This window comes from Homo sapiens, chromosome 16 (genome assembly GCF_000001405.40).
Source record: "Homo sapiens chromosome 16, GRCh38.p14 Primary Assembly".
Lineage (NCBI taxonomy): Eukaryota > Metazoa > Chordata > Mammalia > Primates > Hominidae > Homo > Homo sapiens.
Genome location: NC_000016.10, coordinates 29,507,631 through 29,957,953, shown reverse-complemented (window position 1 = coordinate 29,957,953; position 450,323 = coordinate 29,507,631). Strand labels below are relative to the sequence as shown.

Here is a 450,323-nt window from a genome sequence, read left to right as displayed (position 1 = left end):
TGAGCTCAAGCCGTCTACCCGCCTCAGACTCCCAAAGTGCTGGGATTACAGGTGTGAGCCACCCTGCCCGGCCCCATCTAGACTTTTTTTTTTTGAGATGGAGTCTTGCTCTGTCGCCCAGACTGGAGTGAAGTGGTGTGATCTCGGCTCGCTGCAACCTCCAACTCCTGGGTTCAAGTGATTCTCCTGCCTCAGTCTCCTGAGTAGCTGGGATTACAGAGGCATGCCACTGTCCCTGGCTAATTTTTGTATTTTTAGTAGAGACGGGGTTTCACCATGTTGGCCAGGCTGGTCTCAAACTCCTGACCTCAAGTGATCCACCCGCCTTGGCCTCCCTAAGTGCTAGGATTACAGGTGTGACACATCGTGACTGGCCAAAAAAAAATTTTTTTTTGAGACGGAGTCTCGCTCTGTTGCCCATGCTGGAGTGCGGTGGCATGATCTCTGCTCACTGCAAGCTCCGCCTCCTGGGTTCACACCATTCTCCTGCCTCAGTCTCCCAAGTAGCTGGGACTACAGGTGCCTGCCACCACACCCAGCTAATTTTTTGTATTTTTTAGTAGAGACAGGGTTTCACCATGTTAGCCAGGGTGGTCTCGATCTCATGACCTCGTGATCTGCCCGCCTCGGCCTCCCAAAGTGCTGGGATTACAGGTGTGAGCCACCGCGCCCGGCTTTTTTTTTTTTTTTTTAAGGTGGAGTTTCACTCTTGTAGCCCAGGCTGGAGTGCAATGGCGCAATCTCGGCTCACTGCCACCTCCACCTCCCGGGTTCAAGCGATTCTCCCACCTCAGCCTCCTGATGGGACTGCAGGTGCCTGCCACCACGCCCGGCTAATTTTTGTATTTTCAGTAGAGACGGGGTTTCACCATCTTGGCCAGGTTGGTCTCAAATTCCTGACCTCTTAATCCCTCTTCGGCCTCCCAAAGTGCTGGGATTGCAGGCATGAACCACTGCACCCAGCCCAAAAAAATTTTTAAGTTAGCTGGATGCCCAGCCACTCTGTAGTCCCATCCTGTAGTCCCAGTACCTGTAGTCCCAGCCACTCTGGAGGCTAAGGCAGAAGGATCACTTGAGCTGCAATGAACCGAGATTGCCACTGCACTTCAGCCTAGGTAACAGAGTAAGACCCTGTCTCTAAAATAAATACATAAACAAATAAATATTACTTTATTAAATCATGTCAATAACAAAGCAAATTATTATCCCTATTTTATGGATGAGAAAACCAAGACTTAGCAATGTTAGCAAACTTGCCCGTGGTCTGCAGCTAGCCCACCAGCTACATGTCCCACACAGGAAAGAACAATAAAAATATAGAAAAAAAATAGAATAATATGATTGCCTGGAATAAGAAATATTTATTCCAAAATAGAATTTAAAAATAGGATAATATGATTACCTGGAATAAGAGATACTTTCTGAAGCAAGACACACAAATATAGAAACCATAAATGAAGAAGGTTGATAAATTTAATTGTTTAAAATTTAAAACCTCTGTATGATAAGATCCCACGTGAGTGAGAAGTGGGAGAAAATCACTGCGGTATATATAAACTGTCAAGGGATTAGAAGTTGCTAACATTTTTTGTTTTGTTTTGTTTTGAGATGGAGTCTCGCTCGGTCACCTAGGCTGGAGTGCAGTGGGTCCATCTCAGTTCACTGCAACCTCCAGCTCCCAGGTTCAAGCGATTCTCCTGCCTCAACCTCCTAAGTAGCTGGGATAACAGGCGCTTGCCACCACACCCAGCTAATTTCTTTTGTATTTTTAGTAGAAATGGGGTTTCACCATGTTGCTAGGCTGGTCTCGTACCTCTGACTACAAGTGATCCACCCACCTTGGCTTCCCAAAGTGCTGGGATTACAGGCGTGAGCCACCACGCCCAGCCTGTTTTGTTTTTTACTAAGGTAAAATTTACATAGAGTGAAATGCACAGATCTTAAAGTATAAAATTTCATGAGTTTTGACAAATGTAATGCCTATCTAAACACCCCAATCAAGACATAAAACACTTCTAGGTCCAAGAACTTCCTTCCCTTCCCTTTCTAGTCAGTCCCCACTGCCCGTGTCCATAGGCAACTACTATCCTGATTCCGTAACCAAAAATAGTTATTTTTTTCTTTAAAATGCCCAGATTCACTTAATAGACTGTAAGTGTTGTTAGAAGAGGATCTGCCTGATTTTTTTCTTAGTATTTGTGTGTGTGTGTGTGGTAAACAACATATATAATATAAAACTTGCCATTTTAGCTTTTTTTTTTTTTTTTTGAGACAGATCTCGCTCTGTTGCCCAGGCTGGAATGCAATGGTGCAATCTTGGCTCACTGCAACCTCCACTTCCTGAGTTCAAGTGATTCTCCTGCCTCAGCCTCCCAAGTAACTGGGATTACAGGTGTCTGCCACTACACCTGGCTAATTTTTTGTATTTTTAGTAGAGACGAGGTTTCACCGTATTGGCCAGGCTGGTCTTGAACTCCTGACCTCAGGTGATCCACCTGCCTTGGCCTCCGGAAGTGCTGGGATTACAGACATGAGCCACTGCACCTGGCCATTTTAGCTATTTTTAAGTGCACAGTTCAGTGGTATTAATTACATTCACAATTTTGTGCAACTGTCACTACTATTTCCAAAACTTTTTCATCACTCCAAACAGAAATTCTGTAACATTAAGCAATAACTTTCTTTTTTTTTATGGGAAAAAAATGGATGATTTATTATATAAAAGTATGATTGGCAGAATACAGAAAAACTGTTTTTTTTTACCTTTACGTGTTTATTACAAACACCAAACAAGGTGTAACAATTGGAAGAACGAATTTCAAACTACCCAAAATTATTCATTTGGTGAAATTATTCAAGTCACGAATGCTAAGTAAATAGATGCACTTCAAAATATGCAAAGTGTGGCTGGGTGCAGTGGCTCACACCTGTAATCCCAGCACTTTGGGAGGCCGAGGCAGCCAGACCACCTGAGGTCAGGAGTTTGAGAGAAGCCTGCCCAACATGGTGAAACCCCGTCTCTACTAAAAATACAAAAATTAGCCATGCATGATGGCAGGTGCCTATAATACCAGTTACTTGGGAGGCTGAGGCAAGAGAATCACTTGAACCTGGGAGGCAGATGTTGCAGTGAGCTGAGATCAAGCCACTGCACTCCAGCCTGGGCGACAGAGCAAGACTCTGTCTTAAAAAAAAGAAAAAAATCAATGTAATACACCACATTAATAGAATGAACCGGGGAGAAAACACATGGTCATCTCAATTGATGCAGAAAAGGCTTTGAAAAAATGAACACCCTTTCATGATTTTATTTATTTATTTATTTATTTATTTATTTATTTATTTATTTATTTATTTTGAGACGGAGTTTCACTCTTGTTGCCCAGGCTGGAGTGCAATGGCGTGATCTCGGCTCACCACAGCCTCTGCCTCCCAGGTTCAAACAATTCTCCTGCCTCAGCCTCTGGAGTAGCTGGGATTATAGGGAAGCGCCACCACACCCGGCTAATTTTTTTGTATTTCAGTAGAGATGGGGTTTCTCCATGTTGGTCAGGCTGGTCTCGAACTTCTGACCTCAGGTGATCTGCCTGCCTCGGCCTCCCAAAGTGCTGGGATTACAGGCGTGAGTGAGCCACTGCGCCCAGCCAAACCCCTTTCATGATTAAAACACTCAATAAACTAGAAATAGACAGGAATGTCCTCCAAATGATAAAGGCCGTAAACCACAGCTAACATCATACTCTACAGGGAAAGACTAAAAGCTTGTACCCTCAGACCAGGAACAAGACAAGGATGCCTGCTCTCACCACTTCTATTCAACAAAGTACTAGAAGTTCTAGGCAAAGCAATTCGCCAAGAAGAAACAAAAGACTTCCACATTGGAAAGGAAGAAGTAAAAGGATCTCTTTTCACAGATTATATAATTATATATAGAAAAATCATAAGAAATCCACACAAAAATTTTAGAATTAAGTTCAGCAAAGTTGCAGGACATAAAATCAACTCAGATTTTATACACTTGCAGCAAACAATTTGAAAAGGAAATTTAAATAATAACTTCCTTTGCAATAGCATCAAAATAATAAAATACTTAGAAATTTAACCAAGGAGCTCAAAGATTTGTACACTGAAAATTACAATATACTGCTGAAATAAATTAAAGAAGACCCCCAAAAGAGAAAACATCCCACATTCATGGATTGAAGGACTTAATAGTGTTAAGATGGCAATACTACCCAAAGCGATCTGCAGTTTCAATGCAAATTCCTAACAAATCATATCAAATCCCTATGATTTTTTTTTTTGTTTTTTTGTTTTTGAGATGGAGTCTCGCTCTGTCACCCAGGCTGGAGGGCAGTGGAACAGAAAAACCCATCCTAAAATTCATACAGAATCTCAAGGGACCCTGAATACCAAAATGGTCTTGAAAAAAAGTTGAAGGACTCAATTTCCTGATTTTAAAACTTACTACAAAGCTATCATAATCAAAACAGTGTAGGGGCTGGGTGCAGTGGCTCACGCCTGTAATCCCAGCACTTTGGGAGGCCAAGGTGGGTGGATCACCTGAGGTCAGGAGTTGGAGACCAGCCTGGTCAACATGGCGAAACCCCATCTCTACTAAAAATACAAAAATTAACTGGGTGGCGAGTGCTTATAATCCCAGCTACTCGGTAGGCTGAGGCAGGAGAATCGCTTGAACCCCGGAGGCGGAGGTTGCAGTGAGACAAGATTTCGCCACTGCACTCCAGCCTGGGGGATAGAGCTAGACTCTGTCTCAAACAAACAACCAAACAAAAACTGTAGGGGGGCCAAGCGTGGTGGCTCATGCCTGTAATCCCAGCACTTTGGGAGGCTGAGGCGGGAGGATCGCTTGAGGCCAGGAGTTCAATACCATCCTGGGCAACATGGTGAGACCCCATCTAAAAATACAAAAATTTAGCCGGAGTGGGGGCAAGCGCCTGTAATCCCAGGTACTCAGGAGGCTGAGGCACGAGAATTGCTTGAACCTGGGAGACAGAGGTTGTAGTGAGCCCAGATTTGGCCACTGCACTCCGGCCTAGGTGACAGAGTGAATGTCAAAAACAAACAAACAAACAAAACACAATGTAGTGGGAAGTCAGAGCAAGATGGCAGAATAGAAGCCTCCTCAGAACCATCATAAGAACCAAAAATCAGGTGAGTGGTCACAGTAGCTGATTTTAACTTCATATCACTGAAAGAGGCACTGAAGAGGGTAGGAAAGACAGCCTTTTTTTTTTTTTTTTTTTTTTTGAGATGAAGTCTCCCTTTGTCTGTTGCCTAGGCTGGAGTGCAATGGTGCAGTCTCGGCTCACTGAAACCTCTGCCTCCCGGGTTCAAGCGATTCTCCTGCCTCAGCCTCCCTAGTAGCTGGGACTACAGGCATGTGCCACCACGCCCGCCGGGTTTTTGTATTTTCAGTGAGACGGGATTTCACCATGTTGGCCTGACCTCAAGTGATCCGCCTGCCTTGGCCTCCCAAAGTGTTGGGATTACAGGTGTGAGCCACCGTGCCCGGGCAGGAAACACTGTCTTGAATCGCTGACACCACCCCTCCCCAACCCCCTAGCAGTAGCTGCATGGCACAGAGAGAAACTGTGCACTTGGAGGAGAGAGAGCACATGGACTGGGGGACTTGGCATTGAACTGAGGGACTTGCCAGTGAACTCAGTGCTGCCCTGTCACAGTGGAGAGCAAAGCCATGCTGGACTCAGCCAGTGCCTGCCCAAGGAGGGAGCATTTGTATCAGCCCGAACCAGAGGGGAATTGTCCATCCTAGTGGTCAGAACTCAAGTTGCGGCAAGCCTTGCCACTGCAGGCTAAAGTGCTCTGGGGTCCTAGGTAAATTTGAAAGGCATTTTAGGATACAAGGACTGCAACTTCTAGGCAAGTCCTAGTGCTGGGCTGGCCTTAGAGCCAGTGGACTAGGATGGCACATGACCTAGCTAGGCAGTAGTTGGGGCAGCTAAAGGAGTGCATGCACCACCCTTCCCCCGATTCCAGGCGGCATAGCTCACAGCAACGAAAGTAACTCCTTCCTTGTGTTTGAGGAGAGGAAAGCAAAGAGTAAAGAGGACTTTGTCTTGCATCTTGGATACCAGATCAGCCGCAATAGGATAGAGCACCAGGCAGTCATGAGGCCCTCATTCCAGGCCCTAGCTCCTGGATGACATTTTTAGACATGCGCTGGGCCAGAAGGGAGCCTGCTGTCCTGAAGGGAGGACGCAGTCCTGGAAGGGCTTATCACCTGCTGACTAAGGAGCCCTTGGTCCCTGAATAGCCAACAGCAATACCCAGGTAGTATCTGTGGACCTTGGATAAGAGTCTGAGTTGTGCTGGCTTCAGGTAGGGCCCAGCACATTACCAGCTGTGGTGGCCCTGGTGAAAGACTACTGCTTGAGAAAAGTGGAGAGAAGAGTAAAGGGAACTTTGTCTTGCCCCTTAGATACCAGCTCGGACACAGTGGGGTAGGGTACCAAGCAGATTTTTGGGGTCCCCGAGTCCAGACCTAAGCTCTTGGACAACATTTTTGGACCTGCTGTGGGCCAGAGGGGGACCCACTGTCCTAAAGGGTGAGTCCCAGGCCTGAGAGCATTCACCACAAGTTGACTTGAAGAGGCCTTGGGCTTTAAGTGAGTGTTCAGAACTCTCTGCAGGCCAGTGGTGGTAGTGGCCACTGGGAGAGGCTCCTCTGTCCTCTGTCCATGGAAAGGGGAAGGTAGAGTGGGAGGCACTTTGTCTTGTGGTTTGAGTCCCAGCTTAGCTGCAGTAGAATAGAACACCAGGTAGATTTCTAAGGTTTTTGACTCTAATCCGTGGCTCCCAGACATTATCTCTGGACCCTCCCAGGACCTGGAGGAACTCGCTGCCCTGAAGGGAAAGATAGAAATCAGACTGGTGGCCCTAGCTGCTGATTGTAGAGCCCTAGGGCCTTGAGTGAACATAGATGGTATTCGGGTAGTGGTTACAGTGGGCCTTGGGTGAGACCCACTGCTGTGCTGGCTTCAGGTATGACCCAGCACAGTCCTAATGGTGGTGGTCATAAGAAGGCTTGCATCACCCCACCCCTAGCTCCAGGAAGCTCAGCAAAGAGACAGAGACTCCATTTATTTGGGAGACAGTAAGGAAAGAGAACAAGAGTCTCTGCCTAGTAATCAGAGAATTCATCTGGATCTTATCTAGGACCACCAAGGTGGTACTTATATGAGTCCACAAGAACCACAGTGTTATTGGGCTTGGAGCTCAAGTCTTTTTGGATACCTGGAAAGCCTTCCCAAAAAAGATGGGCACAAACAAGCCCAGACTGCAAAGGCTACAATAAATACCTAACTCTTCAATGTGCAGACACTGATGAACATTGACAAGCATCAAGACCATCCAGGAAAACATGACCTCACCAAATGAACCAAAGAAGCCACCAGGGACTAATCCTGGAGAAACACAGATGGGACTTTTCAGACAGAGAATTCAAAAAAGACGTTTTGAGGAAACTCAAAGAAATTCACAATAACACAGAGAAGGAATTCAGAATTCTATCAATAAATTTAACAAAGAGATTGAAATAACTAAAAATAAGCAGAAATTCTAGAGTTGGAAAATGCAATTGACATACTAAAGAATGCATTAGAAGGCGTGGTGGCTCACGCCTGTAATCCCAGCACTTTGGGAAGCTGAGGTGGGTGGATCACCTGAGGTCAGAAGTTCACGACCAGCCTGGCCAGCATGGTGAAACCCCGTCTCTACTAAAAATACACACACACGCGCACACGCACACACACACACATGTGTATTGGTGCATGTCTGTAGTCCCAGTTACTCAGGAGGCTGAGGCAGGAGAATCGCTTGAACCTGGGAGGTGAAGTTTGCAGTAAGCTGAGATCCCGCCACTGCACTCCAGCCTGGGCGACAGAGCGAGACTCCATCTCAGAAAAACAAACAAACAAACAACAAACAAAAAAACACACAATGGAGCTCCAATTCCCATCTGGCAGCAGACTTTTCAGTGGAAACCTTACAGGCCAGGAAAGAATGGCATGACATTGAAAGTGCTAAAAGAAAAAAAAATTACCCTAGAATAGTATGTCTGGTAAAAATATTCTTCAAACATGAAGGATAAATAAAGACTTGCCCAGACAAACGAAAATGAAGGGTTTCATCAACACCAGACCTGTCCTACGAGAAATGCTAAGGGGAGTTCTTCAATCTGAAAGAAAAGGATGTTCATGAGCAATAAGAAATCATTTGAAGGTACAAAATTCACTGGTAATAGCAAGCACACAGAAAAATACAGGGTATTATAACACTGTAATTTTGGTATATAAACTACCATTATCTGTTTTTGTTTTGTTTTGTTTTGTTTTTTGAGATGGAGTTTCACTCTTGTTGCCCAGGCTGGAGTGCAATGGTGCGATCTCGACTCCCTGCAACCTCCTCCTCCCGGGTTCAAGAGATTCTCCTGCCTCAGTCTCCCGAGTAGCTGGGATTATAGGCATGTATCACCACACCCAGCTAATTTTGTATTTTTAGTAGAGACAGGGTTTCTCCGTGTTGGTCAGGCTGGTCTTGAACTCCCGACTTCAGGTGATCCACCCACCTAGGCCTCCCAAAGTGCTGGGATTACAAGCATGAGCCACTGCGCCTGGCCAACTACTCTTAAGTAGAAAAGCTAAACAATGAACCAATAAAAAAACAATAACTACAACATTTCAAGGCATAGTACAATAAGACATAAAGGGAACCACATTAAAAAGCAGTGGGGGCTGGACACGGTGGCTCATGCCTGTAATCCCGGCACTTTGGGAGGCTGAGGCGGGTGGATCACAAGGTCTGGAGTTCAAGACAAGCCTAACCAATATGGTGAAACTCCGTCTCTACTAAAAATACAAAAATTAGCCAGGTGTGGTGGTGTGCACCTGTAGTCCCAGCTACTCAGGAGGCTGAGACAGGAGAATCGCTTGAACCATGGAAGGCAGAGGTTGCAGTGAGCTGAGATAGCGCCACTGCACTCCATCCTGGGCGACAGAGTGAGACTCCATCTCAAAAAAAAAAAAAAAAAAAGCAGGGGGGGAGGAAGTTAAAGTGTAGAGTTTTTATTATTTTTTTTTTCATTTTGCTTGTTTGTTTGTTTATGCAACCAGTGTTAAGTTGTCATCAGTTTGCCGGGCGTGGTGGCTCACGCCTGTAATCCCAGCACTTTGGGAGGCCGAGGCGGGTGGATCACGAGGTCAGGAGATCGAGATCATCCTGGCTAACACAGTGAAACCCCGTCACTACTAAAAATACAAAAAATTAGTTGGGCACGGTGGCGGGTGCCTGTAGTCCCAGCTACTTGGGAGGCTGAGGCAGGAGAATGGCACGAACCCGGGAGGCGGAGCTTGCAGTGAGCCAAGATCGTGCCACTGCACTCCAGCCTGGGCGACAGAGCGAGACTCTGTCTCAAAAAAAAAAAAAAGTTGTCATCAGTTATCAGTTTAAAATAATGGGTAATAAGATAGTATTTGGCTGGGCATGGTAGCTCATGCCTATAATCCCAATACTTTGATAGGCTAAGGCAGGAAGATCACTTTAACCCAGGAGGTCACAATGTTACTCATTTTGCCTGGGTAAATGGCAAAATGTTGACTCTACAATAAAAAAAATTAGCTGGGTGTGGTGGCATGTACCTGTAGTCCCAGCTCCTGGGGAGGCTGAGGCAGGAGAATCACTTGAACTCAGGAGGCAGGGGCTGCAGTGAGCTGAGATTGTGCCATTGCCCTCTAGCCTAGGTGACAGAGCAAGACTCCACCTCAGAAAAAAAAAAAGATCATCATGACGAAGTGGAATTTCTCCCAGGGATGCAAGGATGGTTCAACATACACAAATCAATTAATGTGGTACATCATATCAACAAAACGAAAGACAAAAACCATATGATCATTTCAATTGATGCTGAAAAAGCATTTGATAAAATTCAACACTACTTCATAATAAAAACCCTCAAAAAACTGGGTGTAGAAGAAACATACCTCAACATTATAAAAACCATATATGACAGACCCACAGCTAGTATCATACTGAATGAGGAAAACCCGAAAGACTTTCCTCTAAGATCTGGAACATGACAAGGATGCCCACTTTCACCACTGTTATTCAGCATAGTACTGGAAGACCTAGCTAGAACAATTAGACAAGAGAAAGAAACAAAGGGCGTCCAAATTGGAAAGGAAGAAGTAAAAATTATTCTTGTTTGCAGATGATAAGATCTTATATTTAGAAAAAACATAGACTCCACTAAAAAACTATTAGAACTAATAAACAGGGGGCAGTCATGCCAAGCACCTTAATTCATTTTAATGGTGGAAATAATGGACACATATGCTTAGGGAGTTCAAGTCATCTCACTTATGACATATAGACAGAATGAAAAACTATTTTTTTTAGCAATATGATTCTTCTTTTTTTTTTTTTTTTTGAGACAGAGTCTTGCTCTGTTGCCCAGGCTGGAGTACAGTGGTGCCATCTTGGCTCACTGCAACCTCTGCTTCCCAGGTTCAAGCGATTCTCCTGCCTCAGCTTCCTGAGTAGCTGGGACTACAGGCATGTACCACCATGCCTGGCTAATTTTTGTATTTTTAGTAGAGACGGGTTTCCCTATGTTGGTCAGGCTGGTCTCGAACTCCTGATCTCATGATCTGCCCCCCGCCTCGGCCTCCCAAAGTGCTGGGATTACAGGCATGAGCCACAGCGCCAGGCCATTCTTTTTTTTTTTTTGAGACGGAGTCTAGCTCTGTCAACCAGGGTGGAGTGCAGTGGCATGATCTTGGCTTGCTGCAACCTCCGCCTCCCAGGTTCAAGCAATTCCCCTGCCTCAGCCTCTCAAGTAGCTGGGACTATGGGCGTGCACCCCTAGGCCTGGCTAACTTTTTTTTTTTTTTTGAGATGGAGTCTCGCTCTGTCACCCAGGCTAGAGTGCAGTGGCACGATCTCAGCTCACTGCAAGCTCTGCCTCCTGGGTTCACGCCATTCTCCTGTCTCAGCCTCCTGAGTAGTGGGGACTACAGGCGCCTGAGGCCTGGCTAACTTTTTTTGTCTTTTTAGTACAGATGGAGTTTCACCATGTTGGTCAGGCTGGTCTTGAACTCCTGGCCTCAAATGATCCGCCCATCTCGGCCTCCAAAAGTGCTGGGATTACAGCACGAGCCACTGCGCCAGGCCAGTCAATAATAATTTAATTGTATATTTTAAAATAACTGAAAGAATTTAACTGGGTTATTTGTAACACAAAGGATAAATGCTTGAGGGGATAGATACCCCATTTATCATGATGTGATTATTATGCGTTGCATGCCTCTATCAAAGTATCTCCTGTACCCTATAAATATATATGCCTACTACGTACCCACAAAAATTAAAAACAAGAAATTTAAAAAGTTAAAACAAACAAAAGAAAAAACCCAGTGTGATACTGACCTAAGGGTAGATAGAGAAACAAATGGAGTAGAATAGAGAACCCAGAAATAAATCCTCACATATATGGTTAATTGATTTTCAACAATTGATTTTCAACTATTTTCCCTTGTTGAAAATAGTTGTTTAGACTATTCAATGGGGGAAAGGATTCGTATTTTTGACAAATGTTGGTGGGCAGGGGGTGGGGGAAACATGCAAAATAATGAGGTTAGCCCTTTTCTGTACCCCACATAGAAAGCTTAGCTCACATACAAAAAATTAACTCAAAATGGATCAAAGATCTAAACTTAAGTGCAAAAACCATAAAAATCCTAGAATAAAACATAGGGGAAAATCTTCATCATATTGTATTTGGCAATGATTTCTTAGATATGATACCAAAAGCACAGGTAACAAAAGTAAAAATAGATAAAGGGGACTTCATCAAAATAAAAAGTTTTGTGTTTCAAAGAATACCACCCACAAGGCCGGGCGCGGTGGCTCACGCCTGTAATCCCAGCACTTTGGGAGGCCAAGGCGGGTGGATCACGAGGTCAGGAGATAGAGAGCATCCTGGCTAACACCGTGAAACCCCATCTGTACTAAAAAAAAATACAAAAAATTAGCCGGGCATGGTGGCGGGCGCCTGTAGTCCCAGCTACTCAGGAGGCTGAGGCAGGAGAATGGCGTGAACCCGGGAGGTGGAGCTCGCAGTGAGCCGAGATCCTGCCACTGTACTCCAGCCTGGGCAACAGAGCAAGACTCTGTCTCAAAAAAAAAAAAAAAAAAAAGAATACCAGCCACAAGGTGAAAAGACAGCTCACCGAATGGGAAAAAGTATTTGCAAATCTTACATCTGATAAAGTACTTGTATTTAAAACATAGAAATAACTCTTACAATTCAATAAGAAAAAGAAAATTGACCAATTGAAAAATGGGTAAGGGGCCAGGCGCGGTGGATCACGCCTATAATCCCGGCACTTTGGGAGGCCAAGGCAGATAGATCACTTGAGGTCAGGAGTTCGAGACCAGCCTGACCAACATGGCGAAACCCTTTCTCTACTAAAAATACAAAAATTAGCTGGGTATGGTGGCGTTTGCCTATTATCCCAGCTACTCGGGAGGCAGGAGAATCACTTGAACCTGGGAGGCAGAGGTTGCAGTGAGCCAAGATTGCACCACTGCACTCCAGCCTGGGTGATAGAATGAGACTCTGAGTCTCCAAAAAAAATGGGGCTCTGAGTCTCCAAAAAAAAGAATTCTGATACATACTATAACATGGATGAACCTTGAAAACATTGTGCTGGCTGGGCACAGTGGCTCACGCCTGTAATCCCAGCACTTAGGGAGGCCGAGGCAGGCGGATCACGAGGTCAGGAGATTGAGACCATCCTGGCTAACACGGTGAAACCCCATCTCTACTAAAAATACAAAAAATTAGCCGGGCGTGGTGGCGGGCGCCTGTAGTCCCAGCTACTCTGCTGAGGCAGGAGAATAGCGTGAACCCCGAGAGGCGGAGCTTGCAGTGAGCCGAGATCGTGCCACTGCACTCCAGCCTGGGTGACAGAGCGAGACTCCGTCTCAAAAAAAAAAAAAAAAAAGAAAGAAAGAAAACATTGTGCTAAGTGAAAGTGGCCAGCCATAAACTATAGTCACATATCGTATGATTCCATGCATATGAAATGTCCAGAACAGGCAAATCTACAGGGAGATTAGGGACTGCCAGGGGCTGGGCACACAGGGGAATAGAGAATCACTGCCTAATGGATTTGGGGGTTTCCTTTGGGGTGATGAGAATGTTTTGGAGCTAGATCAAGGTGATGCTTTCAAACATTGTGAATTTACTTAATGCCACTGAATTGTACACTGTAAAATGGTTAAATGGTAAATTTTACATTGTATTCTACTACAATTTCTGTTTAAAAACTGAGCTTATTACTTTTTCTGTTTTTTCCTTTTGAGACAGTGTCTTGCTCTGTCGCCCAAGCTGGAGTGCAGTAGCACGATCATGACTCACTGCAGCCTCGACCTCCTGGGCCCAAGCGGTTCTCCCATCTCAGACTCCCAAGTAGCTGGGACTACAGGTCTGCACCACAACACCTAGCTAATTGTTTTGAATTTTAGTAGAGATGAGATTTCTCTATGTTGCTCAGGCTGATCTGGAACTCTGGGGCTAAGGTGATTCACACGCCTCAGCCTCCCAAAGTGCTGGGATTATGGGCGTGAGCCACTGCGCCTGGCCTACTTTTTCTTCATATAAACTCCTCTTACTGTATCTTCATCTCAGGTTACAGTGTAATCATCTACCCAGTCTCCCAGGCAATAAACCTCTGAGTCAGCCTGGACTCCACCCTCTGCCCTTATCCCACGCATTCCATGCATCACAGTCTTCCCAAAGCCTTCCCCTCCTCTCCATTCCCTTTGCTTCCTTCAGACATTCTTTGTCTCTCATCAGGGCTCAGCAGTGTCTCCTCACCCTTCTCGCTGCCTCCACCTCCTACTCCATTCAATGCATCTTCCACAGCGCCTCCTGAGTTTGTTTCCTAAAAGAGCAACCTCAAGACTCAGCTGCTCTGCCTGAAGAACTCTGCTGCCTCCAGCAGAAAGCTCCACCTTTGGAAACAGATATGATCCTCCAGCAATCCCAACACTCGGAGGCTGAGGCGAGAGGATCACTTGAGCTCAGGAGTTCAAGTCCAGCCTGGGCAACACAGCAAGACCTCCAGTGAAATTCAAAAAAATTAGCCAGGCGTGGTGGCTGTAAGAATTAAAGAAAGAGGAGAGAAACATGAAGGGTGGTTTGACAGTCATCAGGGACAGGTTTATTTTGAATAATAAACTTGGCAGCTGGCCAAGTTAGGTCAGAGCCACCCTTTCTTACAAAGAGTTTGTAAGGATTCAGGGTGGGAGAGTTTATCAGAGGCTTGGACTGCTTCTGTGTCTCTTTGTTGTGCTTATCTTGTGCTTATCTTTTTTCTGCAGCTATAGGCATATCCCCTGAGTCTGCTTTTAACTTCCCTATCTTAGTGCAACTGAAGGGAAAGAAATGTGCTTATTAAGGCCCATTATTTTTTTGTTTGTTTGTTTTGAGACAATCTCTCTCTGTTGTCCAGGCTGGAATGCAGTGGCGTGATCTAGGCTCACTGCAACCTCTGCCTCCCAGGTTCAAGGGATTATCCTGCCTCAGCCTCCTGAGTAGCTGGGATTACAGGCGCGCGCCACCATGCCCGGCTAATTTTTGTATTTTTAATAGAGATGGGGTTTCACCGTGTTGATCAGGCTGGTCTCGAACTCCTGACCTCGTGATCTGCCCACCTCAGCCTCCCAAAGTGCTGGGATTACAGACATGAGCCACCACGCCCGGCCTAAGGCCCACTGTTTTACTGGGGCCCGTTGTATGAGGGTGAAGTTTGGCAGTTACCCAAGAGACTTTGCCCCCACCTCCCTCTATGCCCAAACTGTCTTATCTGCGTTTTCCTGTCTGCTCTTTCTGTCTGCTTGTAGTTAGAAGAGAAGTGATTTCCTTGAAATGCATGAGGCTAGAAAGGGAGCTGTAACTTAAAGGGGCGGTGTTTGTCCCAGATGACAGTGCTCTTGCTCCGTCAGTGTCATATGGTTGTAGTCCCAGCACCTTGGGACGCTGAGGCAGGAGGATCGCTTAAGCCCAGGAGCTTGAGGCTGCAGTGAACTGTGATTATATCACTGCACTCCAGCCTGGGCGACAGAGCAAGATCTTATCTCAAAATTAATGTATTATTATCATTATTAATTTTTTGAGACAGAGTCTTGCTCTGTCACCCAGGCTGGAGTGCAGTGGCAGAATCTCTGCTCACTGCAACCTTCGCCTCCCGGGTTCAAGCAATTCTTCTGCCTCAGCCTCCCTAGTAGCTGGGACTACAGGTGCACACCACCACGCCCAGCTAATTTTTGTATTTTTAGTAGAGACAGGGTTTTGCCGTGTTGGCCAGGCTGGTCTTGAACTCCTGATCTTGAGTGATCTGCCCGCTTTGGCTTCCCAAAGCGCTGGGATTACAGGTGTGAACCACTGTGCCCAGCCTATTATTACTATTATTATTATTATTTTTGAGACGGAGTCTTGCTCTGTCGCCCAGGCTGGAGTGCAGTGGCACAATCTCGCCAGCCTATTATTTTTTTAAGAGATCCTTCAAAACCTGGCCTTAACTCTCCTTTCCAGCATCATCTCTCATTTTTCACTCCAGTCACATAAATGTCTCACAATTCTACCTACTCCATACCTCCATATTTTTGGCTGGTGCAGTTCTCTCTTCGGGTAACTTTCTCCCTTCTTTCTGCCTTGTACACATTTTCTCTTTCTTCAAGACCAGTCTCAAAGGTCACAGCCTCTGTAATGCCTTCCCCCACTCTCAGGATTGAGCTCCCATTCCCACTGAACCTCGGCAAGTCTCCACCTATAGTACCTAGCACCCTGCATGTAACTCTCTTGTAGAAAAAAATCCATCTCCTTTGTTTTTTATTTATTTGTTTATTTATGTACGGAATCTCCCTTTGTCTCCCAGGCTGGAGTGCAGTGGTGCAATCATAGCTCACTGCAGCCTCCACTTCCTGTGCTCAATCCATCCTCCTGCCTCAGCCTCCCAAGTAGCTGGGACTACAGGCATGTGCAATCACACTCGGCTAATTTTGAAATTTTTTGTAGAGGTGGGGTCTCACTATGTAGTTGCCCAGGTTGATCTCAAACTCCTGCCCTCAAGCAGTCCTCCCACCTTGGCCTCCCAAGATGCTGGGCCAGGTGCTGTGGTACCATGCTAGATGGTATGTCACAGGTAGTCAGCGGTTCCTGGTAGTGACTATATTCAGAATGGTAGTTAAAAGTAATCAGTTTATTCTGCAGCAAGCACAGGGACACAGGAAGACAGTCCTGACTCCAGGGGCTAGCACCTGTTGGGGATTCTGGGATGCCAGGGCTAGCTCCAGTCCTAGGGAAACTGTATTGTCAGACAGGGCAACTGAGGCAGAAACCTTGGCCAACAGCAGAGAAGAGGAAAGGCAGGGGTCTGGTGGGCATCAGGGTTTCCAGGGCTCATCTCAGTCAGTTAGAGGAAGGCAATGGCTTTTTGGAGAACAGAATGAAGGACATATTGTGTGGGAAATGTCAGGGATGCCGCAAGGGAGGTGAATTAGCGGGGTGTGAACTCCATTGCTTAGCCTAAAGCTTTTCCTGGTCTTTCCATCTTCACTGGCCAAAGCAGCTGTCATACAATTGGGTCCTTTGCTGCTATGATTCCAGGGCTGGAAGGGTCCTTAAAGATATTCCAGCCAACGCCCTGGGTGATGCTAGAATTCCTTCTAGACTTTAGGCTTGATCCACACACTCCCAGAACTAGTAAAGCTCTCAGAGACCTGGGGACCTGGTATGCAGGGCCCACTCCTGCCTTCTCTGGGGGAATTTTCCCCACCGCCTCCTTTCTTTGCCTGGTCCAAGTCCCAGCTTCCAGAAAGAGGTCCATACCTGAGATACCTCCACTTCCTCCTCCTCCAGAGCCAGCTTAAAGTCAGGAGGCGGCACAAGTCCGCGAAGCTCAGAAAGTCCCCCAGATTCCTCTGTGGTCAAGCCAGTTTCATTCAATTGAAGCTTGTTCCCTGAGGATTTGTTCATGGGGGAGTTATTGTGTACTTGATTATAGTTCCCATGGCTACTGGCTCACAGTGTGAAGGGAATGGGCATACATCCACGTCCTCCTGCAAAATTGGGATTTGACCTCATTTATAACCAAACATGCAGCAGGCAACCTTGCAAATTACACAGCATGAAGAGAGTCCAGAGAGTTCTGAATGACTTAGTAGAAAATAACATTAAATAAAATAGTACATGCGGAAGGATGTGTTCTCTCCCTGGTTCAACTTAGGTGCATAATAGCTGTTCATAGCAGTATTAACCTTGACATCCAGGAGGGAGACCATTCAACTGAAAGGTTGCAAACTGGCAACCCTCAGTGGGAATCTCACCCATAGACCTATATATCCAATTTCAGAGTACTATGGTTTGAATGAGTCCCTCAAATCTCAGGTGTTGGAAAGTTAATCCCTGATGTAATACTGTTGAGAGGTGAGATCCTTAAGAGGCAATTAGGTCAATGGATTAATGCCATTATTTCAGGAATGGGTTTGTTATAAAAGCAAATTCAGCCCCCTCTTTCTCTCTCTCATGCTCTCTTGCCACGTGATGATGTCTCACCAGAGGCAGCTCCTGTATCTTGGACTTCACAGCCTCTAGAACCATAAGCCAAATAAATGTCTATTGTTCCTAAACTACGCAGACTGTGATATTCTGTGATAGCAACATGAAGTGGACACAGAGTGTTTAAAACTTGCTTTGAGTCAACTTAAAAAAAATCAGTATCTTTCACTGAAAAAAAAAAATCCAGGCCGGGTGCAGTGACTCACACCTATAATCCCAGCACTATGGGAGGCCGAGGTGGGTGGATCACGTGAGGCCAGGAGTTCAAGACCAGCCTGGCCAATATGGTGAATCCCTGTCTCTACTAAAAATACAAAAATTAGCCAGGTGTGGTGGCAGGCACCTGTAATCCCAGCTACTTGGGAGGCTGAGGCACGAGATTCGCTTGAACCCAGGAGGCAGAGGTTGCAGTGAGCCGAGATTGTGCCACTGCACTCCAGCCTGGGTGACAGAGCAAGATCCTGTCTCCAAAACAAACAAACATCCAGATTCCAGTGTCAATGTCCTTCTGTTAAGGGCCACCAAGAACACACCTAAAAGAAAGTTTTAAAACAACGTTGGGGGACTGAGTGTGGTGGTTCATGCATGTAATCCCAGCTCTTTGGGAGGCTAAGGTGGGAGGATTGCTTGAACATAGGGGTTTGAGACTAGCCTGGGCAACATGATGAAACTCCATCTCTACAAAAAATACAAAAAATTAGTGGGGTGTGGTGGCATGTGCCTGTAGTCCTAGCTACTCAAGGGGGCTGAGGTGGGAGAATCACCTGAGCCTGGGAGGTTGAGGCTGCAGTAGGTCATGATTGCACTACTGTACTCCAGCCTGGGCAAGAGAATGAGACCATGTCTAAAAAAAAAAAAAAAAAAACAACCCAAAACAAAAAACAAAGTCAGTTTTACGGACTCATAGCAATGAGGCAGACCCACATAATATGGGGAACTCTAAGGCATCTCAGAAAGAGGTGTTGAAGATGACTTAGACTGGGCATGGTGGCTCCCGCCTGTAAGCCCAGCAATATGGAATGCCAAGGCAGGAAGATCGCTTAGGCCCAGGAGTTCAAGACCAGCCTGGGCAACATAGTGAAACCCCACGTGTCTAATTAAAAAAAAAAAAAAAAAAAGACTTATTGTAGGACTTATGCTCGTGTTATGTTTCAGGAGAGGATTTGAGGCAAGAGGGTTTGCTCTGGTTTGGATGCATCAGGAAGGAAGGGGTAATTCTTTTTTTTTTTTTTTTTTAGATGGAGTCTCGCTCTGTCTCCAGGCTGGAGTGCAACAGCGCGATCTTGGCTCACTGCAAGCTCCGCCTCTCAGGTTCATGCCATTCTCCTGCCTCAGCCTCCCGAGTAGCTGGGACTACAGGTGCCCGCCACCACACCCAGCTAATTTTTTTTGTATTTTTAGTAGAGACGGGGTTTCACTGTGTTAGCCAGGATGGTCTCGATCTCCTGACCTCGTGGTCTGCCTGCCTTGGCTTCCCAAAGTGCTGGGATTACAGGCATGAGCCACCGCACCCGGCCAGGAAGAGGTAATTCTATGTCTGAGTACCGTAATTTTCAACTGAAAGGTGGGAGAAAGGAGCAGGACTAAATAGTTTGGACAATGTTCTTGTTTTTGTCTGTGTTCAGACATCATGAGTACACAGTGGCTTTGTTTTTGTCTGATCCACCACAGTCATAGAGTGGCCTTGTCTCTGTCGTGGTGTTCTATAAAATTGTTGATGTTGGCTGGGTGCAGTGGCTCACGCCTGTAATCTCAGCACTTTGGGAGGCCAAGGCAGGTGGATCACCTGATGTCAGGAGGTTGAGACCAGCCTGGCCAACATGGTGAAACCCCACCTCTATTAAAAAAAAAACAAAAATTAGGCCGGGCACGGTGGCTTACACCTGTAATCCCAGCACTTTGGGAGGCCGAGGCGGGTGGAACACCTGAGGTCAGAAGTTCAAGACCAGCCTGGTCAACATGGTGAAACCCTGTCTCTACTATACATACAAAAATTAGCCAGGTGTGGTGGCGGGCGCCTGTAGTCCCAGCTACTCGGGAGGCTGAGGCAGGAGAATCGCTTGAACCTGGGAGGCAGAGGTTGCAGTGAGCCAAGATCACGCCATTGCGCTCCAGCCTAGACAACAAGAGCGAAACTTCATCTCAAAAACAAAACAAAACAAAACAAAAATTAGCCGGGCATGATGGCGGGCGCCTGTAATCCCAGCTACTTGACACCAGCCTTGGTGACAAGAGCGAAACTCCATTTCAAAAAAAGAAATTGCCAAGATGGGCCAGGTACAGCCGCTCATGCTTGTAATCCTAGCACTTTGGGAGGCCGAGACAGGCGGATCACCTGAGGTCGGGAGTTCGAGACCAGCCTGGCCAACATGGTGAATCCCCGTCCCTACTAAAAATACAAAAATTAGCTGGGCGTGGTGATGTGTGCCTGTAGTCTCAGCTACTCAGCAGACTGAGGCATAAGAATTGCTTGAATCTGGGAAGTGGAGTTTGCAGTGAGCCCATATCACGCCACTGCACTCCAGCCTGGGCGACAGAGCAGGACTCTGTCTCAAAAAAAAAAAAAAAAGCCAAGATGGTAAGTTTCATGCAATGTATTCTAAAATTTAAAGTATTATTTATTTTTTAAGAGATGGGGTCTTGCTCTTTTGCCTAGGATGGAGTGCAATGGCATGATCAAGGCTCACTGTGGCCTCTACCTCACGAGCTCAAAGGATCCTCCTGCTTCAGTCTCTCAAGTAGCTGGAACCATAGGTGCACACCACAATGCCCGGCTAATCTTTTTAATTTTTTTAGAAGCGAGGTCTCCCTTTGTTGCCCAGGCTGGTCTTGAGCTCCTGGTCTCAAGTGATCCACCCACCTCAGCCTTGCAAAGTGCTGAAATCACAGATGTCGGCCACCAAGCCTGGCCAAGGAAAGTATCTTAACAGGTAACTGACACAATAATAAAACTTGTTTGTTGATCCTTGGATTCACATTTCCCAAATGAAAAGACATATGTCACCTTCTCCTGCGGAATACAACAGAACAAGATTAGTTATTTGATTACTCGGTACCTTTTTTATTTTCTTCCTTTCTTCTTCTGCTTTTTTATGGTAGGGGGGTGATGGGTTCATCTCACTCTGTCGCCCAGTTTGGAGTGCAGTGGTGGTCATAGCTCTCTGTAGCCTCGATCTCCTGGGCTCAAGCAATTTTTTCCCACCTCAGCCTCTTGAGTAGTTAGACATACAGGCATACATCACCACACCTAGCCAATTTAAAATTTTTTTTTTTTTGTAGAGACAGGGTCTTGCTGTGTTGCCTAGGCTGGTCTTGAACTTCTGGCCTCAAAAAATTTTCATGCCTCAGCCTCCCAAAGTGCTGGGATCACAGATGTGAGCCACCACACCTGGCCCTTTTCCTTTTTTTCAATTTAATTTAATTTTATATGCAGAGGTTACCAGGACATGTTGTGTGATGCTGAAGATTGGGCTTCTGCTGATCACATCGCCCAAGTAGGGAACAATAGCAAGTTTTTCAGCCCTTTCTCCTCCCTTCCTCCCCTCTGCAGTTCCCAGCTTCTATTGTTCTCATCTTTATGTCCATGTGTACTCAATGTTTAGCTCCTACTTACAAGTAAGAACATATGATATTAGGTTTTCTGTTTCTGTGTTAATTCACTTAGGATAATGGCCTTCAGCTGCATCCATGTTGCTGCAAAGGACATGATTTTGTTCATTTCTATGGCTGTGCATTACCCGTTTTCCTACCCTTTGTTCTGTTATTCATATTGCCTGTTATTGTCTTTAATACCCTTTTAATTAAAGTTTTCTTTATCTGATCTTCCTTATCTTCATCCTGTTACCTTTGACTCTCTATGGTCTTCTTTTGTAACTCAAGAAAAATTTGGCTCACACCTCTAATCCCAGCACTTTGGGAGGCCAAGGCAAGTGGATCACCTGAGGTCAGGAGTTCGAGACTAGCCTGGCCAACATGGTGAAACCCCATCTCTACTAAAAATACAATAACTAGCCAGGCATGGTGGCAGGCACCTGTAATCCCCGCTACTTGGGAGGCTGAGGCACAAGAATCGCTTGAACCTGGGAGGTGGAGGTTGCAGTGAACCAAGATGGTCCCATGCGGTTCCCATGATAGTGAATAAGTCTCATGAGCTCTGATAGTTTTATAAAGGGCAGTTCCCCTGCACACACTCTCTTGCCTGCCACCATGTAAGACGTGTCTTTGCTCCTCCTTCGCCTTCTGTCATGATGGTGAGGCCTCCCCAGACATGTGGAACTGTGAATCTATTAAACCTCTTTTTCTTTATAAATTACCGAGTCTCAAGTATCTCTTCATAGCAATATGAAAATGGACTAATACACCCATAATAATTTAAAATTAAAAAATTAGCAGGCCGGGCACAGTGGCTCACGCCTGTAATCCCAGCACTTTGGGAGGCTGAGGAGGGCGGATCACAAGGTCAGGAGATTGAGACCATCCTGGCTAACATGAGGAAATCCTGTTTCTACTAAAAAAAATACAAAAAAATTAGCCGGGCGTTGTGGCGGGCGCCTGTAGTCCCAGCTTACTCAGGAGGCTGAGGCAGGAGAATGGCGTGAACCCGGGAGGCAGAGCTTGCAGTGAGCCAAGATCGTGCCACCGCACTCCTGCCTGGGTGACAGAGCAAGACTCCATCTCAACATCAACAAAATAATAATAAAAAAAAAAAGTAAAAGAATTTTTAAAGTGCAGCAGAAAAAATAATTTTTTAAATGCTATGTGATGCTAATCATCTCCACATGAGCAGTTTATCTCTCCAGTAAATTATGTATTACAGTAAAAAGTGATCTCTTGTGGTTCTCCTGTGTTCTTTATTGTGTTTAGTGCAATACTGTAAGCCTTGTATAACACCACGGGACCCACGTGAAGTGCCACTAGTCATGCTGGAAGTGCTTCTAAGAAGCAGGGGAAAGTCATGACATTACAAAAAAAAGTTCAACTGCTTGATATGTAATGTGGATTGGGGTCTGCAGCTGTGGCTGCCCACCATTTCAGACAGATGATTCATCTTATAAACATACGACATAAACTTATGGTATACATAATACAGTACAGTACCATAAATATATTTTCTCTTCCTATGATTTTCCTAATAACATTTTCTTTTCTCTACTTTACTTTGTTGTAAGACTACAGTATATAATATATAAAACATGCAGAGTATGTGTTAATTGACTGTTTCTGTTATTGGTAAGGCTTCTGGTTCACAGTAGGCTATTGGTAGTTAAGTTTGGGGGGAGTCAAAAGTTATATGAGGCCAAGGCCAGGGGCAGTGGCTCACACCTGTAATCCCAGTACTTTGAAAGGCAGAGGTGGGCAGATCACTTGTGGTCAGAGTTCAAGACCAGCCTGGCCAACATGGTGAAACCCCATCTCTATTAAAAATACTAAAATTAGCTGGGTGTGGTGGCGGACACCTGTAATCCCAGCTATTTGGGAGGCTGGAGCAAGAGAAGCACTTGAACCCAGGAGGCGGAGGTTGCAGTGAGCTGAGATCACACCACTGCACTCCAGCCTGGGTGACAGATCGAGGCTCTGTCAAAAAAAAAAAAAAAAAAAGAAAAAGGCTGAGGTGGGAGGATTGCTTGAGGCCAGGAGTACAAGACCAGCCCAGGCAACATATTAAGACCTTATCTCTACAAAAGAAAAATAGTTATATATGGATTTTCAACTGTGTTGGGGTTGGCACCCCTAACCCCCACAATGTTCAAGGGTCAACTGCAGGAAGACTTGAAAATTGAAATTACTCCTTGGCTTATGGGCTGAAGAACAGATACTGCATTAGTAGGCAGGAAAACAGCATTAATTTCCTTGTACATCTCCATTAGAGCTCTTGGATGACCAGAGGAACTGTCATAATATTTTGAAAGGAATCTCTTTTTCTGAGCACTAGGTCTCAACAGTGGGCTTAAAATATTCCATGAACCATGCTATAAACAGACATGTGGCCATTCAGGCTTTTTTGTTCCATTAATAGGGGACAGGCAGAATGGATTTAGCATAATTCCTCAGGGCCCTAGGACTTTCAAAATGGTTAATGAGCATTGGCTTCAACTTAAAGTCACCAGACCAGCTGCATTAGTCCCTGACAAGAGAGTCAACCTGTCCTTCAAAGCTTTGACTTCTCCTCTCTAGCTATAAAATTCCTAGATGGCATCTTCTTCCAATAGAAGGCTGTTCTGTCTACATTGGAAATCTGTTGTTTAGTAAACCATCTTCATCAATTATCTTACTAGATCTTCTGGATAACTTGCTGCAGCTTCTACACAGCACTTGCTGCTTCATCTTGCACTTTTATGTTCTGCAGATGGCTCATTTCCTTAAATCTCATGAACTAGCCTCTGCTACCTTCAAATTTTTCTCCTGCAGCTTCCTAATCCCTCTCAGTCTTCATAGTAATGAAGAGATTTAGAGCTGTTGTGGCTGTTTTGATCTATTCAGGCCACTAAAACTTTCTCCATATCAGCAATCAGGCTGTTCCAGTTTTTTTTTTTCTTTTGAGACAGAGTCTCGCTCTGTTGCCCAGGCTGGAGTGCAGTGATGCGATCTTGGCTCACTGTAACCTCTGCCTCCTGGATTCAAGTGATTCTCCTGCCTCAGCCTCCTGAGCAAGACTCCACTGCAAAAACAAACAAACAAACAAACAAAAAACACTTGCTCAACACAGGGTTGCCACACATCTTCAATTTGTAAGAAATGCAATATCTGTGAAGAGCAATAAAGTGAGGTGTAATAAAACAAGGAGTGCCTGTGTATAATTTTCATTTAAACAATTTATGAAAACCATCACAATTTACTTAACTCATAAGATCAACATAAATACATTGAGAAGGCTTAAATCATGAGGGCCAGGAGCAGTGAGTGGTTCATGTCTGTAATCACAACACTTTGGGAGGCCAAGGTGGGAGAACTGCTTGAGCCCAGGAGCTCAAGATCAGCCTGGGTAACATGTGAGACCCTGTCTATACAACAACAACAAAAAATTGGCTGGGCATGGTGGTGTGTGCCTGGGGTCCCAGCTACTTGGGAGGCTGAGAGAGGAGGATCTCTTGAGCCCAGAAGGTTGAGGCTGCAGTGAACCATGATCATGCCACTGCAGTCCAGATGGGGTGACAGAGTGGGACCCTGTCTCAGAGAGAGAGAGAGAGAGAAAGAGAATTAACCCTGTTCTTGTACAAACCAAAATATCACGCTGGCATCATTTTTACATGAGTGAATAAAAAATTTAACTGAATCATGCCAAAAGCTCTTCTTTTGTCTTGGAACTAAGACCTTTTTTTTTTTTTTGAAATGGAGTTTTTGCTCTTGTTGCCCAGGCTGCAGTGCAGTGGCAAAATCTCGGCTCACAGCAACCTCCACCTCCTGGGTTCAAGCGATTCTCCTGCCTCAGCCTCCTGAGTAGCCGGGATTACAGGCACCCGCCACCATGCCTGGCTAATTTTTTTGTATTTTTTTTAGTAGAGACGGGGTTTCCCCGTGTTAGCCAGGATGGTCTCGATCTCCTGACCTCGTGATCCGCCCTCCTCGGCCTCCCAAAGTGCTGGGACTACAGGCGTGATAGATCTTTTCTTCTAACTGGAAGAGCAAAGGCTATTACATAAATATACTTTTTAGTGCCTATATGTACAGACACTATATATATATACGTATATACATGTATTTTTTTTTGTATAGACAGGGTCTCACATGTTACCCAAGCTGATCTTGATATACATGTATATACGTATATATATATGATTTTCTGTTTCTTTTAGCATTTTAGGCATTTCTATTTCTTTTAGGACTGGATTTACCTAGACTGTGCACATACAACTGAAAAATTTTTTGATTAGTTAATCTTTAAAGCTTTCCAAGAGAGGTGAGGAAAAAGAGAATGAAATGGACAGCAGGAAAGTGTGAGAAGACAATGAGATACCATCTCACACCAGTTAGAATGGCGATCATTAAAAAGTCAGGAAACAACAGGTGCTGGAGAGGATGTGGAGAAATAGGAACACTTTTACACTGTTGGTGGGACTGTAAACTACTTCAACCATTGTGGAAGCTGGTGTGGCGATTCCTCAGTGATCTAGAATTAGAAATACCATTTGACCCGGCCATTCCATTACTGGGTATATACCCAAAGGATTATAAATCATGCTGCTATAAAGACACATGCACACATATGTTTATTGTGGCACCATTCACAATAGCAAAGACTTGGAACCAAGCCAAATGTCCAACAATGATAGACTGGATTAAGAAAATGTGGCACATATACACCATGGAATACTATGCAGCCATAAAAATTGATGAATTCATGTCCTTCGTAGAGACATGGATGAAGCTGGAAACCATCATTCTCAGCAAACTATGGCAAGGACAAAAAACCAAACACCACATGTTCTCACTCATAGGTGGGAATTGAACAATGAGAACACATGGACACAGAAAGAGGAACATTACACACCGGGGACTGTTGTGGGGTGGGGGGAGGGGGGAGGGATAGCATTAGGAGATATACCTAATGCTAAATGACGAGTTAATGGGTGCAGCACACCAACATGGCACATGTATACATATGTAACAAACCTGCACGTTGTGCAAATGTACCCTAAAACTTAAAGTATAATAATTAAAAAATTAAAAATAAAACTAAATTCCTAGAAATAAAAGCATTTTGAACATAAAAAAAAAAAAAAAGAAAATGTGAGAAGAAGCTACTTCAGACAAACATGAAATTATCACTCCAAAAGGCTAAGGTTATATTCCCTCTGCAAGGAGAAGGAAGACAGTTTAAACACAGGAAAATAGATTTTGACATATAAACACTGTCTTAGTCCATTCTGTGTTGCAATAGAATACCTGAGGGGCTGGGTACTTTATTTTTAAAAATTTATTTCTTACAGTTCTGGAGGGTGGGAATTCCAAAGTCAAGCAGCCACATCTGGTGAGGGCCTTCTTTTTTTTTTAGATGGAGTTTTGCTCTTGTTGCCCAGGCTGGAGTACAATGGCATGATCTCAGTTCACTGTAGCCTCCACTTCATGGACTCAAACAATTCTCCTGCTTCAGCCTCCAAAGTAGCTGGGATTACAGGTGCGCACCACCAAGCCTGGCTGATTTTTGTATATTTAGTAGAGACGGGGTTTCACCATGTTGGCCAGGCTGGTCTCAAACTCCTGACCTCAAGTGATTCGCCCGCCTCAGCCTCCCAAAGTGCTGGGATTACAGGTGTCAGCCACTGTGCCTGGCCGACAGCATTTATTAATATGCAAAATAGGTAAATGAAATATTGCCTATGTTAAACAAAATAATCTTTGTTTTTAACAAACAAGGCAAACAATCTCACAAAGGTTTCTTCCCTTTGTGTTCTGAGGCACCTCCCAAATGAACAATCTTGTTATTATCAAAAGTTCCACCAAATGGCTACGGCAATTACAAACTGTCCCTGGTGAAATTGTGTCAGTTACAGATATATGGGTACATGTTATTGCAATCGTGAGAAAACATGAAGGGAGCAGGTCTTTGGCCCAATTTTAGTTGTGACTGGGGTCTAAAAGAATGGTGCTTATACAACTTCGTATCTCTAGAATGTGGCCAAACACCATCGCTGATCAGAGGCCAGAGAAAGCCCCCTGATACTGAGCAGAAGAAATGAAACAAAGCAGTTTGCAAGGACATAGACAAAACCAAAGAAATCCTTTTCAAGGCTTTGAAATGGTGACCTGGGGCTGGGCGTGGTGGCTCATGCCTGTAATCCCAACACTTTGGGAGCCAGAGGTGGGTGGATCACCTGAGGTCAGGAGTTCGAGACTAACCTGGCCAACATGGTGAAACCCTGTCTCTATCAAAAATACAAAAATTAGCCGGACATGGTAGCAGGCACCTGTAATCCCAGCTACTCAGGAGGCTGAGGCATGAGAATCACTTGAACCCGGGAAGTGGAGGTTGCAGCTGAGCTGAGATTGTCCTATTGCACTTCAGCAGGCAACAAGAGTAAAACTCTGTCTCAAAAAACAAAAACAAAAAAGAAATGGTGACCTGGGCAAAGTTTACCCAAAGGACATTAGTCTGAGAATACCTTCCGAATTGTACAGTCTCTGGAGCTGGTTGTAGGACACACTTACTGGCTCTTGGTTGCTGGAGTGATTTCTCTGGTTAATTCTGATAACAAATAAGACTCTCGGATGCTAACTAGTTGCACAACCCCTCAACAGTTGGCATCCCTACCTTCCTAGAGGGATAAGTTGTGTTCGGTCACCAGAGATTCAGCAATAATAGGTTTGTGATGCCCTTAGACATCCGAGGCTACACATCCATCCTTTTCTTTTCTTTTTTTTTTTTTTTTGAGACAGAGACTTTTTTTTTTTTTTCTCTGTCGCCCAGGCTGGAGTGCCATGGCACGAACTCGGCTCACTGCAACCTCTGCCTCCCAAGTTCAAGCGATTCTCCTGCCTTGGCCTCCCAAGTAGCTGGGATTACAGGCACCTGCCACCACACCCAGCTAATTTTTTGCATTTTTAGTAGTCGGGGTTTCACCATTTTGGCCAGGCTGGTCTTGAACTCCTGATCTCAGGTGATCCACCCACCTCAGCCTCCCAAAGTTGCTGGGATTACAGGCCTGAGCCACCGCGCCCAGCCTACATCCATCCTTTTTATATCGACTTTGCCTCTTATAGACAAACAATATTCAAAATACTAGACAAGAAAACACCATAGGAATGAGTGTAGAAGGACAGAAAACAATTGCACCAAGGACAAAATAAATATTTGATCAGATAACCAAAAATCCAGTGTGGGGGCCTTATTCCAGGAGTAAAAAAACTGAAAAACCAAATAAACCCAATGCTTGGCAGGGCATGGTGGCTCACATCTATAATCCCAGCACTTTGGGAAGCCAAGGTGGGAGGATTGCTTTGAGCTCAGGAGTTTGAGACCAGCCTGGGTAACAGAGTGAAACCCTATCTCTACAAAAAAATATATATATAAAACTTAACCGGCATTCCTGGGTGTGGTGGCTCATGCCTGTAATCCCAGAACTTTGGGAGGCCAAGGTGAGCAGATCATGGGGTCAGGAGTTTGAGACCAGCCTGACCAACATGGAGAAACCCCATCTTTGCTAAAAATACAAAACTTAGCCAGGTGTGGTGGCGCATGCCTGTAACCCTAGCTACTCAGAAGGCTGAGGCAGGAGAATTGCTTGAACCCGGGAGGCAGAGCTTGCAGGGAGCAGAGATAGCGCCACTGCACTCCACTCTGGGAGACAGAGCGAGACTCTGTCCCCCGCCAAAAAAAAAAAAAAAAATTAACCGGCATTGGTTAATTTTAGTGCCAGCTACTCAGGAGGCTGAAACTGGAGAATCACTTGAGCTGGGAAGCAGAGGTTGCAGTGAGCTGAGTCGTACCACTGCACTCCAGCCTGGTCAACAGAGTGAGACCCTATCTCAAAAAGTAAAAAATGAAAAATAAAAAATATGGCCAGGCATGGTGGCTCACGCCTGTAATCCTAGCACTTTGGGAGGCCGAGGCGGGTGGATCACCTGAGGTCAGGAGTTTGAGACCAGCCTGACAAACATGGAGAAACTGTCTCTACTACAAATATAAAATTAGCCAGGTGTGGTGGTGCATGCCTGTAATCCCAGCTACTCAAGAGGCTGAGGCAGAAGAACTGCTTGAACCCAGGAGGCGGAGGTTGCGGTGAGCCGAGATCGTGTCATTGCACTTCAGCCTGGGCAACAAGAGTGAAACTCTGTCTCAAAAATTAATTAATTAATTAATTAAAATAAAAAGTAAACCCAATGCTTAAGGGTATCAACACAATATCAGAACTCAATTAGCTTCCAACCATCAGCAGGTTGGCACCTCAGCGACATAAGCAGTTTCAGGTGTGCATACAATGACGAGTCAAGGGTCCCAGTCCCAGGCAGTGAGGGCTTCAGCTGAATCTTTGTTGCTCCTCCATTTCTGATAGTACCCTCCAACCAAGGACCACCAGGAAGCACCTGTAGTTGAACAAGGGAGGCTGAACACCACAGACATCTCAGCAAGAACATGTGTGAAAGGACTTATTACAGGATTGGAACTTTCATTAGGGGACTTCCTAGGCGGGTCCAAAAAGGGGGGCATTTGCTCTGGGTTGGATGCTATCAGGAAGTAGGGATAATTCTTTTTGGTTATCTTAATAATTCTTATCTAGAAGATGGGAGGAATGAATCAAGCTAAAACTGTACTTGGTAAAGAAGCAGCAGTGGCCAGGTGCAGTGGCTCACACCTGTAGTCCCAGCACTTTGGGAGGCCAAGGTGGGCATATCACCGGAGGTCAAGAGTTCAAGACTCACCTGGGCAACTTGGTGAATCCCCGTCTCTACTAAAAATACAGAAATGATCTGGGCATGATGGTGGGTGCCTGTAATCCCAGATACTCTGGAAGCTGAGGCAGGAGAATCGCTTGAACCTGGAGGTGGAGGTTGTGGTAAGCCAAGATTGCATCACTGCACTCCAGCCTGGGTAACAGAGCAAGACTTCATTTCAAAAACAAAACAAAACAAACAAAAACAACAACCAAAAAAAAAGCAGCAGTAACTTACGCTGTGGGAGAGAGGATTGTGTTGGTAATTTTTGTGGTTTGGACAATGTTCTTGTTTCTGTATTGAGGCTTTATTATGGAATGGTCTTTTTCTAGATCAGTCAGAGAGTGACCTTGTCTGATGTTTTTTGTGAAATTATTTTGCTCAACAGGACACCACCATGGCCGTGCTGTTGGTGCCAGGTCAGCTCCTAGCAACATCAAGGCTTCTGGAGTGAGGGTGCAAACCAGCTCCCAGCTGGCAGCAGTTGCTTTTCTCTTTTACACCGCCACACTCGAAATCAGAAAATTGGCAACCCCTTTGGTAGAACATGAGCTCCCGGTCACTACAGGCCCATTTATACCCAGTAACAGGCCCAGGTCACACATTTACACTCCGACCTTCCTCCTGCGTGTGCATCCCTTACACCAACCACGCCCAGAGAAAAGTCACTCGTCTAGCATCTCCCAGGGACCTGCTGGCAGGGCTGAAGATAGAACTCTGACTCTGTGTTTTCCCTCCAGCAACCCCCCTTGCTAGACATTAAGACAGATTGTTAAATCCCTGATGTATCGGCTTCTAAACTGGATGCAGATCGGGTCAGATAAAAACACTTCTCAGTGCACCTTCTTGTCAACAGTGGGTTCCTATCTATTCTTCTTTCTTTTGGGATTGGGTGCTAGGTCCCACGACATTAGCTGGGATTCTAAGACCTTTGCTCAGCTGCTGCGGCCACCACTGACACGCCCTCTGCTCCTCAAATACGGAGAACAGTTCAGTGTTCCTGCCTGAGGATCTCTGCATTTGCCTTCCCTCTGCCTGGAACTCTTCCCTCACATCCGCTTCCCAGCTTCAGCTCGGCATCACCTCCTCAGAGAGGCCTTCCATCCTTGGTGCCCGGGCACCACTGCTACCCGTTTTGGCCTCTGTTTTTTTTTTTTTTTTCAAAGGACGTTATGTTGCCCAGGCTAGAGTGCAACGGTCCGATCACGGATTACTGCAGCTTCCAACTCCTGGCTTCAAGCGCTCCTTCTGCCTCGGCCTCCCGAGTAGCTAGGCTTACAGGCTGGGGTTACAGGTGTGAGCCACAGCGCCCGGCCGCTTTGGCCTCCTTTAAGAGCTTCCCTCCGCGCTTTGTTCGCAGTTCTGGTCACAGTCTGTTCAGTGCGCGGGGCTGGGAGGCGGGAAACTGCCCAATGCCCAGACCTCTCTGTCTGTTTCCCCTCAAGCTCGTGAAGCTCTCTGACAGCAGAGACCCAATCACGAGGTGGAGACTTCGCTTTCCACATCGGGCAGGGGGTCGGCCGCATCCTCGATCTGGTCCTGGTGACTCGAGACCAGAGAGGAGCGCACGTCGACCCGCCCGGGGAACCCGCAGGCCACACGCCAAACCTCTACGGGATCCCCCAGCGAGGCCACTGCGCATGCTCCATACTCGCAGCCCCGCCCCCATTCAGGGGCGGGGCCGCGCCTGCGCAGCTGCCCGGCGCCGGCTTCCGGGTGGTGCGAGCGAGATGGGGCGGAGGGCCGGTCTTGCAGAGTAGCTGCGGTGAGTGGGCGTGTGCGCCGAGCGGTCTGGCCCAAGGGCTGGGGGCCGGCCGAGGGTCTTCGGGAGCAGGCCGCAGGGCGCGGAGAGATCCTGGGATCGCCGTCCGCCGCTGCTACCCGGCATGTCGGCGGAGGCCTCGGGCCCGGCTGCCGCCGCGGCCCCGTCCCTGGAAGCCCCCAAGCCCTCGGGTCTCGAGCCTGGCCCCGCCGCCTACGGTCTCAAGCCGCTGACCCCGAACAGCAAATACGTGAAGCTGAACGTGGGCGGCTCGTTGCACTACACCACGCTGCGCACCCTCACGGGACAGGACACCATGCTCAAAGCCATGTTCAGCGGCCGCGTGGAGGTGCTGACCGATGCCGGAGGTACGAGCGGCGCCCCTACCGTGCCCCCACCCCAGACCCCCAACTCCCGTTCCCCGCAGTCTCTCACCACCGGGGCTCCTCATGCCCCTTCTCTCTGCCCGCTACTGTCCAGTCAACTCATTCTCAGCTCCCTCCAGCCCCCACATCCCATCTCCTCCCCTTTCTCATTCATAATTTCTCTTCTCCTCCCCCAATCCTTTACCCCCAGCAATAACCAACACTTACGGAACCCCTAACTGCCAGGCGCTGTGGTAAGTGATTGAACGTGTCAGTTCATAATCCTCATGACCACCTCTCCCACCCTTCACCCCTCAGCTCAAGACTTGGGAACTAGCCCTGCTGCCTGCAGTACTACTCCTGGCAGCCTTCCTCAGTTTCTTCCGACTGCCCAGCCTTTTGTTTCCCTCTCTGCTTCAGAACTGCTCACAGCCAGCCAGGAGAGCTGGGAGATCTTGTTTGCCTCTGTGTTCCCCTGACACAGGTCCCTGTACACTCTAGGAATCCACCTGTATACACACATTGCAGAAGGAGGCTGCTTTGGGTTTGCCAGGGACACCAGAGTGGAGGGTGGACAGGTCTCCTTGGCAGGTGAACCTTACCTTCTTGGAGTGTTGCATTCAAGTATGGACCCTTCGTGCCCAAGTGAGACTTTGAAGTTTTGGAGTTTGGGAGTGGGAGAGTCTTAAGGGAGGGGTTAACGAGGACTGTGAGAGCAGGAGAATAAAAATTTGAGAGGCGGAGATCTGCCTTCAAGTATCAAAGGTGAAGAATTCGGCCAGGTGCGGTGGCTCACGCCTTTAATCCCAGCACTTTGGGAGGCCGAGGCGGTGGATCACCTGAGGTCAGGAGTTCGAGACCAGCCTGACCAATATGGCGAAACCCCGTCTCTACTAAAAATACAAAAATTAGCCGGGCGTGGTGGTGTGCGCCTGTAGCCCAGCTACTCGGGAGGCTGAGACAGGAGAATCGCTTGAACCTGGGAGGCGGAGGTTGCAGTGAGCCGAGACAGCGCCACTGCACTCCAGCCTGGGCGACAGAGAGAGACTGTCTCAAAAAAAAAAAAAAAAAAGGGAAGAATTCATTTGTCCAATAAGTATTTGTAAAATATCAGTTAGTGCTGGAGATAGGTAAATGAACCTGACAAAATTATGGAAATTCCCTTTTTTTAGGGAAGTGGGAGATCAGAAGACCAATAAGCAAGTAAACAAAATGTATATGCATATGCAATTGCAGATAGTAGTAAGTTCTTTCTTTTTTCTTTTTTTGATAGTAAGCTCTATGAAGAATATAAAAGTTAAAATGGCAGTGAACTGGACGGGGGGAGGTAGACATTTTAATTAAATAGGATGGTGAGAATTAACTTCGGGGGTTAACAGTTTATTGATAAGGTAATTCTGCAAGAACTTTCTCATGGTGAGAGCCTTCTGACTGTAGACCAGATATGGATGAGTTAATTATCTGGTTGAATATGTATAAAAACTTAAGGGAGAACTCGCTGGAGATGTTTTAAAGAGATTTCTTGGCTGTGGCACAGGTTTGAGACAGATCAGTATTCAGACTTTTTTGTGGCTTTGGAATCCTTTTTCTTTTCTTTTCTTTTCTTTTCTTTTTTTTTGAGATGGAGTTTCACTCTTGTTGCCCAGGCTGGAGTGCAATGGCACGATCTCGGCTCACCGCAACCCCCACCTCCCGGATTCAAGCAATTCTCCTGCCTCAGCCTCCTGAGTAGCTGGGATTACAGGCATGCGCCACCATGCCCGGCTAATTTTGTGTTTTTAGTAAAGACGGGATTTCTCCATGTTGGTCAGGCTGGTCTCGAACTCTTGACCTCAGGTGATCCGCCCACCTCGGCCTCCCAAAGTGCTGGGATTACAGGCGTCAGTCACCGTGCCCGGCCTTCTTTTCTTTACTTTTCTTTTTTTATTTTTTTGTTTTGAGACGGAGTTTCCCTCTTATTACCCAGGCTGGAGTGCAATGGCGCGATCTCGGCTCACTGCAAACTCCACCTCCCGGCTTCAAGCGATTCTCCTGCCTCGCCCCCCCCCGAGTAGCTGGCACCAGCCACCAAGCCCAGCTAATTTTGTATTTTTAGTAGAGATGGGGTTTCTCCGTGTTGGTCCTGCTAGTCTCAAACTCCTGACCTCAGGTGATCTGCCTGCCTCAGCCTCCTAAGGTGCTGGGATTATAGGCATGAGCCACCGCGCCTGGCTGGAATCCTTTTTTCTTATAATTTAGGCCAGGTTTGGTGGCTCACACCTATAATCCAAGTACTTGGGAGGCCGAGATGGGAGGATCACTTGAGCCCAGGAGTTCAAGACCAGCCTGGGCAACATAGTGAGACTCCATCTCTACAAAAATTTTTTTTTAATTTAGTAGCTCCAGGTCCCGCAGCAAAGCCATCTTTCCCCCTGCCTCTCCCCACCCCACTAGGTTGGGTGCTGATTGACCGGAGCGGCCGTCACTTTGGTACAATCCTCAATTACCTGCGGGATGGGTCTGTGCCACTGCCGGAGAGTACGAGAGAACTGGGGGAGCTGCTGGGCGAAGCACGCTACTACCTGGTGCAGGGCCTGATTGAGGACTGCCAGCTGGCGCTGCAGGTGAGGGCCTTCGGAGTCCCCATGCCTATGTTCCTGGGAGAGCTGCCCAAGCAGGTATTAGAGCAGAAAAAAGGAGATATGGGGTATGGCTTGGAGAGCCTGGCTTTGGCTGGCCATAACCCCAGAGAATTTGAGGTGCCATCTTCTGCATCCCTGCCGCCTCAGGCAGCACCCCCACCCCAGCCTCATGCCAGGACCTTTGCAATGGTTAAATAGCTGCTCTCTACTTCCCACTGTTCCTATGCAGCCAGTCCAGCTGTTACACTCGCACCTGAGTAATTATCTTTCAGCACAACCCCGATCTATTCTCTCTCTTGCTTAGAAATCCTAAATAGCTCCCTCATGTCACTAGGGAAAAACATCTAAATTTAAATTGAAATATAATAACCTCTGCGATCTGGCCCTATCCTGGGAGGCAGCATTCTCCCATGGCTTCCGCCCCCCAGGAGCTTTCTAATTCTTTTTTTTTTTTAAACAGTGAAATTCTTTATTCAAATGAAATCTCACAGAAGCAGGGCCACTCCCAGTAAAACAGGGTTGGGGATTCTAGAGACCCCACCTGCTAGGCTCCACTTTTGTGGACCCCTTAGGGTTCTGAGGAGCAGAGCTTGGAAAGTGAAGCCAGGACATAAGGGTTCTGTGTCACCTCTGTCACAGCTGACTCAGTGACCTTCAGTGAGTCCATTCCTACCTCTGGGATTCTGTCCTCGGGTTCCGAAAGACAGGGAAGGGAGAAAAATAAGTACAAAGTAGTGAGTTTTACATAAAGCCTGTTATTCTGTTCTATTTTTACAATGTTAAAAATGTCCTTTCTTTTATGTTACAATAGTAAGAGAAGATTATAAAAGTTTCTTTTTGAATGCCCTTTATAGATTAAAAGGTTGCCTCCCTGAACAACTTTTGTCTCAGGGAATACTTACTGGTTCTTGAAGCCCAAAGGTGTAGAACTCCTTTGGACAATATCCATGTTTTTCAAACTTTTTGATTGCCTGCCATAGGGAAAAAATGCATTTTAGTACTCATTATATATAACTGAAATAACAGTTCTATAAAAAGATACTTTTAGTGAAATGTACTCTGATAATCTTTCTTTTTAATGCTGTTTGGGACCCATTACTTATTTCATGACCCATTAATAAATTACCACTTGCATTTGAGAAACATTCATTGTACTAGATCTTGGAAGTGCATTCCTGCTCTGTAGCATTTTTGTTTTGTTTTGAGACAGAGTCTCTCTGTCGCCCAGGCTGGAGTGCAATGGCGTGATCTTGGCTCACCGCAACCTCTGCCTCCCAGGTTCAAGCAATTCTCCTGCCTCAGCCTCCCAAGTAGCTAGAATTACAGGCGCCTGCTACCACGCTTTGCTACTTTTTTGTATTTTTAGTAGAGACGGGGTTTCACCATGTTTGTTAGGCTGGTGTCGAACTCCTGACCTCACGTGATCCATCCGCCTTGGCCCCCCAAAGTGCTGGGATTACAGGCGTGAGCCACCGGCCTGTAGTTTTAAATTTACTAATGTTAAAACTAAAGTTTTAAAACCCGGCCTGTAGTTTTAAATTTACTAATGTCATCATGTACCCACTGTGTGTCAGGAGCAATTCTGCTATCTGCTTGTGTATACATCTTGTATCCTTGTTTGACGTAAAAAGAAACGCGAGGGAGCTTGGAAGACGTGTCCAAGGTGAAAGAGCTGGGAAGCAGCAGAGCTCAGATTTGACCCCAGGCTACCTGACTATCTGACCTTCAGCCTCCCAAGAGCTGTACTTTTCTATACTCCTGCTCTCTCCTTTCCAGGTTCCCTCTGCACCTCACGCAGCTCAGCACACTCCTCAGTGTGTGGCACTTCATCAATATTGGTCTATGCAAACCTTTTGTCTTTTAGTTTTATTTCTTTCCCTTCATTCCCAGTCCCCTGCCTACTTTCCTTTTTCCCAGGGGCACCCATCCAATTTTAATGTTTTGATACATATGCTCGAAAAGCTAAAGCATTGTTCTGCATATGTGTGCATTTTAAATGTCCATAAATGGCATTGAAGCTGTGAATCAGTTTCTGTTGCATTGTGTTTTTTTAATTCAGCACTTTTTTTCAAGATCTATTCATGCTGCTCCAAGTACATCTAGTTCTTTGCTTCTAACAGCTGCAGAGAAATCTGCGGTGTTCATTCACCATATTTTGTTCATACATTCCCCTGAGGTTGGAGACCTAGATTGCCTTCCAGTTCCTGCCCCTACAAACCGTGTCACCATGAGCATCCTGGTACATGCTCCCTTCTGATTCTGTGCCAGTCTCCTGTCATTGTAGCTGGGAGTAGAATTGCTGGATAACAGGACACCTGCAAACGGCGTTTTAGTAAATATCATCTAATTGCTCTCCCGAATGGTTATAATACTTTATCCTCATAATGAGCAGTGCATAAGAGATTACATTTCTGCATGTCCTCATCAAGACATGGCATCATCCAGCTTTCTAATTTTGCCAATCCAATGAGTGTAGCGTGATCTCATTTTCATTTGCATGCCTCTGATTACTAATGAGGTTCAGCATCTTTTCATATACTCACTAGTGTTTTTTTGTTTCCCTTCCTGTGAATTGCTTATTCATGTTCTTTACCAGATTTTCTGCTTTTTTCTTTTTCATGTTGCTTAGCAGGAGATCCTTGCATATTTTAGTTTAGTTCCTAGGGATAATTAAGCCCTACTGCATATGGGTATGTCTTATACATTCCCTAGGGCATGGATTATATACATAACAAATTAACCTCTAAGCCTGTAGCATGGGACTATTTACCTACTGTTCTCAGCAAAGTTCAGAAAACACTCAAATTATTTGCTGTTTTTTTGTTTTTGTTTTTGTTTTTCTTTTTTTGAGGTGGAGTCTTGCTCTGTCGCCCAGGGTGGAGTGCAGTGGCGCGATCTTACCTCACTGCAACCTCCCTCTCTGGGGTTCAAGTGATTCTCCTGCCTCAGCTTTCCGGGTAGCTGGGACTACATGTGTGCACTACAATGCCTGGCTAATTTTATCATATTTTTGGTAGAGATGGAGTTTCGCCATGTTGGCCAGGCTGGTCTCGAACTCCTGACCTCAAGTGATCCACCTGCCTTGGCCTCCCAAAGTGCTGGGATTCAGGCGTGAGCCACCGTGCCTGGCCATATTTGCTGGTTTTTGAGATTCAGATGAGGAACTTCAGTTGAAAAAGTCTGTTCTAGATAAAAATTTCTAGTCAATGTAGATATCGCCAATATTTTTTCTTAGAATGTCACCCACTTGTGGCATCTAGCATTGAATGGAAATCCTTGATTTTTTAAAATTACAAATAACCATTGATTATTTTAAAGCAGTATTTATTAATTGTAGAAATTTCAGAAACACAAATAATCTAAAAAATAAAAGCACCAAATATTCTTCCAGGTCGTTTCCTGTGTGAGAGTATGTGTGTGTGTGTGTGTTTGCTTGCCAAAATACAATCGTGTTGTATGAAATGTTTTATAATCTGTTTTTTGTTGTTGTTAATAATTGCCATCTTTACATGTCAATAAATTTTTATTTAATATCCAGTCCAGGGCATACTCCGGTTTCTCCAGTTGTTCCAGAAATGTGTTTTTACAGCTGGTTCATCAAACCAGGGTCCAGTCTAGATCTTCACGTTGCATCTGGTTATCTGCAAGTTAACAATGGAAAGCATGACTTTACAAATAGTTTCATGTAATAATGTTGAAGAGATGATAAGAGTTATAGGTATTCTATGGCACGAATGTAATTACTGGTTCAGGTAAGGATTATCATTGATAGGTAACTGCCTTAATACAGTTACCATAATAATACCATAAGCATTACTTTATTACATAAGCCAAATAATACCATAAGCATTACTTTATTACATAAGCCAAATAATACCATAAGCATTACTTTATTACAATCCAAGGGGTCCCTTTTTCCTCACGATGCTGGCTTGTTAAAGAGACTGCCAGTTGTCCTGCACAATGACCCGCTTTCCAACTTTGCCTGGTTGTTTACTCCCGGTATCGTTTGGTTTATTACCCAGCCTTATCCTTAATTTCCTGTAAACCAGACTGTAGATTTTAAATGACTGATATTGGGTGGGCACGGTGGCTCACGCCTATAATCCCAGCACTTTGGGAGGCCAAGGCAGGTGGATCACTTGAGGTCAGGAGTTTGAGACCAGCCTGGTCAGCATGGTGAAACCCCATCTCTATTAAAAATACAAAAATTATGCCAGGTGCGGTGGCTCATGCCTGTAATCCCAGCACTTTGGGAGGCTGAGGCAGGTGGATCACAAGGTCAGGAGTTCAAGACCAGCCTGGCCAACATGGTGAAACCCTGTATCTACTAAAAATACAAAAAAATTAGCCAGGCCTGGTGGTGGGCATCTGTAATCCCAGCTACTCAGGAGGCTGAGGCAGGAGAATCGCTTGAACCTGGGGAGGCAGAGGTTGCAGTGAGCCGAGATCGTGCCACTGCACTCCAGCCTGGGCAACAGTGCGAGACTCCATCTCAAAAATAAATAAATAAATAAATAAAAAATTACAAAAATTAGCTGGGAGTGGTGGTGGGTGCCTGTAGTCCCAGTTACTCAGGAGGCTGAGGCAGAAGAATTATATGAACCTGGGAGGCAGAGGTTGCAGTGAGTCAAGGTTGCACCACTGCACTCCAGCCTGGTCAACAGAGCAAGACTCTGTCTCAAAATAAATGAATAAATAATAAAATAAATAAAATGACTGATATTAAACATTTTGTTTAGAATACATTTTAGGTAATATTATGTATGTATTTCACGTTGGGCCACATCAAGCAACCCATAATATTGTTAATATGACTCGTCATTAATGACGTTCATAATTGGCCCCTGGATCTAGGGGATGGTGGTTTGATTTCTCTATCATTGTTACATTTCCTTGTTGCTAACTATAAAATAATGCATATGGTATTTGGCCACTGTATTAAGGCAGTTACCTATCAATGACACACAAATTGATAATCCTTACCTGAACCAGTAATTACATTTGTGCCACAGAATACCTATAAGTCTTTTCTCTTCAACATTATTACATGAGATTATTTGTAAAGTCATGCTTTCCATTGTCAACTTGAAAAATTCTTGATTTGGATGTAGTCCAATTCCTCACCATTTTTTGCCTAATGCTGTATCCTTATGGTCTTGTTTAAAAATGTTTTTCTGATTTTCTGTTACCTGTGAGCTTTGTAGTTTTATTTTTATTTTTTGAGGCAGAGTCTTGATCTGTCACCCAGGTTAGAGTTCAATGGTGTCATCTCGGCTCACTGCAACCTCCACCTCCCAGGTTCAAACAATTTTCATGTCTCAGCCTCCCGAGTAGCTGCGATTACAGGCGTGCACCATGACACCTGGCTGATTTTTTATTTTTTATTTTTCTAAATGGAGTCTCACTCTATTGCCCAGACTGGAGTGCAGTGGCATGATCTCGGCTCACTGCAACCTCTGCCTCCCGGGTTCAAGCGATTCTCCTGCCCTAACCTCCTGAGTAGCTGGGATTACAGGCGTGCACCACCATGCCTGGCTAATTTTTGTATTTTAGCAGAGATGGGGTTTCACGACGTTGGCCAGACTGGTCTCGAACTCCTGACCTCGTGATCCGCCCGCCTTGGTCTCCCAAAGTGCTGGGATTACAAGCATGAGCCACCACACCCGTCTAATTTTTGTATTTTTTGTAGAAAGGGGGTTTTGCCATGTTGGTCAAGCTGGTCTCAAACTCCTGAGCTCAAGCGATCTGCCCACTTCGGCCTCCCAAAGTGCTGGGATTACAGGTGTGATCCGCTATACCTGACCTATAGTTTTAAATATGGATTTTTTTCATATATGGGTATTTTAATCTAAATGGAACTCACTTTTGTAAATATGATTGTGAAGGGATTTAGCTCATTTTTGTCTTCCATAGGGTGAGGTAGTTTTCCCAGTGCCAGGTATTAAACAGTCCAGAGGTAGCCAGCACCCAAGACAGCCACCAGGGGTTCTTGCCTCCTGGTTTCCAGGCTCTTGTTCAGTCCCCTCCCACACCAAATAGGGCAGACCTTTTCAGATCCTCACCAAGGAGACCCTTGTGTATGACCAATAGGACATTGCAGAAATGACAGCATGTGACTTTGAAGCTAGGTCATAAAAGACATTACAGCTTCTGCCTCTCTTTGAGATCACTCACTCTATGTGAATGCTATGTGAGGACACTCAGGCATCCCTAAGCAGAGGTCCACTTGGTGAGGAACTGAAGCCCCTGCCGACAGCAAGCACAGACTCCCCGCCATAGTGGTGACCTGTCTCAGAACCAGAGCTTCTAGGCCCAGGCAAACCTTCTGATGACTGCAGCCCTAGCCAAAATCCAGACTGCAGCTTCATGACAGATTCTGGGCCAGGGCCACCCAGCTAAGCCCATCCCAAATTCCTGACCCACAGAAACTATGTGAGATAATGTTTATTTTTATTTATTTATTTTTAAATAGAGACAGAGTCTTGCTCTGTCGGCCAGGCTGGTCTCGAACTCCTGACCTCAAGCAGTCCTCCAGCCTTGGCCTCCCAAAATGCTGAGATTACAGGCATGAGCCTCCACACCTGGACTGTTGTTTTAAGCTGCTGAGTTTGTAGTAATTTGTTACCCAGTAACAGAGAACAGACTTTGGTTTCTGGAATGGGGGTCTGCCATAACAGAAACCTCAAATGTAGAAGTAACTTTACAACTGAGAAGTGGGAAGAAGCTGGAAGGACTTTGAGGAGATTGTTAGTAAAAGCTTAAGGAGTGTTAAAAAGTATTGGCTGGGCACAGTGGTTCACACTTGTAATACCATAACTTTTGGAGGCCAAGGTGGGAGGATCACTTGAGTTCAGGAGTTCGAGACCAGCCTGAGCAATATAGTGAGACCTTGTCTCTAAAAAAATTAAAAGAAAAAAGGTGAGAAAGTCTGTTAATAAGAGTCCAGTGACCTTTAAGACAGCTGCAATAAGGGCTTGAAGAACAGTTAGGAAAATGCTATTGGAAACTGATGGAAAGGAGATCCTTGTGTAGCGGCAGAAAGTTTAGCAACACTGTCTCCTGCATTAGTGTGGAGGGTAGGAAATATACCTAAGGAACGGATGGTCTAGCTAAGGAGCTTTCCAGACAGAATGTTGAAGGTGCCACCTGGCTTCTTGCTGCTTATAGTAAAACTGAAGAGGAGAGAGTAAGTTAAAGAAAAAAAACACTTAAATGAAAAAGAGCCTGAAATTGTTGGGTTTGAAAATTCCCAGCCTTTCCAGATAACAAGTGATGTTAAAATTAACAAATGGCTTCCGTGCAAAGATTAAATACAAGGCATTAAATACAGGGAAATGTGGTCTAAAGGTCAAGCTGAGGATGTGATGAAAAAGTCCTTTGTTAAGACCTCAGAAATACCAACAAGATGCCTCAGAGGGGACTTCCAGTCGAATGAAATAATAATCACGCTTCTGAGAAGGTTAAAGGTGTTGTCTTTCAGCGTCTCAGCACAAGCCCAAAGTAGAGAAGGGCTTACCTTGCAGAGATTTTCTTTTTTCTTTTTCTTTTCTTTTTTTTTTTTTTGAGATAGCTCACTGCAACCTCCTCCTCCTGGGTTCAAGTGATTCTCCTGTCTCAGCCTCCTGAGTAGCTGCGATTACAGGTGCCCACCACCACGCCCAGCTAATTTTTGTATTTTTAGTAGAGATGGGGTTTCACCATGTTGGTCAGGCTAGTCTCAAACTCCTGACCTCAGGTGATCCACCCACCTCGGCCTCCCAAAGTGCTGGGATTACAGGCGTGAGCCACTGTGCCTGGCCACTTGCAGAGATTTCTAGGTGTGGCTTTTTTCTAATGTAGTGAACCCTAAGACATGCAAGATACCCAATAAGTTATGAAGAGAATTATATTGGCAGAGACACTGCCAGCTTGGACTGAAAGGGACAGAGCCAGTGCAAAAGGACAAGACGGCTTTGCACACCCAAACTTTTACAGGCAGGAAGCAGGCAGATGAAACTGTGGAGCTGCAAACATCTTTCATGGAAGAGGTGGGACGACTCAGGGAGAGCCATGGAGAATCATTCATGAACAGGAGTAGGCATCAAAGAGTTCCTAGCATTTCTCCAACTGGATTACAGAATTTCCACACACCAGTGACTTATATGTATGACTTATATGTGCCTCCTGTCCCCTGCCCCACTTTTTTTTTTTTTTGAGACAGAGTCTTGCTATGTTGCCCAGGCTGGTCTCGAACTCCTGGGCTCAAGTAATCCTCCCACCTTGGCCTCCTGAGTAGCTGGGATGACAGGCACACGCTACCACGCCCGGCTTCCCCTGCTTTTGAGCAAGAATGTCCTTACTGGTTATCCTGTGCCTGCCTCTACCACTGCACACTGGGAGTGTGGAGATGACCTGTCTCTTTAGCTCACAGGTCTGCAGATAGGAAATGCACTTAAGGGCTGGATGCGGTGGCTCACGCCTGTAATCCCAACACTTTGGGAGGCCAAGGCAAGTGGATCACCTGAGGTCAGGAGTTAAAGACGAGCCTGGCCAACATGGTGAAATCCCGTCTCTACTAAAGAAAATTAGCTGGGATGGTGGTGCATGCCTGTAGTCCCAGCTACTTGGGATGCTGAGGCAAGAGAATCACTTGAACCTGGGAAGCAGAGTTTTCAGTGAGGTGAGATGGTGGTGGCTCTGCACTTCAGCTTGGGAGACAGAGCAAGACTCCATTTCAAAAAAAAAAAAAAAAAAGAAATGCACTTAAGGAGCCATAGTTACGGAACTGCATGCTAGAGCCACATCCCCACCTGGACCTGACTGAGATGATGAGATTCTGTACTTTGAGCTGATGCTGTAATGGGATGATGGGGGATCCTGGAAGGTGGTGAGTATATTTGGCATGTGGGAGGGGGGAAATCACTGAGAGCCAGCGGTGGCCTGTGGAGCCAGCCACCAAGGCAGCCTGATGATTCTCGTCCCCTGGTGCTCGTTCCTGTGTGTCATCTCCTTCCTCACTGGATAGGACCAACAGACCTAGGTCATAAAAGACAATGGAGGGGCCCGGCGCTGTGGCTCACGTCTGTAATCCCAGCACTTTGGGAGGCTGAGGCGAGTGGATCACCTGAGGTCGGGAGTTTGAGACCAGCCTGGCCAACATGGTGAAACCCTGTCTCTACTAAAAATACAAAAATTAGCTGGGCGTGATGGCACACCTCGGTAATCCCAGCTACTTGGGTGGTTGAGGCAGGAAAATCACTTGAACCTGGGAGGCGGAGGTTGCAGTGAGCCGATATTACGCCACTGCACTCCAGCCTGGGCGACACAGTGAGACTCCATCTCAAAAATAAAAAAGACAATGAGGCTTCCACCTTGCCCTCTCTGGAATTATTTGCTCTGGAGAAGCCAGTTGCCATGCTGCGAGGATACTCAAGCAACCCTGTGGAGAGATCTACATGGCAGGGATTTGTTGTTTCCTGCCAGCAGCTAGTGCGAACTTGCCAGCCACATGAACAAGCTTTCTCAGAGTGCATCCTCTAGGGGCGGTCATGCCTTTGATGCCCACAGCCCCACTGACATCTTGGCCACAGCCTCAGAAGAGACCCTGTGCCGGAGCCACCCAGCCGAGCCACTGCTGAGATCCTGACCCTCAGAAACAGAAGTAATAAATATTGTTAATTTAAGCTCCTAAATTGGGGGCAGTTTGTTACACAGTGATAGATAACGAATTCATACTCCGTAATTCCCCTCGCACATTTGTGGTGTCTTTTTAAAAATACCAATTCTCATATACACAGTGGTCTGTTTCTGATCGCTCTGTTGTGTTTCTCAGGTATTTTTGTTTCTGTGCCCGAACTGATACCGTTCTCACTGTTGTGGCTTTGCAGCCTATCTTAATATCTGGCAGGGTCGGCCTTTCCTCTTTGCTCTTATTTTTAAAAACTGACCTAAGTTTGGGAGGATGGCTTGAGCCCAGGAGGTCAAGGCTGCTGTAAGCTGTGGTCATGCCACTGCACTCAGCCTGGATGACAGCAAGACCCTGTCTCAAAAAAAAAAAAAAAAAAAAAATGGCCTCAGTAATTGTAGACTTTTATTATTCTCTGTTAATTTTAGAGAGTCTTATGAGTTTCTGCAAAAAACAAATCTGGAATTTGTATTAGAATTGCGCATTGAGTTTTCAAGGTTGGGAGAAGTGAGAGGGATTTTGGCATGAAGATTCTAGAAGACAGAAGAGAAAGAAGCCCATGGGTTTGCTTCAGATTTCTTTCTCCAACGTCATCCCACCCAATGAAGTTCATTCACTCAACAAATATGTTCATTCATTCAACAAATACAGAGCATCAGCTGTATACTAGGTAGTTATTCCTAGGTGGGAAGAGACAGATCATAAACAAATACAAAAAGTTAGAAAAAGTCAGACACTAACTGCTGTGTAGAAAATGAACTGATAGGCCTGGTGCAGTGGCTCACGCCTGTAATCCCAGCACTTTGGGAGGCTGAGGCGGGCTGATCACCTGAGTTCGGGAGTTCATGACCAGCCTGACCAACATGGAGAAACCTCGTCTCTACTAAAAATACAAAATTAGCTGGGTGTGGTGGCACATGCCTGTAATCCCAGCTACTCAGGAGGCTGAGGCAGGAGAATTGCTTTAACCCGGGAGGTGGAGGTTGCAGTGAGCCGAGATGGCGCCATTGCACTCCAGCCTGGGCAACAAGCGAAACTCTGTCTCAAAAAAAGAAAAAGAAAACTGATAACACAAAAGGCAGGATGTAGAGGAGGCTGTTTTAGCCAGGGGGGCTGGGGAGGGCTGGCCCTGAGGAGGCACTGTGTGACCTGCGATCTGAATGGCATGACGGACACGCCACGCTGACAGCTGAGCAAAGAAGCATCCCGGGCAGGGGCACAGCCAGTGGCCGGGGCAGGCACAAGCTGGATGTGTGAAGCAGCAAGGTGTCCGTGGGACCAAGGCCCAGCAAGCAAAGGGAGAGTGGCAGAGAGGCTGGCGGAGCTTGGAGCCTGCAGAGCCCTGCGGACCACTGAGGAGTCTGGAGTTGTTCCCAACCAGCTTTTGAAGGCTTTTAAGTGGGGGAGTACGTGGCCTTTGGTTGTGCTGTTAACCACCTTCCGCTTCTTCCCCAGCAAAAAAGGGAGACGCTGTCCCCGCTGTGCCTCATCCCCATGGTGACATCTCCCCGGGAGGAGCAGCAGCTCCTGGCCAGCACCTCCAAGGTGAGGCCCCCAAGCCCTGCAGGGTGGAGGCTCACTGGGGGGGCCTCTCCCTGCAGCCTCACCCCTCTCGTCCATCCTCTCTCCCCCGCCAGCCCGTGGTGAAGCTCCTGCACAACCGCAGTAACAACAAGTACTCCTACACCAGGTGACCGCCGGGGTGCGGGGCACTGGGCGGGACCCTGGGATGCAGCACAGCCCTGCTTCTGCCCAAGGCGAGGGCCACGGCCACACGGGGGGCCTACAAGAACATCTGTGCCTGCTCGCAGATTCGGCTTCGCCTCTTACCCCTGACGCTCTAGGCAGGTCCTTTCTGCTTCTCAGCTTCAGCTCAGTCATCAGTAAATGGGTTTGGGTGAGGACAAAGTGATAGTGGCGAGCCTATCCCAAGTGCTCTCATTCTAGGAACTGGCAGAGTCCTCCCCCTTGAGGTCAGTACTGTTGTGAGCTCCATTTTACAGATGAGGAGGTCGGGACACCAAGAGGTGAAGTAACTTGCCTAGTGTCACCCAGTTAAAAAATGGGGACACCAGGACCCCCGGGGAGGTGGCCTGGCTCCCGGTCCCTCACTGGAGCTGCTGTGCTGTGCTGTGCTGGGATTTGCTCAGCGCATGTGGCTTCCCTTCTGAGACCCGTTTAGCCTGGCCCCAGGGGTGGAGGAGGCTCTCTGTTGAGCACCAAAGCCCTGGGCAGGAGCAGAGGACTGGGAATGCATCCAGGCCCGTCTTCTGGGGGTACAGAGGGAGGGGTGCCAACTGCGCTGAGGCCTCCTGGTCCCCTGGTCCCCAGCACTTCAGATGACAACCTACTTAAGAACATCGAGCTGTTCGACAAGCTGGCCCTGCGCTTCCACGGGCGGCTACTCTTCCTCAAGGATGTCCTGGGGGACGAGATCTGCTGCTGGTCTTTCTACGGGCAGGGCCGCAAAATCGCCGAGGTGTGCTGCACCTCCATTGTCTATGCTACGGAGAAGAAGCAGACCAAGGTCAGAGGGGCTCCAGAGCCTATGTTGGGGGCTGGGGGTGGCCAGGACCAGGACCCTGGACAAAAGCAGGTTGGCAGGGGAAGGAGCCCACCACCAGGAGGCAGGAGCCAGATCCTGGGGTCTGGGGTGCACAACAGTGGGCAAGCCACCCTATCCCTGTGGGTCTCTGTTTCTCTGTGAAATGGGGGTCACGGGTTAGAGCAGGGTGCTTAGCCTAGGCCTGTTGGATGGGTTTCAAGGCTGTTTGCAACTCCTGAAATGGGGGTGTATGCATTTTTCTGTATAGGGGGTCCATAGTTGCCATTAGAAACTCAGAAGGGGTGAGGCATAGTGGCTTACGCCTGTAACCCCAGGACTCTGGGAGGCCAAGGCAGGAGGATCACTTGAGCCCAGGAGTTCGAGACCAGCCTGGGCAACATCGTGGGACCTGATCTCTGTAAGAAGTCAAAAAATTTAGCCAGGTGTGGTGGCTTGGTGACATGATGGCATGCACCTGTAATCCCAGCTACTCAGGAAGCTAAGGCAGGAGGATTGCTTGAGCCCAGTAATTTATTTATTTATTATTATTATTATTATTATTTGAGATGGAGTCTCGTTGTGTCACCAGGCTGTAGTGCAGTGGCACAATCTCCGCTCACCGCAACCTCTACCTCCCAGGTTCAAGCGATTCTTCTGCCTCAGCCTCCCCAGTAGCTAGGACTACAGGCACGTGCCACCATGCCCAGCTAATTTTTGTATTTTTAGTAGAAACGGGGTTTCACCATGTTGGCCAGGATGGTCTCAATCTCTTGACCTCGTGATCCACCCACCTCAGCCTCCCAAAGTGCTGGGATTACAAGCGTGAGCCACTGCCCCCAGCCTATTTTTTTTTTTTTTTTTTTAGACAGAGTCTCACTCTGTTGCCCAAGCTGCAGTGCAATGGTGTGATCTCAGCTCACTTAACCTCTGCCTCCCAGATTCAAGTGATTCTCCTGCCTCAGCCTCCCAAGTAGCTGGCACTACAGGCACCCGCCTCCATGCCCGGCTAATTTTTGTATTTTTTAGTAGAGACTAAATGTAGTAGAGAAGTCTCTTTAGTAGAGACTTCGCCATGTTGGTCAGGCTGGTATTGAACCCCTGACCTCAAGTGATCTGCCCTCCTCGGCCTCCCAAAGTGCTTGGATTATAGGTGTGAGCCACCGGGCCCGCCCTAGCCCAGGAATTTGAGGCAGCAGGGAGCTATGATCATGCCACTGCACTCCATCCTAGGAGACAGAGTGAGCCCTAACTCTAATTAAAAAAAAAAAAAAGGGAAACTCAGAAAGGCCCATTGCCAAAAATAGATTCTTAAAACCTCAGAATCAGATGTCTCTTAGAACATCCTCTGAGTTTGTAGATCCTGAGTCATTAATGTGGCAATCATCAAGATATTCCCCAAGCCCCTGCTCTGTGCTAAGTACTGTACCGGGCTGGAAATCAAGGGGAATGAAGTGCTGAGCAAAATACAAGCCCTTCCTCATCTGGTCCCTTCCGAGCTTACTATGAGCCACATGCCTCAGGTACACCACAGTCATCACAAGTCTCTAAGCACTCAGTGCTATTTCTTACCTCTTACCTCTGCACACACTGTTGCCTCTTGGAATTCTTTCCTTCTATCTGCCTAATGAACTTGTACTTAATCTTAAGACTCAAGCTAAGCATCACTTTCTTTGGGTCACCTTCACTCATGAACTTTCAATCCAGCAACCCCAAAGTTGGTCACACTCCCTTCATAGCTAAAGACAGTGTTTTATCATGTGTGGTGGAGGGGAGGGGGTTTGCATCAGCAGCGAGGTGTTAGTTCCTTGAGGGCAGGGCCATGTCTTTTTCTTTCCTATCTCCCATTAGCTGGGCCCTTTTCACACAGTGGAAGCTAGGAAACATTTATTGAATGAATGAATGAATGAATCAGTGACCCAGCTTCCAAGAAACATCCTCTGATTGGGAAGATAGGAAGATAAACCAATAATTAGAGTGCATGGCTCACACCTGTAATCCCAATACTTTAGGAGGCTGAGGCAGGGGACCATTAAGGCCAGGAGTTTGAGGCCAGCCTGGGCAACACAGCAAGACCCCATCTCTACAAAAAATAAAAAAAAATTAACTGGACATAGTGGTACACCCAGGTACTCAGGAAGCTGAGGTGGGAGGATCACTTGAGCCCGGGAGGTTGAGGCTGCAGGGATACATGATCACACCACTGCACTCCAGCCTAGGCAACAGAGTGAGATCTTGTCTTAGAAACAAACAAACAACGATTAAAAAAAAAAAAAAAAGGCCGGGCATGGTGGCTCACACCTGTAATCCCAGCACTTTGGGAGGCTGAGGCGGGCAGATCACGAGGTCAGGAGTTCGAGACCAGCCTGTACAACATGGTGAAACCCTGTCTCTACTAAAAATCCAAAAATTAGCTGGGCATAATGGCACATGCCTGTAATCCCAGCTACTCCGGGAGGTTGAAGCAGGAAAATCGCTTGAACTTGGGAAGTGGAGGTTGCAGTGAGCTGAGATTGTGCCATTGCGCTCCAGCCTGGGTGACAGAGCAAGACTCTGTCTCAGGAAAAAATAAAAAATAAAAATAAAAAATTAAAAAAACAGTTTGCTAAGAGCTGTGTTAGATGCTTCCAAGGCCACACAAGGGAACACCCCAGTCACCTCTTCGACTTCATCCCTTTCCATTCCCTCTCATCTCTGCCTCAATTGCATTGGCCTCCCTTTTGATCTTCCAGTAAGACACTGGGTGCACTCCTGACCCACAGCTCTCACGCTGGCCCTGGCCCTCCCCAGGCTGCTCTTTCTGCTCTGTGTGCCTTGTCCCCTCCCCCACTCCTTTGGTCAAATATCACCTTCTCAGTGAGGCCTTCCCTGGAGTCCTTCTTAAAGTTGTAACACTCCTGGCTCTGGCTATCACATCCCCTTTTCCTGATGTATCTCTTTTCCTGATGTATCTCTTTCTCTCTCTCTCTCTTTTTTTTTTTTTAATAGATGAGGTCTTGCTACATTGCCCAGGCTGGCTTTGAACTTGAACTCCTGGGCTCTAACGATGTTCCTGCCTTAGCCTCCCAATGTGCTGGGATTACAGTCAGGAGACACCACACCCAGCTTATATCGTTTCCTAAACATCATCATTTGACTGCATTTATATTTTATTTTATTTATTTATTTATTTATTTTGAGATGGGGTCTCACTGTCACCCAGGTTGGAGTGCAGTGGTACAATCTTGGCTCACTGCAACCTCCACCTCCCATGCTCAGGTGATCCTCCCACCTCAGTCTCCCGAGTAGCTGGGAACACAGGTGTGGGCCACCACACCTAGCTAATTTTTTGTATTTTTGGTAGAGATGGGGTTACACCATGTTGCCCAGACTAGACTCAAACTCCTGGCCTCAAGCTGTCCTCCCACCTTGGCCTCCCAAAGTGCTGGGATTACAGGCCTGAGTCACTGCGCCAGGCTAGTTTATATTTTCTTAAGTGTATGACTGAGTCCTCCCACTAGAATGTAACCTCCTGAGGACAGAACTCTTGTTTTGTTCACTGCTATTTTTGCAGTGCCTAGAACAATACCTGGTGCAGTGCACTCACTCAGTATTTGTCAAATGAAAAAATATACCAAGAGGCTAGGCAGGGAAGGAGATGAAGGAGAGAAAACAAATAATTCTGCCTGCCTGACTTCAGAGCTGAGCCTTGAAGTATGACTTTGCTGAGTAAAGGAGTGGCAGAGAGGCCAGGCCAGGCCCAAGGACCTGACTGCAGGGCTAGGAGGTGTGTTGGTGCAGGGGCCCTAGGCAGGGGGATGGCCCTGCGTGACTGCACCAGAAGGAAGGAGCTGGGGCCGGCTGGCCTTTTGCAGGTGGAATTTCCAGAGGCCCGGATCTTCGAGGAGACCCTGAACATCCTCATCTACGAGACTCCCCGGGGCCCAGACCCAGCCCTCCTGGAGGCCACAGGGGGAGCAGCTGGAGCTGGTGGGGCTGGCCGCGGGGAGGATGAAGAGAACCGAGAGCACCGTGTCCGCAGGATCCATGTCCGGCGCCATATCACCCACGACGAGCGTCCTCATGGCCAACAAATTGTCTTCAAGGACTGACCTCTGACCCTCCCCCTGCCTTCCTCTTGCCTTGGGACCCAGTCCCTCTCTCTTTCCCTCCCCTTCCCAGACTTTTGCCCCGGCTCTGCTGGCCAAGTCGTGGGTCCTCCTCTGTCCCTTCATTGCATGGCACAGCTCACTTTGGCCCTTCTCCACCCATCCCAACCCCATTGCTAACAACATGGTACATTCCGGCCCCACCACTCAGAGCCTTCCGAAGCCAACACTTGTCCCCACCCTGGCCCTGCGTCCTTCCCTCTCCAGCTGGTTAAGAGGGATTTAGAATTCCCTTTCTCTTTTTTTAGTGCATCGTCCATGCCAAAGTGTGCGGCCCTTCCTGACATCACCACAGTCTGAGCAGCCTCCCGCGTCCTGCAGGGTAGTCCGCCCCCTCCTCCCCACCATCCTCCCTACCTCCTTAACTTTGTACTAGACTGGCCTGGGCCTGCCCAGCTCAGCGTTATCAGTCTGTTTCATATTATTTATTATTTTAATTTTCTATTAAATTATTGAAATAAAGTTAAGTTGAGAAACTGGTGCTGGCTCCTGGGGAGAGGGACGGGGAGATGCCTGTGTTAGGAGGTATCTGGCCGGGCGTGGTGGCTCACACGTGTAATCCCAACTACTCAGGAGGTTGAGGCAGAAGGATCACTTGAGCCCAGGAGTTCAAGACCAGCCTGGGCAACAAAGCAAGACCCTGACTCTACAAAAAAAAAAAAAAAAGAAAGAAAAAAAAGGAGGTACCTGTTTGGTTGTACTAGGAGAAGACATAAGGCCCTGCCCCAGCCTCTCCCTGCGAAGGAAGTAGTCGGGAGTTAGGAGAGGATTCAGAATTTATATTTCAGTGCTCACTAGCCAGTTCCCATCCTCCGCCCCCGCCCACCCCCGCAGTAGAGAGGAGGTCCTGGCTACCATCAAGCCGTCCCTGAGCGCAGTGTCTCTCCAGCCTGGGTGTGTGAAGGGAGCACCTTCCTTCAAGGGTCTGGGGCGAAGACAAAGTCGAGGGCCTGGCGCTCAGCCCCTGCCACGTTGGGGTGCCAGAGGTCCACGATGAAGACCACTCGAGGCCCATCTTCGGGGGAGCCTAGGGCACATGGGACAGGAACAGCAGAGCCACTGACATTAGGTACTTGCACACCAGAGCACTCACCAAACACCATAAAAGCAAACAGTAAATAAGTGGCAGGCCTTGTTCTAACCCTTTAAATGTATCAAATCTTTTTTTTTTTTTTTTTTTTTTTTCCTGAGATGGAGTCTTGCTCTGTCACCAGGCTGGAGTGCAGTGGCGCAATTTCGGCTCACTGCAACCTTGGCCTCCCAGGTTCAAGCAATTCTCCTGCCTCAGTCTCCCTAGTAGCTGGGATTTCAGGTGCTCATCACCACACCTGGGTAATTTCTTTGTATGTTTAATAGAGACGGGGTTTCACCATGTTGGCCAGGCTGGTCTCGAACTCCTGGCCTCAGGTGATCCGCCCACCTCAGCCTCCCAAAGTGCTGGGATTACAGGCGTGAGCCACCATGCCCGGCCGATATGTATCAACTCTTAATCATCAAAACAAACTGTGGTATTACCATAATTATCCCTATTTTATACAAAGCAACAGAGGCATAAGGAGGTTAAGTCCTTTGCCCAAGTGCAAGAGGTAGGACAGGAACCCAGAGTCCTGTGCTGGTAACCGCTTTTCTGTGTACGTAATATTATCTCATTTAATCCTTGCAGTTACTTGATGAAGAAGGTGGTGGTCCTAGGGCATTGGAGAAGTTATGCGGCTTGTTCAAGGTCATGCAGCTGGAAGATGGTGGTGGTAGGACAGGAAGTCCGTTGGGCCTGATTCTGCTGCCTTCTAGTCAACGCTCCTTTGCTCCTGAGTCCCTCATCCCCCCTGCAGAATGGGCACCCCGTTACCATTGTGAGCCACTGTGTGTAGAAAAGAGTCGTCCACCAGTAGACAGTGCCCCTCAGCCCAGCACTGGGGCTCACCGCCGACCACCAGCTCACAGCCAGGAGGGATCTTTAGGCCTGTAAGAAGAGACGCGGGCATCCAGCACTCCTGCCTCCATCCCAGGGGCCCATCCTGGCCAGTCAATTAGCAACTAGCTCTAAGTGTCTTAAATGCCAGGTTTTGTGGTCATCCTCCTTTCTTTCCAGAAAGTGGCCACAGTATAATTACAATACAGTCCTGGAGGAGGGAAGTGCTAGGAGATTAGGGAAACGCTGCTGTGGGTAGTGTGACCCATCTTTTTTTTTTTTTTTTTTTTGAGACAAAGTCTCACTCTCTCACCCAGGCTGGAGTGGAGTGGTGTGATCTCAGCTCACTCTGCTTCCCAGGTTCAAGTGATTCTCGTGTCTCAGCCTCCTGAGTAGCTGCTGGGATTACAGGCATGTGCTACAATGCAGGGTTAATTTTTTGTTTTGTTTTTTTTTTTGAGATGTAGTCTTGCTCTGTCGCCAGGTTGGAGTGCAGTGGCATGATCTTGGCTCACTGCAACCTCCGCCTCCCAGGTTCAAGCAATTCTCCTGCCTCAGCCTCCCGAGTAGCTAGGATTACAGCTGCCTGCCACCACGCCTGGCTAATTTTTGTATTTTTAGTAGAGATGGGGTTTCGCCATGTTGGCCAGGCTGGTCTCGAACCCCTGAGCTCAAGTGATCTGCCTACCTCAGCCTCCCAAAATGCTGGGATTACAGGTGTGAGCCACTGCACCTGGCCAGACCCGTTATTTTATTTTATTTTATTTTATTTTATTCTTATACAGACAGTGCTGGTCTTGAACTCCTGGCCTCAAGCAATCCTCCTGCTTTGGCCTCCCAAAGTGCTGGTATTTCAGGGATGAGCCACGGCACCTGGCAGCAACCTCTCATTTCGAGAAAAGAGAAGGCTTCCTGGAGGAAATGGCTTTTCCTCCTGGGCTTTCGACAGTTTGACTCAAGAGCTTACTGTGTGATAGGCGCTGTCTCACTGAGAGGTATAAGATTAAAGACGTTCCTGGCCCAAGGACCACATGGCTGAGTGCTGTGAGGAAAGTGAGCAGCCAACTCAACTGATGGGGGAACAGGAAGCCAACCCAGAGGAAGTGTGGCACTTGAAAACTTGAGTACTGAAGGCTGAGTAGGAGTTTTTCAGGAGGTGGTACGGGGGAAGGGGATTCTAGGTTGAAAAGAACAGCACATGTGGCATCTGTCAGGATTGGCCAGAAGGTTTTCATGATTTAGAGCACAGAGAGAGGGAAGAGAGGAAGGATTGGGAACTGATCCTGAGGCTAGTGTGCCCTGAAGTGTAGGACACATCCAGCTGGCAGCACAGGAGATGATTGGGGGCAAAACAAGGTCATGGCATGGAATAACAGAAAATTATTTCCTTTTCCATTTTCTTCCAGTCTTTAAGACATCAAAAAGTGCCAGGTGCGGTGGCTCACGCCTGTAATCTCAGCACTTTGGGAGGCCAAGGCAGGAGGATCACTTGAGTTCAGGAGTTCAGGTCCAGCCTGTCTTTACACAATTTTTTTTTCTTGTTTTTGAGATGAAGTTTCGCTCTTGTTGCCCAGGCTGGAGTGCAATGTTGTGATCTCGGCTCACTGCAACCTCCGCCTCCCGAGTTCAAGTGATTCTCCTGCCTCGGCCTCCCGAGTAGCTGGGATTACAGGCATGCGACACCACACCCAGCTAATTTTCTGTAATTTTAGTAGAGACAGGATTTCTCCATGTTGGTCAGCTGGTCTCGAACTCCCAGCCTCAGGTGATCCGCCTGCCTCAGCCTCCCAAAGTGCTGGGATTACAGGCGTGAGCCACCGCGCCTGGCCTACGTAAATTTTTAAAAAATCAGCCAAGCATGGTGGTGGGCACCTGTGGTCCCAGCTACTCAGGAGGCTGAGGTGAGAGGATCCTTTGATCTCAGGAGGTTAAGGCTGTAGTGAGCCATGTTTGTGCCACTGCACTCCAGCCTGGGTGACAGAGTGAGACCCTGTCTCAAAAAAAAAAAAAAAAGAAAAAGAAAAAATCTCAGTTTGGTGCTACTGTAACTTTGACACCCCACCAACCCTTTTAAAAAAGAAGGTGTAGGGCTAGGCACGGTGGCTCATGCCTGTAATCCCAGCACTTTGGGAGGCCGAGGCGGATTGATCACGAGGTCAGGAGATGGAGACCATCCTGGCTAACATGGTGAAACCCTGTCTTCACTAAAAATACAAAATAAAAAAAAATTAGCCAGGTGTAGTGGCAGGTGCCTGTAGTCCCAGATACTCGGGAGGCTGAGGCAGGAGAATGGTATGAACCCGGGAGGTGGAGCTTGCAGTGAGCCAAGATCGTGCCACTGCACTCTCGCCTGGGCGACAGAGCGAGACTCCTCAAAAAAGAAAAAAGTGTAGGCTTCAGGATCAGAGAGACTAGAGCACTTAACTAGAATGTTCTAGACTGTTGAAAGCTTTCTTTTTTAAATTTCAGCTTGTGTTTATGAGTACTTTCTTGTCACCCAGGCTGGAGTGCAGTAGCACAATCTCAGCTCACTGCAGCCTCAAACTGCTGAGCTCCAGTGAACCTCCCACCTCACCCTCTCCAGTAGCTGGGACCATAGGCATGGGCCACCGCGCCCGGCTAATTGTTTTATTATTTGTAGAGACAAGGTCTCACTGTGTTGTCCAGGCTTTTTATGAGTACTATTTAGGGCAAGTAATACTGATAGTGCTATAAATATTTCTTTTAAATACGTAGAACAAAAGGTCGGGGGGAGAGCCAAGGTGAAGAAACGCAGTACAGATGGGAATGACCACGGCAAAGCTTATGAAGGTGGTGTGCAGATAACCGAGGCTGAGGAAATGCTGCTGTGGGTGGCAACAGGGAGCCATGGAAGAAGAGAGGCACAATGAGAACCAGACAGCAGACGGCTCTGGCGGAGAGAAGGGTCTGGGGGGGAAATCATCGAGGCAAGGAGGTTGTCAGTAGGCGGCAGCTACTTACCCAGATGGCATCTGACCCGGGCATTGGTGGGCCCACAGCGGCCCTCGAGCCGGGCCCCAGGCAGGAGAACGGAAAAGCCGGCATTGCCGAAGGTGTTGGCACTCATAAAGCTTCGAAGCCCCCTCAGTGCCCGATAGGCCCCCGGGCACCGGCGGCAGTTGCTGGGTTGGCACCGGCCTGCTTGGTACAGCAGGAGCTGGTAGCACCCGGGGGCCAGAGGTGGGGACCAGCCCCGAGGCGGAGGGGTAGTCCCTGAGAAGTCCCAGCTCACAGCCCCGAAGTCCCGCAAAATGGCAGGGAAGCTGCTCTCCAGGAGCTCCACGTCGTGCCGCTGGGCGTCCCGCGGCACAAAGGGGGCTGAAGGCAGGTCTGGTAGGAAAAGCAGGCCTGGGCGCTGAATACCTAGGACCCCTGGCCCTCTCCCAGGGCCTGGGCCACCCTGAGCTGCCCGCCTCACTCTACCCATCCCAGCCCAGGAGTAGCGCCTTGCGTAGGCCCGAAGCCGCCGGCTCACTAGGCCTTCCGTCCTAGGTCCTTCCCCGGGATCCCCAGGACCCCCTGGGCTTGGCCCGCCGGCCTCCGAGCATCCCACAGGCCCACCACGAACACCCCCAGCTCGGCTCCCAGCCCCTAGGGCCTGCATGTCTTGGGAGCCCAGGCGGTAGCAGTACCAGAGGAACAGGGAAGTGAGGGCCCCGAAGAGCAAGGTGAGGGCCGAGGAGGCCAGGGGTAGTGGCCACGGGAGCATGATCAGGGAGGCCCTGGCCAAGAGGCCTGGGGCGTCCTCCGGACCCCAGTTCCCCTGTCCCCCCAGCTCCCCACCTGTCCCTTCCATGGCTGCCCCCTGGCTCCCCGCTGGACTGTTTCCCTTCCACATTCCACTCTGGGCTGTCTCTCTCTCCTTCCGCGGTCCTCTCTCCACGCTGAAGCTCCCTCTCCCCTCCTTCATGCACCTCCAACCCTCCTCTCTCCTTTCTCTCCCCTTTCTCTCTCCTTCTACCTCTTCTTCCTCCTCTCCCTCTGTCGCCTCCTCACCCTCTTCTTTCTCCTTCCAGCAGCCTCCTCTCTCTCGCTCTGCTTCTCTCTCCCACCTCAATCTCCCCCTTTCCTCCCCACCCCCGCTTTTCGCTCGCTCTCTCTCCCCGCTTCCTCCTAGCTCCCCTGGGCAGCGGTTCCTACCCTGCCTGGACCTGCAGTCCCGGGAACCCGCAGCCTGTCTTCCTCCGCGGCAGCTTCTTTCTCTCCGGCCTCACTGCTCTCTCCTTGCCCTCGCTCCTCACTAGCCCCGACCCTGCGGTCCTGCCTGGCTCTCGCTCCCTCTCTCCTACTCGCTCCTTCCTGGGCTCCCACTCACCCTGACGTCACTCCTTCCCGGAGCCCTCTCAGCTCAGCCACCCCCGAACCCTCCCAGTGGCACAGCAAATCAGCCGGGTGCCGGGGGAGGGGGGAGAGTTGTCGCTGGAGGTGCCTCCCCACCCCCCCCGCCCGGAAAGGGCGCCACGTGGGGCGCAGGGGCCACGGTGCCAGCCTCCAGCCGTCCCGCAATGCGAAAGAAGGGGCGGGTCGTATCGGGCGGGGCCTGAGGGGCGGGGCCTGAGGGGCGGGGCGAGCGCGGACTGACGGCTGGGCAGGCGCCCGGGACTGCGGGCAAGGATGCTGAGGCCAGTCCGTCGGGCGGCTGGTCCGTCGGTCGGTCGGCCTGTGACTCCCGCTGGCCCTAGGCAGCCCGGGAGCCCGCGAGCCTGGCAAACACCGAAAGCGGCCTCAGCCAATCGCGGGCGGCGTCGGGCCGGGCCCGCCCCGGCGGGGCGAGGGGAGCTGTCCGCGCGCCGCTGGTGCTGAAAAGGGCGCTCCGGAGGGAAAATCAGAGCCGAGGCCGCCTGTTAGCTGGCCGGGGTCAGGGTTTATGGAAGAGGAGGGGTCTGTCTCTCCTCCCCAAACCCCGGCCCGTCACCCACGAGACTTGTCACAATCGTGGAAGCTCTCTATTCCCCTGGAGGAGGGAGAGCCCATTCCACCCGAGCTACTGTAAAAGGGGAAGGGAAGCCCCTTGGGAGGTCTGAATGTGAACAGGGGGCATAATTGGGGGCCTAGCAGGCGCGAACCAAGCTATGCAGCCCCTCGGCACCCTGGGAAGAGGAGATTCAGATTCCAGATGTGCTGGAATGGCAGGCGGAGGGGGCTAATTACTGCTGGGACCAGAGAGTTTCCTTTGCCTCCCCTAGGGGCCGCGGGAGTGAGGATTACGGCCCTGGCTCGTATGATCCCTCCCTCCTCCATCTGCACTTCCTCCTCCTCCCTCCCCGTCAAATAAATCCCAGGCCCCTCCCTCCGCCCGTCCCCAGGATCTGACGTGGGCTCGATACCTTTCTCAGCTTCTCCCTCCCGCAGCTCCAGTGCCCGAGCTTCGGCTCTCCCAGTTCCCCAACCCACCCCTTCCCCTCCCCGACAAGCCCCGCTAGAGCCCAGTGGAGACCCCCTCGATCCTCGACCCCACCCTAAACCCCCAGAAGCTGTCTTTCTCCTCCCCAGTCCCCTAGCTTGGGGTCCAGACAGCCCAGTGGACCCAGGCGCCTGAGCAGGAGGGTAACCCAGGCCACCCGGCCCCTTCGGCCCTCTCGGCCCCACCCCCTGCAGCCGGAGCCGCGCCCCCTCCACCACAGAGCCGCGAGAAGAGGACAGAGGAGACTGAGCAAAGGGGGGTGGGCTCCAGGCGACCCCTAGCCCAATTCTGCCCCTCCATCCCAAGGGGCAGAGAAATTGTCTTTCTTTGCTGACTCCTACGAGGAAAAAAAAAAAAAAAAAAAAAACAATTAAAGGGAAAGATAAACGGAGACGGAGGAAAGGTGGCAGCCAGATTACTTAGAGAGGCACAGAGGAGAGAGATCGGGGTGAGTCGCCATGGGGACTCCCAGGGCCCAGCACCCGCCGCCTCCCCAGCTGCTGTTCCTAATTCTGCTGAGCTGTCCCTGGATCCAGGGTAAGGACATGAGACTGTGGGGGTGGGCCCCAGGAAGGCGTCCAGCGGGGTCCTCCACCCTCCTTTCTCTTAATATCCTGGGTCTTCCGAGCACATGGGGGAGGGGAGAGGCACAGCTGATGGGGAAGGGGCAAGCCAGAGCTTTCAGGCTTGAACCCGAAGCCCCTTAACCCTCAATATTGAGAAGGCAGAGAAATGAATGAGAGAAGCTTTTAGCAGTGTCTCAGGGGCTAGATCCAAGAAGGAGGGCTGGGAAAGTTGGGGGGATGTCTGCGGAGGCGGCAGAAGCATGGAGGGACCTGGGTGGGAGATGGAGGTGCTGAGAGAGATGCCAGGCGCTGTACACACAACTGTTCTTGGATGAATGGACAAAGACAGATGAGCAGAGGCAGGGCTCAAAGACCAGATTTTCAGTCCCCCACTCTGACCCCCAGCCAGACTCCAGGGAAGGAGGCAGAGACTGCAGAGGACCAGAGAGAGAGAGGGTGGGGGGGAGAGAGAGAGAGAGAGAGAGAGAAAAGACAGCCACACTGCAGAGACAGAAACCCAGAGAGAAAGCCAGGCACTGCGGAAGCAAGGGCTGGGAGGTGCGGCCAGATCCTCTGCAGAGCCCCAGGGTTGGGGGGAGATCACCACTGAGGTGAAAGGGAAGGCAGCACCGGCGACCCCTCTGCCTTGCTGGCGCTGTCCAGGGTCCATAAGAGCTAAGGTGTTCAATGAAGGCCCACACAGCCCAGGGAGAAGGGAGAGGGGAGGGGAGAGAAGAGGTGTGGGAGTGGGAGTATGAGGGCAGCTGGGAGCCCCTCCTCCGATCTTGGCCCTCAGTCGAGCCTGGGACCATCTGAGCCCCTGCAGGCCCAGCTGATGGAGGAGGGAGGAAGAGTTCTAGAAAATATCTCTCTGGAGAAGGAAGGGGTGTGGGGAAGTGGAGAAGCTCACACAACTTCACCTCCTAGGTCTGCCCCTGAAGGAGGAGGAGATATTGCCAGAGCCTGGAAGTGAGACCCCCACGGTGGCCTCTGAGGCCCTGGCTGAACTGCTTCATGGGGCCCTGCTGAGGAGGGGCCCAGAGATGGGCTACCTGCCAGGTGAGGCCCCCAGAGTGGCAGGAGTGGCCTAGAGGCAGAGGGAGGGATATGGGCTCAGGGAGATGGGGAGCCAGGCTAGAGAAGAGCAGGCAGAGAGAGACTGCAGAGGAAAGAGCCTGCATTCCTGTGAGATTCAGGGAACACAGAACGAGACTGTCAGAGAAAGTCAAACCTGGGCACAGACAGAACCAGAGAGACAGAGACAGAATGATTAGGTGACAGTCAGACAGAAAAACAGACACATAGAAACAGAGATGGAAATTCAGAGAACCAGACTCAGAGAAATGGTGGAAGACAGAGACAGAGAGAATGAAACACAAAAACTAGTGGATCTCGAATCATGAAATCAGAGTGCAATCAGAATACTAAACAGGGAAATGGGGAAATAAAGAGTTCGAGAGAGAATGAGACAGAGGAGAGAGGAGATAACCAGAGAGAGAACGTGATCTGAGTGAGGAGGCAGAGAGAGAGGCTCAGGGAGAGGAGTATCAGGGTGGAAGGGGCTGGGTGGAGAGAAGGGACCAGAAGAGAAAGAGGGGGGACTCAGGCTGTGGAAGCCTTGGGAGGAGGTAGGGGCTGGGGTGGGGAAGGGAAAGGTGGGGGGTGCTGTACCTTGTGCGGGAGGCTTTTGTGGTATGGCAGGGGAACCCCTAGCTTCCCTCAGCCCTGCTCCCCACCCAAGGTCCTCCATGTGCTCCTCCTGTGCTCTGATATTCCCTGCACTGTCCCAGGATCTGATCGGGACCCCACGCTAGCCACCCCTCCGGCCGGCCAGACTCTCGCAGTGCCCTCCCTGCCACGGGCCACTGAGCCGGGGACAGGGCCTCTGACAACAGCCGTCACCCCTAACGGGGTCAGGGGGGCAGGCCCCACTGCGCCAGAACTGCTGACCCCGCCCCCAGGAACCACAGCCCCACCCCCACCCAGCCCTGCCTCCCCAGGGCCTCCCCTTGGGCCTGAGGGAGGAGAGGAGGAGACGACGACCACCATCATCACCACGACAACTGTTACCACTACGGTGACCAGCCCAGGTGAGGCGACAGCAAGGGGATGGGGGTGGGAGGACCGGAGAGGTACACGCTGGGGATGGATGGGAGAGAGGCTGCTGGGAACTGTGGAAGGAGTCCTGGGTACAGATGGGAGAATAATAATAACAAAGGTAGCATTTCTGTACCCTTACTATGTACCAGGCAGTGTTCCAATTGTTTCAGCTATATAACAGTTGGGAAAGGGAGTTCTGGCTCAGGTGGGAGAGGGAGCATTGCTTAAAGATAGTGATGGACATGGTGGCTCTAGCCTGTAATCCCAGCACTTTGGGAGGCCAGGCGGGCAGATCACCTGAGGTCGGGAGTTCGAGACCAGCCTGAGCAACATGGAGAAACCCTGTCTCTACTAAAAATACAAAATTAGCCAGGCGTGGTGGCGCATGCCTGTAATCCCAGCTACTCAGAAGGCTGAGGCAGGAGAATTGCTTGAACCCGGGAGGTGGAGGTTGTGGTGAGCTGAGATCCAGCCATTGCACTCTAGCCTAGGCAACAAGAGCAAAACTCCATCTTAAAAAAATAAAAATAAAAAAATAAAAGATGGTGAGGGGGGCACAGCAGCGCACAGCTGTAATCCCAGTGATTTGGGAGGCCAAGGCAGGAGGATCGCTTGAGGCCAGGAGTTTGAGTCCAGCCTGGGAAATGTGGCAAGACCCCATTTCTACAAAAAGTTTTAAAAATTGTCTCACCATGGTGATGTGCACCTGTGGGCCCAGCTACTCGGGAGGCTGAGGAGGGAGGATCACTTGAGCCCAGGAATTTGAGACTGCAGTGAGCCATGATTGCACCACTGCACTCCAGCCTGGGTGACAGAGCGAGACCCTGTCTCAAACAAAACAAAAAGATGATGAGAAGTGCTAAGGAGAAGGGAGATGAAGGCCAGAGTTGCTTGGCTGGGAGGGCAAAAGCACAGGCATTCCTTCCATCCCAGCCATTTGTATCTCCTCAGTTCTGTGTAATAACAACATCTCCGAGGGCGAAGGGTATGTGGAGTCTCCAGATCTGGGGAGCCCCGTCAGCCGCACCCTGGGGCTCCTGGACTGCACTTACAGCATCCATGTCTACCCTGGCTACGGCATTGAGATCCAGGTAACTGGACCAAAGCATGTGACTGTGCAGCTTCCAAGCCTTTTCCTCTGGGCTGTGGGTGTGCACGGGTTTGGCCTGGGAGCCAAAGAACCTGTCTGATGACTCAGGTGACCTCAAAAACTCTTCTAGATTTCTACAACTTGGGCAGCAGCGTGGTGCCTTTTGGGCTGCTACACACAGGGCAAAGGCACAGGACAGGGGCTTTGGAAGTCAAACACCTGGCTGACTTGCCCTGGCGGGTCTGTGTCTGGCTTCTCTAGGTGCAGACGCTGAACCTGTCACAGGAAGAGGAGCTCCTGGTGCTGGCTGGTGGGGGATCCCCAGGCCTGGCCCCCCGACTCCTGGCCAACTCATCCATGCTTGGAGAAGGACAAGTCCTTCGGAGCCCAACCAACCGGCTGCTTCTGCACTTCCAGAGCCCACGGGTCCCAAGGGGCGGTGGCTTCAGGATCCACTATCAGGGTGAGGAGTTTGAGGGTGCTGCTGGAAGGGCAGGGGCCATACTGCATACACTGGACATCTTTTTTTTTTTTTTTTTTTTTGAGACAGAGTCTTGCTCTGTCGCCCAGACTGGAGGTCAGTGGCGTGATCTCAGCTCACTGCAAGCTCTGCCTCCCAGGTTCACGCCATTCTCCTGCCTCAGCCTCTCAAGTAGCTGGGACTACAGACGCCCGCCACCATGCCCAGCTAATTTTTTGTATTTTTAGTAGAGATGGGATTTCACCGCGTTAGCCAGGATGGTCTCGATCTCCTGACTTTGTGATCCACCTGCCTCAGCCTCCCAAAGTGCTGGGATTACAGGCAAGAGCCACTGTGCCCGGCCTATAGAGGGGACATCTTTAAGAACCATCGAAGCACAGGGTGCCGAAGGGGGCTTTTCCTCCTGACTGCGACCCTGGGGGGCAGGGCCCTCAGAGGAGACCCATGCATACTTATCTCACACACTCACAGATCTGTGCACACATCCGAGGGACAATTCATCCATTGAATCCAACAAATGTTTATCAAGTGCTTGCTTCATACCAGGCCCTGTGTTAGCCTTGAAGGAGGAATGAACAAACCAGGTGTAAATCTGGCTTCAACGAGCTCAGAATCTAGGTAGGAAGACAGATGAGTAATCAGGATGGTTATAATTCAAGGAGATAAGGAATATGATGGCAGAAACACCAGCGGGGGCAGCACATAGCCAAGGGACCTAAATTTCTCCCAAGGAATATGGGGACATCTTCTTGGAGGAGATGATGACTAAGCTGAGACCTGAAGGATAAATTCGCCAGGGAAAGGGTGGGAGGGAGGGAGAGAAGGAGGGAGGCAGATGGCTAAGTGGATGAAAAAGCACACTCCAAGACCCAGAGAGAGAAGACGTGACCCCCAGATGAGGTGAAGGAATTCAGCATGGAAGATAGAATTGTCCTAGCTGTGTGACCTGGGACAAGTTACTTAACTTTTCTGTGCCTCATGATCTCATCTGAAAAATAGGGATCACAATACTTAGTATTATGGGGAAGATCAAATGAATTAATACATGTCAAGTGTTTAAAACAGTGTGTGGCCTGGCGTGGTGGCTCACGCCTATAATCTCAGCACTTTGGGAGGCCAAGGCTGGTGGATCACCTGAGGTCAGGAGTTCAAGACCTGCCTGGCCAACATGGTGAAACCCCATCTCTACTAAAATTACAAAAATTAGCCAGGCATGGTGGCAAGCACCTGTAATCCCAGTTACTTGGGAGGCTGAGGCAAGAGAATTGTTTGAACCCAGGAGGCGGAGGTTGCATTGAGCTGAGATTGCGCCATTGTACTCCAGGCTAGGTGACAAAAGTGAAACTCTGTCTCAAAAACAAACAAACAAAAACACAAACAGCGTGTGGTACACAGTGAGAGCTCAAAACTGTCAGTCACTGCTATTACTTTCAAAGCACAGAAGCGGGTGAAGGGGAAATGGGCCAGAGACCAGGCTGGGAGGCAGGTCAGATTCAGACCATAAAGAGCCTTATCTGCTTCAGTAAGCAGTCCAGACTACTTCAACCTGCAGGTGTGACAGGCAGATATTTGAATTTTTTTTTTTTTTTTTTTGAGACAGAGTCTCACTTTGTTGCCCAGGCTGGAGTGCAGTGGTGATGACCTCAGCTCACTGCAACCTCTGCCTCCTAGCTTCAGATGATTCTCCTGTCTCAGCCTCCCCAGTATCTGGGATTACAGGCACCTGCCACTACGCCTGGCTAATTTTTGTATTTTTAGTAGAGATGGGGTTTCACCATGTTGGCCAGGCTGGTCTCGAACTCCTGACCTCAAGTGATCCACCCGCCTTGGCCTCCCAAAGTGCTGGGATTACAGGCATGAGCCACCACGCCAGGCCTCCTAATTTGAATTTTATTTATTTATTTATTTATTTATTTGAGATGGAGTTTTGCTCTTGTTGGCCAGGCTGGAATGCAATGGCGCAATCTTGGCTCACCGCAGCCTCTGCCTCCCGGGTTCAAGCGATTCTCCTGCCTCAGCCTCCTGAGTAGCTGGGATTACAAGCATGCCCCACCACTCCCGGCTAACTTTGTATTTTTAGTAGAGACGGGGTTTCTCCATGTTGGTCAGGCTGGTCTCGAACTCCCGACCTCAGGAAATCCTCCTGCCTTGACCTCCCAAAGTGCTGAGATTACAGGCGTGAGCCATGGTGCCTGGCCTGAAATGTTTTAAGCAGGAAAGTGAAAGCCTCAGATTTGCAATTTAAAGATCCTTCTGACTTCTGGGGGCAGGAAAGGGGGGCTGTATTCACGCACGACTGCATTTGTTAGGACCTATGACAGATGACCTGCACATGTGTGTACATCCATGCTTACCTGTGTGTGCGGGAACCTTCCCACAGTACAAGGGTGTGTTCTAGCAGACATGTGTGCATGAGGAAAGGGGCCCAGCCAGTGCCCTGTTCCAGACCCCACTGTCTTCCTATGCTTCATGGAGACAGAGAGAACTGTGTGTCGGGCCAATGCCCCCTTCACATCACCGCATGGCCTTGGCTGGTGTCACGCACTCTGCCCTCCTTGAAAGCTCTGCTGACCGCAGATGCCTTGTGTGCCTCATGCAGGGTACACCCTGAATCCTATTCTCATGTCCTCTCCAGCCTCTTTTGAGGCCTCTGCTCAGGACCTGCCTTAGGGGCTCATGTGTGCATAGCAAAGGTGCCTATTCATCGGGGGCCAGCAAGCTGGGGGACGTGTATTTGGCAGTAGGGACCTGGTTATTGGGGAGCAAGAGCATTCCTGGAGGGCCTGGGCCAAGTGCTGGATTTCAGATATTGTGAAATCTGAAGATATGGCTCCCCACTGGCTCCTTTAAGCAGCCACTTCCCCAGGGCACTGAAAATAGGACTCCTTAGGCTAAGTGGAACATTTGGGGAAGCAGGACTATTGCACAAATTGGCCTTCATTGCTCAGTCTTCCCTGCTTCGCAGCTGCACTGGGTACCTTTGGGACCAAGGCCCTGTTTCAGCCCTTCCCAACCTGCACTAGCTGGGGCCTCTGGTCCAGAGTGGCCTCATTAGTTTCTCTGAAAAGCCAAAGTCTCCTTCACCCCTCACCCCAAGTTCAGCAAACTTTCCCATTACAAAGCCCTTTCACCAACCTTAGTTTCATTTGCTTCTCACAGAAACCCTGAGAGTGGCCATTGTCAGTTCTATCTCTCAAAGGAAGGAAAAGACTCAAAGGTTATGTAGATTGCTCAACCATCTGCACGTTTATTGCAGCCAGACAACAGATCCCCGAGTCCCTGGCTCCCAGTCATTCATTAATTGAGGCTGAGGGGTGGGTGATTAACGTTTTCTCAGCAGCTTCTATGTGCCAGGTGCTTTGCGTGTTTCTTTTATTTAATTTTCAGGCCAATCTTCCCTGATAGGAATTATTATTGCCGTTAATAGGTGAGAGGCCCCTAGAGATGAAGTCACCTGCTCAAAGGCATGTAGTTAGTAAGTTCTGGAGCTAGAACTGGAACTCAGGTCTGCCTGATGACAAATCCAGTGGTCTTTGCACCGATCCATGCTGCCTCTTGGCTGCACCCATTGATCAGCCAGGCTAGCCCTTTTTTTTTTTTGAGACGGAGTCTCACTCTGCTGCCCAGGCTGGAGTGCAATGGCACAATCTCAGCTCCCTGCAACCTCCGCCCCCTTGGTTCAAGCGATTCTCCTGTCTCAGCCTCCTGAGTAGCTGGGATTATAGGCGTGTGCCACCATGCCCAGCTAATTTTTTGTATTTTTATTAGAGACAGGGTTTCACCATATTGGCCAGGCTGGTCTGGAACTCCTGACCTCATAGACTAGCCTTTTAGGACACAAAATAAATAAGGCTTGGGCCAGTGTAGACAGTGGTTAGGCCAGGTATGGTGGCTCACGCCTGTAATCCCAGCACTTTGGGAGGCCAAGGTAGGTGGATCACCTGAGGTCAGGAGTTCAAGACCAGCCTGGCCAACATAGTGAAACACTGTCTGTACTGAAAATACCAGCACAGTGGTTCACGCCTGTAATCACAGCACTTTGGGAGGCCGAGGCGGGCAGATCACGAGGTCAGGAGTTCGAGACCAGCCTGACCAACATGGTGAAACACCGTCTCTACTAAAAATACAGAAATTAGCTGGGCATGGTGGCACATGCCTGTAATCCCAGCTACTCAGGAGGCTGAGGCCGGAGAATTGCTTGAACCTGGGAGACGGAGGTTGCAGTGAGCCAAGATCGTGTCACTGCACTCCAGCCTGGGTGACAGAGCAATACTCCGTCTCAAAAAATAATAATAATAAAATAAATAATAATAAAAATACCAAAATTAGCCAGGAGTCGTGGCACACGCCTATAATCCCAGCTACTTGGGAGGCTGAGGGAGGAGAATTACTTGAACCCGGGAGGTAAAAGTTGCAATGAGCTGAGATCAAGCCACTGCACTCCAGACTGGGTGACAGAGTGAGACCCTCTCAAAAAAAAAAAAAAAAAAAAAAAAAGACAATGGTTAATGTGATGACAAAATCATGCATGCAGGACTGTGTACAGGTAAGAGAACAAGTAACTGTTGGAGAGATGTAGAGTCAGGAAGGCTTCCTGGAAGAGGTGGTACATAAGCCCCCCAGTCTGATCTCTTAAAAGATGAGAAAGTAGGGGGAGAGCACAAGCGAAAATATGGAGGTGGAAAATTAAGGAGTCACAAAACTGTGTTGTGTAGGCTATATCGGTCTTGGGAGATCAACCCTGAACCTGGAATGTGCTGGGCTGCATTTAACTATGGAAGGGGCTTGAATGTCAAACTAAAGCATTCAGACTTGATTCTGTTGGGCATGGGCAGCCATTCCCAAAGCTACCATTTATTGAAACCACTTTGTTCTAGAAGGTTGTTCTTATGTTCATCTCAGTAGACAATGGACTCCTGAGGACAAGGCCTGGGTCTTTTTCCTGACCTCAGGTGATCCGCCCGCCTCAGCCTCCCAAAGTGCCAGGATTACAGGCGTGAGCCACTGTGCCTTTAAAGACTATTTTGTCTTTAAAGATCTTAATACTCAGTGGCCTGTAAATGAATCCCCCAGTGAAAGTGAAGTCAGGAGGTCTGAAGAGATCAGGAGTTCGAGACCACCCTGGCCAACATGGTAAAATCCCATCTCTACTAAAAATACAAAAATTAGCTAGGCATGGTCGCACACACCTGTAATCCCAGCTACTTGGGAGGCTGAGGCAGGAGAACCGCTTGAACCCGGGAGACGGAGGTTGCAGTGAGCCGAGATTGCGCCAATGCACTCCAGCCTGGGCAACAGAGTGAGACTTCTCCTCAAAAACAAAAACAAAAACAAAAAGACAAAATAGTCAAATTTCCTCAACAAGTTTCATGTTTGCTTGAGGCCAGGAGTTCAAGACCAGCCTGGGCAACATACTGAGATGTCATCTCTACAAAAAATTTAAAAATTAGCGGGGCATGGTGGCACAAACCTGTAGTCCCAGCTACTTGGGAGGCTGGGTCAGGAGGATTGCTTGAGGCCAGGAGTTCAAGGTTCCAGTGAGCTATGATCACACCACTGCACTCCAGCCTGGGCAACACAGTGAGACCCTATCTCAAAAAAAAAAAAAAAAAAAAAAAAAAAAAAAGAAGTTTCAAGTGGTTCTTCTGGATGGAAGCTGAGGAGCTGAGGGTATACCACAGGGCACCTTGGTGGAAGAAAGGCTGTGTGTGTGGAGGGAAGAAAAATCAAAAGAGACATTTAATAACTTGGAGCCTCAGTGTTCACACCTGCAAAACAGGTCACATAATCTTTTTTTTTTTGAGACAGAGTTTTGCTCTTGTCGCCCAGGCTGGAGTGCAATGGGACGATCTCGGCTCACTGCAACCTCTGCCTCCTGGGTTCAAGTGATTCTCCTGCCTCAGCCTACCAAGTAGCTGGGATTACAGGCACCCACCACCACGCCTGGCTAATTTTCGTATTTTTTAGAGACGGGGTTTTACCATGTTGGCCAGGCTGGTCTCGAACTCCTGACTTCGTGATCCACCTGCCTCGGCCTCCAAAAGTGCTGGGATTACAGGCGTGAGCCAGCATGCCTAGCCAGGTCACATAATCTTTGTCTGCTGACCTCAAAATCTCTGTGTGGACTCACTTTGGGAGCTGAACAAGCTCTGCAAATACTGTTATTACAGCTGGATGAAGTTCAGAGTAGTTCATTGATTTGCCTGAAGTCACACAACAAATGAGTAGCGGGGTCCAGAATAACTTGTTTGAACCTCAGATACCTCATCTATAAAATGGGGGCCAACGAGGGTGAATTACAATGAGTGGGGGAGATAAGGGGTGTTGGAGTTTCCTGTTCGCGAGGCAAGGTGCCTGTGTGAGGAGCTCTTATTTCTCGGTATGTACGCCAGTATGGAGCCAGTGTGTGCCCCTGGAAGGTTGGCCTGAAAGGAGAGGGGGGAAGTGCTGGGGGATCAGTATGAGAGGGTGGCATGGGAAAGTGAGCCCTGCTACCCGCTGTCTGTCTGGTGCAGCCTACCTCCTGAGCTGTGGCTTCCCTCCCCGGCCGGCCCATGGGGACGTGAGTGTGACGGACCTGCACCCTGGGGGCACTGCCACCTTTCACTGTGATTCGGGCTACCAGCTGCAGGGAGAGGAGACCCTCATCTGCCTCAATGGCACCCGGCCATCCTGGAACGGTGAAACCCCCAGCTGCATGGGTGAGTCTCCTGCCACAGTGGGTGGGGCATCTGTTCTGGGAACCCCATTGGGAGGGTCCTATCTCGGGGGTGTCCAGGTGTCCACCTTTGGGGAAAACCCATTCTGAAGGGGTGTTTACCCTGAGGAGTCCCCATCCTGGGGTCTGCAGCCAGAGCTCTTTGTGCGGAGGGTCTCTCTCCTTGGGGTTTCTCCATCCTTGGGTGGTCTCCATCTCGGGGTGTCCCACTGGAGATTTTATTTTGGGAGTCACCATTCTGGAGGTCCCTTCTGGGGTAGCGTCCTCATCCTAGAGGAAGCCATTTTTAGGGTTCATGTCCAGAGGGCTTCTATCCTAGAGAGCCTCTTACTGGGATTCCCATCCCGTGGTGTCTTCACTCTGAAAGTCCTGTCCTGAAGATTTCCCAGCTGAGGCTTTGAATTTTAGGGATCCTTGTAACTCCCCATCCTAGAGTATCCGCAGTTGGAGAGTCTTCATTTTAGTGGTGTCTCCATCCTAGGAGGTGTCAATCCTGGGGTTCTCCCGTACCGGGGCTGGTTTCTTTCCTGGCTCATGCCTGGAGAAGGTCCCATCCTCTGGAGTGACTCCATGGGACAGAGGCCAGCCCTGGGCCGGGTCCCAGCCAAATGTGTGAATGCAACAGTTCTGAAAACGGGCCGAGGCCCCGAGGAGAAGGACAGTTCACCTCAGGCTGGCCTTAACGTACCCCTCCTCTGCCCACAGCATCCTGTGGTGGCACCATCCACAATGCCACCCTGGGCCGCATCGTGTCCCCAGAGCCTGGGGGAGCCGTAGGGCCCAACCTCACCTGCCGTTGGGTCATTGAAGCAGCTGAGGGGCGCCGGCTGCACCTGCACTTTGAAAGGGTCTCGCTGGATGAGGACAATGACCGGTAAGGGTCTGGGTCTTGGGTCAGAAGTCCCCACCTTGGCCGGGCATGGTGGCTCATGCCTGTAATCCCAGTACTTTGGGAGGCCGAAGCAGGCGGATCACAAGGTCAGGAGATCGAGTCCATCCTGGCTAACACGGTGAAACCCCATCTCTACTAAAAATACAAAAAAAAAAAAAAAAAATTAGCCGGGCATGGTGGTGGGCACCTGTAGTCCCAGCTACTCGGGAGGCTGAGGCAGGAGAATGGCGTGAACCCGGGAGGCAGAGCTTGCAGTGAGCCAAGATCGCACCACTGCACTCCATCCTGGGAGACAGAATGAGACTCCGTCTCAAAAAAAAAAAAAGAAGTCCCCACCTCAGGGAAGTAGGGAGGCTAAGTGGGGACTTGGACACAGCTGGGGTGGATCCTGGTTGAGATATGCATCACAGCTTAGTCCTAAGCCTTTTTTTTTTTTTTTTTCTTTTTTTGAGACAGAGTTTCACTCTTGTTGCCCAGGCTGGAGTGCAGTGCCGCAGTCTTGGCTTACCGCAACCTCTGCCTCCCGGGTTCAAGTGATTCTCCTGCCTCAGCCTCCTGATTAGTTGGGATTACAGGCATGCACCACCATGCCCAGCTAATTTTGCATTTTTAGTAGAGATGGAGTTTCTCCATGTTGGTCAGGCTGGTCTCAAACTCCCAACCTCAGGTGATCTGCCCACCTTGGCCTCCCAAAGTGCTGGAATTATAGGCGTGAGCCACCACACCCAGCCAGTCCTAAGACTTTCTTAGGAAGTGTAGCTGTGAAACCTTAGACAAATCACTTAACTTCTTTGTGCCTCAGTTTCCTCATCTGTAGAATGGAGATAACAATACTTCCCTCTTCAGGTTTCTGTGAGGATAAGTGCTGAAATTATATAAAGTCCTTAGAATGGCACCTGGGACAATAAGCACTATAAAAGTGTCTGCTATCCTCTTTTTTTTTTTTTTTTAAGATGGAGTCTCACCCTGTCGCCCAGGCTGGAGTGCAGTGGTGCGATCTCGGCTCACTACAACCTCTGTCTCCCAGGCTCAAGCTATTCTCCTGCCTTAGCCTCCCGAGTAGCTGGGACTACAAGCGTGTGCCACCACGTCCGGCTAATTTTTTGTACTTTTTTTTTTAGTAGAGTTGGGGTTTCACCGTGTTAGCCAGGATGGTCTCGATCTCCTGACCTCGTGATCCACCCACCTCAGCCTCCCAAAGTGCTAGGATTACAGGCATGAACCACTGCACCTGGCCTTATTTATCTATTTATTTATTTTTGGAGACAGACTTTCGCTCTGTCACCCAGGCTGGAGTGCAGTGGCACGGATTCAGCTCACTGCAACCTCCACCTCCCAGATGCAAGCAATTCTCCTGCCTCAGCCTCCTGAGTAGCTGGGATTATAGGCATGCACCACCATGCCTGGCTAATTTTTGTATTTTTAGTAAACATGGGGTTTTACCATGTTGGCCAGCCTGGTCTTGAACTCCTTGACTTCAGGTGATCCACCCGTCTTGGCTTCCCAAAGTGCTGGGATGACAGGTGTGAGCTGAGCCACCATGCCTGGTCAAGCATCTGCTATCTTCATCATCATTATCATCCTTTACCTAGCAACTTGGTATCTCAGCCCTGCCACTACTTGCTCTGTGACCTTGGACAGGTTACTTGATCTTTCTATGCCCTAATATCCTCATCTATAAAATAAAGGATAATAATAGTGTCTGACTCAAGAGTTCTTGTGAAAATTAAATGAGATAGAATGTGTAAGGGCTTAGAAGAGTGCGTGGCATATAGTTATGTGTGATGATAACAGCTATAAAAATAAGTTAGGAAAGCAGGCAAGGGGTGAGGCAGCTTGTGAGGGAGATTGAGCTCCTGGTCACGTTTCTGTCCATCCCAGGCTGATGGTGCGCTCAGGGGGCAGCCCCCTATCCCCCGTGATCTATGATTCGGACATGGACGATGTCCCCGAGCGGGGTCTCATCAGTGACGCCCAGTCCCTCTACGTGGAGCTGCTGTCAGAGACACCTGCCAATCCCCTGCTGTTAAGCCTTCGATTTGAAGGTAAGTGACCCACTCCCCCACAGGACCCCAACCGCCACACCTTCCCCTCTTCCTGACACCAAGCATAGTCGGAAGCACAAACTCTATGCCTGTTCATCTCCGTGCTGGGTTCCTTGAAACGTGACTCGCTTCCCTGCCCCAAAACTGCAAGGATCTCTTCTAGGGACCCCTTCTCCTTCCCCCAGGCAGCCTTCTCTGTTTAAGCTTCATGAATGTCTGGATCCAGGTACATAGCCCAGAGACCAGTTATCTCAGTATCTCGGTTCTTTCCTCTGTGCTGGCTTCATCCTTAGGCACTTTCCCTGTGTGATGGACATAGCTGCCGACTTACATACCACCAACTTAATTTTTATTTTATTTATTTATTTATTTATTTTTTGAGACGAGTCTCGCTCTGTCACCCAGGCTGGAATGCAGTGGCGCCATCTTGGCTCACTGCAAGCTCCGCCTTCCGGGTTCACGCCATTCTCCTGCCTCAGCCTCCCGAGTAGCTGGGGCTACAGGCACCCGCCACCGCGCCCGACTAATTTTTTTGTATTTTTAGTAGAGACGGGGTTTCACCGTGTTAGCCAAGATGGACTCGATCTCCTGACCTTGTGATCCGCCTGCCTCGGCCGCCCAAAGTGCTGGGATTACAGGAGTGAGCCACCGCGCCCGGCCTTTATTTATTTTGAGACGGAGTTTTGCTCTTGTTGCCCAGGCTGGGGTGCAATGTCATGATCTCGGCTCACCGCAACCTCTGCCTCCCGGGTTCAAGCGATTTTCCTGCCTCAGCCTCCCGAGTAGCTGGGATTACAGGCATGCGCCACCATGCCCAGCTAATTTTGTATTTTTAGTAAAAATGGGGTTTCTCCACGTTGGTCAGGCTGGTCTGGAACTCCCGAACTCAGGTGATCTGCCCGCCTCCGCCTCCCAAAGTGTTGGGATTACAGGCGTGAGCCACTGCGCCTGACAGTTTTTAGTTTTTATTTATTTTTATTTATTTATTTATTTTGAGACAGAGTTCCTCTCTGTCGCCCAGGCTGGAGTGCAGTGGCGCGATCTCAGCTCACTGCAGCCCCCCTCCTCCAGGTTCAAGCGATTCTCATTCCTTAGCCTCCCGAGTAGCTGGGATTACAGGCATGCATCACCACGCCCAGCTAATTTTTGGGTTTTTAGTAGAGACGGGGTTTCACCATGTTGCCCAGGCTGGTCTTGAACTCCTGGGCTCAAGTGATTCGCCCATGTGGGACTCCCAAAGTGCCAGGATTACAGGTGTAAGCCACCTCCTCCAGCCCATACCACCAACCGAGTAACCTCATCAGAGAGAACACTCATATATTTCCTGAGAGCTCAGCAAAAATGCCAGGAGAGGCGTTCATTGACCTGACTAAGATCCTGGTTGGCCTTAGCCTGAGCCAATCACTGAGCTAGGAGAAGGGAGTATTGGGATTGGCTAATCTGCCTCACGTGGCCTTCCCTGGTGGGCTCCAACTTAACCTAGTGGACTGGGAGTGGGGAAGGCCTGCGTCCCAAAATTAAAATTGGGATGCCGTTACCAGAAGAAGAGGAATGAATGTGAAGGGGTAGAAACAAGGAAGTGATCATGGAGGAAGAGGCATTTCACCTTGGCCTTAAAGGATAGAGGGTATTTTATTATTATTATTATTATTATTGAAATAGGTCTTGCTTTGTCGCCCAGGCCGTAGTGCGGTGGCCCGATCATGGTTCACTGCAACCTCAACCTCCTGGGCTCAAGTGATCCTCCTGCCTCAGCCTCCCTAGTAGCTGGGACCACAAGCGTTCGGCACCATGCCTGGGTAATTTTTACATTTTTTGTAGAGACAGCATCTCACTATGTTGCCCAGGCTGGTCTCCAACTACTGAGCTGAAGTGATCCTCCCACCTCGGCCTCTCAAAGTGCTAGGATTACAGGCGTGAGCCACCCTGCCCAGCCAACAGAGGATATTTTAAAAGAGGAAGATTGAGGCCAGTTGTGGTGACTCGTGTCTCTAATCCCAGTACTTTGGGAGGCCAAGGTGGGATGATTGTTTGAGGCCAGGAGTTTGAGAACCAGTCTGAGCAACATAGTGAGATCCTGTGTCTACAAATTAAAAAAAAGTAATAATTATCCAGGTGTGGTGGCACACACCTCTAGTCCCAGCTACATGGAAGGTTGAGGTGGGAGGATCACTTGAACCCCACTTGAACCCCAGAGGTTGCAGTGAGCTATGATTGCACCACTGTGCTCCAGCCTGGGCAACAGAGCAAGACCCTGTCAAAAAAAAAGAAGAAAAGAAAAGAAAAGGAAAGAGAGGAACTTTGAGAAACAGCAAGTAGGGAAATGCCTGGTATGTCTGGGAAACAGAATTTCATTGTGGCTGAAACAGAGGAGTTGTATAAACAGTAGCAAGAGAGAGACCAAAAAGATGAAATGCTTAGAGATAGGAGGGTCTAGTGTTTGATATGAATCATGGGAGAAATGGAATTGGCACTCGGCTGTGATGGATGGGTAGGATTTGGACATGATACCTTGCAGGTTAAGTAACAGTGAAATAGAACAGTGGATCTGCAAAAATGAATTGCGGGATAGATTCTGGGAGTGTTAAAGTGCAAACAGCACAGATCTTTTACCGAAAATAGCAAGTTGTGAGTCCTGACTCCAGAGTTGTAGGCCACTGCTATTCTATGAGTTTAAGATTCTTCACTGTGGCCAGGCACAATGGCTAACGCCTGTAATCCCAGCACTTTGGGAGGTTAAGATGGGAGGATCACTTGAGCCTGGGAGTTGGAGACCAGCCTGGGCAACATAGCAAGACCTTTGTCTCTACAAAACAAAACAAAACAAAAAATTAGCCAGGTGTGGTGGTGCACACTTGTGGTCCCAGCTGCTTGGGAGGCTGAGGCAGGAGGATCGCTTGAGCTCAGGAGGTCAAGGCTGCTGTGAGTTGTGATCCCACCATTGCACGCTCCAGCCTAGGTGACAGAGCAAGGCCCTGTCTCATTTTTTTCCTTTTTTTTTTTTTTTTGAGATGGAGTTTCGCTCTTGTCACCCAGGCTGGAGTGCAATGGCGCAATCTCGGCTCACTGCAACCTCCGCCTTCCGGGTTCAAGTGGTTCTCCTGCCTCAGCCTTCTGAGTAGCTGGGATTACAGGCATGTACCACCACGCCCAGCTAATTTTTGTGTTTTTAGTAGAGACGGAGTTTCACCATGGTGGTCAGGCTGGTCTCAAACTCCTGACCTCAGGTGATTCACCTGCCTCAGCCTCCCAAAGTGGGGGGATTACAGGTGTGAGCCACTGCATCTGGCCTCATTTTTAAAAATAAATAAAATAACCCGGGCACAGTGGCTCATGCCTGTAATCTCCGCATTTTGGGAGGCTGAGGCAGGTGGATCACTTGAGCCCAGGAGTTTGAAACCAGCCTAGGCAACATGGCAAAGCCCCATTTCTACTAAAAACACAGAAATTAGCCAGGTGTGGTAGTACGTGCCTGTAATCCCAGCTACTCAGGAGGCTGAGACATGAGAATGGCTTGAACCTGGGAAGCCGAGTTTGCAGTGAAGTGAGATCATGCCACTGCACTCCAGCCTGGGCGACAGAGCGAGACTCAGTCTCAAAAAATAAAAAAATAAAATATTAAAATAAAATTAAAAATCTCAAAAAAAAAAAAAAAAGGCCGGGTATGGTGGCTCACGCCTATAATCCCAGCACTTTGGGAGGCTGAGGCGGGTGGATCACCTGAGGTCAGGTGTTCGAGACCAGCCTGGCCAACATGGTAAAACCCCATCTCTACTAAAAAAATACAAAAATTAGCCGGGGGTGGTTGTGGGTGCCTGTAATCCCAGCTACTCGGGAGGCTGAGGCAGGAGAATCACTTGAACCTGGGAGGCAGAGGTTGCAGTGAGCCGAGATCACACCATTGCACTCCAGCCTGGGCAACAAGAGCGAAACTCCATCCCAAAAAAAAAAAAAAAAAAAAAAAAGAATTCCTCATTGGTATCATAGGCACCTAAATCTTAACTTACAGGGAGTTTTGCAGCTAAGATCCGATCAGGTGGGCAGAAACTCAAATGCTCTACAAATGTTCACTTTTGCTGACTTGAAGTAAAAACTGAGTAGTTTTTGCATTAGCTGAAATTTTGGGTTTCAGCAACAGCATGGATGATCAGAATCCAACTGTTATTTCTGAGGAGACAATACACCTACACCAGCCAGTTCTCTGAAGGCACCCCTCCCCTTACCCGCTATCTCTGCTGTTTCCAGAGCCAAGTATCTGTGGCTGGGAATCAAACCATCTGGGTTTGAGACCTGCTTTTGCCATTGTCTTTTGTGTGACCTTGAGCAAGTGGCTTTTTGGTCTATGGACCTCCGCTCTGTAGAATGGTGGCTGGGATTTGGCTAGCTCAGTGGCTTCCCTCCAGAGGCCAGGGAGGCAATATAAATATGTGAATGAGGAGTGTTAGAACTTTTTTTGACAGTCTGGAGAGTGAATGCTAAACCCAGTGGCATTCAGTTTTTAAAAACCCACCAACGCCAGGGCAATGGCTCATACCTGTAATCCCAGCACTTTGGGAGGCCGAGGCCAGCGGATCACCTGAGGTCAGGAGTTCGAGACCAGCCTAAGTAACATGGTGAAACTCCATCTCTACAGAAAAAAAAAAAAAATCAGAAAATGAGCTGCTGGGTGGGGTGTGCATGCTTGTAGTCCCAGCTACCAGAGAGGCTGAGGTGGGAGGATCACTTGAGCCTAGAAGATCTAGGCTGCAATGAGCTGTGATCACACCACTGCACTCCAGCCTGGGCAACAGAGTGAGACCCTGTCTCTAAAAAAATTAAAAAAAAACCCAGGCTGGGCGCAGTGACTCATGTCTGTAATCCCAGCATTTTGGGAGGCTGAGGCAGGCAGATCACTCGAGGCCAGGAGTTCAAGACCAGCCTAGCCGACATGGTGAAACCCCTGTCTCTACTAAGAATACAAAAATTGGCCAGGCACGGTGGCTCATGCCTGTAATCCCAGCACTTTGGGAGGCCGAGGCAGGCAGATCACCTGAGGTCGGGAGTTTGAGACCAGCCTGATCAACCTGGAGAAACCCCGTCTCTACTAAAAATACAAAAAATTAGCCAGGCGTAGTAGCACATGCCTATAATCCCAGCTACTCAGGAGGCAGGAGAATCGCTTGAACCCAGGAGGCGGAGGTTGCGGTGAGCCAAGATTGTGCCATTGCACTCCAGCCTGGGCAACAAGTGTGAAATTCCATCTCAAAAAAAAAAAAAATAGCTGGGCATGGTGGTGCACGCCTGCAATCCCAGCTACCTGGGAGGCTGAGGCATGAGAATTGCTTGAACCTGGAAGTCAGAGGCTGCAGTGAGCCAAGGTTGTACCACTGCACTCCAGCCTGGGCGACAGCACAAGACTGTTTAAAAAAAAAAAAAAGCCCAGTGAGTGGCCAAAGAACACCCCAATTCAGCCCACATCCCCAATTTAAGATCCCTTGAGGCCTGTCCTAATGCTTAATTGTTATGACTGACTCCTTCCCAGCCTTTGAGGAGGATCGCTGCTTCGCCCCCTTCCTGGCACATGGAAATGTCACTACCACGGACCCTGAGTATCGCCCAGGGGCACTGGCAACCTTCTCGTGCCTCCCAGGATATGCCCTGGAGCCCCCTGGGCCCCCCAATGCCATCGAATGTGTGGATCCCACAGAACCCCACTGGAACGACACAGAGCCGGCCTGCAAAGGTGAGCCTTCCTTGTCGCAGGCATGTCCTTCAGTCCACGTTGCCCCCTGAACTGGGGATCCCAGCAAGGCCGTTCAGAAAGGAAGGCTGCACATCCAGACTTCATCCACCCAAGCCTTGGGTAAATCCCTGTCCCTTCAGAGGCTGTTTTCTTAGCTGAATAACTGCTGGGCTTGTTACTGAATGCAGGGGTCACAAACCCAAATGTCTTCAAGAGCGAGAACTGCTGTTGGGTTAAGTCACAGATTGGGCAGGCTGGAGAGTGGGCAGGGTTTGTTAAGAGCAGGACTGGATATTGAACACAACAGGACCTAGATGCGGCAAGAAACAGGTAGATCATGGCTGGGCACGGTGGCTCACGCCTGTAATACCAGCACTATGGGAGGCTGAGGCGGGCGGATCACCTGAGGTCGGGAGTTCGAGACCAGCCTGATCAACATGGAGAAACCCTGTCTCTACTTAAAATACAAAATTAGCTGGGCATGGTGATGCATGCCTGTAATCCCAGCTACTCAGGAGGCTGAGGCAGGAGAATCGCTTGAACCCGGGAGGCGGAGGTTGCGGTGAGCCGAGATCGCAGCACTGCACTCCAGCCTGGGCAAGAAGTGTGAAACTCCGTCTCAAAAAAGAAAGAAAGAAAGAAAAAAGAAACAGGTGGATAAAGCCGGGAGCAGTGTCTCACGCCTGTAATCCCAACACTCTGGGAGGCTCAGGCAGGCGGATCACCTGAGGTCAGGAGTTGGAGACCAGCCTGGTCAATAGAGTGAAACCCCGTCTCTACTAAAAATACAAAAATTAGCCGGGCATGGTAGTGCGTGCCTGTAATCCCAGCTACTTGGGAGGCTGAGGCACGAGAATCGCTTGAGTCTGCGAGGTGGAGATTGCAGTGAGCCGGGATTGCGCCACTGCACTCCAGCCTGGGCGACAGAGTGAGACTCTGTCTAAAAAAATAAAAATAGGGGCTGGACCTGGTGGCTCACGCCTGTAATCCCAGCACTTTGGGAGGCCAAGGCGGGCAGATCACGAGGTCAGGAGATCGAGACCATTCTGGCTAACACCGTAAAACCCCGTCTCTACTAAAAATACAAAAAAAAAAAAAAAGAAAAAAGAAAAAAAAATAGGGTGTGGTGGCGGCGCCTGTAGTCCCAGCTACTCGGGAGGCTGAGGCAGGAGAATGGCGTGAACCAGGGAGGCAGAGCTTGCAGTGAACCAAGATCGCACCACTGCACTCCAGCCTGGGCGACAGAGAGACTCCGTCTCAAAAAAAATTTAAAAATAAATAAATAAATAAAATAAAAGAATAAAAGAAACAGGTGGATCATAGGTAATAGGAAACAAGCGAGGTGATGTGGTGCACGCATCACGAGTGGTGAGGACTGTGGAGAAATGAAGACAGCATGCCCACCTGGGTCCTGAACCTGACACCCCTTTTTCCCTAGCCATGTGTGGAGGGGAGCTGTCGGAACCAGCTGGCGTGGTCCTCTCTCCCGACTGGCCCCAGAGCTATAGCCCGGGCCAAGACTGCGTGTGGGGCGTGCACGTCCAGGAAGAGAAGCGCATCTTGCTCCAAGTTGAGATGTATGTTTGGGTCCTGCAGAGGGTGCGACGGGTGTAGGCTCAGCAAAGTGTGGTATGCCAATGCAGTAGCCTGCATTCTGAGCCTGTCTGGCTCTTGCGTATCTATCCAGAATTCGGTGGATAGGCTGGTGCACTAAGGGTACAGGATAGACGTGAGAGAGCTGGGCTCAAATCACATATTAGCCAGGCAACCTCGGACAAATAAATAGGGCAATGCAGCCTTCCTTAGGGGCCACTGTGAACAAGGGGCTCTGGCCTGGTGCCTCTCACTCTTTGGAGGTTTCTGAGGCTTCCCCTGGAGCTATTTCCACGGACACAGACCCAAACTGTTGCGTTAACACCAGCAAGTTGGGGAGGTCTGGGGAGAATCCAGTGAGCTGAATTGGTATGAGAGTGTCATGAGATGGCACAGAAGCTGAAGTGGGCGTGGCTTCAAAGCAGGTACTCAGGCGGGGCCTAGAGTTGTGTAGGGCGTTAGCGAATTTGGTCTGTGATTGGCCAGAGCTGGAGTTGGGCTAGGCTGTGGATCTCATGGTGATGGAGGAGGGAGTGGACAGTGGGCGGAGTTAGTAATGTGCAAGCTTAGGGATTGGGTAGTAGGACATGGGAGGAGCCATAGAATAGGGGAACCCTGAGGCACTAGCATAGGAGAAACCATGGTTGGTCAAAACGGAGGCGGCGCCAGACCTGGGATAGGAGAATATGGGCGGGGCTGGAGAGTAGGAGGGGCTACCAATGAGCAGAGTTGAGGATGGGGCAGAGCTGGATGGGAGGGGCCAGTCGCAGCCCCGCCCCATTGCCTGGTCTCACCCCCTGCAGATTGAATGTGCGGGAAGGGGACATGCTGACGCTGTTCGACGGGGACGGTCCCAGCGCCCGAGTCTTGGCCCAGCTGCGGGGACCTCAGCCGCGCCGCCGCCTTCTCTCCTCTGGGCCCGACCTCACACTGCAGTTTCAGGCACCGCCCGGGCCCCCAAATCCAGGCCTGGGCCAGGGCTTCGTATTGCACTTCAAAGGTACTGAGGGATAGAGTCCCGGGATGGGCAGGGGTCGGGCAGGCCAGAGATCCCGGGAGGTGGCCGGTCGTGGTGGCTCACGCCTGTTATCCCGGGGCCTTGGGAGGCCGAGGCGGGAGGATCGTTTGAAGCCAGGAGGTTGAGGCTGCAGTGAGCTATGCTTGTACCACTGTACTCCAGCCTGGGCGACAGGAAACCCTGTCTCTAAGAGAGAGAGAGAGAGACAGATCCCGGGAGGGGGCACAGAGCAAAGCCTCCGAGGCTGGAAGGGAGCCCGCAGTTAAAACGCAGCCTCCAAACTCGCCTTCCCTCCCCTGCAGAGGTCCCGAGGAACGACACGTGCCCCGAGCTGCCACCTCCGGAGTGGGGCTGGAGAACGGCATCCCACGGGGACCTGATCCGGGGCACGGTGCTCACCTACCAGTGCGAGCCTGGCTACGAGCTGCTAGGCTCCGACATTCTCACTTGCCAGTGGGACCTGTCTTGGAGCGCCGCGCCGCCCGCCTGCCAAAAGAGTGAGCCGGCCCCGCCCGCGTCCCCTCGGCCCCGCCCCTTCCCTGTGGGCCCCGTCGTCGGCCTGTCCTGTCCCGACCCCCGTGCTTTCTGGGTTCCATCCCTTCGCTCGGGGTCCTTCCTGGATCTTCTTCAAGGCCTGCCCCCATGCCCTTTAGTTCTCACTCCTCCGCCCGGTTCCCCGAAACTGTCCCCTCTGGGTCTCCCTCTCATCTTCTCCGGGCTGCATCCCTCTTTCTTGCACCGACCTGGGCTCGGTCCCTGTTTCCTCGTCTCACGGCCCCGCCCCGTCCCCTCCTGACCCCTCCTCTGCGGCATCTGAGTTTGGCCCCTAAAAGGGCTCCGACCAGGTTCCCACTGGGCTCCCCGGGTCCACACTTGGCTCCACCTTCCTGTCCTACGCCCCGCCCCAATCCCGCAGTCCTATCAGTTGAAATTGTAGGGAGCCACTTTGCTAGGACCAAGGCTTGTCAGAGCACTTGGTTTATTTGAATGCCATCATTGAAGCCCCGTGCTGGGTTGGGGTTAGGCGAAGGGGGTTCAAGCCCCTCCATACTCTTATGGAGCTCGCAGTCTGGGAGGGATACGCAGGGTGGTGATCACTGGGTGACTTTGGGCGAGGCACTTAGCATTTCTGAGGCTTGGTTTCCCCATCGGCGAAGTAGGACTGAGGTTGTGAAGAGCAGATGGAAAGTTCACAGGGCGCATGCTGCCCTGGGCGTGGCGAAGTGCTGTGGGGAGAGCAGTGGGCTAATTTTCTCAGGGCTGGGGCAGGAGATTTCACAGAGGAGGTGACATTTAAAGGAGCTGGGAGTGTGTATCTTTTAGAAGAGCAGAAAGGGCCAGGTGCGGTGGATCACCTGAGGTCTGGAGTTCGAGACCAGCCTGGCCAACATGGTGAAACCCCGTCTCTACTAAAAATAAAAAACTATCTGGGCATGGTGGCATACGCCTGTAATCCCAGATACTCAGGAGGCTGAGGAAGGAGAATCGCTTGAACCTGGGAGGTGGAGGTTGCAGTAAGCTGAGATTGTGCCATTGCATTCCATCCTGCGCCACGGGAGTGATACTCCATCTCAAAAAAAAAAAAAAGAAAGAAAGAAAGAAAGAAAAAGAAAATTGAAGAGCAGAAAGGAATGGCAGCTGGTTACTTTCTCCAAATTTTAGGAAGCCAGCCCCAAGGACATGGGGCTGTAGTTCCATGTGGCATCTGGAAGCAATGGTGGGACCAAGGGGAGAAGCTTCAGGTAGCCAGATTTGGGCTGGACAAAGCTTCCCGCCCCTGGAAGGATTCACAGGATATCAGGCCTGGATGGGGCTGAGAGTTCGGCTGGCCCCGCTGCCTCGGGCTCAGGAGGGAACCTGCCCAAGGCAGCAGATTGAGCCTGAAGGTGTGCCAGGACCCACATATCTGAGTCCCTGTCCAGTGCTCCATGGCTGTGACCCTGGGCAGATTCCGGCTCTGCCACTCCCTGGCTGAATGACCATGGGCCAAGTCCTTTGACCGCCCTGAGCCCTGGGCTCCAAGGGAGATGACAGTGACATTGGCCTCTCAGGATAATCAGGATTAAATATTATGTTTGTGCCAGGTGTGGTGGCTCACATCTGAAATTGCAGTGCTTTGGAAGGCCAAGGTGGGAGGATCACTTGAGCCCAGGAGATTGAGAACAGCCTGGGCAACATAGTGAGACCCTGTCTCTACAAATAATAAAAAATATAGCCAGGCATGGTGGTATATGCCTGTAGTCCCAGCTACTCAGAAGGCTGTGGTGCGAGAATTGCTTAAGCCCAGGAGTTTGAGGCTGCAGTGAGCCGTGATCTCACCACTGCATTCCAGCTTGAGTGACAGAGCAAGTTCTCGTCTCCAAAACAAAGAATTATATTTGGGGCCAGCCGTGGTGGCTCACACCTGTAATCCCAGCACTGGTGGAGGCTGAGGTGGGTGGATCACCTGAGGTCAGGAGTTCGAGACCAGCCTGGCCAACATGGCGAAACCCTGTCTATACTAAAAATACAAAAATTAGCTGGGCATGGTAGCGAATGCCTGTAATCGCAGCTACTCGGGAGGCTGAGGCAGGAGAATCTCTTGAGTCCAGAAGGCAGAGGTTGCAGTGAGCCGAGATGCGCCACTGCACTCCAGCCTGGGCGACAGAGCGAGACTCCCATCTCAAAAAAAAAAAAAAAAAAAAAAAAAAAAAAAAAAAAAACAAGCACACACACAAAGAATTATATTTGTTTGTAAAACATTTAGCAGGGTACGTAGCTCAGGCTTATATACAAGAAATGGCTATGATTATGATTCCTTCACAACAGGGTTGTAAACTCAAACGCCTGAAGGCAGGGAGTGTATGTGAGTGAACTGGGCTGGGCATAATGAGAATACTGGGGACAGGAGAGCTGGGCCCCCTCTAAAGAGGGCAGCTGCTGTTCCACAGACTACAAGCCATGTTGGGCTCACCCTGCTGGGATTTGGCTAGTATGCTCTGGTATGGTGGTTAAATATTTTGAATTTCACCCCAGGATAGGGGCTTGGGGTTTCCCCAAGCAAACTGTTTACTAAACGAAGCCTGAAATATAACATACGTTGAATTTTGAAAAAAATTAAGCCTGTCATTCTGGCCTGAAAATAGATGCACTGCATTTTAAGTTTTTCCAATTCATGCTCTCTTCCTTCTGAGGAATTGGTGGGAAGTGCGTGTGTGTGCAGAGGTGTTCAGAGGAAACAGCCTGAGGCTCAGGCCTCTCCCAGCCCTAAGCTTCTGGGAGATTTTCTTTTATTTTTTTTAGACTGGGTCTCACTCTGTCACCCAGGCTGGAGTGCAGTAGCGTGGTCACCATTCACTGCAGCCTCGACCTGCTGGGTTCGAGCGATCATCCCGCCTCCAACTCCTGAGTAGCTGGAACCACAGGAGTGCGCCACCACTCCTGGCTAATTTTTCAATTTTTTGTAGAGATGGGGTCTCTCTGTGTTGCCCAGGCTGATCTTTGAAGGCCCTCGCTCCCCCTGACCTTGTTCTTCTGCCACCAGTCATGACTTGTGCTGACCCTGGCGAGATTGCCAACGGGCACCGCACCGCCTCGGACGCCGGCTTCCCCGTTGGCTCCCACGTCCAGTACCGCTGCCTGCCAGGGTACAGCCTCGAGGGGGCAGCCATGCTCACCTGCTACAGCCGGGACACAGGCACACCCAAGTGGAGCGATAGGGTCCCCAAATGCGCCTGTGAGTCTGGGGCACACCCTGGGAGGGTGGCTGGGTAGCCCTGGGAGAGCCCGTCTGCCCCGTGCACAGTAGTGCAGCTGGCACGTGACTGGCATGCTCCCCGCAGTGAAGTACGAGCCGTGCCTGAACCCGGGGGTTCCCGAGAATGGCTACCAGACGCTGTACAAGCACCACTACCAGGCGGGCGAGTCTCTGCGCTTCTTCTGCTATGAGGGCTTTGAGCTTATCGGCGAGGTCACCATCACCTGTGTGCCCGGCCACCCCTCCCAGTGGACCAGCCAGCCCCCACTCTGCAAAGGTGCCTGGCCAGACAGGGCAGGAGGGGCACACCAGTGTCCGGGAAGTGACAGGGCTGGGAGAGTCAGGTAGCACATTTGAGACCAATGGGCGACCCCACAGAGCTCCCGGTTCTCCTCCTGTGGCCTCGTGTCCTCACGGGTGTGTCCAGAAGCCCTGGGTCGTGTGAGGTCATGGGATTGGCTCAGGGGTGTAGTAGAGGGGGCCTTGGCTTGGAAGTCCCTTGCTCTGAATAGGCCTCAGTTTCCCTATCGCTGACAAGTTCTAGTTTGGCTCAGACTGTCCAGGAACCCTGACTTTTTAGGGGTCTGGAGAAAGAGGACAAAGGCCCTGTGCTGGTCACTCCTCTCTCTTCCCCACAAAGGGAGAAAGTTGAGGTTGAGCAGAGGGCAGAGAGAACCAGGCTGTCCAGCCCAGCCCCACCGGGCTCCCGGCCCCTCCCAGCCTCCTCCCCTCCCTGGCTCAGACCCCATCCCCTCCCCCTCCTCTCCCTGCAGTTGCCTATGAGGAGCTCCTGGACAACCGAAAACTGGAAGGTCAGTGAGAGCACAGGTGGAGACCCAGGCTGGCCAGGTTGGGAGGGCAAGGCAGAGGCTGGGGCAGGAGGCCAGGCCTTGGAGGGATGAAGCCCAGGGTTTGAGGCCCAGGGCAGGAGGCTGGGAGAGCCCAGGACCGGGCCCAGCCACAGCTCACCGGCCTCTCCTCCTCCTGTAGTGACCCAGACCACAGATCCATCACGGCAGCTGGAAGGGGGGAACCTGGCCCTGGCCATCCTGCTGCCTCTAGGCTTGGTCATTGTCCTCGGCAGTGGCGTTTACATCTACTACACCAAGTAAGTAGCCTGCTTGGGGACTGCCGGCCAGGGCAGACGTCTTGCGAGCCTGGCACTGGAGCCTGGGTCAGGGGAGCTCAGGGGCTTACCTGTTGATAAGCTCCTCTGTCCTCTCCCTTTCCCAGGCTTCAGGGAAAGTCCCTTTTCGGCTTCTCGGGCTCCCACTCCTACAGCCCCATCACCGTGGAGTCGGACTTCAGCAACCCGCTGTATGAAGCTGGGGTAAGCACCTTGCCTGCCCCTGAAGAGCCACCACTTGGCTCTCCCAGGACTCCATAACCTTCTCGCAAGGTCTCTGGAATCTCTGTCTTGGGAATTTCAAACTCAGCTGCCCCCAGAGGCCATGTCAATGAGCATAGCAAGCCATGTGTATACAATAGGGAGTGGTGAGGACTGTGGCTAAGTGGAGGACTTGTGCCCCATCTCAAGAATACGGCTCTACCCCATAGTCGAAACTGAGGCACAATTGGCAGATCTTCCAATTATTCAAGACAAGCCAGAAATTCAGATTTTTGTGTCATTTTACGACACCGTAGGATGAACCAAACACATTCACTGGCCCCCCAGCCCCTAGAGGTCAATGTTACTTTAAAACCCAGGATCGTTGCCCCTCCTCCCATTCGGCTGCCTCTTCCACCCCTATCAGACTCCAACAACTGACCTGATCTCTCTGTCTTCAGGATACGCGGGAGTATGAAGTTTCCATCTGAACCCCAAGACTACAGCTGCAGGACCCAGGACGCCCCTCCCCTCCTCATTCGGGCAGAGGGAAATACGGGACCCGGTCTCTGCCTCCTGGCTGCCCTCCTCCCTGGCTGTGTAAATAGTCTCCCTATCCCACGAGGGGGCTTTGATGGCCCTGGAGATCCTACAGTAAATAAACCAGCATCCTGCCGCCCAAAGCCGCCTCTTCTCAGTTGCCAAACGAGGGGCCTGCCCCCCGCCCTACCGGCTTTTGGATTCTGGGAGGGGAACTCTGCCTCCCTGCAAATCTTGCAGCCCCTCCTGCCCAGGGCACCCCTCAAGGACTGCCCCCGATAGCTCTACTGTTCCCTTGGCCACGAAGGTGCCCCCCTCCCAGATGCCCTGGCCCTAGGCCTGACTCCGGCCAGGAGGGTCAGAAGAAGGACAAAGGGGAGAGCTGGGACAAGGCCTTGCCCCCTTCCTGCCATCTCCCCAACCCACAGTCTCTCCACCTTTGCTTCTGAATTCTTGTTTTTGAGCAATAAACAGAAAATCGCCACTTGTAATTGGGCCGGTGGAGTGTGGGGAGGTGGTCACCGAGCACTGGACCACTTCTCTGGAGAGAGGGCTGGGGAAAGGGGAACAATTTGAAAAAAAAAAAAAAAAAGGAAATGCGAAAGTGGGCAGAGGGCAGTGTCCGGGGGCCTGGCCTGAGGTAAAAAAGCCTGGCTTTAGGCTCAGCCTCTGTGAAGGCCTCCCTGCGACCAGCCTCACTCCAGGACGCAGTGACCTCTCCACCAGGCCTTCCTTGACATTGTGGGCCTCTTCCAGATGGGAGAGAACTGACAGGAGCCACCCGTCTTCTCTCGCTGCTGGGCAGGAGGCAAACAGCTTTCAATTTCTTTCTTTTTAGAGACAGGGCCTGGCTCTGCCGGCCAGGCTGGAATGCAGTGGTGCCATCACAGCTCACTGCAACCTCAAACTCCTAGGTTCAAGGGATCCTCCCGCCTCAGCATCCTGAGTAGCTGGGACTACAGGTGCAAGCCATGGTGCCTGCCTAATTTTTAAATTTTTTGTAGAAATGAGATCTTGTTACGCTGCCCGGGCTGGTCTCGAACACCTGGCCTCAAGCAATCCTCCTTCCTCAACTTCCCAAAGTTCTGGGATTACAGGCGTGAGCCACCAAGCCTGGCTTTTCAATTTGTCTTATGACCAGTTTGCCTAAAATTCACCCCCTTTGGAGAATTTTTGTATCCATTCAAGTACACCATTTCTTCCCCCCCCCCCAATCTTTTTAGTATTTTAGGCGTATCTGCTGTGACCCATCTACCAATTTGAACTTGTTTTATATCCTTGGGGGTGTCCTTTTCCACTTTATCTTTTTTTTTTTTTTTTTTCACTCTTGTCACTCAGGCTGCAGTACAATGGCGTGATCTTGGCTCACTGCAACCTCCACCTCCTGGGTTCAAGCCATTCTCCTGCCTCAGCCTTTCGAGTAGCTAGGATTACAGGCACCCATGCCTGGTTAATTTTTGTATTTTTAGTAGAGACCGGGTTTTGCCATGTTGGCCAGGCTGGTCTCGAACTCCTGACCTCAGGTGATCTGCCTGCCTGGGCCTCCCAAAGTGCTGGGATTACAGGTGTGAGCCACCTTGCCTGGCCTAATTAAAATTTTATATTTAAGCCGGGCATGGTGGCTCACGCCTGTAATCCCAGCACTTTGGGAGGCCGAGGCGGGCGGATTACGAGGTCAGGAGATCGAGACCATCCTGGCTAACATGGTGAAATCCCTTCTCTACTAAAAATACAAAAAATTAGCTGGGCGTAGTGGCGGGCGCCTGTAATCCCAGCTACTTGGGAGGCTGAGGCAGGAGAATGGCGTGAACCCAGGAGGCGGAGCTGGCAGTGAGCCGAGATTGCGCCACTGCACTCCAGCCTGGGCGACAGAGCCAGACTCCGTCCCAAATAAAATAAAATTTTATATTTAAATGCAATTAAACATTTTTAGGATACTTGAAAGGATGCTGAAATATTCAGAAAGGGGTGGACTTTTAGGAGAATGTGAGGCAAACTGATCTCAATAATAGCAAGCACTTTGTATGCATTATGTTGTTTTTTTGTCTTTTTTTTTTTTTTTTTTTTTTGCGACTGAGTCTTACTCTGTCACCCAGGCTGGAGTGTAGTGGTGCAATCTCAGCTCATTGCAACCTCTGCCTACTGGGTTCAAGTGATTCTCCTGCCTCAGCCTCCCCAGTAACTGGGATTACAGGAGCCTGCCACCACACCCGGTTAATTTTTTTATTTTATTAGAGACGGGGTTTCACTATGTTGGCTAGGCTGGTCTCGAACTCCTGACCTCAAGTGATCCACCCGCCTCAGCCTCCCAAGTGCTGGGATTACAGGCATGAGTCACCACGCCCGGCCTATGTTTTTTTCTTTAGAGACGGTGTCTCTGTAGTGTAGGCTGGAGTACAGTGGCACCATCATAGTTCACTGCAGCCTCAACCTCCTGGGCTCAAGTGATCCTCCAGCCTTAGCCTCCTGAGCAGCTGGGACTACAGATGTGCTCCACCACACCTGGCTAACTTGTTTACCTTTTTAGGGGTGGGGGTTCACTCTGTTACCCAAACTGGTCTTGAACTCCTGTCCTCAAGCGATCCTCCCGCCATACTGTCCGGTGTGTCTCTGGGATTACAGGCATGAGCCACCATGCCTGACTCAATTATGTCTTTTAACTCTCTAAAGGACCCTACGGGACAGGGATCATTTATTAATCCATTTTTTCAGATAAGGAAACTAAGGCTCAGAGATGAGAATTGACTTCCACAGGAGGCTCCAATAAATGGCCAAACTTTGTGCAGTTTGCATTTAGCAATGCAAATGCTAAATGCTAAAATGAATTTAGCCTACTGCAAAGCCTACTGCACTGCTTTCTGGCTAGTAATGAGTGTGATATGTTCTCACAGGCATGAAGCCCAAAGCTCAGAGGGGCAAGGCCATAGCTCAGTGTCCCCATCCCCAATGGTGGTGGCAGAGGTGGCTCCTCAGAAGCAAGAGGAGTCCTGCCAGATGCCACAGACCTAGACCTTAAGGTGCTGGCGTGTGGCCAGGAGGCTGGATTTGGACCCATGAGCTCATCTGTGTCAACAGGCCGGGTGTGGTGGTTCACACCAGTAATCCCAGCACTTTGGGAAGCCGAGGCAGGAGGATCATTTGAGGCCAGGAGTTCAAGACTAGTCTGGGCAACACAGTGAGACACCGTCTCCACACACACAAAAAAATTTTGAGACGGAGTCTCGTTCTGTCGCCCAGGCTGGAGTGCAGTGGTGCGATCTCAGCTCACTGCAACCTCCGCCTCCCAGGTTCAAGTGATTCTCCTGCCACAGCCTCCCTCCCGAGTAGCTCGGACTACAGGCACGTGCCACCATGCCCGGCTAATTTTTTGTATTTTTAGTACAGACAGGGTTTCACCGTGTTGGCCAGGATGGTCTTGATATCCTCAGCTCATGATCTGTGCTGGGATTACAGGCGTAAGCCACCGTGCCTGGCCACAAAAAAATTTTTTTAAAGACTAAACACTCCAATCGTATGCCCACATCCAGCACCCACATCTAGAAAAAAAAATAAAAGCCCCCCCGTCCTGCTTCTCTACCCCAGAGAAACCACACATGAGCAATGCACACCCTGTCTCTTTATTAAAGCACTTTCATTCCTGGTGGTATCCTTGCTGGCTGAGGCTGGAGGGTCCTGTGATGAATCCAGAACACTTTGAAGGCTTCGGGATGATGCTGCTCATGACCAGGAGGTCCCCACAAACGGAAGTGGTTAACGAGTGGCAAAAGAGTAGTTTTGAGGCATGTTCTAGGGACAAAAAGGGGGAGGCATGAGAAGCCAAGAGCATCAAAGAGGGGTGGGCTCATCTTCCAAACTGACTGTTAGGAAGAGCTCCATAAAAGAGACAGAGCCTTTTCACTCTTTAGACCCAAGGCTCATGTCTTTTTTATTTTTCTCGAGACAGGTCTCCCTCTGTCAGCCAGGCTAGAGTGCAGTGGTGTAATCATATCTTCCTGCAGCCTCAACCTGGGCTCCAATGATCCTCCCACCTCAGCCTCCCGAGTAGCTGGGACCACAGCTGTGCACCACCATACCCGGCTAATTTTTTAAACCTCTTGATAGCAGGAACTCTGTTTCGTTCACTGCAACACCCCAGCCCCTCGAGCAGTGCTGGCACATAGTAAGTGCTTAATTTTTATTTATTTAATTTTTTGGAGACAGAGTCTCGATCTGTGGCCCAGGCTGGAGTGCAGTGGTGCAATCTCAGCTCACTGCAACCTCCACCTCCCGGGTTCAATCAAGTCTCTGCCTCAGCTTCTCAAGTAGCTGGGATTACAGGTGCGTGACACAATGCCTGGCTTTTTTTTTTTTTTTTTTTTTTGAGAAAGAGTCTTGCTCTGCAGCCCAGGCTGGAGTGCAGTGGTGTGATCTCGGCTCACTGCAACCTCCAACTCCTGGGTTCAAGCGATTCTCCTGCCTCAGCCTCCTGAGTAGCTGGGATTAGAGGTGCATACCACCAACCCAGCTAATTTTTGTATTTTTAGTAGAGACAGGGTTTCCCCATGTTGGCCAGGCTGGTCTCAAACTCCTGACCTCAGGTGATCTGCCCGCCTGGGCCTCCCAAAGTGCTGAGATTACAGGTGTGAGCCACCGCGCCTGACCTAACGTTTGTATTTTTAGTTAAGACAAGGTTTCACTATGTTGGCCAGGCTGATCTTGAACTCCTGACCTCATGATCCACCCGCCTTGGCCTCCCAAAGTGCTGGGATTACAGGTATGAGCCACCGCACCCAGCTCCTCCTACTATTTCTTTCTTTCTTTTCTTTTTTTTAAATTTTTCTTTTTGAGACAGGGTCTTGCACTGTCACTCAGGCTGGAATGCGGTGGCATGAACATGGTTCACTGCAGCCTCAACCTCCTAGGCTCAAGTGATCCTCTGGCCTCCGCCTCTCAAGTAGCTGAGACCACAGGTTCGTGCCACCACACCTGGCTAATTTTTTTAACTTTTTATAGAGATGGGGTCTCTCTATGTTGCCCAGGCTATTCTTGAACTCCTGGGCTCAAGCGATCCTCCCACCTCCCAAGTAACTGGGATCACAGGCACATGCCATCATGCCTGGGGTATCACCATGTTGCCCAGGCTGGTCTCAAACTCCTGGACGCAAGCGATCCTCCTGCTTCAGCTTCCCAAAGTGCTGGGATTACAGGCATAAGCGACCACACCCAGCCAGGAAAGTGTGTAAGGCTCTAAACAAGGCACATAAAGTCTCTTGAGTCCCCTCTTACCTTGCCTGTAGACTCCAGCTGCTAAACTGCTTCTCCCTGCCCTAAATACACACAGATGCTCACACTGGCTCTGCGAAGACTGCTCTTTGCCTTTGTTCATGCAACCCCAACTGCTTGAAAGACTCCTACTAACCTCTTTTTTTTTTAACCTGGAAAATTATTTCTTTTTTTTTTTGAGATGGTCTCACTGTCGCCCAGGCTGGAGTGCAGTGGTATGATCTCAGCTCACTGCAACCTCTGTCACCATGTTGACCAGGCTGGTCTCAAACTCCTGCCCTGAAGTGATCAGCCCACCTCAGCCTCCCAAAAATGCTGGGATTACAGGTGTGAGCCACTGCACCTGGTGGAAAATTATTTCTTTAGGTGCTACCTCCTTCAAGAAGCTCCAAAGCCTGTAATCCCAACACTATGGGAGGCCAAGGAGGGCGGATCATGAGGTCAGGAGATCAAGACCATCCTGGCTAACACGGTGAAACCCCGTCTCTACTAAAAATACAAAAAAATTAGTCGGGTGTGGTGGCGGGTGCCTGTAGTCCCAGCTACTTGGGAGGCTGAGGCAGGAGAATGGCGTGAACCCAGGAGGTGGAGCTTGCAGTGAGCTGAGATCACACCACTGCACTCCAGCCTGGGCAACAGAGCAAGACTCCGTCTCAAAAAAAAAAAGAAGAAGCTCCATGGCTCCTGTCCTTCCTGTCCAATTGAAGCTGGGATAAGAGTACTATCCCACTGTGTCCATTTCTATTATGGAAACTTATCCAGACTGTATTATAATTGGCCATTTCCTTGTCTGTCCCCACACTGAACTGTGAACTCTTCAAGGGCTGAGACTGTACCATTCATTTCAGTGTCCCAAGCTCCTAAGACAGGGACCAACATATAGTGCAAACTCAAAAGGTTTGGTTAATATCGAATAGCCTTGGCAGCCATGGACCCTGCATGTACCTTTTCACCAGGAGTTGGCAGGAGGTATGCCTTGCTGCAGGTACGGTTTCTGTCCGAGCAGGAGATGGTGGAAGAGAGGGGAGAGGGCTGAGAATTCAGAATTTGAGGATCAGGGCAGAATAGAATGGAAGTGCACGGTTCAAAAATTCCCCCACCCTGCTGGGATATTGTGAAACCCTCACTCTCTCCCCTCCAGGTTCCTCACCTCTCTCCCAGGACAAAGAGCATCTCCCTTGAAGCCTCACTCACCAGGTGTCTGTGCCTCAGGTCTTGGTGAAGAATGCTGGAAGTAGAGGACCTAGTCAGAGAAAGGACTATCCCCGTGGCCAGAAGAGATGCGGCCAGGGCAGACGGGGCTAAGGGGATTCTCGGCCAGCAGTGAGGAGTGGGTACTGGGTTAGCGGGTGAGAGGGGCATTTCACAGGTCCTAGGGCTGGCTGTGAGATGGATGAGATGGGCACAGACTCCTGGAGAGTTCAGCTAGGGGTGGGAGGGGTCAGGGACTGTAACCAGGCATAGTGGGGGCAGCGGTTCTCTAGACACGGTGGTCCTGAGGCAGGGGGTTACCGCGTTTGGATATCTGAGTCGCTTGGTCTTGTGACTGCTTTTTTTTGATGGGCACAGGGTTCAAGTGGCAGCAAGCAGTGCACAAAGCCTCCTCCATGAGTTCTGCACTGATCTGGGACAGGTATTCCTCAGAACGAGATAACGAAGCCTGGGAAAGGAAAAGCCGGAGGGGTTCAGCCTGGGAGCTCCCACATGGGAGTGCTGGCTGTGGGAGTTCCCAGGCTGGGGCCTGTGGGTCCAAGGAGCTTGCTCCTGAAGGACTGGGCCTTGAGATTTAGCTAGAAAGCTCTGGACCTGGGGGAGGGGGGTTTGGTGGGGGTTTAGAGTCAGGGCCTAGTGCTGAGAGCTATGAGTCGGGGCTTCAGGACTCAGGGTTGAGGCTAGAGTCTCAGGGCCCGTGGCTCAGACCTGGCACGGGGTGCCTCTGCCTGGGAGGCTTTCACTTCATTACATTCCCACCTCTAGGGTTCCCTGCAGTGCTCACCGGACCTCCTCTCAAGGAGGGTGCAGCTTGAGATGGCCAGCTGCTCTTCTTCTCCCCCTCATTCCCCATCGGAGTGGACGCCATCCCCCTGGGAACAGTCGAAGCCTGAGTTGACCTGAGAAACCAGCCCGCTTTCCCCCAGAACCCAGTCCACCACCATTCCCCGGGCCCAGGTTTAAACAAGGCCTTTAGAGGAAACATCCCGCTGCCTCATTCCCTCTCACAAGAAAAAATAATAATAATAATAAAGGTTGCTTTATATCTTCGGGAGTGAGAGGGAACTCCCGCAACCCCCTACCCCTCACCCCTTCGCCTGGTGGGCCTCTCCTTCCTTCTTCCCTCCCAAGCACCTTCCCAAGCCGAGGCAGCCGACTTGACGCCCCAGACCTGGCAGATGGGTGGAAACCTTGGGCTACTCGGCAAAAGGAGAGACGTGGAGGCCTAAGGACCTCTGGTATAGGTCGTGGGGGATGGAGAATGGGAGATGGGGAGGAAGGCTGGAAAAGGGGGAGCCGGCTCCGTGTCGCTACCGGACGCTATAAAACCCTTGGAGTCTGCAGAGGTTCCGCAGCCTCGTTGCTAGGAGATCAGGGGTTCTAGAACTAAAGACAGAGGAATTTCCTAGCGCGCCCCGTTTGCTCCTCCAGCCTCCCCTCCGTACCCCTCCAGGTGCCTCCTTGAGGGCAGTGACCCCAAGCGCCAGACGCTTGAGAAGCTTGGGAGGATGACGTAGGGTGGAGCCTGCGACCTAATCCTCCCATCACAAGGGGCACGCGAAAAGCAACCCATCTGCAGGGCGCTCTGGAGCCTCTCTAGCCGCCTAGAGCCTGCGAGAGCAAAGGCGGCTGGAGACTTAGGGGGCGGGGAGTAAAGTGAGGACTGCACCAAATCTCCTGGCCTCTTGGGGACGCAAAGACTCAGGAGGAGGAATTTTATCGCCTTATCTTTGCCTCCAGGAAGTCATACCCTCCACAAAAGGAAAGCAGAGATTTTTATTCGGTCTTCTCTTTTACCCTTTCCTTTTCCGTTTCTAACTTTGCTTGACGTTAATGGTTCCTTCCTCCCTCTCCTCCTCTGCGCTTTGGTACGAGCCAAGGGAGAGGGGCGGAGGGAGGAAAAGGGAAAGGAAGCCGACAGGCCTTAAAGGGGCCGCAACTATTTTTTTAAGCCACTTTTTCCTCTCTCCAATTTTGCAACGACGGGCGCGGAGGAGGAGGTTCCCGGAAGCCACGCGCAGCTGGAGCAGCGGCGACCGCAGCTGGAGGCCCGGAGCGCCTGCGGGGCTGGCAGAGGCGAGGGAGGTTGCGGGTAGGAAGGGCGGACTGCGCGCGCCCCCTGCGTCCCGCGCACCTCGGGGCCGGTCCATGCTCCCGACGGCTGCGGGCTTCAGCATCTGGGGCCAGGTTGGGGCGGCGGGGTCCAGGGCGCAGGTGGTGCGGCCGATGCGCCGGGCCGGAGGCTGAGGCCGCGCTGCGGGGCTGGGACAGCACTGGCATCTCCAGAGCAGGCCCGGGGCAGCAAGGGAGGCGCCGCGATGCCAGACGAAAATATCTTCCTGTTCGTGCCCAACCTCATCGGTGAGTGCTGCCCACGGCCCCGGGCCGAACGAGAGGGCGAGGGGCCTTGGCGGGCTCCCTGATCCTGCCCTGTCTCCCCGCGTCCCGTTCCAAGGTTATGCCCGGATTGTCTTCGCCATCATTTCTTTCTACTTCATGCCCTGCTGCCCCCTCACGGCCTCCTCCTTCTACCTGCTCAGCGGCCTGCTGGACGCTTTCGATGGACACGCTGCTCGCGCTCTTAATCAAGGTGACAGACACCCCTCTCAGCCAGCCTTGGGGTTCAACAATCCCCTCCTCCCTTCCCCTGCCTCCTCGGGACCTCAGAGTCAGAGGGCTGTCATTCCCATCTCTGGAAAAAGCAGAACAGGATGGCCTGGGGCTTTTTGTTTTGTGTTTTGTTTTTTTGTTTTTGAGACAGGGTCTCGCTCTGTCACTTAGGCTGGAGTGCAGTGGCGCGATCATGGCTCACTGCAGCCCCCATCTTCTGGGCTCAAGTAATCCTCCCACCTCAGCCTCCTGACTAGCTGGGACTACAGGAGCGTGCCACCACACCCGGCTAATTTTTAAATTTTTGTAGAGACTGGGTCTTGCAGTGTCGCCCAGATTGGTCCCCAGCTCCTAGCCTCAAGCGATCCTCCTGCCTTGCTCCCAAAGTGCCGCGCCCAGCAAGAATGGACTGATTTTGTAGCAAAAGGAATTTAAGCTAGCTCTTGAGAACTCACTGCTTGTGAGAGGTGTGGATTAGCAAGACATGACATGGCGGTGGCGCTGCTGGAGGTCTCTCTGAATACAAGTCCATTCAGGCCAGGGGCGGTGGCTCACGCCTGTAATCCCAGCACTTTGGGAGGCCGAGGTGGGTGGATCACGAGTTCAGGAGTTCGAGACCAGCCTGGCCAACATGGTGAAACCCTGTCTCTACTAAAAATACAAAAATTAGCGGGCTTGGTGACGCGTGCCTGTAATCCCAGCTACTCGGGAGGCTAAGGCAGGAGAATTGCTTGAACCCGGGAGGCGGAGGTTGCAGTGAGCCAAGATTGCGCCATTGCACTCCAGCCTGGGCGACAGAGCAAGACTCTGTCTCGGAAAAAAAAAAACAAAAAACAAAAAACAGTGTATTCAACAGGTGTTTACTGGAGGCCTACTGTGTGCCCTGCATAAGCAGTTGGGGTTCCAGAAGGCATGCTTAGAGGGAGGATGGAGAGGGAAGGGTGATGGCTTCTGGAGGGTTGACTAATTTTTTAATCTGTTCTCCAGACCCAACTGTAAGGCTTCCCCTGAGGCATCAAGTCTCTATCTAGCCCTGGAGTCTTGGTTCTGGGGTTGATGAGTTGCAGACATAGCTTTCCTCTCCTCCTACCCTGTTCCCTCCACTCTCATGCCTTTCTCAGTTCATGCCATGGTGACCTTTGCCCACTGACCTCACACACAGCCTGTTTTCTAGCCTGCGTTCCTCCCCAGGCAGGCGGACACTTCCAGTCTTCGTTTACACCCTGCGTCAGAGTGATAAACCAAATATGGGCACCTGTCCTGCATCCACTGTGCCATAACAGCCCTTGCCCACCTAATCTTCCAGGAACCCGGTTTGGGGCCATGCTGGACATGCTGACGGACCGCTGCTCCACCATGTGCCTGTTGGTCAACCTGGCCCTGCTGTACCCTGGAGCCACGCTGTTCTTCCAAATCAGCATGAGTTTGGATGTGGCCAGTCACTGGCTGCACCTCCACAGGTCTGCTGCGATTCTGGGGGCCTGGGCCACTTGGAGACATTACAGTGGGGTGGGCTGAGCCTAGACGGAAGGGTGTCTGGGATGGCACTAGGCATCCTGGAAGGGCTCCTTTTTAGCTCTGCTTTGTAGAAAGACCCCAGGCAAACCTGCCTCTCTTTAAAGCTTCAGTCATGTTTACAGTTGCATTAAGCAATTCTTAGGACTCTTCTGGCTGGGTATTCTAGGATTCCATATAGGTGACAGCTTATAGGAAGGGGCATGGGAGCTTTCAAATGTGGCATTTGAATCCTGACTCTGCCCCCAAATAGGTAACTGTGGCTTTCGGCAGGATACTGGTCCTTAGCCGTGCCCAGTTTTCCATCTGTACAATAGGTGTTAACATGAGGATTGGATGCATGGTAGTGGTCATGAAACCTTGTGGGTTCCCCTGTTTTCTCCCCAAGTTCTGTGGTCCGAGGCAGTGAGAGTCACAAGATGATCGACTTGTCCGGGAATCCGGTGCTTCGGATCTACTACACCTCGAGGGTAAGCATTTCCTGCACACCCCACCCCTCAGGCTCTTGGCTGTGGGAAGCCCTGGGCTGAATCCTGGTCCTAGCCTAGGAGAAGGCGAGGGCGCAGAGCAGGGCCTGCCCAGTCACTCCAGGAGGAGGGCCCGTAAGCTGAGGCGTGGAGGAGGAGGATTGGTGGGGAAGGCCTGTGTGAATTACTCCAGGGAACAAGTGGGAATGAGGCCTGCAAAGAGAAGGGACTGAAAGCGGGAAGGGAGATAAGCCAGAGAGGTCTGCAGGGCTGGAGTGTGGACTTGATTCCAGGAACACAGGCAGCCTCTGGAAGGATTTTTAAAAAGATAATGGCTGGGCATGGTGGCTCATGCCTGTAATCCCAGCGCTTTGGGAGGCTGAGGTGGGAGGATTGCTTGAGGCCAGGAGTTTGAGACCAGCCTGGGCAACAAAGTGAGACTCTGTTTCCACACACACACAAAATCTTGAATTAGCTTAGCCAGGCACAGTGGTACACGCCTGTAGTCTCTACTTAGGAGGCTAAGGTGGAAGGATTGCGTGAGACCAAGGGTTTATTTATTTATTTATTTATTTTTTTGAGACAGAGTCCTGCTCTGTCACCCAGGCTGGAGTTCAGTGGCGGGTTATCGGCTCACTGCAACCTCTGCCTGCTGGGTTCAAGCGATTCTTGTGCCTCAGCCTCCTGAGTGGCTGGGACTACCGGCACGTGCCACCACACTCGGCTAATTTTTGTATTGTTAGTAGAGAGGGGTTTCGCCACGTTGGCCAGGCTGGTCCCAAACTCCTGACCTCAGGTGATCCGCCTGTCTCAGCCTCCCAAAGTGCTGGGACTCCAGGCATGAGCCACACGCCTGGCTGAGACCAGGAGTTTTGAGGCTGCAGTGCTATGATCATACTACTGCATTCCAACCTGGATGAGAGAGCGAGACCCTGTCTGTAAAAAAGAAAAAAAAATAAGAGAAGTAATATGCCGAGATTGTGCCTTCATTAGTGCTGGGGGGGCAGGGGGTGGCACACGCCTGCCTCTTGCTAACGTGGCCTGTTTGCTGTGTGTGCAGCCTGCTCTGTTCACCTTGTGTGCTGGGAATGAGCTCTTCTACTGCCTCCTCTACCTGTTCCATTTCTCTGAGGGACCTTTAGGTAGGAGATGAGGGGCTGGGCAGGAGGATGGGAGGGGGATCTGGCCTGCCCAGGGAGATGGAGGCCCCCTCCTTCGGGCCCCAAACTCCCCTGCTGCCTTCCTGCAGTTGGCTCTGTGGGACTGTTCCGGATGGGCCTCTGGGTCACTGCCCCCATCGCCTTGCTGAAGTCGCTCATCAGCGTCATCCACCTGATCACGGCCGCCCGCAACATGGCTGCCCTGGACGCAGCAGACCGCGCCAAGAAGAAGTGACGCTGGAGCCCCGGGTCCTGGCTGCCCACCTGCCCTGGGAGTCTTGCTGTGCCACACAGCTCCCCACCCCCTGCTAGGAGGTCCCAGTCTCACGCCTTCCTCATGTGTTGTTCTACCTGCTGGGATGGGGGTCAGCCTCTCTTTGGTGACGTCACGTTCTCTGGGATCCTGAGGACCCGGGCCTCAAATCAGGGAGGATACGCGGGAGGCCCCCTCCATCCAGGCGGTGCTCCTGGGGTGCCGGGACCGGGCAGTGTCACACCCTGCCTGCTCAGTCCTGGGGTCCGAGATGCTAGGGACGCTTGAGTGAGGGAGGTGGTGTGAGGGCCAGGTTTCCTGAAAGGCGGGAGTCAGACCTCCGCCCCCAGCCAGAGCAAGCTTGGGGCACCATGCCCAGGAGGGAAGAAGCCATCCACAGCCTTCCCTGTCACCGGCTCCTCTGTCCTGCCTACCCTGGTCCTGGCGGGACTTCACTATTTGACTTGGTTTCCTTTCAGATATTCTTGGCTCAGGGCCTGGGTTGAGGGAGCTTAGGGAAGGACGTCCGTCTGGGTGCTTTTCCTCCAGTTTGCTGGCTGGCTTCTCCGTCTACCCACAGTGACCTCACAGAGAGGCCCTCCTGCCACCCATGCTCATGTGGTGTCCCCACCGCCCACTTGTTTGATGTCACTGACTGTCTACATGTATTTATATTCTTGATATTTTCTACCCTCACTAGAATGTAAACTCCATGAAGGCACAGACTTTTCTTGTTCTCTTCTCTATCCCTAGAGTAAGACCAACTTGAACCTGGCATATAGTAGCTGCTTAATAAATACTCGTCTGTCAATGAGTTGGTTTCTCAGAGTGTGGTCCTTAGACCACCTGTGGTATATTTCTATTTCTCTTTTTTGCTTTTCTTTCTTTTTTTTTTTTTTTTTTTTTAGAGACAGAGTCCTACTCTGTCGTCCAAGCTGGAGTGCAGTGGTGCAATCATAGCTCACTGCAGCCCCAAACTCCTGACCTCAAGTGATCCTCCCACCTTAGCCTCTCAAAGTGCTGGGATTACAGGCATGAGCCACAAAGCCTGGCTGGATATTTCTTTAAAATGCAAATTCAAGCCAGGTGTGGTGGCTCATGCCTGTAATCCCAGCATTTTGGAAGGCCAAGGTTGGGTGGATTTAGTACAGGAGTTCGAGGCCAGCCTGACCAACATGGTGAAACCCCATCTCTACAAAAAATAACAAAAATAGCCAAATGTGGTGGCACATGCCTGTGGTCCCAGCTACTCAGGAGGCTGAGGTGGGAGGATGGCTTGAGCCTGGGAGGCAGGAGGGAGAGGTTGCAGTGATCCGTAATGGTGCCACTCCAGCCTGGGAGGCAGAGCCAGGCAGTCTCAAAAAAAAAAAAAAGCAACTTTGGCCCGTCTTGGAGGCTCACGCCTGGCCTGTAATCCCAGCACTTTGGGAGGCTGAGGTGGGAAGATCACTTGAGTCCAGGAGTTCAAGACCAGCCTGGGTCACATGGCAGGACCCCGTCTCTACAAAAAAAAAAATACAAAAATTAGCCAAGTGTGGTGGTGTGTGCCTTAGTCCCAGCTACTGGGGAGGCTGCAGTGAAAGGATTGAATGAGCCTGGGAAGTCAAGGCTGCAGTGAGTCATGATCATGCTACTGTACTCCGGCCTGGACGACAAAACAAGATGTCTCAAAAAATAAAATAAATGCAACTTCTTGGACCCTGCAGCCAACCTTCAGAGTTAGAAGCTCTAGGGATGGGCTCAGAAACCTGCAACTTGAATGCCGGGGAATTCTTCCAGTAATGTTGAGAAACACTGTTCCCTCTTTTTATGGGCTCCTATCATATACTAGGCACTGTTCTGGGCATCTATCCCCTGCCATCTGTGGTTTTTAAACTACTGTACCGCATGCCAGACTCTGTGCTGCGGGTTCTTTGCAGATGTTACTCATTCTATCTGCATGATAGCTTAGCCAAGTGGCCCAAGAGGCCCCCGTGTCCAGGAGAGCAGAAATTTACCAGACATGTACTGAGCCTCAACTCCTGTGCTAGGCCCAGGGGATTCACTGGGTACTGGGCAGCTGGCTTCCTCTACAATAACATAGGAAAGTGCTCGTTGGGGGTGGGAGTAGAAGACACCTAGGACCTGATTTAGGGTTTGGTGAAGGGGCTGGGTATCCCATGTAGAAGGCTGGTAGGGATTGGAGAGGAAAGGGTTAGTGCAGAGGAGATTGGTTCTTAGCTGAGGGAATGGCATGGGAAGGCAGGGAGGCCAGAGAGGCCCCTGGGCTCTGCACCTCTTTCTCCTTCCTGTCAGCTCTTCTTCCGGCATGGTGGGTCCTCTGAGCACTCTCCAGCCCCAGAGCACGGAGCCCTTGGTCGGCCTGGGTCCCACATCCCTGACTGGCTCCTGGGCTCCTTGGTTCTAACCATTTACAGTGACAACAGAAATTGGAACAGATCTAGGCCGGGCACAGTGGCTCACACCTGTAATCCCAGAACTCTGGGATCCACCCAAGGGGGTGGATCATTTGAGGTCAGGAGTTAAAGACTAGCCTGGCCAACATGGTGAAACCCCATCTCTACAAAAAATACAAAAATTAGCCAGGTGTGGTGGTGCACGCCTGTAGTCCCAGCTACGCAGGAAGCTGAGGTGGGAGAATTGCTTGAACCCAGGAGGTGGAGGTTGCAGTAAGCCAAGATCATGCCACTGTACTCTAGCCCAGTGACAGAGCGAGACTCCGTCTAAAAAAAAAAAAAAAAAATTGTGCACAAAGCAGGTGTGTTTCAAGCGCATCAGGCACCCCTACCATCCCTGCCAACCTGGCCTGCTCCAGTCAAGGTGGGGAAAAAAAAAAGAAACAGATCTAGGTCACAGGGCCTGGAGCACCAAGTGCTCCAGGGAGGTTGGGGGAGTGGGGGTTGGGGGCTGGGAGAGCTGGTGAGAGGCGACGCAGAAGCCAGCTGGGGCGGCCTAGGAGCCCAGAGGACTTTTTAAAATTTTACTGTGGAGACAGGGTCTCTCTCTGTCACCTGGGCTGGAGTGCAGTGGCATGATCATAGCTCACTGCAGCCTCGACCTCTCAGGCTCAAGCAGTCCTCCTGCCTCAGCCTGCTGAACAGCTGGGACTACAGGCATGCACCACCATGCCCGGCTAATTTTTATGTTTTTCTGTAGAGATGGGGGTATCACTGTGTTGCACAGGTTGGTCTCAAACTCCTGGCCTCAAGTGATCCTCCTGCTTTGGCTTCTCAAAGCGCTAGAATTACAGGTGTGAGCCACTGTGTCTAGCCCATTTCCATATCTTAACATTCATTTTATGTATGTGCTGTTCTGCTAACACAAGCTACCCTGCTCTAAGTGCTATTTGCGTGCATTATCTTATCTCACAATTGTACAGTTGCACACAATACGACAGCCCTGTTACTGTTCTCATTCCCCAGAGAGGAAACAGGCCCCGAGAGGTGGCAGCCTGGCCAGTCTGGTTCCAGAGCCTGTACCTGAACACTTAATTGTACGCAGTACTTTCACGCCAGCGGGCTTCTGAATGGTTGCATAGAACGCCAGGCGTGGTGGCAGGCGCCTGTAATCCCAGCTACTCGGGAGGCTGAGGCAGGAGGATCGCTTGAACCCGGGAGGCAGAGGTTGCAGTGAGCTGAGATCGCACCACTGCACTCCAGCCTAGGTGACAGAGTGAGACTCTGTCTCAAAAAAAAATTCAGTTTAACCTGGTCCTACCACTGTGAATGGTGCTGCGGTAAATCATCTCGCGCTTTTTGGGGGACACGTATAGGATGAACGTTGAGGGGCTTAAAGCAGGACAGTGGCAGGGACAGACCTGTGCTTGAAGAAGCTATTGGTGCACAAAACTGAGGTGCGGTGGGTGTGGTGGCTCACGCCTGTAATCCCAGCACTTTGGGAGGCCAAGGTGGGCAGATCACGAGGTCAGGAGATAGAGACCACCCTGGCTAACACGGTGAAACCCTGTCTCTACTAAAAATTACCTGGGTGTGGTGGCACGCGCCTACTGTAGTTCCAGCTACTCGGGAGGCTGAGACAGGAAAATCGCCTGAACCTGGGAGGCAGAGGTTGCAGTGAACCAAGATTGTGCTACTGCACTCCAGCCTGGCGACAGATGAGTCTCCGTCTCAAAAGAACAAAAAACAAAAAACTGAGGTGCGTTTCCAGCTGTGGGCACCCCACTACCTGGCCTGCTGCAGTCAAGGTAGGAGACTGGGTCAGGGGCTGTCCCTGTGCCTGCCCTGCAGCCCTTTCTCCTTCCTGTTGGCTCTTCCTCCAGCCTGGTGGGTCCTCTCTCTCCAGCCCCAGAGGACAGAGCCCTTGGCCTGCCTGACTCCCATGTCCCTGGCTGGCTCCTAGGCTCCTTGGCTCTAACCATTTACAGTGACATCAGAAGGCTGACTGTGTAAATCCAGCTACATTGAGTTGTTTTGTTTTGAGACAAGGTCTCACTCTGTCACCCAGGTTGCAGTGCAGTAGCTCCATCTCGACTCATCACAACATCTGCCTCCTGGGCTCAAGTGATCCTCCAGCCTCAGCCTCTTGAGTAGCTGGGACTACAGGCGGCACCACCACCCCCAGCACACTATTTTTGTATTTTTTTGTAGAGATGGGGTATCCTTATGTTGCCCAGGTTGGTCTTGAATTCCTGGGCTCAAGTGATCCTCCCACCTCAACCTCCCAAAGTGCTGCAATTACAGGCATGAACCACCATGCCTGGCCATATGTGATTTTTTTTTTTTTTTTGAGACAGAAGTTTCACTCTTTAGCCCAGGCTGGAGTAAAGTGGTGCAATCTCGGCTCACTACAATCTCTGCCCCTGGGGTTCAAGCAATTCTCCTTCCTCAGCCTCCTGAGTAGCTGGGATTACAGGCACCCGCCACCGCGCCCGGCTAATTTAGTATTTTTAGTAGAGATGGGGTTTCTCCATGTTGGCCAGGCTGGTCTCGAACTCCTGACTTCAGGTAATCCACCCGCCTCGGCCTCCTAAAGTGGTGGGATTGTAGGCGTGAGCCATTGCACCTGGCCATATGTGATCTTAAAAAAGAGAGTTGAGGAGGAGAGTGTGAGCACGGGCAGTCTAAAAGAATCTGCACCCGAGCATCCTGAGGCTTGTAGGGTAGCACTGAAGACTCACAGGAGGGCTTCTAAGTCCCCTTGGCCTACAGGGACGTGGCTCGCAGTCAGACTGGTGCCGGCGTTCCATGTCCAGTGGCTGGCCTGGGCTCAGGAAGAACCTGCAGAGCCCTTGATCTGGAGGTGGGGAGTGGGGAAAGGCTGAGCTGACCTGGGCCCTGGAGTATCTATATTTGATCTAGGGAACATAGTGGAGTCACGTTATATGTGCAGTAATAGCCTTCTGGAATCAGCTATATGCCTTCAGAATAAATGAATGATCACCACGCCACTGTGTAAGAAGTTTCATTTGTTTGTTCCACTCAATGACTGCGCCTCGGAGGGCAGGAGATCAGTACCTGTACATTTGCTGTTCCTCTAGGCAGTCTCAGTCTTCAAGGCTCTCCTTCTGTGATTAAAAATAACCCTAACTACTGTAACAAACTTCAAGATGTGTAGTGCCTCAAACATGATAGTTTATTTCTAGACTGGTTGTGGTGGCACATGCCTGTAATCCCAGCACTTTGGGAGGCTGAAACAGGAGGATTACTTGAGGTCAGGAGCTTGAGACTAGCCTGGGTAACATAGCAAGTCCCCATTGCTACAAAAGAGTTAAAGAGTTGGCCAGGCGTGGTGGCTCACACCTATAATCCCAGCATTTTGGGAGGCTGAGGTGGGGGATCACCTGAGGTCAGGAGTTCGAGACCAGCCTGGCCAACATGGTGAAACCTCATTTCTACAAAAAATACAAAAATTAACTGGGTGTGGTGGTGCACGCCTGTAGTCCCAGCTACTCGGGAGGCTGAGGCAGGAGAATCACTTGAACCAGGAGGCGGAAGTTGCAGTGAGCCGAGACCGTGCCACTGCACTCCAGCCTGGAGGCAGAGCAAGACTCTGTCTCAAAAAAAAAAAAAAAAAAGAAAGAACATTATTTTATTTCTAACTCATATTAAATCTTAATCAGATGCTGCCGACTGGGAGACAGCTCTCCTGCAAGCGGCGATTCAGGAATTCGGGCATCTCCTGTTCTGTGATTCTGCCATTTTCAACACGTGGCTCCTGGGACTGCCCAGCTTGTTTGCATCATGTAGGCAGATGATGTGTATGGAGGTTGCAGGAGCCAAGTTTTTATGGAAAGACAGGAAATTAGCACTTATTACTTCCACTTCCATTCCATTGGCTACAACTCGGTCACACGGCAGTGTCTGAGGACAAGGGAAGCTGGGACACAGATTAGTTGTGGGCGTAAGTGGAAGAGGAAACTGATTCGGTAAACAGCATCTTACCATGCTGAATGTGTTCGCTGTTGAAAGACACAGATTTTTCTTATAAAGGGGGTCCTTCAACACATCAATTACTTTGGTATTCAACCAAAGAAAAGCCATTTGTTCTAGTGCTAGAGAAAAACAGGCTGTGTTGAACTTCTTCAGAGATCACACTGTTCTCTATGTATGTTTTTGAGACAGGGTCTCACTCTGTTGCCCAGGCTGGAGTACAGTGATGCCGTCATAGCTCACTGCAGCCTCAAATTCCTGAGCTCAAGTGATCCTCCTACTTCAGCCTCCTGAGTAGCTGGGACTACAGGCACATGCCACCACACCTAGCTAATTTAATCTAAAAACACTTTTTTTGGATTAGACATAGGCCTAATTTTTAAGATATAAAAAACTAGGGCCAGGCGCTGTGGCTCATGCCTGTAACCCCAGCACTTTGGGAGGCCAAGGCGGGCAGATCACCTGAGGTCAGGAGTTCAAGACCAGCCTGGCCAACATGGTGAAACCTCATCTCTACTAAAAATACAAAAATTACCTGGGTGTGGCGGCAGGCACCTGTAATCCCAGCTACCTGGGAGGCTGAGGCAGGAGAATCGCTTGAACCCAGGAAGCAGAGGTTGCAGTGAGCCGGGATTGTGCCATTGCACTCCAGCCTGGGCAACAGTAGCAAAACTCTGTCTCAAAAAATACAAAAATTAGCCAGGCGTGGTGGCACACGCCTGTAATTCTCGCTACTCAGGAGGCTGAGGTAGGAGAATTGCTCGAACCTGGGAAGCAGAGGTTGCAGTGAGCCGAGATCATGCCACTGCACTCCAGCCTGGGCGACAAAGCGAGACTCTGTCTAAAAAGAAAAAAAAATTCAATGTATATTTCAGGCTTCTTTCAGTAAACAGGTTGCTTGGGGCAACCCTAAGCCCCAGGGATGAAATTCAAAATATTTAACCACCAAGCCAGAGCAAGACCCTGTCTCAAAAAAAAAAAAAAAAAAAAATTTGAGGTTAAACCTAATAATTAAAATTTTAAAAATGTAAAGTTAAAAAAAAATTAATCTAATTTTTTTTTTTTTTTTTTTTTTTGGAGACAGAAGCTCACTGTATTTCCAGCAAGTCCTGTCTTCCCCACTCTATGGCCTGTGCTGGGCCCCTCTTCGTGCATATAATTTTTTTTTTTTTTTTTTAAGATGGAGTTTTGCCCTCTCCCAGGCTGGAGTGCAGTAGCACGATCTCGGCAGACTGCAGCCTCCACCTCCGGGGTTCAAACGATTCTCCTGCCTCAGCCTCCTGAGTAGCTGGAATTACAGACGTGTGCCACCACGCCTAGTTTTTTTTGTGTTTTTTTTTTTTTTTTTGTATTTTTAGTAGAGACGGGGTTTCACCATGTTGGCCAGGCTGGTCTTGAACTCCCAACCTCAGGTGATCCACCCACCTCGGCCTCCCAAAGTGCTGGGATAACAGGCGTGAGCCACTGCACCTGGCCCCTTGCATACAATTTAGAGGAGTTTCCCCTATGACCTATGAGATCTTACAATCCTGTGAGGCACACAAAGTAGTCAGGATAGGCTAGGTTATACTGTGGTAACAAAACCCCCCAAATCTCCGTTGCTTAATACAGCAAACATTTCTCACTCCTGCCACATGTCTGTTGCAGGTCAGCTGTGGCTGCACCTCATGCCATTTTCTCCCTGGGACCCAGGTGGTTGGAGCAGCTTCCACTTGGAACATTGCTGGTCACCCATTTATATGGAAAAGGGAAGAACAGGCATGTGATGTCATTTCCCCTTGCATTTCATTGGCAAGAGCCAAAGCCTGATCACCAATTGAGGTCCACGTGGAGACATCAAGGCATGGATTGGAAATGAGTCCAGAGCTCTTGGGTGAGGTCGGAGCTGGAGTAATGGATTCTGAGGTCAGTGGTATAGAGACCATCTGAGGTCATGCGATTGGACAAGAATGTCAGCATGAGAAGTGGGCCTTAGGGAACCTACTGAGAGAAGCGAGAAAGAAAACTAGAACAGGTGATGTCAGGAAAGCCCAGCATGGGAGGAATGGCCAACTGTGCCAAGTGACCGATCAACTACTGGATTTAGCAACGGGACATTACTGGTGATGCCGAATAAAGCAGTTTCCATAAAGTAAGGGGCAGAGACAGAAGCAAACTGGGGTGTTTTTTTGAGTCGGAGTTTTGCTTTTGTTGCCCAGGCTGGAGTACAATGGCGCAATCTCGCTCACTACAACCTCTGCCTCCCAGGTTCAAGCGATTCTCCTCCGTCAGCCTGCCGAGTAGCTGGGATTACAGGCACCCACCACCACACCTGGCTCACTTTTGTATTTTTAGTAGAGACAGGGTTTCACCATGTCGGCCAGGCTGGTCTTGAACTCCCGACCTCAGGTGATCTACCCACCTCGGCCTCCCAAAGTGCTGGGATTACAGGCGTGAGCCACCACGTTTGGCCCTATCTGGAGTGGTTTGAAGAGATAATGAGAGATGAGGAATGGAAAGTGAGACCACAGAGAACTCTGGAAAAATTTGGCTGTGATGGAAAAAGGAGAGGTGGAAGTTAGAGGGGCTCATAGGGTTAAGGGAGTTGTTTTATATGGACAGAGTAGACATGTCTATATCCTGATGATGATGATGCAGGAGAGAAGAAATTGATGGCATATCAGCTGGGTACAGTGGCTCACACCTGTTATCCCAGCCCTTTGGGGGGCCAAGGCAGGCAGATCATGAGGTCAGGGGTTCATGATCAGTCTGGACAAGATGGCAAAACCCCATGTCTACCAAAAATACAAAAATTAGCAGGGCATGGTGGTGCATGACTGTAGTCCCAGCAACTCGGGAGGCTGAGGCAGGAGAATCACTTGAATCCAGGAGGCAGAGGTTGCAGTGAGCTGAGATCACGCCACTGCACTCCAACCTGGGTGACAGAGCGAGACTCAGTCTCAAGAAAAAAAAAAAAAAGAAAAAAAAATTGACAGCACAGGAGAGGACGGCAATCAGTGAAGGAATGCAGCCCTCTCTCCTAGAGCCCAAGGGGAGGAGCCCAGGGTGGGAAGAGGAGGGAGGACAGTCTAGATGCCAGCAGTTTGTTAGGTTTGTTGCTGGGAAGGGCCTTCCTACCCAATTTGCTTCTATTTTCTCAAAGAGGTGAGAGAAAGTGGGCAGGGGTGTAGGAGGCTGAGAGGAGAGGTGGTGTGAATGGTTGTCTCAAAGCGGATCGCACACAAGACAGAGCAGCACAGCCAGAGAAGCTGCACCTCCCTCAAAATTTGTTCCCATGAGTTTAAAATAAGATCAGTCAGCTCCGTGGGGTGTTCCTCCTGCAGCAACGGTCAGGGGCAGGGCAGAGAGGGAGGGAGGTGGTTTAAGGGGGGATCGGGCTTTTTCCACTCAATATTACAGGAAGGTGAAAATGAGGGCTTTAGGGAGGCTTTAAGGGTTTTGTTTGTTTTGTTTTTTTTTATAGAGACAGGGTCTCCCTCTGTCACCCAGGCTGGACTGCAGTGGTATGATCATAGCTCACTGCTGCCTCCAACTTCTGGGCTTAGGCAATCCTCTCACCTTAGCCCCCCGAGTAGCTGGGAACACGGATGCATGCCATAACATCTGGCTTTTGCTTTTTTTTTTTTTTTTTTGGTAGAGATGGGGGTCTTGCTATGTTGCCCAGGCTGGTCTCGAACTCCTAGTCTCAAGTGATCCTTGTGCCTTGGCCTCCCAAGGTGCTGGGGTTACAGGCCTAAGCTCTTGCACTCGGCCCCTGGGATCTTTTTACTTCCTCGGCAGAGACGGGGCAGGCCTGGCACCTACAACTGTTCCTGGCCCCAAAGGGCTAGTGCACCCAGGCTGACTGCACCTGGATCCTTCTCTCAAATGAGGACCCCATACTGGTTGTGGGGGAGAAGGTGGGATAAGGGCACTCCTCCTTCAGTGCTCCCAAACAGCCCAGACCGGAAGCTCAAGGAGATGCCCAATTCCTACTGCCCTAGGCAGGGTCCTCCTCCCCAACCTGACACCCCCACCTGGGAAGGGACAAGCGCACAGCACCGGGTGCAAGCCTGACACGTCTGCTGGTGCTGTGGGTGCTCCAGCAGGTGGCGCTGGAGGGCGCCTCCCGAATGGGAAGCTGGGTTGCATCTGCAACAGCTGAGAGCTACCAGGCAGCTGGGCTCCTGGAGAACCAGTGGTGAGATGTTGCCATTGTGGGCCCCATGCCCCCACCCGTGGCATCATCACCCCTATCTGGGCTCTAGGAAGCCCAGTGCACAAGGCTTTGGGGCCACATTCCTACTGGGTGACTTCCAGCTCATCCTTCCCCTGCCTCGGGGTCCTCTCCCCTTTATGGAGGAGAAGAGTCTCCTGTAACTATCTAAAGATGTTGACCGGGCACAGTGGCTCACACCTGTAATCCCAGCACTTTGGGAGGCCGAGGCAGGTAGATCACCTGAGGTTGGGAGTTCGAGACCAGCCTGGCCAACATGGTGAAACCCCATCTCTACTAAAAAATACAAAAATTAGCTGGGCGTGGTGGCACGTGCCTGTAATCCCAGCTACTCAGGAGGCTGAGGCAGGAGAATCACTTGAACCTGGGAGGTGGAGGTTACAGTGAGCAGAGATCACACCACTGCACTCCAGCCTGGGTGACAGAGCAAGACTCCAGCTCGAAAAAAAAAAAAAAGATGCCAGGGGCACCTCCCCTCCCCACCATTAAGCTCCCTGGTAACCCCAACCAATGTCAGACAAGAGAAAAGTGTTGAAATTGTAAATGCCCAGAAACTTCCATTGTATTAATCAGGAGTTAGCGCAGTACAGGCACCACGTGGTTGTCTCCAGGAGCTTGAGGGGCCTGAGCAGACTGGGGGGATATCCCCTCCCCAGGGCTGGGCCCACTGGCCACCCTTCTGCCCAGGGGCTGACCCTCGGGCCCCATCCCCAGCAGCCCAAAGGCTGTGTTGAAGAGGTTGATGGGAGTGGAGCCATCGGTGATGAGGGTTGATTTCAGGCCCAGGGACTGGAGCAGTTTTACCTGGAGGGTGAGAACAGGAGGAAGTTGAGATGGGCGTCAAACCCTGGCCACTTCAGAGTGACCCTCCTTAAGTCAGCTGGTTTGAAGGGTCACCTCCCCTGCATCTGACCACCCTGCTTGACTGCCTTGGAAATGCCTGTCAGACTGGCGTCCCATCCATTTCCTGTCTCCTCCGGAGCTCTGGCTCACTGCTGGGTCTAGTACAGTGCCTGACGTTGATGCAGCGTGACACTGTGTGAATGTCCCTGCATCGTGGGTCAGGTCACTCACCCCTCCCTTCCCCACAATCTTTCCAGATGTTGTGTTTTCCGCCTTGGCTCTGCCTTCCTGGTTTCAAGGTTGGTCCTGAAACCAACACACCTTCCCCAACTCTCACCTGCATCTCAGGCCCAGCCACAGCAAGGTCCCTGATGGTGCTGGGGCCTATGGCCTCTGTCATCTGCTTGAACTTCTTCACCTCCACCTCAGCCAGCTGCTGAGCCTTGCTCACCTCCAGCTCCAGCTGGGCCCGGGCATAGACCAGTTCCAGCTCTCGGACCTTCTGGACCCTCTGGAGCTCAGCCTCCTGGAAGAGGAAAAATCAATCATTCTTTATTTTTTGACCCAGGCTGGAATGCAGATCAGGACTCACTGCAGCCTTGAACTCCTGGCTCAAAGGATCCTCCTGCCTCAGCCTCCTGGGTAGCTGGGACTACAGGCATGTGCCACCACACCCAGTCAATTAAAAAATTTTGTTTTTGTAGAGATGAGGTCTTGCTATGTTGCCCAGGCTAGTCTTGAACTGGTCTCGAACTGACCTCAAATGATCCTCCCATCTCAGCTTTCCAAAGTGCTGGGGTTAGAGACCTGAGGCACCACACTAGGCCTCTTTTTACATTTATTTTTATTTACTTTATTTTTGAGATGGAGTTTCACTCTTGTTGCCCAGGCTGGAGTGTAGTGGCACAACCTCAGCTCACCGCAGCCTCCACACCTCCTGGGTTCAAGCAATTCTCCTGCCTCAGCCTACCAAGTAGTTGGGGTTACAGACACATGCCACCATACCCAGCTAATTTTTTGTATTTTCAGTAGAGATGGGGTTTCACCATGTTGGCCAAGCTGGTCTTGAACTCCTGACCTCAGGTGATCCACCCGCCTCGGCCTCCCAAAGTGCTAGGATTACAGGCGTGAGCCACTGCACCCGGCCTCTTAATGGGATTTCAAGCATTAAATAAGATAATGCCTATGAAGCATACACAGCACTTGTGCCAAGGTGGCCAGTGCATGAGCGCCCAGCTGCAAAATGGGTGTTCTAATCCTTACCTTCCAGCAATGGAGTCAATGAATCCTACAAGGCAAAGGACTTTGCAAATGCAAAGTACTTGGATAGGGCTTTATGTTGGGGGACCTGGTGTCCTATACAGTCTCAGGGACTGTAGGGAATGGGCCTTTTCCAGGACTCAAGGCCACCCTCTTCTTAATGCCTCCCCCCACTCACCGTTTCAATGGCCAAGGCCTGTGCTTTTAGCTTGGCCTGCAGCACGGACCCTTCTCCCTCAATCCGGGCTGCCTCCGCACGGGACTCGGCCTCCGCCTTGGCAGTCCCGGTGCTCTCCACGGCCATGCTGGGGAGAAGGCAGAGTCAGGTAAGACCCGGGAGACAGCCCAGTCCCCCCACGGCCTTGGCTTATGCTGTAGCCGTGCACTGTCTCATCGACACCCCACCCAGGCCTGCTGCCCACACCAGCTGCTGTCCTAAGACCCTCGGCCCCTGCCAGTCTCCTCCTCTAGTTCTCAACCCACCTCAGAGCCTCCAGCTCCAAAAGTTCCTTGCGAGCTTTCTCGGCTTCTGACTGGTCCAGGATCTTCTGCCGCTCAAGCCGGCCGCGGGCTTCCTGCTCCAGTCTCTGAGCCTCATGCCTGGAGGAGACGGAGCGCAGGTGAGAGGCTGGCATGGGGCCAGAGCAGGAACAGGAGCGCCAAGGGCAGCGGCCACCAACCAAACCGGTGCCCAGGACAGACCCCAGCCCCTAGAAGGCACCCAATACGCAACTCAACCCAGAATGGTATACGCGCCACAAGCCAGTGTCATTCTAGGCCGGACAAATGCAGGCGTGACTGCGGCCCCCTACTTTCACGCCACTTGAGTGGGAAAAGAACAAGTATACAAGGAGGATTTCAGACAGTGACAAGTGTGGGAGAGACCAGGCAAAGAGGGTGCTATTCAGCTGTGAGAGAAAGAAAAGTGTTCCCCAAGGAGGGGATCTTTGGGCTGAAGCCAGAAGGAGAAGCCTGCCTGGAAGGGAGCTCAGGGGCGGGGGGAAGCTTTCTGGGCAGCAGGAATAGCCATTGCAAAAGGCCTTCAGGTGGGTCCAAGCTGTGCATTGAAGGAGCAGAGGAAGCCAGTGGGGCTGGAACATGTCAGCTGGAACATGTTCCAGGGACGAGGAGCATGGAAGGGGGAGGCTAGAAGGCAAATCGGGGGAGGCCGGCTGGAGCTGCAGGAAGGAGTTTAGGTTTTATCACATGCAAGATGGGAGGCTGCAGGAGCCACATCTGATACGTGCTTTTTTTTTTTTTTTTCTTTTGAGACAGGGTCAGTCTCCCAGGCCTGTTGCCCAGGCTGGAGTGCAGTGGCGCAATCATGGCTCACTGCAGCCTCAAACTCCTGGCTTCAAGTGATCTTCCTGCCTCAGCCTCTCACAGTGCTGGGATTACGGGCATGAGCCACCGCGCCCAGCCTGATTCACATTTTAAGTGGGTCACCTGATCTGTTGGGTAGGGAATAGATCTTTGAGGGTAGGGATGGCAGCAGGCAGTCCACAAGGGATGCCAGGTTATCCAGTTCCCAGCAGTGGCCTGCCATGGGCATTATAGGCAGCCGAGCTCCCAGCCTCACTTACTTGGCCGCCGCTTCCTGGGAGTTGGTGGTGATCTCGATGGCCAGCTGGACGCTGCGTTGCAGGGCGTCCCGGGTCCTCTGATCCACAGGCTCCACTGACTGCACGTCCACACTGCTGACCACCAGCCCGTTTTGGGGGAAGACAGCCTGGTCCCGGGGCCTGGGCAGGGCCATGCCATCGGGGCCCTTCGCTTCCGAGGTCTCAAAGCCAAAGACAGCAGTGCGAATGATGCGGGCTGAGTTCTTATGGAAGTCATCGAAAGTGACAGAGGCCACGGCCCCCCGCACCCGGGATGCGATGGCTTTGCAGGCATCACCTACAAAGTCTGGCACTGAAAAGAGCTTGGCCGTCTCTTGGGGGTCCTTCCGGTCATTCACCTCAAAGTGCCTGTGAACAAACAGGCCCAGAATGGGGAAGCTGCTTTCACCCAGGAATCTCTCTTTAGAAGAGACAAGGTCTTGCCATGTTGCCCAGGCTGGTCTTGAACTCCTGGGCTCAGGCAACCCCCCAACCTCAGCCTCCCAAAGTGCTGGGACTACATGTGTGATCACGCCCAGCCAGCAACTCTCTCCGAGAAGAACTTCAACACCCATCCTGTGTGGCCGGGCAGGGTCTCTCGCAATAGAGAATGCTAATGTATGCCTGGTAAGGTCCTAAAAACTTAACACACGTTCTCCTTTAATCCCACTCAGCCACCCTATGAGATGGCAATGATCACCACCCCCATTTTACAGATGAGGAAGTAGAGGTCCAGGGAAGTCAAGTGGCTGGCCCAAGACTTGCCATATAACATGTGACAAGCCAGAAAGCTGAACCAGGCAGCTGCTTCTGGGGCCTGTGCTCTTAACTATGATGTTGTAGTGCCTGGGAATATGTCGGCAGCCCTGGGAATATGTCGGCAGCTGTCTGCCGCCATCAGGGCACTGGCTGCTCTCAGCTAAGAGGTGAGGGACATGCTTGGGAGTATTGAATATTCTTTTTGGAGACAGTCTTGCTCCGTCGCCCAGGCTGGAGTGCAGTGGCTCGATCTGGGTTCACTGCAACCTCCGCCTCCCGGATTCAAGAGATTCTCCTGCCTCAGCCTCTTGAGTAGCTGGGACTACAAGCTGGGACTACAGGTGCCCACAACCAGGCCTGGCTAATTTTTGTATTTTTAGTAGAGACAGGGATTCACCATGTTGGCCAGGCTGGTCTCAAACTCCTGACCTCAAGTGATCTGCCTGCCTCAGTCTCCCAAAGTGCTGTGATTACAGGCATGAGCCACCACGCCTGACCCTCCCTCCCTCCCTTCCTCCCTTCCTCCCTCCCTCCCTCCCTCCCTCCCTCCCTCCCTTCCTCCCTTCCTCCCTTCCTCCCTTCCTCCCTTCCTCCCTTCCTCCGAGACAGGGTCTCTGTGGGTCTCTGTTGTCCAGGCTGGAGTGTGGTGGCACAATCATAGCTTGCTGCAGCCTCAAATTCCTGGGCTCAGGCAATTTTCCCACCTCAGCCTTCCAAGTAGTTGGGTCTATAGACATGTACCACCATGCCCAGCTAGTTTATAAATTTTTTTTTTTTGAAACAGAGTCTTGTTATGTTGCCCAGCCTGGTCTCAAACTCCTGGCCTCAAGCAATCCTCCTGCCACAGCCTCCCAAAGTGCTGGGATCACAGGTGTGAGCCACAGTACCCAGTCATGAACACTGTTTCTGTACATGACTTATCTCACCCAATCCTAATAGCTGCTATTGAGCTCTGACCAATAGAGGCACTGTTCTAACACTCATTGCATCTTTTCAATGGCCTTGTGAAGGAGAAAATGCTGTCTTCCTCATGTTACAGATGGGGAAACTGAGGAAAGCACCCTGTCCCTTCCCCAGGTCCACAGGCTGCAAACAGCAGGGCGGGGGCGCAGGCCAGGGCAGTCAGTTTCTGAACTTGAGTTCTCACCGCCCCCTTGCACTGCCCACTCCCGCCAGCTGTGTCCCATGCATCTTTTAACAGCCCGACAGTTACGCATTTGGCTGCACGCTCACTGGGAGCTTAGTTGGGGTAGTGTCCTGCTACTGGATCCCTGAGTCCTGACCCCAGGAGGTGAGCCCACGCCTTCCCTGGATTTGCGTGAACTCCTAGGTTCCCTCTTGACCTCAGCACTGAATGAGGTGTCCTGCCTTCATGAGGAGCCCAGCACCAGCACTTGAGCAGGACCCTCCTTTTCTTGGGGTTCCTAGGCTGCACCCAGCAGGAACCCTCACCCACTGCTTGCCACCCGGTTTGTTTTTTTTGTTTTGAAACAGGGTTGACCGGGTGCAGTGGCTCATGCCTGTAATCCCAGCACTTTGGGAAGCCGAGGCAGGCGGATCACCTGAGGTCAGGAGTTCGAGACCAGCCTGACCAACATGGAGAAACCCCATCTCTACTAAAAATACAAAACTAGCTGGGCATGGTGGCACATGCCTGTAATCCTAGCCACTTGGGAGGTTGAGGCAGGAGACTCGCTTGAATCCGGGAGGTGGGGGTTGCAGTGAGCCAAGATCGCGCCATTGCACTCCAGCCTGGGCAACAAGAGTGAAACTCGGTCTCAAAAAAAACCAAAAAACCAAAAAACCAAAAAACTAAAAAAACAAAAAACAAAGAAACAGGGTCTTGCTCTGTCACCCAGGCTGGAGTATAGTGGGGCCATCAAGGCTCACTGCAGCCTGGACCTCCTAGGCTCAAGTGATCCTCCCACCTCAGCCTCCCAAAGTGCTGGGATTCCAGGAATGCACCCCCATGCCCTGTCCCCATTTTTACCAGTTGTAGGCCAGCTGCAGTTGCAGCCTGGCATGATCCGCCGTTTCGATGGTGATGACGTCTGTGAAGAAGTCAGGCCCCAGCAGCAGGCAGAGCGCACGGCGGGCATGGGGACGCTTGGGCCGCCCAGCTGAGAGGGACAACACTGTGAACTGCTCCTCAGGACCCAGCGACACCAGCTCAGGCCCGAAGACCACGCTGCAGAGACAGCCGAGGGTCAGAGCCAGACCCATGGAGAGCCACCCCCTACACCCTGCGCTGCCAGCACTCACCGGGCTCGCTTCTCTCGGTAGTCGTACACCTGCACCGCAGCGTTGTGGGGCACGCGGTAGCTGACCACACGGGTCTTGTTCCGGGGCGCCAAGGGCTGGAGGCTCTTAGCTGTGTCCTTCTCACCCCTGTCTGCCAGAGGGTCCTGCCCCTTGTTCAGCAGCTCCTCCACCCCGGGAGGCAGCTCTTTCTCCCACAGGACTTCGTCCTGGGTCAGCATGTAGGTGCTTCCAATCACAGCGCGCACCTTGGGACGAGGACAGGGAGGGAAGCTGCCCGTAAGGGTGGAAGGGAGGAAGATCCGCCCAGCTGTCCCAAAGCAGAGCCCATCCAGGGAAGGCGCGCCACGAGGTTAAACACCTTCTCTACGGGGAGGCCAGGCTCCACCCCGGGTTTGCCATCTGCTGGCCCTGTCATCGTGGGCTAACTACCTCACCCCTTGGGCTTCAGTTTCCTCATGTGTCAAGTGGACTTGACGGTGGCTACCTTGCAGGGTCTAGGGGTGAATGACATCTTCACATGTCTAGCTCAAACAGCTCTTGGCATAGAGAAGGTGCTCAATGTTATTTCTAGAATCTTCCTTCATGGGGCAGTTTGGAGGGCACCTCGGGGATGGTGAAGTAGGCTGTGTACACGGATGCTCCCTCGGATTCCAAGCTGGACTTCCAGCTTGGATTCTTAGAGAAGGTTGGAGATGTGGCCCGAGGTCAAATCAAGGTCAAGGTTTTAGGTGAAGCAGAAAAAAATGAAAGATTCCACCGGGATATGGGCATGAGGGAGGAGGTCCTTCCTGTTCCCTGGCCACCCCATCAGACCTTTATGCTGGAAACCAGGTCTGCTGTGGGAAAGGGTCCCTGTCCTAAACCCCCACTTGTCCTCTCAGTGGACATGCTAATATTTTTTTTTGACAGAGTCTCACTCTGTCACCCTGGCTGAAGTGCAGTGGTGTGATCTCGGCTCACTGCAACCTCCGCTTCCCAGTTCAAGCAATTCTCCTGTCTCAGCCTCCCAAGTATCTGGGACTACTCAGACCACCACCACGCCTGACTAATGTTTGTACTTTTAGTAGAGACAGGGTTTCCCATGTTGGCCAGGCTAGTCTTGAACTCCTGACCTCAGGTGATCCGCCCGCCTCGGCCTCCCAAAGTGCTGAGATTACAGATGTGAGCTACCGCACCTGGTTGGTTCTAACATTTCAAATGAGACATTTAAGGCAGAAGGATGGCAAACACTCCACGTAGTGCCCTCCCCCAACCAGACAGCCCACCTGATATGGCTCTCCATGCTGCTGAAGTCCCTGCCCACCTCTTCCACACACCCAGAGGAAGCCGCCACCAAGGCCAAGGCCACGTGGCAGCACTGCTGCTCACTCCCAGCCATTACCTTTCCGGTCTTGACATCCTGCACATAGATGCCCTCGTTCTCGTCTAGAGGGATGGCCTGGCGCTCCTCCACCACCTCCACTTTGGCAGATGGCACATACTCCAGGGGTCCGCGGATGAGCCAGTGGTCCCCAGCCTGGTGTGAGACCTTCTCCTCATCCTCCCCCTCCTCCAGGGGCTGCAGGGCCCTCAGCAGCAGCCCCTGCTGCTCCGACAGCACATACACATCCTGGATGCCTTGTTCCAGCTGCTCTCCTGGCTGGAGGAAAAAAGACTTCTCTCCCTAGTGGGGAGACGTGAGGTTAGGGTCAGTGCCTTTAGGGTTGCGGGTGCTTCCAATGGTACCTCCCCAGTCCTGTGCTGTTTCAGGCCTGTGTGGAGGACAAGAGCACCAGAAGCCCGCCCCCACCCCCACATCATAATACGGTGAGGCACTGTCTGGACTGTGAGGCTCTACACAAACGCCTGCCAAATCTCATCTGGTCAAATGTGTCCTTGAAAGATTCCATAACTGTCAGGACCTGGATCCACGCAAGCTAAACCATTAAAAATCAACCTGTTTTTTCTTCTTTCTCCCAGGCTTTGTTTTCTAGAGATGGTGTAACCTAGGGCTTGACAAACTCTGGTTTTCAGGCCAAATCTGGATTCTGCCTTTTTTTTTTTTTTTTTTTTTTTTTGAGATAGTCTTCCTCTCTTGCCCAGGCTGGATAGTGCAGTGGCATGATCTCAGCTCTCTGCAGCCTCAACCTTCCAGGCTCAAGCAATCCTCCCACCTCAGCCTCCCAAGGAGCTGGGACTACAGATGCGCATCACCACACCCAGCTAATTTTTGTGTGCTTCGTAGATGATGGGGTGTTGCCATGCTGCCTAAGCTGGTCTCAAAGTCCTAGACTCAAGCGATCTACCCACCTCAGCTTTCCAAAGTGCTGGGATTATAGATGTGAGCCACCACGCCCAGCACCGCCTGTTTCTTAAAAAAATTTTGAGATATAATCCACATATGAAATTTTCCCATCTAGAGTATACAATTCACAATTCAGTTGTTTTAGTATACTCAAAGTTGTCCAACCATCACTGCTATGTTAAGTCTAGAGTATTTTCGTCATCACCCTGAAAAGAAATCCTGTACCTAGAAGTTACTGCCACTCCCCACCTACCCCACCCACCACTAGTCTATTTTCTTTATGTGTTTACCTATTCTGGACATTTCACATAAATGGAATCATGCAATATGTGGTCTTTGATGTCTGGCTTTTTTCTTTTTCTTTTTTTGAGATGGAGTCTCGGCTCAGCAGCCCAGGCTGGAGTGCAGTGGTGGGATCTCGGCTCACTGCAACTACTGTCTTCCAGGTTCAAGAGATTCTCCTGTCTCAGCCTCCCGAGCAGTAGCTGGGATTACAGGCACCCGCCATCATGCTAGCTAATTTTTGTATTTTAACAGAGACGGGGCTTCACCATGTTGGCCAGGCTGGTCTTGAACTCCTGACCTCAGGTGATGTGCCCACCTCAGCCTCCTAAAGTGTTAGGATTACAGGCGTGAGCCACTGCGTCCAGCTGGCTTCTTTCACTTAGCATAACATTTTCAATTTTATCCATGTTGTAGCACGTATGTCATTATTTTTTGTTTTTCCTAGAGACAGGATCTCACTCTACTGCCTCAGGCTGGAGTACAGTGGCACAATCATAGCTCACTATACACTCCACTTCCTGGGGTCAAGCGATTTTCCCACTTTAGCCTCCCAAATAGCTGGGACTACAGGTGTGCCACCATGCCTGGTCAATTTTTAAAAGTTTTTGTAAAAATGGGGTCTCACTATGTTACCCAGGCTGGTCTCAAACTCCTGGCTTCAAGCAATCCTCCTGCCTCGGCCTCCCAAAGCACTGGGATTATAGTCATGAGCTGTTGCGCCTGGCCTGCCATTTCTTTCTTATGGCTGAATGATATTCCATTGTATGGATATGCTACAATTTTTTATCCATTCATTATATATGTACATTTGGGTTATTTCTAATTTTTTTTTTTTTTTGAGACAGTCTTGCTCTGTCACCCAGGCTGGAGTGCAGTGGTGTGATCTCGGCTCACTGCAACCTCCGCCTCCCGGGTTCAAGCAATTCTCCTGCCTCAGCCTCCAGAGAAGCTGGGATTACAGGTGCCTGACACCATGCCCAGCTAATTTTTTTGTATTTTTAGTAGAGAAAGGGTTTTGCCATGTTGGCCAGGATGGTTTCTAACTCCTGACCTCAAGCGATCCACCCGCTTTGGACTCGTAAAGTGCTGGGATTACACATGTAAGCCACCATGCCTGGCCTATTTCTACTTTTTCTGCCTCCTGTTTTTGCAGATAAACTATTCCAGGAGCATGGCAGTACTCACTTGTTTACGTAGTGCCCAAGCTGCTTTCCTGACATAACAGCAGAGTTGAAGAACTTCCACAGAAACAATGACTCACGGAGCCTGGAGTATCTACCATCCAGCCCCCTTTACAGAATGAGTTTGGCAACTGCTGGTATTCCCACATATAGTTCAGAGAGGGGATGAAGTAGGGGGTGGGAGAGGGTAAACCAAGAGGTTTATTTTACAAAAGATGACAAAGCAAAGTGAACACCAGGATATTAAAGATGTGAAATATAGTCACTGCATGATAGTTCAGTCCATTACAGACTGCACATGGTGGTCCCGTAAGATTATAATGGAGATTTTTTTTTTTTCTGAGAGTCTCACTCTATCGCCCAGGCTAGAGTGCAGTGGCACGATCTCGGCTCACCACAGGCTTGATCTCCAGGGTTCAAGTGATTCTCGTGCCTCAGCCTCCCGAGTAACTGGAATTACAGGTGTGTGCCACCACACCTGGCTAATTTTTGTATTTTTAGTAGAGACAGGGTTTCCCCACGTTGGCCAGGCTAGTCTCGAACTCCTGACCTCAAGTGATCCACCTGCCTCGGCCTCCCAAAGTGCTGGGATTACACGTATGAGCCACTGTGCTGGCCTATAACGAAGCTTTTATATTGTATTTTTACCTTACCTTTTCTATGGCTAGATACACAAGTACTTGCCATTGTGTTCAGCTGCCTGCAGTATTCAGGACAGTCACATGCTGCACAGGTTGGCAGCCTAGGGGCAGGCTACGCCATCTAGACTAGGTGCCATCTAGGTTTGCATAAGTGCACTCTTTTGCACAAAGACAAAATCATCTAAGGACTATTTCTCAGAATGTATCCCCATCATTAAGTGGCGCATGACTGTATCAGAGTTTCAGAGTCTCAGGCAGCGGGTAGCCAGGAGGCCTTCCCAGAAGGGGAATTAACTTCAGGTCTGAGGGGTAAGTCAGAGGCTGCCAGGAATCAAATGGGCCAGTGTCTCAGGTGTGTAAGAACTAAGCATGCAAAGGCACAGAAGGTGTTCCTAGAACGTGCGTCTGGAGGAGAGAAGGCAGAGGGCCTCATGCCACTAGAGGACATACATCTCCCAGGGCAGTCCTCTGTGGGGGTGTAGGGACCTCACCTTGACCACGCGCTTCTGCCCCAGCTGATTCTTGCCATCCGGTCCGACAGGGTCGAGAATCACGCAGTAGTTGTGGGGGCCCAGGGTGGTGATGGGCACAACCCCCAGCACCTCCTCGTGGACATCTGGCACGTGGGCCTCTGTGTCCTGCACTGTTACCAGCCACTCCTCCCCAGTGCGGCGGGACACTCCCCTGAAGTCCCGGAAGTTCCGCCGAGCCCGGAGGTGCAGGGCTGTCTGCAGAGCAACATGTTGGGTATTTGAGTGACCTGCCTCCAACTTCAGGGGATCTGCGAGCCCCATTGGCCACCAAATGCTCCCAATGCTCCCAGATCTCAGAGACAATTTCTACCAATCCAGGGATTGTTTTTTTTTTTTTTTAAATCGGAGTCTCTCTCTTGTTGCCCAGGCTAGAGTGCAAAGGTGCGATCTCAGCTCACTGCAACTTCCGCCTCCTAGGTTCAAGCGATTCTCCTGCCTCAGCCTCCTGAGTACAGCTGGGATTACAGGTGGGTGACACCATGCCCAGCTAATTTTTGTATTTTTAGTAGAGATGGGGTTTCGCCATGTTGGCCAGGTTTGTCTTGAACTCCTGACCTCAGGTGATCCTCCCACCTCAGCCTCCCAAAATGCTAGGATTACAGGCATGAGCCACTGCACCCGACCGGCTTTGTTTTTTTTTTTTTTTTTTGAGACAGGGTTTCGCTCTGTTGCCCAGGCTGGAGCACAGTGGCATGATCATGGCTCACTGTAACCTCTGCCTCTGGGGTTCAAGCGATTCTCCTGCCTCAGCGCCTCTGGAGTAACTGGAATTACAGGCATGCTCCACTACACCCAGCTAATTTTTAAATTTTTTGTAGCGATGAGTTCTCACTGTGTTGCCCAGGCTGGTCTCAGACTCCTGGCCTCAAGTGATCCTCCTGCCTCAGCCTTCCAAATTGCTGAGATTACAGATGTGAGTCATTGCGCCCAGCCCCAGAAAGACTATTTAACCCTTCAGATGATCCAGAATACTCAGGCAATCTGATCTCTGAATTTTTTTAAGTGACCCTAAAATTATTGCTTCTCTTTTACTCTCATGCCATTCTACCACCATTCTCTGCCACTCGGAGGGTTCCCTAGCCCCAGGTCCCTTAAACCACAGCCCCCAGAGCACCAACCTTTTCCGTAAGGATGACGGCGTCCACCAAATCCAGAACCTCCTCAAACACCGCTGGGAGGTACGCCCCTACTGTGGTGACCAGCCATTCTTCCCCTGGGCCAAGAGTGGAGGGTAAGGGACAAGGGCCCCCCAGCCTGCTCCCCACCTACCCCTCCCCCACAGCTTAGACACAGGGGATTGACAGATTTCATAGGCAAAAAGATAGCACTGACCCCAGGCTCAAGTTCCTGACTGCGGTCCTCTTATTCATTCTTTTGAGGCCAAACCCCCACCCCAGTTGAATTTTAAAAGTTTTTTTTTTTTTTTTTTTTTTTTTGAGACGGAGTCTCCCTCTGTTGCCCAGGCTGTGATCTCAGCTCACTGCAACCTCAGCCTCCTGGATTCAAGTGATTCTCATGCCTCAGCCTCCTGAGTAGCTGGGATTACAGGCACGTGCCACCACGCCCGGCTAATATTTGTATTTTTTGTAGAGATGGTGTTTCACCATGTTGCCCAAGCTAGTCTGGAACTCCTGGCCTCAAGTGATCCGCCCACCTTGGCCTCCTAAGATGCCCAAGTTGCTGCTATGCCAACAGCCTGTTCTGCCTTCTCTAAGCTCCAAAGACCAACTTTTGTCCTTCTGCTAAAACAGGCAGCAGAACTGCCTCTGTTAGAGTTGTGGATGTCCTTTGGTTTACTGGAGAAGCCAGAGTGCCTGGATGCAGGTCCCAGCCTCGCCCTGCCTGGCCACACCCCAGGGCAAGCAACCTGCATTCTGCATCCCAGTTTTGATATATAGAAAGTGGGAATGGCCGGGTGCGGTGGTTCACGCCTGTAATCCCAGCACTTTGGGAGGCCGAACCTGGTGGATCACGAGGTCAGGAGATCAAGACCACCCTGGCTAACATGGTGAAACCCTGTCTCTACTAAAAAAAAAAAAAAAAAAAATACAAAAAAAAAAAAAATTAGCTGGGCATGGTGGTGGGCGCCTGTAGTCCCAGCTACTCAGGAGGCTGAGGCAGGAGAATGGTGTGAACCCAGGAGGCGGAGCTTGCAGTGAGCCGAGATCGCGCCACTGCACTCCAACCTGGGCAACAGCAAGAAAGCAAGACTCCGTCTCAAAAAAAAAAAAAAAGTGGGAATGGTAGCACCTCGGGGTAGTACCTCTGTGGCCCAGGATGGAGTGCAGTGGTGCAGTCACAGCTCACTGCAGCCTCCACATCCTGGGCTCAAGAAATTCTCCCCCTTCAGCCTTCTGAGTAGCTGGGACCACAGGTGTGTGTCCAAGGCCAGGCTAATTTTTAAATTCTCTGTAGAGATGGGGTCTCACTGTGTTGCTCAGGCTGGTCTTAAGCTCCTGGGCTCAGACGATTCACCCACCTTGGCAAAGTGCTGGGATGACAGGTGTGAGCCACTGTACCTATTGGCCTACATTTGTCAATTGTATTTGAACATCTTCTTTGTTGATCCAGAATCAGGTAAGTCATGGCCACTGCCCACAGCTCATGGTGAAGGTGAGGGAAGGAAAAGCCACATCCGCATGGTCATGGTCACATTTTCCAGCCCAAGTGGAAACAGCATGAAGCGGGGGTGGGGAAGGAAGAGCAGTGGGTGGCCCTCAACAGCTTTCAAAAGATACCAGGAAAGCGCCTCTCTGGGGCTACAGGAGGCTTTCCTCAACCTTCCCCTGCTTCCCCTGCAGTGGGGACCCCTCCTGCCCACCCACCATCATCGCCCCTTGGTGACCCCACCTGTCACCCTCTCCTTGCCGTCCCGGTCCCAGCACTCCTTGCGGGCCCTGAGCCGCAGAGCCTGGTTCTGCCTGATGATGGTGGCCTGAATGATCTCCACGACCTCCACTTCCTTCCGGGGGATGTACGTGCCTGGGGAGGGAAGGTGATGGTCAGAAGGTATCAGGGCTATGACAGGAAGGCAGGGAGCCCTATGGAGACAGAACTTACCAGGTCCCTCGAAAAGCCACTCATCTCCTGCCACCACCTTGTCTCCATCTTTATCCTCAAAATCAAGCAGCGCCTTTAGATGGAGGGCAGTGTTGGGCAGAACCACCTGCAGGGGTGTGATGTCCTAGTGGGGAAGAAGGTGGAGACACAGAACCATCAGTGCTGTGACCCCAGGGCCAAGCCTGATGCTCTGGAGGCGGGTCCACAACATCCATCTCTGTATGTCCTGAAATAAGACTGGGGTGGAGGCCGGGCACAGTGGCTCACACCTGTCATCCCAGAACTTTGGGAGACTGAGGTAGGAGGATTGCTTGACCTCAGACATTCAAGAACCAGCCTGGGCAACATAGCAAGATCCCATCTCTAAAAAAAAAAAAAAAAAAAAAAAGTGTAGCCAGGCATGGTGGCGGCGCACACCTGTAGTCCCAGCTACTCGGGAGGCTGAGGTGGGAGGATCACTTGAGCCCAGGAGGTTAAGGCTTCAGTGAGCTATGACTGCACCACTGCACTTCAGCCTGGGCAGCAGAGCAAGACCCTGTCTCAGGAGTTCAGATGAAGGAGAAGTTAGAGAAGGCCCTTTGAACTGAAACTGGGGCTCAAAGGAAGAGCTGGCTTTTTTTTATTTTTGGAGATGGGGTCTTCCTATGTCATCCAGGCTGGACTGCAGTGGTACAACCATGGCTCACAACAGTCTCAATCTCCCAGGCTCATGTGATCCTTCTGTCTCAGCCTCCTGAGTGGCTGGGATTACAGGTGTGTCACCACCCCCAGCTAATTTTTTTTTTTTTTTTTGAGACAGAGTCTTGCTCTGTCACCCAGGCTGGAGCGCAGTGGCGCAATCTCAGCTCACTGCAATCTCCGCCTCCCAGGTTCAAGTAATTCTCATGCCTCAGCCTCCCAAGTAGCTGGGATTACAGGCGCATGCCACCACGCCTGGCTAATTGTTGTATGTTTAGTAGAGATGGGTTTTCGCCATGTTGGCCAGCCTGGTCTCAAACTCCTGACCTCAAGTGATCTGCCTACCTTGGCCTCCCAAAGTGCTGGGATTACAGGCGTGAGCCACTGTGCCCGGCTGAACATATTTAAAATGAAAGCTTAGGCAGGGCTTGGTGGCTCACACCTGCAATCCCAGCATTTTGGGAGAATGAGGTGGAAGGATCGTTTGAGCCCAGGAGGTTGAGGCTGCAGTGAGCTATGATCACCCCACTGCACTCTCGTCTAGGCAACAGGGGGAGATCCAGAAAAAAAAAAAAAAAAAAAGGCCAGGCGCGGTGGCTCACGCCTGTAATCCCAGCACTTTGGGAGGCCAAGGCAGGTGGATCATGACGTCAGGAGATCGAGACCACCCTGGCTAACACGGTGAAACCCCATCTCTACTAAAAACACAAAAAGTTAGCCGGGTGTGGTGGTGGGCGCCTGTAGTCCCAGCTACTCGGGAGGCTGAGGCAGGAGAATTGCGTGAACCTGGGAGGCAGAGCTTCCAGTTAGCCGAGATTATGCCACTGTACTCCAGCCTGGGCAACAGAGTGAGACTCCATCTCAAAAAAAAAAAAAAAAAAAAAAAGGTACAAGAATCCCTATATACTTTTCACTTGGATTCCTTAAGGGTTATTGTCTTAATCATTCTTCATTTTCTCTCTACACACACACTTCTTCCCCCAAACTGTCTGCACCTAAGTGGACATGAATGTCTCTAAAAGTTCCCCATGTTCTGCTATTATGCTTTCAGGATCAAGCAGCACTGGTTAGTAAAGTCAGTAAGAAAACCATTAAATGGGGCTGGACACGGTGGCTCATGCCTGTAATCCCAGCACTTTGGGAGGCCGAGGCGGGCGGATCATGAGGTCAGGAGATCAAGACCATCCTGGCTAACACGGTGAAACCCCGTCTCTATTAAAAACAAACAAACAAACAAACAAAAAACCCAAAACCATTAAATGGCCAGAAGGTAAAGGTGGAAGAACAGGTAAAGGAATGAAGGTGGGACACCCACCTGCTCAGGCCCAGGCCTGAGGCCAACGGGGACAAGAGCCTGGCTGTAGGTTCAGGCCTGTGATGGCTTCTCCTAGAACAGGCACAGCCTGGGGCCTGGGCTTGTCACTGCTGCTTTGGCACTGCCCACCAGTGTCTGGCACCGGGTGAATGAACTGCTTAACCTTGGCACATGTCATTTAATGCCAGACTGGCTGGGCACTTCTGGTAGGCTCTGGAGCCTGGGAAGGTGAGATGGGCCAACAGTTCTCAGAAAAGAGGCAGGTGTGTTTGGGGCATGTGTGGAGGATGGGGGTGGCTGGAGGTGAGTGGAGGTACAGTGAGTCAATTCCACCCTTGGTGAGAGCCAGCAAGTGTCTCTCCCCACCCCTCCCACTGCCCTGGTTTGTTTTCCCTTTAGAACTCGGTACAGGCCGGGAACAGTGGCTCATGCCTGTAATCCCAGCACTTTGGGAGGCCGAGGCAGGTGGATCACCTGGGGTCGGGAGTTTGAGATCAGACTGGCCAACATGGTGAAACCCTGTCTCTACTAAAAATACAAAAATTAGCCGGGCGTGGTGGCGGGTGCCTGTAATCCCAGCTACTGAGGAAGCTGAGGCAGGAAAATCACTTGAACCCAGGTGGAGCTTCCAGTGAGCCGAGATTATGCCACTGCACTCCAGCCTGGGCGACAAGAGTGAAACTCTGCCTCAAAAAAGAAAAGAAAAAAAGAAGAAGAAGGCAGCAGTATAGAGCCCAAGGCAGGTGGAGGACAGGTAGGGTGGGGCATAGGGAGTGAGGAAACCAGGTACCTTTTCCAGCACCTCCCCTGGGTACAGGGGGAAGGGGTCCTGGGCCAGCCGGATCTCGAGGTCAGCGTGGCGAAGCCGAACTTGCCCTGTGACATCAAACAGCACCAAGCCCTGGGCATCCCGAGACACAGGGTTGGCCACTGTGCAGTAGTGACGTGGGGGGACGGTCACCATGCGCATGGGGGCAAACAGTACCCTGCAGGAAGATGAGAAGAGGTGTGAGGACCTGGGACCAGGTCTCCACTACCAAAGAGGACACCAAATGAGAGAGAAACCTCTCTATCGCCCAAGCGAGGGCCACTCCTGCTTGGGAAGAGGGAGGAGGATAAGGACCATCATGCCAGCCAAACAGGCCCCCACATCCCCAAGGATCCCCCACAGCCCAGCCCCCACACCCACCTCTCATTGTCCTGCCGGATGTAGGTCTTTGGCCCGACCTCCACACGGGACACGTTGCTGTTCTGGTCCAGCACATGGATATAGTGGTATGGGGGGATGCGGATGATGAACTCTTCAGTTGCCATGGTGACTCCTAAGCCCAGGGCTCACAAGAAGATGACTGGTAGGTGGGGGAGACGACACAGGATGAACCTGGGGAGCCTGGGGTGGGGCAGGCATGAATCTGGTGACAGACTCTGGGTGGGATACGGCCCTACCTCCTCCAGCCAGGCCACTGCACCCTTCCCTGTCCGCATCTGCATGCCCACTGCTCCCTGTCTTCACCCCACCCAAGACGACACAGCCCATCCTGACCTTACCTTTGCCAAGAACTGCTTGATGCAGTGAGCCACAGAGGCCCAGGGTTCCTTGCCAATTCCTTTCCCTCACTCCCATCAACTACTTCCCCCTACACTGCCACCGGCACTGCAAAGAGCTTCAGATCAAGGTGCTCCCAGTCTCTTACGGTGGAGAGATACAGCAAGCTGGGAAACTGGGGAGCCATGGAGGTGGTGACATGGCCTTGTCCAGCACGCAATGGGCAGCTGCTCTGAGGAGCTGCCTGGCTCCTCCAGAGGGAGGCAGCCCTTTATTTCAGAGAATCCTGAGGCCCCAGCTGTATTCAAATGTCAGCCCATAGCCAAAGAATATCTGTATGCCTCAGGTAGTCCAGTGGCTAGGATTCGGCCATAAACAAAAGGAATGTTTACATGAGCTGTGTCTATGTTCCCTGCCTCTTTCCTATGCTTTAGTAATCCTGGGCTGAATGTGAAGACCTAGTCCACTGCTCATAAAGGGATCCCAGATGGAACTGAGCCTTCCATAGAACCAGCTGCATTACTAACACTGCAAATCACTCTGGCCCCCTCGTCCCCAGTTCTCTCCCATCCTCAGCTCCTGCAGTTGTGAGCAAGGGTAGGGTGGAAAGGAAGGAGAAGGGGGATGATTATCATGTTCCACCCACCCATCCCACCTGCTTCTGAATCCTGAGTAGTTTCACCCAGTGCTTGGCCTGTTCAGGAATGTCACATGCCCTACCTAAGCCCCACCCCTGCCCCCAGCACTTTGGACTTTGGACATGTCCCTTTGAGTCACACAAATGGGACCAAGTTTACTAGGTGCTCCAGAGCCTCATCCTTAAGAGACTCAGGTCAGACTTTTTTTTTTTTTTTTTTTTTTTTGAGACGGAGTCTTACTCTGTCACCCAGGCTGGAGTGCAGTGGTGCAATCATAGCTCACAAAAGCCATGCCTCAGCCTCCTGGGTAGCTGAGACTACAGGTACATGCCACCATGTCTAGCTAATTTTTTTTTTTGGAGAGATGAGGTCTCATTATGTTGCCTAGGCTGGTCTCGAATTCCTGGCCTCAAGCAATCCTCTTGCCTCTGCCTCCCAAAGTGCTGGGATTATAGGCGAGCCATCACACCTGGCCGATGAGGAGCCTCTTTTGTCTGGTGGTGGCCTCAAAAATGTCTGGCCAGGACAGGTGCAGTGGCTCATGCCTGTAATCCCAGCATTATGAGAGGCAGAGTGAGACTCCATCTCAAAAAAAAAAAAAAAAAAGTGGTTCCTCATCAATTCCACCATCTACCCAGCCTCCAACCCCAGGTGAAAAATATAAGTGAGGGGAAGAAGGGAGTGGCCTGGCCGAGGAAAAACAGGCAGGAGCCACAGATTACAGAATCAAGGCTGGATACAGCCCAAGAGGAGTTATACTTGAGCCCCACGATCTGTAAAACTTCAACTTTTTGTTTAGAAATTGTGAGTCTTCACAAAATCCCAATTCCTGATTCACTTGAAGAATTAGAAGACCAGCAATACAGCCTACAGTCAAGCAGCAGCTGCCCCATTTAGATGGAACACAAGCTTTCCCACCTACCACAGTCCCCACCACCCCCTGCTGCCTTACAGCTATGCCATTGCACTGCCCAGCTCTTGTTTAAAAACCCTTTAACTTGGCCGGGCGTGGTGGCTCAAGCCTGTAATCCCAGCACTTTGGGAGGCCAAGGCAGGTGGATCACCTGAGGTCAGGAGTTCGAGACCAGCCTGGCCAACATGGCGAAACCCCGTCTCTACTAAAAATACAAAAATTAGCCAGTTGTGGTGGCGGGTACCTATAATCCCAGCTACTAGGGGGGCTGAGACAGGAGGATTGCTCGAACCTGGGAGGCAGAGGTTGCAGTGAGCAGAGATCGTGCCATTGCACTCCAGCCTGGGCAACAGAGCGAGACTCCAATCTCAAAACCAAACCAAAAAAACCCTTTTACTCAGCAGCGTCCAATAGAGCTTTCTACAATGATGAGAATATTCTAAATCTGTGCTGTCTTTGGACTAGCCACATCCACATGTGGCTCCTGAACACTTAAAATGTGGCTAATGGCCGGTCATGCTGGCTCACACCTGTAATCTCAGCACTTTGGGAGGCTGAGGTCGGCAGATCACAAGGTCAGGAGTTTGAGACCAGCCTGGCCAACATGCAGAAACCCTGTCTCTACTAAAAATACAAAAATTAGCTGGGCATGGTGGCACGTGCCTGTAATCCCAGCTATTTGGGAGGCTGAGGCAGGAGAATTGCCTGAACCTGGGAGGCAGAGGTTGCAGTGAGCCAAGATCTCGCCATTGCACTACAGCCCTGGGCGACAGAGCAAGACTCTGTCTTGGAAAAAAATAAAATAAAATGTGGCTAATGCATCTGAGGAACTAAATTTTTAAATTATTTTTTGAGACAAGGTCTTGTTCTGTTGCCCAGGCAGGAATGCAGTGGCACAATCATGACTCACTGCAGCCTCAACCTCCAGGCTCAAGTGATCCTCCCACCTCAGCCTCCCGAGTAGCTGGGATTACAGGCATGTGCCACCACGCCTAGCTAATTTTTTCATTTTTTTTGCAGAGACAAGGTCCTGCTATGTTGCCTAGGCTGGTCTCGAACTCCTGGGCTCAAGCAATCCTCCCGCTTCAGCCTCCTAAAGTGCTGAGATTACAGGGGTACGCTACCGTACCCAGCTAATTTTAATTTAAATTGCCAAATATGGCTGGTTGATCCCATACTGGACAGTAGAGCTCTAAATAGTTGAGACCCAGAGAGGGACAATGAATCCTTTAGGGCCACAAGCAAGTTAGTGGTGCTGTTGGGACTAGAACCCTGGTGGAATGCCTGGTCCTGTCTTTCTAGAGAGGCATCATGGTCCCGTGGCTCGGGGCACCCATTCCAACCCAGACTGCCCGGGCTTACAACTCTGATCGGCTGCTTTCGTGTTTTCACATAGTTTCCTCACTGCCTTGCCTCATTCTGAAAGAGGTTACAGTTTGGGTCTGTTTTCCTGGCACACTTTCCACATCACAGGGAGGTTATTCTGCTGCTCATTCTTTCATCTTGCAACTTTGTATGAGATCTGACCTTGATCTCATTTTCTGTTGCTCATTTTTGCTCAAAGTTACTTTCCCTTCGCTTGTAGGAGGGTGGCTTGTCTAACATCAGAGCTCCCTCTTCTGCGGTTTGGGAACACAGGGGCTTGCTTTCCGATGTCCTGGCTCTGTTCCTCTCGCCACTCTTATGGGGACCTTGTCTTTTCTTCCTATAGCCCTGTCCTGCTCACCTTTGATTCCACCCCCCAGTTGCTCCACAATACGGGGCTCTGTTCTGGAAAGACGACTTCCTAGAGTCCAGAGGGCTGGGAATGCCTAGATCTGGATTTTTTTTTTTTTTTTTTTGAGATGGACTCTCACTCTGTCGCCAGGCTGGAGTGCAGTGGCGCAATCTCGGCTCACCGCAACCTCCGCCTCCCCAGTTCAAATGATTCTCCTGCCTCAGCCTCCCAAGTAGCTGGGACTACAAGCGCCTGCCACCATGCCCAGCTAACTTTTTGTATTTTTTTTTTAGTAGAGACGGGGTTTCACCATGTTGACCAGGATGGTCTTGATCTCTTGACCTTGTGATCCACCCGCCTCGGCCTCCCAAAGTGCTAGGATTACAGGCGTGAGCCACCACGCCCGGCCTTTTTTTTTTTTTTTTTTTGAGATAAGGTCTTACTTTGTTGCCCAGGCTGGAGTGCAGTGATCACAGCTCACTGTAGCCTTGAACTCCTCAGCTCAAGGGATCCTCCCATCTCAGCCTCCCGAGTAGCTGGGACTGTAGATACGTACTGCCACACCTAGCTAATTTTTAATTTTTTGTAGGCATAAGGTCTTTGTTGTCCAGGCTGGTCTCAAAATCCTGGTCTTAAGTAGTCATCCAGCCTTAGCTTCCCAAAGCACTGGGACTACAGGTGGAGCCACCGCACCCAGCCAGGATGCCTGGATCTTGGCTCTCACCCTTATGGGATCAGTGATTTGAACAAGTCCCTTGACCACCCTGTGCCTGTTTCCTCATCTACAAAATGAGAATGGATAACATTATCAACCAAGTTAGCACATAAAGCACTGGGAACAGAGCCTGGCTCTTCATCTGCACTGTTTGACTGCAGAGGAGGGAAGAGTGCCTGAGGCCCAACTTTCCTATCCAGTGAGGAATCTAGGGAATATAACCAGTGCTGGGGGCTCCCCACCTGAGCTGGCATGCTGGTTTAAGCCTCAGTTGTTTACTGGTCAGTGGCTTATTTCACCCCAGCTGCAGGGATGGAACAGCAAGTAGGGGCTTTACTGCCAAGTGAAGCTTTTTCCACTGCTCCCTTGGAGGGTTCTCCGCAGGGCCGAAACCTGGCCAGGAAACCAGATGGGAGAAGAGGAAGGGCTGGGGCTGTGAGCGGAGGTATGGACAGGGCTCTGAGGCCCCCCCAGGAAAGATTTGAACTCTAGAAGGCCGTGCAAGGTTGGAAGCAGGCTCTGGGAACAGCCTCCATTTGGTTCATCAGTGGATAATCTCCCCAACACCCCCCACAGCTGAGGCCTCTCCACCATCTGCCGCCCCAGCTGGGCCCAGTCAGGGGGTCTGAATGCCTCGCCCAGCTCAGTGACTCAGCAAGAGTCATCCTCATGGCTGGACTCCTGCCTTGTTCTGAGGCCAAGCCCTCGGCAACTGCCCCTGCATCAGCACCAGGACCCCACCTCACCTCCCTGACCACCCACCTGCCATGCCCTAAACCTGGGCCTTCTGCCTAGACCACCCAGGACAGGTCTTGCCTTCTACCCTCGCCATCTATGGAGGTGAGCCAGGGAAACCCTTTGACTCAGGCAGCACATTGGTGACAAGTCTCAGATTGAGTTTTTTGTGGTTTCCTTCCAGATGACATGCGCAGTTAGAGCATTTTACTTAAAATAGATCAGGGCCCTCAAAAGACAATAGCAAGGATTGTGTTGACCTTTGGAAGGCTCTGCCCAGCCCTCAGGCTTGGCCCCTGCTCCCCAGATCCACTCATCCACCCAACTTCCTTCAGTCTCTGCTTCTGAGACCTGCCCTAGTCGGCTCTCAGTGTAGAGGCCCAGTCTTGCCTGATCACACCTCCCTCAGGTGTCATGAGGCTCCTGCAAGAACCACAGCCAGCTTTCACCCCAAATCCCACCAGGGTCTCTCCCACCATGAGGGTAAATAAGCAGGAACTAAATAGCCTGTCCAAAGCAGAAACCAGGTTCATTGTCTAGTTAAAAGAGGGGCTCTTGCCTGAGAGAGGTGGCTCACACCTGTAATCCCAACACTTTGGGAGGCCGAAGGTGGGAGGATGGATTGAGGCCAGGAGTTCAAGACCAGCTTGGGCAACATAGCAAGGCCCCATCTCTTTAAAGAAAGAAAAAAAAAAAAAAGAGGGAGACCGGATCAGACTCTTGGCTCAAAAGTAAACTTCTGCTACAGCAAAACTTAATAAATAAACGAGTCATGAGTCACTACTTCCCAGAGATCTTCAGGGTCAACTGTGAGTAGCTGATATACTGAATCTCTTTTTTGTTTTTTTTGGAGACTGTAGCCCAGGCTGGAGTGAAGTGGCACAATCTCGGCTCACTGCAACGTCCACCTACCTCCCAGGTTCAAGCAATTCTCGTGCCTCAGCCTCCCGAGTAGCTGGAATTACAGGCACATGCCACCAAGCCTGGCTAATTTTTTGTATTTTAGTAGAGATGGGGTTTCACCCCAGGGTGGTCTCAAACTCCTGAGCTCAGGCAATCTGCCTGCCTCAGCCTCCCAAAGTGCTAGGATTACAGGCGTGAACCACCACACCTGGCCCCTAGTGAGTCTTAAATGGCAATTGACCAAGTGACCACACTGCCTACGGGGTCTGCAGTGAGTAGAGTGGTACCACCTGGAGGCTTGATAGCAACACAGCCTGGGGCCCCACCCCAGAGCCACTGAATCTACTGGCATTTTAACTCGACCCTCAATGACTTGCATGCACATTACAGTCTGAGCAGCTCTGGTCTAAAGCAGACTCTCGGCTCGGGCTGCACACTGGTCATCTGGAAATCTGTTTTTTTTTTTTTTTTTTTTTTTTTTTTTTGAGATGGAGTTTCGTGCTTGTTGCCCAGACTGGAGTGTAGCCATCTCGGCTCACTGCAACCTCTGCCTCCCGAGTTCAAGCAATTCTCCTGCTTCAGCCTCCCAAGTAGCTGGGATTACAGATGTCCGCCACCACACCCAGATAATTTTGTTTTTAGTGGACAGGGTTTCGCCATGTTGGTCAGGCTGGAAGTGATCCACCCACCTCGGCCTCCCAAAGGGCTAGGATAACAGGTGTGATCTGCCGCGCCAGGCCTTCTGGAGACCTTTTTTTAAAGCCACCCATCTCCGGTGATTCTATTTAATTGGTCTGGGTGAGGTTCACCCGTTGCTATTGTAAAAAGTTCTCCCTCATTTTTTTTTTTTTTTTCTGAGACGAGTCTCGCTCTGTCACCCAGGCTGGAGTGCAGTGGCACGATCTCGGATCACTGCAGCTCCGCCTCCCGGGTTCATGCCATTCTCCTGCCTCAGCTGGGATTACAGGCACCCACCACCACGCCTAGCTAATTTTTTTTGTATTTTTAGTAGAGATGGGGTTTCACTGTGTTAGCCAGGATGGTCTTGATCTCCTAACCTCGTGATCCGCCTGCCTTGGCCTCCCAAAGTGCTGGGATTACAGGCGTGAGCCACCGCGCCTGGCCTCTGACTCTTAATATATATCCAGGATTGAGAGCCAGTGGGAAAATGTCACTCCAGCAGGTTTTATCACTGCCAGCATGCTCCTGGGCCACTTACTAGCCTCTGAGCCTTCCTCTCCAGTGAAGTGAGAATAAAAGTGACTGTTGACTAGGCTTGGTGGCTCCCACCTGTAATCCCAGCACTTTGGGAGACCAAGATGGGAGGATCACTTGAGGCCAGGAGTTCAAGACCAGCCTGGGCAACATAGGGAGACCCTGTCTCTATAAAAACCATAAAAAATATTAGCTAGGTGTGGTGGTGCACACCTGTGGTCCCTGCTACTTTGGAGGCTGAGGTGGGAGGATCGCCTGTGCCTGGGAGGTCAAGGCTGCAGTGAGCCGTAAATGGAGCACACGAGTGCGCTCTAGCCTGGGCAAGAGTGAGGCCATCTCAAAAAAAAAAAAAAAAAAAAGAAAAGAAAAGAAAAGGAAAAAAAAATGACTGCTCTTCAAGTCAAAGGTATTAGAGACTGGAGGGTCTCTGGTGCACAGTAGGAACTGGGAGGAGGATAAAGATCAGTTTCAGGCCGGGCGCAGTGGCTGTAATCCCAGCACTTTGGGAGGCCAAGGCAGGCGGATTGCCTGAGCTCAGGAGTTCGAGACCAGCCTGGCCAACATGGTGAAACTTCGTCTCTACTAAAAATACAAAAATTAGCCGTACATGGTGGCAGGCAACTGTAGTCTCAGCTACTCGGGAGGCTGAGGCAGGAGAATTGCTTGAACCAGGGATGCAGAGGTTGCAGTGAGTCGAGATTGCGCCATTGTACTCTGGCCTGGGGGACAGAGCGAGACTCTGTCTCAAAAACAAAAACACAGCTCCGATTGCAGGCTGTGAAGGGCAGGGAATTGCACTCATTCTCCTCCAGCCCCTTCCCTTACCCAGGTCCAGGCAGCCTCCTTTGTCCCCAACCCCAGGGCTCTTGCTCCAGGCAGTCCTGAGGTTGGACGTAAGGTCGGTGATGCGGCCCTGCCCCCAGACCTTCCCACAGCTTCAGGTTCAGGAAAAGGCACATGAAGTTTGGTATAAACAAGGACACAACTTCACAGAGTTTCTCACTGATTTAAGTTAAATATTCTAGTCTTTAGAGAATGGGTCACATGACTCAGGAATTGCCAACAGCCTGTTTTCACCCAGCGGCTTCCTGGTTTACCCCCTTTAGGAGATGATTAATGGAAATTGAGAATGTGTCTCATAAATTACTTTTTTTTTTTTTAAAGCAGCACAGTTTTAGGAACTTTTCGAGACAGAACAGCTCAGCCAGCCTAGACTTCCACTTGTCCTCCCTCCTCCCACTCCTGCCAATTAACACCAGTCACCAGAGGCAAGAACCGCCTAGATCAGAAGCGACCCCAGGAACCAGGCTTCAGCACCCCTGATCTTCATCAATATTTTCTCAACTTGCCTAATCATAGGACTGAGCTATAATTCTTTAAAAAAAAAAAAAAAACAAAACCCCAACCACACACACACAAACAGAGACAGGGTCTCGCTATGTTGCTCAGGCTGGTCTGGAACTCCTGGCCTCAAGCCATCCTCCCATTCGGGCCTCCCAAAGTACTGGGATTACAGGCCTGAGCCACCGCATCCAGCCCTAGGCTGGAATTCTTAACCCCACTCCTGCTGCTTTTTGCAGGCCTCACTTCTGACTCACTGGGTCTAAGTTTCCGGGAGAGAGCCTCTGGACCCTGTGTTCTAGGCAAACGCCCCTAAGTAACAGCTCCCACTTCAGATGAGCTTAATCTGTGCCAGGTAGTGTTAAGTGCCCTCAATTAACTCATGTTATCCTCACAAGAACCTGCAAGTTAAGAAATTTGCCCAAGAGCACACAGTTATCAAAGGACGGAGCCGGAAGTCCAACCTGGCTATAACTGTAGAGACCACAAACTAGGAGGCAGTGGCTTCTCAGGCAGAAACACAAAGATTCTAAGCCGAGAACAAGAACTAGAGGACCTGGGTGGGGCTGTGTACTGCCCAGATGGTGCTAATGGCAGTTCAAAGGTGAGTGTTTCCTGTAAGTTGGGCCAGCGCCCAGCCTCTGCTCCCCCAGAACCTGGGAGGGCAGCACCCAAGATAACCTGAGCACCCCGTTACCTTGGAGCCCTGAGGCTGTCTCTGGGCCACCCACTCAAGGTGGCCCCCCTACCTGCTCAAGGCTACATACAGAGGGCTGTCCTGCCCAAACAGCCACACCCGAGGGCCGACCCAGTGCTCTGTGTGCCAAGGGAGTTTCTGGCAGAGCCACCTGATACCCCACGTGACAGCTGGCCTCTCCCCCATCACCCAGGGGCTACCCAGGCAGAGAGCTGAGAACACAGGGGCCATCAGCCTCGCTATCACCTCCACCCCCAAGTGCTTGGCTCCCCAAGGGACAGCTCTAAAATCCCCAGAATCTCAGGCTGGTGGGTCCAGCTGAGCATCCTAGTTTTCACTTTCTCCTCCCAAAAAGGAAAGAACCTTGGTCACTAAATTCTACGCCTTCTGGAAATCACTCTGCTAATGACTTCCTGAATGATCGACTGAGACCAACAGCTGGCCCAGCCCTGCATGGAGGAGTAAGAAACCCTCATCTGTCAGAGTTAAGGGGCCTGAATGGGTACAGGTCACATTCTTGGAGCTCAAGGTGACAGGCCAGAGCCCAGGTCCCCAGGACAGTGCAGGTGAGTAGAGCAAGCACCGATCTAGGGCTAAGATGGGGTCTGAATGACCCTGTAAGGTTCCCCACCTGATTTCCCAGGTGGGACCCTGAAGTCAGAGAGAGGCCTGAGAGTTGCAGGGGGGTGGGGGACCGGTGTTGGTGTTAATCTGCCTTTACTTCAAAACCCAGAAGACTCCCAACTATTGGAAAGTGAAACCTCCAAAAGCAAAGCCACCACCCATCCTCCTTCCCCACTCTGATTCAGACATGTTTTCCCTGCCCCAGCAGAAGCAAGGCCCTTCAAAGCAAGACAGGACTAAAGAGAGCCTCAAGGGATACAAAGATCTGCCCCTGATTTGGGGTTTGGGGGGCTAGTACAATGTACTCACATCTAGAAGTGCAGGTAGCTGCAACAAACGCCTCAGATGGGGAACTCTCACCCTGCCTTGGGGATCACTTCCCGGCAGGGCAAGGCAGGCCAAGCCCAGGGGTGGGGCTTGGGAGTTAAAGGGCCCGTGTGCAGCTGGTTCTCATTTTATCCTCCGGGCTGCTTCTGCTGCAGCTGAAGGCACACTGCTCCCTGAGTGCTCATGGGTTTCTACCTTGGAGCCAGCTGGCTGCACTGGAGTGGGACTGGGAGGAGTTGGAGGGCCCGAGATGGGACAGGTGCTAACTGAGGGCACCTCTACCCATCTGGCTTTCATTTTCCAATCTGGGTGAGTACAATTCTGCCTCTCCCTTCAAGTGGGGCCTAACTGTTGAGCTACAGCTACAGCCCCTCCTTTTAAGAGATGATAGCTCTGCATCTTTTATTTCAGACTCAGAAAATTCAGTCCAGGTCTCTGAATAGGTGTTCAATAGAAAACACACACTCACACACTCTCTCTATATAGATGTTCAATAGAAAACACACACACTCTCTCTATAGGTGTTCAATAGAAAACACACACACACACTCTACAGGTGTTCAATAGAAAAAACACACACACACACTCACACTCTCTCTTCCTCTTTCCCGCAACGTGCTGTTTGGGAGCTTGAGGTTTCTCTCTTCTTCCCAAGTTTCTCAATGTCTGGGCTGGGGAAGGAGGGCCCAGGCTCCAGCAGGTACGGACACTGCACCCTAGAGGCAGGAGCAGTGGGAATCAGTATTTCCGCTGCCGAGGGAAGAGACTACTCCCGGAGGATCGGAGTGGGGGGCTGGCGGGGCTGGGGTCCTCCGAGTCCAGGCTGAAGAGGTCCCTCCCGGTACGAAGGATCTGCTCCTCCAGCTTCTTGTGTCTCTTCATGTCCGACAGCACCTTGTCCAGGCGGGCCTCCCGTTTCTGGCTCCGGGCTGAGCTTCCTGGAGAAGAGGAAGGTAAGATACATGGAAGGGATGGAGGTGGTGTACACCATACCTGCCTGGACCTCACTCATCACTTGGGGAGCTGGTTAAACATGCAGGTCCCCAGGCCTCTGTCTTGGAGGACCTGAGGTTCAGGGTTGGACCTCAGAGAGGGTGAGAAGCAAAGATCTTGATTGACAGGAAGGCACAGGTAATGTGAAGAACAGGGAGGAACATACTGGGCAGGGGAATGGCAAGGGTAGAGGCCCCAGGACAAGAACAGAGTTCTGTTCAAAGAAGAGTGCAGGCCGGGCATGGTGGTTCACGCTTGTAATGCCAGCACTTTGGGAGGCTGAGGTGGGCAACTCACGAGGTCAGGAGTTTGAGACCAGCCTGGCCAACACAAAAAATTAGCTGGGCGTGGTGGTGGGCGCCTGTAATCCCAGCTACTTGGGAGGCTGAGGCAGAAGAATCGCTTGAACCCGGGAGGTGGAGGTTGCAATGAGCCAAGATCGCACTACTGCACTCCAGCCTCGGTGACACAGCTACACTCCGTCTCCCCTACTCGCCAAAAACAAAAACAAAAAAAAGAGTGCAGAGAACTGGAGGTGGCGGGAAAAGCGCTTGGATTCTCCTTTGACATGCTCTTCCCTGGCAAGATGGAATCCCTTGGAAAATTTTAAGTGGAAAAGTGACACGATTTATGGCTGAGTGCAGCAGCTCACGCCTGTAATTCCAGCACTTTGGGAAGCTGAGGCAGGCACTTTGGGAAGCTTTAGGTCAGGAGTTCAAGACCAGCCTCGCCAACATGGCGAAACCCCCTCTCTACTAGAAAATACAAAAATTAGCTAGGCGTGGTGACGTGTCCTTGTAATCCCAGCTACTCAGGAGACTGAGGTAGGAGAATCGCTTCAACCCAGGAGGTGGAGATTGCAGTGAGCCAAGATCATGCCACTGCACTCCAGCCTGAGCAAGAGAAAGACTTCGTCTCAAAGAAAAAAAAAGTGATATGATTTATGTTTTAAAAGGTTCATCTGAATTGCAGAAGCTGGAAGCAGAGAGCCCAGTTAGGAGCTACTACAACTATCCAGGCAAGAAAGACAGTGGCTTGGATGGGGATGTGGTATTGAAAGTGGAGACTAGCAGAGGTACTTGGAAATGTACATCTTATAGCTACCAAGACTTGCTGCTGGTGTGAATGTTCAGGTAAAAGAGAGAGAAATCAAGAATGGCTCTAGGCTGGGTGCAGTGACTCATGCCTGTAATCTCAGCACTTTGAGAACCGAGGCGGATGGATCACTTGAGCTCAAGAGTTCGAGACCAACCAGTCTGGGCAACACAGCAAGACTCTGTCTCTCCACCCCTCAAAAAAAAGAAAAAAGGAAAGGCATGACTCTGAGGGTAAATTCTAGGAAGGCATGTGGGGTGGGAAATGGGGCCAGCGGTGTGATTAAAGAATGTACATGGTAGTAGAGGGATGCAGATCTAGATAATATTGAAAGGCCAGGACTTGGACTTCTGGGAATGGGAAACATGATAGAATTATCTGTAATTTTCCAGAATCAATGACTAGTTGTTTTTTTAAAAAAAGAATTATCTGTAATTGTGTTTTTTGAGACGGAGTCTCACTCTCTCGCCCAGGCTGGAGTGCAGTGGTGTGATCTCAGGTCACTGCAACCTCCACCTCCCAGGCTCAAGCGATTCTCCTGCCTCAGCCTCCTGAGTAGCTGGGACTACAGGTGCCCGCCACTATGCCCGGCTAATTTTTTGTATTATAATTGTCTCTTAAAGGAAGACAAGGGGCCAGGCGCATTGGCTCATGCCTGCAATCCTAGCACTTTGGGAGGCTGAGGTGGGCGGATCACAAGGTCAGGAATTCAAGACCAGCCTGGCCAACATGGTGAAAGCCTGTCTCTACTAAAAATACAAAAATTGGCCCAGAGTGGTGGCATGCGTCTGTAATCCCAGCTACTTGGGAGGCTGAGGCAGGAGAATTGCTTGAACCCAGGAGGCGGAGGTTGCAGTGAGTTGAGATCGTGCCATTGCACTCCAGCCTGGGGGACAAGGGCAAGACTCCATCTCAAAAAAAAAAAAAAAAAAAAAAGGAAGACAAGGTAGTAATCTAAGTCATAAAGATGGTGCTACTGGGTGAATACTCTCTCCTGCAGCTGTAAGTTGTGTGGGAGCTGAGGCAGCAAGCAAAGGCCTCTAGGGGAGCCGATCTTGGGTAACTGAGCCGAGGCCCTTCACCTCCCCCAACTGTTTCCTCTTCGTTTGTACCTGGGGTGCGTCTCCGGTCAATCAGGGAGTCCTTTGGTGTCACTGGCTCATCATCAAAATCAAATTCCGTGGGCATGTGTGGTCTGGGACAGGTGAACATAGTTAAGGGTGAGGGCGGTCCTCCCTCCCACCCACACGTGTGCTTCTCCCCTGCCCGTTCCTCCTCCCCCGCTGGCTTCCCTCCCTCCACTTTCAAAGGTTCCAGCGTCCCACATTTTCCCCTCCCTATTTCCTCCCGCCATCAGGGGAGCAGCCCCGGGACAAGGTGTAAGGGTGTGCCTTTACTTTTCCTCTTCCTCTTCTTTGGCCTCCGGCTCCTCATCGGATCTCTCCTCTTCGCTCTGGGCCTCCGGCGTGGGAGGCCGGCGGGGCAGGATCTCGGCTTGCAGCTCCAGAGTACCGTGGGCAGCCAGCAGTTCATAGAGCCGCTGGATTTCGGAGGGCGGGGGCATCCAGGGCTGCCCATCCGCAGGCAGCTCCACCTCCTCGTCGCTGCAGGGCACGCACCAGTCCTCGGAGTCCTCCTCGGCAGGCTCTTCTCCCCCAGCGCTGGGGACTTCTCCCTGCGCCTCCTCGCCCCCGGACCCCTCACGCTCGGTCTCCTCTCGGCCTCCTTCCCCCTCGTCCTCGGCCTTACCGGCCGAGGCAGAGGGGCCTCCGGTATCCTCCACGGCCAGAGCCTGGAGGCCGGAGGTCACTTCCCCTTCTTCAGACAGAGGCGCCGCCGTACTGGCCGCAGTGTCTCCATGGCCCCGAGCAAGGGACATAGGCCACTAGGGCAGGGACCCTGCGACGACAGATACTGGAGTCCGAAGCCAGGGTCCCCCAGGGATCGGGCTCCCCTGGGGGTTCGGGACCGTTTCCAGCCAATCACGCTCCCGCAGGGGACTCCGCGGCCAGACCGCCCGTCCCCGGGAGGGGGCGCTCAGTCCCCACCAAGGACCCCGCCCCGGAGATCGAGGTTCGGTACTCCGAGGCTCCCGGGCCCCGCAGAAACCACTTTCCGAAAGAGGGAAAGGGGGAGGAGAGGGACGGGCCACTCTTCTCGCTTCCACGACGCCCCTCTCCACACCCGGACACGGCGCCTTCTCCCCAGACCTTTCAGTTGTGGGCCACGTCAAGTCAGATGCCGTACGCACCTGGAGCTAAGACCCGCCTCCCAGGCTGCGCAGGGTCACGCTACGCAGGCGCACAGAAATGGCGCGGGAGGCTCCGCTCTAGGCAAGGCTACTTGGAAGAGGAAAGCGAGGGAAGGCTTGCACATGCGCGAGTAAGCGCACAGGCTTCAGCCCACAGTAAAGATGGCCACCGGGAAGTCGCATGCGTATACCACCCAGTAAGGTTCTGCCAGAAAGGCAGCACCGCCGGGCCGGCGGGACGAACGCAGGAACCAACCGAGATTGGAGGCGAGTCTCATGCAGTCTCCGTTTATTGGTGTTTCAGACTCATGCAGCATCCGGCATACAAAAAGGGAGAAATCAGTTTGATAATAGCCTTTTTTTTTTTTTTTTAAGAATTTTAGTTTTTTTCTTCCCCCAGACTTTTTTTTTTTTTTTTTTTTTTTTTTTAAGGAAAAAAACCCCCGCCAAATCCGAACCGCGTTGTAGCTCGGTCCCCGCCTCCTCAGCGGGCTGTCGCGTGCAACAAACCTCCCCCATCATCTTAGAAAATAATTATAGAGCGCGGCGCCCCGCCCTCGCTCCTGCCAGTGGGCGCTTTGGTCCTATTTTTTGGATTATTTCATTACGAAGCACGTGAATGAATCTAGCCCCCACACCTTCAAGAAAGAAACTCGCGGACTGGGGTTGAAAAGCCCAGGTGGGCGGGTCAACTCCAGCTGACCTGGAAGGGTCAGCGCCGCGTCCCTCCCTTCTCCCCTGCGTGCGTTCGGAACCAGTACTCGCCACCCTCACCCGAGTCCCCATACGAGGCCCGGCTTGCCAACTCTGCGACCTGCCAGGCACCCTTGGGTGTCCGACCCTGGGTGGTCCCAGCAGAGAACAGTCCGAGCCTGGGGTTGGGGAGCCCTCTCCCAACACTGCTCCCTGCCCCCAAGCCTCGTCTAAGTGCTGTCAATTTTGCAGAGTAAACGGTGACGGGAGGTTGGAGAAGAGGATGCTTAAGGGAGATGAGGAGGCAGGAAGAGGAAGGGGGCGGGACGTGGAGAGGAAAGGGGAGATGATAAAGAAGGGAAGGAAGAGAGGACTGAGGGTTGAGAGATGCCAAGACAATGAAAGTTGGGAGGAGGCGGCCAGGGTGGAGGTCCAGAGAATTTGGGGGGCTGGAAGAAGTGCAGGGAGGCCAGGAGAGATGCAGGGAGGCTGAGAGCGCAGAGTTGGGGAGGTGTTCAGGGAGGTTTCCAGAGTGCAGGGAGGTTTCCAGAAGTGCAGGGATAGGGGGCCAAGAGGCCGGAGGGGATGCAGGCATTAGTGCAGGGAGGTTGGAACCAGTGCAGGGATGAGGCAGGCCTACAGTTGGCAGAGGAGCCTGGCAAGATGCAGGAGCAGGACAGAAGCTGTAAACAAGGCCGCTCAGGCTCCCTTGGTCCTTAGGGGTGGGGGCCAGGGCCATCAGTTGGGCTCCCCCCAGGGGAGGGATGGGCCCAAGGCAGCTCCCAACAGGAAGAAAAGTCTTGGGATGCGGGGCAGAGCCCCTCACTTATACACTGTGGGAGAGGAGAGGGAAGGACAGACGGGGGGAGGGGGAGACAAGGAGAGACAAAGGAGAGGTAAGGAGGACAGACAGGAGAGAGCAGGGGCAGGGGTTAGTAAAGCTGCCCTTGCCAACCCTTCCATTCCTCCCCTGCCTGTCCCAAGCCCCCACTCACCGCCTAAGTTGATGACGCAGGAGGCGATGATGATGAGGACTCCCCCCACCAGCGCCACGATGCTTAAGAGCTTGGCTACCCGGCCCAGACGCTGGGCCCCGTCCACGTCCCCCTGCTGCAGGCTGTTCCGGGACTGGGGTTAGGGCGAGGGGTGGAGGCACATAGCCGGGGTCAGGAGAAGCCAGCCCAGAAGGGATCAGGTGGAAAAGTCATCCAGAAGAGAGAGAGGCCAGCCCCATAGATGGCGGGTAAGGGAGGAAGGAGGAGTGAAGGGGCAGGGGGAGGAGGGCACAGGTCAGCGAGGCTGTGTGACACGTGTTTCCATATCCCTCCCACCCAAAGGGGCAGGGCAGTGGTGGCTCAGAGGGTTAGGTCCTAGGGAGAGGCAAACAAAGGCCCTGGAATTGGGGAGGTGGGATCCATGCAGAGAGGAGAGGGGAAGGAAGGCATGATTACTCCAGAGGCTCTATTGCAGCGCTGGCGGGAAGCTGGGAGCCACAGCAGGCCTGGGCTAGGGTCCCATGGGGCTCACCATGACAGCATAAGCGAAGGCCACGATGTTGACAGGCCACATGGGGCAGAAGCAGGACAGGATGGCAAGGATGATGTAGTCCCGAGGTTTCTGGGTGCCTTCACCCCCCTCCACCCCAGGACCTGCCAACTGGGAGCTGGGGTGGCGGCTCAGGCTACCTCGGGGAGATCCTGGATGCCCACTGTGTGCCCTTCTCATTCGATCCTCCTCAACCAGCTGCTGCAGCACTCGGGGGGGGGCCCCATTGGCTGGGGGGGATTTTTTTGAGGGTGGTGAGTGAGGCTCAGGGGCTGGGCCCTCTTCCCCATCACCAGCCTGCAGGGGCACCACTGCCCCATTCTCTTGCTTTTCCCCTACACTCTCAGACAGAATCTCAGGGGTGGGGTCCTCCTGGGTAGGGAGCTCTGGTTGAAGGGCTGGCTTGGGGGTAGGCTGGGAATCTGGCCGGGGGTCTGGTTGGGGAGCAGGCTCTGGGGCTGGTTCAGGTGGGGCTGCAGACTCCAGCCTGGACCCCTGGTCTGCAGTGGCCTCTTTGCTCACTTCTGGTTTGGACACTGTTTCTTGGCATGGGTCTTCGGGGCTGCAGTTGGCCTTTGATTCCCCTCCTGGGCTTAAGCTGAGGTCTGTGGCCTGGGCTGTTTCTGAGGCCCCAGCCGGGGTCTCTGTGGTTTCTGGAGCCAGCCCAGCCTTGGGCCCTGAGTCCACAGGGGCCGCAGTGGTGTTTGGACCTGGCTGCGGGGCCTCTGGCTGGTCTGGTACCCCTGCTAGGACCTGGGGAGGGCCAGTTTCAGCTTCAGAATGGCCAGGCCCTTCGCCTGGAACCTTGGGACTCTCCTCAACCCCCTTCATCTCAGAGATCTCAGAGCTGCTGGCTGCCATCTTGAGATGGGAGAGGGGAGAGAGCCCCTATGGGGAGGATGGAATAGCAGAGACAGCGGCAAACCCTGGAAGAGGAGGAGATAGGCTTGGGGTGAGGAGGGAAGAGGGCGCTCAGCACTGCAGGCCCAATTGGGCCACATTCCTGTCTCAGGGCCAGCCTTGCACTGCCTCTAGGGAGAGGAAGAAAAGTTGGGGTTTCCTTTGCCTTAGGGTGGGACATCCCTGCGGGAGGAGTGCTCTACTCAAAGTCTTCTGCTTGGAGAGCCCTGGGGAAGATTAACCCTTTTGTAAACAGGACCTTCTCCAGGGTCTCTCCCTGGGTCCATCCAACAAGATCCAGACTCTCAGATCCCAGCACCCCAAAATCAACGAGCTGTGCAAATAGCACTCCGACAGGCCGACTGGGCAGAGGACCCGACATTCGCATTCCACTCCCTCTGCATCCTCCCCTCCTCCCTGGGCTCCCAGGCGGTGCGGGTTTTCTTGCTGCGCGTTTAGGGCGAGGACGCTCCCGCCCCTTTCTGGGGGACCTGGTTATCTCCTTCGATCCCCTGTCAGCCCCTCTCCCGGGGCTTCCCTCGCCTTCGGTGGGCTGGCGCCTCCTCCCGATGGTTCAGCCCGCCCAGCACCACCACCAGCCCTCCAGACACCCGCATTCCCGTGCAGTCCGCCCGGCGTCAGCCGTCGGTCGGTCCACTCCTACCCGCAGCCTCAGTCTGCCCGGGTCTCACCTCGACGCCGGCCTCCGGACAGCTCCCGCTGCCGCTGCTGGCTTTTGCAGCAGCCGCAGCCCGGGAGGGAGCAAGTCAGCTAGGGAGGGAGGGAGGCGGCGGGTCTCCCTCTTCTCCTCTCCCGTGTGCTCATCCCCTCCTCTCCGGTCCCCTCCCCTACGCTCCGCCGCCGTCGCCGCCCCCGCCCCTCGCGAGCCTCCGGCCCCTCCCGCCAGCCCAAGGGAGCCACGCGTTACCCAGGCAACCGGCCCGGGGACCACTCGCGCCCCCTCCCTGCCCCTTCTCACGCGCGCCTCCAGGAGAGACGCCTCCTTCTTAAGTCCCCGGCCCCTCCCGCCAACGGTCACCGGGATTCCTGGAAGAGACGGGGATTTGGGGGAAACGGAGAGGGTTCTGCGAGGAGACGGGACCAGTGAGACAGGCAGGACCGGGTGGAGGCGTCTCTACGAGCAGGAGGGCAAGGAAGATGGGGCAAGACGCGGGGAGGCTGCAGAGGAGGAGCAGGGTGGGGTTTGGAGAGAATGGAGCCTGCAGAAAGGAGCGGCAGAAACTGGCGCTGGAAGGCTCAAAAAAGGGGCCCTGGAAAGGACGGAGCGGGGACAGGAAAGGGAATTCCAAGGGGCAGGAGGAGCTGGGCAGAGGAGCCCGTGTAAACACAGAGTGGCCCATGCCCAGGATGAGGGACAGGTGCAGCTTTCATTCTCTACCTCGCTGCTCCCAGTCCTAGGGCTCGGACTCCCCAGCCTTTCCGCAGCCGCATCCACCCACCATGGCCTCAGGGCCGTGACGCGCGTGGGGAGGGATGCGGCTGGGGGCTGAGCAGCGGCCATGAGTGTGGACGGGGGAGGGCGGCATTCCCGTCTGGCAGCTCTGTTTGGGTTTCTGACGGGGCCTCTTCAAACCTCCAGGGGCTATTCTGGGCCTGTCCGAGTTGGGAATTCCCCAGAGACCTGGAACTTGCTCTCCACAGCCACAGCCTTGGCCCCGCCCTGTATCTGTGCTGCCGCCAGTAAGGCTGCCCCTGGGGAGGGCGGAGCCAGAACCTCACAGCCTCACAGGGCAGAGCAAGGCTGGATTGACGGACACCAGGCCGAGAAGAAACCCTTGGGGTTGGCGGCAGTTCTTAGTGAGGGCAATTCATTCAATCCAGAGCCAGAAACAGGATTTTATTTAAAATTTATTGTAATGGGGTCCGCGCAAAAGGAAGGGGTGGAGGGTGGGGTACATGCAGGGGACACAGGAACACGATGACATGGCCAGGGCCACAACTTCTTCTGTCGTGGGGAAGAGGGATGAAAAGACAAGACCAGGGCTGGAGCTGGGGTGGAAGAGGGGAGGGGGACACTGGCTGCATTCCCCCGCCCCCAGGAAGCACCTCTAGGCCCTGGACCCCTCGCTCACCCTGGCCCCTAAGACTCCATCTCTTCTCTGCCTCTGGCCCTCCTGGCTCTTCCTCCTGCTCCCCTTGACTTTTTCCCCTGACAGATTCTCAAGTAGGACGATGTTCAGGGCCTGACCCCAACCCCCCATACCACCTTATGAAGGTACAACCTTTGCCGGCCCTGCTTCTGCCCCTCCTCAAACCTCACCGCTTTCCCTCTTTGGGACAGCTCTGATCCCCCTCCTTCCTCTCCTCCCTCCCCCTGGAAAAAAAAAAAAAAGGAAAAGAAAGCACCAACTCCCCGGGGAGGGGCTGCAGACAGCAGGGGGAGAGGACTGGAAGGAGAGAAGAGGACCGTCGAGGGAAGAGGCTCACAAGTCCCTGGGAAGACAGGGCATGGGCTTACAGAGAGGAGAGGGGGTACGGGCAGTGGCTGCTCGTGTCCTCTGCCACCCCTGCCCACTGTCCAGGGGACTTCAACACAACCGAGGGGACAGGTTTGTGTGGGGTCAGGTCTGACAGAAGAGGAGCAGGAGAAACAAATCGTTAAAACCTAGCGAATTCCCCTAAGAAAACATTTCTTCCTCCTTTCCTTCTGGAGGCTCCTTGGTTGGTAGGGAAATAGGAGTTGGTGGGAAAAGAGGGGGGAGAGGAGCTTGTACCAAGGGACTCTACTCCATTCTCCCCTCTCCCCCGCAACCAACTTGGAGCTCACCAGGGTTGGGAGGGAAGTGGCTGAGAGCTCACAGGCACCCCCTCCGCCCCCGAGAGGGAGCCCACAGCTGTGGGAGGGGCTGCTACTGCTGCCGCTGCTGCCGCTGCCGCCGCTGCCGCTGCCGCCGCCATTGGACAAACCTCACCAGTACCTGCACAGGAGAAACACCACGGATCACAGCGCGATCTGAATGGCAAGAGCCTTGCCCTCACCCCACACCTTCCCAGCCTGCTTCCCCTGGGACACAGCCGTTGCTCACTTCCTATCTGGACCCCAGAGGCCTCAGCCTGCATCCTCACCCAGACAGAGCAGTTCTCAAGGATCCTCCCTGTGCCCAGAAGTCTCCCTAGCCTGAGTGGTACATGGGCATCCCTCGCCTTCCTGAGATCCCCTATTGGGCCCTTTGAGCCCCGTTGTCCCCCACACCCCCCATCCCGCCCCCCAGCCATGCCCCACGCCTTGCCTGGTGGGTGCGGGGGTCCCCCTCAGCAGGTGGGCTGTGGCTGGGGGGCGTCTCCCGGGACAGGGGGGGCGGCCCCCCCCAGATGGGTCTGCATGTGGCCGGCCAGCTGGGCAGGGGTCTTGCAGTGCACGCTGCACAGCTTGCACAGGATGCGGTCAGCCCGCGGGGCCTGGAGCCCGTGGTCCTTCACCGCGTGGATGCGCAGGTATGCTGCCGTGGTGAAGCCTATTGGGGGGTGGATTGGGATGGGGCGGGGGTCAGCCAGGCGGAGACCCCAGAGACGGGGCTGATCTCCTAGGCGGGGGATGCCCTCCTCAGATGGCCCTGTCCTCCTCCCACGGTATCCTTGGTAGCCTGGGGCCAACTGCTCTGTTGGGGCTGGTAGACACAGCCCCTCCCTGAGCCTGGGGCCTGGCTTGTGTGGTGCCCGCTTCTCAGCCTTGGTACCTACAGAACTCATTCTCCATGGCCGGGAGACCTCTCCCAGGATGACGAGACACTGACTCCTAGCCACTTGCAGGGTTGACCCTCAGCAGAGACGGCTGTGTCCCCTTCCCTCCAGTGCCCCGCGGTCTCAACCCAGTTAACCGGTGAGTCTGACTGAAGGCAGCTTTCTCTGCTACCCGTGCAGGGTGCGTGCTGGTAAAGCCCGGCCCGTGTACTCCACCTGCCCCAGGAGCTGGAGACAAGACCTTGTGGCTGCGCAGCGGAAACCTTGCCTTGTGACCCCTGGAACTGGCTTTCTTGACTACTCCTTCCCCAGAGCAGCCAAGTTCCACTCCCGCTTTCCCCACACATTACCAGGAGGTTCAACCTCTCTGGCAGATCATCTCTTCCAACCAGGACTTCTTAGAGTCTAATGATGTTCATTCAGGTGTCCCCCCGCTGCTCCCTTGACCTCTTGTAGGAATCTAGACGCCACGAGCTCTTGGCTACAGCACCCTTAACCCGTATCCGTGGCAAGGCGTCTGGCCAGGCGCCCACCCTCTGCCCCTGGCCCTCCCGGCAGCCCTCGGCATGTACCTTTGTTGCAGAGCTCACAGACATGGTGAGGACCCTGGCTGTGCACCTTCATGTGGTCCGAAATATAAGCCGAGCTCAGCATCTTGCCACACACGTGACATGGCACTTTCTCCTCGTGTCGTACTGTGTGCGCCCGCAGCCGATCCTTCGTGGCGAAAGCTGCCTCACATTTCTGAGGAGGGGGGAGGGGCGTGGGGGGTGTCACAGGAGAGTTAAAGCTTGGTGGGCTGGGGAGGGGGGAGCAAGAGATTAAAGGAATCAGAGCCTTGGGGATCTTTGATCTGTAGGAAATGGGAGTGACATGATGAGGCCTTGAAGAAGGGATGAGAAAATGGAGCAAAAAGGCAAAAAGAAGAGAGAGAAAAAGGGGGTCTGAGAGACTGACTCAGACAGCTACCATGAGGATCAAAATCATGAAAACCAAGACAGGAGGAGGCGGGCTTCCTACCTCACATTTGAAGGGCCGTTCTGTTGAGTGCACTTGTCTGACGTGACTGTTGAGGTGATCCGGCCTGGGGACACGTTGGGGTTGGGGTTAGGGCGGAGGTGGTGCGCCCCAAATCCACCAAACCGCACCACAGGCCTTTCCGAGGATCCCTGCGCCTCCTCCCGGAGCCCAGGCCGTCACAGCGACACTTAAGCAGGAAATCCCTCCCCTGGAGCCCAGCAGCCGCTGCCGCCGCCGCCGCCTCCTCCCACGCGAAGCTTCCGTCAACCCCAAGGCCCACCTCCTCGACAAAGGACCACCCCTTGCTCCCTGGTAACCGGGAGAGGCTTCCTCCCTCCGCCCTGGGAGTGGCTCCCCTTCCCCAGCCTCAGCAGCCGCCTCCCTCCCCGCCAGCCACGGCCAGGCCACCTCCGTCGCGTCCCTCCCTCCCCACGGCCTAGCGGGCGGCCGAGGCCCCGTGCACACCGGGAGAAGCTCTTGCCACAGTGGGAGCAGTTGTAGGGCTTGTGCACAGCGCCGTCATGTGAGCGCACGTGGTAGCTCATGCGGTCCTTGCGCTTGAAGCGCTGCTGGCACACCGGGCACTGGTAGGGCTTCTCGTCCGAGTGCGACAGCTTGTGTCGGTTCAGGTGGTAGACGTCGCGGAAGGCCTTGCCACACATCTCGCAGGCATGGTTCTTCCGGATGCGCTTCCCCGAGGCGGTCGTGGTCACCACGCCACCGGCGGCCACTGCGGCAGCGCCGCCGCCGGCACCCGCCTCTCCCCCTCCCCCGCCGGCTCCGCTCAGCTGGGGCACGCTCAGGAGGCTCAGGGGCACCATGGTCGGCATCTTCATAGCACCCGAGGGGACCCGGCCGGCCTTGGCTCCCGTGTGGATGGCTTCGTGCCTCCGGAGATTGTAGCCGTTCTTGAACTCCTTGGCGCACAGAGCGCAGATGTAGGGCCCCTTGCTCTTTGTCTTCTTCTCCAAGGCAGACGCGACCGGGGCCACGGCGACCGTCGAGGTTGGGGCTACGACGGCGGTGGCCGCCGCCGCGGCGATAGTGGCGGCGGAGGCGGGGGGCGCGGCCTCGGCCGCGGGCGCCGACACTGGCGGGGGTGGCGGAGGGGGCGCCGGAGGCTGCTTCAGGGCCGCTGTGTCCACCGTAGAGGCGGCGGCAGGGGCCGGGGGCGCGGCAGCGACGGCGGCAGCAGCGGCGGCAGCGGCCGCAGCAGCCGCGGCGGACTCCTGGGCGGCGGCGAGCACCGGGAGCAAGTCCACCTGGAGGGGCTCGGCCGCCGGGGCCTGGGGCGTGGGCGGGGGCGCCGGCGCGGCCTGCGGAGACAAGGCGCCGAGTGGGCCGCGGGTGCGGGCGGGCGTCCCCCCCCAGCCCGGGCCGCCGCGGCCGGCCCTACTCACCTGGAATGGACTCTGGGCGCAGCCCTGGGAGGCAAAGAAGCGGGACTGGAGCTCAGCCCCGACCTGCAGGGGGTTCTGGGCGTGACCCTGAGGTGGCGGGAAGGAGTTCATGAGGCCGCCCACCCCCCGGGAGTCCAGGCCCAGCACGGGGAAGGGGGGGGCCAGCAGCGTGCAAGGAAACACCGGGAACATGGCCTCGGCCGCAGCGGGGCCCCCGGGGCTCAGCGGGGGCCGGGGGCGCGGGCCGCGCGGGGCCCGGGCTCGGGGCGCCGCCCCCGGCCGGCCGGGCTGGGCCGCGCCGAACGCATGGCCCGCGGGCCGCCCCGCCGCCCGCGCACCCCGGCCGGCGGGAGGGAGGAAAAGAGGGCGCCTTGCGGGCCGCGGAGCGCCGCGGCGACGGCGGCGGCGACGCCCCCTGGGTGGGGGCGGGAGGCCCCGCGGGGCCGGGGCCGGGGGCGGGGGCCCGGGCGGCGGCGGCGGCGGCGGCGGCGGTTGGAGCCTGGCGGGGCGGGGTGGGGGGAGCGAGGGAGCAGCCTCGGCCCCCGCCGCGCGCGCGCCCAGCCGGCGCCTCGGGGAGGGCGGGGGAGGGCGCGAGGGAGGGAGGGGGACAGCTGCGCGCGCACCGGGCGCGCGGAGGGGGGGTGGGACGGGAGGGAGGGCGGGCAGGAGGGGGTGTGGGCAGGGGGGTGGGGGCGGGGGGAGGGAGTTGTTACCTGGAAGATGAAGCTGCTCCAGTTGCTGGGATCCATGGCGGAGGGAGGGAGGGAGGTGGCTCGCGCTCACCCTGGGGCGGGAGGAGGAGGCGGCGGCGGTGGGGGAGGGGGAACCCGGGAGGAGGCGCGCGGGGCGGGCAGGAGGGGGGAGGTGGAGGGTGGGGGAAGCGGAGCACACTACGCGCGGGGAGGGCGGGCGGGGGGCGCGAGGACACACAAGAGGCTGGAGCGGGCGCGAGCGCTAGCGCGAGCGCGCGCGTGGCCAGCGGGAGGGGCAGGCGCGAGAGGGACTCTGGCGGGAGGAGGGACGGGGGAGCCACCCAGCAGCCCGAGTCGCCCCGAGCGCGAGACCCCTGAGACGGCTGCTGATTGGCTGACGATGGCGCAGGTGGTGGGCGCGCGGGAGACAGGGCGGCTTCTCTCCTCTTCCCCCCGCCAACGATTCCACTCCCCCTCCCTCCGCCAGCGGCCGTTATTTCGCGCGCACGCGCACAAGGCCGCCGTCGTTGCCGAGCGGGAGAATGGGGGAGCGCGCGCGCCGGGGGCACGGACGGGGCGGGGCTAATCCCTGAGCGCGCGCCCGCCTAACGGTCGCAGGCCTCATGCTTCGGCTTCCGCTTTTTGCGTCCTGCAGGCCACCGTCCTCCCCGCCCCACCCCAGCGGTGTATTTACAATCCTGCGCTGAGTCGTTCCCCGAAGATGGCGCCCAGTGGAGTCGCCTGCCTTGCTCGCGGCCCACCCCGAGGCGGTCACACCCCGGTCCCGCCCCCGCAGCCCCAAAAATCAGGCGGAAGCACCGGAGCAAAAACTGTATTTACACAACACGGGGTTATACAAAAATTTGAAAAGGCGGAGTGAGGAGACGACGGTCAGGAGGCGCCACAGCGCTGGCCGGCGGCGAGACCCAGGATGTTTGCCTGCAACACAGGAGGGAGGGAGACAGCGACGTTAGAGAGGGGCGCGGGGCGCAGGACAGGCAGAGGAGGGGCAGGGCCGTGACTTCACCTTCAGGAAGGACTCCATCTGTTTCCCCGTTATGCCCTCCACGCGTTCCAGGTCCTCCACCTGGCGGGACAGGATCGATAGGGGACAGGGTCTCGGGGGTACCCGGTCTCCCCCGCCCCCGCCCTCCCCCAGTCCAGTGGGCTGCTACCTGGCTGAAGGGGCCGTGGAGCTCCCGCCAGCCCACGATTAGCTGGGCCTTCTTCGGGCCAATGCGCTGAAGACTGCGGAGATCTCGGGCTGAGCCTTCGTTCAGCAGATCCAGTATTTTTTGGCGCCCATGAGCCAGTAGCTCCGGGCTGATCTGTAGCTCCCAGCAGTCCTCAGCCTTCTCCTCAGGCTCTAGGGCATCCAGGGACTCCAGCTGGGAGGCAAAGGGAGATGAGTGACACGCAGGGCAGCCAAGTGCTTTGGGCTCCTCTGCCAAGACTAGGAGCCCAGCACCAGCTACCTCCTGCGCTCCAGCCTCTTCCTCTCTTGTCAAGTGTGTCCAAAATCCCGCCCTCAGGTCACTCTCTGGGTTAATTCTTATTATGCAACTAGTGAAAGAGAGGTACTACTCAGTACCCAGTGGTAATATTAGCACCCTTCTCATGGAGTTGCTGTGGAGATCAAGTGAGTTAATGAATGTAAAGCACAAAATAAGCTCTTAAATCTGGTCCCTCATCTCTAAAAGGGAAAGAATAAGCTGTCTTTCAAAAAGTACATGGGAGAAAGTAATATGAATAAATGATACCTCCCCCAACCATCTCAGTTTTTGGGTAGTTCTAGTGGTGTTCGATTCTGGGTATGTGCATATGTGTGGTTTCTTGCTTGACTGCTTAGGTCATAGTTCCCTAAGTTTTCCCTCTTAAGCTTGTAGAGGGTAGAAGCCAGGCTACACAGTGGAACATCCGCTCTGCGAGGTACATCCACATCACTGCCTTCCACCCTAAATGCCCTGCAAGGAACCATCCATCACCACATTCCAGGGGTAAGCAAGTTGAGGTCTGTTAGTAGCTGGCGGCCATCATCCAGTTCGTTTAACCCCAAGGCCAACGCTCCTCCCCCTAGAGCCTACTCCCCCTTACTTCTGGGCTCCAGGTGTAGCCTAAGCCCCCAGCTACTTTCACCTTTCTCTTCCGGCCTTTATTCTTCAGGATGTGGATCTCGGCATTTGGGGATGCTGCCTGCTCCTGAACTGAAAGTAGGAATCGAGAATTGGAGTCAGGGCAAAGGGTACTTTTCACCCTCCCTGGTAGCCCTTCGATTCTTCCATTTCTGATTCCCCAGCTCCCCTCCATCCAGAGTTAACCTGTTGTGTTTCCACATGACCTTTTTTATACCCGCATTTAAAGGAATTTCAGTCAGTCTTGCATTATCTTCAATCCTCTACTCGTTTGTCCATCCCACTGTCCTAAACACCCGAGGGCAGAGCACCCCCAGCACTGCCTCAGAGCCTCCTCACCCCTCCCTGGGACTGGTATGTGGTGGGAGAATATGAATGACATGGAGACAGCTGCTCCTAACACTTCCTCCCTTATAGGATCTCAGCTGCCTTGGCCCCCCAGCCCCTGGAGTCAAACTTACTTAGCTGTAGGGGCATCACCACAGCCTTTTTCAGGGGCTTTGCCCCTGTGACTGTGCGATGTGAAAGGGGCCGGAGCATTGTGGGACAATGGTTCTCCTTTTCCTCAGCCTTCTGGGCCAACATCTTGGCCTCCAGTTCTTTTTGCTTCGTCTTAAGCCTCTGTTGGAAAGGATCAGGGAGATGTGATCCAGACCCAACTCCAGGGCAGCCTGAAGGGAGTGGGTTACCAGGGTGAGTATGCAAGGCTCTGAGCCCCCAGAGGGCAGGGCTAGGACCAGTGGGAGGTTACCAGGAGACAGGTGGAGCCTAACATAATTAAGGGCTTTCTGTGATTAGGGGGCTACCCAGAGGTGGAACAAGCCTCTGCAAATATTGAAGGGAAAGGCTTTTCAAGCACAGTCCTCAATTAATTGAGCTGGGCTTTAGGAAATGTAATGTTTAACATTTGTTGCTTTTACTTTGAACTTTTTCTTCTCACCCTCACATCTGGTCTCAATTGTCTGTCAAAGTTCAGCCATGTTAAGGACATTCAAGCAGAAGCTGGAGAACTTCCGGTATTGGGAGAAAACTGGACTCTAGTCCAGCCTGAGTGTCCTTCCCTGTCTGAAGATCCAAGGATTGCTTCTCAAGGCCAATAGGAATCCAGCTCCCACATCCCTAAAACACGTACCTCAATCTCTAGGTCCTTCTCTTCCACTGTCTTCATTAGCACCATCCGCTCTCGCTTTGGGGTACTCAACAGAGGGGCCCCCTGGCTCCCCTGGGAGGCAAGCAGACGGTCCAAGCTGAGGAGGCGCTCCAGCATGGCCGGGTCCATGCTGCTTAGCTTCTGTAGGGGGCTGAGCAGAAAAAGAAGTTGCTCCCCACCTACCTCCTCCCTCATCACCACCTACAGCAGCAGGACTCCCCTCACCACACCTTAACTTGGTATATCCTGTAGCTCCAGAACCTAATGTTAACTTGCTAGGCATCCAGTTTCTCTGGGTGCAGTGTCTTCATCAGGTGAAGTGACTGCTCGGGGATGCCAGGAAATCAGGCGAACACTTGAGTGCCAGGTATGAGAGACCTAAGACACTGCCCTGCCCTGGAGGCACTGTCTACTGAGGAAATCAAGAGACCATAATAAGGTGACAGCCAGGACAGTGCCTATCCATTTGGAGGAGCAGTTGCGGAAAACATCACAGAGGATGCCATCTTTAGCAGGGCTTTGAAATCCACCGAAGACCTCAGCTGCCAAGCTTCCCTGCTGTGGGCAGCTGGGAAGGCCTGTTCAAGCAGTCCTGACTGACTCTGAGCACGGTAAGGCTTAACATTCTTTTTTTTTTTTTTTTTTTTTTTTTGAGACAGGGTCTTGCTCTGTCACCCAGGCTGGAGTGCAGTGTTGAGATCACAGCTCACTATAGCCTTGGCCTCCTGAGGCTTAAGCAATCCCCCTGTCTCAGCCTCCTGAGTAGCTGGGTCCACAGGTGCATGCCACCATGCCCAGCTAATTTTTTTATTTTTTGTAGAGATGGGGTCTTACTATGTTGCCCAGGCTGGTCTTGAACTCCTGGGCTCAAGTGATCCACCCACCTTGGCCTCCCAAAGTGCTGGGATTACAGGTGTGAGCCACTGCGCCCAGTCAGCAACGTCTAACATTCATTTATTTTGCCTGGAATCTTGCCCCACACCTCCTCACATCTGTATCAATAATCTTTCCAGGTCAGTTTGATGCCACCTTTCCCATGACGCCAAGCTTAACAATGCATCTCCCTTCCTATGCTGTGAACTGGCTCCTGGAGGACAGGGACACTCCTGTGCTTTCCATGCTAGTGCCTTGGAAAAACAGGATCAGAACATACGTGGGCAAACACTAGAAGTCATCTCTTCCTTCCTGACTCTCACAGCAGCAGCAGCTACTCCTTCCTGATTCTGAATTCTCCACCTGGTATCATATACTGATGTTCCCATCTGACTTGCTCTCCTGTGAGGCCCCCAAGCTCTGGGTCTGCTGGGTTTGATGTGCCCAACTCTGAGCTTCCCCTTACTCAGAGTGCCTGTCTGACAGCTTACCTGTGCACATTTCTGGGTGCACACAGCAGTGGGGAGTGCTGACAGATGGTTTGGGAAAGACAAGACTGAGAGATGGGGTCATGAGTGCACAAGCATCTTCTTGTGTGTGGCATCTTCCTTAACTACAGTAGCCCCCTGGGACAGAGTGGGCACTAACCCTTGGCCACCTCAGGTCACCTCTGTTTAGTAGTTCACAGGCTTTATTTGGGCTAGGGGTAGAAACAGGGCAAAGTTAAAACTGCAACTGGCTCCTGGGGGGTGGAGGGAATAGCGCAAGGGCTAAGTGGCCAGACACAGAAAGCAAGACCCCTGAACAGAGATGACCTGAGGATTAGTACATACTGGGCCATGAGGTGGGGTGATTGGAGTTGGGGCAGGAGGTGACACAAAGGACTTAGTTTAGAGGCTTTATCTGGATTGAGGGTAGACGCAGTTAGGACAGCAGCTGGCTCCCCGGAGAGTCATGGAGAAGCTGGGCACTGACACACAGACCAGATGGTCTCAGCAGGACAGCTCTTCCAAGTCTCCTTTGCTTTGCTCTCATGGATCTGAAAGATCTGATCCAGATCACTCCTTGAACCAGAAGCAAAAATGCTCATCCTTGAAACAGCTGTCCCAAAGTGAGAAGTTTTGCTGAAGGCTAAAGGGGTTGGAAAATGGAAAGGATCCCCAGGAGGAGGCCTCCTTAGGTCCCCAAGGCAGCAGCACTGAGGAGAGATTAATCTTAGACTTTAGTGATTCAATGGAGTAGAATTTGGGGGGAATTTATTTATTTACTTATTTATTTATTGAGATGCAGTCTTGCTCTGTCACCTAGGCTGGAGTGCAGTGGCATGATCTTGGCTCACTGCAACTTTCACCTCCCAGATTCAAGCAATTCTTCCTGCCTCAGCCTCCTGAGTAGCTGGGATTACAGGTGCCCACTACCATGCCTGGCTAATTTTTGTATTTTTAGTAGAGATGGGGTTTCACCATGTTGGCCAGGCTGGTCTTGAACTCCTGACCTCAGGTGATCCACCCGTCTTGGCCTCCCAAAGTGCTGGGATTACAGGCGTGAGCCACCGTGCCTAGCCAGGGTTGAATTCACTTATTTACTTTGAGACGGAGTCTTGCTGTGTCGCCCAGGCTGGAGTGCAATGGCCACAATCTCAGCTCACTGCAACCTCTGCTTCCTGGGTTCAAGGGATTCTCCTGCCTCAGCCTCCCAAGTAGCTGGGATTACAGGCACATGCCACCACATCCGGCTACTTTTTGTATTTTTTAGTAGAGATGAGGTTTCACCATGTTGGCCAGGCTGGTCTCGAACTCCTGACCTCAGGTGATCCACCCAACCTCAGTCTCCCAAAGTGCTGGGGTTACAGGAGTGAGCCACCGCATCCGGCCTAGGGTGAATTTAATGGGAGAGGAACAAGATCACAGCTCTCTGCTCAAGGATCTGACGGGCATTGCAGCTCTGCTGCTAAGCCATACATCAGGAAGGGGATACACCCAAGGCCCCACTGCTCACCTGAGTTTCTGGGAGGCAGAGGCTGGAGCTGCCATGGGCTCAGGGCTCCCGATCTCCTCTTCCTCAGGGCCTCGGGCTCTCTTTGCCTCTGGTGGACCAAGCAATTCTTTCTGAGACAGCTTAACAGGTCCCAAGGCTAGATGATTGGAGGATGGGGTGGAGAGAGGGATTGGGGGTGGTCAGCCTCTGTGCTGATGCTTGGTGGTTTCAACAAACTCCCTAATTTCCAGACCCAGCGTTTCCACTCCTGCCTCCCCCAGTTCTCACCATGAGGCTGCAGGCTCTCATTGGTAAAAGGCCGATTGATCACCTCCTTGGACCTGGCAGCAAAGTTGAGTGCGGAGACTGTGTCTAGGTAGAAGCGTCTCTCAGGGGCAATGTTGGCAATAAGGATACTGTGGGCTGAGCCACCCAGAGAGTCCTGAGGGTGAGACCAGGCAGTGGGTGGGTCAGAAGCCCAGCCTTCCTATGCCTCAACTGCTATTCCCCACCCCACAGCAGGCCTGAGAACCTCCTTCTGCAGCCCCTTCTTCCCTGAGACAGGTGGGCCTGACCTGCAATAGGCGAGTGAGCTTGCTGTCCCGATAAGGTACACGAGGGAGGCCCTGATTCAGCGCATCTACCACTTTGCCCAGGACAAACAGGGAGGTGTTGATGGCTCCACTCTCTTTTAGCCGAAGGCCCTTGTTGCCTGTGCGCCGGTTGTCCTCTGACCCAGCCAAGTCAATCAGGTAGAGTTTTCCCTCTCGCTGGCGAAATGGGGCCAAACGTTCCCGCTGGTCCACCTGGGGGTAAGAACAAAGGTCTCGTGCTTAGCTCAGGCTCCTGGGCTTCCCAGGTCCTCGCCCCTGTCTGCGGCCTCACCTTGACCAGGAGCACAGCATGACTGCGGGAGGAGCGCTGGTTGAGCCGGGTGGCTCCTACAGTCCGATTTCGACTGGCTGGCAGGAAGTGCCGCTCAAAATCAGCAAAGCTACTGATGGGCTTCTGGGAGAGACCCGGAATCAGGATATTCCCCCGGCAGTCTTCTCGGATTACCAGGTCTCCCGAAGCAGGGTCCAGGAGGTCTAATACCTGTGTAAGCAGTGAAGGGGAAGGGCAATTCTCCATAGAGAGGCTGTTTCTTCCTGGGGATCAGTTTCCTTTCTCTGTTCTATTCTCGGAGTTGTACCATCTGCTACCCCAGTCTCTGTCTTTCTAGGTCTCACCTTACCTCCCTGCTACAGCAGAGCTTCATGTTCTAGAACCAGGTCTTACTTTGACCCTTTGTTGCTCCTCTCCCAACCAGCACGGGGCCTCACCTTCTCCTGGTAGATCTCTAGGTAAGACATGGTGACAGAAAGGGCCCATGGCCGGCCCTCGGCACCCTCCTCCCTTGTGAGCTGCAGGAGGTCCATGAGAGCCCGCGGGATCACCCCAGGTTGCTCTGGGCTGCCCAGCATTGTGTGCGTCTTCCCTGGGAAGAGAGTGGAGAAAACTGTGAGGTTTTCCTCTCCGTTTCCCCAGCCCTTTCTGACCCATAGCTGTTTCTTTTCTGGCTCCCTCACCAGCTCCTGTGGGTCCATAGGCAAGCACACTGGCATTCTGCCCTTCCAGCAAGTGCCTTAGGATGGGCTGCACTGAACCTGCATAGATGTCCTGCTGAGTACTCCTCTCCCCATAGAAGGCATCAAACCTGCAGGAAGAAAGAAAGAAATTAGCGTGTGTGTGTGTGTGTGTGTGTGTGTGTGTGTGTAAGGGGTGGAGTGGGGTGGGGGTGGGTAAGGGATTCTACTCTCATCTGGACCTTGGATTTAAGAGAACGTCTCTATCCCCTTTCTTGTACAAAGACCTTAAAAAGCATCCACCTAACACCTACTCCATCCTCATCTCTCTATTGGTGTTAGGAATACAGAGATAGATCTGATATCCCTGCTCTTGGAGTTTTTCAGTCTGGTAGGATAGATATCCACACTTTGCTGTGATTTAGGAAACGAAGATAAGAACACACTCTCAAAGGAGTAACTGATTCTGCTCAAGGAAGGAAGATTTTGACCAAAGAAAGAAATTCTGAGAATCAAGAATAGCAAAAAAGCAAGGCTTCCCAGTCTTTTTCAAATGGCTACATGTGTAGAACATTGTATTTTACACCATAATGGGGAAAATAGAGGATGCTGCTTATGACTGAACTAGACTCTACATACCAATCACCTATCCACTGCGTTCTGGTGGAGAAGTGCAGCTTAGGCCACAGCAGGGAGTTTAATATATATTGAGGGAATGAGGCTGGAAAGAAACTGAAGCCCAAATTGTTAACGGCCTAGTATGGGAGCTAGCAAACTTCTGTAAAAAGGCAGATTGTACATATTTTAGGCTTTGTGGGCCATGTGTTCCTTTTACAACTACTCAACTCTGCCACTGTAGTCAGAAAGCAGCTATAGACAATATGTAAATAAACGATAAAATTTTATTTACTGAAAATCTTACTCCTGATCAGATTTGACCTGCAGGCCATGGTTTGCCAGCCCCCGCCTAGAAAAACAGGCCAAGGAGTTTGAACTTTAAATCCCCAGTAGGATTATAAAGTAGCTGCCCTTCTGAGTTCTGTCCCCAAATCTGGGTGGTCTTCTCTGACACTACCCAGCTGCAGCTTGGGTAGGCTGGCTGGCAGGTCTGTGTTCCGCCAACCCTCCTGATATGTCCCCCAGCCTCTACTTGGGGCTCACCTGCTCACCCTCATTGCTCCTCCCTCTCTGTGCACAGTAATGTATGTTTGATTCAACCTCTCATCTCTCCCTACAGTATCCCAGAGAGGGCCCATCATGGGGGCACCTGTCAACATTTCCTAAGTGAACAGTGAAGGCTCAGGGAACAAAGCGGTGCTAAGGAGGGAGCAAGGATCCTGGGGAGGCAGGGGAACGTGGGCAGGCCTAGGAGAGGGAGGTGATGGCATGAGGGAAGAGGAGTGGCCTGAACCTTACTGGTATTTGAGAGTCTCCTGGTGGTTCCTCCAGTTAGCAATCTCTAGAGAGCAGCTGTCCATGCCCCGCACACAGGGGGGATCACTTGCTCCCGCTGTTCCATCCACAAATGGCCGCAGTCGCACAGCCACCCTTACGCGAGCTGGAGGTGGACGACGAGTAGCTCCAATCTTGCTTAGCCGACAGCGACCAGCTCCTGGAGGAGAGAAGATCACTTTTAGACATGAAGTATGGTGGTAGCAGAAGAAGCAGGGACCAACTTTGCTGGGCGGGCTGGGGGCCACAGCTCATGTTGGAGAAGCTCATTCTGCCCTGGTCATGTTGTGGACACCCCTAAGCTTGGCCTCAGTGCCTTCCCTGCTCTACAAGCAAGTGCAGCAGGTGTATAGCAGGCTTCTCAGACTGTAATGTATACACAAATAACCTGGAGGATCTTGTGAAAATGTGGATTTGGTCTCCGTCTCCCTGGGGTGATGCCCGAGATTTTGCATTTCTAACAAGCTCCCAGGTGATGCTGGGCACTTAAAAAAAAAAAAGAGAGAGAGAGGGATGGAGTCTCACTAGGTTACCCAGGCTTGTCTTCAACTCCTGGGCTCCAGCGATCCTCCTACCTCAGCCTCCCAAAGTGCTGGAATTATAGGCAGGAGCCACCATGCCTGGCCCAGGACATGTTTTGAATTGCCAAGGGTGAAGTAGACCAGCACCTCACAGGGTTGTTCTAAGGATTAAAAGGGTTGACATCTGACCGAAACCTAAACCAGAGAGCGAACTGCCAGAATTTTCTGTGTGTGTGTGTGTGTGTGTTTTTTTTTTTTTTTTTGAGACAGTCTTGCTCTGTCACCCAGGCTGGAGTGCAGTGGCATGATCTCAGCTCACTGCAACCTCCACCTCCCAGGTTCAAGCGATCCTCCCACCTCAGCCTCTCGAGTAGCTGGGATTACAGGTCCCCAACACCACTCCTGGCTAGTTTTTGTATCTTCAGTAGAAACAGGGTTTCACCATGTTGGCCAGGCTGGTCTCAAATTCCTGACCTCAAGTGATCTGCCTGCCTTGGCCTCCCAAAGTGCTAGGATTATAGGTGTGAGCCACCCTGCCCAGCCTGTACCTCCATTTCTTAACTGGGGTTTCTAATATGTATTGAGACGTATGTATACTCACAGACCCACCCACCCCTGCAAACTGTTAATGATGATCTTCTCTTGATGGGGAATTATGTGGGTTCTGCAAAAACCACCGACATGCAATTCTTCTCTCATGTAAACTTAACCCTGAATTTGCTTCAGATGATTAAGTTTTTTTTGTTTTGTTTTGTTTTAGAATTGGCAACTGAATTATTTTTATCATCAGAAAACACAATGAAGATAAAACTTAAAAAAAGAAAAGCCCTCTATTTTTGTGGGGGTTAAATGAGCTGAAAATATCTAAGGAGAGTATTACTCTATTTTACGTTGGAGGATAACATACTGTAGCTCATAGTGGAATTCAAACCTAGATCTCTTCCCCTCTAAAAATCTGCTTTTAATAGGATGCTGTATTGCTTCCTTATTATGTACCAACTGGGAAAGCTCCTGGCAGCTCTTTCCCTTCCTTGCTGGTGGTAGCAGCTGGTTGCTAGGAGCCATAGGCCTCGCAGAAGGCAAAAGGCTGGCTGGTATACGTAGCCAACACAGAAACAGCAAGACGAAAAGGCAGACAGATGACCCCTACAAAGAATCTTACACCTAAGTAAGGCATGCCCATAAGCAGACGGGCTGTTTCAAAAACTGAACCTCCATTCCATCATCTGATAAATGGGGCTACTAATACCATTTCTCACGTTATGGTAGCAAAGCGCTTGGACATCTAGTTCTCATTTGTTCCTCATGGCAATCCTGAAAGTCAGGAGCAAGCAGGTAAAAACCTGCAGATGCATGTGTGCAGATAGAAAACTGAGGTGCACTGACTTGTCAAAAATATGTGCAGGACCTTCCTCTGCCTGCTTTCACAGGATGTTTTGGGAGAACAGAAAGATGGCAGATGTAGAAGCACTTAAGGAAGCGCAGTGATCAATCTAAGGGGAAGGGGAAGTCAGTAATGAGGTAGAGTGTAGACTCTGGTCAGACAGAAGTGGACTTCAATTCCAGCTCTGACATTTATTAGCTTGTGACCTTGGACCTTGGTTTCCTTGTCTGTAAAATAAGGTTGGGGGTGGGCCTTGGGCTTTTTGAGAATTTGGCCGGGCGCAGTGGTTCATGCCTGTAATCCCAGCGCTTTGGGAGGCCAAGGTGGGCAGATCACCTGAGGTCAGGAGTTCGAGACCAGCGTGGTGGTGAAACCCTGCCTCTACTAAAAATACAAAAATTAGTCAGGTATGGTGGTGGACGCCTGTAATCCCAGCTACTTGGGAGGCTGAGGCACAAGAATTGCTTGAATGCGGGAAGTGGAGGTTGCAGTGAGCAGAGATTGCGCCACTGCACTCCAGCCTGGGTGACAGAGCAAGACTGTGTCTCAGAAAAAAAAAAGATAATTGAAATAAGTGCCAGATAAAGTGGCAGCACAGTGACTAGCACATAGTAGGTAGGTTCATCATTCAAGGTAAAATGGCCTGGGTTGAAATCCCAGCTCTGCCATTTACAGCTAGCTAAGTAACCTAGGGAAATTATTTTCCATCCCAGTGCCTCAATTTCCTTACCTGCAAAATGGGAATAAAAATACCTCTTTGTTAGGTTGTTAGGAGAGTAATTAAGGTGATTCATGTAAAAGTGCTTAGAACATTATCTGGTATTTGGTGAAAGGCCAGTAAGTGCTTTTTAATGTCCGTCTCCCATTTTCCAGATGAGGAAACCTCAGTATAGAGGGGTTAGCTGACTGACCCAGGGTCAACAGCTAGTGACTGACAGCTTCAAATGAAGATCTAACTCCAAAGTGCTTTATATGAACCCTCCTCAGCCTCCTTAGCCCCTTCATCTTTGCATCTCATAAGAATGTGAGGATTCAAAGTAATAATGTACATACAATGTTTAGCACAGTGCCTGGCAGCAACTGCTCAGTCCTTAGCTGTTATTATTACACCCTTTCTCTTGCTACCCACTCCTCCATCCCTGCAACTTGCTTCTGCCCTCACTATTCAGCAGGGTCACCCATGACTTCCCTAGTGCTAGATCCAGTAGGCATACTCAGCCTCAATCCTGTTGGACCTCCCAGAAGTATGCGACACTCTTGGGAAACACACTTTTCCCTTCATTTCCATGCCCCCCACCTTCCTGGTTGTCTTACCTAGTTTTCTGTTCACTCCTCATCCTAGGATCCGTCTATCCTTTCTCTAGACCAGCATTTCTCAACTTCAGCACTACTGACATTTCGGGCTGGCTAATTCCGTTGTGGGGCTGTCCTGTGCATTTAGACTGTTAGCATATGCTTACTAGATGCCAGTAGCATTCTCCACCCTCACCCTCAAGTTGTAACAACTAAAAATCTCTCCAGACATCTCCAAATGTCCTGTGAGGGACAAAGTTGCCCCGAGCTGAGACCACTCAGATTCATTTCATAGGCAGGTCACCCGCCCTCTTGGCTTCAGTAACATCTTACAGCTGATAAGTCCTATTGCACGTTCTGCACAAGAGCTCTCAACTGCAGCCCACGTTCTGAACGGCTGCCCTGACGGCTCCTTTTTTTTGAGACAGAATCTCACTGTCGCCAGGCTGGAGTGCAGTGGCGCTCTTGGCTCACTGCAATCTCCGCCTCCCGGTTCAAGCGATTCTCCTGCCTCAGCCTCCCGAATAGCTGGGACTACAGGTGCACGCCACCACGCCCAGCTAATTTTTGATTAATTTTAGAGACAGGGTTTCACCATGTTGGCCAAGATGGTCTCGATCTCTTGACCTCGTGATCCACCCACCTTGGTCTCCCAAAATGCTGGGATTACAGGCGTGAGCCCAGCCGACGGCTCCTCTTAAACTCCACCTGTCCTAAACTGAACCCTCCTTCCCCATCTCTCTGCAGCCTCCTCCTTTGATCTCTGATGTAAATGAATGGCACCAACCCCAAAAGTGGGAGTCTTTAACTCCAACGTCTCTTACCTCCCACATCAGTTCATCATTAACATCTGTCAAGTCTATCTCTTTAAATCTCTCTTGAACAAGTCCACTTCTCTCCACTCCCACTGCACTACCTCTGCCCAAGGTCATGGTCTTTACAGCCTTCCTTGCTGGTGGTAGCAAGGTGTCTCCCTGCCCTCTAGTCATTCCCTCTGTTTCCTTCCTTGCAGTGTAAGTTACCAGTCATGATGAATTTCCTTCACTTCCTACAAAACTCCAAGTTCTCTTGCACCTTTGGATTTTTGTCCACGTTAATCTCTCTCCCTAGAATATCTGCATTGCTCCCCACCCCACCCTGGAGTGACTAAGGTAAACACATTTTAACTCCTCTTAAAAAACAAAACCAAAAACCCTTTCCTGGTAGACACTAAGGCTTTATCAGGTGCAACCACAGCTCATGTTAGCCCCTCCATAAGCATTTGTCACACCCCACTATTGCGTGTTTGTCACTTTCTCCACCTGACTGCCAACTGTGAGAACAAGTTTTATCCTGCTCACCTTTCTAACCCCAACACCTGGCGCAGAGTAGGCCCTCAAGAAGTATTTGCTGAAAAAAATTAAGATTTAGTGAATAAACTACTAATCACTGGCTTGTTCATTTCCATCATGAAAATGGCTCACGGCCATTCCTGCCCCAGGGCTCACAGTCCAGGGTAGGAGGGAAGAGGGGAGGGCCACATGTAAACAATTATTTACTGCACAAGAGTCTAGCCCTTTCATGATAAAAGCAACCTTGAGCTTGGACCAGGCTAGCAATTATTAATTTTCCCTTCTTTCACAATTCCTAAATTTCATTCACTCTTCTCCCTTTTATTGATGAGGAAATTGAGCTAAGAGAGCATCTTACATCATAAATAAGAAAACACTTGCTGTTCTTGTCTTCTTAGTCAAGGCCTGGCAAACTCCTATCCAACCTTTGAAACCCATCTCAAGTATCATTCACTCCCTTAATGAAGTCCTCCCAGAATACTCAAGGGCTTACTTCAGATTCCACACCCTCAGTTTATACACATCTCTCATTGTGTTTCGTATTACATCTACGTATGTGACACTCTATTGAAACAGACTGTAAATTCCTCGAGGAAGGGACATTATTCATTCAGGCATTTTCATATCTACCATGCACCGGACACAGTGCATCTTCGAAGGGTAAGGGGAGACTGTGCTCAGCCAGCAGGGATAACATGTACTTGGGCATAATGGTTAAGAGCAGAGGTTCTACACTCAGACTCCTTGAGAGCGAATTCAAGCCCCAATATTTACTAGTTGTGTTAACTCTGAACAAACTAACCTCAGTTTCCTGTGTAAAACAAAGACAGTAATAGTAACAACCTGATAGCATTGTGTGGACAATAAATGGTTCACCACCATAAAATGCCTACAACTGTGCCTGGCACATAGCAAGAGCTCTACATGTGTTAGGCATTCTCCTAAATGTCTGTTTCCCCACGAGGCTAACGAGGGCTCCAGTGAATTACTATGGCGCTCACCATCATCACTAACGAGGATTAAGTCTCCGGGTTAGAGAGGCACATGTAAACAAATACTCACATACAAGATTTTGGGTGTCCTAACAGCCTTTCCAACCCTAAAATAGCATTCACTTCCATGCTAGAGTGAAAGGAAATTTTAGTCTTTTATTTCGTTTTCCTGTAATCGCAGAGCATCTTACGCTGCCAACTCAAACCCAGCAGCAGCCGGGTCTGTTCCTCAGCCCGTCCTCTTGCATCTCTCAGGGATGTCTCTGCACCCAAACACCATGTCCCACACAGAACCCTTCCCAATACACGCCTCCGGCTCCCTTCTTCTCGTCCTCGTGGCTAGAGCGTCCGCCACTCTTCTCTTGCTTATTCAGGTGATCTCCAGGGATGAGGCCATGACCCCCGTTTCACAGACGAAGAAACCGAAGCTCACAAAGAAAAAGTGCGCGGGGTTCAAGCCAAGAGCCTGGACCGGAGACCCGAGTCTACTGACCCAAGGGGAGAGCAGGAAACAGGGAGAAGGCAGGAGCCAGGCGGGGCGACCGGCTCGCGACCCCACACTCTCACCGTCCCCCTCTCCCCGCCCCTGCGCCATGGCCGCCTCTCCGCGACAACCCGCAGAGCCTGGACCACACTCCGACACATAACTCCCACTAAACTCCAGACGTCGGTACCCGCCTTGCCCAGGCCGGGCTCAAGTACCTGAGATCGCCGCCGCTGAAGCTGCCGCCATCTCGCGTCGCCTCTGCTGCGTCGAGCCGCCCGCGGCCATTCCACTCCCTCCTTGGGCCCGCCTCTCCCATTCGAATTCCCCGGTGCCCCGCCCCCTCTCCCAGGTTCCACCAATCAAGACTACGCGCCGCCGGAAGCTGCTGCGTGTGGGTCGCCACTATCCCGCCTTCCAGCGCTCGCCTCCGGGTCCCCAAGAAAAGGTTCCCCTGGTCAGGACGCATGCGCGCGCGTGGGCCGCGCAGCCGTTGATGTCTGGAAGCGCGCTGCGATACAAACCCCTACGCAGGGATGTTGGCGACGGTGGCCGCTGGGGGAGCTGCTCAGCGCCGCCCGGCACTGGGCTCCCTTTCCCTTTACTTTCTGCAGTTTCTTGCCTCCGTGGGTGGTTGGCGCGTCTGCGGAGCCAGGGTCGTTGTGTGGATCGTGGGACTGCAGCCCCAGCCAAAGGGCTATCACGTCTGGTCGGTTCTGTAGATCTGGGCCCCAGGGGCTGGACTCTGGGCAGTCACGTTGCAGTCGCTGCCTGCTGGGCCCAAGGCCACTGTAGGTCCCCTCGCGTCCGTGTCAGCCCAGGAGAGCAGCTTGGATGTTCCTGTCTTTATAACTTGGCACTCAGCACGTCGGCGAAGCGTGGAAAACGCTTAGTCTGTGATTCAGTCCCACTCACCCACGGTTCCGGTTCCCAGTCCTTAAGAGTACAGCAGTCCGTTGAGTAGCTCTCTGTCCTTTCTGAAGGGTTGGCTAGGGACGGTCATTCCACTTTTGAGCACCAGGTAGGTAGGGCCCAGGTTTAGACATTATGTTCCACCCTGTTGAACAACAAAACAAAACACGGGCCGGGCGCGGTGGCTCAGTCCTGTAATCCCAGCACTTTGGGAGGCTGAGGCGGGAGGCTCACCTGAGGTGAGGAGCTCGAGACCAGCCTGGCCAACATGGCGAAACCCCGTCTCTACTAAAAACACAAAAATTAGCCGGGGATGGTGGCACGCCTGTAGTCCTAGCTACTCGGGAGGCTGAGGCAGGAGAATCGCTTGAACCCGGGAGGTGTAGGTTGCAATGAGCCGAGATGGTGCCACCGCACTCCAGCCACGGCGCCAGAGTGAGACTCCGTCTCAAAACAAAAAACACAAATCTTAGATCAGTGTTTCTGAAACGTTTTGCCTTGGGATCCCACTACAGTTTTTAAAAATGAGGCCTCCAAAGATGTTTTGTGTATATGAGGGTTTTTGTTTTTTTGTTTTTGAGACGGGGTTTCACTTCCATCTCCCAGGCTAGAGTGCAGTGGCTCAATCTCGGTTCACTCCAACCTCTGCCTCTTGGGTTCAAGTGATTCTCCTGCCTCAGCCTCCCGAGTAGCTGGGATTACAGGTGTGCACCACCACGCTCAGCTAATTTTTGTATTTTTATGGAGACAGGGTTTCACCATGTTGGCCAGGCTGGTCTCAAACTCCTGACCTCAAGTGATCCACCCGCCTTGGCCTCCCAAAGTGCTGGGATTACAGGTGTGAACCACCAGGCCTGGCCGTATATACTGTGTGTGAAGTGAAACTAAATTAAAGTTGACATTAATGAATTTAAAAATTACAGTAAAAAACCCATAGACATAAAAAGGACATCTAAGTAGTGGTTGCCAGGGGATGGTGAGGGGCTGAGGAGCTGGCACTACAGCAATAGATATAACGAGTTTCTTTTGGGGGTGATGGAAATATTAAATATTTTGGAATGAAGTAGTGATGATGGCTGCGTAACGTAATAAACATACTAAAAACCAGAGAGGTGTGCACTTTTTTTTTTTGAGACATAGTCTCTCTCTGTTGCTCAGGCTGGAGTGCAGTGGCGCAATCTCAGCTCACCGTAACCTCCGCCTCCTGGGTTCAAGCAATTCTCCTGCCTCAGCCTCCCGAGTAGCTGGGATTACAGGCATGCACCACCGTGCATGGCTGATTTTGTGTTTTTAGTAGAGACGGGGTTTCTCCATGTTGGTCAGGCTGGTCTTGAACTCATGACCTCAGGTGATCCATCCGCCTCGGCCTCCCAAAGTGCTGGGATTACAGACGTGAGCTACCAAGCCCTGCCTAGACCTCCATCTCTTTTTTTTTTTGAGACGGAGTCTCGCTCTGTGGCCCAGGCCGGAGTGCAGTGGCGCCATCTCGGCTCACTGCAAGCTCCACCTCCCGGGTTCACGCCACTCTTCTGCCTCAGCCTCCCGAGTAGCTGGGACTACAGGCACCTGCCACCACGCCCGGCTAATTTTTTGTATTTTTAGTAGAGACGGGGTTTCACCGTGTTAGCCAGGATGGTCTTGATATCCTGACCTCGTGATCCACCCGCCTCGGCCTCCCAAAGTGCTGGGATTACAGGCGTGAGCCACTGTGCCTGGCCTACCTCCATCTCTTAAAAAATAAAATTAGCCAGGCATGGTGGCACACACCTATATTCCCAGCTACTTGGGAGGCTGAGGTGGGAGGATTGCTTAAGCCCAGGAGTTTGAGGCTGCAGTGAGCCGTGATGGTGCCACTGCACTCTGGCTTCAGTGACAGAGGGAGACCTTGTCTCAAAGACACACAAAAAAACTAGATTCTCATATCTGCTTCTGCATTCATGCTGTTGTGATGTCACATATAATATAGTATTTTGAATACTCCACTATATACTTGAGAAACAATGCAAGAGAAGTCAATTGGTATCTTAGTTTTATTATGAAAATAGTTTTGAACTTGTAGACCCACTGAAAGTGTCTCAGGGACTCCCAGAAGTCTCTGGACCATACTTTGAGAACATCTGACATTGGCAATTGGCAGTTTGGTCTTCCTTGCCTGTCAGAAAAGGCTGTTCAGTTTTCACATTTGTTGTCAACTCCAGATATTTGGTAAGAAACCTGCCAGAAATAGTGAAAAGAGCATAGATCAAGGAGATAGGGCTTCTATGTTTGAATAAACCATTTAGGTACAGGGCCTTGGTGCCAGGCTGCCCAGACCAGAGATTTAGCCTCTTTGTGCCTCCATTTCCTCAGATATTAAAAGGGAATAATGGTTGAAATACCTCCTAGGGTTGTTTTAAGGATCTGCATCTGGCTGGTAGAAATTAGGGTGGTTTGGCCAGGCGTGGTGGCTCATGCCTGTAATCTCAACACTTTGGGAGGCTGAGGCGGGCAGATCACCTGAAGTCAGGAGTTTGACACTAGCCTGGCCAACATGGGGAAACCCTGTCTCTACTAAAGACACAAAAATTACCCCGGCGTGGTGGCACACACCTGTAATCCCAGCTATTCAGGAGGCTGAGGCAGGAGAATCACTTGAACACAGGAGTTGGAGGTTGCAGTGAGCTGAGATTGCACCACTGCACTCCAGCCTGAGGGACAGAGCAAGACTCCATCTGAAAGAAAAAAAATTAGCCAGATGTGGTGGCATGTGCCTATAGTCCCAGCTACTTGGGAGACTGAGGCAGGAGGATCGCTTGAACCCAGGAAGTGGAGGTTGCAGTGAGCTGAGGTCATGCCTGTGCACTCCTGCTGGGATGACAGAGAAAGAAACAATTGATTTTTAAAAAATAACTTCCAGGCCGGGTGCAGTGGCTCACGCCTGTAATCTCAGCACTTTGGGAGGCTGAGGCAGGCAGATCATGAGGTCAGGAGATCGAGGCCATCCTGACTAACACGGTGAAACCCCGTCTCTACTAAAAATACAAAAAACTAGCTGGGCGTGGTGGCGGGTGCCTGTAGTTCCAGCTACTCGGAAGGCTGAGGCAGGAGAATGGCGTTAACTCGGGAGGCAGAGCTTGCAGTGAGCCGAGATGGCACCACTGCACTCCAGCCTGGGTGACAGTTGGAGACTCCTCAAAAAAAGGCTGCTCACGATGGCTCACGCCTGTAATCCCAGCACTTTAGGAGGCCGAGATGGGCGGATCACAAGGTCAGGAGATTGAGACCATCCTGGCTAACACGGTGAAACCCCGTCTCTACTAAAAATACAAAAAATTAGCCAGGTGTGGGGCGGGCGCCTGTAGTCCCAGCTACTCGGGAGGCTGAGGCAGAAGGATGGCGTGAACCCAGGAGGCGGAGCTTGCAGTGAGCCGAGATGGCGCCACTGCACTCCAGCCTGGGCGACAGAGTGAGACTCTGTCTCAAAAAAAAAAAAAAAAAAAAAAATTCCAAACTATGTCTTTAAAAGAAGCAAAGGAGGTCAGATGTAGTGGCTCATTCCTGTAATCCCAGCACTTTGGGAGGCTAAGGTGGGAGGATAGCTTGGGTCTAGGAGTCCAAGACCAGTCTGGGCAACCTAGTGAGACCCTTCTCTACAAAACATTTTAAAATTAGCCAAGTGTGGTGGCGCATGCCTGTACTCCCAGCTACTTGGGAAGTTGAGGTGGGAGGATCACTTGAGCCCAGGAGGCTAGGTTGTGGTGAGCGGAGATCATGCCGCTATTGTATTCCAGCCTGGGCAAAAGTAAAACATAGAGTTTGTGCCATAAAAGATAATTAGTGGGTCTAGGCCTGGCGCGGTGGCTCATGCCTGTAATCCCAGCACTTTGGGAGGCCGAGGCGGGCAGATCACGAGGTCAGGAGATCGAGACCATCCTGGCTAACACGGTGAAACCCCGTCTCTACTAAAAATACAACAAATTAGCCAGGCGTGGTGGCGGACGCCTGTAGTCCCAGCTACTCGGGAGGCTGAGACAGGAGAATGGCGTGAACCTGGGAGGCGGAGCTTGCAGTGATGCACTCCAGCCTGGGTGACAGAACGAGACTCCGTCTCAAAAAATAATAATAATAAAATAAAATAATAATAATAATAATTAGTGGGTGAGGCCGATGATTCTGTCCTTCAAATATGTGAAGATTAAATTAAGGTCATCTGGGACACAGCAGCAGTGATGGAGAAGAGAATGGGGGCTGGACGATAGAGGACCAGACCTGGAGGGTCTCGTGGAGAAGGGGTCCTCGAAGAGATAATGGAGCACCATGGGTGGCCAGGAAGCTATGCCAGTCTATCCCACGTGGACACCCTTTGCCTTCACTTTTATGTACTTTGATATAACAGCCGCATTGGCCGGGGCGGGGCACTACCAAAAGGCAGGACTCAGCCTGGGGTCCTGCTTCCCAGCCCCCAGGTAGCTCTCTGTAGAGGGTCCTTCCCTGCAGGCAATGAGCTCCCCGTTTGTAGCGGCTGTGCATGGGTTAATTGATGTCTTCATTGGAATGGTGAGGCTGGGTCTGCAGAAGAGGAAAGAAAAGAGTATGTTAATTAAAACTGTCAACTAAAGAAAAACTCAGGCTTTTAAAGAATTAGTTTTATTCACAAATCTTACCTAGAATGGCAACCCGTGAGCGACTTTGAGAGAGTTTCTGTTAGACTGCTCCAGCCCGTAGTTTGCGTGCGGGTGCTGGTGGGTCTGCCCTGCAGAGAGTTGCGTTAGCAACCATCCCTCCCTCCAGCGCTCGCCTCCGGGTCCCTAAGGAAAACGTTCCCCTGGTCAGGACGCTGGAGCGCGCATGGGCCTCGCAGCCATTGACGACTGGACGCGAGCTGCGGTACAAACCCCGACGCGGAGACGTTGGCGACAGTGGCCGCTGGGGGAGCTGCTGAGTGCCGCCCAGCACTGGGCTCCCTTTCCCTTCACTCTCGGCAGTTTCTTGCCTCCGTGGGTGGTTGGCGCGTCTGCGGAGCCAGAGTCGTTGTGTGGATCGTGGGACTGCAGCCCCAGCCAAAGGGCTGTCACGTCTGGTCGGTTCCGTCACCCACGGTTCCGGTTTCCAGTCGTTAAGGGTCCAGCAGTCTGTTAAGTAGCTCCCTGTCCCTTCTGGAAGCTTGGCCAGGGAAGGTCATTCCACCTTTGAGTTCCAGGTAGGTAAGGCCCTGGTTTAGACATTATGTTCCACTTGATTGAACAACAAAACAAAACAAAACACAAATCTTAGATCAGTGTTTCTCAAACGTTTAGCCTTGGGATCCCATTAGTCTTAAAAAATGAGGCCTCTAGCCTGGGCGTGGTGGCTCACGCCTGTAATCCCAGCACTTTGGGAGGCCGAGGCAGGTGCATCACGAGGTCAGGCGTTCAAGACCAGCCTGGCCAACATAGTGAAAACCCCTCTCTACTAAAAATAAAAAAATTAGCAGGGTGTGGTGGCAGGCGCCTGTATTCCCAGCTACTGGGGAGGCTGGGGCAGGAGAATCGCTTGAATCTGGGAGGTGGATGTTGCAGTGAGCCGAGATCACGCCACTGCACTCCAGCCTGGGCAACAGTGCAAGACTCCATCTCAAAAAAAAAAAAAAAAACAAAAATGAGGCCTCTAAAGATGCTCCGTATATATGGGTTTTGATCCATATTTACTGTATTCAAAATGAAACCAAATTAAAGTAACATCAGTGAACTTTCAAATTACAATAGCAAACCCACAGACATAGAAAGTACACCTGAGTGGTGGTTGCCAGGGGATGACAAGGGGTTGAGTAATTGGCACTACAGTGAACAGATGTAACTGCTTTCTTTTGGGGGTGGTGGAAGTGTTCTGGAATGAGGTAGTGGTAATGGTTGTACAATACAGTGAATATACTAAAAACCATGAAAGTGTACACTTTTAAAATGGCATTTTTTTCTTCTTATTAGAGACAAGGTCTCACTGTGTCACCCAGGTCGGAGTGCACTGGTACAATCATAGCTCATGGCAACCTCAAACTCCAAGGTTCAAGTGATCCTCCTGCCTTGGCCTCTGGAAGTGTTGGAATTACAGCTGTGAGCCATGGTGTTGGGTATCAGAAGAACCAGCCCCCAATATTTCAGCGTAGGTTCTTTCTATTTTCCCTAAGTGTTGGCCGGTCTGAGAAATAAAAAGAAAGAGTACAAAGATAGGAATTTTACAGCTGGGCTGGTGGGGGGTGACATCACATATCGGTAGGTCCATAATGCCCCACCTGAGCCGCAAAACCAGCAAGTTTTTATTAAGGATTTCAAAAGGGGAGGGGGTGTACGAACAGGGAGTAGGTCACAGAGATCACATGCTTCTGAGGCCAGTAAAGATCACAAGGCAAAGGGCAAAGCAAAGATCACAAGACAAAGGGCAAAATTAGAATTACTGATGAGGGCCTATGTTCAGCTGTGCATGTATTGTCTTGATAAACATCTTAACAGAAGACAGGGTTCGAGAGCAGAGAACCGGTCTGACCAAAATTTACCAGGTTGGAATTTCCCAATCCTAGTAAGCCTGAGGGTACTGCAGGAGACCGGGTCATATTTCAGTCCTTATCTCAACAGCATAAGACAGACACTCCCAGAGTGGCCATTTGTAAACCTCCTCCAAGGAATGCAATTCTTTTCCTAGGGTCTTAATATTTAATATTCCTTGCTAGGAAAAGAATTTAGCGATATCTCTCCTACTCGCACGTCCATTTATAGGCTCTCTGCAAGAAGAAAAATATGGCTCTTTTTGCCCGACCCCGCAGGCAGTCAGACCTTATGGTTATCTTCCCTTTTTGTTCCATTTTGTTAGGATATGACATATGTGACTCCATTTTGATACTGATAACATTCTTTTTTTTTTTTTTTTAGATGAAATCTCGCTCTGTCATCCAGGCTGGAGTGCAGTCGCACTATCTCAACTCATTGTAACCTCTGCACTTGTTCCCTAAAATCACTGTTATTCTGTTCTTTTTTAAGGTGCACTGATTTCATATTGTTCAAATGCACATTTACAATCAGATTTCATATTGTTCAAACACACATGTTTTACAATCAATTTGTTAGTTAATGCAATCATCACAGGGTCCTGAGGTGACGTACATTCTCAGCTTATGAAGATAACAGGATTGAGATTAAAATAAAGACAGGCATAAGAAATTATAAGAGTATTATTTGGGAACTGATAAATGTTCATGAAATCTTCACAATTTATGTTTAGTGATTGCAGTAAAGACAGGCATAAGAAAGTATAAAAGTATTAATTTTGGGAACTGGTAAATGTCCATGAAATCTTCACAATTTATGTTCCTCAGCTGTGGCTCCAGCCAGTCCCTCCGTTCGGGGTCCCTGACTTCCCGCAACAGTTGGGCCACCATATCTGTTTATAGAACCAATTGGATGGAGATTTGTGATAAGGGAATCCTTCCTCCTCACCACAGTGCCCCTGCCAAAGAAGAGGCTGGGGCTCTGCAGCTGCTGAAGTCACTGGATAGGCTGGGATAGATAGTCCCAATGCAAGCCAATGGCATTGATTAGGGAATCACTGATGAATCAGAGCATGATGCTGTGTTGCGTTTCAGGTGGGACTTGAACTTTTCAGGACCTGCATACACACTGAGACCTTCAAAGTGGTAACAGGGATGACAGATTTCTTGCCAGTCCCACTGCACATGAAGGCTGGTTGAGCCCTAGAAGATCCTACGGGGAACTTCAACTCCTCATTTTGCCTACAAACAGGTTGCTATGTTGCCCGGGCTGGCCTTAAACTCCTGGGCTCAAGCGACCCTCCTGGGATTACAAGTGTGCTGGGATTACAGGTGTGAGCCCCCTTGCCCAACTACCATATCCTTTTCTTGAGCCAACTGCATGGAGGTTAATGATAGAGAAGTCCTCATTCCCCACCACAGGGCCCCTGCCATAGAGGAGGCTGGGGCTCCGTGGCGGCTGCATTCACTGGGGCAGACATATTGCTAGCCCCGTATTGGCAGTGATGAGGGATCCAGCACTGTAACTGATGAGTTAAAGGACAGCATTTGGGTGCAAGAAGATGGCACTAAAACTGGTGCCTGTGTTTCCCAAGAGGCAGAGCAGCTCTTGTCTGTCACAAAGACCAGCTTCCTCAGGTAGTGTGTGAACCTGCCTGATCTGATGCCCAACATGATGGGTGATCCTTTCACCTGAACTTGGTCCACAGACTGCCTCTCCCTGCCATTGTCTGCTGATTCTCCACCCAGTCCTCCATGGTGTTATCAGGTGCAATGCTTAATTTAGGTGTCAGGTTGGTTCCATTTTGTTAGGATGTGACATATGTTACTCCATTTTGATACTGATAACATTCCTTTTTTTTTTAGATGGAGTCTCACTCTGTCATCCAGGCTGGGGTGCAGTTGTGCTGTCTCAACTCATTGTAACCTCTGCCTCCAGCATTCAAGTGATTCTCATGCCTCAGCCTCCCAAGTAGCTGGGATTACAGGTGACTGCCACCACACCTGGCTAATTTTTGTATTTTTAGTAGAGACAGGGTTTTACCATGTTGGAGGCTTGTCTCCAACTCCTGACCTCAAATGATCTGCCTGCCTTGGCCTCCCAAAGTGCTGGGATTACAGGTGTGAGCACTGTGCCCAGCCAGATATTGATAACTTTTACAAAACTAACGTATACCTTCACTCATTTTAATTTTCTTCCCTTCTTAAAATTTCTTTCCCCAACTACATAACCATCCTCTTCTATCTCTTTTGAGACCTCACCAGTGATCTCTTTTCAGAATCTCCAGCCTCTTTCTCTTTCTTCCTCTTTATCATGTGAACATGCTTGTGACTCTCCTGTCTAGGATTTTAAAAAGACACAAAACCCTTTTTCCTTACACCCCCGAAAACTGACTTGCCTATTTCTGGCAAACCACAGCCAAACTTCTTGAAACACTCGATTCTTGCTGCCTGTGTCTTCTCACCTCCCATTCATTCCTTAATGAGTTCAGCCTAGTGTCAGCCTCCCGCAGTCCACTGTAACCTTCTGATGGCTAAAGCCTAAGAGCATAGTGTGGGCAGGGTTTCCACTGCTGAGAAGGTGGTGGCTTCCTGAGGAAGGAGGAATCCCAGATCTGAGAGGGCTTAGCAGGACACCGGGGCTCATGGGTAGAGGTGAGGAGGAACTGGGCCTGGTAACAGGGCAGGGTCCTCGGGCACAGACTTCAGCTAAGTTTCAGGAGTCAGGTGGGTTCTGGGAAAGAACAAAGGCTAATGGTCCTGGCCACCCACACACAGCAAGTGAGTTCACCACTTTCTCAAGGGGAGGACCAGGGGTGAGGAGAGCTGGAGAGTGGGACATCTGGGGTTTTGGTGTAAGCCACAACTAGGCCTTGCCCTCAGACCCATGACTCCAGTTTGGATCAATGTTCCAAGGAGCTGTCCTTGAAGAGCGTTGATGCAAGCCAGAATCTCATCTCCTCTTGATAAATTATAGCACAAAGCCCAGGATTCTTACATACCTCTCCCTCATCTTCCCATCTTCCAGACAGATGTCCAAAGCCAGCCAGAAGTGAGATTTGCACGTCCCCGGCTAAGTCAGGAGGCAGATATCCCAGCCACAGATGCCCCCACACAGACTAGCCTTAACCATATTTTTTTTATTGAGCCATTTGGATGGGGGTTAGTGATAAGGGAGTTCTTACTCCTCATCACAGTGCCCCTGCCAAGGAGAGGAGGCTCAGCATCTGCTGCAGCTACTGGGGTAAACATCCCAGTGCAGGCCAATGGCATCGATGAGAGAACCAGACCGGCCACTGATGAAGCGGAGCACGGTGTTGGGGTGCAAGGGGACGGCATTGAAACTTGTGCCACTGTCTTTCCCAAAAGACAGATAGCGGCCCTTGTCTGTCACAAATACCAGCTTCTTCAGGTACCACTTGTACTTCCCAGAAACCTGGATCACTGATTCCCCAGGGTGCAGAAAGATCTCCTCCAGGTCTCCGTTGCGACCACCCACATAGTCGCTCCACACCTTGCCATAGCGCACCTGAAGACTGAGGAAGAGGGGAGGAAGGAAGGAGAAAGAAAGGTGATGATAGGGATGAGAGGTCTCTGGCTAGTCCTACAGACTGTGAAGCCTGGGTGAACCCTGGAAGATCCTACAGGGAACTTCAACTCATTTTGCCAACAAAGAGACTCTGTCACCCAGGCTGGAGTGCAGTGGCATGATCTTGGCTCACTGCAGCCTCAACATCCTGGGCTCAGGCAATCCTCCCGCCTCTCCCTCCTGAGTAGTTGAGGCTACAGGTACTCACCACCATGCCTGGCTAATTTTTTTGTTTTTCTTCGGTAGAGATGGGGTCTTGGTACCTGGAGCATGGTTTAAATCCCTGGCATCCCTGGCATCTTGCCCAGGCTGAGCTAGAACTCCTGGCCTCAAGCGATCTGCCTCTGCCTCCCAAAGCATTGTAATGACAGATGTGAGCCACCGCGCCCAGCCAGGAATTCAAAGAATCTTACCCTACGATGTAGTATGTGTTGACTCGGACCCGGAGGGCGGTGATGGGGCCGTCCAACTGGTTGCCAGAATGAGAGAATCGCTTTCCACCACCACCTCCATACTCTCCACTATAGGAGGAAGACCTGGCCTGAACTGGAGGGGCAAGCAGGAGTTGGAGGGAGAAATCTTCCAGGAGTTCAGTTTCTCTGCATCACCCCTGTTCCTCCGACAACTCAGCTCCCCACCCCAAGCCAACCTCCAAAAGCCTTGGCCAACAGCAGTGCCCAAGGCTGCCTTCCCAAGTCCCCAATACCAGGCTCCTGGTATCTCACTTACTGGCATTGCCAGAGGCTGAGGCACAGAGAAGGGCTAGGAGAGCGACTGTCAACATTCTGGGGCTGGAGTGGGAAGAAAAGAGCAAATGAAGATTCACCTTCTTCCTTGTTGACTTGATTGACCCAGGCACTCCTGACCTGCAGCTCAGACCAAGCCTTCTTCGTCCTTCAACTTAGACCTAGCAGACCCAGTCTTGAGCTTAGAAAGGACTGTCCATAGCCTGTAGTCCTGTTCCTCTCTGATGCTACCTTCAATGTCCCTGACCCCTCCAGCTCTCCCTGGTCTGGCTGTAGCCAAGCCCTCCTCTTTTTCTCTCAGGCCTGAAGATGAACTCTAACTATCTGGATTAAGCCTTATTCCATCCTGGCACAAAGCAGAAAAGTTTTCTGAAGTCAGCCAAGCCCAGGTACATTTGGGTTGGTATGGCCATAGCCAGGAAACGAGTTTTCTAAGGAGGGAGTAGAGGACCTCTCCCAAGCAAAGAGATGGCTGAGTTTACTGAGCCCAGAGGCTGAGCAAAGAAAGCCTCATCATCTGTGGTGAATTGGCCTGGATTATGGGGCACCTGGAGCATGGTTTAAATCCCTGGCATCCACCTGGTCTCAAGGAAAGAAGCATTTTAGAGTTGCCTCTATGTTACCTGGGGAGCAAAGTTGGTGACAGAAGGAACTGTGCCAGCACCAGTATCCAAGCAGTGCTGGTGGAACTAGGACAGACAGAGAAGTTGCAGAAGGAGTCGGGACCAGCTCAAGATATTAGACCCCAGGTGCCTGGTCTATGTGTCACTATTCTTTTCTCCACTAACACACATCTGGCCATTTCTATTCTCCTGAACATCCCAGGTGTCCCCAGTCCTTCAGCAGAGACCTAGACAGCTTTGCACCTAAGATTACTGCAGACCCAGAAGCGCCAATTAACTCAAGTCTTTCCTGCCATTCCTTCCAGGCATCCTCTTCGCCAGCTCAGATTTGAATTCCCCCCCAACTCAGATTCAGGCATCTCTGTCACCCCTCACCTGACAGTTTCAGATGCAAAGCAGCCCCCTGGAAACTTCCAGATGTTTTATACCAGGTCCAAGCCCTCCTCCTGCCCTTTATTGTGTGAACCTCACCTCCTGAGCAAACATGAGCAACCTCTTCGGATCAGGTGTCAGGCAGGGTCTGGAACACCTTATCCTGCCTCTACCCCATAGTCAACAGATACTACAGCATAGGGTAAGATTCTCTGAGTTCCTGGCTGGGCATGGTGACTCACACCTGTCATTACAATGCTTTGGGAGGCAGAGGCAGATCGCTTGAGGCCAGGAGTTCTAGCTCAGCCTGGGCAAGAGTGTGAGACCCCATCTCTACCAAAACAAAAAACAAAAACAAAAATTAGCCGGGCATGGTGACGAGCACCTGTAGCCTCAACTAATCAGGAGGGAGGTAGGGAAGATCGCCTGAGCCCAGGACGTTGAGGCTGCAGTGAGACAAGATCACGCCACTGCACTCCAGCCTGGGTGACAGGTGGCAAGCTGGAGTCCACTCTGGGCCAAGTGCCGTATACCAGGAGAAACATAGTAAACTTAAGGTCACCACCAGCAGCTCTAGGTGGGCAAAGTAGCTTATCACCTCTAGGCTTAGTAGGTGCTCTCACCTGAAATCTGCCATCTGTCAGGACAAACAGAGCCCTTCCCAGGCATTCGAAATGTGGATTCTCCCAGAAGGGAATATATTCCCAAAATCTTATACTTACGAGTGCTGACTATTTGCCAGACATTTTTTTCTTTCCCTTTTCTAATATTATGAAAAATCCAAACACATATAAAAGTTTAAAGAATTGTACAGTGGCTGGGCCCAGTGGCTCACACCCATAATCCAACACTTTGGGAAGCTGAGGCAGCTGGATCACCTGAGGTCAGGAGTTTGAGACCAGCTTGGCCAACATGGCGAAACCCCATCTGTACTAAAAATACAAAAAGTAGCTGGGTGTGATGGCAGGTGCCTGTGATCCCAGCTAGTCAGGAGACTGAGGCAGGAGAATCACTTGAACCTGAGGGGCAGAGGTTGCAGTGAGCTGAGATCACTCCACTGCACTCTAGCCTGGGCGACAGAGTGAGACTCCATCTCAAAAAAAAAAAAAAAAAAAACAAAAGAATCGTATAGCAAGACTGGGTGCAGTGGCTCATGCCTGTAATCCCGGCACTTTGAGAGGTCAAAGCAGGAGGACTGCTTAAGCTCAGGAGTTCAGGACCAACATGGGCAACATAGGGAGATCTCGTCTCTACAAAAAATAAAACAATTAGCCAGGCATGGTGGTGCACACCTGTGATCCCAGCTAGTCAGGAGGCTGAGGCAAGAGGATCACTTGAGCTGAGGAGGTCAAAGTTGCAGTGAGCCATGATCGAAACATCAAGTCTCAAAAAAAGGAAAAAAAAAAAAAGAATTGTATAGTGGACACTTATATAACCACTGTATAGATTCTACTATGGTTAATATTTTGCTGTAATTGCTTTTTTTTCTTTCTTCTTTTTGGAGACACAGTCTTGCTCTATCCCTCAGGCTGGAGGGCAGTGGCGCGATCTCGGCTCACTATAATCTCTGCTTCCCAGGTTCAAGCGATTCTCCTGCCTCAGCCTCCCGAGTAGCTGGGATTACAGGCATGCGCCACCACGCCCAGCTAATTTTTGTAATTTTAGTAGAGACAGGGTTTCGCCATGTTTGCCAGGATGGTCTCGATCTCTTGACCTCGTGATCCGCCCACCTCGGCCTCCCAAAGTGCTGGGATTACAGGCGTGAGCCACTGTGCCTGGCCTGCATTTTTTTTTCTATCCACTCATCTATTTATCCCCAATATGCCAAACACTTCCCAAACCATTTCTCTCTGAGAAGGATGACTGGGGCTGCAGGTGCACAGTGAACACGTGCCTATTGCCCCACAGGAAACAGAGTCAGTCCAATGGGAAGTGCAAAGCTAAGGATCCGAAGGTCTACAGGTGTTCCTCTGGGGGTAATTCTGGGCTTTGGGCCCTCAAGTCTCCTGGGTACCATGGCTGAATCTTCCTGGGGCTGTAGGCCGCCCAGGGCCATTGCTTCTTTCTTAGGTCTGTAACACCCCCAGGGGTGATGTCATAGTTTTTTTTTTCTCTGTATGCCCTTCATTTTCAGGACTGATTCCTCTCTGCCTAAAATCCCTAAGACTGACTCCAGGGACCTAGTGCCTGACCCCTCCTGGACTGGCCCTCTGACCTCTCTGAATCAGGAGGTCCAAGAAGAGGGAAGGATGGAGGACCAGAAGGGGCTGGAATAAGTGCTCTCAATTATAAATGACTAGTCAGGCATTCAGAGCACCCCACCCCTCACAGGTTTACCATCTGGGGCCAATGACTCATCCCAGATAGCAAAGGCAGTCCCGCCTGAGGATCTGGAAATGGGGGGAATCCAGGGTGGTGAGTTCTGGGAGTGAAACAGAACAGCAGCCAAAGATTCCACGTTCACTCCTCCCTTCCCCTCTCTTTTTCTCCAAGGTCAGTGTCAGCACATCCTGCTACTATAACTTTCACCTCATTCCAGCCATTTTGTTTTGTGTCTCTCTCCCTCTCTCTTTCCTGGTGACTCTCCTTCCCTTTATGTCTTCATCTTTCCCTGCTCTGGGGAGGATTTTTCTTTCTTTCTTTCTTTCTTTTTTTTTAGATGGAGTCTTGCTCTGTTGCCAGGCTGGAGTGCAGTGGCGCGATCTCGACTCACTTCAACCTCTGCCTCCAGGGTTCAAGCAATTCCCCTGCCTCAGCCTCCTGAGTAGCTGGGACTACAGGTGCGCACCACCACACCCAGATAATTTTTTCTATTTTACTAGAGATGGGGTTTCACCATGTTGGCCAGGATGGTCTCAATCTCCTGACCTTGTGATCCACCTTCCTCAGCCCCCCAAAGTGCTAGGATTATAGGCGTGAGCCACCACACCCGGCCTTTTTTTCTTTTTTCTTTTTTTTTTTGAGATAGATTCTCGCTCTGTCACCCAGGCTGGAGTGCAGTGGCCTGATCTCAGCTTACTGCAACCTCTGCCTCCAGGGTTCAAGCGATTCTCCTGCTTCAGCCTCCGGAGTAGCTAGAATTACAGGCACCCACCACCATGCCTGGCTAATTTTTGTATTTTTAGTAAAGATGGGGTTTCACCATGTTGGCCAGGCTGGTCTTGAAATGACCTCAGGTGATCCACCCACCTTGGCCTCCCAAAGTGCGGGAATTACAGGCGTGAGCCACCATGCCTGGCCTAAGGGGTTTTTTTTTATATTCCTTCCCTCCATGCCTTTTTCCTTCTGCCTCTTCTTTCCTTGTCCCTACATCTCTCCCAAGCTCTCTCTCTAGCTCTTTCTCCTCTCTAATCCTTGCTTGTCTTCTTCTGTTTAGGGACAGACCACCCCTAGTCTGTGACCAAACACAGGAAGTCAAAGATGGCAGCTCAGAGAGGTCGAGATGGGCACCTTGGAAGAACGCCCTCATGTTCCCAGGCATGACACATCCAGGACCCTCAGGACAGAGGCACCCACATTTGCCACAGCTCCACTCCGTTGCACCCACCCTGCCTGTATGGAGATCCAGCATCTCCTCCATTGCCGAAGACTGCTTCTTGTTCCACTATAGCAAGTCCTCAGTCTCCAGAGTGCAAGAGATGCTTTCCTATGATGGGAGGGGTCTCAAGGCCCATTTTCTGTCCATCCCAGAAACAAGGAAAGCTGCCCTATCGCTAATGCTGGCACCTCTAGGGTGCACTCTCATGTGGGGACTGAGGCAGAAGGAAGAACGTGAAGGCAGTGAGACACCAGGCCCCCATCTCTGCTTCTGCCTTATCAGATCCTGTTTGAGCCACTTTACATTTAACCCACGTGCCAGCTGTGGGCCTACCTGCCCCTTTTAAACTCTAGATGAAGTTGCCTTAAACCTCATCCCGTTCCCGGGCCTGCACGCGTGAATGTCCAAAGCCCTTCCAGAGCTTTCTGCTACTAAACAGAAAGCAACTCAACACATGTTTTTTTGTTTGTTTTTGTTTTTTGTTTGCTTGTTTTTTTTTTTTTTTTCAAGATGGGGTCTTGCTCTGCTGCCCTTTCTTGGCTCACTGCAACTTCCACCTCCCGGGTTCAGGCGATTCTCCTGCCTCAGCCTCCCAAGTAGCTGGGATTACAGACATCCACCACCACGCCTTGCTAATTTTTGTATTTTTAGTAGAGACAGGGTTTCACCATGTTGGCCAGACTTGTTTCTAACTCTGACCTCTTGATCCACCCTCAGCCTCCCAAAGTGCTAGGATTACAGGCGTGAGCCACTGTGCCCGGCTCAACACGTTTATCAAGCATCTCTACATTGGAGGTACCATTCTAGACGCTGAAGAGACAGCAATGAAGAAAAGAGTCAACAGCCGACCTCAAGGAGCTGTAGGGCCAAGGGAAAGCTTCCTTTCTGCTCTCTAGCCCTATAAAGGCTCCCCAAAAAGGAACTGACAATTGGCAAATTAATAGGAGAAAAATGTGTACAAAATTTATGTCACATGTACAAGCATAAGGAAACCACAGGAGAACGATGACCTAATAACCCAACGTGGTCCAGATGCTTATGTAGCTGCCTTCTTCACAGGGGAGGGGAAATGGGGGTGCAGCAATGTTGAGAGGTAGTATGTGATTTTGTGGGGAAATGAATGGGGCCAGGTGCAGTGGCTCACACACCTGTAATCCCAGCACTTTGGGAGCCCGAGGCGGATGGATCACTTGAGGTCAGGAGTTTGAGATCAGCCTGACCAACATGGTGAAACCCCGTCTCTACTAAAAAATACAAAAATCAGCCAGGTGTTGTGGCACATGCATGTAATCCCAGCTACTTGGGAGGCTGAGGCAGGAGAATCGCTTGAACCAGGGAAGTGGAGGTTGCAGTGAGCCGAGATTGCACCATTGCACTCCAGCCTGGGCAACAAAAGCAGAACTCCGTTTCAAAAAAATAGCCGGGCGCAGTGGCTCACGCCTGTAATCCCAGCACTTTGGGAGGCCGAGGCGGGCGGATCATGAGGTCAGGAGATCAAGGCCATCCTGGCTAATGGTGAAACCCCATCTCTACTAAAAACACACACAAAAAAATTAGCTGGGCACGGTAGCGGGTGCCTGTAATCCCAGCTACTCGGGAGGCTGAGGCAGAAGAATCGCTTGAACCCGGGAGGCAGAGGCTGCAGTGAGCAGAGATCACACCATTGCAGTCCAGCCTGGGCCACAGAGCGAGACTCCGTCTCAAAAAAAAAAAAAAAATTAGCTGGGCATAGTGGTGCACACCTGCAGTCTCAGTGCTTGGAGGACTGAGGTCAGAGGATTGCTTGAGCCTAGGATTTTGAGGCTGCAGAGAGTTATGATCATGCCATTGCACTCCAGCCTGGGTGACAGAGCGAGACTCCGTCTCAAAATAAATAAATAAATAAACAAAAAAAAAATATTTTAAAAGGAGAAATGAATGGACCCGAAAGATAGGAATTAACTTGTAAATGATTCTCTTTGGAATTTGAATAAGCCCAAGAGACTGACTATCTTGTGAAAAAGTCTGTCTATGTTTGGTCACATGCTTCAGTCTTATTTTCTGCCATAATGAGGTTATCTGCCATAGATAACAAGCTGAAAGTGTGATGAATTTGGAAATAATGAAGAGAGGAGGGTGGCTGGAGGGAAATGAGGGAAGCCGACCTGTGAGGCCTGGGCAGCAGCCAGTGGGCAGAGTGTGCAGAGCCTGAGAGGTGTGGTCAGGAGTTTGGCTTTTTTTTTTTTTTGGAGATGGAGTCTCACTCTGTCACCAGGCTGGAGTGCAGTGATGCAATCTCAGCTCACTGCAACCTCTGACTCCCTGGTTCAAGCGATTCTCCTGCCACAGCCTCCCAAGTAGGTGAGATTACAGGCATGCGCCACCACGCACAGCTAATTTTTGTATTTTTAGTAGAGACGGGGTTTCGCCATGTTGGCAGGATGGTCTCGAACTCCTGACCTCGTGATCCGCCTGCCTCGGCCTCCCAAAGTGCTGGGATTACAGGTGTGTGAGCCACCGCGCCCGGCCTGGAGGAGTTTGGCTTCTTTTCTCACAGTGAGGGGAGACATGGAAGGGTTTTGAACAGAGGGGTACATGCTCATATTTGCATTTTAGAAGGATTGCTCTCTCCTGATTTTGATAAAGTGGAGGAGGGACTTGGGCAGGGTAAGAGTGGAGACAGGCATGGCAGATGTGGTGTGACCTTCTCCCCTCCCATCTAGAATTCCCCTGAAAGCTCCTCCCTCTCTCAGGTGAAGCAGCTTTGCCCTCTTTTCAAAGTTTTGATGCAATTTCAGACCTGTGGTGGGGATCTGCCTCTCCACCCCCATCCAGAAGGTTTCCGACACCTGTGGCTCATGCCTGTAATCCTAGCAATTTGGGAGGCCAAGGCAGGACGATAGCTTGAGGCCAGGAGTTTGAGACCAGCCTGGTCATCATAGCAAGACCCCCCCCACCCATCCCCACAAAAACTAAAAAACTAATTTAAAAAAATTATTTGAGGGCTGAGCACTGTGGCTCATACCTATAATCCCAGCACTTTGGGAGGGCAAGGCAGGCAGATCTTTGAGGTCAGAAGTTCGAGACCAGCGTGACCAACATGGTGAAACCTTGTCTCTACTAAAAATACAAAAATTATCCGGGCATGGTGGTGGATGCCTGTAATCTGCTGCAGCTGCTTGGGAGGATGAGGCAGAAGAATGGCTTGAACCCGGGAGGCAGAGGCTGCAGTGAGCAGAGATCGCACCATTGCACTCCAGCCTGGGCCACAGAGCGAGACTCCATCTCAAAAAAAAAAAAAAATTAGCTGGGCATAGTGGTACACACCTGCAGTCTCAGTACTTGGAGGACTGAGGTCGGAGGATTGCTTGAGCCCAGGAGTTTGAGGCTGTAGAGAGTTATGATCATGCCATTGCACTCCAGCCTGGGCAACAGAGTAAGACCGTGTCTCAAATAAATAAATAAATAAAATAAAATAATAAAAATGTTTTGGCCAGTTGCGGTGGCTCACGCTTGTAATCCCAGCACTTTGGGAAGCTGAGGCTGGCAGATCACCTGAGGTCAAGAGTTTGAGACCAGCCTGGCAAACATGGTGAAACCCTGTCTCTACTAAAAATACAAAAATTAGCCAGACATGGTGGCAGGCACCTATAATCCCAGCTACTTGGGAGGCTGAGGCAGGAGAATCGCTTGAACCCAGGAGGTGGAGTTTGCAGTGAGCTAAGATCGCGCCATCGTACTCCAGCCTGGGTGACAAGAGTGAAACTCCGTCTCAAAAAAAAAAAAAAAAAGTTTCAAAATATATTTCCAAACAGTGGGAGATCTGTTTCCTGTTAAGAAAAAAACATTATCTGCTTCCTATTTATACACTGGGCCTTGGTGCACGTTTTCATTTGGAAGAAGGGTCTGACGGCATGAGCGCTGCTTTTCTGTTCACTCTTAGTTGTTCCAATGAATAAAGTAATGGGCAGAAGTGACTTCACCAGGTTGCCAAGGGGAGTCCTGCTCTCCGCCCACAGTGACCTGCAATTGCTAATCTTCAACTCTGCCCATGCACACTCCAGCTGCCTAAAATGCTCTCCTCCTTCTGCCCACCTGGCAACCTCCAGGTTATTCAGAGGGGACCACCACCAGCCTGCACCACCACCCACCCTTCTCACAGGAAGGCCTCAGCTCTCTTCTCCTCCCAGCTCCTCCTCTTCAAATAGAATTCATCATTCCTTTCTTTGGCTTCTGTGTGTTTCCTACATTACTCTATTATGGTTCTAATTACCCTGCACTATAATTTATATGTTTACATGTAAGCCTTCTCCACTAAACTGAGAGCTCATTCTCAGGCAGGGGCCATGACTCAGTCATCTCCAAATTCCCAGCATCTGGCATCACACCTGGTACAGAGTAAGCATCCGTGGATGGTTATCCAATGAATACAGCACCTTGGGCCCAGGCTACAACGAGACTTCTATGAACCGTTCCTCCTTTGTCTTTCCTCACCTCTCTGTCTCTCTTCTTGCAGGGTTTGTATTGGGTTTTCTTTGCTTTCTTATTCACTTTTATTTATTTTTTTCTTTTTTGAGACAGGGTCTCACTCTGTACCTCAGGCTGGAGTGCAGTGCCACTATTACAGCTCACTGTAGCCTCAACCTCCTGGGCTCTATTGATCCTTCCACCTCAGCCTCCCAAGAATCTGGGACCACCCCCCAGCAAATTTTTGCATTTTTACTTTTTGTAGAGATGAAGTCTCACTGTGTTGCTCAGGCTGGTCTTGAACTCCTGGGCTCAAGTGATCCTCCCACGTCAGCCTCCCAAGTGCTGGGAATACGGATGTGAGCCACCTTGGTTGGGAAACCTCAGGGCAGCTTGGGTGGCCACAGTAGTATGAGAGAGGCTGCAGGGGCTCAGATTCAGGGTAGGTAAGGGTACATTGTTAATCATTTTTTAAGCCAGAAACCTATAGCCACGTACCAAGCATTTGTGGACAGAATGTTATAAAGAGATGTTAAGTAAAGTTATGGGAGGCTGTTTTTCTGGCCTGAGCTCCTGAACTAGACCCCAAAAGACCAAACCAAAATGGAGTCACCCATGCTAAATGCTACATAATCAAACTCAAACTTCAAAGAAAGCAGAGAGATCCCAAAACAGACCAGGTTTTTCCTCCTGAAAACAAATTCCAGCATAATAAGAAGCTCCCCTCTGCTCCAACCCATCCCAAAAAAGTAACCTGGAATAACGAGGTTTTTCCTTATTGCTCTATTTCCTTATTCCCACCTTACAAAACCCACTGCTATGTTTCCTAGTGGGATTTTAGACCAAAAAAGTCCATTCACGGTGGTGACAGAGTGACATCAATGCCTAAAGCTTTTTATCAATCTCTCAAAATTGAAAGTTGGCCAAAAAGAGATAATTGGTTTTCTTTGTTTTCGTTTGTGTTTTTGAGACTGAGCTTAGCTCTATCGCCCAGGATGGAGTGCAGCGGCACAATCTTGGCTCACTGCAACCTCCACCTCCTGGGTTCAATCCATTCTCGTGCCTCAGCCTCCCAAGTAGCTGGGATTATAGGCGCCTGCCACAATACCCAGCTAAATTTTGTATTTTTAGTACAGATGGGGTTTCACTATGTTGGCCAGGCTGGTCTCGAACTCCTAACCTCAGGTGATCCGCCTGCCTTGGCCCTCCAAAGTGCTGAGATTACAGGCATGAGCCACCGCGCATGGCCAAGAGAATTGTTAAATTAAGTTTAGCCTAAAGCTGCCTCCTTACATATTTTAATTTAGGCCTAAAGGTTTCTCCTCACCTAGTGGCCTAACTGGACATGTAAATAGACTATAACCTTCTCTTATACCAACCACAGAGTTTTGGCCCATCACAAGTGGCCAACTGTTCAAACCATGTTCAAATAAGGCAAGTGCCACACCTTAACCAATCTGGCTATTTCTGTACCTCATCTCCATTTTCTGTATGTCACTTTCCTTTTTCCGTCTATAATTATTATCCAACCATATGGCAGCCCCAGAGTTTCTCTGAACCTATGCTGGTTCAGGGAGCTGCCTGATTTGTGAATTGTTCTTTGCTCAATTAAACTCTCTTAAATTTAATTTGTCTTAAGTTTTAATTTTAACAGATACATGGGTTTAACACCTGGCTCCAGCCCTTACCTACCATGTAACCCACTGAGCTTCAGTTTTTTTTTTGTTTTTTGTTTTTTTTTTGAGATGGAGTCTCACTCTGTTGCCCAGGCTGGAGGGCAGTGGCGTGATCTCGGCTTACTGCAACCCCCGCCTCCCTGGTTCAAGCTATTCTTCTGCCTCAGCCTCCCGAGTAGCTGGGACTACAGGCAAGTGCCACCACATCTGGCTAATTTTTGTATTTTTAGTAGAGACGAGGTTTCACCATATTGGCCAGGCTGGTCTCCAACTCCTAATCTGGTGAACCACCTGCCTCGGCCTCCCAAAGTGCTGGGATTAAGGGCATGAGCCACTGTGCCCGGCCTGGAGCTTCAGTTTTTTCATCTGTAAATTGGAGATAATAAGACCCACCAATTTTTTTCAACCCCCTGGTACAGGCCTGGCACGTGGTAGGTAGTAAGTGAAATTTTTATTCTCCCTTCAGATTTTCACGAAATACTCTGGTCTTTCTTTTCGGCCTCTTTCAGATAAAGATCTGGACAGCCTTTATCTTACTCATCTACCATTAGCTATATTTCATGGGTTAACTTGAGTAGATACTGGAGATCTTGTCAAATGCATCATAAGACTGGAAGAAGAATTTTATGTCCATTGATTTGGACAACTGAAGCTCCTGGTTTTAACTTTCTGTTTTTTGTTTGTTCGTTTGTTTTTATTGTGGTGTAATTTACATGGTAACTTTGTTTAACTTTGGAGTTTCTGCTTCACAATTTCCACATCTCCTACTGAATTGCTTTGCAACTGCAATGCTTTGGTTTTGACCTTTGTTTAATTTATTTGCCCTTTGTTCCCTTTATTAGTTTTCCTCCTCAGAAGAGTGATCACTGTCTAGAACATACGACAATGTGATATTCTAAGGCATCAACTTAAAATCTGGAGATCTGGCCAGGCATGGTGGCTCATGCCTGTAATCCCAGCACTTCAGGAGGCCAAGGCAGGCAGATCACTTGAGGTCAGGAATTTGAGACCAGCCTGCCAACATGGTGAAACCCTGTCTCTACCAAAAATACAAAAATTAGCTGCGCATGGTGGCGCATGCCTGTAGTCCCAGCTACTCGGGAGGCTGAGGCAGGAGAATGGCTTGCACCTGGGAGGCGGAGGTTGCAGTGAGCCAAGATTTTGCCACTGCACTCTAGTCTGGGGGACAGAGTTGAGACTCCATCTCAGGAAAAACAAACAAACAAACAAACACAGATATCTACAAATTTGGAGAGGAGACATTATTTCCTATCAGGGGTTGCGGTGGTAGGGTGGCCATCTTGACAAGCTGGGAAGTGTAGCCTCTGGCATAGATCATTTTGAGGGAGAGAAAGATGAGACAGGAATTTATGCTGAATGGGTTGACAAGGTGTACGTATTCAACAGGTTATAAGAGGACCTATGAATATTCATGAAGGGCCAGCATGCTCATAGCCTGGTGGAGTGGATAAAAGCCACTGCTAAGTGTGTTGGCCAGGTACAGTGGCTCACGCTTGTAATCCTAGCATTTTAGGAGGCTGAGGTGGGTGGATCACTTGAGCTTAGGAGTTCAAGACCAGCCTGGGCAACATGATGAAATCCCATCTCAACAAGAAATAAAAAAATTAGCTGAGCATGGTGGTGAGCCCCTGTAGTCCCAGCTACTTAGGAGGCTGAGGTGGGAAGATCGCTTGAGCCTGGGAAGTTGAGGCTGCAGTGAGCTGTGATCGCACCACTGTACTCCAGCTTGGGTGACAATGTGAGACCCTGTCTCCAAAAAAAAAAAAACAAACAAAAAAAACAAACATATGTTTACCCTCAGAAGGGAACTGCCCAACTTCCCCTATAAACGCCAATTGGAGCACCCCTGGTGAAGCAGCTGATATGCTTTGTATACAAGTCATGTGCAACTGGGTTTGTGGTGACAGGAATATTCACCCACTGAATATGCCCATTACACAGGTTATGGTAAATGCTGTGGTCATAAGAGGGCCCCTTCTCTATGGGCACCCCATGTTACTCCTGCAGAATCTACCAGTTCCTGAAGTCTTATCTTACAGATGCTGATAAAAACATCAGGTTAGGGCCAGGCGTGGTGGCTCACACTTGTAATCCCAGCACTTTGGGAGGCCGAGGCGGGCGAATCACCTGAGGTCAGGAGTTCAAGACTAGCCTGACCAACATAGTGAAACCCTGCATCTACTAAAAATACAAAAATTAGTCGGGCATGGTGGCGGGAGCCTGTAATCCCAGCTACTCGGGAGGCTGAGGCAGGGAGAATCGCTTGAACCCGGGAGGCAGAGGTTGCTATGAGCCGCTACTGTACCACTCACTCCAGCCTGGACAATAGAGCAAGACTCTGCTCAAAAAAAAAAAAAAATACAAGACATATTAAAATGTGCTTAGCCAATTGTCAGGGACATAGAAGACTCAGAATCTAATATGGCCGGGGCAGGCCGGGCACGGTGGCTCATGCCTGTAATCCCAGCACTTTGGGAGGCCAAGGTGGGTGGATCACCAAAGGTCAGGAGTTTGAGACCAGCCTGGCCAACATGGTGAAACTCCGTCTGTACTAAAAATACAAAAATTAGCCAGGTGAGGTGGTGCGTGCCTGTAATTCCAGCTACTCGGGAGGCTGAGGCAAGAGAATCACATGAATCCGGGAAGTGGAGGTTGCAGTGAGCCAAGATCATGCCACTGCACTCTAGCCTGAGCTACCGAGTGAGACTCTGTGTCAAAAAAAAAAAAAAGAACAAAAAAACAAAATAAACGATTATGTCCAGGGCAGTAGCACAGGACTGGAGATGTTTGGACAGAGGAGAAAGATCAGCAGTGGGTACACTATGAACACATCTTCCTTTGCTTCAGGAGAAAAGGATCAGGACAGCTGGGGCTGCAGGCCCTGGAGGGCTCACTACCCTGGGGACAGGACAAAAGGGAGGCAGTTGTATAGATCCAAGGTAGAAGATTTATGGGTAGGGTGTGGCCGACAGACCAGGCTGGCAAAAGCGGTCGATAAAGTCAACATCACAGAGGAAGCCAAGTAAGGTCAGGGCAGGTGAGTCCAAACGGACTCCAGGGTGCAGGATCCAGTGCTGTCAGACGGGCTGGCAGGTGCAGCGGGAGAAAAGAGAGGCTTGGTGCCCAGGGAACCTGATGGCCAAGGCAGAGCAAGCCTGGATGGTGACCAGGTTTCAAGTGGGTCCCTGAAGTGGAGGGGCAGGTCTCTTTGTGGTCTTTCAGAGATGACAAGCAATGCTGGGTCAAGGTGAGAGGAAACAAAGCATTGCATACCCACTTTATGAAGTGGTTTATCTAAACTAGTATTATCCAGGCCGGGTGCAATGACTCACGCCTGTAATCCCAGCACTTTAGGAGGCCAAGGCAGGCGGATCACTTGAGGTCAGGAGTTTGAGACCAGCCTGGCCAACATGGTGAAACCCCATCTCTACTAAAAATACAAAAGTTAGCCGGGCGTGGTAGCACACACCTGTTATTCCAGCTACTTGGGAGGCTGAGGTAGGAGAATCGCTTGAACCAAGGAGGCGGAGGTTGTAGTGAGCTGAGATTGCACTACTGCACTCCAGCCTGGGCAACAAAGGGAGACTGTCTCAAAAATAAATTAATTAATTAAATTAAATAAAAATAAATAAATAAACTATTACCCCCCTGACAGCCATTCACGCTGGGAATTAGTGAAAAATAGAAATTCAGACCCACCCAAATTAAGTAGTTGCTAAGACTCTCACAGCTATTAAACAGAGAAGCTCAGATTTAATCTTAGGGCTAACTGGCTGCAAAACCCAGCTTGTTCCACCCTGGAATTCCTTCAGAAAGGTGGCACTTGGGAACTTTCTAACTCATTCCCATTGTTTTTCTCACTTCTCAAGTTTGGAATCTTGACAGCCAAGGACAGAAGAGACCTGGCCAGTCTTGGCGAGTGACGGAACTCTCCTGAGCTCAGCTCTGACTTTATTCCGTGCTGACAGCAAGAAGCCCCTGAAGAAGGCTGGAACTGTTAGCTGCGTTAGGACCCCCTGCAGAGGGGCGAGGGTGATGGGAAGAACAACAGGAAGCCCTGGACCCTCTTCTTGAAGATTTAAATGTCTCATGGGGCCAAGCATGGTGGCTCACATCTGTAATCCCAGCACTTTGGGAGGCTGAGGTGGGAGGATCACTTGAGCCTAGGAGGTTGAGGCTGCAGTGAGTTGAGATCATGCCACTGCACTCTGGCCTGGGTGACAGAGCAAGACCTTGTCCCTAAAAAATAAAACAAAAAGGAGGTCTACTGTGGTGGCTCACGCCTGTAATCCCAGCACTTTGGGAGGCTGAGGTGGAAGGATCACTTAAGCCTAGGAGGTTTTGGCTGCAGTGAGCCGAGATCGTACCACTGCACTCTGGTTTGGGTAGCAGGGCAAGACCTTGTCCCTAAAAAATAAAAACAAAAAAAGGTCTAGTTTGGTGGCTTAAGCCTGTAATCCCAGCACTTTGGGAGGCTGAGGCAGGATGATTGCTTGAGCCCAGGAGTTTGAGACCAGCCTGGGCAACATAGGGAGATCGTGTGTCTAAAAAAATTTTTTTATTTTAATTTAAAAAAAGAAAGAAATCATAAAATGACCCAGAATTCTGGTCACATAGGAGGAGGTGTTTTGGCTTCAGCGGCATGAGTGGCATGCGTGTGGCAGGAAGAGAACCAGACACGGTCTCCTAGAGGACCTGCGTCACCTGTGTTGGTGCTTTTCCTTTTTCCTTTTTTTTTTAGAGAGAGGGAGTCTTGCTCTGTCACCCAGGCTGGAGTGCAGTGACGTGATCTTGGCTCACTGCAACCTCCATCTCCCAGGTTCAAGCGATTCTCCTGCCTCAGCCTCCTGAGTAGCTGGGATTACAGGTGCCCACCACCCGCCCGGCTAATTTTTGTATTTTTAGTAGAGACAGGGTTTTGCCATGTTGGCCAGGCTGATGTCAAACCCCTGACCTCAGGTGATCCGCGTGCCTCCGCCTCCCAAAGTGCTGGGATGAGCCACTGAGTGAGCCACTGTGCCCAGCCTGCTGGTGCTTTTCTTGCAGGAGGCTGGTGGCCTCCAGGCTTTTCCCAGTAGCCTGATTTGTGGTAGTGTTTAACAGTGCGGACGAGGGAGGTGTGAAAGCTATCACTGCTGTAAGTGTGAGTTCCGTGGAGAAAGTAAGAAGTGGATGAACTTAGCAGTTGTAAATTGGGCCACCCACAGTTCCTCAAAAAGTTAAACATAGATTTACCATATGACCCAGCATTCTACTCCTGGGTATATACCCAAGATAAACTGAAAATATATGTCCACACAAAAACTGGGACATCAATTTTCATAGCAGGATTACTTGTAACAGCGAAAAAGTGGAAACAACCCACATATCCATCAACTAATGAATAAACAAAATGCAGTCTATCCATGCCATGGACAAGGAGCCGTGCAGTCGCATGGGTGAACCATGAAGCATCAGGCCACCGGAACCCAGCCAGGCACAAAGGATGACAGGGCAGGATTCCACTCATGTGAAACGTCTAGAATAGATACAGCCACAGGGACAGAAAGCAGATGGGTAATTGCCAGGGGCAGGGGGTAGGAGATCCTGATGCTGCTGATTCCTTTTTTCGTGTACGTGTGTGTGACACAGAGTTTCGCTCTTGCCGCCCAGGCCAGAATGCAATGGTGCCATCTCAGCTCACTGCAACCTCTGTTTCCCACGTTCAAGCGATTCTCCTGCCTTAGCCTCCCAAATGGCTGGGATTACAGGTGCCCGCTACCACGTCCGGCTAATTTTTTTGTATTTTTAATAAAGACGGGGTTTTATCATATTGGCCAGGCTGGTCTCGAACTTCTGACCTCAGGTAATCCACCCGGCCTCCCAAAGTGTTGTGATTACAGGCGAGCCAGTGCGCCTGGCCTTGATGATGCTGATTCTAAGACCACACTCTGGATAGTGCCCAAGGTCCTACCCATCAACAATGTCCAACAGAACTTTCTGGAATAAATACAGGGGCAGGCAAGCAAGCCCTAAAACCGGGGCTTAGCCCAAGAGGGTCCTTGGCTTTGCCCAGAAAAGAATTCAGGGGTGAAATCTTCAGCAATCTGTTTTTTTTTTTTTTTTTTTTGAGATGGAGTCTCGCTCTGTCACCCAGGCTGGAGTGCAGTGGTGCAATCTCGGCTCACTGCAAGCTCTGCCTCCCGGGTTCACGCCATTCTCCTGCCTCAGCCTCCCGAGTAGCTGGGACTACAGGCGCCGGCCACCCTGCCTGGCTAATTTTTTTTGTATTTTTAGTAGAGATGGAGTTTCACCATGTTAGCCAGGATGGTCTTGATCCCCTGACCTTGTGATTCGCCCGCCTCGGCCTCCCAAAGTGCTGGGATTACAGGCGTGAGACACTGCGCCTGGCCAATCTTCAGCAATCTTTTATCGAACTGGAGCTGCTCCTTGCTGAGCAAGGCTAACTCATAGGCAGGGTGCCAGAACCAGGCTTGTGGGTTGGTGGCAACTGTATTTATATCCACTCTCAATCACATGCAAATTAAGGGGTGGGTTAATGCAAATCAAGAGGCAAGTTATTCAGAACTTTCTAGGAAAGGGGTGGTAATTTCTGGGTCATTGTATGGAAACGGCAATAGTCTCTGGGTCATTGCCATGGCATTTGTAAACTGTCATGGCGCTGATGAGAGTGTCTTACCCTAATGAGCAATGAGGGCAGCTAGGGATGGCTTTTTTGGCCATCTGCTGGCCTGCCGGGTTTTTCACTTTATCCTTTTGGGACCTGGAGACAGCTCCTGCCAGTTTCCTAGTTTCTTTTTGTTTTTTTTTTTTTAATTTTTGAGACAGAGTCTGGCTCTGTCCGCTGGCCTGGAGTGCGGTGGCGCTATCTCGGCTCACTGCAACCTCCGCCTCCCGGGTTCAAGCGCTTCTCCTGCCTCAGTCTACAGAGCAGCTGGGATTACAGGCCAGCACCACCACATCCGGGTAATTTTTGTATTTTTATTAGAGACGGGGGTTTCACCATGTTGGCCAGCCTGGTCTTGAACTCCTGACCTCAAGTGATCTACCCGACTTGGCCTCCCAAAGTGCTGGGATTACAGACATGAGCCACCACGCCCGGCCTCTTTTTTTTTTTTTTTTTTTATGAGACAGAGTTTCTCTTTCACCCAGGCTGGAGTTCAGTGGTGCAATCTTGGTTTACTGCAATCTCCGCCCCCCGGGTTCAAGCAGTTCTCCTGCCTCAGCCTCCCGAGTAGCTGGGATTATAGGCACCCACCACCATGCCTAATTATTTTTGTATTTTTAGTAGAAACGGGGTTTGGCCATGTTGGCCAGGCTGGTCTCAAACTCCTGACCTCAGATCCACCTGCCTCGGCCTCCCAAAGTGCTAGAATTACAGGTGTAAGCCACTGCACCTGGCCTCCTGTGGAATTTCTCAGCCAATTCCATGCCCTTGCTGCTGCTGCACTCCCCCTCCTCCTCCCCAGTCCAGGCCCTCATCCGTGTAAGAATCTGGCAGAGCCAGGTCGGGAGAGCCTAGGGATGAAATATGACCAGCCCCCACAGGCCACTCACTCCGCAGGGCCACCCTCACCCTCACACACCTGGTGAGAACCCTTGAAGTCGAGTGCTCCAATTACCAATTTTTATGCCATAAACCACCCCCAAACTTAATGGCCTCAGAGAGCAATACTTACCTTTCTCACAATGTGCACTGGGCAGGTCTCTGTGGGGACAGCTCATCCCTACTCTATTTGGCACCAGCTGAGTGGCCTGAAGGCTGAGGCTGGAATCATCTGAAGACTGGCTCCTTTACATGTTATAGTTGATGCTGGCTGTCACTTGGGACCCTAGCTAGGACTTTAACCAGGGCACCTGCGTGTGTGTTGGGCTCGATAGCGGCTGGGTTCCAAAGGTGAGTAGAGGGAGGAGAGGGAAAAGGGTGGGGATAGAGAGAAAGAGAAAGAAATAGAGCGACAGAGGAAAGAGAGCTTTACCCCTTTTATATTTTCAACCTAGCCTTGGAAGTCATAGTGTGACACTCCTGATGCATTCTACTTGTGAGGATTCAGTCACTAAGGCCAGCCAATATTCAAGAGGAGGGGAATTAGACTTACTATTTTCAATAGGAGGAATGTTAAAAATTTTGCAAACATGTTTTAAAACCACCACGTAGGCCAGGCGCGGTGGCTCACGCCTGTAATCCCAGCACTTTGGGGGGCTGAGTTGGGTGGATCACCTGAGGTCAGGAGTTCAAGACCAGCCTGGCTAACATGGTGAAACCCCATCTCTACTAAAAATATAAAAACTAATCGGGTGTGGTGGTAGGCGCCTGTAATCCCAGCTACTCGGGAGGCTGAGGCAGGAGAATTGCTTGAACCCGGGAGACGGAGGTTTCAGTGAGCCGACACGGAGCCACTGCACTCCAGCCTCAGCAACAGAGTGAGACTCCATCTCAAAAACAAACAAACAAACAAAAACCCGCCATATAGACTCAGGAACCAAGAGTGCCAAGGACACAACTCCAAGGAGCATAACTATTTTGGTTTTTTTTTTGAGACAGGGTCTTTCTCTGTTGCCCAGGCTGGAGTACGCTGGTGCGATCATAGCTCCCTGCAGCCTCAAACTCCTAGGCTCAAGTGATCCTCCCACCTCAGCCTCCAAAGTAGCTGGGAATATAGGTGTGTGCCACCACATCTGGCTAATTTAAAACAATATTTTGGCTGGGCGCAGTGGCTCACTCTTGTAATCTCACACTTTGGGAGGCCAAGGCAGGTGGATCATGAGGTCAAGACATCAGGACCATCCTGGACAACATGGTGAAACCCCGTCTCTACTAAAAATACAAAAATTAGCTGGGCGTCGTGGGGGGGCCTATAATCCCAGCTATTTGGGAGGCTGAGGCAGGAGAATCACTTGAACCCAGGAGGCAGAGGTTGCAGTGAGCTGAGATCGCACCACTGTACTCCAGCCTGGGGACAGAGGGAGACTCCATCTCAAAAAAAAAGGCCAGGTGAGGTGGCTCACGCCTGTAATCCCAGCATTTTGGGAGGCCAAGGCAGGGGGATCATGAGGTCAGGAGTTCGAGACCAGCCTGGCCAACATGGTGAAACCCGGTCTCTACTAAAAATACAAAAATTAGCTGGGCGTGGTGGCTCACACCTGTAATCCCAGCTACTCAGGAGACTGAGGCAGGAGAATTGCTTAAACCCGGGAGGCAGAGGTTGCAGTGAGCCGAGATCATGCCACTGCACTCCAGCCTGGGCAAGCAAGACTCCATCTCAGGAAAAAAAAAAATATGTATATATTGTAGAGATAGGGTCTTGCTATGTTGTCCAGGCTGGTCTTCAACTCCTGGGCTCAAGCAATCCTCCCATTTCAGCCTCCTGAGTAGGTGGGACTACAGGTACATGCCACCATGCCCAGCTAATATTCTTTCTCTGCCTTTCTTTCTTTCTTTCTTTCTTTCTTTCTTTCTTTTCTTCCTTCCTTCCTTCCTTCCTTCCTTCCTTCCTTCCTTCCTTCCTTCCTTCCTTCCTCTCTCACTCTCTTTCTCCTTTTGGGGTCTCATGTTGTCACCCAGGCTGGAGTACAATGGCATGATTATAGCTCACTGTAGCCTCAAACTCCTGGGCTGAAGGGATCCTCCTAGTTCAGCCTCCTGAGTAGCTGGGACCATAGGTGCACACCACCACACTCAGGTAATTTAAAAAAAAAATTTTTTTTTTTAAAGATGGGGTCTCACTATGTTGCCCAGGCTGGTCTCAAACTCCTGGCCTCAAGTGATCCTCCCACCACAGCCGCCCAAAGTGCTGGGATTACAGGCGTGAGCCACTGTGCCTGGCATTGTTGTTGATCTTTGTTCCTTTACCTCCCTGAATACACACATTGTTTGCTATAGCATATGTATTCCCATTGCACTATTCCCAAATAAACATCATTTTCTTTTAAAGACCCTCTGTTATTAGGTAGATATACATGGTATATCTATATATAGAAATGGTACCTGAAAAAATCACTATTAGAAGGAATTGATGATTTTTTTTTTTTTTTTTGAGATGGAGTCTCGCTCTGTCACCCAGGCTGGAGTGCAGTGGTACGATCTCAGCTCTCTGCCACCTCCGTCTCCCAGGATCAAGCAATTCTCCTACCTCAGCCTCCTGAGTAGCTGGCATTACAGGCGCCCGCCACCATGTCCAGCTAATTTTTGCGTTTTTAGTAGAGACAGGGTTTCACCACATTGGCCAGGCTGGTCTCAAACTCCTAACCTCAGGTGATCTGCCTGCCTCAGCCTCCCAAGAATCGATGATTCTTAGAACTGGCATGCAGCACTCACTGAAGGCTGTGAGCTCTCTGCTTCCACAACAGGCCTGTTCTGCCCTGCTGAGTCTTCTCTCAGGCTGAGCCTCCCTCTTTTTTTTTTTTTTTAACGGAGTTTTACTGTTTTTGCCCAGGCTGGAGTGCAATGATGCAATCTCGGCTCACTGCAACCTTTGGTCTGCATGGCCAGTTTGGATTAAAATTTTTGTGAACACTCTTATCTTGGTTTCTTTGGATTTGGTTTGACTCTTTTCTCTTGCTTATTTCTAAAAATCTCCCAAGAGCAAAAATAAACATTCCAACCAGTGGGTGGAGGATGGCTAACATAAGCCACTAGGGTGGTTCCTGCTGTCTAAAACACCAGACTAAACTCCTAATATCCCATAAATTACAGCATGTATAGGGTGGTCTTTGCTCTCAAGTGATGAATAAGAAATGGAATGGGGATGGTGTGGTGGCTCACACTTGTGATCCCAGCCCTTTGGGAGGCCGAGGCAGGTGGATCATATGAGGCCAGGAGCTCGAGACCAGCCTGGCCAACATGGTGAAACCCCATCTCTACTAAAAAATACCAAAACAAAAAAAATAATTTAGCTGGGCATGGTGGCAGGCACCTGTAATCCCAACTACTCGTGATGCTGAGGTAGAAGAATCACTTGAATCCTGGAGGCAGAGGTTGCAGTGGGCCGAGATCGCACCACTGCACTCCAGCCTGGGCGACAGAGCAAGACACTGTCTCAAAAAAAAAAAACAAGATAAAGAAATGGAATGGGATTCTCAAACATGAAGGCGTACCAGGATTTCTGGTTTTTGTTGTTGTTGTTGTTGTTTTGGTTTTTTTTTTGAGACAGAGTTTCACTCTTGTTGCCCAGGCTGGAGTGTAATAGTGCCACCTTGGCTCACCGCAACCTCCGCCTCCCAGGTTCAAGTGATTCTCCTGCCTCAGCCTTCAGAGTAGCTGGGATAACAGGCATGCACCACCACACCCGGCTAATTTTGTATTTTTAGTAAAGACAGGGCTTCGCCACGTTGTCCAGGCTACTCTCGAACTCCTGACCTCAGGTGATCCACCCGCCTCGGATTCCCAAAGTGCTGGGATTACAGGCTTAAGCCACCACACCTGGCCAATGCAAGGATTTCTAGGACTCCACCAGCTACATATTATGGCTCATTCTTGTGCACATTTTAAAACTGATGAGCAAAATTACATCAAGGAAAATTCAGAGCTCAAATGGTCATTATTCATAAAACCTACAACTATAGAGTTAGCATGGAGAGACTTCTAAGTTCTCTTTCTCTCCTTTTTTTTTTTCTGCCTGCTTTGAATCTGCTAACTTTTCCCCTGGTGTTGAGATAACACTTACTGCTTATGGCATTCAAGTCAAGATTAAACAAAAGTCTTAAAGGGCTTTCAAATTACAACTCCATGGTAACCAACAACCTAGACAACTTTTTTTTTAAAGACAGTATCTTGCTATGTTGCACAGGCTGGAGTACAGTGGCATGATTGTAGCTCACTGTGACCTCAAACTCCTGGGCTACAGCAATCCTGCTGCCTCAGACTCTGGAGTAGCTAGTACTAACAGGTGCACAATATTCAGACCAGTTAGTCCTTTTCTTTTTTTTTTCTTTTTTTTTTTTTTTTTGAAAGAGAGTCTCGCTCTGCCACCAGGCTGTAGTGCAGTGGTGTGATCTCGGCTCACTGCAACCTCCGCCTCCCTGGTTCAAGCGATTCTCATATCTCAGCTTCTCGAGTAGCTGGGATTACAGGCACCTGCCACCACACCCAGATAATTTTTGTAGTTTTAGTAGAGATGGGGTTTCACCATGTTGGCCAGGATGGTCTCGATCTCCTGACCTCATGATCTGCCCACCTTGACCTCCCAAAGTGCTGGGATTACGGGCGTGACAGCTAGCCATGTTTTAAAAACATAAAATTAGGTTTGCCTAACAATTGCTTAGAGTGATGAAACACTTAATTGAAAAAGTAATAATCTAAAGAAAAAGGCTAGGTGTGGTGGCTCACGCCTGTAATGCCAGCACTTTGTGAGGCCAAGGCAGGCGGATCACTTGAGGTCAGGAGTTGGAGACCAGCCTGCCCAACATGGCGAAACCCCGTCACTACTAAAAATACAAAAATTAGCCAGGTGTGGTGGTGCATGTCTATAGTCCCAGCTACTCAGGAGGCAGAGATGAGAGAATTGCTTGAACCCAGGAGGTGGAGGTTGCAGTGAGCCAAGATCACGCCAACGCACCCTGGCCTGGGTGACAGAGCAAGACTCCATCTCAAAAAAAAAAAAAAAAAAAAAAAAAAAAAAAAGAAGAAAGAAAGCGAGAAAGGAAGAAAGAAAAATAACTAGACAAATGTTTATAAGGCCAGGCGCGGTGCCTCACGCCTGTAATCCCAGCACTTTGGGAGGCTGAGGCGGGCGGATCACGAGGTCAAGAGTTCGAGACCGGGGCCGGGCACGGTGGCTCACACCTGTAATCCCAGCACTTTGGGAGGCCGAGATGGGTGGATCACGAGGTCAGGAGATCGAGACCATCCTGGCTAACACGGTGAAACCCCGTCTCTACTAAAAATACAAAAATTAGCCGGGCATGGTGGTGCGCGCCTGTAGTCCCAGCTACGCGGGAGGCTGAGGCAGGAGAATGGCGTGAACCCGGGAGGCGGAGCTTGCAGTGAGTCGAGATCGCACCACTGCACTCCAGCCTGGGCGACAGAGCGAAACTCCGTCTCAAAAAAAAAAAAAAAAAAAAAAAAAAAAAAAAAAAAACAGTTCGAGACCAGCCTGGCCAATATGGTGAAACCCCGTCTCTACTAAAAATATAAAAAATTAGCCAGGCGCAGTGGCACGTGCCTGTTGTCCCAATTACTCAGGAGGCTGAAGCAGGAGAATCTCTTGAACCTGGGAAGTGGAGCTTGCAGCGAGCCAAGATCACGCCACTGCACTCCACCCTGTGCAACAGAGCAAGACTCCGTCTCAAATAAAATAAAATAAAATAAAACACCAAAAAAAAGGTCTATAAAAGTTAGACTCTCTTAGATCAAAGAAGTTGAAACCTTGAGCTCAGAGCAATAATGTAAGGTATCTCTGTCCAGCATAAAAATGTTGCTTTTTCTGTCACACAGAGGCCAAAAGGCAAAAACAAAAACAAAATAAAAAAAACACCTGCTAAAGTTCTTTCCTGCCCACATTTGCAAATCAAACCAGATCAGCAAACAAAACATAGACGTGTTACTAGTTCCAGGGCACTTAGATATTTTGTATTTCTTATACAATTTAGCCAATCCTGGCTAAAATGTAAACAATTGAAAATTTAACCCTAAACTCATTTGAAACTGATAAAAAACAGTTTTTTGAGACAGTCTCACTCTCATGCCCAGGCTGGAGTGCACTGGCACAAACACAGCTCAACCTCCTGAGCTCAAGCAGTTTTCCTGCCTCGACCTCCCCAGTTGAATCCTGAGCTGGGACTACAGGCATGCACCACTATGCCCAGGTAATTTTCTCATTTTTTGTACAGATGAGGTCTCACTTTGTTGCCCAGTCTGGTCTTGAGCTCATGGGTTTAAGCAATCCTCCCACACCGGCCTCCCAAAGTGCTGGGGTTACAGGCACCAGCCACCTCAATCAGCCGAAACTGAAAAAAAAATTTTTTTTCTTTCTTTTTTTTTTTTTTGAGGTAGAGTCTCGCTCTGTCGGCCAGGCTGAAGTGCAGTGGCATGATCTCAGCTCACAGCAACCTCCGTCTCCCAGGCTCAAGCAATTCTGCCTCAGCCTCCCGAGTAGCTGGGATTACAGGCACACGTGGGCCACCACACTTGGCTACTTTTTTGTATTTTTTTTAGTAGAGATGGAGTTTCACTATGAGCCAGGATGATCTCGATCTCCTGACCTCGTGATCCGCCCACCTTGGCCTCCCAAAGTGCTGGGATTACAGGCATGAGCCACCGTGCCCTGCCGTAAATCTTTAATCTTTAATAAATAAGCTGGTTTTAAAACTATTGGTAAAATAGGCTAGGCTTGGTGGCTCACACCTGTAATCCCAGCACTTTGGAAGGGTGAGGTGGGTGGATCACCTGAGGTCAGGAGTTTGAGATCAGCCTGGCCAACATGAGGAAACCTTGTCTCTACTAAAAATACAAAAAAGGTAGCTGGGTGTGGAGGCAAGTGCCTGTAATCCCAGCTACTTGGGAGGCTGAGGCAGGAGAATTGTTTGAACCCAGGACGCAGAGGTTGCAGTGAGCTGAGATCATGCCACTGCACTCCAGCTGGCGTGACCAAGGAAAACTCTCTTTAAAAAAAAAAAAAAAAAAAAAAAAAAGACAAAGAAAAAAAGTATTGGTAAAATAAAAATAGAAATGTCTTCAGAATTATCAGCATACATTTTTGCTTGGGTTTACTGGCCAGACAGTTTTATATTTATCTCTACTAGATGTTTTAAGGTGTCAGGGTCTGACACAAGGGTTATAAGACTACAAATCCAGTTTTAAACAAAATGATCTGTGTTTGTATAATTTTTTGTTGTTGTTAGAGACAGGGTCTTGCTCTGCTGTCCAGGTAGCATGATATAACTCACTGTAACCTCGAACTCCTGGGCTCAAGTGATCCTCTGCCTCAGCCTCTTGAGTAGCTAGGACTACAGGCACATGGAACCATGCCCAGCTAATTTTTTTTTTTTTTTGGTAGAGATGGAGTCTCACTGTGTTGCCCAGGCTGGTCTTGAACTACTATCTTCAAGCAATCCTCCTGCCTCCCAAAGTGTTTAGATTAGGCTAGGTATGGTGGCTTATGCCTATAATCCCAGAACTTCAGGACACCGAGGTGGGAGGTCTGCTCCAGGCCAGGAGTTTGAGACCAGCCTGGGGAACACAGCAAGACCCCATCTCTATTTAAATTAAAATGGCCGGGCGCAGTGGCTCACACCTGTAATCCCAGCACTTTGGGAGGCCGAGGCGGGCAGATCACCTGAGGTCAGGAGTTGGAGAGCAGCCTGACCAACATGGCAAAACCCCATCTCTACCAAAAATACAAAAATTAGCTGGGCATGGTGACGGGCACCTGTAATCCCAGCTACTTGGGAGGCTGAAGCAGGAGAATCGCCTGAACCTGGAAGGCAGAGGTTGTAGTGAACCGAGATCATGCCATTGCACTCCAGCCTGGGCAACAGAGCAAGACTCCGTCTCAAAAAAAAAAAAAAATAGCCAGGCATGGTGGTGCGCACCTGTAATCCCAGCTACTCAGGAGGCTGAGGCAGGAGAATCATTTGAACCCAGGAGGTGGAGGTTGCAGTGAGCTGAGATCAAGCCACTGCCCTCCAGCCTGGGCAACAGAGTGAGACTCTGTCTAAAAACAAATTTTTTTAAATTAATTAAAAGAAAAAGTGACGCAGGGCATGGTGGCTCATGCCTGTAATCCCAGCACTTTGGGAGGCTGAAGGGGGTGGATCACCAGGTCAGGAGTTTGAGACCAACATAGTGAAACCCCATCTCTACTAAAAATACAAAAATTAGCCAGGCATGGTGGCACACACCTGTAATCCTAGCTACTCGGGAGGCTGAGGCAGGAGAATTGCTTGAACCTGGGAGGCGGAGGTTGCAGTGAGCTGAGATCATGCCACTGCACTCCAGCCTGGGTGACAGAGTGAGACTCCGTCTCAAAAAAAAAAAAAAAAAAAAAAAAAGAAAAAGAAAAAGTGTTGCTAGGCACAGTAGCTCACGCCTGTAATATCAGCACTTTGAGAGGCTGAGGCGGATGGATCATGAGGTCAGGAGTTTGAGACCAGCCCAGCCAACATGGTGAAACTCTGTCTAAAGATAAAAAAAAAAAAAAAAAAAATAGCCGGGCGTGGTGGTGCATGCCTGTAATCCCAGCCACTCGGGAGGCTGATGCAGGAGAATTACTTGAACCTGGGAGGCGGAGGTTGCAGTGAGCCGAGATTGTGCCATTGCCCTCCAGCCTGGGCAACAGGGCAAGACTCCGTCTCAAAAAAAAAAGAAAAAAGAAAAAGAAAAAGTGTGATTATTGCGATTACAGATCTGAGCCACCACGCCCAGCCTGTGTAATTTTTGATAAGTAATACTAATTTAATATTTTTCATTTAGTAAAAACATCTATATCGGCCGGGCATGGTGGTTTAGTAATCGCAGCACTTTGGGAGGCCGACGTGGGTGGATCACCTGAGGTCAGGAGTTCAAGACTAGCCTGGACAACATAGTGAAACCCCGTCTCTACTAAAAATACAAAAATTAGCCAGGTGTGGTGGCAGGAGCCTGTAGTCCCAGCTACTCGGGGGGCTGAGGCAGGAGAATCGCTTGAACCTGGAGGCAGAGGTTGCAGTGAGCCGAGACTACACTACTGCACTCCAGCCTAGGAGACAGAGCGAGATTCCACCTCAAAAAAAAAAAAAAAAAAAACTGTATCTCCTGAGTTATCAAGAAATTACTCATATGTTTAAGCTTCTTACTTAGGTGAATACCTGATTGTCACAGGCTATAAAAATGATTAACAGGGAAGTAACTTGAAATAATGACTATCCTTGCCTAATATCTCAGTTTTCATAAATAATCTAGGGAAACTGTTAAAAATAAAGTATGTAATGGATAATTTATTATAAATAAATTTTTCATGTAATTTTAAATCTTCTATTATGTTCTATTAAATTAACTATTATTCATTAGATGTGTGTATTATTTCCAAGTAAGAAGAAATAACTGAAACAAATTGCTGAACATAAATGTTTTTGGCTGGCTTCTTAAATTTTATAGAATGACTAAATATACTTGGTCTTTTTTTGTTGTTGAGACAGTGTCTTGCTTTGTTTCCCAGGCTGGAGTGTAGTGGTACACCCATAGCTCACTGCAGCCTTGAACTCCTGAGCTCAAGTGATCCTCCCCTCTCAGCCTCCCAAGTAACTAAGACTACAAGCACATGCCATCATGCCTGGCTAATTTTTTGATTTTTTGTAGAAATGGGAGTCTTGCTATGTTACCCAGGCTGGTCTCAAACTCTTGCCCTCAAGCAATCCTCCTGCTTCAGTCTCCCAAAATTGTGGGATTACAAACATGAGCCACCTTGCCTGGCCTTAAACTTTTTTTTTTTTTTTTTGAGACAGAGTCTCGCTCTGTTGTCCAGGGTGGAGTGCAGTGGCATGATCACAGCTTACTGCAACCTCTTCCTCCTGGGTTCAAGCAATTCTCCTGCCTCAGCCTCCTGAGTAGCTGGGATTACAGGCATGTGTCACCACGCCCAGCTAATTTTTTTTTTTTTCCCCAGACAGAGTCTTGCCCTGTCACCCAGGCTGGAGTGCAGTGGCATGATCCCGGCCCACTACAACCTCCACCTCCTGGGTTCAAGCGATTCTCCTGCCTCAGCCTCTCAAGTAGCTGGGACTACAGGCACCTGCCACCAAACCCGGCTAATTTTTGTATTTCTAGTAGAGACAGGGTTTCACCATGTTGGCCAAGTTGGTGTCGAACTCCTGACCTCATGATCCGCCTGCTTTGGCCTCCCAAAGTGCTGGAATTACAGGTGTGAGTCACCTCACCCGGCCTTTTTTGGTATGTTTAGTAGAGACGGGGTTTCGCCATGTTGGTCAGGCTGGCCTCAAACTCCCGACCTTAGGTGATCCACCTGTCTTGGCCTCCCAAAGTGCTGGGATTACAGGCATGAACCATTGTGTAGGGCCTAAACTTGTACGTGATGAAAGAATCAAAACAGCCAGTGATATCTTAGTAAGAAAAAACCATGTCTGATCTTTCCAGTTTTTAATAATGTTAACTCTTCTAAAAGTTTGTTTAAAAAGATTGATTAAAAGAGCACATACAAGTTTTCAGGTTTTGTTTATTTTGATTTTTTTTTTTTTTACAATAAATCATTGTTTGATTGTAGGGAAACACACATAACTGCCAGGCACGGTGGTACACACCTGTAATCCCAGCTACTTGGATGGCTGAAGCAGAAGAATATCTTGAACCCGGGAGGCGGAGGTTGCAGTGAGCCAAGATTGCGTCACCGCACTCCAGCCTGGGCAACAGAGACAGACTCCGTCTCAAAAGAAAAAAAGAAATACATAACATAAAATAACATCAAAGTTACTATCATTTTTCTATATTGACCTCTAGAACAGCCAGAAAGAACATCTTAGTTATTTTTAAGCGTGTTGTTCGCTGGCACTAACTTCAGGTTTGATTTTAAGGCTTGTAATCTGGTAAAATTCTAGCCTCCTCAGGTTTCTGCGAGTGTCCTGAGCCTTAGCTTCCCCCTGTAACTGCCAAAGGGGTTCACCTTGCCCGCTGCCTACACATAGCCGATTCATCAAGACAGCAAAATTGCAATAAAGAGTAATTCACACAGAGCCAGCTGTGCAGGAGACCGGAGTTTTTTTTTTTTTTTTTTTTTTTTTTTTGACGGTTTTGCTCTTTTTGCCCAGGCTGGAGTACAATGGTGCCACCTCGGCTCACTGCAACCTCCGCCTCCAGGGTTTAAGTGATTCTCCTGCCTCAGCCTCCTGAGTAGCTGGGATTACAGGCACTTGCCACCACACCTGGCTAATTTTGTATTTTTAGTAGAGACAGTGTTTTCTCCATGTTGGTCACGCTGGTCTCAAACTCCCAACCTAAGGTGATCCACCGGCCTTGGCCTCCCAAATTGCTGAAATTACAGGCGTGAGCCACTGTGTCCAGCCAGGAGTTTTATTATTACTCAAATCAGTCTCCCTGAGCATTCGGGAAACAGAGGGTTTTTTTGTTTGTTTTTGTTTTGTTTTTTTGAGATGGAGTCTTGCTCTGTCGCCCAGGCTTGAGGGCAGTGGCGCAATCTCGGCTCACTGCAAGCTCCGCCTCCCAGGTTCATGCCATTCTCCCGCCTCAGCCTCCCAAGTAGCTGGGAGTAGCTGGGACTAGCTGGGACTACAGGCATCCGCCAACACGCCTAATAAATTTTTTGTATTTTTAGTAGAGATGGGGTTTCACCGTGTTAGCCAGGATGGTCTCGATCTCCTTGTGTCCAGAATTGGCGGGTTCTTGGTCTCACTGACTTCAAGAATGAAGCTGCGGACCCTCACGGTGAGTGTTTCAGTTCTTAAAGGCGGCATGTCCGGAGTTTGTTCCTTCTGATGTTCGGACGTGTTCCGAGTTTCTTCCTTCTGGTGGGTTCGTGGTCTCGCTGGCCTCTGGCGTGAAGCTGCAGACCTTCACGATGTTACAGCTCATAAAGGCAGTGCAGACCCAGGATAAGCAGCAGCAAGATTTATTGGAAAGATCAAAAGAACAAAGCTTCCTATGTGGAAGGGTACGCCGAGTTGCCACTGCTGGCTCTGGCAGCCTGCTTTTATTGCCTTATCTGGCCCCACCCACATCCTGCTGATTGGCCCATTTTACAGAGAGCCAACTGGTCTGTTTTATAGAGAGCTGATTGGTCCATTTTGACAGGGTGCTGATTGGTGTGTTTACAAACCTTGAGCTAGACACAGAGTGCTGATTGGTGTATTTACAATCCCTTAGCTAGACATAAAGGTTCTCCAAGTGCCCACTAGACTCAAGAGCCCAGCTGGCTTCACCTAGTGGACCTAGCACCTGGGCTGCAGGTGGAGCTGCCCACCAATCCTGTGCCTGCACTCCTCAGCCCTTGGGCGGTTGATGGGACCAGGCCCCGCAGAGCAGGGGGCGGTGCAGGAGCCCAGGCAGGGGGACGCTTGGGCATGGCGGGCTGCAGGTCCCAAGCCCTGCCCCGTGGGGAGGCAGCTGAGGCCTGCGAGAATTCAAGTGCACCTGTGGGCTGGCACTGCTGGGGGACCTGGCGCACCCTCTGCAGCTGCTGGTCTGGGTGCTAAGCCCCTCACTGCCTGGGGCCAATGGCGCCAGCCGGCCTCTCTGAGTGCGGGGCCCACCGAGCCCACGCCCACCCGGAACTCATGCTGGCCCTCGAGCGTGGCCCGCAGCCCCAGTTCCCGTCCGCGCCTCTCCCTCCACACCTCTGGCAAGCAGAGGGAGCGGGCTCCCGCCTCGGCCAGCCCAGAGAGGGGCTCCCACAGTGCAGCGGCGGGCTGAAGGGCTCCTCAAGCGCAGGGAGAGTTGGCGTGGAGGCCGAGGAGGCGCCCAGAGTGAGTGAGGGCTGCCAGCACGCTGTCACCTCTCATCCTGACCTTGTGATCTGCCTGTCTGGTCCTCCCAAAGTGCTGGGATCTGGGAGTGCAGATTGGTCAGAGATGAAATCATCAGGAGTCAGAGCTGTCTTCTTGCAGAGTCAGTTCTGGGTGGGGGCCACAAGATCAGATGAGCCAGTTTATTGATCTGGGTGGTGCCAGCTGATCCATCAAGTGCAGGGTCTGCAAAATATCTCAAGCACTGATGTTAGGAGCAGTTTAGGGAGGGTCAGAATCTTGTAGCCTCCAGCTGCATGACTCCTAAACCATAATTTCTAATCCTATGGCTAGTGTTAGTCTAGTCCCCAGGCAAGAAGGTCTGCTTTGGGAAAGGGCTGTTACTGTCTTTGTTTAAACTATAAACTACAAACTAAGTTTCTCCCAAAGTTAGTTCAGCCTACGCCCAGGAATAAACAAAGACAGCTTGGAGGTTAGAAGCAAGGTGGAGTCAGTTAAGTTAGATCTCTTTCTTTGCAAAGGCGGTTTCCCCCGGACTCTCCATCTCCAGCTCCTCCCAGCAGGGCTCAAAACCACCAGGATGGGGCAGTCTGACGGAGACTGTCTTTTCATTCATTTATTTATTTAATTTATTTATTTTGAGACAGAGTCTCGCTCTGTTGCCCAGGCTGGAGTGGAATGGCACGATCTCGGCTCACTGCACCGGGTTCAAGCGATTCTCCTGCCTCAGCCTCCTGAGTAGTTGGGGTCATAGGCGTGCGGCACCACGCCCGGCTAATTTTTGTATTTTTAGTAGAGACGGGGTTTTGCCATGTTGGCCAGGCTGCTCCCAAACTCCTGACCTCAGGTGATCCACCCGCCTCGGTCTCCCAAAGTGCTGGGATTACAGGCATGAGCCACCTCGCCCAGCCCAGGGATTTCTATCTATTCTTCCACCACCCTGGCCACTACATGCTCACCCACACATACATTGGTCATGCGACTTTGGTCATGAAATCTCTTTTCTTTAAGCCTTACTTTTGTCATCTGTGGATGAGTCAAACTAGAGAATCTCAGAAAGTCACCTGGACTCCAGAGCCTGATGACATCTTGTCACACTCTGCTCCAGGCTCCTCCCACCCTCAGCAGCAGGAAAGAGGGACAGACATGAGGATGGTCAGGGTTTTGGAAACAGGCCCACGCCTGTTTTTATACCCTGGACTCCTCTCAGAGGCTTGACATTTTTGTTACCCAAGCCTCACCTCACTGATATTTTCCAACCAAAATGGGGGCTAAATGGTCTGAAGAGAGAGAGACTTATGTTAATTAAAAGTATGAGGCAGGGGCCAGTGTGGTAGCTCACACCTGTAATCCCAGCACTTTGGGAGGCTGAGGCAGGAGGATCTCTTGAGGCCAGGAGCTTGAGACCAGCCTGGGCAACATAGCAAGAGCCCATCTCTACCAGAAAAAAAAAAAAAAGGTGTGAAGCAAGCTGGCCAAGCAGGGGGTGCCTGTGGGGGCTGCATGGCAGGAGCAGATCTGGGGAGGCACCGTGGATAAGACAAGGCAGGATGGGGTGGGGCATCCTCCCAGGAGGAACGGGGGAGGCACCATGGTTCTCTGGGAATGTACGGGCTAAAGTCCCAGTGTCCTATTTCTTTTTCTTTTCTTTTCTTTTCTTTTTTTTTAAGACGGAGTCTCACTCTGTTGCCCAGGCTGGAGTGTGGTGGCACGATCTCAGCTCACTGCAACCTCCGAGTCCCGGGTTCAAGCGATTCTCCCTGCCTCAGCCGCCTGAGCAGCTGAGATTACAAGTGCCCGTCACCATGCCCAGCTAATTTTTGTATTTTTCAGTAGAGATGGGGTTTCGCCATGTTGGCAGGCTGGTCTCGAACTCCTGACCTCAGGTGACTTGCCCACCTTGACCTCCCAAAATGCTGGGATTACAGGGGTGAGCCACTGTGCCTGGCCCCGGCGTCCTCTTTCTCAGCTTTTCGGTGAATGTTCTGGGGCTCAGGGCCTGGCTATGGGGTGACACTAAGTTCAACAGAACCATTGCCCATTCCAGCCCCACCTTACCCCAGGAAAAGCCTCCTCACCGCAGTGACCACATCCCCTTGGGTTGCTTTGGAAACAAACACTCCCCAGGGGCAGACGAGTTGGGGCACAGTTGCCCAGCAACAGGCGGTGCCCTCCCTTCCGCCTTCATCCGAGGCCGGGCCTCTACGTCTGAGAGGCGGACCGCCCTGCACCCTCCAAGCCTGCACCTCTTAGTCCAGCACCAGGAAGAGTGGCTCTAGGAGGGAGAGGAGCCCAGGGACTGACCCAAGGTGAGTTGAGGGGTGCAGGAGGCCCCCTGCAGATGGAGGATGTGGGGGACAGAGAGGTGTGCAGAGACAAACGAGAGATAGAGACAGGCCAGAGCCTGGGCAAAGCTGGGGAGCCCAGGAGGGGTGCAGAGGCGCCTCCGGAGGCCTGGCCCGGCCCGGCCCGGCAGCAGATTCCGTGGAGCCTATGAGAGCAAGATCAAGTCCGAGGAGAATGGTGAGGGGCGAAGGAGCCTCAAGGGGCCAGCGGAGGTGCTGGCGGCAGGCGGTGGGGGAGACACACGCAGGGGAGCCAGTGGGAGGGGAGGTTCTCATTTCTTCACCCACCACTTCCTCTCTAGGTCTGAGCAAGACTTGAGGGGGCCGAGTGGGGAGGAAAGAAGCCCTTGAGACCTTTCTTGTCTGAGGCACCCTGGGGTCTGGGAGGGAAATGGGGATTCTGGAAAGGCCTGGAGAGCCAGGCAGGAGGGCCTGGCTGTGCCCCGAGGTAGGCTGCCTGTCCTCCCACCCCACCTGGCTCACGCTTACCCTTTCTGGTCCCTCTTGCTTCTCTGTCTCTCCAGAATGTTCTTTTTCATTTTTGAGAAAGGGTCTTGCTCTATTGCCCAGGCTGGAGGACAGTGGTGCAATCTGGGGTCACTGCAGCTTCAAACTCCTGGGCTCAAGTAATCCTCCCACCTCAGCTTCCTGTGTAGCTGGGACTACAGGTGTGAGCCACCACACCCAGCTAGTTTTTAAATTATTTTTAGAGATGAGGTTTCACTGTGTGTCCAGGCTGGTCTTGAACTCCTGGGCTCAAGTGATCCTCCCGCCTCGACCTCTCAAAGTGCTGGGATTCCAGGCATGAGCCCCCATGCCCAGCCCTTCTCCCAGGCTTTCCTGGACACCTGCTGCCTCTCTCTCATCTTGGTTGTGCCCCCTCTGCCTCATTTACTTCCTCTTCTCACCCCTGTGTCTCTCAGATGCCGTTGACTCCAGAGCCGCCCTCTGGGCGCGTGGAGGGGCCCCCCGCATGGGAAGCAGCCCCATGGCCCTCACTGCCCTGTGGGCCCTGCATCCCCATCATGCTGGTCCTGGCCACCCTGGCTGCGCTCTTCATCCTCACCACCGCTGTGTTGGCTGAACGCCTGTTCCGCCGTGCTCTCCGCCCAGACCCCAGCCACCGTGCACCCACCCTGGTGTGGCGCCCAGGAGGAGAGCTGTGGATTGAGCCCATGGGCACCGCCCGAGAGCGCTCTGAGGACTGGTATGGCTCTGCGGTCCCCCTGCTGACAGATCGGGCCCCTGAGCCTCCCACCCAGGTGGGCACTTTGGAGGCCCGAGCAACAGCCCCACCTGCCCCCTCAGCCCCAAATTCTGCTCCCAGCAACTTGGGCCCCCAGACCGTACTGGAGGTCCCAGCCCGGAGCACCTTCTGGGGGCCCCAGCCCTGGGAGGGGAGGCCCCCCGCCACAGGCCTGGTGAGCTGGGCTGAACCCGAGCAGAGGCCAGAGGCCAGCGTCCAGTTTGGGAGCCCCCAGGCCAGGAGGCAGCGGCCAGGGAGCCCGGATCCTGAGTGGGGCCTCCAGCCACGGGTCACCTTGGAGCAGATCTCAGCTTTCTGGAAGCGTGAAGGCCGGACCAGTGTGGGGTTCTGAATCCCCAGGGTTCCCCAGAGATCCCCGAGGCAGGCCTTGCCTCAGTGGGACCGGGGACCCCAGGATCCAGCATTAGGATTGAGACTGCCCCAGCGAAGATGCCCTTCCCAGGCTCCTTCCACCTGGAGTCCCCCTCCCCGGGTCTGGGTGGTGGCCAGGCTATGTGGACTAGGGGAAGCCCAGCAGTGCCTCTGCTCAGCTACCTGGGCTGTGGCTCAGAGACCTGGGGGTGGAGCCAATGCCAGGCCAGAAGCCTTCAAGATCGCATCCAGATGAAGAACCCAAGGTACTAGATAGTCAGGAAATGGCATCGACCAGCCACCTCCACCTTCTTTCAGTGTTTACCGAAGCCACCAATACCAAAGAGAACGGGTCCTGCGGTGCTGAACAGCCTCGGTGTGGCGATGACAGCTGGCAGGAGATGACAGGAATCCAGTTTCCCAGAGCCACAAATCCTGTTCTCCTTGGCCACTCACCCACTGTGAGGTCCTCTAGGAAAATACACAAAGAGAGGACCAGACCAGGCAGAGGAACATTTTGTTTCATATGAACTGTGGCTTTGACCCCCAAACTGCAAGGAGGAACTTGCTGGGCCAAGCTGCAGCGGCGCTGTCTTGCTGGAGTGGGGACCTAGAGTCAGAGAAAACCCACAGGCTCCTCTGCCCATTCTCCTCCATCTGCACACGTCTCAGCCTCGGACCCTCACCACTCCATGGTGAGGAAGGCCATGGCCAGGGGAAACTGAGTTTCATCCAATGTGGAGAGGAGCGTTGTCCTAGAGCAGGGCAACTCCCAAACTGTGACCTCTGATCATCGTCCCTTCCAGCTTGCTGGAGTGTCCAGAGAGACAGATTTGCCACAAGCTAGGCTTACTTATAATGCTCCACCCTACAGAAATGGGACCCCAAGTACCCAATCTTCCCTTTAGGAGAGGCAGGCAGGTGGGTGAGCAGCAGATGTAGTTTCCATTTCCCTGGGGGTTTAATTTTCCAAACTTTGTCTTTTTTTTTTTTTTTTTTTTTTTTTTGAGACAGAATCTCAACTCTGTCACCCAGACTGGAGTGCAGTGGCACAATCTCAACTCACTACAGCCTCGAACTCCTAGGCTCAAGCGATCCTCCCACCTCAACCTCTAGAATAGCTGGGACTGCAGGTGCATACCACCACGCCCAGCTAATTTTTGTATTTTTTTTGTAGAGACACGGTCTCACCATACTGCCTGGGCAGGTTTCCAACTCCTGGGCTCAAGTGATCCAGCAGCCTTAGCCTCCCAAAATGCTGGGATTACAGGTATGAGCACTGCACCCGGCCACTTTTTTTTGTTTTTGAAACAGGGTCTCACTCTGTTGCCCAGGCTGGACTACAGTGGCACAATCTCAGCTCACTGCGGCCTTGAACTCCTGGGCTTAAGTGATCCTCCCACCTCAGTCTCCCTAGTAGGTGGAACTACAGGCATGTACCACCACACCTGGCTATTTTTTTTTTTTAGAGACAGGGTCTTGCTATGTTGCCCAGGCTGGTCTTTAATTCCTGGGCTCGAGAGAGCCACTCATCCCCATCTCTCAGAGTGTTGGGATTACAGCCATGAGCCACCATGCCCGGCCAAACTTCAGCCTTGAATATTAGTGATTTTGCCATATTAGTTTACCATCTGTACAATTATTTGCTTTATATTTTTCTTTAAATTGGCTCATTATTCACTTAATGAAATTATTGCAACAGGAATCTTTTGTATCACTTCTGTAAATGGAAAACCAGTCTCATTTGCCATCAATAGAAGGTAAAACATGAAAATAAATACAATGTAAACAAAATTGTTAAGATCTAAATTCTGTTCCCTGCTGGAAGCATTGACCTAAAACTCTGCTCTTTGTTTTTGTTGTTGTTTTTGAGACGGAGTCTCGCTCTGTTGCCCAGGCTGCAGTGTGATGGCGCGATCTCCGCTCACTGCAACCTCCGCCTCTGGGTTTAAGCGATTCTCCTGCCTCAGCTTCCCAAGTAGCTGGGATTACAGGCGCCTGCCACCATGCCTGGCTAATTTTTGTATTTTTAGTAGAGACAGGGTTTTACCATGCTGGCCAGGCTGGTCTCGAACTCCTGACCTCATGATCTGCCCGCTTCAGCCTCCCAAAGTGCTGGGATTACAGGTGTGAGCCACCGCGCCCGGCACTGCTCTTTGTTAACAAGAAAAGGGAATGTTGATCTGCAAGTCAGAAAGTGTTAGATACTCTAGCACCACAATGAGACCTTCTGGAAGTGCCAAGGCAGACAGACAGCCCCGCACAGGGGGCGGGATGCTGTGTTGTTTAATGCTGTCCACGAAGTTCACCCACAGCCAGGAAACACTCACTTCTCCCTGCACAGTGGGCTAAGGAGCACTTGGAGCCTCTCATCCAATCCCTTGACCTCCCCTCTGATTTTTGGGATGTTGGAAGTTGACAGAGCAGCCAGAAACCCCAGGCAGAGGGACCGAGAGCCTAGTCCAGTCTCTTCTCCCAGGTGTAGTCACTGGCCAGCATCCTAAGCACTGTTTCTGAGCTGGGCACTGGGAGGGGAGGAATAAGACCTGGGCCCTGCCCTCAAGGAGCTCACAGTCTCTCTAGCGGCAGAGTAGGGAACAAAGGTAGGGGTGAGCTAAGATATGGACACAAAACTGACACCAGGGAGAGACCAGGGCCCTGTCCCATCTCTATCACTCATGAGCTGGGTAATGACATTCCTTATCATCACCATCAGTTGACAGCACTGGGTTGTGGGGACTCTGCCCACGAGGAGTGAACAGACCTGAGAGAAACAGAAGATACAGGCAGGTGTTCAGAGGTCAGATGCTTCCATGCCATGGGTTCAGGAAAGGCACTGCAGTGTGGAAGAAATGCAGGGACAAGGCCCCAGTTCATGATCTGCCTCCATCACCTTATTCACTTAGAGACTTCAGAAAACAGAGTTTTGTATTATGGGGCCTCATGTGCTTTTTTCATGTACAAAAAGACAGCTGAAAGTTGAACAAGATGTTCTATTGGGACTTTTCTAGCTGTGACATTTGAGAATGAGTGAAGGGGGCCAGCCCCTCCACACCTGTGGGTATTTCTTGTCAGGTGGGGCAAGAGACTGAGAAAAGAAATAAGATGCAGAGACAAAGTATAGAGAGAGAACAGTGGGCCTAGGGGACCAGCGCTCAGCATACGGAGGACCTGTGCGGGCACTGGTCTCTGAGTTCCCTTAGTATTTATTGATCACTATCTCTACTATCTCAGTGAGGCGGATATGGCAGGACTATAGGGTAATGGTAGGGAGAGGGTCAGCAGGAAAACGTGAGCAAAGGTCTCTGTGTCATAAATAAGTTTAAGGAAACGTGCTGTGCCTCGATGTGCACGTAGGTCAGATTTATGTTTGACTTTACACAAACATCTCAGAGCAGTAAAGAGCAGTATTGCCGCCAGCATGTCTCACCTCCAGCCATAAGGTAGTTTTCTCCTATCTCAGTAAATAGAATGTATGATCGGGCCTTACACCGAGACATTCCGTTCCCAGGGACGAGCAGGACACAGATGCCTTCCTCTTATCTCAACGGCAAAGAGGCCTTCCTCTTTCACTAATCCTCCTCAGCACAGACCCTTTACGGTGTTGGGCTGGGGGACAGTCAGGTCTTCCCCTTCCCACAAGGCCATATCTCAGGCTGTCTCAGTGGGGAGAAACCTTGGACAATACCCAGGCTTTCTTGGGCAGAGGTCCCTGCAGCCTTCCGCAGTGCATTCTGTCCCTAGATACTCGATAATGGAGAATGGCAATGACTTTTACCAGGCATATTGCCTGCAAACACATTTTTAACAAGGTGCATCCTGCACAGCCCTAAATCCATTAAACCTTGAGTCAACACAGCACATGTTTCTGCGAGCACAGGGTTGGGACTAGGGTTACAGATTAACAGCATCTCAAGGCAGAATTTTTCTTAGTACAGAACAAAATGGAGTTTCTTATGTCTTCTTCTTTCTACAGAGACACAGTAACAGTCAGATCTCTCTTTCTTTCCCCCACAGTGAGTAAAATGAAAGACGGTTGGATGGATGGATGGATGGATGGATGGATAAATAAATGAATGGATGGAAGACTAGATGGATGGATGAATGGATGGATGGATGGATGAATAAATGGATGGATGGATAGATGGACAGACGGACAGATGGATGGATGAATAGATGGATGGATGGATGGATGGATGGGAGAATGGATAGGTGAAGAGAATGGATGTGTGGATGAGTGGATGTATAGATAAATGGATGCATTGATACATGGATTTCTGCATGCGATCTTCCTGAGGCAGAGTCTAACTTGCTATCTGCAGAGTCATCTTTATATTTCCAGACCCAGAACATGGTCTAAAACACTATAGGAGCCTAATGAATGGGGAATGAATAAGTTCATAGATTAACAGACACATTCATTTTACTGTTTCTTCTTTTTACTTTAAACCTCTCCTGCTCACTTTTTTTTTTAGACGCATTCATTGACCGGAATCCCACTCATTTTTAACACCATCTTATTTCTTTCTCATATTGATGTCTTCTTTTATATCTTTAGAAATTTAAACCACACTTGCTGTATGGTTCTTTGCCAAATAATGCTATTCTCTGGAGTTCTGGAGTTGGAGCTAATCCTGCTATATGCTGTGTCTGCTTACTGTCATTCATGAAGATTGTTTCCTCTTATGTTTTGTAATTTTGAGCTGTGAATTCAGCTTCAGCAGGGTGTTATCAGTGGGAATGCACATGCCCACCAAGGTTCAAAGAGGTTTCACATCTGCTTCTGCCAAGAGCTCTTCATGGGTGTTACCAACCCTGGACTACATTGTTATTATTATTATTATTATTATTTATTATTATTATTATTTTGAGACAGAGTCTTGCTCTGTTGCACAGGCTGGAGTGCAGTGGTGCGATCTCAGCTCACTGCAACCTCCACCTCCCAGGGTCAAGCAACCTCCACCTCCCGAGGTCTCCTGCCTCAGCCTCCCGAGTATCTAGGATTACAGGCTCCTGCCAACATGCCCGGCTAATTTTTGTATTTTTAGTAGATACGTAGTTTCACCATGTTGGCCAGGCTGGTCTTGAAATCCTAACCTCAGGTGATCCTCCCACCTCAGCCTCCCAAAGTGCTGGGATTATAGGCACGAGCTACCACACCTGGCCTGGACTATATTATTTGTTGACATTTGGGCTTCCCAGACCATGCAGATGATGTAAACTTGAACCCCAAGTCCAAGTGAGGCCAAGCCTTTGGTTATGAATTCTCAAAAGAGACCATTTATTGTCACCAAATCTCAGAGTGAAACAGACAAGGTCCTTTTATGCTCCCTGAACTGGAGGCAGATTTTTTTCCTAGTTTACTCTTTCACCAAGGATGTCACCCCTTAAGGGTACAAGCTTTCTATTAGTGTTTATGTTTTCAGTTCCCCAGACAAGGCCTTATCTCCAATCTCTAGGTAGGTGTAAAGCCCTAGGCCCTTCAATGCCAAGATCACAGCCACCCAGCAAGTTGCACAGCTCTAGTGTTCAGTTTCCTCTTCGTGCCTCCTGGGGATTTCCCTTTCTTTTTTGCAACTAAGCTGCATGTTTTAAAGGATGTTTGTTTGGTTTTATGCAGCGCTTCTAGATGCATAGTGGTGAGGACATGCTTGTCAGGTTATTCCATTCACACTATCACCCAAAAGGCTATTTCCCCATATAAATAAGTTGACATCTCTCCCACCTTAAAACAACCAGCCAACCAACAACTCTTTTTTTTTTTTTTTCTTTTTTCTGAGATAGGGTCTCACTCTGTCACCCAGGCTGGAGTGCAGTGGTGCAGTCACGGCTCACTGCAGCCTCAATCTCCTGGGCTCAAGCCATCTTTCTGCCTTGGCCTCCCAAGTACCTGGGGTTACAGGCACATGCCACCAGATCTAACTAGTATTTTGACTTTTGTAGGCATAGGGTCTCACCATGTTGCCCAGGCTGGTCTCAAACTCCTAGCCTTAAGTGATCCTCCCTCCTCAGCCTCCCAAAGTGCAGGGATTACAGGGGTGAGTCATGTCCAGCTCCAACAACTCATTCTCTACCCCTCACACACAGCACGACTTCTCACCTCCTTCACAGCCAAACGTCTGGGAAGAGCCGTCTGTCCTAGCAGTCTACACTTTCTCATCTTCCCCTCCCTCTGCAACTGGTTGCAGGCTTCCATGGGCTTCCAGCACTCTACAGAAACGACTGCCATCAAAATCATGACCTGCTGTTTTAATCAAAGGACACTTTCAAGCCTCCTGCAGACAGCACTGGACACTTCTGGAAATGTTCTCTCCCCATGGCTCTGTGGCTTTACACACACCTGCTTTCCCTCCCCGCTACCCAGCCGTGCTCTCTGACTCTCTTTGCTGGCGGCATGCCTTCTCAAAGGTCAGTCCTGGGCTGCTTTTCCCCTCCCTCTGCACTCCTTCTGGGAAATTTCACCTAGGCCCAAGGCTCCAATTGCTATCTCTTTTTTTTTGAGACGGAGTTTCACTCTTGTTGCCCAAGCTGGAGTACAATGGCATGATCTCAGTTCACTGCAACCTCCGCCTCCTGGGCTCAAGCAATTCTCCTGCCTCAGCCTCCCAAGTCTCTGGGATTACAAGCGCACACTACCATGTCCAGCTATTTTATTTTTTTTTTTTGAGACGGAGTCTCGCTTTTGTCGCCCAAGCTGGAGTGCAATGGCATGATCTCAGCTCACTGCAATCTCCGCCTCCCAGGTTTGAGCGATTCTCCTGCCTCTGCCTCCCAAGTAGCTGAGATTACAGGCATCCACCACCATGCCCGGCTAATTTTTATATTTTTAGTACAGACGGGGTTTCACCATGTTGGCCAGACTGGTCTTCAACTCCGGACCTCAGGTGATCCGTCCACCTCATCCTCCCTAAGTGCTGGGATTCCAGGCATGAGCCACCGCGCCCAGCCTAATTTTGTATTTTTTTTTACTAGAGATGGGGTTGCACCATGTTGGTCAGGCTGGTCTTGAACTCCTGAGTTCAAGTGATCCACCCGCCTCAGCCTCCCAAAGTGCTGGGATACAGGCGTGAGCCAACTGCGCCTGGCCCCAATTACTATCTCATACCCTGATGTTCCCCATGTCTCCATCTCCAGCGGTGGCAGATGTGGTCCTCCTAGATCTATTCTCGCATTATTTTAAAGGAATAGCACTACCTCTGATATGGTTTGGCTGTATCCCCACGTGTCGTAGGAGGCAATTGAATCATGAGGGTGGTTACCTCCATGCTGTTCTGGTGATAAAGTTGTCACAAGATCTGATGGCTTTATAAGGGACTTTTGCTCCTTTGGCTCAGCACTTTTCCTTGCTGCCGCCACATGAAGAAGGATGTTTTTGCTTCCCCTTCTGCCATGACTGTATAAGTTTCCTGATGCCTCCCCAGCCATACTTAATTGTGAGTCAATTAAACCTCTTTCCTTTATAAATTACCCAGTCTCGGGTATGTCTTTATTAATAGCATGAGAATGGACTAATACAACCTCTTCTTTTTTTCTTTCTTTTTTGAAACAGAGTCTTGCTCTGTTGCCAAGACGAGTGCAGTGGTGCAATCACAGCTCACTGCAGCCTTGACCTCCTCACTTTCAGGTAATCCTCCTGTGTCAGCCTTCCAAGTAGCTGGGACTACAGACATGTGCCATGACACCTGGCTATTTTTTGTATTTCTTGTAGAGATGGGGTCCCACTATGTTGGCCAGGCTGGTGTTGAGCTCCTGGGCTCAAGTGATCCACCTGCCTCAGCCTCCCAAAGTGCTGGGATTCCAGCCGTGTGCCATGCACGTTGCCAGCACCATTATTTTTAACTGGGCTTGTGGCCACCCAGAGGAAAAGCTGCATTTCCCAGACCCCCTTGTGGCTAAGGGCATCCATGCAACTGGTTCTGGCTCCTCTTCCCCACTCCTCTTTCTCTCTCCTGCTATTTAGAATCCAGACATGATGGTGAGATATCATGGACAACGGCAGCATGCCAGGGTTGGCTGAGCCAGGAGATGGAAGGAGCTTGAATCCCTGCAGCCAGCACAGGACACCTGAACTGCCTGCCTCAGTGTAATTACACGACAGAGAACTAACACTTTCTTTTGTATAAATCACTGTCGTCCTGGGTCTCTGTAACATGAACCCAAACCTATGTCTTAACCTATGTCTCTCTCCTGACTTCAAACCCTATCTCTCTAACAGCCACTTCAATATCCCCCTGTGAAGACCTCAAAATTATTTTAGGATGCATGACCACCCCCACCAAGCCTAATACTCTTCTTTCTCCTAGGCTCCTTTCTGCCCCCCATCAGCACCTCCAAACACCCCTGACTTCTGCCTGCTTCTCCTCATGCTTACTTCTTCCATCCTGGTTCTGCTCCACTCATTGCTCCTAAACTGCGCTTAAATGTTCCCCTGTCTCTATTTTCCACATTGCACCTGGAGTAAGCCTGCCAAAAAAAAAAAAAAAAAAATGCTTAAAAGGGTCGGATGTGGTGGCTCACTCCTGTAATCCCAGCTACTTGGGAGGCTGAAGTGAGAGGATTGCTTGAGACTGGGAGTTCGAGACCAGCCTAGGCAATGTAGCAAGACCCGGTCTCTACAAAGAATTTATTTTTATTTATTTAATTTATTTTTATTTTTATTTTTTGAGACAGAGTATTGGTCTGTCACCCAGGCTGGAGTGCAGTGGTGCAATCTTGGCTCACTGCAGCCTCCACATCCTGAGTTCAAGCAATTCTCCTGCCTCAGCCTCCCAAATAGCTGGAATTATAGGTGTGCACCAGCACACCCAGCAAATTTTTGTATTTTCAGTACAGACAGGGTTTCTCCATGTTGGCCAGGCTGGTCTCCAACTCCTGACCTCAGATGATCCACCCACCTAGGCCTCCCAAAATGCTGGGATTACAGGTATGAGCCCTCACACGTGGCCAGGTCTATACAAAAAATTTAAAAATAAATTAGCCAAGCATGATGGCTCATGCCTGTAATTCCAGGAGGCTGAAGAGGAGGATCCCTTGAGGTCAGGAGTTCAAGGCTACACTGAGCTATGACCATACCACTACACTCCAATGTGGGTGACAGAGAACCCATCTCTAAAGAAAAGAAAAATGCTTAAAAGATTTTTCCAACTTCTGATCATTTCAACAAACACTCCCTTCCTTTTGCAACATCCATCTTCCTCCCTCCCACTACTTCATCTTGGCTAATTCTTACTCTTTAGGTCTCAATCTAGCTGTCACTTTCTAGGGCTGTCTTCCTCATAGGCAAAACTAGTAGAAAATGAGGCTATCTGTAAAGTCTAATGTGGACCATGTGTCATTAGGAATGCCCTAGGCTGCAAGTAGCAGAACAGTGACTAAAGCAATGAAGTCATAAAGTATGGAGAGCTGATACACGGAGCATGGTGGAATGGTGGGTTGGAAAAAGTTTAGGGGCCAGGCACAGAGGCTCATAGCCTGTAATCTCAGCACTTTGAGAGGCCAAGGGAGGAGGATCACTTGAGCCCAGGAGTTCAAGACCAACCTGGACAACATGGCAAAACCCCATCTCTAAAAAAAGAAAAAACAAAAATTAGCCAGGCATGATGGCGGTCACCTGTAGTCCCAGCCACTCAGGAGGCTGAGGTGGAAGGAACACTTGAGGCTGGGGGCGGTCAAGGATGCAGGAAGCTGTGATCACATTATCACACTATTTCACTACAGCCTGGGTAACAGAGCGAGAGATCCTGTCTGAAAAAAAAAAAAAAAGGCAGGGCATGGTGGCTCATGTCTATAATCCCAGCACTTTGGGAGTCCAAGGTGGGTGGATCACTTTGGTTTTCTTTGTTGTTGTTGTTTTGAGACAGAGTCTTGCTCTGTCACCCAGGCTGGAGTGCAGTGGTGTGATCTTAGCTCACTGCAAACTCTGCCTCCTGGGTTCAAGCGATTCTCATGCCTTGGCCTCCCAAGTATCTGGGATTACAGGCGCATGCCACCACGCCCGGCTAATTTCTGTATTTTTTAGTAGGGACGGGGTTTCACCATGTTAGTCAGGCTGGTCTCAAACTCCTGAGCCTCCCGAGTAGCTGGAATTACAGTGCATGCCACCATGCCTGGCTAATTTTTGTATTTTTTGTAGAGATGGGGGTTTTACCATGTTGCCCAGGCTGGTCTCAAACTCCTGACCTCAAGTGATCTGCCCGTCTCGACCTCCCAAAGTGCTGGGTTTACAGGCATAAGCCACCGTGCCTGGCCTTTGAAATATCCTTTATAATAACCAAACTGGTAAACATGTTTCTCTGAGTTCTGTGAGCCACTCTAGCAAGTTAATGTCACCCAAGGGCAGGGCCGGGAGAACCCTGATTTATTAGCCAGTTGGTTAGAAGTGCAGGTAAAAAAACCTGGGGCTTGCAATTGGCATCGGAAGTCAGGGGCAGTCTTGTGGGATGCAGCCCTCACCCCGTGAGATGTGACGCTATCTCCAGGTAGATGATGTTATAATTGGATTAAATCAGTGGACATGGCCGGGCGCGGTGGCTCAAGACTGTAATCCCAGCACTTTGGGTGGCCGAGGAGGGCAGATCACAAGGTCAGGAGATCGAGACCATCCTGGCTAATACGGTGAAACTCCGTCTGTACCAAAAACACAAAAAATTAGCTGGGCGTGGTGGCAGGCACCTGTAACCCCAGGTACTCCGGAGGCTGAGGCAGAGGAATCACTTGAACCCGGGAGGCAGGGGTTGCAGTGAGCCAAGATTGCACCACTGCAATCTCACTGGACGACAGTGAGACTCCGTCTCAAAAAAAAAAAAAAAAATCAGAGGACACCCAGCTGGTGTCTGCAGTAGAACTGATTGCTTGTTTGGTGTGTGATATGGTTTGGATCTGTGTCCCTGCCCAAATCTCATGTCAAATTGTAAACCCTAGTGTTGGAGCTGATGCCTGGTGGGGGGTGATTAAATTGTCAGGGTGGTTTCTCATGATTTAACATGGTTTAACACCATCCCCCTTGGTTCTGTCGTCGTGAGAGGGAGTTCTTGTGAGATCTGGTGGTTTAAAAGTGTGTGAAACTGGCCGGGTGCGGTGGCTCATGCCTGTAATCCCAGCACTTTGGGAGGCCGAGACAGGTGAATCACCTGAGGTCTGGAGTTTGAGACCAGCTGACCAACATGGTGAAACCCCAGCTCTACTAAAAATACAAAAAATTGGCTGAGCGCAGTGGCTCACGCCTGTTATCCCAGTACTTTGGGAGGCCGAGGCGGGTGGATCACGAGGTCAGGAATTCAAGACCAGCCTGACCAACATGGTGAAGCCCCGTCTCTACTGAAAATAAAAAAATTAGCCGGGTGTGGTGGTGCGCCCCTGTAAACCCAGCTACTCAGGAGGCTGAGGCAGGAGAATCACTTGAATCTGGGAGGCAGAGGTTGCAGTGAGCCGAGATCGAGCCACTGTACTCCAGCCTGGGAGACGGAGTGAGACTCCATCTAAAAAAAAAAAAAAAAATTAGCCAGGCATGGTGGCACAAGCCTGTAAACCCAGCTACCTGGGAGGCCGAGATAGGAGAATTGCTTGAATCTGGGAGGCGGAGGTTGCAGTGAGCCGAGATTGTGCCATTGCACACCAGCCTGGGTGACAAGAGCAAAATTCCATCTCAAAAAAAAAAAAAAAATGTGTGTGTGACACCTACCCCTTCACTCTCTCTCTTGTTCCTGCTCTGGCCACGTAAGACGTGCCTGCTTCCCCTTTACCTTCTGTCATAACTGTAAGTTTCCTGAGGCCTCCCCGGAAGCTGAGCAGATGCTTTCTTTACAACCTGCAGAACCGTGAGCCAATGAAACCTCTTTTCTTTATAAATTACCCAGTCTCAGGTATTTCTTTATAGCAGTGTGAGAATGGATTAACGCAGTGTGCAACCCACACACATCTGACGTCAGAAGCAGGCTGTGAGAGTTTCAGGAGAAACTGAGCTTGTGGTTTGTACTCATTTATTTTAGAAACCAAACTTGAAACTGAAAAATCTAAAACACAACTTAGTAATATAATAAATTATGAAAACATTCTATCATAAAAACAAATGTGGGGTCGGGTGTGGTGGCTCACGCCTGGATTCCCAGCACTTTGGGAGGCTGAGGCAAGCAGATCACCTGAGGTGAGGAGTTCAAGACCAACCTGGCCAACATGGTGAAACCCCATCTCTACTAAAAACACAAAAAATTAGCCGGGCATGGTGGGGCACATCTGTAATCCCAGCTACTCAGCAGGCTGAGGCAGGAGAATCACTTCAACCGGGCAGGCGGAGGTTGTAGTGAACCAAGATCGCACCATTGTACTCCAGCCTGGGCAACAAGAGTGAAACTCTGTCTCAAAACAAAACAAAACAAACACAAATGTGGGCATTTTAAGTAAAATGAGAATACTCCTTTTGATGTGATGTTAGCCAAATCTTTGGTGAGTTTTTTTGTTGTTGTTTTTTTTCTTTTGAGATGGAGTCTCGCTCTGTCGCCCAGGCTGGAGTGCAGTGGTGCGATCTCAGCTCACTGCAAGCTCTGCCTCCCGGGTTCACGCCATTCTCCTGCCTCAGCCTCCCAAGTAGCTGGGACTACAGGTGCCGGCCACTACGCCTGGCTAATTTTTTGTATTTTTAGTAGAGATGGGGTTTCACCGTGTTAGCCAGGATGGTCTCGATCTCCTGACCTCATGATCTGCCCGCCTCGGCCTCCCAAAGTGCTGGGATTACAGGCATGAGCCACTGCGCCCAGCCTGGTGAGTTTTATAACTTCCCTTTCTCTGCCCACCTCCAACCTAGCTATTGGATTTCTCTGTTGAACAATGTTAGCACTTCACTAAAGACTGCTGCCTGGATGTGAGGGCGATCTGGCTGCAACATGTTACCCCACTGATCGCCAGGGTTGATTCAGCTGACCTGGCTGGCTAGGTGGGTGTCCCCTTCCTCCCTCACTACTCCATGTGCAACCTCCTGAAGCTGTGCACTCCGTTAAAGAGGACAACCATCCCCGATAGACAAGGACCAGTCTTCGGTCAAGGGCATACAAGTAGCTGTGCTCCCCTGCTAGACCCTCCCAACAAGCTCTCAAGACTGCTGTCTGCCAATCTGTATCCAGAGTTGGAAAAAAGAAAGAAAAAAAAGAACTTGTCCCAGAGTGTTCCTTACTGAGTTATAAATTAGTTGTAATTTGGAAAGGGAACATTCTGTGGTAGATAGTGATTGAAAATTCAAAGATCAAAATATTAAAGGATGTATATTCTGAGAAAACTTGCATTCACATTGTAGTTTTACTTTTGTTTTTGTTTGTTTTGAGACAGGATCTTGCTCTGTCGCCCAGGCTGGAGTGCAGCGGTGCGATCTTGGCTCACTGCAGCCTTGACCTCGTGTGCTCAAGCAATTCTCCCATCTCAGCTGGGACCACAGGTGCACGAAACCATGCCCCAGTAATTTTTAATTTTTTGTAGAGATGAGTGTCTCACTGTGTCACACAGGTTGGTCTTGAACTCCTGAGATCAAGCGATCCTCCCATCTCAGCTGCACAAATTACTGGGATTACACGCCTGGCCCAGAACAAATTTTAAAAAAAGTTATGTGTGTTTTTCAATATCTCATGACGCAACACTACAGAACAACATATATATATATGTATATATATATAAATCTATCTCCCTATAAAAGCCAAACAAGACAAGCCTGGGCCACATGTGGCTCATGATCTGTCAGCTGGAGGTGTCTTCTTTTTTTTTTTTTTTTGGAGACAGAGTCTTGCTCTGTCACCCAGGCTAGAGTGCAGTGGCGTGATCTCGGCTCACTGCAACCTCCACCTCCCAGGTTCAAGTGATTCCCCTGCCTCAGCTTCCTGAGTAGCTGGGATTACAGGTACTCGCCACCTTGCCTGGCTAATTTTTGTATTTTTATGTTTTAATATTTTATTTATTTATTTATTTATTTTGAGATGGAGTCTCACACTGCCGCCCAGGCTGGAGTGCAGTGGTACGACCTTGTCTCACTGCAACCTCCACCTCCTGGGTTCAAGCGATTCTCCTGCCTCAGCCTTCTGAGTAGCTGGGACTACAGGTGTGTGCCACCACGCTTGGCTAACTTTTTGTATTTTTGAGACGGGGTTTCACCGTGTTAGCTAGGATGGTCTTGATCTCCTGACCTCATGATCCACCCACCTTGGCCTCCCAAAGTGCTGGGATTACAGGCGTGAGCTACCATGCCTGGCCAATTTTGGTATTTTTAGTAGAGACGGGGTTTCACCATCTTGGCCAGGCTCGAACTCCTGACCTCGTGATCCAGCTGCCTCGGCCTCCCAAAGTACTGGGATTAAGGCATGAGCCACCGCACCCGGCCTGTTGGCGGTATCTTCTAAGCACAACTGGGGGCGGTCATGGCATTCAAGACCAGCCTGGGCAACGTGATGAAACCCCTTCTCTACAAAAAATACAAAAATTATCTGGGTGTGGTGGCAGGTGCCTGTAATCCCAGCTACTTGGGAGGCTGAGGCAGGAGAATCGTTTGAACCTGGGAGGTGGAGGTTGCACTCCAGCCTGGGCAACAGAGCAAGACTCCGTCTCAAAAAAAATAAATAAATAAAATAAATAAACATAATTGAACAAGCTCCCTTGGAAGTTCCCTGAAGTGGCTGTAGAGGGACCCTCCTTATCTTGGCCTTTGGTGGTGAGAGCTGGGGAGCCTGTACTCAGATGGCCTTAAATCAGGGTGTCTCTCCGACCTATGTGCTATTAACATGTTGGGACAGCTGATTCTTAATCGTTGAGAGGCTCTCCTGCATGTCCTAGGATACTTAGTGGCATTTCTGGCCTCTATCCACTAGGTGTCAGAAGGATCCCCCTAGCTGCCATAACCAAAAATATCTCCCGACATTCCCAAATGTCCTCTGGGTGGGGAGAAGGGAACAAAACCCACCTAACTGAATGAAGCATTTTAACCAATTAACAGACCTGCCCGCGGAGCCTGCAGCCAGTTCAGGAAAAGGCCTCCTGTGGAACCAGACTCACCCGGCTGCAGGGAGATCCACATGGGTCTCCTCTTCATTTCGGTGCCACCAGAGAGGATTAAGATGAATAGCAGATGGTTGGGTGCAGTGGCTTACTGGGAGGCTGAGGAGGGTGGATCACCTGAGGTCTGGAATTCGAGACCAGCCTGGCCAACATGGTGAAACCCCATCTCTAGTAAAAATATAAAATTAGCCGGGCATGGTGGCACATGACTGTAATCCCAGCTACTCGGGAGGCTGAGGCACGAAAATTGCGTGAACCTAGGAGGCAGAGGTTGCAGTGAGCCAAGATCACTGGGCTGCAGGTGGCACTCCAGCCTGGGCAACAAGAGCAAAACTCCATCTCAAAAAAAAAAAAAAAAAAAAAAAAAAAGCCTGGGCGCAATGGCTCATGCCTGTAATCCCAGCACTTTGGAAGGCTAAGGCGGGTGGATCATGAGGTCAGGAGATCAAGACCATCCTGGCTAACATGGTGAAACTCCATGTCTACTGAAAATACAAAAAAATTAGCCGGGCGTAGTGGCAGGCACCTGTAGTCCCAGCTACTCGGGAGGCTGAGGCAGAAGAATGGCGTGAACCCAGGAGCTGGAGCTTGCAGTGAGCTGAGATCACGCCACTGTGCTCCAGCCTGGGCAACAGAGCAAGACTCTGTCTCAAAAAAAAAAAAGAAAGGAAGAATAGCAGAACACTAGCCCTGGAGGAAAGGAATGAATAAGATAATGCACCACGAACCAAGAAGAGGCTTCCAGGAAGATGCTGCAATTGGAGAACAAGACAAAGTTCTGGAAGTCACAAATACGACGGACCAAATTTAAAAATCCATCACAGCCTGGGAAACATGGCAAAACCCCATCTCTACAAAAAATAAAATAATTAGCCGGGCATGGTGGAGTGCATCTGTACTCCCAGCTACTCAGGAGGCTGAGGTAGGAGGATCACTTGAGCCCAGGAGGTTGAGTCTGCAGTGAGCTGAGATTGCACCACTGCACTCCAGCCTGGGTGACAGAGTGAGACCATGTCTCAAAAATTAATTAATTAATTAAGTTAAATAAAAAATTAATCAAAGGAAGGTACGGGTGGAAAAGTTTTGAAACACCTCTCAGGATGTAGAGCAAAATGCCAACAAAAAAGAAAGAAAAGAAAGGAAAATATGAAAGAAAAGAGATGGAGAATCAATTCAATCCATATTTGTTTAACAGAAGTTCCAGAAAGAGAGAACATAGCTGGACGTGATGGTATGGGCCTGTGGTCCCAGCTGCTCGTGAGGCTGGGGCAGGAGGATTGTTTGAGCCCGGGAGGTTGAGGCTACAGTGAGCCGTGATGGCACCACTGCACTCCATCCTGGGCAACACAGCATGACCTTGTCTCAAAAAACAAAAACAAAGAAAAAACTCAGAAAGAGAGAACAGAGAAAATGAAGGGGTGGGAACAACAAAAGAAGATTCCATTTGATTGAGAGATATTTCAAGCAGAGGAGTCTCTGCAAGTGGTCCTCACCTCAGCGTCCCCTGGAATCACCTGAGGAGCTTTGAAACCACTGATCCCGAGATTCCTGCTTCCAGCCAAGATGGAGTCACGTGGGCTGGGTCCGCCCTCCTGTCTGAAACAATCACCACCACCACAGTGACAAAAACAGACCCAATACATGGAACAACAGTGTTCAAAACGCTGAACATCAAGCAATGAGAGAAAGTAACAAAAGCAATGAAATCCCAGAGAGAAAGGACATCAACAGTCCTTTTAGGACTGTGCAGTTTACTGCTTCGAGAGCGTTTCCAAAGTGTGGGGCAGGGCAAGGGGGATGTGGGTTGTTGCAGCCCAGAGGATTCGCAGAGTTGAGGAAATGGAGTGGCTGAGTCCGAGGAGACCACAGCAGCTAGAGCTTAGATAATGGAACACCTACAAGACAGAGGTGCACAGAGAGAGTACCCCAGAGGACTTCAGAGGATTCAGCAAAGAACTAATCAGCACATGTGTGTGAAGAAACTCTCCAAGGCCAGGGAAAGAACCAGCTGAAAGGATTCGAGGAAACAACGCCCAAGATTCACACGAGGTAGGGCCAGGACCTCTTCCCACTGGCCAGCTGGAAAAACTGATCATTCGCTAGGCATGGGGTAGAGTGCTCAGGAAGATCTTGTCTCAGTAATGGGGAATAATTAAACCTAGACTTCCGGTGCAGTGGCTCATGCCTGTAATCCCAGCACTGTGGGAGGCTGAGATGGGTGGATCACTTGAGGTCAGGACTTTGAGACCAGCCCAGGCAACACAGCAAGACCACATCTCTTAAAAAGGCCGGGCAGGCACGGTGGCTCACACCTGTAATCGCACTGTGGGAGGCCAAGGTGGGCAGATCACTTGAGGCCAGGAGTTCAAGAGCAGCCTGGCCAACAGGGTGTAACCCACTCTCTACTAAAAATACAAAAATTAGCCAGGCATGGTGGCGTGTGCCTCTAGTCCCAGCTACTCAGGAGGCTGAGGCAGGAGAATCAGTTGAACTCCAGAGGCAGAGGCTGCAGTGCACCAAAATGGCACAACTGCCCTCCAGCCTGGGCAACGGTGAGACTCTATCTAAAAAAAAAAAAAAAAAAAAAAAAATTAAGCCTACACTGAGCATTAATCTGGACCTGTCTAACAAATCATAAAGATTACACAAATATTTGGTGTTCTACAAGGTAAAATTTACAATGTCTGATAAGCAATCAAGGATTACCAAGCATAAGGAAAAAATTAACAGAATGAAGTAATAACTTACAGATTGGGAGAAAACATTTGTAAGCAATACATCCAATAAGGTGTTAATACCCAAAATATATAAGAAACTCAAAAAACTCAGAGTGAAAAAAACAAATAAGCTGATTTAAAATGGGCAAAGGACCTGAACAGATATTAAAAAAAAAAAAGACACAGAAATGACCAACAAATATATGAAAAAATGTTCAACAGCACTAACCACCAGGAAAACGCAAATTAAAAGCACGATGAGATATCACCTGTTGGTGCTGGTGTTGGTGAAGATATGGAGAAAAGGGAACCCTTACCCACCGTTCGTGGGAATGTAAATTATTACAGTCATTCTGGAAAATTATATGGAAGTTCCTCAAAATATAGGCTGGGCGTGGTGGCTTGCATCTGTAATCCCAGCACTTTTGGGAGGCTGAAGTGGACAGATCACTTGAGCCCAGGAGTTTGAGACCAGCCTGGACATCATGGTAAAACCCCCGTCTCTGCAAAAAATACAAAAATTAGCCAGGCATGGTGGCATGCACCATAGTTCCAGCTACTAGGGAGGCTGAGGTGGAAGGATTGCATGAGCAGGGAAGAGGTGGAGGTTTGCAGTGAGCCAAGATAGTGCCACTGCACTCCAGCCTGGGTGATAGAGCCAGACTCATTTAAAACAACAACAACAACAACAACAAAACGAAAAAACTAAAAGTAGACTTACCAAATGATCCAGCAATCCCACTTCTGGGTGTATATCCAAAGGAACTGAAAAATCAGTGTGTCAGAGATATCTGCATTTCCAGGTTCACTGCAGTGTTATTTACAACAGGCAAATCATGACATCAACCTAAGCATCCATCAGCAGATGAAAGGATAAAGAAAATGTGGCCAGGCGCTGTGGCTCACGCCTGTAATCCCAACACTTTGGGAGACCAAAGCAGGCAGATTACTTGAGGTAAGGAGTTTGAGAGCAGCCTGACCAACATGGTGAAACCCCCATCTCTACTAAAAATACAAAAATTAGCTGGGCATGGTGGCAGGCGTCTGTAATCCCAGTTACTTGGGAGGCTGAGGCAAGAGAATCGCTTGAAGCTGAGAGGCAGAGGCTGCAGTGAGCCGAGATTGCACCACAGCATTCCAGCCTGGCTGACAGAGTGAGACTCCATCTCAAAAACAAAAAACAAACAAACAAAAAACAGGCTGGACGTGGTGGCTCACGTGTATAATCCCAGCACTTTGGGAGGCTGAGGCGGGCAGATCACCTGAGGCCAGGAGTTTGAGACCAGTCTGGCCAACAGGGTGAAACTCTGTCTCTAATAAAAATACAAAAATTAGCCGGGCATGGTACGGTGCACTCCTGTAATTCCAGCTACTTGGGAGGCTGAGGCACGAGAATTGGTTGAACCCAGAGGGGCGGAGGTTGCAGTGAGCCAAGACCAAGTCACTGCACTCCAGCCTGGGTGACAGAGCAAGACTCTGTCTCAAAAAAAAAAAAAAAAAAAAAAAAAAGAGATGAAAAGACAGAAAAGATAAAGAAAATGTGTATATATACACATTTGAATAGAATACCATTCAACTTTAAAAAGAAGCAAGAAGCAAATCCTGTGATTTGCAACTACATGGATGAAGCTGGAGGACATTATGCTGAGTGAAATGAACTAGGCCCAGAAAGACAAATACCGCATTCTGGCATGTTCTCACTTAAATGTGTAATCTGAAATAATTGAACTAATAGAAGCAGAGAGTAGAATGGTAGTTAGCAGAAACTGGAGGTGGGGAGGAAACGGAGTGACTTTGGTCAAAGAGTACAAAGTTGCAGCTAGACAGGAAAAAATGATGAGTATTTAAGATGATAAACGTGTTAATTAGCTTGATTCAATTACTCTATGCTGTATCTATATATCATAACAGCATGGTGTACCCCATAATTGTACATGATTAAAATTTATAGAATGCTTTTTAAAAATTGGAATATGAAGATGAACTTCAATGGCAAAAAAATTCTTTTTAACCCAGAAGATGAGATTGGTTTAAAAGCTCCCCACTTTTAAGAAAAGATTACCAGGCAGGCAAAGAGGCAGAAAACATGACCATATTAAGAAGAATAATCAGTTAATGGAAACCAACCTAGAACTGACACAAATGTTACAATGAGCAGAAAACATTAAAATAGTTACTATAACTGAATGCCATATGTTAAAAAATTAAGTAGCGATAAGGAGATACAAAACAAAGGCCCAAGTCAAGCATCTAAAAGATTACAATGTCAGAGATGAAAAGTACAATAAATAGGGTTGATAGTAGATTAGATATTGCAGAAGGAAGCCTTAGTGAAGTTGAAATCATAGCAAAAGAAATCCAAAATGAAACGCAGAGAAAAAACAATTTTTTTTTTTGAGACAGGGTCTCACTCTGGCTGGGGTGCAGTGGCACCATCTCGGCTCACTGCAGCCTTGACCTCCTGGGCTCAAGTGATCCTCACAGAAAAAAAAACAATTTTTTTTTAAGACGGAGTGTCACTCTTGTCTCCCAGGCTGGAGTGCACTGGCGCAAGGTCTCGGCTCACTGCAATCTCTGACTCCTGGGTTCAAGCGATTCTCCTGGCCCAGCCTCTCAAGTAGCTGGGATTATAGGCATGTGCCACCACACTCGGCTAATTTTTGTATTTTTAGTAGAGACAGGGTTTCACCATGTTGGCCAGGCTGGTCTTGAACACCTGACCTCAAATGATCCACCCACCTCAGCCCCCCGAAGTGCTGGGATTATAGGCGTGAGCCACAGGGCCAGGCAGAAAAAACAATTTTAAGAATGAAAAACATGGCTGGGCACAGTAGCTCACACCTGTAATCCCAACATTTTGGGAGGTCAAGGCATGAAGATCACTTGAGGCCAGGAGTTTGAGACCAACCTGGGCAACATAGCTAGACTCCATATCTACAAAAAAGAAAAAATTAGCCAGGTGTGATGGTGTGCACCCGTAGTCCCAGCTACTTAGGAGGCTGAGATGGGAGGATTTCTTGAGCCTAGGAGGTGAAGGTTGCAGTGAGTTATGATTGTGCCACGGCACTGCAGCCTGGGTGAGAGTGAGACCCTGTCTGGAAAGTAAAAAGAAAACCACATCAGTGAGCTGTGGAATAACTTTATGCAGGCTAATATGTGAGTAATTGGAGTTGAAGGAAAGGAGAGATAGAGGGGCACAGAAAAAATACCTTAAGGACTAATAGCTTAACAGTTTCCAAATTTGATGAAAATCATAAATCTACACATCCAAGAAGCTCAACAATTCTCTAACACAAGAAACTACACCAAAGCACATCATAATCAAATTGCTCAAAGCCACTGATAAAGTGAAAATCTTAAAGTAGCCAGCATCTAGGTGCGGTGGCTCATCCTTGTAATCCCAGCGCTCTGGGAGGCCAAGATAAGAGGAGTTCAAGACCAGCCTGGGCCACATAGCAAGACCCTTGTCTCTTCTTTTCTTTTTTTTTTTTTTTTTGGAGACGGAGTCTCACTTTGTCGCCCAGGCTGGAGTACAGTGGTGCAATCTCGGCTCACTGCTGGCTCGGCCTCCCAGGTTCACGCCATTCTCCTGCCTCAGCCTCCCCAGTAGCGGGGACTACAGGTGCCTGCCACCACGCCTGGCTAATTTTTTGTATTTTTTAGTAGAGACGGGGTTTCACTGTGTTAGCCAGGATGGTCTCGATCTCCTGACCTCGTGATCCACCCACCTCGGCCTCCCAAAGTGCTGGGATTACAGGTGTGAGCCACCGCGCCTGGCAGCAAGACCCTTGTCTCTACAAAAAAAAAAAAAAAAAAAAAAATAGACCGAGTGCAGTGGCTCATGCCTGTAACCCCTGCACTTTGCAAGGCCAAGGTGGACTGATCACTTGAGGCCAGGAGTTTGAGACCAGTCTGGGCAACATGGAGAAACCTTGTCTCTACTAAAAATACAAGAATTAGGCCAGGCACAGTGACTCACACCTGTAATCCCAGCACTTTGGGAGGCCAAGGTAGGCGGATCACCTGAGGTCAGGAGTTCGAGACCAGCCTGACCAACATGGAGAAACCCCGTCTCTACTAAAAACAGAAAATTAGCCGGGCATGGTGGCGCACATGCCTGTGATCCCAGCTACTTGGGAGGCTGAAGCACGAGAATCGCTTGAACCTGGGAGGTGGAGGTTGCAGCCGAGATCACACCATCACTGCACTCCAGCCTGGGTGAACAGAATGAGATTCTGTCCCAAAAAAAAAAAAAAAGAAAAAGCCTGATGTGGTGGCGTGTGTCAGCTAGTTGGGAGGTTGAGGCAAGAGGATCACTTGAGCCCAGGAGTTTGAAGCCAGCCTAGGCAACATTATAATGAGACCCCTATCTCTTAAAAAAAAAAAAAAAAAGGGAGGGGGGTTAAGAGAGTGGATTAGTGTGGGCGACAAGCCACCCAGGCGCCGAGGCAAGAGACAGAGGACACGAGCTGTTCCAGTATAATAAAATATAAAACAAGAATAGTTATACCAGATATAGATCTTAGATATGATTATATATGAATATCATTAATCATTAGTTTGTAGCAATTACTTTTTATTCCAATATTATAATAATCTTCGCTCTATAATCATAGCCTAGGAAAAACCAGGCCATACAGAGATAGGAGCTGAGGGGACATAGCGAAGTGTGACCAGAAGACAAGAGTGCGAGCCTTCTGTTATGCCCGGACAGAGCCACCAGAGGTCTCCTTGGTCTAGTGGTGACGACAGCGTCTGGGAAGACAGACGCCCGTTGCCAGGCGGACTGTGGTCCATCGGTAGCGTAAGTGTCAAGGGAAAACACCCACTACTTAGCAGACCGGGAAAGTGGGGGGAGGGGTCTCCCTTTCCCCGGGGGAGTTTAGAAAAGACTCTGCTCCTCCACCTCTTGTGGAGGGCCTGACATTAGTCAGGCTCGCCCGCAGTTATCCAGAGGCCTAACCGTCTCCCTGTGATGCTGTGCTTCAGTGGTCACACTCCTAGTCCGCCTTCATGTTCCATCCTGTACACCTGGCTCTGCCTTCTAGATAGCAGTAGTAAATTAGTGAAAATACAAATAGTCCCTGATATGCAGAAATAATGGCATAAGCTCTCTTTCTCTCTGTCTCCTCTCCTTCTCTGCCTCGGCTGCCAGGCAGGGAAGGGCCCCCTGTCCGGTGGACACATGACCCACGTGACCTTACCTATCATTGGAGGTGACTCACATTCTTTACCCTGCCCCTTCTGCCTTGTATCCAATAAATAACAGCGCAGCCAGACATTCGGGGCCACTACCGGTCTCCGGGCATTGGTGGTAGTGGTCCCCCCGGGCCCAGCTGCCTTTTCTCTTATCTCTTTGTCTGTGTCTTTATTTCTACACTCTCTCGTCGCCGCACACAGGGAGAGACCCACCGACCCTGTGGGGCTGGTCCCTACAGATTAGTGGTTGGCAGGGCTAGGGAAGAGAGGGGAATGGGCAGTGACTATTCGGCATAGAGTTTCGTTTTGGGTTGATTAAAATGTCTGGATAGTGGCATAGATTGCACAACTTTGTGAATATACTAAAAACCACTGAATTGTACTCTGTTTTTTTAGATAACATCTCACTCTGTTGCCCAGACTGGAGTACAGTGGTGCAATCATAGCTCACTGCGTCCTTGAACTGGGCTCAACCAGTCCTCCTGCTTCAGCCTCCACAGTAGCTAGGACTACAGGCACAGCTAATTTTTTTTTTTTTTTTTTTGAGACAGAGTTTCACTTTTGTTGCCCAGGCTGGAGTGCAATGGCGCCATCTCAGCTCACAGCAACCTCCGCCTCCCAGGTTCAAGCCATTCTCCTGCCTCAGCCTCTGGAGTAGCTGGGATTACAGGCATGCGCCACCATGCCCGGCTAATTTTGTATTTTCAGAGACGGGGTTTCTCCATGTTAGTCAGTCTGGTCTTGAACTCCCAACCTCAGTTGATCCGCCCGCCTTGGCCTCCCAAAGTGCTGGGATTACAGGCATGAGCCACCGTGCTCAGCCAGGCCCAGCTAATTAAAAAAAAAAAAAAAGTGTGTGTAGGCTGGGCGCAGTGACTCACGCCTGTAATTCCAACACTTTGGGAGGCCGAGGCGGGTGGATCACGAGGTCAGGAGATCGAGACCATCCTAGCTAACACAGTGAAATCCTGTCTCTACTAAAAATACAAAACATTAGCCGGGCATGGTGGTGGGCACCTGTAGTCCCAGCTACTGGGGAGGCTGAGGCATGAGAATGATTTGAACCCGGGAGGTGGAGCTGGCAGTGAGCCTAGATTGTGCCACTGCACTCCAGCTGGGGAGACAGAGCGAGACTCTGTCTCAAAAAACAAACAAACAAACAAACAAACAAACAAAAACGAGTGTGGTGGCACACGCCTGTAATCCCGTCTACTCAGGTGGCTGAGGCAGGAGAATCGCTTGCACCTGGGAGGAAGAGGTTGAGTGAGCCGAGATCATGCCACTGCACTCCAGCCTGGGCGATAGAGCAAGACTCCATCTCAAAAACCAAAACAAAACGAAGGAAGGAAGGAAGAAAGTGAGGGAGGGAGGGAGGGAGGGAAAAATTATCAGAATTAATAAGTTACTTTGGCCGGGCTTTGTGGCTCACACCTGTAATCCCAGCACTTTGGGAGGCCGAGGTGGGTGGATCACGAGGTCGGGAGTTCGAGACCAGCCTGGCCAACATGGTGAAACCCCATCTCTACTAAAAATACAAAATTTAGCTGGCTGTGGTTGCATGCGCCTGTAGTCCCAGCTACTCGGGAGGCTGAGGTGGGAGAATCACTTGAACCTAGGAGGCAGAGGTTGCAGTGAGCCGAGATTGTGCCATTGCACTCCAGCCTGGGTTACATAGTGAGACTCCATCTCAAAAAAAAAAAGTTGCTTTCACTTTGTAGGATGCATGATGGATATATAGAATATATATATAAGTAATAAAGCTTCTATGAGTGGAGGAACACCAGGGCTCCTGTTCCGTGGGAATTGGATAAAGCCACATGGACACACATGGAGTGGTTTTAAGGAGTGGAGAGTTTAATAGGCAAGAAAAAAGGGAGCAGAAAGAAGGAAGAAGCTCCCCTGTACAGAGACAGAGGGAGAGGGGCTCCAAAGCCAACAGAGGAGACCACAAGTGCGGGGGATACCAGCCAGTTATGAGTAGGCTGGAGGAGGCGGTGTCTGATTTGCATAGGGCTCAGGGAACTGGTTTGACCAGGCATTTTATTCGTGTAGCCTTTGAAAAAACTGGCCCTCCCACCCTAGCCTTTTAATATGCAAATGCAGGGTGCAATGATGTTTTACACAGGTGGGGATATGTGGGGGCAGCCACGTTGCCAGGCACATGTGGGGGCATGTCCTTGGGTTGTTCAGTTTGCACCATTTGGAGTTAGATGGCTTCTAAGCAAGAGGAAACAATTTGAGTTACAGTATTGAGTATACAGGGTCCAAATATTTATACAAGACATATAAACAAGACAGGGCTTAATAAAGGGGTTAACCAATTCCATAAAGAAGACAGGAATTCATTAAAGAGGGATTGTAGCCACCCGGGGCTGAAGCCGGCATTTTCTCTGAGCCTGTCAATGATTTTGATTTCATCTTTAAGTACCTGTAGATTTTCCTCTACTTTAGTAGAGGTTTTAATCCAGAAGCAGCATGTTTCATTTAAAAGTGCATCACTAAACCCAGTAAAAAGTCCTGGCAGATTCGGTGATAGTAACTTTTATGCTTCCTTTTCGTTAGTAACTACTATCCCTGCTATAAGGATAATAAGCAGAATACTACGGCAATGGAAACTCTGTCCAATATTTCAGCTTTAAGGTGCTACCGTGTATAACCCTATTGAAAATAGTGGGGTGAGTACAGCAATTCCCACAAGTGTGGTGTAGTAGATAATTTCCACTTAAAATTTTACTTGCCAAGATATAGAATTTCCCTTTGGGGGTTTATGAAGTTCTTTTGTTTTATTTTCCCAAACAAAGAAATCTCCAAGCTATGGGCACCCTACTCACTTTTTTTTTTTTTTGAGACGGAGTCTTGCTCTTTCGCCCAGGCTGGAGTGCCGTGGCGCGATCTCAGCTCACTGCAAGCTCCACCTCCTGGGTTCACGCCATTCTCCTGCCTCAGCCTCCCAAGTAGCTGGGACTACAGGTGCCCGCCACCACGCCCAGCTAATTTTTTTGTATTTTTAGTAGAGACAGGGTTTCACCATGTTAGCCAGGATGGTCTCGATCTCCTGACCTCGTGATCCACCCGCCTTGGCCTCCCAAAGTGCTGGGATTACAGGCGTGAGCCACCGCGCCCTGCTTTTCTTTTTTTTTTTTTTTAAAGACGGAGTCTCGCCTTCTCACCCAGGCTGGAGGGCAATAGCGCGATCTCGGCTCACTGCAACCTCCACCTCCTGTGTTTAAGCTATCCTCCTGCCTCAGCCTTCCTAGTAGCTGGGATTATAGGCACACACCACCATGCCCAGATAATTTTTTTGTATGTTTAGTAGAGATGGGGTTTCACCATGTTGCCCAGGCTGGTCTGAAACTCCTACCTCAGGTCATCCACCCACCTCGGCCTCCCAAAGTGCTGGGATTACAGGGGTGAGCCACCGCGCCTGGCCCCTACTCACTTTTATTACCTGGCAGAATTTATAGGATAATTGCCCAGAACCAGTATATTGATTCAGATTTTTACATTCTCCATTCCTTTTTTTTTCTTCCAAGCTGCAGATCACCACTTGATTTACAGGAATAAACAGGGTTAGTCTAAAATGTAGGCAAAAAGCTTAAAAACAATTAATGAGACTAGGATTTAATGACAAATGTATGATAAGCTTTGGGACACAATTTCTCCAGGTCTCATTTTTGGTAAAAACAAATTATGATAGGACCATGTGTGTTGTTTGTAGAATAAACTTTAGTTTTATACTTGGCCTGATGATTTGCCCAGGCTGGAGTGCAACAGGGCAATCTTGGCTCACCGCAACCTCTGCCTCCCAGGTTCAAGCTGTTCTCTTGCCTCAGCCTCCCGAGTAGCTGGGGTCACAGACATGCACTGCCACGCTCAGCTAATTTTGTATTTTTAGAAGAGTCCAGGATTTCTCCATATTGGTCAGGCTGGTCTCGAACTCCCAACCTCAGGTGATCCACCTGCCCAGCTTGGCTTCCCAAAGTGCTGCGATTACAGGCATGAGCCACCGTGCCCGGCCAGGAATGGTTATTTCTACACAGGCCTTTTGAATTGGCTTTGATGAAACTTTGTTGCACAAGGAATTTCAGATAAGACCTTTAAAGCCGAGCCCAACTATGGGTTTGTATCCTCAAATACCTGTGAGTTGGGTGATCCTCTCCTCTTAAGGTTCCAAGATAAACTTGGAGCTCCCAGGCCTGTTAGAAAGTGACACTCTTTACTGACCATAGGTTAGGAACCCTGTGTGGGGACTGTGTAGACTAACTATGAGGCCAGTTCTCTCCAAGGGGTTTTTATTGGGTCTGCATGTCAAGCTTGATTCCTTAAAGGGAAACACACCCTTTCAGTGAAACCTTGGTAAAATAACCAGTTTTTCCAACTGTGTCCTGTTGACAAAGAAAATTGACTCTTTTTTTTTTTTTTTTGAGACGGAGTCTTGCTCTGTTGCCTAGGCTGGAGTGCAGTGGCACGATCTCGGCTCACTGCAAGCTCCGCCTCCCGGGTTCACGCCATTCTCCTGCCTCAGCCTCCTGAGTAGCTGGGACTACAGGCACCGCCACCACACCTGGCTAATTTTTTTGTATTTTTAGTAGAGACGGGGTTTCACCGTGTTAACCAGGATGGTCTCGATCTCCTGACCTTGTGATCTGCCCACCTCGGCCTCCCAAAGTGCTAGGATTACAGGCGTGAGCCACGGCACCCGGCCAGAAAATTGACTCTTATTGCACTGATGCAAACAACCTTACTGCCATAAGTTAAGAGTACTCACAGATAGTCTCCACGTTCTAGAGGAACCAGGCAGAGAAAAACAAACATGCTCCAAATTTTGTTCACAGGCATATACCTTACGCAATTATTTATTTTATTTTATTTTGAGACAGAGTTTCGCTCTTGTTGCCAGGCTGGAGTGCAATGGTGTGATCTTGGCTCTGCAACCTCCACCTCCTGGGTTCAAGCAATTCTCCTGCCTTAGCTTCCCGAGTATCTGGGATTACAGGCATGCACCACCACACCCAGCTAATTTTGTATTTTTAGTAGAGATGGGGTTTCTCCAAGTTGGTCAGGCTGGTCTTAAACTCCCAACCTCAGGTGATCCACCCTCCTTAGCCTCCTAAAGTACTGGGTTTGCAGGCATGAGCCACGGTGCCCGGCACCTTACTTAATTATTAAAGGCTGTAAATAGTTCAAAATAAGTTTTCTTGACTCTGAAAGACAAAACAAGGATCCTTAAGTTATCTTAGGGACTCTCATGCGTATTTGCAATATTCCAAGCAAAAGTTAAAAAGGTTGCTTTGGCCAGGTGCGGCAGCTCACACCTGTAATCCCAGCACTTTGGGAGGCTGAGGCGTGTGGATCATGAGGTCAGGAGTTTGAGACCCTGTCTCTACTAAAAATACAAAAATTTGTCAAGCGCAGTGGTGGGCGCCTGTAATCCCAGGCTGAGGCAGGAGAATCCCTTGAACCAGGGAGGCGGAGGTTGCAGTGAGCCAAGATTGCACCATTGCACTCCAGCCTGGGTGACAGAGTGAGACTCTATCACAAAAAAAAAAAAAAAAGCTGCTTTAACTTTTTGAGTGCAGTCCATTTAGTTAACTTTTGTTTTGCTTGATATTTGTGAATATGTCCATTCTTTATGAGTCCTGTACTTTTTTATTCCAATGTTACAATCTTCAAAGCTATTAAAAACCTGCATTTGAGAACACCTGTTAAAGTCCTTAATATAGCTTGATTATAAACCATTTTCTGAGAAGGAACGAAGCAAGACAACAATTGTTTGCGAATGACAAAATTTCCAGGACAGTTACAGTTAAATCTTTACAAATCTTTTATAACCTTTTTACCAAAGGACAGATTAGTGTTTTAGGAACTCCTTGCTATGCTTTTATTTCAATGCTCAATTTATGAAAAGACCATATAGATACTATGAGAGAAGACAGTGTAGTGTTTCTACCATGCATTTCATTGCAAGGCAACCCAAAGCCAATTGGCTTATTTTGGCAATTAGCCCATTCTGCATGGTAGTCTCATCTCTTTGTGGGGGGTGGGGATGTTTTTTAGGTGCCCAAGAGCATGCTTTTTTGATTTATAACTACTATTAGGCATCCTTTACAGTGTATTTTCTACCTAGTTATTACACATCAAAGCTCTTTTATAATGTGAAGTAATTTGATACCCCCAAAACTCAAAACGGTAGATAACACAATACATAACAGAACAGAGCCTTTGGTTTTGAGAGGGAACTATCAGCTTTTAATTTTGGGGGTTTCATGAGGAAAACAGGTTTTTTTTCCAAAACAGGGTTTGTGGCACCTCCTCTGTTTTTCCCAAGGAGTTCCATGCTGTCAGAAGTTGTCTTAGGGACTCTCATGCATGCATTAAGAGTGGTTAAGACAAAAATGGAGAAAAATAATTCAGTTGACTGAGAAGAGCCTTTTTCCAGAAAACAAGATTCAAGAAGAGAAAAACATAAAGGCCTTTTAAGTATACCTATAACTTGAATATCCACTTTTAATTAAGCTGAGTGCTCTAAGAAAAGCCTTCAAAATCCCTTGTTACTTGACTTTAGCCATGCCAAGCAGTTAAGATTTTTGGCTTTTGAGTTTTACAAAAAGTAACCTCACAGGTGAACCCAATGAGCCTTAATTAGGTTATGACTTATCCACAAGTGTACAAGGTATTTTCAAAGGAGTAATAGGCAGCTTTTGAAACTGTCATTGCAAAACTGAGACTGAGACAGTGAAAGAGAAGAGATCCGACCCAAACAACTCCATTTTGTTTCCAGCCCCCAAGCTGTCCTTGCCCATCCCTGGGTGTAGGCTGGACCAACTTTGGGAGGGGCGAGTTTACAGTTATTAAACTATAGACAGTTTATAGTTATTAAACTATAGATAGTTTAAAACTACAGTTATTAAACTATAGTTTATAGTTATTAAACTATAGATAGTTTATAGTTATTAAACTATAGATAGTTTATAGTTATTAAACTATAGATAGTTTATAGTTATTAAACTATAGTTTATAGTTATTAAACTAGTTTATAGTTATTAAACTATAGTTTATAGTTATTAAACTATAGTTTATAGTTATTAAGCTATAGTTTATAGTTATTAAACTATAGATAGTTTATAGTTATTAAACTATAGATAGTTTAAAACAAAGATGATATCAGCCCCTTCTTAAGATATACTTCCCTCTTGTCTGGGGACCAGACCAAGAAACTAGCCATAAGATTAAAAACCAGGCTGGGCGTGGTGGCTCACGCCTGTAATCCCAGCACTTTGGGAGGCCAAGGTGGGCGAATCACGAGGTCAGGAGTTCGAAACCAGCCTGGTCAACATAGTGAAACCCTGTCTTTACTGAAAATACAAAAGTTAGCCAGGTGTAGTGGTACACGCCTGTAATCCCAGCTACTTGTGAGGCTGAGGCAAAGAGAATCACTTGAACCTGGGAGGTGGAGGTTGCAGCAAGCTGAGATTGCGCCACTGCACTCCACCCTGGGCAACAGTGCAAGACTCCATCTCAAAAAAAAAATATATATATATATATATTTATATATTTTATATAATTATATATATTTATATATTTTATATAATTATATATAATTATATATATTTATATATTTTATATAATTATATATTTATATATTTTATATAATTATATATTTATATATTTTATATAATTATATATTTATATATTTTATATAATTATATATTTATATATTTTATATAATTATATATATTTATATATTTTATATAATTATATATAATTATATATTTTATATAATTATATATAATTATATATTTTATATAATTATATATAATTATATATTTTATATAATTATATATATTTATATATTTTATATAATTATATATAATTATATATTTTATATAATTATATATTAAATATATTAACTATATAATTATATATATTAATATATTTTATATAATTATATATTAAATATATTAACATATATAATTATATATTATATATTTTATATAATTATATATTAAATATATTAACATATATAATTATATATATTATATATTAATATATATAATATAAAATTATGTATATATATAATATAAAATTATATATATATATTGGAAACTATGGCTTAGGAGCTATGCATCTGGAGGCTACAAGATTTTGACACTCCCTAAACTACTCTTAAAATGAGTGTTTAAGATATTTTGTAAACCCTGCCCTTGATGGATCAGCTGGCACCACCCAGATTGACAAACCGACTTAATCTGATTTTGTGGCCCTCACCCAGAAACTGACTTAGCACCAGAAGACAGCCACCATTATGAAATGGTGGAGACTCAAACAAAGTATTGCCACGTGGTTACAGGTCATGTTTCCAAGGACATGAAACAAGATGAAGGCTTATAGCCAATTTTGTTAGTGACGATTTTGTTGGGCTCGCTCAAACACCAGGCTTATGGGGTCCTAGGCCTGCATCCTAACCTAAGATACCCTTTCTTAGGGAAAGACATGCAAAGCACACCAGATTGTTTACAGCTTAAGACCAACCTCACAAATCCTTTTTTATGAATTAGAAATTTACAGAGAATATAAACAATGATCCTTATTATCCCTTTTACCGGTTTGCACAGGGAGAAGCCAAAAGCCCATCTGGTAAGAAATGTTTACCCTTTTGCCAGCATACCAGGCTTCTGTGTTCCCTTCCCCCTAGCTCAACTCTAAGCCAAGCATTTTAACGTTTGGAAAAATAACTTTTCCCAGGTTGGAAGAACATTATAAAAGAGATAGAAGCCATTTTAAACCGTGAAAGAAGGAAAAACACCATAGAAAGGAGTGACAAATAGGGTTGCCAAGAGGTATTGCCTCTTTTCCTATTGGAAATATTGTTTCCCCTATTTCTTTGCCTTCCCTATTTTTTCTTTTCCCTTTTGGCCTACTATAGGAGACCTATTGCTTATCTCCAAAATTTTCTTCTGCTTGCAGAGCTGCCTGTTTTAACTGCAGTTAGGGTTTGGCTTAAGAGCAGCATAACATTCCTCCATGAGAGGTTAAATACCTGAGTTAAATTGTGGAAAACTTCTGTATACCTATCAGGGTCATTAGAAGATTGGACAGGCGCAGTGGCTCACGCCTGTAATCCCAGCACTTTGGGAGGCTGAGGCGGGTGGATCATCTGAGGTCAGGAGTTCAAGACCAGCCAAACCAACATGGTGAAACTGTCTCTACTAAAAAAACAAACAAACATAAAATTAGCTGGGCATGGTGATGCACGCCTGTGAATCCTAGCTACTTGGGAGACTGAGGCAGGAGAATTGCTTGAACCCGGGAGGTGGAGGTTGCAGTGAGTCAAGATCACGCCATTGCACTCTAGCCTGGGCAACAAGAGCAAAACTATGTTTCAAAAAAAAATAAAGAAAGAAAGAAAATTGGCCTAAGTCTCCCTTTACTTGCCTAAGGTCCTAAATAATGAGAAAGGAACTTGAAGGGGCCCCAAATAAAGGAATCCTCAGGTGGTTCCCCTAGAACTGGCTTCTCTAATTTTGGGTAATCATTCTCTTTGGGCCTGCCTGATGTGATTGCTAAAAGAGCTAGGTTGATTTTGCAACGCTTGCAGAAGTTTAGTAAAAAGGCCACGCCCAGCCGGGGGCAGTGGCTCAGGCCTGTAATCCCAGCACTTTGGGAGGCCTAGATGGGTGGATCACGAGGTCAGGAGATTGAGACCATCCCGGCTAACACAGTGAAACCCCGTCTCTATTAAATATACAAAAAAAGTTAGCCGGGCGTGGTGGCGGGCGCCTGTAGTCCCAGCTACTCGGGAGGCTGAGGCATGAGAATGGTGTGAACCCGGGAGGTGGAGCTTGCAGTGAGCCGAAATCGAGCCACTGCACTCCAGCCTGAGTGACGGAGCAGGACTCCGTCTCAAAAAAAAAAAAACAAAAAAAACAAAAAAAAAACAAAAACAAATACGCCATGCCCTTGTGTAAAAGAAAATAAGCCACTTTTTCTTCAAAGTTTCAGAGTTGAAGGAGTCCCAGTGCTTTAAAATACACTCGAGGGCAGTGCATGTTATACATGATCTAATTCCCATCTAGAAAGAGAAGTGAGAATAAAAGCGTTCTTTTAGTCTCCTTCCTTTTGGTATGTGATCCAGGTTGGAGACAAAAGCAGTAGGGGGAGTTCCCCCAACTATCTTCTCTCCGTGGTTTCTGGATTCCCAGCACCTATTTAAATGGGCCACCAGTGACCTGTGACTGCAGGCGTGACCCTCCAAGCCATGACATCAGAGGAACTCAACTTTTGAGCCTTAGTCACGCTTTCCCCAAGCAGCCTTAGTCCTCTGCCTTTTATTTCTCTTTGACCTTCCAGACTTGTGTGGCCTTTGTGCCTTCCTAAAAAAATGGATTTCAAGAAAAATCATGTAATTGGGCAAGACCCCTTTAAGGCAGGGGGCATGCTAGATTGAACTCTAAATCCTGCTATTATGGCCTATGATAAAACATTTACCCATAGGAAAATGGTTCCGGTTAACTTCCAGACTTAAAATTTCCCTACTAATTAAGTACTATCTTAACTGGAGACAGAATAGGTGCCTTAAAAGAACGTAGGAAGCAAATGGCCAATTTCTACTGATGGGACAATATTAGGACTAAAATCTGGCTGCAGAAGACATTTGACTCCTGTTAAAAGCAGAGCCTTCCCGTTCACAGAAATAGCAGTAAAAAAGCGCAAAATAGAAAAATTGCGAAGCTGCAATGTACCGTAGAGAACCAGCAATGTGTCTCATGAAGAGGATTTTTATTGCCACTAGGTGGCTTAGAAATACCACGTGCTCACCAGAGAAACCATAGAGAAACGTTTATTGAGTTACTGGCTGCCGTGATTCACCATCTCTTCTAGCAGACCTGTTTCCCTGAACTGTAAAGATCCCTGCACATTAGACACACAGAGAGGGTAAGAGACCATGGATAGAGACAGAAAGAAAATTTGGCCACAGGATAGTTGAGGATTCTCTGCCAACACCCGGCTGTCGGAGGCTGCGTCCGGTCCAGAGGCCCTTGAATCATGCCAGAGTGTGCCCTGACCAGAAATTCTCAGTTACCTCAGAAGTTTTCCCAGCCTCGCATGATGGCAAGGTCTCCCTGTGAAAATGTGGAATATGATGAGGTTTCTCTTCAAATAATCTCATCAATCTTTCATTCTTTAATTCATTGTACCCCCCCCCTTTTTTCTCCTTCTTTCTCCTTTTCCATTTTGCCTTTGTTAGATGCCCAGGCACACCACAGTACCAAGCGTTATCAGTACCAGCTCACATTCCTTTCCTTATTTGGAAAAATGACTAACTTTCTAGCTCATTACAGACACCCCTTCCCCTTCCTCTCCACTTGTTTTTACGTGCCCACCCTATCTTAAAAAATGAAATGTTTAGCCAACCGGGATTAGTTTAGATTGTATGACCCAACCCCAGCCAATGAGGAAAGGGTACAGGGGCAGGACTTCCATCGCAAATAAAGGCTCTCATGCCCCTTTGTTCAGGTGTGCTCTCATGGCAACTGGCCAAGGAGGCAACCCTCTGTGCAGAAGTAAAATTGCTTTGCTAAGAATCCTTTGTTCGAGTGTTCAATTTCCTTAGGATTTTGAGCGTTATCCCTAACAAAAAGAAGCTAGTTCAAACATGGCCAAAATTCCCAGTACCTGTGGGTAATGGGGGATTCTCCAAGTTCTCCCCAGCAAGCCTCACATCCGAGTCTTTAGTACGGCAGCCAATGCTAAGCCTATGTATTAGGCTGACGGACGCCCGTTTGATTTATTTTAATATAGAGGCTAAGAGCGCCTCGTAATGATAGAACAGATTTTAGGATTGCTCCCATACTCACCACTCCAACGAAGGCTGTACTTTGGATTTTCCTGGCCCATGCACCAAAATGATACGGCTCTGATGAGTGGAGGGGCACCAGGGCTCTTGTCTCATGCAAATTGGATAAAATGACACAGATACACGTGTAGTGGTATTAAGAAGTGGAGAGTTTAATAGGCAAGAAAGAAGGGAGAAGAAGAAAAGAAGAAGGCACCCCCGTACAGAGACAGAGGGAGGGGGGCTCCAAAGCCAAGAGAGGAGACCACAAATGCGGGGCATACCAACCGGGTATATGAGGAGGCTGGAGGAGGTGTTGTCTAATTTGCATAGGGCTTAGGGGATTGGTTTAACCAGGCATGTCATTCATATAGCCCACGAAAAAACTGGCCCTCTCACCCTAGCCTTTTAAGATGCAAATGCAGGGCACCATGATGTTTTACACAGGTGGGGGATATGTAGGGGTAGCCATTTGCCAGGCACATGTGGGGGCAAGGGCAAGAGGACAACGGTGGGAATCGCCATGTTTGGGTGGACCCAGTTTCTAATGGTCTGCATTTGCATATCAAATGTTGCTGGCTGGGCTCTAAGAGCCAGGGCTTTCCTGGTAAACCAGAAACGTTTCTGGAGTTGCTTTAAAAGAAACAACTTTCCAAGGACCCCTTTTCCTCTCCATCTGCCTAAAGTAATTTTTTAATAACTTCTATAAGTACATGAAAAGATGTTCAACATCATCAATCATTAGGAAAATACAGATCAAAACCACAATTAGGTACTGCATCACACTCACTAGGATGGCTATAATTAAAAAGATGGACAATAACAAGTGTTGACAAGGATGTGGAGACATAGGAACCCTTGTGCATTGCTAGTGGAATGTACAAGCAGCAGCTTTGAAAACCAGTGTGGCAGTTCCACAAAAAGTAAAACATGACTTTTTTTTTTGAGACGGAGTCTCGCTCTGTTGCCCAGGCTGGAGTGCAGTGGCGCAATCTCTGCTCACTGCAAGCTCCGCCTCCCGGGTTCACTCCATTCTCCTGCCTCAGTCTCCCGAGTAGCTGGGACTACAGGCGCCTACCACCACGCCTGGCTAATTTTTTGTATTTTTAGTAGAGACGGGGTTTCACCGTGTTAGCCAGGATGGTCTCTATCTCCTGACCTCGTGATCCGCCCGCCTTGGCCTCCCAAAGTGCTGGGATTACGGGCGTGAGCCACCGCACCCAGCCAACATGATTTTCTAATTCTATTCCTAGGTATACACCCAAGAGAAATTGAAAACGTGTGCCCACACCAAAACCAGTACATGAATTTTCATAGCAGCATAATTCATAATAGCCAAAACGTAGAAACAACCCACATGTCCATCAACTGAAGCATGGGTAAAGAAAATGTAGTATATCCATGCAATGGAAACCATTAAAAGGAATGAAGTACAGACAACATGGATGACCCTCAGAAACATGCTGAATGGAAGAAGCCAGGCACAAAAGGCCATGTGTTGTATGCTTCTGTAGCAGAACGAGCCGCAGACAAAACCTCTCAGACACCAAGTTGTAGAAGGAAAGGCTTTATTCAGCTGGGAGCATCAGCAAGCAACTGCCTTAAAATCCGAGCTCCCAGAATGCACAATTTCTGTCCCTTTTAAGGGCTCACAACACTAAAGATTTCACATGAAAGGGTCGTGATTGATTTGAGCAAGCAGGCGGTATGTGGCAGGGGCTGCATGCACCGGTGGTCAGAGAGAAACAGAACAGGGCAGGGAGTTTCACAGTGTTCTTCTATACAGTGTCTGCAATCTATGAATAACATTGGTTTCTAAGTTATGAGTTGATTTTTAACTACTGGGTTTAGGCCAGGCAGGCCCAGGCCTGGTTTCGGGCCTGGCGCCGGGCTGCCTGTCTTTGATTTTACTTTCTTGTTGTTTTTTCTTAAAACAGGTACTGAGTATAAAACAATATAAAACAATATGAGAAGTTCTCTCTTCCCTCAATTCTATGTAGATAAAATCCATCAAGACAGAAAGTAGAATAATGGTTGCCATTGGCTGAGAGGAGGGAGATGTACTTGATATCACAAGAAGGGAGTTTCTTTCTGGAGTTATTTTATTTATTTATTTATTTATTTATTTATTTATTTATTTTGAGACAGAGTCTCACTCTGTCACCCTGGCTGGAGTGCAATGGCACAGTCTCAGCTCACTGTAACCTCCGCCTCCCAGGTTCAAGCAATTCTCCTGCCTCAGCCTCCTGAGTAGCTGGAATTACAGGCATGCATCACCATGCCTGGCTAATTTTTGTGTTTTCAGTAGAGATGGGGTTTTACCGTGTTGGTCAGGCTAGTCTCGAACACCTGACCTCGTGGTCCACCTGCCTCAACCTCCCAAAGTGTTGGGATTACAGGCATGAGCCACTGCGCCCAATCTTTCTGGGATTATTAAGATGTTCTTTTGGCCGGGAACGGTGGCTTACGCCTGTAATTCCAGCACTTTGGGAGGCCGAGGCGTGCGGATCACGAGGTCAGGAGATCGACACCATCCTGGCTAACACGGTGAAACCCCATCTCTACTAAAAATACAAAAAAAATTAGCCAGGCGTGGTGGCAGGTGCCTGTAGTCCCAGCTACTCGGGAGATGGAGGCAGGAGAATGGCGTGAACCCAGGAGGTGAGCCGAGATTGCGCCACTGCACTCCAGCCTGGGCAAGAGAGCGAAACTCTGTCTCAAAAAAAAAAAAAAAAAAAAGGATGTTCTTTTTTTTTTTTTTTTTTTTTTTTTTTAAGAAGGGGTTTTGGCCAGGAGTGGTGGCTCATGCCTGTAATCCCAACACTTTGGGAGGCTGAGGCAGGCAGATCATGAGGTCAGCAGTTCGAGACCAGCCTGGCCAATGTGGTGAAACCCCGTCTCTACTGAAAATACAAAAAATTAGCTGGGCGTGGTGGTGGGCGCCTATAGTCCCAGCTACTCAGGAGGCTGAGGCAGGAGAATCGCTTGAACCTGGGAGGTGGAGGTTGCAGTGAGCCTAGACTGCGCCATTGCACTCCAGCCTGGGCGACAGAGCGAGACTCCATCTAAAAAAAAAAAAAGAAGGGGTCTTACTCTGTTTCCCAGGTTGGAGTGCAGTGGTGCAATCACAGCTCGCTGCTGCCTCGAGCTTCTGGCCTCAAGCAATCCTCTTACCTCAGCGTCCCAAGTAGCTGGAACCACAGGTGTGTGCCATCTTGCCCAGCTCATTTTTAAATTTTTTGGTAGAGAGCGAGTCTCACTATGTTGCCCAGGCTGGTCTCAAAAATTCCTGGCCTTGAGTGATCCCCCCCACCTCAGCCTCTCAAAGGGCTGGGATTACAAGTGTCAACCACTGTGCCCAGCCTGAACCCTTTAAAGCAGTGAAGTATATGCGATGTAAATTATATCTGAATTTTAAAAACGATGCTTCAGGCCAGGCGCAGTGGCTCACGCCTGTAATCCCAGCACTTTGTGGAGTTTTTTGCTTTTTTTTTTTTTGAGATGGAGTCTCACTCTGTCGTCCAGGCTGGAGTACAGTGGCACCATCTCGGCTCACTGCAACCTCCGCCTTCCAGGTTCAAGCGATTCTCCTGCATCAGCCTCCCAAGTACCTGGGATTACAGGCATGCACCACCACGCCTGGCTAATTTTTTGTATTTTTAGTAGAGAAGGGGTTTCACCGTGTTAGCCAGGATGGTCTGGATCTCCTGACCTTGTGATTTCCACCCGCCTCAGCCTCCCAAAGTGCTGGGATTACAGGCGTGAGCCATCATCCCCGGCCAGTCCCAGCACTTTGGAAGGCCAAGGTGGGTGGATCATTTGAGATCAGGAGTTTGAAACTAGCCTGGCCGACATGATGAAACCCCACCTCTACTAAAAATACAAAAATTAGTTGGGCATGGTGGCGGGTGCCTGTAATCCCAGCTACTCGGGAGGCTGAAGGGGGAGAACTGCCTGAACCCAGGAGGCGGAGGTTGCAGTGAGCCAAGATCACACCTCTGCCCTCCAGCCTGGGTGACACAGTGAGACTCTGTCTCAATAAATAAATAAATACAAGTAAAAAAATAAAAATAAAAACAATGCTTCAAGAAAAGGGGATTAAATATATCATTTAAAGTTATGATGATAACTAGTAGGAAGACTACCAATAAAAACAGCACAAAAAAAAAGAAGAAAAAAAGAATGAGTGAGATACATTCTTTGTTCTTCACATCAGGGAGTCAATAGTGCTTAAAACCACAAATGATCATCTTTTCCACTCAAGTGTAGATGCCAGGAGGACTAAAAACACAGAGCTCCTTAAACGTGGTTACCTCATGGGAATGAGAGTGAATGGATATTTTTTACTTTTTCATTTTGTACTCTGATAACTAAATTAATTAACGAAAAGCAAGAGGAGGTGGATAAGTTAACTATGCTAGAAAATTTATGAATGGACTTTATTGTTCTATTTTTATTTTTATTTATTTATTTTTTTGAGACCGAGTTTCACTCTTGGTGCCCAAGCTGGAGTGCAATGGCGCGATCTCGACTCACTGCGACCTCTGCCTCCTGGGTTCAAGCGATTCTCCTGCCTCAGCCTCTCGAGTAGCCGGGATTACAGGTGTGCGCCACTACGCCTAGCTAATTGTTTGTATTTTTAGTAGAAACGGGGTTTCACCATTTTCACCAGGCTGGTCTCAAATTCCTGACCTCAGGTGATCTGCCCTCCTCGGCCTCCCAAAGTGCTGGGATTACAGGTGTGAGCCACTGCGCCTGGCCCTATTTTGATTATTATACGCAGAGGGTCACTGAATTGTTGACTCAGGTCATGTAAGCAGCTCTTCTGCATCTTCTGTGCTTTCCCCAATGAATGTTTCATTCACTGGAATTAATTAGGTTGGAATGGAAAGTGCAGGACTTGGTTTAGTCCTCAAAATCTTACATCCTTTGGGGAAGTTACTATACCAATAATCTAAAAATGTATTCACTATAATCCTCCACCTAAAAGGCTGCCAAACCGCAGCAAATTCCCTTTCTGGTTCACAGCTTATTAAGAAAACTAAGCAGATCATGCAGAAAATAAAAATTAAATATTTTTTGTTTCTTAGATTATAGTTAAGGGGCTTTTTTGAGATGAAGTTTTGCTCTTGTTGCCCAGGCTGGAGTGCAATGGTGTGATCTTGGCTCACAGCAACCTCCACCTCCAGGGTTCAAGCGATTCTCCTCTCTCAGCCTCCTGAGTAGCTGGGATTACAGGCATGCGCCACCACACCCAGCTAATTTTGTATTTTTAGTAGAGATGGGGTTTCTCCATGTTGGTCAGGCTGGTCTTGAACTCCTGACCTCAGGTGATCCACCCTCCTTGGCTTCCCGAAGTGTTGGGATTACAGGCATGAGCCACTGCGCCTGGCCTCAGTTAAGGGACTTTTTACATATTTATTTATTTATTTATTTATTATTATTTTGAGACGAAGTCTCGCTGTTGTTCTCCAGGCTGGAGTGCAATGGCACGACCTTGGCTCACTGCAACCTCCGCCTCCCGGGTTCAAGCGATTCTCCTGTCTTGGCCTCCCAAGTAGCTGGGATTACAGGCGCCTGCCATCATGCCTGGCTAATTTTTGTATTTTTAGTAGAGACGGGGTTTCACCATTATGGCCAGGCTGGTCTTGAAGTCCTGACTTCAGGTGATCTGCCTGCCTCGGCCTCCCAAAGTGCTGGGATGACAGGTGTGAGCCACCACACTCGGCCTTTATTTATTATTTTCGAGACAGGGTATCTCTCTGTCGCCCAGGCTGGAGTGCAGTGGTGCAGTCACGGCTGGTTGCAGCCTCAAACTCCTGGGCTCCAGCAATTCTCCTGCCTCAGCCTCCTGGGTAGCTGGAACTACAGGTGCAAATTATCATGCCTGGCTAATTTTTAAATTTTTTGTCAAGATGGGGTCTCTCTATATTGCCCAGGCTGGTCTCAAACTCCTGGCCTCAAGTGATCTCCCTTCTGGGCTTCAAAAAGTGCTGGGATTATAAGTATGAGCCACCACCTCCGGCCTTCCCTCCTTCCTTCCTTCCTTTCTGCCTTCCTTCCTTCCTTTCTCAAAAAAAAAAAAAAAGAAGTCAGTGTTGTCTGACTGGTATTGTCTGATTACCTGCATATATTGATATATTATTCCAATAAAGATGCTTGCTTTTTCCTTTGGTTAAAAAGTATCCGGCCAGGCGCGATGGCTCACGCTTGTAACCCCAGTACTTTGGGAGGCTGTGGTGGGCGGATCACCTGAGATCAGGAGTACGAGACCAGCCTGGCCAACATGGTAAAACCCCATCTCTACTAGAAATACAAAAATTAGCTGAGTGTAGTGGCACGCACCTGTAATCCCAGCTACTTGGGAGGCCAAGGGAGAAGAATTGTTTGAACCCGGGAGGCAGAGGTTGCAGTGAGCCAAGATCACACCATTGCACTCCAGCCAGGGCGACAAGAGAGACTCTGTCTCAAAAAAAAAAAAAAAAAGCATCCAAAACCCTGGCACGGTGGCTCACCGCTGTAATCCCAGTTACTTGGAAGGCCAAGGCAAGAGAATCACTTAAGGACAGGAGTTCAGGACCAGCCTGTGCAACATAGCAAGACTCCTGCTTAAAAAAAAAAAAAAGTGTCCGAATATCTAGAATAATGCAACTTGTGGGATAGCTCCTTCTTGTTGCTAAGGCTCCTGAATCTTTTAGCTGAAGAACTAGGAGAGAGGAAAGAGGTTATCCAAGGACCCACTGAACTAGAGGTATGTATTATGATTTTTTTGCCCTTGATAATTTTCTGGGGGTGCTATACTAGAGTCCCATGATCTGAAGCGCAAGGCGTACCTGAAATAAATAAAGCCTGCGTTATCTGGCCTAAATCTGATGTGCACAGTGACGGATGGAGATGTTATTCACAGCCACACAGGCAGATTTTCTTCAGTACTTCGGTCTTAGAATGCTGAGCTACTTAGGGCCTCCGGAAGCAGGTCTTAAATGTTGCTGAGTAATTGGCAAAACAATCAATTACTCAGGAAGTCATTGGAACAAAGTATAGAGGCGGTGAACATTTACATAATTTTACCCACCTGGTTGTCTTGAAGGGCTAGCCATAAATTAATGTATGTGTCCGCAGCATAATGCCACAGCGGGATTTTTTTAAAGATCCGACGTTGAATTGTTTGCAGATAGTTGGTTTGCTAAGAATGTCTCGCCGTTGTGTTTTTTGTTTGTTTGCTCTGGGTTTTTTTTGGGACAGAGTCTCACTCTGTCGCCCAGGCTGGAGTGCAGTGGCATGATCTCGGCTCACTGCAACCTCTGCCTTTGAGGTTCAAGTGATTCTTGTGCCTCAGCTTCCTGCGTAGCTGGGTTACAGGCACCCGCCACTACGCCTGGCTAATTTTTGTGGGTTTTTTGTTTTTGTTTTTTGAGACAGAGTTTCGATCTTGTTCCCCGGGGTGGAGTGCAGTGGTGTGATCTCGGCTCATGGAAACCTCCGCCTCCCGGGTTCAGCGATTCTCCTGCCTCAGCCTCCCAAGTAGCAGTAGCTGGTACTACAGGCACATGCCACCACGCCCAGCTAAGTTTGTATTTTTAGTAGAGAAGGGATTTCCCCATGTTGGTCAGGCTAGCTTTGAACTCCTGACCTCAGGTGATCCACCTGCCTTGGCCTCCCAGAGTGCTGGGATTACAGGCGTGAGCCACCGTGCCTGGCCTTGCTGTTTTTAAATGCTTTTACCTTTCACGGCCTCAGCACACTAAAACTCATATCCACTGAGGTGACTCACTGTCAATCTGGTTTGACCTCTTGCCATCTTTGACCTCTAGATTGAGTGCCCCAGTTCTGGGCTTCTGTAGCATCGGATGGTGGGTGGGCGGAGGGGTGGGAAGAGTGATGAGTGGATGGAAGCACAAGGGGGTGGATAGGATGGGTCGGGGGTGGACAGGATGGGTCGGGGGTGGACAGGATAGATGGGGGTGGACAGGATGGGTGGGGGTGGACAGGATGGATGGGTGTATTACCGAAACGCCAGGGATTCAGTCTAGGTCCCATTGCTTACTGCACAGAAAGCTGATCTGGGATCCCGGGACAATGAGTATCGCCAGGAAAGAAGGCTTTATTCAGATGACATCTGCCAAGGAGACAGGAGATAAGTCTCAAATCCATCTCTCCAACAAACTCCAATTGGGGGTTTATATAGTGGGGAGCAAATGTAGCTGTGGGTGGGAAAACAGGAATTAGAGGGGGGTAAAGAAAAGGAGTTTCAGTTCCTTGATGCTATCTGGGAGGCCTGAGGGTCAGTTTCCTGGGGAAGGAACTCAGATAAGGCAAATTTAAGTTTCAAGCTTTAAGACCAGGAATGTCAATTTCTGTGTTTATCCAAAAAAAAAAAAAAAAAAAAAAAAATCTATGGGACAATTTGGCCAGTTTCCGGTGGGCAGGACAGCAGGTGGAAGGGGCGAGGGGCGCGGGTGGGTGGGTGAGGAGGAGGACAGGCATCAGGTGAGCGGATGGATGGGGTTGGTGGGTAACCCAGACAGTATTTGGGAGGGGATGGGTGGCTGGGAGTGAATGTGAGTAGCTGGTGAATCTGGAGTACACGGGGCTTTGAAAAGTCACAGGGGTACCCTGGGCAGTTGGATGGGGGTCTGATGAGGGGATGAGGCTGGAAAAGTGGGTGGAGAAAAAACTGCTGCCAATGCCTCCTCGCGTTGATTCTTGAGCAGATGCTATGCTGCGTATTCATAGCCTCCTTGGCTATTGCCTTCGGAATCCGGAAAGGGAGCTGGAATTAGAGACGAACGGAGGGCCGCGTGGTTGCAGTGCCCTCTGGTGGCCATCAGGGGTGGCCATCAGGACAATTGGTGTCTACATATTTTCCTTAAGTATTTTTTCATTGTCTATTCTTCCCCGCCCCCACCCCAACCCCAACATACAGACTCCCTGAGGACAGAGATTTTTATCTGTTTACTCGTTGTATGTTCATTGTCTAGAATAGTGCCTGGCACACAGTAGATGCTCAGTTAAATATTGAATGAGTGAATGACACAATTCAAACTGCTCCACCACTTTATATATTTATTTATTTATTTATTTTTGTTTGAGACAGGGCCTCTGTCACCCAGGCTGGAGTGCAGTGGTGCAGTCACAGCTCACTGCAGCCTCAACTGCCCAGGCTTAAGCGATCCTCTCACCCCAGTCTCCTGAGTAGCTGGGACTACAGGTGTGCACCACCACAGCTGGATAATTTTTTAAAAATAGAAATTGAGTCTCACTATGTTGCCCAGGCTGGTCTTGAACTCCTGGGCTCAAGTGATCCTCCTGCCTCAGCCTCCCAAAGTGCTGAGATTACAGGTGTGAGCCACCATGACTGGCCTCCACCACTTTATTGATGAGTGACCCTAAGCAGCTCTCTTAACTTTATAAAGCCTCAGTCTCCTCTTCGGTAAGTGGAGAGGCTAACGCCCGCCCCCACGAGCATTAACTGAGGGAAGGGGACCTGCACACCCTGGATGAAGGTGCTCCCTGCTAGCTCCCGTCTCATGCAGTAGCCAGCATTGCTGGCACATCCCGTACTCACAACAGCATATCATTTTCATTAAACAAACTGCTATGATGGGCACATTTGCCATTGTCTGTGGGGCATCCTGGGGAAATGATCCCAGCTTGGTCCTAGGCTGGCCAGGCAAAGAGGAAGTGTAGCCAGATGGACAAGGGACTGGGAGGTGATGCATAAGAGTCCTTGCCTGCCACGCATGCCCCATTTCCCCACCCCCTCAGTCACACCCAACTCTTCCAACTGCCTTGAGCCATCGAACTCCCTCTGCCTTCTGAAGCTCTGAAGACACTGTATCACTTCTCTCCAAACCCCATGGCCATGACCCACACTCAAGTCCTCTTCCACAGCTCCTCCTGGCCTCCCTGCAGCTGCTCTAGCCCCCTCAAATGCATCCTTCTGCAACGGACTGGATTGAAGCTGCGAATAAGCTTATCTGATTTTCCAGCTTGATTTCCAGCTCACTCATGAGACAGAGTCCAAATCCTCCGATCTACCATTTTGTGGTCTGGACCCAGCCCATCTCCTAGCCACCTCCTGATCACAGCTTCAAATCTTACAGCAAACAATCCAAGCCACCTCTGCCCATGCATCTCCCCTGCCTGGAAATCCATTTCCCTGCAAGGAGGGCGTGTGTTGCCCTAGAGTGCCCAGGATCCATTTCCTGTTCCCCCAGTAATGGAGTGCCCGCCCCAGCTCTCAGAGCTGGAGGATACTGGAGGGCTAACCCATTTCTGGGTTTAGGGGGAGCTTAAGACTCAGGCAGGCAGGTTCCTTTCGCTTTTTTAATGGAACGCTGTGGCTGCAACGAGCATTTTCCAGTTGGCCACAGCGCACCCCCACTTTGTCTTATTCCAGTTCCACCCATTTATTTTATCCGAATAGGTCCTGGAGGCACCGAGTTTGCAGCTCCTGGTACCCTCTCCTCACTTCTGCTCTGTCAGGCCCCAATGCCTGCCCAGATCCCAGATCCCAGTTCCCAGATCACCCCGGGGCTCAACTTTCCTCCCTTGATGCCCAGTGGAACCCCTGGTCCCATGGGGCTTCAGTTTCCCCAGTTCAGGCATAAGAAGCTGGGGTTCATCTGAGCGTGTCCATGTTCCCCCTGGAGGAAGGACGGGAGCAGGCAGGGTGGAGCTGGGATTAGAGGGGACAGGGCAGCTGCAGGTGGCACCTCTGGGCTGTGTCCTCTTGTAGCAGGACGAGCCACAGACAAAACTCCTCAGGCACCGGATTAAAGAAGGAAGAGGTTTATTTGGCCAGGAGCATTGGCAGACTTGCATCTTAATAGCTGAGATCCCTGAAAAAGAAATTCTTGGCCTTTTTAAAGGCTTACAACTCTAAGGGGTCCACGTGAAAGGGTCATGATATCTCAAGCAAGCGGGGAACGTGACTGGGGGCTACACGCATCAGCTAACAGAGCAGAAAGTTTTGCAATGCTTTTTCATACAATGTCTGGAATTTACAGATAACACAAGTAGTTTAGGTCAGGGGTTGATATTATTATTATTGTTACTTTTTTTTAACTACCAGGGCCGGGTGGTGTCGCCAAGGTCTTCTGGCTATTTATCTTACTTCTGTTTTGTTTTGTTTTCTAACTTTTTGCTTTCTCTCTTTCCTCCTGTCTTGTAAACTAGGCAAGGTGGGGGGAGGAGGGCAGCAGGAGTAGTAGTGGTCTCCTTCTTACTGTGGGACTGGCCCCTTTGGTTTAGGGTATCACCAAAGGCAGTGTCTAGGCCAGCCCAGTGTCTCTGCCCAGCAAACCTCCATCTGCTGTGCACTCACAGCCAGGCCATGCTGGTGTTTGGTACAGGTTGGGTGCATGAAGGATGAAGGTTTTGGCCTGTCTGGGGCTTTTGCCTGCCTTTCTTCCTTTCTTTCCATCCTTCCTTTCCCTCCCTCCCTCCCTCCCTCTCTCTTTCTCTCTTTCTTTCCTTTGTTTCTTCTTTGGAGACAGAGTCTCGCTCTATCACCCAGGCTGGAGTGCAGTGGCACCATCAGCTCACTGCAACCTCCACTTCCTGGGTTCAAGCGATTCTCCTGCCTCAGCCTCCTAAGTAGCTGGGATTACAGGCGCGTGCCACCACACCCAGCTAATTCTTCTATTTTTGGTAGAGATGGGGTTTCACCATGTTGGCCAGGCTGGTCTCAAACTCCTGAACTCAAGTGATCTTCCCGCCTCAGCCTCCCAAAGTGCTGGGATTACAGGTGTGAGCCATCGTGCCCGGCTGTCCCAGGTAACTTCTGACATTTGCTGACCCCTCACTATGTGCTCATTATCACCGCAGAACCCCATGTGGTTGATCCTTTATTAGACCCATTTTACAGATTAGGAAACTGAGATGAGCAGAGGTGAAGTCAGCCCTGACAGGTCACAGGAGCAGCAGGTGGCAGAGCCAGAGTTGGGCTCAAGCTAGTGCCAAATGTGCCCCATTGGCCACTGACCCTAAAGATGTGTGACCCAGAGGGTCCTGAGGAGCCACGTTAACCCATGGCCGGTGTCATCCTCTTCCGGTTTAGGACTAGTGGATTTTGGGCACTGGAGCCACCTCTTTGGCAAACAGCTTGAGGGAGAAATCAAGGGCTGGGGCCGCCTGGGTCAGCATCCCCATGGAGATGACGTCTATGTGCGGCCCGCAGAACTGGGGGAGGTTGTCCAGGGTGATGCCCCCACTGGCTTCCACAGCCACACTCGGGAACTGGGCCTTCAGCACGGTGGCCGTGGGGTGCAGCTCCTGCGGGACACAAGCCAAGGGGAGGTAAGAGCCCACCACAGATCCCTCCCCGGAGGCAGAGCCCACCTTACCTCTGGCTTGAAGTTGTCCAGCAGGACAAGGTCGGCACCAGCCTCAGCTGCCTGCACGGCCTCCTGCAGGCTGCTGCATTCCACTTCCACCTTCAGAGTGAAGTCAGCCGCCTGTCTGGCCGCCCGCACCGCCTGCTGGGCAGCCGGGAGGACAAGGGTGAGGACTGGGCCCAGCACCTGGCACTGGGGCGCAGGGAGCCGGGAGGGCGAGGGTGACGATAGGGCCCAGCACTGCAGCTGGGGCGCGGGGAGCCGGGACTGACATTTGAAAAGCTTCGGGTGGACCATGAACTTGGGGTTAATAAGGAAACCAGACTTTGGGGTTGTTTTTGCTTTGTTTTGTTTTTGAGACAGGGTCTCAACCTGTCGCCCAGGCTGGAGTGCAGTGGTGCAATGATAGCTCACTGCAGCCTCTACCTCCTGGGATCAAGTGATTCTCCCACCTCAGTCTCCCGAGTAGCTGGGACTACAGGTGCGTGCCACCATGCCCAGCTAATTTTTGTATTTTTAATAGAGACGACGTTTCACCATGGTGGCCAGGATGGTCTCTAACTCATGACCTCGTGATCCACCCATCTCAGCCTCCCAAAGTGCTGGGATTACAGGCGTGAGCCACCGCACCTGGCCACTGTTTTGTTTTTGAGTCAGGGTCCCGCTCTGTCGCCCAGGCTGGAGTTCAGTGCAGTCATAGTTCACTGCAGCCTCCACCTCCTGGGATCAAGTGATCCTCCCACCTCAGCCTCCCAAGTGGCTGGGACTACAGGGGCTTGCCCACAAGCATGGCTAATTTTTTAATTTTTTGTAGAGACAGAATCTTGCTATATGGCCCAGGCTGGTCTCAGACTCCTGGACTTAAGTAATCCCCCCAACTGGGCCTCCCAAAGTGCTGGGATTACAGGTATGAGCCACTGAGCCAGGATGTTTTATTGTAGGTTAAAATGACCACTTTTGTGGGTCAAAAAGTGGATGAATATCAGCAATATTTGGCATTTGGACCTGAGCTCAATTTGACTCAGAATATTAAAATTAGAAGGGGTGTTTAAGGGCATTTCACAGATGGGAAATAAGGTGCAGAGGGCTAGAGAGATGGGCTCAAGGCTGTGGTGCCAGTGACACTGGCTTCCCCTGTGTTGTCCTTTGCTCTTGAACATCACGCCACGCAGCAGCAGAACAAAGATAAAGAACCAATTCCAAAACCAGGCATGGTGGCTTATGCCTATAATCCCAGCACTTTGGGTGGCCAAGGTGGGAGGATCACTTGAGTCCAGAAGTTTGAGACCAGCCTGGGCAACATAGTGAGACCCCATCTCAAAAAAAAAAAAAAAAAAAAAAAAGGCAGCTGGGTGCAGTGGCTCACTCCTGTAATCCCAGCACTTTGGGAGGCCGAGGTGGGTGGATCACCTGAGGTCAGGAGTTTGAGACCAGTCTGGCCAACATGGTGAATCCCTGTCTCTACTAAAAAATACAAAAATTAGCCGGGCATGGTGGCTGGCGCCTGTAATCCCAGCTACTCGGGAGGCGGAGGCAGGAGAATTGCTTGAACCCAGGAGGCAGAGGTTCCAGTGAGCCGAGATTGCATCACTTCACTCCAGCCTGGGTGAAAGAGTGAGACTCCATCTCAAAAAAAAAAAAAAAAAAAAAAAGCAAAAATTAGCCAGTGGGGTGGAGCATGCCTGTATATCCAGCTACTGGAGAGACTGAGGCCCCATCTCCAGAAAAAGAAAAGCAGGCCCAGCTCCCCTTTAGCTTAGCTGGATGAGCTCAACTGAGCCCAGCTCAGATGGAGGAGCTGAGGTGGGAAGAGTCTTGTGTTGCTGACTCCAGGCCATGGCTGTTCACCCGGTCATGGCTGGAGGCTCTGGAGAGGGGAGGGGAGGGGAGGGGTGTGCTGAGGGTGGGGTTGGACCAGGGACAGGCAGGACCAGCACCTTCTCCACGCCACCGGCGGCCACCACATGGTTATCCTTCACCATCACCAGCCCTCCCAGGTCGTAGCGGTGCGAGGCGGCCCCGCCCACCAGGAGCCCATACTTCTCCACCAGCCGGAAGCCTGGCGTGGTCTTCCTCGTGCCTGCCACGTGCCCAGTCCAGCCGGCCCCCCTGGCGGCCTCCACTGCAGCGGCGGCAGCACTGGCAATGCCACTGCAGCGGGCCAGCGTGTTGAGGGCCACCCGTTCCCCCAGCAGCAGGCAGTGGGCAGGGCCCCGGACCTCGGCCACTCTGGCCACCGGCACCAGCTTCGATCCCTCGGGGAGGAACCAGGAGACTTGGCAGTTGAGTTGGGTAAATATGGCATCGAAGAAAGGCTGCCCTGCCAGTACCCCAGGGGATTTGGCCCACAGCGCCGCCTGCGAGGGGCCTGCCCCGCTGACCAAGGCTGCGTAGTTGAGCCCTGGGCAGTCCTCTCGGAGCCAGCTGTCCACCAGGGCTGCCAGGGTGACGGGCGGCAGCAGCAGCGCCAGGCCTGGGGGGAAGAGAGAACAGCTGTTGAGTTTGGCTGCCTCTCCTGCTGTCAGGGGTCACTGTCAAAATATTTAACAACCAGTGAAACTGGGAACTGGCCCATCAGCCTCAAGATCTAGGGGTCCCAGGGGGGGGACTGCGGTGAGGAAGGGGGGCGTGGGGGGAAGGGAGGTTGTGGGGGCGAGGGTGAGGGAGTGCTGTGGGCTTGATGAGATCACTGGGCACCTAGTTAAATTTAAACTTCTGGGCCGGGCGCGGTGGCTCACGCCTGTAATCCCAGTACTTTGAGAGGCCGAGGCGGGCGGATCACGAGGTCAGGAGATCGAGACCATTCTGGCTAATATGGTGAAACCCCGTCTCTACTAAAAATACGAAAAAATTAGCCAGGCTTGGTGGCGGGCGCCTGTAGTCCCAGCGACTCCAGAGGCTGAGGCAGGAGAATGGCGTGAACCTGGGAGGTGGAGCTTGCAGTGAGCCGAGATCAGGCCACTGCACTCCAGCCGGGGTGACAGAGTAAGACTCCGTCTCAAAAAAAAAAATTAAACTTCTGACCGGGTGCGGTGGCTCACGACTGTAATCCCAAACACTTTGGGAGGCTGGGGCAGGCAGATCACTTGAGGTCAGGGGTTCAAGGCCAGCCTGGCCAACATGGTCTCTACTAAAAATACAAAAATTAGCCAGGCTTGGGGGTGGACACCTGCAATCCCATCACAGTTTGTTTATCCAATACTCACCAGTTGCAGCTTTCAAATTCACTTAAAAAAAAAATCAGTCTGGCCAGGCGCGGTGGCTCACGCCTGTAATCCCAGCACTTTGGGAGGCCAAGGCGGGAGGATCACCTGAGGTCAGGAGTTTGAGACCAGCCTAGCCAAAATGGTAAAACCCTCCTGTCTCTACTAAAAATACAAAAATTAGCCGGGCGTGGTGGCAGGCGCCTGCAATCCCAGCTACTCGGGAGGCTGAGGCAAGAGAATTGCTTGAACCCGGGAAGCAGAGGTTGCAGTGAGCCGAGGTCACGCCACTGCACTCCAGCCTGGGTGACAGAGCAAGACTCCACCTAAAAAAATAGTAATAAAAATAAAAAATAAATAAAATGAGGATGATGGGGCTGGGTACAGTGGCTCATGCTTGTAATCCCAGCACTTTGGGAGGCTGAGGCAGGTGGATCACCTGAGGTCAGGAGTTCAAGACCAGCCTGGCCAACATGGCAAAACCCCGAAAAAAATGAGCCAAGTATAGTGGCGCAGGCCTGTAATCCTAGCCACTCGGGAGGCTGAAGCAGGAGAATCGCTTGAACCCAGGAGGCAGAGGTTGAAGTGAGCTGAGATCGTGCCACTGCACTCCAGCCTGGGTGACAGAGCAAGACTCCGTCTCAAAACAAAAAAAAGGATGATGGGGAGGTGGGGAAGGTTAATGGGTACAAAAAAAATAGAAAGAATGAATAAGACCTACTATTTGCTAGCACAACAGGGTGACTACAGTCAATAATAACTGTACATTTCGAAATAACTAAAAGAATGCAATTGGATTGTAACAGAAAGGATAAATGCTTGAGGGGATGGACACCCCATTCTCTATGATGTAATTTTTTTTTTTTTTTTTTGAGACAGAATCTCACTCTTGTTGCCCAGGCTGGAGTGCAATGGAGTGATCTCGGCTCGCTTCAACCTCCGCCTTCCGGATTCAAGCGATTCGCCTGCCTCAGCCTCCCGAGTGGCTGGGGTTACAGGCGCCTGCCACCATACCCGGCTAAATTTTGTATTTTTAGTATAGACGGGGTTTCACCATGTTGGCCAGGCTGGTCTGGAACTCCTGACCTCGTGATTCGCCCGCCTCCGCCTCCCAAGTGCTGGGATTACAGGCGTGAGCCACTGCGCCCGGCCTAACCTGATTTATTTATTTATTTGTTTTTTTGAGACGGAGTCTCGCTCTGTCGCCACTGTGGCGCCTGCAGTGGCCTGGCGACTGCAGAGGCGCGATCTCGGCGTCAGCCACCGCATCTAGCCCATGATGTGATTATTATGCATTGCATGCCTTTATCAATGTGCACCCCATAAATATATACACCTACTATATACCCACACTTTTTTTTTTTTTTTGGAGATAGTCTCGTTCTGTTGCAGTGGCGCGATCTCGGCTCACGGCAAGCTCCGCCTCCCGGGTTCACGCCATTCTCCTGCCCCAGCCTCCCGAGTAGCTGGGACTACAGGCGCCCACCACCACGCCTGGCTAATTTTTTTGTGTTTTTAGTAGAGACGGGGTTTCACCGTGTTAGCTGGGATGGTCTCAATCTCCTGACTTCGTGATCCGCCCGCCTCGGCCTCCCAAAGTGCTGGGATTACAGGCGTGAGCCACCGCGCCCGGCCAGTACCCACACTTAAAAAATAAATAAATAAATAAATAAATAAATAAATAAGGATAGTGGACATGGTGAAGGCCCCTCGCGCGGTAGGCATAGCCCGTGATGGGCCCTGCATGGCTGCGGGCAGAGGCAAACCCAGGCGCGGTGCAACAGCGCCATCTATCGGCAGGGAGAAGACCTGCAGCCTAATGGACCCCCGCCATCCGTGGAGTTGGCTTCCCCTTGAGGGGAACACAGAGCCAGCGAGGGTGTTTGATTTAGCGCGCACACACGTGCACGCACACGCACAAGCACGCGCACACAGCACACTTCTGTTCCAAGTGGAAGTGAAGGCCAGACATCCTGGCTTGCTCCGCTCTCCAAAGAGGGCCCTCTCTTGTCTACTTCCCCAAAGCCAAGCTGCTGAGTCTCCACTCACTCACCCCACCTCCCCTCCGAGCCACAAGCCTCCTTGACTGCACCCGGCTCTCCTTCGCCACATTCTCTCCCACATCTGCCCCAGATGGCTCCTGTCCCTCCACTAAGAGCTAGCTATACTGAGGCTGGGCACTGTCTCTGTTGGTCACATCCAGCTACGGAAAAGGCCTGGGAGCAAACGGCAGGGAGGAGAGCCTAATCCCCCACTCCCACTCCATTCAAACTAGGTGCAGTGCAGTGGCACGATCATGGCTCACTGCAGCCTCAACTGCCCAGGCTTAAGCAATCCTCTCGCCTCAGCTTCCCAAGGAACTGGGACTACAGGCGCACACCAACCATGCCCGGCTAATTTTTGTATATTTTTTGTTGTAGAGATGGGGGTCTCACTATATTCCCCAGCCTCGTCTTGAACTCCCAGGCTTAAGCAATCCTCGCACCTCAGCCTCTCAAAGTCCTGGGATTACAGGAGTGAGCCACTGTGCCCACCCTGATTTTTTTTTTTTTTTTTTTTTTTTTTTTTTGATGCAGAGCTTCACTCTTTTGCCCAGGCTGGAGTGAAGTGGCCTGATGTCACCTCACTGCAACCTCCGTCCCGCGGGTTCCAGGGATTCTTCTGCCTCAGCCTCCCAAGTAGCTGGGATTACAGGTGCCCGCCACCACGCCCAGCTAATTTTTGTATTTTTAGTAGAGACAGGGTTTTGCCATTTTGGCCAGGCTGCTCTCAAACTCCTGACCTCAGGTGATCCTCCCGCCTTGGCCTCCCAAAGTGCTGGGATTACAGGCGTGAGCCACCGTGCCTGGCCAGACTGATTTTTTTCTTTTTTTTTCAGGCTGATTTTTTAAAAAATGGATTTGAATTCTGCAACTGGTGAGTATTGGGTAAACAACCTGTGATGCAGGCTGGGCACCATGGCTCACGCCGTAATTCCAGCACTTTGGGAGGCCAAGGTGGGCAGATCACGAGGTCAGGAGTTCAAGACCAGCCTCTCCAACATGGTGAAATCCCATCTCTACGAAAAAATACAAAAACTAGCCGGGCGTGGTGGCATGTGCCTGTAATCCCAGCTACTTGGGAGGCTGAGGCAGGATAATCACTTGAACCAGGGAGGCGGAGTTTGCAGTGAGCTGAGGTCATGCCGCTGCACTCCAGCCTGGACCACAGACTGAGAATCCATCTCAAAAAAAGAAGAAACCAACTACTGATACACACAACAATAGGGACCTGTCTCAAATGTATCAGTCTAACTAAAAGGAGCCAGATCCAAAAGGCCGTATGATCCCATTCCCGCAGCATCCTGGGAAAGGCAAAACTATAGGCACAGAGCAAATCAGCATTGCCTGGGGAGTGGGAGGAGTTGACCACCGAGATCTGGCGAGGTTGCAAAGAAAAAGGATCACTTATACACTGTTGGTGGGAGTGTAAATTAGTTAAACCATCGTGGAGGACAGTGCAGCAATTTCTCAAAGACCAAAAACCAGAAATACCATTCCACCCAGCAATCCCATTACTGGGTATATACCCAAAGGAATGTAAACCATTCTGTTATAAAGACACATCACAGCACTATTCACCATAGGAAAGACATGATTCAACCTAAATGCCCATCAATGCTAGACTGGACAAAGAAAGTGTGGTACACATACACCGTGGAATACTATGCAGCCACAAAAAAGAATGAGATTACGTTCTTTGCAGGGACATGGATGGCGCTGGAGGCCATTATCCTTAGCAAACAAACGCAGGAACAGAAAACCAAATACCGCGTGTTCTCACTTATAAGTGGGAGCTAAATGATGAGAACACATGGACACATAGAGGGGAATAACACATACTGGAGCCTATTGGAGGGCGGAAGTTTGGAGGAGGGCAAGTGTAGCAAGACGAGCTGTGGACAAAACCCCTCAGACACCAAGATAGTGAAGGGAGTGGCTTTAATCAGCTGGGAGCATTGGCAGGCTAGCGTCTTAAAATCCGAGCTCTTCAGGTGCTCAACTTCTGTCCTTTTTAACGGCTCACAACTCTAAGGGGGTCCGCGTGAGAGGGTCGTGATTGAGCAAGCCAGGGGGTACGTGACAGGGGCTGCGAGCACCGGTGGTCAGAGTGAAACAGAACCTAACGGGAGGTTTCACAATGTCCTTCCATACAATGTCTGGAATCTATAGATAACAACAGTTGCTAGGTCAGGGGTCGAATTTTAACTACCAGGCTTAGGTCAGGCACGCCCAGGCCTGATTTCGGGTCTGGTTCCTTGGTTTCCGGTCTGGTTCCTAGGCACCAGGCTACCTGCCTTTAGTTTCGCTTCTCTTTCCTTTTCTGAGTATGAAACAATATGAGAGGGTCTCTCTCTTCCCTCAAGAGGATCAGGAAAAATAACTAATGGGTACTAAACTTAATACCTGGGTGACTAAATAATGTGTACAACCCCCATGACACAAGTTTACCTATATAATAAACCTGCACATGTACCCCTGAACTTAAGATAAAAGTTAAGGCCGGGCATGGTGGCTCATGCCCGTAATCCCAGCACTTTGGGAGGCCAAGGTGGGTTGATCACCTGAGGTCAGGAGTTCAAGACCAGCCTGTCCAACATGGCAAAACCTCATCTCTACTAAAAACACAAAAATTAACCAGCTGTGGTGGCAGGCGCCTGTAATCCCAGCTACTTGGGAGGCTGAGGCAGGAGAATCTCTTGAACCCAGGAGGCAGAGGTTGCAATGAGCTGAGATTGCGCCATTGCAATCCATCCTGGGTGACAGAGTGCAATTCGGTCTCAAAAAAAAAGTTAAATTTAAAAACAAACAAAAGGCTGGGCGCGGTGGCTCACGCCTGTAATCCCAGCACTTTGGGAGGCTGAGGCAGGCGAATCACCTGAGATCAGGAGTTTGAGACCAGCCTGACCAATATTATGAAACCCCGTCTCTCCTAAAAATACAAAAATTAGCCGGGCATGGTGGTGTGCGCCTGTAGTCCCAGCTACTCGGGAGGCTGAGGCAGGAGAATCGCTTGAACCCAGGAGGCAGAGGTTGCAGTGAGTCAATATCGCGCCATTGCACTCCAGCCTGGCCAACAAGAGCGAAACTCAGTCTCAAAAAAAAAAAAAAAGAGAATAAAAACAAACAAAAAATTAGCCTGAGGTCAGGAGTTCAAGACCAGCCTGTCCAACATGGCAAAACCCTGTCCCTACTAAAAACACAAAACTTAGCTGGGTGTGGTGGCATGTGCCTGTAATCCCAGCTCCTCGGGAGGCTGAGGCACGAGAATTGCTTGAACCTAGGAGGCAGAGTTTGCAGTGAGCCGAGATAGCACCACTGTACTCCAGCCTGGGCGACAGAGTGAGACTCTGTCTTAAATAAATTAATAAACAAACAAATAAATAAAGTAACTTTGATGGGCTCACTCAGAGGTTCTGTCTATAGCCAAACCTCACTCAGGTTCCCTCAGCTCTTTTCCAGTTAGGCCTTGGACTTCCGTGTTCACCTCTGCATCGTCCAATTTTAGCAAGAATACTGCTAAGTCAGCTTAGCCAGTCCCTCATCCTCCACATCTGATTGCCCCCGATCCCTGATGGGGGTCCTCATTCTCCACTCTCCCCCAGGCGCTGTCTGACCACCTTGGCCTGCCCTCAGCAAGAATCCCTTTAGGTTGGTCTTGTCAGAATACCCCCAACCCCCAGTGCTTTCTCATGGTAATGTCCCATCCACTGCCCCCAACTCTGCTCGTTGGCTATAACCCCCATGGTGTAGAGTTCAGCCCAGTTCTGATCTAAGGTCACTCTTCCCCTACAGCAATAGTCTGGAATGCAATATGTTTTTGCTATTTTAACGACTGTCTAGTTCTGGTTTTCTTTGATCACTCTCCTGCTGAAAACTGACCTTTCATGGTTTCAGCTCCAGTTCTCTTGACTTTTTTCTTTCTTTCTTTTTGAGACAGAGTGGAATGCAGTGGTGCAATCATGGCTCACTGCAGCCTTGAACTCCCGGGCTCATGTGGTCCTCTCACCTCAGCCTCCTGAGTAGCTGCTCCACCATGCCAAGGTAATTTTTTTTTTTTTTAATAGAGACAGGGTCTCAAACTCCTGGCTTTTAAACATTTTTTTCTTTTTCTTTTTTCTGAGACAGTCTCACTTTGTTGCCCAGGCTGGAGTGCAGTGGCATGCAATGGAAAAGGGATGGACCCCCGAGCTTTGGCAATAAAAGTAGACTCACTGCAGCCTCTGCCTCCTGAGTTCTCCTGCCTCAGCCTCCTGAGTAGCTGGGATTACAGGCATGTGCCACCATGCCTGGCCAATTTTTGTATTTTAGTACATTTCTGTATTTTATAACAGCACGAGGAGGTCATTATTGTCATCCCTGTCACAGATTAGGAACCCAAGGCCCCTGAGGGTTGTCTCCAGTCCACAATCACTTAGTGACAAGTGGCAGAGCCAGGGCTGGACCTCAGGTGTGCGGCCCCAGAGCCTGGGCTCTGATTCACTGTGCTACGCAACCTCTCTGATGGGATAAGTATCCTAGCTCACATACTATGAAGCTAACCAATATAAAATTGCCAATATTTGGCCGTTTTGACCAATAAAAGCAGCACATTTATATGGTTCAGTATACGAAGCACTTGGATATAGCAGAAAACTCAATGGCCAGACACAGTCTTTGCCCATCGAGAGGAAACAGCCGTAGACTGTGATGATGGGGGAAGAACAGGAAGCACAGAGGGACCAGGATCTAACCTCCGGGCGTGTCTGTGAGGCCCCTGCTGAGGAAGTGATGTTTAAGGGAAGACCTGCAAGAGGAACAAGAGCTGAAGGGGGAGATTGGGGATGAGGATAAGGGAAGGGGCTTCCAGGCCAAGGCACAGTCCTGCAACAGCATAGGCTAAAGCCTGACAAGTAAGAGAAAGAGCTGCCCACGCTGTTGCCTCCATGCCTAGCAATTATTAACACCCCACACAGTGCAGGTGCTCAATGAGGATGTGTCAGAGAATCAGTGAAAAATGGAAAGAAGTTGCCAGGTGTGGAGGCTCATGTCTGTTAATCCCAGCACTCTGGGAAGCCAGGGTGGGAGGAAGACAAGGCCAGGAGTTGGAGGCTGGGCACAGTGGCTCACGCCTATAATCCCAGAACTTTGGGAGGCCGAGGCAAGTGGACCACTTGAAGTCAGGAGTTCAAGACCAGCCTGGCCAAGATGGTGAAACCCCGTCTCTACTAAAAATACAAAAAATAAAAAAAATTAAAAAAATAAAAAGCCGAGCGCCTGTAATCCCAGCTACTCGGGAGGCTGAGGCAGAGAATTGCTTGAACTTGGGAGGCGGAGGTTGCAGTGAGCCAAGATTGTGCCACCGCACTCCAGCCTGGGCGACAGAGCAAGACTGCGTCTCAAAAACAAAAAACAAAAGACTTTATGTTTGAAAGCCCTTAGGAACACTGTCTAGCACAGGGTAGGCGTGCTCGCGAAGAAAAGAAGCGTTTCTCAAGTGTGGTGGACTCATGGAATAAATGACTAGGTGTCTCTGAGGACCGGTGAGTGATGTTTGCCAGGCAGAGGTGTGGGGTGGGGCTGACATTTGGGGCTGAGAAAACTGATCTGTTCACCTGCAGACAGTGTCGGGGTGGGGGCAGTGTGGGATTCACAGGTGACATGGTGGGAGGAGAGGCCACAGGGAGAAAGAACTAAACTATTTAGCTGAGGAATTTGGCCAGATCGCAGAAGCCATCATAAAATTTCATTTTATTGGCCGGACACAGTGGCTCACACCTGTAATTCCAGCACTTTGGGAGGCCGAGGTGGGCCGATCACCTGAGGTCAGGAGTTCGAGTCCAGCCTGACCAACATGGTGAAACCCCGTCTCTACTAAAAATACAAAATTAGCCGGGCATGGTGGCACATGCCTGTAATCCCAACTACTCAGGAGGCTGAGGCAGGAGAATCGGTTGAACCCGGGAGGTGGAGGTTGCCGTGAGCTGAGATCCCACCATTGTATTCCAGCCTAGGCAACAAGAGCGAAACTCCATCTCAAAAAAAATTTTCTTTTCATTTTATTTTATTATTTTTAAGTAGAGACGGGGGGTCTCGCTATGTTGCCCAGGCTGGTCTTGAACTCCTGGGCTCAAGCAGTCCTCCCACCTCGGCCTCCCAAAGTGCTGGGATTACAAGTGTGATCCACCATGCCTGACCCATCACAGAATTTTAAAAGAGGGAGTGATATGATTATGGTTTTGCTCCAGAAGGGTCACTTCAGCCACCAACTGGAGACAGATTGGGAGGCAAAAGAAGGCTGAGGTAGTCTTGGCCAGACAAAAAGTAGGCTGGGCGCGGTGGCTGTCACCTGTAATCCCAGTGCTATGGGAGGCCAAGGCAGGAGGGCCACTTGAGGCCTGGGCAACATAGTGGGACCCTGCCTCCACAAATAATTTTTTTTTGTTTGAGACGGAGTCTCACTGTCGCCTGGGCTGGAGTGCAATGGTGTGATCTCAACTCACTGCAACCTCTGCCTCCCGGGTTCAAGTGGTTCTCCCGCCTCAGCCTCCCGAGTAGCTGGGATTACAGGCATGCAGCATCATCCCTGGCTAATTTTTGTATTTTTGTAGAGATGGGGTTTCACCATGTTGGTCAGGCTGGTTCTTGAACTCTTGACCTCAGGTGATCCACCTGCCTCGGCCTTCCAAAGTGCTGGGATTACAGGTGTGAGCCACTGCGCCCGGCCAACAAATAATTAATTTGAAAAAATATTTTCAAAAAAACCAAAAGAGATGGAGCCCTGAACTTTGACAGTAGCTCTGGGGTAGATTTGAGGGCTATTTCCAAAAGGGGATCTACCAGAATTAGTAGCTAAAGAGATGTGGGAGCCTTGGGCCTCTGGCCTGGGTAGCTGAGAGCTGGCAGAAGGAGTCATTCCAGGAGAAGAGCAGGCAGGGTGGAGGTGGGACAGCAGGAGGGGGCGGTGACCCCACTGAGTGCCATGGCGTGCCAGCCATGGCGTGCCAGCCGCGGGCACCCCTGTTCCCCTTTGTGCTCTCATCTGGAGCTCACCACAGGGATTCTTCCCATTTCACAAGAACAGAAGCTGAATCCCAAAGCGTTTCCTGAATCGTGGCCTGGTGAAACAGCTTAGCTTCTGCAGAGCTCGAGAGAAAGAACGGATTTGGTTTTGCAGAGGTTAAGGCTGAGGCGGCAGCAGGAGATGTGGATGGTGGTGCCCAGAGGGTGGTAGGGAATGGCTCTGGAGTTCAGAAGAGATGCTGCCGTGGCCAGGCGCGGTGGCTCACGCCTGTAATCCCAGCGCTTTGGGAGGCCGAGGCGGGAGGATCACGAGGTCAGGAGATCAAGACCATCCTGGTGAAAACGGTGAAACCCCGTCTCTACTAAAAATACAAAAATTGAACTCCGGGGCCAACATAGCAAAACCCCGTCTCTACTAAAAATACAAAAATTAGCCAGGCGTGGTGGTGGGCGCCTGTGATCCCAGCTACTCAGGAGGCTGAGGCAGGAGAATCGCTTGAACCTGGGAGGCAGAGGTTGCAGTAAGCCGAGATAGTGCCATTGCTCTCCAGCCTGGGCAACAAGAGCAAAACTCCGTCTCAAAAAACAAAAGAAAAAAAGAAAAAGTTAGCTGGGCATGGGGGTGCACGCCTGTAGTCCCAGCTACTCGCCAGCTACTCGGGAGGCTGCGGCTTGAGTCCAGGAGTTGGAGGCTGCAGTGACCTGTGATTGCACCACTGCACTCCAGCCTGGGTGACAGAGCAAGCCACGGTCTCTAAAATAAAATAATAAGATAAAGAACCCACAGGGCATGTCCAACAAAAAGAGAAGCATCATCAGGAGTGGGTACCTGGGAAGGAGAAGAGGGTTTTGGGAGGTGAGCAGAAGTAAATAGAAGGAAGACTGAGGATGGGGCTCTGCACTTAGCAACTGTGAGGCCTGTGCCAGAGCGGTTTTTGTGCCATGTGTCGGGGGCAGAAGCCACATTGTCATGCTCGAGGAGCGCACGGGAGGTAGGGAAGTGGGGGTGTTGGTGTGAACCACTCCTTTCAAGAGAAGTGGACACAGTGGGGCCTCTGCCTGGGCTGCACACCAGAATCACAGGGAGCTTTTCAAACTTTCAGATGCTCAGGCCCATTCCAACCCAGTGAACCAGAATCTCTGGGGGTAGTTTCCAGGGATCCAGGTTGGGGAAGAGCCAGCCCCCACCCTGCTCTGTGACTCAGATGCACATGAGGATCAAGAATCAATGCTCGGCCAGGGGCGGTGGCTCATGCCTGTAATCCCAACACTTTGGGAGGCCGAGGCAGAAGGATCGCTTGAGGCCAGGAGTTTGAGACCAGCCTGGGCAGCATAGTGAGAACCCATCTCTACAAAAACAATTTTAAAAATTAGCTGGGCATGGTGACACACGCCTGTAGTCCTAGCTATTCAGAAGGCTGAAGTGGGAGGATCCCTTGAGTCCAGGAGTTGGAGGCTGCAGTGAGCTATGATGGAGCTACTGCACTCTGGCCTAGGCAACAGGGTGAGACCCTGCCTCAGGGAAAAAAAAAAAAGAACCAATGCTCTCATAAGACCACATATTGGCTGGGCGTGGTGGTCACACCTGTAATCCCAGCACTTTGGGAGGCCAAGGTGGGCCTAAGATCACCTTAGGTCAGGAGTTCGAGACCAGCCTGGACAACATGGTGAAGCGCTGTCTCTACTAAAAAAATACAAAATTTATCCATGTGTGGTGGTGCACGCCTGTAATCCCAGCTACTCGGGAGACTGGGGTGAGAGAATCGCTTGAATCTGGGAGGCGGAGGTTGCAGTGAGCCGAGGTTGCGCCACTGCACTCCAGCCTGGGCAACAGAGTGAGATTCCATCTCAAAAAAAAAAAAAAAGAATCAGTCAGGTGTGGTGGCTCATACCTGTAATCCCAGCACTTTGGGGCATTTGAGACCAGCCTGTGCAATATAGTGAGACCCCTATCTCTAAATTAAACATTTTTTAATCAAAAAAATAAAGTTTCAAAGACTCTTAAAACATACTAACCAATCACAAAGTGTAGATTTTACTTAGATCCTAATTCAAACAAACTAAAAGCAAATTAGGCTATTTATGAAACCACTGGAATCTGGACATTGAATGTTTGATAACACCAAGGAAATTTTTAAAGTTTAGTTTTGACAATAGTATTGTGGTTGTAGTAAAAAGAAAAGTCTTTATCTTTTAAGAAAAAAACATGATGAGGCTGGGCGCAGTGACTTGCGCCTGTAATCCCAGCACTTTGGGAGGCCAAGGTGGGTGGATCACCTGAGGTGAGGAGTTCAAGACCAGCCTGGCCAGCACGGCAAAACCCATCTCTACTAAAAAAAAAAATGCAAAAAAATTAGCTGGGCATGGTGGTGGGCACCTGTATCCCCAGCTACTTGGGAGAGTGAGGCAGGAGAATCACTTGAACCTGGGAGGCAGAGGTTGCAGTGAGCCAAGATCACGCCATTATACTCCAGTCTGGGCAACAAGAGCGAAACTCCATCTCAAAAAAGAAAGAAAGAAAACATGCTGAGATGTTCACATATGAAAAGATTTGAGCCAGGCACGGTGGCTCATGCCTGTAATCCCAACACTTTTGGGAGGCTGAGGTTGGAGGATCGCTTGAGGCTGGGAGTTTGAGACCAGCCTGGGCAACACAGCAAGAACCCATCTCTAAAAAAAAAAAAAATTTATTTTAATTAGCCAGGTGTGGTGGCACACGCCTGCAGTCCCAGCTACTCCACAGGCTGAGGCAGGAGGACCACTTGAGCCCAGAAGTTGGAGGCTACAAACAGTGAGCTATGATTATGTTACTGCACACCAACCAGCCTGGGTGACAGAACAAGACCCCGTCTAAAAAACAAAAGAGGCCGGGTGCGGTGGCTCACACCTGTAATCCCAGCACTTTGGGAGGCCGAGGAGGCAGATCACAAGGTCAAGAGATCGAGACCATCCTGGCCAACATGGTGAAACCCTGTCTCTACTAAAACTACAAAATTAGCTGGACATGGCAGCAAGTGCCTGAAGCACGTGTAGTCCCAGCTACTCGTGAGGCTGAGGCAAGATAATCACTTGAACCTGGGAGGTGAAGGTTGCAGTGAGCCGAGATCCTGCCACTGCACTCCAGCCTGGTGACAGAGTCAGACTCCATCTCGAAAAAAAAAAAAAAAGAATCTGGATCTGCTAGCCTGGCCAACATGGTGACACCCCATCTCTACTAAAAATACAAAAATTAGCCGGGCATGGTGGTTTATGCCTGTAGTCCCAGCTACTCGTGAGGCTGAGGCAGGAGAATCGCTTGAACCCGGGAGGCAGAGGTTGCAGCGAGCCAAGATCATGCCACTGCACTCCAGCCTGGACAACAGGGCGAGACTCTGTCTCAAAAAAAAAAAAAAAAAAAAAGAATCTGGATCTGATGAAAATTATGGATCTCCTTCCCAGAAAAATGCGTAACCGTGTTCTCACAAAGACACACAATTTCACCTGCAAATTCTGGGGTTCATGAACTCCCCCAGAGCCCATCCCTGATCCCTCAGTAAAGAATCCTGGCTCTGAAGGAATCAGGTCGAGACCCCTTGACATCTGCTAAGGTATTTAATCTTCATTACAACCCCGTGAGACCAGTGCCACCAACTCCATTGTCCAGATGTGGAAACGGGCTTCTACAGGTTACAAAACTTGCCAGGGTTTCCACTGCTGCTGAGTGGCAGTCAGGATTCACATCCAGGTCGGCGTTGTTTCAAAAGAGAAAGACACAATGGAGATTGAAAGGTGTTTGGCGTGGCATCCTGCATGGGACCCCTGAGAGCTGGTTCCACAGTGGAGCCAGAGGGACCGGGTGTATGGGGCCAGCAGGCACCTCAAACATGGAGGAGGGTCTAAGCACCTGTGCCTCCCATCCTCTGTCCTCCCCACAACCTTCTGAGCAGGGAACTATTTATTTTCCTTTTTTTTTGAGATGGAGTCTCGCTCTGTCGCCCAGGCTGGAGTGCTGAGGCCTGGTCTCAGCTCACTGCAACCTCCGCCACTGGGGTTCAAGCAATTCTCCTGCCTCAGCCTCCCATGTAGCTGGGATTACAGGTGCGCACCACCACACTCGGCTAATTTTTGTACTTTTAGTAGAGACGGGGTTTCACCATGTTGGCCAGGCTGGTCTCAAACACCTGACCTCAAGTGCTCCACCCACCTCAGCCTCCCAAAGTGCTGGGATTACAGGCGTGAGCCACCGTGGCGGGCCAGAGCAGGGAACTATTATTGTCATTTTACAGATGGAAGAAAACGGGACTCTGAGAAGCCAGGACCCACCCATGGTCACACAGCCCCATCCCTGGTGGAGCCTTCTGAGCGTAGAGCATGGACCCCTGGGTTTGTGCTGGTGGAAGGGTTTACGGGGCGCCAGTTTAGTCAGCCACCCCTGTGTAGGACACCTATGGAACACCATAGGGGGCCTCTGAGGAGAATCACCTCCTTATTGCCATTGTGTCCCCAGGCCAGTGAACATGACCTGCTCTGCGGCTTTACACAGAATGCTCTGGGCTGAAACACTTCCTTGAAGCGTTGGAATGTGACCAGACATCCTGGCTCCTTGTAAAACCCACTCCCACCAGCTGCAGCCCAATAAGTTAAAGATTATCTTAGTTGGCCGGGCACGGTGGCTAACACCTGTAATCCCAGCACTTTGGGAGGCAGAGACGGGCGGATCACGAGGTTGGGAAATGAGACCATCCTGGCTAACATGGTGAAACCCCGTCTCTACTAAAAATACAAAAAATTAGCCAGGCGTGGCGGCGGGCGCCTGTAGTCCCAGCTACTCGGGAGGCTGAGGCAGGAGAATGGCATGAACCCGGGAGGCGGAGCTTGCAGTGAGCCGAGATCACGCCACTGCACTCCAGCCTGGGGGAAAGCGAGACTCCGTCTCAAAAAAAAAAAAAAAAAAGATTATCTTAGTAGTTAGACATATGCTTTGAGCTTAAAGGAAATTCACATAAACCACCACGGCTATACATCTTTCAAATGACGCGCACACCCCCACCTTCACCGTTTCACCCCGTACCATCTGCTTCTTAGATCAAAAGATTGTACTCAATAAATTATCAGGCAACCAGGGCTCTGCAGCCTTCACTTTAGCAACTGGCCCCCTGGGGCTGCTTTAAATCTTAACTTGTCTTTTCTCATTCCTTTGTTGCCACCGGACTTCATGGTTGGGGGTTGGGACTGATCACCCCAACAGTTTGCATACAGCTCCCTCCAGGCAGGGAATCACGGGACTCAAGCCCCCTCCCCCACCCAGCTGCAGAAGGGACAGGACTTTGTCTCTGCTTCTCCCGAGCTACCAGCGAGAGCAGAAGTCCATGCTGCTCCCCCAACCAGCCTCCCACTTCCGGCCCCCACTGCCCCCAGGAGACGCCACCTCCTCCAGGCCACCCTGCCCTTTTCTAGGGCTTAAGCCCCTTCCTTCCCCAGAGCTCCTTGGGGACTCAACACAGGAGAAAGAAGAGTGAGAAGGGGCCTCTGGGGGTTGAGCAAGGCTGCAGGGACATGGGGTAGGTAAGGGAGTCGATGGCGGGACCAGAGGAGAGATGACTCCAGAGGAGGCAACAAGGGGCTGAGACAAGCCAGGGTGGGGGCAGGGGTAGGCAGTGGGGGGATGGGTGCAGGGACATGGCAGAGAGAGTGTCCCTTTACCTTCAGCGTCCATGGTGACTTGCAGCTGTCTGGGCTGGTGTGTTGGCTGCTCAGGACCAAGGCTCCCAGAGGCCCCAGGCTGGGGGTGGGACTGTGGAGGGAGGGAGGGCCCATCAAGCTGTCAGCCGGCCCTTCCCAGGCTCCCCAAGCCTCCCTCCTGTCCTCTGCCAGGCCTGCAGATTCCTCAGCAGGCCCTGAAAGTCAGAGGAGGGGCTCTGATGGGGAACTCAGAAGCCCTGCCCCAGCCAGTGAAGGAGCCCGAGGCCCTGTTCTCACCCAACACCCAGCCCTCCTGGCCCTAACCCAGGGTCCAAGGCTGTGAATGTAAGCATGTGCTCCCTGGTGAGGGCAGGCAGGCATTTTGGATGGTGTGCTGGGAAAATCATGGGCCCTGGACCTGGGTTCAAATCCTAACTCCATCCTTTTTGATCTCAAGTACCTTTTTACCTTTTTCTGTGCCTCAGTTTCCTTAGCTTTAAAATGGCATAACAGGGCCGGGCACAGGAGCTCACGCCTGTAATCCCAGCACTTTGGGAGGCAGAGGCAGGTTGATCACCTGAGGTCAGGAGTTTGAGACCAGCCTGGCCAACATGGCGAAACCCCATCTCTACTAAAAATACAAAAATTAGCCGGGCATGGTGGCGGCCGCCTGTAATCCCAGCTGCTCAGGAGGCTGAGGCATGAGACTCACTTGAACCCCGGAGGTGGAGGTTGCAGTGAGTCGAGATCATGCCACTGCACTCCAGCCTGGGTGACAGAGTGAGACTCTGTCTCAAGATAAATAAATAAATTTATTAATTAATTTAAAAAACGGCATAACAGGCCGGATGCAGTGGTTCACGACTGTAATCCCAGCACTTTGGGAGGCTGAGGCAGGCAGATCACGAGGTCAGGAGATCGAGACCATCCCAGCTAACATGGTGAAACCCCGTCTCTACTAAAAAACCAAAAAATTAGCCGGGTGTGGTGGTGGGCGCCTGTAGTCCCAGCTACTCGGGAGGCTGAGGCAGGAGAATGGTGTGAACCCGGGAGGTGGAGCTTGCAGTGAGCCAAGATCATGCCACTGTACTCCTGGGCGACAGAGCGAGACTCTGTCTCAAAAAACAAAACAAAACAAAAAAACCCGGCATAACAGGCTGGGCACAGCGACTCATGCCTGTAATCCCTGTGCTTTGGGAGGCCAAGGCAGGAGAATCGCTTGAGGCCAGGAGTTTGAGACCAGTGTGGGCATCATAGAGACATACAGAGATCCCATCTCTCCCAAAAAAAGAAAAAAGAAAAAGAAATTAGCTAAGTACAGTGGTGCACACCTGTAGGCTGAGATGGGAGGATCACTTGAGCCCAGGAGTTCAAAGCTGCAGTGAGCCGTGATCGTGCCACTGCAGTCCAGCCTGAGTGACAGAGAGAGACCCTGTCTCTAAAGAAAAAAAAAATGTAATGGCATAACATCTACCTCATGGGTCCAACTGAGAATCAATGAGAAAACTCTGCAAATGAAACAGAGTAGGAACTCACCTAATATCCACTTCCCTTCCCTTCCCTCTTTCCAAGGAACTTTAAGGGCACAGACAGCTTAGAGCCCAGCTTCTGAACCAGAAAGTGGGGAAACCACCAGTCACCGGGACTGGGACTTCAGGCAAGTTCCTGTCCAAGAACTGCCAGGGCCTTTCTTTCTTCCTTTTTTTTTTTTTTTTGATGGAGTTTCGCTCTTGTTGCCGAGGCTGGAGCGCAATGGCGTGATCTCGACTCACTGCAACCTCCGCTTCCCGGGGTCAAGCGATTCTCCTGCCTCAGCCTCCCGAATAGCTGGGATTACAGGCATGCGCCACCACACCCGGCTAATTTTGTATTTTTTTTCAGTAGAGACGGGGTTTCTCTATGTTGGTCAGGCTAGTCTTGAGCTCCCGACCTCAGGTGATCCACCCGCCTCTGCCTCCCAAAGAGCTGGGATTACAGGCATGAGCCACCGCGCCTGGCCCAGGGCCTTCCTTTCTTCATTGGAAACCCTTCTTGCTACAGTTGCTCACAGGGACTGCTAGTCGCTAAATTCACTTGCATCTTCCCAGCCTTCTCCCTTTGCTTTCTCTGCCGCACCTGACTGCCGGGACTGGGGCTGGCGTGACGGATCGAGACACCCAAGGCACAAAATTTAGGGAGGCCTCATCCTCCAGCTCACTTTTTTTTTTTTTTTTTTTTTTGAGACAGGGTCTTGCTCTGTCACCCAGGCTGGAGTGCAGTGGCACAATCTTGGCCCACTACAACCTCCACGCCCCAGGCTCAAGTGATCCTCCTACCTCAGCCTCCTGAGTAGCTGGAACCACAGGCGTCTGCCACCATGCCCAGCTAATTTGTGTATTTTTAGTAGAGAAGGGGTTTCACCGTGTTGGCCAGGCTGGAGTCGGGCTCGCTTATCACCCCAGCACCTTGCTGGCCTTGATTCAGTCCTGGGCCTGTTTCTGAGGCTGCAGTGAGCTATGCAGTGAGCTTTTTTTTTCTTTAGAGACAGGATCTCCAAATGTCATTTTTCTCCTGGTTAATTTTTTTTTTTTTGGATACAGGGTTTTGCTCTGTCACTCAGGCTTAAGTGGAGTGCAGTGGCCCAATCAAAGCTCACTGCAGCCTCAAACTCCTGGCCCCAAGCCTCCTGAGTTGCTGGGACTGTATGTGCATGCCTCCACCCTAGGCTAATTTTTTATTTTTATTTTTTGTACAGATAGGATCTTGCTATGCTGCCCAGGCTGGTCTCAAACTCCTGGCTTCAGGTGATCCTCTTAAAGGCTCTTTTCTATCTTTTGCAGGTGCTTCTTCCTACATCCAACCCTCAGATTTTGGTGTTGCTTCAGTGTGGCAGAGACTGTTTCCCTTTTCCTTCTGGGTACCCTACTAAACTACATTTCCCAGCTTCCTCTGCACTGAGGCAGTCTTGTTCTGGCCAATGGAGTGTGAGCAAAAGATATTTCCAGACCTGACCCTAGAAGTCTTCACAGGATCCTATTCTGCCTCTCCCCTCCCATTAGCTGGTCAAAAGCAGACCACTCCAAGGCCCTAGGAGGATGACAGAGCCACTAGATGGAAGGAGACTGGGTCCCGGAATAATGTTGTGAAAGGTCATGCTCCAGATGTCAGGAATTGACTGTCATAAGAAGGAAAAAACTTCTTTTGAGTTATACCGCTGAGATGTGGGGGCACTGTTTCTTACAGCAGTTAGCCTGCCCTGACTATTACACTCAGATTCTCTCTACAGCTCTCTTCTCAATCTACCCAGTGAATGATATAATTTATGTATCTATCTATCTGTATCACTATTTATTTATTTATTTATTTATTTATTTTTATTTTTATTTTTTGAGAGGGAGTCTCACTCTGTCACCCAGGCTGGAATCCAGTGGTACAATCTCGGCTAACTGCAACCTCCACCTCCCGGGTTCAAGTGATTCTCCTGCCTTAGCCTCCCAAGTAGCTGGGATTACAGGCGCATGCCACCATGCCCAGCTAGTTTTTGTTATTTTTGGTAGAGATGGGGTTTCGCCATGTTGTTCAGGCTGGTCTCGAACTCCTGACCTCAAGTGATACACCCACCCTAGCCTCCCAAAGTGCTGGGATTACAGCCTTGAGCCACTGCATCCAGCCGACTCTTAAATCTATATCTTCTATCCTGAGTTCCCTCTCAAGCTCCAGGCCTCTATTCTGTTTTTGTTTTTGTTTTTGAAACAGGGTCTCACTGTGTCACCCAGGCTAGCGTGCATTGGCATGATCACAGCACAAAGCAGCCTCAACCTATAGGGCTGAAGTGATTCTCCTGCCTCACCCTCCTGAGTAGCTGGGACTACAGGTGAATGCCACCACGCCCATCGAACTTTTTTATTTTTAATAGGGACAGGGTTTCGCCATGTTTAAAGGCTGAAGCAATTCTCCTGCCTCGGCCTCCCAAAGTGCTGGGATTACAGGTGTGAGCCACTGCACTTGGCCAATAAATCTATTTCAAACCCAACCTCTTTCACCTTCCAGACTGCCACTGTATCCAGCGTGGGCTAGAATAATATTATCATTTCACACTTCCTCAGAACATCCTCCTGGATGACCAGGTCAACTCAAAGGACAGAACTGGGCCAGGCACTGTGGCTTGTGCCTGTAATCCCAACAGTTTGGGAGGCTGAGGCAGGAGGATCACTTGAGGCCAGGAGTTTGAGACCAGCCTGGGCAACAGAAATTTGTTTATGAAAATAAACAAATAAGGCCAGGCGCGGTGGCTCATACCTGTAATCCCAGCACTTTGGAAGACCAAGGCAGGCAGATCACCTGAGGTCGCGAGTTCGAGACCAGCCTGGCCAACATGTTGAAACCTCGTCTCTACTAAAAATAGAAAATTAGCCGGGCGTGGTGGCGCGCATGCCTGTAATCCCAGCTACTTGGGAGGCTGAGACAGGAGAATTGCTTGAACCTGGGAGGCAGAGGTTGCAATGAGCCAAGATCGCACCACTGCGCTACAGCCTGGGTGTCAGAAGCAAGACTCTGTCTCAAAAATAAATAAATAAATAAAACTATTCTTTGTGCATGAATTTATTCATCCCTCCATTCAGTAAACATATACTAGGTAGCTACCGCATGCTGGGCCCTGGGCTCTGGAAACACAAAGAGGACATGTGGCCTTGGAGGGGCTCACACACTGGTGATGAGTGTCACCCTCACATCACTACAGCCGGGTTATTCATGCTGTCGCAAGGGGTGCTGCAGGAGTGGAGAAGGAACACAAAGTCTGCGTGGGGTGGGGCAGCGAGGGCAGCTGCACAGAGCCCGTGACAGTTGAGCTGAATCTTAATGGTTGAGGAAGAGTTGGCGGGAAGTCAAGGCATTTATTGTGAGCCAGCGTGGGGAGGGCTGGCTTCAGGCCGAGCTCAGGCAACTCGGGGGAGTCGGCGGTTCTCTCCAAGGCCAACGCAGAGCCTGTACGGCTTGCCTGGGACCCTGGTTCAGCTGGGCTGGTGATGGTGCAGTGGGGCAGGCAGGCTCTGAGCTCCAGACTGGGCTGAGCACACAGGCACCTGCTTGCAGCTCATTTTTGGGAGCAAGTTGATTGTCTCCAAAATAACCTGAGTTTCCATTGTCTAATGGCCCTGCCCCAAACCTCCCAGAACTAGGTGGTCACCACTGGGTGGGCTCCTTAGCCTAAATAGCCTTTTAAGTTTCGAAGATTTTCTCTCTACTTTTGTTTGGGTCTGCTTTTGTTACTACTTTGGGAATTTAGAAACTTTTGATTATATTCTTCTCTCTCTCTCTCTCTTTTTTTTTTTTTTTTGGAAGACAGGGTCTCACTCTATTGCTCAGACTAGAGTGCAGTGGCAGTGGCACAATCATAGCTCACTGCAGCCTCGACCTCTCTGGTTCAAGCTGTCCTCCCACCTCAGCCTCCCAAGTAGCTGGGACTACAGGTGTGCATCACCAGGCCCAGCTAATTTTTTTCTTTTTTTGAGAGATGGGGTCTCGCTATGTTGGCCAGACTGGTCTCGAACTCCTGCGGTTAAGCAATCCTCTCACCTCAGCTTCCCAAAGTGCTGGGATTACAGGTGTGAGCCACTGCGACCTGTGTTGTTTTGTTGATAGTGTTGTGTGATCTGTCTCCTGCCACACGAGTCTGAGCTTGGTGGCTCAGAGATGGGGTCTGTTTCTGTTCTGTTCCCTCTGCCCAAGGGCTGAGGGCTCACAGCTCACAGGAGTCACCTCTACCCGCAGCCCTCAGGTAGCCCGTCCTCCCTTCCCCGGCTTCCCCTTCCCACTTGAACATGGTCAAGGGTCAGAAATGGGGATGCAGGCCAGGTGCGGTGGCTCACGCCTGTAATCCCAGCACTTTTGAGAGGCTGAGGCGGGAGGATCACTTGAGCCCAGCAGTTCAAGATCAGCCTAGGCAACATGGTGAGAACCCATCTGTACAAAAAATACAAAAATTAGCTGGGTGCCGTGGCGTGTGCCTGTGGTCCCAGCTACTTGGGAGGCTGAGGGGGGAGGATCACTTGAGCCCAGGAGGCGGAGGTTGCAATGGGCCGAGATCGCACCATTGCACTCCAGCGTCAGCGACAGAGGAAGACCTTGTCAGAAAGAAAGAAAGAGAGAGAGAGAGAGAGAGAGGGAGGGAGGGAGGGAGGAAGGAAGGAGAGGAAAAGCGGGTGGAAATGTACATTTTCAGAAATGGAATGTCCTTAGAACCATATATTAGGGCCCATTTCCTGTCTGCAAAAGTGAACTCCATTCGCAGATTTCTCAAGACCTTCCCCATCCAAATCTTGCCATCTGGATTTTTCACTTTGGATGACAAGGCTTTATTTGTAAACATGATCTTAATGTGTACTTTTGAGGAAAAAAAAGGAAACATTTTAAAGTATAAGATGAAATATAATACAGTGCGTGTGTGTGTGTGTGTGTGTGTGTGTGTGTGTGTGTGTGAATTCTGTTATTTAAGACTGCTGGCCGGGCGCAGTGGCTCATGCCTGTAATCCCAACACTTTGGGAGGGTGAGGCGGGTGAATCACCTGAGGTCAGGAGTTCAAGACCAGCCTGGCCAACATTGTGAAACCCCGTCTCTACCAAAAATACAAAAATTAGCTGGGCATGGTGGCATGTGCTTGTAGTCCCAGCTACTCGGGAGGCTGAAACAGGATAATCACTTGAACCCGGGAGGTGGAGCCGAGATCGCGCTACTGCACTCTAGCCTGGGGAACAGAGCAAGACTTTGACTCAAAAAAAAAAAAAAAAAGAAAAGAAAAAAAAGGAAAATCTTCAATGTGCTGATAATTAACTTTTGCAAAACAGGAAAAAATGTTATTTTACTGTCTGGAAAAAATAAATATTTTGAACATGTTAAACTACCCTTCTTCACCCCTCTCCTCCAAATAAAGTGTGTGGCATATTTAGGGAGCAACAGGAATTTGATGGGGCTGGATAGCACAGACTGTCTGTAACAAGGGCTGACCGGGCAGGGGTGGTCAGAGGAGAGATAGGGCCAGGTCCCGAGGGGCTTATATGCCACGCTAAGGAAGGAGGGTTCCACCCTGACAGCCTTGGGGATAGAGGAATATCACCTAGACAGAGCAGCGTTTTATTTTATTTTTAAATTTTATTATTATTATATTTTGAGACAGGGTGCCACGCAGGCTGGAGTGCAGTGGTGTGATCATGACTCGCTGCAGTCTGGACCTCTTGGGCTCAAGTGATCTTCCTACCTCATCCTCCTGAGTAGCTGGAACTACAGGTGTGTGCCACGATGCCCAGCTATTTTTCTTTTTTCTTTTTTTTTTTTTTTTGAGACGGAGTCTCATTCTGTCACCCAGGCTGGAGTGCAACGGCGCGATCTTGGCTCACTGCAACCTCCATCTCCCGGGGACCAACAATTCCCCCGCCTCAGCCTCCCGAGTAGCTGGGACTACAGGTGCACACCACCACGCCCGGCTAATTTTTGTACTTTCAGTAGAGATGGGGTTTCACCATGTTGGCCAGGCTGGTCTCGAACTCCTGACCTCAGATGATTGGCCCACCTCAGCCTCTCAAAGTGTTGGGATTACAGGCGTGAGCCACTGTGCCCAGCCCACAGTGACCTTTTAGAAGGGTCCCTGGGACCATCACTAGCAGAGAGCGGAAGGAAATCAAAGGGGAAGTGTCAATAGGATCCCGGTGAGGTGCGATGAGGACTGAAGAGAAGGAAGGGATGCAAGGGTCGGTGGAAGAAGAGCCAGGGACTTGGCACCTGGAGAGCAGGAATGGGGAAAGAGTGGGGCTGCACGGTGGTCCTAAGGCGTTTTGCCTGGGCCACCAGAACGATGCTACTCACCACTCTGGGGACTAGAAGAGAGGAGAAGAGCAGACTTAGGTGTGTTGATTTCACCACTACTTCCAGAATGCAATTCAAACTCTCAGCAGAGCACTATGGCTCACGCAGAGCACTGTGGCTCACGCCTGTAATCCCAGCACTTTGGGAGGCCGAGGCAGGTGGATCACGAGGTCAGGAGATCGAGACCATCCTGGCTAACATGGTGAAACCCTGTCTCTCCTAAAAATACAAAAAAATTAGCCTGGTGTGGTGGCGGGCGCGTGTGGTTCCAGCTACTCAGGAGGCTGAGGCAGGAGAATGGCATGAACCCGTGCCACTGCACTCCAGCCTGGGTGACAGGGTGAGACTCCGTCTCAAAAAACAAAAACAAAAACAAAAACAAACCTCAGAACTCAATTCAAACTCTTGAACTTTTCATAGCATGGCTCCAACCTCCACTTGCAGCCTCATCCCCTACCACTCTCCTCAAACCAGACACCCCCAGGCCACCCCCTTGAACACCTTTTTGACCACTATTTTTTCATATTGTAAAAGTAACAGATATTTATTGTATGAAATTCGGAAAATACAGAAGAGCATAAACAAAATAAAAATCACACATAAACTCACCACTTTGGAGATCAGCATGGAAAACATTTGCGATGGGTCCTTTGTTTCCCTATAAGTGCATATATGGTTGGGAATTTTTATTACAAAACTAAAATCATATGTATTACAGAGGAGTAACTTGCTTTTTTCCCCACTTAACATTATATTGCTGGTATTTTCCAAAGTCATTACATAATTTTCAAAAACATGATTTTTACTGACTATAAGTTCAATAAGCCATTTACAATTATTTTCATAACTAATATATTTAATCTTATACCATATTTTATATTTTCTTTTTTTAAATTTTTTTCCAAGACGGAGTCTTGCTCTGTCGCCCAGACTAGAGTGCAATGACACGATCTCGGCTCACTGCAACCTCTGCCTCCCGGTTTCAAGCAATTCTTCTGCCTCAGACCCCCAAGTAGCTGGGATTACGGGGGCATGCCACCACGCCTGGCTAATTTTTGTATTTTTAGTAGAGACAGGGTTTCACCATGTTGGCCAGGCTGGTTTCAAACTGGCCTCATGATCTGACTGCCTCGGCCTCCCAAAGTGCTGGGATTACAGGTGTGAGCCACCACGCCTGGCCATGTTCTTTCTTTTGAGACAGAGTCTCACACTATTGCCCAGGCTGGAGTGCAGTGGCATGATCACAGCTCACTATAGCCTCAAACTCCTGGGCTCAAGCAATCTTCCCTGCCTTCGCCTCTTGAGTAGCTGGTACCACAGGCGCACACCACTACACCTGGCTAATTTTTCATATTTCAAATTTTTTGTAGAGATAGGGGTCTATGTTGCCCAGGCTGGTCTCCAACTCCTGACCTCAGGTGATCTGCCCGCCTCAGCCTCCTATAGTGCCACCGCATAGCCACTGCACCCAACTATTTTCTTACTGTTCCTTGCTCTATCTCCTTTTTTTTTTTTGAGATGGAGTTTTTTACTTGTCGCCCAGGCTGGAGTGCAATGGCGTGATCTCGGCTCACTGCAACCTCCACCTCCTGGGTTCAAGGGATTCTCCTGCCTCAGCCTCCCAAGTAGCTGGGATTACAGGTGCCCGCCACCACGCCCAGCTAATTTTTTGTATTTTGAAACAGGGTTTCACCATGTTGGTCAGGCTGGTCTTGAACTCCTGACCTCAGGTGATCCACCTGCCTCGGCCTCCCAAAGTGCTGGGATTACAGACGTTGAGCCACCACGTCTGGCCTGCTCTATCTCCTTTTTTTGTTTTCCTTTTTAGTCTTAAAATATCCACTGCTTCTTTTGCTTTGCTTTTTCCTCCAGAAAATTAAAAGACATCTATTGTCGGGCACGGTGGCTCACGCATGTAATCCCAGCACTTTGGGAGGCCGAGGCATACGGATCAGCAGAGGTCGGGAGTTCAAGACCAGCTTGACCAACATGGTGAAACCCCATCTCTACTAAAAATACAAAATTATCCGGGTTTGGTGGTGCATGCCTGTAATCCCAGCTACCTGGGAGGCTGAGGCAGGAGAATTGTTTGAACCCAGGAGGCGGAGGTTCTGGTGAGCCAAGATCACGCCATTGCACTCCAGCCTGGGTAACAAGAGTGAAAACTCCATCTCAAAAAAAAAAAAAAGACATCTATTTCACGTTTGTTCAAAAAAGACTCTATATTGAACTGCTCCACTTTAAAAAATATATATATAAATGTTTACTTTTTGTAGACACGGGGTCTCACTATGTTGCCCAGGCTGGTCTCAAACTCCTGGCTTCAAGCAGTCCTCCTGCCTCAGCTTCTCAAGTAGCTGGTACTACAGGCATGCACCACCACGCCTGGCTAATTTTTTGTGTTTTTGTAGAGACAGGGTCTTTCTATGTTACCCAGGCTGGTCTTGAACTCCTAGACTCAAGCAATCCTCCCTGCTCTGCCTCCCAAAGTGCTGGGATTACAGGCATGAGCCACTGCGCTGGATCTGCTCCACGTTTTTTTTTTTTAATTATGTATTTCCACCTGCTATCCCCTCTGCTGGGAATGCCTTTTCCTTTTCCCAGCTTTGCAAAATCCTTCCCAGCCTTCAAATATCTGAGGCAAGCCTGGGCACAGTGGCTCACACCTATAATCCCAGTATTTGGGGAAGCTTAGGTGGGAGGACCACTTGAGCCCAGGAGTTTGAGACCAGCCTGGGCAACACAGCAAGACCCTGTCTGTACAAATTAAAAATTAAAAAAAAAAATTAGCTGGGCATGTTGGTGCACACCTGTGATCGCAGCTACTTGGGAGGCCCAGGAGGTTGAGGCTGTGGTGAGCTGTGATTGCACCACTGCCCTCTAGTCTGGGTGACAGAATGAGACCTCATCTCAAAAGAAAGAATCTCTGAGGCGTCATCTCCATTCATTCATTCATTCATTCATTCATTCATTCAAATGCATATTCATGGAGGATCTGCAACATGCCAGGCACAGCAGCCACCAGGAATGAAGCAGTGGCTGGGTGCAGTGGCTCATGCCTATAGTCCCAGCATTTTGGGAGGCTGAGGCAGGTGGATCTCTTGTGCCCGGGAGTTTGAGACCAGCCGGGACAACATGGTGAAACCCCATCTCTACAAAAAATACAAAAATTAGCCAGGTGTGGTGGTTCTCATATGTAGAAAACAATAAAAATAATTTTTAAAGAAAGGAATCAAGCAGTGGATATGACAAAGGCCACGACACACTCTCAGGTGAAGCCTTCCAACCTTTCGCCAGGGCAATGCGAGCCCTTCTGCTCAGCCACTGGAATCTCTTCCTCAAAGTCTCCCTTGCCACAGTACACATGCATGGGAGAACATGCATGCACACACACATGCGCGCACACACACACATGCGCACACACATGTGCACACATACACACACAGGCACATGCACGCACGCACATGCACGCACGCACATGCACACGTACACACATATGTGCACACACGCATGGCTTGGTAGGCTTCACCTGAGAGTTATGAATGCACCATTTTCCTTGGTGCATTCATAACACTGTTTGTGCCTCTCTTTTATTTATTTTATTTATTTTTATTTTTTGAGACAGTCTCACTTTGTCACCCAGCCTGGAGTACAGTGGCATGATCCCGGCTCACTGCAACCTCTGACTCCAGGGTTCAAGCAATTCTCTGGCCTCAGCCTCCTAAGTAGCTGGGATTACAGGAGCACACCACCATGCCTGGCTAACTTTTGTATTTTTAGTAGAAACGGGGTTTCATCATATTGGCCAGGCTGGTCTCAAACTCCTGACCTCATGATCTGCCCACCTTGGCCTCCCAAAGTGCTGAGATTACAGGCGTGAGCCACCGCACCCGGCCTGTGCCTCTCTTTTAACACTTATATTTTGATATTTTCTGGATTGTGAAAGCCCTGTTGGGTGCCTTCCTTACCCGTACTACCTCTTTTTTTCAGGATTCGCCCAGGACCTGACTAAAACCAGTCCTGGCTTAGAAAACAACCATATCTGTCAAAGGAAAGGGAGGTGGAGCTGAGGACAGCGACGTTCGTTCGGTGACAGTATTTTCTAAACCTGATATGGGGGCTCTTATTTTAACAACTCTAAGACAACAGTGTCTCTAAGGGATTTTGGACATGGCCTCTGTCATTCTGCAGCTGCAGTGAGTCCAAATAGCAATCAGAAAAGGCCACCAGATGCAGCCCAGTGGGTGCCCAGCCTGGCTGGTAGAAGCTGGTTCCATCCGAGCTCAGCTCTTCCCACCCACTAAGCAAGCCCCTTCCCGCTCCCTCCCTCCGTCTCCTCTCCCACTGCACGAGCCCATCCCCCACCTGACCCTTTCCCCCATCTCCTGCCCAGGCCACAGAGCAGGGCTGTCACACTCACATGCCTCCCCTGTCTTTTTTTGCAGGTCAACCTGTCTGCTCTCAGCCACCGCAAGCTCTAACTCAACAACTTCCTCTTTGAAAATTTCCTCTTTGTCCTCGGGAAATACCAACTGCCCTGGCCCATGTGTGCTCCTGGGCTGTAGCCTGGGCTGGTCTCAAAGGCAGCACCATTGAGTTCTCCCCTCTCCACCCAGGCCCCACAGGGGAAGTCCCTGGCTCCAGGCCCCTCCTTCACTCACTCTCACTGGTTCCTCTTGGAGGATGGAAGGGGCTCAGCCCCTGGGATGGAAGAGGAGACACAGACAAACTAAACCTGGAAACGTGCAGTGGGGAAGCGCCAGCCAGACCAGTCCCCGAGACCAGGGCAAACCCCTCTCCCCCTGCCTCTGTTCGCAGGAGAGCGCGCGCGCGCGCGCGTGTGTGTGTGTGTGTGTGTGTGTGTGTGAGAGAGAGAGAGAGAGAGAGAGCGCACATGCATGTGTACTGCAGAAATGGAGACTTCAAGGAAGGGATTACCATGGCTGAGCTGAAGAACTCATATTTGGGTCACACATACGATCTTTCCATGAAGCCTGGCTTTCTTTTTCTTTTCTTTTTTGAGACAGGGGCTCACTCTGTTGCCCAGGCTGAAGTGCAGTGGTGCAATCACAGCTCACTTCAGACTCGAACTCCTGGGCTCAAGCGATCCTCCTGCCTCAACTTTCCAAAGTGCTGGGATTAAAGGCACCAGCCACTGTGCTCACCCTGGCATTCTGTATGGGGCTACAGACAGAGTTAGATTTTCTGCTATGTCCACCCCATCAGAGCAAAGATGACACGCACGTTCTCAGCAGTCCCTGTGTCCCCCATGCCCAGGTTGACCCTCTTCAGTCTCTGCACCACTTCCCACCCCCACACCGTCTGTACCCACAACTACCCCTCCCAAGCATCGCCAAATCCTCAGCTCTTGCACACAAACCACACCCACGAGTGGACACACGCAGGCACTGGGGTTTCTGAGAACTACACCCAGCCAGAAACTCGGAGGAGAAACCGTGAGGCCTCTGGCTGCCTCTGTCCATGGCTGGGGAGAGTGTGGTGGTGTGGGCCAGGGCCAGCCTACAGTCCATGTGCCCTGGGAAAGATCACAGGCCCGCCTGAGAGCATGGGCTGGTGGCCCCACCCAGCCATGCTCCAGGCTGGCCTGGGGGGCCCAGAGCTAAAGGTGGTTGCGGGCTGCCCAGGTTCCACAGCCCTTGCAGCTACAGGGCAAGGGTGCTTTACAAAGTTAATCCTAGGAGGGAGTTTGCCGGGTTCTCTTGTCCTTCTTCCCAGACTCTGGTCAACCCAGGGTGGGTTCTGGGGGAAAAGGAGAATTGTCAAAGAAATCACAGGGCAGATAAGTTTGGCCGATGGAGACTCAGCAGCCGTTTCCAGGAACAAGAAAGAGGGGGAAATGGTGATGGAGATAAATAGGGGTGGATGAGGAGGGTTTATTCATTCAGTCCACAGACGTTGAGAGGTGCCAGCCCTGCCCTGCCCAGGCGCTAGTTGTGGGTGCTGGGTGAGGATGGCAGCAGGAAATCCAGGGCTGAGAAGCCTCATGAGGATTCAGAGTGAAGAGGTGGGTGAGGAGGCAAGGCGCGGAGGCTCATGTCTGTAATCTCAGCACTTTGGGAGGCTGAGGCAGGTAGATCACCTGAGGTCAGGAGTTTGAGACCAGCCTAGCCAACATGGTGAAACCCCATCTCTACCAAAAATACAAAAAAGCAGCTGGGCATGGTGGTGGGTGCCTGTAATCTCAGTTACTCGGGAAGCTGAGGCAGGAGAATCGCCTGAACTTAGGAGGCAGAGGTTGCAGTGAACTGAGATCGTGCATTGCACTCCAGCCTGGGCGACAAAGCGAAACTCTGTCTCAAAAGAAAAAAAAAAAGGAGATTCGGGTGAGGATCAGGGTGCCGGGTGGAAACATGGGAGCGAGGGGGCAGTGGGATGGTGAGAGGGAAGGTGCTGGAGGCTGGCTGAGATTCCGGCCTCCAGCCTCACTATTCACCGACACTTAAGGGGCAGCCCCGTCTCCCCCTTCGGGCTCATCAGGAGCTGGGGCGTCCACAGCCCCATCCTCACTGGCCACCAGTGGCTCCTCCTCCCCTTTGAGGCTGGGGCCTGACCCAGACTTCAGCTCCTCCATCGCCAGGGAGCCCTGGCGAGACTTCCGTCTGCCAAAGAAAGTGGTGAGCGTGGGCCGACGGCTAGACCCCTCCCCATCGGGGAACCCAGAGCCCTTGTCGCCCCCGGACCCTCCCACGGTCACTGTCACGGCCCCCTCCTCAGGGACCTGGGCTGGCCCAGCCCAGGCGTCCACCACCCCGTTACGCTTGCCGCCTCTGCTCAGCACGAGGGCCCCAGTCCGCCGCTTCTGCCGCCGGCGCCACAGCAGGAGCAGAGCCACGAGGACTATGACCGCCAGCAGGGCCACAAGCACAGCCACTGGCAGCATGCCTCGTGAGTTCTCATCTGGGTTCCGGAAGGGCACAGTGCTTGCGTTGGTGGAGGTCGTTGGAGACATCATTGTAGATAGTTTTACGCTAGAGACCTGGGGTCCACTGGCCCCGCTGGAGGGCTCCAGAGAGCCAGTTGTCATGGTAACAGGGGGTCCAGTGGTCCCAGTGGAGGTCTCCAGAGAGTCAGTTGCCATGGTAACAGGGGGTCCAGAGGTGCCTTTGGAAGTCTCCAGAGAGACAGTTGCCATGGTAAGAGGGGGTCCAGAGGTGCCTCTGGAGGTCTCCAGAGAGCTAGCTGCCGTGGTAACAGGGGCTCCACTGGTCCTACTGGAGGTTTCTGGAGAGTTCGTTGTTATGGTTCCACCTGTCACGGTGTGGGATCCTAGAGAGTTTGCTGTTATGGGAACAGCAGGATGACTGGTTGCATGAGGGGTTTCCTGGGGCACTGATGACATCTTGATGGAAACTTCCTGGTAGGTTGTTGGCTCAGGTAAAGGGGAACCAGTGCTGGCACCAATGGAAGTCCAAAGAGGGGATCCCTCATTGATGGAAGTTGAGGGAGGTAGGGCTGAGGTCTGGTCCCCAGTGCTGTCGGCCTTAGGGTCACTTGTTATTGAAGTGGTGTACATCTTTGAGCTCAGGGGCTCGCTAGTAGAGACCAAAGGCTCTCCGGAGGTGGGTGTCTGCACTGCTGTTGTGCTCCCCAGAGCGTCTGGGCTTACCACCAGCACCCCAAGGAGAAGGAGAAGCGTGGCCATTTCCAGGCAAACAGGCAGGAGCAAGAGCTGGGACCTGCAGGTGGGCAGCCGGAGAAGCAGAACACGCGGGAGTTGCCGGAGGACCTGGCCGGGCCTCCCCTCTGCCCACTTCCCTGCCAACGGCCAGGCCCAACCTGCGGTTTAACGGTTTTTTCCATGCTGGCTTTTACTGTTATCAGAAATGACAGAGGAACAGATGCTGGCAGCTCCCCCATCAGCCCCATCCTGAGGCTCCCTCCAGCCTCAGCAGCTTAGATTCCAGCAGTGACCAGCCCCTCCTGGCCTTCCCTGACCCTGTGCAGCCCAATGGCTCCCAATCTCTTCCCATCATAACCTGTCAGAGTCTTTTCAAGCCACAGGCACATTCCCAGGCCCACTGAGGCCCCTACCCCACCAAGTCTCACCCTCTTACCGGCTCGGCTGATAAGGACGCAGCACTGGGGCCAGGTCACTCCACCACCTCCCGAGGCTGGGGCAAGACTGGGAAGGACAGGGCCCCAAGGGGAAAGGAAGTGGGCCCTGGCTCCACCCACCCCACCCACCCCTCCATCCTGCCCCACCCGCCTGCTCCCACAGCTGCTGGGCGAAGACAGCACCATCACCTGCTCCTTCAGGGGCCAGCGGGGTGCCTGGGGGTCTGGGGCTCACCTGAGGGAGGCAGGGAAGCGTGGGATCTGGAATCAGGATTCCTGGCTCTTGGCTGAGGAATGGGATGGAAGTGGTGATGCTAGGGAGGGCTGGGCTCAGAGGTGGGTGGTGGGAATGTGAGCCTGAGAACTCAAGGGTGCAGAGGAGGAGGTGGGAGGGGAGGGTGGTTTCCTTTGCATTTGTGGTCCCCAAGCTGTTAGGCCAGGAGCTGAGTGGCGCCATTTCCTGCCCTCAGAGCTCCCAGGAAGTAGCAGGGCAAGAGGAAGCCCCCGAGTCTGGCTGGGGGCCGTGAAAACCTTTGCAGGCTGGTGAGCTCTTGACTCTGTCCGGGGAGCTGGGGGTCACCACAGTGGCCCCCAGTCACAGAGACGTGGCTAAACCAAGGTGGTTCCTACACACTGCATATGCTAGGATCTTATTTCTGCAAACTAGTAAAGATGTGGGAATCTTTTTTTTTTTTTTTAAGGCGGAGTTTAGTGCAATGGCATGATCTTGGCTCGGCTCAGCACAATGTCTGCCTCCTAGGTTCAAGCAATTCTCCTGCCTCGGCCTCCTGAGTAGCTGGGATTACAGGCTTGCACCACTGTGCCCGGCTAATTTTGTATTTTTCGTAGAGACGAGGTTTCTCCATGTTGGTCAGGCTGGTCTCGAACTCCTGACCTCAGGTGGTCCATCCGCCTCAGCCTCCCCAAGCGCTAGGATTACAGGTGTGAGCCACCGCGCCTGGCCAGATATGGGAATCTATATGGAAAACCGTCTGGAAAGATATCTACTAAGGGATTCACCTAATTGTCTTTGGATAGGTGAGAGTAGGAGGTGGGGGTATTTTCTTCTTTGAATGGTTCCCATTTCCTGACTTTCCTCTAATTAGCAAGCTTTGACTCTCGGTTTGTGTATGTTTTTGGTTTTTGTTCTTGAAAAACGAAAATCAGTCCCGGGTGTGGTGATACATTATGCTGGCAGTCCAGGCCAAAGTGGGAGGACCTCCTGAGCCCAAGAGTTTGAAACCAGCCTGGGCAACGTAGCAAAACTCCTATCACTAAAAAAATAAATAATTTTTTAAAATCAAAACTGATTTGTATATTTTAAGAGCAACATGTGCACAATAGAAGATTCTAACAGGCCCGTGGGACTGTGCCATTTCTACAAGCTGATGAGTTTGTCTGACCCAAAGACATGAGACTCCTGGGTGAGAGCCACAGGAATTAATTGCTCACACCAAGCAACAGCAGCGTGATGTTTGCATCAGTTCCCCTTACCCCAAGTCCCACGGGGGCAACATGGAAGGGCCCAGACTGACACCATGCACACAGTGGGCCTGCACCGCAGCCATAGAGCTCTGAGCTTGAGAGATTCCCCTCCTCTAGGGGCCCTGGTAAGCCCAGGTTCCCACAGGGAGACGTGTCTTCATCCCTCGGGTGTGCTCACTGCAAACACAGCACTGAAAAATGGCTTGAGTACAAAGTATTCAGAGGCTGAGCGTGGTGGTTCACGCCTGTAATCCCAGGACTTTGGGAGGCTAAGGCAGGCTGATCACTTGAGGTCAGGAGTTCGAGACCAGCCTGGCCAACATGCTCTCTTTTCTGCGCACAGTGGCTCAGAAAGGTAACGGGGTGCCCATTCTGCAGGGGGGATGAGGGACACAGGAGCAAAGGAGTATAGACTAGAGGGCTGCAGAATCAGGCCCTACAGACTTCCTGTCCTACCACCACCATCTTCCAGCTGCATGACCTTGAACAAGCACATAACTTCTCCAATGCCCTAGGACCGCCACCTTCTTCATGAAGTGACTGCAAGAATTAAATGAGATAATGTTAAGTGCACAGAAAAGCAGCTACCAGCACGGGACTCTGGGTTCCTGTCCTACCTCTTGCACTTGGGCAAGTGCCTTAATCTCCTTATCCCTCTGTTGCTTTGTATAAATGGCGATAATTATGGTAATACCACATAGTTTGTTTTGATGATTAAGAGTTAATACATATAAACGGCTGGGCACGGTGGCCCATGCCTGTAAGCCCAGCACTTTGGAAGGCCGAGGCAGGCAGATCACCTGAGGTCAGGAGTTCGAGACCAGCTTGGCCAACATGGTGAAACCCCGTCTCTACTAAAAACACAAAAAATTAGCTGGGCATGGTGGCGGGCGCCTACAATCCCAGCTACTCGGGAGGCTGAGGCACGAGAATCGCTTCAACCCAGGAGGTGGAGGTTGCAGTGAGCAGAGATTGTGCCACTGCACTCCAGCCTGGGCAACAGAGTGAGACTCCAACTCAAAAAAAAAAAAAAAAAACTGCTCAGGACCTGGCATTCTTGATACACCCAATATATCAGACAAAAAGGCTCCATACCCATCACCTCCAGACAAACATTCCTGACAGTGTCTGTGTTTACACAAGCATGTATTCATCCATTTTAGTGTTTTGCACTTTTCCTTTGTTACTGAACAATGCTTTGGGAACACACACACATATATAACAGTTGCATAATATTCCATGGCATACACTATAATTTTTTTTTTTTTTGAGACGGAGTCTTGCTCTGTCACCCAGGCTGGAGCGTAGTGTCTCGATCTCAGCTCACTGCAACCTCCACCTCCCAGGTTCAAGCGATTCTCCTGTCTCAGCCTCACAAGTAGCTGGGACTACAGGCACATGCCACTATGCCCAGCTAATTTCTGTATTTTTAATAGAGACAGGGTTTCACCGCGTTAGCCAGGATGGTCTTGATCTCCTGATCTTGTGATCTGCCAGCCTCAGCATCCCAAAGTGCCGGGATTACATGAGTGAGCCACCGCGCCCGGCCAGAAATACACTATATTTTATTTATTTATTTATTTTTAATTAATTTATTTTTTTGAGATGGAGTCTCACAGTGTCGCCCAGGCTGGAGTGCAGTGGCGCGATTTCTGCTCACTGCAAGCTCCGCCTCCCGGGTTCAAGCCATTCTCCTGCCTCAGCCTCCCGAGTAGCTGGGACTACAGGCGCCCGCCACGAAGCCCGGCTAACTTTTTTGTATTTTTAGTAGAGACAGGGTTTCACCGTGGTCTCGATCTCCTGACCTCATGATCCACCTGCCTCGGCCTCCCAAAGTGCTGGGATTACAGGCGTGAGCCACCGCGCCCGGCAGAAATACACTATATTTTAAATATTCCCTACGGATGAACATTAGATTGTTTTCCAACATTTCATTATTACTAACTGCTGCAGTAAATACCCTAGTTTATTTCACTATAATTATTATGTATTTCTGTTTTAACAAGCCAGAAAAAAGAAGAAAAGAAAGAGGTAGAGTGAAAGAGGAGAGAAGGAGGGAAGGAAGGAAGGACGGATGGAAGGAAGGAAGGAAGGAAGGGAGGGAGGGGAAAGAAAAGAAACCAGGCTCACGCAGTGGTTCACTCCTGTAATCCCAGTGCTTTGAGTCTGGGACTGTACCCTACCTCCTGCCTCCAGAGGCGGGAGGATCACTTGAGGCCAGGAGTTCAAGGCTTGCCTGGCCACATAGTGAGACCCTCATCTCTACCAAAAAAGAAAAAGAAAAGAACCCATTCCACTGTCAGACATCTAGGAGGCTATTTCAATCTTCTGCTATTGCAAATAGAAGAGCAAGAATAATTGGCTGCAAAGTAATTGGAACTTACTTTTTTTTTTTTTTGAGACAATCTAGCTCTCTTGCCCAGGCTGGAGTGCAGTGGCATGATCTTGGCTCACTGCAACCTCTGCCTCCTGGGTTCAAGCAATTCTCCTGCCTCAACCTCCCGAGTAGCTACCACACCTAGCTAATATTTTGCTATGTTGCCTAGCTGGTCTCGAACCCTTGGACTCAAGCAATCCACCCACCTTGGCCTCCCAAAGTGCTGGGATTACAGGAGTGAGTCACTGCACCCAGCCTACAGTTTTTTAACTGTAGAAAATAGAAATGTTGTAAGAATGTACAAGATTCTCAACCTTTAAAAAAACACTAAGGCAAAATTCATTTTTGACAAAGTTATCATTTCAACCAAATTGTTACTGCTGTCGGCAAAGCTGTCTGTTCCCCAAGCCAGATGTTGGGCCCCAACTCAGGAGAGCTGCGAGGATGTGGATGGGTCCAAACTCCAGCCTGGTGCACTCAAGAAATGGGGTCTGACCAAGACAGACTATAGGCTCGGGGTGGAGGGAAAGATAATGAAAATATGAACAAGAGGTGATTGTTGCCTGCAAATCATCACAGAAGAGCAATACTTAGGCTGGGCGTGGTGACTCACTCCTGTAATCCCAGCACTTCGGGAGCCCGAGACAGGAGGATTGCTTGAGCCCAGGAGTTGAAGACCAACCTGGGCAACAGACAGAGAACCCCATCTCTATTTAATTGTTTTAATTAAAAGAAAAAAAGAGGCTGGGCGCAGTGGCTCATGCCTGTAATCCCAGCACTTTGGGAGGCCGAGACGGGAGGATCACCTGAGGTCAGGAGTTCGAGACCAGCCTGACCAACATGGTGAAACTCCGTTTCTACTAAAAATTACCAAAAAATTAGCCAGGTGTGGTGATGGGCGCCGGTAGTCCCAGCTACTCGGGAGGCTGAGGCAGGAGAATCGCTTGAACCTGGGAGGCAGAGGTTGCAATGAGCTGAGATCATGCCACTGCACTCCAGCCTCGGCAAAAGAGTGAGAATTTGTCTTGGAAAAAAAAAAAAAAGAAAAGAAAATGAGTTCATACTGATTCTGAAAATATTAGAGACAAAGAGAAGGAGGGAGGGAGCAGGGAAGGGAGGTAGGACAGTATGGAAGTTTTTTTTGTTTTTGTTTTATTTTTTCTGAGATGTAGTCTTGCTCTGTCGCTCAGGCTGGAGTGCAGTGATGCAATCTCGGCTCACTGCAACCTCCGCCTCTTAGTTTCAAGCAACTCTCCTCCCTCAGCCTCCCAGGTAGCTAGGATTACAGGTGCGCACCACCACGTTTGGCTAATTTTTGCATTATTAGTAGAGATGTGGTTTCACCATGTTGGCCAGGCTGATCTCGAACTCCTGACCTCGTGATTCACCTGCCTCGGCCTCCCAAAGTGCTGGGATTACAGGCATGAGCCACTGTGCCCGGCCACTGGAAAGTTATTTTACTGTAGGAAAGCTAACAATTGTAAAAGGAATGTAGAATTTAAAAAATGATAAACATAACCAATATAATAATAATGGATTCAGGTAAGAGTGAGTGTTAAAACCATTGGTGAAATCAGAAGAGTGTGTGTGTATAGGATATTTACATAGTTGGCTGGGCATGGTCACCCTGGCTGGAGTGCAGTGATGTGATCTCGGCTCACTGCAACCTCCGCCTCCTGGGTTCAAGCAATTCTCCTGCCTCAGCCTCCTGAATAGCTGGGATTACAGGTCCCTGCCACCATGCCCAGCTAATTTTTGTATTTTTATTAGGGATGGGGTTTCGCCATGTTAGCCAGGCTGGTCTCGTACTCCTAATCTCAGGTGATCCACCCACCTCAGCCTCCCAAAGTGCTGGAATTACAGGCATGAGCCACCGTGCCCAGCAGTATTCCTTTTTTTTTAGAGATGGGTTCTTGCTGTGTTGCCCAGACTGGTCTTGAACTCCTGGGCTCAAGCAATCCTCTCATCTTCGCCTCCAGAAGTCCTGGGATTACAGGCATGAGCCACTGTGCTTGGCTTCTGTGGTGTTCCCAAAAAAAATGTATAACCTGCCCTGGGCACAGTGGCTCACTCCTGTAATCCCAGGACTTTGGGAGACTCAGGAGAAGGGATCGCTTGAGTTCAGGAGTTCAAGGCTGCAGTGAGCTATGATTTCGCCACTGTACTCCACCCTGGGTAACACAGTGATACCTTGTCTGTAAAAAAAAAAAAAAAAAAAAAAAAAAAAAAGAGAGAGAGAGAGAGAGAAAGATCCAGAATCTGATCCCTCTTCGCCCCGTCACTGCTGCCTACTGGCCTGAGCCTCTGTCTTCTCTGGCCTGGACTGGTGCAGTCATCTCAGCTCTGGTCTCCCTGTGTGAGATCTCATCCTCCTCCGGGCTGTTTTCCACACAGCAGCCAGAGGGACCCAGATGAAACATCTGACCCCACCCCTCCTCTGCTTGGAGCCCTGAGACCACTCCCACCCCACTCAGGGTAGAAGCCAAGTTGGCCACATCCGATCTGACCCCTGCCTACCTCTCTTATCCACGTTGCTTCTGCCCTTCCACCCATGGCCCTGCCATCCACGCCCTTGCCACCCGGACCTCTGATGTGTCCCTGGAGAAAGCAAGCCCAGGGCCTTTGCGCCATCTGTGGTGGCTGCCCCAGGGCTCCCCACCCAGATGTTGCTTGGCTGCTTTCTCAGTCTTTGCTCAAATGTCACCTTCTCAGGATGGCTTTGCCTGGCCAACCTATTTACTTACTTATTTGTTTGTTTTAGACACAGGGTCTCACTCTGTCACCCAGGCTTGAGTGCATTGGCACAATCATGGCTCACTGCAGCCTCGACCTCCTGGGCTCAAGAGATCCTCCCGCCTTGGCCTCCCAAGTAGCTGGGACTACAGGCACATGCCACCACACCAGTCTAACTTTTAATTTTAATTTTTTATTTTTTGAGATGGAGTCTCGCTCTGTCTCCCAGGCTGGAGTGCAGTGGCACAATCTTGGTTCACTGCAACTCCGCCTCCCGAGTTCCAGCAATTCTCCCGCCTCAGTCTCCCGAGTAGCTGGGATTACAGGTGCGCGCCACCATGCCCGGCTAATTTTTTGTATTTTTATTTTTATTTTTGAGATGGAGTTTCACACTCTCGTTGCCCAGGCTGGAGCACAATGGTTCGATCTCGGCTCACGGCAACCTCCGCCTCCTGGATTTAAGCTATTCTCCTGCCTCAGCCTCCTGAGTAGCTGGGAATACAGGTGCCCACCACCAAGCCCATCTAATTTTCTATTTTTAGTAGAGACAGGGTTTCACCATGTTGGCCAGACTGGTCTTGAACTCCTGACCTCAGGTGATCCACCTGCCTCGGCCTCCCAAAGTGCTGGGATTACAAGCGTGAGCCACCACGCCCAGCAATTTTTTTGTATTTTTAGTAGAGACAGTGTTTCACCATGTTGGCCAGGCTGGTCTCGGACTCCTGAGCTCAAGTGATCTGCCCTCCTCGGCCTCCCAAAGTGCTGGGATTACAGGTATGAGCCACCATGCCCGGCCTAATTTTTAAATTTTTCATACAGATGGGATCTTGCTTTGTTGCCCAGGCTTGTTTCAAACTCCTAGACTCAAGTGAGCCTCCCACCTCGGTCTCCCAAAGTGCTGGAATTACAGGTGTGTGCCACGGAGCCCAGCTGGCCATTGTATTTAAAATCTCACCCCCGGGTGGGCGCGGTGGCTCATGCCTGTAATCCCAGCACTTTGGGAGGCTGAGGCAGGTGGATCACAAGGTCAGGAGATCAAGACCATCCTGGCTAACACGGTGAAACCCTGTCTATACTAAAAATACAAAAAATTAGCCGGACATGGTGGCGGGTGCCTGCAGTCCCAGCTACTCAGGAGGCTGAGGCAGAAGAATGGCGTGAACCCAGGCGGCGGAGTTTGCAAGATCACGCCACTGCACTCCAGCCTGGGTGACAGAGCAAGACTCCGTCTGGAAAAAAAAAAAAAATCGCACCCCCCTCCCTCTGGACTGTAACCCCCCTCCTTGCTTTCTCCCCATAGCACTTCGCGCCTTCAAATGCGCCATGTAATGGACTTTCTTATTTTGCTTCCGTCGCTCTCCCCACACTGGAATGCCAGCCCCATGGCCTCACAGCTGTGCGTGTGTGCTTGCACAGTGCCCCAGCACCCAGGAAGTGCTTGACACACAGTAGGCATTGGATGACGTTTATTGACTGAAGACTTCTCTGGTTGAGACAAGGAAGAGGGTATCAGGCTGCAGAACTGTGGACAAAGGCAAGGAGGCCAAAGGGTGGAGGGCAGAGAGGGGAGTGATGAGGCCAGGGACGGGAGGCTGGGTGTGCCTGGAGCTGTTGTGAAGGCCTGCCCATCCTGCCCTGAGGTCATCAGAGGTCACCAGAGGTTTGCCTGCTTCTCCTGAGATAATAGCTCTGCCCTCCCCAGGCCCCAGTTCCTCCTTCCCTCTACAGGTTTTTTTTTTTTTTGAGATGGAGTCTCGCTCTGTCGTCCAGGCTGGAGTGCAGTGGCTCGATCTTGGCTCACTGCAACCTCCGCCTCTGGGGTTCTCAAGCGTTCCTCCTGCCTCAGCCTTCTGAGTAGCTGGGATCATAGGTGCCCACCACTACACCCGGCTAATTTCTGTATTTTTAGTAGAGACAGGGTTTCATGATACGCCCACCTCAGCCTCCCAAAGTGCTGAGATTATAGGCGTGCGCCACCGTGCCCGGCTCCCTGCAGGTCTTTGAGGGGCCGCTCCTACACCAAGGTAGACAGGGGCTGGCAGAAGCCTGGAGGCAGGGAAGCCACAGAAGGGGAGGGGTACCTGAGCTTGACTCCTGCCTGCATCGCCTGCCGTCTGGATGGCCTTGGGTCAGGCATTTAATCTGCCTCAGTTTCTTCATTTGCAAAATAGGAATAATAATAGTATTCTTCAAAGTTCCTGGGAAGGATAAGTTAGACAGGTGAGGGGCCCACAGTCAAAGCCTGATAAGGACTAGCTGGTGTTATAAGAGAGAGACACTGGTGCGGTGGCTCACTCCTGTAATCCCAGCATTTTGGGAGGCCGAGGTGGGTGGATCACCTGAGGTCAGGAGTTCGAGACCAGCCTGGCCAACATGGTGAAACGTCGTTTCTACTAAAAAAAATAAATAAATAAAAAACAAACTAAAACTAGCTGGGTATTGTGGCACGCGCCTGTAATCCCAGCTACTTAGGAGACCGAGGCAGGAGAATTGCTTGAACCCAGGAGGTGGTGGTTGCAGTGAGCCAAGATCATGCCACTGCATTCCAGCCTGGGCAACAGAGCGAGACTCTGTTTCAAAAAAAAAAAAAAAAAAAAAAAAAAGCCAGGTGCAGTGGCATACGCCTGTGGGTCCCAGCTAACTCAGGAGGCTGAGGTAGGAGGATCACTTGAGCCTGGGAGTTCGAGGCTGCAGTGAGCCATGATTGTGCCACTGCACAATCTGAGCAACAGGCACAATCACAAGCCTGGGCAACAGATCGAGACCCTGTCCCACAAAAACTAATTAACTAATTAAATGCCTAAATCACCTCTGCACAAATCAGAATGGAGCTCAGCTCTTTCTCCTACCACGAGTAGTTACTGAATAAAATCTGTTTTCACCACAGTAACTCATGTCTGGCTATGTTTTCCTTTGACACTTAATTACCCTTCTGATCCTCCAGGGCCACAGGACTGGGGCTTGCTTGGGACCAGGGGCCCTTTCTTCCCATCCACAGCGCTGTCAATGAAAAGGACTGACAAGTCACGCCACCCTTGTCCTCTGGGGAATTTCCGTCTAGTCAGAAAAGAGAAGTTTACATACTTATTTATTCACTGAAAAGCACCAGGCCGGGCACGGTGGCCCATGCCTGTAATCCCAGCGCCCAGCGCCTTGGGAGGCCAAGGTGGAAGGATCGCTTGAGCCCAGGAGGCAGAGGTTGCAGTGAGCCGAGATCGCAACATGCATTCCAGCCTGGGCGACAGAGCAAGACCTTGTCTCAAAAAAAAAAAAAAAAAAAAAAAAAGAGAAAAAGAAAAGTGCTGTTTCCTAAGCTAATGCATGTTATAAGCACAGAAGTGTTTGTCATGAACAATAAGTCTTCCCTTTCCCCAACAAGTCATGATCTCAGAAAGAGAACACTTCTAATGCTTTTAACTTTTTCTAGTCTCAATTCTACTGGTGGGTCCACATTCCCAAAAAGTGTGCTAATTTCGTTATTCCTTTTTTTTTTCTATTACTACATGGAGATGCTATAACTTTATTTCTTCATGTATCCATTTTGCCTGGCATAATCATAGGTGTCTGACCCACTGGCCCTGCTCCAGCCCCATTCCACCTTGCAGGTCAGTTAAATCCCTCTCTTCAGGTCCTTTGTAACGAACTAAAGTTGCTTTTGTAACTTTATTTACGTAGTTATGTATGAGTTTTATTATTGTTGTTGTTTTGTTTTGAGACAGGGTCTCACTCTTTCGCCCAGGCTAGAGTGCAGTGGCCTGATCTCAGCTTACTGCAACCTTGGGCTCCAGTGATCCTCCCACCTCAGCCTCCAAGTAGCTGGAACTACAGGTGTGTGCCACCGCACCTGGTTACTTTTTTTTTTTTGAGACGGAGTCTCGCTCTGTCACCCAGGCTGGAGTGCAGTGGCGCGATCTCGGCTCACTGCAAGCTCCGCCTCCCAGGTTCACGCCATTCTCCTGCCTCAGCCTCCCGAGTAGCTGGGACTACAAGCACCCGCCACCATGCCCGGCTAATTTTTTGTATTTTTAGTAGAGACAGGGTTTCACCGTGTTCGCCAGGATGGTCTCGATCTCCTGACCTTGTGATCCACCCTGCCTTGGCCTCCCAAAGTGCTGGGATTATAGGCGTGAGCCACCGCGCCCGGCATGCACCTGGTTACTTTTTATATTTATTGTAGAGACATTGTTTCGCTGTTGCCCAGGCTGAGATCAATTTCCTGGGCTCAAGCAATCCGTCCACCTTAGCCTCTCAAAGTGCTGGGATTATAGGCATGAGCCACCTCACCTGACCTATTTACTTATTTTTAAAGAGATGAGCACCCTCGAACTCCTGGGCCCAAGCAATCCTACCTCAGCCTCCTGAGTAGCTGGGACTACAGGTGTGCACCATCATGCCCAGCTAATTTTTAATTTTTTTTGTAGAGACAGGGATCTCATTATGTTGCCCAGGCTGGTCTTGAATTCCTGGGCTCAAGCGATCCTCCTTGCCTCGGCCTCCAAAAGTACTGAGATTACAGGCATGAGCCACAGCTTCTGGCCTAAATTCTTATCACTTTGTGACATGAAGATAGTGGCTTTCCTTTATCTCTCTTCTGCTCATTTCTGTTACCTGTACATTTACTTTTATGTTGTTAAATGTAGATAATATTGGCATTCTCTCTTTCATCTTGCTTAGAGCTGCATTGCCTAATGTAGAAGCCACTGGCCACAGGAGACTACTTTAACTTAATTAAAATTTAATGAGATTTAAAACCTAGTTCCCTCAGTTGCAACTAGCTAGTTACATTTCAAGTGTGTTCAGAAACCACATGTGGCTAGTAGCTATCAAATCAAATAACACAGATAAAGGCTATTTCTATCACCTCAGATAGTCAAGATCAGTGCTGTCTGGTCCAGAGTTTGAGTCTAAAATGGAAAACTATTAATTTTCTTTGTTTTTAAGATTATGGGGCTGGATGTGGTGCCTCATGTCTGTAATCCCAGCACTTTGAGAGGCCAAGGCAGGAGGATCACTTGAGGTCAGGAGTTCAAGACCAGCTGGGGCAACATAGCAAGGTGCCATCTGTACAGAAAAAAAGAAAAAAAGTAGCCAGGCATGGTAGCACATGCCTGTACTTACAGCTACTCAGGAGGCTGAGACGGGACAATCACTTGAGCCCAGAAGTTCAAGACTGCAGTGAGCTATGATGATACCACTGCACTGCAGCCTGGGTGACAAAGGGAGACCATGTCTCTAAAAAAAAAAAAAAAAAAATGCCTAGCACGGTGGCTCACGTCTGTAATAACAGCACTTTGGGAGGCCGAGGCGGGTGGATCACCTGAGGTCAGGAGTTCGAGACCAGCCTGGCCAACATGGTGAAACCCCATCTCTACTAAAAATAAAAAAATTAGCTGGGCATGGTGGCGCGTGCCTGTAATCCCAGCTACTAGGGGGGCTGAGGCAGGAGGATCGCTTGAACCCAGGAGGCGGAGGTTGCAGTGAGCTGAGATCGTGCCATTGTACTCCAGCCTGGGCAACAGAGCAAGATGCCACCTCAGAAAAAAAAAAAAAGCATTATATAACTATTGTTCAGTTATATTATATAAATATATATATTTATATATATATATAAAATTTTAGCGATATTTACTACGATAATGTATCATAGTAAATTTACTACAATACATCTCTTTTAATTTTACCTAGAGTTTCTAATTGCTTCACTAATTCCTTGCTCCAGTGTGACCTTCCTTCTCCCCTCCCACTCCCTGTTGCTACACTGCTACATCTTGGGACCAGTGGTTATTTCTCTCTTGGGTGGGATCTCCTATTTCCTGTAGTCTGCACCCTTCTCTTTTGTGATTTACCCTCTTAATTTTGCAGGAGCACATTTTCAAGTCACATCCAAAGAAAGCTCCCTAATAAAAAGGTGAACTTTGCTTTTTTTTTTTGTCTCACTCTGTCACCTAGGCTGGGGTGCAGTGGGGCAATATCGGCTCACTGCAAACTCTGCCTCCCAGGTTCAAGCGATCCTCCTGCCTCAGCCTCCCTAGTAGGTGGGATTACAGGCAGGCGCCACCATGCCTGGCTAATTTTTGTATTTTTAGTAGAGACGGGGTCTCGCCATGTTGGCCAGGCTGGTCTCGAACTACTGACCTCAGGTGATCGTCACCCCTCAGCCTCCCAAAGTGCTGGGATTACAGGCGTGAGCCACCGTGCCCAAAGTAATCTTGCACCTAAATAGGTCTTTAGTTTATTCTCACACTTGATATGAAAGTCCAACCCTCAAGTTGGAAAGCTCTACTCTGGTACCAAAAGCCCCAGTCAGCCTCTTATTGGCTCACTCTGAAGTATGATGGGACTTGAAAGAAATATCAACCTTTTTTTTTTTTTTTTTTTTGAGACAGGGTTTTACTCTGTCACCCAGGCTGGAATACAGTGGTGAGACCACAGCTCACTACAGCCTCAACTCAACTTCCTGGGCTCAAGTAATCCTCCCAGCAAAACTGGGAGGTGCACACCGCTACGCCTGGCTAATTTTTGTAGAGACAGAGGTCTCCCTATATTGCCCAGGCTGGTCTGGAACTCCTGAGCGCAAGAGATTCCACCCACCTCGGCCTCCCAAACTGCTGGGATTACAGGCATGAGCCGTCACGCCTGGAAGAAATATCAACAACATTCAAAGAAACCCTGCAACATGAAAGGAAAGCACCAAGATAAACCAACCCCATCATCCATTCTGCCTCCTTCTTTCCTAAAAGTACCCCAGTTTGTTCAGGTGCCCACCAGCATACACATCCTGGGCACTGACCCCTTCCTTCTTCAGCTCCAGCAAAGTCTGACCAGTCTAAAGTAACCACTCCCCTTCTGCCCACGATTGCATTAGGAAAGGGTACATGCCCCAGTTCTAGCCACTAAGATAAAAGGAAGGGAGGCTTCTAAGAAAGGCTTCTTCCTTTTAATTAAAAGAGAACCCGGGGGCAGTAACTTCTGCCTCCCACAAGCCATGATTAAGGATACATCCTGTAACTCTGAGAGGAACTGGCCCCAGGATGGAAACATTGCAGGATTGCAGAGGAGGAATGGGAGGAAGAGCATGGGATCCCAAGGCATCGCAAATGCCTGATCAAGGGGCCCTGAATCCCAGCCACCCCCTTCTGTGAGCTTCCTGTAAGTCGGATGTTTAGTTATTTGTAGCCAAATGCATCCTAAGTACATTCAAAAAAATTTAAAAAAAAAAGAAAAAGAAAAGAAAAGTAATCCTGGAGGAAACAGAATTTACGTAAAGAAAAAGAGGCTGGGTGCGATCGCTCACGCCTGTAATCCCAGCACTTTGGGAGGCAGAGGCAGGTGGATCATGAGGTTAGGAGATGGAGTCCATTCTGGCTAACATGGTGAAACCCCATCTCTACTAAAAATACAAAAAAAATTAGCCGGGCGTGGTGGCGGGCGCCTGTAGTCCCAGCTACCAGGAGGCTGAGGCAGGAGAATGGCATGAACCCGAGAGGCGGAGCTTGCAGTGAGCTTGCAGTGAGATCGCGCCATTGCACTCCCGCCTGGGCGACAGAGCGAGATTCCGTCTTAAAAAAAAAAAGAAAAGAAAAGAAAAGAAAAGAAAAGAAAAAAAGAAAAAGAAAAAAAAAAATCTGGTATTTTTAAAGACATTTGAGAAAATGCTGCTTCAGGCCAGGCACGAGGCTCACCCCTGTAATCCCAGCACTTTGGGAGGCCAAAGCGGGAGGATCGCTTGAGACCAGGAGTTTGAAACCAGCCCTGGCAACATAGTGAGATCCTGTCTCTACAAAAAATTAAAAAATTAGCTGGGCGGGGCTGGGCACAGTAGCTCATGCCTGTAATCCCAGCACTTTGGGAGGCCGAGGCAGGTGGATCACCTGAGGTCAGGAGTTCGAGACCAGCCTGGCCAACATGGTGAAACCTCATCTCTACTAAAAACACAAAAATTATCCAGGTGTGGTGGCGGGTGCCTGTAATCCCAGCTACTCGAGGCTGAGGCAGGAGAATCGCTTAAACCCGGGAGGCAGAGGTTGCAGTGAGCCAAGATTGCGCCACTGCACTCCAGTCTGGGCGACAGAGTGAGACTCCATCTCAAAAAAAAAAAAAAAAAAAAAAAAAAAGAGCTGGGCGGGAGCCAGCTGGGCCCCAGCGAGTGCACGTTAGACCACGGCTCCAAGCTCTTCTTCCGGCGCCTCTGACCCGGGGGCCGCCTTTCCCCATCCCCACCGAAGTCCCTAATAAATGAAGGTGCTGCTTCCAAAAAAAAATTAGCTGGGCAGGGCGTGGTAGCACGTGCCTGTAATTTCAGCTGCTCTGGAGGCTGAGGTGGGAGGATCACTTGAGCCTGGGTATTTGAGGCTGCAGTGAGCTGTGCTCATGCCACTGCACTCTGGCCTGGGTGACAGAGCAAGACCCCATATTAAAAAAAAAAAAAAAGATGGGCCAGGCACGGTGGCTCACGCCTGTAATCCCAGCACTTTGGGAGGCAGAGGCAGGTGGATCATGAGATCAGAAGATCGAGTCCATTCTGGCTAACATGGTGAAACCCCGTCTCTACTAAAAATACAAAAAAATTAGCCAGGCGTGATGGCGGGCGCCTGTAGTCCCAGCTACTCGGGAGGCTGAGGCAGGAGAATGGCATGAACCCAGGAGGCGGAGCTTGCAGTGAGCCGAGATCGCGCCACTGCACTCCAGCCTGGGCGACAGAGCAAGACTCTTTCCCCAAAAAAAAAAAAAAAAAAAAAAAAAAGATATTGCTGGCCAGGTGCAGTGGCTCACACCTGTAATCCCAGCATTTTGGAGGCCGAGGTGGGCTGATCACCTGGGGTCAGGGGTTCGAACCAGCCTGGCCAACATGGTGAATCGCTGTCTCTACTAAAAATACAAAAATTAGCTGGGCACAGTGGCAGGTGCCTATAATCCCAGCTACTCGGGAGGCTGAGGCAGGAGAATCATTTGAGCCCGGGAGGCGGACGTTGCAGTTAAACCGAGATCCACTACTGCACTCCAGCTGGGCGACAGAGCAAGGCTCCATCTCAAAGAAAAAAAAAATTGCTACACTATGTTACAATAAAAACAGGGTGTTATAAAAAAGAAAGAGGCCAGGCACAGTGGCTCACGCCTGTAATCCCAGCACTTTGGGAGGCTGAGGCAGGTGGATCACCTAAGGACAGGAGTTCGAGACCAGCCTGACCAACAAGGTGAAACCCTGTCTCTACTAAAAATACAAAAAAAAATTTAGCCGGGTGTGGTGGCAGGCACCTGTAGTCCCAGCTATTCTGGGAGCTGAGGCAGGAGGATCGCTTGAACCCAGGAGGAGGAGGTTGCAGTGAGCCAAGATCACACCACTGCACTCCAGCCTGGGCGACAGAGTGAGACTCCATCTCAAATAAATAAATAAATAGAGCAAAGACTGAATTCTTAGAAATTAAAGCTATGATACTGAATTACTAAAAGCATTAGAATAAAGAAGCTGGGCACAGTAGCTCACTCCTGTAATTCCTGCAGTTTGGGAGGCCAAGGAGAATGGCTTGAGGCCAGAAGTTCAAGACCAGCCTGGGTAATATAGCAAGGCCTCATCTGTACAAACACAAACAGGAAGTGTTGTAATAAAAAGTTAATAAATTATCCCAGAAAACTGCCAGGTGTGGTGGATCATGCCTGTAATCCCAGCACTTTGGGAGACCAAGGCAGGCGGATCACCTGAGGTCAGGAGTTCGAGATCAGCCTGGCCAACGTAGCAAAACCCCATCTACTAAAAATACAAAAATTAGCCAGGTGTGGTGGCAGGCGTCTGTAATCCCAGCTACTTGGGAGGCTGAGGCAGGAAAATCGCTTGAACCCGGGAGGCGGAGGTTGCCATGAGCCAAGATTATGCCACTGCACTCCACCCTGGGTGACAGAGTGAGACTCTGTCTCAAGAATAAAAAATTTAAAAAATAAATAAAGCTGGGCGCGGTGGCTCACGCCTGTAATCCCAGCACTTTGGGAGGCCAAGGCAGGTGGATCACGAGGTCAGGAGTTTGAGACAGGAAGCTGAGGCAGGAGAATAGCTTGAACCCAGGAGGCAGAGGTTGCAGTGAGCCAAGATCGCTCCACTGCACTCCAGCCTGGGACAGAGTGAGACCCCATCTCAAAAATTGATTAATTAATTAATTATCCCAGAAAATAGAACTCCCAGAAGGTGTAGGGGTGGAGAAGAAAATATGAGAGAAAATATATGAGACTGCCGCTCTAACATAGAGATCCAATAAGTGGCGGCTTAAAGAAGAGACGTGTCGGCCGGGCGCAGTTGCTCACACCTGTAATCCCAGCACTTTGGGAGGCCAAGGTGGGTGGATCATGAGGTCAGTAGTGTGAGACCATCCTGGCCAACCCCGTCTCTACTAAAAATACAAAAATTAGCCAGGCATGGTGGCGCATGCCTGTAATCCCAGCTACTTGGGAGGCTGAAGCAGGAGAATCACTTGAACCCAGAAGGCAGAGGTTGCAGTGAGCCGAGATTGTGCCACAGCACTCCAGCCTGGGACAGAGTGAGACTCTATCTCAAAAAAAAAAAAGAAGAGACGTGTCTGCAAAAAACAAATAAATAAATAAACAAAAGAAGAGACATGTTCAAGTGAAATGGTGGTAGTTAGGGAGGCAGCTCTGCTTCTCTCATTGCTCAGGGACCAAGGGCCCTTCCTCATCACTTTTCTGCCATCGGTAGGGCACCGTTTGTCACCTGCACGTTTGAATCTGTTGTGGGGATCTCCAGCCAGCAGGAATGGAGAGTATGAAGCTGGCCTACTTCCTAAGGCCAAAGACCAGAAGTCACATACATCACCTCCTCACATTCTATTGGTGGAAACTTAGTCACATGACCATGCCTACTGCAAGGGAGGCTGGGACATGCAGTTCCACCATGTTCTTGGGGAAGAAGGGCTCATTGGATTTTGGATAATGAGTAGTCTTTGCCACAGAGACACAGCCAGGCAATCCAAGAGGCCCAAAAGCTAACCAATAGGAGTGCCAGGAAGAGAGAACCCAAGAAATGGAAGAAGGAGAATGATCAGAGATCATTCTCACTCTGATGAGAAACATGCGTCTTCAGGCTGAAAAGCCCACCTAGTGCCTGCCCAATGAAAGAAAACCCATGCCGGGCACACTGGAACCCCAAAAGTGTCATGTACGACTTAGCTATTTCCTAAGGAACAGGAAGCAGCTGGTGATTAGGTTAACATAAATGAAAGAAAGAAAAAAGTCCCAGGGTAAGAAAAAATTAATAGAATGAACACCACATTAGGCTCTGAACTTCCTGGGGCTGGCCCTGAAAGGGAAAATTTACATAAGTTCCTCCTTTTTGACTATAAGAACTAGTTCCTTAGAGAAGGTCAATATTTCGTGACACTCACTTCTAAAATTAATTTTCATATAAGAACATATCTTATGCCAGTTGATGTCATGGATATAATGGCTGATGGGCAACACACCACTCCTGAGAAAGGCTTGGGCACTGGAGTCAGACCAACCTGAAGGCAGCCACCACTCACTGTGTGCCCTTGGGAACATTTCTGAGTCTCAGTTTTCCTCACCTTTAAAATGGGCATAGTAAAAGGAAAAGAAGAGCCAGGCATGGTGGCACAGTAGTAGTCCAGTAATCCCAGCCAAGGAGGCCAAGGCAGGAGGAGTTTTGAGGCCATCCTGGGGACCATAGGGAGACCCTGTCTCTCTAGATTTAAAAAATATATTAAAAAGTAAAGAAAAATGGGCACAGAGTATTTATCTCACAACATTATTAATTTGTTCTTTAATTCCGCAAATATTTGTTGAACACCAACCATGTGTCCGGCATAGGATTGTGACAATTAATGAAATCAAGGGCCAGTCACCTGTCCTCTTGGAGGTAGCCTTCTCCGGAGTGAGACAGACTCTACATATGTAGGAAGCAGGCATCATGGAGAAACATCACGCAGGAAAGTGGGGGAAGGAAGTGCTCCTTTCTACAGGCTGATGTCTCTGAGAAGGGGACATCTGAGGGGAGACTTGAGGGAAGAGAGGGAGCAGCCATGAGATGTTCATGGGGAATCCCACGGACAAACAAAGCCAGTTCAAAGGCCCTAACCTGGGTCCTGCTTCGCGTGTTCTGGGAAGCCCAAGGAGGCCAGTATGGCTGGAGCAGAGTGCATGAAAAGCGAAGTCAAGAGGAAAGGGGGCCATAGGGCACGGCTTTAGGTCATTATTAGCACTTTCACTCTGAGTCAGTGTGGAGAGTTTAGAGAGCTTCAACTTTGTTTTGTTCTGTTTTCTAGAGACAGAGTTTTATTCTGTGGCCCAGACTGGAGTACACTGGTGCAATTATGGCTCACTGCGGCCTCCAACTTCTGGGCTGAAGCGACCCTCCCACCTTAGCCTCCTGAGTGGCTGGGACCACAGGTGTGTGCCATCATGCCCAGCTTTTTTTTTTTTTTTTTTTTTTTTTTTTGATACAGAGTCTTGCTCTGTCACCAGGCTGGAGGGTAGTGGCACGATCTTGGCTCACTGCAACCTCTGCCTCCCTGGTTCAAGCAATTCTCCTGCTTCAGCCTCCCAAGTAGCTGAGACTACAGGCACGTGCCACCATGCCCAGCTAATTTTTGTATTTTTAGTAGAGACGGGGTTTCACCATGTTGGCCAGGATTGTCTTGATCTCTTGACCTTGTGATCTGCCTGCCTCAGCCTCCCAAAGTGCTGGGATTACAGGCGTAAGCCACTGCGCCCTGCCGCTGATTTTTGTATTTTTTGTAGAGACAGGGTCTTGCTATGCTGCCCAGGTTGGTCTCAAACTCCTGGGCTCAAGTGATCACCAGGGTTTCTTGACAGATTGGATTTGGGGATGTGTGAGAGAGGATTGAGGACAACACCAAGGTTTTCGGCCACACCAACTGTAAGAATAGAATTGTTGTATTCTGATATGGGAAGGCTGCAGGAGGAGCAGGTATGGGGGAGAAGATAAAGAGTTCATTTTGGGCCCGGGCACGGTGGCTCACACTTGTAATCCTACCACTTTGGGAGGCAGAGGCAGGCAGATCGCTTGAGCTCAGGAGTTTGAAACCAGCTTGGCCAACAGGGTGAAACCCTGTCTGTACTAAAAATACAAAAAATTTGCCGGGTGTGGTGGCACGTGCCTGTAATCTCAGCTACTCGGGAGGCTGAGGCAGGAGAATCACTTGAACCTGGGAGGCGGAGTTTGCAGTGAGCCAAGATCAGGCCACTGCACTCCAGCCTGGGCAACAGAGCAAGATTCTGTCTCAAAAAAAAAAAGTTCATGTTGGGACATGTTAAGTTTGTGTTGCCTGTCAGACACCCAAGGGGAAGTTTCAAGTGAGCAGTTCTGAAGCTCACAGAAGAGGTCTGCAGTGAAGATGAAAACTTGGGGGACATCAACATTTGGATGATATTTAAAGCCAGGGGTCTGTGTGAGCTCAACTCAAGAGTGAGTGTCACCAGGCACCATGGCTCATGCCTGTAACCCTAACACTTTTGGAGGCCAAGGTGGGAGGATCACTTGAGCCCAGGAGTTTGAGACCAGCCTAGGCAACACGGTGAGACCCTATCTCTACTTAAAATTTTAAAAATTAGCCAGGCAGGGGGGCATGTGCCTGTGGTCCCAGCTACTTGGGAGGCTGAAGTGGGAGGATTGCTGTAACCCAGGAGTTTGAGTTTGGAGTGAGATAGGATTATGCCACTGCACTTCAACCTGGGTGACAGAACAAGATTCTATCTCAAAGTTAAAAAAAAAAAAAAAAAAAAGAGTGGCCAGGCGCCATGGCTCACGCCTGTAATCCCAGCACTTTGGGAGGCTGAGGCGGGCAGATCACGAGGTCGGGAGATCGAGACCATCCTGGCTAACACGGTGAAACCCCGTCTCTACTAAAAATACGAAAAATTAGCCAGGCGTGGTGGCGAGCGCCTGTAGTCCCAGCTACTCAGGAGGCTGAGGCAGGAGAATTGCATGAACCCAGGAGGCGGAGCTTGCAGTGAGCCAAGATCGTGCCACTGCACTCCAGTCTGGGCGACAGAGCGACACTCCGTCTCAAAAAAAAAACAACGAAAAACGAGTGAGTGTCAATTAGGAGAAGAGGACCAACACAGACATAAGAAGTGGGTGCCACTTCACTTACAGAGAGGGCAGTGACAGCTCAGAGATTCTGTGTCTTGCCCACGGTCACACAGCTGGTAAGGGGTAGGATCCGAATTCACAATGAGGTCCTAGTTCAGATCTTTTTGCACTCTATTAGAGTAATCCATACAGACTTCTGTTGATCTAAGTCGACCCGTGGCTATAACTGGAAATAGTTAAGGAGTGTTCACTCAGCCCTCAAGCCTTGAGAGAGAGTCTCGCCCTGTCACCAAGGCTGGAGTGCAGTGGTACGATCTCGGCTCACTGCAACCTCCGTCTCCCGGGTTCAAGCGATTCTCCTGCCTCAGCCTCCCAAGTAGCTGGAACTACAGGTGCCTGCCACCATGCCCAGGTAATTTTTGTATTTTTAGTAGACATGGGGTTTCACCACATTGGCCATGCTGATCTTGAACTCCTAACCTCAAGTGATCCGCCCGCCTCGTCCTCCCAAAGTGCTGGGATTACAGATGTGAGCCACTGTACCCAGCCAGCAGCTGGGCTTTTGAGAAGATTTGGAGAATCAAGAGTCCACAATTCTTGATTCTCAGTGTGGGCCTGGAGGTTGCATGGGTTTGCAATACATTGAGTCTGGGCAGATGTGTGCGCCTAGCAAAGCCAGAGGTGGTAGCAGCCATCACAGGTTTCCAAAGCTGGGGCCCTGGCCACCTAAGTATCAGCCAGTACAGACACAATATTAGATCTGCCCCAGCCCTTGAACAACTGATGGGGCACTCAGTATCACACCTCAATCGGCCTCCCTCCATTGGAGGACTGACTCCATTCCTCAATATCAAGATAAGTGTCACAGACTGTCCCTGTCCCAGCTCTAAATTAAAGGTAATGATGCTGCCCTCTCCAGGACAGTCATAAAGTTAAACAAGAAAATAGTGAAATTACGCACAGAGTTTACTATTTTTCTTTTCCTGTCTCAGCCTTTAAGAACTCAGTAAAGGCCAGGCGAGGTGGCTCATGCCTATAATCCCAGCACTTTGGGAGGCCAAGGTGAGCAGATCACCTGAGGTCAGGAGTTCGAGACCAGCCTTGCCAACTTGGCAAAATCCTGTCTCTACTAAAAATACAAAAATTAGCTGGACTTGGTGGCAGGCACCCGTAATCCCAGCTACTTGGGAGGCTGAGGCAGGAGAATCATTTGAACCCGGTAGGCGGAGGTTGCAGTGAGCCGAGATCATGCCACTGTACTCTCCAGCCTGGGTGACAGAGCGAGACTCGGTTAAAAAAAAAAAAAAAAAAGGAAAGAGGAAAGGAAGAGAGAGAGAAAGAGAAAGAAAGAAAAGGAAAGGAAAAGGAAAGAAGAAAAGAAAAAAGAAAGGAACAGAACAGAACTAAGCAAAGATCCCTCAGAAGGGACCTCCAGGGGTCCCCCCACCCTCGTATCTGTTCAGTTCTGTTTCCGTTCAGTTGGATGTGTCCCACCTAGGAAGTGGTTTCAGACAGGGTTCCTCAGAGCCCTGGGGTTCAGAGGTGATGTTTTGGGGTTTGTGGCTCTGGGCTGGTCATCATCTACCCTCACTCCCAGACCTATTCTCAGCCCTACCCTCTGCCCTGGAGGCTCCCCCACCCTCTGTTTTTTGTTTTGTTTTGTTTTGTTTTGAGATGGAGTCACGATCTGTTGCCCAGGCTGGAGTGCAGTGGCAGGATCTTGGCTCGCTGCAACCTCCGCCTCCCCGGTTCAAGCAATTCTTCTGTCTCAGCCTCTCAAATAGCTGGGATTACAGGTGCCCTCCACCACGCCCAACTAATTTTTTTGTATTTTTAAATAGAGACAGGGTTTTGCCATGTTGGCCAGGCTGGTCTCGAACTCCCGCCTGGACCTCCCAAAGTGCTGGGATTACAGGGGTGAGCCACCGCACCCGGCCTGGATTTCACTTGAGTTTAGCTAAAGGGAGGACTGGCTGGAGCTCCAAGGGGGAGGACAGTCAGGACATTTCTATTCTGCTCCCTTCCTGCTGTGCCTCACATCTCTGGCAGTGGCTTCATCTCCCCACCCACATCTGCAGCACCTGTCAGGTGGCCCCTTCTACATCCCCAGGTTTTAATGAGTTTCGGTAACACAGTTTCTGCCTGTTACCCCATCAGTCCTAGAAGCAGTAACAGGCTCCAATAGTTGCTAGTCTCTTAGGGCTTCAGCATTCCTTGTAGCCTCCTTTAACCATATCCATTTCTCCATAAGGAGTCCCTATATTAAAGCCTCCAGAACTGCGTGTTCCAATAGATAACAACTAGCCACATGTGGATACTTAAATTGGAGCCAGATGTGGTAGCTTACATCTGTAATCCCAGCTACTCAGGAGCTGAGGCAGGAAGATTTCCTTTTTTTTTGAGACAGAGTCTCGCTCTGTTGCCAGGATGGAGTGCAATGAAGCAATCTTGGCCCACTGCAACCTCTGACTCCCTGGTTCAAGCGATTTTCCTGCCTCAGCCTCCCGAGTAGCTGGGATTACAGGCACGTACCACCATGCCCAGCTAATTTTGGCATTTTTAGTAGAGACGGGGTTTCACCATGTTGGCCAGGATGGTCTCAATCTCCTGACCTCGTGATCCACCCGCCTTGGCCTCCCAAAGTGCTGGGATTACAGGCCTGAGCCACTGCGCTTGGCCTCTTTTTTTTTTTTTTTTTTTTTTTGAGATGGAGTCTCGCTCTTTCGCCAGGCTGGAGTGCAGTGGCGCGATCTCGGCTCACCACAGCCTCCAACTCCCCTGGTTCAAGCGATTCTCCTGCCTCAGCCTCCTGAGTAGCTGGGATTACAGGCACATGCCACCATGCCCAGCTAATTTTTGTATTTTTAGTAGAGACAGGGTTTCTTTTTTTTTTTTTTTTCCAGATGGAGTTTCACTCTTGTCACCCAGACTGGAGTGCAATGGCACAATCTCGGCTCACCGCAACCTCTGCCTCCCAGGTTCAAGCGATTCTCCTGCCTCAGCCTCCCAAGTAGCTGGGACTACAGGTGTGTGCCACCACGCCCGGCTAATTTTTGTATTTTTAGTAGAGACGGGGTTTCACCATCTTGGCCAGGCTGGTCTCGAACTCCTGACCTCATGATCCACCCGCCTCGGCCTCCCAAAGTGCTGGGATTACAGGCGTGAGCCACCGCACCCGGTGAGACAGGGTTTCACCATGTTGGCCAGGATGGTCTCGATCTCCTGACCTCGTGATATGCCCGCCCTGGCCTCCCAAAGTGCTGGGATTACAGGCGTGAGCCTCCATGCCTGGCCTTTTTTCTTTTTTTTTTTTTAAGAGTAAGAGTAGACTTTATTTTATTTTATTTATTTATTATTTATTATTATTATTTTTTGAGACAGAGTCTCACTCTGTTGCCCAGGGTGGAGTGCAGTGGCACGATCTTGGCTCAGTGCAACCTTCGCTTCCTATGTTCAAGCAATTCTCCTGCCTCAGCCTCCCAAGTAGCTGGGACTACAAGTGCATGCCACCACACCCAGCTAATTTTTTATTTTTAGTAGAGACGGGGTTTCATCATGTTGGCCAGGCTGATCTCGAACTCCTGACCTCAGGTGATCCGCCCACCTCGGCCTCCCAAAGTGCTGGGATTACAGGTGTCAGCCACTGCGCCCGGCCTTATTTATTTATTTTTGAGACGGGGTCTCACTCTGTTGCCCAGGCTGGAGAGTAGTGATGCAATCTTGGCTCACTGCAACCTCCACCTCCTAGGTTCAAGCAATTCTCCTGCCTCAGCCTCCTGAGTAGCTAGGATTACAGGCACGTGCCACCACATCTGGCTAATTTTTTGTATTTTTAGTAGAGATGGGGTTTTACCATGTTGGCCAGGCTGGTCTTGATGTCCTGACCTTGTGATCCACCCGCCTCAGCCTCCCAAAGTTCTGGGATTACAAGCGTGAGCCACGGCGCCTGGCCTCTTTCTTTTTTTCTCTCAAGACGGAGTCTTGCTCTGTCGCCCAGGCTGGAGTGCGGTGGTATGATCTCGGCTCTCTGCAAGTTCTGCCTCCCGGGTTCAAGCAATTCTCCTGCCTCAGCCTCCCGAGTAGCTGGGATTATAGGCGCCCACCAACACACCTGGCTAATTTTTTGTATTTTTAGTAAAGACGAGGTTTTAGCATGTTGGCCAGGCTGGTTTCGAACACCTGACCTCAAGTGATACACCTGCCTTGGCCTCCCAAAGTGTTAGGATTACAGGCGTGAGCCACTGTGCCTGGCCTAACAAAGTGATTTAATGTGCTTATTGTGTGAAGCACTCTTTCTGTGTATTTTTAAAAATTGAGATGTAATTCATCTGTGTATATTTAAGGAGACTAGAAGACTTGCTCATAATGGTAGAATTTTAAAACTAGATATGACTCCGAGGTTGCTCCAGACCAACACTGAGATTTTGAGTGAAGAGGGGCAGTGAGCAGCTCTGTGGCTTGGTCCAGCACTTGCCTAGCCCCTGACTGGACCAAAGCCAAATCCATTTTCCATTTTCCAGTTTACACCTTGGTGCCTCCAACTATGAGTACTTTTTTTTTTTTTTTTTTTTTTGAGACTGAGTCTCACTCTGTCGCCCAGGCTGGAGTGCAGTGGCACGTTCTCAGCTCACTGCAACCTCCACCTCCCAGGTTCAAGCAATTCTCCTGCCTCAGCCTCCTGAGTAGCTGGGATTACAGGCGCCCGCCACCACACCCAGCTAATTTTTGTATTTTTAGTAGAGATGGGTTTCACCACCTTGGCCAGGCTGGTCTCTAACTCCTGACCTCAAGTGATCCGCCCATCTCGGCCTCCCAAAGTGCTAGGACTACAGGTGTGAGCCACCACGCCCAGCCCAAGTACTTTTGGTGTCAGGAAACCACCAGGAGTCAGCACTGTCAAGCTCCCCAAGGCATTTGTCATGCGCTCAGTGTTTTCCTGGCTTTTGCCACAGTGGGAGGTGACATGAGCAAGGCGGGTGACACGAGGCTCCTCCACAGCTACGGGAGGCACTCGGGCCACCGCGAATTCGTGATCAGTGCTCCAGTTCTGCTGGCGCCTTCCAGCCTTGCCCAGCCATCCCAGGAGCACACTGTGCTCCTTTCAATGAAAACGTGTGGAATAGGTACCACATTTGTAGCAGCTGTTGATGGAAATCTGTTAGTGACAAAGTGCTTAGACACAGGAGAAGCCACCCACATCAGAACCCCTGGGGAGCTCGTTAAAAGGCAGACTCCCAGCACTACCTGGACCTGGGGATGGCAGCCATGACTCTGTGAGGCAGAGCCAGAGGCCTCAGTGAGCGATGCTTATGGCTGAGCCCCACGTGTCAGGAGAAGGAAGCTCCTGGGAGGCTGCACCTGGCACTGTGCCATGGAGAGGGGCACCCCAAGGCCTGCAGGTGGAGAGCGCTGACTCCAAGGTGAGTGTTTAGGGTGACTTAGGACGGAAGGAGTGTTCCAATAAAAGCTGGCCCTGTGGTGGGCCTAGATTAAGCAGGGACTGCCAGAGATCAGGACTGATGCTATAGCTCAGGGTCTGCTTATTTAAAAACCTTGCTCACCCAGGAGCGGTGGCTCACACCTGTCATCCCAGCACTTTGGGAGGCAGAGGCGAGTGGATCACCTGAGATCAGGAGTTTGAGACCAGCCTGGCCAACATGGTGAAACCCCGTCTCTACTTAAAATACAAAAATTGGCTTGGCCTGGTGGCACATGCCTGTAATCCCAGCTACTCAGGAGGCTGGGGCAGGAGAATCACTAGAACCCAGAGGTGGAGGTTGCAGTGAGCTGAGATCATGCCATTGTACTCCAGCCTGGGCAATAGAGTAAGATTCTGTCTTAAAACAAAACAAAACAAAACAAAACAAAACAAAAACTTTGCTCATTGTGTTATTTTATAATGTTATTTGGTGATAGGATTTAAGCTGCTTTTAAAAAATATTTGGAAGACATCTTTTTTTTTTAAATTAAAGTCTGGAAATCTTATAGGACAGGCAGGCATCTCAGAAACTTTCTTTACCGATTTCTGCCTGCAGGGAGATGAGGCCCTCACCACCACCCAGTGGCAGCACTGGGACCCTGCCTTCATTCCACATTTACTGTGAACCTCTGGGCAGGCGCTGGGCTGGCGGGGGGCAGAGTGAATGGGACAGACAGAGCCCACCTTTCACGGAGCCCACCTTTGGCTTGTCACTTCAACCATACAGCAACCCCTTGCGAGTGAACTCATATAACCCTAATGTAGACAATGCCTCAGGTAACACCACAGCTCAACAAACAGACAAAATGACACACACGTCTCGCTGCCTTTATTTCCAGGAATTAGTGGCGGGCCCTTGGAAAACCACTACAGACTGAAGCAATTTCACTTCCACTGGGGAGCAGTGAACGAGGGGGGCTCAGAGCACACAGTGGACGGCCACGTGTACCCCGCAGAGGTTTGTAGACGTGGCCTAACAGCACATATCTGGACGCTTTCCATGTCTCCGGCTCTATGGTGGGGGGTGAACAAGCCATGCCTGCCGCTCAGATGTGAAGGATTTCCTGGGGCCTGGGACTGTCAGTGCTCAAACCAGAACCGTCGGCCGCCCCACCCGTTTGGTCACACCCCCCTCCTACGAAGAAGACACTGTAAGTTCTCTCATTTAACGGAAGAAGAGACTGAGGTTCTGAATGGTTACGGAACTTGCCAAAGCCAGACAGCTGGGATTCAAAGTCAGAGCTTGAGCTCTTTGCCACGCTTCACTCAGCTGTGTGCTTGCAGCTGTAGGGACTAGCAAATCCACAAGGCCCTCCGCTGAGAAGCTGAACATCTTTGCAATAGAGATCATCTTCTTTTGTTTGTTTGTTTTTTGTTTTTTTGAAACAGGGTTCACTCTGTCACCCAGACTGGAGTGCATTGGTGCAATCTTGGCTCACCACAACCTCCATCTCCCAGGCTCAAGCGATTCTCCTGCCTCAGCCTTCCGAGTAGCTGGGATTACAGGTGCGTGCCACCAGGCCCTGCTAATTTTTGTATTTTTAGTAGAGATGTGGTTTCGCCATGTTGGCCAGGCTGGTCTCAAACTCCTGACCTCAAGTGATCCACCCACCTCAGCTTCCCAAAATGCTAGGATAACAGGCGTGAGCCACTGCACCCGGCCAAGATCATCTTCTTAAAGCAGTCTTATTTTCAACATTCCAAAGTGGGAGTCAGTAGAGAAAATGAGTGCAGATCAATGCTGGGAATTGGTTTTTGTAGTTTTTTTGGGTGATAAGTGATGCCTTATAGATTTCCCCAAATATTTTATTATGAAATTTTTGCAACATACGAAAAAATGAAAAGAAATGAACAAGAAGAATCTATGAGTTTGACGTCTCAGTCCTGTGATGATCATTTTTGCCATATTCACTTTATCACACCTCTGCTCACCCACTCACCTGACTTCTTGATGCTTTTTCAAGTTGAGGACTCTTTCTGTTTTTTGAACTTGTTGTTGTTATGAAAGTAATGCTGCAGTTAATGTGGAACTAGAGTGCACCCAAACCAAAAAATGAAAATTGCTTGTAATCGCACACCCAGAGGTGACCTCCGGACATTTTATAAATAGGGAGTGATATCTATTGTCATCATCATACAGATATTTATAAATAGTTCCAAGAATGAGCGCAACAATGGCTTCTGTGTGCTTCCTTTCATTTAACAACATGCCTTTTATTTTAGTATCTCTATCTGCAACTTTATTTTTGATGAACAGATATTTTATTTATTTATTTATTTTTGAGACTGAGTATCACTCTGTTCCCCAGGCTGGAGTGCAGTGGCGCGATCGCACGATCTCGCAATCTTGGCTCACTGCAACCTCTGCTGCCCAGGTTCAAGTGATTCTCCTGCCTCAGCCTCCTGAGTAGCTGGGATTACAGGCACCTGCCACCGCGCCCAGCTAATTTTTGTAGTTTTAGTAGAGACGGGGTTTCACCGTCTTGGCCAGGCTGGTCTTGAACTCCTGTCCTCGTGATCCACTCGCCTCGGCCTCCCAGAGTGCTGGGATTACAGGCGTGAGCCACCACGCCCAGCCGAGGCGTGAGTTTTTTCTGGTAATCCTTGTCCAAGGATAACTAGGAAGTAGAAAATAATGAAACCACCCATTTCTATTGGATGAGGTTAACATGATCCTCTCCTTTTTCCCACCACCAGGAAGACTGAGGCTCTTCCTTCCCATGGCTTCATCAAGTGCCTGGGAGCTCAGAGGTGCTGCTAGTGCTGGGATCTTACACATCTGGCTGCAACAACTTAGTTCTTTTTTTTTTTTTTTTTTTTTTTTTGAGACGGAGTCGCGCTCTGTCACCCAGGCTGGAGTGCAGAGGCACAATCTCAGCTCACTGCAAGCTTTACCTCCTGGGTTCAGGCAATTCTCCTGCCTCAGCCTCCTGAGTAGCTGGGACTACAGGCGCCCGCCACCATGCTCGGCTAATTTTTTTTTTTTGCATTTTTAGTAGAGACGGGGTTTCACCATGTTAGCCAGGATGGTCTTGATCTCCTGACCTCATGATCCACCCGCCTCAGCCTCCCAAGGTGCTGGGATTACAGGTGTGAGCCACTGCGCCTGGCCATTTCATTATGATTAAGTGGACACATAGGTCAGCCATTCAGAAGGGGAAGTGACTGTCTTATTTCTTGCTGATCAATTTAAGTTCTCTTTCCATTGTGTTTCAGCTGCATTTAGTTCACTGGAATTCTGTGAAATACCAAAATTACAAGGAAGCTGTCGTGGGAGAGAATGGTTTCTGTGATAGGCGTGTTTTTAAAGGTAATCGCTTGCTGGGGTGTAGATCTAATGAAGAAAGTGGTGATCCATCATTAGGATTGCTTTTTTTTTTTTTTGAGACAGGACTCGCTGTGTCACACAGGCTGGAGTGCAGTGGCACGGTCTCGGCTCATTGCAACCTCCACCTCCTGGGTTCAAGTGATTCTCCTGCCTCAGCCTTCCCAGTAGCTGGGACTATAGGAGTGTGTCACCACACCCAGCTAATTTTTGTATTTTTAGTAGAGACAGGGTTTCACCATATTGGCCAGGCTGGTTTCAAACTCCTGACCTTAGATATCTGCCCACCTCGGCCTCCCAAAGTGCTGGGATCACAGGCGTGAGCCACCGTGCCTGGCCTAGGATTGCTTTTAAAACGTGGTGTATTTATAGTGGAGTGAGCTTCCCCCCGCCACCCACTGCCTTTTCAGCTAACCCCTTGTGTGTCTGCCACGCAGCTCGGGGCCCATCATCAGATGCTGCAGAGGCTGGTGGACGTCTTGCTGGAAGTAAAACATAAGGTAAGCTGCATATTTGAAATCAGCAGGCCGGGCGCGGAGGCTCACGCCTGTGATCCCAGTACTTTGGGAGGCTGAGGCAGTGGATCACCTGAGGTCGGGAGTTCGAGACCAGCCTGACCAACATGGAGAAATCCCGCCTCCACTAAAAATACAAAATTAGCAGGGTGTCATGGCACATGCCTGCAATCCCAGCTACTCGGGAGGCTGAGGCAGGAGAATCGTTTGAACCCAGAGGTGGAGGTTGCAGTGAGCTGAGATCGCGCTGTTGCACTCCAGCCTGGGTGACAAGAGTGAAATCCTATCTCAAAAAAAAAAAAAAAAAAAGAAAAGAAATCAGCATAATTTGACAAGCAAAATTGTTTAGTGCAGCGATTCATTTGCAAGGAAAAAGAAATCTCATAGTGGAAAGAGCCCCGCCGAGGCGCTGTGATTCCAGTTCTGGAAACAGGATTCCGCAGGGTTGATGCTCGTGTGTCCACAGCTAGCTCTTCCTGACTTCGAATGCGTCACCACTGCTCTGGGACCCTGTTTCCTCCTCCATAAAATAAGGGTGTTGGGCTCAATGGAAGTTCCCAAAATTCAGTCGTGCAGGCAAGATCCTGAAGACTTTGACATATCTGCCTGCCAATGGGACAACTTTCTACTGAATATTTTTCTTTTCTTTTTTATTTTTTCGAGGAGTCTCCCTCTGTCACTCAGGCTGGAATGCAGTGGCGTGATCTCGGCTCACTGCAACCTCCGCCTCCCGGGTTCAAGCAATTCTCTTGCCTCAGCCTCCCATGCAGTTGGGACGATAGGTGTGCGCCACCACACCCAGCTAATTTTGTATTTTTAGTAGAGACGGGGTTTCACCATGTTGGCCAGGCTGGTCTCAAACTGCGGACTTCAGGTGATCCGCCCGCCTTGGCCTCCCAAGGTGCTGGGATTACAGGCGTGAATCACCGCGCCCAGCCTACTTAATATTTTTCTTTAAATTGATTAGCTCGAAAAATTTTTAGCCTTGTCCTGGGTGATGATATTCACTAATGATAAAGTTTGTTTGAAAACAGATTGAAACAAAAACCTCAAATCCCTAACTAATAACATTTAAGAATGTTGACTCATGTACCACCCAGCATCTCCTTGAACGTCCCTGTCCGACCCCAAGCCCAAGGGCAGAGAGAAACCTGCCCAAACCGCGGCTCTCCGGCCCAGCTCTCCACACGCTTCCCTGCATCCAGCGCCCAGCTCTCCATACGCTTCCCTGCATCCAGCACAGCTCGAAAAGATGGCGGGGACAAGAGTGTCGCCTTTCTCCAAGATCAGCTGAGAAAAGGCTTTGAGGGAGAAGGAGAAATTCCAAAGAAATGTAGTTTATTTATTCAGCAGCAAACAAAAGAATTCCAGGGCAGAAGGAGTCAACGCAAGCCTCAGATGTGCGGACGGATGAGGCTTCAACCTGTGTTAACAATGGTGCGGGCTGGTCCAGATGGAGCTGGGGCGAGCCCTTCCTCGCGGTTCAAGGAGCCGTTTGATCTGTACGTGGCCTTCGCCTTGATGCTGGCTTCGGGGCGGCCTCCTGGGGCTGGGACCAGATCACCCCCCGCCGCCCCATTTGCCTGCTCAGAAACTTCACAAGGCCACGGTTCTGAGAGCTCTGACGCCCCATCCTCTTCCTCCGCGCGGCTCCACAGCCAGAGGAAACCTGGGGAGGGGTTGTTTTCCCAGCCAGCCTCCACCTCCCACACCAGGTGGTCCCACCTCTTGGTGGGAAAGAAAAGAGCTGGCTGTGAAGGACCCTTTACCCAAGGGCTGTTTTCCTCCTGGGGAAGGTTCTGGAGCATTTCTTCCCCATGGGGTAAGTCAAAATTTTCTAGGCAAACCACAGGGGAGGAATGATGCCCGGGACAGGGGAGGAAGTGCACCGCGGACTGAGCTCTGGTCCTGATGCTGATCTCTGGGCTCATCCCCTCAGCTGAAAATAAAGAGCTAGACTCTTTTTTTTTTTTTTTTTTTTTTTGAGATAGAATCTTGCTATGTTGCCCAGGCTGGAGTGCAATGGCGCGACCTCGGCTCACTGCAACCTCCGCCTTCCAGGTTCAACTGATTCTCCTGCCTCAACCTCCTGAGTAGCTGGAAGTACCGGCGCCCACCACCATGCCTGGCTAATTTTTGTATTTTTAGTAGAGACAGGGTTTCACCATGTTGGCCAGGCTGATCTCAAACTCCTGACCTCAAGTGATCCGCCTACCTTGGCCTCCCAAATTGCTGGGATTACAGGCGTGAACCACCGCGCCTGGCCGAGTTAGACCTTTGAGAAATTAAAAGACCTTAAGAGGCTGAGTGCGGTGGCTCAAGCCTGTAATCCTAACACTTTGGGAGGCCAAAGCAGGCAGACCACCTTAGGTCAGGAGTTCAAGACCAGCCTGGCCAACATGGTGAAAGCCTATCTCTACTAAAACTACAAAAATTAGCCAGGCATGGTGGCGGGTGCCTGTAATCCCAGCTACTCGGGAGGCTGAGGCAGGAGAATTGCTTGAATCTGGGAGATGGAGGTTGCAGTGAGCTGAGATTGTGCCACTGCACTCCAGGCTGAGTGACACAGCGAGACTCATTTCAAAAAAAAAAAAAAAAAAAAAGACCTTAGGAGGTAAAAGACCCAGCCTTCGGGGCAAGAGTCTATGCTTCATGGGTCAGGGAATGGGAAGAGACTTGAACAACCCTCTCGCCTAGAGGCTCCTAGCCTAGGACTTCTGGGAGCTTCTCCCATAGCACAGTGTATCAGAGAGCCCCACAGTTGGACTCCTGGGTCCAGAGCCCTGATCCACCACTCCTGAGCTGCGCACCTCTGAGCCTCAGCTTCCTCACCTGTGAAATGGAGATGTTAAACATCCACAGTAGCCCGGGCGCGGTGGCTCACACCTGTAATCCCAGCACTTAGGGAGGCCGAGGTGGGTAGATCACCTGAGGTCAGGAGTTCAAGACCAGCCTGGCCAACATGGCAAAACCCCATCTCTACTAAAAATACAAAAATTAGCTGGGTGTGGTGGCACACTCCTGTAATCCCAGCTACTCAGGAGGCTGAGGCAGGAGAATCGCTTGAACCCAGGAGATGGAGGTTGCAGTGAGCCGAGATCATGCCACTGCACTCCAGTCTGGGTGACAGCTCGAGAATCCGTCTCCAAAAAAAAAAAAAAATCCACACTAGAGCAGCATTCTCACCATGTAATGGAATAAGGAGCATGTCTGGTTCTTGGTGAAATGTGCAGTTGAGTTTAAGGCCCAGCTGTGGCCAACACTCACACACACACGTCTGCTGTGGAATGCACAGGCTGCTGCTGCCTGTCACGAAACGAAAATCCACCAGCCCAATCACTAAGGTTAAAGTCGCTTTTTGTTGCTGCGGGTGCTTTCAGTCAGCTGATTCCCAGAGAGAGCTATTACCTTTTGGGAGTCCATGAAACTTTAGAATGATGGCCTTCTGATGGAAAATGCTAGAAGTGTGGTTGAATCTAACTCCTGATTGGTGGGCAGTGCAGGGCAGGACGGGGCCGTGGTGGCCTCAGGCTCAAGGGCAGATGGCCTTGGCTTCAAATCCCAGCTCTGCCTCTCACCCCCGCGGACTCAGCAGTCCTCACCCAGGGATGGGCTCACCTGCAGCTTCTGGGCTGTTTTCCTGGTTTCCTCCAGTTAAGGAACAAGCTGTCCTGAACTAGGGCAGGAAAGACCAGAGTCACGTAGTCCCCATCATCTCTCCTAGTTCCAGGCTGGTCCGGGCCCTGCTGTGGGACTGACTCGGCAGAGACCCTCCAGGAATGCCTGCCACGGTCATTCCCTGGGGACCCAGCTGGCTTCTATGCAGTGCTCAGGGCTCCAAGGGTGCATTTCCAGAAAGAGCCAGACGGACACGATGTCTTTTCTGCCCTGGCTTCCAGAGTCACAAAGCACTGCTCCTGCGGCATCCTGTTCACCACTCCCGCCAGGAGCACCTGCCCAGGCTCAGGGCAAGGGGACATCGCCCCACACCTCGGTGGGAAGGGTTCAAAGAAGCGACAGCCCTCCATATAAATTATCACACTGAATCTTCCAATCACTCCACGGGGCAGGGCCTGTGATTCATCTGTCTTGCACACACAGGGAAACCAAAGCTCAGAGAGGCAGAGAAGGCCTTGCCCGGGCACACAGGTGGCAGGTGAAGAGCCCGTTTTTAAACCCAGGAAGTGGGTCCATGCAGCCTGAACTCCCAGTCGTCCCAGCGCCCACCTCCCACATGCAGTCAGAACCCAGGCTGAGCTCCAGGCCCTGCTGCACATTTCTGAGCTTTTCAGCAGCTTAGAGGGAAACACAGGCAGTGTCTATAACCAAAACCACATTAGGCGCCGCCTGGAAGCCCGGACCCCCACCCCCACCCCCAGCGCCGTCCCATCTGCACAGGCCCCTACCAGTGCCGACCTGTCACTATGCACTCAGCTCCCAGCACGCAGGCCCAGCCCCAGTGTGGCCCCGGTGACCCTGGGCAGACACTCCCAGAATGGAGACCTCGAGGCTTCGCCTTTGACCCTCTCACCATAGCCAGAAGTTTTGGCAAAAACTGCCCACAGAGGGTCCCCACCCTCCATGCCTGGACAAGCTGCAAGCTCCTCAGGCTGCTGGGGTCCCCCCTCCTCCCTGCCTTCGCAAGAGTCAGGGCTACCGGGGAATTGGCTGCCTTGTGGAGTTGGAAACAGCCCACCAGGTCCAGGGGATCCAGGGAATGGCTCTATGCCCTGTGGGGGCTCTTCTAGCTTTGGCAGCAGCAGCGGCAGCACCTACCGAGCCCCACGCCCATGTGGCAGGCACTGATGGAAGCCCATTACAGCCACCACACTGCCTGTCGTACACCTGGGGAAACTGAGACTCTAAGAGGACAAACCAAGGGCGGAGTTAGGCTGGGTGAGGCTTGACGCTCATAAAATGCGGGGTCCTGTTTAAGAGAAAGAAGACAAAACCAGGAACAGAGCGGTGGCTCACGCCTATAATCCCAGCACTGTGGGAGGCTGAGGCGGGTGGATCACCTGAGGTCAGGAGTTTGAGATGAGCCTGACCAACATAGAGAAACCCCATCTCTATTAAAAATACAAAATTAGCCAGGCGTGATGGTGCATGCGTGTAATCCCAGCTGCTAGGGAGGCTAAGGCAGGAGAATCGCTTGAACCCGGGAGGTGGAGGTTGTGGTGAGCCGAGATCGTGCCATTGCACTCCAGCCTGGGCAACAAGAGCGAAACTCCGTCTCAAAATAAATAAATAAATAAGAGAAAAGTGGAACAAGTCACCAACCCACTTCCGCCAGCAAAGGCTTGTGGTGCTTTCCACAGGTAGCTGGGCCATCCGTGCTCAGATAATGGATGTGATGGTCTTCAGCCTCATTGGTGTGCTCACCGGTGTCCCATTCTAGCTGCCTGGGGCTCACCACACGCATAAAGGAAGGGCCCTGACTTCCTTTGGGGGCCCTGAGGGGGAGCAGCTTTCTGTAACCACATGGCTGCTCCAGCTCTCATGCATCTTAGAGACAGGACAGGAACTCCTGGGGACGATGAGGCAACACACAGGCATCCTCTTCTCAGCCCAAGGCTGGAAAGCTTAATTGGCAGGAAACCTGCACGCAGTGGAATGGCTGGGGCCTGCCACTCCCCCGACTGATTCCTGCAGTCCTGGGGAGGGAGAGAAGAGCCCGCACCTTGGAAAGGGCCAGGCCTCAGTGGCCCTGACTGGCAACATGGCTTTGGGCAAGTTGTTTATATCTGTCTGTCTATCTTCATCAGTAAACTAGAAATACTTCTTGAAGGGTTGTTCTGAAGATTTGAAGTAGTTGCTCAGAAAGTGACTGGCACATCTGTGCCCTGGGAGCGGGGACGTGTGGCCGGCAGGAGGAGAGGACATCTCACTGCACACCTGCCTGTTACCCATGTGCATAGACGGACGTCTCACTGCACACCCGCCTGTTACCCATGTGCACAGACCGACGTCTCACTGCACACCGACCTGTTACCCATGTGCATAGACCGACATCTCACTGCACACCCGCCTGTTACCCACGTGCACCAGACTGACGCCTCACTGCACACCCACCTGTTACCCACGTGTACAGACTGACGCCTCACTGCACACCCACTTGTTACCCATGTGCACCAGACTGACGCCTCACTGCACACCTGCCTGTTACCCATGTGCACCAGACTGACATCTCACTGCACACCCGCCTGTTACCCATGTGCATAGACTAACACCTCACGGTGCACCCACCTGTTACCCATGTGCACAGACTGACGTCTCACTGTACATCCGTTACCCATGTGCACAAGCAGCCTGCTCCTTCACAGCCCAGCTAGAGTGTGCAATGGGATGTCAACCCAGCTAGACCATGCAATGAGATATTACTTGGCAATCAGAAAGGACACAGCTCTAACTCACGCTGCGGTGTGGGTGAGCCTCAAAAGCACCATACTAAGTGACAGACGCAAGACACAAATGTTCCACATGTTACATGACTCAGTTCCTATGAAACCCACAGAGACAGAAGCAGCACGGCGGGGGTGGGGAGAAGAGCTAAAAAGTACCAAGCTTCCTCCTTGAGGTGCTGAAAATGTTCTAAAATTGACTTGGGATGGCTGCACAACTGTGAATATACCCAAAACCATAGAATTGTACACTTCAATTTTTTATTTACTTTTTCTGTTTTTTTTTTTTTTTTTGAGATGGAGTTTCACTCTTGTTGCCCAGGCTGGAGTGCAATGGCATGATCTCAGCTCACTGCAACCTCTGCCTCCCAGGTTCAAGCGATTCTCCTGCCTCAGCCTCCCGAGTAGCTGGGATTACAGGCATGCACCACCACGCCTGGCTAATTTTGTATTTTTAGTAGAGACGCGGTTTCGCCATGTTGGTCAGGCTGGTCTCGAACTCCCGACCTCAGGTGATCCACCCGCCTTGGCCTCCCAAAGTGCTGGGATTACAGGCATGAGCCACTGTGCCCGGCCTATTTACTTATTTTAAGAAAGGATCTCACTCTGTCACCCAGGCTAGAGTGCAGTGGTATGATCACAGCTCACTGCAGCCTCAACCTCCGGGGCTCAAGCCATCCTCCCACCTCAGCCTCCCAACTACCTGGGACCACAGGCATGTACCACTGCACCTGGCTAGTTTTTGTATTTTTTGTAGAGTCAGATTCTTGTTATGTTGCTTAGGCTGGTCTCAAACTCCTGGCCTCAAGCAGTCCTCCCACATCGGCCTCCCAAAGTGCTGGGATTACAGGCATGATCCATCGCGCCCAACCAGGTTGTACACTTTAGATGGGAGAGTTGCATGGTATGTGAATTCTATCACAATAATGCTGTGGGTTTTGTTGCTGTTGTTGTTGTTTGAGACCGAGTCTCTTTCTGTTGCCCAGACTGGAGTGCAATGGTGCAATCTTGGCTCACTGCAACCTCTGCCTCCTGTGCTAAAGCAATTCTTGTGTCTCAGTCTCCCGAGTAGCTGGGATGACAAGCACCTGCCACCATGCCTGGCTAATTTTTGTATTTTTAGTAGAGACGGGGGTTCGCCATGTTGGTCAGGCTGGTCTTGAACTCCTGACTTCAGGTGATCTGCCTGCCTTGGCCTCCCAAAGTGCTGCGATTACAGGCATGAGCCACTTCGCCCAGCCTATAATGCTGTTTTTTTTTTTTAATTAACTGGATAATTATAAACGTGAACACGTGTGCACAGAACTGATGCATGTGTCTGCCGGCGTGGACACTCCTGGGCTTCCTTCTGGTAGCTCAGCCACCTCTCTTGACCCTGACCCTCACTGCTTGATGTTAGGAGACAAGCCCAAGGCATCTAGGTTGCCGGCTTCCACCTTGGAAGGCCAGGGCCCAGCAAAGTCAAGGTGATGTGATGTGGCTGAGCAGGGAGGCCATCTTCCTTGCAGACAGGGACTCTGTCACTTTGGACTGGACTCTTGTCCCACAGTGCTGGCCAGGGACAGGTGCAGAGTTGTGCTTGGTTGGCATGGGATGCTGATGAAGGCTGTGTTGCGGCCAGGCCCAACCACCATGAGCCGAGATCATGCCACGGCACTCCAGCCTGGAAGACAGAGTGAGACTCTGCCTCAAAAAAATAAAAAAAATAAAAAGTTATAAATAGAACTACCCTATGATTCAGCAATCACACACTTCTGGGTATATATCCAAAAGAGCTGGCTGGGCACAGTGGCTTATGCCTGTAATCCCAATATTTTGAGAGGCCAAGGCAGGAGGATCACTGGAGCCCAGGAGTTGGAGAACAGCTTGGGCAAGATGGCAAGACCCCTTGGCTACAAACAATTAATTTTAAACCCTGGTATGGTGTCCTAGCTACTTGGGAGACTGACGCGGGGGGATCGCTTGAGCCCAGGAATTAGAGACTGCAGTGAGCTATGATGGCATCATTGCACTCCTGCCTAGTTGACAAAGTAAGACCCTGACTCTTTTTTTTTGTTTTTTGGCTGTGAGTGTATTCAATGCAAAATAATCCTCTCTAATTTTACTGAGGTGGCTGGCCATGTCCACGACCAAATCTGCCTCTAAACTGGAATTCGGTTGCTGACCCAGCCCGAGCCTTGGCTTTCTTGTCGGCACCAGGGGCACAGCACTCCGTCTATAGGTATGTCTGTTGGCTTCCCCTCTTGTGAGTCTTGCAGGTCGCCCACCCTCCAGACCTTTAGGCCGAGGCCTGCCAGTCCCTGGACGGCTGCAGCGTAGGGTGGCAGGCACAGTTTCCAGGGACAGATGAAGGTAATCACGGAGATACTGGATACCCTGATCGGTAAGGTAGCAGTAGAAATGTCTCCAGGCAAGCCAGGCACGGTGGCTCATGCCTGTAATCCTAACATTTTGGGAGGCCGAGGTGGGCGGATCACGAGGTCAGGAGATTGAGACCATCCTGTCTAACATGGTGAAACCCCGTCTCTACTAAAAATACAAAAAATTGGCCGAGCGTGGTGGCGGGTGCCTATAGTCCCAGCTACTGGGGAGGCTGAGGCAGGAGAATGGCATGAACCCAGGAGTTCAAGCTGGTCTTGAACTCCAGGAGGCGGAGCTTGCAGTGAGCCGAGATCACACCACTGCACTCCAGCCTGGGTGACACAGCGAGACTCCGTCTCAGAAAAAAAAAAAAAAAAAAAAAGCAACAATGCAGGGACTCCTGACACATGCTCCAATGTGGATAAACCTGAAGGACATTATGCCCAGTGAAATAAGCCAGACACAAAAGACAAAAACCACAGGATCCCACCCACATCAGGTCCCCAGAGTCCTCAGATTCAGAGAGATGGAAGCAGAATGGTGGGTGCCAGGCCTGGGGGAGGAAGCTGGACATAGTGTTTAGTGGGGTCAGGACAGAATTTGAGTTTGGGATGATGGAAAAGTTCTGGAGACGGATGGTGGAGATGGTTGCACCACAATGTGACTGCATTTAACGCCATGAAACTTTACACTTAAAAATTGTTAAGATGGGCTGGGCATGGTGGCTCATGCCTCTCATCCCAGCACTGTGGGAGGCTGAGGCAGGTGAATCACCTGAGATTGGGAGTTCAAAACCAGCCTGACCAACATGAAGAAACCCCGTCTCTACTAAAAATACAAAATCAGCAGGTGTGGTGGCGGGTGCCTGTAATCCCAGCTACTCAGGAGGTTGAGGCAGGAGAATCACTTGAGCCTGGGAGGCGAAGGGTTGCAGTGAGCCAAGATCGCACCATTGCACCCCAGCCTGGGCAACAAGAGCAAAACTGCATCTCAAAAAAAAAAAAAAAGGTTAAGATGGTAAATTTTATGTTATGTATATTTTATCACAATAAAAAGTAATATTTTTTGCAGCCAAGGTATGCTAAAAGAAATGGCGTTTTTATTATTTATTAATTATTATTATTATTATTATTATTTGAGACAGAGTCTCACTCTGTTGCCCAGGCTGGAGTGCAGTGGCGTGATCTCAGCTCACTGCAACCTCTGCCTCCTGGGCTCAAGAAATTCTCTTGCCTCAGCCTCCTGAGTAGCTGGGACTACAGGCGCCCACCACCACATCTGGATAATTTTTGTATTTTTAGTAGAGACAGGGTTTCATCATGTTGACCAGGCTGGTCTCGAACTCCTGACCTCAAGTGATCCACCCGCCTCGGCCTCCCAAAGTGCTGAGATTACAGGGGTGAGCTACTGCGCCCCAAGAAATGACTTCAAAAGGAAAAATGTAAGCACCAACATAAGCTGGTGTAATGTAATGTAATTCCCACCAATGTAAGTTGGCAGGAATCCTTGCTCTGTATAGAAGGGTCACATTTTCTTATCACTGCTTCCAAGTGTGACAGCAGTGGCCTCATGGCCTTATCTCGGGGAAAGCACTTCCTTCCAAGCACCATGAAGGCCTCCCGTGCTGAGACAAGATGGAAGCTCCTAGTCCCGCCTGAGGACTGACACGGCCTTGGCTTCTCGGTCTCTCAGGACGCGCGGGCGGCCATGCGCCCCTTCGACCCCTCCGCTCTGCTGCCCACCTGCTGGGATTACTGGACCTATGTGGGCTCGCTCACCACCCCGCCGCTGACCGAGTCGGTCACCTGGATCATCCAGAAGGAGCCCGTTGAAGTGGCCCCAAGCCAAGTGAGCCGTGCCCGTAACTGGCATGATGGCGCTTCATGGAAGGCGTCTCTCTTGCTTGGCAGCGTCACTAAGATGCTGCATAAGAGCCTTGAGGAGTTATATATATTCTTTCATGCATTTGGGGTGTTCTTACACAAGAAGAAAGTTCCAATTGAAGTAGGAGCTTGTTGAGATTGGACAGCGGTTCCAGTGATCACAGCGAGCATGTTCTGAGCAATGCCCTAATCTATCACACACAGACACACAAGGCATCCATGGGAGTTGTCCCAGCGTCATGGGTCTGCATGGTTTTTGTTTTCTTCCTTTTTCTTTTCTTTCTTTTTTTTTTTTTTGAGACAGAGTCTCGCTCTGTCGCCCAGGCTGCAGTGCAGTGGCTCGATCTCAGCTCACTACTACCTCCACCTCCTGGGTTCAAGCAATTCTCCTGCCTCAGCCTCTCGAGTAGCTGGGATTACAGGCACCCATCACCACGCCTGGCTAATTTTTGTATTTTTAGTAGAGACGGGATTTCACCATGTTGGCCAAGCTGGTCTTGAACTCAGGTGATCTGCCCACCTTGGCCTCCCAAAGTGCTGGGATTCCAGGCATGAGCCACCGAGCCCGGCCTCCTTTTTCTTATCTAAATAGTTTCATTGCTTTTTTTTTTCGAAAATTAGTTAATAATCCTTGTATACATTTTTAAAAGTTATACTATTGGGCTGGGCGTCATGGCTCATGCCTATAATTTTAGCACTTTAGAAGGCTGAGACAGGCAGATCACTTGAGGCCAGGAGTTCGAGACCAGCCTGACCAACATGGTGAAACCCCGTCTCTACTAAATCTACAAAATTAGCCAGGCGTGGTGGTGCACGCCTGTAATATCAGCTACTTGGGAAGCTGGGGCAAGAGAATAACTTGAAGCCGGGAGGTGGAGGCTGCAGTGAGCCGAGATCGCACCACTGCACTCCAGCCTGGACAACAAGAGCAAAACTCCATCTCAAATAAATAAATAAATAAAAATACAAAAATTAGCCGGGCATGGTGGCGTGTGCCTGTAGTGCCAGCTACTTGGGAGGCTGAGGTAGGAGAATCACTTGAACCTGGAAGGCGGAGGTTGCAGTGAGCTGAGATGGCACCACTGCACTCCAACCTGGGCGACAGAGTGAGACTGTCTCAAAAAAATAAAATAAAAAATAAATAAAAGTTATACTATCATTTTTTTCTGGAAATCTTAAGAATCTATAGCAATTCTGTCTGTCCAAGGCAGTTCAGAGCCACAGGCATGCTGCCTATGCCCCGCCCCCGCCCGGCAGACATTTCTCAGCAGTCGCAGCAGGACTTAGCATCTCTGGCTCATCTCTTTCTGAGGGCTCCAGGTGAGCTCTTAGAGGGTCTTTCAGTCTCCTGGGCCTGTGAAAATATTCCCTTATATACAAACCATGGCATGATGTCATTTGCACGTGGAGATGTGGGATGCAGAATATCTGCCTACCTCCAAACCAGAGCTGTTGGACATGGGGAAGGCTTTTGTTGAAGGTGGCCCCTTGTCAGCAAGGCCCTTATGCTACTCAACAAGCATATATGTGACAAGTGCCCATTCTGGGTCTGTGCCACCAAGAGAGGGTGGGAGGGGGGCAGGTGTGGAGGGGCGGCACAGGAACAGGGCATTCGTCTCAGAATACTGCTGTCTGGCAGGAAAGTAGAAACGAAGCCAATAGTATTAAGCCAGGGTGGCCGGTGTCATATAAAAATGCAGGGCAGGAGCCCCTTATCCTGAGCAGGGGAGCCAGGGAGGCACATGTCCTGGAAGGCGGGGAGTTTTCCAGGGGAGGAGAAAGGCTGCCTTTCTGAGACAGTCAACAAATGTGCAGACCACAAATGTGGATGAGCACACTGTGGTCATGGCCCAGGAGGCCAGGTGCACCATGCGCGCACAATTCTAGGGGGCGCTGGATCATCACGCAGGGCTAACTGGCCCAGTATGCTGTCAGCATGTAGACATAATCTCACTTCTGAATTTAATTAAATGTGTGAGTTGCCTCACAGAGTTCGTAAGTATATTCTGTGAACAAGTGAGATAATACATAAAAAGTCTTTTTTTATTTTTTATTTATTTATTTTTTTTGAGACAGAGTTTCCCTCTTGTTGCCCAGGCTGGAGTGCAATGGCGTGATCTCGCTCACCACAAGCTCCACCTCCCAGGTTAAAGCGCTTCTCCTGCCTCATCCTCCCGAGGAGCTGGATTACAAGCATGAGCCACCACATCTGGCTAATTTTGTATTTTTAGTAGGGATGGGGTTTCTCCATGTTGGCCAGGCTGGTCTCAAACTCCTGACTTCAGGTGATTCACCCACCTTGGCCTCCCAAAGTGCTGGGATTACAGGCATGAGCCACCACACCTGGCCTCCCAAAGTGCTGGGATTACAGGCATGCACAACCACACCTGGCTAATTTTGTATTTTTAGTAGAGACAGGGTTTCTCCATGTTGGCCAGGCTGGTCTCAAACTCCTGACCTCAGGTGATTCACCCACCTTGGCCTCCCAAAGTGCTGGGATTACAGGCATGAGGCACCGCATCCAGCCATAAAAAGTAGTCTTTTAGTTCCTTGAGTGAAAAGTAAATTCAAATGTTACTTTAGCATTTACATTATAGGTGTTAGTTATCTATTGCTGTGTAACAAATAGCTGCAAAACATAGTGGCTTTAGAAAACAATCATTTGGGCCGGGTGCAGTAGCTCATGCCTGTAATCCCAGCACTTTGGGGGCCGAGGCGAGTGGATCGCCTGAGGTCAGGAGTTCAAGACCAGCCTGACCAACATGGTGAAACCCTGTCTCTACTAAAAATACAAAATTAGGCTGAGCACAGTGGCTAACGCCTATAAACCCAGTACTTTGGGAGGCCGAGGCAGGTGGATAACCTGAGGTCAGGAGTTTGAGAGCAGCCTGACCAACATGGAGAAACCCCATCTCTACTAAAAATACAAAATTAGCTGGGCGTGGTGGCGCATGCCTGTAAGCCCAGCTACTCAGGAGGCTGAGGCAGGAGAATCCCTTGAACCCAGGAGGCGGAGGTTGCGGTGAGCAAAGATCACACCATTGCACTCCAGTCTGGGCAACAGGAGCAAAATTCCATCTCAAAAAAAAAAAAAAAAATTAGCCGGGCATGGTGGCTCATGCCTGTGATCCCAACTACTCGGGAGGCCGAGGCAGGAGAATTGCTTGAACCTGGGAGGCGGAGGTTGCAGCGAGCTGAGATCTTGCCAATGACACTCCAGCCTGGGAAACAAGAGGGAAACACTGTCTCAAACAACAACAACAATGACAACAAAAACCAATCATTTATTATCTCCCATAGTTTCCTTGGGTTGTGAATTTGGGTGGCTCTGGCTTACCATCTTTCATGAATTGTAGCCCAGTGTCAGCTGGGACTGTAGCGATCTGAAAGCTCAACTAGGGCTAGAGGATTCATTCCAAGGTTGGCCCTCTCAAGTGGATGGCAAGTTGGCGCTGGCAGTTGGCTGGGAGCCTCAGCTCCTCTCCCTGTGGGCCTCTCCTCGGGGCTGCTTGAGTACCCTCCCAATATGGTGACCAGCTTCCCCCCAGAGCAAGTGATCCTAAAGACCAAGGCGGAAGCGGCAATGCCTTTTATAAGCTGGCCCTGCACACACCATCACTTCCACCATCTTTACTGGTCATTTCGGGCCATCCTGATTCAGCATGGGAGGAGACCACACAAGGCCTGAGGGACACCTGGGGGCTGGCTCACCCTGCACTCATACCAAGCTCACCCTGGCTGCCCTCTATTCCAGCTCTCTGCATTTCGTACTCTCCTGTTTTCTGCACTTGGTGAAGAGAAGAAGATGACGGTGAACAACTATCGTCCACTTCAACCCCTGATGAACTGGAAGGTCTGGGCGTCCTTCCAGGCCACTAATGAGGGCACAAGATCCTAGAGACATTAGGTCCACATGAATAGCAGAACTGACTTTGAAGGAAGGAAGCGTTGTTTCCCAAGTTTCACAATGTGATTGTACGTGACTTCTGAAATTAAAAAGAGAGAATGAGGTTATTGTTTTAGTCAAAGTACGTTTCAGCTGCAAGTGAAAGAAAGATGTGTAAGTACCGTGGGGAACATAACGCTGGGATGGAGGGGTGTGCCATGGCACCCAACGCAAGTGCAGGGTGCTTAGTTTCACTGTAACAAAGTACCACAAACTTGGTGGCTTAAAACAATGGAGACTGATTCTCTTACGGTTCAGTGAGCCAGAAGCCTGACACCAAGGTGTCCGCACGGCTGCTTCCTTCTGAGGCTCTAGGGGAGGATCCTTTTCCGTGCCTTTCCAGCTTCAGCTTCCTCCTTGTAAAAACTCCTGGCCGGGCGCATTGCCTCACGCCTTTAATCCCAGCACTTTGGGAGGCCGAGGTGGGTGGATCACGAGGTCAGGAGATCGAGACCATCCTGGCCAACACGGTGAAACCCTGTCTCTATAAAAAACACAAACATTAGCTGGGTGCGTGTCTGTAATCCCAGCTACTTGGGAGGCTGAGGCAGGAGAATTGCTTGAACCCGGGAGGCAGAGGTTGCAGTGAGTCAAGATTGCACTATTGCACTCCAGCCTGGGCAACAAGAGCAAAACTCCGTCTCAAAATAAAAAGGAATTCTTGTGAGGCCAGGCACAGTGGTTCACGCCTGTAATCCCAGCACTTTGGGAGGCCGAGGCAGGTGGATCACTTGAGGTCAGAAGTTTGAGACCAGCCTGGCCAACATGGTGAAACCCCGTCTCTACCAAAAATACAACCAAAAGTAATCTGGCAGGATAAAACCAGAAAACACACACAATTTGATGTCAAGACCTATTTCAAAAGCTATAGTAGGCCAGGCGCAGTGGCTCATGCCTGTAATCCCAGCACTTTGGGAGGCCGAGGTGGGAAGATCACCTGAGGTCAGAAGTTCGACACCAGCCTGGCCAACATGGCGAAACCCTGTCTCTGCTAAAAATACAAAAATTAGCTAGGTGCGGTGGCTCATGCCTGTAATCCCAGCTACTCAGGAGACTGAGGCAGGAGAATCGCTTGAATCCGGGAGGCAGAACTTGCAGTGAGCTGAGATCACGCCACTGCACTCCAGCCTGGGCGACAGAGTGAGACTCCATCTAAAATAAATAAATAAAAATAAAAAGCTATATTAATTAAGATAATGTGGTACCTGTCAGAGAAGGACAAATCAACCAATGAAAAAGAATAGCATGTCTAGAAGGTTCCACACATTTGTGATCCCTGAGTCATGCTGTAGGGAATGGTTGGGCTTTTCTGTGAATAGTTTTGGATCATTTGGATACTTATCTATCTACGTATTGATTGATCGATCAATTCATCTGTTGATCCACAGGGTCTCATTATGTTGCCCAGGTTGGTCCTGAACCCCTGAGCTCCAATAGTTCTCCTGCTTTGACCTCCCAAAGTGCTGGGATTACAGGCATGAGCCACCCCACCGAGCCAACGGGATATCCAAATGGGGAACCATGAATCTTTTTTCTCACCATACCTCACACCCCTACCTCACAGCACACACAAAAATTAATTCCTGACAGACTATAGATCTAAATAGGAAAGGTAAAACAATAAAGCTCCTAAAAAATAACATAGGAGCCAGGCGCTGTGGCTCACGCCTGTAAACCCAGCACTTTGGGAGGCCAAGTTCCAGACTAGCCTGACCAACATGGAGAAACCCCATCTCTACTAAAAATACAAAATTAGCCGAGCTTGGTGGTGCATGCCTGTAATCCCGGCTACTCGGGAGGCTGAGGCAGGAGAATTGCTTGAACCCGCGAGGCAGAGGTTGTAGTGAGCCGAGATCGCGCCATTGCATTCCAGCCTGGGAAACAAGAGCGAAACTTTGTCTCAAAAAAAAAAAAAAAAAAAAAGACTTGATCCAGAACTCAAAGTTGGGTCTGAGTGTGGCTTTTCTGTCTCTCTTTCGTGATGTTGTCTCTCTCTCTTGGCAAGCTCATTCTTTTGGTGGAAAGAGAGCTACCACTCGTGCCAGGATGGTTTCCATTAATTCATGTAACATTTATTGAGTGCCAATTACATGGCAGGCTCTATTCTAGACTCTGGGGACAGAGCCTAGACTGTTTCAGGTCTGAAGAGCCTTTGCCTCGGAGCTCACGTTCTGACGGAAGGAGGTAGACCACGATGCATCAACACAGAAAGTCTGGGGTGGTAAGTCACAGGGAGAGGACATGGCTGGGTGGGGAGGTCTCTTCTACAGGGGCCATTTGGGCAGAGACCAAAGGAGGAGTGAACCACATGGCTACCCGAGGGCAGAGAATTCCAGGCAGAGGCTGGAGGCAGGAGCGCCCTTCTGGTGTTCAAGGTGCAGCCCGAGGGTGAGGCAGCCAAGTGCAGGGGTGAGGAGAGAGGCATGGGAGGCAAGGGTGGGTACTGGGGCCCGATAGGCTGGGTGGAGACTTTGGAGCTGCTGCTGGGTTCTGAGCAAAGGGCATTTTCGAGTGGAAAGGCTCAGTTTGGCTGTGCTGCCAAAGAGTTTTCCAAAGTGGTCGTTCCTGTCCTTGCCAGCAGGTCATTGTGTGCTTTCTGGAGGGTGTGCCCAGGTGTCTCCTGTGGATTTAATTTGCACTTCCCTAATGATTAATGATGTGGAGCACTTTGTGCAGATTCATTGGCCATCTGCATATCCTCTTTCACCAGACACCTACTTGAGCCATTTGCCCATTTTTCTCTTGGGCTGTCTGTGGTTTTCTTAGTGATTTTTAGGAGTTCTTTATATATTCCAATTATAAGGCCTTTGTCCATTTTACAAATCTCTTCTCCCACTCTGGGGCTGCCTTTCACCCTCTTTTTTTTTGTTATTTTTTGTTTTGTTTTGTTTTTGAGATGGAGTCTTGCTTTGTCACCCAGGCTGGAGTGCAGTGGTGTGATCTCAGCTCACTGCAGCCTCAACCTTCCCCAGCTCAGGTGATCCTTCTACCTCAGCCTCCCCAGCAGCTGGGACTACAGGTGCACCACCACCACGCTGGGCTAGTTTTTGTATTTTTTGTAGAGACGGGGTCTCCCTATGTTGCCCAGGCTGGTCTTGAACTCCTGGGCTCAAGAGATTTTCCCACCTTGGTCTCCCAAAGGGCTGGCATTACAGGCGTGAGCCACCGCGCCCAGCCTCCAAGTCATCTTTCACACGCAGAGCACGCCTGAGAGCAGCAACAAGACTAACGTTGGGGCCAAAGCTAAGAAGTGGGGCGGAGCCTCCCTGGTGGCCGGTCGTCAGCCCAGTGCCTGAAATGCATGCAAAGTCTATTTTTATTTTGCGTAGTTGAACCTAAGCAAAAAATCTGGCCCTACAATCTCTAACCTTGCTCCTAACTGGCACCTACCCTATTGCACAAGAAGCTATCTAGGGGAGGACTCAGTGAGCACTCGGTGAGTTTGCCCAGCCATGGTGGTACTGTCTCCTTCCCTCTGCAGGCACAGCGGGAAGAATAGGGCGGATGGAGGGCTCTCTGCACCTTCCACAGCCAGCAGCGTGGACGGCAGATTACAAGTTAGTATCTGTGTGACCTCCGCACTCCCCTGCCGGTGGCTGCCTGGGCTGCTGAGATTTCGCTTGGTTTTATCACTGCAGAGGAATGCCCGCCATACCGGGGGGCGAGCAAGGTCCAGAATGACAAGCCGTGGCATTCCTCAGCCGCCTCCTCCCCGGGGTGGGGCCTGGACATTCCTGGCTGCAGCTAGAGGTCCCAGCATGACAGGGATTCTGACCCCCCCTCCACCACGGCTATTGTTCAGGATTCTGTGGATTCCAGAGGCATCTGCCCAGCAGACTGTCTTGCTGTGAACACCCAGCTCTGCAACCGGTGTTTGCGTGTTTGCCCTGGGAGGCTGAACGCTCACCCAGAACAAAGGCCTCCCCACATGCCTGCTGTGAGCTTCCAAGGACTCGTTAGGACACACGCCAAGGAACCCCGGGTGGGGGTGATACCGAGGAGCTTCCTCCCTGACCCACACACACCCTTTGAAGAGGTCTTTGGCTGCTCACCAGTCTGGTCAATCTCGGGGCAGTATTTATATTCCTTCCCGTTTCCAGGCCTAGGAGCCTTGGCATCCTGCTCTCGCCTCTAACTGAAATTACCTCTCAACCCTTTTTAGCTAAGATGCCTCTCGCATTCCCCAGGAATAACAAGCTTTAAAGCCCCTTCACACTGAAGCCTGCCTTTGAATTCCCCAGCTAGATTTGGGGGTGGGGGTCTTATGGCTCCCGGTGAACCCCCGGTTCTGTTGATTAAATTGAGCTCAGGCAGATTGCTGGCTTCCCAAAGCCTGTGTTATTACTGCTTCTCAAAGCTACGGGCACCGGATCGCCATCTTTGGCAAGATTCTTTTGGGATACAATGGGAATTACTGGGTGGCCTCGGTTCGGTTCTTCCCTCGTCTCAGTTCGCGGCTCACCAGCCACATTGATGCAGCCCCCAGGCTGGAAGGAGGCTGCAGGAGCTTCCCCTCAGGTCATCCTCTCATCCCTCCCCCGTGCCCCAGGAGCTGGTTGTGGGGGCGGTTCCATCCCCTAGGCCCATCCGGGACAGGAGCCTAGGTTCCCTTCGGGGGGTACCCCAAACCCCATCCTTGGCCTCAGGCCAGCCCTGGTGCACTGCCCGCTCCCAGGCTTGACGAGAGGCTGCGGGCCAGTGGGTGAAGGGGCTCGCCCTGACTGCCAGGCCCCGCCCAGGCGCACCCGGGAGGACGGGGTGGGATGACGCGGGCGCCGGGGGGGTAGGTCGCGAGGCCGGGGTCTCCATGGCGCAGGAGGACGGGGGCCTTCGAGGACCACGCGGGCCTGGGAATCGCCTGCCAGGCTAGGCCGGAGGACGCACGTGCTCCGAGCTGGGTCGAGGGGGCGGGGCTGAGAGCCGCGGCCGGGCCACGGGGCGGGGAGGAGCCGCGGACGGTGGGCGGGGCCAGCGGGCCGGGGCCTAAAAGGCGGCGCGGGCGGGGTTCTTGACGCAGCTGCGGGCGGCGAGCGGCGCGCACAATCCTCGCTCGGCTGCGGCTCTCGGGTGTCCCAGGCCCGGCCGGTAAGCAGAGCATGGCGGGTGCGGGCCCGAAGCGGCGGGCGCTAGCGGCCCCGGTGGCCGAGGAGAAGGAAGAGGCGCGGGAGAAGATGCTGGCCTCCAAGCGCGCGGACGGCGCGGCGCCGGCAGGCGAGGGCGAGGGCGTGACCCTGCAGCGGAACATCACGCTACTCAACGGCGTGGCCATCATCGTGGGCGCCATCATCGGCTCGGGCATCTTCGTGACGCCCACGGGCGTGCTTAAGGAGGCAGGCTCGCCGGGGCTGGCGCTGGTGATGTGGGCCGCGTGCGGCGTCTTCTCCATCGTGGGCGCGCTCTGCTACGCGGAGCTGGGCACCACCATCTCCAAATCGGGCGGCGACTACGCCTACATGCTGGACGTCTACGGCTCGCTGCCCGCCTTCCTCAAGCTCTGGATCGAGCTGCTCGTCATCCGGCCTTCATCGCAGTACATCGTGGCCCTGGTCTTCGCCACCTACCTGCTCAAGCCGCTCTTCCCCAGCTGCCCGGTGCCCGAGGAGGCAGCCAAGCTCATGGCCTGCCACTGCGTGCGTGAGTACGGGGCGCGGGCCGGGGGTTGGGAGGTCGTGGTCCCTGGGTCCCTGCATCCTTGCATCACTACGCCCCTGGCTCCCACATCTCTACATTTTTGCGTTCCTGGACCGTCCCGGCAGTTCTAGGCTAAGGTCATTGGTCCCAGAAACCACGTGCGTTTCTTTCATTCATTCGTTTACACTTCTCCCCACGGGCTGGGAATATCTTCAGTGACGGGACAGCAGGGTCCCTGCCCTGCCCTTCGGTGGGCATTTCATTCCCCCACTTAAGCGGTTCAGGCAAGTGCCAGCCTCCCGTTGGCCCCGCTGAGCAATACTCCCAGCCTCTTGCGTGGCACCCACGTGGAGTAACTGAGCAACCGGTTTATTGTTAAAGCTCCGATTGCTGACTGGTTGTTGAAAAGGAAATTGCAGTTGAAAAGAAAATTATTCATTTCTGCTCTCCACACCAGCTCGTCAGGAATCAGTGACACGGGCTGACTCATAAGAAAACAGTAGTAATAAAATCGTGTGCGGGTAGTGACTGGTGCTGGTTTAGGCTAAGGGATCCCCCCTGAGGGTTGCCCAGTAGTGAGAGAGCGGAGCTTGGCTGCAGATTCAGTCTGTGTTGCAGTGAATGGACGTGCGGGTCCCAGGTTACTCTGGGAAACAGCCATGGGGCTCCTGTTTTGGTGGGCATGGTGCTGGTGTGTTCTTCACCAGGCCAGAGAGAACTGCTTTTCAAAATAGTTTTCTTTTCTTTTCTTTTTTTTTTTTTTTTGAGATGGAGTCTTGCTCTGTCGCCCTGGCTGGAGTGCAGTGGCGCGATCTCGGCTCACTGCAAGCCCCGCCTCCCGGGTTCACGCCATTCTCCTGCCTCAGCCTTCCGAGTAGCTGGGGCTACAGGCGCCCGCCACTACGCCCGGCTAATTTTTTTTATATTTTTAGTAGAGATGGGGTTTCACCGTGTTAGCCAGGATGGTCTCGATCTCCTGACCTTGTGATCCGCCCGGCTCGGCCTCCCAAAGTGCTGGGATTACAGGCGTGAGCCGCCGTGCCCGGCCTCAAAATAGTTTTCTTGTGGGATTTCAGGGGGAAAATCACTTGTACCAGATACCACATGATTTGGTTGGGTGGCGTGGGAAGGCGGGTCTTGGCAATTCTCAGGTTCATCCCATGGCAAGGATCGGCCTGGATCTCAGTAGTGTGTGTACATATTCAAGGTGGGAAGGGCTAATTTACAGTTGGGGTCTTGAGCCATGAAATCAGGGGAGTGGCTTCTGACTGGCAGGACCTGTTGGCGCTGTTTTCTGCCACACCGTACTTTGGGGAGAAGGGGGAGGGGGAGGCATTTCTTCATAAATGTGAGAATGCCCCGAGGGCAAGACTCAGCAGGGCTCTGTGTGGTTTCTCTGAGGCTCTGAGCGGAGCAGCCGCACCACCATGCAGGTCAAAGCCGGGAAAAATCGTAGTAGGACAGGAGTGGGGAGAGCCTGTGGCTTCCAGCTGGGCGTTGGACATGTGAATGTAAGGGATGACTCTGATTTCTTTTTTTTGTCATTAGAATTTCACTGGTTCAGTCTCCCTCCCGCCTAGGTACATGTCCGCCTGGTATGTAACGACATGGATAATAGCTTATGCAGCCTGCACTCTTACCTTTAAAAAATGGATCCCTGTTGGCTGGGTGTGATGGCCCACGCCTATAATCCCAGCACTATGGGAGGCCAAGATGGGCAGATCTACCGAGGTCAGGAGTCCGAGACCAGCCTGACCAACATGGTGAAACCCCATCTCTACTAAAAATACAAAAATTAGCTGAGCATAGTGGCTCACGCCTGTAATCCCAGCTACTTATGAGTCTGAGGCATGCTCCGGGACGTGGAGGTTGCAGTGAGTTGAGATCCTGCCACTGCACTCCAGCCTGGGTGACAGAGCAAGCCTGTCTCAAAGAAAAAAAAAAAAAAAAAAAAAGCAGCCCCTGGGTGCTGAGTGTCTGACTTCCTGTTGGTGCCAGGAGTGAGTTGTGGGAAATGCTTCATTGGCCACCAGGAAGGAGACATAGGATGGGGCGCTGCCTAGTTTTCTCTTTCTAATAAAAATCACATCAGTCATACATGAATTCATCATCATTTAAAAATTCAAACCAGCCAGGCACTGTGGCTCATGCCTGTAATCCCAGCACTTTGGGAGGCCGAGGCAGGCGGATCACCTGAAGTCAGGAGTTCGAGACCAGCCTGGCCAACATGGTGAAACCCCATCTCTACTAAAAATACAAAAAATTAGCCAGGTGTGGTGGCAGATACCTGTAATCCCAGCTACTCGGGAGGCTGAGGCAGGAGAATCACTAGAACCCAGGAGGTGGAGGTTGCAGTGAGCTGAGATCGCACCACTGCACTCCAGCTTGGGCAACAAGGCGAAACTCTGTCTCAAAAAAAAAAGCAAAAATCAGCTGGGCGTGACGGCGCACACCTGTAGTCCCAGCTACTCGGAGGCTGAGGCAGGAGAACTGCTTGAACTCGGGAGCCAAGATGGTGCCACTAAGCTCCTGCCTGGGTGACACATTTCTCCTCCTTTACCACCCCCCAGCCCCAGAGTTTCTGTGGCTGACAGTGTACGCTTCCAGAGCTGCTTCTGTTACAAATATATCGCTGGCCTATTTATTTAAAAGATCATAATGTACAACTTGTTCTCCACCTTTTTTTTAAGCCTAAAATGGTTTTGCCATGTTCCCAGGCGGTACGCAGAGGCTGCCCTCTTTAGCTGCTAAGAAGACTTCCCTGTGTCGGCAGGAACAAGTGTGCTCACCGCCCCCACCCCCTGACCCCCCGTAGACCCCTGTGGAGGGCATTTGGGGTTTCCCAGCTTTGTGCAAATGGGAAAAGGTTATGTGGTTTTTTGTTTTTTGTTTTTGTTTTTGTTTTGAGACAGAGTCTGTCTCTGTCGCCCAGGCTCGTTGCTCACTGCAACCTCTGCTTCCTGGTTTTAAGCAATTCTCCTGCCTGTGCAGGATTACGGGCATGTGCCTCAGCCTCCCAATTTGCTAGGATTACAGGCATGAGCCATCGCACCCGGCGGGGTGTGGATTCTAATGTAATAGCTAATGTGCCTTCCAAAGAGGCTGTACCAAGTCACACGTTCCTGGATTTATTTTGTGGTAATAGGGCTTTAAAAAGTATTTTTATTTATTTATTTTTATTTTATTTTATGTTTGAGATGGAGTTTTGCTCTTACCCAGGCTGGAGTACAATGGCGTGATCTCGGCTCACTACAACCTCCACCTCCCGGGTTCAAGCGACTCTCCTGCCTCAGCCTCCCGAGTAGCTGGGACTACAGGTGCCCACCATGCCCAGCTAATTTTTTGTATTTTTAGCAGAGACAGGGCTTCACCATGTTGGCCAGGCTTGTCTTGAACTCCTGACCTCAGGTGATCCACCCGCCTCTGCCTCCCAAAGTGCTGGGATTACAGGCTTGAGCCACCGCACCCGGCCTAAAATAGCTTTCCAGCAGTCCTTTTGGTCCCAGTAGGTAAAGCCTCAAGGCAGGCTGTAGAGTGCCAACCCTCTCTGACCCAGAGGTGAGGGTTAATGTTAATAGGATCCCTTTCAGCGAAAGTTAGGGCCACACTTCTCATGTCCCTAAGCCATTTGTACTTGTTTTTTTTCTCTGACCCACCTGTGTATGTGGTGAGTATGTGTGTATGTGTTGCTTTTTTTTTTTTTTTTTTTGGAAAGTGATTTTCAGTAACAGAAAGGGATGTGCTCTCTGCAAGGGTGAACCTATTCTTGCCCCTGTGTGTAAGGCAAGAAGGAGAAGTTGTGTTCTCTGAACAGGCAGACCCTGCTGAGAGACGGAGGTGTGTTGGGGTTCAATCATTCTGGTGGGAAAGATATTAGAGATAGTTATAGAAATAGACACAAATCTTGGAAGGCCGAGAAGTTGGCATAACTTTGGTAATTAGCTCTGGCTGAAGGCGGCCTGATCCCTTTACCTTTAGTTAAACAAATAAACATAGAAATAAAAGAAAGGCAGAGTAGTTTACCTAGCTAGCTTGTTTACTCATATAATCTTAAGACCCTGGGTGCTTAAATGCTTTTTACTCGGGAAGTCCACAATGTCTGTTACACTCTAATGGTGTTGACTCAAGCTTTTGTTAATTAATCATACTGAATAAATGCGCGTCTGACTAGCTGATCAGGGCCAAGTAGCAACTGTTTACAGGACTCAGCAGGGAGCCTATAAGCGGCTGGGACCCTCAGCTGGACTGGCAGAGCAGAATATCTGTGTGTCTGTACTTTATTCATCTGTCACGGGGTCACGGGTCTGTAAGGGACAGACTCCCTGCAGCTGGTGCCCCCTCGAAAGGAGTGCTGTCGCAGAGGTGGGCTTGGCTGAGGCTGGTAGAACTCCAAGCTGATTCTCAGGTCGTTCTGACTTCAGCTCGGAGAAGGGCAGTGGATGTCCCAGGAAGGGAGACCCTGCCCTTGTAGGGGGACTTCTGACAGGTGCAGGGGGCAGCCTGGAGCCCGGACCAGTGGGCAGGATGGGCGCTCCAGGGTGTGAAGGAGAGGCTGGGCGTTTTATCTGTGGACATTGTTCCTGGAGCAGTGAAAAGCCATAGAAAGTGATTTTATTTATTTATTTATTTATTTATTTATTTATTTATTTATTTATTTTGAGACGGAATTTCGCTCTTTTTGCCCAGGCTGGAGTGCAATGGCATGATCTCGGCTCACTGCAAACTCTGCCTCCCGGGTTCAAGCGACTCTCCTGCCTCAGCCTCCCGAGTAGCTGGGATTACAGGCATGCACCACCATGCCTGGTTAATTTTGCATTTTTTAGTAGAGACAGGGTTTCTCCATGTTGGCCAGACTGGTCTCGAACTCCTGACCTCAGGTGATCCGCCCACCTCGGCCTCCCAAAGTGCTGGGATTACAGGTGTGAGCCAGTGTACCCAGCTGATTTTTTTTTTTTTTTAAATGATCACACGTAAGGTTGGGTTCCAGAATTTTCTGCTTAGGAAGGGAAAGGGCACCTTTTACCCCCTTAGTCCTTGAGCCTGATCCTACAGAAGGTACAGTGGCTTTCGGGTCTGGATCCTCAGCCCTCGGGCCTCTGAGGCTGCTTTGGGAGAGGGTACGGATTTGAGAACAAGGTTCTCAGTTTTGCTGGCTGTCTTTTCAGTAGCCCAGGCACGTCCCACAGAAAGTTTCTTTTTGTGAAATAATCGTGTGAAATGGGTTGGCCTCGGTGCTTAGAACCATCCCACTGACGGTGAGTGGAAAAAATCCCTTGCTTGTCAGTCTGGTTAGGAGATGAGGTCCTTTCACGCGTGTCTTCGTGTTGGTGCGCTTTTCACTGGTCATAAAGGTGAGAGGAACCAGCTCTATGTGTCTCTTTCTGGATGGCCATATGGAACTTGTCATGACAGTAGGGTTGTGTGGGTTATTTATTGCTTAACGAAGACTTGGCAGCGTGTACTGGAAATTCAAGCGATGCTGGGTTTTATCAGAAGGCGCAAAGGCTGGAGTTGAGATTCTGGCTGGGCCTGGATTTGGTTTGGGCAGTTATCTGACCTCCCTGGGCCCCAGCTGGCTCTGCATAGCAAGTAGGGTAGCATCTACTCAAAGTCCCGGCCACAGCCGTGGACCGGCACTGGCCCAGGTGAGCTCTCAGTAAATAAGTGGGAGCTCACAGGTTCAGAAGATGCTGTGGGCCTCAGGGGCTTCCACCTCCAGGGAGGTGCTCTCAGAAGAAGGGCCTGATGGGCTCACCGCATCGTGGAGAAGATACCCCGGCTCAGTCTCAGTCAGTTCCCCAAGCGCATAGGTGTTCGGGAAGTGGCCTGCAGACAGCTCCTCCATGCCTTGAAAGCAGAAGTAGCCCCCTCCTGTTTCCCTGTCGCAGTTGGGTGAAGCATGGGAGCCTGCTGGGACAGTCCCAGGCGTGCCGTCACGCAGGGGCAGGCCGTCCGTCGGTCTCGCGGGACTCTGGCTGCGGGTGGCTGAGGACACCTGGCCTCATGGGAGACGGTGCCAGGGTCCCTGGAGTGAGGTGGGTCTCCTCCCCATGGCTGTCACTCCTCAGCAGATTGGTGTGGGCGGGTGTGCGTTTAGGAACCTGTGAGCTGAGACATTGTCCAGCTAGCATCAGGCCAAAAGCAACCAAGGCTTTGAGAAATCCACCTGGCCCCGCCGAGCCTGTTTCTGGCTGTGGAATGGGATTTGCCCCAGCGCCAGGTGTCTGGGAATCGCAGGCCTCCGCGTGTGAAGGTGCCAGTTGCATGGGCTGTGACCGTCCCTCCACATGCTTGTATCTCCTGCTCACTGTGCACGTTGAGCAGCCCTCAGCCTCACTATCTTCTCCTTTGGCAAAAAGAAGGAAGGAGCAAGGGAACAAAGAGAGGGAGGGAAGAGCCAGAGACAGGAGCCAGGGTTTCCTTTAGTCTGGAGCTCTGGGTGCGAGATGATGTCACCCACCCACACTCGGCACAGGCCCAGGGTCGGGGGGCTGTGGGTGGAAGTAGGAATCGCCACAACTGTCTCTGAGCCCCTCCCTAAAGGGTGAAGGGTGTAAGGGGTGGGTTTTGATGGCTGTGGGCTTAGCTGTGGTCAGTGGACTCAAAGGCCAGTTGGCCAGTTAGCAGTGACCAGAGAGCAGAGGGGGCCTGTGTGTGTTTTGCCCCAGGGTCTTCAGGCTGCCTGGCTGCCTCTATCTGCCCCCCTGGGGTGTCCAGCACCCCCCTGGGGTATCCAGCACCTGTAACCTGTAGCCCCGCTTCTCAGTCCAGGCCTGTTCCAGGGCCCCCCCAGGGTATCAAGCACCTGTAGCCTGTAGCCCCACTTCTCAGTCCAGGCCTGTGTAAAACCTGGCCCCGGGTTGGGTTTTGGGATCCCTGCACCCCTCCATCCCCAACCCCGCACAGCTGGGACCCTGGCTCAGCTAGCAAAGGTTCTGCATGTTTAAGGAGCTGGGTGGGCCCCAGAGCTCAAGCCGTGGGCTCATTGCAGGCGGCAGCCAGTGATTAGTGCTGAAATCCGACTTTCCCAGCCAGACATGAAAGTGCCGCCGGCGCCTGGGCAGGTCACGCTGCATCACGGGATTCGGGGCAAGGCCGTAGGGGGAGTTCACAGAAGCACATGACCTGAGCCACACAGGAGAGCCTAACGGGCACTTCTGACCCTTTTTTCTTGGGTCACAGACCTCTTTCATAATCCAGCAGAATGTGCAGAATCTTGCCCAGGAAAGTGTACCAGCCGCCTTCACACAGAAGAGTGGGCTGCGCAGACCCCCGAGGGCCCAGGCCAGGGTGAGAGCCACCCCCTGTAGAGGGGTGTCCAAGGTAGGGCACATGCTTGCACCACCTCTTGGCACCTCTTGGCCACCACTTTCCACTCCAGCCTTTGAAGCCAGTGATAATCCCCAATTTAGAGCTGGGGAAACTGAGGCAGGAGCGAGCCAGGAGCCAGGGGCCACAGTGCCCACCTCTACACTGAGGCCACTGTTTGTCATCAGGCATAGCGGAGCACACAGCCACGCCTGGGGAGTCTGGTGGGTGCCAGGGGTCTGGGGAGGTGTCAGCAAGACTGGGTGGCCCAGTCGGCCCAGGTAAGGACACAGGTGGGTCAGAGGCTCATCTGTGTTCCCCAGCAACCCCTAGGGGCCCTTCGCACTCCTCCACCCTTCTCCATCCTTCCCAGACTCACATCCAGGTATCCTGGACAGCCACAGGGTTCTGCCCCCAAGTAGGCCTGGCCCTCCCTGGAGCATCACCTGGATGGCTGGCCATGGGCAGGCCTTGCGTGGCCCATCTGCAGGGACAGGGCATGTGTATGCACGCAGATTGGTACTGTGTGCCCGCGCGCTCCCCAGAGGCCCTGTGGCAGCACCCCCTTCCTGCCGCTGCCCTTTTCCAACAGGAGGGCCCCCCCCCAGTGCCTCCTTCCCTGATTGTGGCCAAATCCTGAACTCTCCCTCTGGAAGGCGGACCCTCCGGGGTGGCCACAGCACCTGCCCTCCAGGAGCGTGGGAGGCGTCTCTTTCTCTGCATCTCTGGCCGTCAGACCGCCCCAGGTGGGGACCATTCTCTGGCATTGCCCCCCCTCCCCTGCCCTAGGATTTGCCCACTATGTGAGGAATGAGCACCAACCTCCTATTCCGGGCCTTGGAGCATGACGCCCGCAAACTCAATCCCTGCTGAGTCATCCTGACCTCGGGGTGGGCCAGCATCTGTCACTGCTGAGACACTATATGTGTGAGCTGCTTGTTAACGAGAAAGCCAGAGTCTGTAAAATATTTGAAGAGGTTTATCCGGAGTCAAATGTGAGGACCAAGGCCTGGAGGCCCTGAGGACATGTGCCCCAGGGGCTGGGCCACAGCTGGAGTTCATACCTTGTACAAGGACAGAAGTTACAGGCAGACATCAGTCAGTACATGAAAGGTATTTGTTGGTTCTGCCAAGAAAGGCGGGACAACTCCAAGGCAGGGATGGGCTTCCTGGTCACAAGTGGGTTCAAAGATTTCTTTTTTCTTTTTATATATATATATATATGTATACACACATATATATACACATATATACACATATATATACACATATACATATATATACACATATATATACATATATATATATTTTTTTTTTTGAGATGCTTTTGTTACTCAGGCTGGAGTGCAGTGGCATGATCTCAGTTCATTGCAACCTCCGCCTCCTGGGTTCAAGTGATTCTCCTGCCTTAGCTTCCTGAGTAGCTGGGACTACAGGCATGCACCACCATGCCCAGCTAATTTTGTGTTTTTAGTAGAGACGGGGGTTTCACCATGTTGGTCAGGCTGGTTTTGAACTCCTGATCTCAGGTGATCCACCCACCTTGGCTTCCCAAAGTGCTGGGATTACAGGCATGAGCCACCGTGCCTGGCAAAATATTTTCTGATTCACAATTGGTTGAAAGAGTTATTAGCTAAAGACCTGGAATCAATAGAAAGGAGTATCTGGGTAAGACAGGAGGTTGTGGAGACCAATATTGTGTTTTGTTTTGTTTTGTTTTTGTCACCCAGGCTGGAGTGCAGTGGCATGATCTCGGCTCACTGCAACCGGGTTCAAGAGATTCTCCTGCCTCAGCCTCCCAAGTAGCTGGGATTGCAGGTGCCTGCCGCCACCATGCCTGGCTAATTTTGTATTTTTAGTAGAGATGGGGTTTCTCCATGTTGGTCGGGCTGGTCTCGAACTCCTGACCTCATGATCTGCCCACCTCAGCCTCCCAAAGTGCTGGGATTACAGGCATGAGTCACTGAGCCAGGCCAAGATCTGTGTTTGAATGTTAGTGCTGGTCAGCTGTACCTGAATTCCAGAGGGAGGGGGTATAACAAGGCCTGTGTGACCCCTCTTCCCATCATGACCTGAGCTCGTTTTTCAGGTTAACTTTGGAATATCCCTTTGGCCAATAGGAGTGGTCCCTTCAGTCAGTTACGGGGCTTAGAATTTTATTTTTGGTGTACGTGCTCAAACTGCAGCTGCTACAAAACCAAGGCCACGGTGACCCCGGGGCCAGTCCAGCTTTGTCCCTGTGCTCTCGAGCTGCTGGAGGCCAATGCAGGATTCTGCCCACGGCTCACATGTGTGGCTTCAGACCCTGAGGGTTCTTGGGGCTGTGTCTTCACCTGGTACTGTGTAGGGGCCCTGTGAGCTGAGTCAACTGGAAGAGCCCAGAGCCTCTGCAGAAGGCCTGAGCAGGGCCCGGGCACTGTCCCTGGAGCTCTGAGTCCCTCAAGCTGTGTGGCCCGGAGCCAGGCGCTTGACTTCTCTGGTTGTTTGCTTCAGAGCTGGGAGCCTGGGGTGGCGTAGGTCTTTGGCAGGGGTCAGGTAGGGGAGGGGCCAGCCAGGAATCAAACATCCCTGACAGGTGAGGGGGCAAGTGAGGAGGGCAGGGCAGGAGCCCCTGGAGCACTTGTGCAGCAGCATCTGGACCGGTGCAAGCCCTGAGATGGCTTCAGGTCCTGCTCAGAGCTAAGGGCTCCCCGTCACCAGGGATTCTTCCATCACTGCACCTGCAGAGCCCATCGGGATTGGGGAGAGGCCCTGGCCTTAGTTTGGAACAGCTGCATCCGCCTGTCGGGTGTACAGGCTGTGCACTGGTTAAGCCTGAGCACAGAGTCTGTTCAACAAGTTCATTGTGTGGTATTTGCTTCCGCTTGCTGTTGAGTTGGACTGGCCTGGATGCTGGCCAGGAGCCCAAGTGGACTTGGTGCTTCTCTTTGACAGCCAGGATTGAAAAGCCTAGTTAAGTGGGCAGAGCACGAGGGTGAGATTTAGGAGACCTGGATGTCCTCACTTTGCCGCCCAGGAACTGCTGTGTGACTTTCAGCAAGTGGGACAACCTCTCTGAACTATGTTTACCCCAGCTATAAAATGGAGGTGTTGGATTGGCTGCCACAAGTGTCCTTCCACCTCCACAATACCGTGACTGGAGCGGGTTTTCACTCCTTTTTCTTGTTAGCATAACTGTTGGAGCTATAGAGGGTTTGGAGTGGGGTATGGGTTTCTGGGCCACAGATGTGTGAGGCTCCGCACTTAGCCAGCAGTGGCAACTCCTTATCACTGGTGCCCATGGCTTCATCTGTGCCCTGAAGATACTCATGCTGCAGTGACTGGTCAGATTAATGGTGATGCTTTCATGGGGCGCCGTAAGACATGTCCGCGAGGTATTTCGCCCATGCAACGGGAGGCAGTGTTCCAGTCTGTTGGAGACATGAAAGGGAGGCTCAGTCCCTGCAAAGGAACTTGCCCGAGTTCACACAGCATTTCAGCACTGGGTGGCCTGGCTTCAGAGTTTCAGAGGGAGGGGTGGCCCTTCCTGTCGGTCCTGGGGGTCTCCTGGAGTCAGGACCCTTGGGAAACCCAAATCCACCAGGACGCTTGCATCAGGAGAACCTGACTACATGAGAAGCTGCCCTTTTCCGGTTCTCCTGCTTACCCTTGACTTGGGGTGTCGGCAAATTTCAGAGCTTGCCAAATCTGCATCTTCCTGGCCTGTTTAAAATGAATGTGTCAGCCCCATTCTGGACAGCAGCTGACACCTCCTCCCCCGTGCCAGCCAGGACAGTGTGGTTGGGCGTAACTCAGCCCCGGTTAAAAATGGAAAAAAGTACAAAGACATGTGTTCAACGGCTGGTGACAGAATTTGAAAATGTGACACCAGCCTGTTAGTAATTTGTTTTCACAGAAACCTGATTCAACACTGAGCAGACAGGTGGGGCCAGGGCCTTGGGATCATCTCTGTTCTTGCCCAGGGACATCTGTATGTCTGGCCCAAAGCGGGGGCCTTGTGCTCTGCAGAGACTGGACATCAAAATTGAGCCATTATAAGCAGACCATCCTGGCCAGGCACGGTGGCTCACGCCTGTAATCCCAACACTTCGGGAGGCCAAGGTTGGCGGATCGCCTGAGGTCAGGAGTTCGAGACCAGCCCGGCCAACATGGTGAACCCTTGTCTCTACTAAAAATACAAAAATTAGGCGGGCGTGGTGGCAGGTGTCGGTAATCCCAGCTACTGAGGCAGGAGGCTGAGGCAGGGGGCAGGAGAATCACTTGATCCCCGGAGGCAGAGGCTGCAGCTACTCGGGAGGTAGAGGTGAGAGAATGGCTTGAACTCAGGAGGTGGAGGTTGCAGTGAGCCAAGATCGCACCATTGCACTCCAGCCTGGGCGACAAGAGCGAGACTTTGTCTCAAAAAAAAAAAAAAAAAAAAAAAAAAAAAATGGAAACACTGCCTTTGCTTCCCTGCCCCGGAACTGCTTCATTTTCCTTGGGGTTTCTGGACCACTTTGACCTCTCTCTGTGGCCAGCAATGGTGGGGAGGTGGGTGGATCTGGAGCTGGCATGGGCAGGCTCAGCATTCCAGCCCATTCTGGGGTGAGGTTGGCCTTGGGTGAGGACAGGGGTCACTGGGTCAGACATTCATTTTCTGGAGCCCAGGGGTGGTGACGTGTCCATCAGGGAAGCACGCGCCTGTGCTGGGGGGTGCTCCCTGGACCAGCAGCGCCGGCCTCCCTGGGACCTTGTTCTGTGCAGATGTGTTGTCTCCCTCTCCCCCGACCTGCCTGATCAGAAGCTCTGGGTTTCCATCCCGCTCCCCGACCACTGCTTTTACAAGTCCCCCCAGGGGATGACACGGGAGATGGTGGGGGCTGTCTATCAGTGGAGAAGGTGGGCGCTGTCTATTGGTGGAGATGGTGGGGGCTGTCTGTCGGTGAAGATGGTGGGGGCTGTCTGTCGGTGGAGAAGGTGGGGGCTGTCTGTCAGTGGAGATGGTGGGGGCTGTCTGCCGGTGGAGATGGTGGGGGCTGTCTGTCGGTGAAGATGGCGGGGGCTGTCTGTCGGTGGAGAAGGTGGGGGCTGTCTGTCGGTGGAGATGGTGGGGGCTGTCTATCAGTGGAGAAGGTGGAGGCTTGTACTCAGAGCAGGGGATATTTAGACTTGAAGGGGCCAGGGAGGAAGGTACTGGTTCTACTAAGCCCCATGTTCACTGGGCAGCCACTAAGTTTGGGACCGTGTGTGTACTGAGTGGATTCCGACAAAGAAGCTGTCTCAGGAGCCCCAGCCAGCTGCAGAGGGGGGCCCAAGCTCCAAGGCTGGGTGTCAGGTTTGCCAGGTGCTGGTTCGGCTAGGGGCCGCAGGCTGCGCTGGGCGGGACTGGGCTGGGCTGGTACCTGTGCCCGGTGTCAGGCCAGCTGTAGTTGCAGCGGTCAGCTGCCGCTCTCTGGCCCCATGCGAACTGCTGTGCCAGGTGCACCCTGGGGGACCAGGCTGCCTGGGCTTCCTGGAACTGGTGAAGTTGCCGCCACTTCCTCTATGCTGTCTCCAGCAGGCAATTCTGGGTAAACGATCTTCATTTGCCTATAAAGCTGCACAGCTCACAGGCCTTGGATCGTTTCTGCCCAGCCCCAGCATTGGCCCTTTGGACAGACTCTGAAACTGTGCGCAGAACGCACCCTGTCATTACAAATGACTCCTGGAGGCAGTCCCCGGGGGCCTGGCAGGAGCACCTCTGTTTCTGTTGGGTCTGAAAATGACAGACCAATTGCTTGAACCCAGGAGGCGGAGGGTGCAGTGAGCCGAGATCGAGACATTGCCCTCCAGCCTGGGCAACAAGAGCAGAACTCCGTCTCAAAAAAAAAAAAAAAAAAAAAAAAAAAAATCTTCACAAATGTAATTTGTAATGGCTGCAGAAAATTTCAGCTCTGAATGTACTGCATCCTAATCAGTTTCCTATTGTTGAGAATTAGTATAATATCCAGGTGTTTTGTTTTTGTTTTGCTATTAATAAGTAAAGCTGAGATGAATACTTCTGTATCAATCTTGATCCTTATTTTAGATAATTTCCATTTCATTCCTCCCATTTCTTGCGTGCTTCCTATGGTCAGGTGCTGTGCTGTGTGCTGAGTATGGAGGAGGTAGGCTGAGATAGACGTGACCTTTGCTCTTGCAAAGCTGATATCCTAAGGGTTGGACAGATGCTAAATGTGCAAAGAAACCCAATACTTGCAGATGGTGCTGGGTACTACCAAGGAAAGAAATAGGGTATATGACAGAGTACCTGGAAAGGGCACTGGCCAACTTTTATGGGCAGGGAGGTCAAAGCAAACCTGTCTGGAGATGAGACAGGCCAGGAAAATCAGGGCAGGGGCCAGAGTAGGGCAAATGTGGTGTCTAGAGCCTCATTTTTTTAGACGGATTCTCGCCCTGTTGCCCAGGCTGGAGTGCAAAGGCAGGATCTCGGCCCACTGCAACCTCTGCCTCCCAGGTTCAAGCAATTCTCCTGCCCCAGCTTCCTGAGTAGCTGGGATTACAGTACAGCCTCAAATTTAAGGAGGGACTCACTCACAGGATTGTGCAAATGCAAAGTTGGCTTTTGCATGACCCTGGGAGTAGGTGCCTCCTTAAATTTTGCACCCTCAGCAACTCCATCCCCTGTCACTTTGCTAGTCCCAACCCTGATGGGAACAAATGCAGGGAAGGCATTCCAGATGGCGGGAACAGCAAGTACAAAAATCCAGAGGCCAGAAAGGCTTGGTGTGTTTCAGGAACAGAAACTCGGTTCCCATGACTGAAATGGAGTAGGGAAATCCTAATGGAGCCAGAGAGGCAGAACCACCAACAGGAAGAAGAAAAAAATGTTGGAAGTTATGAGAGTTGCTCACGTTTGATTCATTTGATTAATTTTATTGAAATGGAGTCTCACTCTGTTGCCCAGGCTGGAGTGTAGTGGCACGATCTAGGCTCACTGCAACCTCCACCTCCTAGGCTTAAGTGATTCTCTCATCTCAGCCTCCCAAAGTGCTGGGATTACAGGCGTGAGCCAGCATGCCCCACCTGAAGCAATTTCTTTGTTGTCTTTTTTTTTTTTTTAACTTCTCCCATAGAAATAATTAACCCTCAAAAAACACTCAGTGTTGACAAAGGGTGGTGTGAGGACACAGAAAGTATCAGACTATCATTGGCAGAAACTTCCTGGAAAGCAACTTAACAGTCTGTATCCAAAGACTTAAAATCATTAACAGCCTTTTCCCCAATAACTCCACTTCTCGGAATCTATCCTAAGGAAATCTGCCACAGCCAGAGTGATTTTTTCCGTCCCCTTAAGAAATGGTCTCATCCTGTTGCCCAGGCTGGAGTGCAGCGGCACCATTATGGCTCACCACAGCCTGAAACTCGTGGGCTCAAGCGATTCTCCCACCTCAGCCTCCCAAGTAATTGGGATCACAGGCATGCCTCCACATCCATATGCCTAGTTGGATAATATTTTGACCAATAAAGAAAAAGAGGGCCAGGCGCGGTGGCTCACGCCTGTAATCCCATCACTTTGGGAGGCCGAGGCGGGTGGATCACGAGGTCAGGAGATTGAGACCATCCTGGCTAACACGGTGAAACCCTGTCTCCACTAAAAATACAAAAAACAAAATTAGCCGGGCTTGGTGGCGGGCGCCTGTAATCCCAGCTACTCGGGAGGCTGAGGCGGGAGAATGGCTTGAACCCGGGAGGCAGAGCTTGCAGTGAGCCAAGATTGCGCCACTGCACTCTAGCCTGGGCGACAGAGCGAGACTCCTTCTCAAGAAATAATAATAATAAAATAAAAAAATAAAAAAGAAAAAGAAAGGTAGTACCAGAGATTGTGTCCAGTTGCTCAAGCAATTTCTAACTTGTCTAATTTTAAAATTTTTTAAATTTTTATACAAAATTAGCCAGGCATGGTGGCATGTGCCTGTAATCTCAGCTACTTGGGAGGCTGAGGCAGGAGACTCACTTGAACCTGGAAGGCAGAGGTTGCAGTGAGCTGAGATCACACCATTGCACTCCAGCCTGGGCCACAAGAGTGAAACTCCGTCTGAAAAAAAAAAATTTAATTTTTTTTTGTAGAGATGGGGGTCTCACTATGTTGCTCAGGCTGGCCTATAACTCCCAGGCTCAAGGATCTTCCAGTCTCAGCCTCCCATCACTGTAATTACAGGCATGAATCACTTCACCTAAATGATTTTTTTTTTTTTGAGACAGTCTTGCTCTGTCACCCAGGCTGGAGTTCAGTGGCACGATCTCGGCTCACTGCAACCTCTGGCTCCCGGGTTCAAGCAATCCTCATGCCTCAGCTTCCCCAAATAGCTGGGACTACAGGTGTGCGCCACCATGCCTGGCTAATTTTTGTATTTTTTTGTAGAAACGGGGTTTCACCATGTTTGTCAGGCTGGTCTCTTGACCTCAAGTGATCCACCCACCTCGGCCTCCCAAAGTGCTGGGATTACAGGAGTCAGCCATCCATGGTGCCCTGCCTTTTCTCTTTCTTCTCCTCCCTCCCTCCCTACCCTCCGCAGCCCAGGCTGGAGTGCAGTGGTGGGATCATAGGTCACTGCAGCCTCCACCTGCTGGACTCAAGTCATCCTCCTGCCTCACCCTCCTGAGTTCCTGGGACCACAGGCACGCGCTACCACGCCGGGTAATTTTTGTAGTCCCCATCATTTAGAACTGGCAGGATCCTCCCTTAGTGAGGGATTGGTGGCCATAAGCAAGGAGCCCAAGGTGGAGGGGATATGCATGTGTGTGGAGGTGTCAACTCCTCATAATCTTCAAGTACTTTTGGTTACAATTTTTAATTGCACAAGCGATATATAAAGACGTTTTCTTTGCAACATAAAATGATAGGTTAAGACTCCTTATGCAGATAAGGTTTAGACACTTGTTTAAGGAGCATCCTGGCCCACCTTTTAAAAAATGTGTATGCATTCACTTTATGCATCAGATGGTTTAGGGAATTTTTTTCCCTGGGGCATGGGACATGTCATGGGGTAGATGGTCAGGTACGTCTCCTCTACCCAGCTGATTCTCTTTTTTTTTTTTTTTTTTTTTTTGGAGACGGAGTCTTGCTCTGTCGCCCAGGCTGGAGTGCAGTGGAGCGATCTCTGCTCACTGGGAGCTCCGCCTCCCGGGTTCACGCTATTCTCCTGCCTCAGCCTCCGGAGTAGCTGGGACTACAGGCGCCCGCCACCACGCCCAGCTAATTTTTTGTATTTTTTAGTAGAGACGGGGTTTCACCGTGTTAGCCAGGATGGTCTCGATCTCCTGACCTCGAGATCTGCCCGCCTCGGCCTCCCAAAGTGCTGGGATTACAGGCGTGATCTACCGCGCCCGGCCTTCTCTTTCTTTTCTCCTTTCCTTTCCTTTCCTCCCTCCTTTCCTTCCTTCCTTCCTCCCTCCTTTCCTTCCTTCCTCCCTCCTTCCCTCCCTCCCTCCTTTCCTTCCTTCCTTTTTCTTCCCTCCCTGCTTTCTCTCTCTCTCTTTTATTTTTTTGAGACAGAGTTTCACTCTTGTTGTCCAGGCTGGACTGCAATGGTCTGATCTCGGCTCACTGCAACCCCGGCCTACTGGGTTCAAGCGATTCCCCTGCCTCAGCCTCCCAAGTAGCTGGGATTACAGGCGTCCTCCACCATGCCCGGCTAATTTTTGTATTTTTAGTAGAGGCGGGGTTTCTCCATGTTGGCCAGGCTGGTCTGGAACTCCTCACCTCAGATGATCCGCCCACCTCGGCCTCCCAAAGTGCTGGGATTACAGGCGTGACCCACCGCGCCTAGCCCCCAGCTTCTTTCACCAGCAGAAGGCGGGCAAGCCTCAGGGTGAGAGGACTTCAAAGCACATTTCACATTGCAGAGGACAGGGTTTGGTGGTCGTGGGTACTCCCTTCCCTTACATCGTTTAGTTTTTTTCATTGGGAAGAAATGGTAAAAGGTGCTAGGACTCGATGGGCACATTTCAGGTGGAGGTTGGGAAGGTGGATATCCACCTCTCGATCTTACTATTTTCACTTTCCACTCCCCCCCGTAGAAAGTGGGAAAACTGGCGCACGTGAAACCAAGGGCACGCCTGTGTGCGCTCGCACCCCAGGGCACCAGCCCCCACCACCCACACTGCAGGTCCTTGATTGGACGCCTGTTTACACCTGACTGCCCAGCCCTCCGGTGCTTTCCGGGAAGCGTTTGGGAGAAAAGTGTGTGGCCGCAGTAGTGGAGATCCCTTGTCTTAGGATTCGTCACTACTACGCCCAGACCTCTTCGCCGTCCAAGAGCCTGGGGCCGTGGGGGGCGGGGCGGCCTGCTATCGGCCCCGCCTCTCTCGGCCCCGCCCCGCCGACAGGACCCGCCTCTCTCCCCAGGCCCGGCGGGGCCGACCCCGCCTCTCGCTCCCAGCATGCCGTGCGACAGTGGCGGCGCGGCGGGCGGAGCCGGGAGGCGGGGAAGCAGTGGCCTTGTGAGCGTGGGGAGCTGCCGCCACCGCCTGCTCCTCGTCGTCCTCGTCCTCCGGGGCCCCGGCGTCGTGGGCCGCGCATGGCCCTGGAAGAGAAGTCGGCGCCCCTTCATCCGCCTCTCTCTCACCGCGCCGCTCCCGCCTCCTCATTCTGCGTTGCGGGCTCAGGCGGAACCCGGAACGGCCGTCCTCTTACCCCGCCCTCCGCCGCCGCCTCCTCCTCCTCCTCCTCCTCCTCCTCCTTCTCTTCCTCCTCCTCGGCTTCCTCCTCAGCCCCGGGCCGGAGCGGGGTGTCGGCAGCGGCCGGTTCGGGCGGCGACTCGCGCTTCTCTGGGCGGCGGCGCTTGGCCATGTCGTGTCGGGGAAGGTAATGAGCCGCAGAGCCCCGGGGTCTCGGCTGAGCAGCGGCGGCACCAACTATTCGCGGAGCTGGAATGACTGGCAACCCAGGTGGGTGACCGGCCCGGGACCCCGCCCCGACCTCCCGGGCTCCGCCTCGGGCGGGCCGAGGCCTAGGGCCGCGGGGCTGGGAGGCGCGGCCTAGGCCCTCCACCCACCGGAGCCGGGCGCGGCTTCCTGGTTCTCCTCCGCCCCGGCTGGGGGAGGAAGGCCACGGGGAGGCGAGGCCTAAGTGCCTCTCCCCTCCCTGCATGTTCAGCCTGGGGCTGAAGCCGAGACCCGGGGCTCCCGGCGGTGGCACTGGCCTAGGGTCGGGACCAGGAGGTGAGAAAGAGGCGGGGGTGGTGGGGGGGCATTCCACTTACCGCCTCCCCCTGACCCCGAGTTGGGAGATCCTGAGAGTCCAGGACCCTCCCTGTTACTCATTCACTTTCTCGGTTCCCCAGTCTTTCAGCCGCCACGTGAGAGCTCTTGTAACCTCTGTTCCCTTTCTGTGACCCCCACGTGGTAATATTGAAAAAACCAAAACAAAACTCCAGCCAAGGCATTGCTCTGACTTTAGGCAGAACATTCATTAGTGGAGCATGAGATGAGATTGTGTGACTGTTGATGGGATCGACCCACTCTGGTCTTGGGCGATGGAAGTTTTCCCTAAGTGCAAGGCCGGTTACTCTGGTGAATCGTAATTCATACCTGGACACTTGAGTGAACTCTTTGGGCACCCACTTAGAAGTCTAGAGAATTTCCTCTTTTATGGAGGATTTGATCTCAGACCGTTTTGGGGCTTAGTTAGATTTGAATATATTAGGAACATTAACTTTTTAAATAAATGTAATTTCCTGTCTTTTTGATCAATGGGGGGAGGGCAGCTGTGCCTAATTTAGGATTGATTTATTCTAACCTCTCTTACTAAATAAATGCTTGTATTCAGAGTCTGTTTGGAATTTAACCCAATGCTTAGAACTCCTTAAATATACAGAAATATATTTTAGGGGCAATTGATTCATGGAACTCTCCTACTTTGGAGCACAATTGTATTATAATTGTCCGGAAACTGGCCAGATAATGTAGAACGCACAAGTTGTTGAGAAGCCCTTTTGTTTCCTGATAGTTACATGTAATTCCAGCAGTATTTGGAAATAATTTGCTAAGATGTTAGAATGTAACATTTGAAGACTCATTAGAAAAATCAATAAAATTATCTTTGGCTAATGGGTAGTACACATCTTAGTCTGTTTAATATGCCTTTCCAAAAAAAACTGTGTCTGTTGAGAATTGGTGTATATAACTAGATGACTTTAATAATTAGTGCCTGAGTCTAGAATTGAGATGTTTAGTCGTAAAAAAAAAATATTGTTCGATAAACAGCGTTGACTTGTCTTGTACCACTTAAGAGTTTGTGAGTGCTTTAAATAAAATTAGTTAAGTATTTTTCTTCCTATGATTGACATGCTTAGTTTTGCCTTTTTATTGAAATGTGTGAAATTTGATTATCTGGCATCTAACAAATCAGGTGGTAAATGAATGACAATGGATTTTCTATTATTTTTCAGTATTGTGATCAGTATAAGTATTTAAGAGAATTTAGTAACCTTTTAGAAGAATAAAGTGCCTTCCCAAATAGTCCTACAGCTTTTGTAAAGTGTAAATTGTAGTTTGTAGTTCTAAATAAATAGAGAAGAGTCGCAGCCACGTGCTAGGGCCAGCTGACTTCATTGCTGACAGGTATGAAGCCAAATGGCTTATGTAGTTATGGAATATGTACATAAGCTATTAATAAATATTATCCATGTTGTTTCTTTCAAGTGCTTTATTTCTTGGCTCTGGGGAGGGGCGATGTGGGAAGGGAGGAGCTTACAAGAAAGCTTGCAAGGTTTCTTTGAAGCTGTGCTTTTTGTAGGAAAGTTTCAGGATGTAACGCCTTGGTAGACGATACTGTGATACATTTGGTTACAGGGAGTAACAGTTTGTTAGGATGTTGGAAAGATTTGATTTTCTCCTGTTGTAGAGGGAACAGGAAAGTGTGGACATACCCCATAGCATAACTTGATTTGTTGCTAAGATTGTCATAGCTGATTTGTTAGTCAATAAAAATACCTGGGGTGTTTGCCAAGTCATAAATTTTTATTAGTTAAATTTGAGGTGATTCTGTCCCCTATTCAGAAAGATGACAGACTCCAGGTAACTGACGGAACGGATCTTGATCTTGCTTCTTGCTTAAATGAAGGTTTAGAACATCTTCAGATGCAGGCACATTTATTATGGTTCATCTGAATAATTTTGGTGAAAATTTTTTTTGCCTCTTATGTACCATTTTGTCCCTGGTGTTTTGGTTCTGTTTTCCTTGATGTAGGCTTTTTTTTTTGTCTTCCTGAGATGGAGTCTTGCTCTGTCTCCCAGGCTGGAGTGCAGTGGTGTAATCTCGACTCACTGCAGCCTCTGCCTCCCGCTTACAGGGAAAAATTCTCCTGCCTCAGCCTCCTGAGTAGCTGGGATTACAGGCGTCCAGCTAATTTTTGTATTTTTAGTAGAGACGGGATTCCACCATGTTGGCCGGCCTGTTCTTGGACTCCTGACTCAGGTGATCCGCCTGCTTTGGCCTCCCAAAGTGCTGGGATTACAGGTGTAAGTCACCGCACTCAGCCGATTTAGGCTTTTGAAAAAGCAATACTTGTTGATTTCTTTTAGTGTTAGTTTGCCAGTTGGTGTGGAAAATGACTGTTGAGTCAATTTTGACCACACATGATACTTCACACATACAGACAGGAAGTGTTCCAGGTGGCTGAATACGTGAATGTCATATGGCAAGAGAGCAAACCCGTGTTCCATAGAAGCATACCTCCAACAGTAAGCATTTATATGGCACTGGCTTATAGTCTTCCTTTTCATTCACTGTGCTCTCAGTCAACTCTTCTGTCAATTTTTTTGAGACAGGGTCTTGCTGTGGTCACCCAGGCTGGAGTGCAGCGGCACAGATACTTGGCTTACTGCAGTCTCGACCTCCCAGGCTCAAGCCTCCTGCCTCAGCATCCACAAGTAGCTGGGGCTACAGGCGCTTGCCAACAGCCCGGCTCATTTTTGTATTTTTTATAGAGATGGGGTTTTCACCACGTTGCCCAGGCTGGTCTTGAACCCCTGAACTCAAGCAATCTGCCCACCTTCAGCCTCCCAAAGTGTTGAGATTATAGGTGTGAGCCACCGCACCCGACATTTAAGAATGGTTAAGCAGGCTGGGGGCAGTGGCTCACGCCTGTAATCCCAGCACTTTGGGAGGCTGAGGTTGGTGGATCACCTGAGGTCAGGAGTTCGAGACCAGCCTAGCCAACCGACATGGTGAAACCCCCGTCTCTCCAAAAAAAAAAAAAAATAAATAAATTAGCAGGATGTGGTGGTGCATGCCTGTAATCCCAGTTACTCGGGAGGCTGAGGCAGGAGAATCACTTGAACCTGAGAGGCGGAGGTTGTAGTGAGCGACATCACACCACTGCACTCCAGCCTGGGCAACAGAGCAAGACTCCTTCTCAAAAAAAAAAATAAAAAATTAAAAAAAGAATGGTTAAACAAATGAGTGGTCTTAGGTCAGTTGTATTATTTGAAATCTGTGGGTTCCTCAAGCGTAAAGTTGAGAAGGTTTTGGGAACCACTGGATGCCTCTGGTTTTTTTCATATGAAGAAACAGAGGTGGTGGCTTCTTAGAACAAAGGGATATCTGACCTATGGAGGTTGCCCTCTTTACTCCTCTTCCCTAAAAAAATGACCTATCATTGCCAATAGCTAAAGTCTGTCATTTTTTCCACCTTAGTTTGGAAGATAATCTTCTAGTATCAATCAAGACAGAGATCAGAATGATGTGTTTTAAATGTGTAATTCATAATTGTACATTTTAATATTCTAAAGTGACATTGATTAATTTGACATTGGAGTCAAGTAGATTGATTAATTCAACAAAGAAGAGAAGGCATTCAAGTCAACAGAAAACAAGTAGATTTTACTTCTCCACTGGGGGTGTTAGGACATTAATTATGTACTTGGTCTTACTTGTTTAGTAGTAGATCTATATTGAGTGTCTTACTGTGCCCAAACTTAGGATCTTTGTATATTTCTAAAAGGATGAAACTGTATAATAAAAACACCTTCCAATTTTGGTAGATTGTAGACAGATCAGAGTATTCAAAAGTATACACATCTTCTCTATTGTGAAAGACCAAAAAATGGAAATGTGTTGTGAAATTAGAAAAGCTGTATACTAGTATGTCTGATGTTGTGAGAAGCTGGATTTTTGAAACCAGAGTTGTCTGTTCAGCCTTTTATCAGTCTGTACTAAGTTTGATGTCCATAGGTACATAATATAGGGAAATACATAAAGGATAAAATTAAGTGAAGTTACATATTTTATACTTATTAGGTGGGTGCAAAAGTAATTGCGGTTTTGGCAAAAACCGCAGTTACTTTCACACCAGTCTAATATTAAATGGAACTAGAGTCAAATAGAATTTAGCGATTGCCAGTTCTGTTCCACAGATTTCAAAGTACACTAAGGAAAATTTCAGCAAATTGTGCATGGCTGTTTTACTTGGGGGAGAGTAAAACGGCCATAATAAACTAAAAAATAAAAATTAAAACTAAAGGAACGTTTGTTTTTATGTTTTTCTTTTCTTTTCTTTCCTCTTTTTTGAGATATGCTCTTGCTCTGTTGCCCAGGCTGGAGTGCAGTGGTGCAATCACTGCTCACTGCAGCCTTGACTTCCTGGGCTCTGGGAATCCTCCCGCCTTAGCCTCCTGAGTAGCTGGGACCACAGGTGCATACCACCACACCTGACTAATTTATTTATTTTTCCTCTCTCTCTCTCTCTCTTTTTTTTTTTTTTTTTTGAGACAGAGTTTTACTTTGTTGCCCAGGCTGGAGTATAGTGGCACAATCTCAGCTCACTTGCAACCTCCACCTCCTGGTTCAAGTGATTCTCCTGTCTCAGCCTTCCAAGTAGCTGGGAATACAGGTGCATGCCACTATGCCCGGCTAATTTTTCTGTTTTTAGTGGAGATGGGATTTCACCATGTTGGCCAGGCTGGTCTTGAACTGCTGACCTCAGGTGATCCACCCGCTTTGGCCTCCCAAAGTGCTGGGATTCCAGGCATGAACCACCATGCCTGGCCTCCTCTCTCTTTTTCTGAAACAGAGTCTCACTCCAGTGCCCAGGTTGGAGTGCAGTGGAACCATCTCAGCTCACTGCAGCCTCCATCTTCCAGGCTCAATAAGTCCTCCTACCTCACCCTCCCAATAGCTGGGACCACAGGTGCATGTCACCACCCCCAGCTACTTTTTTTTTGTTGTTTTCTGTAGAGACGGGGTTTTGCCATGCTGCCTGGACTGGTCTTGAATACCTAGGCTCAAGTGATCCTTCCTCCTTGGCCTCCCAAAGTGCAAGGATTACAGGTGTGACCCACCATGCTTGGCACGCTAATTTTTTATTTTTATTTTTTTGTAGAGATGGGGCCTCCCCATGTTGCCCATGCTGGTGTCAAACTCCTACTCCAGTATGAAATAAGTCATTCCTTATGAAACAGTTAGTAATCGTATCTTTAAGTTGAACCTTCCCCTCACCCCAACTTTTTTTTTTTTTTTTTTTGAGACGGAGTTTTGCTCTTGTTGTCCAGGCTGGAGCGCAATGGTGCAATCTTGGCTCACTGCATCCTCCGCCTCCCAGGTACAAGCTGTTTTCCTGTCTCAGCCTCCCAAGTAGATCAGATTACAGGCATGTGCCACCACACCCGGCTAATTTTTTTATATTTAGTAGAGACGGGGTTTCACCATGTTAGGCTGGTCATGAACTCCTGACCTTAGGTGATCCACCTGCCTCGGCCTCCCAAAGTGCTGGGATTACAGGTGTGTGCCACTGCACCCCGCCTTTTTTTTAAAGACATAGTTTCACTCTGTCTCCCAGGCTGGAGTGCAGTGGCACGATCTTGGCTCAGTACAACCTCCACCTCCTGGGTTCAAGTGATTCACGTGCCTCTGCCTCCCGAGTAGCTGGGACTACAGGTGCATGTCACCAGGCCTGGCTAATTTTTTATTAGAGACCGGGTTTCGCCATGTTGGCCAGGCTGGTCTCGAACTCCTGACCTCAAGTTCCCACCTTGTGCTTCTCAAAGTGCTGGGATTACAGGAGTGAGACACCGTGCCTGGACTCCCCAACCCATTTTGTTTTTATTCCTTTATAAATTAGTATAATGGAAGGTTTTTTTGTTTGTTTTTTATAACAGGTAATAAAATACTCTAATTCAGTAAATATTGATGCTTCTAGGGAGATGTGTGTGTGTGTGTGTGTGTGTGTATAAATTTTTTTTTTTTTTTTTTTTAAGATGGAGTGTTGCTCTGTTGCCCAGGCTAGAGTGCAGTGGTGCAATCTCGGCTCACTGCCAGCTCCACCTCCTGGGTTCACTCCATTCTCCTGCCTCAGCCTCCCGAGTAGCTGGGATTGCAGGTGCCCGCCACCACGCCTGGCTAATTTTTTGTATTTTTAGTAGAGATGGGGTTTCACCGTGTTAGCCAGGATGGTCTCGATCTCCTGACCTTGTGATCCGCCCGCCTCGGCCTCCCAAAGTGCTGGGATTACAGGCGTGAGCCACCGTGCCCGGCCATAATTTTTTTTTTTTTTTGAGATGGGGTCTCACTGTATTGCCCAGGCTGAAATGCACTGGTGCAATCTTGGCTTACTGCAACCTCGGCCTCCTGGGTTCAAGCGATTCTCCTGCCTCAGCCTCCCAAGTAGCTGGGATTACAGGCATGTGCCACTACTCCTGGGTAATTTTTGTATTTTTAGTAGAGACGGGGTTTCGCCATGTCGACCAGGCTGGTCTCGAACTTCTGACCTCAAGTGATCTGCCTGTCTTGGCCTCCCAAAGTGCTGGGATTACAGGCACAAGCTACTGCACTGGGCCACGGCCAGGATTTTTATGACTTGTAAAACCACTGTCTTCAAGGAGGCTATAAGTTATTATGGGAGAAAAGTAAAGGGCTTTGTGAAGGGGAGAGCATGTGGATTTTGTGATGTAATTCTCAGTATACCTTCCTTCCTTCCTTCCTTTCTTTTTTTTTTGAGACAGTCTTGCTCTGTCACTTAGGCTGGAGTGCAGTGGCATGATTGACAGGGTTTCGCCAGGTTGGCCAGGCTGGTCTTAAACTCCTAACCTCAGGTGATCTGCCCGCCTTGACCTCCCAAAGTGCTGGGGTTACAGGCCAACATGGTGAAACCCCATCTCTACTAAAAATACAAAAATTAGCTGGATGCAGTGGTGGGTGCCTGTAATCCCAGCTACTTGGGAGGCTGAGGCAGGAGAATCGCTTGAACCCAGGAGGTGGAGGTTGCAGTGAGCCAAGATCATGCCATTGCACTCCAATTTGGGTGACAGAGCGAGACTGTCTCAAAAACAAAAACAAAAACTTGGAGGGTCAGAGGAGGGAAAATGGGGTGATGGAATTGGTCTGTACAGTTTTCACTGTGAATTTGGGGGAGAATCCCCCCCAAAATAGAAGAAAATTAGGATAAGGCCAGGTGCAAATTGTCAGTGTGTAGAGGAATTGGGTACTTATGAGGAGTAATATAAATAAGAGGTGAAGCTGAAGCACTGGGTTGGGAACCCTATTGTAGACCTTTAATCATAGTTCAGGTGTTTTTTTGTTTGTTTGTTTGTTTGTTTTTGGAGACAGAGTTTTTGCTCTTGTTGCCCAGGCTGGAGCACAATGGTGCCATTTTGGCTCACTGCAACCTCCGCCTCCCGGGTTCAAGCAGTTCTCCTTCCTCAGCCTCCCAAGTAGCTCTAGGGATTACAGGCACGCACCACCACACCTGGCTAATTTTTTGTATTTACTAGAGACGGGGTTTCACCATGTTGGTCAGGCTTGTCTTGAACTCATGACCTCAGGTGATCCACCCATCTCGGCCTCCCAAAGTGCTGGGATTACAGGCGTGAGCCACCACCCTGGCCCAGTTTAAGTGTATTTGGAGTGACTTTAGGGAATCATTGAAATTTTACCTGCCGGAAAGTGGCACAATTTAGGAAGATTAAATCTAGTTGCTTCTTGAAAAAGTGTGTGGGCTGGCCATGGTGGCTCATGCCTGTAATCCCAGCAGTTTGGGAGGCTGAGGTGGGTGGATCTCCTGAGGTCGGGAGTTCGAGACTAGCCTGACCAACATGGAGAAACCCCGTCTCTACTAAAAATACAAAATTAGCCGAGTGTGGTGGTGCATGCCTGTATTCCCAGCTACTCGGGAGGCTGAGGCAGGAGAATTGCTGGAACCTAGGAGGCCGAGGTTGTGGTGAGCTGAGATTGCACCGTTGCACTCCAGCCTGGGCAACAAGAGCAAGACTCCGTCTAAAAAAAAAAAAAGTGTGTGTGTTAGAGTGCGTGCACACACGTGCAAGAGAGATCGCAGTGGGAGGCAGTTAATTGGAACAATATAGAGAAGGGGCTGCTAAGGACCTGAGTATTATGTTTATATTTAACAATTTAAATTAAGATAAGGCTGTGTATGGTGGCTCACACCTGTAATCCCAGCACTTTGGGAGGCCAAGGTGGGTGGATCACCTGAGGTCGGGAGAGACCAGCCTGACCAACGTGGAGAAACCCCGTGTCTACTAAAAATACAAAAATTAGCCGGGCGTGGTGGCATATGCCTGTAATCCCAGCTACTTGGGAGGCTGAGGCAGGAGAATCACTTGAATCCGGGAGACGGAGGTTGTGGTGAGCCGAGATCGAGCCATTGCACTCCAGCCTGGGCAGCAGGAGCGAAACTCTGTCTCAAAAAATAAATAAATTAATTAATTAATTAAGGTAAAAGTGTTCAGCTCAATATGTGAGAATTTCCATAAGCAAAAGCCCCTCATTTGTTATCTGGTGTTGATTGAGGATGATTACTAAAGTGATACTTTTTATCTGCTCAATCTTCATGTTAGACACATGTATGGAATGTCATTTAAGTGTCATATAAAATGGAGTGTGGTCCATGGTGTCTTTTGGGAACATTGAATTGTTAAATTCTTTAGGATTTTCTGCCTTTGTTATCTGGCTCTTGTTCCTTATCCTAATCACCTAAAACAAATCCCTGAGGCTCCTTTCATTGGACCACCCTTAATGATTTAGAGGAGCTGTTTGTTAATCTTTTCACATTGTCATCATTTTGGTTACCTGTCTTTGACTATCTTGAAGTTTTTCAGAGCCCATTTTATTTTTGGAACTATAAAATGAAACATACTTCCCCTTGTATAGAGGCCTAACAGTAAAGATTACAGAAATTTTGTGGTTTCATATGTATAGGAAATGCTTCCTTATTCTGTATTTTTGTTTTTTGTTTTTTTTTTAATGTAGAGTATAACTTACTAAATTCTTGTGGAGTTCGCTCATGCAGAGATACTTGGTTTTATAATGTTATTCTTTTCCATCTTGTATTAATCGAGTGTACTTTTCCTTTTTAAATTGATTTCGTTTTTGAATTCTATTGTGGTGCTTCTTTGAGATAAAATTTATGTATGTATAGGTGGTGGTGGTTTTTTTTTTTTTCTTTTTTTCTTTTGAGGTGAAGTCTCGCTCTTATCTCCCAGGCTGGAGTGCAATGGTGCGATCATGGCTCACCGCAACCTCCGCCTCCCGGGTTCAAGAGATTCTCCTGCCTCAGCCCCCTGAGTAGCTGTGATTACAGATGCCTGCCACCACGCCTGGCTAGTTTTTGTACTTTTAGTAGAGATGGGGTTTCACCATGTTGGCCAGGCTGGTCTGGAACTCCTGACCTCAGGTGACCCATCCGCCTCAGCCTCCCAAAGTGCTGGGATTACAGGCGTGAGCCACCACGCCCGGCCTGTATAGGTCTTAAATTCAGTAAATTTTGACAAATGTATACACCTGTGTAACCATGACCTCAGTCAAGGTACAGATATGCAGTGACTTTTTCACTATCACACCCATTCCTGCCACTTTTTTTCATATCCTTACCACTATCTGGAATTTTTATGTGTGCCATCTCTAGTAAAATACAATCTGCATATGTGCATGGATCTGGTAAAATTGTTACTTTTGCTATCCCCTTCTTTCCTACTAAGTGCATCAATAAATAGCATCCACTCTATATTTGTGTCTTTCCTCAAGTAAATTCATGAAAACGAGATCCTGCAAGTTTGTGTTTTTATATTAAGTGTTAACTCTAGAGATTACAACACTGTTCTTGTAGGATGTGTTTTTGGGGAAAGCATTCCTCTTATGGCAGCCCTGTTAGCCTGAGGCAGGGCTTAAACAAACTGATTGAGCAGGCTCAAAAGGACAGTATCGTAATGGACTGGAGTGGCCAGATCTTTTTACAGAAGAAAGAATACGGTAATTTGGCCACGCGCAGTGGCTCATACCTGTAATCTCAGCACTTTGGGAGGCCGAGGTGGGCGGCTCATGAGGTCAAGGGATCAAGACCATCCTGGCCAACATGGTGAAACCCCATCTCGACTAAAAAATATACAAAAATTAGCTGGGCATGGTGGCACACGCCTGTAGTCCCAGCTATTCAGGAGGCTGAGGCAGGAGAATTGCTTGAACTTGGGAGGCAGAGGTTGCAGTGAGTGGAGATGATGCTGTTGTTGCACTCCATCCTGGGCAACAAGAGGAAAAAAACCTCCGTCTCAGGGAAAAAAAAAAAAAGATGGTAATTTAAGATTCATATGTTTTATCCATCTTGAAAAATACCTTGTGCACATATTTAAAGTCTTTTTACATATTGATTTATCTTGAATCTATTGTATCTGTCTACATTATTTAAGCAATGTAATCACTAAAAATTTAAGCACTGGGTTGAGCCTTCTGGCATCCCATTAGAATGCCTGGGGAAACACACTTCTTGCCAATTGGATACCTGCTGATTGGGGAATGAAACGCAAATATTCCAGAATCAACAGATTTCTTTATTTTATTTTATTTGTCACCCAGGCTGGAGTGCAGTGGTGAGATCTTGGCTCACTGCAAACTCTGCCGCCCGGGTTCAAGTGATTCTCCTACCTCAGCCTCCTGAGTAGCTGGGATTACAGGCGACTGCCACCACGCCTGGCTAATTTTTGTAGTTTTTAGTAGAGATGGGGTTTCACCATCTTGGCCAGGCTGGTCTTGAACTCCTGACCTTAGGTGAGGAGGAAATCCCATTTTGTAAATCCCAAAGTGCTGGGATAACACAGGTGTGAGCCATCATACCTGGCCTAGAATCAACAGATTTCTGAACATACAGAATTACTTCTTTCATATTAATTTTCAGACCTTTTCAAAAAAGGAATTGGATACCCTGTTGATATTCATATTCATATTATTATGTTGGTATTCATGTAATATGTGTAGGACTTTATAGTTATTTAAAAACCTGTTATAGACTTTTGTTTATTATTTAAAACTTTTTTCAGAGGGACTTGTTGCTTTTTTTTTTTTTTTGAGATGGAGTTTTGCTCTTTTTGCCCAGGCTGGAGTGCAAGGGCACGATCTAGGCTCACGCAACCTCTACCTCCTGGGTTCAAGTGATTCTCCTGCCTCAGCCTCCTAAGTAGGTGGGATTACAGGCATGTGCCACTCGCCTGGCTAATTTTTTGTATTTTTAGTAGAGACAGGGTTTCACCCTGTTAGCCAGGATGTTCTTCATCTTCGGACCTCAGGTGATCCCCCCTGCCTTGGCTTCCCAAAGTGCTGGGATTACAGGTGTAAGCCACCTCGCCCAGCCTCAGAGGGATTTCTGGTACCAGAATTATAGATTGTTTTTGTTACCGAACTTCCTAAGTTATGCTCGTTCTTTGTTTATTAAGGGGAGACACTAGATTTTTTTTTTATTACCCTTTTTATCATCATAGAGAACTTTAGTAGTCTACAAGAATATTATTAGAGGCTTAGCAGTGGCCTCACTGCACATACATGTATATGTCTTTGGGAACCTACAGGTTTTTAAGAAGTCGTTAAACTTAATATTTACTAGATATTTGTTTTTGGATGGCATCTAATATATTAATAGCCCAGAAAAAAGGCGCCACTAATGAATATGTCTTGGATTACATAGTGACATATATTAGCTTTTCGTCCACATTTGATAACATTGCTAATATTTTCTTTTTTTTTTTTACTGAAGCTCTTTGAATTTAAAGTTTTCTCTCATTTAAATTTATTAATTAAAAACATACCTTTACTCTGTTCCCTTTAGCATTTCAACCTGATGTTAAAAGATGTGTATGTGTGATATGTGTGTTTGAAATTTTAACTTTCATCTTGGAGTATTTAATTCTCTGAAGCAGTGCATGACTCTTGCTCTTCAGCCTCTTGAGAGTGTCCCTGGTTTATATTCCTGATGATACAAACCCTGGAATTTCTTGTCTGAAGTGTTAACACTTTATTTCCAGGTCCTAATTTGATTTGAATAGTGGAAGTTCAGATTCAATGCATTAATGACAGATTCTATGTTGACTTCTTCAGATTTGCCAGACAGAAAAACCTACTTATGTGAGGAAATCATTAGGCTTTTTGACTATCCTCTTTGTATAATGAGACTCTTTTCTCATTAGATGAGTAAAAAGATCCAGAGATGATCACCAGTATCCCCCAGAATTCATATATATTTAATTGAAAAGAAAACAAATCCTGGGATTCTTTCCTAAAAAGGTTGATTACATTTCTTGCCTGTCTGTACATTCTTTGTATAAACGTGAAGAAAAATAAAAATATAGATTTTCCAGCACTGGGACTATGAAATTTGAGATTTAACATTTATTCATTAGTCAGATTTAAAGGAATTTACCTTAAGTCATAGTTTATATTGTTTTTGGAGGACCTGAGTAAGGATTCTATTAAAAATGATTAATTTTGTCATTATTTGAAATATTGATAGGATTTTAATATGTTCCTTTTTTGAAAATACTAAAATTATAAATTAACTTACACTTAATAGCAAATAGTTCGTAAGTATGTCGTAATCAACTTATTGACTAAAAATTTTGTAAAAGATGCCATTTATTTAAAGTGGCCTATCGTATAGTTACTATAATGCTAGTGCTCTCTACATTTTCATTGTAATCTTACTGAAGAAGTAAAAATTAATCATTATTGTTCTCCCCACTCTAATATTAATTCAGAAATCATAATTGTACACATAGGGTACAACGTAATGTTTATATATATGTGTGTAATGTAGTATGATTAAATCATACTAATTAACATACTATCGCCTTACTTTGCTTACTTATATTTTGTGGTGAGGCATTTGAAATTTACTCTTAATTGTTTGAAATACATTATTATTATTGCTATTGTTATCTCTGTCTTCTCTTTGCAAATAAATAATCATTATTTACTATGGCCACCCTGTTGTGCAAAGATTTCAAAAACTATTCTCCTATGTGAAATTTGTTCCCTTTTCTTTTTCAAAAAAAAAAAAAAAAAAACACCCGCTGTCTTAGCATTGGTGAAGTTAAAAATAGAACCAGTGTGTTTTAGATTCCTCTCTAAGTGTCTTTATTTTTAAGAATATATATATTTTTTTTTTTTGAGACGGCATCTTGCTCTGTTGCCCAGCCTGGAGTGCAGTTGGCACCATCTTGGCTCACTGCAATCTCCACCTCCCGGGTTCAGGCGATTCTCCTGCCTCAGCCTCCCATGTAGCTGGGATTACAGGTGCATGCCACTATGCCTGGCTAATTTTTGTATTTTTAGTAGAGACGGGTTTCACCGTGTTGGCCAGGCTGGTCTCAAACTCCTGACCTCAGGTGATACCTCCGCCTCAGCCTCCCAAAGTTCTGGGATTACAGATGTGAGCCACCGTGCCCAGCTAGAATGTGTGTATTTTAAAAAGTTGATCCTTCACAGATATTTATCTTAAGAGAGGCTGGTGTCATGAAAAAAGCTATGGACTAAGAATGGGAAGACAAAGATCTTTTGTATTGGCACTACCAGCTGTGTCCCTCTGAGGGGGTAATTTTTGCCTTTTGAAGATGTTGGGAGGGTTAAAGTTCAGGAAATTATTTTTAAAACTGTTTCAGTGAATATTTAGAAAAATATTAGTGGAGATAGAATTAATTGCTCTGCAGTGGAGTGGCTCTCTTTCTACATTTTCTTTTTTTTCTTTTCTTTTTTTTTTTTTTTGAGACGGAGTCTCGCTCTGTCCCCCAGGCTGGAGTGCAATGGTGCGATCTCAGCTCACTGCAACCTCCGCCACCTGGATTATCCTGCCTCAGCCTCCTGAGTAGATGGGATTACAGGCATGTGCCACCACACCCAGGTAATTTTTTTTTTTTGTATTTTTAGTAGAGGCGGGGTTTCACCTTGTTGGCCAGGCTGGTCTTGAACTCCTGACCTTGTGATCCATTCACCTCTGTCTCCCAAAGTGCTGGGATTACAGGTGTGAGCCACCGTGCCTGCTCTCTTTCTACATTTTCTAGTGTACTCCCATTAGGCTGTAAACGTATTTCAAGTTGAACAATACGAAATTTCAGCATAGCTGTGCATCATCATTTTTTCTCCATATCTTGTATTCACACCTTAAGAATTTGTTACTAGTTGAAATGATAAGCCAGCAAACATAATCTAATCTTTGTGACTGTTTGCATAGATTGGAGGGCAAGTACAATGTAAATGGAACGTATATAGAGAAAGGATAGGTTAAAAGGTAGCTTATAGCTTGCTTACCTTTTACTACACAGTTGGAATTTAAGAACTGATTCTTATAAGAACACCAGTTGAACAATGAGTTGCTTTTTTCCCTCTGTTGTAGTGTGTATGGGCGTGTATATACATATTTTTATTTTAATTTTTTTTTTAATGGGAGGAGGGAGGATGCCAGAAACATTTAAAGGTTGTACTCTGCCAATGTGATAGTTTTAAGTACTTGAGGGGGTGGAGAAGAACCACATGCATCTTCTACACAAATATGGGAAATATCATATCATTATAAGAATGTATATACAGTATTAAGCAATTACAAGATTTTGGGCCAGGCATGGTGGTGCTTTGGGAGACCAAGGCAGGGAGGTGGGTGGATCACCTGAGCCCAGGAGTTGGAGACCAGCCTGGGTAACATAGTGAGACCTCGTTTCTACAAAAAATAAAAAAATTGGCTGGGCATGGTGGCTTACACCTGTAATCCCAGCACTTTGGGAGGCCGAGGCTGTCAGATCACCGAGATCAGGAATTCGAGACCAGCCTGACCAACCTGGTGAAACTCCATCTCTACTAAAAATATAAAAATTAGCTGGGCATGGTGGTGCATGCCTGTAATCCCAGCTATTTGGGAGGCTGAGGCAGGAGAATTGCTTGAACCCTGGAGGCAGAGGTTGCAGTGAGCCAAGATCACACCACTGCACTCCAGCCTGGGTGACAGAGCAAGACTCTGTCTCAAAAAAAAAAAAAAAAAAGCTGGACATGGTGTCATGAGTTTCTAGTCCCACCTACTTGGGAGGCTGAGGTGGGAGGATTGCTTTAGCCCAGGAGGTCGAGGCTACCGTGAGCTGTGATTGTGCCACTGTCTCAAAGAAAAAAAAAAAAAGATTCTGGTACTATTTGAAATTGTAGTACTGTAAATCTATAATAAATGATTGCTGTCTCTTAAGGAACTTAGTATCTGGAAACATTGTTTCTTTTTTTCTTGTAAAAGGGAATTATAAAAGTTACTTTTAAATCACTTATGTCAGTCTGATTAAAGTGTGTTTAGTATAAAATGTAACAAAAGAAAAAGGGTTTGTATAGACTGTGGGTTTAAAGTGGCTTAAGTGATGATTTTGAAGTTTCCTAGGTGTCTTATACTTAAGGCTAAATACAAAGACCTCAGTAAATTTCTGGCTACTGCTGAGCATGGTGGGAGCATCGTTTCCTGTTCTTACTAGTATGTTTCAGCAGCTAGCAAAAGCTGTCTTCATTTAATACATTTTCCTACAGTTAAAATAATAGTGTGATTATCTTGAAAGGTGTCTTCCTTTCTCAGTATTTGATTTGTGAGACTGTATCTTCTGGAATTACTTGAGACCTCTAATTAAATTGACTTTTAAAATTTTTTATTTCATTTTCTTTTAGAGTTGGAGGTCTTGCTATGTTGTCTGGACTGGCCTAGGATGATGACGATTTTTTTCTTTAGAGACACAGTCTGACTGTGTTGCCCAGGCTGGTCTCAAACTCCTGGGCTCAAGTGATCCTCCTGTTTCAGCCTCCTGAGTAGCTGGGATTACAGGTGTGAGCTACTGTAGCCAGCTTGGCCTAGGATTATTTTTATTTTTATTTATTTTATTTTATTTTTTCCTGTTTTTTAGATGAAGTTTTGCTCTTGTTGCCCAGGCTGGAGTGCAATGGCGCCATCTCGGCTCACCACAACCTCCGCCTCCCAGGTTCAAGTGATTCTCCTGCCTCAGCCTCCCGAGTAGCTGGGATTACAGGCATGCACCACCACACCTGGCTAATTTTGTAGTTTTAGTAGAGACAGGGTTTCTCCATGTTGGTCTGGCTGATCTTGAACTCTTGACCTCAAGTGATCCACCTGCCTCGGCCTCCTAAAGTGCTGGGATTACAGGTATGAGCCACCGCACCTGGCCAGGATTATTTTTAAAGAGAAGATTTAACATATGCAATTGTTAGAAAATCTTATAAACATGTTATTCCCTGGGAATGTGCTTCAACCTGTTGGCTAAAGGAACTTTATCAGAATAACTACAGTTATTATCTGACTATTTTCAGGAGTTGAAAAAAATGGTTGCATACATTTCTTTTTTTTTTTTTTTTTTGAGGCGGGGTCTCGCTGTGTCACCCAGGTTGGAGTGCAGTGGCGCAATCTCAGCTCACTGCATGCTCCACCTCCCGCGCTCATGCCATTCTCCTGCCTCAGCCTCCCGAGTAGCTGGGACTTCAGGCGCCTGCCACCACGCCCGGCTAATTTTTTTGTAGTTTTAGTAGAGACGGGGTTTCACTGTGTTAGCCAGGGTGGTCTTGATCTCCTGACCTTGTGATCCTCCTGCCTCGGCCTCCCAAAGTGCTGGGATTACAGGCGTGAGCCACCGCGCCTGGCCTATTCATTTCTTATATTGGTAAACATCACTTCACCTTTACCTTGATTATAAAGTCCCAGTCTACTTTTGAGATTGTTTAGATTTCTGCAGTGTGTAACTAACTCTTTTTTTTTTTTTTTGAGACGGAGTCTCGCTCTGTCACCTAGGCTGGTGTGCAGTGGTGCAATGTAACTCTTAGTGATTCTTAATCTTGGTTGGAATGGGCTATGTTTGGCCTTTTTTTTTTTTTTGGAGACTGAGTCTCACTCTGTTCTCCAGGCCAGAGTGCAGTGGCGAGCTGTCGGCTCACTGCAACCTCCACCTCTGGGTAAGCGATTCTCCTGCCTCAGCCTCCCGAGTAGCTGGGATTATAGATGTGCACCACCACGCCTGCCTAATTTTTTTGTATTTTTAGTAGAGACTGGGTTTCACCATGTTGGCCAGGCTGATCTCGAACTCCTGAACTCAGGTAATCTGCCTGCCTCGGACTCCCAAACAGCTGGGATTACAGGTGTGATCAGCTGTGGCTGGCCTATGTTTGGCATTTAACTGGTGGGGGAGGGATGCATATCTTTGTACATTTTCAGCCTTTTTTGTCCTTCATCTGTTAAAGAGGTCATAGAGTAAGACATTTCCTTTCAATCTTGGCAATTTCCCAGGCCAAATGATAGGTTTCTAGGGTACTTCCAGGACTTAACTGACAAAAGGGGAAGATAAGCGATGCAATTGAGAGCTGAAGTAGGGTCTCTCTCTTTTTTTTTTTTTTTTTTTTTTGAGTCTCGTTCTGTCGCCCAGGTGGGAATGCAGCGGCGTGATCTCGGCTCACTACAACCTCCGGCTCACTACAACCTCTGTCTCCCAGGTTCAAATGATTCTCCTGCCTCAGCCTCCTGAGTAGCTGGGACTACAGGCGCCACACCACCAGGCCTGGCTAAGTTTTTGTGTATTTTTAGTAGAGGCAGGGTTTCACCATGTTGGTCAGGCTGGTCTCGAACTCCTGACCTCATGATCCGCCCGCCTTGGCCTCCCAAAGTGCTGGGATTACAGGCGAGAGCCACTGTGCCTGGCGAAGCAGCGTCTCTTTTTAAGGTTGTAAGGTAGCTTGGGTTAGAAATAAAGGCAGAGAGCCACTCCATACCTATAGTTCTAGCTACTGGGGAGGCTAAGACCAGAGGATCTCTTGAGCCCAGGAGTTCAAGGCTGCAGTGAGCTGTAATCACACACTGCACTACAACGTGGGCAACATAGAGTGAGACCTAATTAAAAAATAAATAAATAAATAAATGCAAGGAGAAAGTCATGAACTTGGTGCATTTAGGTGTACAATTAGTTGGCATAAACAATTTTTTTTTTTTGAGATGGAGTTTCTCTCTTGTTGCCCAGGCTGGAGTGCAGTGGCGCAGTCTCGGCTCACTGCAACCTCCGCCTCCTGGGTTCAAGTGATTCTCCTGCCTCAGCCTCCTGAGTAGCTGGGATTACAGGTGCCCGCCACCACGCCCAGCTAATTTTTGTATTTTTAATATATGGGGTTTCGCCATATTGGCCAGGCTGATCTTGAACTCCTGACCTCAAGTGATCCGTCTGCCTCAGCCTCCCAAAGTGCTGGGATTACAGGCGTGAGCCACTATGCCAGCCGAGAATTTTTAAAAAAGGAGTTTCATTCAGCCCACCTCATTCCTCTGCAGGGCACCTGTGTGCAGGGCAAAACTGCTCAACCCTACTCAGCAGCCCTGTGAAAGCTGCTGAAAGGATGAGCAGATTGAGGCCTGAACTGTATCTTGGATTTAGCAGCCTGGAGGTCATAATGGATTTTGCCAAGAGTGATGGGGCAGAAATTGGACCAGTGTGTGTTAAGGAGCTAGAAGAACTGAAGAAATGGGAGAGGGGAGTCTAGACAACTTTAGTTTGGCTGCAGCAAGTAAGGCAGATTGTTTGATGGAGGGACATGTGGGATTGATGGAGTTTTTCCTTTTTATATGTTTTTGTATTTTTCAATGGGATACATTAGAAAGTGTTGCTTGTTTATGGGGGGGATTTAGTTCAGTGGGAAAAGTATTTGCAAAGTTACAGTAAGGTGGAAGTAGATGGAATCCTCAGTAAGGTCTAGAATCGGGTGCAGATATTTTATGGTATCTTCCCCACCCTACCCCGAGACGGAGTTTCGCTCTTATTATTGCCCAGGCTCTGGAGTGCAGTGGTGCAGTCTTGGCTCGCTGCAGCCTCCACCTCCTGGGTTCAAGCGATTCTCCTGCCTCAGTCTCCCGTGTAGCTGAGATTACAGGTGCGCATCACCACACCCAGCTAATTTTTGTATTTTTAGTAGAGATGAGGTTTCACCATTTTGGCCAGGCTGGTGTCCCAACTCCTGACATCAAGTGATCCACCTGCCTTGGCCTCCCAAAGTGCAGGGATTACAGGTGTGAGCCACCGTGCCCAGCTGGTACCTTTTTTTTTGTTGTTGGTGAAGTAGAATGTGTGTATGGGGAGGGCAGGTGGATAGGATATTTTGGAATTTGAAGAGAATGGGAATGTCTGGATAGTGCATGTATAGAATGGGAAGTAAACACTGGAGGACCTGGGAGTGTGGTGCTTATTGATGGATCGTTGGGTTTATCCAGGATTGGGGTTTTGCCAGATGGCTGTGATGAAAATCTTAAGAGTTAAGGGTATAGGCAAGAGTGTTGTTGAAATGATACACAATGAAATCTAAGCTGGTTAAAGAAGTGAAGAAGGGGCCGGGCACGTTGGCTCACGCCTGTAATTCCAGCACTTTGGGAGGCCGAGGCGGGTGGATCCCTTGAGGTCAGGAGTTCGAGACCAGCCTGGCCAACATGGCGAAACCCTGTCTCTACTAAAAATACAAAAATTAGCCGGGTGTGGTAGCAGGGGCCTGTAATCTCAGCTACTTGGGAGGCTGAGGCAGGAGAATCGCTTGAACCTGGAGGTGGAGGTTGCAGTGAGCCAGTATTGCACCACTATACTCCAGCCTGGGCAACAAAGTCAGAGTCTGTCTCAAAAAAAAAAAAAAAAAAAGTAAAGAAGGAGGAGAATACTTGGATTGGGATAAAGTAGAAAGAGTCACTGGAATTAAAGTTAAAAAACTCATAAACTTTAGAATGGTATTGAGAAATTGTAAGGTGAACTGATAAAGGCTCATGGGCTTTTAGAGCCAAGAAGGCCTTGAGTGGCAGTTCCTATCTTAGTAGGAATAGCTTCAGTGGTGTGTTGCAGGTGGAACCCAGATTAAAGTGGGTTAAAAAGTAAATGAAGGCAAGGAAGATAAATTTTTCAACAGGTTTGTCTGTGAAGAGTCCAGGCTATTAGATTGATAGAGGGAGAAAGGCAGTTAAAGGGTTTTTTTGTTTTTTGTTTTTTTTTGAGTCAGAGTCTCACACTGTTGCCCGGTCTGGAGTGCAATGGCGCGACCTCGGCTCACTGCAACCTCCGCCTCCGGGGTTCAAGTAGTTCTCCTGCCTCAGCCTCCCAACTAGCTGGGATTACAGGCGCCCACCACCACACCCGGCTAATTTTTTGTATTTTTAGTAGAGACGGGGTTTCACTATGTTGCCCAGGCTGGTCTCAAACTCCTGACCTCATGATCTGCCTGCCTCGCCCTCCCAAAGTGCTGGGATTACAGGCGTGAGCCACCGTGCCCGGCCTTATTTTCTTAATTTTTAAATTTATTTTATTATTATTATTATTTTTGAGATGGAGTCTCTCTGCCGCCCAGGCTGGAGTGAAATGGTGCAATCTCGGCTCACTGCAACCTCTGCCTCCCGGATTCGAGCGATTCTCCTGCCTCAGCCTCCTGAGTAGCTGGGATTGCAGGCGCTCGCCACCACACCTGGCTGATATTTGTATTTTTAGTAGAGACGGGGTTTCACTACATTGGCCAGGCTGGTCTTGAACTCCTGACCTCATGATCCTCCCACCTTGACCTCCCAAAGTGCTGGGATTACCAGCGTGAGCCACTGCACCCGGCCTTTAGTTTTTTTTTGAGACAGAGTCTTGCTCTGTCACCAGGCTGGAGTGTAGTGGCACGATCTCGGCTCACTGCAAGCTCTGCCTCCCGGGTTCAAATGATTCCTTTGCCTCAGCCTCCCAAGTAGCTGGGACTACAGGTGCGTGCCACCATGCGCAGGTAGTTTTATTTTTTCTATTTTAGTAGAGATGGGGTTTCACCATGTTGGCCAGGGTGGTCTCAATCTCCTGACCTTATGATCTGCCTGTCTTTGCCTCCCAAAGTGCTGGGATTACAGGCGTGAGCCACCGTGCCCGGCCATTTTTTGTTTTTGTTTTTGTTTTTGTTTTTTTTAAAGTAAGACTTTTGAGAGTGCTCATATGTTGACGATGTGATAAGCAGTAGTAAAATGGGAGATTTTGCAACGTACAAAAGAAACAGGCCAGGTGCAGTGGCTCAAGCCTGTAATCCCAGCACTTTGGGGAGGCCAAGGTGGGCAGATCACGAGGTCAGGAGATCGAGACCATCCTGGCTAACATGGTGAAACCCCGTCTCTACTAAAAATACAAAAAATTAGCCAGGCGTGGTGGTGGGCGCCTGTAGTCCCAGCTACTCGGGAGGCTGAGGCAGGAGAATGGCGTGAATCCGGGAGGCAGTGAGTCGAGATCACGCCACTGCACTTCAGCCTGGTCGACAGAGCGAGACTACATCTCAAAAAAAAAAGACAAGACATACCTTGGAAAATGGGGGGAATAGACAGATCCAGATGATTTCTATGGATAGGAGGTTTATTTGTTCCATTATGGGAAGATGATGGGAAGAAAAGGTGTATGTGCAGATGCAGGTGAATTTGTGGATATATTAGAAGGAAGATGACAGGCAGCGATGGAGTGTTGAAGAGCTCAAACATTAGACAGTACTGGGTCTGAGTTCTGACTCTGCCTTTTACAAGCTGTGCAACCTTAGGCCAGTTATGAAACCTTAGTTATCAAGTTATAACTAATAGGATTGTGTTGAACACGAAATGACATGATAAACATTTGTAAACTGCTTGGATCAGTTGCCCACTAGCTCTTGTTAGGAGCTAAAATGTTAGCTCTTGCTGAGGGTGCTGTCAAATGGCTTCTATTTCTCATGGAGCAGAAATCTATAAGGTCATCCACTGGTAGTGGTGGGAGAAGGAAGAAGGTGCAGAAAGTTTTACAGATGTTTTGGAAAGGAAAGAAACCTGGTGAGGGAAATGTGGGCAGCATCAGAGGCCCACTTGAAGTCAGAGAAAAGGAGCATTGGGGCATGGAGGTGAGGGGGTACTTTCTTCAGCTTTTCTCTGAAGACAATTGTGCATGTGAAACAAGGGTTAAAATCAGATCTATTGCCCTCCTAGATTTATTGGCTTCGTTTGCTCTTTCTGGCTAATTTGATTGGAGTTCTGAAAATAGAGAATATTAGAGGTTCCTTGGAAGGAAAATAAGCAACACTGAAGTCAAATCTTTATCATGTTTGCTAGAAATGTTACTAAAAAACAAAATTTATGGCCGGGTGCAGTGGCTTATGCCTGTAATCCCAACCCTTTGGGAGGCTGAGGTGAGTGGATCACTTGAGCTCAGGAGTGCGAGACCAGCTTGGGCAACATTTTGGGAATGTTGTAGAGAATGGGACAAAAAAATACAAAAGTTGCTGGGCGTGGTGGGGTAAGCCTGTGGTCTCAGCTACTTGGGAGGCTGATGTGGGAGGTTTGCTTGAGCTCGGATTGCGCCACTGCACTCTAGCCTGGGCGACAGTGTGAGACCCTTTTTCAAAACAAAGGAGCAATTTTTTTTGAGCTACAGTATATTTAATGGTTTTAAATATGAGTGCAGAGTAAGAGGGAGTCCAGTCCATAAGATGACCCTTGCTTCTAATACTAGTTGCAAGTTTGGGGGTTCCCAAGACCACTCTTTTTTTTTTTTTTTGAGACAGGGCCTCTCTCTGTCACCCAGGCGAGAGTGCAGTGGCATGATCACGGCTCACTGTGCCCTGACCTCCTCCCTCCCAGGTTCAGGCAGTCCTCCTACCTCAACCACCTGAGTTGCTGGATCTATGGGCACACACCACCTCGCCTGGCTAGTTTTTCTATATTTTTTAGAGACAGTTTCACCATATTGCCAGGCTGGTCTCAAACTCCTGAGCTCAAGTAATCCGCCTGCCTGGGCCTCCCGAAGTGCTGGGATTACAGGCTTGAGTCACTGTGCCTGGCCAAGACCACTCTTAGGTTGGATGATTTGCCAGGAGGACTCACCAGAACTCATTGAAAGCTCTCATACCCATAGTTAGAGTTTATTGCAGTTTAGGGATTCAGATTAGAATGAGCCAAGGGTAGAGGTGCATAGGGCAGAGTTCGGGGAAGTTCCAAATGTTGGAGTTTTGAATTGTCCTGTCCCTGTAGAGTTGTGAAAAATGACACCTTCCTGGTGGCACTGGTGTGCGACCATACTCATGGATTATTGCCAACCAGGGAAGCTCACTCTATTTTTTATGTCCAACGTTTTTACTGGGGTTCCATGGTTGCATGCCCATGTGGCTAACCTTAGTCTCCAGCCCCACTGGAGGTCAAGCTGATCCATGTGACTCAAAGCCCCCACCATAAGCCACATTATTAGACTCTGCTGTGGCCTAAAGCCCCCAGATGAACAAGGACACTTTCCCCCCACCGCCGCCCCCCCCCCCTTTTTTTTTTGGAGATAGTCTTGCTCTGTTGCCTAGGCTGGAGTACAGTGGCATGATCTCAGCTCACTGAAACCTCAGCCTCCTGAGTAGCTGGGATTATTACAGGTGCCCGTCACCATGCCTGGCTAATTTTTGTATTTTTAGTAGAGACAGGTTTCACCATGCTGGCCAGGCTGGTCTCAAAATCCTGACCTCAAGCGATCTGCCCGCCTTGGCCTCCCAAAGTGCTGGGATTACAGGTGTGAGCCACTGCTCCTGGCCAGGACCCTCTTATTAGGTATGACATTTCAAGAGTTTAGAGATTACCTTCCAGAATTCACAGGTAAAAGCCAGACCTCTCCTTGGTGAAGATACAATTCTTTACAATTTTACAATAGTTAAGTATATTTTATCAGTCTATATTGGCTGTTTAGTTGAGAGACAGTTAAAAATTGGTGACAGTCCAGATGTGGTCACTCATGCCTCTAATCCTAGCATTTTGGGAGGCTGAGGTAGGAGGATTGCTTGAGTCCAGGAATTTGAGAGCAGCCTGAGCAACATAATCAGACACCTGTCTCCAAAAAACATAAAAATAAAAAATTAGCTAAATGGAGTGGCATGCACCTGTGGTCCCAGCTGTTTGAGAGGCTGAACCCATGAAGTCGAGGCTGCAGTGAGCTATGGTCATGCCAGTGCACTCCAGCCTGGGTGACAGAGTGAGACCCTGTCTCAAAAAAGGAAACAAATCACCCATAAATGGATAATTAAGATTTGGTTATTATAGACACTTAATACTGAGGTAGTTAAACTAGTTTTACCAATAAATTATATTAATTTAGTATCTCAGTATTGCAAAACTGATGCATACTCATTTACAATTTTGACGTGGAATGGTTCTGTTTTGTTTTATTAAATTTGAACTTAAAGTTCTCTGCAAGAAGAGATTTGTATAATAAATTCCCTGAGCCTCTCAAATTAATATTTTAGCCATAGACTCATATTTAGAGCAGTGTTTCTAATGTAATGATACAAGGCCCGGGGTTATTCATAGTTTCACCCTTTCTCTTATTCCTCATTAAAGCATGTTTGAATCCAGGTAAGAGGCATTACAGGGGAAAACCTTGAATTTATTTTTGAAGGGTAAATCATTTCCAAGTGGTATTAACCATTAGTATGGAAAGCAACATATCCTATAACTGCTCTGTGACAGTGAGACTATCTTTGCTACTTTAGAGAATAAGTACATTCCTACTTCATTGGCTTTAGTGCAAATCTCATTTCCTGGTTTATATCCATTACAAATTAGATCTCAGCATGAGAGCAAAATCCCTTAATAAACCTAGGTAAAAGCAATTTGAAGTAATATGATGCTTACTCCAGTGACACCACTAGGTGTGGTGTTTGCATCAAGTCATTTTGGGGTGCTTTATGGAAATGCTTCCTAGTAGGGAAGTCCCTGACTTCACACTTTGCAGAGATGACGCTCTCTCTCTTTTTCTCTCTAATACTTACAAGAATGGACTGCAAGACTACATTTAGTCAGGCGATACCATCCCCACCACATGGTGGATTGTTGGTGTGAGGTCTAAGGATTCCGGTCATTTGAAACCAGTGGCCTCCTAGATTTGTGGCATTTTTCTGTATATTGAGAAGAGGTAACTAAAATAAGTGGTAACTATATTTGCATGTGATTTGTATGTTATAGTTAACATTTAAATTCTCTTATGTACTAAAAATTTTTTGGTTGCCACATTAAGCCTCTTTATCCTGTAAGGCACGGAGTGGCTTTCCACCTCAATTTTTGCTTTAATGTATGAACCCTAATGGGACCATAGTTCAACTAAAGGCACCTAACTCATGAATGATATTTGCTCCATGTTTGAACAACAAATGTTTTAACCCACTGTCTTCACTAATATTGTAACTACTGTCTTACAGATTGACTTGATGCAAAACATCACAAAGGCTCCATGTTACACAGTATGCGATTTTTGAGGTATGAGCTTTAGAAACTTACCTCTCATGTGGCATGTACCTCAGGCTTTAACTTTAGTTTGATCGTTTTGGGGAAATTTATGCATTTCTTTTTTTTTCTCTCCATGATATTTTTAGAATATTAAAGGGGCTGTAGAAGTATTTTTGGATCCTTGTTAGGATTCTTAGACTTAACAGATAGATTTTCTTTTTTCACTAAATTGAGACACTAATTCTGGCAGATGATATCCCTTTCAGCTCTTCTAACTAACTAGCCTAACATTCATGCCTGCTTCTTGGAGTTCAAATCTGCAGTTTCTATTTTGTGGCTTTGATTGCCTCATTTTAAGTTCTCATTCCCGTTCTTTAACAGTTTTCTATTTATTGGACTGGGATGATCTTGTTGGTGCTAACAGCCTGACATTGACATTTTTTGAAACCTAAGCAGTCAAGATTGTATAAAAATAGAAATTTCGTATAAATGCTAAACCATTTTGTGCTTTTAGGTTCAGAATGCTTACAACCTGAGTTCTGGTTGGGGATGCTTTGATCAATTTGTATTAAAATAATTTGGCAGCTAGGGAGTTTTCAGGTATTTCTGAGACAGTGGCTCTATTCCAGTTTTTTTGCTATATTTCTGAAAACACAAATTTTTTTGGGAAAAAAATCTCAGTGTTCATAACTTAGGGGATTTAGAAACCTTATTTCTAACCAATGGGGAAGCTGCTCCTGGTTTTACAGTTTAGTTTGAAATCAGATGCTTCCTAGTTGGAAACACATTGTTGGTAGCCACAGATTACCTGCTTTCTTCAGTGAAGTATTTAAGTTGCTCTATATTGACTGTAAAAACTTGTTTTGATTATATTCATATACTCATGAACTGTTTGTACATTGTCTTTTAGACTGGAAACTGAGTTTATTTTGTATTATGGTCATAATAACTTTTAACATACCCTGCAAACTAAGTGTTTCTTTATAATTCATTATCTTATTTAAGCCTCACAACAACCTTACATGTTAGATAGGTATCATCCTCATTTTATGCAAGAGACAACCAAGGCTTGGAGATCAAGTAATTTGTGCAAAGGCACACATACTTTTCAGTGCTGGAGCTGGGATTTGAGCCCAGATCTTTTTTTAACTTGTATTCTCTGCTGCCTTATGGTACTACTGTGTCACCAGAAAATGATACAAACATTTAACTCTTAATAGTAAAGGTAGTATAGGAGATAAGTAAACATGATGAAAACAGGAAGTGAAGATATGTTTAAATATTGGCAGACTTCAGTTATCTTTGTGTTTCTGAATTAGTCAAGTGCTTATTTTATTTGCTCATCTAATAAGAGCTTACTGTGGCGTACATATAAAGTTCACACCCTGTCAGAAAAGATTATAAGCTCTCTTACATTTCAGTCTCCTTTCAGAAAGTAATGGTATGCTATGATTTATATAGACGCATGTTAAATGTGCTATTTTTAGGTACATAAGGAATGTCTTTTCATTAGTTTAAAAAAGTTATGGTCCATTGAGTTAATATTTTAATGCTTATAGACTTAGTATACTCAGAAAATATTCTCATACATTTTTCTTGAAATTCCATAGATTTAATTTTCCCTTATGTTCGAAGTACTTAGCTTTATGAATAAGCGAACTCTGAATATTAGAAGGTACTCCTTATGGAGCCGTAGTCATTTTAGTATGCTAGGTTTTGAATTTCATGAAGTTTCAGATTGAGATCCTTTGTAAGTAATGACTTGTACCAGTTAGATATCCAAGTTTAATTGGACCTATTGTCTGCATTCTGTATTAACAGTGATTGCAGTAAGTGCAGATCAAGGTGTCCAACTGATTGAGCTCATGCAAAGTTTTATGTTTAGTATTTTTGGGAGCAAGGAAAGACTAATAAACTCTAAATGAAATATATACAGTATACAAACACTGCTGTCACTTTTACACCATAGAGGGGCAAAGCGTAGAGGAATAGGTTAGTTTCTGGCCTTGCCAGTGTCCTAAACTTTTCTAAAAGATTCAGGTTCTAAAAGGTTGAGAAAGCATTTTTAGTAAATATCATAGAAGTGATTTTCTTTTTTTTTTTCCTCAAAGTTGTTCCTCTCAGGAGAAAATCAGTAGGGGAAGAACTTACTTGGATTTTTCATATGCTATAACAGATTATTTTGTTGTCTTCTTTCTTAATAGTTTATGATTGATGGCTGAAAGAGTAACACTCGTGAGAAGTCTTGTAACTCAGCTCTGTTTTACTTATGAGGCAGTTGAAGCGTAGAGCAGATACTTAGATGAGGACAAACTTTTACCCTTGGCTGTACCCTACTTGTTTACTAATAAGCATCAGGTATTATTCTAAACAGTACCTAAATTTTAAATAGATTATGAACTACAACTTTCCGATATAACGTTATTGCATTTCTGATACCTTTTATTTTCTTAAAATGTCTTCTTTTTTACTTTTTAAAATTTTGATTGCTACCTTTACAATTAAGGCATCTTCAATGGGGTCTTCAATACTACAGTACCTAATCAGTACTTAGAAAATAACTTGGTAAGACATTGCCTGTCCCTGACATGCTGCCAGTGTTTTTTATTTTTATGATAGGAAAGGCTGAAATGTTTTGACTGATTAACCCTCTCCATGGGGGAGAATTTAGAAAGAATTATTCTTATTATCAAGTCATGTGAGGAGAACACTGGACCAGAGTAACCAATTGTCCTGTTTTGCCTGGGACAGGAGGCTTTCAATGCTAAAACCAGCAAAGTCACCCTAATCCCAGTAGTTATTCGTATTTCTGAATGGGTCTTTAGAACAGTAGAAGAGACTGAAAAGTTGGCATTTCATCCATTGAGAATCTCTTCCCAGTGAAAGACTTCTTATTAGACGGCTGAGTGCTTACATATAATATATAGTACATATTACATTAAATACAATAGTAATGGTTAAATGTAAAATTTGGGAGAAGAGAGGCTTGTTTAAAGAAAGATTTATTTATGTTATTTAAAGTTCTAATCTTAAACTTTTCTCTTTTTATAGAACTGATAGTGCATCAGCTGACCCAGGTAATTTAAAATATTCTTCATCCAGAGATAGAGGTGGTTCTTCCTCTTACGGACTGCAACCTTCAAATTCAGCTGTGGTGTCTCGGCAAAGGCACGATGATACCAGAGTCCACGCTGACATACAGAATGACGAAAAGGGTATATATATTTTCTTATTGCTACAAGCATGTTTTTTGAACCTACCTATCCCACCTTCTTGCCTTCTTACACCCCCAACTTTCTCGCTTTCTTCTAATATATTTAAAATACGAATAACAAATGCAGTGTTATTTCTGAAAACTTCATAGGACGTTTATCCACTTTATTATTTTTAAAATTTAAAATTTTTCCGTACATAATTCATCAATGCAGTTTTCTTACAAAAAAGATACAATACTATTTTTGTTTTTATTTTCAAAAATATTTAGCTAAGGTTGAAGTTCCTCTTGGCTACTGTCTCTAAACTTCAAGAAAGTTTTAAGGTGCAAAATTTGATTTAATTTAGTTTTCATTTCTTTGCTTATTTTCCAATGAAGGGATCAAAATAAAATTAATTTAACTTCAAAGGTGTATTAAAAGAAATGAAAATGATTTTCAAGGCAGACAGTACAGGAAAAAGGTAGGAGAAGCAAAGGCTGGTTGAGCTGCAGATTGAGTAGTAAGATCCTGAGCTATCAGGAAATTGACTGAATGAAACGAACAATCATATTTAAATAACGTACACATTGCTGTTTGTAGGTGGCTACAGTGTCAATGGAGGATCTGGGGAAAATACTTATGGTCGGAAGTCGTTGGGGCAAGAGCTGAGGGTTAACAATGTGACCAGCCCTGAGTTCACCAGTGTTCAGCATGGCAGTCGTGCTTTAGCCACCAAAGACATGAGGAAATCACAGGGTAAGTCTGGGAAAATGGGGACCAATCACATACACCTTCCAAAGACTTGTATCTCCTCTTATTCTGGATGCCTCTTACTAACGCCTTGCACAGGCATAAGTTGATTAGTCTACTGTGCAGGTAAAAATTGTTTACATTCTTTTCCTGTGAATTGTTAATTTCCCACTAGAAAGGTTATAGTACATTTTAAAAGAGAATTCTCTTAAAACAAGATTAGAAGACTGGATAAGATCTTACAGAAAAGGTTTACCCAATTATCGTGGATATTGAATGTATAGTGCATAGTAGGCTCTTACTACAGCAAGTCCTTGAACTCTTGGGCCTGTGGAGGATATAGATATATATATAGAGGGGGTACTTTTCTGTCTTTTTTTTTTTTTTCTCTTTTAAGTTCAGGGTACATGTGCAGGATGTACAGGTTTGTTATGTAGGTAAACGTGTGCCATGATAGTTTGCTGCACAGATCATCCCATCATCTAGGTATTAAACCCAGCATCCATTAAGCTATTCTTGCTGATGCTCTCCTTCCCCCCGCCCCCTAGAGTGGGTACTTTTCTGGTTTTTTTGTTGTTGTTTTCAATATATTTTTTTGAGACAGAGTCTTGCTCTGTCACCCAGGCTGGAGCGCAGTGCTGCAATCTCTCCTCACTGCAACCTCCGCCTCCCAGGTTCAAGTGATTCTCGTGCCTCAGCCTCCCAAGTAGCTGGGAGTACAGGTACATGCCACCACACCCAGCTGATTTTTGCATTTTTAGTGGAGACAGGGTTTCACCATGTTGGCCAGGCTGGTCTCGAACTCCTGACCTTAAGTGATCACATGTGCTCATTACAGGCGTGAGCCACTGGGCCCTGCCTAGAGTGGGCACTTTTCTAAAGTTAAATACACTGATAGCATTTCTGCCTTATGGCGTAGCCTCACTGTATAGGTGAGTGCCTTGGAAGTTCAGAGGATTGGCCGGGTGCAGTGGCTCACGCCTGTAATCCCAGCACTTTGGGAGGCTGAGACGGGCAGATCACGAGGTCAGGAGATCGAGACCATCCTGGCTAACACGGTGAAACCCTGTCTCTACTGAAAATACAAAAAATTAGCTGGGCGCGGTGGTGGGCGCCTGTAGTCCCAGCTACCCGGGAGGCAGAGCTTGCAGTGAGCTGAGTGCACCACTGCACTCCAGCCTGGGCAACAGAGCGAGACTCCGTCTCAAAAAAACAACAACAAAAAAGAAAGTTCAGAGGATTAGAGGTAATGATAATTTTTTTCCTTAAAGAGAAATTTATCGGTAAAGCTGAGTTATGGGCTTTGTCAGATGTAATTACTTTTTGGACATTTAGTTTTTGACTTTTTTTTTTTTTTATACTGTGTGTGTGCTTCGTGTATCTTGGTGAAAATCTTTGTGCCTGTAGCTTTTATTGTTGGTATATAACTTTTAAAAAACTGATTTCTTTTTATGTTTTCACAAGTGGAATGAATTCAAAGGCTATGTATGCTGTTTGTTAAAACAGAGTGTTTGAAGCCTTAGACTTATGATATTATAGAAGCTAAACAGTGACTCTAAAGTAGTTCAGTAAACAATTCCTCTTCTTCAAAGGTAGTTTGCTAGTGACAGAATTGTAAGTAGAGCCTAATTTCCCAGCTGGTAACTTGATGACATTTTTGGTATCTGTCCTTATTGAAATACTCTATGGGCTACGGATTTGTAAAAATCCTATTCTTCTCTCAGACATTGTAGTTTCTTTTTTTTTTTTTTTTTTTTTTTTAACTTTTAAATTCAGGATACAAGTGCAGATTTGTTACACTGGTAAACTTGTGTCATGAGGGTTTGTAGTATAGATTATTTTATCACCCAGGTATTAAGCCTGGTACCCATTGGTTGTTTCTCTTGATCCTCTCCCTCCTCCCACCCCCCACCCTCCAAAAGGATCCAGTGTGTTTTGCTCCCCTTGTAGTTATTTATTTATTTATCTATGAGATGGAGTATCTCCCTGTCACCCAGGCTGGAGTGCAATGGCGCGATCTCAGGTCACTGCAGCCTCCACCTCCCAGATTAAAGTGATTCTCCTGCCTCAGCCTCCCGAGTAGCTGGGATTACAGGAGCGTGCCACCATGCCCGGCTAATTTTTTGTATCTTTAGTAGAGACGAAGTTCCACCATGTTGGCCAGGCAGGTCTCAATCTCCTGACCCCGTGATCTGCCCTCCTCGGCCTCCCAAAGTGCTGGGATTACAGGTGTGAGCCACCACGCCCAGCCTTCTGGTTTCTTTTATTATCAATTTTTTCTCATACCTTAGAAATGAAACTGTCAGACCCTTTGTGATTTGTTGTTTACGTATGTATTGGCTAATTATGGTAAATAGCACAGTTGAAAATGTTTTGCAAAAATTGAGTTTTTTGTTTTGTTTTGTTTTTTGAGACAGTCTCGCTCTGTCACGCAGGCTGGAATGCACTAGTGTGATTTCACTGCAACCTTTGCTTCCCAGGCTAAAGCGATCCTCCCACCTCAGCCTCCTGAGTAGCTGGGATTACAGGCATGTGCCACTGTGCCCAGCTAATTTTTGTATTTTTCGTAGAGATGGGGTTGTACCATGTTGCCGATGCTGGTCTCGAACTCCTGGGCTCAAGTGATCTGCCTGCCTTGCCCTTCCAAAGTGCTGGGTAATTACAGGGAAGAGCCACCTCGCCCAGCAAAAATCTAGTTTTTAAAGGCATTGTTAATATACTAATAGTATTCACTATTGTGTGCTTGTTCTTGTGATTAAAAAATAAGGGGAGAAAAGTTGTGGTTTGCTACCTTTCTAGTGGAGGCATGCCTTGCATGTGGTAGATGATAATTAGACATTTGTTGAACTAAATGTGTGATTATGGCTCCCCAAAACTTCATCCCAGGGAAATGATGATAATGTGAATAAGAGGCTTTCCTCCAGTGGGATACCTAGATGATAAGTAGAAGCCTATATCCTGTTTTTACTCGATTGAGGCTTTATCCGTACCCCTTGGAAGTTGTTTAATTTACCTACACCCAGGCTCTTTACCTGCATGTTGAAAACAGTTTGGAATGGACCCAAAGGAAGTTGTTACTAAGGCCTTTCTTTTTTCTCTCCCAGCCAGTCCTCTGGAATGAGGTGTTCAGCTGGCCTAGGGTTATTCATTTCTCGTTTCCTTCAGCAAATATTTTTTTGAGGGTCTGTTATGTGCCAGGCACTCTGCTGGGATTTGGAATATAGAGTTGAACAAAAGAGCGATAGGACCTATATTCCCTGAGCTTTTATTGACCAGTGGACTGTGACTTTTGATGTAATTTTATTTTTGAGAGAGGGTCTTGCTCTGTCACCCAGGCTGGAGTGCAGTGGGGTGATCTCGGCTCACTGCAACCTCCACCTCATGGGCTCCAGTGATTCTCCTGCCTCAGCCTCCCGAGTAGCTGGGACTACAGGTGCACACCACCTTGGCTGGCTAGTTTATGTAATTTTTTGTGTGTCTGTGGAGACAGGGTTTCACCATGTTGCCCAGGCTGGTCTCAAACTCCTGAACTGATGTGATCTACCCGCCTTCCAAAGTACTGGGATTACAGGCATGAGCCACCATAATAATTTAATTATTATTTAAATAATTTTTAATTTTAAAAATTTAAAAATTATTTTAAAATTTAAAAATTCCTTTGCTTATTTATACTCAATGGACAACAAAATGTTTATATATTCACAGAGAGATCGATGTCTTATTGTGATGAGTCTCGACTGTCAAATCTTCTTCGGAGGATCACCCGGGAAGACGACAGAGACTGAAGATTGGTCACTGTAAAGCAGTTGAAAGAATTTATTCAGCAACCAGAAAATAAGCTGGTAAGTATAGTATGTTTGGAAATATGAGGATTTTTGTGTTTCCATAATAAACTAGGTAATGCTACCTTGAGTAGTTTAAGAATGGGGAAAGTCTGTATTATGATGATCAAGAACTTAATGCTCTCTAATATGTAATTTCTTTTTCTTCTTAAAGACAAGATCTTGCTCTCACCCAGGCTGGAGTGCAGTGGCACAATCATAGCTCACTGCAGTCTCAAACTCCTGGATTCAAGCTATCCTCCCGCTGTGGCCTCCTGAGTAGCTGGGACTTCAGGCATGTGCCACTACACCTGGCTGAGGTGGAAGAATCACTTGAGCCCAGGAATTCAGGGTTGCAGTGAGATATGATCACACCTCTGCATGTCAACCTGGGCGACAGAGGGAGTCCTTGTCTCTTAAAACAACAACAGAAATGTAACAAAGTATAGGAAGGGTTAAATTTTTTTCTTCACTTTCTTTACACCAATTAAGAACTTGATATGGGCCAGGTGTGGTGGCTCATGCCTGTAATCCCAGCATTTTGGGAGGCCAAGGTGGGCGGATCACCTGAGTTCAGGAGTTCGATACCAGCCTGCCCAACATAGTGAAGCCCCATCTCTACTAAAAATACAAAATTAGCTGGGCGTGGTGGCACATGACCGTAATTCCAGCTACATGGGAGGCTGTGGCAGGAGAATCGCTTGAACCCAGGAGACGGAGGTTGCAGTGAGCTGAGATCACGCCATTGCACTCCAGCCTGGGCGAAAAGAGTGAAACTCCATCTTAAAAAAAAAAAAAAAAAAAGAACTTGACAATGAGCAGGAGAAAATTAATGAAAATGGTCTAGTGAGGCAGATGACACTTGGATCAAAGCAAGTTTCTCCTCCTTCCAAATTTTATTATGAGTAGTTTCAAATATATAGCAAGTTGAAAGAATTTGACATTGAATCTGTTAAACCCATCATCTAATTTTTGTCGTTAATGTTTTGCCCTAAATACTGCCTTGTCACATATCTCTCCATCTATCCCTCCATCCATCAGTCAATTTTTCAAATGGATTTCAAAGTAAATAAAACAAACTTTTTGAGTTTATTTTTTTGTTGATGATCACAGCTCTATGTTTCCAGTGGGTGAATTTCTTTCATAGGCTGAAAGGAAACATGACATTCCTGATACATGCTCATTGGGGAGTGGGAATAATAAAGAAAGTAAAGTACTGTTGAATTAGAATTTGGAGGGGAAGACAAGTAAAAAAGTACACAATGCTATTCTTAAAAGTATAGGAATTTGAAGTTTTTATAAATGTGTTTTCTTTTAAAGGTACTAGTTAAACAATTGGATAATATCTTGGCTGCTGCACATGATGTGCTTAATGAAAGGTAAGTAACTAATAATGGTTCGGTTTAAATGACTTTAAAATATATTTTTAGAAATTACTTAACAATACACAAGAAGACAAACCCACTGGCTTTGTTTATGAACATCTATTGACATTTCAGTGGGTCTTGTCATTTTTATCTGCATTAATTATGTGTTAATTACGGTTGAATACAAATGGAATCCACTTGAAAAGAATATTTATTTTTTGAGCCAGAGTCTCACCGTGTCGCCCAGGCTGGAGTGCAGTGGTGCGATCTCAGCTCACTGCAACCTCCACCTCCCGGGTTCAAGTGATTCTCCTGCCTCAGCCTCCCGAGTAGCTGGGACTACAGGCATGCACCACAACTGCCAGCTAATTTTTGTATTTTTAGTAGAGACAGGGTTTCACCATGTTGGCCAGGCTGGTCTGGAACTCCTGACCTCAGGTGATCCACCCACCTTAGCCTTCCAAAGTGTTGGGATTACAGGCATGAGCCACCGTGCCTGGCTGGAATATTTTATTTTTTTAATTTACTAGTCTCACTGGATAACTGAGTCTTGACTTATGGAATGGCATAAACTCTTGATGCAGGCATGAAGAATAAAATTAGTTTTTGTAAACTAGAGAATTTGAAACTGCTTAGAGAATAGAGGTAAAAAGGAATTTCCTTCTTTGGGTAAGAGTGGATCCAAACCATATATTCTCTGGCTATTAGCGTCTCCAGAGGTGTGTGGTCATTTTTTGTTATGGTGATTCCCAAAGATTTGCAGTGTTGGCAAGTACCCAAAATTTATCTCAGCTGGTCATAAACCTTAGTGCCTTTTGATGGTTTTGTTTTATAGAGTTACTTATTAAAGTTCTATGTAAATCATTACTGTTATCCTTTTAAGTTTCTGTATTTAACTATTACCATTTTTTATTTTATAGTCATTACATATTGGATATTATGTAGAATGTAGTTATGTATAGAGTGTTTTATCTAATTATTTGTTGCTGCCCTTTTCTGAGAGTTATTTAATACAGTTTGAGATGGAATTTAGCATTTTTGGGCCTTCCCTCACTGTTTGTAAATAATTGATTTTGTAAAAAGAAAGTAATGTCAGACAGATACTTGAGGGCAATGCAGGCTAGACAGAATGTAGTATTTAGAGTGGAGAAAATTTCAACCTTTTATGTAGTTTGAATAGAAATTTAAAAAACCACTTAAGACATTCTTTTGTAAGATGTATTACTCGTGTCATCATAGAAAACTTAAGCCTTTTGTGTGTGTTTTTTGTTTGCATTAAAATAAACACAGTAGCAAATTGCTTCAGGAGTTGAGACAGGAGGGAGCTTGCTGTCTTGGCCTTCTTTGTGCTTCTCTGAGCTATGAGGCTGAGAAGATCTTCAAGTGGATTTTTAGCAAATTTAGCTCATCTGCAAAAGATGAAGTTAAACTCCTCTACTTATGTGCCACCTACAAAGCACTAGAGACTGTAGGAGAAAAGAAAGCCTTTTCATCTGTAATGCAGGTAAGAATGAAGGGGGAAAAATGCATGATGTACTTGGGAAGAAAATTGTCCCTTAACACATGTCCTTGGAGGGGAGCTTGAAGAAGGGAAACATAGAATAGGGGTTATCTACTGATAGGAAATATGTTTTAAAAATTCCTCTTTCTCAGTTTGAGTAAAGGATACACTGTTCAAGGATTAGTGCTACATACATATATGCATATATGTGGAGAAAGAGGGAGAGATTTCTTCTAAGAAATTGGCTTACACGCCGGGTGCGGTGGCTCACGTCTGTTATCCCAGCACTTTGGGAGGCCGAGGCAGGCGGATCATGAGGTCAGGAGATCGAGACCATCCTGGCTAACATAGTGAAACCCCATATCTACTAAAAATACAAAAAAAATTAGCCGGGCGTGGTGGTGGGCACCTGTAGTCTCAACTAATTGGGAGACTGAGGCAGGAGAATGCCGTGAACCTGGGAGGCGGAGCTTGCAGTGAGTCGAGATCGCGCCACTGCACTCCAGCCTGGGCAACAGAGTGAGACTCTGTCTCAAAAGAAAAAAAAAGATACACGTTGAAGTTAGATTTGAAATAAGTTAGTTTTAAGATTTTTTTCCTCAGCCAAGCGCGGTGGCCTATATGCCTGTAATCCTAGCACTTTGGGAGGCCGAGGTGGGAACATCATGAGGTCAAGGGATCGAAACCATCCCGGCCAACATGGTGAAACCCCGTCTCTACTAACAATACAAAAATTAGCCAGGCATGGTGGCACGTGCCTGTAGTCCCAGCTACTCAGGAGGCTGAGGCAGGAGAATCGCTTGAACCCGGGAGGCCGAGGTTGCAGTGAGCCGAGATCACACCATTGCCTGGGCAACAGAGCCAGACTCTGTCTCAAAAAAAAAAAAAAAAAAAAAAAAAAAAGGATTTTTTTCCTCTTTGGTTTTTAGAAATGTTTTTTTGAGATTGCTTAGGACCAGAATGATTTGCAAATTTGAAAATAGGAACTCCACTAGGAATGCTGGATAGAAGAGTGCTTCACATTTGTAGAGGGAGACAAGAACTAAATATCACAACTTCTTTCTGAGCCTTTTGGTTTGCTAACGTGCCCCAAATTCTTATTCCAAATGGTATAAGATAATTATGTGTAAATGAATACCAGCTCTACTTAGTTTTATTTCACATTTGTGTATCTGAATATATTAAAACATCATTCCTTTTTTTTTTTTTTGATGCAGAGTCTTGCTCTGTTGTCCAGCCTGGAGTGCAGTGGCATGATCTCGGCTCACTGCAACTTCTGCCTCCCAGGTTCAAGCGATTCTCCTGCCTCAGCCTCCCGAGTAGCTGGTATTACAGGAGTGTGCCATTAGCCTGGCTAATTTTTGTATTTTTAGTAGAGATGGGGTTTCATTGTGTTGGCCATGCTGGTCTTGAACTCCTGACCTCAAGTGATCCTCCTGCCTCAGCCTCCCAAAGTACTGTGATTAGTGTCATGAGCCACCACACCTGGCCTAAAAGATCATTGATTTAGTTTTGAGTAAGATTTTAAGTGATTAAATTATGGTATTGTTGTGTTTGGAATATCTGATATTAGGGTTTTTTTTTTAATACAGTTTTTGATATGCTTTATTTTGGGTATGTAGTTTAAAAAATATAAAGGAAATATAAGGAATGTTCTTTTTTTTTTTTTTTAAATAAAAAATGTATTTTTAACTGGGCATGGTGGCTCACTCCTGTAACCCCAGCACTGTGGGAGGCTGAGGCCGGTGAATTGCCTGAGTCCAGGAGTTTGAGACCAGCCTGGGCAACATGGTGAAACCCTGTTTCTATCAAAAAAAGGAAAAAAAAAAAGTCGGGCGTGGTGGCATGCATCTGTAATCCCAGCTACTTGGAGGCTGAGGCAGGAGGATCGCTTGTGCCTGGGAGGTTGAAGCTACAGTGAGCTGTGGTCAAGCTACTGCACTCCATTATAGGCAACCCTGTCTCAAAAAAGCAAAACAAAACGAAACATTTTCCCCCTTGATTATAGAGGTTTGAGAAAAATTTGAGGGAGGATTCAGAAAATTACCTGTAACTGAACAGAATGCCACCAGCTTGGGCTTATTCTGCATGCATAATTATGAACATTTTCCCATCTCTTGTGAAAATTCTCACATTCATAGAAAGATAGATGCACCAGTAAAATAAATACCTGTAAATACGATAATAATTTCATAATATATGCTTCACCTAGATTTACCAGTTACTAATATTTTGCCACAGTTTTATTTTCTCACACACTTTTGTTGAGCATCTGAAAACCATATACATGATGACAGTTCACCCCATAATGTTTTAGTATGCATCTCCCAAGAATAAGGTTTTTCTTCTGTATAACAAGAATATTGTAATCATACCTAAGAAAATGAATTTTATTACATATGTGTTCTATATTCAAATTTCTGTAATTACCCTTAAGATGTCTTTTAAATGATTTTTAGCATTGATAGTCTGTGCCTGTGTAGATTATAACATTGGCTATTGCAAAATAATGGTTTTCTTTTTCTCTTTTTTTTTTTTTTTGAGATGTAATCTTGCTCTATTGTCCAAGCTGGAGGGCAGTGGCGCGATCTCGGCTCACTGCAACCTCCGCCTCCCAGGTTCAAGCAGTTCTCTTGCTTCAGCCTCCTGAGTAGCTGGGATTACAGGCATGTGCCACTGTGCTCTGTTAATTTTTATATTTTTAGTAGAGACGGAGTTCATCATGCTGGCCAAGCTGGTCTTGAACTCCTGACCTCAGGTGATCCACCTGCCTCGTCCTCCCAAAGTGCTGGGGTTACAGGTGTGAGCCACTGCACCCAGCGTAAAATGATGGTTTTCTGATTCTAGCATTTCTTTTATAAGATTGCTATGTAAAGCGCAGCTTTTCCTTTTTTAGGGAAAAATGTTTTTTAACAGCTGCAAAATAAATATTCTTTCAATGGAATGACAAATAGTTATTTATTATTTTATTTTTGCCATATATTTATTTTAAAAATTTATGTATAATGGTAACCTGAGCCTGCATGTTATTCATGTGTGGTGCCATACTGATCTTCTTTAATTTTAATATGAAGCAAGTACTAATATACTAAAGCATAAATTATATAAAATTTGCTTTATATTTTGGATTGCAAAGTAATTGTTGTACTTTATAGAAAAGTTTCCCAAATCCATTTTACTTTTTTGTATTTGAAATTTAATCACAGGTAGAATCTTAAAGAGAGCATTTAGGGATATTGTAAACAGATGTTATTAAGGACTAATGTTAACTGATGTCAAAGGACTAATATTAACAAACATTGAAGAGGAGAAAGCAGTATTTGTTTTTAGCTTAACATCTTAGTGGAGCGAAATATTTTCAATTTATTTATTTATTTATTAATTATTATTTTTTTTGAGATGGACTCTGGCTGTATTGTCCAGGCTGGAGTGCAGCGGTGCAATCTCAGCTCACTGCAACCTCTGCCTCCTGGGTTCAAGCGATTCTTGTGTCTCAGCCTCCCAAGCAGTTGGGATTTACAAGTGAATTTTTTTTTTTTTTTAACTAAAACTACAGAATCTATTTTTCTTGGTCTCATACTCAGTTTTTTATGTAGTCAGTAAATAATGAACCTAATTTGCTTGTTTTCTCCCTATTTTGTTGAATGTTCACGGTTTGTAACTTTTATTTTTAAGCTTGTAATGACCAGCCTGCAGTCAATTCTTGAAAATGTGGATACACCAGAATTGCTTTGCAAATGTGTTAAGTGCATTCTTTTGGTGGCTCGATGTTACCCTCATATTTTCAGCGCTAATTTTAGGGTGAGTTCCTCATTCCGTTGTTCAGATCATGGGGTGAGGGGGATGGTTGTGTGTGTGAGGAACTGAGGAATCAGATGGAAAACAATGCCTCTGCTCCTTTGAATATAATCAGTGATATTTGAGGTTCCAGGGTTAAATGCCGCATTTTTCTTTCTGACGTTCGTACCTTAAAATATTTGAAGAAAATAAACTATTTCATTGTTGTCAGAAATGTAGTTCTTTTATTTTCCTGCCCCTCTCCCCTTTCTAAGTTTCTAGAATGTCAAGTAGGTAGAACATAGATGCTCCTTTTAGGATCTTTTGCTGTGAAATGGTCCACAGGTGAATGGCAGTAATATCTTAAAATGATTGGCCCCCTCTCTCTTTGTTTCCATCAAGGATACAGTTGATATATTAGTTGGATGGCATAGAGATCATACTCAGAAACCTTCGCTCACGCAGCAGGTATCTGGTAAGTCTTGCAGCCTATACCAGTTATTTAAATACTGTCGGGGAGGAGCAGTGGTCCCCCAGTGACCATCTATCAATACCATTTCTTTTTTTTTTTTTTTGAGACGGAGTCTCGCTCTGTCGCCCAGGCCGGACTGCGGACTGCAGTGGCGCAATCTCGGCTCACTGCAAGCTCCGCTTCCCGGGTTCACGCCATTCTCCTGCCTCAGCCTCCCGAGTAGCTGGGACTACAGGCGCCCGCCACCGCGCCCGGCTAATTTTTTGTATTTTTAGTAGAGACGGGGTTTCACCTTGTTAGCCAGGATGGTCTTGATCTCCTGACCTCATGATCCACCCGCCTCGGCCTCCCAAAGTGCTGGGATTACAGGCGTGAGCCACCGCGCCCGGCCAATACCATTTCTTTAATAATGCAAGAAAACTAATTCAGAGAAATGTTTTATTGTAAATGAACGTGACTTGTTAGCTAAATATATATTTTCAGAGGAAATTACTAGTAGGTGGGTAGAGTAAGTACAGACAGGACTTACCCAAGTTATTTGTAGTTTGTACTGGTAGGAAAGTATATGGTAAGAATATATTGCAGTGGCAATACCCTGAAGTGGACAATGGAAGATCCAAGTTATTTGTCACATTTTATTGTTTTTCTGGTTATTTTTTTAAAAAAGGAAATATAGGGTTAATTTGGAGAATTGTCATAAATGAGAAATGGTTTTGTTTCCCATTTTTTTGGATTTAAGTGAATGACTAGCGTGGCTCATTTGCACATTTCAGCTTGTTTCAAGTGTCATAGTTTCTCGTAACTTACTTGGTGTAATAAACTTTTGAAAATAGGATATTCAGGTGATAGTGGTCTGTTTCATTTTCACTGAGGAGATGAGTATACACCTTTAATGGTTAGATGTGGCCCTGGGATTAGCCAGGCCAATGGTAGATTGTGGCATTTTAGTCTTAAGTCATGTGTAGTGACAATATAGATATGAAATTTACTGAAAAAGTAAGGAAATAACATTTACAAGTTAATTTCTGCAGAAATTAAAGAGGTATTAAAGAGGTATTGGTTAATCGTGATCAGCATGTTTAGCAGTCTTAATTTTATGATATAGGACATGTTTTAGGGTATGCTGCTTGAAAACCAGATACTTTTTAAAACGAGCCTCTTATATTTTTTTAATTTGGATTTTTTGGTGTTTTTTCTCCCCCCTACCCTTTCACAATTTCTTATACGATTCCAAGGGTGGTTGCAGAGTTTGGAGCCATTTTGGGTAGCTGATCTTGCATTTCCTACGACTCTTCTTGGTCAGTTTCTAGAAGACATGGAAGCATATGCTGAGGTGAGTATATAGAAAGCTGTTTCTTAAAATTTTGGTTAAGAAAAAATCTTAAAATTGTGCTAGATTTATTTTAAAATGGCTCAGACCTCCTGACATTTAAGCAGAAATTACAAGCCCATCGCAATATTTTGAAAAAAAATTTTTTTTTGAGACGGAGTCTCGCTCTGTCACTCAGGCTGGAGTGCAATGGCACGATCTCAGCTCACTGCAACCTCCACCTCCTGGGTTCAAATGATTCTCCTGCCTCAGCCTCCTGAGTAGCTGGAATTACAGGTGCCCGCCACTACGCCCAGCTAATTTTTGTATTTTTAGTAGAGACGGGGTTTCACCGTGTTGGCCAGGCTGGTCTCAAACTCCTGACCACTGGTGATCCACCCACATCGGCCTCCCAAAGTGCTGGGATTATAGGCATGAGCCCCCGTGCCCAGTCAGTATTTTAAACATTTATTTCAGATGTGTTTAAATTACCAGGAGAATTACTGGAGAGACTAAAAGAAACGTTGCAAGCTTCGTATTTCGCAAAGCTTTACATACTCTTGGTAGCTGGTATTTTTCTAAAGACATTTTTTGTTATTTATTTTTATTTTTTGTCCCCAGTCTTCAGAGTCTTAAAGCAAATTGATGTTGTGTTATAAAAAAACACAAAACACCAAAAGCTCCTAAAGATTTTCCTCTTACATATGTACAGGAGAACTTGAATCGTACTTTGGAGGACAAGCCTTGGCTTCAGCCAGCTTTTGTGGCTGTACGAATATAGCATAGGAGCTTTAAGAGCGCTGCTGAAGCCTCTGTTACTGGTACTTGGCTTTTCTGGCCGCACTGTCATGGCTTAACTCTGTGCCATCTCTTATCTGAATCTCTTTGTGTTTCTCCCCTATTCAGATCAACCAATCAAGGCTCCCATAAAGATTTTGGCCTCATCTTGTTTTTTTCATCTTTGCTGCTTGTAGTCAACAGGAATTCAGTACCTTTAGCTGTACTGATGTGTTTACTCTTTCCTAGAAAAGCAAGGAAATGTTTTGCTTCTGCGTTGTTTTTTCTTTGCCCCCACACCTAGAATGTCTTTTTTCACAGCCCACGTTTAAAGCTGATCTACCTCTCATAAGCCACACATTCTAGTTTGTAGAGATGTTTCCCCTTGTTATCCTTAAGATCTCATTCTCTTCTGTTATTTTGGTGCTTAATTTTAGGTAGATGTATACATTGGTTCTAGTATCCTAGTTTTTGCGAATCTTGTCCTTTTCATATATCGTACTTCTTCAGTTACACATCTGTAGACCAGGTCTTGTAATCTCCCTTTGCTCTTCATGTGCATGCTCTTGGTTTGGAGGACTTACTGTTGAGCTGAGTGGCTCAAAGAATACCTAGAATGAGATTTTTAGCCAAAAACTAATTCAGGAGTGGCAAAAGCTTCCGTCTTCATTTATACCTACATATAACTAGAGCATATGTGCTAGAATTTATTTTTCCCCAACAGCTTTCTGAGTTGATTTAAGAGATTATTTCCTTAATTTGTTGTCTATTGGGTTTAATGTTGGCTTTTTGAAATAATTAGGTAAAACCCATTTTTATATTCAGAGTCATGAATATTCTCATGGGCCACAGTTCTCTTTCTAAAAGCCTAAAAATCTATTCTAAAATGAATTGATTGAAATATTTTAGAGTTTTTTGTTTTTTTTTAAACAATGTACTACTTATTAAGAATGCTGTGAATTCACATCTAGGACCTCAGCCATGTGGCCTCTGGGGAATCAGTGGATGAAGACGTCCCTCCTCCATCAGTGTCATCACCAAAGCTGGCTGCGCTTCTCCGGGTATTTAGTACTGTGCTGAGGAGCATTGGGGAACGCTTCAGCCCAATTCGGGTCCTCCAATTACTGAGGCATACGTAACAGTTGTAAGTGCTTTTGGGCATTTGAAGTGTCATTCAAAAATAAAATTGTTTTACATTGTAAATGATTCTCTTTACCAGGTGAACTGTTATTAATCCTTCATTTGTTTAGCATGTGTGTATGTATGTATATATGTATATATTGTCTGACTGCTTTCTTAAATAACCAGAAAAGCAGGGAATCCTGTTATATCTCATCCTCCTTTCATCCAACTCCCCTACCCTCCCATGACAAAAGGCCACTCTGAATTTTTAAATCTTATTCTTTCATTTTTAAATAATATATCTTATAATTTTACTTTTAAATTATTGGGTTTCCTTTTAGTTTTTCAACATATTACGAATAGCACACTATAGGAGAAGCCTCAGAAAGTAACCTTCTCTGAGCATAAGATGGAACTCATATGAAAACTTGTATATCTTTATATTCTTTGATAGCCTGATATCAAAGAACATAAACAAATTAAAAATGAGGTAGCTAGATTGCCACACTTCAGCAGCCTCAAACATTAGCTGCACTGTATATAGCACATCCAATGAGGGTTCAGTGGAAAAGACACAAGAAGTGAACCCCAGGCATTGTACTCTGCTTTGAATAAGGAGAAAGAAGCATGTGTGATACAGTCATAAAAAATTTAATCTAACTGATGAAAATTTTACTGTTAGGATAAAACTCGCTTTTAGGAGCATATACTTTTGCTGAACATGTTGCTAAATAAAATAGGATATTGATTATATAGTAAGTTGTGTACTTGAGCAGAAATGTCAGAACTTAAAGATAAATGAAACCAGCATATTGGTATTTTAAACCAATATGGTTTCAAAATGGTTTAATATCTTTGCTTCATTTTTAATGTCTAAAAGGTGGTTGTTTGAAGACTGTACAGAGTTGAAATAAAAAGCCGTTAATTCAGACATAAAATAAAAGGGACATAATTTATAGGATAGGTGTATATTGATTTATGAGGATCTTTTAGGCCTTTGAGAATGGTAGAATGGTGGGGTTTTTATTTTTTTTATTTATTTTTGGAGCTGGAGCCTCACTCTGTCACCCAGGCTGGAGTGTAGTAGTGCAATCATAGCTCACTGTAGTCTTGAACTCTTGGGCCCAGGTGAACTTCCCATTCACTCAGCCCTACAAGCGGGTGTCACCATACCCAGCTTTTTTTGTTTTTCTTTTTAAAGTGGGGTGGTGCCATCACGACTCAGTGCAGCCTCTGTATCTTGGGCTCAAGTGATCCTCCCACCACAGCTCCTGCTAATTTTTTATTTTTGTAGAGATGGGGTCTCAGTGTTTCCCAGGCTGGTCTTGAACTTTTGGCCTCAAGCAGTCTTCCCACCTCAGCCTCCCAAAGTGTTGGGATTATAGACATGAGCCACTGTGCATGCATGGCCAAGAATGGTTCCCCCTCCGCCCTCTCTCCCCCACTCTTTTTTTTTTTGGAGACATGGTCTCTGTTGCCCAGGCTGGAGTGCAGTGGCACGATCTTGGCTCACTGCAGCCTTGACCTCCCAGGCTTAAGTGATCCTCCCACCTCAGCCTCAAGTAGTTGGTGGGACTACTGGTGTGAGCCACCACGCCCAACTAATTTAAAAACAAATTTGGTAGAGATGAGGTGTTGTTATGTTGACATGGCTGGTCTCAAACTCCTGGACTCAAGAGAACCTTCCAGCTAATCCTCTCAAAGTGCTAGGATGATAGATGTGAGTCACTATGCCCAACCTCCAAGGATACTTTTAATGAAAACTATGGGTAGACTAAATAAAATCCTGTATGTATTGGTTGTTAAATATTATAGAAATATTTTTAAACATTTGCTCTGTTTTCTCCCCCATTTTATTAGAAATTTAGTACACAATTATTGGCCATTATAGTTAAGTGGGGGATTTTGTTTGTGTGTGTATTGGAAATAATATGATTTTTGAAGATATTATGTGGTAAGCATGAGAGTGCTTATCTTTCAAAAGAGACCATCAGTAGATAGAAACTTTAATAAGCTTAAAGTGACTTGTATGTTCAGTTTTGAAAGATTGATTCCCAAAAGCCCAAGAGCTAGCTTGTAGTATGTGTGGGCAGGCTATTCCCATGCTGTCAATACCATTACTGTCGTGGTGTATTTCATGATAAAGATTCTGAGCTTCAGCCATTTAGTGACATTGGGAGAAACGAAGTTGGGTATATGGGAAATAGAGGATGGCAGGTTCCATTTCCTGTCATAGTAGCACTTTAGGATTTTTTAGCCAAGATCATGTTTACATATTGTAGTAAAGGGATCATTATTATTCAGCTACTGAGAACTAGAATATTAAGAGACTGCTGGCAAGGCAAGCAGTTAATTTTCAGTTGAAATTGCATTAAATAAAAAGTATTTTCTTGCTTTGTGGAAGCACGTGAATTTTTGTAAAAAGCTGCTTGTTTTCCCCATTTACAGGTTCTGTACAGAGTAATGAGATGTGTGACGGCTGCAAACCAGGTGTTTTTTTCTGAGGCTGTGTTGACAGCTGCTAATGAGTGTGTTGGTGTTTTGCTCGGCAGCTTGGATCCTAGCATGACTATACATTGTGACATGGTCATTACATATGGATTAGACCAACTGGAGAATTGCCAGACTTGTGGTACCAATTATATCATCTCAGTCTTGAATTTACTCACGCTGGTATGTGAATTATTCTTTTCCTTTTTAATGTGTTGGTTTATTCAGGCCCTTAAATCGATATGTAAGAAATTAAGGACTTTGTCTGGGTATGGTGGCTCATGCTTGTAATCCCAGCACTTTGGGAGGCCAAAGCAGAAGGATTGCTTGCATCCAGGAATTCTGGCACAGCTTGGGCAATGTAGTGAGACCCCATCTGTACAAAAAGTCAAAAATTAGCTTGGTGTAGTGGTGTGCACCTGCAGTCCTAGCTACTCGGGAGGCTGAGGGAGGAAGATCGATTAAGCCCAGGAACTTGAGGTTGAAGTGAGCTCTGATTGTGCCACTGCACTCAGCCAAGGTGACAAAAAAGGCCCTGTCTCCAAAAAAGAAAAAAAATAAGGGCTTTGCTTTATTATATTATTTTTTAGAGTACATTCATCAGTCTTATAATCTATGCTTTCATTTTAGTGTCTATTTACTTTTATTTTTAATGCAATTTTTTTTTGAGACAGGGTCTCACTCTGTTGCACAGGATGAAGTGCAGTGGCATGATTTTGGCTCACTGTAGCCTTGACCTCTTGGGTTCAGGTGATCCTCCCACCTCAGCCCCCCAGGTAGCTAGGACTACAGGCGTGCACCACCACACCTGGCTAATTTTTTATATTATTTTGTAGAGATGGAGTTTTGCCATGTTGCCCAGGCTGGTCTTGAATTCTTGGGCTCAAGCAATCCACCTGCCTTGGCCTCCCAAAGTACTGGGATTATAGGCATGAGCCACTCTGCCAGGCCTCTATTTTTAGTGGTTGATAGCTAGTCTCAGTGTAGCTTTACTCGTTTTTTCTGAGGAAACATTGCTCTATGCACCAGATTCTTTCTTTTTTGCTTTTCTTTTCTTTCTTTCTTTTTTTTTTGTCACAGGATCTTGCTGTATTCCCCTGGCTGGAGTGCAGCGGTACAATCAGAGCTCACTGCAGCCTCAAACTCCTGGGCTCAAGTGATTCTCCCACTCAGCCTCCCGACTATCTGGGACTACAGATGCATGCCACCATGCCTGGCTAACCTTTGTAGTTTTTGGAGAGAAGGGGTCTCACTACATTGTCTAGACTGGCCTTAAATTCTTGGTCTCAAGTAATCCTCCTGCCTTGCCCTCCCGAAGTGCTGGGATTACAGGTGTGAGCAATCATGCCTGGCCTCCTTTAATTTCTTTCTTTTTTTTTTTTTTTTTGAGACGGAGTCTCGCTCTTTTGCCCAGGCTGGAGTGCAGTGGCACAATTGTATTTTTAGTAGAGACGGGGTTTCACCATGTTAGCCAGGATGGTCTCGATCTCCTGACCTCGTGATCTGCCTGCCTTGGCCTCCCAAAGTGCTGGGATTATAGGCGTGAGCCACCACGCCCGGCCGGCCTCCTTTAATTTCTTAACCATAAATATCCTCCCCCCACTTTTATTATGGACATTCTGAAGCACATAAAAATAGGGAGCATGGTATAATAAATTTGTACATATTTAACACTCAGCTTCTATAATTAGAAACAAATGGCCCATCTGGTTTCATCTAGGCCTCTTTGCTATCCTTTCATCTCCAGCTGGATTATTTTAAAGCAAATTCTAGATGACATTCTGCTGAGCATTTCTGCCAGATTTACACCTCTCTTTGCTAATGTGAAAAAATGCCCATGATAACTGTAAAATACGTGTGTCCTATTTAGGTGTCTAAACACTTTAATGTCACAGTATTAAGGCCTTAAAATATAGCTTAGATATATTTTTCTAAATTAAAAGACTTTATTTTTTAGATATACAGAAAATTGAGCAGAAAACAATGAGTTCCCATATACCTTCTTCATCCCAACAGTTTCCCCCTCATTAACATATTGTGTTAGTGTGGTACATTTATTACAAAGGAGTGAATATTGATATATTATTATTAACTAATTTTATAGTTTACTTTGTGTTATGTATTCTATGGACTTTAACATGTGTAATGACATGTATCCCCTATTACCAGTATCATACAGGATAGTTTCACTTCCCTAAAAATCTTTGATGTTCTACCCACTCCTTCCTCGTTCCCTCTCCCCACTCCTCCCTCCCTCCATCTTAAGCCCATGGCAACCCCTGATCTTTTTACTGTCTCCATCGTTTTGCCTTTTCCAGAATGCCATGTAGTTGGAGTCATATAGTATGTAGCCTTTTCAATTGGCTTCTTTCACTTACCAGTGTGCATTTAAGGTTTCTCCATGTCTTTTTGTAATTTGAGAAGCTCATTTTTTAAAAATTTTATTCTTTTAGATTGTTGAACAGATAAATACGAAACTGCCATCATCATTTGTAGAAAAACTGTTTATACCATCATCTAAACTACTATTCTTGCGTTATCATAAAGAAAAAGAGGTAAGTAATATACTGATAATGAATTTTGACAACTTGAGTCACTGAAGAGTTGGACCTAATGTTGCTTACCAGGCTATATAAGTGAAATTGAGTGAAATGTGAAATGTTTGATTTAGAATATAGTGATTGTATTTGTTCTTTTAAATTTATATTTCTTGATAATCATACTGAATACTTTCATGAATGATGTGCCAGATACTCTTTTCAGATTATGCATCTCTTGCTGTTATTAAATTTATTAAATTTTCATAAGGGTAAAACAAGTTGACACATTTATAAAGTTATAAATTAAGTACTGTATATTTTATAAACAAAAATGACTGGCTTTTCAACCACCCCCTAGTCAAATCCACCACAGACTTTCCTGGTAGATTTAAGAAACCCAGTCTTAAACTGCTGTTTGCATATGTCTTTTGATGTTGATTATTTAAAAAAAAAAAAAAACGGCCATTTTGGAAATTTCCTATTGACAGTTTTCATTTATAGTACTCTTTATTTGTGATAAAACTTAATAGATTTGAAATAGCTTACTGATCTGTGTCAGTTTTCTGATTGGTTTTTTAAAAATTAAAATATTAAGTGCTACGGACAGTGAATTGATCAATCTTAAATTTATTTGTATCATCAGCACTAATACAGATAGTGATTTATTTTCCATATAATTTTAGAAGATTTATTTTCCATTTATCACTTCCTTGAATTTTTTGTTTTTCAGGTTGTTGCTGTAGCCCATGCTGTTTATCAAGCAATGCTCAGCTTGAAGAATATTCCTGTTTTGGAGACTGCCTATAAGTTAATATTGGGAGAAATGACTTGTGCCCTAAACAACCTCCTGCACAGTCTGCAACTTCCTGAGGCCTGTTCTGAAATAAAACATGAGGCTTTTAAGAATCATGTGTTCAATGTAGACAATGCAAAATTTGTAGTTAAATTTGACCTCAGTGCCCTGACTACAACTGGAAATGCCAAAAACTCGAGTCTTTAATTGTAATGACTTTGTTTTATCCACAGTTAAGCCTTTTCTCATTACATATTTATGTATTTCACTGTCATGTCAACATGTCTGCAGAATCACTGTATGTAACAAACAGCCATATTTAAGACATGCCTGGATAAATAAAATTGGTAGGAATGTTTTCTTGCCATTATATTTAACGTTTCTTCTTTTTCCTTGACAAATCTTGATAAGTTTTTTTATATTAGTTTTATTTTCTAGAAAACGTCTTATGAATTTCTCCCATTTGCTCTAGCATGCTTATAGAAAATGTCAGTGTTTCTTACAGCTCAAATTTGTATAGTTGTTTTAAAATGCGGTCTCTTTCTTCCCCTGGTACTTTTTTCTTTCTGTCTACTGAAGTTAGTTCTTATACATGGTCTTATATTTTGGCTGTCTTTTTTTCCCTAGGAACATTCATACAGGTTGAATATTCCTTATCTGAAATACTTGGGACTGGAAGTGTTTTTGATTTTGGAGTTTGGAATACTTTTTTTTTTTTGGAGATAGTGTTTTACTCTTGTTGCCCAGGCTGGAGTGCAATGGCGCAATCTTGGCTCGCTGCAACCTCCGCCTCCCGGGTACAAGCGATTCTCCTGTTTCAGCCTCCCAAGTAGCTCGGATTACAGGCATGCGCCACCACGCCTGGCTAATTTTTTTGTATTTAGTAGAGATGGGTTTTCACCATGTTAGCCAGGCTGGTTGTGAACTCCTGACCTCAGGTGATCCACCTGCCTTGGCCTCCCAAAATGCCGGGATTACAGGTGGGCACCACCATGCCCAGCCGGATTTTGGAATATTTTCATAACACTTACTGGTGAGCACCCCTAATCTGAAAATCCTAAATCTAAAATGCTCCAAAATTTGAAACTTTTTGAGCACCAGTATGATGCCCCAAGTGGAAAATCCCACACCCGACCTCATGTGATGAGTCCAAACTGTTGTATGCACAAAATTATTTAAAATATTGCATAAAATGACCTTCAGGCTATGAATAGAAGGCGTCTATGAAATATAAGTGAATTTCGTGTTTAGACTTGGGTCGCGTCCCCCACATATCTCATTTTATATATGTGCAAGTATTCTCAAATCCAAACATATACAGAGTCTGAAACACTTCTGGTCCCAAGCATTTTGAATAAGGGATACTCAACCTGTAGTCTTTCTTTTAGGAGGGGGGAAAAAAAAAGCTTTTTTTTTTTTTGGAGACAGAGTCATGCTGTTGTCACCTGGGCTGGAGTGCAGTGGTGCAATCTCGGCTCACTGCCACCTCTGCCTCCCGGGTTCCAGCAATTCTCCTGCCTCAGCCTCCCGAGTAGCTGAGATTACAGACACCTGCCACTACGACGGGCTAATTTTTGTATTTTTAGTAGAGACTTGGTTTCACCATGTTGGCCAGGCTGGTCTCAAACTCCTGACCTCAGGTGATCCACCCGCCTCAGCCTCCCAAAGTGCTGGAATTACAGGCACGAGCCACCGCGCCCAGCCCGTGTGTTTTTTTTTTTAAGTAATTCGACGTGGCCCTGCTCTTGATTTGTATTTATTGTTTATGGTTTGTGTATTTCTTCTTCCTATTGGACCACACAGAGTTGAAAAACATTATTTTTAATAGAAAATAATAGGTGTAGGCTGGGCACGGTTGCTGACACCTGTAAACCCAGCACTCTGGGAGGCCACGTCGGGCTGATCACTTGTGGTCAGGAGTTTGAGACCAGCCTGGCCAACATGGTGAAAGTTCGCCTCTACTAAAAATAGAAAAATTAGCCAGGGGTGGTGGTGCACACCTGTAATCCTAGCTACTTTGGAGGCTGAGGTAGGAGAATTGCTTGAACCCAGGAAGTGGAGGTTGCAGTGAGCTGAGATCACACCACCGCACTCCAGCCTGGGCTACAGAACCAGACTCTGTCTCAAAAGAAAAAAAAAAAAAGAAAGAAACAAAGAAAGAAAGTAATGGATGTAATTAGGGAATAAAGTTTTTAGGAGGAAAAAGGTAAAATTTGATGTTTGCGCTTCAGTGTGCTCCATGTTGTTTGATTGGATTGCCTTGTATAATTCCATAGCTGCTTCGCTTATTACCAGTTACAGCTTATGTTTGAAGTCACAATAAACTCTTCTTCAAACATGAAAGCTTGATTTTTGAGGAAAATTATTCACATTATTTGCAGATTCAAAGATGTTTATGTCCTGTACTCTAGAAATAAGGAGAAAGTGGGTGGGGCTGGGGCAGTCAGGTGGAATGGAGTGTCTTGGCAGTGTAAAGGAACAAGATGGATGGAAAAGGTGTATAGTGGCAGGGTGTGCCTTTGTTTCCTTATTGAACAGGGCACCTTGCCATTTGCAGTATATGGAAAATTGAAGAAATACAGTCTACTTCCGCAAAAGGCACATACAAAGGGCTCTGTTTAGACCAGAGATCAGCAAACTATGGTCCGTGGGCCAAATACAGCCCAGCACCTGTTTTTTGTTTGTTATTTTAAGTGTATAATTCACTGATTTTTAGTATATTCACAGAAGTGTACAACCATCGCAACACTAGTGCCTGTTTTTGTAAAGAAAGTTCTCGTTGGGCTGGGCGCAGTGGTTCACGCCTGTAATCCCTCGGGAGACCGAGACGGGCAAATCACCCGAGCTCAGGAGTTCAAGACCAGCCTGGCCAACATGGTGAAACCCTATCTCTACTAAAAAAATACAAAAGTTAGCAGGGCGTGGTGATGGGCACCTGTAGTCCCAGCTACTTGGGAGACTGAGGCAGGGAGAGTTGCTTGAACCCCGGAGGTAGAGGTTGCAGTGAGCTGAGATCGCCCCATTGCACTCCAGCCTGGGCAACAGAGCGAGAGACTCCGACTCAAGAAAGTTTTCTTGGAACACAGGTACTCTCATTCCTGTGTTTCGTATGTGGCTGGTGTTTTGTTTTGAGAGAGAGAGTCTTAACTTTGTCATCTAGGCTGGAGTGCATTGGTATGATCTCGGGTCACTGCAACCTCTGCCTCCCAGGTTCAAGCGATTCTCCTGCCTCAGCCTCCCGAGTAGCTGGGATTACAAGTGTGCGCCACCATGCCCAGCTAATTTTTGTAATTTTAGTAGAGATGGGGTCCCGCTGTGTTGCCCAGGCTGGTTTCAAACTCCTGGGCTCAAGTGATCTGCCCACCTTAGCCTCCCAAAGTGCTAGGATTACAGGTGTGAGCCACAACACCTGACCTGTGGCTGTTTTCTTACTGTAGCGATAGACAAGGAGTTGCTGCATTGCATAGAGATGCTATATTGCACGCAAAGGCTTTACTGACTTCACAAAAAAGTATTTGTCCAAGGTGTAGTGTACTAGATCCCTTCCAATCTGTAATTTTAATTTAAAAATGTCCAAATAAAAAAAGTCCAAATACCCCTGTTTTGAAGGATAAACTCTGTATGCTTGTGCTTATTTTGGAGAAGCCATAAACTTACTTTGTTTTGTACATGATCAGATGTGGGCGCTATCTCCAACTGTCTTTGCACTTCTGAGTAAGAATCTGATGATTGTGCACAGTGACCTGGCTGTTCACTTCCCTGCCATTCAGTATGCTGTGCTCTACACATTGTATTCTCATTGTACCAGGTACTGTATTCACAAATTTTTCTTAAGAACCCCACAAAACATTTTATTTTTTTAATGGATAGATTTTAAAGATGTATGTTGATTTAACTTTGGACTTGCTTGCTTTCTTTGATTAAAGATGAAAAGATAATCTATGCTTTGTCTTTCAGGCATGATCACTTTATCTCTAGTAGCCTCAGTTCTTCCTCTCCTTCTTTGTTTGATGGAGCTGTGATTAGCACTGTAACTACGGCCACAAAGAAACATTTCTCAATTATATTAAATCTTCTGTGAATATTACTTAAGAAAGATAACCTTAACCAGGACACGAGGTAACAGATTTTATATAGTATTAACTATTCCTAACTTTGTTAATTTGCCTTTATAATTTGAGAATAAGAAATGTGAATTACAAAAAATTTTAAAAAATGTGGATTATAGAGGTGAGGTAGAGCAGCTTCTTTACTGTCAAACACCTTATAATTTGGTTTTATTATTTAATCTAGGCTTTCTTATTCTTTCTGAAAAGAAATACATGAAAAACCTCAATCCCCCACCCCCAGTGTTTCATAGAAGAATATATATAGATTTTTAATATTCTATGCTTTTTTTGTTTTTGAGACGGAGTTTTGCTCACTGCAACCTCTGCCTCCCAGGTTCAAGCAATTCTTCTGCCTCAGCCTCCCAAGTAGCCGTGATTACAGGTGCCCGCCACCACACCCAGCTAATTTTTGTATTTTTAGTAGAGATGGTGTTTCACCATGTTGTTGGCCAGGCTGGTCTTGAACTCCTGACCTCAGGTAAGCCACCACGCCCGGCCTCTTTGCTATTATCATGCTGCGTTGGGAGGTTTTCTTAAAAGGCACACAACAATTTTGACAGTAATTTCTATAGTTTCATTTTTTATTTTTATTTTTTATTGTTTGAGATATTTGAAAAACCAAGAGAAAACCAATGTAAGAAGACTAGGCTTTTAACGTTTTTTTGTTTTTGTTATTGTTTTTAATGTACAGTCAACTGTATATTTTGTGTTTCAGGAAACTGTTAATGACTTGGGCTTTGGAAGTAGCTGTTTTAATGAAGAAGTCCGAAACATATGCACCTTTATTCTGTCTTCCGTCTTTCCATAAATTTTGCAAAGGCCTTTTAGCCAACAGTAAGACTCTGTTTTTTTTTTTCTATTTTGTTTATCAATCCTTGGTAATGGGAGATGGTCATCAATAGAGCTCTTTTCCTGACCTGCAGATGTGTAATCCTCATTTTAATGACAGATACACAGTCTTGATTTTTTTTCATTCTTAGTATTAGAAAAATGTTTTGAAGTGATTGTCACATTTTTAAGCTTACGTGAATGTTTATAGTTTGCATATACTTTTACATTTTCTCTCAGAAAAAGTTTTGTGTGATGACCCATCAGTTACATTACGTGGGTTTTGTTGAATGTGTCATTTTTCCAAACATGACAGTCAATGAGGATTCTGGACAAGAACAGTGCCTAGTCTAGAGTAGGCACTCACTCTTTGTTGAATGAATGAATGGATTCAGATAATTATGACAAACTGGGATATAATTTCTTTTGGCCAGCTGAAAGTAGCTGTCTTTTAATGTTTAATAGTTCTCGTTGAAGATGTGAATATCTGTCTGCAGGCATGCAGCAGTCTACCTGCTCTGTCCTCTTCCTTGCCAGATGATCTTTTACAGAGGTATGAAATTAAGATCATGTCTTTTGACATTAATCCTAATAACTTTGAAATGTTAACACACCTGCTTTGTCTATTTCGTTCTTTCATAGATGTGTTGATGTTTGCCATGTTCAACTAGTGCACTGTGGAACTCGTATTCGACAAGCATTTGGAAAACTGTTGAAATCAATTCCTTTAGATGTTATCCTAAGGTATAACAGTTGTTTTGGAGCAAAGACATTCTGTGATATTTACAGCCTCTACTGGTTGTCTACTTTAGGAGAAGACAGATCACCTATTAGAGCATTAATGACACATCTTTTATGGCCCTGCTTGTCAGTGATTGAAGTGATGTCAAATAATCAAATTTTGCAGGTCTGCAAGAAAATTAAAAATTTTTAATGAGCTTTATAGGCTCACAATAATTAGTATAGAATAACTCATGTAGTGCCAAAATATGTTTCTTAGTAGCTCAGATATTTGAAAAACTAAACAGTAATCTTTTATTGTTTTTGATCAAGTTGATTTGGGAGCTTTTAAGAGCCTAAACTTGATCCTTTTGTAATACATAAGCATAATGATTGGGTTTTTATGTTCACATGTTTGATATGCCTCCCTCAAATCCTCTTATGATGTCGGCACATGACCCATCTGAAGTGAATAAAAAAAGGATCTAAAGTTGTAATCACATCTCCGTATCCATTTGAAAGTCTCAATTTTTCTATATTTTTACCTCCAGTGAGTTAATAAGTAAATAATCCACTTACAGTATGTGCTAACCTTTTAAGCTAAAATATTTTGCGTAACAACAACTTTATTTTCTGTCTACAGCAATAACAATCACACAGAAATTCAAGAAATTTCTTTAGCATTAAGAAGTCACATGAGTAAAGCACCAAGTAATACATTCCACCCCCAAGATTTCTCTGATGTTATTAGTTTTATTTTGTATGGGAACTCTCATAGAACAGGGTAAGGCATTTCTTTGACTATTTTATCTAGGAAAGATAATTTTAAGATTCCCTTTACTTTACATGCAGTTTTGAAGAGAAAATATGTTTGGGGGTGGCAGAGTATCAAGTAACATTCTTCTCATATGGGTTATTTCAGTTTTCATCAATAGGAAAATTACTTTGAAGATAGCATCTGTAGAAACAAAAATGGGCTTTGAAATTGAGTAATGAAATGTGGTTAACAGTTAACTGATGTGATGTCATTAACACTTTGGGGAATGGGGTGGGGGTGGAGATATTCTAGAGATGCTTAGTTGCATTGAATGAGTTTCATTCCTGACCGGCATGAGCCGTTTACCCTAATCATCCTTCCACGCTGTACCTCATCCTGTTAACTATAAAAGACCTCAAAATAAGAGGGGGGGGACATAATGCTTCTCAATTTCATAGGTTTTGCCTTTTTTTGGAGTAGGGAAAATTACAGTTCCTTATTCCCATTCCCCTTGCATTTTTTTTTCATTATTAAAATGAAGTTGTCATTGTCTTTTAAATATGAAACTACTTTTCCCAGGAAGGACAATTGGTTGGAAAGACTGTTCTATAGCTGCCAGAGACTGGATAAGCATGACCAGTCAACAATTCCACGCAATCTCCTGAAGACAGATGCTATCCTTTGGCAGTGGGCCGTATGGGAAGCTGCACAATTCACTGTTCTTTCTAAGCTGAGAACCCCACTGGGCAGAGCTCAAGACACCTTCCAGACAATTGAAGGTAACTCGCTCAAGCTTTGTGATGTGAATACTTTCAAAGCCTTATTAAGAAATAATGGATTTTTAAATCTTTGTTAAAGATTTGAGAGTATATGATTTTTTTGAAAAGAAGTCAGTAATTTTCAGGTATGTTTGTTAGAATAAGCTTTCATTGAATAATTGCATTGGAAATATGTTTGTTTTTTTCCCAAAACTTATGGGAGTTGTGTGGAAAAAATATATATTTTTTTCCCCTAAAATGAAAGATCTTTCATGTTGGGATTTTTTATTTTTAAATGATGGGTAGACAGAGGATACTTGATAAATGTGAATTGATCATAAAAAACTCACACTTATTCTAGGAACTTTTAAGATTTTTAAAAATTCAGAATGTTGTCTTTGCTTTCAGGTATCATTCGAAGTCTCGCAGCTCACACATTAAACCCTGATCAGGATGTTAGTCAGTGGACAACTGCAGACAGTGATGAAGGCCATGGTAACAACCAACTTAGACTTGTTCTTCTTCTGCAGTATCTGGAATATCTGGAGAAATTAATGTATAATGCATACGAGGGATGTGCTAATGCATTAACTTCACCTCCCAAGGTTGGTTTCCATGAGATAGTGTTGTTTTATAGCAGTTTAATGGTCACAGCTGGCAGTATGTGCAGAGCTGAAATCACAATAGACTTGTGTATTTGGTTTATATATAGGTGAGACATCCTTACCTACAAATTGAACCAGTCCTGAGCTTTTCTTTCTCTTATCGTAAAGTGACTAGAACTTTTTTCTATACCAATCGCCAAACTTGTCAGGACTGGCTAACGCGGATTCGACTCTCCATCATGAGGGTAGGATTGTTGGCAGGCCAGCCTGCAGTGACAGTGAGACATGGCTTTGACTTGCTTACAGAGATGAAAACAACCAGCCTATCTCAGGTAAAGTGGTGTGTTTGAAATTCATTTTAAGTCTGTTAATAAGAAAAACATGGTTTAATTCCTTTGGTATGATTTAATCTATGGATAAAATAAGTTAAAGCTTGGATTCATTTTCAAAGGTTTTGATCCTGTATTTTGTAAAAGCAACAACTGCCAGAGTTACCTATTTTATTCGTGTTAAAACAGTGTTAGAAGTTAAAATAATGTTCATGTTTTTGTTCATGTTAAAACAATATTCATCTTAGAACATGTTAAAACTATATTTCTTATGTGCAAAGTTTAGAACTTTAAAGGTAATTCTGAAAATTTGTTTATGGGGGAAATTTTTTATTTATTTATTTATTTTTTTGAGACACAGCACTCTGTCGCCCAGGCTGGAGTGCAGTTGTGTGATCTCGGCTCACTGTAAGCTCCGCCTCTCGGGTTCAAGCCTCTTCTTGCCTCAGTCCCTGGGATTACAGGCACCCACCACCATACCCAGCTAAGTTTTGTATTTTTAGTAGAGACAGGGTTTCACCATGTTGGCCAGGCTGGTCTCGAACTCCTGACCACAAGTGATCCGCCCACCTTGGCCTTCCAAAGTGCTGGGATTACAGGCATGAGCCACTGCACCTGGCCAGGAGAAATTGTTTTTATAACGTATGACAAATGCTTGAGTAATTCCTGGCTTGAAAGTGGGCTCACAATAAATAACTGGAATCCAAAAATAACAAAATGTTTAGCAATTCAGGTAATGTCAAGCAGTATTCAAACACATGAAGTTAATCATTCTTTAATTCCTGTTTATTTATATTTAATTTTTGCTTTCTTTTTACTCCATGTGTTATTCCTACAGAGGTCACAGGTTAAATGTTTGGGTAACTTTGGGGTGGGGGTGCAAACATCCATGTGCTGCTAAGGTTCTGTTAGTCACCCTTTGTGGCTATTTTATATGTAACATTTTAAAGAATTCTGAGCTAAATAATGTGAAAATTGTGAAAATAATTGTTAAATACATTTGGCTTTAAGCAGGCACAGACTGTGATCAGTTGTAAATTTTATAGGGATTTATGTTTTAATGGTATTGGGTGACTAACTTTTCTGAATGCGTTTTCAGGGGAATGAATTGGAAGTAACCATTATGATGGTGGTAGAAGCACTATGTGAACTTCATTGTCCTGAAGCTATACAGGGAATTGCTGTCTGGTCATCATCTATTGTTGGAAAAAATCTTCTGTGGATTAACTCAGTGGCTCAACAGGCTGAAGGGAGGTAGGTTGGAGGGAAGGAAATGGGTGATAGAATTACTTTATGTTTAAATTCTTTGTATTACTCACTGACATTGTAGCCAAATCTTAAAACAGCTTTGTTTGCTTTCAGCATTGAAGCTTGCTATAAATCACTTCACCAGGAGGCATCTTCAGTTTGTTCTTTAGTTAGCAGCAATACTTGAGTGCCTTTCTTATTTAAGAATTAGTGGCAAATCACACTGAAAAACAAGACCTGTCAGTTGTTTTATAAATGCTTTTGAACTTGATCCCTAGTTGAGCTCCTTCCCCCTCAGAGTCTGATACAAATTACCCTTTATTGTCAGAGTATTTGCTCATTAGTCCTGTGAACTCTACATTCAGACTCATTGCTTCCTCCAGATAGAGGAGCTTGTACCATAATATTCTGTGTCCATTTATGTTAGTTTAATGAAATCTTGCGAATTTAGGAAAATAAAAGAACTGCTCATTCTTCCATATCTTTGTAGTAACTTCTGTTGTGTGTCCTTTTGTAGTCCCATATTTCCATATCCATATGCTTTGTAATTCTTTTTTCTTTCATGTCGTTTTCTCCATTCTTCACCAAAACAGCAGCATACATAGGCACATGGTTTTATGATCTGTTTTTCCCACTCAATATTTAAAAAAAAAATTTGCCATGTTAGGTAGGCTGGGTTCGGTGTCTTACATCTGTATTCCCAGCACTTTGGGAGGCCGAGGCAGGTGGATCACCTGAGGTCAGGAGTTTGAGACTAGCCTAACATGGTGAAACCCCGTCTCTACTAAAAATACAAAAAATATTAGTGGGGTGTGGTGGCACATGCCTGTAATCCCAGCTACTTGGGAGGCTGAGGCAGGAGAATCGGTTGAACCCGGGAGGCGGAGGTTGCTGTGAGCCCAGGTTGTGCCACTGCCCTCCAGCCTGGGCAACAAAAGCAAAACTCTGTCTCAAAAAAAAAAAAAAAAAAAATTGCCATGTTAAGTATTCTACAGTGTTATTTTTAATAAAGATTTGTATTTATGAGTGTACCATAATTTAATATTTCTTACTGTTGGGCATTAAGGTTGTTTCTGATTTTTTTTTTTTTACTAAATGTACCATAGCACTTAATATCTTTGCTTATATTTCTGATTACTTTCTTGGAATCCATTCTCATAAACTGATTTACTAGAAGAAAGGCTGCCAAACCATAAGTCTTATGATATATTCTATTGCTAAGTTACTCTACAGAAAAGATGGCTGCAATGTATACCCTTAATAATAGAGTACCCCCTTCCCTTCACCTTTGTGGATACTGAGAGTCACTGAGAAACAAGAATGCTGCCACCACCATCAGCGAAAATAGTTATTGTACTTTACATTTCTATATGTATTAATGACTAATAGTAGAAGTTGCCCCATATAGTGACCATTTGTGATTTTTTAAAACATGGATCATGTCTTCATGGCCTCTCAATTTTTCCTGTGTTAATCTGTGAAATTTCATTAAATACTAAGATTGTTGATGCTATCCAATTTCTTGATTATAATTTGTTTTTAATGTTTAGTGTTGTATTTCAGCATTATGCATCTAGATGCTGTTACTTGTGCATCTTTTCTTGCATTTTATCCTTCTACAAAGCCTTTCCACACACTGACATCAGTTACTTATCAATATTTTCCACTAGTTCTTTTATACTCTTACATTTTTTAAAAAACATTTAACCACTTTTAAATTTAGTTTCATAGTTGTGAGGAAGACATCAAACCTCCCCCCACCATAGTCAACTCACTGTTTTAGCTCAGTTTATTCTTGCACCATTTTTTGTGGGAGGGGGGAAATGAGATATGTGTGTTTAAAATAACAGCCTCCTTTGGGGCTGGGCGCGGTGGCTCACGCCTGAAATCCCAGTACTTGGGGAGACTGAGGTGAGCGGATCGCTTGAGTCCAGGAGTTTGAGACCACCCTGGCCAACAGAGCAAAACCTTGTTTTAGCCAGGTGTGGTGGTGGGCGCCTGTAGTCCCAGCTACTTGGGAGGCTGAGGTTGGAGGATTGCATGAGCCTGGGAGGGCAAGGCTGCAGCGAGCCATGATCATGCCACTGCCCTCCAGCCTGGGTGACAGTAAGACTGTCTCAAAAAACAAGTAAGTAAGTAAGTAAAGGCCAGGCGCGGTGGCTCATGCCTGTAATCCCAGCACTTCGGGAGGCCGAGGCAGGCGGATCACCTGAGGTCAGGAGTTCAAGACCAGCCTGGCCAACATGGTGAAACCCCGTCTCTACTAAAAATACAAGAAAATTAGCCGGGCATGGTGGCGAGCGCCTGTAATCCCAGCTACTCAGGAGGCTGAGGCAGGAGAATCGCTTGTACCCAGGAGGCAGAGGTTGCATTGAGCTGAGACAGTGCCATTGCACTCCAGCCTGGGCAAGAAGAGCAAAACTTCATCTCAAAAAAAAAAAAAAAGTAAGTAAGTAGATAAATAAAGAAATAAGACTGCTTCAATTTGCTTTTCAGGTTTGAAAAGGCCTCTGTGGAGTACCAGGAACACCTGTGTGCCATGATAGGTGTTCATTGCTGCATCTCCAGCTTTGACAAATCGGTGCTCACCTTAGCCAATGCTGGGTGTAACAGTGCCAGCCCGAAACATTGTCTGAATGGTGAGCGTTCAGTATTTTTAAATAAAGCAAAAGTTATAGTAATATATTTCGTACTGATGATCTTATCATGTTTTTAGGTTTCTGTGCTCTTTGAAATATTTCTAATTGATCTGAATCTCTCTCTTCTTACTTTATAAAATACTTTCAGGTGAATCCAGAAAAACTGTGCTGTCCAAACCGACTGACTCTTCCCCTGAGGTTATAAATTATTTAGGAAATAAAGCATGTGAGTGCTACATCTCAATTGCCGATTGGGCTGCTGTGCAGGAATGGCAGAACGCTATCCATGACTTGAAAAAGAGTACCAGTAGCACTTCCTTCAACCTGAAAGCTGACTTCAACTATATAAAGTAAGGCTTTCTGTTTCCAGTTATAAAACAAATTTCCAATAACTACGATGTTTTTCCTATGGCAAAAAAATATTAAAATTGGTCATATGTAGTAATACAAAATGGTTATATTTCTAACTTACTGCCATTATGAAAATGACAACAGGAAACTGACATCAGAGATGAGGGAAGGTATTTGTATAATGGGAAAACACTGCTGAGATAGTCATTTGGTATTAATTTTCAGAACCTGTTGTTCTAAAACCTTAATACAGTTTGAAGATTATGCCAGAGTGAATATAAAGAAAAATTTGTACTGCTTTAGAAAGAATCACATTTGATGGCTTTGTTTCTAAATGAGGTCTGAATATATCAAAAACATTTATTCTAATGAGGACAGAGTTTGTGAACATCTGTAAATTAAACTTTCTTCTCATTCCTCTGTGCTTTTATTAATTCTGTAATTCAAAACTGAGCACTCTGTTGCAGACACTTGGCTGGGAAGATAAAGGTCATTAGACTTTGTCTGATACTTCTACTGCTAAATGGGTTAATGTGTAATTGCTTCACTGAGCATGTGCTGTGACCCAGGCAGCACATAAAACAGACACAAATTCCAACCTTTTAAAGCAAAGATTAGATAAAGATTATTGATAGAAGGACTAATTGGACCTCACTCACCTTTTCTGTGCCATAAGGAAAGCAGTTAGGTAAAGCTGACCTTCTTTGGAGGGAAGACACAAGGTCAAGACATGCCCATCAGGATGCCCTTTGGGCCTAGACCTGATGTGAGAATGATGGGCTTGGAGTGTTCTGGAAATAGCTGGGAGGCCTGTGTGTTTAGGAGCGCCTTAAACAGTAGGATATAAGGGCAGAGAAGTAGCTGGGAACTGAGAAGAACTTTGGCTGTTATTCTAGTAAGACTGAAAATTTCAGGTGGGATTTGAACAGAGATGTGTTGTGATCTGACTTGGTTCATTCTGCTGTGGTGAAGAGACTGGAGGTGCGGGGCAAGTATGGAAGCATGGAGACCATTAATTTATGGGGGCAATGGTAGAGGGAAGAGAAACAATGCTATTAACTGGAGTAGGAGCACACAGAGAACAAGCCATGTTTTAAGATTTCTAATGAAATGTGCAGATGAGATTGTTGGGTAAGCTGTTAAGAATTGGATTTTGAACTAAGGAGACAGTCTAAGCTTGAGAGATTTGCAGATGATTAGTACACAGAAAAGGCCCTCTTTCCTTTTCAGTCTCTATACTCTAGAGCCTTTGTAAGCAACCAAACCAGAGAGAAGCCTCTGGAGAATAGTGAGTGAAGAGGAAGGAAGGCCTGGGTCAGAATCCTAGTTTAGCATTTTTGTGAAAGGATAGAAGAGGAAGCCATTCAAAAAAATAACAGGGACATTGAGAAGGGAAGTGCCCTAGATATAGGACATCCAGATGGGAGTAGTCAGCCTTGTCAGATGCTCTAGGGATTATAAGGAAAAAGAGTTTTGTAGAGAGACAGAAGAAGCTAGATTGAATAGTATTGAGTGGTAGAGACATTTGAAAATGAAAAGCTTGAGGTAAGTTATTTGGTCAGTGAGTTTTTCTTGAAGTCGAGGATAGGAAGCTGTTGCTGGAGGGAAATATGAGATGTTTATTTTAAATGTTGGAGAGATTATGTTCTTTTGGCCAAGGGGAAGGAGCCACTAGAAAGCAGAGGTTGAAGAAACAGGAGAAAGAACATTGATAGATTAACTGGCCCTCACCTTTTCTCTGCCTCAAGGAAAGCAGTCAAAGTTGGTATAGACAGAATTTCGGCAGTGTATGGTGGATTGGGGGTAGGGGTAGAGGAAATTAAAGCCTGTGTTTTTTTGTTTATTTGTTTGTTTTTTCTGAGGACTGAGTCATTAGCTGAAAGCATAGGGCATTATAGAGCATAGTGGGGACTTGGGGAACCTGCCACTGGAGAGGACTTAGGACCTTTTAATGGCAGAAATGATGACTGTGTTGGCAGCAGTTCATCAGTGCCCAGTACTCAAGGGTCCCCCTGAGAAGCCAGTGGTTGCACTGATCTAGGTAGAATCAGGCACAGAATAAGTCAGGTGATGTGCCTTTCTAGCACTGGCCTCAGGCTGAGTTATAAGGGAAGTTACACAGCGAGAGGGACAGGCAAAGATGGAAAAGAGAGAGTGAGAAACAGTGTCTTCTTCCTGGCTGGAGAGCCCGTGTCATGAAAATGGGGACAGGGTAAGGGATCTGAAAGGAGCAGCATAGAAGCTGGGAGGATGAGGCCTGTCTTCCTGGCATTGATGCTGCAGAACTACAGGAAAGAATTTCAGAGGTGTCATTATTTTTCATATAAGCAGATGAAAGAGAAGAATTCTTTGAAAAAAGAAAAGTAGGTGAAAAAGGGAGAGACAGAGGGATGCCAGCAGTGAAAGAAGCCAGGACTGAGATACAAGATTGTGATGCTGGGAGAGCTGCAAGGGCTCATGCTGTAGGTGAGGAGTGAGGCTGCACAGGGAGCTCACTGGCAGCTTGGAGAGAACTGGGTGTCAAAGTTGTCCTGCAGAGGTCTACTGTCAGTGTGTCAGGCTCTGAAGAGAACAGGCTGCAACACATGAAAACAGGAAGGAGACACAGGGGCGAGTCAGCTCCACTGAAAGTCTGTAGCTGTGACTTTCTGGTTTGCCACTCCAATTTGAGTACTAATTAAGTGGTAGTCACATCTTCAACATAAAAACCAAAATAATGGCATCCTCGTGGAAGGAATTTTGTCAGAAAAATGCTGTGTACTTTGCTGTCTTCCTAGGATTTGTTCTGTTTTTGTTTGTTTGTTTTTTTTAATGGTTCCACAGGCTGCATAGGAATACAAGCTAAGCAATATTTTAATTACAGATCATTAAGCAGCTTTGAGTCTGGAAAATTTGTCAAATGTACCGAGCAATTAGAATTGTTACCAGGAGAAAATATCAATCTACTTGCTGGAGGGTCAAAAGAAAAAATAGGTAGGTATTTGAGAAAATAGTTTTAAAGTTATTTTAGTGGACAAGTTGCTCAAAATGTTTGGCTTAGTATATTTTACTGGAAAATCTGGAAGTTATTTTACATTTTTGTGGGGGCAGAATCCCATGTGAAGCAACAAATTTAGGGCTGCCCTATTTATGTTTGATTTGGGAAATGAAAAGCACTTAAAATTAAGTCAAATAAAAAAAATGACCACCTTAATACTTTGAGATTTATCTAGCCATTTTGTTTGATAAAGGACAAAGTAGTGTTTCAGCTAAATATTTTTCTTGATTTTCATCTTGATGTGGCTCATTAAGTTCTTTATCACAAATGGAACACTTGATAAGATGTTATTAAAAAGTTTAATGAGTATTCTGGATTGAGCAAGACTTGCTAATGCAGGTCTAGATTTGTCCCCTTAAATAGTAGATTGACTTACCGATTTTCTTTTTTGTTGAGACAGAGTCTCACTCTGTTGCCCAGGCTGGAGTGCAGTGGCGCGATTTCGGCTCACTGCAACCTCCGCCCTCTGAGTTCAAGTGATTCTCCTGCCTCGGCCCCCTGAGTAGCTGGGATTACAGGTGTCTGCCACCGTGCCCAGCTAATTTTTTGTATTTTTAGTAGAGACGGGGTTTCATCATCGTGGCCAGGCTGGTCTTGAACTCCTGACTTCGTGATCCACCCACCTTGGCCTCCCAAAGTGCTGGGATTACAGGCGTGAGCCACCACACCTGACCTCGACTTAGTGATTTTTGAGCCTTTGAAGGCAACTGCTTTTTAGGGGTCTGAGGTACAGTAATTTTGTATGAAGTATGATTTTTATATAGCTCTCAGTAATGCTTATAGTGTTTAACTGCCTGAAATATTAAAGGAGCTGTTCATTGGTGATTAGTTCTTAATAATGCCAAACATAAATCAAAATTTATAATAAAAGCACATTAACTTAATGACATTTCATTTAACTTCTGTAGACATGAAAAAACTGCTTCGTAACATGTGAAGTCCAGATCCAAGGGAACCTCAGAAATCCATTGAAGTTCCATTGTTAAGAAGTTCTGTTTGTTTGGCAACTGCTTTAAACCCGATAGAACAAGATCAGAAGTGGCAGTCTATAACTGAGTAAGTTTACTCTTACGGAGGTAAATGTACATTGTGTATATCATGTGATAAACATACATGGGGTGAAGAGGGCTGGAAGGAGAGTTACTAGATTACTAAATACTAGTGCTAATAGCTTCATTTTAGTTGTAGAAGTCATATGATATATGAATGCTGCTTGCCAACAAAAACTGAGGTTGAAATGAAATAAAATGTAAAAATCCCCAAAAGCAAATGTCTTGACTTGCTGATATCATTTTATTATAGAGCAGGCTGCTCCTCTTACTGCCCCCTAACTTTGGATGTCAGTTTGATAGCATCTTATCAATTGCTTTATTCTTTGAGTGGTTATGAATTGTAATTTTTATTAATTGACAGTAAATATTTTGTTTCAGAAATGTGGTAAAGTACTTGAAGCAAACATCCCGCATCACTATTGGACCTCTGAGACTTTCTACTTTAACAGTTTCACAGTCTTTGCCAGTTCTAAGTACCTTGTAGCTGTATTGCTCGTTTGCTTTGGAGACCACAGTTTCTAACAGACTTTCAACAGAGGTCTGTATATTTTTACAAGCACACTCTTATGACTATTAATGGTCATTACTGTAGAACAAAGACCTTATTTTTTGAGTTTTTTGGAATAGGATTTGTAGTTGGGCAAGCTGGTAAATCCAGAAATCTAACATGCCGTTTTCAGGCAGTCTTTCATTTGGGAAGTACATGGGGCAGATGGAAGAACCTGAGATAATCGCAAGGATGGCAAATTGCTCAGTTTTTTCTTCTATTTTTGGGGTGGGAGGTGGTGTATGTAAAGACAGTTCCTTTAGGCGGATTACGTAAATTTTAGATTTGCTGCAAACAAAGATCTCTCCTCTTCATCCTAAATGGGGTAAAGTTCGACCAGAGATGGGGGCTTCTGAATGAATGGTGATCTTCGAGAACTTCATAATAAAGCATTAGTTGTAATGTTTTTCTGCAGTCTGCTTTATAGTAAATGTGCTGTGACATTTTTTTTGTAATGTGCTTTATTAAGTATATTGATAAATTAGACTTAATATTCTGAAGAAGATTTCCCTTCAAAACAAAAGGCTTTCTCTTACTGTGTGCTTGCCTCTTGTGAGTAGAAGATAAATGATGGAAGGGTATAGTGTAATAGATAAAACTACTGCAATCAATCTGAAGTAGCCAAACTATATTGCAGTCTTGGACTTAAGACTTGCTATATATCTGCAAACATATCAACAGCCTGTTTTACGTTGAGTAATTTTGGTTTTTCTCTGGCAGGACTGTCTTATTCCACTCTTCGGCGAAGCTTTACGTTCATGTAAACAGCATGACGTGAGGCCGTGGATGCAGGCATTAAGGTATACTGTGTACCAGAATCAGTTGTTGGAGAAAATTAAAGTTAAGTGGTTTTCCTTTTTTTTTTTTTTGTAAGAGAAAATTAAAGGTGGTTTTTTTTTTTTAATTTTGCTTTATTGAGGTTTATATTACACATTCTAAGTGTATGGTTTGATGAGTTCTAACATGTCTTCACTTGTGTGACCACCAATACGATCGAGATACAGAACAGCATCTTACCCCAGAAGGTTCCCTTGAGATCATCTCCTCATTTGCCCCTGTCAGCAGTTACTGATTTGCTTTCTGTCACTATGGATTAGACTTGTCTTTACTAAAGTTTCATGTACGTGAAATCATAACAACATGTTCTCTTGTGTTTGGCTTCTCTTGCTCAGCATGATATTTTTACGGTTCACCCATATTGCATGTATCAGGAATATAATCCTTTTTATTATTGAGTAGTGTTCTATTGTATGTATATACCACAGTTTATTTCTCCCTTCATCCTTTGCTAGATTTTGGGGTTTTTTCACATTGCGCTATTCAGTATAAACCTGCTCTCAACATTCATGTGCAAGTCTTTGAGTGGACATATATTTGCGTTTCTCTTGAGTGAATGCACCTTGTTGGGTCACGTGGCTTAACTTAAAAAAATTTTAATCACTGTGGTGCATATGTAGTGATTATTAGTGATTATCTCATAATTTTATTTTCTTGATGACTAATGATGTTGAGTGTATTTCATTTGTATTTTAGTTTGCAAATGTTTGTTCAAATTCTTCACCCGTTTTTAATGAAGATGTACGACTTATTTTTGTGTTCTGAACAGAAGTTCTTTGTCACATAAAATGTGCTATGAATGTTGAGTTTTAAATACTCCAAATGAATGGCTAGAGAATTACTATTTGTAGAAATATTTATATGTCAAAGGGATGCTAACAATTTACTTTATTGCTCTAAAATAGAAAAGTTGCCAGAATGCTGTGGAGTTTTAGTGGAAAACATGATAGCTGGTGTTACTGAGTAAATTTGAGTGTTAAATGTCAATGTAAGCTAACGGCCAAGATAGGGACCACTGCAGGGTGGTTACTTGCAGCTGTGACTCAACTGGTCCTTCACTGCCAAACATACCTGGGGTTGGATCATTGGCCTGACGTTTGCAAATTGAGGAACCTTAGGGCAAATCAGTGAACTTCTGAACTGCCTTCGTCTTCAGTTATATGGGGATTTCCCCACTTTTGAGATCCTTGTAAGGATTATATGAGATGAAGAGATGAGACAAGGTATATAAAAGTCCTAGCACAGAGCGTGTCATATAATATGGCTTCACAAGTACCCTCATCTCCTTTCCAGTCGTTTTTTGTTTTTGTTTTTGTTTTTTTGAGACCATCTCACTCTGTTGCCCAGGCTGGAGTGCCTCTTCATTTTTATTTCTTTATTCAGCAAGTATTGATCAAATGTGCTTTGTACCAGGTACTGAGCTCTACGTTGGGATATAATGGTGATCAAGGAGATTGTAGATTCTGGCAGGGAAAACTGACATCAAACACGGCGACCCGACATAGTGAGACCCTGTCTCTACTAGAAGAACTTTAAAAATCACCTAGGTGTGGGCCGGGCACGGTGGCTAACGCCTGTAATCCCAGCACTTTGAGATGCTGAGGCAGGTGGATCACGAGGTCAGGAGATCGAGACCATCCTGGATAACACGGAGAAACCCCGTCTCTACTAAAAATACAAAAAAATTAGCCGGGCGTGGGGGCGGGCATCTGTAGTCCCAATTACTCGGGAGGCTGCAGCAGGAGAATGGCATGAACCCGGGAGGCGGATCTTGCATTGAGCCAAGATCACGCCACTGCACTCCAGCCTGGGCGACAGAATGAGACTCCATCTCAAAAAAAAAAAAAAGAAACCAAGGATATAGAATAAAACAAGAGTGTAGATTTGGGCATTGAGGCCTTCAAATTGGATTGTTCCCAATGTCCAGAAGAAAAAAAAAATTTAGAAGAGACCCAAATCAGAAAACAAAAGTTGGGCTGAATTCAATGCGAATTATTTTCTAGCTCAATATTAATACTGCTTATGTCAGCTGAATTTCAGCCTTTCAATAACAGCTAGTCAAGTATTTTTTTAGTTGGTTCCTATTGATCGTCATCTTATTTTAGTGGAATCCATTATATTGAAGATGTCAAGTTCCTCATTTCCCATACAAAGAATGTGAGATTCATCTTTCTTGAATCTTTGCTAAGTGTTGAAGGGGACTTTTGGCATCTTTTCAGGAGGACTATAATTGGGCCCTCTAACTAAAAAGTCTCCTATGCCCCTTAGATAGATGAGATTTTTTTTTTTTGACCTTGTACCCACCAACATTGGTGGGAGGCTCAGAAGGGACTGTGTTTGTAACTTTGTAGCACTTTCTAAACAGTGACCTGTTGTATGGGCATTATAGGACAGTCCGTGGGGTGGGGCGGGGGATGGGGGAGATGGACAAATGAGGTCTGGTTTAAAGAATGAGAAGTGTGACCAGGCATGGTGACTCATGCCTGTAATCCAGCACTTTGGGATGCTGAGGCAGGAGGATCACTTGAGCCCAGGAGTTTGAGGTTACAGTAAGCTATGATTGTGCCACTGGGCTCCAGCCTGGGTGACAGAACTAGACCCTGTCTCTAAAAAAAGAAGAAGAGGTGTGTATCCTTCTAAATGATAAAACAGATCACTCCCCTGCTTACATAAAACTTTCCGGTGGCTGGCCAGGCACGGTGGCTCACGCCTGTAATCCCAGCACTTTGGGAGGCCATGGTGGGCAGATCACGAGGTCAGGAAATCGAGACCATCCTGGCTAACGTGGTGAAATCTTGTCTCTACTAAAAACACAAAAAATTAACCCAGGTATGGTGGCATGCACCTGTAGTCCCAGCTACTCGGGAGGCTGAGGCAGGAGAATCGCTTGAACCAGGGAGGTGGAGGTTGCAGTGAGCTGAGATTGCGCCACTGCACTCCAGCCTGGGTGACAGAGACTCTGTCTCAAAAAAAAAAAAAAAAAAGAAAAAGAAAAATTAGATGGGTGTGGTGGCATGTGCCTGTAATCCCAGCTACTGGGGAGCCTGAGGCAGGAGAATCGCTTGAACCTGGGAGGCAGAGGTTACAGTGAGCCAAGATTGCACCACTGCAGTCTGCCTGGGTGACAGAGCTAGACTCTGTCTCAAAAACAGAAAAACAAAAAAACAACTTTCCAGTGGCTTCTCACTGCTCTGAGAATAAACTCCAGGCTCTTCCATTGCAACCAACAGGATCTGGTGATTCGACCCCAGCCCCTCTTTCCAGGCCCTCATCACCTTGATCCTCCCTTAACCTATCCTGCTCCAGCTGCACTGGCTGCCTTCCTATTCCTCCAGCATACCAAGATTGTTTCTGCCACAGGGCCTTTGCATCTGCTGTTCTCTTCGCCTGGACACCTCTTGGTTCTTTTTTTTTTTTTCCTTTGAGATGGAGTCTCACTCTGTCGCCCAGGCTGAAGTGCAGTGGCGCGATCTCGGCTCACTGCAAGCTCCATCTCCCAGGTTCATGCCATTCTCCTGCCTCAGCCTTCCGAGTAGCTGGGACTACAGGCATCCGCCACCACGCCCGGCTAATTTTTTTGTATTTTTAGTAGAGACAGGGTTTCACCGTCTTAGCCAGGATGGGCTCGATTTCCTGACCTCGTGATCCGCCCGCCTGGGCCTCCCAAAGTGCTGGGATTACAGGTGTGAGCCACCGTGCCTGGCCATAGAGCAGTCTCTTCCTTTTCCTGTTGGGTCTCTGCTCAAATGTCATGTCAGAGAGGCAGACCTCTGGGGCGGTCTATCTGAGGGAATGCACCCATCTCCCTTCCTCTGACCAGTTAGTTACCTTGCTTATTCTTTCAAAGCTCTTACCACCACCTGAAGTCATCTATCTGGTTTGGTTATTTTATTGTTTAGTAGCAGTCTTTATTTTATTATTATTATTTTTTTTTTATGGAGTCTCACTCTGTTGCCCAGGCTGGAGTGCAGTAGCATGATCTCGGCTCACCAGAACCTCTGCCTCCCAGGTTCAAGCAATTCTCCTGCCTTAGCTTCCTGAGTAGCTGGGACTACAGGCACGTGCCACCATGCCCAGCTGATTTTTGTACTTTTAGTAGAAACGGGGTTTCACTATGTTGGCTGGTCTTGAACTCCTGACATCAAGTGATCCGCCCACCTCGGCCTCCCAAAAAGTACTGGGATTACAGGCATGAGCCACCACGCCAGGCTGGTAGCAGTCTTTCCTAGAATGTGGATGCCTTGGAAAACAGGGGCTCTGCCTTGTTTCCCTATAACCTAGAATGGCATCTGGCACACAGCAGATGCTACATCTATTGTAAATGAATGAATGAAAGAAGTGTCCTTGCAGCCACACTGGCAGCCATAACATAGTGGTTATAAATCTAGACTCTGGAGTCTCAAGTGCAAATGTCATTGGCCTCTCCTCCAGCCTCCTCAAGGGGCACTCAATGACTGGAAGCGCCCTGATATGACTGTGGTTAGACTGACATGACTGCCAGATGGTGGGACTTGGTCTGGAGCAGAGACTACTTGGAATGGTAGAGGCAAAACTCAACAGCCCCTGGAGCTGCGCTTGTGGTGGAGCTGGACCCTGATTTTAGCTGGACCTTGTTTTTAGAGACAGGGTTTCCTTCTGCAGTCTCAATCTCCTAGCCTTGATTGATCCTCCTGCCTTGGCCTCCCAAAGTGCTGGGACTACAGGTGCATGCAACCACACCTGGCTAATTTTCTTTTCTTCTTTCTTTCTTTCTTTTTTTTTTTTTTTTTTTTTTTTTTTGATGGAGTCTTGTTCTGTTGCCCAGGCTGGAGTGCAATGGTGCCATCTCGGCTCACTGCAACCTCTGCCTCCTGGGTTCAATCCATTCTCCTGCCTCAGCCTCCCAAGTAGCTGGGACTACAGGTGTGTGCCACCGTGCCTGGCTAATTTTTGTATTTTTAGTAGGGACGAGACTTCACCATGTTGGCCAGGCTGGTCTCGACCTCCTGACCTCAGGTGATCCACCCACCTTGGCCTCCCAAAGTGCTGGGACTACAGGCACATGCAACCACGTCTGGCTAATTTTCTTGAGTTTCAGTAGAGACTGGGTCTCGTTATGTTGTCCAGGCTGGTCCCGAGCTCCTGAGTTCAGTCGATCTTCCTGCCTTGGTCTCCCAAAGTGCTGGGCCTACAGGCGTGAGCCACCATCCCCAGCCCAATTTTTGTATATTTTGTAGAGACACAGTCTTGCTATGTTGTCCAGGCTGGTCTCAAACTCCTGGGCTCAAGGGATCTTCTTGCCTTGGCCTCCCGGAGCACTTAATTACAGGAATGACTGCATGTGCTGTTGTGCCTATACTTTCTGGAGATACGTTGTTAGGAATTTATGTAGTTGGCCGGGCACGGTGGCTCACGCCTGTAATCCCAGCACTCTGGGATGCCGAGGCAGGTGGATCACCTGAGGTCAGGAGTTCGAGACCAGCCTGGTCAACATGGTGAAACCCTGTCTGTACTAACAATACTAAAATCAGAGGTTGCTTGCAGTGAGCCAAGATCATACCATTGCACTCCAGCCTGGGCAACAGAGCGAGACTCTGTCTCAAAAAAAAAAAAAAAGAAAAAAAGGAATTTACATAGTTGAACAACTATTCTTTGGACATCTTTTAGTCCAGTAGACGGTGTTAAACTTGAAGACAAATAACGATTTGACCTGTGATATTTGTTTTTCCCTCTTATCTTCTAAGCCCATTCATCCAGATCATTCATCACCTTTAAAGGCATCCCCAAAGGGAGGCAGGTCTGGACAGAGCTGAAGATTGCACAGGCCATTTGCAGGCTGGATTCGTTCTCTGGTGACCCACCTGTCTGACTCGAATTATTTTTTTCCCATGTCTGGACAAGACTGACCTCTGCCCAGCAACTGAGGCCTGGATTTAGTCCAAGGGCCCTCAGTGGCTTTTTTGTTTGTTTGTTTTTTCAGGAAGTGAAGAATTTAGAGGGATAAAAGGCGGAAATAACTTTTCAGCCTCTGACCTTTGTAACAATCTGGTTTCCTTTTAAAGGAGCATTGTTTGGGCCTGGGGCCACCTAGACCTTCTGATGCTCTTTCCCCACCCTTGGAGGAGGAGGAAAGGAAGAAAATGGGCCCTGAGCGATCACCACATACCAGGCCCTGGGGGTCTAGTGGCGAAGGAGGCAGGTAGGGTCTCTTGCTTTCATGGAGCTTCTAGTCAAGCGAGACGCACTAAACAGTAAAGGGACAAATAGGATTACTGGAGGTAGCCCTAACTACTGGGACAGAAACAAGATGGTAAGATAGAGAAGGAAGAGTGGCCTGCTCAGATGGGGTGGTCCAGAGGCCTCTCGGGGGAGGTGACTCCTTTTTGTTTTATTTTTTTTGAGATGGAATCTAGCTCTGTCGCCCAGCCTGAAGTGCGGTCGTGTGTTTCATGCGCGTCCGTGTGAAGAGACCACTAAACAGGCTTTGTGTGAGCAACATGGCTGTTTATTTCACCTGGGTGCAGGCGGGCTGAGTCCGAAAAGAGAGTCAGCAAAGGGTGGTGGATTATCATTAGTTCTTACAGGTTTTGGGATAGGGGGTGAAGAGCCATGTTTGCAGGCAGGGGTGGATCTCACAAAGTACATTCTCAAGGGTGGGGAGAATTACAAAGAACCTTCTTAAGGGTTGGGGAGATTACAAAGTACCTTCTTAAGGGTGGGGGAGATTACAAAGTACATTGAACAGTTAGGGTGGGGCAGAAACAAATCACAATGGTGGAATGTCATCAGTTAAGGCTATTTTTACTTCTTGTGTGGATCTTCAGTTACTTCAGGCCATCTGGATGTATACGTGCAAGTCACAGGGGATGCAATGGCTTGGCTTGGGCTCAGAGGCCTGACAGTGTGATCTTGGCTCACTGCAAACTCTGCCTCCTGGGTTCAAGCAATTTTTGTGCCTCAGCTTCCCGAGTAGCTGGGATTACAGGTGCCCGCCACCATGCCCAGCTAATTTTTGTATTTTTAGTAGAGACATAGAGTTTCACCAGATTGGCCAGGCTGGTCTCGAACTCCTGTCTCACGTGTCTGTGTGAAGAGACCACCAAACATGCTTTGTGTGAGCAACATGGCTGTTTATTTCACCTGGGTGCAGGCGGGCTGAGTCCAAAAAAGGAGTCAGCAAAGGGTGGTGTGATTATCACTGGTTCTTATAGGTTTGGGGATAGGCGGTGGAGTTAAGAGCAGTGTTTTGGGGGCAGGAGGTGGATCTCATAAAGTACATTGTCAAGGGTGAGGAGAATTACAAAGAAACTTCTTAAGGGTGGGGGAGATGATAAAGAACCTTCTTAAGAGTGGGGCAGATTACAAAGTACATTGATCAGTTAGGGTGGGGCAGAAACAAATGACAATGGTGGAATGTCTTCAGTTAAGGCTGTTTTCACTTCTGTGGATCTTCAGTTGCTTCAGGCCATCTGGATGTATACGTGCAGGTCACTGGGATATGATGGCTTAGCTTGGACTCAGAGGCCTGACATTCCTGTCTTCTTATGTTAATAAGAAAAATAAAACAAAATAGTGGTAAAGTGTTGGGGTGGCGAAAATTTGTGGGGGTGATATGGAGAGATAATGGGCGATGTTTCTCAGGGCTGCTTCGAGCGGGATTAGGGGCGGCCTGGGAACCTACAGTGGGAGAGATTCAACTGAAGAAAGATTTTGGGGTAAGGGCTGATACTGTGGGGTTGTTAGAAGGAGCATTTGTCATATAGAATTATTGGTGATGGCCTGAATACGGTTTTGTATGAATTGAGAAACTAAACAGAAGACACACAGTCCGAATAAGAGAAGGAGAAAAACAGGTATTAAAGGACTAAGAATTGGGAGGACCCAGGACATCCAATTAAGAGAGTGCCCAAGGGGGTTCAGCATAATTATTTGCTTGGTTGGCAAGTTTTTGGACTCTATCCTTGAGTTTTTTTATGTTGTCATATACCAGGCCAGATTGATTTAGGTAAAAACAACACTCTTCATTTAAAAATATACAGAGTCGTCCTTTTTCAGCAATGAGTAAATTGAGGCCTTGGCGATTTTGGAGGAAAGAGAATTGCAAAGCCAGCAATTGTTTCTTTTTTTATTTATTTATTTACTTATTTTTTAAAATTATACTTTAAGTTATAGGGTACATGTACACAATGTGCAGGTTTGTTACATATGTATACATGTGCCATGTTGGTGTACTGCACCCATTAACTCGTCATTTACATTAGGTGTATCTCCTACTGCTATCCCTTCCCCCTCCCCCACCACACAAGAGGCCCCAGTGTGTGATGTTCCCCTTCCTGTGTCCAAGTGTTCTCATTGTTCAATTCGCATCTGTGAGTGAGAACATGCGGTGTTTGGTTTTTTGTCCTTGTGATAGTTTGCTGAGAGTGATCGTTTCCAGCTTCATCCATGTCTCTACAAAGGACATGAACTCATCCTTTTTTATGGCTGCATAGTACTCCATGGTGTATCTGTGCCACATTTTCTTAATCCAGTCTATCATTGATGGACATTTGTGTTGGTTCCAAGTCTTCACTATCGTGAATATTGCCGCGATAAACATATGTGTGCATGTGTCTTTATAGCAGCATGATTTATAATCCTTTGGGTATGTATCCAGTAATGGGATGGCTGGGTCAAATGGTATTTCTAGTTCTAGATCCCTGAGGAATCGCCACACTGTCTTCCACAATGGTTGAACCAGTTTACAGTCCTACCAACAGTGTAAAAGTGTTCCTATTTCTCCACATCCTCTCCAGCACCTGTTGTTTCCTGACTTTTTAATGATCGCCATTCTAACTGGTGTGAGATGATATCTCATTGCGGTTTTGATTTGCATTTCTCTGATGGCCAGTGATGATGAGCATTTTTTCATGTGTCTGTTGGCTGCATAAATGTCTTCTTTTGAGAAGTGTCTGTTCATATGCTTTGCCCACTTTTTGATGGGGTTTGTTTTTTTTTCTTGTAAATTTGTTGGTGTTCTTTGTAGATTCTGGATATTAGCCTTTTGTCAGATAAGTAGATGGCAAAAATTTTCTCCCATTCTCTAGGTTGCCTGTTCACACTGATCCTAGTTTCTTTTGCTGTGCAGAAGCTCTTTAGTTTAATTAGATCCCATTTGTCAGTTTTGGCTTCTGTTGCCATTGCTTTTGGTGTTTTAGACATGAAGTCCTTGCCCATCCCTATGTCCTGAATGGTATTGCCTAGGTTTTCTTCTAGGGTTTTTATGGCTTTAGGTCTAACATTTAAGTCTTTAATCCATCTTGAATTAATTTTTGTATAAGGTGTAAGGAAGGGATCCAGTTTCAGCTTTCTACATAGGGCTAGCCAGTTTTCCCAGCACTATTTATTAAGTAGGGAATCCTTTCTGCATTTCTTGTTTTTGTCAGGTTTGTCAAAGATCAGATGGTTGTAGATGTGTGGTATTATTTCTGAGGGCTCTGTTCTGTTCCATTGGTCTATATGTCTGTTTCGGTAGCAGTACCAGGCTGTTTTGGTTACTGTAGCCTTGTAGTATAGTTTGAAGTCAGGTAGCATGATGCCTCCAGCTTTGTTCATTGGGCTTAGGATTGTCTTGGCAATGTGGGCTCTTTTTTGGTTCCATATGAACATTAAAGTAGTCTTTTGCAACTCTCATCAGCCCAGTTTAATATTACCTATTTATTATAATGTAATGCTGCTCGGACAACTGAGAAAATACTGTTGCTTTACCCCCTCCAGCTCTGTAGCAGCCACGCAGAAATCATAGAACTGTAAACATATGCTAATTACACAACCTATGTAGGCAATCAATATTAAGAAAAATTTTTACTGCTCGGTATTTCTGTGGTTGAAAATGTAGAGTCTAATTTTGATCCGCAGTAACATCTAGGTTAATGTTGATTCAGAAGGAAAACGTTTGTTGTTGCCATGAGAAGAGGCATTGAAATGCTGAATCACCACCACAAATGTTACCACTATTAATATAAGGAGATACATAGGAAGATGGAATTAGACCATCTCGGACCACCAGGTTTACAATTCCACCTGCAGATACATGCAAGAAGTATTGTCACAATACTTATGTCACGTTATTCCGTTGAGGTCATCACCAACTAAGCTTATAATTAATGTGTGGTCAATTTGGTCAATGTCACCAGCGTAGCATACTAACAAAAACAAGGGTTGCAAAGTCAAATGCCTATAAGGCAGAACGTAAGACGGTAGGAAGCAAAGTCTATAGGGAGCTATATAATAGAGGCTGCAGATTCATGGCAGATTCTAAAGCACAGCAGTCCCCAACATTTTTGGCACCAGGGACCGGCTTTGTGGAAGACAATTTTTCCACAGGCGGCAAGGGATGGGGCGCAGGATGGTAATGGTCTTGGGATGAAACTGTTCCACCACAAATCATCAGGAATTAGATTCTCATAAGGAATATGCAACCTGGATCCCTCGTGTGTGCAATTCACAACAGGGTTCATGCTCCTGTAAGAATCTAATGATGCTGCTGATCTGACAGGAGGCAGAGCTCAGGCAGCAATGCAAGCAATGGGGAGCAGCCAGAAATACAGACGAAGCTTCAATTGTTACCCACCATTCACCTCCTGCTCTGTGGCCCAGTTCCTAACAGGCCACAGACCAGTACATGTCCATGGCCCAGGGGTCAGGGACCCTGCTGTGGCACATTGCTTAATAGAGGACTGTAGCAGCCATGTGCCCTGACCTTTCCTTTTTTTTTTTTTTTTTTTTTTTTTGAGATGCCAGAAACCCAGAATTTTTTTTTTTTTTTTTTTTTTTAAGACAAGGTCTGGCTCTGTTGCCCAGGTTGGAGTGTAGGAGGGCGATCTCAGCTCACTGTAACATCAACCTCCCAGGCTCAAGCAATCCTCTCACTTCAGCCTCCCACGTTGCTGGGATTACAGGCACACTCCACTACACCCAGCTAATTTTTTTGTATTATTTGTAGACATGGGGTTTCGCCATGTTGCCCAGGCTAGTCTGGAATTCCTGAGGTCAAGCTGTCTGCCCATCTCAGCCTCCCAAAGTGCTGGGATTGCAGGAGTGCACCACCACACCTGGCCTGAAACCCAGATTTTATTTATTTATTTATTCATTTTTTGAGATGGAGTCTTGCTCTATTGCCTAAGCTTGAGTGCAGTGGCGCGATCTTGGCTCACTGCAACCTCCACCTCCCTGGTTCAAGCGATTCTCCTGCCTCAGCCTCCCAAAGTGCTGGGATTACAGGCATGCAACACCACACCCAGCCTGAAACCCAGATTTTTAATATGAAATCAAAGTCTTCAGACCTTGTAGGTGTCATAAAAAGCACGCTGAGGACCACTAGTTTGCAACTGCCAATCTAAAATATCATAGACATTATATCACTTTAACCACGAAAAAAAAAGTATGTGAGGCAGAAAATGGAAGCAACCATGCCTAATTTATTGTTGAATACTTTTTCCGTATACCAAGAGCTTCCTTTGCACTAGCATCTGAAACTATATCCAGAATGACACTGGTTTTCATAAAAGTGTTGATCCTCACACCTCTTTATAGTCTTGCACCTAGCCCAGTGGAGTGAAACACTTTAAATAGCACTTGTTCCTTGAGTATATATGGAAAAAAGTGAAGTATTGATAAGTGCTCAGCTAATATGAGCAGCATCTCAGGAGTCTCCAATTCTTGAATTACCAGGGAGTATTTTTACCATTTTCCCCCAGTGAAAGGCCTATTTTGAGAGACTTATCCTCCAAAATGAATGTATTAAGTCATGTTCCTTTTTTTTTTTTTTTTTTGAGACAGGGCCTTGCTCTGTTGCCCAGGCTGGAGTGCAGTAGCATGATAGTTACAGGAAAGGGGTCCCAATCTAGACCCCAAGAGAGGGTTCTTGGATCTTGTGCAAGAAAGAATTCAGGGTGATGCCACAGTGTGAAGTGAAAGCAAGTTTATTAAGAAAGTAAAGGAGGAGGGGCACCGTGGCTCACTCCTGTAATCGCAGCACTTTGGGAGGCCGAGACAGGTGGATCACGAGGTCAGGAGATCAAGACCATCCTGGTTAACACGGTGAAACCTCATCTCTACTAAAAATACAAAAAAATTAGCCAAGTGTGGTGGCCGGTGCCTGTAGTCCCACCTACTCTGGAGGCTGAGGCAGGAGAATGGGATGAACCCGGGAGGCGAAGCTTGCAGTAAGCCGAGATCGCGCCACTGCACTCCAGCCTGGGTGACAGAGGGAGACTCCATCTCAAAAAAAAAGAGAGAAAGTAAAGGAATAAAAGAATGGCTACCCCATAGACGGAGCAGCCGTGAGGGCTGCTGGTTGCCCATTTTTATGGTTATTTCTTGATGATATGCTAAACAAGGAGTGGATTTTTCATGCCTCCTCTTTTTAGACCATATAGGGTAACTTCTTGATGTTGCCGTGGCATTTGTAAACTGTCATGGTGCTGGTAGGAGTGTAGCAGGGAGGATGATGGGAGGTCAGTCTTGTCTCTATTTTGGTTTTGGTGGGTTTTGGCCAGCTCCTTCACTGCAACCTGTTTTATCAGCAAGGTCTTTATGACTGGTATTTTGTGCTGACCTTCTATGTCATCCTGTGACTTAGAATGCCTTAACCATCAGGGAATGCAGCCCAGTAGTTTCAGCCTCATTTTTCCTGGCTCCTATTTAAGATGGAGTTGCTCTGGTTCACACACCTCTGACATGATCATTGCCCACTGCGGCTTCCACCTCCCGGGTTCAAGAGATCCTCCTGCCTCACCCTCCCAAGGTGCTGGGACTACAGGTGTGTGCCACCACGCTCAGCTAATTTTTGTATTTTTTGTAGAGATGGTGTTTTTCCATGTTGCCCAGGCTGGTCTCAAACTCCTGGGCTCAAGCAATCCTTCTGTCTCAGCCTCCCAAAGTACTGGGATTACAGGCATGTCCCACCATGCCCAGACTAATATTTACTTTTAATCAGACTAAGATAGGGTTACTACTTGAGTTGCTATGGCTCCAGCTGAAAGAAAGCCCGTGCAGTCATATCACGCGTAAACATTTGCTTTATGCTAAAAATATGGTGGACCTGGCATTACAGCTATTACAAATCTCCTAAGATGTCTCGGGTAGTGTATTAGTTACTTTTCATACTGCTATGAAGAAATACTGGAAACTGGGTAATTTATAAAGAAAAAGAGGTTTAATGTACTCACAGTTCCACAAGGCTGGAGAGGCCTCAGAATCATGGTGGAAGGCAAGGAGCAAAAAGGTATGTCTTCCATGGCAGCAGGCAAGAGAGCACGTGCAGGGAAACTGCCCTTTATAAAACCATCAGATTTAGTGAGATGTATTCACTATCACGAGAACAGTATGGGAAAAACCTGCCCCCATGATTCGATTACCTCCTACCGGGTCCCTCCCACGACACATGGGGATTATGGGAACTACAATTCAAGATGAAATTTGGGTGGGGACGCAGCCAAACCATATCGGGTAGCAACAACCTAGGGTCAGTTTTGCAGGTGGTAAAGCCATTTACCAAGATAGTTGTAGGTAAAGAAGGGCAGATTTATTAGAGAAATTGTGAAAATATGTTGCAGTGGGCAGCTCAGCAGAGAAGGGGCTACCTGCAAAGAGGCAAGGGCTGGAGGAAAGTTTTATAGGGTCCTGCTGAAGGGTGCTACGTGTGGAATGAGGTCATTGTGCCCGCAGGTTGTTTGTGATTAGCTGTTTCTAACAATTGTTCATACAATCATTGTTCATTATTGTTCTCAACTTGGGGCTCTCCCCAACCTGGGGACCCTTCCTTATTGTTGCTTACTTATCAGGTCTCCACATAAAGGTGTGGAAACTTCATTCATTCATATCTTCAACACAAATTGTAGGTAGCCTGTTTTTTAAAACATTTATTCAACAAATATTTAGTCCAAGCCACTATTACTTATTACCTTCTCTACTATTGTATGGACTTTTAACTATCTCTGACACTATTCACTATTCTTCCACATTCTCTATTATTTATACCTATGGTAAAATTTGCCAGTTTGACCATACAACTAATACTCACAGGGAATATATAGAGTCTAGAAGAAAATATACAGGTCCTTAAAGGCTGCCCTGCCAACAAAACCATAACGCAGGAACAAACATCACAACTATGCCAAATAATCAATCCTACAATGTCCAAAATTTTACTTTAAAACTGGAATTTCCAGACTTCCTTTCTGCATTAACCAGTTTAACTAGACAGTAACGAAATATTCCTACTTTATGCTGTGATAGTTTGTTTATTTATTTATTTATTTATTTATTTGAGACAGAGTTTCGCTCTTGTTGCCCAGGCTGGAGTGCAGTGGCACGATCTCAGCTCACCACAACCTCCGCCTCCCAGGTTCAAGCGATTCTCCTGCCTCAGCCTCCCGAGTAGCTGGGATTACAGGCATGTACCACCACGCCCGGGTAATTTTGTATTTTTAGTAGAGACGGGGGGTTTCTCCATGTTGGTCAGGCTGGTCTAGAACTCCAGACCTCAGGTGATACCCCTGCCTCAGCCTCCCAATGTGCTGGGATTACAGCTGTGAAGCCACCGCGCCCGGCTGCTGTGATAGTTGAGATGTAAACCAAAAATAAAATTCTAAGCCACCCAATCCGACTGAATGGACCCTTCCTGTTGAGCAAGGACATTCCAAAGTAAACTGAAAAGACCAGCTTAGGCCATGATGGGAAGGGGAGGTGTCAACATGCCTCATTCTACCTTCCTCCCTCTGGAATCCAGACACAACTGACCAGCATTAACATTAAAACAGAGATCTTAAGCTGGGCACAGTGGCTCATGCCTGTAATCCCAGCACTTTGGGAGGCCAAGGTGGGATCACCTGAGGTCAGAAGTTCAAGACCAGCCTGGCCAGTATGGTGAAGCCATGTCTCTACTAAAAATACAAAATTAGCCGGACATTGTGGTGCACGTCTGTCATCCCAGCAAGGCAGGCGAATCACTTGAACCCAGGAAGCAGAGGTTGCAGTGAGCCAGGATCATGCCATTGCACTCCAGCCTGGTCAACGGAGCGAGACTCCGCCTCATTAAAAAAAAAAAAAAAAAAAATTAGCCGGGCGTGGTGGCGGGCACATGTAGTCCCAGCTACTAGGGAGGCTGAGGCAGGAGAATGGTGTGAACCAGGGAGGCGGAGCTTGCAGTGAGCCGAGATTGTGCCACTGCACTCCAGCCTGGACAGAAATGCATTTCATAATGCATTTTAATTGCATTAGCAGTGATTTAATTTTTTTAGATGTTAAAACTTATGGGTGAAAGTGGATTAAATGTAGCCAAATGCAACATCAAAATCTTCAGGCACAAAAACCCATTAACTTTTTCATACTCTCAGAAGGTGAACCTAATTTCAAATGAAAGCTGCCTCCAGAATATATTGTTAAGCGTATTCTAGATATAATTCATTTTGGCAAACATACTGTAGAAATTCACATAACATTTTACTGTACTAAAAGTAAATTGCCCATGTAACAAAAAATATCTTTTCAGAGCTTGAAATGAATTTTAAAGGATGACTGATGGTCCTTGGAAGAGAAATAGTAAACAAATAAGGTTTGTAGCAATGATGTATGAGTTAGAAATTGCAGTTCCAGATGATCTCTTTATTAAAGAGACGATCTACACTTAATTTGGTCAAGTGTTATGAACATAGTTCATGTTAAGTCTCCATTTAAATACAACCTGAAATACCAAAGTTAATTTTCTTTTCTTTCTTTCTTTTTTTTTTTTTTTTTTTAGAAGGAGTCTTGCTCTGTTGCCCTTCCTGGAGTGCAGTGACGTGATCTTGGCTCACTGCAACCTCCACCTCCTGGGCTTGAGCGATCCTACTGCCTCAGCCCCCCAAGTAGCTGGGAGGACAGGCGCAAGCCACGGCACTCAGCTAATTTTTGTATTTTTCGTAGAGATAGGGTTTCACCATGTTGCCCAATTTGGTCTCGAACTCCTGAGCTCAAGTGATCCGCCCGCCTTGGCCTCCCAAAGTGCTGGGATTACAGGCATGAGCCACCGTGCCTGGCCAGAAAATTGTAAACACACACAAACTCTCAAGTGGCCTAATTCCCTCTCACCAAACCAATCACAATACAGATAAAAGAGAATAACTTGTGTTCATTTTTGTACAAACAAAAAAGATATAAATTGTGAATGATGCATGATTTTTAATTACAAGTAAACTGGGCAAATGCTTCTGCATTATTTAAAGCTAAAAGGTGATCAGTGGAAACTTTCCTCTGTTAGTACTCTAATACTTTTTATATTTATCGGCTCACTACAACCTGTGCCTACCAGGTTCAAGCGATTCTCCTGTCTCAGCCACCTGAGTAGCCGAGACCACAGGCACGCACTACCATGTCCGGCTAATTTTGTATTTTTAATAGAGACAGGGTTTCACCGTGTTGGCCATGCTGGTCTTGAACTCCTGACCTCAACCGATCCGCCTGCCTTGGCCTCCCAAAGTTCTGGGATTACAAGCGTGAGCCACCGCGCCCAGCCTTATTATAATTGTTACTATTTAAATCTCTTTTGCTCTCTCCTTCAAGAGAGACCTCATCCCATTCAGTTGCTTCCATTTATTTATTCATCTTCTGCCTCCTGGGCTCGAGAGATCCTCCAGCGTGAGTCTCCCAAGTAGCTGGGACTACAGGCTCACACCACCAAGCTTGGCTAAATTTTGTAGGTTTTGGAGAGACAGGCTCTTGCCACGTTGCCTAGGCTGGTCTCAAACTCCTGGGCTCAGATGATCCACCTGCCTTCGCCTCCCAAAGCACTGGGACATGAGCCACCACGCCCAGCCGCAAGTACTTTTACACAAAATGCAAACACCATTCTTCCATCATAAAAGTGATACCACAGCTTCCGTGAAGTTTTGCCAGGTAGTACTCATAATTACCTTGGGTAAACTTTTTGATGTTAAACTGTATCTTCTTATTACGAGTTTTTCCATTGTATTAACTGCTTTTACAACAACACAAATAACAAGTTATTTTACAAACCATTTAGAAATTTCTGTACTATGGTCCCAGTAATGTAAAATATATTAATGCCTATTACATTCAGATAAATTATACACTTGGAAACCACATACTTATGACTTACAGAAATTTACATAAACAAATTATAGAAATTATATGCTCAATTTTTAGGTATATAGTCTTAAATTAAGCTTAAATATACATTCTCAAGATAAATTAACAGTTCAGGGCTTCACAACTTGAAATCTGTGGAAGATGACATTGGAGACAACAGAACTCTGGTGGAATTCTTAGATGGAATTTGCCGAAACTTTTTTTTTTTTTTTTTTTGAGATGGAGTGTCACTCTGTCGCCCAGGCTGGAGTGCAGTGGCGCAATCTCAGCTCACTGCAAGCTCTGCCTCCCGGGTTCACGCCATTCTTCTGCCTCAGCCTCCCGAGTAGCTGGGACTACAGGCGCCCACCGCCACGCCCAGCTAATTTTTTATATTTTTAGTAGAGATGGGGTTTTACTATGTTAGCCAGGATGGTCTCGATCTCCTGACCTTGTGATCCACCCGCCTTGGCCTCCCAAAGTGAAACTTTTCTTTAAAATAGAGATGGGATCTTGCTGTATTGCCCAGGCTGGTCTCAGACTCCTTGCCTTAAGCAGTCCTCCCACCTCAGCCTCCTAAAGTGCTGGGATTACAAGCGTGAAGCATTACATCCAAGTGAAACTTCTTGAGATGGTTACATAATGTCTAAATCTGCTGGTGTAGAAGTTAATAAAGTGTAGAACTGAATAAATATTAAATATTAGATCAAGTTTCTCATGTTTATCTTAACGTATAACGATTTATCTTAAAGCACTGATTTTCACAAAATAACATCAGTGTGAAATTGGAAAAGAAGCCAAATATTTTATTTCATGTATCTGGGAAATGAGGTGCTTTAGTCAACTGAATCTGCCCAAAACTAAAAAGCATTAATTAAAAAGTACTTAACTCAGAAATTATAAAAATAGGAGACATCAATAAAATACATTCTACACAGAATACGCCAACCATACACTACTCTTTTTTGATAATAAAAAATGTATTTACTGAGCCAGTTGTGGTGGCTCACGCCTATAATCCCAGCACCTTGGAAGGCCAATGAGAGTGGATCAGTTGAGGCCAGGAGTTTGAGACCAGCCTGGCCAACATGGTGAAATGCCGTCTCTACTAAGAATACAAAAATGAGCCGGGCACGGTGGCACGCACCTGTAATCCCAGGTACTCCGAAGGATGAGGCAGGATAATTGTTTGAACTCAGGAGGTGGAGGTTGCAGTGAGCCAAAATCATGCCACTGCACTCCAGCCTGGGTGACAGAGTGAGTCTCTGTCTCAAAAAAAAAAAAAAAAAAAAAAAAAAAGTCAGTTGCAGTGGCTCACGCCTGTAATCCCAGCACTTTGGGAGGCTGAGGCAGGCGGATTACAAGGTCAGGAGATTGAGACCACCCTGGCCAACATGGTGAAACCTCCTCTCTACTAAAAATGCAAAAATTAGGCTGGGCACGGTGGCTCACACCTGTAATCCCAGCACTTTGGGAGGCCGAGGCGCGGAGATCACGAGATCAGGAGATTGAGACCATCCTGGCTAACACAGTGAAACCCTGTCTCTACTAAAAATACAAAAAATTAGCTGGATGTGGTGGCAGCACTTGTAGTCCCAGCTACTTGGGTGGCTGAGGCAGGAGAATGGCGTGAACCCGGGAGGCAGAGTTTGCAGTGAGCCGAGATCCCACCACTGCACTCCAGCTTAGGCGACAGAGCCAGACTGTGTCTCAAAAACAGGAAAGAAAACAAAAGAAAATTTGGACTATTGCCAATTACAAATATTTTTAGAGAAGAATTCAAAACAGTAACTGTGGATGATGGAAACAATAGTTATGATAAAAGTCTGATGAAACTTCCCAGTTCACAAGGAAATTTAATTACTTATGTGCAGCATTTTAAGACAGTAATCAGAATCATGACTGACAGCATCATATCAGGGCCAGCAGACTTTTATGAATTTCATACAATCTTCAGAAATAATAACTTTTTTTTTTTTTTTTTTGGATAGATTCTACCTTTGTCACCCAGGCGGGAGTGCAGTGGCATGATCTCGGCTCACTACAACCTCCGCATCCTGGGTTCAAGCAGTTCTCCTGTCTCAGCCTCCCGAGTAGCTGAGATTACAGGCATGTGCCACCAGGCATGGCTAATTTTTGTATTTTTAGTGGAGACAGGGTTTCACTCTATTAGGCTGGTCTGGAACTCCCGACCTCAGGTGATCCACGTGCCTTTGTCTCCCAAAGTGCTGGGATTACAGGCATGAGTGACGGTGCCCAGCCATTCGTGACATGTTTATACAAATATAACTTTAGCAAATATTTAGCATAACTATCAAAATTACAAATCATATTAAATTTGTATAAATGTATGCAATTTTTGGAACACGCATATCAACAACATACCCATAAATATAACTGAGATGAGATCTAATGTCACCTCACTTGACAGTGCCCTCCCATGCAGTATCGCCACATTTGACAATGCCTGCCCATTTAATCTACCAAATAAATCGAATCACTTAATACCTCTACAAGATGAGAGATACATTCTTTAGACTCCCCAAGGGATGCAGCTGAAAAAAATCCCAAAGTTAGTTTTAAGCCAAAAAGACTTGATTTAGGATTTTGACACTGGAGAAACCCATCAAAGACGTCAAGTTTGAAAACACTTGATCAAAACAGAATCACAGGTCACTATTAAAAGAGTATTAATTTAACCAGAGACTTCCAAAGCAATACAGAAACTTACATGGATATAAAAACCCTAACCCTTTTAAAGGTCAGATTTGCTAAGTGATCAAAAGGGGTACTTGAATTGAATCGACACAGGAAGAGTGTGTACAGGGTTATGAGTGTAGGCAGATGGTTAC

The 450,323-nt window shown here is 48.7% G+C and overlaps 13 protein-coding genes, 6 long non-coding RNA genes, 2 other non-coding genes and 5 pseudogenes across 73 annotated transcripts, besides 82 other annotated features; 12 read left to right on the top strand and 14 right to left on the bottom strand.

The window, feature by feature from the left end:
- Positions 1-26,873: 26,873 nt before the first annotated feature.
- Positions 26,874-31,731, bottom strand: KCTD13-DT (KCTD13 divergent transcript). Of its 2 annotated transcripts, none has more exons than XR_001752362.2 (3): positions 30,272-31,731; positions 30,023-30,187; positions 26,874-29,686 (listed from the first exon to the last, which is right to left on the bottom strand). It is a non-coding gene; the product is annotated as a KCTD13 divergent transcript (long non-coding RNA). The 2 variants fall into 2 exon arrangements; XR_007065037.1 differs by having other exon boundaries at positions 28,891-29,686; positions 30,023-30,138; positions 30,272-31,679.
- On the top strand, positions 31,728-51,615 carry KCTD13 (potassium channel tetramerization domain containing 13). 6 transcript variants are annotated; one of them, NR_110933.2, is made up of 6 exons: positions 31,728-32,164; positions 34,595-34,764; positions 45,905-45,994; positions 46,087-46,293; positions 46,397-46,976; positions 50,846-51,615. NR_110933.2 is itself a non-coding variant. In NM_178863.5 (6 exons), the coding sequence occupies exons 1-6, from the start codon at positions 31,921-31,923 to the stop codon at positions 51,080-51,082; spliced, it is 990 nt and encodes a 329-aa protein (NP_849194.1). In that variant the 5' UTR covers positions 31,728-31,920; the 3' UTR covers positions 51,083-51,615. The 6 variants fall into 6 exon arrangements, 3 of the variants coding, with proteins under 3 accessions (NP_849194.1, XP_011544085.1, NP_001397827.1); XR_007064863.1 differs by lacking the exon at positions 50,846-51,615 and having other exon boundaries at positions 46,087-46,139; positions 46,397-46,476; positions 46,781-46,873; XR_950767.3 differs by lacking the exon at positions 50,846-51,615 and having other exon boundaries at positions 34,595-34,818; positions 46,087-46,139; positions 46,397-46,476; positions 46,781-46,873.
- Positions 31,823-32,062: a silencer, noted in NCBI's record as "silent region_7344". NCBI's record gives its function as "represses an Ori minimal core promoter by ATAC-STARR-seq in GM12878 lymphoblastoid cells {active_cell/tissue: GM12878}" and the evidence as "EXISTENCE:reporter gene assay evidence [ECO:0000049][PMID:35858748]".
- On the bottom strand, positions 38,090-57,591 carry ASPHD1 (aspartate beta-hydroxylase domain containing 1). Of its 4 annotated transcripts, XR_007064865.1 has the most exons (5): positions 56,034-57,466; positions 52,989-53,102; positions 51,995-52,166; positions 51,827-51,875; positions 38,090-38,423 (listed from the first exon to the last, which is right to left on the bottom strand). XR_007064865.1 is itself a non-coding variant. In XM_017023107.2 (4 exons), the coding sequence occupies exons 1-4, from the start codon at positions 56,980-56,982 to the stop codon at positions 52,057-52,059; spliced, it is 720 nt and encodes a 239-aa protein (XP_016878596.1). In that variant the 5' UTR covers positions 56,983-57,591; the 3' UTR covers positions 51,898-52,056. The 4 variants fall into 4 exon arrangements, 2 of the variants coding, with proteins under 2 accessions (XP_016878596.1, NP_859069.2); XR_007064864.1 differs by lacking the exon at positions 51,827-51,875; XM_017023107.2 differs by lacking the exons at positions 38,090-38,423; positions 51,827-51,875 and having other exon boundaries at positions 51,898-52,166; positions 56,034-56,402; positions 56,856-57,591.
- Positions 55,741-56,445: an enhancer, noted in NCBI's record as "H3K27ac-H3K4me1 hESC enhancer chr16:29912830-29913534 (GRCh37/hg19 assembly coordinates)". NCBI's record gives its function as "activates a minimal SCP1, AML or CMV promoter by ChIP-STARR-seq in naive and primed H9 embryonic stem cells {active_cell/tissue: H9 hESC(naive and primed)}" and the evidence as "EXISTENCE:reporter gene assay evidence [ECO:0000049][PMID:30033119]".
- Positions 57,419-57,848: a silencer, noted in NCBI's record as "silent region_7343". NCBI's record gives its function as "represses an Ori minimal core promoter by ATAC-STARR-seq in GM12878 lymphoblastoid cells {active_cell/tissue: GM12878}" and the evidence as "EXISTENCE:reporter gene assay evidence [ECO:0000049][PMID:35858748]".
- Positions 58,212-58,506: an enhancer, noted in NCBI's record as "tiled region #6067; K562 Activating DNase unmatched - State 8:EnhW, and HepG2 Activating DNase unmatched - State 1:Tss". NCBI's record gives its function as "activates a minimal TATA promoter and a strong SV40 promoter by Sharpr-MPRA in K562 cells, with weak activation in HepG2 cells {active_cell/tissue: HepG2 | K562}" and the evidence as "EXISTENCE:reporter gene assay evidence [ECO:0000049][PMID:27701403]".
- Positions 58,404-86,795, top strand: SEZ6L2 (seizure related 6 homolog like 2). Of its 9 annotated transcripts, none has more exons than NM_012410.4 (18): positions 58,404-59,013; positions 59,970-60,101; positions 61,043-61,132; positions 62,094-62,233; positions 62,494-62,695; positions 69,229-69,414; positions 70,137-70,305; positions 72,205-72,368; positions 77,890-78,090; positions 79,529-79,667; positions 80,487-80,683; positions 81,004-81,198; positions 84,225-84,416; positions 84,523-84,714; positions 85,211-85,249; positions 85,428-85,545; positions 85,671-85,767; positions 86,226-86,795. In NM_012410.4, exons 1-18 carry the CDS (start codon positions 58,935-58,937, stop codon positions 86,253-86,255), a joined length of 2,562 nt encoding a protein of 853 aa, NP_036542.1. In that variant the 5' UTR covers positions 58,404-58,934; the 3' UTR covers positions 86,256-86,795. The 9 variants fall into 9 exon arrangements, with proteins under 9 accessions (NP_036542.1, NP_001230261.1, NP_001230262.1 ...); NM_001243332.2 differs by having other exon boundaries at positions 60,833-61,132; NM_001243333.2 differs by lacking the exon at positions 59,970-60,101 and having other exon boundaries at positions 60,833-61,132.
- Positions 79,267-79,766: an enhancer, noted in NCBI's record as "H3K27ac hESC enhancer chr16:29889509-29890008 (GRCh37/hg19 assembly coordinates)". NCBI's record gives its function as "activates a minimal SCP1, AML or CMV promoter by ChIP-STARR-seq in primed H9 embryonic stem cells {active_cell/tissue: H9 hESC(primed)}" and the evidence as "EXISTENCE:reporter gene assay evidence [ECO:0000049][PMID:30033119]".
- Positions 79,767-80,268: an enhancer, noted in NCBI's record as "H3K27ac hESC enhancer chr16:29889007-29889508 (GRCh37/hg19 assembly coordinates)". NCBI's record gives its function as "activates a minimal SCP1, AML or CMV promoter by ChIP-STARR-seq in primed H9 embryonic stem cells {active_cell/tissue: H9 hESC(primed)}" and the evidence as "EXISTENCE:reporter gene assay evidence [ECO:0000049][PMID:30033119]".
- CDIPTOSP (CDIP transferase opposite strand, pseudogene) lies at positions 89,901-94,271 on the bottom strand (annotated as a pseudogene). 2 transcript variants are annotated; one of them, NR_024370.1, is made up of 6 exons: positions 94,224-94,271; positions 93,563-93,650; positions 93,079-93,226; positions 92,717-92,794; positions 92,512-92,598; positions 89,901-90,090 (listed from the first exon to the last, which is right to left on the bottom strand). The product of NR_024370.1 is annotated as a CDIP transferase opposite strand, pseudogene, transcript variant 2 (transcript). The 2 variants fall into 2 exon arrangements; NR_015396.1 differs by lacking the exon at positions 94,224-94,271 and adding an exon at positions 93,950-94,120.
- Positions 94,070-94,607: an enhancer, noted in NCBI's record as "H3K27ac-H3K4me1 hESC enhancer chr16:29874668-29875205 (GRCh37/hg19 assembly coordinates)". NCBI's record gives its function as "activates a minimal SCP1, AML or CMV promoter by ChIP-STARR-seq in naive H9 embryonic stem cells {active_cell/tissue: H9 hESC(naive)}" and the evidence as "EXISTENCE:reporter gene assay evidence [ECO:0000049][PMID:30033119]".
- Positions 94,656-94,715: a silencer, noted in NCBI's record as "silent region_7342". NCBI's record gives its function as "represses an Ori minimal core promoter by ATAC-STARR-seq in GM12878 lymphoblastoid cells {active_cell/tissue: GM12878}" and the evidence as "EXISTENCE:reporter gene assay evidence [ECO:0000049][PMID:35858748]".
- Positions 94,726-95,035: a silencer, noted in NCBI's record as "silent region_7341". NCBI's record gives its function as "represses an Ori minimal core promoter by ATAC-STARR-seq in GM12878 lymphoblastoid cells {active_cell/tissue: GM12878}" and the evidence as "EXISTENCE:reporter gene assay evidence [ECO:0000049][PMID:35858748]".
- On the top strand, positions 94,728-99,597 carry CDIPT (CDP-diacylglycerol--inositol 3-phosphatidyltransferase). 3 transcript variants are annotated; one of them, NM_001286586.2, is made up of 6 exons: positions 94,728-95,139; positions 95,319-95,368; positions 96,695-96,848; positions 97,292-97,373; positions 98,431-98,512; positions 98,620-99,597. In NM_001286586.2, the coding sequence occupies exons 3-6, from the start codon at positions 96,712-96,714 to the stop codon at positions 98,763-98,765; spliced, it is 447 nt and encodes a 148-aa protein (NP_001273515.1). In that variant the 5' UTR covers positions 94,728-95,139; positions 95,319-95,368; positions 96,695-96,711; the 3' UTR covers positions 98,766-99,597. The 3 variants fall into 3 exon arrangements, with proteins under 3 accessions (NP_001273515.1, NP_006310.1, NP_001273514.1); NM_006319.5 differs by having other exon boundaries at positions 95,234-95,368; NM_001286585.2 differs by lacking the exon at positions 95,319-95,368.
- Positions 96,763-97,301: an enhancer, noted in NCBI's record as "H3K4me1 hESC enhancer chr16:29871974-29872512 (GRCh37/hg19 assembly coordinates)". NCBI's record gives its function as "activates a minimal SCP1, AML or CMV promoter by ChIP-STARR-seq in primed H9 embryonic stem cells {active_cell/tissue: H9 hESC(primed)}" and the evidence as "EXISTENCE:reporter gene assay evidence [ECO:0000049][PMID:30033119]".
- Positions 109,112-109,406: an enhancer, noted in NCBI's record as "tiled region #13449; HepG2 Activating DNase unmatched - State 12:CtcfO". NCBI's record gives its function as "activates a minimal TATA promoter and a strong SV40 promoter by Sharpr-MPRA in HepG2 cells {active_cell/tissue: HepG2}" and the evidence as "EXISTENCE:reporter gene assay evidence [ECO:0000049][PMID:27701403]".
- Positions 109,915-137,560, bottom strand: MVP (major vault protein). 4 transcript variants are annotated; one of them, NM_017458.3, is made up of 15 exons: positions 137,444-137,560; positions 127,280-127,480; positions 126,881-127,076; positions 124,098-124,221; positions 123,888-124,019; positions 122,156-122,250; positions 120,996-121,232; positions 117,495-117,776; positions 116,114-116,358; positions 115,842-116,039; positions 113,075-113,461; positions 111,975-112,091; positions 111,670-111,796; positions 110,569-110,757; positions 109,915-110,192 (listed from the first exon to the last, which is right to left on the bottom strand). In NM_017458.3, exons 2-15 carry the CDS (start codon positions 127,402-127,404, stop codon positions 109,965-109,967), a joined length of 2,682 nt encoding a protein of 893 aa, NP_059447.2. In that variant the 5' UTR covers positions 127,405-127,480; positions 137,444-137,560; the 3' UTR covers positions 109,915-109,964. The 4 variants fall into 4 exon arrangements, with proteins under 4 accessions (NP_059447.2, NP_001280133.1, NP_001280134.1 ...); NM_005115.5 differs by having other exon boundaries at positions 109,933-110,192; positions 127,280-127,439; positions 137,444-137,492; NM_001293204.1 differs by lacking the exon at positions 137,444-137,560 and having other exon boundaries at positions 110,569-110,608; positions 111,701-111,796; positions 127,280-127,439.
- Positions 111,299-111,798: an enhancer, noted in NCBI's record as "H3K4me1 hESC enhancer chr16:29857477-29857976 (GRCh37/hg19 assembly coordinates)". NCBI's record gives its function as "activates a minimal SCP1, AML or CMV promoter by ChIP-STARR-seq in primed H9 embryonic stem cells {active_cell/tissue: H9 hESC(primed)}" and the evidence as "EXISTENCE:reporter gene assay evidence [ECO:0000049][PMID:30033119]".
- Positions 111,799-112,300: an enhancer, noted in NCBI's record as "H3K4me1 hESC enhancer chr16:29856975-29857476 (GRCh37/hg19 assembly coordinates)". NCBI's record gives its function as "activates a minimal SCP1, AML or CMV promoter by ChIP-STARR-seq in primed H9 embryonic stem cells {active_cell/tissue: H9 hESC(primed)}" and the evidence as "EXISTENCE:reporter gene assay evidence [ECO:0000049][PMID:30033119]".
- Positions 131,798-132,370: an enhancer, noted in NCBI's record as "H3K27ac-H3K4me1 hESC enhancer chr16:29836905-29837477 (GRCh37/hg19 assembly coordinates)". NCBI's record gives its function as "activates a minimal SCP1, AML or CMV promoter by ChIP-STARR-seq in primed H9 embryonic stem cells {active_cell/tissue: H9 hESC(primed)}" and the evidence as "EXISTENCE:reporter gene assay evidence [ECO:0000049][PMID:30033119]".
- Positions 132,557-132,686: an enhancer, noted in NCBI's record as "active region_10683". NCBI's record gives its function as "activates an Ori minimal core promoter by ATAC-STARR-seq in GM12878 lymphoblastoid cells {active_cell/tissue: GM12878}" and the evidence as "EXISTENCE:reporter gene assay evidence [ECO:0000049][PMID:35858748]".
- Positions 132,747-132,826: an enhancer, noted in NCBI's record as "active region_10682". NCBI's record gives its function as "activates an Ori minimal core promoter by ATAC-STARR-seq in GM12878 lymphoblastoid cells {active_cell/tissue: GM12878}" and the evidence as "EXISTENCE:reporter gene assay evidence [ECO:0000049][PMID:35858748]".
- Positions 135,465-141,802, bottom strand: PAGR1 (PAXIP1 associated glutamate rich protein 1). Its single transcript, NM_024516.4, has 3 exons — positions 140,947-141,802; positions 140,662-140,744; positions 135,465-138,399 (listed from the first exon to the last, which is right to left on the bottom strand). Exons 1-3 carry the CDS (start codon positions 141,426-141,428, stop codon positions 138,200-138,202), a joined length of 765 nt encoding a protein of 254 aa, NP_078792.1. The 5' UTR covers positions 141,429-141,802; the 3' UTR covers positions 135,465-138,199.
- Positions 136,521-137,087: an enhancer, noted in NCBI's record as "H3K27ac-H3K4me1 hESC enhancer chr16:29832188-29832754 (GRCh37/hg19 assembly coordinates)". NCBI's record gives its function as "activates a minimal SCP1, AML or CMV promoter by ChIP-STARR-seq in naive H9 embryonic stem cells {active_cell/tissue: H9 hESC(naive)}" and the evidence as "EXISTENCE:reporter gene assay evidence [ECO:0000049][PMID:30033119]".
- Positions 136,769-137,058: an enhancer, noted in NCBI's record as "active region_10681". NCBI's record gives its function as "activates an Ori minimal core promoter by ATAC-STARR-seq in GM12878 lymphoblastoid cells {active_cell/tissue: GM12878}" and the evidence as "EXISTENCE:reporter gene assay evidence [ECO:0000049][PMID:35858748]".
- Positions 137,587-149,310, top strand: MVP-DT (MVP divergent transcript). The gene is made up of 4 exons (NR_186424.1): positions 137,587-137,770; positions 138,353-138,414; positions 147,781-147,919; positions 148,821-149,310. It is a non-coding gene; the product is annotated as an MVP divergent transcript (long non-coding RNA).
- Positions 137,779-137,848: an enhancer, noted in NCBI's record as "active region_10680". NCBI's record gives its function as "activates an Ori minimal core promoter by ATAC-STARR-seq in GM12878 lymphoblastoid cells {active_cell/tissue: GM12878}" and the evidence as "EXISTENCE:reporter gene assay evidence [ECO:0000049][PMID:35858748]".
- Positions 141,491-141,660: a silencer, noted in NCBI's record as "silent region_7340". NCBI's record gives its function as "represses an Ori minimal core promoter by ATAC-STARR-seq in GM12878 lymphoblastoid cells {active_cell/tissue: GM12878}" and the evidence as "EXISTENCE:reporter gene assay evidence [ECO:0000049][PMID:35858748]".
- Positions 141,851-142,100: an enhancer, noted in NCBI's record as "active region_10679". NCBI's record gives its function as "activates an Ori minimal core promoter by ATAC-STARR-seq in GM12878 lymphoblastoid cells {active_cell/tissue: GM12878}" and the evidence as "EXISTENCE:reporter gene assay evidence [ECO:0000049][PMID:35858748]".
- On the bottom strand, positions 142,073-145,761 carry PRRT2 (proline rich transmembrane protein 2). 8 transcript variants are annotated; one of them, NM_001438120.1, is made up of 4 exons: positions 145,603-145,761; positions 144,021-144,964; positions 143,489-143,621; positions 142,073-143,326 (listed from the first exon to the last, which is right to left on the bottom strand). In NM_001438120.1, the coding sequence occupies exons 2-4, from the start codon at positions 144,897-144,899 to the stop codon at positions 143,316-143,318; spliced, it is 1,023 nt and encodes a 340-aa protein (NP_001425049.1). In that variant the 5' UTR covers positions 144,900-144,964; positions 145,603-145,761; the 3' UTR covers positions 142,073-143,315. The 8 variants fall into 8 exon arrangements, with proteins under 8 accessions (NP_001425049.1, NP_660282.2, XP_016878378.1 ...); NM_145239.3 differs by having other exon boundaries at positions 145,631-145,761; XM_017022889.3 differs by having other exon boundaries at positions 142,073-142,117; positions 145,631-145,761.
- Positions 142,351-142,570: an enhancer, noted in NCBI's record as "active region_10678". NCBI's record gives its function as "activates an Ori minimal core promoter by ATAC-STARR-seq in GM12878 lymphoblastoid cells {active_cell/tissue: GM12878}" and the evidence as "EXISTENCE:reporter gene assay evidence [ECO:0000049][PMID:35858748]".
- Positions 142,351-143,092: a biological region, named in NCBI's record as "H3K4me1 hESC enhancer GRCh37_chr16:29826183-29826812".
- Positions 142,463-143,092: an enhancer, noted in NCBI's record as "H3K4me1 hESC enhancer chr16:29826183-29826812 (GRCh37/hg19 assembly coordinates)". NCBI's record gives its function as "activates a minimal SCP1, AML or CMV promoter by ChIP-STARR-seq in naive H9 embryonic stem cells {active_cell/tissue: H9 hESC(naive)}" and the evidence as "EXISTENCE:reporter gene assay evidence [ECO:0000049][PMID:30033119]".
- Positions 145,759-145,908: a silencer, noted in NCBI's record as "silent region_7339". NCBI's record gives its function as "represses an Ori minimal core promoter by ATAC-STARR-seq in GM12878 lymphoblastoid cells {active_cell/tissue: GM12878}" and the evidence as "EXISTENCE:reporter gene assay evidence [ECO:0000049][PMID:35858748]".
- Positions 146,309-146,388: a silencer, noted in NCBI's record as "silent region_7338". NCBI's record gives its function as "represses an Ori minimal core promoter by ATAC-STARR-seq in GM12878 lymphoblastoid cells {active_cell/tissue: GM12878}" and the evidence as "EXISTENCE:reporter gene assay evidence [ECO:0000049][PMID:35858748]".
- On the bottom strand, positions 146,790-151,830 carry MAZ (MYC associated zinc finger protein). Of its 8 annotated transcripts, none has more exons than NM_001276275.2 (6): positions 151,774-151,830; positions 151,061-151,147; positions 150,126-150,976; positions 149,661-149,724; positions 149,213-149,384; positions 146,790-147,877 (listed from the first exon to the last, which is right to left on the bottom strand). In NM_001276275.2, the coding sequence occupies exons 1-6, from the start codon at positions 151,807-151,809 to the stop codon at positions 147,723-147,725; spliced, it is 1,365 nt and encodes a 454-aa protein (NP_001263204.1). In that variant the 5' UTR covers positions 151,810-151,830; the 3' UTR covers positions 146,790-147,722. The 8 variants fall into 8 exon arrangements, 7 of the variants coding, with proteins under 7 accessions (NP_001263204.1, NP_001036004.1, NP_002374.2 ...); NM_001042539.3 differs by lacking the exon at positions 151,774-151,830 and adding an exon at positions 148,190-148,414 and having other exon boundaries at positions 151,061-151,425; XM_047434111.1 differs by lacking the exon at positions 146,790-147,877 and adding an exon at positions 148,191-148,414.
- Positions 149,635-149,874: an enhancer, noted in NCBI's record as "active region_10677". NCBI's record gives its function as "activates an Ori minimal core promoter by ATAC-STARR-seq in GM12878 lymphoblastoid cells {active_cell/tissue: GM12878}" and the evidence as "EXISTENCE:reporter gene assay evidence [ECO:0000049][PMID:35858748]".
- Positions 149,955-150,624: a silencer, noted in NCBI's record as "silent region_7337". NCBI's record gives its function as "represses an Ori minimal core promoter by ATAC-STARR-seq in GM12878 lymphoblastoid cells {active_cell/tissue: GM12878}" and the evidence as "EXISTENCE:reporter gene assay evidence [ECO:0000049][PMID:35858748]".
- Positions 151,525-151,664: a silencer, noted in NCBI's record as "silent region_7336". NCBI's record gives its function as "represses an Ori minimal core promoter by ATAC-STARR-seq in GM12878 lymphoblastoid cells {active_cell/tissue: GM12878}" and the evidence as "EXISTENCE:reporter gene assay evidence [ECO:0000049][PMID:35858748]".
- Positions 151,795-152,134: a silencer, noted in NCBI's record as "silent region_7335". NCBI's record gives its function as "represses an Ori minimal core promoter by ATAC-STARR-seq in GM12878 lymphoblastoid cells {active_cell/tissue: GM12878}" and the evidence as "EXISTENCE:reporter gene assay evidence [ECO:0000049][PMID:35858748]".
- Positions 152,445-152,494: an enhancer, noted in NCBI's record as "active region_10676". NCBI's record gives its function as "activates an Ori minimal core promoter by ATAC-STARR-seq in GM12878 lymphoblastoid cells {active_cell/tissue: GM12878}" and the evidence as "EXISTENCE:reporter gene assay evidence [ECO:0000049][PMID:35858748]".
- On the bottom strand, positions 152,569-167,203 carry KIF22 (kinesin family member 22). Of its 5 annotated transcripts, NM_001256269.2 has the most exons (15): positions 167,125-167,203; positions 165,440-165,488; positions 160,866-161,061; positions 159,453-159,580; positions 159,207-159,361; positions 158,770-158,979; positions 158,460-158,690; positions 158,173-158,326; positions 157,906-158,041; positions 155,017-155,185; positions 154,346-154,505; positions 153,889-153,956; positions 152,928-153,140; positions 152,780-152,839; positions 152,570-152,691 (listed from the first exon to the last, which is right to left on the bottom strand). In NM_001256269.2, the coding sequence occupies exons 3-15, from the start codon at positions 160,925-160,927 to the stop codon at positions 152,644-152,646; spliced, it is 1,794 nt and encodes a 597-aa protein (NP_001243198.1). In that variant the 5' UTR covers positions 160,928-161,061; positions 165,440-165,488; positions 167,125-167,203; the 3' UTR covers positions 152,570-152,643. The 5 variants fall into 5 exon arrangements, with proteins under 5 accessions (NP_001243199.1, NP_001243198.1, NP_015556.1 ...); NM_001256270.1 differs by lacking the exons at positions 165,440-165,488; positions 167,125-167,203 and adding an exon at positions 166,733-166,986 and having other exon boundaries at positions 152,569-152,691; NM_007317.3 differs by lacking the exon at positions 165,440-165,488.
- Positions 152,875-152,924: a silencer, noted in NCBI's record as "silent region_7334". NCBI's record gives its function as "represses an Ori minimal core promoter by ATAC-STARR-seq in GM12878 lymphoblastoid cells {active_cell/tissue: GM12878}" and the evidence as "EXISTENCE:reporter gene assay evidence [ECO:0000049][PMID:35858748]".
- Positions 167,393-167,792: an enhancer, noted in NCBI's record as "active region_10675". NCBI's record gives its function as "activates an Ori minimal core promoter by ATAC-STARR-seq in GM12878 lymphoblastoid cells {active_cell/tissue: GM12878}" and the evidence as "EXISTENCE:reporter gene assay evidence [ECO:0000049][PMID:35858748]".
- LOC105371167 (uncharacterized) lies at positions 169,831-170,441 on the bottom strand. The gene is made up of 2 exons (XR_950983.1): positions 170,408-170,441; positions 169,831-170,032 (listed from the first exon to the last, which is right to left on the bottom strand). It is a non-coding gene; the product is annotated as an uncharacterized LOC105371167 (long non-coding RNA).
- Positions 172,583-172,672: an enhancer, noted in NCBI's record as "active region_10674". NCBI's record gives its function as "activates an Ori minimal core promoter by ATAC-STARR-seq in GM12878 lymphoblastoid cells {active_cell/tissue: GM12878}" and the evidence as "EXISTENCE:reporter gene assay evidence [ECO:0000049][PMID:35858748]".
- Positions 172,621-174,987, top strand: LOC124903675 (uncharacterized). Its single transcript, XR_007065048.1, has 2 exons — positions 172,621-172,997; positions 174,700-174,987. It is a non-coding gene; the product is annotated as an uncharacterized LOC124903675 (long non-coding RNA).
- Positions 173,529-173,668: a silencer, noted in NCBI's record as "silent region_7333". NCBI's record gives its function as "represses an Ori minimal core promoter by ATAC-STARR-seq in GM12878 lymphoblastoid cells {active_cell/tissue: GM12878}" and the evidence as "EXISTENCE:reporter gene assay evidence [ECO:0000049][PMID:35858748]".
- ZG16 (zymogen granule protein 16) lies at positions 174,981-179,698 on the bottom strand. The gene is made up of 4 exons (NM_152338.4): positions 179,648-179,698; positions 178,633-178,694; positions 178,317-178,449; positions 174,981-177,850 (listed from the first exon to the last, which is right to left on the bottom strand). The coding sequence occupies exons 2-4, from the start codon at positions 178,685-178,687 to the stop codon at positions 177,535-177,537; spliced, it is 504 nt and encodes a 167-aa protein (NP_689551.3). The 5' UTR covers positions 178,688-178,694; positions 179,648-179,698; the 3' UTR covers positions 174,981-177,534.
- Positions 181,892-182,186: an enhancer, noted in NCBI's record as "tiled region #1439; K562 Activating DNase unmatched - State 8:EnhW". NCBI's record gives its function as "activates a minimal TATA promoter and a strong SV40 promoter by Sharpr-MPRA in K562 cells {active_cell/tissue: K562}" and the evidence as "EXISTENCE:reporter gene assay evidence [ECO:0000049][PMID:27701403]".
- Positions 192,212-192,506: a silencer, noted in NCBI's record as "tiled region #10200; HepG2 Repressive DNase matched - State 5:Enh, and K562 Repressive DNase unmatched - State 8:EnhW". NCBI's record gives its function as "represses a minimal TATA promoter and a strong SV40 promoter by Sharpr-MPRA in HepG2 and K562 cells {active_cell/tissue: HepG2 | K562}" and the evidence as "EXISTENCE:reporter gene assay evidence [ECO:0000049][PMID:27701403]".
- Positions 194,209-194,346: a silencer, noted in NCBI's record as "fragment chr16:29774929-29775066 (GRCh37/hg19 assembly coordinates)". NCBI's record gives its function as "represses an EF-1alpha promoter that drives an FKBP-Casp9 reporter gene in an ReSE screen in phorbol 12-myristate 13-acetate-treated (for megakaryocytic differentiation) K562 erythroleukemia cells {active_cell/tissue: K562(+PMA)}" and the evidence as "EXISTENCE:reporter gene assay evidence [ECO:0000049][PMID:32094911]".
- Positions 202,808-202,867: an enhancer, noted in NCBI's record as "active region_10673". NCBI's record gives its function as "activates an Ori minimal core promoter by ATAC-STARR-seq in GM12878 lymphoblastoid cells {active_cell/tissue: GM12878}" and the evidence as "EXISTENCE:reporter gene assay evidence [ECO:0000049][PMID:35858748]".
- Positions 203,308-203,377: an enhancer, noted in NCBI's record as "active region_10672". NCBI's record gives its function as "activates an Ori minimal core promoter by ATAC-STARR-seq in GM12878 lymphoblastoid cells {active_cell/tissue: GM12878}" and the evidence as "EXISTENCE:reporter gene assay evidence [ECO:0000049][PMID:35858748]".
- Positions 203,558-203,607: a silencer, noted in NCBI's record as "silent region_7332". NCBI's record gives its function as "represses an Ori minimal core promoter by ATAC-STARR-seq in GM12878 lymphoblastoid cells {active_cell/tissue: GM12878}" and the evidence as "EXISTENCE:reporter gene assay evidence [ECO:0000049][PMID:35858748]".
- On the bottom strand, positions 208,312-212,707 carry LOC124903673 (uncharacterized). Its single transcript, XR_007065046.1, has 2 exons — positions 212,569-212,707; positions 208,312-209,978 (listed from the first exon to the last, which is right to left on the bottom strand). It is a non-coding gene; the product is annotated as an uncharacterized LOC124903673 (long non-coding RNA).
- Positions 211,028-211,097: an enhancer, noted in NCBI's record as "active region_10671". NCBI's record gives its function as "activates an Ori minimal core promoter by ATAC-STARR-seq in GM12878 lymphoblastoid cells {active_cell/tissue: GM12878}" and the evidence as "EXISTENCE:reporter gene assay evidence [ECO:0000049][PMID:35858748]".
- Positions 211,625-211,674: an enhancer, noted in NCBI's record as "active region_10670". NCBI's record gives its function as "activates an Ori minimal core promoter by ATAC-STARR-seq in GM12878 lymphoblastoid cells {active_cell/tissue: GM12878}" and the evidence as "EXISTENCE:reporter gene assay evidence [ECO:0000049][PMID:35858748]".
- Positions 211,964-215,491, top strand: C16orf54 (chromosome 16 open reading frame 54). 4 transcript variants are annotated; one of them, XM_047433979.1, is made up of 3 exons: positions 212,331-212,527; positions 213,003-213,286; positions 214,016-215,491. In XM_047433979.1, the coding sequence occupies exons 1-3, from the start codon at positions 212,471-212,473 to the stop codon at positions 214,062-214,064; spliced, it is 390 nt and encodes a 129-aa protein (XP_047289935.1). In that variant the 5' UTR covers positions 212,331-212,470; the 3' UTR covers positions 214,065-215,491. The 4 variants fall into 4 exon arrangements, with proteins under 4 accessions (NP_787096.2, XP_047289934.1, XP_047289935.1 ...); NM_175900.4 differs by lacking the exon at positions 212,331-212,527 and adding an exon at positions 211,964-212,043 and having other exon boundaries at positions 213,003-215,491; XM_047433978.1 differs by lacking the exon at positions 212,331-212,527 and adding an exon at positions 211,964-212,257 and having other exon boundaries at positions 213,003-215,491.
- Positions 219,093-219,142: an enhancer, noted in NCBI's record as "active region_10669". NCBI's record gives its function as "activates an Ori minimal core promoter by ATAC-STARR-seq in GM12878 lymphoblastoid cells {active_cell/tissue: GM12878}" and the evidence as "EXISTENCE:reporter gene assay evidence [ECO:0000049][PMID:35858748]".
- Positions 219,433-219,532: an enhancer, noted in NCBI's record as "active region_10668". NCBI's record gives its function as "activates an Ori minimal core promoter by ATAC-STARR-seq in GM12878 lymphoblastoid cells {active_cell/tissue: GM12878}" and the evidence as "EXISTENCE:reporter gene assay evidence [ECO:0000049][PMID:35858748]".
- Positions 226,550-226,903, top strand: RN7SKP127 (RN7SK pseudogene 127; annotated as a pseudogene).
- Positions 236,998-237,500: an enhancer, noted in NCBI's record as "H3K27ac-H3K4me1 hESC enhancer chr16:29731775-29732277 (GRCh37/hg19 assembly coordinates)". NCBI's record gives its function as "activates a minimal SCP1, AML or CMV promoter by ChIP-STARR-seq in naive H9 embryonic stem cells {active_cell/tissue: H9 hESC(naive)}" and the evidence as "EXISTENCE:reporter gene assay evidence [ECO:0000049][PMID:30033119]".
- Positions 245,315-245,896: an enhancer, noted in NCBI's record as "H3K27ac-H3K4me1 hESC enhancer chr16:29723379-29723960 (GRCh37/hg19 assembly coordinates)". NCBI's record gives its function as "activates a minimal SCP1, AML or CMV promoter by ChIP-STARR-seq in naive H9 embryonic stem cells {active_cell/tissue: H9 hESC(naive)}" and the evidence as "EXISTENCE:reporter gene assay evidence [ECO:0000049][PMID:30033119]".
- Positions 247,643-248,224: an enhancer, noted in NCBI's record as "NANOG-H3K27ac-H3K4me1 hESC enhancer chr16:29721051-29721632 (GRCh37/hg19 assembly coordinates)". NCBI's record gives its function as "activates a minimal SCP1, AML or CMV promoter by ChIP-STARR-seq in primed H9 embryonic stem cells {active_cell/tissue: H9 hESC(primed)}" and the evidence as "EXISTENCE:reporter gene assay evidence [ECO:0000049][PMID:30033119]".
- Positions 248,225-248,806: an enhancer, noted in NCBI's record as "OCT4-NANOG-H3K27ac-H3K4me1 hESC enhancer chr16:29720469-29721050 (GRCh37/hg19 assembly coordinates)". NCBI's record gives its function as "activates a minimal SCP1, AML or CMV promoter by ChIP-STARR-seq in primed H9 embryonic stem cells {active_cell/tissue: H9 hESC(primed)}" and the evidence as "EXISTENCE:reporter gene assay evidence [ECO:0000049][PMID:30033119]".
- Positions 250,147-250,196: a silencer, noted in NCBI's record as "silent region_7331". NCBI's record gives its function as "represses an Ori minimal core promoter by ATAC-STARR-seq in GM12878 lymphoblastoid cells {active_cell/tissue: GM12878}" and the evidence as "EXISTENCE:reporter gene assay evidence [ECO:0000049][PMID:35858748]".
- Positions 255,536-255,635: an enhancer, noted in NCBI's record as "active region_10667". NCBI's record gives its function as "activates an Ori minimal core promoter by ATAC-STARR-seq in GM12878 lymphoblastoid cells {active_cell/tissue: GM12878}" and the evidence as "EXISTENCE:reporter gene assay evidence [ECO:0000049][PMID:35858748]".
- Positions 256,954-257,556: a transcriptional cis regulatory region, noted in NCBI's record as "candidate enhancer chr16.2261 targeted for multiplex CRISPR interference". NCBI's record gives its function as "positively regulates YPEL3 gene expression with high confidence in K562 cells {active_cell/tissue: K562}" and the evidence as "EXISTENCE:mutant phenotype evidence [ECO:0000015][PMID:30612741]".
- Positions 258,327-258,501: a silencer, noted in NCBI's record as "fragment chr16:29710774-29710948 (GRCh37/hg19 assembly coordinates)". NCBI's record gives its function as "represses an EF-1alpha promoter that drives an FKBP-Casp9 reporter gene in an ReSE screen in HepG2 liver carcinoma cells {active_cell/tissue: HepG2}" and the evidence as "EXISTENCE:reporter gene assay evidence [ECO:0000049][PMID:32094911]".
- QPRT (quinolinate phosphoribosyltransferase) lies at positions 259,255-278,946 on the bottom strand. 5 transcript variants are annotated; one of them, XM_005255223.4, is made up of 4 exons: positions 278,744-278,774; positions 262,755-263,290; positions 260,827-260,961; positions 259,255-260,755 (listed from the first exon to the last, which is right to left on the bottom strand). In XM_005255223.4, the coding sequence occupies exons 1-4, from the start codon at positions 278,754-278,756 to the stop codon at positions 260,543-260,545; spliced, it is 897 nt and encodes a 298-aa protein (XP_005255280.3). In that variant the 5' UTR covers positions 278,757-278,774; the 3' UTR covers positions 259,255-260,542.
- Positions 262,427-262,958: an enhancer, noted in NCBI's record as "H3K4me1 hESC enhancer chr16:29706317-29706848 (GRCh37/hg19 assembly coordinates)". NCBI's record gives its function as "activates a minimal SCP1, AML or CMV promoter by ChIP-STARR-seq in naive H9 embryonic stem cells {active_cell/tissue: H9 hESC(naive)}" and the evidence as "EXISTENCE:reporter gene assay evidence [ECO:0000049][PMID:30033119]".
- Positions 265,652-265,946: an enhancer, noted in NCBI's record as "tiled region #8247; HepG2 Activating non-DNase unmatched - State 25:Art, and K562 Activating DNase unmatched - State 25:Art". NCBI's record gives its function as "activates a minimal TATA promoter and a strong SV40 promoter by Sharpr-MPRA in HepG2 and K562 cells {active_cell/tissue: HepG2 | K562}" and the evidence as "EXISTENCE:reporter gene assay evidence [ECO:0000049][PMID:27701403]".
- Positions 265,652-266,255: a biological region, named in NCBI's record as "Sharpr-MPRA regulatory region 8247".
- Positions 265,755-266,255: an enhancer, noted in NCBI's record as "H3K27ac-H3K4me1 hESC enhancer chr16:29703020-29703520 (GRCh37/hg19 assembly coordinates)". NCBI's record gives its function as "activates a minimal SCP1, AML or CMV promoter by ChIP-STARR-seq in naive H9 embryonic stem cells {active_cell/tissue: H9 hESC(naive)}" and the evidence as "EXISTENCE:reporter gene assay evidence [ECO:0000049][PMID:30033119]".
- Positions 266,035-266,144: an enhancer, noted in NCBI's record as "active region_10666". NCBI's record gives its function as "activates an Ori minimal core promoter by ATAC-STARR-seq in GM12878 lymphoblastoid cells {active_cell/tissue: GM12878}" and the evidence as "EXISTENCE:reporter gene assay evidence [ECO:0000049][PMID:35858748]".
- Positions 278,229-278,730: an enhancer, noted in NCBI's record as "OCT4-NANOG-H3K27ac-H3K4me1 hESC enhancer chr16:29690545-29691046 (GRCh37/hg19 assembly coordinates)". NCBI's record gives its function as "activates a minimal SCP1, AML or CMV promoter by ChIP-STARR-seq in naive H9 embryonic stem cells {active_cell/tissue: H9 hESC(naive)}" and the evidence as "EXISTENCE:reporter gene assay evidence [ECO:0000049][PMID:30033119]".
- Positions 280,269-280,768: an enhancer, noted in NCBI's record as "H3K4me1 hESC enhancer chr16:29688507-29689006 (GRCh37/hg19 assembly coordinates)". NCBI's record gives its function as "activates a minimal SCP1, AML or CMV promoter by ChIP-STARR-seq in primed H9 embryonic stem cells {active_cell/tissue: H9 hESC(primed)}" and the evidence as "EXISTENCE:reporter gene assay evidence [ECO:0000049][PMID:30033119]".
- Positions 280,769-281,270: an enhancer, noted in NCBI's record as "H3K4me1 hESC enhancer chr16:29688005-29688506 (GRCh37/hg19 assembly coordinates)". NCBI's record gives its function as "activates a minimal SCP1, AML or CMV promoter by ChIP-STARR-seq in primed H9 embryonic stem cells {active_cell/tissue: H9 hESC(primed)}" and the evidence as "EXISTENCE:reporter gene assay evidence [ECO:0000049][PMID:30033119]".
- Positions 281,689-281,958: an enhancer, noted in NCBI's record as "active region_10665". NCBI's record gives its function as "activates an Ori minimal core promoter by ATAC-STARR-seq in GM12878 lymphoblastoid cells {active_cell/tissue: GM12878}" and the evidence as "EXISTENCE:reporter gene assay evidence [ECO:0000049][PMID:35858748]".
- Positions 283,412-283,706: a silencer, noted in NCBI's record as "tiled region #12104; HepG2 Repressive DNase unmatched - State 4:PromP". NCBI's record gives its function as "represses a minimal TATA promoter and a strong SV40 promoter by Sharpr-MPRA in HepG2 cells {active_cell/tissue: HepG2}" and the evidence as "EXISTENCE:reporter gene assay evidence [ECO:0000049][PMID:27701403]".
- Positions 287,078-294,991, bottom strand: SPN (sialophorin). Of its 2 annotated transcripts, none has more exons than NM_001030288.4 (2): positions 294,874-294,991; positions 287,078-294,259 (listed from the first exon to the last, which is right to left on the bottom strand). In NM_001030288.4, the coding sequence occupies exon 2, from the start codon at positions 294,223-294,225 to the stop codon at positions 293,023-293,025; it is 1,203 nt and encodes a 400-aa protein (NP_001025459.1). In that variant the 5' UTR covers positions 294,226-294,259; positions 294,874-294,991; the 3' UTR covers positions 287,078-293,022. The 2 variants fall into 2 exon arrangements, with proteins under 2 accessions (NP_001025459.1, NP_003114.1); NM_003123.6 differs by lacking the exon at positions 294,874-294,991 and adding an exon at positions 294,638-294,707.
- Positions 293,603-293,722: a silencer, noted in NCBI's record as "silent region_7330". NCBI's record gives its function as "represses an Ori minimal core promoter by ATAC-STARR-seq in GM12878 lymphoblastoid cells {active_cell/tissue: GM12878}" and the evidence as "EXISTENCE:reporter gene assay evidence [ECO:0000049][PMID:35858748]".
- Positions 294,983-295,042: a silencer, noted in NCBI's record as "silent region_7329". NCBI's record gives its function as "represses an Ori minimal core promoter by ATAC-STARR-seq in GM12878 lymphoblastoid cells {active_cell/tissue: GM12878}" and the evidence as "EXISTENCE:reporter gene assay evidence [ECO:0000049][PMID:35858748]".
- Positions 295,223-295,302: an enhancer, noted in NCBI's record as "active region_10664". NCBI's record gives its function as "activates an Ori minimal core promoter by ATAC-STARR-seq in GM12878 lymphoblastoid cells {active_cell/tissue: GM12878}" and the evidence as "EXISTENCE:reporter gene assay evidence [ECO:0000049][PMID:35858748]".
- Positions 295,943-295,992: an enhancer, noted in NCBI's record as "active region_10663". NCBI's record gives its function as "activates an Ori minimal core promoter by ATAC-STARR-seq in GM12878 lymphoblastoid cells {active_cell/tissue: GM12878}" and the evidence as "EXISTENCE:reporter gene assay evidence [ECO:0000049][PMID:35858748]".
- Positions 304,132-304,261: an enhancer, noted in NCBI's record as "active region_10662". NCBI's record gives its function as "activates an Ori minimal core promoter by ATAC-STARR-seq in GM12878 lymphoblastoid cells {active_cell/tissue: GM12878}" and the evidence as "EXISTENCE:reporter gene assay evidence [ECO:0000049][PMID:35858748]".
- Positions 304,272-304,321: an enhancer, noted in NCBI's record as "active region_10661". NCBI's record gives its function as "activates an Ori minimal core promoter by ATAC-STARR-seq in GM12878 lymphoblastoid cells {active_cell/tissue: GM12878}" and the evidence as "EXISTENCE:reporter gene assay evidence [ECO:0000049][PMID:35858748]".
- Positions 311,912-312,206: an enhancer, noted in NCBI's record as "tiled region #12377; HepG2 Activating DNase unmatched - State 5:Enh, and K562 Activating DNase matched - State 5:Enh". NCBI's record gives its function as "activates a minimal TATA promoter and a strong SV40 promoter by Sharpr-MPRA in HepG2 and K562 cells {active_cell/tissue: HepG2 | K562}" and the evidence as "EXISTENCE:reporter gene assay evidence [ECO:0000049][PMID:27701403]".
- Positions 313,104-313,373: an enhancer, noted in NCBI's record as "active region_10660". NCBI's record gives its function as "activates an Ori minimal core promoter by ATAC-STARR-seq in GM12878 lymphoblastoid cells {active_cell/tissue: GM12878}" and the evidence as "EXISTENCE:reporter gene assay evidence [ECO:0000049][PMID:35858748]".
- Positions 314,330-314,389: an enhancer, noted in NCBI's record as "active region_10659". NCBI's record gives its function as "activates an Ori minimal core promoter by ATAC-STARR-seq in GM12878 lymphoblastoid cells {active_cell/tissue: GM12878}" and the evidence as "EXISTENCE:reporter gene assay evidence [ECO:0000049][PMID:35858748]".
- Positions 314,510-314,629: an enhancer, noted in NCBI's record as "active region_10658". NCBI's record gives its function as "activates an Ori minimal core promoter by ATAC-STARR-seq in GM12878 lymphoblastoid cells {active_cell/tissue: GM12878}" and the evidence as "EXISTENCE:reporter gene assay evidence [ECO:0000049][PMID:35858748]".
- CA5AP1 (carbonic anhydrase 5A pseudogene 1) lies at positions 321,623-339,285 on the top strand (annotated as a pseudogene).
- Positions 342,499-343,183: an enhancer, noted in NCBI's record as "OCT4-NANOG-H3K27ac-H3K4me1 hESC enhancer chr16:29626092-29626776 (GRCh37/hg19 assembly coordinates)". NCBI's record gives its function as "activates a minimal SCP1, AML or CMV promoter by ChIP-STARR-seq in naive and primed H9 embryonic stem cells {active_cell/tissue: H9 hESC(naive and primed)}" and the evidence as "EXISTENCE:reporter gene assay evidence [ECO:0000049][PMID:30033119]".
- Positions 343,184-343,869: an enhancer, noted in NCBI's record as "OCT4-NANOG-H3K27ac-H3K4me1 hESC enhancer chr16:29625406-29626091 (GRCh37/hg19 assembly coordinates)". NCBI's record gives its function as "activates a minimal SCP1, AML or CMV promoter by ChIP-STARR-seq in naive and primed H9 embryonic stem cells {active_cell/tissue: H9 hESC(naive and primed)}" and the evidence as "EXISTENCE:reporter gene assay evidence [ECO:0000049][PMID:30033119]".
- Positions 344,009-344,298: a silencer, noted in NCBI's record as "silent region_7328". NCBI's record gives its function as "represses an Ori minimal core promoter by ATAC-STARR-seq in GM12878 lymphoblastoid cells {active_cell/tissue: GM12878}" and the evidence as "EXISTENCE:reporter gene assay evidence [ECO:0000049][PMID:35858748]".
- On the top strand, positions 344,229-344,851 carry SLC7A5P1 (solute carrier family 7 member 5 pseudogene 1; annotated as a pseudogene).
- Positions 344,237-412,943, top strand: SMG1P2 (SMG1 pseudogene 2; annotated as a pseudogene). Of its 2 annotated transcripts, NR_135305.1 has the most exons (14): positions 362,862-363,067; positions 388,626-388,683; positions 391,705-391,868; positions 392,448-392,603; positions 396,303-396,439; positions 397,739-397,797; positions 399,076-399,289; positions 402,962-403,087; positions 403,466-403,538; positions 404,771-404,868; positions 406,593-406,765; positions 409,192-409,416; positions 411,687-411,788; positions 412,504-412,943. The product of NR_135305.1 is annotated as an SMG1 pseudogene 2, transcript variant 2 (transcript). The 2 variants fall into 2 exon arrangements; NR_135317.1 differs by lacking the exons at positions 362,862-363,067; positions 388,626-388,683; positions 392,448-392,603 and adding an exon at positions 344,237-344,851.
- Positions 344,339-344,418: a silencer, noted in NCBI's record as "silent region_7327". NCBI's record gives its function as "represses an Ori minimal core promoter by ATAC-STARR-seq in GM12878 lymphoblastoid cells {active_cell/tissue: GM12878}" and the evidence as "EXISTENCE:reporter gene assay evidence [ECO:0000049][PMID:35858748]".
- Positions 350,671-350,900: an enhancer, noted in NCBI's record as "active region_10657". NCBI's record gives its function as "activates an Ori minimal core promoter by ATAC-STARR-seq in GM12878 lymphoblastoid cells {active_cell/tissue: GM12878}" and the evidence as "EXISTENCE:reporter gene assay evidence [ECO:0000049][PMID:35858748]".
- Positions 351,017-351,738: an enhancer, noted in NCBI's record as "H3K4me1 hESC enhancer chr16:29617537-29618258 (GRCh37/hg19 assembly coordinates)". NCBI's record gives its function as "activates a minimal SCP1, AML or CMV promoter by ChIP-STARR-seq in primed H9 embryonic stem cells {active_cell/tissue: H9 hESC(primed)}" and the evidence as "EXISTENCE:reporter gene assay evidence [ECO:0000049][PMID:30033119]".
- Positions 351,078-351,318: a silencer, noted in NCBI's record as "fragment chr16:29617957-29618197 (GRCh37/hg19 assembly coordinates)". NCBI's record gives its function as "represses an EF-1alpha promoter that drives an FKBP-Casp9 reporter gene in an ReSE screen in HepG2 liver carcinoma cells {active_cell/tissue: HepG2}" and the evidence as "EXISTENCE:reporter gene assay evidence [ECO:0000049][PMID:32094911]".
- Positions 351,739-352,460: an enhancer, noted in NCBI's record as "H3K4me1 hESC enhancer chr16:29616815-29617536 (GRCh37/hg19 assembly coordinates)". NCBI's record gives its function as "activates a minimal SCP1, AML or CMV promoter by ChIP-STARR-seq in naive H9 embryonic stem cells {active_cell/tissue: H9 hESC(naive)}" and the evidence as "EXISTENCE:reporter gene assay evidence [ECO:0000049][PMID:30033119]".
- LOC105371168 (uncharacterized) lies at positions 354,299-360,163 on the bottom strand. Its single transcript, XR_950984.3, has 2 exons — positions 360,132-360,163; positions 354,299-355,566 (listed from the first exon to the last, which is right to left on the bottom strand). It is a non-coding gene; the product is annotated as an uncharacterized LOC105371168 (long non-coding RNA).
- Positions 358,689-358,775, top strand: MIR3680-2 (microRNA 3680-2). The gene has a single exon (NR_049833.1). It is a non-coding gene; the product is annotated as a microRNA 3680-2 (primary transcript).
- Positions 362,253-362,642: a silencer, noted in NCBI's record as "silent region_7326". NCBI's record gives its function as "represses an Ori minimal core promoter by ATAC-STARR-seq in GM12878 lymphoblastoid cells {active_cell/tissue: GM12878}" and the evidence as "EXISTENCE:reporter gene assay evidence [ECO:0000049][PMID:35858748]".
- A 5,645-nt stretch (positions 412,944-418,588) lies between the features above and the next one.
- Positions 418,589-418,692, top strand: LOC124903797 (small nucleolar RNA U13). The gene has a single exon (XR_007065242.1). It is a non-coding gene; the product is annotated as a small nucleolar RNA U13 (small nucleolar RNA).
- The last annotated feature ends 31,631 nt before the right edge of the window (positions 418,693-450,323 follow it).

Excerpts from the sequence above, each read along its gene's own strand:
- KCTD13 (XM_011545783.4), top strand. The coding sequence starts at position 31,921 with ATGTCGGCGGAGGCCTCGGGCCCGGCTGCCGCCGCGGCCCCGTCCCTG. Across the intron at positions 32,165-34,594 it reads GGTGCTGACCGATGCCGGAG|GTTGGGTGCTGATTGACCGG; the intron begins GTACGAGCGGCG and ends CCACCCCACTAG. Across the intron at positions 46,977-50,845 it reads CGGAGAAGAAGCAGACCAAG|GTGGAATTTCCAGAGGCCCG; the intron begins GTCAGAGGGGCT and ends GGCCTTTTGCAG.
- ASPHD1 (NM_181718.4), bottom strand. The coding sequence starts at position 56,982 with ATGAAGGAGGGGAGAGGGAGCTTCAGCGTGGAGAGAGGACCGCGGAAG. Across the intron at positions 53,103-56,033 it reads CCGGGTCAGATGCCATCTGG|GCCTAAAGATCCCTCCTGGC; the intron begins GTAAGTAGCTGC and ends CTCTTCTTACAG. Across the intron at positions 52,167-52,988 it reads ACACACAGTGGCTCACAATG|GCTCCCCCGAAGATGGGCCT; the intron begins GTAACGGGGTGC and ends CATGTGCCCTAG.
- SEZ6L2 (NM_001243332.2), top strand. The coding sequence starts at position 58,935 with ATGGGGACTCCCAGGGCCCAGCACCCGCCGCCTCCCCAGCTGCTGTTC. Across the intron at positions 70,306-72,204 it reads CTGGATGAGGACAATGACCG|GCTGATGGTGCGCTCAGGGG; the intron begins GTAAGGGTCTGG and ends TGTCCATCCCAG. Across the intron at positions 80,684-81,003 it reads CTTCGTATTGCACTTCAAAG|AGGTCCCGAGGAACGACACG; the intron begins GTACTGAGGGAT and ends CCTCCCCTGCAG.
- CDIPT (NM_006319.5), top strand. The coding sequence starts at position 95,097 with ATGCCAGACGAAAATATCTTCCTGTTCGTGCCCAACCTCATCG. Across the intron at positions 95,369-96,694 it reads TGCTCGCGCTCTTAATCAAG|GAACCCGGTTTGGGGCCATG; the intron begins GTGACAGACACC and ends CTAATCTTCCAG. Across the intron at positions 98,513-98,619 it reads TTTCTCTGAGGGACCTTTAG|TTGGCTCTGTGGGACTGTTC; the intron begins GTAGGAGATGAG and ends GCCTTCCTGCAG.
- MVP (NM_017458.3), bottom strand. The coding sequence starts at position 127,404 with ATGGCAACTGAAGAGTTCATCATCCGCATCCCCCCATACCACTATATC. Across the intron at positions 116,040-116,113 it reads TACCGAGAGAAGCGAGCCCG|CGTGGTCTTCGGGCCTGAGC; the intron begins GTGAGTGCTGGC and ends CTGTCTCTGCAG. Across the intron at positions 110,193-110,568 it reads TGGCTGGGCCTGAGATGCAG|GTAAAACTGCTCCAGTCCCT; the intron begins GTGAGAGTTGGG and ends CTCACCCTCCAG.
- PAGR1 (NM_024516.4), bottom strand. The coding sequence starts at position 141,428 with ATGTCCCTTGCTCGGGGCCATGGAGACACTGCGGCCAGTACGGCGGCG. Across the intron at positions 140,745-140,946 it reads AAAGAAGAGGAAGAGGAAAA|ACCACACATGCCCACGGAAT; the intron begins GTAAAGGCACAC and ends CACCTGTCCCAG. Across the intron at positions 138,400-140,661 it reads TGACCGGAGACGCACCCCAG|GAAGCTCAGCCCGGAGCCAG; the intron begins GTACAAACGAAG and ends CCTCTTCTCCAG.
- PRRT2 (NM_001438121.1), bottom strand. The coding sequence starts at position 144,899 with ATGGCAGCCAGCAGCTCTGAGATCTCTGAGATGAAGGGGGTTGAGGAG. Across the intron at positions 143,622-144,020 it reads CCTTCGCTTATGCTGTCATG|TCCCGGAACAGCCTGCAGCA; the intron begins GTGAGCCCCATG and ends CCCTAACCCCAG.
- MAZ (NM_001042539.3), bottom strand. The coding sequence starts at position 151,252 with ATGTTCCCGGTGTTTCCTTGCACGCTGCTGGCCCCCCCCTTCCCCGTG. Across the intron at positions 150,977-151,060 it reads GCGCCCAGAGTCCATTCCAG|GCCGCGCCGGCGCCCCCGCC; the intron begins GTGAGTAGGGCC and ends TTGTCTCCGCAG. Across the intron at positions 149,385-149,660 it reads AACGGCCCTTCAAATGTGAG|AAATGTGAGGCAGCTTTCGC; the intron begins GTAGGAAGCCCG and ends CCCCCTCCTCAG.
- KIF22 (NM_007317.3), bottom strand. The coding sequence starts at position 167,194 with ATGGCCGCGGGCGGCTCGACGCAGCAGAGGCGACGCGAGATGGCGGCA. Across the intron at positions 158,327-158,459 it reads AGCTCACTCGCCTATTGCAG|GACTCTCTGGGTGGCTCAGC; the intron begins GTCAGGCCCACC and ends TCTCACCCTCAG. Across the intron at positions 153,141-153,888 it reads ATAAAGGCCGGAAGAGAAAG|CTGGAGTCCCTGGATGCCCT; the intron begins GTGAAAGTAGCT and ends TTTGCCTCCCAG.
- ZG16 (NM_152338.4), bottom strand. The coding sequence starts at position 178,687 with ATGTTGACAGTCGCTCTCCTAGCCCTTCTCTGTGCCTCAGCCTCTGGC. Across the intron at positions 178,450-178,632 it reads CTCAGCCTCTGGCAATGCCA|TTCAGGCCAGGTCTTCCTCC; the intron begins GTAAGTGAGATA and ends TTGCCCCTCCAG. Across the intron at positions 177,851-178,316 it reads AACACATACTACATCGTAGG|TCTTCAGGTGCGCTATGGCA; the intron begins GTAAGATTCTTT and ends CCTCTTCCTCAG.
- C16orf54 (XM_047433977.1), top strand. The coding sequence starts at position 212,471 with ATGGGGATTCTGGAAAGGCCTGGAGAGCCAGGCAGGAGGGCCTGGCTG. Across the intron at positions 212,528-213,002 it reads GGGCCTGGCTGTGCCCCGAG|ATGCCGTTGACTCCAGAGCC; the intron begins GTAGGCTGCCTG and ends TGTGTCTCTCAG.
- QPRT (XM_005255223.4), bottom strand. Across the intron at positions 260,962-262,754 it reads CCGCCGGTGGCGTGGAGAAG|CAGGCGGTGCGGGCGGCCAG; the intron begins GTGCTGGTCCTG and ends CCGGCTGCCCAG. Across the intron at positions 260,756-260,826 it reads TGGACAACTTCAAGCCAGAG|GAGCTGCACCCCACGGCCAC; the intron begins GTAAGGTGGGCT and ends TGTGTCCCGCAG.
- SPN (NM_001030288.4), bottom strand. The coding sequence starts at position 294,225 with ATGGCCACGCTTCTCCTTCTCCTTGGGGTGCTGGTGGTAAGCCCAGAC.